At 40.5% G+C, this 576,716-nt stretch overlaps 6 protein-coding genes and 4 long non-coding RNA genes across 60 annotated transcripts in view; 5 read left to right on the top strand and 5 right to left on the bottom strand.

The window, feature by feature from the left end:
• Positions 1–61,965, top strand: part of FHIP1A (FHF complex subunit HOOK interacting protein 1A) — a 95,880-nt gene extending 33,915 nt beyond the window's left edge. For 19 of the 22 annotated variants that reach the window (XM_080589396.1, XM_080589391.1, XM_080589393.1 and 16 more), the window contains 11 exons: positions 15,257–15,488; positions 16,872–17,498; positions 22,292–22,450; positions 24,558–24,644; positions 36,818–36,985; positions 40,821–40,900; positions 42,357–42,544; positions 43,033–44,070; positions 47,606–47,784; positions 48,065–48,203; positions 52,416–61,965. In XM_080589396.1, coding sequence (XP_080445522.1) covers positions 15,387–15,488; positions 16,872–17,498; positions 22,292–22,450; positions 24,558–24,644; positions 36,818–36,985; positions 40,821–40,900; positions 42,357–42,544; positions 43,033–44,070; positions 47,606–47,784; positions 48,065–48,203; positions 52,416–52,666 — 3,018 coding nt within the window. In that variant the 5' untranslated portion in view covers positions 15,257–15,386 and the 3' untranslated portion in view covers positions 52,667–61,965. Of the gene's footprint in view, positions 1–15,256; positions 15,489–16,871; positions 17,499–22,291; positions 22,451–24,557; positions 24,645–36,817; positions 36,986–40,820; positions 40,901–42,356; positions 42,545–43,032; positions 44,071–47,605; positions 47,785–48,064; positions 48,204–48,425; positions 48,515–52,415 lie in introns of all 22 variants that reach the window. The other 3 variants (XR_013950204.1, XR_013950205.1, XM_080589401.1) reach the window with 3 other exon arrangements.
• GATB (glutamyl-tRNA amidotransferase subunit B) lies at positions 54,592–107,067 on the bottom strand. Of its 4 annotated transcripts, XR_013950211.1 has the most exons (15): positions 106,823–107,067; positions 104,804–104,954; positions 90,955–91,068; positions 87,660–87,858; positions 86,468–86,590; positions 83,044–83,157; positions 82,016–82,100; positions 81,570–81,614; positions 79,287–79,476; positions 72,421–72,554; positions 71,929–72,007; positions 66,334–66,468; positions 63,338–63,754; positions 60,875–60,986; positions 54,592–59,570 (listed from the first exon to the last, which is right to left on the bottom strand). XR_013950211.1 is itself a non-coding variant. In XM_080589424.1 (13 exons), the coding sequence occupies exons 1-13, from the start codon at positions 107,017–107,019 to the stop codon at positions 63,626–63,628; spliced, it is 1,695 nt and encodes a 564-aa protein (XP_080445550.1). In that variant the 5' UTR covers positions 107,020–107,067; the 3' UTR covers positions 63,278–63,625. The 4 variants fall into 4 exon arrangements, 2 of the variants coding, with proteins under 2 accessions (XP_080445550.1, XP_080445551.1); XR_013950212.1 differs by lacking the exon at positions 54,592–59,570 and having other exon boundaries at positions 59,828–60,986; XM_080589424.1 differs by lacking the exons at positions 54,592–59,570; positions 60,875–60,986 and having other exon boundaries at positions 63,278–63,754.
• LOC308194065 lies at positions 95,875–103,186 on the bottom strand. Its single transcript, XR_013950223.1, has 2 exons — positions 96,997–103,186; positions 95,875–96,919 (listed from the first exon to the last, which is right to left on the bottom strand). It is a non-coding gene; the product is annotated as an uncharacterized lncRNA (long non-coding RNA).
• Positions 107,068–170,224: 63,157 nt separating the features above from the next.
• Positions 170,225–201,090, bottom strand: LOC308194064. The gene is made up of 6 exons (XR_013950222.1): positions 200,708–201,090; positions 196,518–196,558; positions 193,976–194,215; positions 185,585–185,721; positions 178,475–178,640; positions 170,225–176,356 (listed from the first exon to the last, which is right to left on the bottom strand). It is a non-coding gene; the product is annotated as an uncharacterized lncRNA (long non-coding RNA).
• A 62,456-nt stretch (positions 201,091–263,546) lies between these two features.
• Positions 263,547–321,031, top strand: LOC308194066. Its single transcript, XR_013950224.1, has 3 exons — positions 263,547–263,776; positions 271,306–271,366; positions 320,299–321,031. It is a non-coding gene; the product is annotated as an uncharacterized lncRNA (long non-coding RNA).
• FBXW7 (F-box and WD repeat domain containing 7) lies at positions 318,015–486,028 on the bottom strand. Of its 12 annotated transcripts, none has more exons than XM_080589418.1 (12): positions 485,742–486,028; positions 415,587–416,144; positions 349,035–349,117; positions 345,869–346,010; positions 338,270–338,404; positions 333,666–333,789; positions 331,574–331,710; positions 329,834–329,947; positions 326,607–326,788; positions 325,308–325,533; positions 321,038–321,248; positions 318,015–320,061 (listed from the first exon to the last, which is right to left on the bottom strand). In XM_080589418.1, the coding sequence occupies exons 2-12, from the start codon at positions 416,073–416,075 to the stop codon at positions 319,793–319,795; spliced, it is 2,112 nt and encodes a 703-aa protein (XP_080445544.1). In that variant the 5' UTR covers positions 416,076–416,144; positions 485,742–486,028; the 3' UTR covers positions 318,015–319,792. The 12 variants fall into 12 exon arrangements, 11 of the variants coding, with proteins under 11 accessions (XP_080445544.1, XP_080445543.1, XP_080445545.1 ...); XM_080589417.1 differs by lacking the exon at positions 485,742–486,028 and adding an exon at positions 485,301–485,711; XM_080589419.1 differs by lacking the exon at positions 485,742–486,028 and adding an exon at positions 463,996–474,523.
• LOC308194061 lies at positions 321,131–333,658 on the top strand. 5 transcript variants are annotated; one of them, XR_013950216.1, is made up of 5 exons: positions 321,131–321,259; positions 322,485–324,602; positions 325,992–326,140; positions 327,227–327,472; positions 331,819–333,658. It is a non-coding gene; the product is annotated as an uncharacterized lncRNA (long non-coding RNA). The 5 variants fall into 5 exon arrangements; XR_013950218.1 differs by lacking the exon at positions 331,819–333,658 and having other exon boundaries at positions 327,227–329,824; XR_013950215.1 differs by lacking the exons at positions 325,992–326,140; positions 327,227–327,472.
• On the top strand, positions 485,787–490,179 carry LOC308194059 (uncharacterized protein; the record flags this gene model as incomplete). Its single annotated transcript, XM_080589429.1, has 2 exons — positions 485,787–486,290; positions 487,145–490,179. The coding sequence occupies 2 exons, from the start codon at positions 485,787–485,789 to the stop codon at positions 487,274–487,276; spliced, it is 636 nt and encodes a 211-aa protein (XP_080445555.1). The 3' UTR covers positions 487,277–490,179.
• Positions 490,180–498,131: 7,952 nt separating this feature from the next.
• Positions 498,132–515,947, bottom strand: TMEM154 (transmembrane protein 154). Of its 3 annotated transcripts, none has more exons than XR_013950774.1 (7): positions 515,599–515,947; positions 508,637–508,963; positions 507,590–507,617; positions 507,287–507,406; positions 506,643–506,801; positions 505,150–505,210; positions 498,132–502,473 (listed from the first exon to the last, which is right to left on the bottom strand). XR_013950774.1 is itself a non-coding variant. In XM_080590762.1 (7 exons), the coding sequence occupies exons 1-7, from the start codon at positions 515,930–515,932 to the stop codon at positions 502,458–502,460; spliced, it is 972 nt and encodes a 323-aa protein (XP_080446888.1). In that variant the 5' UTR covers positions 515,933–515,947; the 3' UTR covers positions 498,132–502,457. The 3 variants fall into 3 exon arrangements, 2 of the variants coding, with proteins under 2 accessions (XP_080446888.1, XP_080446889.1); XM_080590762.1 differs by having other exon boundaries at positions 506,716–506,801; XM_080590763.1 differs by lacking the exon at positions 507,287–507,406 and having other exon boundaries at positions 506,716–506,801.
• Positions 515,948–532,271: 16,324 nt separating this feature from the next.
• On the top strand, positions 532,272–575,789 carry ARFIP1 (ARF interacting protein 1). 10 transcript variants are annotated; one of them, XM_080591098.1, is made up of 10 exons: positions 532,299–532,358; positions 537,236–537,315; positions 541,291–541,392; positions 551,714–551,828; positions 554,571–554,666; positions 556,149–556,258; positions 562,318–562,539; positions 565,937–566,094; positions 569,073–569,247; positions 574,191–575,789. In XM_080591098.1, exons 2-10 carry the CDS (start codon positions 537,238–537,240, stop codon positions 574,344–574,346), a joined length of 1,212 nt encoding a protein of 403 aa, XP_080447224.1. In that variant the 5' UTR covers positions 532,299–532,358; positions 537,236–537,237; the 3' UTR covers positions 574,347–575,789. The 10 variants fall into 10 exon arrangements, with proteins under 10 accessions (XP_080447225.1, XP_080447224.1, XP_080447233.1 ...); XM_080591103.1 differs by having other exon boundaries at positions 532,341–532,358; positions 551,714–551,822; positions 554,571–554,642; XM_080591100.1 differs by having other exon boundaries at positions 532,342–532,358; positions 551,714–551,822.
• Positions 575,790–576,716: the final 927 nt, after the last annotated feature.

The following is a 576,716-nucleotide window of genomic DNA, read 5'->3' as shown; positions in this document are numbered from 1 at the left end:
TTTTATTGTCACACTCTTAAATGCCTTTTCACTTTTCTCCACAGAAGAAAACATTCTGATAGCTCTGCAGTGCCTTTCACGAGCATAATGAATATTTGCTTTTGAATATTACCTTACAAATAAGAAGTGGGGTTGTTTCATCTGTAGTGTTCTTATTGTTTTGGCTGTCATTCCTTTTGTGCATTTTGCTTTGAAAAGATAATGGTGGATGCTGTGCCATCCCTTACCTTCCATGGCTCTCCTCGTGGTCCCGTTCTTGGGTTAGGATGGTGGCTTCCCAGAGGAACTGTGTCTCTTAAACATCTCCTTTTGAACTGGCACAAGCGAGTCCTGACACTGGTTACTGTTGATCCATAGATAGATGGCACTTAATTATCCCCTGTCTTGCCTTCTTTCCATTGCTGTCACAGGGCAGATGTGCTGTGGAGATTAAAATGGAAGGAATGTTATCACCCTCGTGCTCTTGTGTTGTTGCCCATTTAAGTGCTCACGTTAGATAGATGTGGCATAAAAATATACAGAGTAGTGTAAGGCCTAAATTATACTTTCAGTGTCCTTTTCAGTAAGTGGTGGCTGTTTTATAGTACTGTGTGTGCTTTTGACAGAATATGGTGAAAAAGGTGAGTAAAAGACAAATACGGTCTCCAAACTTCTGTTGTTAATTTTGCCAGTACCTCAGTGCTTTGCTTTTGGTGTTAGGGATTAGAGAGTATAAACCAAGTGTAACATAATGCATTGCAGATACAAAAATACTTGCTATTTAATCCTTACTGTTACTGCAGTAAAATGGGCACACACTGTTGAAATCACAGCAACAAGCAATGTTTGTCTGCCTGTTGAGTTCTTAGACTGTGGCTTTGGGCTTTTGGAAGGGTCAGGAGAAAGGCCCAGAAGGCTAGTGCTTTCTCACAGCGTTAGCTCTACAGGTGTTTATTTCCAGATCCCAACACTTGACTTCAGAGCTCCAGTAATTCTAAGGGATGCGATTCTAATATGCTGCTTGAGCGGTGTTAAACTGTAATAACCAGCATTATAATAAGCTTTACTAGGCGTTATTAAGTGGGTTTAGTATTCAAACCATGGTGTTGGAGATAAGTGTGCCAATGAACCTTATCAGTGGAGCAAAATGTAAATTTTAACTTGTTTATCTCATTAGTCCTTAATAGTGCTTTGCAAATCATGGCTGCATCATCTGATGATTATATCCTCTGATCTGCTAAGCAAAATATCACTCTAATAATAGCCAAACAATGTATGAAATCCTCCAATTGGTATCCTGAGACACTTAATGTATTTTTTTCTTCATTGAGAGAGGCCTTGATTGTGACTTATCTTTTCTGCGCAATGCCGAAATGAAGGTAACATGAGAATTCATGACTTGTAGACCCTGAGCTTAGAAACGTTTCCCCAGGTAGGGGTTTCTGATGGGACCATAGGTCTAAGCACGTTGTCTGTGTGTGGTGTGTAGGGACATGCTTTCTGGGCAGCTAAAACAACCGGACTGTTAAGTGAATGATGGTGACTTGCTGCATTAAAAATAACCAGAGTTCTCCACAAGTCTGTTGCTCCCATCTTACGGGAGAGTGAAGAGAATTGGAGGAGAACTTGAGTCTCCTGGCTTGAAGGCAGTTCCTTGTTGTGGCTTGTGAGGATGACTGTGTCTCCAGTACACTATTCAGAGCGATTAAGAGGGAATTTAATAGATTCGAGGGAATTTTACTTTTTCCCACCCAACTGCTCATACAAATCTTGCTCGAGTCCAAAGAAATTAGTTCAGTCTGTCTAGAAACTTTCAAGTTTTGAAGGTTTCCCAGTAAATGTAAGATTTGGTAGTTGTGACTGAACACTTGGTTCTGGTGTCTGCCACAACCAAACGCGATCACTTCCACTTGTAAGTTGATTTGGTTCACGTTTACTTTCACGTAGTCTTTACTTTGAAAATGTTCTACTAATCTTCTCAGGTTGATTTCTTAAATGATTGCACCTCTTTGCAGAACAACATTAAAATAATACTTCAGATATTGCTGAATGCTCTATCATGAGAGGATCCATTGTTTAAATGGTTGCTAGCGGTACAAGATTTATCTCTTTTCTTACCATCCTGTGTGAAATTGGTACTTAAAACCCTTTGCAGTACTCTGAGGGATGTGAGATGGGACAACTGTTAAAATACAGCACTACACCAGCAGTAGCTACAGCCCTCATGGGTCCACGGAGTCAATTTACTGCTTCTGGTGGTGGGTTTATTGTGCTAGTAGTCGTACATCGCAGCGCTGTGTTTTATTTTTAGCATTAATCTTACTGATGGTCGAGTTGGTAGGTAGGTACACTGTCACAGGGAAAGCTCAGCTTTTCCCCCGTTAGAGACAACTGTGACTCTCGGCTCCCAGTCCTGCTGAGTTAGAGGATGTGGAAGCACTGGGGCAAACTCACCTGTACGTGTTGAGTCGAGCTGAATTTTCAAGTGTTGGCAACTTTGGGGACTGGTTCTTTCCACTTAACTTATTTATTACGGCATGAGTTATTGCAGGTGGATATGCTTTTGGTACCTGCACTTCTGAAGAGAAGTTTTCTGCCATACTTTGTTAATTTGTCCTTACTCATATATGTTTCGTTTAGTGCTGTCTTACTAATAACACCATTTATTTTCTGTTACTTTTTCAGAGCAGACACTTGATTGTATGCAAATTCTCACAAAGTCAATGAAATGCCTCCTGAGACATCCAGTGACTGGAGGTTAATGTTGTTCAGAGGGCAAGAATGCCCGAGAGCAGCAGGGATAGCTGAATGCTGACTAGTGGAAAGACATATTCAGAAACAGTTTTGAAGTGCATCATTACTGGAGTGGCCATGGCGTGAATTATGGTTCAAGTAAAATGGTGTCTGTGGGGAGAGATGGGCTTGGAGATAAAACAGCAAAAAGTGGAAAAACATAAAACAGATTACAGAGATGGCAATATGTGTTGAGACAGTAGAAATACTATAGGTTTAGTTTCAGCAGAGGGATAACTGGTAAATATAATAGTTTTGCATATACTACAGTACTTTTCATAACTGATAATACAAAAAATGGATTGACATATGCTGTCTAGTTCTTATAACCTATTTCCTCTCTTAAATGAGAGGCTAGAAAAAAAATGTCATTTAGTTTCAAGAAACATGTGCTCAGGAATGAAATGGGAGTCCTGCTTTCAAAGATGCTGTGGTTACAGCTGACTGCTGCTCAAGACGTGCGCGTGCAGACTGACGGTCACATGCCTCTTCAGACTTCCTGCCTTCAGCTTGCACTTCTCCTTCGGAGCTCTGTGAGGATTGATATGCCGTATGTAACTTTGTCTCAGGCTCAGTTTGCAATTTTGGGTAGCATACATAGTGCCAATTTTCAAGAAAATTGTCAAGATGAAAATTTGGGGTGAGGAGAAATGGGGTAGGAAAGACGCTGGATTTCAGGCATGGCAGATAAGTACACCCCAGCTACTTAAAAATAAAACCACGACAAACCAAAACAAACAGAAGTAGTGTTGGCGTACTGTAACTTGTACAGCTCCACAAGCTCAGGAGGAGGGATGGTAGCAGAGGTGAGAAGCAGCACGGTTCCCAAAGACACACACAGACACTCCCCGCCTTTGGAGGTGTGCGGGAAGGAATAGGAACAACCTGTCGCTGGGTGGAACCTGGGCTTTCCCACGCCTTTAAATTTCTCCTTAGGTGCTACAAGATTAAATGGGAGAGGTTGTGGTTTGACTTGCTGTTATCTGCACAGAGAAGTGTTCCTGCTAGAGCTGGCATCCAGCTGTCGTCTTTACTAGGCTGTCAATTTTGAGCATTCCAAGTGTTAGAAAGTTTTAATAGTAAATAAATTATACGTTAGTAGCTTCTGATGTTCACCCCACCTTTTAGTAGACACTGTTCTCCTCCAAAATTTGTGAGGTTCTTTGTTTATCAGAGCACCCCCTTTTTAAGATGTGCAGTCCTCATTTGCAATTCAGAAAGGGCTTTTACTTACCTTCTCTTGCCTTCTAGGGTGTGGAAGCTGCTAGTTTATCTTCATTCCTCACTGGACTAGAAGGACACCTCTAATTCTGTTCACCTTTTGCCAAAGGTTCAAAGGCAAAACTGAAAAAAAATATACAGAATTGTCAGTGTTGGATTTCCTTTTTTTTTTTTAATTGTTTCTTTACTTGATTATTTAGCTATTTTTTTTCTTAAAGCTGACAACTTGTCTGAAGCAAGTGTTGTATAGACTACTAATAGATAGTTCTTCTTTGCCAGTGCATTCGTATGCCTTATTATTCAGACAGAGATGGTCACGAGAATGGAAGATGCTGTAATTGCATTCGGTTTCCAGTTGTGGAAGACAGGACAGTATAGGTGTATAACGTATTTTCATAACAGAGTAAACTTGTGTTATAAGATCAGAGATAAATTAATTTGTACTCTGCATAATGGACAGCTTGATGCTGTTTATGTTGACACAAATCATTTTATTCCTGGGAAAGCTGGAGAAACTTAGAAGGAAAAACATCTACCAAATGTATAAAATATAGTGAAACTGATTGGAAATGGAAATATAAATTCAATAACATGGTTATTTTTCTTTTGCTTTGGCTTTTTATGCGCTGAAAATAATAAAAATGCCAACAATTCACTTTGGATTTTGCTGTTCGCTAGCATGTATATTAAAAGCGAAAAATTCAAAGTACATATAGAAAGACATAACCTGTCGAAGTCCATCCAACTTGCAAATCTGTGCTAAAAATTTTAAATATGGGCATTGCTGCAGGAGGAGAGGCAGGTTTTCCATGCAGCTGTACTCAGCGATGGGTGAAGTGTTACCTTATGGAAATTCCTGACTTTGCAGTAGGAATTAATATAAAATGAATTGTCAACTCCCGCTTGCCTGCTTTAAATTGGATTAGAAGGGGAGAGTTGAGAGCAGCATTTCTGTGCATCTTCCTATGGGACCAAATAGCTGGGGGTTCGTGCATTGTGGGAACGGAGAGCTGCAGGGATAGGTTAGGATTTTGTAAGGAGTGCTTATTTTGCCTTTTTTTCTTCCTCTTTCTCATCCCTATCTTTCAGTGAGCAGTGTGCTACAGTGATTTGTGGGCGTCATCTGAGGCAATAATGTTAATTCAATTGTTATCCCCAAATTTGGCAATTGATAGTCATAAAAAGGAAATGAAAAAGGATTTTGCAATTGCTTTTCTCTTCGCCAAGTGTGGAACATAATTTAGGAGAAAGGCAGTTCACTATCTTCTGGAGCTTTCTCTAAGCTAAATTGCAAATGCCTGATGCAAACAATGGTAGTTCACGCAATGTTCTGTTCTCTCTGGTTTTTTTGCTTCGTTTTTTAAAAGAGGAAAAAACCCCACAAAATGGATTTACATGCATAAGCGTCAGTCCACTAGATTTAACATTCTGTTACAACCCTCTGCCTGATGTCAGGTGATGCACAGTACATAGTGTGAGATATGAAAATGACCTTTCAGGTTTTAGTAGCTCATTAAGCCTAGTAGGTTTCCTAAGTAATTTGTGACAGACTGCTGCCATCCTACAATGTAATGAAACAGTTGTCCTGAAGCTGTGTAACAACATGCTTTTGGTCATTCCCTTCATTCATTAATTCATCGCGCCACTAACAGGGTATCACTTCAGAGAGCAGGAAATAATCTTTACTTGGTGGATAAGTATCTTGGGGGGGTAATTCTCTCTAAAATGAGTAGTTTCAGGCAGCCATGTACAGAAAGATAAATGATGATTTTAAGTCAGGCAGTCAACTATTATAGTCCATGCACTATAATGAACATATTGAGAAATGTGGGAGGTTTTTATTGTGTAACAGATAGCTACCTAAATTTATATACAGTTGTAAAATTATTATTTTTTTAAGGAAAAAGAAACAGCTTGGTATTGCAAATGAATTCCTGAGAAGAGAAATAAATATGTTTCTAGAATAAGTAGTGTGTTAACAACCATGCAATATTCATTGCATACCTAGGAGTTTTGATTTAATGGTATATTCTGTCCTATTCCTGGGCTTTTAATTTGAGAGAGGCGGGTAGAAGAGAAGTAACATGTGCATGTGAATGAGAGAGAATTCCATTTGCAAAGTGGAAGTTCTTTTCTCAGTGAAAACTTGGTAACAAACCTCTGGGGAAGCCGGTTGGTTTATTGATCAAGCAATCAAGGTAATCTTTTAATGCTTTTTTTTACTGATTCTTGAGCCTGAACTGTATTTAGAATCTGCAGAATCATCTGAGAGTTTGGAAAGAAGAAATCTTTATGGCTTCTTTATTATGAAATATGTGGAAAGTTTAGAATATGTGGATCTACATTGTATTGTAGGTTAGTGCTGAAAGCGCACATGTCATCTTTACTGTCATTTTGTAGAGTCAAGAACATTAGTCTTGGATGACTTATGCTTATTGTAATGAATAGTTTGACATGTTATACAAAGCACTTGAAAAACTGTTTACATATTGCTCCTGTAGCCATAACATATATAACTTAATCTTGTTTTCTGTAATCTGCATATGGTAATTATGTGTATATTGATAACTGTTTTCTAGAGCATCGTTCTCTCAGGAAGATTGTATTTCCTATTCTGTACGTGAGTGTTCTGAAAACAGTGTTAAATCTTCAGAGCATAGAGCCTTCCCCTGCTGAGCTAGCCTCATTTATTTTCCTGTCAGGAAGCTTTTCCAGATATGCAACTTAATTATTTCCTATGAATTTATTTTGTACTTTTAACTGTAGACACTTTCTTTTACCTTTCTTAAAAAGAAAGAACAAAACCCAAAACTTTAAAAAAGGAAAAAAGGGTTCTGAGTTCTGTTCACTTCATCATCACAACTTCAAGAAGCTAGTGTTGTCCCAAAATATGAGTGAGTTGGGGCCAAGTTTGTATGACTTAACATGTCACACAGATGTCAGAATTATCTTGGAAAGCAAAATTGATATTACAGGTTGAGTTGGATCATTTTGATGTCTCTCTTCCACTAGCATAACCAGAACATAAAGTAGCTTTTGTTAAGCATCTGCTTTCTGGTGTGCAGCTCCCTCCCACTCCTGGATGGTGATAAATCTTGAAATAAACCCCTACAAATTCACAGTAGAGGTGGGGAGGTTGGCAACAACTGTTTTTTCCCAATAATTCACTTCAATGATGATTAAAAAAAAAAAGTGTGGATGCAGCAGCTGATCTGTGCAGTTCCTCTATGAACCAAGGAGTGCAAAGTAGCTCTCTTTCAGTGACATGTTTTTTGCCCTTTGGGGTTGTTCTCTTTCCCTCTGAAATCTGATAGGAAAGCATATTCACCGTACACAGTTGTAAACTGAGTTGTGTTTTTGCCTGCAATGCCTGTCTCACACAGTACAACAGCAAACACTTCAGTCTGTGGCCATCAGACACGTTAATGACTTGGTTCTCTCTGGAAACGTGCTTTTCTTGGATCAGCAATTTTGGTGGTGATTTGGGAATGAACCAGTGGAGTTAAAGACTTTGAATCAATTTCAATGACATCTACTTTCTTCAGTATATAGGTAGAAACAAACTTTTCTGAGATGCTATTTTTTCAGTTTTAAATTCAGGTTCTAATCCCCCTTTTGTAGCTGTTGTCTGCAAGTAGCTGGCAAGATAGCTCAGTCACGTGGTGACTGAGTGCTACTGTCAAAGGAAAGAATAGAGATAGGTATTTTAGATGTTAAGAACCACAGCTACCATTTTATTCTTACATTTTTAGCCAACATAATCTGTGTTTTTAACTACTAATTATTACTGAATTGATGCCTTTCTGTAGTAAGCCCGATGTGGGGGAGATCAAACATAACAGACAAGCAGATTTATGTTCCTTATCGCTCTTTAAAGGAAGCAAAACATACCACTAGATTTGCAACCTTATTTCCTCGCAACCCCAGCCCTTCCTTAGCTTCAGATTTATGACCTAGGGATATGAATGTATAGCTCGTTCCTCCAGGGTCTTTGCAAGAGTAGCTTCAGTGATGGTGTGCTCTTGAGTTCCAGGAAAATTGCCTGCGTACAAATGAATGTGGTGGCTGAACGTGCCCCGTGGTGTATCAGGTAAATAGAGCCCTCCTCGAGGAGGTCAAGGTCTCTGACAGGTATTCTGCTTTGTTTAATTACCGTTCCCTTGAGCAATCGCTGCCATTTCTCTGGCTTTGGTAATACGCCCTTTGATGAATTGTCTTTGCTGGTTACTTGTGCACCTACCTAGACCCAATATATGTAATGTTAGCCTAAAGCATCAATGCATTTTGGACCATACTGCCTAACTGGCCTCTCTGTTCTTTCATTTTGGCCAACCAATGCAGCAGAAATTGCTGTAGTCTCGGGATTTGGCAGAGCCTGTGCCCCAGTGCACAGGCTGCCAGTGTGAGTCGATCCCGTTGCTTGCCCTTTACGTGCACACGGTGCCACTGCAGCACGGCTGAGCTGGGGCCGTCACTGCTGCTGTGCTTACTCTGGGGAAATCGCTCATTCGTGTGCCTGGAGAGCCATGTATTTATTTAAGGCCATAAACTGGATCCCCTAACAATTAACACATAGGACGTGAAGCTAGTTATCTGAGCTGGTGTGAAACCCCAATAAACATGTGAGTAGTGTACATCTCCAGAGATTTCAGAAAAGATGCATTGCGTTTTTAACTGCAGCAGGCTGACCGTAAATGTGACAGTAAGGTTTTCATCTCCTTATAAAACTTACTGAGCATAGTTTCTGTCATGAGATACATCTTGTTATTGTGGTCTCGGTGGGCACAAGTCACACTTTTCATGTTAGTGGGTTGGATTAAATTGTGCTTGATGAGAACAGATTGATACTTTGATTAACTGCATTGCTTTACAATTTGTGGTGACTTCTTCTCTGCTGAGCTTTGATAAAGCTATCTGCTTAAGTGTAAAACACATCTCCCACCCACACACGGAAGGCAGTGTCTTTGCAGATATTGGGTAGCACAGGCAGGCAGAAGAAAGCTGACTAAATGTGAAGTGTTTGCTTGAGGTAGACAAAGGACAAGACAATTAGCGGACTGCAGCATCAAAACATGGAAGAACAAATGAAGAAGGAAGCTAAGTGTTAATATAGTTTAATGTGTTAAAAAAGTGTATCTTAAAGTGTTAAATTGTTAATGTAGTTTTCTTGCTAGTAGAACTTTTGTGAGTAGTACTTAAGCAAGCCCAGGACTCTCCGGTGCAGTGGCTTTTAACCACTGTTTTCCCAGTTACCCACCCTGGTTCCAGTTCTCCAGTGAGCAAGCTGTAATCCTTCTGCGTTCTGGTACTGAATGTATAGGACCATTAAGGGTGAGGATGTGACTCTCCTTCGTAAGCTTTTCTGTAGCAAAACTTACCACAAGCAGGATGAATCCTATAATGCAGCGACTGTTTTCCTTTGAAATACTCTTGTTAATAAAATTTACACCCTCTCCTGGATCATAGTCCCTAAAGAAAAGCTGACAAATATATGCAGAAAGCCTTCTTTTTGATCAAAAATAAACAAACCTTGAACAAGGTCTCTTTTAAGCTGGAACTAAGTTGAGGCTTGCTAAAATTTGCCACTCATTTTTCGCCTGCTCTCCCTCATCCAGTTATCAGAGACTGCAGAAAAGTGATTGTATAGCTACGCTTAAAACCATATAATTTCCCTCTGCTTCTTTGAAGTTGTCTAATTTCAAGCCCCTTTATGCCACACTGATCCATGAAAATGTTGTGGTATTTGCTGTTTCTTTCACTTCCATTGAAGCTTCTTATCCAGCTCTCTATTGTCTCTGGATTGACAGGGATGGGCAGCTTTGGCCAGCAGGACAAAAGCATGCAGAATCCAGTACCAGAAGTACAGTTGCACTCGAGAACTGTTGGAGAACACACCAGCTTAGAGATTCAACAGAAGACAACTTAGATGATTAAACAGGGGAGCCTTGCAGCATATTTTGGGTCTATATTGCCTTGCTATAGTAGTCTGCACATCTTTTGTCTGTATGGTGTGCATTGCCTGGTACGCCCCGATCCTGCAAACTTCTGTGCTACTTTTTTAAATTCAAAAGTGAAACTTCTGAAGAGATGTTCCAGTGGGAGTGGGCTTGACAAGAGATGATTCTCAGCTGGGCTGTTCTTCCAGTGTACTTGGCAATAAAATAAGTACTTCTGTTGATTGGGGAGTTCAGCCCTGTAATCAGCTGTGGAAAAAGGGTTGATGATTTACAGGCTTCTGAAGGAAAACTGAAAGCAAGTATCCTCTGCAAGTCCAACAGCTAGGTCTCAATCTTCTCGTTAATCTAAAGCTACTCAGTGTAGTTATGACTGCTGCTTTTTTTTTTTTATTTTTAATTTTTTTTAAAAAAGGCAAATCAGTTAGGTTGTGGTAAAGATTTCTGCTCTCTTCCTTCCGTCCTCATTTACTTATCAGAGATTCCACAGACGTGGTTACAGATCTAGGTTTGTGACTGTACAATTTTCTCTGCTGCTCCTCAGGGAGAACACAGGTGCTTGTTAACATCCCGTTTGTATATATAACAGTTAAGTGGATTTGCAGAAAAAAAGAAAACCCAACAAACTAAATAACCCCCCATTGAAAGGTATTTAATATAAACCCAACAAAAGCTTTTGAAATGATGCAATTTTGTTCAATTACTCAAAAAATATAGGAAGATCTTGGGGGAATTTGACTTGTCTGTTTGAAACTCATTTCCTCATGTGTGTGATGTGCTTCCCATTCCACATTGGGATTGTTATGTATATAAAACTTTGGCCGTAGGTGTGGGAACCTTGTGTATGACAGTAAAGATTAGAGACAAAAGTCTTGTCAGTTTAGGCAATTACAATAGCTCTAGAAGGCATATGTAAGTGGACTTTGCCTTTTAATAATGTTAAATGACTGTTTGGTAGGATATGCTTGAATTATGGAAAGATTTACCTGCTAAGAAGGTTTTGCTATTGTACAGCAGGGTGAAAATATTAAACTGAGCAATGGTTCTTGGAAGTTGGATTTTGGATGGACTGCAGGAGAGGTGTATTTCCACTCATCAGGTCTGTTAATTGATGGAGTAATGCCTTGACTAGGATTTAGTGGAGAGGAAAGGCTAAATTATTGTAGTATTTCAACCCTAAACCGATTAAAATAGACCATTATTCTTGTCTGTAGTGGTGACTGAGTTCATTTCTACCCTTTCTTCCTTGATTGGTGGTTATAAATTAATTAATTTTCCCAAATTTGCATTCAGTATAATCAGATTATTTGTCTTGTCAGATTATTTGTCATTCAGCCTTGCAAAATAATCAAGAAAACCTACTAATCCAGTGGAAAAACCCACTTGCCACAAATACGGTGAACATATTCTTTCTAGTGCCACTGTACCTAGAGCAAGCTAACTTTAGGTAGATAGGTATCTTAAAAGATAGCATCTCTTCCAATTTAATTGTTTTCCTTTTTCAAATAGTACACTGTTTTTAGGATCTATTCTGTGACCACTTGTCAAAAAGCTGTATATGCTTTTTGAAACAGTATTACCAACTCTGAAGTCTTTGAAGTCTGTACAGTCTATCAGTGTTTTGTCTTACGAAAGAAATCCTGATATCCCAAGATACTTTCCAGACTGGAAATATTTGCTTCCTTAAGAGAATTGATTTGATTTTAGAAATGTTACTGGACAATGCAGTCTTGCTTGCTGCTGCCTAGTTACTTTTAAATTAGAGATAATTAAAAGGCCATAGTATTTGCTGCTGTGAGGGGAAGGTCTGTATTCTCTCACCACACTTAAATTTCTGATCCCATAGCTGAGCTGGATGCAAGCGAACTTAACCATGGTCAACTTAACATTTGCTGCAGACAAAGTGATTTGTTTTCAGCTAGTAATTTAAATTTGGTAGTTTTGCTCTTCATTCCGTGCTTCATACAATCTGTTTATAATGACTTTGTGTGGTAGGAGTGAGCATTCCGAATAAACTGGTTCTGATTGAATTTTAATGTCTGAGAGGTTACTATTCATCACCAAGGGATGAATGATCTTTTTCACGATTCTTTGTTATTAAACATTTAAATGGCTTCAATCTTGTGACATATGTATGTGCAATCTACTGGTAAGTGCAGTTTTTTGTTATAATACATAAATGCAGGAGGTGAATCTGCTGTTTTACGGTGTTTGTCACTTGCGTACTAGTGAAGATCTTCATCTAGCAATGGGGTAGCATTTGTGCAGGTAATAAAACACATCTCATAAATGGATTGGGCAAGCTGCATGCAACAGCAACTCAAGGGAACCTTCCTAAAAGTTTCCCCTGGTTGGTAGTACAGGCGTTTCTAGATGCCCATACTACAAGCGCAGAGAGCCATGGTGATCTGCCTAGGCAGTAAGCTTTTAACAGAGGCGGGACTTCACTGTTCAAGAACACAGAGGTGGTTATAAATTCTTACATAAATGTTAGTCATGAAGTAGGTCTTGTGTGGAAAGGGAATTTTCGATCTGGACACACAAATGTAACTGGCTCTGTCGCTGGAGCTCTTGGTACGTTGCTGTGTTTTGAATGTGTGGTGAGAGATGTACCATGAAATAGCACCTCGCTGCTGGTGAGTGCTTGGATGTCTTTTTTTTCTGTACGTCTGTGCTGAGCCACTCCTGCACTTTAGGCCTTCTTATAGCTGCAGAGAAGTAGAGCAATGTTGCAGGAGTCTGTAATGATCAAAGTACGAGTATGGCACCTCTGCCCTCCAAACCCATGTTTTGATAGCTACAAGATGGAAGTAGTAAAAATATCTTTTCCTCTTTTTTATAGGAGGGTCTGATGGGGAGGGAATGCATGCTGCTGGGAACTGGTGGAGTGAAGGGTGGGGCTGGTTAGGCATGATGTATGAGAAAGAAAAGCTGTAAAGGTTAGGGAGGACAGAGGATTAGAACATGTTGGATGAGAAGAGAAGGTAACAGGTTTTAGATTGCCCATGTATATTACATCCTAGAGCTTTGCATGTATCTCAAGTGTCTTACGTCACCAGCCTTTGGTTTTTACTGGCAGTCTTGAAGAAAGCCATGATCTCCCTTAGAGCTGTTTGCTTAAGTAGTGGAGGCTGACCTGAAGTTTCTGATTCTACTCTCGGTATCGTAACGATGGTAATCTGTCATGTGATATCGAGATGTGTAATAGCAGTTTCTTCTGTTTAAATTCTTCAACAAGTGCAAACTCTACAGAAACAACCTCCAAGTTGTAAAGTCAAACAACTCAAAACTAGTAAATTCCAGAAATGAACTTGCCTCTGCTTTGTTAATTAAGTTCTCTTGCTGCACCTTATGATACCATCTTTAATTACACAATCACATTAAGTTTTCCAAAGCTGCTTGCTTCATTTCATGCACAGGACAGATCTGCTTGAAGGGTGAATTGGGGTTGTGTGGTGAAGGGCACTTCTGCCCAGAGGAGTCTGCTCAGCTGCTACAGAAGTGGGAAGGTTTGTGTTTGGAGGAGAGGGCTGGCGAAGGGGGAACGGGCATGAAGTGAACAGGTGGTCCAAAGGAGGTCAAATAAATATTCCTTTGGATTGTTGGGTATGATATTAGGAAAGCTATGATATTAGAAAGATATTAGGTAACGGGGTGCCAGCATTGTTTAGGAAGGAGTGTTACCCAAATGGATAAACTGTCTCGGGTTCATGCTGGCCTTTCCATGCAAGGAATGTTTTATCAGCAAAAGAGATAAATTAGATCATGTTAATTGTATTGCATGACAGTGTTTAGGAAATGCATAATATGTATTCTAAGTGGTATAAGAAGCAAGGGTTGGGGGTGGGAGGGAAGACCCTTTTATGCAATTGAATCTTGTTGAATCTCAAGCATAGAGAATATACATACATACATGGGAACAAGGGGGTATTAAGACTGCATAATCAACTTCTGTTTGTTTTTTATTTGTCTCAAAAAGCTTAGTGCTGTAGCCTGGACTTTTTTTGGACATTCTGAATGCAGCAAAAATTTGCTGTTACTTTTATGACAGTCAGTATGTTTTTTTCTGCTAACAATTTCAAAAATATAAGCAGAGCACACCTGCAGGGAGCAGAGATGTCCACTGTAGAGAAAGATTTTTATCTTTTAAGATACATGCAGAGAAATACCTACTGCGGTAGCAAAGAATTGCTATATAGACTGTGGCAGAAAAATCTCCTAATGTATTTGACTAAGCCAAAGAATATCCAGGACTCTTGGGATCCTAATGAAGACTGGAGAAAGAGAGCATTTCAAAATGCATAAAAGTCTTCTATGTTGTACACGAGCTGTAGCAACCTGTAGTGCATTTGTTGTCTTCCTTAACTGTGTTTGTTGTTGTTGTTTGTTTTGTTTTTCTATGGCTCAAAATTAATAGCAGAGTCTGTTTGCAAAAGAAGAATAAAAAATTGAAGTTGATGGAGGGACCAAAAAAAAAAAAAGGGAACTGTGTAACTTAGATATTGGTGCTTGAGGGAATAATATGTTCTCTTAAGCCTCCCAAATATCTGTAAGATATCTGTCTTTGTTTCATTTTAACTTTTCCCTGCAGGTGTGCAACTACTTTAATACTCAGATATCTAGGATATTAAATAATGGATGAAAAGAAAGTGCCAATGTTTGGTCTTATAGTCCTCTAATATGACATCTCAATTTATTTGACTTTGAATACATGAGAGTGGTTTGGTTTTATATTTTTTTATGTCCTTTGGTTTTGGTTATTGTCCTTTGGTGTAGATACAAGTGCATCTTTCTACCTGTGTATGGTATGCTACAGATATTTCCAATTGTTTCTGATATGTTTTCCGACAGAAAAAAATCGAAGTATTCACAATTTTATCTATTCACGGAAATACTGTTTTTAAAAATGTAGAAAGAACTTGTACATTTTTACTTGTACAGTCTATGCAACAGTTATTAAGCTACCCTGAACAGAGACGTGATCAGAAGGCAAAAACATAAAGAAAAAAAAATGTAATAAAGTATGCATACGATGTTTACTGCATGAGCTTGTTGTATTTGAGTAGCACCTTAATTCAATTACTGATCTCAAAAGACCTGTTTGAGGCTTAAAAACTCTTATCATGAGAAGTTTAAGATGGTGGTCACAAATAACATGCTTTAAGAAATTCTATCCTCCAACTGAATTAAAATAAATGCTTTAGTGATATCTTTAAGTACGTTCTCTGTGTGTGTGTTTGTGTGTATATATATATATATATATAAAAATTGGTGTACAGATGTGTTTTGTGTTGTTTTTCCTTAAACAGAATTCTGTGGATACTGAAGCTCAAAACAGGATGTTGATCTCTTTGCGATGCTTGGACATCTTTTACTAAGTACAGGATTTTCAAAGGAAATCCAGCATGGCCTAGACGGTTGACCTTTGGAAAACTTATAATGTCCTCTGGAACCAGTATCAGAAAAAAACGGCAGGGTCTGAGCCTGCAAGGTGTTGACCCAGAAACATGCATGATAGTGTTTAGAACACACTGGGCACAGGTAATGCTATTGAGTTTTATTGATTTGAAGTATATTGCATTAACATGAATTTGCTTCAGTCTTGCTTTTCGGGGTAATCCTGAATTGCTGAGGAACAACTTCATCTACTACGTTTAAACATTTTAAAATACAAAGGTAATTGATGTTTTAAGGTATGGCTAGGCTTTACTAATCACGCTTTGAACACCAGACTTGCATCTGAAAGGGAAGTATTATGACATGGTAATATCTTATGGAAGGTCTATATCTTCTAACTGGCTTTCCTAGTGATTCACTGGGACTTGTACCCTGTTACAAACTTCTGTGCTTCCTTTCCTTGTCCTAGGTAAGATTTGCCTATCTTCTGTAAAGCATTAGATGTATGGGAGCCAAGCTGTATGCAGGGTTGTTTATTATGGACAGATAAAGGTTATGCACTTATTCTAAAAATTGTTTGCTTGTTATCGGGATTTTTACTGTTTGTAGGCAAAGATGTTTTGCTCTGAACAGCATAATAGATCTTATTTGCTACAGTAATATAAATAACAGTTTATGTAAAATTGATTTCTGTGCTTCTGCTTTTGCTGCTTCTGCTGTCTTTAGAAGCAAGGCAGGAAAGGGCAGTGGTGTTTCTGAGATATTTCCAGTGTTGGAAGAGCCATCTTTCAAGAGACACCTTCTGTCATTGAACTGCGATAATGCTGTTGTGTTAGGGGAGGACCTGCTGTATTTTTGGTTTTGTGGCAGTTATCCTCCACAAAAGGACTAAATACGGTGGTTGTTTCACAGACAATGAGCTTCACTGACTGCATACAGAACAGAATTTAATCCAGGGGGTTTAAGTACTGGGATGACAGTTACTACTCAATCGTAAATCTATGTTGAATGTTGCCAGGAGTAAATGGGCATAAGTGGCTGTTTGGTTCTATACGAAGTGGCATGGAGAGATCGAGTATGTGGGCTTCAGCCTCTCTTACAACTGCAAGTCACCTCATGATACTGATGCTCCTGAGCACAGTTACTCTGTGTGAAGAGCCAGCCCTTTGATTACAGTCCTTTGTGACTAAGAAGCTCACTGAAAACATCATTGAAACTCAGTTTCCGAAGGCTAAAGGAACCTAGTTTAGCTATACTTCAAAGAACCTTAAGTTTTCTGCAGTAAGACAAGTGGCAAATTTAGGTGCTTATAAAGGTGAACAAAAGAATTAACTTTTGCCTCGTGCATGCCAAATGTGAGACTTTTACATCTAGAAGATTCTTTACAGACAAATCTTAAAAGCATAAAAAGAGTTTGGGCTTCTTGTGTTACAATTTTTGATACGTATATATATTTTTTTCCTTATAGGTAAGTGCATATTTTTAAACATACACTGAAATGATTTACCTGTCGTTGTCTCTTTTTAGGTTCTAAAAATCTTAGAGAAGCATGATCCCTTGAAGAATACTCAGGCGAAGTATGGGGCAATTTCACCTGATGAAGCCAGCACTGTTCAGAATTATGTGGAACACATGCTTTTCTTACTAATTGAGGAGCAAGCAAAGGATGCCTCAATGGGGCCCATTCTAGAATTTGTGGTCTCAGAAAACATAATGGAGAAGCTTTTTCTTTGGAGCCTACGGCGAGAGTTCACTGATGAGACAAAAATTGAGCAACTCAAAATGTATGAAATGCTAGTAACCCAGTCTCATCAGCCTTTGCTACATCACAAGCCCATCTTGAAGCCTTTGATGATGTTGCTGAGCTCCTGCTCAGGAACAGCCACTCCAACGGTGGAAACAGAATTGGTTGTCCTCCTGAACCAGCTCTGCTCTATAATAGCCAAAGATCCTTCCATTCTAGAACTGTTTTTCCACACCAGCGAGGACCAAGGAGCTGCCAATTTCCTCATATTTTCCCTTTTGATTCCCTTCATCCATCGAGAAGGAACGGTAGGCCAACAGGCTCGTGATGCGCTGCTCTTCATAATGTCCCTGTCTGCAGAAAACAATGTTGTTGCAAACCACATAGCAGAGAACACCTATTTTTGCCCAGTAAGTTGTTCCAGTTTTGCTTGGTCTTTAATGTTAAGCTAGGCATCTCCCTTGTATTCTGCTCGTCTTGTTCTGTCCTTTTTGGTAAAGATGTGTTTTAACATACTTTATTTCTGCCAACAGCTGTTTTACAAATTGTAATGCTGTTTAAGCTGGCCCTACTCCCAAATGCAGTCTTGCTGCATGTTTCTCTACTAGTGCCCTTCCCCTCCTTTGGGCCAGCAAAAGTGTGGTGTTTTTTTTTCCTGCAGTCACTCAGTGAGTTGAATTAGGAAACTGATGGAAGTTAAAGTGGGTGACTTGTTCTTTGTCAGAGATCTGCACATTTTGGTGGCCATCTCAACCATAATGCCATTGTGCTATGTTGCAGTCTGTTACAAAACTTGGTAGTAATGTTGCGTTGTTAGATCTGACAAATCAGCTGTATTACATGAATGGAAAATCTTTGCTATTAAACAAGTAAATAAGCTAATTTAACAAACAGCATTGCACTATTGCACTTGCTTCATGCCTTATCACAAAAATAGATTTGAGATCTGCTACAGATTTAAAACGAAGTATCACTATGGAGAGAAGATGTTCTTTTGTGCCAGTTTTTGGCCCAAATCTTTTATCTTCTGTGTGGCTTGCATTTTTAGTTTAATAAATTCCATAAAAAAATGAAATGGATGGGAACCTTACATAGCTACTAAAGCAGAGTGCTTTTCAGTGCTTTTACACTAACATGCCTTCAACCTAAACATTTGCACGTGACAGCTCTTCCAGCCGTAGGTGTCTGTTTCCCCTCAGACTGCTGTATCCTTTGACAAGTATGGCAGAGCCAGGTTTGTAGTCTGGAGAAAGCCTACAAGTTCCAAAGCAGAACTTGTAAATGGTATCCTTTGTCAGTTGTAAATGTTGCATCAGATGTCTTGTGCTGAGAGACTCCAGTTGACCTTATTTAATAGATGCTGCTAAAAAATATGAACTTGGTTCTTAAATTGTCCCTGAGACAGATGCCATTATTGGATCTATGCTATAACTTCCATAATTACATCTTCCAATTAATTAAAAAAAAAATCCTTTTTACACTGAAGATAAAAGCCAGCTATATTAACCTTCGAACAGCAGGGAGCCATGATTGACAATCATTCTAATTAGGATGGCCTCTTGTCAAATGTGCTAAAATCAGACTTTTCTGAACAGTAATGAGAGTGGCCTACGTTTATAATAAAATTTTAATGCAGTGCCATAGAATTAGCTCACTAGCATGAAGTCTTTTTTGAATTTGAGTGTGATGAGCTCAAGGACCAGGTTTTGTTCTGGTGAAAGAAGATGCTCTGTAGGCATCAGTGGCATTGCCGTATATCACTAAAATCAGGGTCGCTGAGGCTACATCTGCACTGCAAAACAGGTGGCACAGTCCTTTGCTGATATGAGTTGCGTTTGAGTGGCACTGTGATGATGCTGCCTCTGGTTACTTGGCTGAATTTGTTGGTAGCACATAGGATTTTCTGTACCATGCCTCACCGCATAGCATAGACATGCCCTGGGCTGAGGCCTGACCATAAATCTCTTCTGCTTCATATGTCCAAATTTGTGCCAAAGTGTACCTGAAGGTTTTCTTCATATTATTTTTTGAGCTCACTTTCTTTAGCAGCTTTTTAAAACTAAACTGTCCATAGTATTCAAAGCTGTGGGTGAGTAACCTATAAAGAAGGAAGGGGACAGGCTGCAGTGAGAACACCTCACTAGCAAATGTTTTTGTCGTAGAATGTACAGACAAGCTATTTAGGCAAGGCTTTCTGATTTTTACAGGGGTTTTTCTGTATCTTTGGTCAAGTAATTTTTATGTTTTAACCTGCAGCTTCTGTAACTGTGATTTAAGGTATTGTCAGTTCACCACATAACAGGAAAACAACATTTCTATGGAATTTTGAGCAGGATAGCATCTCAAAACTTCTCCATGAAACATTGTATTTGTAAATACCCCACGACTCAGGCAAGTAGGTATAAAAGCAGAAGGTATTATGACTTCAATGCCCTTGAAAAGTTGAGACTGCACAGAGATAGGACTATGGATGTGGGAGGAATGAGAATTAATAAAGGGAAAGAACTTAAATGTGAAAATAGGATGGCCAGATAGCAATTGCTTATGTATTGACAACACATCATTTAACCAAATATGAGATTTACAAATTTCATAGACAGTCAGTGCCTTCTCTGAGTCAAGACAAAGCATATCAGTCGAGGACATTGGTTTGCAGAGAGCCTCGTGACTCAGTGGTGAAAAACAAAACTTTGGAGATGTTTCTAAGAGTAGATGAGCATGTAGGGCTGCCATAACAATTGTTAGAAGAAATCTAAAAGGACACTGTTTAAGGTAAAACAAAAAAAAAATGAAACCAATCTTTCTCTCCCAGGATGTGAACTCATTCATTTCCTTCCTTCTAGGATATTTTTTTCATTGATGACTGTCATCTTGATGATTAAAACTCTGTAGTGTGGACTGTATGTGTGCATTATTTAATACACCTGCTTATAGCATGTGGAGAGTTCTGTTAGTTATTTCAAATGGTAGTCCTATTTTTACCACATACTTCTATGAAAAAAATTAAATATTTTTAATTTAAAACAGAGTAAATTTGCTTCTAATGGCTACTCTGTTTCTCAGTGCTTTAGAAACATGATTTCACATAGAGCTATTTGTGTTGTACTTCATAGAAAAAAATAAGAGCTTTCTAAACATTTCACATTTTAACAGCTACATCTGTCACTTGTTACTCCAGTAAGCTGGACAAGCTAAAGAATTCCCCATTTTGAGACATTGAATGATTGGGAGTTCTGTGCTCCTTGTAGCGGTGAATAGTGTGTTTTGCTCAAGGTCGTTTTCATGCGCTTCAGAACTAAACTTCCATGTCAAGGATAAATGTGGATAGTGCTCAGTTCTGAAAATCAAATTACTTTGCTTACTGAGAGGGTGTGTGCTTATAAATAGCAATTAAATTTTAAGCAGACAATGGAAAATCAAGCATACATTAATTAGGAGATTGCCACAAAAAAGAAACTTAAATTCTCTCTTCAGATTTTTTTTCCTTTCTACAATTGTCTGAAGCCTGGGTTTGTGAGTATAAGTGTGGAGGAGATTACTATAAATATTTTTAATAGGTCTAGTGAAATATTTTTAATAGGTCTAGTGAAAACTTCTTACTTGGAGCTCTTCTACCAAGAGAAAGGAAAAAAGCTCCTTGTTTTAAAAGAATATGATTGTACAAATATAGTTTGCTGAACGGTTTAGCTTCTTGGATTTGTAGTATTTCCTGCAACTTTTTATTGTTGGTTTTATGTATGTGTGTTTGTGTGTCTGTATATATGTGTGTATATATATATGTATATTTATGTATGAAAAAGTAGCTTAGCATGCCAAAGCAGAGTTTCTCACAGTGTTATCTTTTTCATGATATTTGGCTTAATTATATATACACCAGAATAAGCCCATCTTCAAAGTTTTGTGATTTTTTAGAAATGGAAAGCATTCAGAAAGACAGCCTTTGCTCAGCTGGATAGGTTAACAATTGTAATTGGTTACACTTGCATGTCATCAACACCTCAATCCCCTTCCATGAACCCTTGGGTCGTTGACCTGCGCATTGTCAAGTGTTTGTTTTCTAACGGATAAAACAGTTGTGTTTCACCTGGGCTTTGAGTTTCACCTGGGCTTTGACTGTCTAGCCCTGTAGATGCCAAGTAGCCATTTCTGGACAGACGAATTCCTGTAAGAGTTCACTGAATGAAAACTAAAAAGGTTTCCATCAGGCTGAGTCTTAATGGTCCCATTAAAATGAACATCATCTTAAAAAGTGCCCTGAAGTTGTAGAAAATCATGTGAGAAGGATGAGAATTGTAAAATAAAAAATTTCCAGCTTCAAATAATGTTAATAATTAAAAGTTTGGTCCTGAACTCCCAATGCTCTTGATATATTCAGTAACACTTAAAAAGATGTTTTTTTGGAAATATGCTTTTAAAATTGTAACTAAAATTACATTTTTGCGCTTTTGTGATAATATTCTACATAGATCACCTGTAAGCCTTAATAGCACTGGAAACAATGTCTGTACAGTAAGTTATTTCCCTTGCCTTCCCTTCCCTTCCCTTTTCCAAGTAAATAAGAAGGAACAAAGAGAAATTATTAACAGTTAAAAATTTCTTTTTGTGACTTGGATTCAACTGAATACCAATGTCTATGAATAGAAGTCAACACATATCTGTGGCCAGAGTGAGACTGAACTTCATTTTTGTTGATGGGGACACTTACCCCTCCATTTCTAGTTTTTTCTATTTCCTGGTGAAATAATTTTATATAATATATATAATAATAATTAGGTAATTAACTAATAATAATTATATATAAATTTATATATGTAAGTAGTAACATTCAAACCATCTGCAAGTGACAGTCTATGGAGATATGATAATGATGGCTTCTTCTGGAGGATAAATGAAGGAAAGTGTAAAATAATTTTACAAGCATTTAAAAAAAATATAAATTCTGATAAAGAATACAAGACAATCTGCTTTTTCACATCACTTTCTCATAAGTACCAGTTCTTGGAGGAAGGGTAATATGTAGAAGGCTCTTGAAAATACTCACGTTTTTCTGCCACAGAACTCTTTCAAAGGAAACTGAATTAATCATAACAGTCTCTTGAGTTACTAAAACTAGCAAGAGAAATGATTTGTTGTGCGGCAATGCCATTCAAGCAGATGAACATTTAGAAACTTAACTTATTTCTCTTCTGCTTTTGAAATACAGGTGCTGGCAACAGGACTAAGTGGCCTCTATTCATCTTTGCCTACAAAGTTGGAAGTAAAAGGGGAAGAGTGGCACTGTCTACTGAAAGATGACTGGCTGTTGTCACCAGCCCTTGTGCAATTCATGAATTCTCTTGAATTTTGCAATGCTGTGATACAGGTAATGGAGCAGAGTTGTCCTGTTCTCTTGAAGCAATGGTTTTGTATACCCCGCAAAAGTTTTTGAATGATGGAGTTTAGTTTCCCTTATTGATGGCATGGACTTGTACGTTACGCTAAATAAGTTGCTTATAAAGTGAAGGCTTTGTGCTGATTGTCCCAGTTGTAAGGATGAATTAATATGTTTTTGTTTTTCAAATGACAAATGTTTCTAATAAATTCAGTATAATTGTGCTGCTTCTTGATATTTCATCACAAAATTGGGAGTATTTTCTTTATTTTAAAAAAAAAGTTTATTGCATTTTAATACTACTGTTAATATTAAAAGTAAATTGAATGCCTTTACGCGGGGCGGGGGGGGTAGTATTTATGTATTTGTGTTAAAAAACATTCTGTCTTTGTCTAAGCTCTTATAACAGTGTACACAAGAAAATCGTCTGTTTTGCCTTTCAGTGACCGCTGCACTTAAATTATTAATTTTAGATTGGCCTGTTTAGAGTACATACTCTGTTCCTAATAATTGTTTCTTGATTTTTTTTTTCTGGCTTTGATCCAGAAAAATCCATTTTGTATTATTTTTTAAGGACAGAGGACCCTATAGAGCGCTTGCCCAATATTTTATTAACATAGGATATAAATTCTACACGGACTGTAGGTATGTGTTACTTGAAGAAATGTGCTGAATAGGATTGAAAATAACATTTACTGTTAAATAAAAAATAAGTTGTAGTGAGATGCATGCAAAATACAGTAAAGCAACTGATTGACTATTAAAGCATTTAACAGGTGAGAATAATAGTAGCTGTCATTCTTTAAATGCAGTATAAAAGACTTTTTAAACATGTGTCCAAGTGGTGTTTTTATACAGGATATCTGTAGGAGGTAATATTTAATACCTTTTTTAGAGTCCATGCAAAAGTTACAGCAGACGAATTAAAGAAGAATATATAATTTTAAAACTGCTTTTCAAATAAACTGAAAATGATTAAAGATCTTAAGTTGACATGCGCAAAAGAGCAGTTTCTGAGTGCTGCCTGATTGTGTCTTTATAGTCTATCTTCAGCAATGCGCAGAAGAAAAGTCAGTTACTGCAGGAATTTTTGCTTAATGCATGGAATGGTTTTTGTGCTGTGGCTTGTTCTGTGCTGACTGAAAAACTTTAGCCAGAGATTAATAAGGGACAGTGTAGCCAAGACCTCTTGCCATTTACTACTTTTTCCCTGGATCACAGCATGAAGAAGGGTAACCATTTTTCTTCCCCTTTTCAAAGTGAGGGTTATAAATTATAGGAATTCTGGGAAGAATTGCAAGTAGGATAATGTATTTGTGGCTGCATGTAGGCTGTGACATTCAAGTTTAAATACAAACTTCAAACAGAATATATTAACCTGGAGTGCTTCAGAAGGGATTTTTTTTTGCTCTTATTAAATTTCTTTTAAATGCATTAATTGATAATATGCTTCATTTTGTGGAAAATAGTGAATGCATCATTATAAAAGTGGATTTTTGGCTTCCAATAGCAGTTCAATTTTTTTAAAGCTAATAACCTATTGAATAAAGTATGTTGTTTTTTCTTTTCTTTTTTTTCTGTTTTTTTTCTTCCCCAGTGATTGGAGGAAGAGCATGTGAACTGAACGTTCTTACGCCATAGCCTAGTGAACGCTTCGGTTTACCTACTCTTAAAACACAGGAAAACAGTTGTTCTGCGTTTCCTTGTTGTAAGAGGACAATTTAATGATGGCAAGTTCACCTTCAAGTGACCCTGAGAAGGTTGTAGGAGCTAAATTGAGAATCTCAAGTCTTCCTTGATGCATGGGCATGCACGCTTTGCTGTCCATCCATTTGTCTTTGTCAACACACGGGGAGATTGAAAAGCCCTGTTCTCCCACTGTTGGCAGGCTTACTGTAATTAAACACAGTTTGTGTTTGAGGAACACACAATCTTTAAGAATCCATATCACAGAAAATGCTAGTGAGAAGGACAAATTAACATGGCTTTTTAAATGTGAAATTATTTTGGTAGTGGGCAGTAGTAGTATCTTCCTTGTCTTGTTTGAAATCTCACTGGAACTGTTCTGTCTGTCTTTCCTCACCTCCTTTCCCCTTAGGTCGCACATCCTTTGATACGTAACCAGCTTGTGAATTACATTTACAATGGATTTTTGGTGCCCGTAATGGCTCCTGCGCTCCACAAGGTCAGTGGTGAATGCAAGCGTGGCTTGAATGAGGTAAAGACATTGTGGATGACCTCTGTGTGAAGATACTATTGAACATAGTTAACAGTAGTGAGTTCTAGGCTGACTTCCCACCTTTTCCTTCCATAATTCCTATTTACTCTATGCAGATTGTTAAGTAAGATGGGGATATTTATGAAAATGTTTAAAATTTTGAAGTGAAATGGAGAATCAAAAAATTTTTGTTGCACTAGGCTGACGTACCATCAAAAAGCAGTGACCATTTAGACAGCATTTCATCATGACAGACATTTCCATGAGGATTTTTTTCCAAATTAATATTTTTCCAAAAGGAAAATGGCCAAATTCCAAATGTCGAAAAGGAAAATGTTCTGTCAATAAATATTCCCCCAACTTTAGCTAAGTAGGTAGTGTTTCCTTATCACAGTTGATAGAATTATTTTCATAAAGTGGAGAAGAAATGGAATTTTATGTCAGTTTTCTAATGTGCTAGGGTGCAATTTATATTACTTCAAAGAAAAAAAAATCTTTGAGTTTTAGTGATTATCCTTTGCAAAATGTTTCACTGATGTTGGTGAATTACTGATTTTCTTATTTTTTTATTTTTGTTGGACTGCAGGAAACTGCGTGTCCTGCAGAATATGTCAACTAACAGTCATTTTGCTAAAAAAGAACATCTTGTGTGAGGAGAAAAAGCAGGAATTGATGAGAATAAAAATTAAGATTTTTTTGGATATCTACCAAAAATTGCCAGGAGAGGACTAATATATAACTTTTTCAAGTTCTACTAATTTTTACTAAGCCTGCCAAGCAGAAAGCTGTGCACCTGTTCCATTTCTGAGAGGCCAGTGAAACACCATATCATACTTCCTACTGTAGGACTTGTCTTGGCAGTACACACAATTCCTTGTGGTAAGCAGTCACTTACCGATAAAGTAATAAGCGGTGTAGAATCTTCAACAGTTCAGCAGAACGCAAACATTTGAGAATTTGGCAGGGGCTGAAATAAAATTTGGCTGCGATCCGGATTAAGTTTGTACTCTGTCATTCAGATAGTTCACCCCCTTACCTGACAGGATTTTTTTTTCTATTTTGTAGAAATTTCTTGACTTAATCCAGTACAAACGCTGGGAAGTACAATCAAAAGTGAAACGGGAGCTAGCTTTAGGTCAACGTTACAGATAACAAGTGAGATGTCAGAAGGTAGCCGTGGGTTTGTAGTTTTAGTAGGTACTGTTTTTAACCTCTGAAGTGCTTAAGACAAATTTTAGGGTTCTTGAATACTACCATACAGCTGAATGCTATTTTTATTGGTCAATATAACTCCGAACCTCTATCGGCTTGATTATTTAAATCCTTTAAAGCATGCTGTTCTGATTAGCTTCTTCATGTGATAGAAATTTTATTGAACCGCATTTATATATTCTGAAATTGGGTGAAATCATACTTGTCCTGAAAATGGAGGTGTTGGCTGCTAACATACATGAGCTTCGAGCCCAGGTCTTTCCTGAGCCCTTACATTCTGTTGCACCCTTTTTCTTCCATTAATAAACCTTTCCTTGATTAGCATTAAGTTTGACTTGTCATTAAAAAATAAATATTTTATATATTTAAACCCCAAACACACTTAACGGAGAAGATGTATTGCACCATCTAGTGGATTTGACACAAGGCTCTCACGTACGTGAGACCAAAATCTCTAGCAAAAAGAAATAAATAAAGAGAGGTACTTTTGACCTCTTCAGTCTTTGTGTTGTGCCACATTAATTTAATGGAAAATAAATGTTTTACATCTTTGCTTTTGGGACAGATGCCTCTGGGCTAAGACAGATAATTATGCTGTATCAGCTCTTTCATACGCTACAGTGATTTCTAGCGGTCATTCCAAAAGTTCATGCTGTGTTGAGGAGTAAGCAAGTATCATCCATTTGGGAACTTCAGTGTTGTAATGGAACTTTTGGTTTTCTCTCCTTAATAACACAAAGCTGAAAACCAAAGGGGCCAAAATGAGAGAAAGGCCAGAGGCATCATGGTGGTTTTAAAACAGAAGTACTTCCATTACTTTCGTTGAATAATACTACATGCATCTTGATTTTTTTTATCCAGTTGTTTATCGGTTTGGGTTGCTTGGATTAATTTTGACATGAATATAGGAGCATGGTATAAAAACCTGATTTGGAAGACAGATCTGGGGAAGGTTAAAGAGGGATTAGGAAGAGATGCTAATTATTAGAGTCACAGAATCATAGAATATCCCCAGTTGGAAGGGACCCATAAGGATCATCAAGTCCAACTCCTGGCACCGCACAGGTCTGCCCAAAAGTTTAGACCATGTGACTAAGTGCACAGTCCAATCTTTTCCTAAATTCAGACAGGCTTGGTGCAGTGACCGCTTCACTGGGGAGCCTGTTCCAGTGTGCGACCACCCTTTCGGTGAAGAACCTCTTCCTGATGTCCAGCCTAAACTTCCCCTGCCTCAGCTTCACACCGTTCCCATGGGTCCTGTCACTGGTGATAACAGAGAATAGGTCACCTGCCTCTCCGCTCCCCCTCGCAAGGAGGTTGTAGACTGCGATGAGGTCCCCCCTCAGCCTCCTCTTCACCAGGCTGAAGAAGCCCAGTGCCCTCAGCCACTCCTCATATGTCTTCCCCTCTAGGCCCTTCACCATCTTCGTCACCCTCCTCTGAACACTGTCGCCCTCCTCTGGACACTGATTAGTGTCTATTAGTACATGTTCTATTAGTTATGCACCTTAGTCTATGCACTATTAGTACATGTTCTGTAAATCTCTGTTCATGGAAATCTTATTAGTAGAATTTAATTGGTATGGAACAGCTGCTTCTGATACCTGTTGATGACAGACATGGAAGGAAGCGAGTCCAGACCTTGTATGGCATGCAAGCCCTAACATCCCACATCTAGCCTGGTACCCATGGTTCTAGCTTAATGCAGAATTCAGAAGAGAGAGGAGCTTTTGGCTCTGTTGGCATACAACTTCAGATCTGTTCTCTATGTATTCTACTCCAATTTTCCCTCAAGAAATGGATGTTTTGAGTTCAAAATTGCTTTGCAGAGAGACACAGACGTGAATTTGTTGTTTTGAAAAGACAGCTCCAGTTGAGAATGCAGACATCTAAGAAAGAAATCTTCAATCTTCTGTGTTCTCATTGTGATAGAATTTGATTTCTGTGTAAAACAACAACAGCTGCATCAACAAATCACATTAATATGACTTCCTGTCTGATCACCAAATCTAATTTAGATTATTCAAGTATATAAAATAAAATAAGCCAAACAACCATACAAGCAATATTCAATAAATTGTGTAGCTAATAACCTTATTATCTTTTAATCCCTCGTGGAGCAACAGCAACATTGGTTTGCTTTATCAACTGAGGTATTTTGATATGAACAAAATGTCTGGTATGAGGAGGGTTGCTCGCTTTTGGATTGAACCTGAGCCTTGATCATGCTGGCCAGTCTCTCCTTCTCCTGTTTCTGTCCAGAACTGCAACATAGCTGAGGCTGGCAGACAGCTGTGGATGTCATCCTGCCTAACCCTCTCACCCAAGCAGGATCAGCTAGAGCAAGTTGCTCAGAAAAATGTGCTAGTTGTTTCTTTGCCTTTTTTTTTTTTCCTGATGTCAATTTGGAATTTCCTGGATTTCATTTATTGTCCCATTGCTTCTTATTCTTTCACCAGGCACCATTGAGAATAGTTCTCTTATCTTCGCTCCTTTCCAGCAGGTATTCACACACATTGATAAGATCCTGCTGAGCCTCCTGTTCTTCAGGCTGAATAGTCCCAGCTCTCTCTGCCTCTCCTCATACATCAGATGCTCTCACAGCATCGTCATCTTTGTGGTCCTTTGCTGAACACGCTCCAGCATGTCCGTGCACCTCTTGTCCTGTGTGGCCCAGCACATCTTAGCAGTGCTGAGTAAAGGGGAAGGATGCCCCCCACCAACCTGCTGGAAATGCAGCCCAGAGTTCATCTTTGCTGCAAGAATGCACGGCTTGCACGTGGCCAATTTTTGTCCCCAAGGACCTGTATGTCAAGGTCCGTCTGAATGGCAGCACAGCCATCCAGTCTGTCAACTGCACTTCCCAGTTTTTAATGTCTACAAACTTGCACGAGGGTACACTTCATCTCATTATCTAGGTCATTAATGATGATATTAAACTTCCCTGGCCTCAATGTAGCCCCCTCCTCACCGGCATTCAGCTGTACTTTGCATTGCTGATCACAGTCTTTTGAACCCAGCAGTTCTACTGGTTTACAATTCACCTCACTTCATCATTTTGTCTGTGAGGATGTTGTGCAAAAGGCAGTGTCAAAAGCTGTGCAAGCGACAGTGTCAAAAACGGTGCAAGATAGACATCAACTGCTCTGCATTTATCTGTTGAGCCAGTCATCTTGTAGAAGGCATGATTTCCCCTTCATAAATCCCGATTGCTCCTAATCACCTTCTTGTCCTTAATGTGTTTGGAAATGGCCTTCTCTTTTCCCTGCTTAAAACAGTGGACAATTAAACAAGATACTTGGTGAAAGTATCACAGCTTTTCGGAATTTCAGTACGTGGCTCAAGGCTTTGAGATGTGTATATGCATGATCTTGAACTGTCTGTAATGTTCATGGAATTACGTAGTAATGCCTTTTTAAAATTTTTGCAGGCTGTCCCCCATACATACTTACTATGTACACGATTCACCGTGTGAATGAAACAGTACAAGAGTGTTGAAGAAAGCAATGCATTGCTATGAATAAGTTGGGATGGGGAGACCAACGTACTTTGTTTGGTGTGATTTGATGGTTTTATTCAGCTCAGGGAGCTGATATGTAGCTGAAAAAAGAATCAGCTAGTTCAGGTTTTTTCCAGTTAAGGAAGTTTCAAATTTATTGTGCAGGCTAGCTGGCTTGAAATAACCTGTTTTTCACTGTGAACTCTCTGAAGGTTATTTAGGGAGCAGATTAACTGTGATGTGCTTAAAAAAACAAACATTGTCTAAGTTTATGACTCCCTAACTTCGTTTCTCAAAGATAAGCGTCCTAATTATAGCATGTTCTTGCAGCCTAATTTATACCTGGTCTGTACTTGTCTGTTGTCGCTTTGCGTGGGTTATCCCACTACCCACGTAATGAGGAATTGACAAATATGTTCATATCCCAGAAGCTGAACATTGCCAAGTGGGTAGAGAGAGCTCAGATTTGTATCGTGTAGCTGGGGATATGCATTACCTGGCTGATGTGAATAGCCGTATCTTGTCCTTTGGTTGGTTTTTATTGTACGTCTTACAAGAGTTACCTCCCTCGCTTCTGACATCTGAGTTTCTAGAGAAATGGAAACACATGATTCAGGGCCGTTCAGTGGGATTTGTCTGAGCATTTGTTATGCAAGGTCACGAATTCCTTATTTCTGTACAGATTTAGTTAAAACCAGAAAGAATAAAATATCTTCTCCATAAAGATAGACGGACAAAGGAGAGGTTAGCTCGATAGTTTTCATTTTGTAGTAACAGCCCACGATTTTTGCCCAAACCATCCTTTGTTTTTTCTGGTGTAAATGTCTGGGATTTAAGACAAGTAAGACTATCTGACAAAATCTGCTCATAATTTAAGACTGGCACTTTTTGACAGTGTGCCAGTTACAACTTGAAATTATGCAAATCTTTATGTTCCTCCCTAGCTTTTGGTACTTAGGAAAAAATACTTGCAAGAAGGTGTACTTCTGCTCAGGAAGGGAGCCATGACATTACGTTTCTGTGATTTATCTCACTGGCTATTTTTCACTTTATTTTCAAAGCTAACTGTTTGGAGCTCTGTCAAAAAATATAAGGTATTCAGGGGCCAGATTTTACAGTGGTCAAAGTAATCAAATCAGGCTAATTTCCTCATCAGTTAAAGTCTAGTTGAAGTCCCACAGTGAATCAGAGTAATGGCACTGAAGTTGAAGATGTCTTACTGGTTGTGACAGAGGCCCTGTTGTCTTGTTTTAGTTTTTATGTGTTTGGTACTAGAAAGTGCTTATTTGCCTTATTCTTTTAGGTACTTGTCGTGCCATTGTAGAAAGCTGATCATTGTAATCCTTTTTGTGAGGTCTTTAATAGGTATAGATTTTTGCCATCAAAACCATGTGCTAAGTAACAAGGAGTCACACTGTGACCATATATGCAATATTACATTACCTTTGATGCAAATAAGATTGTTTATATATACCTCTTTCTTGGAAGCTCATATGATTTACTTTGGCATTCAGAGCACATGGGTTATGAAGAGAGCTATCCTGATCATTTTGAATGTTTATGTAATTTGTGTAATTTCAATTTATTGAAGATAGTGCTAAAAATTTGTCAAATTATATGATTAAAGCTAATTTTTCATTTCTTAGTATTTACTGCTACACTATATGCATTTAATTGCTATGATGTTATTTCTCTACTTGGAAAGCTAGTTTTAAGCTGAATAAAGGAAAATTGTACCAGCTTTTTAGTGAAAAACGTTGCTGTTGGCCAAGCAAACAGAACAGGTTTCTAGGAGCACTGGCATGGTTCTGTCGATTAAGCTCTGTCAAGTGGACCTCAGTTACATTGCTCACTAACCCATCTAAATGAAAACCTCTAAAGTGGTATGCTACTGTGATAATTCAATAATACTTGCTCGATGATTACACTGCTCAGCTAGGGGGAAATGACCTGTAAATTATACTATACTGATTGGAAGTAGCATCTTTATAAATATCCTAAAAGAACATCGGTTTCCAGTTAGAAATAATCCCATCTCTCACCTTACTGAGAAGTGTTTGGACAGCTGCTGTAAAAAGGTGTAAATACAGTCTTAATGGAAAACTTTGAATAGTCTTATGCTTTGGAGAAGCCCATCAGTAGCTACAAAACTTAATTTTACTGGCTACAAAGTGGACATATGTTAAAGGTGCCATTCACTTTTTACATCAGGCAATTGATTTGAACTTTAACGAGGTACAAACTGAACCTGTTTATTAACTTAAGCAGAAGGAAGTTGAAGCAGTTCTTGTTTTCTGGTTCCTCCCTAAGTGCAAACTTTCTCTGTCACTGATCCTGTTTGTTCAGATGGGAAACTGATTGATTGAGGATAAAGCTTGCCTTTATTTCCTAGGTAGTTTTATCCTGAATCAATTCCCTGAGCCAATTCACTGTGCAATGAAGTGAAGCGTGAACACTTCTGCCAGTATAAGCAGGGGGCAAGAAGTTGAAAATGAATAGAAAGGAGAAGAGGGTGGGAATGGTTGAATTTTATTTTTTACTTTTTTAATCAGGGAGGAGGATTTATTCAGGTTTAAACTGCTCATGGATCTAGAAGGTAAGTTCTAATGAGGACATTCATGGTCTCTTCATAGGCAGTGTGAAATCCTTGTAGGAAGGAGAGGAGGAATCATGAAAGCCGTACTCTTGTAAGAAGGCACAAAGCTGTAAATTAGAAAGTATATTGTGCAGATCCCAAGGGAGAATAGCCAGTAATAAAGAATCAGTGCAATTGGTCTAACACAGTCAATGTAATATATTAAACTGAACTCGCAATGACAGTAATTTCTGGCTCTCTGCTATTACTTGGCACAGTGACTTGTAAAAGCTGGATCTCTTTACGGTGTTCTGCCTCACCATCTAATCAGTCATCAGAAGAGGCAAGAAAAGATTTACTAAAAATTATTACATAATAAGAGAAGGGTATTAAAATGCTAAAAGTAGCTTTCTGTTTTCAATAATCTCTGATCAAATATCTATTTGGCTATGAAGGCTCTCGGGTAGTAAAAGTATCTTGTAAAAGTATCTGTAATCTTCAAAGATATCTGTAACAACTGGGTGTTGTAAGGAAAAACATGTGGATGAGGCTTCCAAATGGTATCTTTTAGATACATACTTTATATGTGTATTTTTCAAAATTCCAATAACTTTTCTTCATTACAACTATGGATAATGGAAATAAAAATGGCAGAATCCTTGTCTGAGTAATGTAATGGATACAGATTTTTCTCATTTTTCATTTTCTATCCTACAATGTTATCTCAAGAGCAGAGATATCCCCAGTCTTTACCATTCCCGAGCAATTTTAGTAGAAAGGATCTAATGCAAAGTATGCTGCTGGTAGGTTTTCATTTTTTGCTATTGTAGCAGTGATGGATTTTAATACTGCTGAAATATCTTTATCAAAAATATACCTCTGAATTTTCTTACTTAGCAAAGGTCTTCTTCTAGAAAACTACCATGTCTTGATTCATCTCCCCTTATTATGGTATTTTTCTTGATCCTTGAATTATCAGAGGTGAGGAATATTCAGATTAAATGTCACACTCGTGGATATGTGAAAGTTTTGGCTTGTTTCTTATCATCCTTTCAAAGATGTTCACATAAATTCACTTTGAGGGCTAGCTAGGACAAATTATACTGAAATCAATGTTTACAGTGAAATACAGTTTTTTGTAAGCTGCCTCAGGTTTTGATTGTAGTGGACGTTCTTGATGTGTGTAGTAATGTTTTGTTCTCCGGGAACATTTGTTCTTTTGTTGTTTACCTAAGTACTGATTCGGATTTATTTATTTTTTTTAGAAAGGATTTGCCTACTTTACCCAAATCTGTCTCACAGGACATTAGTTTCAGGACAAACAACAGCAGGTAGTCTGAATGAAGCTTAATATCATGGTTTAGGTATCTTAGAAAAGAGAGATCTTCAATAATAACTGCACAAATTGAACCAGCCTTTCTTTCAACACTGAATGTGTTATGTACAATGTGGAACAGTTTTACCGAGTTAAAAGGGCCTTTGCAAAGGCTGATTTTTGCCTAGTGTGACTGGTTTCTCCAAACTCCTTCCTTAGTTAATTGCAAAAGAAAGTGAGTTCTCTAGAGGCTCATTCAGGACAGGTTAATGTATCCCAGTGAGTAAAAGGAAATTAGCCTCAAGGAGCTAAAATTAGCCTTTTTGAATACTTCTCATGGTGTCTCAAATGTTCAGAAATTACGCTTTCTGTCAGGAAGAGTAAAAACAAGAAGCACACACAGAATGCAAGATGGGGAAAATATGATATGACTGTAAAAGCACACATCTGCTTGCCAGCTCAATTGATCCTAAGCTGTATGCATGGCTTTTGTTTCAAATGCCAAAGAGCAATATATTTTGAGTTGCTATTGTAAGGAAGCAGAATGGCCATCTCTGTGCTGGTTTTATGGACAAGTTGCGCACAAAGGTATGCTGAGAGAAATCCCAGAACATAGTAGCAGTAATGTCACTTGTGTACCCTTAGCTTGCCTGCCTTGAGTGTTTTATGGTGAGCTGCAAAATAGACCCTAGCCTCACTTATTGCAGAAGCTTGAAGGAGTGTTGTGGTGAAGGTGGTGCATTTTCACTGGAAAATGCAAAAAGATTCCTATGAATCCATTTTAAACCTTTACAAAGCGTAGTCTCCTTCCCTCTTTCTCAGAAAACGGCTAAGCAGATTCAACAACATCCTTCCCAAGAAGAGTTAAGAATTAAACATGATGTGGCACACTGCACGAAAAACCTCAATTCAAACAATAGAGGTTTAACAAAGTTATAAGTAACTCTTCTGTGACCTATTTGGGCTGCTTTAAGTGCTATTTGGTGCTTCTAGCTCTGTTTAGTGGTGTCAGTGAGGTGTTGGCTACAGTAAAGAGGATTTCTTTTTTGTTTAGTCCCCAAGCTGCAAGGAACGCTGAACATGCTCTCAGAATTGAACATTTCTTTCCTAAAGTAGTCTCTTGCTGGCTTTCTTCTGCCCTTTGTTTCATTCATGATGCACACTCTGAAAAGCGTATGGCTTTCTCTTGCTGATACAAATGTAGCACAAGCTGCCCAAAGAGCATTGATTTCAGAAAAAGGTCACTGCCCTTGTGAATCTGCAGCCTTTGCTTGCTTTCATTTACCGTTTCAGTATTTTATATATCTACATAGGCCCATTCCTCTGCTGTCAGCGAACATCTGTGAAACCCGCAGGCCAAGTGCGTGCTTCATTTTCCTCATAAAGGATGAAGGAGGAGTGACAGAGACATAACAATATATTACTTCTGTCTGGCCTTTTCTTGGCAGAGGTTTTAAACTCTTTGATGAACTGTATGCTATCATTATGATGTCACATGATGGATTTCTTGGGGTTTGCTTTTTACTGTTTGCTGCTGTAAAACACAAAACAGAAAATGCCAGTTCTCAGGGCAACAGTCAATGGCTGTAATCAGAAAGCCTTTATTTAGTTAGTTATTTATTTTACCCCATGAGTTCCCACACCTTTTGGCTATTGCAAAAAAATGAATCTCAGCTCCAACCAGAAACAATTTCCTTTGTTGCACAGCCCCTCGCTCATTTCCCGAGCAAGTTTTGTGGTGGTTGGGATGTGGCGGTATTGCTGTGGAAATGTGTGCCTACGTGCATATGCACATAAAAAGGAATTTTATCATAATATTTACAGTAATGCAGAATTTGAACCAGAGCTGTAGCCACGGTGTTAATCCTGGTGATTTGTAACTTTGGGGTGCTTGATCTCACAACTTTTTTTTTTTTCACTTGAAATTTGTAGGAGAAGGAGGAGGAATGAATTCATAAACTGGATTCTGAGTTGGAGGATTATATGTTAATAGATGTTCTTTCAGGGAAGATCTATTTTCTCATTTCTGTATTGGGCAGCACTGAACATACAACTACAGATCTAGCAAACATGTCTGGCTGTTGTTTACTTAGCTTTACAAAGTCCACAGAGCCAGTGAAAATGTGCCGTATTCCTTTCCTTTCACTATTATGTTTTAGTGCTTGATTTTGACCAAAATAAACTGAGAAATGAACTCGCTTATTTCTGGTGAAAAATGTGCCTGTTGCAGCTTCCCTGGTGTTTTGTTTCTAATACCAAAATGAGCTAGTAGTCTGCTCCTTGATGTTAAGGATGTTGGAGCAGAGTATCAGAATAAAGCCTGAGAAAGAGAGGCAATCAATGACCTCAACTTCAGAGCTACTCTGCATTCTCCTCGTCAGTGCCCCCTCTCCATAAGGTCTGCAGGCTGTATACAGCATTCCTATGTTCTGTGTAACTGGCCAGAAGCAGCTTGTGATCTTAAATGCTTTAAAGGGAGCGTTTGCTGGATGACATTACTGTGCATGTAGCTAACGCGCGGCATAATGGAACAGGGATTTTAATATTTAAGGCATGTTACGTAAGTGCTGCCCTTCTGAGTCGCTTCTAAATCCTCTTAGTTCTTAAGTGACAGCTTTGATTCTTTTTTTAATAAAATCAGTCTTTTCATTTATCCAGCTAAGTTTGGTAAACAAAAGATGTTTAATACTTCCTTTCATACAGAAAGATTTTTGTGTATGAGGGCTTATCTTTGTACACTTAAGCTTATTAGGTTCCTGGGTAACTATTTTTAAAAAGCTGACTTTGCAACAGCAGTGTGTGGTGCAGAGGTGGCCTTTGGAATTTGCTGTGCCTTGCCAGTGCATACTGTCAATAGATAAGCTCCAAAAGGCTTGCATTAAGCAGAGTAGTATGGGCTATCCAAATGGTATGCAAGCGTCGCGTGGATATGGGACAATTGTGTTTTGACATACAAATAGGCAGTAGCAAACACTTTGGTCTTTGGTTTGCGTGTGTGTGGGTGTATACACACACCTTTTAAAAATTGAGTGAGATGGAAAATAGTGGCAAAATTGTGGATAGACATGTTTTGGTTCTTTATTTTTTAAAGCTCTGGACTTACGAGTTTGTACTGTGCTTTGATTCTGCTCTGTTGTCATTTATTTTTAATAACACGGTAGATCCAGGTATTCACTACATCTGAGAATGCTTCTGAGGAATGGCAGAAGTGTGATTCAAAACCCCTGACACAGCAGAAATGTGGTGGGGAACTTCTAGCAGGATTTGGCTCGTAGTATTTCAGTATGTATGAGATCTGGGGTGTTGGCAGTTTTGGGGAGTTTTTATTTCTGGGGAAGCAAAACATAAGAAATGGGTTCAGAATGCTTACGAGTAAGTCAGAAGCACATTACTTCGCAGGTTTAAAAGCAAGGGTCTCAGTATTTTGTTGGCAGCGTATGGAGAGCTTAGGGTGGGTGCTGAGTATCGTATACTTGCAGGGTAAGGATGGATGTTTTGCGTGCACAGTATGTTTGCATTTGCCTTTTATTTCCCTGTAGGTGACTGTGGAAGAAGTGATGGCTACTACTGCATACCTGGATCTCTTCTTGCGTAGTGTTTCAGAGCCAGCCCTCCTCAAGATTTTCCTCCGTTTTATTTTGCTGCATCGACATGAGAATGTGCACATCCTAGATACACTTACTAGCCGAATCAACACGCCGTTCCGGGTAAGACAAGCAGGAGGCAAGGTCAGGTGCTCAGTGTGGATGCAGGTTAACTAATTAAATGGGAGAGCCTGTGTTTGCAGTGAGCATTTGTCTAACTTGGAATTTTCTCCCCCACCCAAATGTGTGTTTTTAATGTTTTGTTGTTGTTGGTTGGTTGGTTGTGTTTTTTTTTTTTTTATGCTGGCAGCTAGCTATGGCTGCACTGCTGCACTGAGAAGTTGATAAATGTGCGAGGTGGTCTGACCCATACACAAAATGGGATAGAGGGAGATGAGGGCTTTTGGAAGTTTGAATTCTGTTAGAACTCTAAAGGGAAATTTGGAAGTATTTTCATTCTGGATATGGCTGAATTAGTGCTGCCATACATAACTCATCCCTAGGACTTATAAACATAATCAAGGTGAGGTGCATTTTTGATGTTTGGAGTTCTGCCTAGCAGCAACTATTTGCAAATGATCTTTGTAGGAGACAGTGGGAGCCCTGTAAGGATGTCTCCAAATTGCTCAAGTTGTGATTGCAGTATTGCCAATATATTTCTCAGGACACAAGTGTGTATTGTTGTAGCGTGTTTGCTTAACAGAGATATTGCCAGCTTTCTTGTTTGATTAAAAAAAGGCACTTTCTTGCTCAAGTGATCAGATTGCCACTTCCTTTTCTTTCTTCACTCCTCCGTGTAGTAAGGTTTATCTCAAATTTGCAGTGAGCCCCTTCCCAATATAGGCACAATGCGCCACAGTGACTGGAGAGCTAGCTTACGGAGATAGTCAAGTTACCTTTGCTAACAGTTTCATCTTCTGGCAGAAAATGAATACTTGTTGCACTGGACTACCCTTCTGAGCCTTGCTTGGCTGGCAGCCTTGGCTGAATCTTCTGTGGTGCACAACTTCATGGATGAAATACTGTATAAAGTTTTAGGGCAGGAGAAAGCAGAACACGAGCACATGCATTTAATCTGTGTATTAGGAACAGTATCTTTGTCTGGAATTTGTTTGGAAATGTGAGTGAACACAAATATGGATATATGCTGTTGTTACTGCATTTTTAAGATGGATTAACTCTGAGAACTGAAACAGCTTCTGTCGACAAAAATGCAAATGCTGTTGTCTCTGCTAATCATTAATTACTGTTCCATAGGTGAACGAGATTGGAATTCTAAAGACTTCTCTAGCTCTGAGTAACTCAGGATCCCAGCCAAAATGGTTCTGTGATACTAAATGAGTTTTCTGCAGTATAGCTTGGCCAAGTACAAAAGCCAGAGCTGCAGCCTTCTGTGTGGTTTCCATAGCACAAAAGCTGCATATGTTATTATTGCTGAAAATACTTATTAATAAATCACAGGATTAAATTTACGTACAGACAGGTGGCCAAATACGCTTGTAAATACTGTCCTCTTTATCTTCTGGTAGTACATTCAATCTTTTCTTTTTATGAAACGCAAAAATAGACTAGCTTTTCTTCTTCAGAAGGTTCTTGATTTCTCATTTGTCCTTGCAACCATATTGCAAATGTTTCCCTATAAACTGCAATTCCATAAATACAGGAAAATTTAAGGAATTGGCAGGTTTTGCACTCTGAGTGTACGAAGAACAGTTGGCTTGGCTTTCAGTTATTCTCTCAGAGGAAATGAGAATTGCCATTTTATCCCCACAACCCCTCACTGAAACACTCCTTTCACGTCAGGATCTGACTTCTTCCACAAGCTTGATTTGCAGCTCTTCGTCTCTGCCCCTGCATTCCTTTTAAGAACTGCAGTTCTGGTTGTTTCTTCCTTTCTTGCCCTTTTACTTTTTCTGTTTCTGTAGGCACGAGGTCTTGGACTAACAAGCACCCTCCTGACGGCTCCTGGTACAAGTGGTAGAAGGGCAATGAATTTGAGCTCTGCTTTGCCTCACAGCAGGCCAGCTCATGACTGTTCCCGGGTTATTTTCGCTCTGTGCCTGGCTAGCTGTCAGCCATGCTTTATTACCTTCATGCTTGTCCACATCCCAGCTTGTTTTTTGAGTGCAGGGCTTACTCACGTTCTCTTGTTCTTCTCTGGGTGTTAGTTGAATGACCAAACTAGCGAAGGTAATCAAAGAAATGTTTGCTTTTTAGAGGCTATCAAGTGAAGTTCATTAAAGCTTTACTAGTTAATAGTTCCACAGAGATAGCTACCAAGTAAGGGAAAATGTATGTCTGTGTATGTATATTTTACAAGAAATCTGTGCATTTCTCTGGTCTTTGTCACGATGGACAGTTGATCATTCTGTAGGACTGCTGAGTCACTGGTCTGAAAAAGAGAAGGGAAATGGTGAAACAAAGAGTCTTTTAAGTTGACGTTCTCAAGAAAGCATGGGCTGGAGAGAGGAACATAGCAATGTGCTGTTGCAGAGCTAGCTCAGAGCATTTTATCAGTGGGAGTAGGGAGCGTGCAGAGAAGAGGAGGAAATTCCACAGTTGGGAAGAGAAGCCTTGCCCAGGAAGGATGCTGGATTTAATCCTGAATGAATTACAAAGGACATTCAGTGACTGAAAAGAGTCAGAAAACATCTATAGCTTTTTCTTTATTTTGTCCTAATTTGTTTCTTTTTTTTTTTAGCTATTGAGAAGTGAGATTTATTTCATGAATTAATTATGTGATTAATATAGTGAGAGGCAAGATTAAAACCAAAATGAAACTCTAGGAAGGAGTCAACTTATGCTAAATAATTCTCACAAGAGTCAACCTGGTCCTGGGATCTAAGCCAGCTGTGAGATGCTGTTTCCAAAAAAGAGCAGCACAGGAGCACATGCCCAAGGGAATAGGTGTAAAGAGGCAGGGAAATGATGGTGCTGTTGTTCACAAAAAACAATGAAAGATAAGAGCTCACGCTTCTACAATGTTGGATGCGTCTTTGCAGTCAAGCAAGCATCTGTTAGGTAGAAATATACTGTATGATAGTGTTGAAAGTGTTATGTCTTATTTCGACATTATTTGTGACCAAAAATCCTGTAGAAGTCTCAAGTTTCTAGTCTGTCCTAAAGCTAGTGTGAAAATAGGGTGCCGATCACAAAAAGGGTATGATTTTTGCCTCTGCTGCACGTGACTGCTGAAATACTTGATTATGGGTGTGTTTGATCAGACCTTTGCCAATAAGGCAAGCACGCAATTCCAGTGAGGAGTCCTATTTTTCTTTTCCTTTTCCTTAGTCTCACAGAAAGGATCTTTGTACCTTGCCATGGTTCCCAGCCATTCAAATGACCTGTAATGGCAGGATTGGGAGCAACTCATATGGAGTGGATTCCAATAAAAAATGACTTGCGTAGTCCTATGTCAGTAAGCTATATTTTTCAAGGCAGTAGGGTGTAGAAGCGTTTAGTTTTGTAATGTGCAGAATGCTAATCGTTCATAACACATAAAACAACCAAAACTTGAGGTGGTTTATAGCTTTTTTCAGAAAAGACTTTTTGTTGTTTTAAGTTCTTTGTCGGGGTAAACCCTTGCACTTTATATTGTAAGTAATGGGATTCACTGATTCACTTTATGCTGAATTAAGCTGATAAATTAGGAAAAAAAATAAAGACTGGTAAATTGTTGCTTTGAGTTTCCATATAATTTAATGTTAATACCTTTTAAAGAATATTTCTTTTTTTAATAGCTTTTTTGAAGGAAAATTCTGGATCATGTTTTGCCAAAATGTAACATGGTATGTGTATAGCTCTAGACAACTTAATAAAATCCCATAGGGGTGCTGACAGAATGAAACAGCATACTAACAGTAACTTAAAGCATTATGTTCCGTCAGAGTCACTCTGTTATGCAGAATGGAAAGGTACAATTTCCAGATCAAAAACTGAAGCATTTATCATTTTCCAGCTCTGTGTGGTCTCCTTGGCACTGTTCAGAACGCTCATTGGCTTGCATTGTGAAGACGTGATGTTGCAGCTAGTTTTAAGGTAAAGCCCAAACTCTTCTCTCCAGTTTTCATTCTAATTCTGGGACATGTAATCTCAGCCTATGGATGCAGAGTTAGATGGGGGTTCTCCAAGACAGCAGAAATACAAGCTACTACAGAGATAAGAATATTTACGGTTCTGACAAAAGTATGCTAGACCTGTAGAAGCGTGATTTATGTCCTGCGATCTTCAGGAACAAGAGATTTTTCATGTGATTTATTTCTATAAAAGTGAGAGGAGAGAAGCTAAGAATATATTTATCACCTTCAAACTGCTTATTCCCTGCTTTAAAATGTATAATTCTTCTCTCCTGCATGTTTTCTCTAGTGTATTATATATACAGAGGACCTATATATTTGCTTGCAGCTTCCATCTCTGTTTTTTCACCTCTGCTCAGTCCCCAAGAACACTTCAGGTTCCTGAACTGTTGTACATAAATTGTTACGTAATGTGCTAGACACATTGATTATATATTACTGCTAACTGTTTGTTCTATGGGTTGCTTCAGAACACTACAATTATAATTGAGTATGTGTATTAGATTAGAGTTGATTACTTATGTGGAAATCCTGGTGTAACTAAATCAGGCTTTTAACGTTGTGGAAGGTGTGACTGTTTCAGGTACCTGCCTGTCCCTCCACTGATAGGTGTTAGGGTGAAATTCCCTGTAGATCTCCGACTGTTGTGCCTGGGAATGGTGTTAGGAACTCTGTGAACACAAGTTAGATTGGGACTCCCCTGCTAACAGCAGTACAGTCGAGTGCTGTTGTTTAATCTTTTGTTTATTTAGGGAATCCTTTAAAATTTGTTTGCATTTTAAATGGCAAAACATCAGCCCAGTTAACACTAAGGGTCTTAATAAAGTTCTCTTAAAAAGTTAAACATTCATTGCTCTAAAGAAGTTAAACATGAGAATGTTCTTCCTCTGTTCCTTGTTCTCCCCATAGCTTATTCCCTCCTCTGCCTGAGAGCTCTTGATCTAGTGCTGTAAAACACCTCGATGACCCTTCCCTCCTTTTTGCTGGCTGCTTGCCTGGCACATGTAAACTGGCTCTGTGGTTTTCCTAGAAAAACAAATAAATTAAGACTTCTGAGACAGAATTCATTCATAATGGGACCAAACCACCCGGCTAGCCCTTGACTTCTGCCCATCCTACACTTCCCCAATCCCTTCTTACAGCAGGCTTCCTCTGACCTATGAAGGAGCGTTCGTTTTTCCCATTCTGATGCAACTGATTTCGTATCTCTACTCTTCTTGACAGTTACTCATTGAACTGTAGCCTCACAATGTAAAGAGTCAGGGTTTCATGCTCTTGAGAGGTTTAGGATATGGATCACTGTCAAGATTATTGTTATTTCTTTTAATTTGGAGTGGGAAGGAAGGTGGAAAGGGAATTTTGTACGCGTTAGCTTTCTCTAACGTGAAAGGATGTGATGCTAGACACTGCTCTTTCAGGTATCTGATCCCATGTAACCACATGATGTTGAGCCAGCGGTGGGCAGTGAAAGAGAGAGACTGTTACTCTGTATCTGCTGCAAAACTGCTTGCCCTGACACCAGTCTGCTGCTCCACTGGGATCACCTTGACTCTAGAAAGCCAGGGAAAAGATTATATTCTCTGGACAAAAGCAGCACAAACTAAAGGTAATTGTTGCTCAGGGGATGACCAGATCATGAACTGAATTGAATTTGGCAGCAACTCATGGGAGGAGGTGGAAGAAAAGTGGTGGGTAACAATAAACCGGGCAATTAGGCTGCACTGGAAAGCTTATTTAATTCCTTCCATGTGTCCAGGCCTATGGAAACCTTATTCAACTTGGGTAGCTGTTAAAATATGCATTTGTGAAAATAACGTACAGATACATGATGGCGATTCTTGCAGCTTCACAAGTGCTTACAGTTGCTTTACAGGTTGGATGTGGGCTGCTCTCTCAGAAGTCTTGAGTTACAGCGCTGACTTGTTAGTAGGAACAAGTTGTGCATTTATGATCAAATCTCTTAATTCTTTGATCTTCCTGCCTTATTGGGTGGTTGGGGCTAAAGACCCCAGCTGCCATGTCTTACTGACTGTCCTGCTAGAGAACTTTTGTGTTTTCTTATTGCGTGGTATGAGTAATCTTCTTTACTTTCAGATTCTGGTAGAGGCACTTCTGAATCCACCTGCATTGTGGAATGTGGAAGAACTGTGGATATCAGCTACCTGCAGTACCTGGGGGAAGCTCAGGAAGCCATCCTCCAGTGTCTGAAGGACTGTAAGGTTTGGTCTGCTTTATATGATGGAGTAAACCCTGATCCAGACACCTTTATCCAAACGCTTGCTGAGGAGAACGATACAGATGTGGAACACCCCATGTTTCGGCTCCAGCAAAGGACACCCAGCATGTGTAGCTCCTCTCAAACAACTCCATTTGGTGAGAAGATGCAGCTGGAGCTAGAATGGGATGATAGCTATGACACAGGGATTTCTCCTGGTTCTGATGTGAGCTCGCCCCATCTGTATGATGATCTGGGAAGCACAGAGATGCAGCCACCTATAGAGCCACCAAAACACATTCAGGAGATGAAAAAAAATGCTATTATGCTCGTCAAAGGATCTTACATAGAAGAATCAGACTTTCAGGATGATGTTATGGTTTACAGATTATGTGCCCAGAAGGATGCTCAAGATGATAACTCCAAGGAGAAAACTTTAAATGTAGCCAAAGATCATCAGGTTGAAAGCCAGGCTGTTGTCAACGGGCCTCTTGAAAACAGCCAGCTGGAAACGGACTTGGATGAGCACAGTAAGAGAAATTCAAGCTTGACTCAAGGTATAATGAAAGAACGTATAAACCAGAAAATGGCTGAGACTGATCCACAGCCAGACTTGGAGTTGAAGCTTTCTCCTCAGGAGGCAGATCATAACTTAAGTGTAAGACTGCTGAGCACAGATGGTGAGGATTTCATTGCACAGTATGACAAAATTATTAAGGAACTGGATCCAAATAATGCAAGCTTGGAGGAGGAAAAGTTGGACACTCCTGACCATGTGTCCCCTGCAGAAGAGGAGGAGGACTTTGAGAATTTCTCAGCAGACACCCCTTCTGCAGAGAGTGTGTCGTCTCCCTTGGGACCTAAGGAGGATCCCTCTCCCAAGCGTGCTGCAAGGAGCCAGAGCGCTCCGTTTACAGGTGGAATGTCCTGTTAGTTACATACATAACAAATGTGAGACGGGATGGTGATTAACGGTGGCCAAACGAGATGGCTCTGTGCAGTGCACAGCGCAAGCGCAGAGCAAGGAACGGCGTTGGCAGTAAGGAGAGTGTGCCCAAACAGCTGGGACTGGCCCAAGGAGAGTGAAGGAGATGCGACAGGGAAGTACAGCAGAGCCGTGTAGTGACACGAAATTGCGGTTGTCCAGTTCTTTTGGGGCTTTTAGTTTTAATTATTTAAAACCTTGCGGTTATGTTGCTTGTGTGTCAGCACCGTTGCTCTAGGGGAAACTTGGTGGTTGAAAGGGGACCGGAGTAACCGTGCTAATAGACAGAGCCCGGGTAAATGATGCGTTTTTCTGATGCCTTTCATCTGACGCTGTCGATGCGGCATACCACTATTTCCCCCCTCAGCTATTTCACATTTTAGCACAAGGTGGCAGCACGGGTGCCACGTCTGCCCGTGCCTGTCTGCGTGCACTGCCCTGGCATCCCGCTTCTCAAGCGCCAGGGCAGCCCTCGCTGTTGGCACGCTGCGCTGTCATGTGCCAGACAACAATTTCAGCTTGTTCTCCAGAGACTGGCCAAAGCACTCCGGAATGACAGTGCTCCTGGAGGCTACAGTGTGCTTTTGATCTGTGCTTGTGCAGCTCCTTGCACTGCAGGCTTCTGATCTTTAATTAGGTCTCCTAGATACCACAGTAATGCAAACAATAAAAAAATAGTAGCGTGTCTAGGTTTTTCTCATCCCAAATGAGACTTCTGTAATCTGACGTCTCGTTCATGTGGAAGGAGGGGGGAAAACATTCATTTGTATCCACTGAGATGCAGCCCTTTCTGGTCAGCTGTGGCCAGCATGCCTGGCACTGTCTCTTAATTGAAAAACTCAGCCTGTTTATCCAGTCCATTTGCTATTTTCTCTGTGGTGGCAATTTCCTTGTATTAGAGGCTAATCACATTCAAACCTCTCCATTACCCATTATCTGCTGTCAAATTTAGCTCAAAAACGTTGTCCCTGTCTCACATTCTTCATTCAGTCCCTTCTTTCATTTCTTGATTTTAAAAACAAGAAAACAAAACCCAGCCAAACCAAAAAAACATGCTTTGCTCCCCATCCATAACGTGTCTTACTCTTAGGCTGCTCACCTTGCTTTATTGAAGGTCTTGGTGATCCTTGGTAAGAAGTTGCTCATAAAAATGGCTCAGAAATGTGGGATTGCAGGATCTTTCAAATATAATTATATTTAATGTGGAGTGCTACATTGCGTATGTAGATGTGTGGGATAAAGATTTTTGGATGCTTTCAGTTCTGGGGATGGTGTCATGGGATGGATGGGGCTTCCTGCTGCAGAATCAGCTAACCAGATGGAGGCTCTCACACCCAGTAGCTCTTAGCAGTGCAAAGATGCTCTCTTCAGGCTCACAGATCTATGAAGAAAATGTCCCATTGATGTCTATATCCAATTTAAAAGTTGTTTTTTTTTTTTCTTTAAAAAAAAAGTCCAATTTAAGGTTAAAAACTTAAAAACTACAATCATCCCTGTTTGCCCTGGAGCAAGAAAGAATGTGATGTTCAGGAACAGGAACATAGTGCATCACAGGTTTTTTTTTTTTTTTTCATAAATCAGTGCTCGACTTCATGGCCATGTGGACATGAAGTCAGGAAAGGAATATATTTTTTGTATTTTCATTGGTTTACTCGACTTCTTAACTAGGCAGGCTCGCAAATTCTTAGTTCCTCTGATTTGTATTCTAATAATTTCTTGAAGATACGTCACTCTACCACTGAGAATTTTATGTTGGTAACTGCTCTCAGAATGGCACACAGCATTTGTTACAGATGTCTAACTTCAGCTTTACCTACTCACACCTGAAGTTTGACCTACAGGAGAGGAACTGTGAGCTACCTCAGCTGCCTCCACTGCAACCCCTCCTGATAGAGATAGGGGCACATTGTACTGTGGTCCTCAGGAGCTCTGTGAAAGTGTCTGCACGGACAGGAGAGCAGGAAGCAGTAGGTTATGTTGGGACGAGAGAAAACTATCTCAACAAAAGGGTTTTGAGGCTTCTCCGTTGTATCCCCAGGCGGGGGGGATTCCTGCAGGATGTGATACCAGCCTTCACTCTGACGGTTGACGTGGTGGTTAAAAGGTAGCAGCCACATAAATCTCACCTTCGCTGGCCCTCCTACCTTCCCTCTTGTGTGTGGAGCTGTGCCGGCGTTAGCCGTGACGGATCACTCTCAGGGGAGCGCTTGCTTTGTACTCGCGGTCACTATAAAACATAATAGACTGCAGCCTTTAGTGGGGCTCTTTTAGGCGGAGCGGCAGTGCAGGCACTTGTGATTTGATCCTTGCTGTCGTGCTGGCCCCATACTGCTTTGGCCTCTGCCATGGTTTACAGCAGCGGTATAAAACTGGGCTGAACTATGCCCAGGTAGCTCGAAGGCAGCTGTTTGCAAGCTGAGGGGAGTGGGAATGGGCTGGGATTATGCCTGCCTTCTTCACCCTAGAAGTGCCAGTGGCGTGCGTCTTGTGCTGGGGCCTAGGGTGGATATTACGCATTTGTCGCACTGTGACCCTGTCACCCGGGGGTTCCCCTGGTTTCCCTGAGGGGTTACGCGCTCAGAGTCGTGTGGTGGGGCTGGCCGTGGGATGAGGGCTGTTCCCAGCGCTTAACTTGTGATCAGGTCACCCCTCAAGCACCCCACCGGCAGTGCCATCCAGCAGCACGTATGATCTGGTGAAAGGCACGCTCACCTTTGGAGAGGTTTGTTAAGCTTGAGCACTACAGGGTTTTGTACCCTGGTGGTAAATGCCTCTGTATTTCAGTGGTTATCCTCCAACATGAATGCACAAGCTAAAGCTATTATTTATTGCTGACATTTATATGATAAAGACTACTTTTACAAATAATTTTGCTTATAAATCTATCTTAATATCTTCCCCGCTTTGTGTGACTGTTCTCAGTGCTGAAAATGCATTTTCTTGTGATGTGAGCTATTGCAGGTTTTGATTTTATGTTTAGAGTAGCATTTTTGGATTTTCTTTACAAGAGCACAGATTTTTGATAAGACTATCTGCCTATAATTTACTTTGCCGAGCCCTTCTGTGGAAATAAGGCACAATGCCAGTAAAAAGGACAGATTCTTCAGCAGTACCATTCTGATTAACTTCAAAAGGCATGGAATGACAGACCATAACATATGAGGCTAAATCCTTATTGGCATATGTAAAGTAGAATGGTTGTGTATGTTAAGTATGCTGTTAATGTAAGTGGCTAGCTACTCAAATACTCCTACTCATGAAAGCTTTTAACATCTCTGTTAACTCTATTTTGTCTGTTCAGTTATGTGTTGTTTTTTTTTTTCTCCTTGCTGGCTTTAATTAGCATGTAGGAGGTCTGATTTGGTTGGTTATAATGATCAAAGTTCCTTTTCCATGCTTATTTCCTGGATCTTAGGATTTTTCTTCTATGAAAACAAAGGCATTGGTTCCTTCTCCTTTTCTTTCAGGACCGTTTATCAGCGTGGTGTTGTCGAAGCTGGAGAACATGCTGGAGAATTCCTTGCACGTAAATTTGCTGCTTATTGGGATTATTACTCAGCTGGCAAGTTATCCACAGCCTCTTCTTCGCTCCTTTCTGCTCAACACCAACATGGTGTTTCAGCCTAGCGTGCGGTCACTTTATCAGGTATTTGACCACAAGTCATGCCTATTGGAACAGTATTCTTGGTGTCTTGTTAAACTTTACTTTAGCTCTTTTCAGTTCCAACTGTTCTTCTCCCACTTGAGAGCCTTGCATCTCATTTCAATGTTTTAATGATCTTTTGTGCAAGGAACTGGAAGTTCTGCATGGCCATAACTTCTGTTGCAACTCTTCTTTAATGCATCTAGAGAAAGCCTGAGTATTCAAGCTGTGGTTGCACAGGGAGCAAGGGAGTAAAAAGTAATTGTTGCTCTTGTTTTGGCAGGTGCTGGCATCTGTGAAAAATAAAATTGAACATTTTGCTTCCATTGAAAAAGACTTCCCAGGTCTTCTCCTGGAGGCCCAGCAGTACTTGCTTTTTCGCGTGGACATGTCTGATACAGCTGAGGACTTGCTAACCAAAGGTAAATGTTAACCGCACTCGGAGGAGTGCTGGGTGGAATGACTCACCAGTTACCTCTCCCATTTGCTACAGCATGATTAAAAGTAGGTGTGGTGCGTTATAAATATCATTAACCAGATGTACCGTTCTGACTTGAAACTGATGATCCTCAGTAGGCCACAGTGTATGGATCTATTTGGATATTCTTTGCTCTTTAGAAGCTTTTATTATGTCGTTACTACAGAAAACGTCTGTTTAAAGGAGTAACAAAATCAGCTCTTGCTTGGCTTGCTGTCAGTTTGGCCGTAAACAAACTTGCTTTCAAGGCATGAGGTGAGGTGGCATATGTGCATGATTTCATTTTATTTTTAGCCTGACCTTCTGCTAGTCATTGGTTCTTTTTTTTTTTTGATAGATGTAGGGAGGACAGAAATCCAGAATAAATTGGTTTTGGTAACAATTGAATAAGGCTTCATATCATAGCTTGGGCTTCAACCGAGGGAGATAGAGATGAGCCAGAAAACTTCAAATGTGCTTTCTTGAATGAAAACATGAAACATAAAAATAAATGGGGGGATATAAGGCAGGGCACTTCAAGAGCAGTGGGGAGTTAAGCAGGTATTACCCCAGCTTTCCAGGGGACTCTGCAACATCTGCTGCTTGTCAAGGACAGTGTGTGCTACACCTGTCTTAACAGTTAACAATACTTACACTGCAGTGAGGGAAGCTAATAAAGATGAACCAAATGAAGAATCTTATGTTCTAATTAAGAAATTTCCAGAAGCAGCTGGGTGACTGGTAGAGTTAGGGGCCCTGCCCTGGTAGCATGTGGCTTCTCAGCTTGTTGCTGAGCAGGTGAGGTTGGGGTGCAGGTTTTCCTTAAAACAAACAAACAAAAAAACCTACCACCACCACCAAAAAAAATAATTCCCATGTGATGAGAATGCATAGAATTTAGTGAGAGCTGTGACCAGAGGGAAGATTCAGCACCAGGGTTCAAGAGGCGGCATTTACATGTGTTCTTATGCATCATTTGGAATCAGTAATGATCGTCCCGCCTTGCCTATACCTCTGTAAAGATGTTGTTTTCCTTGGATTTCCAGAGGTGTGCAAGGCAGGACTTACGTGCCTTCTTAATTGTGTTTTCATTTTTCAAGGCTCTGCAAAATAATTTACCTAGTTGCTAGTCAGCGTGGTGTGTGTTTGTGTGGTTTGCAGCACATCTGTTTTGCAAAATTATGATCTCGCCAAGGCTGCCTCTCGAAGAATTAGCCTGTAGAAGGCGCGTGCTGTAAATGAGCTGTGTGTTGCAAATGTCGGTAGGGGCTTAGGCTCTACGTTCTGGTGCCATAGATTAGAAAGCCGTACAATTAGGTGATGTTGTAGCTGGCACGTGGGAGACAAGATTAGGAGGCAACATTAAATGTCCTTTTTTTCAGGTGCTGGCAGTAAGAACTTTATATAATGCATTCCCAACAGAAATTCATTTGTCTGAGAAAACTCACAAGCCTTGCACTTAAGAGTTTTCAGTGCTGGTTAGTTGTATCTCAGTTAAATAACAGAGTAATTTGGGGCATTTATTTGTACTTCCAATTTTACGTCAGTTTTCTTCTGTGGGCTTCAAAATATGCCAGGCTGACTCATGCAGGTCATTATTTAAGATCTCAAAACAAGGCTGCTTAGTCACTCTGTTGGTACATTTTCTTCTGTCTTGTGGCAACCCCTGTAAAGAAGGTACCTCTTGACAAATAGATGGAGAGTAAATAAATGTCTGGATAACTGCAGATTTGGTTCCCAGCAAGGCTGGTGATGCAAGCAATCAAACGGTAATTCTTGGGGCAAGTTGGCTCACTAGTCCTTCGACACACAGCAGGTCATTGTATTGATTAAAAGTGCAAGGGCAAGGCAGGAACTGCTACACTAATGGTAAATGAAAAAGAATGAGGAACTCATACAGGATTCCTGTGCGGTGCTCGCAGGTGACATTCAAGCTAATAAAGCATTAGCTGTTCTCTGAGGGGTTTCTTCCCCAAACAGAAGTGATGAATAAACCCCCAAGTTTATTCTAAAGGCCTGAGCATAACAGGCCACCTACAGAATTTACATCTGAAAAACACAAGCCGGATTTAATGGGGAAAGCAACTGTAAACATGAAATATTCCAAAGTATTTTCCTTCTTTTGAGAGTGAGAGCCTCCAAAAGCATTTGAGCAGGAAAGGCTGATTTGTTATTTTCTGCTTGCAGTGCTATATGGCTGGCTTACACAGTAGTTGGGGTTAGGGTTAGGTATGTAGAGTTTCATGATGTAGATCCCATATGAAATGCTGCCCTTTTTTCAGTGCATTAGTAACGCTATCTCCAGAGTGCTCATTTTCTCAATTTCATGATTCAGTTTGCGTTCTGACTGCAGGAAGAAGTGGACAATCTTGGTTGAAGAAAAAAGTCAAATCTCTGATCCCTTGACCAGCTTACTCTGCCTTCCTTTTTTTTTTTTTTTCTTAAATATAAATATATAAAAAGTTTAAATCAAGATTTTTTTGTTGAACTGTGTCAATTTTGATGCTTTATGAAGGGAAGAGTTTAAGAAAAAAAAGCTTTCAAAGCACAGTAACATTCTGGATATATTGGCTAAACTATTTAAAATACTTGATATTAATTATGAAACGTTTTGAGATTGTAAGAGAATCTAAAAGAAAATCTTCAAGGGAAGCTCAAAACTTCATCTTTTGATTGTAATTCATAATTTAAGTTGTTTTTCCTCCCACAGTCAGAATTTTCCACAGAACTGAAATTCCTGTACTGTGTCTCTAGTAGACAGAAATTTGTAGAATAACAGTATGAATGATTGATAAGTCTGGAGTTGGAAAGGTTTTTTGAAACTCGAGAAAAGTATAACTCTGTTAGATGATTAAGATTAAAATTTCTTTTGAGTAGTTGAAAGCGTACAGTGATTCCACAATGCCGGAGGAGAGCTTCAGGAAAAAAACCCGAGCGCAGAGCTGTTGAACAGAGGAATTGCTCTGCCACATCGAGGGAGGCGTTCACCTGGGGTACCCCCGTTAGCTGCTTGCAGATGTTTCAGGAAAAGGTTCATGTAACCTGGGACTGAATTGTTTTAGTATAAACTGCATGTGCTTCAAGGGAAACCTCTCCTTAATGCAGTCTTGTGGTGTTGGGCTTATCTGCAGTACGTGAGTTAATCTGACAGGGTGGTTTTTTGTTTGTTTCTTTGGTTGGTTCCAGGTTTTGTGTGTGTGTGTGTAATGATTTGCTTATACAACTAATGAGAACATCCACTTGTAAGTTAGACAGGATGCTGTCTGACTGACATCCTGGCCTCAGTGACATCTCGTGGCAGGGAGTTCTGCAAGTTAATTTTTCTTTGTAAGGTATTTATTTCCATCAGTGTTAAATTTTGTCACCTTTTTAGTTTCACTGAATAGCGTTTAATTAAAGTGCAGTTCTGCTTCAGGATGAAACAAGGAGCACTTGATTGAAATTTAAGTGCTGCTGTCTCTGTAATTCCATGCGTCCTGATGTTTGAGCCCCGATCCCCTGAACTCTGGCATCAGAGATCATATAGCTCTCTATGCCGTGCAGATCACATGGTGGTTTTCACTTGTTCTTTTTTCTTCTTTTTTTTTTTTTTAATACTTAGCTGCTTTACAGGGAGTATAAGTAAGTATAGTTGGCAGGAGCTACAGTTGTAGAAAAATCAAACTTTCAAGTTTTTTTCCCTTAGTTTCTAGCTTGCTTCAAACTCCTGTGGCAATTTTGATAGCTTGGCTTCAAGCCCACTTACACAGTGATTCATGGGGGGAGGAGAGAGCCAAGTGGAGCCGAGTGGTATTTTGATCTGGGGGAGGGCCAGAGTATAGTATTTTAAACTGAGGAAACCATGCTGGGTCTAATGGTAGATATTATCTATTTCATAAAGTAAATCCATATTACTCTTTCCCTTGATGACTCTTCTGCCCACATATTTCTCTCATCAGAGCTGCAGCTGAATAATATATAACCTGGGCAAAGATGGCTAATAAAAAATGCAATAGAAGCAGGCCATGTAGAACTTAAAAACTTGGGATTAGTGGAGTATCTGCCTGTGCAGTCCGGGTACTGTAAACTACAGCTCTGAACACAATCCTTGCAAACTGCGTTTGGTTGCTGTACAAACACTGTGTGCTTAACATACTAAGTCTTTTTTTTTTCCTCCCCACCCTCTTCCGGGCTTTAGGTAACGTCCAGCACGGCAGCAGCACAGGGAAAGGAACGAACCTCTCCGAAGCTTCCCCGGCTGTACTCCAGCCTTTCCTGGGACATAAAGGAAAAAAGGGCCTGGCTCATCCCGGCCTTCCTGCGCACGTGAGGAATGCTGTCCTGGCAGCTGCCCTTTTCCCGGAGTTCCTGAAGGAGCTGGCAGCTCTTGCGCAGGAACACTCTGTTTTATGTTACAAAATACTGGGGGATTTTGAGGATTATTATTAGGAGGGTTTTTAAACATGGTTTTAAAATGCTTTTGGAGTTTAAACAGATTTTTTTTTAATGCAAAGCTGCTTACAAAAGAAGGTTGTACTTCAATATTTCCTGAAAATACTTGATTTGGAGGGGGAAGAGAGAGACAAAATGTCATTCCACATTACCTTATGTTGGGTCTCATAATTTCCCTCTGTGCTACATAACTTATTTTAGAGATTCCTGATACCGCTCTTACTGCAGCTTCCTAGTTCCTCTTCTCTTTATGCAGCTGCACTTCTTCAGTGTCACTGATTCCTGTTGAATTTCTGCAATAGGCACTTGTAGGTTGGCTAAGAGAGGCAAACGTTTTAGCTTTTTTTGCTCCAGAAATATTCTTCTCGAAAGCCTGTTAGACAGTGGTTTGTCTGGAAAAACATAGCTCCATGGACAAAGTTTGGGGTAAAATCTGCACAAAATCCCTTTCTGTGAGGGGCTGTGTTTCTCCATGTCTCTGCCCTCCTCCCCCCTTCCTCTCCTGTTCCCTGAGATGGGGTTCTTACCAGTCCACCTCTGAACAGCCCTCTTTAACTGGTGGCTCAGGTTTGTGAATTCAAGTGATCTTATGTGTGTTAAACCCATGACTAGCCGAAAGCAGGTGCCGGACCCTACACATACCGTGTTGCCTTATGTTGCAGACAGATCTGCAGCTATCAGCTGTTGGTCTTTGAAGTCAAATGAACTGTGTAAGTGGATGTGGATTGCAGACTGGCTGGAATTTTCCTTGCAGTTTCTCAGCATTCTTTGATAACTACTGCATTGCTACCTAAACTCTCAAGCATGCCTTATTTAGTAAGATTTGCACAAAGTACAAAACAAAACGTGTCTATGCAAGTGGTAATTAATTTGTAGTTTGTTTTTATGCTTATTTTAATAAGCTAAGGAAAGGTATTCAATATCTTTCGGTAGTATTAAAAGGACAGCAGGCTGGTTTTGTCTTTTTTTTAATGAAAAAGGTTGGCTTGCTCCTGAAAGCTGTTCTGTTTTATTGTTCATTTTTTTGGTTAAGGGAAAGTTGAATACTGTTTGTTTACTTTTAATTAGGTGTTGACTTTTCCTAATATTGCACTTTCGGGATAGCGAGGGGAGGACCAGACTATTCACCAGCTGCAGGAAAGGAAGCAGTAACAGGGAAAGCTGTCTGCTGGTGACTAACTGCTCGAGAAAATTCTCTTCTGTGAGTAATGGGCTTCATTAGAAGAACCCAAGCATGATGAATTGGTGCATCACCACTGCATTCCATCTTATCTCAGTAGCATAATTGTGCTTCCACTTTGCTGTAGCTGGCTACATAAAGGGGTGTTTAGTTCAAGAAAGCCTTAAAACCCCTTTTTCCAGGAAAGAAACTTAACAGCCTCTCCAGAAAACCTGAAGAACCAGAAATCAGAAATAACATTTGTGTGTGTTAGTTCTGCTCACTGTAATTCCATAATACTGGGATACTTCAGTTAATCACATCCCAATTTCCATACACGCCTTCTCAGAGATTGCTTGGGGAAAGCTTATGATAGTAAAGAACACTTGGTTAAAAACAAAACCACCCCAGAAGAGTGTAATTAATTACAGGTCAATTCTTGTGGACCTTGCTGTGCAATTTAAGCTCCTAAATCCTTTAGATGCTTCTGAAAAAATTGTACCTTTCATCTAGAACTGTGAGAAGCATTCATTGTCGGACTACTGTAGGCAATTCTAATGAAAAAAATCCCGAAGCGTACCTCTAACAAAATCACCTCAAGAATTTCCCTGGGTCTGTCTTTGCTTGTTTGCTGTACAGTCTTCACTTCGACCATGGCTGGGGGCCATGTTGCTTCCTGGCTGATTCTCTGGTTTGCTTTCACTTCTAACTTGTCTATTTTTTTAAGCACCATTGCATTGCCATCCTGTAAATCACCTTCTGACCTCCACGTGGCCCTGTTTCACTTCACAAGCTCCTGTGGAAGCTGAAGCCAAAGCTGTGGGTTTTTTTTTTCTTTTTTTTTTTTTTTCCCTTAAATCTCAGTTATCCAGCCTTGGGAGAGCTCTTCCCTTCTCTTTCTTTTTTCCCCTACATTGCTGTTGTGAATGAGAGATGAGCTAATTAAGATACTTTTTGTCATCCTGGGAAATGGTGGGCTCTTCCTCTGCTCCTGCTATTACCCAAAGTGCTGTCTTTCACGCTGTACTCACGCTGTCTTTCATGCAGGCCTGGCCTGAAGGAGTTTGGTGGCATTGTGTGTGGAGAGTGTTTCAGCATTGCAGGTGTAGGGCAGTGCGTGCTGTGCTCCTCGCCTCTTCTGGTAGGAATTTTGTGAGCAAAATAAATCGTACTGAATAAACATGATCAGCTCACTTCTAGTGGTTCAGAATCATGTGCTAAATTGCGGAAGTAATCCAATCGTTTTTTAAAGGAGGATTCCTTAAAAAAAAAAAAAAAGAAAAAAAAAATTCTGCAGACCGGTGCTCAAGGCAGCGAGCTTACTATGTGAACACTCCCTTCCCTTGTTTTTATTCTGAAACAACAATCTTTGTTTGCTGGGTAGGAGTGATTTCTTTTGAGATTGTTAATTTTAACTGTTGTTTTCAACAAACGTGCGAAGTCATGGCAGTGTTAATCTCAGCAGGGCTATTAAGCTACATGGGGATTTTAAAATTTGGACTGCTCAAAAAAGCACCTGTAAATTTGAGAGAGGGGAGGATTTTCCCTCCTGGAAGAGGATAAAGTCAGCTGCAGGAGGATAAAGACAGCCTTTGGAGTGATGTGGAGGACTTCTTGCTGAAAGGTCACAACTGTTTGTACACAGTGTCCCCCTGTAAGAGGGAAACCTGTCTGTCGGCACCCCAAAAGGAAGAGGTGGAGGAGTGCAGTGACCCTGGCTCAGGACCATAAAAATGACCATTGTTTGTGTAACGTTGTATTTCTTGGTTCCTGAGCGGAATCGGGCTTGCAGCTATGACTCAGCTGTGACAGAAGTATAATGTAAGCACCCAGTGAAAAAATATTGGCAGGAATTACATCTTCCTGTCTTCAAAATGCAGAACCGGTGATTTATCTTGAAGATGTTGATCCTTAGAGATGAATCACCTTTTTGTGCGTAAGTTCTTCAGCTAAATGCTTGTTTAATAAGGTCCTTCCCTCCAGTTAGATAATGTATTATCCCGTCTCTCACCACTGAGACATCTTTTTTTCAAAACAACAAAAAAAATATTAATAAATTATGCCTCTGGTCTATGCAGTCCAGCTGGTACACCGCTGGAGGACACAGTGTTACGTTGCTCTTTCCAGGAGTGAAGTGTTCCACGATCCGGATCTCCCCACGTCCATGTGTGTGTCGCTGGAGTAGTCCCCTTCTGCACGTTGTCTCAGCATCGGTCACGAATGAAGTGCCCTGGGGTTGGCAGATCTATTCCAAAACCTGCAGGTGGTGGCTCAGTGATACCAAAGCTAATTTCCAGTCTCCCGTTACAAGTTTCAAACTGTGAGTGCCACATTTTCAATGATGCAGCCTTTCAGTGTGGTTTTAAGCTGTTCTACTCTAGCAAGGAATCTTTCCTGCTCTTTCAATATGTTATTTTCTTGCAACCTACCTATAAGGTGAACGCTTTGTGTCTTAAAACAGTTGCAGTCATTCTCTTTTACCTTTGACCTGTTTTGGATGCCCTGTAGTTTAGGCTCAGCGCACGCACATGTTTCCTGTTAATTGGGCTAATGTACCCAGCAGCCTTCATTCAAGACAGCATCACCCTTTGTGTGTCATGATCTCTGAATATACGCATCAGTTGCAATTCGTGTGCTGTGATGTTGGCCCTGCTTATATTTGGCCTTTCCCCTACGTGCCCTAAATGAAAATCTGGGATTTTAAAGGAGACCAAGGTGTTCATTGGCGTTGCAGTTCCAGACGTGAAAGATGCACTGCCTTGTTTGTGCGGGTAACGTCTGGACTTCATGCACTTGCCTTTCAGACTTGCTCTGATGTTTTTAACAAGACGTAAATTTCCTGGAATGGAAGAAAACCCCAGTGATTGGGGTGGGCTAGAGACATGAGCAGGAGCCTTGCTTTTGAATGGGAACAGAGCTGGCAGACAGTAAGGCTGAGCGGTGTTTCTGCCATCAGCACAACTCTAATTGCTCTTTGGCCCAGGCATGATGCCTGAGTGGTCTGCACACTCCTTCTGAGAAAAACATTTGCAAACAAACTTACAGCATCCTGCCGAGTCCAAGGATTTAGGTTCAAGAGGTTAAGTCCTATTTACCAAGAGAAACGGACCATCTAGCACAGCGCACAAGCGTTCGCTCCCCTTTTGTGCGCTGTGCTTATGCCTCGCAGAAGGTTTCATGCTTCAGGAAGGTTTTTCAGCTCCTCTAGGAAGCTCTAAAATCTCAGGGTTGGGAGGAAAAGGATGGGAGCTGTGTGATTTGGCGCGGTGAAATTATGTCATTGTATCATTTAAATTTGTAGCCACAGCTCCTGTTTGAGGGCAGCTTGATTTAATAAGCAATTTACTGTGCTGTATTTACTGAAATTGCTATGTCATGCCTGCAGTTTTTATGACAGCTCCTATTAAGTTTGTAACATTTAAACTGCACCTGCAGTTATAAGAGAATACTGGTATTTTCTTCTTTCTTTTCTTTTGACTCCGATGCCTCTGGCACAGTGCAGTAACGTTGCTGCTGTGTCCAGATCTGATTTAGCTAATTACAGTATGTTCTTCCTTGCACGTTTTGAATGTTTCCAGCAGAAACAGGGTACCTGACACCCAGGCTGCGGAGGCTAATGAGCAAACCAAAGGTAAAACACCGCAGATTAGCAGGGGGCACTTGCATCTGTGTGAAACGCAGAAAAAATTTACATTTGTGTTGTTCTCACTTAACAGGGACCAGAAAGAAAAAGCTTGTGGCAAACTTGAAAAAATGGATCCGACAGTATCCTATGGTAACTGTCCAGTTGGGTAGCGCTGCCCAGTAATGTTTTGGACCAGAACTGTGTGAAGGAGAGTAAAAATTGCTCCTTGTTAGCGTGGTGCCAGATTTGCATAAATAGGTATGCAGATAATAGGACAGCAGTGCCAGCTGTCAGACCGAAGGCAGCCACAGAATGCAGCGCTACTTCGGTGACTTTGTTAGCTGTGAAAGCCCGACTCTGAGTAAATGTACTTAATTTTTCAGGGGCCCCCAGCTTTTCTGAACACGTTGTGGCCCTGCATCAACATACTTCATTTGTTACATGCTCAGTTGGAAGCCTCTTATGTATGAATAGGAGCATTACTTGTATTCTTAAATGTGTAGGTACTTAGAGTGGCGTTTTGTTGCTGACTGTGCAAATCTTCTTTTTGTTCATTGATTATAATGGTTCTTGTGTGGCAGCTGGATTAAATTAAGACTGAAGTCTCTGGGCTTAAAGCCCTGATGGAACTTTTGTGCAAAGGCTGCAGTTCTCAACCAGATAACTTTCTCTGGCGCTTCGGCAGAATGCCTGCATACAATTAGGTATTGTGGACTGAATACCTGCAAACTTCCAGTTCCAATGAAGCCAATTCCACAGCAGCTGTATTTTATTGCAGTCTGCTTCAAAAGTAACTAGCTTGGATTCAGACCAAAAAAATAACGAGTTAAATCCAGGACAGCTAAACTGCGTTTGGCTCAGCGCTGCTGTGGCAGCTTGGCCAGGGCTCGGACAAAATGCCATCCTGTCTGTGCTCTGAGGGCTGGGAGTGGTGCTGGATCTTGGCATTCCCTGCTGCACCTTGAGCCGAGGCCTCGTGCCGCTCCAGGTGCTTCCCGGTGTCCAGGCGCCGCTTAGCGTCGGTCTTAAAACTCCAGCGCAGTAACAGCGGTGTCTGAGCACCTCTAAGACCAGTCTGAAAATACAAGCTTCAGGAATGAGGAGGCAAAATCTAACTTGCTGGTGGTTATGCCAGCTTCATGGGTGTAGCTGCTTTCGGTAATTGAAGCTGTGGTCGATGTGGCAGTCTGTCAGGAGAGTTCTTGCTTTGGGCTTACACGTAATGGCTGTGAGTGGAGGGAGCGCTCCCCGGGGTGAAACTGTTGGCCCTCGAGTGCACTCGCTAGGACGGGCTTGTGGCAGCGCGAGCTCTGCAGCCCCAGCCCCAGGCCGTCCTCCAAAGGCTGCGGTGACGAGGCAGTGGATGTGGCCCGGGGCACTTGGCTGCCTGTGTCGGGCACTCTTTAGGGGGGAGAAGGCATCACATGAGATGGAGTCACTTGGCGGCTGTAGGTTGGTCCTCAAACGCAGGTGGATAAAGGGAAGGACAGGAGGGTGAGGGCCCCTCTCAACCTGTGCATACAAACAACTGTGAAATGCCTGAAGGCCCCACAGGAGATCTGGGGGCTGGGACTAAGTGCCCGTGAGGGCTGGCTCAGCGCTCAGTTGGACCACACACAACTGCATTGCCCCCTGAACTGAACTCGCATCTCTCTTGTCTTGTGGCAGCAGCCGGGCACTCCTGCTCCCCACTGAATCTCTGCTGTAGTGCAGTTAAATTCAGGCTGTGCAGCCAGACGTGGGCCGTGTGTTGGAGCACAGTCAGAAAAGGAGGAGCATTGCTGGCGACTGTGTTCCTCCTGCAGTGACCCCTAATTACTGGTCTGGCTTGGCCCAGAGACTCTGGTTGGAGTTTAAATTTGCCATCACGATGGGCAGAAAAACACACAGCAAATCACAGGCCTTGACAACTTAGGATTTGGGATTTTATTGCCTTCCTCACACTGTGTAGCAATATCATTCTCTCTTTCTCTGTGTTTTATATGAAAGTTTGCCACATCTTGTAGGGGAGCAGGGAAGAGATTTGCACCGAACAGCCAACCCAGTGCAGGCAAGCTCCTGAGCGTCCGGAGGGATAAATCTTGACCTCTTGTCTGCGGCAGCTTGGTTTTATGTGCCTGTTACGTGAAGCATAATATAACAAACTTTAGGGTATTTGTAAACAGCATTGCAAGGAAGATGCAGGCAATGAGGGCAAAAAGACCAGCGTGCTGTTCTGCCTTCTACCTCGAGCAGTTTGAGAAGAGAGAGTTGAGGGGAAAACCTAACTTGCTTAAGAGAAGAAAAGCCACTCTACATGTCAAGCATACACACAGGGCCATAAAATACTGAGAAAGTGCTGCTGAGGTCAGTGGTTGTGAGAGTGTGTAGGTAGAGGGGTGCTCAGAACAGAAACGAGAACATTGCAGCGTGCTGACGCCATGCCACAGGGTGGAGAGGGGCTGCAGTGAAATTGCAGTGTGAATACTCTAGCTGTAAATTTTTAGTTAAGGCTCCTATCATATGCTTCTATTTTTAACACAGTTAAAATTAAACTCTGCTGCCAAGGCTGAGCGCTAGAAATTCTTTCTTAGCTTTGCCAGCATCTTTTTTGTCAACTTTCTTCTCCTCTTGCACAGCCCCGGGTATGGGATACCTCAGCTATAGGGGATGGTAAGTATCATCTCTCCGCCTCAGGGGTGACCTCCTACGGGACTTTCATCAAGGGTTAGATGAGCTTGTCATGACAGTGTCTGGTGTCAGCTTTTAATTTGCGAGCATTTTCCTCGTCCCTCTGTTCATGGACGGCTACTGCTGAAAATCTGCACGAACCTGTCCTTAACTCACCCTGCCTGATGCTGTTGCACAGATGGCACCTGCACTCAGTAGCTCAGGGAGCCCTGTCGTGGCTAAGCAAGGCTTACCAGTTAGGGGCAAAGCCTCCACCTTAATTCTTGAGTTCCTAGACTTGATACAACTGTGTTTAAAACAACCTCCTGGTCTGCAGCATGTGCTGACACTGAACACTTCAGCGGCAGGTTCTGCATTTTATCTTGCTGGACCTACCTGTCCTCCGGTTTTGGGGGGTGGCTGCTTTTTTATTATTATTTATTTAGTCTTTGCAATAGCAGATATTGAATTCCTTGAGGCTACTTCTGTCTTTTAATGTGCTTTGCAGACTATTGCTATACAAAGCTAAGCCAAAGCTGCTCTTGTGCTCAGTATAAAGTTTACTTCTGGGATACTTAGAATTTGCCTTTAGCTCCATTTAGGACACAGTGAGGTGGTGGTGGTGGTATTTAGGCTGATGTATCAGGCCCTTGGCAGGCATGAATTTTGGTTGTATGGGTTTGATCAAGATGGTGTTGCGTGACTGACGAGCCCTTTACCGCAGGCTGCCCTAGTCAGAACCACGTCAGCTGGCCACGCTGAGCTTTCTTACCTCTAGCTCCTGCTGCCAGCTCCGACTGCTTCGAAGCTGATAGCTGGTATCTCCACGAATGTTAAAAAGATCCATCATCTTGAACTCCTCTGACTCAAAATCACTTCTCTTCCTATCATAAAGAAATTTACATTTTGTGTGTGTCTGCAGAAGACTTGTTTAAAAATTCAACAAGTTACTGGTTCTTAATATAGTTCAAAATTTATAGGCTGTGGCTGATCTTTACCTTCCCTCAAAGAGAAAGAATATTAAAATTATCCCTTTCTGTCTTACTAGTTATCCATTGTGTCTGGCAGGTGGAGGTGAAAAATAGGTTGAGATTTAGAGTAAATCCAATTCAAGATCTAATGCTGTACTCATATAGAACTTGGCTCATGATTTTTAGTAGATTTTGTACTGTATTAGCAGTCTAATTATTCAGGAAAAGAGTGGCTACGAAGTTAAAACCATTGAAAAAAAAGACATTTACCAGCAATAGCCATGCTACAGTAGTGGAGAGCCTTCCCTCTCTTAAATACAGCTTAATTATTACTGTCCCAAATACAGTGTAGTGCTTTTCACCTCTTTATTTATTTTTCAAGAGGCACCCACTACTATAGAGGATAAACTCAGCACAACAGCATCAAGCTGTGCAACAAAAAGCATTAACCTTGGAGGACAACCTTTTGGAAACAGTTGTGTTTTTTACACCCAGGAGTACCTTTAAATTAGGATTTGAGATTTCACACAGAAGCCCTTGTGCCTTTTGGTTTCTTCCTGCCATGGCAGGAGTTGAACAGACCTCCAGTTCTAAAATGTAAAGTTTGCTGTATAGTCTAAACCTTGTATTAACTGAAAGCTTACCTGAAAACTTACACCACTGTGTAAGAGAAAATGGTACTTCTTGCTCATGCTATGAAAACTGATAGTAAAAGCCTTTGTGTGATTGTCAGGCTACAAGAAAATCCTGGTTTTGTGTTTTTGTAAGGGTCACGGTTTTTGATTGCGACCATGTTACTGCTTTTTGTCAGCTGTATGACTTTTTAACTGTAAAGATATTTTTATGTGAATTCTGGGTATACATTTTGTTCATTAAATGTATTTGAAAGCCATGGTTTTTGTCTGTCTTCTAATTCAGAGGTCAAAGGAGAACCGTGAGCCAGTTTGTACAGAAATTTTCTCCTTGAGACAAACATTAGCACTGATACTCATGAGAATTAACTGCCATCAACCTAGCTTGAACTAGCGTTGCAAACATCACCTCTGCAAAAGGTGACTAAAATCCCAGAATATACCTTCTGCATGTCTTCTGTGGCAACATGTGCCCTGGGGGCACCTCTTCAAGAACAATTCTGAAGAAGCATCTCTGGGGTTGGAGGTAAATGTGGTCTTTAAAATGTACCATTGAGCAGCCTCCAGAAAGGATGTAAGAACTCCAGAGAGACCCCTGGTGCTAAATGGGAGTTCTTGCCCTCCTAGATGTAAATCTGAATGGCTGCCCCTAGTTGGGCCTCTTGTTAATGGCTCGATCAGCTAAAGGATTTAAACATGTCAGTGAGTTGGGAAGGGGAACTTAACTCTAGGGCCGTGGACTTCAGTGGGTACTTGATGCTAGGGGCTGCAAAATGGAAGGTATAAAAAGCAAATGAATAAACCAAAATCAGCATAAACCACTCTCTGGGATTAATGAGTGGAACAGACCCCGGAACCCAGCTGGATCCTGCTCGTTTTTGGTAAGCTAACAATGTTCAGTTTCCTCTACCATGTGGCTGGAGTTCCAAATGAGAGCAGACAGCCCTGCGCCAACGCAGCACGCGACTCTGGGCTTGGAGCATTTGCATGGGAAACACAGGCGTGAGTTGTCTCAATCAGAGAGAAAACCAAACCGGAGTGAATGGGCTCTCCCCGGAGCTGCTGCACAGAAGACGAGCGATGCTTTTCCCCTGTTGGTTGTGTGGGGCTATAAGAAGCACAGCTGCTACTCCGAACCTCACAGGCCCAAAAGGTAGGTGAGTCTCAGAAGGGCTCGGGTACACGTCAGTTATGAATTGTTCAGGGCTGCATAGCCAAAGGAGATGTTTTGGGCACATACAAAGAGGAGGCAAGCAAATAATCTGACACCAGTTCCTAGATGCAGGCACTTGATAGCTGTTGGTGGCACTAGCCTCAGGCACCTCACTTAAGCAGCTAGTGGCTGTCTTGTCCCATATGTCAGAAACCAGGAAGAATGAGGACAATGGCACTTTTTTTAATTCCCCCTTCTGCTAGGCGTGCAGGCACATGTGGCCATTCTTGATTAGTGCTAGGTGTTTTGATCACATCTACTAGTGCACTCCCACTAACTCACAATGGGTTATTAGTAAGTCCCACCAGATTTATGCATTGAAGAGCTGTGAATTGCCCATCTCAAGAAGCTAGAAGAGCTCAGTTTACACTTGCTTTATTACAAAACTAATGAATACAACTTACGCTCTGTATACTCACAGACTTCTCTGGGAACTTGTTCCCACTGGCTGTGTGTAGATTACATTTCTGAATGCCCCACCAAAGTGGGACATGTAAACAACTCCATCATCTTCTGTTGAGGTGGTCTTTCACTCATCTGCCTTTGGCTGACGCAGCTGGGGAAGGCAAGAAAGTAATGCTCCTTGCAGTATAACCGACCTGGGGCATGTAATGCTGACACACAAGGAGGCACCACAGTTCGTTAGCAGTGAACCACGCAGGACGAAGCGTGTCTTCTGTAGACAACTGTGCAGTTTTCCCTTGTGGCTACTCTGACAGCTTCTTCTCTAATATTTGTTTCACCAGAACAGGATTGGATCGGCCTTGGGTTGCTCTTTGAACCAGTCCAATTAACTTATTTACAATTTTTTGATTTCCTGCTTTTATCGCCATAACCTTTAAAAAGAAAAGATAAACACCATTGTTACTGGAAAACAGCATCTTCGCTCATTCACAGCCAAAGTATGAATATTTTTGTCCTTTAAGACAAAACCTAAAGGTTTGTCCTTTGTCCAGCATGGTTGAATACTATATTTTGGGGCAAAGTTGTTATTTATAAAAACTGCCTTCAACTTTGCAATAAGTTCCTGCTCTGCTCCCCTGAGAAAACAGCAAGTCTCTACAGCAGCAGGGCCTTACAACTAATAGAAAGATTTGTTCTTATTGAAAAAGCCAGACAACATTTTTGGATGTAAACAAGGTCTGCAACTTGAACAGTGACTTCCTGGAAGACAGCAAGAAAAATGAGAGGGACTTCTTTTTGCTAATAGCCTCTATCTTATGTTTTCTTCAATATGCTGGTCAGGTATAATAAATAATTTGCATTGAATCACAATCTATTTGATACTTGTGAAGTCCTTCAAGAGCAGACTCAGGTGTTTTGGTAACAGCACATTATTTCCTTTAAGTGAGGAAGTTTCCTTTGCAACAAAGCAAATATGGTCTCCTGTCAGAGGTGGTTTTTTGATGCACACTTACCTGCAAAACATCAAGGCCATGTTTAAAACCTAAGTAAAGAAACTGTGAAAGAAAAGCGTTGAAAAATTTACTTTGGGGCATTTTTAAGCAATATGCTACTGCTGAAACACAAGCTTCTGGTCTTCATACTGTTTGAGTGGCAGGAAGACATTCCCTACATTGTCAGAATTACTGGGCAAAACACGATAGCTTCAATTAAACAGGACGCTGTATTTACAGACATTAAGGGAAGGATGGCTAACATATGAACCACCGTGACAATGCTAAGCACAAATGCAAATGTTGCTGCTCATTAGGGTATCTGAATTATTGGCAGGCTAAAATCTTCTCTGTAACGTCACAGTATGGAAAGGCCTCATTACTCCTTACATGCTAGGAATTCCTTATACGGGGGAGAGTACGGTACAGCCTAGACGCTGCGTTTTCATAAACTGCTTGGTGTTGGTTTGAACAACTTTGTCTAGGTTAGTTCTTTTTAAAGAAAGTTGCTATCAGAAAGCAAGGCATACTTTTCTCCCCTGGCAAGTACTCGGCTAACTATTTTGTCATGTAAGCTCTCGCAGCAATTTGAAGTAGTGAATTACAGGGCTTCAAGGCAGCTTTTGCTGTAGTGAAAGATCACCTGGAAAAAGGAGGAAAGTGAGGCCATTCTACTGCATTTGGCTTGACTCAAACAGGGGAAAGCAGAGAGGAATTACATTCTCAGCCAAGGCATTATTATTGAAACGGGAGTATAGTTATGGACCTTCAGCTTCTGCACTTCCCAATCAGTTCTAATGTTCTTTCTATCCACACTTGTGCTTCCGTTCTAGTCAGAAAATACAGGAGCACTTTTATCAGGCTCTGCAAATAAGTCAGTCTGATGGAGGTCACGCTGACCTACTGCAAGCTCATTTTCTTTATCAAAAGCTCTTGCGGAGCTGTTAGCATCCCCCAATGAGATCTGGGGTGGGTGGTATTGTTCTCAAAAGATGTTAATGTCTTTTTTCACAATGGCAAATGTATCTAGACAATGTTTATATTGGAAGCAAGCTATTCACTTCTGCTTTTACATTTTCACTCCACAGTACATATAAGCATTTGTTTTCATTTTGTTTTTTATAAAGCAGATGTTAGACTCTGTCAGGATTCCTTCCCACTCCTCCCCTTCAAGATCAACAAGTATTTTTTCCCCTTTTCCTGGCTCAGAGCTTGTTAGCCTGATGAGCCACACAGGCTGCTGCACGTCCTTTGATGGGGATGGGGAAGAGCTGAAACCCTGTCTTGAACACAATGCAGCATTTGTGCTGCTGCCACAGCCCAGGCGCAGGACAGCAGAGCTGACAGCAGCCCTGTTGCAGCACACGCAGCCCCCTGAAGCCACCGGTGCTGCTGCCACATGGGTCTGGCTCCTCCCCACCCCACAGACAGCGCCAGGCAGGACAGCAAGAGAGACTTGCCCCTGGCACTGAGGGAAGGTGGGGACACAGAGAAGAGACAGACACAAGTGAAATTTTGGCCCTGCTAGTTCTGATGTAGCCTCTAATCCCATAACTAATATACGCCTTGCTGGTGGATAGCCTCAGTCTTCAGATTCAGAAGTGTTGCACTGTTGCTCTAAGGTCTCAAGAAAAGACATAAAAATGAGAATTACGTGCCCAAATGGCTAGGTCAGGTTAAGGCCAGTATGCTGCATAGGTGAAGACAGAAGGAAAGCCCCGTAGCTTTGCTTTCTTGCATTAAATTTTTATGGTCTTGTAGAGTGACTTAGCACATTAGCCAGACTGGTAATTTCTTCTGCTGATCATTTTGTGTAAGCTTCAATTTCCAAAGAAACACTGAGTAAAATAAGAAAGGAGAAGAAAAGCCATGATCATAGCTGTGCAGCAGCTTTAATGCTCCTATCCTGGCTCTAGAGCTCAAATACCAATTAAAAGAGAAAAGGCCATTTTAGTCCCCTCCTTTTTAGTGCCACAGCCTAACACAGTGCCCGAGCTTTCCAGCACCACCATAATCACCTCCTTTTCATGTTCATCAATCACTGCTTGGCAGATCTGTTCAAGCTCCTCTCGATCCTCTATCAGTTGAAGCTGCTTTTCTTTAACAATTTCAAGAGGCGTCTTTCCTTCTCCCTTCCACAGTTCCTCGAACACCTGAAAATCACAATGAGTGGCAAAGGTCAGTTTCTTTACATATCAATGGTATTTACATGCAGTATTTTAATTACAGAGCTAAGAAGTCAGATTTTAGTAGCAGCAAGAGCAGATTGTCTCAGCGTGAACAAGCCCAAGATTTAATCCTGCGCTGTGCTGAAAGAGCTCTTGTGCCTTCCCCCCCCTTTTCGGCACCCTGAAATCAATCGAAGCCTTTTCACTTCCTGCACAGAGTGCAGGTTATGGTTGGGAAATGGTGCTCTGCAGCCTGCCGCAGCACCAGGAGCTGCCCGCCAGCAGCAAGGATACTTGTTCCAAGAAGTTTGCCCGCTGCGGCCCCAGTGTACCTTCTGTCCCTCCTTTGGGCTGGAGCACGTGCTGCTCACCGCTCTGAGCTCTGCCCCCTGCTGCGGGTGGGCCCAGCGGCAGCCACCGCCACCACCACCGCGGCTGTTTCTCAGGCAGCACTCGTGCTCATCTCACATTATGCGCAAGAACTGCCTGAGAGCAGTAAGAAAATGCATTTCCATGAGCGATGTCTCTGCACAGGAGCTGACGATTAGCTGACTGTTGTACTGAGTCCAATCCCAGGTAACTCATCTCATTACCAGCCCTCATCAGCAAGCTGTAATGAGGATACGTATGACAAAGCAGAAGAGAAATGGTGCCAGGCCGATTCCGCGCAGCAGCTCCAGCCCACCTATGCATCACCTCCAAGCACAGGGATGCTGGGTGAACCTAAGCCTCTGGAATAATTACTTCTTAATGCTAGTGTGTTCTCCTATGCCGTAGCAGGGCTATTGCCCTGGAATAAACTTGAGAGAAGAGAACATTTATTAAAAAACAATTTCCTTGGGCAGTCATTTTCTGTATTCCCTTTGCTCTTATTTCAGAGCTGTGGGAGGAGGGAAAGAAAACCCTTATTAAAACAGCTGCTTGTGCTTCATCCTGCTCTGAAGATATAATTGTATGTTTGGGCCACTGCTGTGTACCAGTATGGAAACGGATTTCACGTCAAAATCTCAGCAGTAAATACTCAATGTAGGATGGAGAAGAGGCTGGGAAGGGGAAAGGAGAAGGGCCATTCAAACCGCATGTTAAATAATTAGCAGGACAGCGAGACAACTTAGGAAAAATGGAACGTGTGGGATGGTACTTTAAGTACCCCAGCAATAGTCTTCAGCATGGAAGACTTTTCTGAAATGAAAGACCCTCAGTTAAACAATTCTGTAGCCACGACAGGTATGTAAGAACCATGTGCTGACACAATTCTTGTAAATAGAGATTTGTTTGCCAGCTGTGCCTCAAAGGATTTGATGATATCTTATCACAGTGCTGGAGACCCCGAGAGAGGGCAGCGACACAAAGTGCCTTGCTTTTCCCCCCATAAGAAGGTTAAAGGCAGATCACAATATTAAAGTTACCGATAAGCGGCCAGAGTTAGAACCACTATAAGTGAAGCTTTCAGCTGCTTACAACTAAAAAAAAAATCAATGCAGTATATGATGTCTTCTGCAAGACCTTCCTTCCAGTACAATAGAGTGCAAATCATTGTGCCAGTGCTACCTGGAACACCCCTAGAAACAAATACATGCAACAGAGATTCAACCAGTCTGCAGCAGTTTGCATTATTTTCTTTTTGCTGCACTCCATGGCCTAATTCCACAGCAGCCTCCACCTGCTCCTTCCTTCCCTGAGGGCCTCCTGAGGCACTGGGCCGGTACACCGCCCCTCAAAAGGAGCTCTGTCCTCTTTGCACAGCACAGCCCATGGCAAAACACCCTGGAGAGCCTGAAGCACTGCGCACATCAGAGGCTGGACAGTAAATAAGCCCCATCACCATCCTGGAAAGAAGCAGATGTGATTTTTAGGACTGGTATGTATGCAAGCAGGATGTTATGGGCTGCGGGAGGAGAAAATCTGCAACGAACAAAATCTAAGCAGCCAAGCATGGCAGAGTTACCCAGGAGCAACTCATACATCAGGCTGCCTTAGACCAGGGGGCAGGACAGCTTGACAGTCACGGACACAGCTCTGCCTCCCCGCTAGTCCTCTGCCAAACATCTCCTGGCGCTGAGAAAAGCTTGCCTGTTAGAAACCTTCAAGGCACCAGATTTTCCCTGTGGCATCTGCATCACGTGTACTTTTCCATTTGGTAACAAGCATATCCACTCAGCTACTGGGGCAATAATGTTATCAAGGCCCCTGCTTGTTTACAGGTATGAAGGAAAGCAGAAAGATGTGGCCAAGCCCTGTCAAAGATGCACTTTAAAAAATGTGTTTCTCTACTTGGCAAAGAGTACACATCTAAAGAAAGCAGTTTAAAAAATGATTTCAACTCATTTACACAAACTGTCTGCACCAGAACAGTGGGATCAAATTATGAGGTCTCCAGAGCCAAAACGAGAATCTCAGGCCCCATTTCCATTACTGAAATCTCAGTAGTTTCTACTATTGATTCTTGCCTGAGCGTGATTAGATTTTAATGATGTTCTGCTCTCTCTACCTACACAGGCATAGCAGCGAACCATTGGTCAAGATGAATTAATCAGGACTCACACGTCTGGCTGCCACGGGCATCGTATCAAACATTTTGCAACTGGTGAACATGCCAGCTGACTGCTGCGCCTGAGAACGGCTCCAACTGGAAACCCTATCTGCAGTGATTTGCTGCCAAAGGTGGGAGGGAAGCAGCAGGCAGCACCACTCGAGCCTGTTCTGTGGGCATCTCTCCTTGCCACTGATGGAAAGCCTTGATGCCTGGCAGTTGTCCCTCAGCCTCCGACAAAAGTGAGGGGCAGGCTGGGTCCAGTGCTCCAGATGGCGCAGCCGTAATTGTCAAAGCAGATGGTTCTGTTTAGGTTTGTGTACTGTGCTCATTTTCCTGCTATCTCCTTTAAAGGAGGGGTGCCAAGTGGGTGTGTTGAAGTTATTCCTATGTGGGTAACATATGCAACTGCATAAGCAAACAAGACCTGGGGGCCGCTCTGCTCCATGCCCTGCTCCAGATCCCTGAAGAACAGGCGACGAGGGGCTCCACGCTGAGCTGCTCCAGCAGGGCTCTCAGCAGCCACGGCCACTTTGCGCTTTCCTGGCCCAGGATCCGTCCTCCTCCAATGCTGTAACTCACAAGCGGGCCCTGATGCCACAGATGTACACCCTGCCAGCCCCACAAGTGAGGACTGAGGCCCCACTGAGGCGTACTGCCCAGCAGAGCGGTTTCAGCCCTAGGGAAGTTGCACCGGGACGTCCCACCATGGACTTGAAAGTGGTGCCTCAAGGCTCGCCAGGCCCAGGCCACGCTCGCCCCACAGCCCTGCGGCATGGGAAGCTGCTCCCCTGTGCACAGGCATGCCAGTCTGAAACCGCTTCGGAGACCTCTGGGCAGGATGCTGTATTTGATGGCAAGTTGGGCGTGAGCTCCGTAATTACCTAAGTGTTAATTATGCAAGCACACAGTGCCCTTTCCTTGGCATATGCATCCTACCATACAATATTCTGTGTCTATAATCAGCACTCGCGGCTTTTATCTGTCTGTGTTTCTAATGCCTTACACAGCAGAAACCAAACGCAAACCTCTTAAAAAATTAAAACTTTTAACGGCTTCCTGCTGTGAGCCGTGTATGTGGATACATGTCTGTGTGCTCACCCCATCAAACCCTTCTATCATTTCTAGTTGGATCTGTCTCTACCGCTGCAATTCGTTCCCCCCACCCCAAGTGCTGCAATTCATCTGCTGTTGTGTATATATAGCCCTTTCTGCCCTCGGGCCATCCAGTATCTCTGCCTACTGCTGAGAATTGTTATAAACATTTGTTATTCTTCTGACATCCAGGCAACCAAAATACTTTTCTAAATGCGGCAAGGTTCCTGCAGTTTGATAGCATCATTCAGTGATGGCAAACAGTACTGTTATTTCTCTGTGTCCAATTTCAGAACAGAGAGGACAACACGCACACTACGAGGAGTTTGTAATTAAACAAGAAAGGCATCTCTGAAATTCTTGACATTTCATAACCTGTCAGAAGTGCTGGCATACAGATATATCACAAGGAAAAACCTCCAGTAGAAGAGCATTAGTACCCTGTTTCTACCTCCACAAGGAAGCTGGGAATTAAGAATGGAGTTCTGAAGCTCCTCTCTGAGACGCAGACACCAAGCTGATGGGTGTCCCATTACCCCACAGGCACACAACCGCCCTGCACCCCAATGCATTTCCTGTTAATATTTTACGTTCTTTTTGAAGCTTTTACTTTTGCAACCTAAAATTTCCAAAAGCACATGCCTGAAGTCAGGCACTTAGACCTTGTATTTTTGGTGCCTATAATAAGCAGCTGGCTATTCCGAGGAGCAGACCAACCACAAGCCCAGCTTAATTAAGAAGCACAAGAAACCCCCCAAAACCAGGAGGTTTAAGTGTCTCCAAGTAGGGTGAAGAGCCACATTTGCAACTGTTACTCTTGGTTTATAATCACGCAAAAGGTGAACTGCTCCCTGAACTGTTCCAAAGTTGTTCTTGGACTCAATTTGTGCTAAAAAGGTGGAAGCCAGCCCTGTGTATTTCAGAGTGTTAAACTCTTGAAAGCACACAAGGCAAACTAAATATCTTCATTAACAATTTTGCTGATGACCACCTGAGAAGAAACGGCCATCTAATGTATTTATGTAAAGGCCAATCACTAATTGAAAGAACAATGCATTCCACAAAGAACGTGAGATGAATGGCAGTTATTCCTTTTCACAAAAGAACTCTGAATTTTGTCTATATAGACACAGACATCACAGTACCCATCATAAGCAGTTCATAACTTTAGAGATGAACGTGCCAAGTGCTGATTTTTCTGACTGTCCTGACAGGGGGAAAGCTGGCTTTACAGACAGTTCTTGCTTGAGACGCCAATAACAAAGAAGCTGGGATAAAAGAAAGGCCAGAAGTCTCCATGTGTGACTCATGGAGTATGCCAGATCAGACTTCTTTTTGTGACTACAATCAGGTAATTATATCCATTTCCATATGCTAATACTTGGGAATGTAGACCCTAGTATCCCTTAGCACACAGTAGCTGATACTCTCAGCTTAACTGCAAGTCAGGGATTAGTTCCCACTGACCTTTTGCTCGGGTCTGACTCAAACTACCAAACTGAGATCTAGTGCCTGGTTTGTTCAGAAGCAGAACTTACTTAATTGACTGCAGTTCACATGGTGAAAATGTACTGTTTGGTTTGTGCTCCCTTCTAACGCTGAATATGCAAATATATCTGTAAGATTATGCACACGAGGCATTTTCATCCGTTATATGTATACAGTATAGATGCAAGATTTATCCTTCATCAACACTCTGAATTAATTTCCTTTTAAACCGATGTACTGGTACACACTGAATATAAAATAGCTACGCAAATGGAGTAAGTGCCCACAGATTCAAAATAAAATTACAGTAAAGTCAAGAAGGTACTCACCTGCTTTGCTGCTGAAGCAGAAATTTCTTTTTTTTCTAGAAGATTCAGAAGGTCAGCTAGGAGAACAGAACTGACTGGGCTATGGAAAAAGGGGGCAAGAGTTACCTCAGAGAAAAGGATACGTAATACATCTAGGCTACTGTTGCTTGCCTAAACATCACACCATTTAGCATGACAAGCTAGTATTTTTCTCCATGATACACTATACTCAGCTTTGGTATTGATTGCCTGATTATGCCCTAACATTGTCACATTCCAGAGAAGGAAGGCACTGATTACTACTCTTAACTACAGAGTCCTCTTCTCTGGAAGGCATTTGGTTAGCTTCATTCATCATGACAGTGTCAAGGCCTAAGTAGCACTGCCTAGGATAACAAACTTCACAGATAATAACTAAAACAGAAGTGAGCAACAGAGTGACACAATACTATTCTTGGTACATGAGAAAAGGAGCAATTTTGTTTCACCATTGTAGTAATTGAGAAGCCTGACCTTTCCTTTACTGTACAGGAATGTTGTTTTAAGTAACTCAGCAGGTCATTTAAAATCCAGCCGATGACTTTCTTTGGCTTCATTTGGGTCTGTTTTAGCACATTTTCAAAGAATTCTGTTAATCCGTCTTCATTCTGTTAAAAGAAGAATTAAATGCATCAAAGAGATACTGAAGTGCAAACATGATTAGTTACACAATTATATTCAGAGTATAAATACTCAATCCTAAAGTAAATTGGTTTTGTGAATTCATTTCAAAGCCACAAGACTTTTGAGTAATTTTATTAACAGTAAGCAAACTATGTTGTCTAGAATGCATACATATAGGTTGTATGTCAGCCTGTCTGTTTTAATGTAACTTCCAAGAAATGAGTGATCTCTTTTCTCTGAAATCTCCCTAAAATTATCATTTGGAGAGAACCTCTCTCATCTCCTTTGTTTTAAATACATACGATGCCAGAAAATATACTGCTCCACATGCTGTCATGCTATCTGTTACCAAGAAGACTTTGCCTGAAACTGTCTACAGATACTTCACTTTTGATCTTGCAATCACTTCTTTTTATTTTGGATCGATGGAATAAGATTGGCTTGTATTCACCCCTGAATGATATGGAAAGGTCATACTGTAAGGAGTGGGGTTTTATTTTTCTAGTTTCTAGCTTTCACAGAAGCTATGTAAGGCTTCACACAGCACCCTAAATGCTCAGAAGGTATGACAGTAAGGGATTCAGTTTATAGTATAAGTGAAATCTGAGACTGTTTTTAGAAGAACAGACACTGCACAGTCTGTTGAATGCTGTGCTGTTCGACATCTAGGCAGTGATGGATCTTTAACTAGAGCACAGAACTTACTAGTTCTACTGAAGGCTTGTAGTGCTCCTTTTCAAGGAGGAATCCAAATCCAGCGTGCTACTGGACTTCTGCAGCGTTTGGCATAACTGCACAGGAGGACATGCCAGCTCTCAGAAGTTGTCAGAGGTAACAGTTTAGAGACAGCCACTGAGTTATTCTCAGTATACTGTCATCACAGCAAAAACATTTTCCAAGCACATAGTGATTGCAGACAAATCTCTGTGAACACTTCTGAGCAAAAAGAGTCCAGGTACATGCTAAACCAAAGCCTGACTTTTCCACCCAAACTCACCCCTGTCAAAACAGTCTCTTTTGCCCTTGTTTTTATAGATAATTTATCACCACAGCAATACAAAAATTTGGACTTTCCACCTTGAACATTTCAGAAAGTAAACTTCTACCACCTCTGGATACCACATTCATTAGTAATGATGTATGGCTTTTAAGGAGGCTGCAATCTAGCGCTCTCTATTCAGTAAAAAAGATTAAAACCTACTTAGAATAATGGATTGAAGTGCTGTAAAACTGGTGTGACAAAAATCAGACCCTTCCCCTTTACCTTGAGACCATGAGCAAAGAAAGAATCGAAGTTCTCAGCCTCAGTAAGTCACTGAGGACTTCTGTGGAGTAGATCCGGTAACTCCCAATACTTATCTAATACACACACACAAACGTCCTTTCTTGACCTATGGTCTTACAAATTTAACTAGAAGTTACCTAGCAATAAATAATCTAAAATCTAAGGTTAAATATATTAGAACAAATTTTGCTTAAAGACAAAATAATAATAATTAAAAAAAACAAACAAAAAACCTCAAACATCAGAGGATTGATGTAATTATCAAAGTCTAGTAAATGATTAAAAACTAGGCATGTACGAAGTGGAATTACTAAAATGATAAACTATTAAATATTGTATTCTTTCTAATTCACCCCAGGATTCATTAGCACAAACAAATACCTATTATTTAAATGGCAGACTGCCTTCCACAGAAGCACCTGTCCAATTTAGGTAGGAAGAAGTGAGTATGTATAAATGTTGTTTTTGTCATTTTTTATACATGTGCTGCAGAAGGTTTTACAAACACTCCAGGCAGAGTAGTCTAGCTACAACATTATGCACGCAAAAACAATGTCTGCAGACGCCACATGTCTCAATGAAGGCTACACAGCTCAGATGCAGCATGTCCAACACTTTTATCACGTATATGATGGAGAGCATATCTCTAGCAGTGGGCATATTCAGATTTCTGGATATCAACAGCCTGGCTGGAGTTACAGCTCTGATGCTGCTGCCAGACCTTTGAAAATCAAGGACAAACATACCCAGCCTTCAAATTTTAATCAGATGATTTCCAAGCAGTAAGAGGAGAAAAGCCCAGGAATACTCAGAGAGATAGACTTACACATGCTACCAGGCACTGATCCCTATATCTACCTGCTGCTTGTGCAAATAGAACTGGATATGCTCCCCCAAATTCCTTGGCCCTTCTTTATTTTTTTAAAGTGACTATAATTTTCTGTAGCCAAAAAGAAGGAAAACCCAGCAATGCCAGATTGAAATGAACAAGGCAGAATGTCAAAATGACTGGTAGAAATGAAATGTTTTCCTTATTTTCTTGCCATATAAAGAAGGAATAGCTTGATTAGCTTTAATTTCTAGATACCATAATACTTGAACTTGACTTTAATTTGTTGCGCATTTTGGTCAACTTTTGTCATGCCAAACTCACTCCAACTACCAAATTCATTCTGATGTCTTTCCCCCAGAAGATGTAGTTAAACTTAGGGAAAAATAACCAGGGGGCAGCTCTGATACACTGAGGGGGCAGCTCTGATACAACTCTACTATCCATCATTTCACTTCCAAAACAAAAAAACTTCATTGAAATCTTAACTTAGCTCCTTCCCTAATAATTTGTCATCACAATTTTCTGTGTGCTGTCTGCACATACTAGGTATTTCTGCTTCTATATTTCTACACTGTGGCTTAAAACATCATAAAGAGTTAACATACACACACACACACAGATCTGTCCCTTGCGATAGATCTGAGCTGAAAACCACTGCAAGCTCTAATGTTCTGGTTCACAGGAATGCTGTCTCACTTAATTCTGAGTAACATATTTTATTCTTCTTAGAAGGAAAAACAGAATTCTGGAATTGCAGCACCATGCTTGTGATTGAGGCCCACTGGGGTGCTCCCATTATGCACAAAATATGTTGTACCTTATTCACCAGAATCTCGCTGGCATGAAGTATGAAACTCAACCAGATGCATATTTATTTCTGAAATATGGTTTAACACCATTGTTTAACAGTACATGTCAAAATCTAGTGGTGGAGTAATTCCACATGCTTTTAAAACAAGTTTAAAACAATATCCTATTTTACAGAATGCCATGGGTGTCATCTGCAGAGACATTGGCTCTGTAATGCAAACTTGTGCTTTTAAAGACCAATAATGTTCCTGAAGAACCGAAGGAGAAAACTACATCAGTGTTCACGAATGTTATTTTCTGCTTTCTTCTTCCCATTTTCACCATCTCAGCTCCCACAATAACCAACAACTGCCGCAAAAATGTGCAAGACTGTCAGGGGGGAAAAAGCAGAAAATGTACTCTATTAAAGCAGCAAGAAGAGCAGTCAAACAAAGACAGTTCAAACTTTTTTTATGGCTTCTTATAAAATGCTTTAAATTCTAAAAAGAAGCATAAATTCACCTGCATGCCAAAGTGTATGAGGGCGGCATGCTGTAAACAAAATTGTCAAGAACTACTTCTTCAGCATCCCATTTTGACCGTTTAATGGATTCACAAATGTAATTGTTCCAGCAAACGAATGACCCCAAGCCCAAGTGGAACTGCTGCTTTTATCTGAGTAAGCAGAGGAACAGTAAATGTATACAAAGACTTCAAATTCAGATGAGAAAGGAAGTGATCAGACTTTTTTTTTCTAATGCTGTACTGTGACAGCCAATCTGTTTTTTGGTTGGACTTCAGCATGGTTTTTGAAAACAAAGCATCACATTAATGTCTATGCCAATGCGTCTTATTTTTTGCCCCAACAGGAAGCAAGACAAAAATATTATACTACCATAACTGACCAAGTTCTCAGAGATCCTTCTTGACAGAAGAACAGTATTTAACAGTCTAACTGTTTACACAGCAAAGTAGGAACTGCATGCAGAAATTGAGTACCCAAATACCACTCAGTCTACCCAGCCCAAAAAATTGTATGTTTACAAATAAGAAGGATTTTGCATGAAGAAAATCAAACTTCATTTATTTTTGTCATCTGTACAAAACTATGAAAAATCTAGCAGTTTACACTTAGGAAATCTCAGGCAAAGATATTAATAGCCAAAGCTCTCCTTCCATTTCAGTTCATCTTGCAATTAGGCAACGCTGGAGTCTTACATTCTCAATACTGCAGTGCATACAGGCAGTTATCGTATATGAGAATAAAGCTCATGAAGTGAGCTCAGAAACTAACTTACATTCTGAGGTACAGTATTGTTTTATTATAACTTTTTTTTTTTTTTGCGTTTTCTCTAACAAGTTGGCGCAGAACAGAGATTTTGCATTTTAGAGTCATCCCTCTACCACTGCCATTTATTTAATGAGCACTCCTGGGCGCTCTAACCTGAAAGAATGCTCATTAGATTTGTGCATCTGGCCCTATCAGCAATCTTCTGTAACTTCTGATGTAAGCTTAATACAGCAATGGACATACCATTTTCAGATGAATTAAGGTTAACTAGTCTCCCAGTGAACAGGCAAGCAACTTTTATGGAGAGTATACATGCTGACATTCTAATGCACAATAAAAGAAGACCCACAATGAAGAATGTGTTCACTTCATGCATTCAAATGGATGCATTATCTTATTACAAGCTGTATCCCGAATTTCAGCTTGGAGCTCATTAATTATCTTACAGGCTGCAAAAAGGGAAAAGCTGAGAAAAAGCAAAGGCAATAGTAGATTTCAGAGAATGGCTGGAAAGAAAGGGGATCTGGTCAGGCAAATCCATAGGGCTAGTTGCTAGAGATGACAGAAACCACACAGCAGAGGCCATCAGTACTAGCAAGATTGAAGAAGAAGGTTGATGCCAAGTGAAAGGAGTGGGTGTACTGAGTCCGGCTGGGATGAAGTTAATTTTCTTCATAGCAGGCCATAGGGTGCTGTGTTCTGGATTTGTGACTACAACAGTGCTGGTAACGCACCAGTGCTTTGGCTTTTGCTAAGTAATACTTGCACAGCATAAAGGCTTTCTCTTTTCCTGCTCTACCCCTGCAGTGAGCAGGCTAGGGGTGGGCAAGAAGAACAGCTAGCCTAAATTGACTAAGGGGATATTACCTGCCACATAACGTCACGCTCAGCAAGAAAAACTGAGGGTAGAGGGTTTTGTGGGAAGTACTTAGAGACTGGATGGGCATCAGACTACTTGTGGGAGGTGATGAGTGATTGCTATTGCATTACTTTTGTTTTTTCCTTCCTCCTTCTTTCACTTCTTTAAGTGTTACTTCTATCTCCACCCATAAGTTCTTTTGCTTTTGCTCTTCTTACTCTCCCCCATCCCACTGGTTGGGGGAATGAGCAAGCAGCTGTGTGGTGCTTAGCAGCTGATCAAGGTCAACCCACCACAATGGGGGAGAAGAAGAAAAAACAACAGAAAAAAGGGCATGCAGAGACCTATTTGCGCTTCTGAGCTCCTTTTATTTTAATGTGCAAGATAAAATGCACACTTGGACAGGAATACTGCCTGCTAAATCACATTGTGCAATTTACACAATGAGACAGAAAGGTAAGATACTACAGACGCTTCTCAGTCACTGCAGCCTCATCACTTCAATGAGACTTACAACACATCTGCCTACCAAACAGTAGCCCACGAAAATGGTGCACCAGCACAACAGCAGATTTCCTAACATCTTTCTTCAGAAGAAGGAACCATGTTTTCTGTAGAAACAGATTCTATAGAAGTGTATTAAAATATACACAGTATACACAGCACAAGTGTATTAAAGACATACAAAGAAGGGATATTAGGTAGTTATGTGCACTGCTCTCCCTGCATTTACAGCCAAAGGAAAGGAACTCCTCCAGAGGACAATTTAAAGTACTTACGGTTATACTCTGAATCTTACCATGAAGTTGTTTTCCTTCTGTCTCCACTAATCACAGAGGTAACCAAAGCAGAACACTGTCCTAGCTTAGCTGGCTATGTGAAATGTCTAAGCTTGGGTGGCTATACTAACCCCACACAGAGTTTTCACTGCCAAAACAAGATGATGCAATTTTTATTTAAGAAGCCTGAAGTCCTTTAGATTAATTTTGGAAGTTATGAGATTTTGCTGTCATTTCCTTATTTACATCCACATTTGTCACATCCTTTTCTTTCACATCCCCTCTTCTCAACCTGTCCCTGGTAAACTGCATTGTGAGGTCAACGTTCATGCTGTAAAGCCATTTTGTTTATTTACCTAAGAATAAGTCCATTTTTTTTTCTAAAGAGTATAGAAATCAGATCAACTGGGGCACATGAAGCTGAAAGATTTAAACTATGGGTTTTCCTTCTGCAGTCAGGAAAGCATGTCTATTAATTTGTTAAATACTGACAATGTACCCAGCCTCATACCAGACCCAAAGACAAGAAGAACATGCAATTGCAGACAAGGATTTCTCAGCAGGAAGTTGTACATTTGTGGCAGTAAGTCACTAGTTTGTCCATGTGTAGACAGACAAGATCAATATTAAATAATAGTTATTTGACTGCACCTTGCATGAGAAATGCTTTTTCTAGAAGCACTGTGCAAGGTTTCTTTTTCCCCTACTATTCTACTCATATGGCTCCAAGGTACCAAGTAGGCAACGAACTGGACATATTTCCAACCAAAAAAATCCATGAGAACTGATAGCTGGTTAATAATCACATTTGTAAATGTTTTTAAAAACAATGGAGCTTTGAAGTTGCTAGGTTTATTTTAGCACTTGATCAATAGACCTACCACTAAGGTGAAGCTGTGTTCAGGAAGAATCCCAAACAGCTCAACAAGCTTTGCTCTCTTCGCACTGGGGAGGTCAGGAAGTCTCTCATGAATCCAATCAATATTTACCACTTGCTGATGGTTCACATTAGCTGGCAAAGATTTAGTATCATATAGAATCAATGGAGGAAGATTTGGCTCTGGCATGAACCTAGAGAAAATGAAGAAAAACTTCCTTAGAATTATTTTCAGTCCAAAAGCTAAGCAACAAGATAAAAAAAATATGACAAGTTTAAGCTTACCTGGGAATTGTACTACTATTTTAACAAAATAAAACATTAAAAAATAATTACTTGGTTTATCACTGGTAAGTACTAAGAGATCAGTCCCCGAACTGCTGCGAAGTCCCTATTCTCTGTAAGTATTTGCCACTGATTGTCAAAGTCAAAAAAAGTAAAAAAGGAGTAATTAAAACACTTCTGCACCCAAAATAATATTATTAGTAACAATGACAATGATAGCTATGGAAACAACCTATTCAACCTTTTGGCATCAAGCACGAACTGTAGATCTGGGCAAAAAGACTGCAGTGGACTGGCAGGAAGAAACCCAGATTGAGAGCCAACTGCCAGGAGTGATCTGGGCAGACTGCAACCTTTTCCATACTAACTTCAAAAATCTAGATGAAATCCCATGCTGTGCTAAAAGCAAAGTCACTGTGTTCAGCAGGGTGCCACCACAGAACAAAAGGCTCCCTTAAAGAGAAGGCCATTTCAAACCACTGGAATAACTGCAATTGAAGCATAAACTTCATTATTAGATGATCAAATGAGGGGTTCAAAAATTTCAGAATAAAGGACATTGGACAACCTCTATAATTTTTATTTCAAATCTGCCTAACCATAGATCTCACATCTGATGCATATTTGCAAGAAGTAAATTATAACAATCTGAGAAAACACAGTTTAATACTGATCATAATCTTAGCACTAGTAGTATTCTTTCTGGTCTTTATTTGAAGTATATTGGACTCACCAGTTTTGCCAAGGTTTGCATGAATTTTCTTTTGCATTTGTTCTTATTCTTGTTAAATTAGTTGTGTTCTTATTCTTGTTAAATAAGCCAGCCCCTACCACATTAAGGAATTCTTAAATGATCACTGCCATTTCTGCTGCATTTCTACAAATGCTAATTGGAAAAGCAGATTTAATTTAAAGTTTGTGGGATGTTTTCAAAATCCTTGCTGTGCTTCAGTAAGAATTTATGTAGGTTTAACAGGAATACAGATAGGGCAGAGCTAAGAGGCTCTGAAAATTCTCCTGCAGAACTACAATTCTCCAGCCGAGAAGTGAACTCTGGCAGTAACAGGAAGACTGTCCAAGGATGCAAAGCCAGGGAACTCCTGGGTGGATCAGCATTAAGAAGACCCTAACCAGGGGAGGATGCAGGCAGGCACAGTCCTCAGTAATCACTGAGCTGCATAACCAGCAGCATTGTCGGATCATCTCATCCAGACACTACTGTGATTATCTCCTGTGCTAGGGCACTCAGAGGTTATGCTGCTGCTTTGCAGTGCTGCCCCAGCTCCCGGCAGCACTGCTTCCTGCCAGGAGTCATGCCTTAGTCCCTCACCCTCCAGCTCGATCCTTCTCAGCTGGCTGTTTATGGCTTCACTGTGCTGCACTGACTTTGCCGAGAGTAGATGAAAGAGTGCTCACATGAATCATGCTAGCAATCAAACTGTGATGGCTATCATCTCACACCGGTGGAAAGCAAGAAGTACTTAGCAGGGTAACAACCTCAATAGGGTTGCACAAACCTTAAGGTAGAAACCTGCCTATGTACGCTGACACCCCTCAGCAGTAGTTAGGATTTTCAAACAGTGTCTTAAACATAATTTAAGCGTGAACAGGCAGGGCCTGCTATCTGAAAATCATTTCCCTCAGTATTTATTTAAAGCAGGAACAATGCTTAACTCAGAATATTCTTACATTTAATGTCAGACATTCTTAATAATACATGTGTACTGGCCACAAAGCAAACCTTCAATTTATCCACTTGGAGCTAAGGTAATCCAGCTTAGTTTTTGGGAAAGATCTATGGGATTTAGCAGAGATGAGAGAGTTCTAGATCTGAACTTCTCAGAAATATACCGATTTTGACAGGTCTCTTCGCCTTCCAGTGGAAGGTCCATTTACTTCCACACTCACCATACTAACTTTACAGGCTCATTACACTGACTACGCTTAGCATATTAAATAAGTTTTCAGTTCTTGTAATGTTAACTTTATTTAAAAAAAATACCGATAATCCTGCATTCCTTCTTTGTCTCTCATTGGTACAGTGCACCTAAAATAAAACAAAACAGTTAAGATGTGAGAAATGGTACACCACAGAATTAGTTTCCTGGAAAAAAAAAAACACAAAACAAAAACATCACCTTGTGAAGATCAGGAGAACTTCTTAAAGCCACTTCAAAGGAAGTGTGTATGTGAACTCCCTGACACTGCTTGATGTTAACACACAGGGGTGTTTTTTTTGTTTGTTTGCTTGTTTTTATCAACAGATTGTGTTAAAGCCTCAGCTTTAAGAATAATTAATTACTACCTGCAATGAAACCATGCTGGTGATTTTTGACTTCAGAAGAAAGAAGTTGAGCAATACCATGCTATCTCCCCTGATCAGTTCACTGGGTATCCCTAGCACTCTGAAGCTATTATTCCTGATATTCCTCCAAAATAAAAACTCACCCAAGCTTGGAATCAAAGGCTCTTGTTTCATTCAGGATTGTTCCTCCATTTTCCAGTTCTTCAATTTGCCTCTGTATTTCATAGTCTGACAGAAACAAAAGAAAAAAAATAAGCTTGCTATACTGCACTATTAGCTTTTATACATTCTACTATTTCACTGCTATGCAATAATGGAAAAGTTTGTTTATTTAACCTTAACGAAATCAACAGCAGTAGTTACAGACAGAATTATTAGTCACTGTCTTTCTCTCCAGCATTGTTTCTTTCCTTGCATGTTTTCCTCATCTTCTTTCATTTCCTTCAAACAGAAAACATTTTCTCCCAGGCACTGCAGCCAAGCCATACATTCCTAGTGACCTTCCTCTCACCCAGTGGAGTTTTTGGAACAAGAATTCTCATATCCCCCTTGCCAGTTTTATTTTGGAGATGTAATGATCATCTTTTCTTGCTCATACCCAAGCTGCATCCAAACTTCACGCACACCATCTACTGTACTCAGTGGAAAGCAATCATCTACACTGGAGGACACAGAGCTACTGCTAATATATTTCAAACACTCTAAGCACTGAATCATCTGCTTTGTTCTTACAGGCAGAGGGATAAAAGTTAAAACTGCAGACTAATGTGGCTGCTATCCCCAGAGTGCCCCACAGGTCCACTGACAGGGTCTCGGTCATGGTGACGGGAGTGAGCTGGGTCCAGGGTCCATCCAGCGAGTTCAGTCAGAAGCAGCAGGACATAAGGCCAGCCACAGGACTGGGAACAAGACTACAGCACAGGTCCAAGGTCCATCAGGAGACAGGACTGGAAACTCACACACCTGTGACATTGCTCAGGTGAAGTCTGAAGGCCCCAGCCTGGGCTTAAATGGCACTCCTGGACCAGGGGCAAGACACATGGATGGAATGCCCAGACAAAGCTAGTCAAGGCATTTAAAGGCAATTAGTGTACTCTGGAGCTTGGCATATTTCATTTACTGAGACCTCCTAAAATATCTACAATGCTCCAGTAACAATGCAACCGTTTACCTATTGCTTTTGCCAGGAACCGTATGCTATTGATATTCTTCACCTCCGTCCTCACTCCGTAAGGCTCTCCAGGGTGATGCACAGAAACATTGGCATCCACTCTCAGCTGACCCTCTGTAAAAGGAAACTTTATCAACAGAAGAGTCTGCCTTGTAACCTAGAGTAAAAAACAAACAAACTTGGCATGCATTAATAAACTGCATGTTACGTGTAGAACATTAATAGCCGACTTACATATGATCAGAAATGGGTAACAACCACCTCATAAAAGCTTTCTGTTTGTGATTCCATTTCAAGCTTCTGCCTCCAATCATTCAAAATTTTCCGAAAATACAATTTTATATATATATATATATATATATATTTAGTATTAGTGCTCATAATTCCTCTCCAAGAAAACTGTATGGCACAGTGCAGGGCAGGTCCTCTAAATCCGTACAGCAAAAAGAGCTTCTGACTCACAGCCCTTAAATAAAGGGCAGAATTATACAAGCAGTTTAAAGCAGCAGACTGTGAATTCCATTCCACTAAAAACAGCACAAAAACTTTGGAATTACAACTTGATGGATATATACTACTCTAGCATGGAACACAAGAACTTGCAGTTCAATAGATTTACTTAGGTGTCCTTGGAAGTTTGCAGTCCAAAGACAAAACGTCAGAAGTGATGGAATTTTTGTAATTTTCTTCCTCTCCTTCAAGAAACTGCAATCTTTTCCCTCCCGAAATTTCCCTGGCTGCCAAAAACACTGAAACTGAATACAAAGTTACATATAAAAGCATCCTACAAAATGGGCTAAGGCCTCAGAGATCTTTGATGACTCAACTTCAAGTAAATAGGACTTTCATCTTTCTAAGTTTTCTCCCCTAAAGACATCACTTCTAAGAAGAGAAGGTTTGCCATAGTTATTCAACTGGTGGGAATAAACAAACAGGAAAGCTTATATTATAAAGACTTATCATTTTTTCCCATATTGCGCAGTGAACGTCTGTAGCCTTCATCTTTGTTTTTAATTTTTAATACAGATAAAAAGGAAAAATAAAACAAAACACACACAAAACCCACTTGATGTTTAGATACAGTAGTACTAATAAAGAAAATACAAAATAGCTCAGAGTCAAACCTGAGAAGTCTATGGCTCAGAATCCATTCTGGTCAAGAGATGTAAATTGACTAGAGAGGATTTGGTACATTTTGTAAAAGTAGGCTGGATGATAGTTCATTCATTTCCTCTGTCTTCAAAGAGCCTTTGCCAAACACAAATTAAGAATAAAAGTGCTGGAATGACCCAATATCTCTTTCAAGAGAGGTGTTTTGCATGTGCTTCCTCATTGGGGTGAAATCAGTACTTGTTACAGAAGAAGAATATTCTTCTGTCCTTGCTTCATTTTGAGACACAACCTGCTTCTACTTGGATGTAGGTGTCAATGTGATGTGACAATGAAGTTAATCAGGCATAAGTGAAAGGAGAACCAGACCCCAAATGTTCTTAAAAAAGCTTTTTCCCTTTAAGCCTACTTTAAGCTCAGCTTCTTTTCATTTCTTTTTGCAATGAAATAATCTTTTCACTTGTCTATTGTTAATGAAGTAACAGTGAATACAACTGGGCACTTGTCTTCACTGAACACAGAAGCAGAATGAAGGTAAAGTATGAGAACGTAAAGACCTTATTTGAAAGCAAGTAATTAAGATTTATAGCAATGGTAATTATGAATTACCATTCTATGATGAGGGAAAACCACAGCAGAAAGCCCTTAAAAATGCCACCTGCAAAAAAAAATATTCAAATACTTTTAAAGTGAATTATATTGCAGGAAAAATATTCCCAGCACTGGACTCCACCTTTACAGTCAGAAATCTCAATGCAGTAGAAGATACCACAGTGCAATTCCAGTGGCAATATTAGGGTCAAATTCAGAAGTGATAAATGATTGTATATATACATGTCCATGAAGGACTTTGAAGAGCTGTGCAAACTGTCTGCTTAATAACTAAACACTGTGCCCCACCTGATGGGTACAGAACTTGTGAGAAAAGATTCAGAGAGATGTAGGCAGCGCAAGGCGCTATGTAACATATGTAATGTCTAGCAATTATTATTTTGCCCTACATTAAATTAGATTTGAATTAGTAGCTAACATTTCTTGGACCCTGTAAGTCTTTGATAATACTTGGACCATTCTGGCTTAGTTTTCTAGGAGATGCACCCATTTATATTATGACCTGATTTTGTTGCCAGATCAGTGAGGCCAATTATCACAGGCAAAAATGAAAAAAAGGAAAAAAAAAAAAGCTTAAATTGTGAACACTAACAGGCAACAGATAAATGAGTGTATGTGCTGGGGGAAATGAATGCCCCAAACTGCAGTTTTTAAAACTCTTACGTAGAAGCCTTCTGTTTGCTAGCTGTAACCATGGGCTGGTTGTAAACTTTGGTAACATTAGGACTGAGCAAAAATGGTTTGTCTCAAATTTAGAAAGGGACATGAGAGCGAACAACCAGTTAGGAGGCTGAAGACATGCTGCGCTTCTGCACATCAACTATTTAGACTAGGAAAACTGGGGCTTTAGAGTTCCTGAAAGAAGAGCTGGTGCCAAAATGAGGGATTCTCAAAAGAAGAAGTGGTCTCAGAAGGATTGTAGTGATCTCTGCTGGAGAAATCCTGGAGGTAGAGGGGAATCCTGAAGATCAGATTGATGTGTGGGGCAAATGCCAGAGGATACCTCGGGACCTTGGCTGCTAATGCCTGCAACTGTTCCCTGCAAGCCTGCTGAACAGCACGAACCAACACAAATTTCTGCCCAGCATCCCCCAGTCAGCAGTAATCTCCCTAGTGGGAAGACAAGTTGAGACCTAATGAATGCAATGCCAGAAGGGTGTGGGGAGGGACAGACTGTGTGTGTGAAACAATCAGGTGGGGTAAAATCTTGTTGGTTCACCCAAGACACCTGCATAAGTTTACTGCTTACACCGATTTTATGACCAGCTGAGACCTGACATGCAACTTAGAGGATGATCCATACCCCTACTACTTTGTGGGAGCTAAAGGAACATCCATATTCCACAGCTAGTCCTTACTACATTGCCTCTGTGCTGCAGCTCTATGGCAAGCAACATGAGGGCAGACAGGGAGAAACACAAGAACCCTGGGGACACTCTTTCCTGCCTAGGCTTATCCTGTAAAAGTAACGTGTGAGTCAATATAAAACTAACACTGCAAACCTCTGCAGAGGAAGGCAGGCCCATAAGGACACCTGAAGCATGGGAGACGTTAGGGCAGGCTCTGAGGACTGTAAAAACAACAGCTAGAAAAAGCTATGTGTTATAAGCAACTGCAGAGCAAAATAACCAGAAGCTGCGAAACTCCTGCAAATGCAGAGAATTACTGGTGACAAGAGAACATGCCCTTCCCCCTTCTGTACCTGCCATGATTGCCTGGCTGCTCCCAAGTGTTTGAAGAATAAGTTGAAGCTCTCTGACTGCTGCAGCTGCTTCTTCCCCACAGCACATATCAGGCTCCATGACAACCTCCATGAGGCCGACTCCTACCAGGGGAAGAGACAAGAGATTTCCAACAATAGCTTTTGATCTCGGCATATTAGAGTGTAACTGGCTAAGCACATGAAAGCACTTGGGCTTTTTTCAAAAAAAAAACACACAAAAAAACCCTCCACCCCAGAAAACACCCCCCACCCAAAGAAAACATAACAAAACAAACAAAAGCAAACATAAAAATCATGTATTATTTAGTGACTGCCACAATGGACCCAGCTGCAGACTCCTATAAAAACTTTTCCTATTTTTTAAGGGAGCAGACAAACAGCAGGCTGTCCTCCACCCTCTGATGACTTGCAGAACAGACACGCACATTTCTCTTCTGCCTTCCTCTAGGAGAACTCCAGTTTAAAGCCAATCTGACTGCAGACTCAAATTTATTGATCTTAAACTAATCTTGGAACAGACAGAACTGTAAACAGATGTAGTCTAGTTTTTATTTTCAGTATCTGTCTTTCAAAGAATGAGCAGCCACAGCCCTTAACTTCAAGGGATACTGGAGCACCACATCCCTGGTAGGCTAGGCCATCCTGATTGCTGCCTTCTATTTTGCATTAACTTGGTTCATTCAGTTTATAATTTCAAAGCTTAAAGAGAAAATCTACATTTTTTCAAAGCTAATAATTAAAAGAAATCTCTGACTCATGCACTGTCAAATTCCAGCAGCTACTCCTACATACAAATTTGATTCACTACAGGTCTGGGATTTTTTATTTATTATTATCATTTTTTAAACAATGCCTACAGTAGCAAGCGCTTAAACAGCTGAGTGGCTGTATGTTACTGACGTACACAGTTTTGAAGAATTGGAGACAACAGATTTCTAATTTGCTATTGCAAAATGCCATCAACCAACTGCAATAGGAAAGGCCCACTGGCCATTAAAAAATGCAAGCCTTCCCCTGCTTCAAGTGTAATGTGCATTTTGATCTGTTTACATTTTTGAGGAGATACATATCAGGTTGTTTTTAATTTTCATCTGTTACTTTTCACTCATTTACTTTTAAAGACCCATCTTACAGAAAGAAGGAGAAAAATAAGAGAATAGTCCAAGCTTACCAGCCCTATTCAAGTCAACAAGAGTTTGGCTCCTTGAATCATCGTGGAGACTCTTTCCACTGTCTTGCTCCAACTGAATTTGCTTAATCCTCACAGTTTTGGTCACCATCTGGCTCATTTTGTTATCTATGCAGAGACTGTATGACAGACTCCCATTCACCGCAATAGGAACTCTTTGCTGAGTGATTTGATAGCCAGCCTGTCAAAAAAATAGCTTTATACTGAAAACATTCATCTTATGCAAAACAGCAGCATTACCAAATGCAAGTACTCTAGACTAAGAATATTAAACTGACAATGCAACACCTTCCATAGTGACCTGTAAAAGATGAAGGTACACATAAACAGGCAAAAACACAAATTATTCTGCTTATCTGGAGAGGAGGGAAGCTAGAGAATGGGACTAGAATTCGAAGTAACTGTGAGAAGCTGGAGATCTGGGAAAAAATAAAAGTGCTCCTCAATACAGGTAAGAATACAATACTATACTAATGCAGAAATAATCAACTACTCAACCACTTGCCAAGGATGACATCAATTTCACTGATACTGCCTTGGGGCAGAAAATGGACCAGAAGTGGTTCTTCCATGCTTGTGGTTCTGTGATCATGTTAAATCTTGTCTGAAGACAGTAACTGTAGCTCCATCCCCAAGCTGGGACTATCGCTCATCTTCCCATCAGGCTGAATATCCCTCTCTGCCAGTTCAGTAACTTACTCATAAGTGTGGTGGGGAGGGAGGTGGCAGGAAAAAAATATGAAGAAAAGGAGAAAGTTCAGTTTCATTAATGCAGCAATCTACAAGCTAGACACTGCAACCCCCAATGGAGCACACAGCTGATAAATACCACCTCATACTTGGGACTCCATGCAAAGGGGCAGCTCCCAGCCAGAGAAGGGGCTGCCAGTGACAAGGGATTGTAATCACTTCACTGATGTAAAAATACAGAATTGAATCAATTACTCTGTTGAGATAGGGCCCCTATCTCTTCCTCCTTGCTAGCCTGCTAATGCCCCCACTGGTGAGAATTTAAAAAACCTGCCAGTTTCCAATGAACTGGGAGAAGCATTTGTGTATCTTGCAGGGAGGAAGGGCTTACTGTAAAGTTTAAAGATGGTGACAGTGCGTTGGGATGGAGGACAATGGTCTGGCACCGTGAATAGCTCAGCTTATATACGCAATGAAGTGCACGACCTTCTAGCCATAATCACTACAAGAAACATAAAATAATTGACTCTATGCAGACTATGCTAACCAGACAGCTCTTCCCATCTCTTAAAACTTCTCATTAAAATGATTTTTTTAAAGCCTGAAATGGTGAGTGACAATAAATAACAAGAATCCCATTTCCTATCCAAAGCCGTACGCTCATGAGTAACAATAATCCCATTGTCAAAAGACCCTAAGAGCAGGATTTATTTTATCTGCTCTGTACAGCTCATTAGCCTAAACTCCGCATCTTATTACAGAGTTCCTGGCTAGACTGCTTCACTGTGAAATGCAGGTTGGGCAGTTTAATGTCAGCACTTTAAACTACAGAAGTCAGTCACTAGCAAAAAAGAATTACATGTTTCAGGCTAATAAAATCAGCATCTCCTTCACCAAATTTCCATCCATATTTTACAAGACAATCCTATAATTCATGTCTGCAGACAATGGCAGCCCACATGATGCTGTACACTCTTTCTTCTGCTTCACCTTTCTCCTCTAAACACATAGCTGAGGTTTCTTTTACTTGACAACATTCTTTCATATAGTTTCTGTGCAGTAGACTGATAGCAGGAGAAAACACAAGAATATTTGAGATGTTTTCAGTTTAACAGCAGAAGCACCAAAGGTGGTGTGGAAACAGATCTGTGATGTTTTGGTGCTTCTTTATTATGTATAAAGGAATTTTTAAAGTTGTGTTTATTTCTTGATATTTCACTTTTTTTCTCCTTCAGGTCTGGAAATGGGTTCTAAAATAGTTTTACGAGTAAAAAAAAGTATTGATAATTCAAAGTGATAAGGATGTGTTTCATATTCCCGGTAGCTCATTACAAAACTCCCAACAAAAGGGCCTCTCTTAGTAGCTCACAAATACTAGCAAAGTTATCCCCAGAAACAAAATCAGCAATTATATTAACTTCATAGAGGTAAAACTAAGAGTTGCACATTCCCGACGCAGAAGAAAACAGGACACAAATCTCTTCTGAGATCAGGTGTCCAACAGACAACTATAAAATTGTTCTCTTTCCAAGGTGGGAAGCAAATGTATTTCAATGTGTTTTGTGTAACTTCAAAATATTTTCAATGCCTGAACAAACACTGGGAGAGAAGATAGCCTGGTTAATAATACAGCACATCTATACTTTGATTTGGGACCTAAGAAATCTCTCTCTCTGCCTTTCTTGATGTCTGGGATACCTCACCTAAAGAGAGGATAAGCTAACATGCTTGATCTTTCTCAGATAAAATAGAAACTTTTTCTTTCTTTTTATGCAGTCAACAGATCTTCAGCCCCAAATCAGAGAAAGTAAAACTAGTGTTCCTCCCTTCAACAAGTTAAACTGAAAAATCAGAACAAATAAGCTGACAGAAAAAAAAAGTATTTAAAATTATAAAGAAAGAAAAAAATAGAAATTTCTATTTACCAAAATAGAAAAAGAAAGGATTCAAACACTTCTGCACCCTGTTGTAATGACAGAAGTCAGGCCCTTACTGATTTCAGTATTTCTACACCCATATCAAGTGTGGCAAAATGCATTTGACTTCCACTGACACTAACAAATATGAAAACTACCAACAAACCACACTGCAAAGACTCAGTCTTTTTTTTTTTAATTTATTGGAACTACTGACTGAGAAATTTTTAAAGGCAAATTAATTATTTTTAGCTCCTTAAGCACACACAGAAAAGACACTACCATGTTTATACCACTGAAACTTGTTATACATTCACTTGAAATGAAGGGCTATTATCAGACTGCTTTTACCCTAACAGACAATTAGTACTAAGCACCAGGAATGGAGAACTTAGGGGGCAAAGCAGCTCCAGCTCCCAATTCAATTACATTAAGCCACTGGAATCGTGCAGCTAAGCAAGGAGTCAGCAATCAGAGCAATCATATTCAATCAGCGAGCACCAGGGTACAGCTGTCTATTCATCAGGGCACAGCGCAGCATCCTGTTGGGGTGAGCAGAACACTGACTGGAAACAGAAAAAGCATCTCTTCACTCATCCCCTATTGTCACCCATACTCCAGACTTGCCCTTTCCTACAGCTGTAAAGGAGCCACCCACACTGCATACTTACAGGCAGATCTGCATAGAAGTAGTGTTTTCTGTCAAACAAGGACTTCTTGTTTATGCTGCAGTTGAGTGCCAGGCCTGTCATCACTGCTGCTTCTACACATCTCCTGTTGAGAACCTAAGGAAACATGACACAGAGTTTTGCTCAGGTGCTCAGTATGTAACAAACGTGTTTCCCACACACTGCCTTACATGGAGCATATATTCAGTTTTGCTTTCCTTCAGACACCCTTGTATCTCTTTTCTTGTGTGAGTAGTTCTAATTCATCATTAAAGTTGCAGTACCTACAAATCCACAGAGTTTTAAGATGAAAAAAATGTCATTGTCATGTTGTCATGCCACATAAGGAGGTATGCACTGCTCTGGCTTGCTACTTTTGCACACATTACAGTACTCTTGCACACTCAAAGATAAAAAAGACAAATCATAGCAAATGACAACTGACTTGCAACTAGCTGTCATGTCATACTCGGAAAACAATGGACTTGCACAAGGGACTGCAGTGCTATTTCATTAAAACACTTTGTGGTTACAGGTGTTCTGAAACCACAGTGAATTCCTGAGTAATTATCCATAGATTTGCTTAACAACGATGAAATTAAGCACGCTCATGCTTTGTAAAAAGAGAACCAAAGAAACATCAATTGATCCCATGGCTACCAGTATGCACGCACTCCAGTACCCAGGGAACCGATGGCGTTAAGGTTCTTGCAAAACGCCACGTGAGCTGAAGACCCAGCAAGGCCTTCATAAAGAAATAAAGGAGTTGAAACGCAATTTCTCACAATGAATCCACCACTCTCAGTGTTACACCTTTCTAGCTCCTCAGCAGGTTCAGGATCCAGAGGATAAAGAAAATTCCACTCCCGAAAGTACTAACAAGCAATGTTTCATAATTATAGCTTTTTTCAAATGTGCTCTCATTAATTTAACAGTTGGTTCAACTAATATCAAATTGATAAAAATGGAAAAAAAATAAAAAAGACTGAGTTTGCCTTAGTGCAACTCCAACATGCTCACATTTACAGTGTTTTGAAGCAGGAACGGAACTTTATTCATCTTATTCTGCATTGTAGAGCTGCCAAGAAGTCAATTTCTGGACCATTAAAGAAGCACACTAGGTAAAGGTATTTACATGATTTCATCTGCATTGACCAAAACATAAAAGGCTTGAATACTGTTTTCTTCAATGTTTCTGACAGAATTTGGTTTTTATATTTACCAGCCTGGTTTCTGAAAACAGATTAAGCAGCTGTACATTGTTCACAGCCCATGTGTTTACCTCAAAAAGGAATCTCTTTGCGTTACTCCTCGAGTATTTTAGAAATCAAAACTTCACTGAAAAATAGGAGAAACTCTTCATATAAGAGAAATTTAAAAATTGCTTATACTGTTGAGAAAGTAAGTATTTAAGACATCTAACATGGGAACTTTCAGATCTTTAGTGTAGCTATAGATGGCTAGCTACAACACATCATCTGTTGCAGAATATTTTATTTATTAAAAATTTTAAAAGACACATAGAACAGATTTCAAAACAGATAAGAGGAAGAACAACTTCCCTTTGAAATAGATCTGCAGCAAAATGAACGCAATTAGCCCTGACTGTAATCTAAAGTAAAACAGGTAACTTCAAAATATTACTTTATCCTAGTATCATGGCTGCAGTTCATTACATAGTAGATGATCCTGTTTTCAGCAATTAGATGCTTCCAGGCAGAAGAGAGACTTTTTTTTTTTTACTGTTTAAAAAAGCTCCTAACAATGCTTATAACAGTTCAAATTGTTCAATGTTTGAAACACCACAACATTTCTAACTGCACCAGCAAAATTTCCTCCTTCTAAAGCCTTATGGCATGACACTACTCAGCTTTACAAATGAGAGAGGACTATACCCGTCAGCCCTTTAACCAGAAACCATTAAGGCTCCATAAGGACCAGGGAGACTCAAAACACCACTGCACCGAAGCAGTGAACACATGCCTGATGTCCTGCTGCGTTTCCTGCCAGCAAAGGGATTGTGACTGACTCCAGTCTGAGAAGAAGGCAAAACCGAAGTCCCAAGCTGCAGTCCACTAGAGCCTCAGAGGATGTTCTACAAACACAGGTAGAGTTTAGCCAATGATTATGATTCAACTATCACCTTTGACTACTACTTCAGTTTTTGCTTCAAACAAGATAGACTGTACCTTACCCATTGCTCTAAGGGATTAATACTGTTTGGGGGTGGAGGAAATAATTTCCATATACTTACTACTTATATCTCCCAGAAGCTTTTGTACTACAACTGATGAACCATTTTGGTGGCCCTGGGGAAAAACTAGCATAAATACGTAAAATATTCATTATTTTCTATGCAGTATTACTAAGCATTTGGATGGCTGCAACGTGTATCTGTGCCCAGCGTATTGGATCACAGTAGCCCAGTCGTTGTACATACAACATTACTCATTCACTACTCTCACTTCCTGTGGTATTTCTTGACCACTGTGGTGACAGAAGACACTGCAAAATGAATCTTTCCCCCAGCGCCATGCTGAGACGTCCTTTCTCTGGCCCTGTTTGACTAGGAAAAGCAGATGACCCTCTACTTCCTCAAAAAAATCAAAAGTTATCTAATATTGCTCCACTTCTGAAGTAACTATCACTACCCATTTCAGCCATTTATAATCAAAGCTGTGTGCATAAAGCAGAATTGGTTAAGCAAACTACTAATTTTCCTTCAAACAAGTTTAGCTTCTCAAATAATCTACAGTGATAAATATCAATTCAGTATGTGAAACTTCCCATACTAATGACCTAGAATAAGTCCCCCCAGCTTGTTTAGGTGGTAAGCTGTTATTAAGTTGACAGCTTTGACTAGCACCAAAGATTTAAATTACTGGCTTGAACTGACAAGCTGCCAGTCTGATATGCTAGCAAAGTGCTGGCCTTGAAAGAAAGCTATGCGGTTCCTGGAATAGCTATGGACAAAACACAACAGTCTAGAAAGTCTTCTTAAATATTTCTGGTCTTCTAAAACAGAAGCATCTCTCCTAGGTATTTATTTCATGAAATTCCTAGAGATCTATCACAGAAAGAAATGTGAATTGTTTGTACGGGAAACTCATGAGACACCTTAACAATGGCATCACAACATCAGCATCATTTCACTTGTAGCTAGGCTATCCTGCTAGAGCACCATGGTAACTGAGAGTTAAAGGAATGAAAGAACAATCCAGCTAGGATCTTGTTTTTTCTGATACTTGTCTATTCTTTACATCTAGTTCACAAGTGGAAAGATTCCTTTTAAAAATTTATCATCTTTATTTGCAAGGTCGGTTTAATCAAGACCTTGGTTTTAAATGCAGGACTATTCAATAGCTATACAAAAGTACACGCATAATACCTTCAACGGCATAAATTCCCATCAAAAGCAAATTTTAACAGTTTTTTTTTTCCTTAACAGCAGGTTTACTCCTTATACTAATACATTAGAAAAGCTAATCTTCACCCTTTAAGGTGAAGATATCTGTTTCTATATTTAGTAAATGATCATTTTTACACTTTAAGAGAGTAGACATAGAGCTTTTTGTTTTGCTCATGAGTAATATATAGGATAAGCAGCCTTTCAGTACTTAAAGGGGGCTTATAAAAAGACCGAGAACAACTTTTTACTTGGGCAGATAATGATAGGACAAGGGGGAATGGTTTTAAACTAAAAGAGGAGAGACTTATATTAGATGTTAGGATGAAAATCTTCACTCAGAGCCTGGTGAGGCACTGCCACAGGCTGCCCAGAGAAGCTGTGGATGCCCCTTCCCTGGAGGTGTTCAAGGCCAGGCTGGATGGGGCTTTGGGCAACCTGGTCTGGTGAGAGGTGTCCCTGCCCATGGCACGGGGCTGGAACTGGGTGGGCTTTAAGGTCCCTTCCAACCCAAGCCAGTCTATGGTTCCATGGTAAGTGAAAAAAATATAAAAAAAAGAAACACCTAAATCTCCTTCCTGAAAAGATGTTCATTTCTGCTACCCCTTAAAAAAAAAAATCTTTATTGTAGCGGTGGGTTCCCAGAGGCCTTTGTTACAGAACAAAGTGTTCCTTGTACTAAACACAGTATAATCAACATAATTTCCCCCAAATTAAGAAAAATATATATTGATTCCGGGTCACACATTTTAATAAAGTAGGTTCCATATTAATTGGCTATCTTAAAACCTTCACTCCTACTTATAAACATGAAGAAATCAGCATCCTGTGATTAACTACATGACTATTTATCTTGGAAATATTTAATTCTAGCTCCTTTTAATCTAAAATAACAGCTGGAAGAAGGAAGTAGTGCAATGTACTTAGCCCGCTCTCTGTAGACAAGGCAGTAATCTCTAGAAACCTCAACAGATATATCTAGTCATATTTCCTGTTACTCCTATTTCATATCACTCTGATTTTTATTTGCTTCCATTAACGGATATATTCAGTTTTATTATTCTTGCAGTTTTAAAAGTACTGACCTGCTCCAATATATGATTCTTTGAAGTGCATTCATAAGTTAAACTTCAAAATAAATTATTCTCATATCCACTTAGTCCAAATGTAATTGCGACTGTTCAATCTGATACTGTAGTTGAGTACTTCAACCCAGAGTTCTTCCTTGGCATCCTCCCGCACATACAGAAGGGGATAACTGTCTTGTAGCTATGCATGTACCGAATGTACACGGCAACAAATGAAGAGTTAACCACATCCCAAATAAACCATTTATTTCAATAGGATCATTGGGAATCATACCCCATCCCCTTTGGCATACAATATTTTTTTTTTTAAAAAAAAAAAGAACAAGCCAACATAAGTCTTGCCATTTGTTTGGTCTGCAAAGAACCTACATATTGCAACAAATGAGGTCACTAACTGCAGGATAAATTTAAAACGAAGGCCAGCTTCAGTTTATGTTTTTTTTTTTTTTTTTTTTTTTCATTTCAGTCCAGCATCTACTTCACAGCATATTTCCAGTCTTAAGATGAGCATTACATTCTTAACCCTAAGGAAAGGTGCAAGAGTGCAGAGGAGAAAGCAGCAGACATTTTAAATAAAGATCTTAGATTAACAGAAAGAGACTCTAGCTTAAGCAAAGAGAACAAAATGGCAACTGAGAAGTTGAAGCAGTATATTTTGGTTAAATATATCATTACATTTTGTAACCTTATCTTTCTGCTGTCTGGTACCAAATATATATATGCTGCTATACAAAACATATTATTATCCTTAACCTTGTCTGGTGGCAAAGAACAGGGAACAGGGAACTCTGACATCTTAAGAAGTGCCCGGCTCCTAAACACATTACTTTACATGTATCCAAAGAATAACAGGGCACATTCTCTGAAGATGAAGAGCCAGTGTGAGAGCTTGTATCACAAGGCTTAGAATAGGAGGAGTTATCTTCCAGTGGCAATGATAATCACAAAAATTCAGCAGCAGTAGGGAGAAATTCTGATCCCTGAGAGTAAGAAAACCAGGAAGTTTAACACCAAATTCAAAGCTCTTTAAATACTGACTGACTTCTGGGTTTCTCAGTCCTCTGAGACAGGGTTTGCTAAAACCCACAGAAGGAAAAATCCATTCAGACCACTCTGTGGGCAAAGTGCTCAATGTTCTCTTCTCAGTGGAAAAAAAACTGTTTCTGGGGTGCTAGTGAGGCAACCAATCCAGCGGCATTGCCTCAAAACAGGGATCTTGGTGTCTAAAATTCCGTCATCCCTGGCTACAACTGGATAAACTTCTACCATTCGGAACTGGTTCCAGAAGCAGAAGACAGAAGAACAACACAATAGAGATACAATGGTTCATGATATCCATAATCACTCTGTTTCCATGGCATTGCCATCAAGAAGTCCACTATCTAACATCTATACCCACCCTGCTGACAGTACCATCTTCTGAGCCACATGGCTTTTTTGACCTGTCATAAGGATGCTTCCTCTGTTACGCCACCTGAAACACAAACCACTGCCAGTGCTATCTGGTCCAGGAGAAGCTAAATACAGGAAAAGCCAGTGAAAAAAACTCACTGGTTCTAGAGGTAGGGGACTGAGCAATGGCTAAAACCTAAGTTACAGAATGAGATCAAATCCAAAGTCAGCCAGAGCTTTGAGGCAGACCTTCTCAGACCTTTTTTCCTATGCTGAGCTCTGCAAAAAAAAACAAACACATTAATAAAGACTTTTACACATGAATAATGTCTGCTTTCTTCAACATAACTTATATTGCTTAACTTGTTTAAGAGGGAAAATTCAGAGCATTTAGTACCGAATGGAAATAGAAAGTCTTTCTAAATCACCCCACTGCCTTATTTACCCTTGCAGGTGGTTCTTGGCATGTAGGCTTGTGGAGGGCCAGCTCCCTTGTTATCAAATCCCCTGCAACAAATTCAGAACTTTGATACACATTGACTGTCATTCTCTTGCACTTCTAAATCTTGGCTATCTGCCCTCTGCTCCTTGTTGCAATCTTTAAGTACACTAAAAGCTCCCAGCCCTTCGCTGCTACTCCCTCATCCCTTCTTCCTCTGTTTGCAGTCTCCTGAAACATGCTTATTTGCTCCTCAAAAAAGGTGCCATCTTTCCCTCCAGGGTGGTTCTTCTGACCTAGATCTCTTAAGAGAGCACAACTTACAAATTGAGAGTAAAACAGAATTCTAACACACACAAGAATAACAGTAATTCAAGCAAACAATAGGTGACATGCTGCAACAAGTCTTGCAAAAAGCTATTAAAAAAGCAAATTAAAATTCTTTTTTAAAAGGCAAGTTTGTTTGCTTTTGGTTAAAATTCTTGGTTAAAAGACAAGAACAGCAGGACCAATGAAAATTAATTTCCTATAAATAACTGTCCAAGTTTGTTTTACCTAAGCAGTGAGATCAGCACTGTCTCCTCCATGATTCCCTTCACCTCTTCCCCACTTCATCAAACATGTCAAACTGAGTATGAACTGTCACAAATACCTGAATATCAGCAGCCCAAATAAAGCTAGTAGCAGTGGGGAGAAGAGAGCAGACTCAAATGCTATTTTCCTCTTCCTGCACTTGCTAATAGATTCACAAAAACCTCTACAGTCCAAAATCTTTTTAGACAAATTGGGCTGAACCTGGCAGCGGAACTGCAAAACTAACATTTCTGTATGGAAAACAATGGTTGCAATAGCAAAATCTGCACATATAACTAATAAACTCCAGTGGCACAAGCTTACATATTCCTTCCAAAATCAAAAATACAGCCATAACATATTTACAGTGCCAAGGTGGCTGATTGAGAGGAAAACACAGAGAAATAAATTAATTTTACCCTAAGAACCAATTACAGCCGAATTGCACCAAGATAAGTTTCAAGCAAAATACATAAAACTGAGAGTTATGCAACATTACACATGAGACAGCTAACCATGATGAGAACAAAGACCCAGTCTACAATTATCTGTCATCAAACGCTGTTGGACAGTGTTTCCTAAATACCTTTTAATGAAAAAAGTCTTCAAAGAAAAAATTGTTAATAAGAAGAACAAAGAAGCAAGATGTCAGTTTGCAAAGGTAAAATGCTAAAAAAAATGGTAGAACCATGATTGCTACTGAAGCTCTTTCTTAACAGAGCACTGTTTTCACATGCATATGTACACTCCGCTACCTTGGATTTCCTCAAAAGGAGTCACCTGGAACCAGACTGGCTGTCCACATACTGAGAGAAAATTAAATCAAATTCTTAAGGATGCCAAAGCATATCTAGTGACTGATAAGAGAAGGAATAGAAATTTGCCTCCCCGCAAAATCACCCACAGTTCAAAGTTAAAATAAATTCCCAGCACACAAATAAAAACTACTCCAAAAGCCTAATGTGCATTTCAGCAGCAATTTCAGACTGAATCGGGAAAGAGGGGACACTGATCTGTCTAGCTGTCATGTAATGGTCATGCTATCCTACCATATCAGAGGTGGCACAGGATAACTTCAGTAGCAGAACTATGTGAAAGAAAGGAAACAAGATACTGCAAACACCAGCTCCCCACTATGAAGTAGAAGAAAAATCTGTATAAAGCAAAAGGTAAAGCAATAAAAACCAACACAAAAGGAGATAAGTGAAAATACGTAGATAACATCAGTGATGCATTGAAGGATCTACTGAAATAGGTGACAGCAAGATGTTATATCAACTCAACGCAGTTCTAACAGGCAAGTTTACATCAGCCAGAGGGACCTGTTCAGGATGAACAGCAAAGCCAACAAGAAGAAAAAGGAAGAGAGCTCAATAGGTAGCACAGTTTCTGAGATGTTAAGGAGACAAAGCCCTACAGGAGTTGTTAGCCTTGACAAAAAGATTAAAACACCCAGAATGAACATTGCAACTTCTCACAAATAAACAAGACATAGCAAAAAGTAGGAGAAAATCTTACAGGGTACTCCTTCAAAGCTTGACAGAAGAGCATTGACAAACATCACCAAACACTTCAAAGCACAAGAGCAGAGGCATCTCCAGAAAAATGGTATTCACAGTTAAGCGTGAAATAATTTTGACCCAAGCAACTGCAGTAACTGAGGAAGTGTAATGCTTCTCAGACCCCAATGAAGAAGACCAGTTCCACATATAACCACCCCAGGCTGTCAGTGATCCTATGAAAGAGAAGAAAATACAATGAGGAGCACCCCTCATTCTAAGCCAGCCCTGAAAGTCACCTGAAGCAGGCCTCCTTAATCTTTCAAAGACTTCTCCTGACCAGTACAACAGTGCTGAACTGCTTAATAGCTTGAAATTACATAGGTAGGCTCTAATCCATCACCTACGCAGAAATTCAAGGGTCTATGAACTGCGAAGGCCTTCTCAGGGAGCAATCATTTGAAAGTCTGTTTCTCTCCCCCATTTTTTTTCTAAACTAAGTGGTATTTTCTTTTTACAGGCTTACAGGGACTAGGACTAACATACATTGTAAGCTGGGGCTGTGTGAACAACAAAAGGCTGTTAACCACTGATGATACAATGCATGTAGCAAACCCAAATATCATCAGGAATGAAAGGACTGTGACAGATAGGTACCATGAATTTCTAAGAAAATGTCTCCTTTTTTCCACTTGAGTACAATTATTACAGCTTTAGTGAAAGAAATAGCAAACAGTTAAATAGAACCTATACATAAGTAAATGGTTTTAAACAAGTATGCACTCAGTTTTTCCTTCAGGCACTGCTACTAATTTATTTTTAGAGGAGAGTTGAAGGATACAACAATCTAAGCACATGTGGTTTCAAAGAAGAAAAGAAAATTTAGATTACAACACCTAAACCAACTTGCATACAAAGATCCCAAGACTGTCCGGTTCCTCAAGAAAAGTGTGTGCAATTAAAAACGTAGTTATCAAAAGGAAAGCTAAGAAACAGGGTTTTTCAAAGCAATGTAGTACAATAAGGGAGTAAATTTATACGCATGCCAGCAGGATTGTCAAAACACAACTGGAGTCACAAGTTGATAAAGCAGCTGCTGCAGTCACCAGATCTAACAGGCATGGGATATCAAAAAATCTAGTTTCAAGTTGTAAAGTATAAATTCTAGTCTCAGTGTTTCTGTTCCAACATGTATAAGATGGTGACAAATCCACCAGGATCCATACCAACCTCCCAGTGCCTTTGAACATAAGTGCATCAGGTAAATCCCGTATGTTAATATCATCTAAAATTCATTATGATGTCTGATAATCTATCACCCAAACCACCTGTAAAAACACTGGGTATCTCCCACTGCCAAGGATGGATGCAATCTCAACACAGGAAGGGGAACTAAAGCATCCTCCACATCCCCGAGCTGGATATTACCACTGCCAGGTCCCTGGGCAGCTATGCACTGGGACTGTGCATAGTACTGCAGGGGGGGAAGACAACAGCATGATACGCGTGCTCTCAGCTACTGAGCAGTGCTGCAGTCACATTCCTTAGCTTTAGAGAAGTCAGAGGTCGGACTTCAGGTTGCTAGTAACGCAATATCTGAAGGAGCAAGGACTAACAGCTATTCTAGCCCCACTTTCTTCCATGAACAGGTGTATCGATTGCACGAATGTCACTGTACAGCTGAGGGAAGACACAGCAGGGTGCAAAGGCTTCCTTCCACAGTGGGAAAACTGAAGGGTTTTAAATTGAGGATATGAAAATCTCAGTACATCATAGCAGCACTGGGTGAGTTGCCAAGTGCTTAAGGATGTCTAATGAAACAGGGAAAATATATATATTCAGATAAAATCATGATGTTCTACAGCAGTGTTCAACACAGTCCTTACTCTACTTTTTCTAAGGTCAGATGGAATTTATCTTTTCTTCATTAGAAACAGAGCTTGATGATTACCTGTGTTTCAGAAAACTCCACCTTACAAAAAGATAAAACAGACACTGTTCACGCTGTGAAGATAATAAAATTCAAACGCAAGAGAAGGTGTCAAAAATTTCAAAATACTTAAGGCTGTAGGGTTAACATTCATTCAAATCTGATTAACTTAAACCTTGGTTAGTAAATCCTAGGTTATTTCTTAGTATACCTGCATACAAAGAAACAGGATCAGGTTTTCACTTTAGTCATGAAGGATACAAACACAAAATGTGCATCTTCTGGTTCTGGTGTGATTAGCAACAAAGACTAAGCACAGACAACAAAGGTTTCAGCCTTCAGTTACTAGATCTATCATCTTATTTCTTAGGCTGAGCTATAATTAACTTTTAGTCAGCCAGCTGAAGCATGAGAACAGCTGGATTCACTTTCTGTGAGGCCAGTCTCATCTTCATAAACATTTATAAAGATTCTCAGAATTTTCAAAGAAGATTTATCAGACTGGAAGTGAAACGACATTTATGGATCCTCAGAAGAATTTTAAATCAACCTACATGTACACATAATGCATCATATGCAGCTCGGTGTAGCTTAATACTTTCTACATAACAGGTTCTCTAAATACACCATGCTAATTTGATTGCCAAGTCCATCTACCTGGTAAACAAAACATAACAGGTACGCTTTGCACACTTCATTAAATTTTAAAGGTTTGTATATTGTCCCAAAGAGACGCAATCCTTGGAGTAATTGAGTAGGATGCTATCTGGCCTAGGGGTGAGGGTTCCATCACCACAGGACATGAAAATGAAGCCTGTAGAGCAGTGTGGGATGTGCCCTCCAGTCTTACTATTTCTTAATCTACCTTCTTAATTAAAGCTTTACCATGTCATTTTTTCTGCTTCATGCCGAACAGGAGTACACCTGCATCGCTGTTCTTGCCTGTAGCTGTCTCAGAGGCACATTATGAAAGCGGCATAGTGAAATGGTCGTGACACTAACACTGTTTTTGATGGTCCTCTGAAGGCCTACTTGCAGCAGGAACATGTAATAAATTGTATGACACTACAGGAGGAAAATATAAAGCAGAAAGATGGAGGAGGTCTAAACAGATTCCTCTAGTTTCCCCTCTACTGTGCAGAACACAGCAAAGTATCATGCCCACACTGATTAGTGACCAAGAAATGTATAACAAGTAGAAAAGTTCCCCTTAGCACCATTCTTTCTGGTCCCACTGTGAAGCAGCAAACACTAGCATGGTTGTCTGTCATAGCCATATCATAGTCCCACGGTAAGCTTAAATCCCTGTGACACTGAGAACTGTCACTATACTTCTCAGTTTATAACAGTAGTTATTCTCCGCTGCAGACAGAACAACCACTATATTTTTCAGTTCTGTTAAGACTTTGCTCCTATTTTTTAAAATTTCTCATCAAAACAGAGTTGGAAGGCCAAATATTTACCTTCTAAAGAGACTTATTAGACAATAATCTGAACGTTTGTTGTTACTTTATTTTTTTAATAAATATTTAGAAATTTTCAGAATCTACCTTCTATCTTTCTAAATCCACTGAAATCTATCAAATTCTACTTCTGGTACTACTGCTATATAAAAAAACATATAGTTACTTCAAGAAAATAAGCTCAATTGTTTGCTGCCAGAACAAAAAGTGTTCTGACATTAATTCGTGTGCGGCAAATACAATATGAAAATAAAGGTATGACTACAGACTGGATTCTGTACCACATTCTAGCCTGCAAGAACTGGTATTTTGTAACATTCACTTTCAACTCTATTTTCAGCAGTACTACAGTGAGAAAAATCTTTCTTTTTGTAGAAATAAAAGCACCTGGGAGAAGCTAACACAGAATCACTACTTTTCAATTAACCTAACCGTCCGGCTTTCGCATCTCAGGTGCAGTTACCTTCTCTGCCAAAGCCCACGTGTATCGGTGCGTTCTCACAAAGGCCATACCAAGCCTCATTTGTAAGCACTGCGACAGAGAAAAGCAAGCCAAAAAAGCCCCAACCTGGACAAATAGAAATGTACATAAAAATGAAACTCTACATAAATACTCATTTTTGTTCTTTCAAGAACAGATTTTCTGCTTGACTGAAGACAAGCATTAGACAATTTAACAGGATTTCTGTGCATTCATAGAATGTTAAGTAGCTGTAAAACAAAAATTTGAACCCTTTTAAATTCTGTGATTATGAACTCCCTAACCTTGGCCTACCCCCAAATGAAATTAACTCATCTTCCATGTTTCAAGTCTAACTGGGATTCAAGTCTAAAACCAAGTGATTGCATAAGATTCCCATTCTCTCTGGAAAGTTTTCAAGATTTCCATATAGTTAGATCTGAAACTCAACCCTGAATTGGCACTGAGGCCAGAGTCAAGTCCAAATTTTATCAGCATCTAACCTCTACTTTCTTAGGTTTCAATATCTTTGCGAATACAGGATGAATATATCAACTTATTTCTCTCTTTAAGGATCACACAGCACATATCAAACCCCTAGAAATACACCTGTAAGTTAATTCTCAATTTTATATCATTTAAGGCTATAACACGGTGAAGAAAAGCTTCCAACAGATTAAAAAAATACATCTGCAATTGGAATTCAAACCTCCATTCTAACAAATATACTCAGGGAAGCACTTTTGCATAAAATAATTTGACCCCATTATAATCTCTGCATGTTTGTTGCATGAAGCAATGTAAAGTCTATTCACTACTTACATTTGCTGTTCAGCGTTATACTTTTTTCTTTTTTTTAACTATTATATTAAACTTGTTAGATTTCCAGAGAATTCTACAGAAGCACTGTCATAGCCATCACAAACAATGAAGTTATAATTAAGCTGTGACTACAAAAATGTATTATGCTGTCCCTAAAAAATTCCCATTGCCAAGCACTAGCTATCTATTCTGACTTATTAGCTCACAATGTTTCACACAGATTCTTTTTTTTTATATTATTTTTTAATTTTAATTATGTTGCACCGGAAATAGGAACAGTTGACACTTTCCTAAATCAGAGAGTTTCTACTAAGGAAACTAAGTAACCCTGTAGTGAGACATTCCAAATGCCAAATGACAGCTACATAAACACACATATGGCAAAGTAACATCAAATGGCCACTTGGAAATAAATCTAAGATGTTCTTCTCTCACAGGATTTTAAGTACCTCTCATATCTAAGGAATTTCCTGTGTGGCATACTAACCAAATACACCCACTCTGGCCTCAGAGAAATACCGTGATTCATTTAATATGTCGCAAAGACAGTCCTTATTTTTTTCCTTTGCAGGGGATATCAAATATCTGCAGTGATAACCAGGGAGTCAGTAGACTAAAAAGAAACAGTATTGAGCATCTCAAATTATCAAACAGACAGAAAATAGACAAATGTGTAAAAGCAGTTCTATAGTCAAATATTAGAAAGAAAAGAATATTAGAAATATACCCAAAGTTGGCTGACATAAATTCTGATAAAAGTTAAGTTGAAACATAACTTACCGGTAAAGTTCCTGGTAAAGAAGCATCAAAGAAAGATACCAAAGAGTTAGGAGGTGCTGCAAACTGGACTTGGGAACCAGAGAAGAGTTTTGAGTTGGAGCTGATCTGTGCATGAATTTCCAGACCCACAACTGGTACCCATGGCGCAAGACTGAAAAGGAAAGAGGAGAAGGGAAATGTAGTTAAAGTATAGATGATGTTATCTACACAAAACTATCTATGATTCTAGATTAAAAACATAAACATCTAAAAATACAAGAATTAAAACCTGTTTAGTTATTTGTCAAAAACTAAATTGCAATTGTAAAAATTTGCAAGTGGTATCAAAATCCATCTACAGTGTGACGGCAAAGGTTGTGTTGCAATATTGGAGACAAGGCACTAACTCAATATATAAAGACAGGACTGTATGGCAAAGTGTCTTGACTATATGCTGGACAGAATGCTGTAAGAAAGAAAATATAATGGTCTGAAACTTTTAACTTTGCCTTATATGAGAAATCTTACAGAAATTAATGAGGCAAACTTGCATGCTGAATGAACCCTAATTTGGTACCCCATGAAAATCACAAAATCATCATAAATATCAATTACTTCTCATGTAGTTTGATAAATCTCCAGCAGACAGGTGGCATAATAAATTATGTATTCTTTGTCAGACAGTCACTTGCATGCTGGGAAAGGTGGCTCTCCAGAGCAGCGTTAGTAGCATATTAGCATAAACATTAGTAATGTGGTAATTGAGAAATCACAATTTCAACTAGAGAGCTACTGCTCTCTGAACATACTCCATAGAATAAAGCTTCTCTATATCATGTGAAAAGTAATTGCAATTCTCACATCCATAACCTTTATATGGACAAGGGAAAAGGGTCACCTTTACAGTATGAATTGCTTGACAGTTTCTGTAAGTAATTATCTGGCCTTGTACAAATGAAGTGGCACAAATAATATTTCAGTGATGAAATCACATTTCTGTGGCAAGAGACTTCAGCAATATAAGTACCCAGATAGCTATAGCAGATAAGCGAGCTATGGAAAAACATTAAACAAATATATCAAGTATAGTGTTCCTTCCAAAGGTGAACGTAATACACTGCCAAGATTTTAGTTCTCTGTCCTCCAACAGCTGAGGGCATCCCTACAAACACAAAATTAGAGATGCAGATACCACTTATATTGCTGCTATAGGAAGAAGTATTGTCCTAAAGGATTAAGGTTCAGATGTTTAAAGCATCCAATACATTTTTTCTTTACTGAAACATTTTCTTCGGTGTTTTCCTCTACTCGTAGAAAATACCTCATCTGGGGGGAAAAAGTGGTGTTTTTTTTTTTTCTTTCTTCCCAGGACAACTTATCTCACAGTTTCCTGTTTCTTTGGATATGTATCCCCATCGCATCATGACACCACTCCCTCAGCATGTTTGCTCACACTCAGATAAAATGATCCATACATCAAACAGTCCTGAAGTCCTACTCGCAATACTGCTGAGAAACCTTGAGTTTCTTCCTGTGTTTGCTCAAGGTTTACATTTATCTATGTCTCCAAATAATCAAACCAAAGCAGCATACTTCTGCTGGCAGCTACATAATTTCATCTAGGTGATCAGTCGCTCAGAGAAGCCTGAATTTTGACAGAGAACATGAAAGCTTGTATATGCCACAACTTTCAGTCGCAGCAGGAGGAAAGCGTTCAGTCCCAGGCAGCACTGTCAAAATTTCGCGTTTCTCCACCAGAAACGAGAGCTTCCTTGGGACCCGATGGAAACGTGCGCAGCGCTTGCTGCTTGAACCCCTACCACAGGAACGCCAGGCTATTTGCCTGTGTGCTAACCAGATCAGAGACAAACGTGTCTCTGTGACAGTCTGTGTGTTTTTAAGCTCGATCAGTACGTGCTGTCAGCTAGGAGGCGGCTGTAGCTGCCTCACAACCCTGACAGGAGGGTATTCAAGCGGGCCGCCCTGAGGGCCCCGCCGCCCGCCACCCGAGCCCGGCCCCAAGCCGTCCCGGCACCGTACCCGCTCTTCCCCGCCGGCACCGCCCCACCTCCGGCGTTACGGGCGACGACCCGCGGGGGGCGGCAGGCGGGGACGGGGACGGCGACATGGACAAGGGCAGGGATAGGGATGGGGATGGGGACGGGGACGAGTCCCCCGAGGCCGCGCCGCCACGCCCGGCGCCAACCCCCACCGCAGCCCAGCGCCGCCGCCGCCATTTTGCCTCGCCAAAGGCTCGGAGGCTTCTCCGCAGTGCCCCCTGGGAAATGTAGTCCGCCGAGCGCAGTGGCTGCGCGGAGAGGTGGGCGGGGGGACTACAACTCCCGGCAGGCCCCGCGTCTCGGCTCCGCCTGAGGGGGCGGTAATGGCGGGCGTCGGCCTCGGCGAGGCGAGGCGCTGTGTGCTCCGTCAGCTCCCCAGGGTAGGGGTGCCGCGGAGGCCTCGCCACAGCACAGCTGAGGACCGGGAGCCCCACGCTGCGCACCCCTACCCTGACACACTGATTTAAAAAAAAAAAGTAAGAAAAAAAAATGATGCTTTATAGTTGATGTTTCCCAAATCATGGGCATCAAATGTCACCTGCGTTCGCCTAGCTTGTTTTCTGTCCCTAATACGATACCCTTCAGTTGCAATCCTGGACCTTAGCTGTGTATGTAGAGCAGTGAGGTCCAGTCCCTGGAGGGCCCGAGAATGTTATTGCTGTACAAATACATGGTAACAAGGATCACTGCCCAGGGAATAGGCAAGCATCTTAGATGCTGTTTATGCAGCTACATCAAACAGACAATAGAATTAACAACCTTCTGTCCTAAACCACAGGCCTGTGGAACTTAAATGGGAATGTACATGAGCTGTTGCTTATGTCATCTTTGCTGTATGTCAGATACTGCTAATAGAAGCTAATCGGTCACAAATGTATGAGTAAGACTGATTCCTTCCAGCAGAGGACAGTGGTGCACATAAGCACTTGACAGTATCTTACTGCCTTTATGCCCTTTACTCAAATGTGAGATGATGAGGAGTTTAAAATAATGTGGAAGATAATTCATTCAGCTAAGAATGCTCAAAAACATTTGTCCCATAGTACCAATTCTCTAATATATTTGTATTTTAAATGAGTCAAATTATCAGCTCTTCTCTAAGAAGAATCAGTTGAGAGAAACCGTCAGCAGACACCGATCTACAGTTATTTACACCATCTAGTTTAGGGATATCAGTTTGTTGTTTTTCTTTCCTTGAAGAAAGTTCCTTCTGTTATACTCAAAGCGTGACCAAGACAAAATTCCTTTGCAGTAAAGAAGAACTGGCCACAGGTGGTCTTGGACACTTTGTGAAGAATGGAAGAACCCTGGTGTGTCCTGTTTCCTCCTCTCCTATCATGGAGTTCCCTGCATATGAGTTACCCTAATATAACGCCTGTATAACAGTCTTTAAGCCAATGGAATGGGTAAGATTTCTTGATAATTTTGATATGAAAGTTTTTTGATAATTTTGATATGAAAGTATAGTTTTGAAAACCCTGTGGTTTTTTCTACATAGCCCTACGCCTATGCAATGTAATGTGAAAACTATTTAATATTGAAACTTTAGTATATTATTGTTATTTCTATAACAGATTCATTCATTTACCAATTTTCTTCCATGAGCACTGCATTTAATTATTATTTGATACTTTGAAGGGATTGGCAGATTGTTTCAACCCAGCTATGAGGATGGGTTCTGAGTTTAACTCTAAAACGTTTTTACTGATGTACTACTGGTAAGTTTGGGATTATTTTACTTTCTTTTAAGCCTGTTATCCTGAAGTTTTCATAATAATCATATAATCATATTTTCATAATAATAATGTAGAAGTTTTCATAAATAATCACTAAGAAGTTAAAACCTTATGAATATTAGAATCATGTTACTTAAAGCCTTACTCTGCCTCGGTTGCACAGACTTCTGCCCTTTGTGCATATTATTTAAAAAGCAATAGAAAGTACAGATGGGTTGAAATGTCCTTTCTACATCCAAAACTATTCCCCTGGAACTTTTAGCTATATGGGTGTTGTCTTATGTAGAGAGGAAGATTGGAAAGTGTCATTGTTTATGTTTTAAATTGTCTCCATGCTATTTTAATACCCTTTCTAGAAAAAATCCCATTAAAAAACCCTCTTTCTTTGAGGCCTCATGCCAGTGACCAAGAAGATAATAAATGAAAGCTCACACATCCATATACAGGAAGCTGATCAATCACAGACAAGCGGGGAATAATTGCCTTTCCCAGCAGCTTACTCAGAGTTAGGAAAAGCTACAGATTTGTTCCTTATGTACCCTGCGCAGCAGCCTCTACTTTGCAGTGTGTTTATACATCATGCTGTGACTTGGAATAGGAAAATGTCTTCAGCACTGCATAAAGATTGGTATGATGATAGTTCAGTACTGACTATGTAGACTTCTGTCTTAGAGAGGGTATATCCAGAGGACACTTTGCTCTGACTCTGATTTTCTTACTACTTTAGGAATTTAACCAATGTCTGAGAGGAAAGTGTAATTTTTTAGAGGACAAAAGCCCAACAGCTTATTGTTTAAGCCATAAACATACAGTCTGTTCCACTTATTTGAAAGAAGATCCCTCTAAATTTCAGTTTATAAGGTCTGAACTCTAAATACTGCTTTCTTGCAAGCCACGTTTAGTATGCATGCTTAGTCTTTTTGGAGGTTGTAAGATATCCTTTTGGAATAGCAGGGAATGGGGTATTCAGTGTGGGGTGTTTGTTAGATACTTCACAGGCTGCCTGCAGGGTCGTATTTCAGCATATGAAATAAGGAACAAGCAGGAACCCCAGTTAGATTTTGAAGTAGAGGGTGTGCCTTTTTGCAGAGTAGAGCTGTAGCCTTATCAAATAAGCAGACGTTGTTTGACAGAGAACAGTGATGAAGAGGGCTGTTAAGTTTAGAAGCAAACTGTGGTAAGGGATGTTTTCAAACTTTTAGGCCCCTAATGTCACCTGCTTACCTTGAAACCCTTTCGTTTATTCTACAGGTATAAAGAGAGAAGTTTTCTTCTTTTTCTGCAACTTTTAACTAATAAGAGCAATGATTTTCCGTTAGGACTATTGGTTCAGTTTGTCGGTCTACCAATAGTGAGAAATGATAATTAAAACAAAACAACTCCACCTCCCCTTGTAGGTGAGAAAAGGGTATTTCTCTTGAACTCAGGAGACAGTATTAAAGCAGCTAATACAGTTTGCTTATATAATCTGCTGAACATGTACACGTATGCATGCATTACATGATAGATAGGGTGATACACAGGGCCTTGTATCAAAGTATGTTAATGTAAAAATGGTATCAATTTTTATTGGCAAACAGGTAGTGCCATTGTATTTCATAAAAGCATTATTACTTGGAATTTTAGGGCCAGACATAGCTCGAATAAAAATCACAAGAAAAATTTACACATTTCTGTTAAACAATAATGGAAGTTGAAAGTAACATGCAGATACTAACAGTTATGTAGAAGGTGAATTCATCATTCCTCAGAGACTACATGGCAGGATAGAACCTGTATCTTTGGTTCAGTGATGAGAACCTCTTATACTATGGCTCTCCTGAACTGATTTTCACATTGTTTGTCTTGCCTGGCAGTGCTGCAGCGAGCAAGTGGCTGCACCTGTGGTTTGAATCAGGTGTTGGCATTCTGGTAACGAGTGCTTTGGTACACTGTGTGCGCTGTTTGGTTCAGGGCACTGAATTGGAAGCAGAGTGGCTACTGGGCTTATTGTGCTTGGGGAGCCTTGCAATCCATTCTCCAAAGGCAGCATTTGTTTGAGAGGCTTCAATGTTACTGATCATCTTATGGTGAGTACTACTGCAAATCCTGCTGTCTAATCAAATTGTTTTTGCAATGTGAAATTCAGTTATTGGAGGTGTAACAGATTTTTTTTCCCCAGTATATTTTTACTGCATTGGTGTTGATTCTTGACAAAGATTTTAAAGCTTCGTTATGAGCCTATGTACTTTTGGAATGATTTCCAGCATTCAGGATTTCATTTTGTTTAGGTGGAAATTTGTATAATTTACTTCAAGGGCGATCACTCTTTTTTGTTTGGACACATTATAAAATACAATGTTTTGTAAGTGTTTTATGTTGTAATATAGTAGTTATATTAAGCCTATATTTAGATACAATTTAGTCTATAGGGAACATGTTTTGTTGCTGGTAGTGCTTTGTTGTTGTGTTTTGTTTGTTTTCTTTTAATAGTATGTTTTTCAAGTAATGGGAACTATATTTGGAAACAACAGAGTCTAGGCTAAAGAGTCCAAATTAAAGAAAAGTTCATAAAGTTATCACGTGGCTCTCATGTATATATTGCCTGATGGAGCACACAGAAGAAAATGATAATATTTCAGTTGATCTTCAGCTGACTTGTATGTTCTTTAATTGTATTGGCACCGATGTGAAACTCCCTTAAAAATGTCTTCTGAGGCTGTGTTTTCACTTTGGCCTTGTTCTTTACTGCATGCGTTCTTTCTACTTCATTTAGAAGCGAGACTAACTTATCCGTGTGTTTAAGTGCTTTTTTTTTGGCATAGCATTTTTTGTATATTCTTTTTCCCCCATGTGCATTTTCCAATGAAATGGGAAATGCCTGAGGCCTGTTACTTCCTAAATTAAGAGCAACAACTCTTGTTTCAGACTATCTGTGACTTTATATGTAAGGTCAGAGAGATAATATTTCAGTAGCGTATGGTTTCACATAACCAGTGCTAGATCAAGAACTTTCTCCCTTAACCCCAGGATAAGGGAAGGAATTAAATACTGTTGTATAAAGCACAGGACTAAATCCTAATCTGCTGTTTCTGAAGGTAGCATGATGTAGCCGCTAGTCAGAAGTATTTAGTTTTAGACGAAGTATACCTTCCAAAATGCACTTGAGATATAGATTGGCTGTTCTGGTATCCTTTTAAATTATTTATGGCTTCAATTTCATGGACTCATTTATAACATTCCAGCTGACAGCCCCACCCCAGGAAAAAATAGACACAAAGATCTATGTTAAGTTTGCTAAAGAGCAAAAATTGCAGTTGAACAGTCAAATCAGGAATATGTATGTAAGTGTTTTCACTGACTGAGAGAAGGCATTAATAATCAACAAAACCTTCAATTACTAGTGACTTTTTCTATCATGAAAAAAAGTGAAGGAACTGTTTGAAAGAGTTGTCAAGCAACATAATGCTTGCAGTAAGCCAATTATAATAATGACATTAGTCTAAAATTAATTTTTTAATCAAAACCAGTTTAAAGGTAGTCTCAATTGTTGAATCCTGTTAAGGCTCTGTTTTCAGAGAGGGGTTTTCTTTAAAATGTGGGATTATTTATAAGTTGAATATATTTTAGAAGAAAATGATATTCTACAGCCTTAGCACAGTGCTTTGAGTGACTGCCTTTGGTGTTGTTAGTGGTAAGAACTGCTTTTATTGTCTGAAGCAATAAGGATGTGAATTAAAACAGTTCTCCAGATAGGACTTTGATTAATGTCTTCTATGCTTTTAGTGCAGTACTGTACATGAAGGGGAAAGAGCGAAAATATTGCAGGTAGATACTCAAAAGCTTTGAATAAAGTTCCACATCCTCACGTGAGGCAGCCTTTGGCTCACATTGTTTTCATGCAATAACACAGACAACGGTTTTGCTTGTTTAGAGTTGATTTTTAAGGAGTGGTTTATTCACTTATTTTCAAGACTTTCTATATTCCTATACGTTGCCTTTGACTGTTTACGCCTATGTGTTGTCACGCATCACCCAAGTGGGCTCAAAGAACCCAGGCTGAAAGCCCTCATCCTGCAAGACATAATGTCTTTACACTTTGACGTAAATAAATTTTTACTTCTATAGTTGCATTGCTGTCCTGAGTTCCACACAAAGCCTGTAGCATTTGAAACAATCACATTTATCTTCTGCTTTCTTGGTAAGTGACAAGAATGTTGACTATTTTTCATTATTATTTTCTCCATCTATATTGTATTTTGGCCATACCTTTGTGCTTGGTAACTTTTCTGATACTGAATTAAAAAAATGTAAGCGTTTCTTCCTCTCGTGAGTGAAAAGCGAATGCCAGTGCCCTTCCTTGAAATTATTCATCCATTTCACTATTTGAATAATATTTATTCCTGTACAAACTTCCAGTGTTCCATAGTGAAGTGATGAGTGAAATATAGAAGAAATGAAGTACCACTGCGTAGCAGATTAAGTGGAGAGACACCCCCCCCTTTTTTTTTTCATCTTCTTTTCCCAAGACTCAAAGGCTGATTGCTTATTAATCCTGGTCATGATTTCTTCATGGACCTGGTACAGATAGTCTTATTCACAGGCATTAATTGAGAGCTTGTAATCAGTGTCACATTGTGACGACATGGAGAAATGAGTCTCTTTGGGTACAAAAGAGGGCAGAACACACAGAAGCAGCTCAAACTTGCTTCCCGTTCTGTTACTTATATATCTAGTGTCCTAACAGAAAGGACTGCTACCCAAGTTGAATCAAATACTTAATCCTGTGTTGTTTGTTCTGTCCCTGGGGGCACCGTCAGTTCCTGCTGACTGGTTTGAACTGCTGCCCACCAGTATCAGATCTATTTCACACAGACTGCGGACTGATCAAAAGATGGGGATAATATTCTACCAGAATCTTTTTTTAATATCATTTTGAACTAGGGACCTGGCTGCCAATGGGATACTTTGGCCCACAATGAATACTCTCGAGATGGTGTTTTATACAGATTGTGTTAAAGTGGGCCTGTCTTTCAGTTTATTCTTTAGAACAATTATGAATAATTGTTCAGTCTTGTATCCAACAGCTGTATTAAAGCAATATATCTGTATAAAATATATGGATAATAGAATGCTTCTTTTACTGTTATTTTAAAGGTATGGTTCTCATCTTCCCCCCCAGTCATCTCAGATTTGCCCTTAAACTTCCAATTACAGAAGTGAAATTCTCTCCGTAGAAACTTTTATTAACCTATCAGTCAGTAACTGCTGTGGGACTGAGGTGCTTTAGCTTCAGAAACTGATTAGTAAATTGCAGTCTGAAGCCAGAATGTAAGAGATGCTGTGTGCTTTGCACATATTGCAGCAATGGCTCATTAAGCTTTAATAAATTGGATAATCTTTGAAGTTTGTATTTCCTCCTTGCCTTGTCCAGTATAGTGGTGTGTGTGAGGAATTCAGTACAAACCAGCAGCAGCACAGTATAGTCTGTGTCAGAAGGCTGCTTCCATAGACCTTCTTAAAACAGAACTCTAAGGGAATTCAGCAAGAGTTTGCAATGAGTAAAGTGTTTGGGATTGATCCCAAAACTTTTGTGAAAGCAAACCCGAAAGAGTTAGCATGTGTTAGACAATTGAGATAATGTCTTTGCCTAAGGTACTTTAGAGACCAGCCTTTCTAGCTTTGCCATATGCCCTTCTTCTCAAAGTATCGGCATTTATAGGATGGTAGGGCTTTCTGTCTATAAAGTAGTCTGAAATAGTATTTCCTTTTTTCCTCCTTCCAGTGCTCACAGTAGTGGCCTTAGCAGCTCTAATAGGCTGTGCATGCATTGCTGGCTTTTGTTCTAACGATACCTTTGATCTCTTCTTTTTCTGCTACTGTACACATTAAAGCAACGCAAGTGATTCCATCAGGGCAGTATCACGGTGAGGAGAAGTGATATTCCGTGTCACTAGACAATTCATGTGTTGTGTTGAATGTACAGAAGGAGGCCAGGAGTGCAGTGGTAACCATGTATTGGAAGGCTATGTGATATATCTGGCCTCAACGGCACACTTTGGATTGCTGCTTGCTATGTTACTGAGGTGGAAATTTAGTGAGACACTAGTTTGAATATACAACTGACATTTCCATGGATGAAAGAAATGCACATATGTATCAAGAGATTTTCTTTTTCCACTTATGATCTTCTGTCTCACGGTACTAGACGGGAAGCATCTAATTTGGGGAGCATTTTATTACCACTATATGAGTCACGCAAAATTTACTGTTTCTTCTAGGTCCCAAGACTGAGAGATTTAACCTCTTCTTGGAATCTGCTTTCCCAAAGCATGTCTCTTGTCTTCTTAAAATGTTCTGAAATGCCCAATTAAGCATTAACTGGAGAAAAAAATGTTTTAATTTGTCCATTTGTTCATGTGTTGTTTTTTTTGGTGGCAATCTTTAGTGATTGCCAGCCACAAAGGACAGGAGCAGCACAACAAGATGTGCTCTGAGATATGGACATATTATTTAGGTACATAGTGTTAGATAATGCAAAGTAGCTTATTCCCTCGATGTATAGGGGGTAATCTACCTTCCATGGTAGTTACCATGTGAATTCTAATGTCTTGTAATTACAGCCTTGCTTCCCTAGTTTGTGATCATATGTACATATGTGATCATATTTCTTTCTCAATCACTGAATGTCTCCAAGTTTTAATAGTTGCTTGCTTCCTTTGTATAAAATAGAAAATGGATTTTTAATTTAAACAAAGCCGAATGTTTTGTTTAGTCAGGAAGATTTTACTCTGATTTGAGAAGGAAGAAGGAGAAAACTTTCTTGGAAAAATACAGGCAGTCTATCTGCTAACCTCTTCTGGACTGAACACAAAATGAATTTTTGTCTCTTTGGACCAAAATGTGCTCGAGAGATTTGAAAATGCATGGTAGTAGCATAGTAAGTAAACAGAACATTGCAAATGTATCTTCAAAGGCCAAGGAATAGCTTAAATACTATTTGAAATTGTGGTTGATACAAAAGATTTCCAGTTGGATCTTGTATAGAGTAATTACTTTTGACAAGTTAATTTTGCAAGTGTCCAATTAAGCTATTCATTCATAGCTTTTCTTCATAAAGAGGCTGTATTCACTTAGATGTGAATTTCTACTGTGCGCCCAAGAACTGATCCAAGTCCACGCAGTATGAATTCATTTAAAGGGCAGCTCTTCATTTTGAGAGTTTGAAAACCCAACTCCGGATCACAAGACTGGCTTAAATTTTTTTTTGTGGGTTTGTTTTTAGTAGTAGTAAGTGCTAATTTCTTAATTAGTTGGCTTCTATTCAGTCTCTTTAAAGCCATTGAGATTCATATTCTCAGTCTTTCTTTAAATTCACTTTAATTAACAATATGAAATCAAATTTTAGGGGTCTGCTTTCTCAAAAAGCCCGCAAACTCCCAAAGCTGTGACTTTAAATGGAATGCCGAATACCAAAATGTGTGTTAGAATTAGAAAAGACAGAACTACTAACTTTGTAGAAATGTTAAAGTAAATAATTATGGAGTGTCCTATCTTTGAGACTGCAGGACGGCACTTGGTATTTTCAGTTGATAATGGAAACTGTTGATTCACTGCTATTGATAGAAGTGGAAATAAACCAAGGCAAGAGCATACTGTGATTATTCAAAAGGTTCAAGGCTACCTGTAACCTGCCACAATCAATCAGGTGGTTGGTTTTTAGGAGTGAACTAATTATATGCATTAAAGATAGACTTTGGCCTCTAGAAGCTTTAAAAAAAATAAATATAAATTAAGTATCCAGTGCTTATCCTCTGAGTGAGCAGTGCAGGATTAGGGAACTGCCATGCAATTAATCAAGCTAGTGATTATACCAGGCTGAAAACTCAGGGGACCAAATTTATTAGGCCCCAGGCAGGTAATTTACATGATCTGCCCTGGTATTAGTGAGGTGAATTCAACAAGATGTATGATAGTGCTGGTAGTTAGTGTTTCACCTTAGTCGTCTGTCCTGTTTTTTCGCTTGCACAGAAAGGTCTCTATTGATAATGGACTAGGTCAAAGCATAACTGAACCTTTATGGTTCCTGGCTGCTGACACAGAAGTTTGTTGGTTGCTGTTCTAAATCCCTGTGAGGGGGAGAGAAGCATGTTCAGAACAGACATGGCAGAAAACCTGGACTAACATTTCTGGACTTTTTTGTTTTTTATTTCTTGCATTACTACCTTCAGAGAGACACTGAATGCCACCCTCTCACCCCCCACTTAAGTGTATGAGCATGCTCACAGACTAGGTACCTACATGGCTGTTTACAGTCGAGACTTAAGTACTGGAATTCTCTAAATTCCTGTGTCTGTTTTGAAACTTAAGCTATAAATGGATCTTGGACAACAGGTTTCACACAGGGATCGAGATGTCAGGCTGTATCATCCCCCACACATAGTTTGGATTAATTTCATATCTGTTCTGCAACTCTCACGTTGACACCTGTTTGAACACAGAAAAGCCTGGCTTTCCCTGCATCGTATGAAGTCACTCAAGTGAGGGAAGGGGGCAGGCCAGGCCAGAAGAGTGCATGTTGGGAAAGACAACTGGAAGTTTTGAATGTGTATTTGATTTCTAGGAGTGGCAGGGGAGTCCAGTGGCTTTATCACCAGTTTTGTCAGTGCCACCAAGGAAGTGTGTAAGCAGCAGAGATTGTATTTCCCCAACTCTGTTAGCTCGCCTTTCTCAGAAGCTCTGCAGTCTGGAGGAGACCCTCCATTATAACTTACTGAGTGGCTAAGGAGGCCACAAAAACCTCTCTAATGTAAAGCTTTTCTTGAGTTTATGTGTATCCTACAGACTGCTATTTCAGCACCATTGACCTCAGCTTCCTAAACGTGGCTCGTCAGATGCGATTTATCTATCTAGTGATTGAATAAATAATAAAAAGAAAACTCAGTATTTGTATGCTGGGATGTTTCTCTGAGATTAATTTTATAAGAGAGCTGAAAATCACTTTATATATAGGCTTTAGTATCCAACTCTGGGAATTATGTAGAGGATGATAGTAATATAAATCTCCCATCCAGATTTTACAGCATTGTTTCTACATATTTTTTTTTCCAGCACAGTTACAGTAGGTCTGGGTTCAAGTTCATATTGTTCCCTCTTGCATCATGGCTTGCTTCTATATATGAGAAAATAACTATAGAAGCTCAGTGTTCTAGGGTATGCCTCTGACCCCTGTTTTGGTGCAGATAATGTGATAACTCCTGACTCTTCATACAAACAAATACCAGTTTGGGTACAATTATCCTTAGCTGAAGCAAGAAAGCTTCCCTAAACTCTATTCTGAGGACAGGAAAAACAGCAACAAACTCCTTGTGGTCTGAATTTCAGTAACAATAGCATTCAGGATGCAGAATAAATGTATCTGGGGGGAGAGGTGCTTCAAACAAACATTAGACCTTGAGGATTTTCCAGGTAGAAAAACACATTCAGACTGACACAGCCTTCTTAAGACTGCACTAAGTTGGTGTGGGAGCTGAAGAGGTGGTGAAGTTTTTGACTAAGCATTATTAAAATAAAGCTCAGTTTTAAAATAAAAAGTAATTTTTAAAAAAGCTCAATATTAAAATAAAGCATTTGGTGTCCAACAGGTGTTGGCAATGAATGACTTCAGAAAATCTGGTTAAGTTCAACTTAAGCTACATCAAAATGTAATTTAAAACCAACCTGATGTTCTTTTATATTAAAAGTCAAACTGATTCTCAACAGCCGTATATGTCAGCAAAGTACAGGAGTGGCTGCATTTTCTTCCTGTAATTGGTGGTAGCAAAGAGAATTGTGGTGTGGATTTGGCACTGCACTTATTGCCAATGTAACAACTCAGCTGTGTATCGCATGCTGGCAATTGTGTGTTTGGATTTCTAGATTCAAGCTCTGAAGCTTTCGGTTTCAGTGTTTATTCAAATATTTCTTAAATATGTCATTAGTCGTTAATATACTCAGAGTGCTTAATATCTTATATCACTGCGCTAGTATTTCACTAATTAATCTTCATTTCATTAGTTATATGCATTAGTGTAGGCAAGCACTCCAGGCTGGATTCATTGTCCATGTAATATGTGGTACAATGATTTAAATACAGGAAAAACTGCTCTCTAGGGTATTTAAATGAGGCAGGAGCATAATTTACATATTAGGACAAATCAGGACTAGCCGAACAATGGATGGTAACTAATTCATCTAGGCTGTAATGGAGGTAAAGGGCAAATGTAGTCACAGAGGAATGTGGTTTATTGAAATGTGTGTATACGTGGGCCTTTAAGAAAATTCCTTAGAATATCGTAAGTAAATGTTCTACCTGTTCTTCCCCTATTCCATAAGAGGGAAGCAAATGGCCTCTAAGTCTGACCCAGTCTAAGTATAGTCACCAAATGGTCTAAACTAAGGGCAGACAACTTTGACTTTATCTACTGTCTCGTCTGCCCCATACCAGAAGTAAACACCACCTCTCGTGCAGCAGAGAATGAGGCAGGTGTCTGTGCTTTGGTGTATTAGCACAAGCCACAGAAGAGTCTAAATGTGTTCAGATGTGCTGGACTGTGAGAAGAGCTGGCTGAGGCACCGTCATGGTTTTGCTTTTCTGCCTGGGCTTCTGCGTAGGCTGCTTGTAACTTATTCCAGCAGTGGAACAAGCTATTCACTTGCTCTTTGCCGTGGCATAGCTGTGTGAAACTAATGGCACGCTCATCCTTTGAATTTGATGAGACTGAGATGTAAATTACTATTCCTTATGCATATGTTGTCAAACTCTGTCCTTCACAAGAATAGATGAAGTTCCAGAGGCTGATAGCTGTGTCTGTGCCACATTGTGGAATTTCTCAGTGGCACAAATAGTCCTATAAGATTTCACGTTAATGAGGACTGATCACTCAACAGGACATACAAATCTTAAAACATTAAACAAAGCAGTAAAAGCCTATTGCAAGATTATTTTTTTCCTAAATAACATAAGTACTAATCTAACTATAATATTGATTAATTTATGGTGTTAGTCCTGTATAGTTGCATCAAATTTCATTACATTCATAACTACTGGAGCCTGTAGCCATCCTGGTGGATGTTGGTTCTTCTTGGAAAATAAATAACGTAATGAAGCTAAGAGGTTAAACAATACAGTGGTACAATACCTATTTTTATACAGATGAAAAGAACCAGAGACCAGCGTGCAATGCTTCCAATAATCCTATTCTTTATTACTAATGTATTTGCCCCATTTGCTCTGTGCTTATTAATGTTACTGTGTTACCCATTAATAATGCTTTTCATTAGTTCCCTTTTATTACTTTCTCCTTCCACAAATAAATATTGTAATTGTTGCTAAATCATGTGTAAGGGATGAAGATAGTTAAACGTTTCTGAAAAGACAGGTTATTTTAGCATACTGTGATTATTTGACAAGTGAACACAGAGACATATTATAAGCAGGCAGATATTACGGTGTTGTTGCATTGTCATTTTTGAACTTAATTTCCTTCATTTTGGTTCCTAAGCATAATTAGTATGTGCATGTATGTGTCAGGTGCAAGAAGATATATATGTCTGTCTAGAATTCACATAGCTTTTAAAAATTTTTGGAAGAGAGAAGGGAAGCACAATAAGCTGTACAGCTTTGATGTATTGCTTCTCAGCTGCAGTAATGCTTAGCTTTGATTTAACAAGAAAATTCTCAAGAATATACCAACTCTCAGGAAATTGTACAGAGGATCACACTCCCTAAATTACTACTTTGGAATACTTTACTTTAAAATACTTTATTCGTAGAAGTTCACGTATTTTCTTCTTCTCTTTAACCAACAGAAGTTTTCCTGTCATTTTTCTGTCCTCAGACCTGCTTACAACAACTTTTAGTAAGTGAATGGCTGCTTGGGCTATCCTAGGCCAGAAAGCAGAGACAGACTAGAATGGGTTAGATACTACAAAACAGTTTGAAAAGAAAGAGGGTATGCAAAGAATCAGGAAAAGAAAGAGGGTGTATGCAAAGAATCAGGAATTATTCTTGGATCACAAGAAGTTGCCTGTGCCAGTGTTTAGAAACAGGATGAACTACACTGATGTCATTCCTGACAGGTGTCTAGCCTCAAGGACCTTCACTGCCTTTACTAATGGAAAACTTCTATTACCTAACATGAGTCTCTTTTTTTGCTGTGACTGAGACTAAAAAGAGATTTTTAAAGCCAAATAGTCCTTTTTGTCTTTCCTATTATCTGATATTTTTTTAGATCTCTGATCATTGTTCTTCCCTGAACTGCCTCCAAGTGGTCTGTTTTTGCTGAAATGTGGTGCCCAGATGTGAATGCATAGCTTAGCTGATGCCTTACCTGTGCTGGGTAGTCATGCCACTTTTGTCTTTCAGCTTGTATTTGTTTATGCATACAAATGGTACATCTGCTTTTCTTTTTGTGTGGTACTAAAACAAGGAAACAAAAACTATTTAATTCATGTTTGTGATCCTGTGGAACCAGCAGAACTGATACAAGGCACGCTGTTCCCCATTGTGTGCTTGACTAGTTAATTACTCCTGTCAGAGCCTATGAGCTTGTGATTCTAACGCTTTCCTGTTACTAGTAGAAGTTACGTAGTTTTTCTTAAACAGATTAATTGTTCTGCTTGAGAGAAAAAAGTTTAGTTCCTTCCCTGCAAGATAAAGTGATTGCAATACAGAAAACTTTTTTAATGACGGTAATTGAAAAAATGAGGTGGTGAGTCAGTCTTCTCCAGGGGATTTTTTGGAATGTAATGCCATTGTAGCCCATCTGACTTATCAGTTGCACATCATGATTTTTTTCAGTAGGGTTTTTTCTTTTTACCTTCACTGAATGAGTTGGAAGAGGAGACTTGTTTTGAAAATGTACTTTTGCAAATGTACAATGGTGTTGCAGTCAAAGGTGATGATCACCTCTGGAGCAATGGCTTATCCTGTCAGTTCTAAAATTCTGTTACAACTTCAGAAATGTATAGGATTCAGGGATTTTTTTAAAGCTAACTTTTCTGCCATTTAATTTTCATAATGATCCCTTATAGCACTGAAATCAGAATGTACATTTGAACATTAGAATATGCATGTTTGTAAAAAGCTGGTTTTAAGGAGAATCAGTCCTTTGCATGGAAAACAACAAAAAGATGGAAATGACCAGGGAAGGGTACTTTCATGGACTGGAGTATGTGCAGAAAAGCAAGCTCTGTCCATGTGGCTTGGGCAACTGAACTGCGTATGATAAGTAGGCTATCAGACGAGCCCAGTCCGAAGTTCCTGTGATATCTTTATAGCACAGTCTAGTAATCATGGCTGACTAGATGGAAAGAAAATGACTTCCTACCTGGTCATAACATGGACTTCGTTCTGAGCATCAACTTTAGCAAGAGAAAGAAGAGCAAGTCTTCAATCCCTTTAAATAGGCAAATAAAATAATAAGAATTAAGGAGGAAGGTCTGAAGTTGTGCCAGTTGTCACAGGAGTGTGGGAACTGATGAGAACTTAAAAGGCTTTCTCCTTTCTAATTAACTTAGGCATTTCCATCAGCATCCCTGGTCTCTAAAAAGCTGTTATTTCAAGGCCTCCACAGGGACCAAGATGTGTGACATTCTTCACCACACAGATGATATGCAAAGAGGAGACGGTGATGCGAGATCCTGAGACTATGATGTGGGTTAATAATATTTACTGCTATTTTTGTGATCCTGTGGATTTCGTGAAAAAGAACTATAGCTGTTGTGAAATTTTGGTGACTAATTTGCTTATATTGTCTTGTAATTGCAACAATAAAGATTGAGGTGAGATGCAGTAAACTGCCCTAGTGATGATTTTTAAAGCACCATCTGTGGCCTGATACTTCTGGGTCTGTAAGAGTGGTATTGTTCAGAAATCTGTTGTGTGGCATACAGGTGGTTCATTCTGCTTGTGCCTGCTAATCAGCAGTAGCCTATGTTGGTGGGGGATTCCTCCACAATGAAAGATGATGATACTTGTCATTGTTTTTGGAGCAGAAGTGCTTCCCACAGGCTATAACATAGTGTTTTATTTTGATTGTCAATTTCCCACAAGACTGCATTTCCTGAAAAGGGTGAACAATTAACCAAATGCTCATTATTGGGCTTCATGTATTTGAACACAATCTGATATAATTGATTCAATTCTGCTATGTAGCATGCAATGATGTTATTTTAGGTGCACTGTACAGGGGAAATAGTGGAAAGAAGAACTCCCTTACATCATGTCCTTATTTTGTGACCTTTGATCATGACCAATCTGTGTTCTACAACTAAAAACAAAACAAAAAACCCTTAATCCTGTAAGAATACATCCAGGATTCCCTGAAGGCATCACTCAAAGTTGACGTAAGGGAATCCACATTTAGTTTGTATACCTTTCACCACTCAGCTCCTTCAGTTAGCTTTAATTCATTCACTGGGCCACAATAGGCAAAAAGTAATTGCCTGTTCTTTGCCAGTTTTACAAGCAGGACGTTACAGGGTGGTAGCAGAATAAAAGGAAAAAAAATACTACTTTACTCCAGAAGATTTGAAAGAAATCTCTACCTTTTACAATTATTTTTAAAGGGGACGGTAGAGTTTTGCAGTCAGTATTTGTTCGTGTTGTGATGGTGAGAAATACCACCAAGAAGCATATGCTATGCCATCAACTGAACCTCCCAGGACCTTAAATTAGCAGGTGCCCTTGTAGGAAACCTGCCACTAGGAAGGCAGATAAAATCTCAGAGGGAAAGTAAACTTTTAATGCTGTAAATTTTACTTCATTGCTGTGCAGTGGCTGTACTTCCTTGCCAGTCAAGCTGGTATCCCATTGTACAGTTGTCCATGTGAAAAGAATGTGCTCAAGTGCCAGGCTGAGCAGGAGAATTGAGATATGGGCACTCTGTGGCCCAGTCAGAGCTTGCACACAGTGTGTGTTAGTGTGGTACGTGGCTATACCGTTCCTGGTCATCCCAGATCTCACTGACTTGTGGCTTTGGCGTTTGGCATGGCTTTTGTTTGGAAGAGCAATACTTTCTTCTATTGATTTCGCACCTGTCACTAGTGTGCACTTACTAATTTGTAGTATCAGTAACATAAATGTATTATTATCAAATATTAATGGATGGAATTTGACTGAATTAAACAAAGGATGAATATTGATGGGAGCTTTAAAGACATTTCTTCCAGTTTTGACTGTTTTGTTATTTACAAAGAACACGTACACACAGAAAGCTAACACGGTATTTGCCCAGAGCCTGTTAATGACTTATTGGACATTGTACTTGTAAGGTACTTCCATTAACACTAGTTACAATTCATGTTTTATAGTGCTGGTCAGTTAGAACTTGGTTACTGAATGAAGCAGTTCAGTGATGAATGATTACTAAGCAGAGCACATCTGAATTCAAAAGAAGGTCTAGAGATGGAGTGTACCTTCATGTTTGTAGAAGTTTTGCTTTGTCCCTTCTTTCCTTCTGCTCTCAGCAGGTAGGAACAATGCTTAGGTAAAAGTTTGTGTGATAATTATTAGCTAAATGCTAATGCTGCTTAGAAAAGTTTCCTCTAAATATCATTCTGCAGGTTTGAAGGAATCTTTTTTTCTTGGCCTGATATATGCCTCAAGGGCATGGGATAAATATGGGATAAATATATGTTGGGTCCAGATAGAAACATAAATGGAGACCTATAAAAGGACAGATTTTAGTAGAAGGTACTTGTTCACCTATGTAATTCCAGCCCCATTGTACTATTTGCAGTGCCTTTCCTTCAGCTGCAAAAGCTAACTACGTATCATTTACTAGAATAGTATTTCCACTTCCCCTTCCTTTCTACCCTCAAGTTACATACTTTCACTTGTTTGTCCTAAAGCTTGATTCATTAGTTACTGAAATCAGTGTGCTGTTAAAAAGGTTGGATGCTGCTGAAGACTCTAACAAAAACTGGTTAAAAATTAGGAATTTGAAAAAAAAGCAGGGTGAAATGTCTTACTGGAATCTTTATTGCAGATAACCTCAGTTCACTGTGGAATAGAAACTATGGAAAATGCATTAAATCCCATAATGGTAAGCAGTCAGTGTTGAAGATTCTGTATCACATAATTATTTGTCTTTAATCTTAAGAAATGTTTTAGCTTGTTTCAAGCGGTTTTGCTTCATTTCATGTCTTTTGCTATAGGCTCGAACCAAAATCATTTAAAGTAAATGAGAAGATAATATTTCACCTTTACATCAATAGGCTTTGGATCTGATACTATGACTCATGGAAGCTCTGTGGAGTTCTTATTATTGCGCTTGACTGATAATACAATGGCTATTCAACTAGCCAGGAATTTAAATAGATTTTGAAAAAAACGAAACTTTTCTCATTTGGCACGCAATAGAAAACAAGTTTGGATTTTTTTTAATGTTTTGCCTTTCTTTATAAAAATGTTCTTTGGGTGTGATTTGTAACGTTGCTGATAATGCAGATATACTATTGGGCAACACCCAGCTTCAGATCTGTCTGTATTTAATGTCAAGTTTAGTTTGGCAAGCTTTAGCTCACGTGCACGAGCATTTTTAGCAGTCTGTAGTTCCTGTAGAATAAAAACAAGTGCAGGAAGGAGAAGCAGAAGACTTACAAATATTCCTGTATAAATGTCCTCTTTTCAGACTGATACTGGTATGCTCAGGAAAGGCTGCCTTTGCTGTGTGCATACGCTCCTTCTTAGAGATGCTTTTATAGAGCTTGGTTCCTGTGCCTCTGTGTTCTGATGTTCCACACGTTCATAAGCACAAAATAAATTATTTTATTGAAGGAGTGTCACTCGCCATCAGATCAGGATTCAAGACTATTTTTATACACAGAGGGCATGTGAATGAAGTCCCAGCTGTGGCAACACTCCTGTTATGGCAAGAATTTGTTGTTGTTGTCTACAGCAGCAGGGTGTGTTACTTTCTTCAACTGCTGTTTTCTTTGTTCTCATTTTCTCTTGTATTATCGGTGACAAAAGCTAGTGAGATATGCGACCAGCAGTCTGCTCTCTGGCTCAGGTGGTATTTTTTTTGGTGGGAGAAGTGATGGGGGTGGTGGGTGGGGGTTGGGTTTTTGTTGTTGTTGTTCTTTTCCTTTTTAATAACTCATTAAATGTAGTGTTCAGTAGCTAGTCTGATAGATGGGATTTCAGACTTGCATTCTTCAGTCAATCCTTTTACTTCTAGGTTAGTGTTTGGAGCTCACATCAGCCATGTTAAAGCACTAGTATCGTCTTGTTCTTCAGTAGCCAATGTGAAATAAGTTACTGGTTGTAGAGTAGTTTGTAATGGATGCATTGGATCATTGACCACCACTGCAGCTGTCAGGCTGGCGTGCAGGATAGGCAGGAACAGAACGGACAGTGGAAGCTTCTCTGCTTTCTCCGTCTTAGAGGAGAGCTGATATAAACGGTTTTAATGCAGTGTTCTGTCTATGCTTTAGCTCTGTGTATAAATGCAGCTTCCACAGTTTTTAATGTCTTCCCATCACAAGTTCAGTGACAATTGCACTGGAACTACTGCTTATGAAATGCGCAAGGTTTATGGTCTGTAATACTTCAAACTTGGGAAGAAACCCACAAAGCTTGAGGAAAATGGAAAACCTCCCCAGGTATGATACAATCCAAGGACTGCAGTGTGACCACCTCCACTGAGTGTCATGTAGGACTGCTCATACCCACTGCACACCCAGCATGGAATTACAGTCCTGGCTTTTCTCATTCTATGCCACCGTATAATTTCTGCACAAAGCTCTTCCTTGGTGCTTTGGAGAATAAAGTAAATGCAGCTTTCTTCTTGCTGTAATGAGAGGGGAGTATTTCAACCTTACTTAGGACTTCTTGTTATGCAGACTAATGGTTTCATTTGACCAGATCCTCAGAAATAAGCAGAGGGTGGGTTTGGGACAGGTAGATTTTAAGATTTGTTTGTAGTAGTTCCTAGACCATTTTGAAATGGCCATGGGCAATACTAGTAAACCTGCAAACTTTTCACTGCACCAGCTGCCTTGAAGAACAAAGTTGCTTGTTCTGAATGCTGTATTAATTTGAGGGAAAGCACTGAACTTTGTTTCTTTGGTTGATGTAGAAAAGAAACCTGTTGTTCCAAAAGTTGCTTTGTTTTACTAGGAGGAGAGCTGGGGGGGAGAAAGAAGCTGAAGTTTCTGCCTCTGTTAGAATTTCATGACAGTATGTAAGCAGTTATATTTCTCCTGAGCTGTCAGTAGCTCAGTCTTCTACTTTGATTAGATCCCTGACTAAAAAAATTACCATAATCCACTGACAGGCTTGAAGAAAGCCATAATAAGACTGATAACAATGTGTCAGTTAAGAGGCTATTATATTTTACTGCCTTACTACAGCAGACTAAAAATCTATTCAAACTTACCATTGATATAACTGGAGCCTTAAAAAAAAAATAAAAATCTGCTGCCTACCCTAGTCTTAATAATTATGCCAATGGGAGAAAGCTAAAATATGCACCTGTTTACATGAGAGTTTAGATGTTGACAGTTTTACTGCAGGCATACAGAGCAGCTACAAATACAGGATTTTTTTTTTTCTTTTTTTTTTAAATGGCAAACTTATGGATCTGGGCTAGAAGCAAGCACAGGATGAAGATAGGACTTTGAAACGCTACAAAACGACAGCTCAGGCTTGCAAAGTCCTTTTTGTGGCATCTTCACAGAATGATACGTATCTAGAAAGGGAAACGTGATCTCTGCTTCATTCGCCAAACCTGTTACCTGTCATCACCTACACAAAGTTTTCGGGGTAAACCAGTGCAGGCCTTATGCTGATGGAGTTTATACTGTATTTTTTGTTAATTTCTTGGTACTTCAGTTGGAGATATTTTACTTGGTTGTTTAGATTCAGCAGGACAAAGTTTGGTGTTGACAAGAAGGTTGGTGGCATTGTCTGTCTGCACGTTGGGCACAGAGAGGGTAGCCCGAGGAATGTGTTGACCCTCTGGCATAAATTAGGCAGCTCTAAGACATAAATTTTCAATGTGCTTTTCATGTTGTCCTGTTGGAACCTTTGAAGTTGCAAATTGTGGTCATCACAGCTTGTTATATCATCTGCTACAACCACAAAGAATGTGGCTCTCTTATCTTTATATCCTTTCTAGCAATGCTTCGCCTTTTCATTGAGCTACAGAAGCGTGACTTCCCTGATTGCTCCTTACGAATCATGTTCTCTGTGCCTCTGGCCGTCTTGGTGACTCTTCTCTGGATGTTTTCAGATTCTCCTTATCCACCTGAAACTGGGCACAGATTCCTAAAGCTTCACCAGCACCCAGTAGAAGGATAATAACTCCCCTTGATTTGCTGACCGTTCTTCTCCTAATACAGCTGAGTATATAGTTTGCCTTGCTCATTACAAGCAAACATTTGCTGCTCATGTTCAGATTGGTGTCTGCTATGTGTCACGTTCTTTTCAATGGGGTTGATACTTGCCCATCTGCATCCCAGTGTGTATTGGTGCATGGATTTATTCCATCCCAGGTGTAAATCTTTGCATTATTCTGGAATCTTACTGCTTTACTATTGTTGAGCAGTACAGTCCCCAGTATGAATTCCTGGCATATGGTGCTCGTTTCTGACTGCCAGCCATTGGACAGTCAATATTCTTTGAGCACAGCAGTGCAGCCTGCTTTCAGCCTGCCTAGCTGTTCTTTCAGCTTCCAAAAACCTTACTAGCATCTCCACAGGTTACACCCACTGTTCTCCCCTTTTCCATCTAGCTAGTCATTTGATCATAGAAGGCAATTTGGTTAAGCATGATTTACCCTTAATTCCAGTGCTGGCTTTTCCCGATTTACCTTCTTGTTTTTTGTGTTTTTGGACATGGATTCTAAAACAATGAGCTCTACAATTTACAGGGTTTCAGGTGAGAAGGTCCTCCTTATTCTCCTTACCTTTCTTTAAGACCAATGTAACCCACCTGTTTTCTAGGCATCAATGATCTGAACACCATAAATGTATGGTGATAAATATAAATGATGGTGGCGATTTTACTGTTGGATTGACTGAAACATTCAGCCCCTTGAGGGCTTTGGGCTCCGTTTGGTCTTGTGGGTTTGAAAATATCCAGCCTCTGTAAGTAGTGGTAACCTTTTGCTACTCCATTGCTGACCACACTTCTCACTGGTCTCGCTAGGAACTTTGCTGCAACCTCATCTTCAAACACACAGAGATCTGGGTGCAAAGTCCACCTGTGAAGACTAAGGGGAAAAAAAAGATACCTTTCGGATGTCTTTATTATCCATTACTCAGTTCTGTTGGGCTTGTAACGCAAAGTCCATGAAATTGCCTGCGAGATTTTAATTATCTGACAATTGATGTACTTGGTAATTTGGGAACCTTTAAAGAAGCTAAGTGTTTTCATTATTCTTGTCTTGTACCAGTATCTCTTCTATTCATCCATGTGACGAATTTCATCACTCATTTAGAGGAATTGAAAACAGTCTGTCAAAAAGATTGAAGTTGTTTGCAGGTTGGTACAACCTTTAAGTTGTTATGATGTCACTAACTATTAACATAAAAGAATTTTCCACAAGTATTTAACACAGTTTCTCAACAGGGTCTGGGAAAGGAGTGGACTTTGCAGCACTCTACAGGTGAGCATCTTAGAAGTTGAGGAGAAAAAGGTCACAGCGGTTGTCTGGTTTCATGTGGATGAAAAGATCTCAAGCTGCTTTTGGCATTTCCGTTCAACCTTGCAGTTTTTTAGAAGAAATGAGAGAAGTGATGACTGATGGTAGTAAATTTAATAGTGAGGTCCTGTAGGGTAAGCATAGATTTATTTCTTTTAAATAGAGGAATCAATCCACCAAAAACTTTCTTGGCGTAAAGCCTAGGTAAGAGATCTCAGATGTAGGAAGCTGGCAAGTGACACTGGGGCTTTTCCCTTTGGTTTTCTTTACTAATCTGTTTAGAAAAGTTTACAAGCAGTGGGCATTGCCTATAGTCTCTTGGTTTGGCTTGGTGGGGCTCTTGTGTTTTCCGTGCGGTGATTACCAGATTCCCTGGTCAGCCAAGATTTAGCAGTCTGTTCGCTGAAGTCTGACTTTCTCTGTTTGACCACTGTCACTTCTTTCCTGACTCCATCAACTAGTAGCGTCTAACGTCTCATTAAGTGCAAGATGTTTGTCTCTTGTTTTGAAGGCTCTTTATTCTCTCACACTTACTACATCTCCTGCAATATTTTACTATTTATTCCTCCCTTCAGTTGCCGATCACTGTAACCCACTTAACCTTTTAATACTTCTTTTTCATACTATGATTTATATTATGAACAGGCCCTGGTCTGCAAACCATCTTCGTTCAAAGCCCTTCTAAAAAGTCTGTGACTACAGAAGTTTACCATTAGGTAAGCAGCTGTCTTATGCTGAGACCATTCTTCTTCATACTGCCCAATATCATCCCTTTATTTCCTTGTATTTTTCCTTTTCCTTTTTTTTTTTTTTCCTTCCTGTATATTATTCAAGTTGTCGTAGTGCTTTGTGGTGTAGTGGACCTTCATCTCTCCCGATGAAGGATGCTTTGTCTTGGTTCATACAGTGCATAACAGAATGGCTTGAGTTGTGCAGGCACCATGGTTTACACAAGCAGTGAGAGGGACAATATTTATGGCTATGGCTTTCTTTTGCATCCAAAAGATGCTTGTTTGCAAACCTCCTGAAGAACAGAGGCTGCAGAAGAGAAGTTAACTCTGATATTTTTTTGACTTGCATAGCATTCCAGCTGTAAAATCATGGGTATAGCAGAGAAAAATCACATGCATATAATTTGTGCTGCCTGGTCTCACTAGGAACTTCGCTGCAACCTCATCTTCAAGCAAGTCAAATTGTTGGAAAGACTTAGTGCATGGTTTTGTAAAGTCATGCACTGAAGGAAACAATCGTGCAATTAATTTGCATCCCATCCCATTTTGGGCTTTCACTTGCAGGGCAACATTTTCACATCTCTGCTTCTGCATGAGCCGAAGTGCCAGAACCAACTAGACAAATTGATTGCTACCTGTCAGCAGGCATTAGCTGTTACATTTTGCAGATGCCAAGAGGAAGTACAAGCGTGTGTTGCAGCTGCAGATGGGCCACTTAGTGGAACCCCATGAAATGGAGCTCTTCTGGAAAGCATATTCCTCTAGTGTTGATTAGTCTGATGCTCTTCTTTAATCTCAGCACATTAGATAAATGTTTATCAGATGTTTCAGTTTCATGACCATGCACGATGACAGTGCAAACCTATTTGGTAGGTCCTTATTAGAATTTGAGTCAGTTCTTACTCCCCCATATGTTGTTCTTTAAAGGGAAGCATTTATGAATAGATGATAGATCTAAGTCTTATACTAGATAACTCTTTTTTTTTTTTTTGGACTAGATAGATGGCTGGTGGAAAAAGCAGACGCTCCCTTTGAAAGAGTATGCTTTAATATTCTCCCGTCCCTCCTGTGTATGCTGCTTGCTGTTTCAGAGGATTCAGAATCTAAAGCACTGATGGAATCTATGGCAATCATCCCCTGGACCATGGGCGCAATTGTAATTCAAATGAACTAATGGTAGTAATAAGATGACTGATATATTCTGTCTGTATATAATCCAGCAAACAATAGCTTGATATGTTTCCTATGTTTTGACCTTTCTCTGTGGAAATCAAATATTTCTCCTTTTTTTTTTTTTGAAGCAGGATGCATTTTGTTATGGCTGTATATGAACAGTATTTCACATGTTGTATCAAAGCATAATATATGCATAACAAATGACAATGTTGTCATTACTATGCAATTAGCAGACTTCTTTCTGCTTTTGGGATTGCTTTTCTCCCTCTCTTCTTTCTCCATTCTCTTCCCATTTCCCCAGCCCCCAGGTGTTTTCCTTTGTACCTTTGAGTAGGTGTTAGGTTTTTTGTTTGTTTGTTTGTTTGTTTTTTGACTCTCACTGATTGCTTTTGGATCCAAGCACTGCAATAAACTTATTTTGGAGTATCTGAACTTAGCTCTGTCTTTTGCAGTCAATATAGAGTCTGTAGCCTTCAGTGCATGTATTCATGTATTGAAATGGAAATAAAATTCAAATGCGAATTTTGTTTTGGCTGGAATACACAATGTCATTATTACGTTCTAGTTTTAATACTTACTAACCTGTGATTTTTAGGGGCTGTGACAAGCTGTGTATTAGCTCCAAGGAGTATATACTACCATCATCATAACTTTTCTCTGCTTTAAGCTACTACTTTATTTTTCAGACTTTCTTGCACCATCTGTGATCTTGGAACAGCTTTTCTTTGAGCTTTACTCTATCACAAAGAGAAATCTGCCCACATCCTAGCATTCTTGACTCTGCAATTAACTAGGTCTTGGGAAAGCAGTGGAAATTTCTTTATCTGTCCCTAACCTCACCAAAGTCTAAGTCTAAACTGACTTGAGTCTTGCGTTGAATATTCCAGTGCAGTTAAAAAATAGATGGAAGGGAGGAAGAGGTCCTACAAGGAAAAAACGACCTTGAAGGAAAAAAAAGATGATTGTAGGTTTACAGATGAGGTTTTGCTGTTTGAGCAAGTCACAACCCAGGAGGAGCATATACATGGGCTATAAATCACGGTTATAAATATTTTCAAAACAAGATGGGAAATCTGCTTCTGAATCCGAGTCCGTTCTGTGACATTAAATGGCCTTTAGTGTGTCATCTGGGCTCAGTGATCACTGTCTGTGTTCTGCCACTGTCTGCACATCCTCTTTCTTGTTAAGTCCCGTAAGTTTTCCGTCTGTTCATGTTCTCTGATAAATTCCTTCAGCCAGCCCTTCAGTTTTCTCCAGCTGCCCGATGAAATGCCTGCCACAGCAGATGCTCTGGCTTCATTCTTAAAAACATATCCTAGATGTTTTCATCTTCCTTTTTTTTTTTTTGGATACCTTTGGAGATAAAAGTTGTCAGACACTCTACTGAACTTGAGCATTTGTTGTTAATTAATTAAATTTGATTGAATATCTAGTATTTTCCAGAGGCATTTGCTTTCAAAAGAGATTTGCCTATGTCATTTTGTCCCTCTGGATTTCATTATGTTGGCTTTCTTTATCTTACGTTCCTATGCTAAGATGAAAATAATACATGAGATGAGCGTTTGCAGTTGAGTCTGTAGAGGTTTAATGGCAAAATTAGAAGTGACTGCAAATGCAGCTGTTTGCTTGCCAGCTCATTACATTATTTTCTCCGGTCTTTTCCAGTGACTGCTATAATACTTCTGGAGTACAGGGATGACTGATCTTCTGGTATTCCTTTGCCTCCTAATAAAGTACTTTCTGAGAGACAGGGGGACACCATAGTCCTGGCATTAGCTCCATGGTGTTAGGTTGAGGGCAAATAAACTCTTCACTGATGACTATTTCTTGAGTTGTGATGAGGCAGACTTGCTACTAACCCAGGTCACAGAGCGTGATAAGCTTCTGGAACATGTTTCTGCTGCATTCAGGATGGCCTGCCTGTCAGTACACCATCAATTTGCAATTGCATATAGCTTCTCTGGGTGTTTCAAGCAGGCGAACCAGAGCTGGCTGGCGTGGTTTAGTCTCTGAGCTATATCTGCAGTGCTCTTGTAAAATGGTTACTTTTCCTTCAGCGTTTGGCGAACGGTGCACGTTACTGCAAACGGGAATGACATTCCGTACATGTGCAGTAGCAGCTGGAGCATGCCGCAGCTTTACAGAGGTAAGGCAGCCTGGCATGCACCCGGGGGGAGGAAAAAAGTTCCAAATCCAAGTATGTTTTGAGGTCATTAATGTGTCACTGCAGCATTATGGTTAGAGGGGCCATTTAATTAACACTAATTGCTCACAGCTCATTGTGTGGCTCATGAAGGATTTACTGAAAAGCACCTTATAAAAGATAGACACAGCTTTGAGGGAAGTGCATCTTCTCTCATGCTCTCAAGCTCCATTTATATACATTTTTTCCATGCAAGAGTCAGTGGTATCAATATTATTTTTATTTGCATAATATTTGTGGAATGATAGAGGTATTTTAAGTATAAGGCGTGGCAGGCGAAAGGCTTACGGGCAGAAGCCAGCTCTCCAGCATGCATTGTGTTTTAGACAGATTTTTGATAGCAGGAGAGTAGAATGTCCTTTGCACAGAGAGAGCAGATTTATCAAGACTTCGTTCCCTTTCTTCACCCTCCCTCCTCCTTTGTTCCACATTCCTTTCAGCTTATTTTTGTATGGGTGGCTTTATTCTTTGATAGAGACTGCATTTTTTCCCCTTCTTGCAGCTTGTTGGCTACAAAGAGGAAGAAGTGACAGGTTTGAAATAAAGGTAATGATAGGTAATGGTTCATATTTCTCTGCCAGTGCAATCAGAGAAAAGCACTCAAAGCACTTTCATATGATAGCTTCAGTACAAAATAAAGTAAGCAGGTTAAGGTGAAAAAGAGAATTAATGGTGTAAGGGAAGAATGTTACGGTTTTATTATAAGACCATAAGATATTTTAGGACTAGCAATGTGCTTTTTAATATTTATTGGTATCTTAATCCCACCTGTCTGCTTTTTACAGCCCCTCTGCTGTTTTCTTTTCATTTAAATAAACACATTTAGAAAACCAACAACCAAATAACCATGTGATATGGCTAGAACAAGCAGTTGAAATTATCTTGTCTTCCTCATAGGACCTCTCAGAATTACATCTTCCTTAAGTGAGAGGTTATACTTAACAAAGACAACTAGAACTAGCTGATTTTTTTCTTTGCTTGAAGAATCCAGCAGAGCCTTTGGTAAGCTATGTTACTGTAGAGTCTTTCAGTTATACATATCGATATTTATTTTCCTGGGCTGTACAGTAGCTTTGCACATCTCTTATATCGTCATTTTTAAGTTTTGATTCCTACTTGGTAACTTCAGTTTTGGTCCTGAATCCTGCTTCCATTGTGTGGACCTATTAATGTGTCTAATGACACAAACAGCATTGCCTTTTTTATTGCAAATTTTGACCTTTACTAGTGTGAAAAATAACTTTCTAACAATAGTCAGTTGTTTGAAAAACCTCCATTTTTCACATCTGTGTCATCTTTTCTGGTGAAAATGGACCGTGACTGTCTGCGCTTCTTCTCATAACGTGCATTGTCCTGAAATGTCACTGGTCATATGTGATAACATCCTTTAAGTGAACCCATTCCTATTAGTCAGCGTACCACAAATCTTTCTTTTAGCTTTAGCCTTTCATCTTTGCCTTTGTATTTTATTAATTTTTAAAAGGACCAGTTTGTGCCAGAACTGACAACCCTGCAGTGCTTTTACATAGGTGCTTCCCTGATCTGACTACACTACTTTGTTGCTGTTACCATTTGTTGTCGAAAAAATATAGTACAACACAGTGCTTAGAATAATGGTTTTATTTCTACATAAGTTATTTCTATGTGCCATGGTGATCTATGATACGTATAATTAGTGCAGCTGGTTGTGTATTCTTCCAAGTTTTAACAAAAATTCAATTTGCATCCTTTTAAAAGAAATTTGTATTAGGGAAGGGGTATGGGCTTTAGAACAGCCCTGGAAACTCACTGTAGAAGAGCTGATAGTGAAGTGATTAGAATTGTGTCTAGAGAGACCAAAATCTGGAGTCCTTGATCTTCCTAGTTTAGATAAGGAACTTGCATTTTGGCCTCATATACGAAACCCACAACTCCAATGGGGAATCTGAGAATTCTCCCTAAGATACTTCTTTGTTGAGATATTGACTATTAATTGAGTAGGCCAGGGTTTCTCACTTTATCTGGCCTTGTTTTGGGTTTTGGTTTTTAAACTTCAAAAGGCTTTAGTTTTATCCTAGTGTACTTGATCTTCAAAGAACATTTCTGACTTTAGATACGATACTATGTGATGCCAAACACATCCTGCAAGGCGTTGAATGCTTCTGCTTATACTTGCACTTTGACACTAGTTGGTTCTGTTACCTAATTAAACTACTTCCTGCCTGGATCTCTTGATTGTAAAAACAGATCACATACATTATAATGTGTAGAATCTAATAAATACCTTTTACTATTTCCTTTTTTTATTTATTTGCTAATATGTTGTCATAACCTTTTTCTCTCTCTCTTTTTTCTGTATGCAGGATGGAATGGTTTAATTTTTTATCCCCACAAATAATGCTGTTTCTTAATCATCATGCTATATGATCATCCCATTTAGTACATATTCCCAGACCAATTATTTTACATTTTCCTACACTGAACTACATTTGCCATCTGCTGGCCTAATTACCTAGATGATCCAAATCCTTTTGAATCTGATTGTATTATTCCTCATTATTTGCACTGACTCCAAATTTAACATCATTTGAAAATCTGAAGATCTCACTATGATTGCTATTCTGTAAACCAGTGGCATAAATAATGATTTGAAAAATATTAATAAGTATATATAACACTTCCATATGAAGTGTTAAGGGTAAATTTTACCCTCAAATAGAGTACGTTTCGTCACCATGCATTTGATCTTTGTAGAGCTGTATGGTTAGTTTGATTCTGCAAGGCACTAAAATGTATTGTAAGGTGCTGAATGTCTTTCATTTACATTGACACTGGTTTATAAGAGGCTTATAAACCAATTCAGTCTCCCAGCACTTCATGAGGTGAGTGGGTATTTCTTATTTCTCTTCTGGGGACAATGAGGGCTGAAAGATGAGATACATCACAGGATGTGGTGGAAAGCAGTATCACAGGTAGAACTCATGTCTAGAGCTTGATTTGCCAGTCAAAATCATCTGCCATAGTATTAACCATGAAATCTTGTTACAATGTTTTCCTCCTGACTTGTCAATATTCACAGGAAAGGCGCATGTCAGCTATCAGTTTAAGGAATATAAAAGTCAAGTAGGTTAACTTCTGTATTGATGACCATGTAATTTTATCCATAGTTCATTATTGATTTGATTTTGAAAATTAATTTTGTGATAGGCTTTACTGCACTTGGCAGTTTTGCAAGTTAAATTAACTGAGGACACCATGTATAGCACTAAGATATCTTACAGGTTAAGTAATTAGTTTTCTAACATGCTCAAGATATTTGCTGCCAATCAAAAACTGCACTTTCAGGGGAAAAAAAATAAAACAAAACACCTCTCAAAGCAAACAAAGTAAAAACCCTGAACCCATAACAGAAAGGCTGGGTTTTGACTTTTTAAAAATGTCCAAGTCCATAATATGTATATTAGACTTACTCTCATCGTTTTTCAGCTCTGTGTTTTCAGTATTTAGTGTGGAATCTGAATATTGTTCATGTAAGGAGCCTTTTTGACTAGTGCAGTGTTCTGCACAGAGCGTGCTTTCAGCCTGGTTCAATGAGGAAAAAATGGTTGCCTCCCTACTTGTCTTAGCATCACTGCTGAAATGTAGAAGTACTGGCAAATGTTTATATAGGTGTAGCTTATCCAGATTCCCCAAAGATCCACAACTATTATGCCAAAATGTTCTTTTTTTCTGATAAAACTGAGTTACTTTACGCTTTTGTGTTAAAATACCTTGGTTTTGCTTTGTTTTTAAGTCATATTCCCAACTCACTGAGTCTTTAACACTGTAGTCTCTATGCTGAAGCTTCCTCTCCAGATTCCTCATGGTTTTCTTGTGTATAATGTGTACATATGTGTTTGTGGGAGTGTGTGCGAATATGCAATTACGTTAATATGTACCAACATGTATACACAGTGTTCAAATTGACAAAGTGTATCTGCTTGCTTACATAATTGGAAAAGGAAACCATGCTTATCTTGCATAGTCCATCAAAGACTATTGACACAGAGTAGCTGTAAACGGCAGGTGAAACTCAACTGAAATTAAGCTGGTATGTCAGGCTAGAAAAACTCACTTCTCCCTCTCTCTGTCGTTCACTCTTGACTGATACCGCCCATTTTTGAAGAGGTACTTACAGGGGGAATTCCCTTAGAAAAGTGCACTCCATCCCCTGGAGTAATAAATGATGGACTCAGAGGGCAGAAGCCACTGTCACATAGACCTTAATACGGCTCTTACCTTTTAAACATTGTCTTGCCAGGTTTGGGGAGGCTGAATGATACCTGGCATTTTCCACTGTTGCAGTAGTTGTTTGCTTTTTCCTTTTACTTACCATGAAAAATAGAATTTAAACTCTCTACCCAGTATATTGCAGTTTTTTTCACGTAACAGCTCTATCAGGCTGAACAGCAGAAAAGTTAGCTGTTCTCACCAGATGCCAGTTGCAAAAGGATGGCTGTGGGTTTTTGCAGACTGTAAACAGGGTGCCCAAGCAGGTGCAATTTTTCTCATGGAAGCAGAAAGCACTAACGTGCAATAGAAGAACCACTGTGTAAATGTTTCCCCTGAGCTTTGTGTTAATATAAAAAGCTTCTGAAGTTTTGTCACCTTAGCCATGTTGGGTTCCTTATGGCTAGCAATGTATATGTGAAACATTCTGGCTTCTGTGTTGACACCTCATGCAAGTACTTCTAGTCCCAAATCCAAGATGCTCAGACACCACAGTTTCTCTGTGTACTGAAATACAGAGAAGCATTTGTGCATGGGAGAACTAGGGACTGAGGCTCATTACTTGGTGTGCTTCTCCTCTTAAAAGTGCTGCAGTACTCCATACCCCTCCACATTTGCTTTGTTCAGTACAAGAGCAATCTCTAGTTTCTGGGACAACTTGTAAGCACATCGTTAATGTTTTGAGAGACAAAGAAAGAAAACAGCCTAGACTGGGCTCCACATGTCTTTTGGGGAACTTTAAGAGATAAAATGACTTAATTATAGAAGAATTTCAACTTTATTTGGAACTTCAGCATATTCAAATGTGATTTTTTTTTTTAAATAATAAAATTGTGTAGGGTGAAACACTCACCAAGTCTCCTCCTCATTTTCAAAAATTCAATAATATGATATACATCAGCAAATAAGAAATGAAAAAGGGGTCGTGACAAAGAGAATTTACATCGTATTTTCTTCATTCTTCTATATGAGTCATAGAAAAAGACAAATAGCTTTTATTAGATGGAAATTTAATTTAAAATTCCTTCTGAATGAATGTTTTTGTCATATTTTATCTATTGATATACAGTCAATTGAAGAACTCTTGAACTGAATTTCTTTCTAAAAGCAGTTTTGCATAAAGTTAGTCATTATGAGGCATCAAGTCTTCTTTCATTGTTTTGGGTTGTGGGTTTTTTCTAAATTCTTCTTGCTACCTAGAATAAAAATAAAGGAAAGAAGACATTAAACATGTGTAGGAGTTTATTTTCAGCACCATTTTCCTCGTAAATAATAATGTTCTTTTTAATCCCTGTTTATTATGCATGCCAGCTGTGATGCATAGTAGGCTTTGTTACAATCTTAAACTTTGTTTAGCAGCTCAAGTATGAGCTACTGCTCACCCAAATGAGCTTTCATACACTTGTAGGTGTGTTTTTTTTTTTTTAAACAAGACAGGCTCAGGTGCTGTAGTGGCTGGACATAAAGAGGTAATGTGGGGACACTACACTCTCGAATATCTGGTGGACTGAAGAAGTCGGACTTACTTCACAAGTTGCTCGGCATCTATGTCTTTGAGCGATGCTGGTTATGGGGAGGTGACACTTTTATTGTTTCCCAGTGGGGAATGAAAGCAGTGATGTTTCACAAGTATAGCTCCCTCTGCTTTTTAAATGCATTCATTTTCTTGTCTCTCAACAGTAACATTTCAACTCCTTAAAGAGTAATTGTGCTGTATGTATTTGAACCACTGGCTCTAAGCAAATCGAAGCTGGCATTTCAGAGGACTAGGCATTATAAACTCCTGACTGTTTTTTTTCCCTACCACTGCCTGTAGCTTTTGTAGTTGAGGTCATCTAGCCAGTCAAGCAGCAAGTGCACATCACAACTGAGGCTAACAGACAAACAAAACAAATAGGTGAAGCAGCTGATAATAGACAACCGCTGAAGAAATGAATCACTTTCCTCAAGGCTCTGTTGTAATTTCATTAAGTAAACACCATTGTTCATTTTTTCATTTTACATGTTTTCTTCAAGCATTTATTTTACAAAGAATTATGCCATTTCATCATCTCACAACCATTACCAAGAGTACTCAGATATGTTTGGATGGATATTTTATGTATAATTTTTCTTTAGTAGATCAAAAGGTAAGCATAAGACACGGGCACAGTATGATTCCCTCTGAGCTTAAAAGGAAAGGTCTCAGTCTCTTGTACAGGAATTAATTTAATAAAGAGAGATATTTGTCTTGATGACATGCACTTCCTCTTAACAAAGCCATTCCTCTCAGAACAGGGGTCAGATAGGATTTGACTCCATAGCTACAGTACTGTGAAGGGAGAAAAAAACCAACCTTTGCTTGCTGCTCTTTCAAGCTAACATATTTCCACCTAGTTTTTGACAAATGCTGACCCAATTGTCTTTTTCCTGTTCTGCTTCTGTGGGTCACTTCTCCATAGGGCACTACAACATTCAGTTCCATTGCATGGGATGCAGAGTGATGTCTGCATGGCTGGTCTTCATCACACATGGCTCACCCCTAGGAAAAAAAAAAAAAAAAAAACAAGAACACAACTTTTTGGCAGGACTCTTTGAGCTGTGTGTTATGGTCATGTGCACCCTCACAGGATGAGGTTGGTTTTTTATCTGTATGTAGCATTGCCAGATCCTGTAAGTATTTCTTGGTGAGTGCTAGTGCAAATTTTATAATAGGAGGTTTCTGGTTGTGGTGAGAATAAATGTTTGTTTGTCTGCCTGTCCCATTTGCACTGCTTGAAATAGAGCCAATGATCAAAGCCACTGACATCTTTCTCCCATAGCAGCTTAGTAATATTCCTTCAAAAGGAACTAGAGGCAAGTATTGCAATAGTTCAGTTTCTTGCCCTTGTTCACCTCACTCTTCCCTTGGAAGCAATGAGTGGAAGCAACGAGTTGGTCACTTTACTGTTCCATACATCACTGGGTCAAGGAAGCTGAAAGAGAGGTAAAGGAAACCTGTGGTCATGCTAGGGGAGGGGAAAAAACCAAAAGTAATATTTCCCCATCTTCCAGGATGGAAGGAACAGCAAAGACTCATGTGAAGGTTTTACAACAAAGGTTAAAGAAACTAAGTTGTTAGAGTGTTGGGGAAAAAGGCTATTTCATGAACTGTAAGTTGATTAAAAGCTGCAAAGCAAATGATGGAGTCTGTGTCACTTTTCAGGATGAGAGTCCAGAGAGGGATCCTCAGGAATCGCTTTCTCACCTAAACTCTGAGTGCAAATGATGCTAAGCGTGTTTCAGAAATCAAATGGTGTGTGCTTTGTGAACCAAGTCCACAAAGGTCTGACAAAGTTGGGTGTATGTGCGGGGAAAGATGGCAGAACAGGCTTCAGAATAGATAAAAGTGAGGTAATCATCTAAATTAAAAATAATCTCAACCATACCAACAAAATGCCAAACTCGGAACAAGTAATTGCAACACAAGAGGAATTATCTTGGAGTCAGTTGAGAGATTTCTGAAATTGTTGGCTGAATATGCAGTAGCAGCAGCCAAAAGAACCAGCAAAATGTGGGGCATTATAACAAGACAGAGGCCGGCATCTTGGCACTATATAAGGCCCTGGTATTTTACACAGCAGGCACTGAACTTTTGGAACGTGCTGTAAGGAGCTTGTGGAAGTAGACAATTTCGGCAGGTTTGAAAGGGATTGCATTAAATCATGTACAACAGGTTAATAAATAGATACTAAAGGATTAGGCAGGAATCTATCCTCTAGCATCCATAATACAACGCTTTCTGATGCTAGGGGAATATTAGAGGAATGGATTGCAGACAACGGAAGGCTTGCTTGTTCTTGCTTGCTTGTAGATTTTCTGCAGCAGGACAAAGGCACATTAGGCAGCTAGAACAAGCTGAGGACTGAGCAGATGTGCCACTGAGAGCTGGAAAGGAGGAACAGTAAGGGGGGCTGGGGAGCACAAATGTCAGGGTGGGCAGGCTGGTGCGGAATGAGACAGGACTGTTTTGCAGATTTGGGGGTTGGAGGGGAGGGGGAGAAGAGGTGGGACAAAAGATTGGCATGTGTGGAAATTGTGCTAGTAGGAAACGCACCTTCCTCAGTAAGCTGTGCGCAATGAGCAGTGCTGATTTGTTCCTCTGACACATGGATTGGGTAGGATGAGGTCCAAAACAAGAGAAGAAACAAAGTTGCAATGTAATAAATCTCTAAGCAAACTTATGACTTTTGATAGATGCAGGTGAGAATGCTTTTGGTTTGCTTAGACATAAAAACAAGTCATTTTTAGGGTTGGATCACCACTGCTGAGATGTTAGGAACTCATATATTGTCCAGACAGTTATTGTAGCTTAAAACACGCTCTTCGTAAGCTGCAGGAGCTGAGAGTTACTGTTCCATCTGACTAGTACAAAGGTGAGGAAACACATTATGGACTTAAACTTCCATATAAGAGATGTAAAAGCTAATAAATAACACCAAAGTTGACATGGCTGAACATTTATGAGAAATCTACTAAATGCTACAAAGTGAACAAAAAAATGGGCATTTGATAAGTTTGTTAGAGCTGACCTATATCTTGTCCAGCTTGAGATGTGGGGAAAACATTACAGCATTTGGAGAGCAGGTCCAAGAAGCAAAGGATCAGATTCCCTAGAAGCGCATGGTGTAAGAAGTACCTAGTCTCTAATCTCGACCACAGGCAGGCATCCTCAGCCTCCTAATAGCACCTGCCTGTGCTAGAGCATACCTGCTATGCCACAAGTCCAAAGTTATGTGATGTTCAGTACCACAAGACTCTGACAGCCTCACAAGTTTATGTTAATGATAGCATTGTCAGTCCGCCAAGTTCAAAGGCAGAACGTTACTGACTTGGTGCCTGTTCTGCATGCACAACCCAAGTGAGAAGGCACAGGCTCACAATGCAGTGTTGCCTTGCTGCATGCATCTTACAGCTTCATTCATGTTCTGAAGCAGTAATTCTTTTTCCCTGCATCAGTTCACTAATGTTATTTTCACAGCCTGTGCTCAATTTAACAGGTCTTCCTTGCTCACGTACATTCCTTGTTCTATTGTAAATTGCACGTGGGACTACAGGCCATTGCTTCTCTTGGAGCCCAGCGAGAGAAGCAAGAACCCCAGAGCACTGTATATTTTCTGTGGGTCAGAGCTATTTCAGTCCTCGTGGAAATGGTGTGAACAGCTCACCACCTCTTTAGCTGGGCAGGTGGAAAGGGGAGCATTAATAATGTTAATAATTCTACCAGTTCTACCTCACCCTATCAACAGCTGTGACAGGCTGATTTCTCTGCCTCCTGAGAAAAAGCAGCCTCAGAAAAGGAGGTTGTATTACAGGCATGCAGAAAACTCCTGTAGAGCCCCTGGGCTGTGGGCACAGATGGTCAAACCAAGCAGCTCTGCAGCTGATGTCTTGCTGACCCACCTCTGCAAATGAAGTGTGAGAGTTCACTACGGTCTGTTGCCAATATTTTCAGTAGAACAGATGAAGGACTCTGATTTTCTGAAGTTTTTCAGGTGAAAGCAAGTGAGGAAACCTCGCACCATTTTCTCAAAGATAAGATAGAACAGAAAAAACCCGTACATGATGTTCTCTGTCAGGCCTTTACATTTGTGAGAGTCTGCATTAGTTTTGTATCTCTCTTCTGAGCCACGTTGAAGACCTTTGTGGTCATGGCAGTGTTTTCCAGACGTTTGAGTCTTGTTTCTGTGCTCAGCATCAGCACTGGGGATGAAGGAAAGTTTATTCTGAAGTCTTGGACTGGATTCCTCATATACTTCGGAGAATTTTGAGCTTTCTTTTCTACATAAACTCTCAAAGCCACCTGTAACAGCACTGGAGGAGAGCTAGAACATGGCTGCGCTTTGGAGGTGTCCCTAGTATCAAATTCAGTAGGACATGCTGTGCCAGTGCCATGCTATGAGAAGCCTTGGCAGTAAACATATTTTCTTTTATCGTTTCCCAATGGGTTTAAAACCTCTGTGTGTTGTAGCATCTGGGGACTGCTAAGCAAAGTAGCAATTATTATTCTAGCCATTAGGGTATTGTGGATTCTGGATTTGATTGAATCTAGGTGGTGCAGTGGCTAAAGCCCTAAGACTCTGCCTTCACACTTCTGCCAAGCTTTATGTACAAGGAGCTTTGCTGGGGTTAGTACTGCAGTGGGAGATAAAAAGTGAAATGCAAAGGTATTAAGGTGTAAGTAAAGCTACAGTCTAAGGCTGTGCATAAAGAAGGGACAAGAATGTTCTATCTGTGGGTTTTAACTGTCACAGAAATGTGAGATGCTAATAAATGTAAATGAGTTCTATTTAAAAAAAAATAAACTAAAAATTGTCTTTACTGTATAAGGTGGTATTTTTCAGCTCTTTGAGGAAACTGTGAAGAATTATATGCTCTTATCTGTCCTTTCTCTAGTTTCCTAAATACGTTATGGAAGAGATGGTGGTGTTCTATGCGTTTCTTCTGTACAGCGTGGGGCCCACATACTCCTTTTGGAACAGGGGAGGGAATCTGGAAAAGCTCCTGCGAGGGCAAAGAAAATTAGAGCTGCTAAAAGTAGGAGGCTATGTACGTGGGATTTTTTCTTGGCTTTTTTTTTTTTTCCTGCTAATAGTAGATTCTGTGGGTGTACAACTGCTGACAGCCACATATAAACACTGCTGCAGAATTCCGCTCTCCTTGCTGCAAATTTTGGGCCTGTTGTGCTGTAATTTCAGAGGTTCTGTTTTTGTACAGCCAATTATAGATCTTATTTTGGTGTTGAAATTTCAGCAGGTGGCTATAGTAGGCACAGATCTAGCTGATTTTTATATATGGAATCGTAAAAGCAAGCACCAGAGACAATGCTTGGTTGTAAACTGATTGTGATTTATTCTCTTTTTCTTATTAAAGAGAAAAAGCGTACAGATCCTTACAGGCTTGGACCCCTCTGAGCAGAGAAGTTAAAATGATATGCAAAGTATTAGTGTTCCACACATATGTTACATTGCAGATATGTAAGAAATGGTAAACAAGAGTTAATTGCATTGTAAGTGTACATAATCTCATGAACTGTTCTCCACTGAAGTCATAATTAACCGTCTGCATGCATAGGGCTGCCCAATAATGTTTCCTAGCAGCACTTATCATCAAGGACTTGGCATTAGGTTAGAATGGTTTACACAGAGCCAGTTAGAAATTGTAATTTTCATCAAACAGTACAGTAGTTTTGTCTGTTCTGATTAAGAACCACACTCATTTTCTAGCTTAAGATGTAGTGACAAGTGTCAAAGCAAATTTTTCATGTAACAACATATTGAAGCATCAATACTACTGGTTAGAAACAGAAGAAAATCATAGTCCTAATGCACCAAAAAAAAAAAAAAAAAAGGGAAGAAGAAAAAGGATGGCTGTAATTGTTGTGTCCATAACCTGGGGATTTGGGCAGCAAATCTGAAAGCTGTGTAATCTGAATGGTTTGCTCTCTTTTCTGCTTTGCCCCGCCCCCCAAAAAGAGAAAAGGTTCTCCAGTTTTGCATTACATCTTATTTAGCTAACTAGTCAACATAATTAAATGGAAAGAAATTATATTAAACTTCCCTATGTCACATGCTAATGCAGAGACAGAACAAAGAAATGGAAACAGTTTTGTAGTAGTTCAAAGGTAATCTCTCTAGTGATCATGTAAAATTTAAACTTCAACATGAGTACGCTCGTGAAATGCCTTCAGATATCAGCCCACATTACAATCTGCTATTTTGTTTTGAATGAATGTGTCGTGACTAGAAGTTGAAGTGGTAACTACAGATAAGATTGAACACAGTGCTTTAATGATATCCCTTTTCAAGTTAGCTGCTGGAAATACTTTCATTTAATTTGCTGAAGTCCATTGAGAATATAATTTTATTTTGCTTTACATAAAATTAAGAAACTTGGGATGTTCAAAAGCCAGTGCCAAAATCTTAATTGAAATGGACATTTTTTACAGTCTTAAGTATGTTGCTTGGAAAAGGAGCATCTTGTCTGAAATAATTTTATCTTTGATCTTTAAATACTGAGACAAATTCAATCAGAATACTTTGCATGTGTTTCAATTGTGTAGAGTATTTGCTTTCCTGTGCCAGTCTTTCTTTTAATATGTTGTACTGTAACACTATTAGTTTAGAAATGTGCTCTTGCTGGGTTTTGTTCCAGAGCATTCAGTCTCGCTTTCTGTAGAGCGGCGGAGCTGCTTTTTGTTTGTTGTCAACAATTTTAGTAAACCTGATTTGGAATGCTGAATTTGTGTTAGTGGCAGTAAGCTCAGTTCGGCTCAAATAACTTAACCTTTCTGAAGGGCCTCCCTAGCTTCTGGTCTGTAGGAGTGCAAAAGTCTTCTGCAGTGGAATTGGTGTGGTTTTCCCATGCAGAAATGGGATGTGTAGGAGGACAGGAACTGAAAGTTAAAATCCAGAGAGATCAGAAGGACACACATATCTTTGTTATTAAGAACTGAGATCTGAAATAGCATCTTTTTAATCCTGTAAAGGGCTGGGGGAAGGCATTGAATTGAGATGGGAGGCATAGGCTAGCTGAGCTGTCAGTGCATTTCTTCTATTCCTTTCTCTGCTCTCCACGGCGATAGATGTCAAGAACAAACATAGTCGGGATTGCTCTGCTTCTCAAAGCTGCCTGCATATGAGCTTGGTCTGGTGTAAAACTTGTGCCGTGTCTCAAAAAGCCTTTTGAGGGTACGGTGAAAGAGCTTGCATAGTTATACACATTCATGTAAATGCATCCAAAAAGGGAACCTACACATCCTGATTTTCACCATTAATGGAGTAACCTATATGAGCTGGACCCAGCAAAGGGATCTGAAGCTGTAAGATAGATCTGGTGGCTATCACTCTTCATTCAGAAGTGCCACTACAACTGAAACAAGAACTGAGGATTTTTGTGTGTGGTAATTGGATCAAACTCTTTAAAGAGAAGTGTTGAATCTAAGTAGACACTACATTGCTCCAAGCCCCTATAGCAGTGGTATTTCTCAAGTTCAGTTTCATTTGATCCTTCATACTGTGCTCCAAAGTATTTTTGAAATGAAGAATAAGGATCCACTAATTTTCAGTCCTTACTAGGATGGCTTCTTTGGGCTGTTGCTTCAAAATAATCCAAGTAGCAGTTGACACATGAACCTAGTTGGCAAGGATGCCAGTGTAGCTATTTCTTGACTATGATACTAAGTAAGACAGCAAAAGCATTTTCTCACTGCCCAGCTTTTCATTGTTATTCGCCCTAGGGTCACACTGAAATAGCTTGGAAAGAACACGGAAAGTAAATCTTTTGTGCAACAAAGTTTGGAGACAACTACTTATTTCATAGGTAGATAGGATTTGATTATAAGCAGTTAACATTTTATTTGCCTTCAGTATTTGATATCAAATAAAAAGGTTTACTGCTAGAAGAAAGCTGAGCCTCTCCACCACTGAAAGCACACACACAAAACAAAAAGAAGAAACAAGCAAAAAATAACAACAACAAAACAAACAAAAAACAAACCACACACCTCAAACTAAACATATTCCAAATTTCATCTCAAGATAACTGGGTATCAGATAAAAATTCCTTTGTAGTTAGATTTGCTACAGTCAGGGCAAAGCAGTTGTAGAGACTGGACACAACTTTCTCTGAATTATTATTTTTGAATGTGGCTTCCAGACGTTTTTACAATGCAAACATGTTTTGTGACTGAAGATGAACGTTGATCTGTCCTCTCCCCTTTCTGCCTTGTTATAAGACTCTTGAGGTGTTCAAGGCATTGGGCACAATGCTGAACATTGCCTGAAGATAAACTGCATAATTTTTGTTTGTGAGCCTGTATGAGCAGGAGTCCGAATTTGGAATATCAAAGCTCTGACCTTCAGTGCAGAGCAACACTCGTGCTGCTTGCATGTCTGCGTACATCGCTTTCTGAATGAGCTGCTCAGTGCTTAGCTCTTTGAGAAAGTGAGTGGCTTCAGAGGAAAAAATGTGGTGAAAAACCTCAGTGAAAATAAAACAACCAAACCAAACTAACCAACCAACCAACCAAAAAAAAAAAAAACACAGCCAACCAACCAAACAAAAAAACTTTTTTTAAGTCAGGGTTATATTTGCCTATCCTTAGGGTATGTCACCAAAAAGGCCATTCCAATCTAGATGTTCCTAAAGTCATGCATACTAGAGCATGAGTTAATCAATTGTCATCATTTGGAGTCTTCATTTGCTAAGTTTGCTCTCTTCTTCCTTTGAAGGGCAGCTTGGTGAGGTGTCCCAATTTATTAACGTGATTACAGCGTTTGATGTAGTATTTTTGAAGGGGACCAAAGCTGTGGGAGATTATTGTCCCCACCTGGGTGTCCACTGTGGAAGAGTTGTTGTTCATCCAAGCTACTAAGAAAGCTGGTGCTGTTCTTTGATTTTCTTCTCTGAAGTTTCCGAAGCTTTTCTAAGACTGGAACAGGAATGGCGTAGCAAGTCTGAAAACTTGAGTTCTCCTCTCCACATCCTTCCCGGGGAGAAAAAAAAAGGCTTGTCCATCAGTTCCCCACTCCTTCTCAGCCTTTTATTCTAGGCACGTAGAAGTAATCTCTGTAAAAGGAAGTACCTTTATGAAGCTCTCCCCATGAAAACCCTGGAAGACAAAAAGATCCCCTGAAAATGATTTTCCCAGATATAAATTAAGGTGAGTGCATGAAAACATGGGTTCACACCAGGAACAGTGAGAGGCAGGGGAAGTGGCAGGGCTGATATTGGCTGCCCAACTGAGGTGAAGTTGAGTTTATGGCTAATGATACAAAGCTATTGATACAAGTGCAGAATTTCTGTGGGTTTTACATATGCATACAGTACTGTTCAACTGGGACTGGAGCATATATTAGATTGTGACAGAGAGGAAGCAGTTAAGTTTTGGGGGAAAAACTATCAATGGCTATATACAGTTCATACAAGTACATGTATGTACTTTCATCTCTGTTGGAATTCTTGTCAAGTTGTCTGCAACGGGGGCCAAAAACCTCATTACTCAGTTTATAGCTGAGAGGGTTCCGGTATCATAATTGTGACACATGCTGTGGATGAGGAGGGGGTGTTAAGAAAAATAACTCGAGTCAAACCATGAATGGAAGACATTTTTAAATGTCTTTTTTTTTTTTTGAAGACTAGTAATTTTGGGGAGAGAGCTCATGAGAGCACTAGTCTGTCCCCTTTACACTTAGACTGGAGGTGGCACATTGCCTGAATTTTGTAGGTTCTCCAGTAGATTGCACACTGAATCTCAAGAAGAGCTCATCATGTTGATGATATTGGTAACATAGGCTAAAGAAAAGAGCATCAGCTAAAACCAGTATCTTCTCACTACTGCAATCCTCTTCCATCTGACAAACCAATTTGTGCAGAAACAGGCTTTGATCAATGATGTCCTTATATATAATGTATACAATTCTATTTCTAGCTGTGCTATTTTCCAGAATTATTTCTTCTAGAACTATAGCATACTGGTTTTGGCTTTAAAATTATGAGTTTTCCTATTTTAAATTGTACAACTATGATTCATTTTAATAAGCTATCATATCTGTGCCAACTGATACTCAAGTGCATATTCACGTTTATCAAGAATATCTTGTTCACTGCATAGGAAATTGAGCTCTGTCGTTCTATCGAGAACGTGCAATCAAATATCTGACTTTTTAGCCTGCTTGTACAGCACGTTCATTGCTGCAGTTTCAGGTGAGACATTCTCCACTAGGGTAGTATATCTTTGTGTTATGCTGGGTACGTGGGGGCAGGAGTGCAAGCAGCTCTTGGCCTGCAGAATATGCTGTTGAGCTGTATTGATTCCTCATTCAGCTATATTGGGTGTTCACCTGGAAATCTAGCTGGGTTTCTAGTTGCTTGTGAGAAGGCTGATTAGTATTATGTTAACTAACAAATGTACATAGGCACCGGGGTCTTATGCATCTTTTATGCACCTTATGAACAAAACAGAAAAGATATCTATATGAATTAATGAATTTCCCAGTGAGTCAATCATGTGGTTTTCTAGACTGCACAATTCACCTATTTTTTTTCAATTTTTTGAAGGCAGAAATAAACAATGGATCAGTAGTTCCTTTATTTGTCTGCATTTTAAGCCAGCCGTGTACTTCAAGATTCTCCATTGCAAGTTGAAGCAGAAAAAAAACATGGTTCAGAAACCTGATGGAATCAGGTTAAGCATGCGTGGCTGCAACCCTCAGCTCCACTTGATTTGGCCTCTGGTTTCTCACTGTACGACCATCCAGGACTTCCAGATTTCTGTTGAGCATTTTTTACATTGCATGTAGCTTTTCCAAATATTTCTTGAAGTCAGTGTTGGCACAGCTTCTAAGGAATGCTCCATTACCCTGACTCCTCTGGCTGTGAGACCGGGTCTGTAGGCCAGTACCCTTGCTTGTCTCCATTTCAGATGATGTAGATCTCACTGGTAGATGTGTGGAGACTCCTTTTAAGGAAGGTCAGACAGCTAGTGATGAGTTAAAGCTAGACCAAGTAGTTTTTCTAAAACCAAACCAACAATTCCCTTCTGGATTGCAGAAGGTCAGAGTTGTTTGTTCTGAGAGCCCAAATAAAGTCCTTTCAGAAAGAGGGTAATGGAGCACTCATGTTTCTCTCTGAAATCCATGAAGACTATCTCCCATTGCGTCTTCTGCATTTTTCTTCACATGTTTCCTTTGATCCTTGTTGCAGGGAATGTTCCTGAGTTTGAAAGCTAATGTCCAGTTGTGCATGTGTGGGAAGAGGGGAATGTTTCATTCATTGCCAAGATACGCTTTTATGAGTGGGAGAGTTTCGTTCTAAGAACTGATTGCGCATCACATCAAACAGGACATGCAAATGTCCACCTTTATCTTAATTTTAATAAAGGAATTTTGACTCAGTCATTTGTCTTAGAAATGCTACCAAAAATAACAGGAAAAAGTGAGGCATGTGCCTTAATTATAACTGCATTGCAAAATGTTCTCACATTCTTTCTTCATGACGTACTCTGAGGAGATTTTGACGAGGAGCAGCAGCAGTCTAGCCTACCATTGTGGTGTTAGGCATGTGAAGGTTATAAAAAGCAAGTCCTTCAGTGGTAGTTTCTTCTAGATTGAACTTTAACACAAATCTGGAGCAAGAAAAACTGGATAATATCTGGGAATTTGTAGTATCTTGCTGATATTTTGCATTTCAGAAGTGAGCTTGAACGTGGCTCTTTCCGTGTTACAGTACAAAAGATTTACTGTTTATTAAATGAGAGGATATAGAGGATTAAGAATACTTCTTGTAAGTACTTTATTGTCGCGCCTTGTCTTGAAGCAATCCAGGAGGGAAATATCAGAGGTAGATAGAGCACTGGAGCAGAGGCAGTGATTTAGGGAGAAGGTAGGGGAGCAAATTGCAGGGGCAGGGAAGAGAGGAAACAACAGGCAGTCAAAGACATAGGTGTCGTGAAGAGAGAGACATTCTTGTTATATTCTTAAGTTTCCACGTGAATAAGCTTTACTCTTGTTTTCAGATGGCCTATACATTTTTTTCCTTTTTTTTTTTTTAGGGTAGATTTGAAGCACTTATAACTTCTGCCTGCTTTGTGTCCATGGAATGGTCTAAAATTTTGGGTAGACCTGTGTGGTGCCAGGAGTTGGACTCGATGATCCTTATGGGTCCCTTCCAACTCGGGATATTCTATGCTTCTATAATTTCCCTGACAATTGTACCTCCTGTTTAATATAGAGAAGATGGTTTAGAACACGTAGTATTTGAACGCAAGCAGGCTAAGTTTGAATTTTCTGTTTAAATGACAATTGTTTACAAAAATAATAATTTTTTTTTACATGAAATTAAGCACAGCTCAGTTATATCTGTAGAGGTCAGGAGTTACTTGTTACTCCTACTTGATCACGCTCTACTGTTCTGTAAGGAAGCTCTTCTGTTGATTGCATGGGGCTTAGAATCTCATGCTAAAATTTGTGTGTTATAATGGCCCCAGGTGTGATGACGGTATTGGCAGCTGATCACAGAAATAACTGCCCAGTGAAGCTTAATGCAAGCATGGTGCCTGTATTGAACAAAGTTGCTCTTAAAAATTGGGGCCTTTATAAATTACTGCAGAGGAAACAGAAGGGTGAGAATGAACATCCGGGCCTATCATTTACAAAGCAAATAAACTGCAAAAGGAAAAGCAGTATCTTGAGGAAAAGAAGGGATTATAGGGCACTGTTGAGAATTTCAGACAGGCAGAATTGCTATCATATTCATTAAGCCCAGCAGTCAGAACGTTCCCCAACATTAGTTGTTTTGATTTCAGTTCACATAATCAAACTGAATTTTGCTCGCCTCTGATGGTGTGGCTTCAATAGCTGGACAGATGACTCTCTGTCCTGCCAAATGTGTTCTCATCTATGGTGTCACCATCTGCTACGAGAAATGGGACAAGCATTGTTAGTGTCCTTTGCCAGATGTGGTTTAAAGCACTCTCATTCTGTGGCAACAGTGCCTTCGTGGACACGTGCAGGTGTGTCACGCCGGGTTCGTATAGGTGAGCTGGAGTCTGCAAGGTGCCACTGCTGAAAAGAACCTGTGAAAGGTGATACCTGGACATTGTGTATACCATATATTTGTAGGGGGATTATACTTGCCTATCAGGATCATAAGATGCTTGTAAAATTTAATTTTGATGCAGAACGTTTTCACATAATTGAATGGAGCTTACTGCTTTTCAAAGGTTTGTTCTCAGAGTTGGTAGCGGTTTATGCTTAGACCACTCTTAAGCAAATGCATATATTTGAAAGTAAAGAAAAAAATCACTCGCTTCTTTAAGAAATTGTAGTCTTCACTGCAATACAATTACATGAATTCTACATTTTTGGAATCTTGTGCATTCCTGTTTGATTATTGTTTACTCCTTAACATATTCAAGGTACATCAAAATACTTAATTCTTATTCTTAACTAACTTTGGAAACAAAATCACTTTTCAGTTATTAAATAGAGTAACTTTCAGACTAAAAAGCTAGTTCATTTGACAGACAGTACACTCATAATCCCTAGAAAAAAAAATCCCTTTTTCCTGGGTTATTCTTATTTATTTTTCCTTCCGTGTCTAAATTTGTTTGACACAGGGTAGTATTGGTTTTGTTCATTTCACAACTGTGACTTGCTGAAAGCTCTGAAAGAATAATCATGCAATGAGGAAGAAGTTTAAAGTTTAGCTGTTTTAGGATTGTTATTTTAGTTGTATGATTATATCACAGAAGAAGAGGCATATCCCATGTGACACCTGTGATCTCTCTCCTCTGTTCCCCAGGAGGGCTCTTTCCAGCCCTGAGCTGCATTTCCCTGAGAGTAGCCTTCTAGTTCACCGTGCTCTCAGTTGGATTACCAGGCTGCGGCACCAGTGGCAGCACCTTTTCACCTGTAACTCTGCCCATCTCTGAGAAAAACATCCCTTCAACTACTGGCACAACTCTTGCTGTCTTACTCCTTTCTATTTAAAAGAAATAAGTTATGCCTGACTATTTCATTTATTTTGCCCCACATCATTGTAGACTAGCAAGTTAATAACAAGGAAGTAAATCTGGAAAAAGTAGTATGCTGTATACTTAAAATATAAAAAACACCTCACTCTCATCACTTTTTAGTGTGTAGGGCTTTCTCTCATTTCAGGAATCTGTTAAAATAGTACAGCTGGGCAAAAAAAGAAGGAAATGTGACTGTACAACCTGAACATAGAAAGGAGGCAGGTTTTGTGTTATCTACAGTGAGAGCCTAATGCTGGGTATCAGACCATGAATTAACAATAGATTGTTAATTAGCACAGTGGTTTATTTCCTTATTTAATTAGGCACCTCTCTATTCCTTTTCTCGGGGAAAAAATAACCCGATACTGTAAATTTTGAACAAATAATGCCCATGAAAACAAAACTTGTTCTATGGCTGGTGTTCATAAATCACCCTGCACATAGTTCCTCCTAGGGACTCTGAAATCATGACTGTTTTCCAAATATGCTGAGTTCAAAGGATGCTGAAGATAATTATTCAATAAACTAATTCCAGGTTCATCTCTGTTCCATTGATCATGTACCCAAGTTATAAAACTGCTTGCTTTAGTATATGTTGTTTGAATCTCAATTGCCACCATATCTAGTAGTTGTTGGTAGTCTTTTCTGGATAGTCCTCATTCTAGCTAGTACAAATTCAGTTTATTCCACATATAACTGGACTTCTCTTCAGAAGCTTGTTTGTACACACACCTAAGAAGTATTTCTGCTCACAAAGTATTTAGCTTCAGTTTACAAATAAATGCTTGACCATTTAGGATAATGTTGGAATGTCTCATGCAAGGTGCTGGATGTCTTAGCTCTCTATTTAAATAAGTGCACAGCAGTGGGCTTAGATGATCCAGTTCAAGCTTTCTGAAGATTTACTCTCCTTTGGATTAATAAGATTTATTTCAGTATAACAAGAGTTGGGCTCGTGGACAACTACACTACAGTGTGGGTTTACTATCCATGTTACAATTCTTAACATTCTTGTCTGTAATTTCAAGAACTGGAACCTCTAAATTTGAAGAAACACAACTATGGTGACTTGAAGTGTGCTTTCAAATGCTGTTTTCCTAAAGTAACGTGGCTTCCCATACAGTAATTATAATAGGCAATGTAAATAAACACATGCAGGAAAAAAGTTTTGCTTTGTTTTCTTTTCTTTTTTTTGTTTAATGCTAGAAGTTATTAAAATACCAATGGCTTTGCATTAGTCAGTTCAGTGTTAATGACGTTTCTTTTGGGAGAGATGCAAAGCATGCTTCTGGTAGAACACATGCTTTACTGTCATCATTTGAACTTAGCAGGCATAGCAGTACACACTGAAAGCAATGGTGCTGCTGATTTAAGAGATAACAGTATAGGCCTGTCCTGGCATATCATATTAAACTTTCCTGTGATGATTTGTGATACAAAAGAGAGAGGTTTATAATCTTGAAAGGTACAAAAATTACATTGGTTTGAATAGAGCTGTGAGAAACATATCCATTACATGGATCAAAAAAGGGTTTTATGGTCTGGGAGGGAAAAATAATCGCTAGGAAAATTAGTTTTTCACAGTACTTGAGAAGTTAATAGCAGGTTGGGCTATGCACTCGAGTTGTATATACACAAGGCCAGTGCTTTCCAGCAGGAGAAGCTTCAGACTTCAGGAAGTGAAGGAGCTGCACATGTGAAAGAATAAATAGCATTCAGTCATTTATTTTAGTAACAAGAGGTACCACTTGCACTAGCAATTATTACATTCATTGAATGTAATTAAAATGTTAACTTGTAATATAGAATGCAGCATACCTATCTTCAGACTCCAGGTATTTTCTGTTCACAAAAGCTCTGTTACATGTAAAAATAATGGATTAGAGATAGTCAGCCTGCAGCAGTGTTGGCTTTGACATTCTATGGCAGGGCAAGCAAAACAGTCTTGAGTTGCAGAAATGCATTTGAAAGGTTCTGTGGATAAAGGAATTACGTCTGATGTCAAAGCAATGGGAAAATGGTATTGCTCAATGTCTGTTGCCGAGGCAGATGATGGGACCTAGCATAACCAAGAGCTGGAGTAATAGAGTTGGAAAGTGTCTTTGAGGGTGCCTAGTCCTTTAACCATGTCTTTCACTACTGCGTACCAAAGGTAAATGATGCTCTGATGGATTCTAGCCAGCCCATTTCTCCTCATGTGGGAGATTCATTCTGCTGTCTTTGCAAGGTGTATATTCATTCTTTTCAGTATCCATAATGCATAAGGAGGGTCTCAATGGGATTTAAAAAGAAATAGAATTAGCCAAACCATGAAAACTTAAAGGATTTGAATAGCACTAGAAAAGGGCACTATCAGCAATAGGGAATACTTACAAATGCACTTTTAGTTTAACTGACTGTGGCCACATGTATACTTGAAGAGCTCAGAGAAAATGTCCTGACTTTGTATGATAATGGTTTTCTTTTTAACCCGTTTTCACTCTTGATCATCTAGAGAAGTCATTCCAGATAGTGACCTGGAGTTATTTCTTTGCTAGTTCTTTAGTATCTGCACCTCCTGCTAATTATTGGCACAAGCTGCTATTTCTGGCAACAGCAGTGGAGTAAGTTTTGCTTGTGTTCTCTTTGATAAAGAGAAAGCCATGTGGTAAAGGGCTATCTTGCATTTCAGGAATTAGTGAGTTTAAAAGGACAATGTTTTATTTGAGATGTTCGGCTGAGATTCAGGAGAATTGCTTTAGTCCCTGACTGACAGAATTCTTGCATGAGTTTTGTCTGTCATGATTTTTCTTGGTGTAAACAGCAAAGGAGAAGAGAGTTGCTAGTTCCTAGTTCCTTATATTTATAAAAAGTCTCATGCACTACAGAAAAGTGAGTCCTGTAAATATATTTTGAAACACTGATTCCTCCTGTGGTCATAAAAGTCATCCTTTTTTGTCTATGATGTCACTTCTACTTTCTGTCTCTAACAAACACGTAAGAGTTGTACAGTACGGGAATGACAAATATTACACGCTGTAAATGTAAGTACAAGGACAGATGTTTTAAGGATAGTAACTGTCCCATCTGTATTGCTCTTGTGCTTAGCAGTCTTACTAGTGGAGGTGAGGCGTCAGGCTGAATGCTCAGACCGAGTTACTTCGCTGATGTCCTCCTTAACTCCAGCCTTTGGTTCCTGCGTGAAACCGGCTACTTCCAGGAGGGTTTATCTTCACAAACATTGCTGTAATTTTAACAGTAATTTTCAGTGTTTATAGCATTGAAATATATGTGCTTCCCATATTGCAGGCAGAGATGATTCCTTTAGCTCCATGATCAAAAGGCTCGGGCGCAGAAGCAAATGACAGAGTCATAAACACTATTGGTTAAGACAGTATATTGCAGAGGGAGCATAGAGTGCTTAGGTTCAGGACCAGATCCTGAGAATTAACCTTGTCTGTTTTGCCCATTTGAGAATGATAAATCTCAAACTCAGCATCCACTGAACACTATCATTTGTGCTGACAAATTATTGCTCTCTAGGGAAAACTTCTGAGGACTGTTGTCTTTATTTCAACTAACCTTGTGTTTTATATTGTGGTGAATTACTTGGAACACATTATATGTAGTTCATATATTTTTTTCCACACATTACAGTTCACTATTCTTTGTACATTAATTTCTAGTTTTTTCCACAGTTCTGTATAGACACTATTGTCCAAAACTTCAGCATTGAGAGCCATTGTCTGTTCAATTGTAAAGCAAGTCAGTGAGACACTTGCCTTATGGATTTTATTTTGTGAGCTGTTTATGCTTTTTCTTTTGCTAAAACGCTTAGCTATACAATAGTAAAAGTTGTTCAGAATTGCCTTTTAAACATCAGACCCACTGGAGAATGGGAAGAAAAGAGGGAAAACAAACAAACAAATAAGACCTTTGTGTGTTGTACGTGTCCATAAACCAGCTCATGAGTAGCGAGAAGAATTGGGAAGTTCAGACAGTGCTGTAGTGTGCAGGATTTGTTTCAGTTTTGGAGGAAACAAGAAAGGGATTTCATTCCCTGAGGATGAGAGGCACGAACAACTGTGGAAAAGTAGACTTCGCTGCATTTCTTAACCAAAGAAGGGTGTCGGGTTTGTACTCTCCTCCCCTCCTTCCTGCTGTCCTGCTGCTGCGTGCTCACAGGAGTGCAGTGGTCAGAGTAGAGTATTTCTGTTCCGGCATGACAGAATAGGTTTAGGGTTTTAAATACCATAATATTAGTGAAAATTACCAATTGGACAAAGTTCCAAATGTTTCAGACTAGAAAAGACACTTTTTTTTTTTAACGATAAATTCAGTCCTAAATTTGAGCATAAATATAAAAGGAACGGTTCAGACAAACATTTTGAAGCAAAGATCTTTAAGAACCTTTTATACGAAGTTCAACGCTTCAGTTGCTATTGATATTAGTAGAAAAACTTCCTTCTGCTACAGTGGGACATGGATATGGCCCTAACTACCTGTTTCAGTGATAAAATGTGGTAGAAAAAAACTTAATTGCTGAAGATGCTGTACAATAATAAAATAGTCATGCATGTTCACTCCCCCTTATTCACTTCTACCTCAGATAAAATTCTTGCAGAAATATCATGTGCTACTGTAGGCACGATCCTCCTTAAGAGAAGGAAATTCTCACAGCAAGGCAAATGTGTGAGAATATAGTTGAGGTACAAAGAATACTAATGATGTTGATTTCTATTTTTCAATTTGTGAGTGCTAGAAGGCAAGCCAACTGAAAAGAACAAAAGATTATCTGGGTTCAAAACAAGCAAATAAAAACGTTGGAAATTTAATTAGTCCCCTGCCAATTTGTCTGAAAAATACCTAAACTTGGTTAACTCTGACTCCAGAATTTTGAGAGAGATCTTTCAACTGCTGATTCAATTGAATTTAAGCAATTGAATTTTAAATTACAACTGGTTTTAGTACATCTAAGTGGTAGAGTTTGGAAATATGAACAGTAATGGGAAAAATAAGAACAAGGATGCAGTTTTTTAATGCAGTGATTGAGAAATGTGTAGAAAAGCCTCTTTTGAATGCTGACATAAATTTCAGATGTGCCTTAAAATAATTCCCGGTAACTGATCTTGCTTATAGTGTGGAGTCTGTGCAAGGACAACAGACGAGTGTATGTGGAGCTCTCTGTACTTTAAGATGTATAACTGCTATGATTCAAGAGGAGTATTGAAATAAGCGTGCTCTGAGGGCACAGTATTCTGCTAGCACTGCTTGTAATGCAAAGAATGAGTGGAAGAAGAAAGCATCTCATATACTTCATAGATTATCCTCACCTTTTTGACATAGCCAACGTTCTGGTCTCAGAAGGGAGAAAACCTGCAACTACTACTGGGTTTATAAATCTTATTTCTATTGGTCATTCAAGAGTTAGGTTCCATGTAAGACCTTCTAATTTTTTATCCCTGGTTCTGTGCAAAGCACAATGAATTTTAACTGAAAGTTTTGGCTGTGTAATGGCTAAAATGAGGCAGTGGTGTAGGAACTTGATTTTAAGTTCTAAAGAGTTCAAGGAGTCTTTCTTTATACGGGCAAGTTATTTGGCACAATAACAATGGTAAGAATTGAAGAATTAGATGCTGAAGCCCCCACGTCTTCGTTGTATGGGGTCTGGAATACAGTCCAGTCCCTGGTTCAGACGGAAGAACCTCTCAGTTTAGTTTCTTCTGAAAGGAGTTCATGGTTTGTGTATCCCAAATCCACTCTATGGGCAAAACCACTGAGTGGTAAATTGGGATTACTGAAGAATTTGCTTCCAACCTGCTCCAAAGCAGTATCTGTCCAGTACAGACACAGCTCACTTTTAACGTGTTTACATCCTCACATTCAGATTGGGAACAGGCATTTCCCCTTCTTTATAAAGAGTTAGAGCTTACTGAATGCACTTCTTTTCTTCTGTAAAGCCTAAATGTTGTATTTAGTGTTTATTAATGAGTTCAAACCTTTGTAATCTTCACCAGTCTCTACGTGAATCTGTAGTGCATGTCTCGAAGCCCATAGTGAAGAGGGGTCTCTCAGTTAAGAAATTGCTGAGCTAAGATGTGAAGTCTTTTCCTTATGTTGACCTCAACTTAGAAATGAGAATGATGCACATTTTTAAAGATCTGTCGGGAAAATCAGGTCAGAAGGTTTAAATTCTACTCTGGGTATGTCAGTAGAAAAAATGAATTGTAATTATTTATTATAAACATGGATTGAATGTGTTTGTAGACGGTATTGTCATATTTTACCCCTTTGAAGAATAACTATACCTCACCAATCTACTAGGTATTGTGTTTTTTTTAATTGTATCAATGAGCATGAATTTAGGATAACGATTTGCTTTGTACAGCATGCTGAGCTCCTTCAAAAATCTTTTGAAAATAGCTCTTATAAACAGACGTTGAAGCAATTAAGCTTGATGAAGTAAGTAGAAAGGTCTTCCTGTGGATGAATAGTTATATAAAGACAGAAAATTAATTTGAGGTAAAAATGGTCAGCTATGGAGAGAGGTAACTATTAGAATCTTCTAATGCTTTGATTGTGGGACTCTTACCATTTACCACGTTCATGAATGAGCTGGAAAGTGGATGAAATGAAAGCATGCTTAACAATATGTAACTCTGAAAAACATACAGTAGAACTAGAACAGGTGAAGTGACATATGGGATAGTTCTTACATGAGCAGAGACTGAAGAGAGATTAAGGCTGCTTCGCCTAGAAATCAGGCAACCTAAGAGAGTGTGAGAGGCCTGTAAAATGATGGAAAGCGTGGGAAAAGTAACTAGGGAAAGATCACTCGCTGTTTCCCATAGCACACAAATTAGAAACTCATCAGACTGAACACTTAAACAGAAGCTATTTTTTGTACACCACATAAGGACATTTTAGAATTCATCCATTGGCAGAGGATATTTTAAAATTCCAAAACTCTGTACATGGGTTAAAAAAGCTTTAGAGAGTTTTGGAAGAACTGTCCTGTTTAATAGCACAGCTGGGTGCTATTAGGTCTAGAGGAAGTATACTACTCAAAAAAGTCCTGTAACTAGCTGCTAATGATGATAAATATTGCAGGATAGCTGCTCTTATATCCCGATTATGTTCTTTCGTACTCTGCTTCTGCCTATATTTCCCCCTCCAAGGCAGCTTCAGAGTGTCAGCAGAGCTCTGCAGCAGTGTATGGAACTTGTCAAGTTGTCTTAGTTTTCCACTATTTGAAACTACTATACAGTGCAAAAAGTATTTAAAAAAAATGTTTAAACCTATGTACATGGTTACTGTCATTATTACTGTACGTTATTGTTGATACTTTCTCTTGCATAGTATTTAAGTAGTTTTTGCTTATTACATAGATGCTAGACTACACTGAAAAAACATATATTTAAGGGACTGGCAAAATCGTAGATGGCAATAATATCCCTTATAACACATTGATTTTTACAATTGGCTTTTCCAGACTCTGAGTTGTGTAACATTTTTCAGAAAGATGAAAATGATAGTATTAAGTACCACAGGACAAACTCATACTGGCTATGCTAAGTCCTCTATCTTTTTTGTATGTCCTTTATGTACAGACTTCAGATGCGGGTAAAACTCCCAGACTTGAAGTAACATAAGCAAGGATATGGACTCTGTAGGGTGGAGTCTAGCCTTAGTGGAAGAAAATTAGGAGCTGCTGCATTGAACAAAATGGAAATTTTTGGTAGATTAATTAAGGAAAACCCACTTCCTTTGGCTAAGTGTAATCTCTGTGTAACAAGTCAATATGCAGAATTACTCTTCTAGATCACCAGTGATCTATGTGAGTAAACATCCACTGCATTAATCCTCACACAGTGCAGAATATTCTCTCCTGCTGTGGTCTGCTTGTTGGTCCGTAAGGGAGAAGAGGATGCTGGGCTCATATCTCAGGGATATTTGTAAAAAAATAAATTAAAAAAAATCCATTAGGTAGTACTGAAATTTAATCTGTATCGTGCTACTGCGCATGGATGTAAGAAAAATGATGTGCCCACCCCATCTCTCTCTTTTTTTTTGAGCTCATGTGGCTGTTATGAGCCCTTATTGAGCAAATAAGAACAGTTCCAAAAAAAGGAAGCTTTACAAAATGTGATTTCAGTAGTGCAAGCTTCTGAGTAGAATTTTGACAGAATGCTGTTACTTCCAAGGGCTCCGTGGAAGTGACTGAATAAATACTGATGCAGAAATGAGTTCTGCTATTACATTAGATGTAATCTGAATCTAAGTTAACAGACCAGTGCTGGGAGTTTTTGTTAATGAGTTTCAATAAATGAAAATTAATTGTTTTATTTTATTTTCCTTGCGCAGGCAAAAGGTGAGGGCAGTTTTTCATCTTGGAAAACTGCGATTTCATCACTCACAAGAACATTTAATCTATTTTTGAATAAATAAATAAACAAACACAGAATCAAAGTGAATATGCTCAAGGTAAGAATGTTCTGCTATGTCCTTCGTAGCACTAGCCAGAAGATACTTCTTCCCATGCATCTTTACAATGTAGTTTAAGGTTTCTTAGGGTACTTCTGACATTTTTTTGCAGTCATGTCAGTTGTTTCTAGACATTAGTCTAGCTACTACATTTAAAGAAAAGATGCAACTGTGGCTTTCTCAACATGATTGCCATGTTTCCTTAGAAGGCTACTGACACATGAAATACATGGGATGAACCAGGATAATGGTAGTAGGGATGCCAAGCTCTGGCAATTGGATGAGGGGAAGCTTAAAATATGTCCATGAGGCTCTCCTGAAAGGTCCAGGGCTTTCAGAATATTCAGAATTCAAGATGACTCACATTTGTGTAAGTTCTCGAATACAGGGCAAGAAGACAGGGTAGGTAAATACTATCAAAAGCCTTTTTTTGTGTGTGTGTGTGTGTAGGAAAAACACAAAAGAAATAGAAATATGGGGTCTTGTAAAAAACATAGAAATGTGGAGTCTTGTTTACTAGGTTTTGATCCCCTCAAATATTTCAGATCTTATGTTCCAAAATAGAATGATGAGCTCAATTTTATGCATCGTTAGAAATAAGGATTATAAGGTTGGGGATTATTTTACATTGCTGACCGTAAAATACCTGAAATTAAATCCTATGTTCTTGTTTTTCTATCGTCTCTGACTTCTTTGAGTAAATTAAAATAAAAGAAGTCAGAGTGGTTTACTTGACCAGTAAAGGCTGAGTATGGAAAGAGAACAGATTGCAGTGCATAAAAGTAATGCCTTCTTTGTAGCTCACTTGCTTTTGAGAACAGAATGGCTGTTTAAAACAAGGAATGCTGTATTCCTAGTCTAACAGGGTTCACTGGTTTGAAAATGATTATTGTATTCTAAAACTTCTCTAATTAATTGAAACTTAAACCTGTCACATCTCTTTTAGGGTGACATTGTATTTGTGTTAAAACATCTGTCATCTTGTCATATGTATGAATGTTTTTCCTAATGGTCAGCTTGTCACAGTTAATTAGTCTTTAGACAGATGAACAGTCATAAAGCAATGTGACTTTGAAAATTATGTTTCTAAACACCCATAACTTTGAACTGTAAAGAGATAGGATGCTCACAAGATATTTGTGCTACAAAGCAGGCTGTAAACCACCTTCATTCACAAGGGCTGAGGGAGTATGCAGCTTTCTGTTTGTAACATTTCTTGCATTTACTTTTAAGTTTGCTGCATGACTATATCCAGCTGAGAGTTCTTCACTGGTGGTTATTAAAATTTTATTATTATTTTTAATAATGATATCCAATTGCACAACTTGATTTCTGGATTTAAAAGCTCTTCCCTGAGCTCCAGAAAAAAATAATACTGACTAGTATTTTTACATGCCTCAGTTTTGTATGTCCTATTTGACTACCTTGAAAGGATCCAATTTTCAGAAAGCCTCACTGTCCTCTGAAAACAAAAATGGCATTGTATGGACATCAGGTTACACCTCCCCCAAAACATCTGTAACAATTGTGAAATATCATTGCTTTACTCTAGGATGTGTTTAGATTCATTGGAAGGGGGACAATTCACAAAATTCGGACTTGTAACCAGACTTGAGAGAAATCTGACATAGTTTTTTTGATGAGACTTCTCTATTATTTTTAACTTTTTGATGTCTCACATAATCAGTGTGGTGGTGAGAATATATGCGGGATTCATCTTGCAAGAATGCAAATGGGCTCTAAGATGTCCTGGACCTCCTGAATCCTTGTTTGTTTTAAGGGAAGCTGAAGGATGTTGAGCATTTGATTGGCTCTATGCTGCAAAAGAAAATTGGAAAAGAAAATGAAGCCAATAGCAAAGTCAACTCATAAAAATGAGAGCAGATGCTGTAGAAAGTGTCTTCATTGCCTGATATTTTTGAAAGACGCTTTTTCTACCAAGGGTAATTCATGATGTCCTACACCCTATTCATCCTCTTTAAGATAAGATGATTTCCATTTCACAAGAATTAATGCTTTGGCATATAGGAACCAGTTTTTATTAAAACTCTCATTATGGTGTTCTGAAGAATAGGTAATTCCAGAAAGATCAGAAGCCAGTGGTAAATGTATGTCTCTAATGAATTATATTCAGTTTCCAAAAACATAGCAACTTATATGTCGTAAATTATACGATGAATCTTTTTTTCAGTTTAATAATCTCAGTAGACATTTAAAAATATTAAAAGGGATGGAAGAATTATGCAAAGGGAGAGAAAATGAATAGCTGATGTAAGAAGCTGACAATCTGTGCTACGGCTGCATAGGTAGCAATTTTTTTGATTTTTTTTTTTAAACTATTCTAACTTCCAGTGGGAATAAGTAGCTAGTGCATCCCCAGCCCCCTTCCCTCACTTTATAATCTGGTTGCTAGCTGTCTTCTGAGTTTGGGATTCTGTAGGGATACCAGGCAGAGTAGGGGATACAGATACCATTCATTAAATGCTGGTAAATGGTTGGGAAAAGCAAGAAAATCTCTAGCATTTTCCTATAAAGGGGAGGGACAATATGCTTCCAATGATCACTGCAAACCATAGAAGTCACTGGGAGATTAGGTAAAGTGGGAGTGTATGACACAGGAGGTGGGCATCTGAGGAATCAGAGATTCTCCATGCTGACAGATCTGTATTTAGGACACTTTGGGAAAAACAAGGACTTACCTTTGGGTCCTTTGCAGGGGGTCCTTTCAGTCTCAAGAAATTGAGAGAAAAATCCGTTATATTTATCAGCTCTCAGACAACCTCTGGCACGTCTTAAGAGGAAAAGAGGTGGTCAGAGATGTGATTAGATCTTTCAGTGGTCAAATGGGGGTGTTTTCCCAAGGCCATAATTCTACGTGGAGCTGCAGTTTCCCAGCACCTGACTGGCATTTTACAATCTTTTCATGTAATACAGGTATTCTTTTCTTTGAATCAAGCATTCAGCCTGCAGTCTGACTGCTGTATAAGAGATCCATGACAAAATTACAGAACACTCATAACTAGTTTTATGAATCAAGCTCTAGCTATCTTACAGCTCCATGTACACCCTAACAAGCAATAACACTAAATGTCTTGGACGTGTAAGCAGTTTGCGAAATGCTGGGGTAACAGAATAAACAAACATTAACAAAATGGTGTCCTGCTCCGATAAATACATGGTACATTACATTTTGAAAATGAGACTCTCAGGGCCGGAATCTCCTCTGATTTAGACCAGTTCAGCCTCATTAACTGGCATGAATTTACAGAAGTTCTGTAAATTCTGAATCTAAAGTTATGGATTTCTTCCCTCCTTAGGGACAACTTGCAAACCGTGTTTCTTTTATGTCATATGATGTCTTGGAATTACGGTGCAGGATTCAGGCTTGGCTTTGAGAAAAGCAAAGGATCTGCAGCTTGTCCAGATGAGTTCGGCCCTTTCCAGATTTGGTGAATGGTCACAAGTTGACCATTCAGGAGAAGGTAGGTACTTTGTGAATAGCTATGAGTCCCTCAGGCTGACTTTTGGGCACTGATCCTGAATGGGTATTTCATAAATGCTGTTTTACATTTCCTATAGGTAGTATAGGTACGGACTTCTTGTTGGTATGCCTTCTTGAGTTTGGGGATAGTCATTATCTTCAGTTTAAACCTAAATATTGTAAGACATCCAGGTGCTTCTGTATGTACTGGCACTAACTGATCTATGGCTTCAGAGGTTTTGTAGGTCTGCTCTTACAACAGTTTACTTTTGGACTCAGTAAGGAATTTGCAAGACTAAATTTTTTTGGTTTGGTTTTAGTCAATATGGAGAGATTGCAGAGGGAAAAAAAACAACCAATGCATTTATTTAGCAGGAATGACAAGATAACTAAAGCAGAGGTGACTTCAGGACAGATAGCTCTGTTCTGAATCCTCTTGAACTTATCATCTTAGTCCTCAGCTGAGCTTTCTTGAAACTTAGTTTGCTCAAGCCTGCATCTGCAATTAAGGAAGAGAAGGTAAATCTAATATAGTGTATGCAGTTTCAGCTTGTGGCAGTGTTATGTCAGCTTGGTGTGGTTAAACCATTTTGTGCTGCAAATATGTTGCACAGTATATTGCGTACTGCAGTACATTGTGAGACCTTAAAAGGAGGTGACACACAGCTAAGAGAGAAGACTTAGCTGCAGTCCTCACATTTTTGTCTTTGCACCTGATATAAAGGAAATGGAGCTATGATTTAATCAGCTGCTGATCTGCACAGTTGAAAAGTATAAAATCATATGAAGAGAACAGTTTCTCGTGCTAAAAGAATGTTTCCGTGTTACAACGCATTTCTAAATGCTAGGGGTGTAACTCAGTATCTTGAATATTTCTTTCCAGGAGAAGTGTGGGAGTGCTTGTGTTACACCATTTTTTCCCAGGGGCGTTTAGGCTTCCAGGTTCATCTCGCAGTACAATGTGGAGGTCTTGATTTCATTAACTGACCTCAGGTTCCTGGGCATATTCTGTGGGCTCATCCTGCTCTCAGTGCTGGAAATTCGTTTGGGGATATTACATGATAATGTGCTCTGGACTGCTCGTTTGGAACTTTGTACACTACCAACTGCTACCAACTGCTACAACGTTTTCCTATAGTAGCTATCAGTTTCCTCTGTGCAAGTAGGTCTTCCTTAGACTGGCTGCAGTTCAACACAAATTCAGATCCAGACAGATTCTTCCATTCTTGCTGCTGAAGGGCATTGGTATCTCCTACACAGAAGTAAAAGGAGAACTTCACCAGCTGTAATCAGCAGAACTAAGTACAAATGCTTGGGACGCAGAGGCCTTTTATTTTATCCCTGTTCCTTTTCCCTGAGGAAAAACAAACAAACAAAAAACAAGAAATGTGCTTTGCGAATGTACAAATCTCCTAAGCTCTATGAAAATCTGAGAAAATTACTTAAAAGTGGTTAATACAGAGGAAGCACTGCGTGTCTGCATTAGATCTACCTCCTCTCTTCTATCCTTCTCTCTAGTTCTCTGGACACTACATCCTATAGAAGTTAACGTGATAGAATAGCTTGAGTCTCTGCACTATAAAACAGCATCATCTTCAGAAATTAACATTGAGCAGTTGATCTAATGGAATCTGGTATGTCCTCAGATGAGTTCTCCTTAATTCTGGTAGTCTTTGATAAAGACCTAAAACCAGAAAAGATCAAGTTCTTCTTGATTGTTTCATAAGCACTTGGAACTTTGATTTAAGAAAGAGCTCCACTAAAAATGCTTTTTTTCACGTGAAAATTCTATAATGGGTTCAAATAATCCAGTATTCCATAGACTGCATTAGAGAAATTTCCCCCAAAATGCAGCATTTGAACATACCACTGCTTGCTGATTTTTTTGCTTCCAGATCCCCGCAATGAATTTTTAAAGGATCTGCATTTTTCTTTTTAAAGCACTTGCCTCTTTCTCTGTTTCTTTCTCTCACAAAGAATTGCAGAAATTGAATCTTGGATTCAGCTCCTGTTTCAAACAAAATAACCAACAAGAACAACAACAAAAAAAGCCCAATTCCAGAGCAAACAGGTTAGGTTTTAACAAAGCAGAAATTCTCTCACAATTGGGTTAGCAAATTGTTGACAACTGAAGCTTGGATCCAAGGTTATTGTAAAATCTGAAGCTGTGCAAGTTTTGACAAGGTTTGATAGTTTGATAAGAACGTTCTCAGCGCTTCTGAAGATGCCCACACTTTGTATATTTGACACAGAAGAGTTTCTATATAAGCAGTCTATTCTAAGTCTCAACTTTGTGTTGAAAGAGTAATGAGAATTTTCACCTCTGCTGCTGTCATATTTGTTTGCAAGAAGCAAATTGATTTTCCTTCTTAACAGCACATTAATGGTACTCTTACTTAAGGGAAAAAAAAGCTATGTGAAAGTACAGAAGAGTAAATGTGGGTAACAATAGGCTGATGCTGTCCTTTTGTCTTCCTCCTAATTGCATATGGAGGGAAAATTCCCTATTAGTTAGCCTGACAAAGTTCCCTTTCAGTGCGCTCTTTTCCTGGTATTTGTGGGGAAATAGAGCGTATCGTTAATGCAGCGGAAGCTCCGTATTGTGTACACGTTCTGTGTGGTGGAGGTGTTTCCTGGGTGCCACATGTGACAGAAAACTTAGCAGTACTTCTCTAAGCAGCTGTCACAGCCTCTCCAGTTCTCTCCATGCCAGCTTCTGCTTTCCATGTGAACTCTGAACAATTTTCACTCTCAGACAAAAATTTCCGTGAAGATTTTCAATGTTTGGTAATTTAGCAGTTCATTTGAGAACGTTGTAGCTATAAATTCTCATGCAGCCAACCAAGCCCACCTTTCTCAATCCAAGGAATTTAAATTTAAGATTAAATGAATGTTCCTTCAAACATCTGCCATTCACAGTGATGCGCCACTGTGGCCTTATAGCTGCCCATTTAGTGTAGTTTTCCTTTCTGTTTCTTTGCTATTAAATTGCAGTTGTTGTGCCATTCTTGGATCAACGTATTTTAAAAGGATGCCTAAAAGTTTTAGAAGGCTGTTATGAGGAAAAGCTCTTGGAATGGTGGAGAGAAACTACTCTGTTCAGTGACAACGCAGTCTTCTGCTCCTTCCTCCTCACTCTGCCCCTGCTCCACGTGGGCTCCTTCCCATGGGATGTCATCCTTCCCAAACTGACCCTGCGGGGATCCTTCACGTGGGCTGCAGCTCTTCAAAACTGCTCCAGCAGGGGCTGTACCACAGGGTGCGATCAGGAAGGGACTGCTCCAGCGCGGGTCTCCCACGGGCAGCAGCTCCCACCAGATCACCACCTCCACCAGGGACCTCTCCACAGGCCGCAGGTAACTTCTGCTTGGGCACCTGAAGCACCTCCTGCCCTCCTTTGTTGCTGATCTTGGGGTCTGTGGGGCTGTTTCTCTCACTTCTCTCTCCCAGCTGATGCCGCATGGCATTTTTTAGCCTTTCTGTGAAATGCTCTCACAAAGGGACAACCAGCATCTGTCGCTCAGTGACTGAGCTTCAGCCGGCAGCAGGTCCCTTTTGGAGCTGGCTCTTACCTGGCTTGGCGCCGCTCCTGGGCTCTTCTCACAGAAGCTGCCCCTGCACCCCCCCGGCTACCAAAACTTCACCACATAAACCCAACAGAGGAATGCAGACTGATTGAGGAGATGTGCTGGAGGTTCCTCAGCTTCTTTTTGTCCTCTGCAGGACTCCAGGAAGGCTGCATTTATGAAGCCCCGAGTGAGGCTCAAGGCCAGCACAGCATTTTTGGTGAAGGCACACCCTGGGAACCGTAACAGGATAGTGCAGGCACAAGTTGTTAAAATACTCAAAGGTGGGAGGAGGAGTACTCGATGGGAGGAAAATGCAAATCTGGAAGCATTTTGGAAGTCAGTTTGAGCCTGATAGACCTGTTTTCTCAGTGTAATTTACAGTGCCAGTGAAGCTTCTGAAGTGTGTCCTTCCCGGTCTCATAGTTAGCCCTGATCTCCACATCTTCATGAAAACATTCAGGGAAACTTTGCTCGGAGTTGGATGGAGAAGTCACTTTTGAGATAAGGTGACAAAATCTTGTTTGAATAAACCTTGAAGGAACAACTTTTTCCCTTCCAAGCTTCCTAGTTTAAAAACTTTGTATCAGAATCATCCAAAATTTGGATAGCACATAGTCTCCATGATGGTCACAGTGCTGCTAATATAACATCCCAATTTATTATAGCAAGGCGAGATTGAATATAGAAAATATTCTTATTTTTTCAGGTTGGTTCTTCTGCATAACTTGGGTTGGCTACTTTTTGTGGTTTTGTTTTGGTTTGACATTGTTTTATTTATTACTCCATTGAGGTCTGCAGTCAGGAACTTTCTGACCAAATGCATCACAGGAGGGACAGTTTTTTTTTTTTAATTTTTAATTTTTATTTTTTTGCCGTTTCCCAGCAAAACTAGTGTGGTGGTTCCTAGTGAGTTTGAAAGAGAAAAGATTGTGACTGCAGAGGTCACATAAATTAGCTGAAGGACTCTGGGAGCTGTCAGAATACTTTCAAGGCAAGCTTTGACTAGATAACAAATCTGCTTGTGCTCCTTTCTAGCTCCAGAGGCAGCTGAACTTCCCTGTAACGAGCCCTAGGGGAAGGTTGCCTGCAAGCATGCTTCTCCCTACTATAACACTTGCGTGATGCAAATTAAGATACATAATTGCAATCTCCAGTTGTGACAGGATTCCTATGTTTTTGCTTTAATGAAGCTACATGAGAGTTACTTGGCAATATTAGGACTCATTTAAAAAACTCTATCAATGATTAAGTGGCAAATACCACTATATCATTGGGAAATCTGTCAGCAATAGTTGCTGTTTCCATTGCCTTTAGCACATTCATCAAAGGGATAACAAACAGATACTTTTTTGAATTTTAATGGAAAATTGTAGTGCAGTCATGTGGCTTTAAAATTCAAAGGTCTATAAATAATGAATTATTTCCGTGATGGTTACTGTTTCCCTATCTCTAGGAAAAAAATAGCATCTATATGTTGTAGTTTGTTGCTAACAGCATACTTTAATATTTATGAACTGCCAGTATTCTATAAACATAGAAATTTGGTCGTTGTCACTGTAATGGTTTGTTATTTATATGCTTCTAAATTTTACAGAAGCAGAATACTATCAGTATATTAAATTTGAACAACGGCAAACATCCTCTTTGACTGTCACATTGAAGCAGTCATTCGAAAGGTGTGGAAGTGAGCCTTGGAGAGGGGTCAGTGGGATGGTGTCCGTGTGCGAGAGCTCAGCTGTCAGCCGGGACATGTTGAAGGAGCAAGGCTTCCTGCTCCCATTTGAGTTCTTGCTTCAGAATAAAGAGAGTCATTGTGGCGATGGTGAGATTACTTGCTCAGGAGATGGATCTTGCTGCACTTGTGTTGCCCTGTTTTCTAAGAGGAGTTAATGTGATTTGAATGGAAAGGTTGGACGTGGTGCTTAGGGACATGGTTTATTGGGTGACATAGATAGTAGGGTGATAGTTGGACCAGATGATCTTGGAGGGCTTTTCCAATCTTAGTGATTCTAGGTTTCTAATGTTACGTATACTGCTGGCATTTTGAGAAGCCTTTTAGACTGGCATTTTGAGAAGTCTCTTTAGAAGGGCACGTTATGAAAAGGTTTTGATTCACTTTCTCTCTTGTTCAGTTTGTTTGGATACTGCAACTCTAATACATTGAGGCATTTATGATTTTCTAAACCACTCTAAAACATTTTAAATCTAAGAAAGTTGCAGGCACATGCATTTGTTCTCAATTTTCAGTTCACCTCTGAGACTTAAGATTTATTTGATTCAGCAAAATGACACCTCAGCGGTGTATGGTGAACCTTCCACGTTTGTTGAGAGAGTATTTTAGCTGTCTCAAGGCGTTTTTGCTATACCCTGTTGAATTAGTAAAGGACTTGTGGAAGTTCTTCGTTGTTTGACAGCGGTAGCTGTATGTGTGTTGCTGCATGCCCTTTTTGGAACTTGGCTGAGTCATAATAAATATATATGCTCCCTACGTGAACATCATTTTACTCCACAAGTGTCCAGCTTAATGTTTTAATCATTTTTGCCTGTGGACAAATAGCTAAATAATTGACTCTGTTCTTTTTGTAAATGAAGAAAGATGTAGTGTCACTTCTAATGTGCAGAATGTTGACATGCACTGTCTGCTTTGTTACTGAATCTCTTTCCTCCCTTCCTCTCCACCTTTCTAAATATATCTCTTCTCTGCCACTTAAAAGGGTGTTTTTACAAAATGTGAATTATTTGATAAGAGCTTCTGAGTTATGTTCTGCAGGGCCTGATTTTCAGGTGTCTGGCATGGGGAATGGAAACCAGAATGTAGAAGGAGGTGCTTAAGTCACCTTAAACAGGGAGCAGGGAGGAACAAGGCCTCTGAAAGGCAAAGCGAGGGAACTCAAATGCTGCCTAAGGAGCCATCTAGAGCAAAGTACAGAAACCACTGTGGTGGCTCCCATCTTTGTCTTAATCCCCACTCTTCTCTAGAGCCTAGCTGCCTGCCAGCAGCTCCAAGAAAGATATTACTCTAGTTTGTAGATAAGAGCAAAATATTTTATGAATAGGTGCCTGTCAGTCACTTGGTTTTATTTTACTCCAAAGAGTTGAGAAGGCCTGACATCTTTTGATTTTTATTTTATTTAATTTTTTTTTTTTTTTAACAGGAATTGAAAATCTGCACATAGGTACCTGGCTGTATTTTTAGATAACTAAAAAGCTTTGTATTTCAAAAAAATGAGCATTTCTATATAGAGAGATAAATAAAGGTTCACAAGGTCTGAAAGACAGATATTTAAAAAAGAAAGCCACTTGAAGCTGACAAGACAATAGGTTTGATTTTCATTTTTGCTCTATTTACATGTTTAGCAAAAATACATTTACCTTAAAAATCTCTAAAGACCATTTCATATCATGCAGTTTTATTCTCTTGGACTGAAATGTTTATTTCCTTCTATTTTCTCTATAGTTGCATGACCTTTATCTGTTCTGTAAATTAGTTTTCATACTAGTTTACAATGCATTCGAATATGAATAATTTGAATTATGATGTGCAGACTCCACTCCAGTGTACATGGATATTCTGTGGTTCATGCCAAAATTTCATTTCCAAGGCTTTGGCCATCAAGACACAATGGCTGGCTCTATTGTGGATCTTGCAGAGCTCAGATTTTTAAATATTTTTTAAATGTTGGTTCCCATACATGTTCAATGATCCTTTTTCCAAATACTGCTCCACACTAGAGGCAGAAAAAGTAACCAAGAGTGGGACGGGAGGAAAAAAATCAGACAAATACAGAGCTTTGCCAGAAGAAATATATATGCAATGAAAATCTGGATCATCACAGGCTGAACCAGTGCGACTGCATTTGTGTGAAGCATAATGTTGCTGTGTGGTCTGTACTTAGTACTTGATTTTGGTGCAGTTCTGCCCTTTATTTATATGCAAGCTCCTACTCAAATGTTGGTATCTCATCCACAGTTCTCAGCGCGTTCAGTCTGAAAGTGACATTCAGCAGCTTTCAGAAATTTTGCATGAGTTTCAACGAGTCAAAGGCAGAGACAATAGTTGTTCACATGCTGAATACAGTCATTCTTGTGATGCATTTCCAAAAAAGAAGGCTTGGTGAATGACAAGCATTCAGTGCACTCTGGGAGACAATTTCTACGAGAGGTGCTAAAGCAGAGTGAGAGGCAAGGGTAGGTGGTTTGGTATTATTAGCAGTAAACACTGCAATTAGCTTTAGTGGTATTCACTACTAGAATTATATTTTCTCCTCCCCTAGCATAGAATCCCTGTCAGGTTTCTGCACTGCTTTGCTGGGGTCCACTGTTGGTCATGGCTTTGGTACAGACTATTAACCGAGTGGTTCTTAATCCTTTTGTTGAGCAGCAGTGACTATAATGCTTTCAAATGAAGGTGACTTTCCTGTATGAGGATGAAGAATTGTCCACATGTCGTTATGTGATCTCCTGTACTTTGTACTTGGCTCTGTATAAAGAAATTAGCTCTGGCTGAAATTGCACTCTGTATTTTTCATTAGAGTAAAAATGGTGAAATGAGATATTTCACACAAGTGTCTGGATGCTGATGGATCATTATTTTTTCACTTCAACAGATATTTTAAGTATCAGGATCTTAGACATGAGGTGCAGTCCCTGGGGTCTCGTCAGGGCTGGTAGTTCTCCTGCATCCACTCTCCTCTGTGGACTGGGGCTGTATCTCTTACGAATAGCAGCCAGGCTGGGGATTCCCACAAACACCCCCAAAGGGATGACGAGCAGGAAGATGCTGTGTTAGTTTATGGGACATGTATTCACATAGGAAGGAATAGAGTTTTTCCTTGTAATCTAAATGCATCTTTTTAATAAAATCTTTCCAGTGAATGCAACTCTCAAACTGTCTTTCAGAGTTAATTACGATATTTTATTCTTAAATACTTCATATATAAATCTCTTGGTCTCTCTTAAAACAAAGCCTGAAACAAAATATTTTTCCCCTTTTTTTTTTCTTAGGGAAAAAAAGTCAATTACAACTAATTTCCCTTCTCACTAATCATGTTTTCTGACAGCAAAATATTCAGCTGGATAAATTCTAATCAGTCTAGCAATGTAGTCTCAGTATCCCAGGCTGTAATAGAGAGTTCCCAAACTGAAGTCTCTAAAGACACAGATGTTCCAGTCGTATTTCTTTCCTTTTGTAATCCAAATGTTCAGTAGAAATTAGTTTTAGTCTTTATTATTATTATTATTATTTCCCTGTGATCAGCTGTTTTCTTTATGATCATATTTTACCTAGCCATATACAAAGAGAGAGATTCGTACATCAGCTTTTAAACACCTGCAGCCTATGAACCTGAGTTTTGCCAGGCTCCAAATATAAGCAGGCAGACAGACGTTTACATTATTTCACTCAGGGTTTTTGTTTTTTGGTAACAGGAGCACATTTCAGGGTTGCAGCATTCTTATTAATTTCGGTAGCCTACTATTGAACAGCCATTCAAGCCATTTTCATGCAAAAGTTGCAGAAGAGTAGAGAAAGGAAAAAGCAGAAGTTGCTGTTGAGAGGAAAACCAGACACCAAACTTCCTGGATCTTAAAGGGAATGAATCCAAACTTTTCAGAAATTCTGTTTTGTAATGGCAGTAAGGGCTTCTGTATCAATCCTTTTTAAAGCTGGATGGGGACAGACTGCACCATCAGCTTTGCCAGAGGCCCTTAACTAGCCTTGATCTTTATTTGCCAGAGGCTCTTAACTCTCCTTGATCTTTATTTGACAGATAAATGGCTCGTACCTTGGTTCTTAATGCTTTGTTTCAAACTTTGAGAGAAGGTGGGAAAGTACAGCATGCTCTCTACTTTGCCTAACATACTTAGGAGATAGCTTTGATCTGATGAAAATACATAGTGTCAAACAAATCTCTGGAGGACCTTAATAAAGAGAGCTGACATGATTGTGTGCATTATCCTAAATTTCAGAGCTCCAATAAAAAAGGGCTGTGTAACGACAGCATGCCATGCTGTCAGCTGGGCTGAGCCCGGCCTCCCTGGAGTGGCAACACTCTGGACCTGTGAGAAATCGCTCCTCCGTGCTTGCTTCGGCACCTGCAAGGTGCCTGAATTTTGGCTGGGTCTAATCAGCTGACTTTTTCTCTGATTTGCATCAGCGCATAGTTAGAGGTACTGGTCAGTCAGTGTATCTGCTTGGATGCTAGCACCAGAGATGGGCGATTTTTAGTTGTTGTTTTTGTTTTCCTAGGCTTGTTCTTAGGTGTCTTTCCCTACTTTAGCTTCTGCTTGGAAAGGTGCAACCAGCACGCCTCTGACACTCACTCAGCTCTCTGTACGTGTAACCTGTTCTGGTGTCTGTGAGTGTTTGTGCTTTAAAGGGCAACTAAATATTATGGCTCACTTTCCACACTTAGGTCTTTTAAAATATGGAAATTCCTTTCAGCTCAGCTTGATGGATCTGACAGTGTCTTGCTGAGAAGGCTAGAGCTGGCTGTGAGGCTTCCACAAGGAACAATGACTTCTTTGAGTTTACTGGTACTGTAGTTTTGCAGGTTTGTTGTTACTCTGCTTTGTGTAGCTGGAACAGAGTTTAAATATTAGGCACAGAAACAATGCTGTCTAGCTGGTGGTTTGTTTTCTGCCAGCTACTGTTTTTTTTCTTTTTTTTTTTTCCTTGTTGTGTTGATCTTTTATGTGATCATTTTCTTAAAGGCCTAGCTCCTTCTGAAAGCTGCTGCTGATGATTTTGTAAAAATATTATTTTTACACTTGAAAAACACAGGGGAAGAGAAAAGAGGGAAGAAAAAGAAAATTTCTAACAATGTCTGCAGAGAAAAGCAAGGCTTACCAAATGCGAAAGCTTAAGTCCTCCTCTTTGGAGGAAGCAAGTCTGAGTCACGGCTGACATTATTTAGTAGAACATCTATCAATGCTAGTAAAAAGCTGCAGCATTTGCTTTGAGTGGGAGACAATTTTCTTCCTTTCAGTCTGTACCAAGAAATAAATTCTAAAAACTTGTTAAAATTGTATTTGGTTGAAAATACAGATTTAATAACTATTTTTTACCGTGTTAGACATTGCACTGCTGTAATGCACAAGCAATTGGTGCCTGAGAAAAGATGATGCCTTACTTAAAGGTGTTGTCAAGAAACCTTTTCACTGTGTAAGAAATAGCATCTATTTCTGTTAAGTCAGTTTGTTGTAAAAAATGGGATGAATAAGTTTTGTTTTAATTGTGGTTTACCAGTACAGGAGTATTGTATTTTAGGGATTTGTGTATTTTTAATGCTACCTTAAGGAGTCCTATAAAGGGAGCTTTTGCTGATGTAGTGGTAGAGCATGAAAATGCCTGGGAGTGTTTGTGCATCTTGTACCATGGTAAAAGAGAGGCTCCTCTTCTGAATGCATTGCAGTCCATTGTGGATCAGGAGGACTGAGATGCGTAAGATTCAGACTGAAATCCTCTCAGGACTTGATAGGAGCATCTCACTCGCCTCCCTTTACACATCCTTGAGTGATTATCCTTTGCATTTTAAGTCTTGCTCTGATGGCATTTCCTACTCTGAGCAATGTTACTATTATTTCTGTTTGGAAGAGACAGACCTTTGTGTTTCCCTAGTAAAAAGGGGCCATGGAACTTCTGGATCTGAAGACCAAGGATTTCCTTTTCAAGTAAGCACTCCTGCAGGTGGTATCTAGCACTGAAAGAGGAAAAAAACAAAGGTCCATGAAGCATGTTCAATGCATACTAACAGCTGCTCATAGATGAGTGGTCACAGGTTTGCTGTGATTTATGGCAGAAGTTGCACGGAGCCTGGATGCATCTGGGGACTTTTCCCCACACATTTGGAAAGAGATTTCTGGACTTGCTTGTGCAAAGTGAATTAAACTTCTATTTTATTTTATTTTGCCTACAATTAGAACATATTTATCAGATAATTAAACACTTCTTAGAGAGAGAGGTGTTAAGGGAAAGCCTTTTGCATTCTCTCAGTATTTCCTGGCAGATTCCAGTGGCAAGGCCTTCTGTTCATCATAAGTTACAATAGAGTCATCTGCAACTTCAGGAACAAATTTATGGCCATTTATGCCTCTCTATCTGATATGCTCCATTATACAGTGGAAAATATAAAAGCATTTAAGAACTCTTTGGGGATTTTATTCTGCTGCACCAATTTATGTTTTGTGAGTGTTTGGTTTTGTACACTATGTAGCTATTTGAAATATTTGAATAAGAAACCTAGTCTGATTTTGTTTTTTCTGAGAAGATGCTTAGCCTCTGGTTTGATCATGTAACCAAACCTCTCTCTCTCTCTCTCTCTCTCTCTCTCTCTAATTTTTAAATGTATATAAATATATATTAAAAAGTATTGCTCAATGGGAATGTTACATTTGAGATGAAAATTAAATCTCTAGGAATATTCTTGAAATTCTGAGAACTGGTTTTCTCCTCTAAAGTCTGTTCACCTTTTCTCTGTAAAATTGGAAGTGTCAAACCTTTGAAAATCAGATCTTAAAGATCTCTAGGTGTGATATAAATAGAAACGTCTGAAAAGCCTTTGATTAATAGAGAAAACAGATTTCAGTTGGAATTTAGGTGTACATCTTGTACATCACTTAGACTTTGGCCTTTCGTATTGCTGTGCTAATACAAAGCCGTTGGTAATAACTATATTAATGCAAAAGCAGGCAAGGAGAGCTTCCTAGTTAAGATTATTTCATCCTTCAAATGGAGTAAATTCAATTACTTTAATCAGAAGTTATCAATAATGAATTGATGCAAATTTGCCATTGCTGACTTCATGCTAATCCACACCAAAAATAAATGAAGAAAAAAAAGTTTGAGAATAAATGACCCAGCAAGTATAATTGCTGCAAAGAAGGCTAGTGGTACCCTGGGCTGCATTAAGCAAAGTATTGCCAGCAGGCACAGGGAGGTGACACTTCCCCTCTGCTCAGCACTGGTGAGGACACACCTGGACTCCCTAGTTTTGGACTCCCCAGTATAAGAGAGGCATGGACATACTGGAGGAGGTCCAGCAAAGGGCCAACAAGACAAATGAGGGACTGGAGCATCTCTCCTATGAGAAAAGGCTGGCAGAGCTGGGACTGTTCAGCCAGGAGAAGAGGAGGCTCAGGGGGGCTCTCCTTCATGTGTACCCATACCTGAAGGGAGGGTGCAGAGAGGACAGAGCCAGACTCTTCTCAGTGGTGCCCAGGGACAGGGCAAGAGGCACTGGGCGCACACTGTTACACAGGAGGTTCCCTCTGAACAACAGAAAGCACACCTGTGCGGGTGATGGAGCACTGGCACAGGCTGCCCAGAGAGGCTGTGGGGTCTCCTCCTTGGAGATCTTCAGAAGCCGCTTGGATGTGTCCTGAGCACCCTGCTCTGGGTGGCCCTGCTGGAGCAGGGGTTGGAGCAGGTGGACACAGAGGGCCCTGCCCACATCAGCCATTTTGTGATTCTGTGATTCTGACATAGTTGCAGACTAAGCAAAGAGTCACTAAACAGTTCAATCTTATGTCCAAGCATCACTAGTCCAAACCTTTTTACTCTAAAGAAGGAGGTTTCAAGTCTACTGAGAATACATATTTTTTTGTTTGGTTGTCTTTTTGTCTTACAGATCTTGAATCTTAGCTTTTCATACCCTCTACAAGCTGACATACACTGACACTGCACTAGAAGGAGCCACATACTGCCCCTTCCCCCCCTCGGTGCATAACAAAATATTTGTGTGGCTATGCAATGGATGAGATCTGGGAGCTGATCAGGGTTTAAAACTAACCTAGCAAATATCCTCACATGTTTACATTACCTCAGAAGAGCTCCTGAATCCTGCTCACTGCATGAGCCAGAAGACGAGAGGGAGCAGTACAGGGAGGGATGCAAAAGACAGGGGCAGTCCGATGCTGATAGTGTTAACTTAGGCACTTCAAAACTGACATGAGCCCAAAGTGCACAGCGAACTGGAAATTACCTTCCTGGAAGGAAATGGAAGAATTATAGTTATCTGAAATCATGAGGGGTCTAGAATCAGTGAAGTTCAAATCATTCAGGCTAAAGGTTTTCTCCAGCCAAGAAAGCTGAAAAGGTCGCATGGGAGAGCAAGTTGAGTTTTAAAAGCCTGCTTTTTGTGAATCCCAGATGTTTTGAATGTTACAGTCACATTTAGATCAGTCCCTGGGTTTTTCTGAGTGCTTATCCTAGTAGAAAATGTTTCCTTTTGAGATGGAGTTGGTGTCAATATTTTGAGAACTGTGCTGTTGTCTGTGACAGGCCTGCTGCTAAGCATATAATTGGCAAACCATTTCCTTTCTCTCATCATAAGTAGCTCTCTTTTTATGGAATGGAGTTAACAATATCCTTTTTATAAGCTTTCTGAAATTGCCTGTATAACAAAGCTTATAAGTTTTCTGTAGAAGGTTTCATGTGCAGAGAATTATAAAAGGCCTAGTGTACACAGAGGAGTTTACTTCTCTTGGACAGTATATTTGCCTAAAATACGGTTGGAGTTGTAGCAGCACGGTGAATTTGAACTGGATTTGTCAAATTTTGCAAATATTTTCCGTAAGAGAGGAAAACGTTGAGGAGTTTCCATGCTAATGTTAGGTAGAGTGCTCTGAGTACTCCCTCACTGATGCTGGAGAAGAGATGCCAGTTGCTTGTGACTGTGGAAGTAAGTCAGAGGCAGGTATGGTGGAAGCAGGAGTTTTACTGGCCTGTGCAGTTGTGGAGATCGTGTACCCAGATCATTTCTGACTGCATGATTTTAATACCTTCTATATTCATTTATCTATCTTTTTCCCCCTCACAACTTCTTTCCCTTTAACAGTCTCATCTGCTCCAAAATAAACACTTGGTCTTTCCAAGTGGCTCTCATTTTGTTAGCTTCATGCCTTATTTGAGCTATCATCGCTCAGGTAACCTCTACCATAATCAACAGTGCCATGAAGCTAATCCCTCTGTTCTGTTATTGTGTAATGTTTCTCATTTCTGCCATTTCTCATGTTGCTCTCATGTTAGTGTATCCTTGGGTCAGCGTTAAATTCTGCATGCGTGTTATTTTCTCTTTGCTTATGAGTAAGCTTTGGTAAATTTTGGTAAATTTTTATGTTGCTAACTTGTTCTTTTAGCTGTGAGTCAGAGTAGGCATACCTCACCAGCTTGAGCAGACAGGCTTTGGAGAAAGTCCCCAGTGACAATGCTGCCCTTTGTGTATCTGGCAGGTATAACATGGAGCGAGAAAAGAAGATCAGTTCTGCCTTGAGAGAGTTTGTACTTGTATCTCTTCCTGCTGCGGAAGATGCCCTATCCCCAGGCAGTAAGGTATTTGGAGCCAGTGGAGGCACCTGTGTTGTTCTTCACAGATATAAGCACTCAGTGGAACCCCGCTGGAGTCTAGAAGAATGAAATAAGTAGATAACTGCTTTATGTATTTTTCCACACTCTGTGAAAGGGAAAATCTGTTATACGCACAGTCCTAGGTGTTTACTGCCAGCAGTAATTTTCTACTGCTGGAATGATTCTCCCTACAAAAGAGAAAATTCCAGGGGGCCAGATACCAGGAGCTGCAAGTTACAAAAATGCAAAGCAGCTGGAATGTGTCCAAGAATCTGGACCTAACGTATTTGGTGGTTACGTAGTATTTGGTAATTCATAAATTCAAAACTGCTGGGATTTGAAAATGGAGACAGCAAAGACATTTGAAACTCAACAGTGTGCATTTCAGAACAGTGCAGAAGTGACAAAAAACTGTGCAAAGAAATGCACATGGATGAACATGCTTTTACCTTCATCTTTTGAGTGATAAAAAGTGTGTCAACAAAGCTGTGAATCAATCTCTGTGTAGTTCTGGTTTATTACATGTATCTGAAGATAATCACTTCCAGCATAGGTGTAAGGTGAATTTAGACTCTCTCATTAATCCAAATTATTTTTATTCGTAGAAGCATATCTTTAACGTAGAAATAGGGAAATGCGGATATCAGTCTCACAATGCCTCTGGCTCAGGAATTACATATGTCAAAATTGGCACAGTTGGAATTATTCACCTACCCCACTCTGTAGGCATCTGTAGTCAGTATTAAGAAGGAGGAGGCTGTTCCAGAGGGCAGTTTAGTGCTCTCTCAGGTGTTTGGGATTATTCCCTAAACTCTTAACTAGCTAAGCCCTTGAGGGTGAATACTTTCCAAAAGACCCCTTTCTCCCTTTTGCTCTTTCCACTGTAAGATGCGATTGTTAATGTAGTTTGTTTTGGTCTTATTTTCTTATCTCTGCCAATACACTGAAAGGTAATTTCTGTCCAGAATTTCTCTGCAGGAAAATCCAGAGGTAATCTGAGCAATGCATCTTTGCAACTGTGGAATCTAGAGGATAAGTGGTGGTTTTCATTGGTTTTTAAATGTTCTTCCTCAGGGTGAATTTCTCAGGAAGTAGGCACAGACTTCCATGCCTCATGTGATTGTAAATGTATTCCATGCCCTCTGTCCCTTCTTCTGGATCAGGGTTGTGTCTGTATTTGGTACCTCGAGTACTACTTCTCCATAAAGCCCAGGGAAAAGGAAATGTAAGAGCAGTCATGGCCACAAATTAAAGCAGTAGCTTCAATTATTTTAAATGACGTGTGTGTGTGTAAATACAACAAAAAGGATGACAAAACAACAACAATAATAATAATAAACCAACCGACCAAAAACCCCACAACTTTTCCCCAAGTCCTAACTAAGCAAATTGATTATTTAAGTGTAATTAATTGACATATTGGAAAGTTTGGAGTGCTAGATACTATCCCACTGTAGGCTTAGACTATTAACTTAGTTGGAATTTGGGTAAGCTATCAGTGGCTCAGTTCTACTCTTGCAGCATTTCCATTATAAGGGTGTCTTTGCCACATGTTTTTAGCTCAAGTTCCTCGCTCAAGTAGACCCTGCTGCAATGCCACACAGGCATTTTCTGCTGCAATTGGTGGTTGTTCTTGCAATAGAAGTGCTACAGGAATGAAAGCTATGGTTATTGCTGTTGTCGGGCCTTTCAGCCACTACAGAACTTTGGAGGATTTAATGTCTCACTAAATGTTTCACTTTTTTTTTTTTTAAAGAAAGCAAAAAACCCATATCCTTTAAAACCAGGAGAGTAAAGAAGTGCATTTTGGAGGCTGCTGCTCCTTGTACTGCTCAAGGGTCCTAACCGTGTCATTAGAGGCAGGAAGAGAAATCTTTCTTTTCTACCTTCCTCCATCTATCTGTCTCTTAGATCATAAAGATTTGAGTCTGATGAAGAGAGTGACTGACTCAAGACTCTCTCCCCTTTCGAAGCCTTTTAAAGAGAGATGTGTGAAGGGAAAAGCTACGTGATACTTGTGTGGAATTTTGTATGGCTGAAATAGTAATTTCTTGAAAAGTGACACTTCATTTTCTTGGTGGAACCAACCTTCCTGCATCCTTTTCCTGATTCTCTGCCCCGAACTGATTTCCACTGCATGCAAGTTAGTTGTCACTTTTGAGGCCTTCAGGGCTATGCACTTCGCTACCTACTCTGTGTCATTCCGTCTTGAGGCATCCTTTGGCTAGTGCTGCTAGTCTCTGATTGCACTTGTTTATTTCTACACAAGTCCCTTTTGCCCAAGTTGTCTCTGATGCTTGGAATATGCTTCCTATAATTATCCGCAAAGTTACCTCCTCATCACACTTCAAATCCTGTCTTAGGTTCGCTGTCAGGATGTTTACCAAAAAACAGTAACATTTTCTTAGTGAACTGAGACCACTGCTTATTATACCAATCATTCACTTCTCTTACTGATCTTTGAACTCCCCTGATCATCTGCTTCTCGTCTTGTCTTGTTCTTCCTAAACAAGGAAGTTCTGTACAATATGTGGCACATTTGGTTCTTTGTCCATTAACAGAATTTTATAACAGTATGAGAATACAACAGACTAAAAACAGTCCAAATTTTTACAATATTCCTTGCTTTGGATTGCATGCCAAATCCATGCCTCCTTCTGGGGAAAGTGCCACGCTGTATGGTTAGTTTGTTAAGGATGGGACATCACATCTATCATTTGTAGAGTAATAAAAGTTTGGATTTAATAGCTGTTGCATTCACAGTCACTTTGTGGATGACACTGTTGGTGGTGTAACTTTATATGTCTATTTTTGATTTTCTTGCCACTTCTAATTTGAATACATGTATTGCCAATTCTCTCTATTGATGAATTCTGACCTGTTGTTCAACCCTGCTTTTACAAATTAGGACTCAAAATATGTCATTGTTTTTAAAAATCAATATACTTTCACAGCTAAGACTTTTTTCTTCTGTATAGGACTATGTTAGTTTAGAATTAGGTAACTATGTTTGAAACCATAGAAAATAGAGTTTTACTAATGAAACTGTTTTGCTGACTTTGCATGACAAGATTGGCTTGAGATACAAAGTAAGCACCAAATTCATATTTCTCTGTTGCTGACCTCAACATAGATAATATCCATATAGCTCCTTTAAAAAGTGAGATACATTGAATTCTTGAAATAATTCTGAAAGATCACAGACTATAGCTGATGCATAATAAAAACAAATAAGGTGGAAAAAAGATTCTGTAGCAGTGCTATCTTCTTCCGTTGCTAAGGCTTGTTCTTGTTTTTGGTATGATTATGAGGGAGAATTGATAGCAATCTGTCTGAAGCGTCTCAGAATGGGCTTTTGCCTCTGCCTGTAATGCACACCTTTCAGCACAGTGCTTGATGGTTTTGAGCTTGTGAGGACTTGAAAAATGACATATCATGGCATGTGATAGAACATCACAAATCTTTGGTCTCAGCTACGTTAATTTGCTTAGGATAACTGATGCAAATTGCCTAACAGTGTGAGGGTGCTACTATTTTATTACACTTCTAATAAATTAGTGTGTACGCTTTCCTCAGAATTTAGCTGAAATTTAGATGTGAATTAAAGACATCTTATTTCTGAATGAGAGAGTCCATACAGTAGTTTATCATAAAAGGGGGGGGGGGGGGGGGGAGGGCAAAAAGAAAGCTACAGACTAGTTTGCATTCACTTCTTTAGTTAATTCTTATTAATTTTCTGCAAATTCTGCCTCCCCGCATAATGCAAATTCTACTTTTAATTTCTGCATCCCTAAGTGGAGGGCCATTAAGAACTGTTCCTAAAGAATGTGATTGGAGATGTAGGTGGTCAACTAAATACTCAGCAAGTAAATGAAGAATGTTTCATTTCTCACACTCCTGAAATTAATATGTTTTGATTCTTGCATTTCCCTTCAAGTTTCATGTTTGCCATGGTAGTATGTAGCCACTTTAACTTCTTGTGCCAAAGTCTTATACTCATGGTAAAGAAGTGCGAAGTAATGTATGGCTAACTTGCTGAAGACTGCCTTTTAAACCTCTCCGTCTTAGAAACAGCCATGGGAAAATTCCTGAGCACAGGAATTCCAGCTAACTGACATACCAGGACCAGTAATTTTGTCTTTAGGCACTAGTAAACAGGATATATGATACGATTCTATGCTACAGTATCCTTAGCTATTTAGCCAAAACATCCATCAATGCAGCATTCGATGTTTGGATAATCTTTCATCAGCTTACAAATGAATAGGACAGCTAAATATATGGTGAAGTGAAAGATCAATTACATCAGATTAATTCAATTTCCACGTATTACTAAACAGTATAATAAATGAATTCTTTGTGTTTATTTGTCACCATAAAAAATGTCCAAGGAAAATACCATTATTTCAATGGTTATTTTTAAATTTGATAAAACTCTTCCTTGCTTAGATTACAACAAAGAAAAAGAAATGTTTCTACTTCTAGACCACGTCACCTGAAATATAAGGACTCCAACTTCCCATTAGTTAAAGTTTATTAACAACTTCAGAAATAGTTAATGGATGTGGTCAAATGAAGTGATTATTACAGTGCTGGGATGGCAGGGTTTGGCACATGTCGGATGCTGATTGACGTGATCATGTGTTTGTGTAGTGCAGCAAATTCTTCAGGTGCAGAGTTCATTCAGTGGTAGGGTAACTGAGTCCCAGCGATATTCAGAGAGCCTCCAGAAGTAAAGAAGCCATAAAATTTGCATGGTTGCTCAGTAGCACTTTTTCTGGTGTGTGTTTGGTATCCTGTCTCCTGGCTTTCATTGCCAGGGGGAAAGAAAAAAAAAAAAAAAAGCATGGCATAGATTTCCCTCTGTGTTGCACGTGATCAGCTGAATATTTACCAAGCTCACCAGGATTGCCAGCGAAATGTAGCCAGGTTTCCAGGTGACAGCAAGCCCTACTTCAGGCCCGTTATTATTATGATTAATGTGCCTTTACTTCCAAATCTTAGGCTGAATGTGTAGGTCTGGCAGTAAGTAAAAGACGTTTAGTATACCTTGAGATATAACGGAGGTAGAAACTCATGAAAATATAGCCAGAATGGGGCTGTATTTTATTTTGTATTACGTGCCAGCAGAGGCATTTTTCTGCAGTCCCTGATGGTGTGCTGTGCAGCTGGTGCTCAACACCTGCAGCCTCCTGGGACGGACTGAGGAGCTGCCCACTAGATGCAGCTCCCTGGACTGGACTGTTTAAATCTTGGCCTGTAAATAGCTGAGATTTCCCAGGATACCGTTGTGTAATTTCCTACTTTTTCCATGATAGATATTGTATCATCTGGCAGAGAGCTTATGTGCTGTGTGGTACAGAAAGGAGCAAATTAGTGGGAAAAGCTTGAAGGGGTATGCCACAAGGAATGCCTGTGTTAAGTGACTCAGTCAAGTTCTGCAGTAGAATCGATAATCTCTTACAATTTTCTTAGGGATTCCCGTGTGCGTTTTTAGTCCGGAGTTTAGCAGCACTGCAGGCTGATGTAACTGGAAGGAGTTTTAGAGAGAAGCACAGATGAAGACAGTGTGATGCAGACCCACCTGCAGCTAACCTTTTACAAGTTTGTCCCTACCAATTCCACTTCCTGCTAGGCCAGGAGGAGAGAATGCATCGCGTCTTAGCTCTGGCTGAGATTTGGAAGCGCTCCTTCGGTTGTGTTTTGGAGGAACCCATATGTCTGCATAAAAACAATTTGAAGGGAAAAATTATAAGGTTAAACCCGGTACTAAAAGTACAGTGAAGAGTGGTCGAAGTTAAGAGAGATCAAACTCACCTTAATGATTGGAAAATACATGTTGAGATTGTGGATAATTGGACAGTAGCAGAGTTTATCTAATGCCATGCTATGGCAAGATCAGCTCGGTTCTATGAAAATATTACAAAATGGGAAGTATTATGCTTATGAGGTTTGAGTCTCTGAGTTTTGACTCAGAGGTTGTATTAGATAATCCAAAAGATCCCTTCTTTAGGTTAGTTGTCTCTTCGATAAAGCAGTAGCAGCATCAGTATTCTTATATCTTAATTTAAATGAAATTTCTGTACAGGGCCACATCTTAAAATCTTGTTAGTAGATCCAGTCTTGGTGAGGTATTTTACAAGAGAATATGACAAAATACCTATTTTTAAAGTATAAATATCTCTTTGTTTAGTAACGAAGTGGCTAAGTTCAATCGGAAGGCACTCAGTATTAAATTATCACTTATTATCACAATTATTATCACTGCTTGAATTACATTCTGTCTAAAAAAAATACCTAACCACCCAACTATTTGCTTTGCCTGTGCTTGGAGAACGGTGAAACACTGTAAAGGTATGGCTTGTGCCAGTGAATAATGAAAGCGTGTTACAGAAGCACCCTGCCTTCTTTCCCCCAGCATAGCACTAATAACTTTTTAGCACTGCTTGATAAGAGTGGAGTGGATTTGATACACATCAGCTAATGTTGCTTTTCATCTCTTTTACATCCTGTTGGATCTAAGGTTTCCTTGTAATCAAATAAATTTAGCGGAAAAGAGAGTAACTTGCATTAGGAGAGATTTAATTTTGTCATCCTCAAAGAGAGAAAGCCAAGGGGTAATATTTAACAGTATCTCCTGAATTTAAGAAGTGTTTGCGTTTTAAAAATGAAGGTACACTAGCCCAGAACAACTCATAACTGTAAGCAGAGATAGTAAGTGGTGCACGTCACTATGAAAACTCTAGGCATTTTCTTCTAGCAGTGTAATGGCTTACTGCTCTTACTGAAACCAGTGACACAAAAATGTTACTCATTTGGAAATTGAGCAGGGCCAGGGTTTACAAAGAAAAATATTTAAGTAATATTTAAGTGCCTTTTTTTCCCGTCGTACTTTTAAAGAGTCATTTTTTGAATCATTTTCTTACATCAAAGAAATACAAATTTCAATACAAAATGTTGTAGTTTGAAAACTGGCTTTGTTATAAAACTCATTCTATTTTACATTCGCTATAAATACTAGAACCTTTTGGAGCAATTTGTCTAGTTTCAGCTATTCATTATATATTTTTGTCCCATCTTCTTGGCCTCTGAATTGTGAAGGATAGCTGCTAACATCTTTATACACCCAAATGAAAATGTACATGTTATTATTTTATATTAGAGAAGAGAAAAGCCAAGGCTGAAATCCCTAGTGTGTCCAAAATGAGGTAATCTTGGAAAGGTGTGTGTCAGACATTAAGTAACCCCATCGAAAGGAGAGGTCTGCAATTCACTGACTCCTATGTTGACATTACCACAAAGCTAGCTATATAAGAAGAGGAGACTGATTTTAATTTAAAATTAAAAAAAGAAGTACAGGAACACTGGGAGGAAGGATAGAATCACATTTTCTTTTGGTTTCAGAAAATATTTCTACAGTATCTGAGTGAATTGTGCAGGACCGTGGCACTCACTGTTACACAGTTTCAGTATTGTGCTTATCATGTTGAAAATCAGATTATCAGATAGTAGTTGAGTGTGGTGCATGGTATTGTAGTAGGTACTTCTGGCAGGCATTACCATCCTGAATTCTTGAAACTACTGACTCTGGCCCTGTTTAATACACTGGTGTCTAATTATGCAGTAATGTTCTCACTTTTATAATGTCTCTCAGAATGAATCATGAGTGAAGAAACTTAAAGGCTGTATGCTTTGCATGGAGTTGGAGCAGTGACATGTGGCTGTAAATAAACAAAGGTGTTCGATTGCTTCTGTTCAAGATAACTAGCTCTTTTTTAGTGCTCCTTTATTTCTAAAAAACAGCTTAAGACCTTTAGACAAGGAGAACAACAAAACACAACCCACCTAGAATCAAGCTGGGTGCTGGAGTGCGCACGTGCACACACACATACACACTTGCCTGGTGGAGCTTCTTGAAACAAAGTGGCCATGAAATATTTTCCAGGCTATGAGCCTTCCTTGGCATTAAAAGTTTAACATACTGAAAATGAAAAGCTCAGCCCTACACAGATTGAGAGATGATTGTTTGCTGGGGCTGATTATAATAATCCTCTTCCATAATAAATGCCAGTGTCAGTATTCTCATCCCACCTACCTTTTAGTTTTGAGTCATGATGAATTTTCCCATCTTGTTTTTCTGTACTGGGTGACAGATTTGGGGGCAGATTTAATTAGACTTGCACAGGCTGTTTGAACTGTTCTAAAATGTCTGGTGGTTAATGTTCTGATACCTTTTGATATTTTAACTGGTGACAAGGGTCACAGGTTGGATTAATATCCAAAGATTTTAATACCCATTCTTTTTAAGGGTTGCTCTGCACATAACCTTTGACTCTCTTAGCACTCTCTTCATTCTCATTATCTCTCTTCAATAAATTCTGCTCTTTCTTATTATTGGACTTTTTTCTTATTCACACCCTTCAGGGAACAGAGGGAAGGCATGGATTTATTTATTTTTTGTGAAGAAAAAGGGGAGCCCTTCTCCTTTTCCTTACCTTTTACAGAGGTTACAAATGTAAACCTTCCAGGGAAGGAAAATACCATGAAAAAAATCTCCTCTGTTCAAGAGGAGATCACTAATAAGATCTGAATGTTAGTTTGTTTGTTTGTTTTTGGCATCCTTCTAATGTATTATGTCTCAGGTATAAGACAGGATGTTGTACCACAAAATACTGGGTGAATCTTAAGGTTTTTTCTAAGCATAAGTTTAACCCTGGTTACAGTACTGATACAAACATACAAATTAGTCATAAAGGTTGTTAGTACACTGGAGCTGATGGCCAGAAAAAAAAATTGGTAGAAGATTGTGTAGTCTGTGCAGTCAGAAATGAGGCTCCAAGAAAACTGCTTTACTAATTCTCATGCTATGAAACTCTGAGTATCTCTAATAGTGAAAACAGGAGGGAAATGTAAGGGATACTTGGGCAACAGGCAAGCAATGCTCCATTTAATAGGGGTATGCTGTTTTCTTCTACTAGGGAAAACATCTCATAACTGTGTTTCCAAAAAAATAAAAAAAATGGTAACCATATATTTTAATGTAGGCATTGTCTTAGTAGCACTCTGCAACTGTCATCATTGAGCTATAGAAGAAAATGAAATATCTATCACAAAGGTATTAGAAGGTAAATGAGGTGTAAGACCTGGACAGACCACAGCTACAAAGACAGTCTGTGCTGCTCGGTAAGTTGTCCTTGCTCCTTTCCCATGCTGATGACATGCACTGTCCCTTTGTCTCCCACCACAGTCTTTCTCACTTTGGTTCCCCTTCTCCCTCTCCCCATGATGTTTCTCTTCTATACTTCTACCCGCCTTTCCTGAATAGAGTTGGTACCCACCAGTGAGTCAGTGTAATATAATCTTGTTTCTTTTATTATTTCCTTCCCTTCTGTTGTACTGACATGCCTAAAGCTTTGGCGACGACTCAGTTAAATATTATGGAACAAGCAGACTGTTTTTCTTAGAATATTTTCTGAGAGACCTATGAATGAAAATAAAGTTAACCTGTGTGTCTGCCTCTTTTCTATTGATTGTTTCGCAATGTCTTTTATGATGTAGCTTTTAAAGAATGTGTAAGCTTGCTATCAAGCCTCTTACAATTATCTGTGCAGCTTTTATCTGCACCAGCAGACCTGATCAGCTGGACCTGATACTTTCAAACATGAAAGAACTGATCGGGGGTGTGAAAGTTGGGGGCTGCCTTGGCTGTAGTGACCATCAGGTGGAGTTCAGTATCCTAAGAAGGAGCGGGGCAAAAAGCAGAAGCACAACCCTGGATTTCAGGAGAGCAAACTTAAGCCACTTCAGAGATTTGCTTGGAAGAATCCCTTGGGATATGACTGTGGAGGGAAGAGGAGTCGGTTGATATTGATCACCTCCTTCAAGCTCAAGAAAGCTTGTCCTGAGAAGCAGAAAAACAAGCAGAAGTGACAGAAGGTCTGCATGGATGAGCAAGAAAATCCTAACTGAACTCAAGCATATAAAAAAGGTAGCGTGCAAGGGGTAGAAGCAAGGACAGATGACTCGGGAGGAGTATATAGTTGCTATTTGTGCTGAGATAGCCTTAGGAAAGCTAAGGCCGACCCAGGGTTGCATCTGGCAAGGGAAGTGAAGAGCAACAATAAAGGGTTCAAGTACATAAGCAGCAGAAGGAAGACTAGGAAAAATGTGGGCCCAGTGCTGAATGGGACAGGAGACCTTGTGCCATGTTACAGGCAAAAGGCTGAGGTACTTGATGCCTTCTTTGGCTCAGTCTTTGCTAGTAGCGCTAGCCTTCAGTAATTCCAGGTCCCTGAGACATCAGCAGGGAAGTCTAGAACAAGGAAGACTTACTCGTGTTGGAGGAGGACCAGGTTAGGGAACGTTTCAGCAAACCCAGCACCTGTGACCTGGGGCCTGATGGGTTGTGCTCATGAGTGCGGAGGGAGCTGACTGTCACTGCAAGGCCACTCGCTGTTATCTTAGGAAGGTCATAGTGACTGGGAGAGGTTCCTCAGGGCTGAAAGACAGCAAATGTTGCTCCTACCTTCCTGAAGGGCAAGAAAGAAGATTCAGGGAACTACAGGCTGGTCAGCCTCACCTCAGTTCCTGGAAAGGTGATGGAACAACTAATCCTGGAAACCATTTCCAAATACGTGAAGAACAAGATGACTGGGAGTAGTCAGCAAGGATTTCTGGTGGGGAGATCATGCCTCGCTGACCTGATAGCTTTCTGCAGTGAGATGACTAGCTTGGTTGACAAGGGGAGAGAGAGCAGTGGTAGTTGTTTCCCATGACTTTAGTAAGGCTTTTGACACAGTGTCTCCTAACAAAATCACAGGCAAGCTGACAAAGTGCAGCTTATATAAATGGACCTGAAAGCTGGTTGAACAGCCAGGCCCAGAGGACTGCAATCAGCAGCACAAAGCTCAGTTTGAGGCAGGTCAATAGCTCTGTACTCCAGGAGTCGATACTGGGGCCAGTGCTATTTGACATCTTTGTTGGTGACCCAGATGATGGGACAGAGTGCACCCTTTGCAAGTTCACAGCTGATGCCAAACCAGGAGGAGTGGTTGATATACTAGATGGCTGTGCTGCCATTCAGATGAACTTCAGAAGGATGCAGAAATGGGCTGAGAGAGGAATCACATGAAATTCAGTAAAGGGAAATGCCAAGTCCTACATTTGGGAAGGAATAACCCCAGATATCAGTACGTGCTGGGGTCCGACTGGCTGGAAAGCAGCTCTGCAGAGAAGGACCTTTGAGTACTGATAGACGGCAGGCTGACTGTGAGCCAGGAATTTGTCCTTGCTACAAAGGTCAATGGCATCCTGGGCTGCAAGAGGAAGAGCATTGCCAGCAGGTGGTCCTTCCTCTGCATAGTACTGGTGAGGCCACTCCTGGAGTACTCTGTCCAGTTCTGCACTTTGAGCCCACGAAAATATGGATTTACTGGAGTGAATCCAGCAAAGAGCCATGAAGATGATGAATGGACCAGTGCATCTCTCCTGTGAGGAGAGCCTAAGAAAGCTGGAGCTCTCTAGCCTGGAGAAGAGAAGGCTTGGGGAGATTTTATCAACATATATAAATAACTGATGCGAGGGAATGCAGGCAAGGGGGCTGGACTCTTCTGAGGATAAGTGGCAATCAGCACAAGAAAATACCTTTCTATTGTACAGGTGCTCAACACTGGAAGAGGTTGCCCAGAGAGGCTGGGGAGTCTCCAGCCTTGTTGATATTCAAAACTCAGCTGGCCCCTTTCCTGAGCAACCTGCTCTCACCGACCCGCTTGGGTGGTGGGGTTGGACCAGGTGATCTCAAGAGGTCCCTTCTAGCCTAAACTATTCTGTGCTTCTGTGAACACATACAAGCAATAATTAGCCTGAGCTCTGGGAGAGAATTTTTGGGTTAGAATGACATAGAGGCTTATGGCACAATAGGTCAAAACATACCTTTGAACAACCAGTTTTTTCTCTCTTTCACTCTTTATACAGTCAATTTAACAGTCGGTCTTATTTCTTTTATCCTCATCCCGTATGTCTTTGCTGCATTCTGATTTTTGTGCCAGGAGGAAAAAAAAAGAAGTATGAAAAATTGTGCTAGAACTGAACTCCTGCAGTTTAAGAAGGGAAAAAAGTGAATGGGGAAGGAAGAAGGTCTGGCACATCTGTTCCCAAGAGCTTTTACTCACCTTGAGCAGAGCTAATAAATATGACAAGCATTAAAGTATTATTCATCTTTTGGTTTTAATGTAAGGTTAAATGTATCTAAATGCAAATGTTTTTATCCAAAGACTTTTATGTTTTGGGATAATTCACTGAACTGTGAATTACAGAAGGTTTTAAGACTCTGGATCTTAGGCAAAATGCAGAAAATCTTCTAATACCTTTCACAGAGTTTTTAATCTGTATATCTTGAATCATTTTGTTAAGTATCATCTTTTTGTAAAGACTGGGGAAAACAGAAACAAATTCACAGAAGTTGCCCGGATTCCAAGGATACATGAATGGTAGAGCCAAAACCAGAAAACTGATTTCCTAACTCCATAGTGGCTTATTCCATTTGATGAAAAGGTTTTCCTGTACTTTATCATACCTTTTTTTCTGAAGTGAACTTGAATTCTCTCTGCCCTCACATACTAAACTCTCAGAGCTAATATTTCTCATAGGATTCGGTATCTCTAATGTAAAAGACATTTCTGTTTCTGTGCTTCCAGTTGAGGACCAACCACCGTTCTGCTAACACGATTTAGAGGTGAATGTTCCTAGGAGTCCTTCTGCCGTAAGAAAGTAGAAGAAAGTTATGTCAGTCAGTGCTGGAGCTGGGATAATGATGAATTTTTAATCTACTTGACAATTTCGGGATCAATCTCACTTACTGGGGGGTTTAAGTGAGACTTTTACTGAGTTGTTTTACTTATCCTTTGGCCAATTTTTAATATTTTGAGGTCTTCCTTAATAAAGCTGAAGAAAAATTCAAAATAAGTCAATCATAATAATAATAAAGAATGCATTTAGCAAATGTTATTAGAAACACTTGGGATTTTATGGTTTTTAAGGTGTTTTTCCCCCCTAAGCAATTTGATGAAATTGAGATTAAATTGAAAAATGCCTCAGTGTTCCTAAATATCACCTTGTTTGTGCGTATGTGTTTGTTTGTTTTTTGTTATTGTAGTTTTCCCCTTCTCTCTCTCTCCCAAGCTTGTGAAAAAATAAATTCACGCAATTCTACTTAACTTCCTGGCATGTTTCCTGGTGGACTGGGTACTCAGAGAGGGTGCCAGTCCTGCTGCATTGCCTACTCACTTGTTGTAGATTTTGACTTCTGCAGAGTGACTGTGACACCAAGAAGAAGCCCTGTTAGTTTATCTACGGAGGTGGAAAGAATCAGCGACTTTTTTTCATTCCCTTTTTGCCTTTTGGAACAGGATGTGCTTGGCTTCTGCCTTGCCCCTTTTGTGGTTGACTTCTTTCTACCACCTGTCTTTTTCTTTGAAGAACAAGAGCGTTGATGCCTGTGCTGTGAGAGTTATATACTACAAACACAATACCTTTCTGTGGAGAGGCAAGTGTCAGTAGCAGTTGCATTGTTTTTCTACCGAGTGAAGAAACTTGCAGGGCTTGTGACTCTCATGTTCGGGAGTCCTGTTTAGAGCAGGCTGGCAGGTTTCCCCTTTCTCTCTTCAGGTTATGTCAACCTCCTGTTCCTTTTGCAGAAGATGGGAACAGTATTGATTTACTGATCCAAGTGTCTGGGTGTGATTTATGACAACAAACATACTGCACTGTGTTCAAGATGGTTTTTGATATCATAGGCAAGACAAAAATAAGAGGAACCTGTGCAGGGGTAGAGCAATTTCATTGAATACTCCTGTATTCATTCAAAATCTGCTCCTTGCACTAATTCAGAACTCGAAGAGTGCAAACAAATATGAAAATGCAGCTTAATATCAGAATGCCACCTTTATTAAAAAATACAGAAAAGGAAGTTCTATACCTTTTCCTGCTCGATTCCTCATTGGTGTGGTTTTGTATGGTACAGCTGGTTGTAGTCCCACTTTTGCTTCCACCTGGACAGTGTGTTCCCAGCCTTTTCCCTTCTTTGGCACGTGTCTGATCAAACAGTGCAGAATACCATTCCTTAAAGCTTTTTCTTTTTCGCCATATTTCAGCTCAGATCATGAAAGGCTTGTGCTGACTGCAAGGGTGGGGGCAGAATGGAGTCTGAAACAGGTAGCTGAAGATGGAGGGGAGAGAAGGAAATATTTCATCCTTTGCTTTCTGGGAGTAATCCCATTTTATTCTATGTAGTGTATGTAGCACCATACTGCCTGAGAGCCCAATTCTTTTTCAGGGAAAGCTACACTGATGTTAAAGAGTGGTAACATATTACTGTTGTAGTACAAGATTGAGGCCTACAGAGCCTGATTCTGGGAACCACACATCATTATTTAATATGGAGTTGGGGAGCGTGGGACCTTTTTGTGTTTGATATACATGAACAATTTCTCTCTAACTGACTTAAAGATGAAATGATGGTCAAGGAACTGTCTTGCACATTACAGAAAATAACTTTTTAGCACAGAAACGGGGATGGGAGGAATAAAACTGGCTTTAGCTCATCTGTCTGCAGAATCATAGGATGGATTAGGTTGGAAGGGACTTCTGGAGTTCATCTGATCCAATGATCAGGCAGGGCCACCCCCAGGTTGCCCAGGACCATGTCCAGGTGACTTCTGAATTTCTCCAGTGAGAGAAACTCCACCACCTCTCTGAGCAGCCTGTGCTCCATCACCCATGCAGCACAGATGTGCTTCCTGATGTTCAGAGAGACCCTCCTGTGTAACAGTGTGTGACCAGTGCCTCTTGTCCTGTCCCTGGGCACCACTGAAAAGAACCTGGCTCTGTTCTCTTTGCTCCCTCCCTTTACGTATTTACAAAAATTGACAAGATCCACCCCCCAAGCCTTCTCTTCTGGCTGAACAGTCCCAGCTTTTTCAGCCTCTTCTTATAGGAGAGATGCTCCAGTCCCTTGATCATTTCGGTGGCCCTAAGCTGGACTCTCTCCAGCATGTCCAAGTCTCTCTTTTACTGAGGGCCCCAGAACTGGACGTTACTGGAGGTGCAGCCTCACCAGTGCTGAGCAGAGGCAAAGGATCACCTCTTGACCTACAGGCCATACTTTGCCTAATGCAGCCAAGAACACAGTTACCCCTCTTAGTGGCCAGGGTATGCTGCTGACTCATGTTCAGCTTGGTGTCCAGCAAAACCCCAGGTCCTTTTCTGCCAAGCTGCTTTCCGGCTGGGTGACCCCATCATGTGCATCATGGGGGTTGTTCTTCCCCAGGTGCAGAACTTTGCACTTCTTGTTGAACTACCTAATGAGATTCTTGTCAGCCCACCTCTCCAGCCTGTCAGTGTCCCTCTGGATGGCAGCGTGGCACTCTGGTGAATCAGACACTGCCCCCAGTTTTGTGTCATCTGGAAATTTACTGAGGGTGCACTCTACTCCATTATCCAGGCAAATCCTTCCAAAGTTGAGCCTTCTTATTTCACCTCTTTTTCTCTCCTGTGCTTTTCCACTCAATATTGAATTAGTATTCAAAACCTTACTAAATGTTAGCCTCCATGTGCCAAGACAGTAAATTAAAATCTGGGGGATAATGTTTTGTCTCATAATTTTTATTTTTAAGGCTGATGCTGACAGGGTATGGGATTAGAAGGGTGAAAAAACAGGGATACATGGTCAGCCTAAACATATGTTATGCATTGTATCACATTGTCTTGGAACATCTTTAAACTCTCCTTTTTTTTTTTTCTTTTTTTTTTCTTTTTTTTTTTTAAGTAGACTGTAAGTGAAATTATCACCAGCACCCCTTGCAAAACTATGGAGGGAGAAGTTTATATACCCCGCACCCCTGATATTTGTTTATTTTGTTCCTTTTTTCATTTGAGCTAGCTGAAGTGTTACAACCTATTTTTCCTCTGTAACAATTTGTGAGAGAGTAGTTGAAAAGCAAGAAATTGTTTTTTTGCAGATTTTCCAGCTCATGTTACTATTTACTCAGTTATCATCTTCCTACTGACAGCCTACTGGCAATGTTCCTTTCCCCAGGTGCCCTTACAAGCCAGGGCTCTTCCCTTGATGCTCTTTTTAGCATATCTGATACCTCATACAAGCCTCTCAAGGTATTATCTGTGTTTTCTAATTGTACATGTGACTTAATCTGGAATAATGATACTGAAATTGCATTTCGTGTGTAACTGGTACCATGAAGTGAAACACATTATGGTCTAGTGAGAAAACTTCAGTTAAAAGAACTCTGACAGACTTTGTCTTGATAACTTTAAAATCAAATCTGTGGTCTTATGTCCTGACAGTAAATGTCAGTTTTGTTTATGTATTAATTCTGGCAAATGGTAAGTCTAAGCACATATATATTTATGTATATACACATATATATATAAAAGAAGTTCCTAAAGAAATATCATGTCATTACAGCATGATCAAAAACATAGTATTTGAGAGTGTCATGTACCTGAATACTGGAACAATATGATGAACCCCATCAGTTCGTACCTTAAAAAAATCGCAAGATTAAATCGTACCAGATGGCATGAGAAGTATTTGTCATATCCATAGCTATGCGATAAAAAAAAAAAAGACGACATAGTAGTAGTTTGTTTAACTACAGTATTGAATTCCTGATACGTTCAAGTAATAGTAGAAATAATGCTATGGGGGCATAGAATCAAAAATGGGAAGAATGTCACAGGGACCAAAGGTGACTTTATCATCGTTGCTCACCAAAGAGGTATGAACAGGTTCTTTGTGGTGTGGAAGCTAAACAGAGAGTGGAATAGAGGAAGCAGTTATATAAGAGTATTTAGAAGTGCACTCTCAGTTTCCAGAGATAAAATTAGAAGTGCCAGACAGTTCAAATTTTACCTCGGTTGTCAACTTTCTATGAGGACCACATTTCAGAGGGTCATTTTAATCAAAATGAAAGACAGATCCTATTAGGGCAGCTTTGCTGGCAAATAATTAAGATGAATTACTGGCATACACTTGTCCCAGATGCCTTGTTGATGTCGGTTTGTAGGAGGCACGGGAGGGGTTACGGTATATGCTCTGCTCTTTAAAAGCAATTTACAATTGAAGTTAGCCATTATAACTATCTGAAAAGAGCTTAATCCTACAGCTGTCACGAGAAATTATTTTCACAGATTCCTGATGTTTCTACATTAAAACAGTTTATATGTAAAAGTTAATAGGATCTAGAAGTGAAGAGCAGCATTTCATTATGTGGAACAATCAACTATTTTTGCCAGAGCAGCCACATTTTCTTCATTTGGAACTGACAGTAGCATAAAAAAATAGAACTTCGGAGTTGGCTCCATTGATAGTTTTTATAATACTTACCAAAAATAGGTCTGAGTGTGATTATATTTTTGGACAACAGCTAGCAGAACTTCAGTCTTGCCTACATAATGTGTAGATTTTGATGGTTAATGACCATGCGTACTGTTTCGCTCCCCCAGCCATCCAATTCAAATTTATGTTGACTTTTTTTTTTTTCTCTGAAGGCAGTGAATATTGTATTGTAATTAACTGTGGAAGCTGGGATATTTGGCAGGTATTAGATGACAAGTTTGTCACTTTCAGATATGATCAGCATGCTGCCACGCCTGAGTAAAGACCTCATTGCATCTCCATTTAAGAACAAAAAAAAAAGGTCATCTGCATTGTGGTGGTGCTGGTGTCTTAACCACTTCATTTTTTCACCAAGCAGATACCTTCAGACTTATTCAGTAGATTAGCTCTCTATTGGTACAAGAAGTCTCTTCTTGAGAGGAAGACCTCAGATTATCTTTTTTTTTTTTTCTCTTTCCACTGAAAAAAATACAGAAGAAGAGCAAATATTTCATTCAGGACCCAAGAACACAATGGTTTTCTTCCATTTTAAAATTGGCCATGTTAAACTTTTCCTCTCTATGATGTGGGGAAAACAAAAGATCTGTAAAATCCAAACACAATTGCTATGAGTACTGGTAGAATAAGATTTATTATTATTTTATTTTTTTTAATATGACGCAGTAGAGTTTCTAGGAGTATGTGAAGGCAAGAAGTTCCGTGTGGGGATGTATGCTGTACGGTGTCATAATCTTTATCTTGTGTTTTGCGTCTGCAGGTGTGTTTTTCAGTGGTATCCCAAGGTTTGTCTGTTAACTTGTTGGAAATATTGCTGCATCCCTTGGTAGTAATGCTGGATGATTCTTGCTCTTTGCCTTCAAAGCAGGGAGTGAAGGCAGGCTGTGAGAGCACAGCTCCCAAAGAAACTGCGATGCTGCCTGGGCTGGAAGCAGGGGGCTCAGGGCTCACCACGGTTATTAGTAGTTCTGTGGAGATGCGTCTGCAGATCAGGGATCAAGGGAAACATTTGACAGATAGGACCCTCCCTTGGAGGATCTTTCCTCCTTTCATCTGGTATATGCCTTATTTCCCTCCTAAATAGAAATAAATAAATAAATCAAATAACAAACGGAAAGTAGTCTGTCAGGAACTGCTCAGTTGTTTCTGATAACTCCAACACTATGCTAATCATAACTCTGGCACAGTCTTCCTCCATCTGTGTGGAAGAAAAGAGAATGGGAGGGGGCGGTGGTGGCGGCGGCGATGCTAACGTTAGTGCTACAGCGTTCACCATAAGCAAAATTCCATTGAAATACCATAGCACGTTGTTGATGTGATGAATTGGTACCCTCAGAGGTGCAGCGTAGTTAGTCGTCCTGAGGGAAGGAATGAACGAATGACGGGTGGTATTTACCTTGTCATGCCTCACTGGTGTACCTGAGCTCCTCCAGCCCTCTTATTGCTGTGCTACCTGTATATCTGATAGATTCGTTCCTAGCATAATTTTTCCCTACAGGGGGGCAAACTTTTGTCTTCCCCAGAGATGCACCGGGGACCATGCTTCATACAGACGCTTTTAACTTGTGTTTTGTTGCCTGTTTCCATCACAGTTGGGGCTCCTATTTTTTGTTGCTGCTTTGATGATCACCCTTGGAGAAATTGAAGTCCAACAGCAGATAGGAAAAAGCAGCACAAAGGGTAATAAATTCGGTTACATTGTCTTGTTTCATGGTAAACAGAACTTGACTGTTTTATGCCCCTTGTTCACGGAGGCTGAGTAGAGGACCTTTCTTATGTTGTGGGGAAAGGAAAGTACACCTTGGACAAAGGGAATCGTGGGGGAAGCATTCAGCGTGGTGAGAGAGTGATGCTTATACTGTGGTTAGGATGGAACAGAACACAAAGACCAAACATTTGATGATGTGAAAGGCTATGTATGAAGTGCTGTTACTGTCACGATGATGACTGAATGCATGTTGAAATTACCTTCACAGGAATAGCAACAGATGGTCTCTGTATCTTCCCCTCCTACTCATCCAGAGCTCTCAAGGCTGCATTCCTAATCAACCAAAAGCAGGCATCCCACACCCGTGCCGAGAGGAATAACCTGAGCGTGCAAATTCTGCTTTGAATTAAACGTTACAGGCATGTGCCCTATACTGTCAGGTAATAAGGAATGGAAAATCAAACGACTAATTCAGTTATAATTCCGTCCGTCTACCCTAATGCCCCGTTACTGGGATTCCAATACCACAAACCAAATTCTCATTAAGCACTAATGATGATGATCATAGTTCTTAACTCTTTATAGCATGTTGTTGTCAACAATTGCATACAGCCATAAGTTGGGATCTTTATTTATTAAAAATACGTTCCCTTTTATGGGCGCCAGTTACTTGAGTGTGGAGTGAAAGTAAATGAGGCTGTAGCAGGCACTGCAGCTATAGTTACTCCTTCTCCCATTATTGCAAGTTATTATAAGCTTGTATGATTGAAACTGCTCTAGATAAACACGCAATAATATTTTCTCTGTCACCATGATCACTGACTGAGATAAGGTCTTGATGTTCTATTTTCGTTCGGGATGGAGAAAAACAAGGAGGGGAAAACTGGGGGGGAAAGGGCTCCATGTCGTGCAATGAGATGCAAGGGGGAAAAAAAAACTTCCCCGCCGAAAGCGGGCCCACACGTACGTCAACGATGACACGCAGCGCTGAGAGGATTTAGTGTTAAAGGGACGCCTGCTAATTTTATTTGCAACGGAGCCGAGAAAGCATGCCCGCTCAAGATCCTTGTTGTATCATTTTGAAATCAAGGCCATCTTTTTCTCGGTGGTAAACGTGCAATGTTTTTAAAGGCCAGACTTAGCATAAAAATCTATCGGTTGCTATGGCGACCACTTACCACACAGGACTGCACTCTGTGTTCGACTCTGTGATTTTCTCTATTCAAAGGTTCGGCATTGTCAAAAACCAAATTAGTTTTCCAGTTGTTTATCGCAAAGTTCATTATGGAAAAGGTAATAAATAACAAGGTATTTTAGTCGTGTGTGGATAGGTGCCACCCGTGAATTAACTGGGGCACTATTCCTGAAATTTGCGATTTTAAAATAATTATAGCAAAATTGGCTATTGTTAGGAAATAAAACAGATTTTGATCGTTCTGTGTATATGAATATGAAGCAAAGCAGGTAGTTGCAAGTCTGATCCCAACAAAATTACATGGTAATAAGGCTTTTCACACCTACACAGCACTTAGTAACAAAGCTCTGAAAAGGAAAGAAAGATTAAGCCCTGCTAGAGTAAAACTTTGTACCTGAGGTGCATTGCTTCTTCCTTTATGAAAGGAAAGGTGGGTTCAGGACCCGGCGCTCACTGCATTATTCATGCTGGCTTTTGCACCTCACACGCTTAGGGCTGAGCGCTGCGAGGGGGTTGTTATTAGCAGAAGCACAAACCGAACTGGGTGCAGCAGTTCAGTGGAAACCTGTTCAGCTGCTCCTCCCGAAGTGTTTGCCTAATTACAGCAAACACTTGCTGCCAAGCTGCGAGTGCACCCACCCCACGGTGAACCCATCCAGGGAGGCAGCGCACAGCTTCTCCCCTGGAGTTCGTTTGAAGCCGAGGCTAGTCAACACCTCCCAAGATCTGGGTGAGAGTGACAATTTATAGAAGTGTCTAGGGAAGCCTTTTACATCACCTAAGGGTATTTCAAAGACAAATTGGTGTCAGCAAGTTCTTCCTCACTTTTTTTTTTCTTTAATAACATTTTAGTCTAATTTCCAATTACTTGAGGAATGTGAGAGTACCTCACCTTCAGCACTTAAGATTTGCTCTTGTCACCTCCTTGGTGCATGCTGGGTTCTAGCGAGCCAAATTTTGAGCTGCTGGAGGTGGTGCAGCTTCCATGGCTTTGGAGAAATTGTGCTGCTGCTTCCAGTGTGGTCTCACCCCCACTATAGGTCAGCGACAGGACACTAACAGAGCACAGGGAGAGTGCCTCTGCTTAGCTCGGGGGTTTTGTGTGCAGTTTGTGTGTTAAGCCATTCATTTGGGTTTGACGTAATGGGTAGTTTTTCTGTAAAGGAGTTTTTTTTTTAGTGTTTTTGTTAATCCTGCTAGATAAAGGAAAGGTTGTTGGAGACATGGGGGTTTGTGGCGGTCATTTTTAGAAATTCTGGGTCTGTGGGTAATGCAGTAAAGTTTGCTTATTTGCAAATCTAATTTGTTGCCAAACATTTGTGTGCATATGTTATTTAGAAGATTTCACTTTCATAGCCAAATCACTCTTCTACTCAATACCAACTCTATAATGTCAAGCCCTGATAATTAACATGTTGCAAACATGCAATTAAGACAAATCAGATTAAAACATAAGAAAAATGAAAGCATAATTTAATTCCAGCTATTGTCAGTCTCTTCAAGAATTATTATGCAGTTGGCCTCCTCCTGTGCAGCTCTGTTTTAGCAGTGTGTGCACTGTTTCGCACTGCATGCAAAGTAACTAAAAAAGAAACAAGACTTTAAAAAGGAATGCTCCAGTTTAAACAAGCCAGTGGGGGCTGCTTAGGCAAAACTAACTGGTGACATTGTGTTTATAGTAATAGACAATGGTAGCTGACTCCAAACGCTGCAGAAAAAGCATGCTTGATAAGCCTACACTGAAAAGCGTCCTATTATTATTAATAATAGAATACTTCTCCCCCTTAGAATAAGCTTTTCATTTTTCTTTGTAGTCAGGTTTTTGCCCGAGCTCTCCTGTTAACATCTTGCCTGTGTTTTTCTTTGGTTCCCTCTGGCTCCTCCAGACAACTCAGTAGGGATCTGCTTTTCCTTCTGTGTTCTGCCAGAGTTCATTAGGGTGCCATAGACTGTTAATAAAGCAGAATTTTCTGTCTACCGTATAGAATGGAATAATATTGTCTTTAATCAAAAGTAAATGTACTAGGAAGCTATACCTATCTGCTTCAGCTCTCCCCCTCTACATCTAAAGCAATGTGACAAGGGACAGAGTCCTATGTAAGACATTGTTTCCAGAACTATGTTTTCAAGTGAATGAAACGTTCCTCAAGAGCACCATATGTACAGCATGAAAGAAGTAACCCCTCTGCTCACAGAAGAGGGAGAGGCCATTCAAGAATCCCATACAAAATTACTAACCTCCTAACATGACCAGAATCAAATAGAAAGCGTAATAGATTTTTTTTCCATTTATATCTGGCATGCTATCAAAACTTTTACGGGAATATTTGCAGAGAGTAATCTGTTTCATGCCCATTCTCTGAAGTTCTTAATCTCTCTGCTTAAATTGAGAGATATCTTTGAACCAAGCCTGCACTTTTTTCAATACCACTAACTGTGTTCTCGGAGCTGCTTGATTCTGTAGAGCATCAGTGATGCAACAACGCAGTGACAGAAATCTCAGAATGGAAGGGTGATCTTTTCATTACTGTTAAAAGTGAAAATCAGTGCACAGTTCAATTTGGTAGTTTCATTTGGCTTTTACTGCATCCATACTTTGTACGCCTTACTGAAGTTGAACATTTTTCCCTGCGAAAATCCTAAGTAAGGATTTCATGATTTCTCATCTTGTTTGCAGTGCAGTGCATTCTACTTAAAATAATTCCTCATCATCATCTGGAAAAGAGGTAATGAACAGAGTGATACCATTGTTAGCCTGGAATCTACCTGTGTCCAGTGCTTAATTTAGTGCAGTACTCGGGCCTGGAATTTGCACTGGATTCTGTTTGAAATAGATATTAGCAACAAAGTTACTCTTCATGGTCAGGGGAGCAGTGTATGCATCAAAAATGAAGTTATGTGTTGTTTTTTTTCAGCTAAAAACTAGACCACCCCAAATCACATTCTTTGTTTAAAGTTCACTAATTTGAATGGGTTTAAGTCAGGGCAGATGCTATGTGCATGGGCATAAGGTATCTGTGGAAAGTAGTCCTCTAGTGATGACCTAAAATGCGGTCAGAAAGAATGAGTCCGTAAAGCTTTGTTCTGTTATTACGGACCTCACTGCTACTTTCTTATATGAGAAATTGCAGTGATAGAGAAGAAGAGGTTGAGAAATGGGAGTTGGAAATTTAATGACAAGAAAAAATCCTCAAAGATTTATTTGATGGAAAAGTAATATACCAGTCCAAGTAGTTGAACTGTCCAGCCCACGCTCAAAATGACAAATAAAAGAAACTATTCTTCAGTCCTCTACTAAATACTCAATTTATGTGAACCAGTTGATCTTTTCTCTTCTAATTTTTCTAATTGTTTGATATTTTGAAAGTAAACTGGTCTATCAGTGCAAAATAGTTACATTTTTGAGTCTGTAAATGCATTAATACTTGCTAAACTGTTTGTCTAATAATTTTCAAATGTAGCTTTGGACAGTTACATTATTATTAGACAGTACCATGTTCTGATATGACAATCATACCTCAATCTACTTGTCATGGTTGGTTAGTAAGGCAGTAGTAGTATCCTTGAGACTCTATAGTCAGCCTTGTATCTATCTTTGTGCTGCTATGCAAATATTTCAATTACATGATGTTTTCAATAAAAAACTGCATATGGGCATGTTTATTTGACCCAACATTGAGCAAGCAAAGCCCTGGCATTGCTTATATAGTGCATTATCTACCTAGAAAAGATGAATGAAAGAAAATGTACACGTAACACAATTACCCTAAGCCGCCACAGGAAAATCCTTACTGGTTAACTGGTTTCCTGCATGGGGTTCTTCTTTCTTAACGGGAGGGGTGCTGTTTCCCTTTCTCAGCCCCTTGTGCTGACCTTGTGCCCATTGCATATGGAAGAAGGCAGTGTTTGTAGTCAGCTTCTTAAGGACTATGCCTACGTTTTTTAGAATACAAACTTAGGTGGGGACTTCGCTAACTGAGTAACAACATGCACAATCTTGGGGTGTTCTCCTGTCTGTGGTGTTTCTGAATATCCTTACCGTCAGGACCTTCCTGTCTCTAGTTATCACAAACAATGTTTATTCTCATTACTACCCAAAGGTTGTATGGAAATTGCTGGCTGATGCTCTTCTGTGAGCAACCTGGATTGTGTGGGACTTCTACCCAAGGTGGTATTAATAGTGGAATAATGGTAAACATTAACAAATTAGTGAGAAGGAGTGGTGTTAAGGAGAGAGATTGAAATAACCAATTAATTCTCTGAGACTCATGCAAGATTTTTGCTATTTTGGATCTGAATTTATATGCAGGCAACCCTTGGGAACTGCAATTCAGGCATCAAATATCAGTGGCATTTAGGATTAGTCTGTAGAGCAGGTAGGAAAAGAGCCAAAGCCACATGGCAGTGAGAGAGGATGGGAGTGGAACTGATAAAAGCATGCGAGTGGCCAGCTCTAATTTATTAAAAACACAAGCCTGATTGTATGTATTTGCAATGCCTCTTGCAATATGCAGTGCTTTCTGTGTAGTCACTCTTTTGCTGCCATTTTTCCTTCCATCATTTGGGATTTGCTTGAGGAATTCTTTCCCCAACCTACCGACCAGTAGTGAGTTCTGGGATACAGAAGTCTCTGTGCTTTAAAACAAATGTTACAGCAAAACTCATAATGTAAGTTTAAAAAAATAAAGCAGGCAGGGAGGTAACCTCATTTGGAGAGTGAGTGGGATTCTGTCTTTTCTAATTTAAAGTGGGAAATGCTTTTCATACACTCTGCTCCCACAATAATGTTAAATTATATCTTCATACACACACACGTACACACACACACAATAGTTTTCATCCCAAACTTCCTGGGCAAGGAAGTCTTTTGAAATGCCTTAGGAACCATATAAGCTGTATATGCAAAATTATCCCAATGTCTAGTGACCTCTATTCCTATGCTAATTTAATTTATGGAATATTAAGGTGTTCCATAAATTAAAAATGCTAATTTAACTTATGGAACATCAAAGTCAAAACAGAAGTAATTTTTTTTTTGTTTTGGAGAGCAATGGGGATGCCAAGGTAGGGATCCACTGTGTTGTGTTTTTCTAGTTTCAAGATGCAGTGGTTTCTAGATAGACACTTACTAATTTTTCAATAGTCGGTCTGACTTAATAAAGAGAAAAAACAAATGTATGTAATCAAAACAATTCATTTAAAGTAAAAACAGAAGTTAAAGTTTATCAAGGGCACTCAAAAGGGACATGGCAAATTTACCAGCTCCTGTGAGCTGTAATTACTGAAATCGTTTTGCTTCACTTCAAGAGAAATTGTTTATCATTGATCTGAATTTATACGGTCTCTGACCTCACAACACCGGAAGACTGAAGAAGGATTTAGCTAGATTTACTCTTAGCACCACGGGCACCTAAAGTACAGGAGAAGGAAGTACTGGATGTACATTAAAATGTGTATATTAAAATTCACATAAATTTACATTAAACCCGTGGCTAATCAGGAAAGTGACTATGCTGTAACCAGCTGGTATTCAGCTGCAGCCTGCTGAGCTTCGTGTGGTGGACCCTCTAACACAAAGGTGTACATGTGCCGATCAGGTCCCAGAGCACTGTAAAGTACAGGCACGTGTTCTCTCTCCAAGGCAGAAGATTTTTTCATTTGCGTGTCTTGGATCCTTTTTTCTGTCAAATGACAGTACTTACTGTAGTTGTTATCAGATCTCTAAGCAACTCACTGATGAGAATAATTTTCCCTAACTGAGAAATGAGTAGGCTTGTAAGCTCTGTTTTGTGCCATGACACATTGAAAAATCATTTGGATTTGAAATAACTGATGAATATGATATAATAAATACAAAGATGAATTATTTCAGGTAGATGTGTCGCTATTGTTGACAACATCTATTACCTTCTTTGTGCCAGTACATTTGTAAGTTGAATACTGCATGACCTTGAAAGTTGCAGGCTAAAGAGTACTGCTGGCTGTAGTAGAGAAGAGCTGACACTAGCAAGCACTGGTTGGCACCAAAGTGAACAGGATTTAATTGCCTGAAATGCTTTTCAGTGATTTTTTTTTTTTTCTTGACTGAAAAGACAGATTCTAGGTGATAGGTGCTGTCCTCTCCCTACTTCTGCTGCCCTTCTTTAGTTTGGGGGAAGTTATCTGTCTATTGAAGTGCTTGCCACTTTCCAGAAACTGCACACTGAATAATTCCTCGGTTGTGGCAGAGCCAGCTGATTTGTAATGCTGTCTCTTCATACTCATTTCAAGTGACTGTTAAAACAGAGCCCTGCACCCCTACGTCTCGACCATATTCCTTCAGCAGTATTTAACAAATGCATTCCCCAGAAACCACCGTTCACTTCACTGGAGAATTGCTGCTCTGGTGCAGACGTGGAAGTCAGTCCTGTGCCACAGAAATAACTGGGATACTGGCGTTCACTTCAGCAAAGACTGTTTATAACTGACAATATCGCACTGGCCACAGCCCAGAGCTCTACTAGCCATCTCTGCTGGCAAAGTTGTCATCGCTTCTTTCCACGACAAAGAGCAGCACAGAGCGAGGCTCTGCATATGGCCATGCATATGTACATGGTGTTGCACTTGTCTCCACTTAAAAATGAGTACGAGGGTGGAGGAACATTTTTCCACACACCTGTAAATGTAAATCCTCCCACTGGTACTATTGCTCTCTTAGAAACTGTATCTAAACTACCGTGCCAGAAAACCTCAATCAATTTATACAAATGAAACCCAGCAAATCCTCTACTAACCTGTACTGTGTATGCCTAAAAGAAGACTAAATGATTTCACTGTGTGAGGAGACGCAATCATACAACTAGATTTTAAATAGCAGCAGCTCTAGCTCTAGAAGGAGCCGGTAAGAGTAACTGTGATCAATGTACTGCTCTATAAAAAGGAGCGTTTGAGTTATGAGAAACTGCATGTGCCACTGCAGGTACAAGTTGTAGCCCCAGCCGTTCTGTTTGCAGTCCAGAGCACGTGTTTGGAGGTAGGTTCTGTATCTGCAAAGGAGTAACCACTCTGTGTGAAAGCTGATGGGGCTGGGGAAGGGGAAAGCAAGCTCACTATGCGACAAGAAAGATTTAGCCTCTGCAGAAATGCTGGATTCTACTAGACAGTGTAATCAATGAAAGGATTTAGGAGAAAGAACCTATGGAGCTTTTTAAAGCACAAAAAAGGACATTTATCTGCATTATGTCCCTTGCTGCAGTTCACATTTTCAGCTGGCTCAGTGTCAATAGCAGCTTATGATTCTGTTAGCTTTACGCAGGGAGAAATCATACCTAGATGACAGATGTTACTTGGGGCTTTTTCTTTGTCTTTTTTTGCATGCACTTAGTCAGCAGTGTATTAGCAGGTTATTCTCCTACGGTACGGAAAGATGCAAGGCAAATGTTACACAGGTAGTTGATAAGTAGGTATATTGTCAATTTGCAAACAGTGCTGAGTAGTTGAGCTAAACTACTTATGGCATCAAATTGAGGTGAGCAAATGCATGGCATGAGCTCAGTGAAACAAAAAATTGCCTGATGTTAATGACTGAGGTACAGTGGGATATGTCAGTCTGCTAACTCATAAAATAATGGGTCACACTGTTCTGTCAAAGAATGGTGTAATTTCAGAAATGGGCTTAAATGGGGAAGTATTTGGTGTTTTCTGTTTTAGCAGGCTGGTCTTTCCTGTAGATACCTGCACTAAGTAGATAAGCATGGAAAACATTTGATTCAAATGATGTTTTCGCTGTTCACCTGTGGAAAACAACCCTTCCTACTCTCATGCCCCTCAGCCTGCGTTCTTGCTGAGCAGAGGAACCTGAAGGTAAATTATGCCAAACACACTTGCTGTGTCAGTCATTTACATTTCTATAACGCGAATACTGACAGACAAGTTACGAAAGATCAGATGGGGAAGGGTTTGTGTATGACAGGTACTGCACCAAGCAAGGTAAGTGTGGGTTTCGCCTGTTCTAGGCCCACTTGGTGCACCTGCTTGTTAGCTGCACGAGTGGATGTAGTTGCCTCGTCATCTTTCCGTGTGCTATCTGAAATCAAGTCTGTCCTCTGTTTTGACTTATATCAGGGAAACATATAGATAGATGGTCATTTTAATAGGTAAACACAGATTGCTGTATCATCACTGTTAAAGTATCAAGTTTGTTCAACTCCTTTAGATAAATTGAGGAGGAGAATTGGAGTGTGTGGCATAGGACTATGAACATATGGTACTGGCACTGTTTCTTGCTCCTGAGCAGCAAATTTCCACTCGTTCTCACTCTCCCTTACTCCGCACCAAAAAGAAACGTGTTATGAAGGGGAGCAAAGACAAGATCAGGCAGCACCAGTGCCGTTCTCCACCCTGTTCAGTGGACCACAGCTACTGCCTCCTCTGACCTACCAAAGGCTACTCCCCTCTCCATGGTGGGCAGTCACCTCAGCTCTGCTGCATGATCCTCAGAGTTTGCTGTGGGGAAAAGGAATAGAAGGTGACCTTATGGTATTCCTCCCAGTGTAGTGAAAAACACTGGGTGCTTCAGAGGAGTGTTCAGTGCTTCCGTCTACAGCAGATAAATTGCTTCAGACTTTTAACAATATGTAGGAAATTGGCATTTTTTTAAGAATAACAATATGTAAGAAATGTCTGCTCTTGGACTGGTAGAAGTGTGGAGTCTTCTGTCACTGATCCTCATAGCGACAAGAATGTTTGTGGAGCAGTGGCATGCAGAAGGAGAGTGCTGGCTTGTAGCGTGCTGAGAAATACCCCAAGAGTTAAGTGTTCAGTGCTGATTACATGTTCTTGCTCAGTGTGATTTTTAACAATCTCTGTTTTCACACGTTTCAGCAACAGTGTGAGAATATTCTAGTGGCAAGGACTTCTGCAAAGGATTTTGGAAAAAAAATAAATCTTCAATATGTCTTAGGGACTTGTTTCAAAATATAAATCACGTTGTGTCCTTTTGTAGGCATGCCCCTCATGTTGCTTATCCAAATTCTGGGGACCAGAACTTATTCCTATAAGTAGTAATCTCTTTCATTTCATACCAAATTTGCTTCTCAAAGACTGAGCTGATCAATTTAAGGAAGGTCTCTGCGTAATTTTGGTCTTGTCTTTATGTACACGATCTGTAAAGACCATGGCTGGACAACTTCTCTGTATATTCCCAGGAATGGTGTATATTCACCAGGAATGCTGGAGTCTCTCTTCATACTGTATGCCATTTCTCAGACTTTAGCTTCTTGCAACAATGACTGGCTTCGTTGCTGATTCATACAGAGATATAGCAGTCTGTTTTGTGATGATGATTTGAAATAGAACTAAAATAAAGACCCAACAGTTTCCCATAAGGAAAATAAATAAAACACTTTTTTTTTCTTTCTTTCCGGGCACTATAAAAATTAAAACAAAAATCAGTGTAGCTCTCTATAAAGTTATTATGTGATCCATTAACAAAAACAGCTTTGCTTGAAATGACTGTAGTGCATCTTCATTAGCTCTGCGATCTGTTGCTCTCAGGTGTGGCTTTGTTTTCCAATGGAAATCCTGAGGTTAACAACAAGTTGGAAAAGAATTTGTACTTGAGAGTTTGGTTTGTTAGGGTTCAAAGTGTTTAGAATCATATCACAGAACTGGAAAACATAGACAGCATGCACCTACTGAGTGGCTGCAGAGACCTGCACCGAGTCCAGGTCCATCTTTAGGCTTAGTGAGCTGGAAGCTTTCCCCCACACCCTACAGAACATGTTGTTTCTGCTCCATATCCAAGCACCAAGTCTGAGACAACACTGTGGCGAGCATCCAGAGAAATTTGGAAGAGTAGCTTTTCCCTCTCTGGAGTTCTGAACCCAGCTGTTGTTTGCAGGCTGCTGTTGTGCTCCTGCTGGCCTTCTTGTCTCTACCTTAAGGTAGGAACAAGCACAGGATGTGTGGGCCACTGTGACAGTGGGGTTTGAGATGCTGTGGCATCACCACTGTGGAGTCTGGAGCCTTGACAGGACACATACGCTGAAGTGTGCACACCTCCATTTCTGCAAAGCCGTAAAGATTTTTATATCTTAAGCATAATGTCAGCAGGAGCTGGTCTGTGCTCAGTACCTTACTGAAAATATTAACACAGTGATTCATGGTGTATTTTACCAGTCTGTGCTCAGGGCTCTGGGGACTTAGCAATGAAACAGCTTTTCTTCTTAGTATGTTTAGGTACATTGTGCAATGGAGTCTAATTAATCAATTTCTTGATTAATCTTGAATAATATTTTCAAAACCCTACTTTTAAAAGTACCTGTAATATTAATGACTTGTGATTTCTCCATTGGGTAGGGGAGGTGATACAACAAACAGGTCACTTTATCAGGGTGGTGTCAAACCTGTCTTTTCACCAAAATATAAGTTTTGTGTCTTGAGGTGACCTACCATGTGTTGTGAGGGTGGTGGACAGCTCTTCCACATGAGCCTTCTAGACGGGAAGTTTTGACATTGTTTTAAGTATAGAACAACATACGGAATCTGAGGATGGGTGTGTTAATCCTTTTGAAGGTGGCTGAACTTCCCCTTTAATCTGCATAGGACTTGAGAATGGTGAAATTGGCCTCATTCCCAGAGTCCCCGGGGAGACAGTGTGTCAGTGGGTTATTTGTGTATTTGGCCTTCCCTGGGCCTCGCACAGGAGCTGTGCCCGAGTGCGCATGTACCTCGAATGGACGCAGTCGCATTGCCCGCTCAGTTCAGTATGAGGGGCCTTAATGTTTTCCAGTTATGTCTTCTCAGTACCATTGCTTCTCCCTCTTTTTCCAGTGATATCTCTTAGCTTCTAACATACCCACTGCACAGATTACCGGGTAAATTTATGGATTTCGTTGTTTCCATGCTGAATTTGGTGGATCTTCCTGGACTATAGAGAGAAGACACCTGCAAAGATATTCACTATCTGAACTTCTTAGTCCCTCTGTTGTTATGACAGTTTGTCTCCCATTGTGTCTACGTTTTTTCTTTTGTAATGATAAAGAGCTTCAGTTCAAGGCTTCGGCTGGTTCCTTTTGTCAGGCTCATAGCATTGGCAATGCACTTAACTCAGCCATTCAAGTATTTGAAAACAGTTTTGATGAATTAAATACCAGCAATGCTTCAACCCTTGATTCGGCCGGTATGTTGTAACGTTTCTGCTAATCAGGTTCGTTCCTAGCAGGCTCCCTTGGGCCGGCCTCACTGTGTTTTTTGTCTTTTATGTTAAATCTAGGACATACTGTGGTGTTGAGCACTTGCTCACTATAGTAAGGCTTTATCAGGTTTAAGATGTCTCTGTCTTGGTGGATACAGAAATATGTGACCAGGGAGAAGCATGTGGAGATTGGTAGCAATCCCCGTAGATAAATAAGGCAGACAGCAGCTGCTGGTCTGGGTTTTTGTGTCATGGCTGATGTGTTTTTTCAGCATCTGCTATCGAGTCTGGTTTAATCGTTGTACCAGCTCATGTGTTTGAAATGGTAAACTGGAGCTCTCAGCAATTTGATCCCAGTAAATGATAAAGTTCATACATGGGTTTTGCTGTGAAAGTACCCCCTTCGTTGTCTGCCTTTCCTCTTGGATGTTGCCAACTGGAAAAAATGTTTTTGTCAGCTATTACCTTGGCATTAATGGGATGTAAGGAGATGGCCTCAGTGTAATGAGAGATGCTGTTTATTATTGTACAGGGATTCTGATATTCTGCTAAGTTCTTCTTGAACAGCCTAATTGTATCCAAGCTGATTTTCTCCAAGGGAATGAGAATGATAAGTGGGATTAGAGGGATTCAGGGAACTTTTCTAGCTAGCCATTGGCAGTTGAGGCTGTACAGGGAGAAACTCTATCTGTCCTTGTAAAATGCTATACTGTTGAAGTGGATGAGGCTGGTTTCATCCCCTGGCCTTGGCAATGTAAATGTTGTAATCTTTCACGTGTTCCTGTGATTTCTTGGATTTGAGGAGCGCTGTCTTTTGGATCCTTTTTGGCTGTCATCAAGAAGTCAGAACTAACAACCTGCCCATTTGTTGCACTTATCTTCTTTACTGCTCTGAAATTTTGCTCACGTGTGGAGTTTCTAGTGCTCAGCCTGTAGGTGCAGAGGAAGGTCCCACTGGATTAATACTGACTGTTTCCTTATCTTCCTTCTGCCTGAGGCCTTGTATCTGCTATGAAGTGGTTTAGGATCTTATCCCTGGCAACTCTATCACTAGCTTCTTCATCTACTGTGACTGCAGAGTTTTTTTGCTTGTGTTATAAGCATCTGTAAGATTCATGTCACAAAGGATCAGGGCCACACCCAGGCACAGGGGATTGCAGAAGAAGCCTCCCAAGTACTGGCTTTTATGGAATGCTGCTTATAATTGCCAGTCAGTAGGACTTTGACCCATGCCATGACTCTGCCTGGTCCAGAAGTCTGATGATGGGATCTCCTTGTCCATCAGAGGATTATGATCAATCACGGCCTTTTACTTCATGCTCACTCTTGCAAAAATGGTCATAAGGAAAGAAAATAAACATTTATTTAGAAAACTCAAAAGAGCACAGTGGTAAAGCTGGGAGAGGTGACTAAGCAGAAAAGCAATGAAAGACATCCCTACGTTTGACTCATGTTTAGAACGCCACTGTCCTTTTATAGCACAGAGCTATTTATGAAAGCCATTTAGATTTACTGGCTCATCACTGTCAGAGAAATGTTTTTTACCTTTCTGCTATGTTATGTTCCTAAGTGGTGGAAGTATTCATGTCCCTTGGCCAGATGCAGTTAATACTTGTCTACAGGTAAACAGGATCGGTTTATTGATAGTCCACCACTGGTCTAAACCCTCAGGTAACCATGAGGATAAAGCCCTGTCCTGTTCTCTGGCCTCAGGTCCAGTCACAAACTGGTGCAGGTCTCTGAGTGGGAGTTAATCTTACGAGAACCTGCGTGAGCTGGTCCCCTTGGATCCAGTTGCTTCTGAGGAGCAGCAGCCACTGTGTGCCTGGCCTTGGCTGATGCCTCCCTCCATTCTGGCTCTACTCAGAGCCCTGCATGGGAGGAGTGGGCTGGGACGGTGTCAGGGGACCCCCAGCAGGTCCTTCACCATCCCAGGATGGACTCTGGGAGGCCTTCTGCCCCCAGAGCTCCTGTTGGCATTTTGCAGTTTGATGGTCTTTGAATGATGTTTGCCCAGTGAGAGCTCACGGGGCAATCCTGTGGATGAGTTAATTTTCTTTTCGTATCAGGCTTCTCAGTTGAGGAAAAATGTTGCATCTCTTGAACTGTTGCAGGCTTCTGCATGTTTTTAGTTTGACCTGTTTTTAAAAAGAAAATCTGCAGGGAGAATCTAGCTTGATGAGTAATTATTTGTTTGCTAATAATCTTTTAATTTTCTTTCATCGGTTAATTCCCTCCTGGTTAAATTTTCAAAGCTTCATCCACTAGGATCTTCTAGAAAACCCGCTATCTCTTAATTACAGTTTATCTTTGAATCCCTACAAAATAGCTTTAAAACTAACTTCTATCAAATATCTTGATGTTTTGTTTGGGTGATTTGTTCTGTTGTTGTTGTATCTTTTTTCTTTCGGTGAATTTATGTATGTGTACTGCTGGTTACTCCTAGATTTATTTCTGATGTGGAATGTTAGCTTCAGATCTTCTATGAAATTTACCATCACAGCTATCTGAAGAGACAAGGTATCTTACTGTAACTTCATAAAGATATCATTTAAGATCTTTTGACACCATAGTATCAATTTCACTTGCAGTCTTTTCAGACTCATCAGTAAAGCTGCTTATTTTTGTTAGATTTGATGTTGTCATCAGAATGGAAGCCTTTCACACCGATGTGGCTTTGCTAACATTGTGGTGTTCCTGCTAGTGCTTTTTTCTCATTAACATATTTATAAATATCCTGTGAATGTACTTAACTACATGCCATGAATTCAAGTAGTTGGATATCAGGCGTGGTCATCACCTGTAGGCAGAGCCTTTCTCTAGGGAAGTCTGATGATGCTACCAAAGAAACCCAGCCCCAAATGGGGCTTTTTGCATGTTAAGTCACTTCACATTGCTATTTGTTGTCCCATGCTAACATACCCAGACCCATGCTTATGCTGCAGAAAGCTTGCTTAGTACTCACACCCAGTCACTGTTATTGGTGTGTATGGAATTAATTTCCCCTGAACAGCCACTGTCTCATTATTTCTATGCAGATAGGAAGCGTTGACAGTAGTGCATCAACCTCTTTCAGGAGCCTAGGGGTTAATACAGGCACTTCTACCAGAGGCTGCTGTTTACTAAATCGTGACCTAGCTAACTCCAGGGGATTCAGGAAAAGCAGCTCTCCCTACTGGGAAAAGCTAGTTCATTTAAATCTGATTTGGTTTTATCATTTCTTGCGCCTGTTCTGTTTTAAAACTTTCTGGAAATAAACCCCAAGAAAGCCCCCTCCATGCAAGTTTTTACTACTGTGTTCCTAGCATTTTTTTAAAATTATCTATCACACAGATTTTTATACCATCCTCATCACCATAGTATCCCTGAGTGCTTTCCACAGTATGCTAGGTGATGTACATAACATCTGACACATGTGGTTTGGTGTCTTTCTGATCTTCTTCCCGGAGGGAAAATTGGGAGTGCAGTGGTGGGGTTCATTTTGGAGGAGTTTGGGGGTAGGAGACAAGTTTGTTTAGCCTCTGATTGAAGTTCCTAGTACCTTACTGACCCTTCAGCAATTCTTCCTGAGTTATTGGGCAGTTGATGGCTGCTGCCTTTTGCTGTTAATCCCAGCAACAGGCAGAAGGTAATAGCATTCAGCATATATTCTTGTTCCTTTGAAGAGCCTTAAATGACAACCAGCTTCTGTTTACTGAGGAGCAATAAACGAAACCAGGGAGATGATAAAACCGAGCTTTCCAATGTTAAATAATTCACCCTAAGATACTTGCTGCTTATATGGACTTGGAGTTTCCACTAGATTTATTGTCACACTGTGTTGACCTATACCACAGCTACCTTGTTTCTGTTGTATGTGGAAAGTCCACAGTCCCAGGTGAGAAGAATCCTGAGGCAGGCAAGCCATTGGCAGGACGAGCTCCACGCTTGCGTTCCTCACCCTTTTCGTTAGCAAAGATAGTTTAGCTTATCGGCGTTGAGCCCTTGCGTTCCAAATCTTTTCTTGCATTTGGAAGTCTGAGTCATTGCTTTCAGTAATGGTCTGTCTGGGCGTACGGAGCTGTGTCTGTTAACGTGATGAATACTCAGCTATTCCTGTTCTGGCACTGCGATGTCATTTCTTGTTGATGACAACCTGGCTCTCCCTTCCCACACAAACTGACCTCATCATGGAGCTCTCCTATGGACTCCACCTTTCAGAAAGGCAGGAACAAAAGTAAGACTCGGAGTAAAGGTTAGCACGTCATTTCTTATTCTGTTTGTAGGTTTTCTTTGGTGTCTGTGTACGTTAACTTTCAGTCCTGTTAATATTCTTACACAGTGCTACAATCCTTTTGCCTTTCTCAGTTTTACTTTTATACACAAAGCCTCTGGTATTCATTATTGTATGGTTTGGTGCAGAGCCAGGCTGTGGAGTCCAAGAAGGCCATTTTGCAAAGTATTAAAGTAAAAATTAATCTAGTGACTTACAAAACAGATGCATTCCCCCCCCTTTTTTCGTTTCATTTCCTAAATTAGCCTTCCAAATGGAGCATTGGGACTGTAATTGCCAAGGTTTCTTCTTCCACACCAACTCCAAAGGTTAAAGGTGAATTGTGGTCTTCACCAGAGCATCTGGGGACCATGGTAAACCTGGTGATTTGAAGAGAGGCCTGGGAGTTCTGCCCTTGCTAGAAGTACCTTGCACTGAGGTGGAGTCTTAGAGTTTTAAAGGCAGATGAAAGGAGGCACTTATGGGGTAAGTAAGGGAGATGTCATAGAATGGCAGTATTAGTCAGAAAAGAGAAGAAGAAATAGTTTGCACAATAAGGAGGAGGAAAACGGAGATGACAGAATCAGGTATAGGTAGAATGGTACGTTGAACTCTGGAAATAGGTTAAGTGCAAAATCTGACTTCTATTATAAATGTATTAGGCAAAACATATTGGAATTAATTCCTGAAGTAAGGATTGAAATATATTTGTAATTGTAGTAGATGCACAGATGGGTCTGGTTTTATTTTATTATTTTATTTATCTTATTAATATCCTTGGAAGGGAATTGTGGTAATGTACTGCTTATGTATGAAATGCCCTTCAGTCTTTACAGGTGTCTTCTATCATGAGATGCTTTGGACTAGAGGGGCTGGGTAGATAATCTTTATTACTTCAGGTAAACATCTATTATGCCTTTCTTTTCAAAGGACAAGAGAGTACTTTTGGCCCCAGTACATCCTGGCTGGATTTATTCCACTCACACTCTATGGTGAAATGTCCTAACTTATTCAGATCGTGATTGAATTATATACCCTTTTTATTAAAGTTCATCTGCAGTCCACTGAATTAGGGGATTGAGAGTGCTGAACAGCATATTGTCAGAAATGGAGTATTTCTTGATTTAAAGCTGATAATTATATAAGCTCCAACAAAATAGTTCTAGGTTCCTTTTTTTTAATACTAAATGCTTATCCCATGACCGTATGTATGTAGAGCTCAATACTAAGAGGCATTTTTTTCTTGAAGAGATTCATCTGACACACCAATTGGTAGCAAGGAATGCCTTACTGACAATTGATACCATATAGAAGGTTGCCAGACTGGGTTTTAAATTAACATTAGGACAAGAAAAGATTGCAGAAAAGAAGGCAGAATGCTTTTTTTTTTTTTTTTTTAAAAAAAAAAAAAAGGCAAGAACCAAAGAATCAGAACTTAAAATCACACCGTCATTTGGGATTTCAGTCACTTTGAGTTACAAAATGTTCTTTTATTCATACTGTTTTAATTGGCGTGTTAAATGCTTTAACAAGAACAGTTCATGCATGAGTCTTTTTAAAGAAATGAGTTTTGAAAGGATATGTAATGAAAGAGACTGTTGTGAGAATGCAAAATAAACTTTATTAACATGGCGCAATGGGAAGCATTGTGAGACATACAAGTCACTATCTAATGGTCTAGGCAGTGGATTTTCCTTTCTTTTTTTTTAAAGCTTTTAAAATGTATTTTGCTTGCTTAGTCATCGCCATTCAGCTTGCTATGTGCAATTTCAGACTTCAGCTCCAAGATCGAACTGTGCTGATTTCCTATCATCCAAAAAATGTTTTCAAATCAGTTAATTCATTTCTGGTATTTGTATCCTAAAGGATATGAGTATGTGACTCTTACACGTTACTGTCACTTAGCGCTGAAAGGACTTAACGCATCAGCCCTAAGGCTAGGCGTTCTTCTATGTGCTAGCACTTGTGGGAATCACTGCTCATTTTGTCACTGTGCTATATGCTAGAAATACTAACATAATCCACCTGGGTGGTTTTGATAGGAATGCTGTTTCTTGCATGTCAATTCAATTTACAAGTTAAAATCCGTATTTCAAACTGGAAAAAAAAAATCTTGTACATATTATATTCACTCTTTACTACTTTCATACCCTTCCCTTCCTGATTCTGCTTTCATGTTTATGAATTGCAAGTATTTCTAATATTTCCATAGACAAATCTCCACATGTAAAGCTCTGCTCCATCCATCCCTTGTGTTTCACATTTGGCATACTTGAATCATTGCTTGCTTTTTGCCTGTTTAATTATTTAAAGTTCTGAAATATTTCTAATTGTTTATCTTAGGGGAATTGATGCCAACCCATTATCTAGTATCACTGCAGAAAAGCTTTTGCAAAGGGGAGGCCTTGTGTTTTCCTTGGTGAATGAACTCTGATTTCTGTAGCCAAGAGAGTTCTGCAGTTGAAGACTAAATTTAATGGCCTATCCCCAACCCAATTAGCTCTACCTCAAATTTAGCCAGTTCCAGCAACCTATGGGTTATGACACCTAAAAGTACATGTTTGTTTACCTAAAAAACTGTGAAGGTTTATCTGAGCAGACCAGAGAACTCTGTTCAGAACATGGTCAGACACACTTAGGCAAATTAATCCCAGGTGTAATTGCACTGACTCATCTGGAGTTGCAACAGAAGTTAATTTAGGCATATTTTGCTTCCTTTAAAAAACAAACAGAGCAGGACAGAAGCGAAGAGAGCCCACAAATAGCTCCATAAATAGTTATTTTCATAAATTTTCAAATCTTTACACACTTAAAAGAACAGGCAGGTGGGGCAATGGGATAGACAGAGCACTGGAACAGGCCACCCATAGAGACTGTGGAGTCTCCTTTGGAGATATTCAAAGCCCACCTGAATGCCATCCTGTGTGACATGCTCTAGGTGACCCTGCTTGAGCTGGGGGGTTGGATTAGATGATCTCTGGAGGTCCCTTGCAACATCAACCATTCTGTGATTCTCTAATATTAACTCTGCACTGGGATTATTTTACAGTTGTGGAGTTCAGAAATTTGACTCCACTTATAATTTTTATCATCTTCCTTCATTTTGGCCAGAACAGGGTCACTGACCATTTGTAATTTTACCATGTTAACATTTTATTTTTTACCATGTTAACATTTTACCAGTTAACATTTAAATTACCTACTTGTTCAACACTGACTGGCATGTATTCTCACCTATTATGCTCTTAGCAAGAAAGAGATACCTAAGCCAAAAACATATACAGACCATTTTACAAGAACTTGGATAAATGGTTGTGATTTCTTAGAAGATGATTTTTTTTCTTGTCTTACGTGATATCTTAATAAGATGAAAATAAGAGGATGAATGTAGCTTCTAGTATTCCAAGTGGTCAAAATAGCATTTTTTTTCCTAATAAAATTCTGGTCTCGATACTAGTGAAGAAAGGAATTTAAGTAAGACAATAAAGATCACCCTGTGTTTTCATGGGTTGATTTTCAGAGACTGGGAATCTGATGGTAAACAAAGGGAGATCAGTTTGTGGGACATAGAAACCATCATATTGCTGCAGGTTCCCTTTAATCTTGCGTTTTTGACCTTGACAGAAGCTGGAATCAGCTGCTTTGAAGAAGAGAAATGCTCTCCTTGTTAGATAAGCAGTTGAAAAGAAATGCTTCATGGTAGATGAGCAGTAATCACAACTAGAGAAATGTTTCCCATCCATAGGTAAAGGCAAACTGTTTATAAAAGCTTCTTTGGCCACAATATTGTAAAATTCTTTCAGTTTGTTTGCGGATGCTGCAACTACCACCATGCCCAGAGTGACCTTCAAAGTGAGCAAGGTAGCCCAGTATTTCAGCAGTGGATGTGGTCAGAGCACCCCTTGTAAGTATACGACTGTAATCTGACATGTAAGAGTCCTGTCATTTAGAAATGGAGGCAGGTTTTAATGGTGAAATGAGAAAGGCTTGTGGGGGAGGATGGGAAGGCCCATCCCCTGAATGCCTGTGTCTGGTCCTTAATGCAGTTGTGAGACTCCCAGGTCTCTCTTCGTGGTGCAAAGCAGCACCTGTTTTGCAAATCAAGCATTAAATACTGCTTTGGCAGCAGAGTGGTTCATTGGTCCTGAAGCCTGACCTTAATACAGCTGTTTTTGTCCTGGTGCTATTTTCCTCAAACATGTTGCATACTCTTGTGCTGGATAAACTGGTAGAGGTTGAGTCCCAAAACAGCGTTATAATTTGTCTAGCTTACACCAAGAATCATTTTCTTTCCAGCCACCAGAACAAGAGCCTGGTTTCATTCCCTGTTTAAACCAGACTGGATTCACACAGTCCTTTTTCCGCTTCCCTCCCTGTACTGGTCGTAGCACCTGTGTGCTCAGCTGGATCAGGGAGCTCGTTTCATCAAAGACTAATTGCTCTGCTACAGGTTGGGTTTGGATTTTTTTCTCCCTTCTGAGCTGGTTTTCAGCCAGTTCAGTTTTCCAATCCAGATGCCCAAGTAACTGTGCTGTTGCCAGTGGTAGGGAGACAGTGGGAACATGCAGGCAGGGCAGCTAAAGGCTTCTCTTTTCAACAGCAGCATTAATATCGATTAATTTTGACCTATTTTGATGCTATATGTTAAATTACACCAAAACAGATATTTTATATATCTGCCTAATGCAACCCATGAAGTCAAGAGTATCATTATTTTGGCATTTGTCACTACTGCACGCAAACCTGACCGTAGCTGATTTTTCATTAATTCGTACAGTTGTGTATACCACATATCTGTGATGTATGGTTAGACAAATCCATTTACTTTACATATTTCAAGAAATTAAAATCAATATGCTATATTCCGTGCTAATGTGGCTATGTGCTGTGACATCAATACTTTTTGTTCTGTCTGCAAGTACACAAGGAATTTTCAGGAACTTTTTTTTTCTTTTTTTTTTTTTTTTACAGCGAATAATATATGAGCTGTAGGGAGCTGTACTGACAGAGTTTCATCTGAAGATGCAGCAATCTTTGGTTTGTTTTGCTACCAAAGTCCCAAGATGGAATTAATTTTGTCTAAGTTGCGCTAGTCCATTTTATTGCTTCCCTGAGCTTTTGCAAATGGAATTGAGACAGATTTCAAGTTCCAAGGCACTTAAAACTGGTAACATATTTATTAGCAAAACAAACATCTAAAATGATTATAATTATAACGATTCGGGACAAAATCCAGAAAACTATTGGAAAAAACATGGCTTGGAGCCAATTGAGAGTGGCCTTCTGAATAGTCCAGGGAAGGCGAGTGTTTTAAATGCGCTTTGATCATCTTATGGAAATTTAGGTGTGGAACTGGAAGAGGAGGTATCTGACATAAGACATTTAGTTTGTCTTATGCGTCCCTGGTTATTCCACACACACACACACCCATGGCTATATCAAGGGAAAGGTTATCTTCCTTGAAAGGAGTCTGAATAACTGTTTTTTTGTTTTGTTTTGTTTTGTTTTTGTGGATTTATGCTATACTACTCTGATGCGTCAGGGCTTCGTGACTTTTTTCTGTGCATCAGGAGGGATTTTTCCCGTCCCTTTTCCTTCTTGCCCCATGATGCACAGTAAGGTTGCAGTTCCTGGCTGACTTCAGGCTGATTTGTTTTTTGTTGTTTTTTTTCTGTTTCCTACCCACTGAATCAGCTAGACTGGTTGCAATGAGAGAGGAGCTAGAACCAGGGTATATATATGTGTGCTCTCCGTGCCACCAAATTCTCAAGTACCTGCTTGGTGTGCTTCTATCATGCTTTTGTTTAGACTGACTGTTGTTGTCTTATTTAGGCTCAGCAGGAAATTTGCTTTGAGAATGGGACTGCTGGTTTTTAAGGTGTTTTTGTTTTTGGCTGATTGGCTTGGTTTTGGCAGTGCTTTGTGTTATGAGTCATGAGCCTCTTTGGATCACGTGAAGTGTTATCTAAATAATCCAGTGTCATCTCAGGGACCCTGATCTCTTCTCTCTTCCTATGGCACATTACATTTCTGTGATTGTTGTGTGTATGTTTTACCGAAAGAGGCGACTTACGGTGCTGTGTGGAACAGATGTTGGGAATGTGACATCTGTCGTAGTATTGCCTGTGATGGTGAGAATCCACCCTCAGTGGCCTCGGGGCTCATTCCCATCCCATGTTACAAGAGACTTGGCTGAGTTAAATTTACGTGCTACAGACAGTGACCACTACCGCTTCTCCTTACCCTTATCCCAGAAAGAAAGCTGAGCCTCTCCCACATGGATTTTGGAGATCAAAATACCTTTCTTTTTGCCTTTCCCTTTGTCCACCTCCTCTGTTAGTCCCTCCAACAGGAGTACAGGTTTCTGGAGTCTATGGGGAAAAAGGGGTAGAAACCAGGTGGTTCAGTGACAAAGATAGGGTCACGCTTTCCCTGCCTCTCCTCTTTGATTTGTATGTGCAGAGAATCCCCGAAGAAAGCTGTGCAGAGTCACGCCACATTAATTTGCTGGGGGGGGGGGGGGGTCCCAACAGGGCCAGCAAGCATCAGAAGTTATGGGGGATCTTGGCTGGCGCTCCCTTCTGAGCTGGGGGTTACCTGGTCACCCTGCCTGGCGTTCTGAGGAAGGCACAGAGAAATGAAGCTACAGAAGAATTTTTCCAAACAGCTTCCAGCAGGTTTAACTGTGATAGGGGATAATCAGCGGCTGTTAAAGTCTGAGTGCAGAAAAACTCCGGCTGAGATTTGACAACTTCTTTCTGAATGGGGGCTAAACGGAGAATACCAGCTTTGATCTTACAAAAATATGGAGGCTAGAGGCTGGCTTTTAACTGAAGGCATTCAAACTGTATAATTCCCCAAATACTTGTGTAGCTGACGCTTGTCACTTTATAAAAGTGGTAAATAATCCTATTATGTGCTATAGCTGAATTTATAAAGGCTGAGTTAGGGACCTAATTCAAACCTGTTTATTCAGAAAAGCACAAACGATATTTTGAATTGAACTCTGCACAACCTGAAATCTGAATCCATAGAAACAGATACTGGATACTGGAGTGAGCACAGCTTCTGTTGAATCATACTATATATATCACATGCTGAACTGAATGCGTTGTACACGAATGGGTATATTCAGTGCTTATCAGTCAACGTGTAGCCCCATTAGGGGCTTCCTAGGGTAAATACATTAACCTTATTTGAGATGCTTGTCTCTTCTTAGATATGAAGTACAGCAAGAATATTAAATTATATGGTGGCATAAAATGCTTTAAAGGTTGCAAAACATCCTCTTCCTTCTTAAAATTTCTAAGCCATCCTTGCTCTGTATGCTGTTTTCAGGTGATTGATGGCAGGCAGCGCGGGGCTGTTGCTGATGGAGCCCTTAAATAGAACACCAGACAACTTTGGATATACCTGACATTGGGAGGTAGGGCTTATCAGCAGCTCTGTCTTGTTTTCTGGGAAAAGGGCATAGAAAGTTATGGTATAGGAAGTACAGACATTAGGAAGTCTCATTTTTTACCTGTGTACCTGTCAGACCTGAACAAAGTTTGAACGCAGATGAGAGTCCAGTCCCAATGTTTAAACCAAGACAGGCTGTAGTCTAAAATCATGTGTATAGCTTTTTAAAAAATGTCCCGATAATCAAAGTTCTCCAAATTGACACTGATTTAGGAATTTAATAATGAAACTGAAACACTTTGTTTAGCTGAACTTCCTTTGGGGCCATTCTTTGAGCCTTTTTAATCAGTCATACTTTTTTCTCCTTAGTCATGTTCTCTTGTTTTATTTTAGTTTTTATATTTGGGTGGACCTTCATGATTTGTGACTTTTTCGTGTCTTGGTAGGGTAACATAGCTCCATTATTTTCTCTGTTTTCACCTGTTGTCTGCCTTTGCAGGCACCATCATCTACTCTTCTTTTTTTTTTTTGTAGTTCTGATTCTTTGTCATGCCACGAGTGACAGTTTTGATGCGGTATGGACTAAAATAGCAACAATGGACAAACAATAACTTGGTTTTATATCCAAAGCAAACAACAGTTTCTTCTAGTCACCTATAACACTTGAGATCAGCATTTGGCTGAAGAAAACCAGACTGACAGTCAATTCCAATCAAAGAAAAGCTAAGAGGACAATGGAGTAGAAAGGAAGTCGCCCAGCATCAGTGAGTTGCATTTCAAAGCTTTACACTTGAGTATGAAGACAATATGGTTAACTACTTTTACTTGGGCTTACTGGTTTTAGATTCTGTTTTTTACTTTTATGGGAAATGATCTTCTCTACAAGTTGCACTTCCTATACTTTTTTTTTTTTTAATTGAAATTCAGTCATAGTAATTTTCGTATTCAAGACCGGGGCCCTTAAAGCTTTCAGAAGGTATGGTAAGTCCAAAATGCCGTGCGCCACCTTTTCCATGATGTGAGTTGCCAAAATCCCATGCTGCGTTAGTTTCTCTCTCAGTGCTGCTTTTATTGAAGTATAGGTTGAATTCAAGGTTTTGGCCTTGTGTTTAATTTAAAATGAGTTGGATTAATATGGAGTGTTGTGAGCAGTATCGCCAAGTCAACTGCATTCCATGTGAAATATTGAATTAATGTATTTAGAAGTGAAAAAAGTATTTGTAGAAGATGGGTGAAGTCCTTTTGGTGGGATCAGAGCACTTGTAAACCTTTGTGTTTAAAAGCAAAAATCAGAAAACCTGCATCAGTGATAGCAGCACTTTTCCTGCGATACCAGCCCAGACTATTTAGCAGCAGCGATAATACTTCACTTACTCCTTGGCCTTGTCCATGCCAGTCCAGTATCCTGTCTGTGGTCAGTTCTTTTTACACATTATATTTCTCCATGGATGGTACTTCTATTAATAAATACATTGCCAGTTGGGTTAGATTTTTGAGCAAAACTGCTGTGAAGTCTTCTGCTGTGCTGTACAAAGGTGAACAGGTTTCAGTGGTGGAGCATCCCCTACGGTAGAGCTGCTTTCTGCATTGTTGTAGCAGAACAGAGCAGTCATTGCTGGGGAGGATCCTTTTTGTCTGCTTTCTGCAGTCGGTTGAGCAGAGGTCAGATTTGTTGGAAGCTGCTTAATTGTACAGGCAGCACTGCTCAGGCCATGGAGCACAGCTTCACGCTGTTCTCTCAGCTGTCTGCTCCTTCTGCAAGCATTGGCTTTGCTTCTTTTCAATCGCTAACATCTCACTACAGGCCTTCCTGTGAACATGCTGCCTTATGGCTTGAGACCAATGTGTGGGCACTAATCACCATCTGGAGAGAGGATGAGACTCCGGGCCAGCTGAAGTTGGCTGTAAGTAGGATTTGAAGTGGGGCATGGGAAGCTGTACACCAGGCCACCGCTCTTTTATCCTGAAAGGCTTCGTTTCACCACAGTTCCCTGGCACGAGGCGGCTCTCAAGGGCCTGCAGGAGCCACAAGAGCCGCTGGCTTGTACTGATCAGCTGCTCCAAGTGGGGCAGCCCTTCCTGCTTCGATGGGCTCCTGGGGGGCTCTGGGGCAAACTGGCGTGGGGAGGCAGCAGCCCCGTGCAGAGGAGCAAGACGCCCTAAGGCAGCAACGAGCCCTTGCCTCCATGGGAGAGCTGATGGGCTGCATTCTGCCTCTGCAAGAAACACATTTCCTGCTGAGTTTGGGACTGTGTCCCCATCCAAAACACACATATCTGTGGAATATGGGTTTCAAGGAACATATTGTTGTATGGCAGCGTATCTTTGTGAGCGCCTTTGAGTGCAATGGTTGATTTACCCATTGCTGTCAGATGGGGATGAGGGCTGGTTTCACATGCCTGTGAATTTTTGATCCTACTCTGGATGTTTCCATAGCTTAGAAAGGAAAATAAAATTGTATCCAGTATCATACCACTAGTTTCCATTTGTTAAAGGCATACTTCCACATCAAGAATAACTTTCTGCCCCATGGCTTGTCTTACAATCTGTCTCTGTTTTCTTTTGCTTAACTGGGTCCAAGAGTATTTGCAGGGGAGAGGCAGGGAAGGAATGTAACTGATAAGCTCCTTATGGCCCAGATCACTGCCTGGCAGCATTCTCCAGCTGTTAAGATGGATGTTTTATGTACACGGAAGTAGAGGTGGGTTGTTTTCTCTGGGAGATGTATGCTTTTATTAGAAAATGCATGCGTCTCATTATGTGAAGCTGCGTGCATTTCTGAACAGAAGCACTTGAATTATGTTCTAACAACCCATCATATATCCTGTTCTGATTTCAGTTAAATTGTGATAATCTAATAGGATGTTTTTCTGAGTACCAAAGTTATTGGCACCATCCATATTTTTCATTCAGCTTAGATATATACCTGGAGAGTCATTTGTTTATGAGAGTAAGAATGTCTTTACCCTTGATAAATTTATCATGAACAGCAGTGAGTGAACCGCAAAGGGTTTGAACTGATTCTGATATGTATGTTTTATCAGAGGCATGGACAGGCCTTTATTTTTATTATTTATTATTACTATTTTAATTCTTTCTGCAAGGTGCTTCATTATTGCTGCCCAAATTTTGTTCTAAGGTATAACATGCAGCACTGCTCCAGAAACAGATTGAAGTCACTGGATGGAAAGCAAATGTGCCTTATGTCATCTCTGATGGAATCCCAAAGAAACAAAGTTTGGGATACATTGAAACACACCCCTCTGCTTTCCTAGATTTGATTTCTTAATTTTTGTAGAGTAGGTGATATATTTAATTTGTTATAGGTTAGTACTGCTGGTAAAATCTGTGATTGTTATATAGCATAATGTTGTCCATAGCCCCCCTGCGTAGACTGAATATGTGCAGTCCAACAAGTGCACCAACTGACCAGAATTTCTCCTGTGTTTGCTCCTTCCACATGCCAGGAATCATAGTGTCAAAGAAAACATAAAAAGTATGGAAGTCATACTTGAGGGCATATTTCCTCTAAATCTTGAGGCATCTGGAAAATGCCAAAGAGAATTCTTAGTTTTAACATCCTTTACTACCATCAAACCTACTTTGAAGGTCTGCTTCAAACACCCTTGCTACTTGGTCATCCTGTGGAATAATGGCCCACTGTCACGGTGGCTTCATTAATTCAAGTGGTAGAAGCTTGTACTAAAATATATCTAAAGCTCTCACTGTTACGTATCGTTCTTCCTAACAAAATTTGTATTAAAAGCCTAGACACTTTTAACTGTAATTTCCTACATTAAAACAATGCTAATGTTGCAAAAATCAGGCAGTCAAAAGTTAAGAAATAACTGCAGTCAAAGTTTTCTCTGCAATCTTAAATTGATATTCATGTGCATAAACACTATAATGCACTCTTTTATTACATGCTTTTTTTCTCAGAGAGGCTCCAGCCTCATTAAGTACATGAAATGGGAGTTGTATAGTTCATTGTTGCAGAAATGAGGAGGTGTGTGGTGAAAGGCTGAGGGGATTGTTAGGAGAAAAAAATAATGCCAAGGACAAAGCAAATAGATGCCATTCTTATCCCTTGTAGTCTGTTCCTGCATCTGCCATAAAATAACCCGGAGAAGTTTCTTCAGTTTTGATAAGCAGTCACTTGTTGTAGGTCTTATTTTCTACAAAAAGTAGAAAACTACTTAGTGCCGTAAATGTGCTGAGCTCTCACAGCCACAGCTGATGTCTAGTGGGGCTTTGCTTTGAAATACAGAGTGCTTTAAAATGCTGTATAATCTGATAAACGCAGTCTTGTGTTTCAGTTTAGGCCATGGGATCTTGTATTTTTCTTTTCCACTGTATCTCAGTTCCTTTGTCTGAAAAATGGGGACAGTTAACAAAATTGACTGCGATAGCTGAGATGATCAGGGGTCAATACTGTCGAAACAATCAGGAGACGAAGAGTAACTCTGTAGTCAGCATAGGAAATCCTAAATAAGGCTGAGTATTACTGAATAAGGCCAAGGGCCAAAATTTGAGAGAGCATAATGAAGAGGTTATAATAACTTGCTCTCTGAGCTCTGTACGTCCTGAGTACTGAATGAGGCAGGAGGCTAGCTAGGAAATAGTGTGCGTGTATAATTAAGGACAGTATCATAACCTCTCTGTCCAGTGGAGCTGAATTAAGACTTCTGTTACCACCTGTTCTGACTCTTGACTTTTCAACTTGATGGCCCTTTTCACCTTACATGTTTTATTTAATATAAGGAAAACATCATACATATAAATGATGACAATGAATGAGTACGCATCTGCATATAAACTCCTTTACGTTTGTATGGGTACCTTTTACACGTACAGAATTTGCAGTGCAGACATACAGAAGGTCTTTCTTCCAAAGGAAGTCCCCATTTGATAGCTTTGTTACTGTTAATAACCAGGTTGCATCCGTGCTGAATGAGCAGCTGCAAAGAATCAGGATATTGGAGATGATGCTTCCCTCTGGGTTGCTACAATAAACCCTTGTTTTGGCGCTTTGATTTAAAGCACTGAAAATCTCCGAAGGAATGTGTCAGATACGCTAGAGTATTCTTTTCCATTTGCAGTACAATGGAGAAAATATTCTCTGGCTCTCCAGAGAGATAAATATGTGATTGCAATACGTTTGACTGTATTTAAAATGAAAGCGTTTTGAAAGCGCTCTATTGAATATTAAGTAGATCCTATTATAATATACCTCAGATCAGAGTATAGGATTTTCCCCTAATACTTTGCAAACTACTGCTTATCTTAACTACAGAAGACACTCTGCAGTAAGACTCATTTTGGCTATAGATTCAAGGATCCTATGTCTAATATGGCCTGTAGGATGACTGAGCTGCAGGAGTGCTTGCTGAATGATACATTGAGCTGCGTTCACATCAGCTTTGAAGAAAAATACTTTCTCTTTCTGCTCATGGAAAAGAAGGTGCTGCAGTGAATATGGATATCGACAAGAGGCTAAAGGAATCAAATAGATAATGTGTAAAGGGAAGAGAAAACACATCCGTCATGTTCATGTAGTAAGCAGTAAGTAATTTTGCTTTTCCAAGTTACAATGGTTTACATTTATATACATATCATACCCAGACTGAGCCCCAAATACCTTTATAATTCATAGATAATATAGGAACTGTATGTGTAAGCAGGGAAAACATATACAGCAAAGTCAGGAGTTTGGGAAGCCGAAATGCCGGAAATGGGCTATGCAAATGTGTGTATCACATACCAACCAAATGAAGCACTACCCAAATAATTCAATAAATACTATTTTAGTGAACCATTATGACACACTGCATCCTAAGTAGGGTTTGAATCTGAAGCACCAGTGCTGTGTTTGCAGCCTTTGTTATTTTGAGTTGATGCAGTTACTGTCATACTGCAACTGGTATTGCTTTCCCTGACAGAAGCAGCAGCAAACCATTATTCTGCATGGCAGGTCAGGATGGAGAGCCATACAGCACTGCAGCAGGGAAACGTGTGCTGCAGGTAGCATATGGAAGCTTTTGAATCTGGGACCTGGAAAGTACAGCAACTTGGATTTGGAGCTGATATGCTGGTATCAGTGGAGGGGGGAGCTGTGCAATGTAAATGGACTGCAAAAAAAGAAAAAAAAAAAACTTAGTAAGTAGGATATGGATGTATTAGAATGAGTCCAGAGGAGGGCCACAAAGGTGATTAGAGGGCTGGAGCACCTCTCCTGTGAAGAGAGGCTGAGAGAGCTGGGGATGTTCAGCCTGGGGAAGAGAAAGCTCTGGGGAGACCTTATAGTGGCCCTCCAGTACCTGAAGGGGGCCTGCAGGAAAGCTGGGGAGGGACTCTGTGTCAGGGAGTGTGGTGATAGGACAATCGGTAATGGCTTTAAACTAAAAATGGCAGATTTACGTGAGATATTAGGAAGAAATTCTTCACTCAGGGTGGTAAGGCACTGGCACAGGTTGCCCAGAGAAGCTGTGGATGCCCCATCCCTGGAAGTGTTCAAGGCCAGGCTGGATGGGGCTTTGGGCAACCTGGTCTGGTGGGAGGTGTCCCTGCCCATGGCATGGGGTTGGAACTGGGTGGGCTTCAAGGTCCCTTCCAACCCAACCCATTTTATGATTCTATGATTCGAAGTATATCAGCATATCTAAACTTGGGCATTTGTGTGTTAGAATTGGGCCAAATTTGGGCACATTTGGGGACCAGAAGATATATATCTTATATTCAGAGTTGCTAAATGTTAGGGTTGTCCTCTGCCAACACTGCCAGAAAGACCAAGTCACTGGCATATAGGTCATCTTCTAGGCTTGAACATCTCCCAGGTGCATTCTTAGGCCAGGTGGCTCTTGCCCGCCATGTAGAAGACAGCTGATGTCATGACATCAATTAGAAATAATTAAGCAATATTACCTTTCTATTATGTTTTTGTTTACTCTTGACTCTTTTCTTCCACCGAGTGGAGGTGGGAAAGCTGCAACTCGTGTGACCCCGCTGCTACCACCAGTGCACAGCTGTAAAAGTACCAGATGTTTATCCAGGAATCAAGGCAGCTCAGTGTTATAGGGCTCTGCAACTCCATCTTTTCTAGATCAGACTTCTGCAACAGAGCTGACTGTGTTATTCACTAGCCTCCTCTCAGGCACGCTAATTTTCATCCTTTATATCAAGCCTTAGTGACCCACTCTGTGGAAGCTCATCCACTTTATACAGTCTTCCAGTCATTATGCCTGAGGCCAGCAAAGTCAAATGATGTATGTCTGAGGCAGGCATCTAATCAGAGTGATTTGTAGGCACTATGAGAGGGACCAAAGTCCAACTGGTGCCCCAGTGATAAAAGCCCACTGATTAATCCCAAGACTACACTTTGCTCTGATTCACCATTTGTGGAGAATAAATAAAACATGATCCATTTCATGATCAACTGCTGGAAAACAGTTGCTTGTTACATTCTCTTGCTCACAAAAATGAGAGAAAGAGACCTTGTCTGCGATTCTCCCCTAGCCTTTTTTGCCAAACTGGGAATGTTAGTGGGTAGGTTTGGTGTTCCAGAAGTGTTCCCTAATGAGTAAATGATTTAATGTAGTAGACGCTGGTGGATTTGTTTATTTTTTTATATTGATTTTGCCAGGACTGTATGCCTGTCCATAAATAATTTTAAATGCATGATGAGCATATCAAAGGCCTGGCTGGCAAAGAGAGAGCAGTCTTTCTGGGGGCCTAAAAACTAAAAAACCTAGCATGTGACCTGCTGCACAAGCAACTGCTTTGTGTCTCTGAATGTCTGACTGTTATGGGGCCTTTTTTTTTTTTTTTTCCTTGAGCTCTTTTGCTAAAGGGTAAAGGAGAAGCAAAATATTTATTCACATACATTCAAATTAATATTTTTCTTGCTGTTTCATTTACAACCTTGTTGTAATATAAATAGGGCTTATATATTCCCAAGATACAATTTTTGTTTTTCCTTGCATAGTCCCTCTAGTATTGCATAGCATAGTTGTGGTCCTTTGACCTAAGCATCAGAATTGATTTTCTCTACCATAACCACTGATGAAATTGAAGATAGAGGGTAATTTACATGGGTAATTTGAGAAAGAAACTAGTTTGCATCACTTTTCCTAATCATTGTGCCTGAATAAAGCAGCAAATACTGCATCCTGAGTGAGAAATATATTGTAGATGAAAAGCAGTCTTTATTTTTGCTGGGGTTTATTTGTTTTAGTTTTGTACCTTTTTTTTTTTTCCATGCAAACAAATTTTTGCAGAATCTAGATTGCAATTAAGCTGCCTTCATGGTTCAGTGAGAGTTGACATCCTGCATCTGGGACACTGGTGAGAGATTATCAGGCTCTCTTAGGATACCTTTAGAGCTGACTGTGAAATCTTTCAAGACAAAGGGAAGTGGCTTTTCAAGAATGGTAGGAGTAGGGCTACAGAAAGGACTTCTGTGCTGGGTGACCACATGACTGGGTGACATGAAAGGCGATGTTATGGTTGGAGGAAAGAGTGCAGAAACAGCTTTGTGGCCTGAAGCTAGTAAGAGGCTTTGTCACAGGAGGCAGGTAATATTTCCCCTACAAGCAAAAGCGAGCTGCTCCTTGGTGTCAGTGGACAAGAGAACTCTCTGGCGACTGTGAGCCATGACTGGGGTGCACAGGAAAGAAAGAAGTGAGAAATAGATATTTTTCCACTGAGTGATTTGCTAGAAAGGTAGGTAGAGAAAATAAATCAAAAGACCATTGCTGTAAGAAAACAAGATTTACTTTGTGTACTCTGGATTTGCTGTTTCTGTTTTCCTAAGCAGTGCTGTGTTTGAGAAATAAATGTCGTCTGTAACAATTAGTTATGTTTGACATTCTAGCTTAGTGCTGTAATATGAGAGAATTGCCTTTTAAATCGCCCAGAGCAGACTTTTTTTTTTTTTTTTTTTTCCCTCCCCCATCAGATTTCTGGTGTGAATTCAAGCTAGTTTTGTTCTGTAATTCTGCTAAGGGCACCTAGGTGTTCAATCAGTCCTTTGTTACTGCCAACAGCATGCTACAGAAAAGTTAGAGAGACACAGCCTGATCTGGATGGAGTCATTCTTAATTCTGAAGAGACACTTGCTAAAGCAACCATCTCCAGAAGGGGTGAGCACCTCAGTCTCTTAATCAGCCCAAAGGAGTTCCAGATGCTCAGGTTAAAACTAAAGACTGAAGAACGCCTAATCAATTTTCATGTCTGAAAAGACTGGCCTTCTGTGTGCCAGGGCAGACTATAGGATTGATTCAGAACTGCAGGCATGCTTTTCTCTCTCCCATTTTTCTCTCTACTCAGTAGATAGAACAGTAGATAATATATCATTCAAAGCTAGCACTGTTGATGCTAATGGTGGTGTGTCATTGTAGAGGAAAGGAATGTTTTCTTGACAGTCTAGCTTTTTGCTTTATGTTTTTGGCATGTTATGTGCAGCAAGATGTATGCAGTGATGTCAGCTATGAAAGTATTACAAGAGCTTCACCTAGGTTTGTGACAGCTGCCAGAATTTGTCTGTCATCGGACTCATCCCCACATATTATCTTTGTTCAGAGTGGTTCAGTCCAGTCTTTTATAGATCTTTACACATTTTTGTAGCAGTGTGTTAATCCTTCCCAGCTAGGAAGTTTTGAAAATTAAAAACTCTGACTCTTTCCACACCTCTATCCATTCATCAGTTCTTTGTTCTGTACCAATAAAGATATTTTTTTTTGGGGGGGGGGGGAAGGGTTATTTATTTATTTATTTATTTAAATGATTAATCTGATTTTCAGCTGATTCTTGGGGCTGCTTGGGCACCTGTACACCAAATGACTGTTACCAAAATAGCTTTTATTGAAGCAACATCCTTTGCTGTGTCTTGCAACACAATGCTGGTAATACAAGCCTCACTGGAGAAAAAGACTGTCAGTATGAGTTTTGTAAACATTACTTTCTTCTGTCTGCTTTTCCAGTTGACTACCAATATTGTATTTCTTGTAAGGGAAGATTTTCCTCTTCTAATGAGCGCAATTTTTGTAGTCCAGAATTTCCTCCTAGTGAGATTAATGCCATTGAACTGCCCAAGAATGACAGGGCACTGCAGCCCCAGCTTACCATCACAGAAGCAGCAGGATCATCATTCAGGAAGAAAAAGGAACTTTACCTTTTCCTATGGTCTTTCCCCTTGAGATCTTTCATGCACCAAAATAAGATTCTTTGTACAGAGAGGACAGATACAATCTCTAGCTTTTATCATTTAAGTTTCCACTCCTTTCATTTCCTTGCAGAGATGTTTGTTGACTCCTGGGTTAGAATACATCAGGTTTTCTCAGACCTATTGTCTCTGTAGTTAGCAGCAATTAAAAATCCCCTGGAAAGACTGCTCCAGCTAAGAAATGAAGGTTTACAGAATGGTACCGTTCATCCACGATAAGTCTGAATTACTAACTGAATTTGCAAAAAGCAGGTTTCTCTATTAGTTTGGTAACTCGTTTGGCAACTATTTCTGCCCAACATCACCAAATACATTTTTAAAAAATGTATTTCCACCTTCTACTGACAAGATTTTGAATGCTTTGGTTAGCCATTTCCTTTCCTCTCATCCCATAAGGTTATGCAGTTATATTGAGCTTGGTGTTCATATTGTTAGTGGGGACAGCCTTTGAATCTCTAGAAACATCGTCCTCTTTCGTTTATCCATGACAATGTCTTTCTGCATAGCTATTAGCTGGGAAAGTGGGAGAAATTGAGGTCCTAGTTCTCTTAGATCTTTTTTGAGGACAAAATCAGACTTGGAAATCATTATGAATTCTTACTAAATGCAGCGTCAGAGTTTCTTCTGAGTGAAGATATTCATCTGCCTGTGTTTTCATTTGTTTTCTGAGTTGCACGTCTCCATTTATGGCTGCTTTGCATGTGAGGTGTGCTTTGTCTTGTCCGTACTAGCTGTGCAAGCTGCTTAAGGAAGATTCGTATTTTTGAGCTTGTTGCCAACTGGTTAGGGAACCATCTGTTCCTACGTGGAGGTTTCTCCCTGGATGACCAATTGTGTGAAAAGGCATTATGAGTTAGCTGGGAAGGAGTGTCCTACTCACTCAGCCGGAACTGAAGCATCGCTGATGGCATCCTTGCAGAATGTGCCCGTAGCTGCCACGTGAGCTCTGCTCACACTTCCACTACACACACTGTTCCTGCTGAACCTTTGCAGTGATGTGGCTTCTGGGAGCAGGTCTTCAGTCAATTTTTCCCAGGAACTCTGTCATCCTGTAAATGCTGGGGTAGTGCTTGAAATCAGACACTTTATAAAAGTACACGTAGAGAAACACTTTAAGGAGGAAGATTTATGCTGTTTGGTTTTTTTTTGGTGGTGATGTTGTGTCTAACTGTATGTTCACTTCTTAACTGCCATTCCTGTTTACAGCACCGTGAACTCCGTGCTTAATGAACCATGGCTTCAGATAAGCTACCAATACTACAAGGGTAAAAAAGGCTCTGGCTTCCAAGGTTTGCATCGGGGTGCATCCACAATGTGAACAGACATACAAATAATGCACATTAAAGAACAAGGGAAGAAAACCCATCTTTTTTAATAACTAGCTTTGTACCGAATGTGCTAAAACTGGAATTTCCACTCTGTAGGAAGGTTTGTCTTTAAAGTCTGTCTTGTTTCAAAGCAAAAATGAGAACAAAGAATAGTGTTTGTTTTATTTTTTTGGTTGTTAAATGCTTTCCCAAAGCAGTGTCATGATGGAGAAATCAACTGAATTTTAAGAAAATGGTAATGAAATTTTAAATCTGGCTTTATTTTTAATGACTGCTTTGTAAATAGAGCTGTTTGCAGAATAGGCATGGTTTTTTTTTCCTTTTTTTTTTTTTTTCCAAAACTGAGTGCTACTTTAAAAAGATGAAATTTCAACAAACAGGCATTTTCTAGTGGAAGAAATACTTAGCTGGGAATTTTTGAAAAGTCTCAGTTTGATCCGAGGGACATTCTTTCTCATTAGCTATTCTTGGGTTCCTGGGCTCTACTGCATGCTGACTGCAAAATGTCAGCAGGTACATGAGGAGCCTGGAATCCCCAGAGCCCCTGGTGGCAGGAATGCACATAAATCACACTGCTTCTAGACTGGAGAGGAGGAGAAGTGGCACCGCTGGAATTACAAATGAGAAATCTTAGCTAGGTTAAGTAAATGACATCCTAGTTTCTCCCTATCATTGTACCTGAGCAGTCAGAGACGAAAAGAAAGGTTACTTAGAGGAATTGCCCAGCAAGGTAGAATCTTCTGAAGATTTGCATTAATTCATTACTATGTTTAAGACTTCCAAATTGGGCTTTTTCTAAGAGATACCTTTTTATCTTTTTAAGCTGCTTGAGTCTATGTGGTAATTTATTTCTTAACACAAGTAGTTAGCCTTTGACCTTTGAGAAAAATCAGAAAGATTTGGTGAGCTGATTTAGAACTTAGGCTTTTGGACGCCTCATTTCCTACACAGAATTGTAGTCAGAGGCTTTTTTTTTTTTTTTAATTCTCCCAAGCTCTACCTGTGTGTGTTCTAATGTCTCCTCTTATCTGCTTGACTGATCCTCTCCAGCGCTGTTTTATGCAAAGCACAGCATAGCCAAACTCTTCGCAGAGATTATGAGTGAGTGACAGTACATATTTCCAAGGTACACTAAATGAGAAATGTGCAATTTAAGCAAAGCATTCGCACATTTGAATGAAAGACTGAAACTGTTGAAAGTGCAGCTGCTGACAGGAAATTGATGTACCCGTTGCTATTTACCTAGCAGAAATTAGTTCTCTGTGACCAGTTTTATTAAACTGGACAGAGAATGTAAGCATGCCCTCAAGAGGGCTAAAACCCTGTTCCTTTCAAAGTTAAGTGTTAAATGTGCTTCGTCCACATGTCATTTCTATTTTCCTGCCCCGTCCTTTGTTTTTATTCCTGAAAAATACCGCTATAAAACAGGCTAATAAGCTTTCCTGGTCGGTGTTTGAGTCCATCCTAGAGCCTCCACTTGCACTTTGCAACCCGCTGGTCACCGACAGGAGCTCCAGGAGTAGAGTTTCTCCAGTGAGAGCATTCTCCTGTGGGACACAAGTGAATGCACCCAGGCTCCACCTTTCATTTGCTGAGCGCATAGGCCAGACGCTGCAGTGGAGCATAAAGTTACGTCTGAATGAAAAGGTTATTTTCTATTGCAAATCACTAACTTTACTCCAAATTGGACAAGTCCCTCGGGAGCCTCACTGTCATGAAGAGGTTCAGGTGGTTTCACACTCAAGTGCTTCAGGGCTGCTCAATCTGCCAGAGTTTTCCCTACTGTGGGGATGTAAATTAATATTTATTATTAATGTAGCACTGCAGTGTGCAAGATGCACCACACTTGTTAAGTCTGCCATGTTAAACTGTGTCTTAAAGTGTTTGAAGTCTGTTTCTAGAAGGGTGAAGAACTGCATGTGACAGATTTTTGGAACAGGAGGGGATAAAAGAACTTCTTAAATCTGAGGCTGGGATACGGTCTAAGAGAATATTCTAGTAGCACAGACCTGGCACATGATCCAAGGAAGCTGCAACCTCTCCCCCAGTAGTAAGCAACCAAAGAATGGGGCTGGAACTGGTTTTGCTCACTGGGAATCAGTGGTCACAACTTTTCCTAGTTGTGCCCAGCCTCTTGTACATGTGTGAGGGAAGAGGTACTCAGCTGCTCCGTACGTGATATGTTAATGATAAGAACCAGGGTGGATCTATGTGGTTTAATGCCAAGATGACTCTGGGAGACATTCCAGAGTTGGATCTGTTTGCAGACAGCCGGCTCTTCAGTAGTTCACTAAACCAGCCCTCCCTTACCTGTTGACTTTCCTAGTAAAATGTAAAGCAGATGGATTGTGTTTTTCCTCTATCTATGGTAAATCTATCTGGGAACTAACCCTGGAACTAATCACTTGTATTTTTCAAGCCTATGTGCCTAAAATTAAACACCTGCATCCATATTGGTCGCTTCAGGCACTGGAAGGAAAGAATGGGGCTTGCTTTTCAGAGCAATTAATTCAGTGGTGGGACTTGCAAGTACCAAGGTAAAAATTAATTGTAGATGAAAGTACTCAGCACTTAAAAAATTCAGGATTCTAGGCAAACTTTCAACAGACATGTACGAACATTTGAACCACTGTATTTCTTTATTATAAAGATATTCTTCTACTCCCTCCTTTTAGTTTCTTTTTCCTCCACTGATTTTAGGGATCTTTTTCTTTCTTTTTGTCTTTAAGTTACCAGGAATCTAGTTCATCATGAGTAAATCAGAGGAGAATGGAATAAGGGTAAATATGGCTGGAAGGGTTCTTGAGAGAGTGCCTCATCCACCAGTTCCTCACCAGTGTGAAAGCTGAAATGTTCAACAGAGCCCGAAGTAAAAGGCTCCTCCAGACTTGTTAGCTCAGGCTGTGCACCAGTGACTGTGCTGTCAGAGGACAGCAGTGCTACCAGGAGATAACAAAGGGATGCCGTCTGAAAAAAACAAGCTGAAGCAGCAGGGTATCCCTTTTCCATACTGAGGAAGCCTCAGCACCAGCTCTGACCTAGTTTTCTCATAGTCTCACCTCGGTTTTAAGGCACTGATGTCAGGAGGTGGCTGTGGGGCTGCAGGAGGACACAGGGAGACAGGGGCTGCAGGTTGGACGTGAGGCTGAGGATGTGCAAGCTCATAGAGAAGGTAGAAATAATGGAGGCAGGCAGAGCAGTGAGGAGGCAGGTGGAGCAAACTAGCAAGGAGCTGCTGGTGGTTACAAGGGAGAAAAGATGGGATCTGGCTGCTGGGGTTAGTTTTTTCACAGCCCATAACAGGATCAGCTTTACCCAGGTATTCTGGAAAGACGTTTACCTATGGAAATAGTGTGACAGTGTAGGCCTGTAAGAACCATTTAGGCAACATATTCCTTACTTTACTGCCTTTACTATTCAGAAAGTTTTCTCAGTTTGGTCTGTCCACAGCCTCCCCCCTATTAGTGCTACTGCCTTCTGAAAAGAGCATTTTATTGCCCTAAAGGTAGTCAGAGCACAGCACACTTTCATTTTCTTTGCAATGTTTCAGCATCTCACTCAACTCATTCTTGTCTTTGACATGTATGGGCATGATTTTAATGGGCCCAGTTGTCTCTGGCATTATGACAAATGAACCTATGAACCTCATTTTTCAAGCCATTACAGGCTTCTAAAGCTGGATTAGAGGTTTTCAAGAACACCTAGAATCTTAGAACAGGCATCATTTTAGGAATTCAAAGCAAGGACCAGCTGAAGAATTACTATTATTTTTTTTTTGAAATATACTTGCCACAAAGTATCGCTAAATAGATATGCTCCCTTTCACAGCTCGTAGTGAAAAGTCTCATGACTTCCCAGCCTTCCTTGTAACCTCATGAAATTAAAACACACAAATTTAAGCCACCTCTACTGCGCTTAAGACAGCAGCCGAGAGTGCTGCTTAGTCGCTGTTGCTACCTGTTGGCCAACAAAAGTTGGCCACGGAGTTGCTACAGAGCTTGGATGTGCACAAGTCGATGGGGCCGGATGGGATCCACCCAAGGGTACTGAGAGAACTGGCGGAGGAGCTGGCCGAGCCGCTTTCCATCATTTATCGGCAGTCCTGGCTATCGGGGGAGGTCCCGGTTGACTGGCGGCTAGCCAATGTGACGCCCATCTATAAGAAGGGCCGGAGGGCAGACCCGGGGAACTATAGGCCTGTCAGTTTGACCTCAGTGCCGGGGAAGCTCATGGAGCAGATTATCTTGAGGGTCATCACGCGGCACTTGCAGGGCAAGCAGGCGATCAGGCCCAGTCAGCATGGGTTTATGAAAGGCAGGTCCTGCTTGACGAACCTGATCTCCTTCTATGACCAAGTGACGCGCTTGGTGGATGAGGGAAAGGCTGTGGACGTGGTCTACCTTGACCTCAGTAAGGCTTTTGACACCGTTCCCCACAACATTCTCCTCAAGAAACTGGCTGCTCGGGGCTTGGACTGGCGTACGCTTCGCTGGGTTAGAAACTGGCTGGATGGCCGGGCCCAGAGATTTGTGGTGAATGGAGTCAAATCTGGTTGGAGGCCGGTCACTAGTGGAGTCCCCCAGGGCTCGGTACTGGGGCCGGTCCTCTTTAATATCTTTATTGATGATCTGGATGAGGGCGTCCAGTGCACCCTCAGTAAGTTTGCAGATGACACCAAGCTAAGTGCGTGTGTCAATCTGCTCGAGGGCAGGAAGGCTCTGCAGGAGGATCTGGATAGGCTGGAGCGATGGGCTGAGGTCAACTGCATGAAGTTCAACAAGGCCAAGTGCCGGGTCCTGCACCTGGGCTGCAACAACCCCAAGCAGAGCTACAGGCTGGGAGATGAGTGGCTGGAAAGCTGCCTGGCCGAGAAGGACCTGGGAGTATTGGTGGATAGTCGGCTGAATATGAGCCAGCAGTGTGCTCAGGTGGCCAAGAAGGCCAACGGCATCCTGGCCTGTATAAGAAGCAGTGTGGCCAGCAGGTCTAGGGAAGTGATTGTGCCCCTGTACTCGGCTCTGGTGAGGCCGCACCTCGAGTACTGTGTTCAGTTTTGGGCCCCTCGCTACAGGAAGGACATGGACGTGCTCGAGCGAGTCCAGAGAAGGGCGACCAAGCTGGTGAGGGGTCTGGAGAACAAGTCTTACGAGGAGCGGCTGAGGGAGCTGGGCTTGTTCAGCCTGGAGAAGAGGAGGCTCAGGGGCGACCTCATCGCTCTCTACAGTTACCTTAAAGGAGGCTGTAGAGAGGTGGGGGTTGGTCTATTCTCCCACGTGCCTAGTGACAGGACGAGGGGGAATGGGCTAAAGTTGCGACAGGGGAGTTTTAGGTTGGATGTTAGGAAGTACTTCTTTACCGAAAGGGTTATTAAGCATTGGAACGGGCTGCCCAGGGAGGTGGTGGAGTCACCATCCCTGGAGGTCTTTAAAAGACGTTTAGATGTAGAGCTTAGGGATATGGTTTAGTGGAGTACTTAGTGTTAGGTCGGAGGTTGGACTCGATGATCTTGAGGTCTCTTCCAACCTAGAGAAATCTGTGAATCTGTGAAAAGTGGTGGACGCTCTGGTAAGTGTGTTCATGTTAGTAACATGCTGGTCAGGTAGCTGAATTCCTTATGCTCAACTGCACTGCTAAGCAGTGGGTCAAGGCTGATAGTGTGAGGGAGCATGTGTAAGCTTGTTTCCGAACTGATGTGTAAACAAGCAGCGCCCTGTCTGTTTCCCAAATGGCATTTTTATTTCCTGCCCAGACCAATTATTTTAAAAGCACTTCATTTCACCCCTTCAAATAGTGGTAAACACACTGTTTTTAAACAGGAAAACATGGTCAAAGCAAACGTTGCAAACCCTACAGAAATAAACTGTGAACCCCAGCATGTGCTGATGTTACTGTTCGAGAAATGCTGCACTTGTAGGTCTGTCACTGAAGATAGAAACACTTTCTTTTTGTTTGTCTTTTCAAAAATGCAGTGGAGATTGCCAGAAAAACATGAAGGTGTGTTTGTAGGAAAAACTTAGGGTATGCAGTTGTCAGCTACCTGCAAGTGGAACAGGATAAGGCCAATTAGTCTAGGGGTGGGTGATAAAAGGCAGTGTAGACTGAGAGCCTCAGTCTAGAGACCTTCCCTAGCAGTTTCCTCTACTTTTTAAAGGAGCCCAGAGACCCAGACCAAATAAATTTTTCTTGGAAAAGGAATTATTCATCTTCACCTGTTGAATTTCTCCTGGCTGCTTTTGTGGATAACCAGCTTGGCCAGGTCAAAGTGGGACTGGATAAGAAGAGAGCTTGAAAAATGCAGCAGCTTTTGAACTGCAGCTGTAACCTGACAGCCTCCAGACAGATACGCCTTAGGTGAAAAGGAACAAATATTGAGAAACAGAGTTGTGCCATCAGCATGCTTTAGTCCCTCATCTCTATGAGGAGTTGTCAATTCCTGTCTTTGACAGACTGCATCCTGGTACCCCAGGCCTCAGAGCCCTCTACAGCTGACCAGCAGGCCTGAGGCTTAGTGCAGGAGTAAGGCACTGGGGGGAGGAAGGAGATGATACGGCTTTGTATGTCTATCAGGCAGGGTCTGACAGCAAACCAGCTGAACACTGCACTTGTAACTCAAAGGGTGCCAGGGAAGGTCCCTGGACAGACAGCTGATGACAGGTGCATAAGGACCAGGGAGCAGCGTTAGGCAGGAAACATTCACCTGCCCCCAGGATCCTCTGGTAAGCCCAGGGGGAGTTGTCTCCCAGAGGACAAAGTGCCGAGCGAACTATGCCACGTGCTCAATAGCACCGTGAATCTGGAGCAGGGAGTTCCCCAAACAGTTTTGGGGAAGGGTGATTGTGTGATGCAGATGCAGAGCTGTTACCTCTCAGATGTTGGTTCTGTTCCTTGTCTTCCTGCAAGCACCTTGTGAAACAGTTCTTTCCTGGGCTGGGTTCCCCATCCATAACCTAAAGATTAATGGTGTTCTGTGCTTTACAAACATCTGCAGCTACAAATGAATAGTTTCTTAGCCATCTGTAGATTGCACATGATCTAGAAGCATAACATTTTGTTCCATAACGCCTGAGAAAGTTTCTTTCACAGGAATGATCTCCTCATTCCACTATAAGATTTAAAAAAAAAAAAAAAAAAAAAGTATGAAAATGAATGTTGTTTGCTAAATATTACTTTTATAAAAGTTGCCAGCCAGGTGACATTGGAGGAAAAGGATATGATCAACCTTTTAAAAGTGTTTGAGTCAGTGATGTAACTTAGCTTTGGGATATTACCATTTCTCATCCAAATTAAATGTACTTGCTAGTATCGCCAGGAGCAGTAAGGTTATAGCCAGGTCATATGTGGTGTTCTTCCATCCAGTCAAAAGCAGATCAAAAATGCATAAGTAACATTTCCATAAATATCAACAATGGAAATTAGATTTTCTTCCAATTAATTCTTTCAGGCTGTAGAGGCTACATGGATGTCTGTGCTGACTGTGTGTCAGAACTGGCAGACGACACATGAGAGGCTGGTTTCCTAGCCAACCGGTGCTTAAATGCAATCTTTCCTACAACAAAACAAAAGTAGAATGAGTGACTCTGTGTGCGTATTTAAAACAAAACAACGCCCCCCTTGTACAAAGTGGTTGGAAACTCCTTCATTATTCTGAAGTCTTTACAAATAAATCTGAAATAAAGGGTACATTTTTTACCCACAGCATATGCTCTTAGACTTTTCCCTAGCTATTTTATTTCGATGTCTTTCCTTGCAACATGGGAATGGCAAAAGGTAGGGTTGTGGATCACGCTTGAGCTCAAGATCAGGCTGTTTCAGTTTCCAGTCTTTGTTCCTGGAGTTACGGTGTTGTACAGATCACGTGGCTGTGCTGACTTGTCTCCTGCCCATGGGTGACCTCTTCTCTCACCCCAATTAGGAGAGGAGGGAGGAGTGTAATAAATACATCTCAGAAGCATTCAGATGACAGGTGCTGTAGTGACAAATTGGAATATGTATTTTCTTCAGTCGTTTACAGTTTTAACGGCCAGTATTTGCCTGTTTTTCTGTCTGCAGTAGTCCAGTCACAGAAGAACGCCAAACAAATTGTGCACACTAGCTCATCGTGGTTGGTTCACGGCAGCTGCTAGAGGTCAGGATTCTTTCCTCATTCCCGTTTTTCTGCCATCCAGTCGAATTCCCTGTTCCCAAATCAGCAAAACAGATACAGATACCTCGGGTCACTCAGCTTCTGTATCATTTGGCATTTTCACAAGCTGAAGCACAAATGGAAATGCTACTCCCACAAGTAAATAAATGCTAAGTCAGTGTCTGGTGATTCCTCTGAAATCTCAAGATGTCTTGTAGCATGACTGATAGATTTGATTAAATAGCCCCCATAAGACTGTTATTGCGGAAGAATGATTAAGCGTGAATTATCTGAAAGGCTCTGACTCAGGATATAAACAATGCAAGAGCAATTGAGAGACCCTGAATCATGAACTGCGGCATGATATATCCTGGAGTTCAATAAGCTAATGGAGCTATTAGTGACTAAGCTAAAGCAAGCGAAGGTTTTGTTTGCTTCTGGCTTCACGTCTTCCACCCTCAGTCTCTGCATGTGGCTCAACATACAAAAGTACTTACAAAAGGGAGCGGGTAGAGACGGGGGAGAAAAAGGTAGGAGCGGAGAAGCAAAGGGATTTATGTTGTTGTTTACATCACGAAATTTTCCTGCTGTCCCTAGGGTAATGGCATTCACAGTGCGGGAGAGGAGGAGGGAGGGAGGGAGGAAGGCCCCCAGGCTGTCGTGGGGGAGGAGAGTAAAGGCTAGGGGGCAGATAAGGAAACAAAAAGCAGAATGTGGAATACAGCCAAAGCAAAGAGGACATTTTTTAGACAGGAGAAGGAAAAAGAAGAGATGCCCAAATGCTTGTCAGGATTCTTTATTGTCTCTCCCAGAAATACTGTTAGCAGTACTGGCAGTGGTGCACAGAGGTTCCTATAGGGGAAAAACAAGCCAGTCAGTAGGTCACTTACAAATTGTTCTCCTAAAAAATATACAAGAAAATTCATACCTGAAATTTTCACATTTGTTGGCACAAAATAATTTATTGATCAAAAGTAGGCAATTCTCCCTCCCTTTTAGTACGTGATGATAACAGGAGAAGTTGAGTAACTTGCTCCCTTGGGAAAACCATGTTATTTCATAATAAATAAACTGAAATTTTAGTGGCAGACCTGACAGAGGGTTTTTATCTTATTTTCGTTGTATCTGAAAGAGAGAAGAAGCTGAGCTAAAAGTCTCTCTTATTGTTTTCCTTAAATTAAATGAAAGGAGTAGGGACGGGGAGAGAGAGAAGAGCCCACTGCTGAGCAACTCGGTTACCCTTCGAGTCATTTCTATGGCAAATGAAAGTGCTTCTCAAGGATAAGTAACCTGATGAAACCTTCTGCAGTGGTCATGGGGAATTGCTGCCAGAGCTGGAGAGGAGGGAGAACAAAGGGCTGAATATTAATGGGCAATGTCATTAGGTGTTTCAATGCAACATGCAGCTTTTCTGCTGATGCCTAAGTGGTAATTTTGTGGAACATACAGTAGTTGCAAGTGGTTCATCTTTCCTTAGCTCTATGTCCTTTAAACCATGACAAAACTTAATAGTAAGGGGAGAAGAACGCTCACCAGGCTCTTCAGTGAAAAATGGCAGTAGCCAGGTTCTTCTGTTTGCCTTCAAGTCGGCTATGAATTTGTAAAAATGTTGACTATGCATAAAGTATGAGGAGATTTTCATAATGTGGAACTGTCTCTTCTTATTAGTATTTAAATAAAGATAAAACTACCATGCATGACCGTGTGCAGACAAAGTGAACAGGGAGAGAGAATCTTTTTTATTCTTCCTGACATTAGATTTACCTGATTAGAAGCTGACCAGATACCAAAACCGTAAAGCACTCTCTAAAATTAAAACTCCTAATGGCTTCATTAATACTGCGAGCTGACATCAAGCTTCAGGCACGTGGCTTTAGTGTACCTTGGCATCTCAAGAGGGGCTGTGTGGAGGGCAGAAAAGCAAGGAGCGTTTGCTTCAGGACTGCTGGCATTGCCAGCGTACTCAGTGTTGTGATACAGCAGTGGAGAGAGCACTGGCTGCTCGCTGCTGGGGGCCTCTGTCCCCCTTAGTGGTGGCAAGCAGGGCTTTACTTTGCAGATCCATTTCTACGAGGAAGGTGCTGCCTGTAAGTGATAGCAGCAGCCTAAGCTCACAGACTGTTGTTGGCATGAGCAGTCTGGCTGCCCCCGTTTTTGCTTGTACAGTCAGTGCTGGAAGCTTCGTCTTCGAGAGAGCAGCCACTCCTGTGGCGAGTGGTGACCGTTTGCTCTTCTGGCTAAGCACAAAACAGGGAAGTCTCTTTTAATCTACCTGTGTGTGCAGCAGGGTGGGCCTTAATCTAAACTGGATCTCCAGAAACAAGAGCGAAAACCAAGTAACGTCTGAGTGCTGACAGTCTTAATGGTTACTGATAGGATCGGCATCATCAACCTGCAATAATGCCACTCTGGGTATCTCGGCAAAGGAAGAACAAAAGGAAACTGAGGTTGAAAGTAGCGTGGACTAAATTAGAGAAACCAAAAAAAGGGTGCTCTCAGCATTCAGATTGCATCTTAGGAACTAATGTTTTAAATTACCATATCAATGTTGTGATAGCCACTGGAAAATTGAATTAGTACACAGGGCATTTGGAAGTCTCCGTGGTTTTCAGTGGAGAGACACAAAATAAAGGAACTCCGCTGGGATGAAGCTGTGCTGGGTCAGCCAATATCCAGCAGGCTCGAGAGCCGGCTAGATCGTCTGCCCCGTGGTTTTCCTTTCAAGTGTTTTCAAGTTGAGCGTCCAGTAATCGATCTGGGGTGCCAGCTGCATCAAGGCAGAGAGTGTCAACATGCTTCAAACACAGCACACACGCAGCGCAACAGAGTTTGTGAAAAAAACAAGGGAAAGGCACGGAATGCGCACCGAAATTTGAATTGGCGAGTGTCCAAATCTGGCTTCGTTTCCTCAGCGTGAGATGCGCCGACTGGACAATGAGCTCATTGCAAGCTTTCACCATCAGCAGAGCTCCCGTGCTGCATTTATTAGTTAGCTGAGTATAAAGTCTTCTGGGGTTAGATGGGCTGTGGGCATGCCTCTTTCTGCTCTCAGATAAACAGTGCTCTTTTAGGCCAGTATCACGCTGACAAAGTCCCCTCAAGGACTGCAAGCAGCTTTAATTATGTCTCTTGCTGTATTTAATTGTCTGGCTTGCTACCACCGACAAGTAGGCAGATTTATATATATAACTGTCATTTGACTGAGCGCTCAGGGTGTGGTGTCTGTGTCTGTGTGTGTATTTGCAGCAGCTAATTATGTATAGGCCTCCCAAACCTCTGTGCCCAGCAGCAGGTGATTTTGGGAACAGACTTTCTATCCATGGTAGAGGAGGACCAAGCTAGGGACTATGCACGTCACTAGGGTGTATATAGGCCATCGGATAAGTCAGGTTGTGCCCAAGGATGCTGATGGATCTGGCAAATGTCATTGTGAAGCTGAGTTCCTATCATCTCTGAGAGGTCGTGGCAATCGGGAGGTTCCCATTGAATGGAAAAAGGGGAATGGTACACCCGTTTTCAAGAGACATAAATGAACATCTGACAAACTACTACTATCTGACAAACTCTGAGCCCTGAAAATTACAGAACAAATTCTCCTGGACACTGTTTCCAGGCAAATGAGGAAAAGAAGGAGATGGTGAACATCTGAGGGGTAAATTGTAGGTGATCAACTTTAACGCCTTCTGTGATCAAACAATTAGCTTTGTGAGGGAGGGGAGAGCAGTGGATTGATTTTAGCAAGGCTTTCAATACCGTCTTGTGTAGTACCCCCCAGTCAAACTGAGGAAATGCAGATTAAATGGCTAGACTTGCAAAAAGGCTGAAAAACTTGCTGACCGGTCAGGCTCGGAAGGCCGGTGGTTAGTACTTTTGCTGCAGGCTGGCTCTCAGCGCTGTTCTCAGCAGGCAGTGCTGGGGCAGCCACTGCCTGGTACCTGACGTCCTTCAGAAGGAGCTGGGCAAGCTCGAGGCACAGCCTGGGGCTGGCTCGGTGGCAGCCCCGCGGAGGAGGGCCTGGGTCCTGGTGGGCAGGGAGGAGGGGAGCACGAGCCAGGAGCGTGCTCCACACATCCAAGACAGGGGCAGACTCTGCAGAGATATATGCAGCAAAAGGACAGGAGCCAACAAGTTGGAGCATGGGCAGAGCTGTCTGGGTAGAGGGAAAAACGCTTCCCAACTGGGTGGCCAAGACTGGGTCCAGCTGTGCAAAACAAGGCTGGAAAACCTCTGCCTTGGGAGGTGTTCAAGGCTTCACTGGAAGAGGTCCAGGGGCACCCGATGGAGCCTTCATCTTAGCCCTGCTTTGTGCAGGGGGGTGACCAGAAGCTTTCAGAGGTCCACACCAGTCTGAATTCCTCTTTGAGTCTGTGTTGGTTTGTTCTGGTAGTGCTGGTCGTTTTTTTAATAGGGAAACCTGCGAATGTTTGTACTCTTCAGCACATCGTCTGTGAATGAAGTGTGTGTGACAGATGCAGGCGTGAGCAAGTGGATACACGTGGCAGAGTAGGGCTGCAAGTTCAGCCAGCAGCATAAATACCTGATGTGTCTAAGCATCTGGACATGTCTTTGATTCCTGCTATTTTCTAAATGAACTTCCTTCCCCTTCTCAAGGCCCTCCTCCTCTGGCCAAGGCTTCAGAGGCCATCCACGTCAGGGACCATTGAGAGTCAGGGTGGTACCAGCAGCAAGGATCTGGGTAAGGGAAAATCTGTTTGCTCATCAGAATTTCTCACTTTGGCGATGAGAAGTTTAGGTGGTCACACATGCAGATGTGCGTGCATACACACAGGGGCTATTTTATTTTGGCTTTAGCATTTGCTGCTGTTCTAAGTTGTGCCCACATGTCCTCCTCAGGCTTACATATCTGATAAAATTCTTTGTAGGAATGGTCCAATTTTTTAGCTTTTGGTAACTTAAAAACCTTTTCAGTGAAATGCAGTGAGATGCAGTGATGTTGCAGTATTTCGTATCCTTTTAATTCCTTGGACATGAATCTTTCCAATCCGTTCATCATGCTTATTTCTATTTTCCTGATTTGTTGTTGAAAATTTTGCCTAAAGCACTGTTCGTTTCTATAACCCCCAAACAGAGCTTGCCATTTCTCTTCTGGTTTAGAGAGAAGAAAGAAAAGAAAAGGTAGTTTAAACATAACTCCATTTAAAAAAGAAAAGCAAATGCACCAGCATGCTGTAATGAAAGCTATTAAAATAATTAGTCCTTATCCTATGATGATTGCAGAAGAAAATAAGTAGTGAAAGTGAAACATATAACAACTGGATTATAAAACGAACAAGCAACATAAAAATTGAATGAGTCAAAAGTTTAAACCAGAATGTGACTGAGTTTCAGGATAGTGTAGGAGGAAATGATTGTGTTTGTTCCATGGCAGTTTACTTGAGCTAATGACGCGGCCTTGAAAAGCGTCTGAGACTTGTGCGTAGACACCAGACTTTCCAAAAGGTATCACCTTGTTTGATATCAGGGCAGGCAGTGGGTCACACCTGGCCTAAGGCAGTCACAGCAGCTTTAACAATTGAGTGCAGAGTGGAACGGGATAAAATGCTTGCATTTCTGCTTTGATTTGATCTCGCTCCTTATTTTATTATGGCCCACTGGATGGCTCTGTGTTCCAGCGCCCAGTGCTGCACCACACTGAGAAGAAGGATGGGCAAGGCAGGCTCAGCCCGAGTGCCAGCAGTTCCTTCAGCTTCGTGGGTCTCCTGAAGCACAAGCTCACACTGGTGCTTCCAGTAAGCCCGTTGTTGTTGTGCATATCTCCTTGCATAATTGTCATGCTCTTGGCTTAAAACAGTATCAAACAAGAAAGATATTGTTCTGTTGATGCTGATGGCTCAATATTACCCATGTCAGAGATGTCACTTTCCTGTAGTGTGTTGTCTGATAACTGTCATAGGGTTCAGAGTTATAATGAAAAAGCTCTAATCTTGGTTTACGTGTGCTGAGAAAACATTCCTGGTAATGCAGTGTGAAGTTTCAAAGCACGTACTGATCAGATGGATATCATGTCCTTTGAAACATTGAATGTTTAAACATAAATATTATCGCTATTTATTAAATATAAAACAATCACTTTAGAAATTGCCACAGCTTTTGTCGTATTCCATCTGATGCTGCAGAAGCTCCTATTCAGAGACCATCTTTGCACTGCCAACATGTAAAGGGGTTTGAGGTGTGCTTGGGCTGTAATCAGTGGGTCAAAGCAAGCCAAGCCAAACAGTGAGCCCAGGATGTCCATCTGTAACTGCATTTCCCCCAAAAATATTTTTGTGCACAGTATCATATTCAGTATATAGCAGCAGATTTAAAGTGGCTTATTTAGAAAGCTCTCTATATGTGTAATTTTCCCTGCAAAGATTTTGTGAAAAAGTGTAGGATCAGGCCAAACAGTATTTCAAGAACCACAGATCAAAATTCTTGAGCAGCTCAGACCCAAATCTTGAAGGTCTATAAGGGCTCTTGTAACTCAGCCCAAGTTTTAAAAGGAGAAGGGAGATTGAGCTAATCTTAAAGAAGCAATACTGAGAACAATATTATCTGTGAGTTAAAGGAGATCTAGCACCGCCATACGCTATAAATACTAGTTCTGAAACTGTTTATTCCTGAAGATGATATTCATGTAATAATACACATAGCTGTGTAGACTTGCCCTGCTTATTTGGGGGTTTCTTTGAAGTTTTCAAAAGTACTGATGAGTGTGCTTCAGTAATTTTTTACTTGCCCTGTCTCGGGCAGCAAACAAACTGCGGCAGGTTTAGTCGGAACTAAACCTTGTCTGCAGGCTACAAAACCGAACATGCCAGACAAGTTCCAGCAGAGTTGAGGCCTGTTCTTTCAGCTGTTCCAGGGTGTGGTGTTTGGGGAGGGGGAGATTGCCTATATACATACTTACACGGCCTGTATAAAGTATCCCTAGTGCGTAGGAGGCTGGCAGTCATCCTGTATCTACTTGTCTATGTGACCTTGCTCCCAGGGAGATTTGCTGCTGGGGATGCTCTGTTTAGCAAGGTATAGCAGACACCAAAGGGACAGGCAGCGAGAGCTCAGCAGTGGGCTGTTGTTGAGTTGGGTTGCAAGCAGTGGGCTGTGAATTAATCCAAAGATTTTCAAGTGTCATAAGAAGCAAATACTCGCTGGCCTGTAGTGCCCGTTGCCCAGTTGCTTGGCAGAAAGCCAGGGGATCTTACTTAGATCATGGTTTGTAAGATAAAATGAGAAGCTCTACTTAATTTAAATTGACATGTTTCTTTCAAAGTGCTGTACTTTCCCTGTTATTTACATTCGGTCTAATCCTGTGGCAAAATCACCTCTAGGGGAGGCAGGTACAACTGCACTGACATTTACATTTGGTTTGTTTATACTGGATCCGAGGTCATGTCTGTGCATTTTACCAGTGGCTGCAGAAGATGAGAATAGCTTTAGGAAAAGAGTCTGCAGATGGATGAAAGAGTGGAATATGTGCTTTCCATAACTGTATCCCTGACTCATTATTCACAGCAGAAAGAATTCTCTTGTGGCTTTCCATTTCTTATATGTGGTTGGTGCACCACTCCCACCTCCCAAAAGGCTCAAACACGTAATTTTCTAAAGTATTGGCTGTAAAATGCAAGGTTAGATTTCAGGTCCATGAGCGAACCAAGTTACCTGGCAGGCTGAGAAGAATGCACATGTGCGCAGTGGTTCAGAAATTAGACGCAGCAAAACCCACCTTAAAACAACTTAACAGTAAAGTTGAGATTTAAACCCATTAACAACAGCGAATTCAGAGGCTGATCCTCTAATCTGTAACTCTACCCGTTGTCCCTCAGCACATGTGTTACCGTATATAAGGTTAGCCCGTACCCGAAGGCTGCTGCCCAGCTAAGGTAGTAGAGGGATGAAGTAATTATCAGGTTTATTAAAACATGGGGTTTCTTGGCCTTTCCACCTGTTATATTTTATCAGCAAATGTTGAATTTGTTGGGTGGACAGGCAGCGTGCTAAAACAAAACATTTTACTTGTCAAGTTTATTTTTTCATGCCGTGCTCTAGAGAATGTTTATTATCCCTGTTAGCTTGTCAGTAGGATACCTCGCAGTTTGGGTCTTTACATTCCTCTGAGTTTTATCCTCGTTTTATGGCTGAGGGAATAAGGCCCAGGGGTTCTGAAGGTTCGATACTCTAAGCATGGACATCTTCTGGGGTAGCTAGTTTTCAGCTTTTTATGGCCTAACGGGCCTTCAGTATCCTTAAGTTACATTTGAAAAAACATGTAGGCTGAAGGAACCGACCCTGAGAGCTCTGTATTGCGAGCATGAGAGCAGCTCCGTGTTGCTCATTTTTTTGGGAAGACGTGCAGGGGATGTGCATGAGGAATGGGGCCCTAAAAGAGGAGCCCCAGCCTGCTCCAGTGTCGGGGTGACACAGCTGCGGTGAGCGCCCTCAGAGCAGCTTGCTGTGGCGAGCTGTTGCGTCAGGCAGCGCGGTGGGGCAGGCAGTCCTGTCTGCTCCCGCTGGGAACAGCTGGCTGTCTGGGAAGCCATTTTCGGCAGTCACCATACAAAACAGAGAGCTGATCCGGTGACCTGTAAGCAAGAGTTAAAGTGGTCCGATCCTGTGCTCGTATGTGGGATTTGTGAATGTCTGCATGCCATCAAGATTTTTTGAATGGCAGCCTGGTACAAAGCTGATGGCTTGTTGTTAAGTTGGTGGTGGCTATTCATATAAAGCTGAATATGATGTGCGTCTTTTAATGGAACCTCTGTACGTTTTCACTGATGTTTTAATAGTTTATTGTAAACACACAACTGAAATAATCCAGTAAATACAACAGAGGGACTTTGCAAAAAAAAGCTAACAAAGTGGAGGAGCCTTGAGATCTGAGTCCAACCAGAAAAAGTCAGCAAGGCTGCTTTGATGGTCTCTTCAAAGCGCTGTTTTTCTGATTCCAAAATTAGTCCTGTTTTGCTGCAGAGGGGATGGAAGCATATCAGTGAGGAGCTTGATTAGCTTGGAAAAGGGCAAGTACTGATGTTTAGAGCCATTTGTACATCGAGACCCTTCAAATGGCTTGTTAACTGGACCATATTGGAAATGAAGTAAAGTATGCGGATAATGTAGACATGAGACCAAAACAAGTAAGCTGTAGCCTGTTATCTGTCACTACCACCATTCTGCTTCTACTTGTATTGCAAACCAAAAATGTCCACGATGTTATTTTCTCAGAGCTGTGTTGCAGCTCTTCCCCTTTTCTCAGACTGTGAAAGCACCTTGCAGGAACGTGGGCTCTCCTCCCCAGGAGAGGGTGCTCAAGCAAGACGTCAGCAAGTAGGTCAGAAGCCAGGTCTGGATGCTAACAAGGGGCATTCCAAGACTGTGGCGTCAGAGCTGCTGTGCTTGCATCCCTTCACAGCAAAGAGGAGGGAGCAGATCCTGCCCGAGGACAGCCACCAGTTGCATGTCAGACCCAAATGCCATTTATTAGCAGTGGCCACACACGTGGCCATGGTGGACTTTGTGTGCCTACAGGCTATGAGCTGGAGATCAGTATCACCCTGGCTATTTTGGTTGACATAAGAGGTCATGACAGTTCCAGACTATCCTGAAAACCAGACTTGACTGCAACCCATAATGACAGCAAAATTAGAGGGACCACGGCTCTCTCTGGAGCCTGCTTTCCTAAGTAGCGCAGGCCTTGTGTACTCGAGGAGAGTACAGTCGGCTAGCTTATGCTGGGAGTGTAAAACTGCCGGAACAAAGTAGGCAGCAGAAAGGCAAACTGTGCTAACAAGCACATTCTTTAAATAAAACAGAGACATAACCAGCAGATGTTACTGGCAGCTCTGTATTGCACACTTTGCGTTTCTTCTGATTTCAGGGAGTATGCTTCAAAGTTATGAGAGTTGAGTTTCATGTAGACCTTGTGGCCACAATTTGTCTTTTCTTGCTCAGTGCCCTTGCCGTGATTCTCTGTCTGGCCATCACTGTGCTACAGCTGACAAGACTACATTTCAGTGCTGCTCTGCACCTTTTACTCATTTTTTTGGTGAGAAAAGTTGTAAAGCATCTTTCTGAAAGGTAAAATGCTATATTAACAAAGGAATAATAAATGTGTGTACAGATGGGAGCTATGTATCCAAAAATGTTGATGTATCTATAGATTTATTTTTGCCTGTAAGGCTTTTATTAATCCATTTATTTTAATATTAGACAGAAGTAGGAAAATAAGTAGTGGCAGAAGCAAAACTTGAATCCACGGATTTTTTTTCATAAGAGATTGATTTCTGGGCAGTGAATAAACATTTCTGACTTAAGGTGGATTTAATTAAAATATGAATTATAATCATTTTCAAAATGATGTTTAAAGTAGAAGCATCGATTGATCTTTTATACACAGAACATGATATGAGGCATTTTATATACATACAGTATAATAAACATATAACATTCATCAAGTTGTAAGATGTTTAATCTCTGAAAACAGTTGTCATATTTAACATTAATGGGTACTAGGAATATTGCCCAGACTTACTTGTAATTTAGAAGGCAGATAAACCGTGTTATATGTACACATAATTCCGTATTTAAAATTAATTTTATGTTCCTGAAAGTATGTATCGATTATTACGATTTCATGGCCAAAAATGAAATACAGCCTTACAACTCTTATTAAAAAAGAACAAATGCGCACACACACAAAGATCCCAAGCTCTTCTGTTTCTGGGTCCTTGCTTTTAGAAGAGCTTTATATAGACAAAGAAGGGCGTTACTGGGACGAGTATTTATGGTGCTCCCGTTCTCTAAGAGACTAAGAGGCCGTATATATTGCTTCGTTTCCTGGTGGTGATTGGTTGCCTTGAGCTGAACACTGCTAAGGAACTGGTGTGTTTCTGTGGGTAGTCTGCAATCCTGATCTAAGAAAAAGTATATATATATATATTTATTTTTACTGAAGTTGCATAAACAAGGATATTTATATGAGGACCTCTGAAGGAAGATCACTGATTATGTTGTTCCTTCTCTCAATCACTTTCTCCCTTTGGTTTCCCCTGATTGTTTAGGAAAAACTGTGGTTTTAGATCTTCTAGCCTGTTGTTACTCAGCTGCTCTGGCTTCTACTCTGGAAGTCAGTTAACAGACATTTAGCTAAATTACTAAACTCTCCCACTTTGGTCATTGTAGTTAGATTTGGGGTAGATGAAGCGGTAACTATGGAACTAGAGAGGGTTTGTATATAGAGAGGTTGTCAACTAACATAAATCACCGTAGCTCTTTTAAAGTCAACACAACTATGCCAGCGTGCACAAGCTAAAGAATTGGCCTGTGAAGTCTGTAATGCATTTATTAAAAAGCCACTTTACCTGTTCTTGTGCTAATGTCACGTAAAAACCTATCAAAATGTGAAAAATGTTGCAGGTTGCTAATCTCATTTCTTTCTGCCCATCTATCTGGGTGTCTCTCAAAGCCTTGGAATATTAAATTGCAGAATGAATATCACAGTGGCCCAATTTAACTCTAGAACAAGGAAATATTTTGAATTCTGGAGCTGCCCTTGGTCATGTGAGACAGTTGTGACAAGTAACATCTCTTTAGCATTGCAGTGTGCACCCTGTTCACAGCTGTTGCAAGGTACAAAATGCATTGCATCCAGACTCTGCCACCTGTTGTAGGCGATTTGGAACAGAGCAAGTTAATGGAGATACAGGAACAGGTTTTTTTTTACCTACTTGCAGCGATATTATCTGCATTTCAGCTAACAGCCACTCACAGCCTTTCCTTCATGCCACTGTTTTCAGAGATAAACTCTTGTTTTTGTAGCAGCAAGAGTAGGTTAGTAAACTGAAAAATAGCATGGGTTTAGTGGGTGCTTTCTCCCCAGTCATCTGTCCCTTTTCTTTCACAGCTGCATTAGGCCTGGCCCCACCTGAGCCTCCTTGCCTGTAAACTACCAGGGAGCTTTGTTGGTGGCATCCAAGCACTGCCCCTGCTTTCACCTCCATGGGCACAAGAAGGGGCACTGGTGGCTGGCCTCTCTCTGGTCAGCCCTACTCAGGTGCAAGGCAAACAGATCTGCTTGCTTAGAGAGAGTGGGTGAGAATTGCTGATGCAGGAGGAATGGCATTCACCAGAGCATAACTCCCTCCCTTGAAGTCCTTCCCATTCTTGAAGGTCTTCTGAGTCCTGGCCAGTGCTTCCAGAGAGGCCAAAGAGCCCTGCCTCCGTTTCTCTTTGCTGAGCCTGTTGCCCCTGCAGGTGTCAGGCCCCTTCAACATACAGAGTTCCTTTGAAATCAATTTACATCTCTTTTTTATTATTCTTACTCTGAAATTTTGTGAGTCCCAGCTCCTGAGAGTGCTGGCAGGTGGTCATCAAAGGTCAGTGGCTAAGGCTGGTCATCACCCTTGTCCTGTTACAGTAGGGCTGATGCCCTCTCTGCCATAGTCAATTGTCCACCACCAAACAGTTCTAATCCATGCTGGCTTGCAGACTATCAAAGTAACAAATATATTCAGAGCATCCAACAGAAGCTATACGTTGATGGGCAGATCACTAAACTGTCCCATTATCCCTAACCTTTTGTCACTGAAGCTTGTAGCCTGCAAATTGCCTCCAGCTCTTTTTTTTTTTCCCTTGTCCTTGCCATATAGACAGTGTCTAAATCTTAATGCATCTCCAGCACGCTACCATGAGAATCAGGCTTTTACATTCTCTCCAGAAAGCCACAACTTTTGTTCAAGCCCTTCTCTTTGCTTGCTTTGATTAATGAAATCCTATTTTCTTTGACCTCCTTGATTTCTTTGTACGGTTTTCTGAGCTACAGAAAACACAGCTGCTAAAATCATCCTTCTTGACTCTCGCAGTTGGATGTGATGGTGATGGCAGTTAGAAAAAGTTGCTCTTGGCTTCTTACGTACCAGATAGAAAGCTGTCTCATATATCCAGGAAGAAAATACTCATTTATCTCCTCGTCCCTTGAGCTTTGCAAAAGGTTTGGGAGGGAAGACCAAGGACACTAAAGCAATTTCTCCTCCTCGGCCTCTTCAGCTCCCTTCTGTTCTCAATGTCTGTTACTCCTCTTTGGATCTGTGCTACAGCCGACACTAAGGTCTAGCCTGTAAAAGTTCCCCTGGGCCTAAAAGTTGCTTATAACTCAGGTCAGTGGGTCATCTTCATGGGTTCCAGGTGTTTACATGAGAGCCTGAATTAACCTTGTGGCAGAGACATGCTCACCAACTGCCAGAAAAGCACAGTCCTGTTTTCTGAGCATGACAGAAGTAGCTTGGCCTTTGAAGACCCCTGTGTTCTGTGGTTTCCTGTGCATAATATTATGTAGTGCAAAGGACCGTGGTGAATTTGAAGAGAGACCTACAAAAGTAATTTAGGGGAGACACCAGATATCCATGAGATGACAGCAATTTTAATGCCTACACAAATAGTCTGGATTTGAACTTGAAACCTACAAAAGAAAATCTCACTTGGTTGTCTTTTCCCTTTTAAGAGCTAGCATTGTAATTTCAGGAGTGGGGGTTTGTGGTTTTTTTATTTGGAAGATAAATTTATTAATTTGAGGTTTGACCTTTCTGCAGTTTATGCCATCAAAATCATTTACACAGTGAGCTTAAATAAATTGTACTTGGTTTTGGTGACATTTTCCTCAAAGTTATAATCGGTGTCCCAGCTGATTTTTAAAGAAACAATCTGAATTAACCAAAATGCTACAACTCTAAATGCTAAAAAAAAAAAAAGAAAAAAAAAGAAAAAAAGAGCTAGAAATCAATCTCTAATGCTCAATCTAAGTCAAAAAATAAATAACTACATTATAAAAATTCTTCCATAATGATTCATAGTTTTCATACTGCTTTGCACTCCAGTCGAAGTTGAACTGCATTTGAATTTCTGCTGAAAAACAGTTGGTACAGAAAACATGGTATAGACTCAAAAATCATCCCTTTACATTGAGCTGTGCACCATTTCTTTGTTCTCTACAAAAAGGAAAACCTGTCTGTGCTCATGCTCTTTTATCTATTATCCAGTAATGTTGCTGTTGACATGTAAATAGCCATTTAATTCATGGGGTGTGTGGGGGGGAAGTTCTCTTGATTTATAAGGTGGCTTGTTCACACTTCCTATAGCTCAGAGATATTTGCACTTAGCTGATATGAGTGCTGTGTGTGTTAATGCAAAGCAGAAACCAGGAGCATAAGGAGATGCAGCAGCTCACCCACAGACCACAGCGCTGCTCAGAAATCCTGCAGGACAGTGGGGTTTGATACAAGTGGCTCTCAAACACCTCGTGCCATGGTGGGCTCACAGCTCCAGCGTGCTGTACGACACAGGTTTGGCTAGGTACTTAGGTACCTCACAGGTTCACAGCTTTCACAGCACCTACAGTGGGGGAACTCTCAATCCACAGAAGTGCCTTAAGGTCTCAGCAGTAGACAAACACAAAGACGAGAAAGCATCCAGAGTCTCTTGGGTTTCCTTTGTGATCCTACAAAGGAATTATGAGTAATTAGCAAAAGTGTGGGGTCTAAAATCGCCGCTACAAGAATGCCGCTTTGTGTGGATGTGTGTGACACTGACAGCAAATATGCTTATGACATGATACCCGCTCGGTGAGCTCTTACGAGATGAGTAGATATAGGATCTCAGTAACTACTGAATAACGTAATTAATTTGTGGACAGTGAATCCTGTCGTTCTTGGATTTATGTTTAAGAATGTGCCCGTCACCAGGTGAGGCGAATTTCAGTGGCAAAGGAATGAGTTGGTGGATGGGGTCCGGAGCCTGTGGCAGGAATATGGTAACTTGACACAAACTTGGAGTAAAGCTATTGCCTCAGGGCCAGAATACCCATGCCACCCACCCAAGCTATGAGATACAGGGCACGTTAGTGAAAGTGTCTCAGCATCCCAGGGATGCTGAGGGATGGAGGCTGAACCTGAAATGGTGTGAGTGCACATCTTCAGAGCGCGCACGCAGGGTGTCTGTGATGCACCACGGCAGAATCCAGGTGCACAAGTGTTTCCCAGACTTTTGACCTATGGAGCGCTGTCAGCCCTCCTCCTTATAGGTCCCAAGTAACCACACAGAGCTGACAAACTTCTCGTTGTTGCTGTTTTATAGGTTTTGTAGCTACAGAGCACACGGTGTGGCCTTGCAGATCCCAGCTGGGACCTGCTGTTTCAGAAGCCTACCATATACCATGCTGCCTGGCATAGCAGAGAATGTATATGAGCACACGACTTGATGCACGTATGCATAGCTTAGTAGGAATGTGGGACCAGCACCCTGGGCAACTGAATCCTCTCTTTCTTGCTCTGGCAGACCACCTCGCAGTAGATACTAGTTCAGAGGTATCCAGAGATCATCTGCTTCCTAGGCCACTGGACATTATAATTCTCAGAGCTTAAGAGAAAATTTAAGTATGTAGTAAGTCTAGCAGCTACAACTGTAGTGTGTTGTAGGCAGAAAGCAACGGAGTGGAAGTCTTCCACTGCTAGTCTTCCAGGTCTATGTGCTAGCAAAATATATGTAAAATTAACTCCTCTGTGATCCTAAGAAGCTGATCATGCCCTAAATTACTGATGGGGCAAATAAAACCCCTCTGATCCCTGCTAATCTGACTTGGAGGACAGATGTCCCCCGATCCTAAATCTGAAGAATGGTTTAATCCTTTGTGTGTGAGCAGGACGCAGTTCAGCTGAGAATTTTACGTCACTAGAAACACAGCTGTACTCTGCCTGCATCCTGTCTTTTGTGCCGTCCAGTTTCCAGAAGCCAAGTGATAGACTAAGGAAGGAAAAGAAAATTCCTTTCTGGCCCCTGCAAGTCAGAGTTTTGAAGCATGAAGTTAGGGCAAGTATAGCGTAGACACCCAGCACTTCAGTGCGCTCTCTTTGCATATCCTTAAAGTCTGGATTCCCTAGGACTCATGCCACAGAATTAATTTCCTGTTTTTACGAGTTCTCTTAATCTAATTTACAATCCCTTCAGTAAGTGTGTCTTGGTTCATACATTTCTTGCTCCCATGACTGTATTTACAAGGCTTTTTCAAATTTCGTTCTTGAATAAATAAAGCCTTTGCACTGTCTCGTCCAAATTTATTCATGACCACTTCATTGCACAGATGACTCTGTCAAACCAGAGGCTGAGAACTTCTGAGCTGATATCCTAGGAGGCCAAAGTAACGCTGGATCTTTTCGCATAGGTACACGCACCCAAGCTAATGATTACTTCGCTTATGTAAAATTTTATGAATATTAGTCTTTGTAAAAACAAAATACCTGAAACTTTGGGAGGGAAGATTTTGAAAGGAAAGGAAGTGAAATCATTGCAGATGTGGTTTGTGTGTTTTCCCAATTCTCTGCAAGTGCTGGTTTCCAGTAGGCTCTGTCACCTCAGCCTGCTTTCCACAGTGCCATGGCATGGATATAGTATATCATTTCTTTGGACAATATTTGCCAGGAAATGCTCTTACTTTATATTCAACTGTTTTTAACCATTTGTAATGTATGTATTTGTATTTCTTACTGCTGAAATTGTTTCTTTTGTCACTGAAATTGTCCACAGACTTTAATTAAGCCCATGAGCCTAGAGAATTTGACAATTTAATTCTTTTAAATGCAGCCTTATTGCCAAGCATGGTTTCCCTACAGCCCTCCCAGCTGTTGTTTTTATAGAGGGAACAGCTTTGGGTGTCATACTGTTAACTGCACTCAGGTACTTTTCTTCAGTGGGCATGGCATCTACTGATCATTAAACCAAACTAATTTAAATGACCAGCTAATGCGAAACAAATATAAACTAAACCCGCTTTAAATAAAAACACATTCTTCAGTGTAATCACTCTTTAAAAAAAAATTGTAATAATTAATCATGGTCTGTCCTACTGGAAGTAAAATGGATCTGTATGAACTGTAATTACCACACTTGAAAAGAGAGAGTTCTACAATTTGGATTCTTGACTTTCTTTTTTTTCACACAGGATAAATATTGTATCTCATGATCCAAATCCTTTATGTTTTCTGTAGGATACTTGAAGTGAAACAATGCATCTTTTAGCACTGAAAGCAGAGTAAATGGGTCCCCGAAGGATTTATTTTAAGTCAGATGCATTTGTCATTCTATATTGATAATCTTTGCACTTCATTATCATATTCAACTCACCATTTACATGCAGATGACACAATCATTTATGGTAATAGATTATACTAGAAGAAAGCTTAATATTATCTTCAAGCTGATTTAAATGAGCTTTAAGATCATCTGGCACAATCTAAATTACTATTAAATATTAATGAAACAAAGATCATATTATTTGGCTCAAAACAGAAGTTGGGTAAACTGAACAACTGGCAATCAATGCGACCTTGGAGACGGTTAGCAAATGTCAATTGTGAAGAATATGGATACATCATTTTTCATCGTATGACTAAACTATTGATTAGCTGTGAAGATTTGAAAGAAAGCCAAGAACTTTATTTGGGCTCAGAAAATATGTTGACTTAGGGGAAAAGAAAAGATTTGTTTTCCTGCATTTTCAGTTTGTATTATGTACTTTGGGTTTTGCTGATTGCTGCATAATGTTTGTTAGGAAAGATAAAGCATCTTTAACTTGGTTATCTAGGCAAATTTGCTTTGAATTATACATTTCATAAACATCACCGTCTGTCATTTTAGCATCAATTGGCAAAAAAACTAGAGAACTGTCAACATTTCATTGGTACGTTATCCTTCTACTCCCTCTTTGCTCCTATCCCCTGGCTTCAGATAAGTTACAATCTTCATTCTTCCGTGTTTTCTGAAATAGAAAAATTAATAAGAAAACTAGTATCTCCGCTTCTTCATCTGGAACTATACAGCTGTGAATTTGATAAAGTGAGTCAGGAGATTCAGGCACATCCAGTATTTTGTATGTGTTTATTTTTACATAGGTCTGATCCTGTGAAGTCCTGAGCATATTCTAGGAAACGCAGATGAATTCAATGGCAGTTTATGTCAATTCCCAAGATGAAGGATAAGGGACTTAGTAGGAGTTCCAGGAGATGTTCTTATTCTTAGAGACTAAATTTTATAATCCCACAGTGAATAGAAAAAATGAAAATAACTGACCTCTGTGTTTTTCAGTTTATTAAAAATGCAGAAGACCTTCTGCATTTAAACACTTGAAATCCACCTCCTCTTTTATGTAGCAAGATATGTCACACTAATACATCCATTGTCCCAGAAATGCCAGCTCTTTTGACATTATAATGAATCTTGTGCTATGAGATATTGTTTGTTGTTACCCTCTTTCTGTTCTAGGCATAATCAATAGCAAAGTGGAAATGTTTTCTATTCAGAGCATTTCCTCTTGATGTTTGCTAGGCTGTGCTGCATCAAGATGGGCATGGTTTTCTCAGAACCTCTGCATTCAGGAAAGGGATCACAGCCATTTATTTGACCCTTGTCTTGTTCTTTGTTACCTTCTAGGTAAAGAGGCTTCCACATAGTGTCAGGAGATGGAAACCTACTCAGACAGCAAGAAAATATACAAGGAAAGAGGAGAAAACAGATATGTGAGTTGTATAGTTAGGAATGAGGCTGGTTTAGAGGAACAAAGCATCTGGGGAACTGTAGGCTGGGATAGAAAAGTGACTTAAAAAGGACAGTAAGGGCTAGGATCATTTGAAGGGTCTGGGAAAGTCTGTGGGAAAAATTGTATGAGCAGGAGGCAGAAGAATTTAGATGAGTGGAGCAGTAAGTATTCTCGGAGGAGTAAGGAGTAAAGAGGAAAAACAGAGAAGGAGAAAACCATAAAGAGGAAGATTAGTGTTGGAGGGAATGAGGCATGGGGAAGATGAAATTTCTTGCCAAGTTTACAAGAAATTTAGATCTAAAGGAAAAATTTATTGGATGATGAGCTGGGGCAATGAATGCTCACTAGGACAATCTGATGTCCAGGTCATTAGCTTACCTGGAGCAAAAGGTCTGCATAAACCCTGCAGAAGTTGTGGATGGGAGGAAGAGCAGGGAAGGTGTATAAGTTTGTGAGCGTTGGTAAAAGTTCCTGGAATCTGTCAGAGCAACTGCAGGGTGGAGGAGATCTGTGCTTTATTTAAATATTTCAAGTTATTTTCTAATTCAAACTTAGTAGGTCACATATTTCCAGTATAGATGCCTTCCCAAAGAGATAACATAATCAGGCAGACTTTTATCAAAATAACTGGTGAATCGTTTTTAGAATTAGCTGTATGCCTAATTTAAAAAACTAATTCAATAGATTCAGTCTTTGAATTTCTTTCAAACGGCAGCACCATTTTCCCAGTCCGCCTGGACCTGTCCTGGCCAGACACTCACATCAATTTTCCTGTCCCTTCGTACTGTCAACTCTCTTTGAAAGGATGGGAGAATCCTGAGAAGGAGCCCTGCTATGAACAATAAAACCATACTTTTATATCGTCAGTGAAAACCTCCTTCCACACTGTAATCACATCAGGAGGAGGCCCCTCTGAGCCTGTGCATGTTACCTAGTGATAATACAAGGTTCCCAATGAATACAGATATTCTTCAGTGTGATTAATGTTTCCACTAGCCACTTAACTCTGTAGGTAAGAGCCAGCTCCGTGTTGTAGTCACGGGTGCTCGGGAGCAGTGCTGCCAGTTTGTTAATGATGAGCTCTGACTGTTGCTGTTTGGATTTGGCAGCGCCTTTGCTGCTGGGTGGGCGCGACTCTTGCCGCCATCTCGCGAGCTACAGCCAGGGAGCGATTGTACCGTGTTAGATCCTGGGCTCAGCCTGCGCTCCTAGGGCTGCCATCTCCTTCAGGAGGCTAACCAAAGGCCCCGTCCTGCTGGAGGGTTTTGTCTAGCCCGTGCGGGGACAGGAGATGGGCTTTTTCTTGCTGAGGAGACTTCTGTGCTCCCGAGCATCCCCAAGCTCAGCCTGGCTTATCCCCTTGCATATGAAAAGGAGGCAGTCCCTCCGCAGCCAGCCTCCTGACCTTTCCTTCTGTGCTGTCTTACAGTAAATGTTGAATGCTTCACGTCAATCTAGAAATCTGAGGATCTTTTGAGGGAAAGGGGGGAGAGGGGCTGGGGAGAGACAGAGGAGGAAGGAGAGAGTGAGTGCGCGCATGTGTCTGGATGGAGTTTAACTGGGGCTCATGTGCCCTATTCAAGTCATACATTTTGAGTAGACACTAACGCTGCTCGTGCTCCTTGATTGTGGAAAAAATGGAAACCTTTTCAGACTGAGATGCTTAAAATAGAATCCTAAATCGATGCTTAGGCATCTAAATAGAAGCAATTTGATTTTCAGCAATACTGAGTGTTCTGGTGATGCCAGCCTGGAAGAAAACGCTTTGTGTACAGAAGTGCATTATTAGAAAATGTAGAGGTTCGAGACTTGTTATTTACAGAATAACTCTTTTCTGGGTCAGTCGGCTCTGGCTTGTCTTTGGTCTCCATCTTTTATGTATTTATTGATGATTTGATATAAGAATAATATCTGTTGTATTAGGTATTTATGTCTACCATTTGGATATGACTTTATTGTGAGATTGGAGCAAGACAGTGAAGGTCTTAGCAGACTTCTTAGTATCAGTGTTGTATTGCGTGCTTTCTAGAGATGAAAGGTCCGCTGCCATACCACACTGAACCTGCGGCTGGCTCCAGCTCTCGCAGAAGCTGTGATTCACCTGGATCCTAGTTTTTACCATAGCAGTCCCTGCAATCCTGTCAAAAGGTGTGTAAGAGTGTAGAAGAGTGCAGGAAATATAGCTGTAAATATTGTAATTTCAGCCTATGCATACCCAGAAGAACTTTCTGTTTGGTTGTTTTTGCTTTTGTTGCATGGATACTGGGGAGACCTCATAGTAGAGAATTGCCTTTCCTCATTTCCTTCAGCAATGAAAAAATATGTGGGTTTTTTGTTTGTCTTGCTTTTCTTTGTTTTATTTCCTTTGGAAAGCAGAGGCAGCCTGAGGTAGGTCTTGGCAAGTATTAGTCCTTAGTTGTTTCCCTCCTGAACTTTCTGTTTGGCTCTTATTAATTCCTCTTTTAGGATCACGCAGATTATATTTCCTTTGTTTTTCCAATTCCTTCTTAGAACAGATCATTTCCTACTGCAGCCTTCACTCAAATAAATAGTTGATTTCATGAGGTTATTTCTATGAGTATGGCCTGTAGATTAGAGTCTCAGGACAGCATATAATCAAATTAATCATAGATCAAAAATTACAATTTTCATACTCTTATCATATTTTATAGAAAAATCCTATTAATGCAAACCTACTTTAATGATCAGCTACTACTGAGGAGTCTGGGTGGTGCTCTAGATTCATTCTAGATTCATTCTCATCAAATGCAAAGTTGCAAGAACTTATTTTCTTGATCACACATTGTAAGCTGTAAATATTTTCTATGTTATATGCAGTGGTAGAAATAATAGAGAAGAGTTTTCTCATATTTCATTTATGTGTCTAAAAGTGTTCTTAAGCAGCAGAATTCTGGTACTATTTTGTGGTTTGTTTGGAGCATTTTTAGTTCTTTTTCTTAAATGTTTACTGGCAGGCTGAAGATAACTTTTCAACGTTATAAACCTTGAAAAAGTGACGAGGAAATAACTTTGGGACTTAATAAAGAACTTATAAAGAAGATATAAGGAAAGTAAAATGTTGCGATGAGATTTATAGTCATTTTTTGAAAGCATTTAATTATATTAACCCTTGTGTTAGAATAGATTTTTTATCACTAAGTGAATGCATGTTTGTTTTTAATTGCTTCTTTCATGTAACATTGATTTTATGTACCTGAGCTTGTAATGATTAACTTGGAAATCTTACATACCATGTGCAGTTGAGATAAACTGAAATTCAGGTGAAAGAAGGGTGAAACAGGGACATAAACCAGATGATACTGGTATATCATGACATATCAGTATATCAGTGATATATCAGTGGGTATACAGCTAAGCTGTATTCTGGGAGTGACACCACACTGACTGTGGGGCAAGTTTTCTTCTAGCTTAGATTGCTGCGAGCCCAAAACCAGTGTTTCTGTCAGCAAGAGAAGCCAGCAGCCCAACAGCCTGGGTTAATGTACATTTATCTAAAGATGTAAAGAGAACCATTGCGGGTTGGTCAGACAGCAAAGTTCAGATCCCTGAGCTCTGTTCCTGGCCTAGAATCCTGTGAGGCTCCCTATGTCTTACTGAAATTCTCAGTGCTTCTGGTTTCCGTTTATAAAATGAGACCAATATTTATTTACCTATTAAAACACTTTGGGGTCCAGAATTGCTTGATATAAACAAGCTGTTTGCAAGCCAACCTCTGGCAATTCTCCTTTGTACTTGTGACATTGGAGTCACTCTGGCAGGTGAGTGAGGCTGGGGTGACCCGAGGTACCCTTGTCCTACCTCAGCACCTTGAAGTACCCTCAGAGTACTGAGGGAGCTCAGGGCTTCTCTGGAGCTGGCAGGCTCTATCCACCAATACAGACGTGTTATTTAATGCAGAACAGCCTTGAGACAGCTATGAGCAAGGGTGAGGGTCTCGTAACACACTAGGGGCAAAGTCATCTGCTTGACCTCCCCGTTGCTGTGTGCAACAGCAGGGCCAAAGGTGGGCAGTGGGGAGCCTGCCCACCAGCTCTGCTCTGCTCAGTTAAGTGAAGGTGAAATACTGGAGATCGCCAGGCAGACACTTCGGTAAGAGGCTGTGCTGCATGCAAGGTTTGTTCATGACAACCTGGGCCGCAGCCCTGCTGTAAAAGCAAATGCCAGCCCCCTCACAAGAGTACCCTGCTCCCTTCTGAGAACTTTACGAAGCGCTGGGGGCCGGAGATGCTCCCCAAAGTCGTGAGACTTATGTTTTCATACTTGCTCTTACTTGCCTGGCGGTTTCCTAACCTTTTTTTGGGTCCTGACTAGGCTTTTTCATACATATCACCCCTTAAAGCCTACTGAGATTCCCCCAAGGGGGAAAGGGTCTCACCTCCCTTTGCACCTTAATGAAAAACCTGCAGAGATCGTGACAGTGAGCGGTTCTCACGTTCCTGCGGTCCCCTCCCCAGCCTCAACTATTTCCTGCTTGTGGGCTACTTGGACCATGGCTGCTGCTGGATTTGAGCCCTCCTTTCCATACCAGCATTGTTCAGTAGAGCTGAAGCAACTCAAGCAGCCTCTAGTGTGATGCTAAGTTCCTCTGATAGAAGGCATTATGGGAATGCAAAAGGTGATACTGCTTGTGGACCTAAATATCAGTACTGTTTAAAGTCTCACGTGACGAGTTGATTTCTAATTCTTCTTTCTTTTTGTCACAAAATACTAATCTTCTGTTTCAATGGAAATATTAATTTGTTAAATCATTTCTGTTGGATAGTCCCATTTTCTAAATCAAAATCTTAAATAGGAGCCTTAGGAACATTCTGCCATAACTGTCTGATACGATGTCAAAGGGAACATTACTTTCCTAGGCAGTTGTTTAGGAGTGAAGAAAAACAGCAAGAAGTTGTTTACATGCAAATGTCATCTGAATAAAAAGCAGGGAAACGCTCTAAAGAAAATATATTATTACAAAGGCATAATTTTCTGGCGGCAGAAAAAAGCATAGGAAACGTTTTATGGTCATCAGCAGTCTCTCCATAAATCTGTACCATCAGGCATGCTGTGGGGTTGGCATGTGGGGTTGGTCTAAAAAAAGCCTGAGACCCTCAGCCTGGAGACTAAGAAGAAGGGGAAATGCAAGCAATGTGTCAAAGAATTTGCCGTCTGTGCTGAGCAGAAACCAGATGTTTTTGCTAGTAATTATTATTATGATAATTCATTTAAGTAGGAATAAAATAGGGCATGATTGTTTACTGCAGCCTGTTTTCCCTAGACAGACTGGGAAACGAGAAAAAAAATCTCAGAGGTTTTACTCCTGGTTAAATGAATAATTTTTTCATTTAACCAGGAGTAAATATGGCAACAAAAATAGTTTTCATATATATTGCACGGTAGCTGTGAATAGACATCATCATTTTTTTTTCCTTGACAGTCACCAGAGGCTGTTGAGGAATGTTAGGGAAGGTCACTTTGAATTTATTTTTTTAAAATACATCTTGCCTCCTGCTGAAACAGGGGTTGAGTGTGGTGGCAAAACTGGAATGTTCAAAGACTAGCAAAGAATTAGGAAAAATCTACCTTGGCAAGTGTAGGTAGTCATTTCAGGTGAGAAGCATGTGCTAGGAATGGATAGTGCAGGAGAGCTTGTTGTGAGCCAGGGAAGTACTACTTTACTACACAGGCTATCCATTGGATTTTGCTGTTGCATCTCTTACAAATTCTGATTTCACATGTGAAATAATTTGGAATTACTCCGTCCTCCGCTCCTGGTGTTTGATTAGGAACTCTTAGTAAGCAGAAGCTCATTCTTTTCCTCCTCTTCACTCCCACGGGATATGAATAACTATCAGTGGCTTTTTTTATGGAGGTTAGAGAATAGTGTCAAGCAGTCACTCGTCACATATAAATCTGGTTGATCTGTTTAGTCTGAAAAGAAAAAGTGTAGTTTTCAGCTGCTATCCCTTCTACAAGCATTAGGTTGGAAGGTTTGAGATAGTTAAATAAGTCCTATAGAAAATTAAAATCTAAACAGAGTCTGGAGGAGTTTAATCGAGCAAGTGCATTACTGGGAGTCTCTCTGACGGTGAGGGTTAATTTATCACCCTGAATCCAATCACTTTATAAAAAGCCAGCGTGGGTTTCATTTACTTTGATGAGGTTTATTGCAAGATTCCAGAAAATCAATTTTACTGTGAGCCATATTAAACCCAGGGGAATATAAACACTATATGTACTACACATAACTTTTTGTTATTGCTTACTGGATCACTGGGGAAATTATATGTTTACCATGAAGAAGGGTTATGGCTACGTTCGTTGTCTTGGGCAACTCCCAGCCTGCCCATTGTAGTGAAATAAAACAAAATGGTAGGGTTCCGAATCAGCACTTAACTTGTCTTCATATAGCCTGAGGTATAGAAACACTCAGCAGCAGTGACTTGATTTTCCAAAGGGCTTTAAATAACTGCTATGTTATATACTCTCACTCTGTGTTCTTTCTCAAGCAGATGGTAAAAGCAGGCGCTACGTATGCTGCTGCTGGTTGGCCAAGCTCAGGTAGTTCTTGCTCCCAGAGCTTCTTGAGATTCAAAGGCAGGACTGACAGGCACTTTTCTTTGAAATGCTCAAGTCTGATCTGCTGGGTTAGTGACTGAAGGAAATTTGCAGTTTTTCAAAGACCAGTAATTTCTCTGGCGTGTTTGCTCTCTATCTTCCCTCCTTTTCTGTTTTGCATACTTGTTGAATTAAAAAAATAATAGGAAAGTAATTTTGCACAAGAGGATTACGTTCCCTCTAGCTATAGCGGGTCACAAACTCATTTGGGCTTGAGCTAAATATGTGGTTTCCTCCTTTACAGATCCATTCAGAGCAGTAGGGTCATAAAACCTTTCAATTATTGGAAATATTTTCGTCTTATGAGGCCTTTCAGATTATGGCCTACTACTTATATTGAAGCTACTTAAAACAAAATTAAATGGGCATAATGGACTAAAATTGGTGGTTTTACTTGAGGAAATCTAGATTGTAAAGAAACATACAGAAGCCATTTCCCATATAAAAAGATGTCAGAATTCAAGAAAATATCTCTGAAAATCAGGTTTGTGTAGCCTGTATTTCATGACAATTTTCATCCATTTTTTTTTTCTAATGATGGGCTCTGTTAACTGGGAGTGATCAGCTCCCTGTGGCTTCAGTAGCTAAAGTGAAAGAGCAGACCAATACATACATCTATGTATACATCTTTCTCTATGTAAGTTTTGTAAGGACTAAGATAGGATATCTGAAAAGTGCCTGATGTAGCTAAATACTCATTTGGGTCAACTTTTTGAGGGAAATGGAGAGCCTAACTCCCTTATTAATTTTTGAGACTTCTTCCCTAAGATGCAATATATGTTAATGTTTGTATTTTTATTTCCATATCATATTTGGTAGTGGTAAAAAAGCTCTTGCTTGGGCCAAACTCCCTGTGAAATGTGTTTGGAATATGAGTTGCAGTGGTTATTCAAAAGCATAAAGTTGACTTTGATTTATGGATGGTTGTAAACATAATTTAACAACAAATTAGAAAAAAAAAAAGGAAAAATGTTCATCCAAAATATTTATATTACAATTCCTCCTGATACCTGTATATCTTTATGTCATGTGTAGTTAGATGTTTCCAAGATATTGCATGTGTATGAGAGTTGGAAGAACAATTAACAAAGTTTGACTCACAGTGTTACTGTCAGTGAGTCTCTGTATATGAAAAAAAAAGTGGCTCTTTTTAATCATCTATTCTAATAAATATCCATATTGTTAAATTTTAAAAAATCAGGTCACAGACTGTAAGTATAGCACACACATTTAGTAAAAGAAAAATTATCATGTAGCTTACCGGTTAGCACTCTTATTGTCTTCTTGCCACTCTTCCAGTTCCCTCTCTCTTATATTTGTAAGTGTGAGCTCTTGAAGTCTTGGCCTTTCCTTTTGAAGCTATGTTGCAATCATTTTTATTATGCAACCGAGTAAAAGCGTGAAAGCATTTAAGTGGTTTTAAAAAGGAATGAGCACTTGTTCTTGTTTTGCCTTCTTTTGAATGTAGTCTGTGAGACTTTGGTGCAGAGTGAACTTCAGAAAAAGGATGTGGTTTTGTCATGGGCAACACTAGTTTGGGTTTGATTTTGCAAATCTAGGGTAGTGTGTGTGTTCTAGGCTTTGTGTTCTGAACTCGCTGAATTCATTTTAGATGAGATTTATTTCAGTGTAAGGGAAATCAGGACAAAATGCCAAAAGCTTTAAACATCCTCTCCAAAAGAGAGTGTTCAAGCAAGTACAAACTACCCTAGAGCTGGTGAATGCAGCACAAGATGCTTTCCGAATGTGGAGCTCGACTATGCCCAACTCAGATGTATTTCTGAGAGTACAGCACGTGGCTGGAGGGAAATCAATATTTTCAGCAAATAAGCAAAAGCATGAGAGCCTGACAGCAAACACATTAAAGATGCTTTGGTACTGATATCTATACCTATCTGTTTAATATCTAAAGACTGGATCGTGTAGTTGTGCATACCATATCCAGTAGTAAAAAACCTTTCGGATTTGGAAAATACTTTCCAAAGTATTTTCCTTCAGTCTTTTCTCTGTATCTGTGCACCAAGGAACTAAATTATGCTTCAGTAGCTAAACAAATTATGCAAAATTATACACCATGAATATTTTATATCCAGAACCCTGAAGCAAGGACTTTCGATGGCTTTATGTCTGCAGCAACCTGTGTCATACCCAGATGAATTCCACAACTGATAGGTTTCCTGTCTTCCTAAAACTTTACTTACGTCTTTATTTTATTTTTTTTCTTCACATCTGTCAGTGATTATTAATAAGAATGTCTCGAGGGTTTTATTGTATGTAAGAAAATGGAAGTTACTGCAGTCTGCCTTCTTTCTGCTACAGTATAAGGCAAGGAGGTTATTCCCTTTATAATTCTGAATTGATTTAAAACTTCATAGAATCCTATAAAGGGAAGTAATGTGGCAAAAACAGGAATAAATTTAAAAAACTAGCTAAATCACATTTCATCTGATGCTGGACTGCACGTACTCTGATATATCTCTGCTTCATTTTTTTTTTGTTTTGTTTTATACCAAGGTATATTTCCTTAGAAATATATTCTCCTTTTTCTATAAAACGTTAATTACAAAACCACATAGGCTTGCGTAGGGAAGACTGTAGCTATGGTGCACTGGAAAATAAGAGCAGTTTACAGAAAATATTTGAATTTTTTCATTATTTAGCTAGTTTTAATTAATGATCTTGCCTGCTTCCATCTAATACTAAAGAGCTGGCATCTTGAGATCACATGCATCTGCCCCTGAAGAGGTTGGCAAAACAGAAATCTTGTAATTATAACTTAACAAGGATTCTTTGGCACAGCTTACTGGTTCCTGGGATGCAGAGCCTGTGAGTTAATGCCATAATTTTGACTCCAAGTGGCACTGAATCAGGGGGTGTGGGTACATTTCAGTGTGCTCATTAATCTTCAATGTGTTCCAATAACTACACATCATATACTGGCAAATGCCACAATGCAATTGTGATTTTTTAGGTAAAGTATACTATTTACTATTCACTTAATATTGCTAACTTCTCAAGATGACTCATACAAAGTCTCCAGTAACTCATCCAAAGAATCTCTGCTTCCTCTTGGAAACTGTTCTGGGGCTTGTCTTACCTATGCCTGTTTTCTGTCCATACCACGCATTACGTGTTTTTTGTTGATGGCAATATGGTCCAGCATAAGGTGACATTTATTAGTTACAATAAAAATTCTCAGTGCTACAGGTATTGCTAACATATTAAAACATTTATACTTCTAAGTTGTACATCCTGCTGTAGTATTTTAGTATGAATCTATTTTTCCTCTTTTACAGTTGAAAGTGAATGTGCTGTTACAGATAATACAGCCGATGACAGAGGTCCCTGTTCTGAAAGGTATTTGAGAATTTATTTGATGTAGGCATATGCCGAAACACTTTCCTTACCCGTAGCTGTAAAGGGTAAATGTATGATGTGTTGTCACTGGTTTATACCTGCTCCTATGGGTGATCACCACAGGTAGGCTGCATGCCAGTCAGTCAAAAATCACTTCATAGCTGCAGTCCTCCTAGAGCTGGTCTTCTGATTTTGGCAAAACTGCCGAAGAAGAATTTTGCTTGAGTGAAACGTGTATTATTGTTAGTGTCTCCTGGCCACCATAAACAATACTGTTTCAAAATTAGTTGGTCTCTGTGATTAGGTAAACAATAAACAATATAAAGGACTGTCTCACACTGCCTGGCAGATTGTGTAAGTGTATCAGTTTAGAATACAGTATATTTATATGGAGGAGGACCAACATACCTTGTTTTCATTTCGCAAAACTATGTTCACGAAAAAGTGTAACTCAGTGGTCTTTCTCTAAAAATAGTGTGATTGTGCATTTTTCTGTGTTTTGGTGATGTTATGGTTAAGTTTGACTATGTTGTATTTCAGGGAGAACGTAAAAATAGAACATATCTTTTTCGTTACTTTTACAACTCAGTGGAAAGTGCAGATAACATTCAGAAAATGTAGATGGCCAGAAAAAATTATAAGATATTATTGATGAATTGGTCTGAGGTCTTGATCAAATGAACACCGTGTTTCCGTTTTACCTATATTTCATCGTACCAGAGGATGAGAGTTTAGACTGAGAGACCACAGTGCAAATAGTATGATCTTCTGAGGAGTTTATGGTATTTTTCCATTTTTAATCTTTTTTACACTGAAATATAGAATGGTCACTAATGTCATAGCTGATGCCATATAAAAGATACGGGATTGGAGAAATGCTACCTCTGGACCCATGTAAAATAAACACTGATGAAGAAAAATGTTATATAAACAGTTCTAAATACAGGATCTTTTTGAAGAGAGAAATGAAACACTTTTTAAGAGGGAGCTTCTGGTTTAGGGTGTATAACAAAAGGTTTAAGGATAGTTTTTACTTGAAGTGAGAAATATTGAGTGTTTAATGTACTTTCTTGAAAAAGCAAATTGCAGTGTCCTGTCCTTTACCTACTTATAAAGGCAGTACTTATTTCTGCAAATTAAATAAACATTTCAGTGGAAGGAAAAATATATGCAACTTTATTCACGAGAATTTTACAACAGAAAAGTGAGATTTTGAACCACTTTTAATAGAATAGTGTATATATTGGTTGCTTTTTTGATGGGCTTTTTTAATAACATTTAAGTGTGAACCAGTTAGAATAACACACACAGCTGCAGGAAAATAATGCAAATTTTGACATTTGAGGTTCAATAAGTTGAAGCTTTGTTAAATCTTATACCAAAAGCTAGTGTTTCATTGTAAGCAGACACTGGAATTAAGGAAGCTATGCTGTGAGTCTTAAAGTGAAGGAAGTTGGGAGATGTTTGGTGTACTTGGAGCCTGAGCATTCAGGTGTTAAGTCACTGCCAATTACTAACCTGTTAGCTGAAGAGCCATGTTAGAAGCATTGTTGTGTATATTTAATCCACTTTCTAATAGTGCAAACCTAAATGATAAAGATTTCAGGGAACTATAAAGTATGGGAAAGATGGAGAAAACAGGTTTTGAAAAAATGTAGTAGTCATCTATCTTCTCTTTGACATAATAGACCTATGATATTCAGAAGCATGGAAACTGAACAGAAGCCCAGCTCTTGTTGGAATCCAGTGGCAGTTCAGTATCTTCCTTCTTCGAAAATCTATGCCTGCATGATCACCATTTTTTGTTCCATTTTGTTTTAATCTTTGGCATTTTTATTAATTGTAGCATAAAAGCTTTAACAAATACACCCGCAGGGAATGTAACTTGGATGAGGAGGGGTTTGGATATTTGAAGGAGGAAGATTAAATGGTCTGAATTAGGCTGTGAAACATATTCTGGCCGTGGGAGGATAGAACTTGGCAAGAATGAGTTGGCAGGACAGAGGAATCTGAAGCATTATTCTGACTTGTGTTGTGATTCAACTTTAGACCAAAGTGGGGGAAAAAAACCTTGAAGAATGCCTGTGAGGGTGAGGAAAGAATACCTGTTCAAGAAAGAGAATTTCAGCTTGTCACTGTCACTCACCTTTTTGACCTCATGTGGGAACAGGTGGGAAGATAGGAAGGAAGAGTATCATCTAGATGGATTTATTAACTGCTCTAATATAGAGGCTCTTAAAAGAAAGATTTGCTAAGATATACGTGTGCTACAATTCTTCTAGGTATCCAAGGGGAATTGAGCATGCGATAAAATCCTTTTGAATGTAGATCATTGGAACTTGGGTTCACTGAAAAGTTACTAAGTTCAAACCAAAATCAATGTATTCAGTGATAATTATGCATTAACAATATGTTCCGGGGAACTCAGGTGCTCAAGTAGTCAATCCAAGCCTCTCTCTTTTCTCTTCTTGAGACGGCAGAACAGGTTTATCTTTAGACTATATTCTTCATGTTAACTTGAATTTCAATGACTCCAGTCCACCCTCACATCGAAATCGACTTTTATATGTATTTGATACATGTAAGATCTTTTCTTGTATTTTGAGGTGCTGATGTGTAGTTCTTTGAACGAGATTTTCTAGCCCTAGGGACAGCACTGTGTAAGTATTCATGGTATTTGAGATTTCCTGCTGGTACCATTTAACACTGATCCTGCATTTAAAACTGGCCAGCTTTGCCATCTTAATATTTTTTATATGAGAATTTTATCTGTAGTGAGGAGTCAAATGGAATCAAGTGGAATATTAAGGTTTCCTCTCTTAACTTTTTCTTCTGAAGCTTTAAGAAGGGATTGTTGCTAAGTGTGAGGAAGCATAACAGAGGTGGAGACTTCCCTTGGTTAGGCAGACCTTCTTTTAGGAAGGTGACAACCCACATGGTACACTTGGAATACCTAAATTCCAGCATCTGAATGTGCAGAAGTGTGTGTCAGAAACATTTAATTTCCAGTCTGTAAGGATGGAGCACCTCACAGAAGTCCCTAGGTCTGTGACTTTCCTAGGTCATCCATTTCCTACAGCTGCTTTCTATAGAACAAAAGACCTGAGCTAAAATTCTTAGCAAAGAGACTATAGATCATGCCTTTAGATCATTTTAGAAAGCTTTCTACCTCCCCTGCTCCTACAGCAGTTCAGCTCTACTACCAAGTTTAATGTTGTACTGTTTGTCTGCCAGGAGAGCTGGGAGGGCTAAGGGTGACAGATAAAGGACGTTTCAGAGAGATGAAGCGGTTGTACTCTGGGAACTCCTAAGATGGGAGTCCTGTAGCGAGCTTTCTGTAGTGAGACTTCACTTTCCCTCACATGACATCCTGAAGGACAACGTGTGTCCTGAAAGGTAGAAAAACTCCATTTCATTTCCTGATATATACACTCATACGTAAAAGGGCAGAAGAATTTTGCCTTTGGGGCACAGAACTCCTACAGAATGTAAATTAGCTTCAGAATAAAGTAATTGATAGTTGTGAAGAAAAATAACATAATGGTTGTTCTAAGTGTGTTTGTGAAACGTGAAACTTGAACACACAGCTATCAGCCAAAGCTATAAGGCAGTGTAAAAGACTGCACACTTAATAATTGTAAATGTTACATGAGTGCGAGTAGCTTGATTAAATTTATTAGAAATGTGTTACTAGCATTTTAAGAAATAAAGCATTTATCACAAAATGATGATTTCTTCACTTAAGCTCATTAGGAAATCACACATCAATTCATGCATAATTACAGGGGAATTTCTGCCACTCACTACAAATCATTACCACATTAGCTAAAGTTGACTTAATTTATCTGTGATTTTGAAAAGGTGGTATCTAAATAGGATAGAAGATACAGGGGGTGAAACTATCAACATCATCACGAAGGACTTAGCCTCCTCTTATTTGTCAGACAAAGATGCACCTTTAAACTCCTTTATATGTAAAGCTCATACTTTTCAATGAGCTCTAAAGCTTTTCTTTCCATGTCAGAATCCCATATTATGGATCCAGTGCCAGGTACTTAATGAATAGTCGATAGTCTAGGCACGTTTACTTGCACCAGACATGCTCATTGTTTTTAATGATCATTGCAGTTTGAGATTGAATTGAAAGGGTTTGGGGGAGGCTGGGAGATGGGGAAGGCACCAGTTTTGCAGGCGCGAGTAAGCCAGTCCCACAGAAGCAGAGCAGAAAATGAGCATTCTGCCAGCGCCAGCAGCGTTAACATTGAAGAGCATTTACATTCCTGCGACGTTTACGGCGGACATAGCTCTCCTGTGGCCTTTTGCACCTTCCTGATCTCCCAAACTTTGCAAAAGTTTGAGTATTGTGTGTAACTGAGAGCGTCCAACCTAAAGGTGTGACTGTTCACCGAGTGTTTCTTCTACACATTGCTTGCCTGTTTTCTGTTTGGCAATTCTCAAGTACTCCTGTGAATGGGTAGGTTAGGCTCCGAATTATCAGGCTGCATCATCATCTGTCCAGGAGGCATGCATAGATACAGGGTCTGTGACTCGGGCCTGTATGTGAGAGAAATTGCTCTATAACTTTACAGCCTTTCATTAGGGGAGGCATGACTTGGTTCGGTCATTTTCCTATTCTGTATTCAAGTGCTGCATCATTCTTACTGTTGGAAAGTATTTATGTCACAGTTATTGAGTCTAATTAGAAGGGGTTTTGTCTTTTCTAATCTGGGACATTTGTGTGATATGCCTTCCAGTCATACCTCTAATTGTTGCGTCGGCACCTGTGCACGGAGAGGGGAAGGAGCAACTGCGCGTGAGGGAAGTCAGATTCTTTTTAAGTTGGTTTTGCTGTCAGAAATAATGTGCCTAGAAATACACTCTCAGTTTTCTGGTGAAGTATTTATACTTTGTTTTCTGCAGCCCTTCTCAGGCGTTCTTGTGTGTCCTTTATTTTGGGTCTTTTTGTACAGGCTTGGGCTCCGCAAGCTGAAAAGTTAGGCCCCTCCTTCTGGAGTAGTACCTCACATTTGTAGACTGAAGCATTGTTTCCTCTTTCTTTCTGAATTTATCTCCCTGGCAACATGTGAGCCACTTGTGATTCCTTTGCTAGTAACTTTTTACTTCATTTATGGGCTCAAATACAGCTTTAAGGGCTGTTATTTTCTGAGTAAGATGTGCTGTTGTTGAATTGCATGTGGGAAGTTCAGGATTCTCGGTGGCATTACTACATTTACATGTTGTTTTTCACGTTCTTTAGGAAGGTGGTATGTGAGGCTGGATGAGCCGGCTGTGCCAATGAAATGGCTTGCTTCTGCCAAAAGGGTTAGTCCTGCTCCCTCCTCCTTTCTGTTTCCTGTCTGACCCTTTGCTGAGCTGACTCAGCATACTAAATATACAGAGAAATATTCCTTTTTAAATTTTATTATTATTATTTTTTTTAAGACTAAGCTTTCCTGCCACTGTTAAAATTGGAAAGCTCCTTGAGAAGTCCACCCATTTCAGTGCTTTCAGTGCCTATGGATTAATGGATTGCTTCAGGTGTCTTGAGGCGTATTTACACATCTAGAGCACATATATAGTCACACCATCTTTTCAATATGTTTTAATAATCTTTTTTCTACTGTTGTTCCTTGTTCTCTTACGAAACATAATAATTTCATATGAGAATTGATTGCCGTTGAAATGGGTGAATATATATGATAAAAAGTAAATTTACATTTGGTAACAACTCTGAGGTAGCTAATTGCCACTTCCAATTGTAATAAATGTGAGGCCAGATACAAAATAAAAGAGTTTCAGGACTATTCAGTCCTCTGAAAACCAGATACTTCAAATTATCAAAGAAAGTGGATGGTGTGTACACCAGCATCCTAAATTTATAAGCAAATAATTATATCATAGTATTCATTAACACACACATTGTCTATCTCCAACAAAAGTTGGAGAAGGGCTTCTTAATATGTGCAGCTCTTAAGCTTTTAGAAAATTCATCTTGGAATTGTCATTGGTAACCAAATTTGTGATTTGTTATAATGACTGAATTGGGTTCTTAATCTCCGCACGTACAAATCATGCTATAGCTACAACTCATGTTTTCAGCTTTCATTGCTACTGGAATTTCAAGTTGGTTTTGCTTAATCCTGAAGTGGGCATTGCATCCTAGGTAGGAGGCAGTATATTTGAAGAAGAATGCCAACTTTGGCAATGGATGAAGACATTGTAATGATAAAAAAAGAAGGGGGGAAAAAATCCAAGAAACCAATCTGAGCAGCCATTCTATTGCGGTGACAGCAGCAGTTTAGTACATTGTATCAAAATGAATGGGCTTTGCATAATTGATTTCAACATACTAGTAGCCTGAGGTCTAAGCTGCTCAAACCCAGAACTTATTAGCCATGCTACAAAGACGGAAGAAAACTGTGCAATCTGCTACAGGGGAGGCAGAGAATAGCGTTGCTATTACAGTAAAAGCTTTAAAAGTAGGACAGAGCTACTAAGAGAAACCCCTTTTGTATATTTATTGGGGTTATTCTGTTCATCTCATTCAAATATCATAAAAAGCTATTTTAAAGTCTTTGTGCGATACCAAATACTGAGAATTAAATTCTTACTAGTCTGTAGATTTTATTACCTAATTAGAATGGCATCCCTGCACAAGTGTAATAGCTGTGCTGTGAGATCTCTTGTAACTGGGATGCATTTTGAATCATCTCAGCAAAAAATACAGATGCAAAAATAAGATGCTTTGGGGATTTGCTTTACTTGTTTTTTTGTTGCACATTCACACACTTAATTAATACTAGTTTTATTTAATAATGTTTCACTTTGGTGTGAATCAACAAGTGTGTTTCCTTGGAGCTTTCTAAAGAGAAGAGGATGATGTGCATCACAGCAGCATGTATAAACTGTATTCTAGAATGCGAGAACACTGATAATTTGATATAAAGTTATTGTGTTGAACAAATAATAAGTATGTTCTTTTTACCGTTTCCTTGCAGTATTTTAGAAGTCTGTTACTACATGGTGTCTGTTTTGCTTTGCCTTTTCTGGATGTGTATTTGGGAGTGTCTGGAGAGTCTGGATTCATGTGACAGATGCCTGAGAGTATAGTGGTATACTTGATAGAGGAAAAAACAGATTAACTTTTCTGACTTGGATCAAAGATGGGTAGTTGGAGGTGAAGGACTGGGAAACGAGATTTGAATGAGCTAATGTGTTCGGTGTCAGGATTCCCAGGCAATTAGACTTCTTCTTTAGAAGACCATGACAAAGCTCTTCATTAGTGTTCGTTACGCTTCATCCAACAATGTGAAATATTGACAGTGGCTCCTTTAAACATGACTATTCTGCATAGATCAGCATCAAGCACCTTCCTCATGCTTTGGCTTGTATAAGGAGCTAAACGGTATTAAGAAGAATATTGTACATTTATCAGTAGTGTTTATTCTAAGTGGATCCAGTGCCGTGATTGACTGAATGAGGTTCAGTGCTCTATAATTAGCAGACTTTATAACCTATTTTTAAAAAGTTTGACTAAGGGAAGTTTGAGTAAAGAGAATTCCATGTTGCTGGCAATGTTTTATTCATTTATTTTTCTATTTGCGCTACTTTCACAGAACCTTCATAATCTTCACAGAACTGTAGGGGTGGCTGAAATATCCCATATTGCCTGAACAGAGACTATCTCAGAAAGACAATGAGGTCTCTTTGGTCAGTTTTGTTCAGATTTAGACTACTACAGTTTACGAAATCCCTCCCAACAAAGTTGTGAATAGGTTCAGATGACCCATTCTGATGGATATGTTGATCTATAGGAACCATTTTTAAGTATCTTTTCTGTGCTGGTAAAGCCATCGCTATTTTTCACGAGTTGAATCATGATTTTTGAGATTTATGCTGACATTTTTGAAGGGGAAGAATACAGGCCAGGTTGTAACAGCCTTAAAAATATTCAGATATTGTTCTTGAGAATGTCTGGCAGAGCCCATCAGCAAAAAGTTGTGTGGCAGTTTTGCTTTGCCTGTCACAGCAGGTTTGACTGATAGTCGGGTGAAAATCACTGTTAATAATAATAATAAATAATAATATGAAGGTCCTGGAGGCCTGGTTGGAAGCAGCAGCAGACCTGCCAGCTCATTTTCGTTTGTTTGCAGAGAAATCTAAGATAGGTTTAATACTTACCTTTTTTTTTTTTTTTTAACATTAAAAGAAACATTAATGGAAATTTTGGGTTGGTATAACATGTCTTTTTCATCAAAGAAGTTTTGTCAAATGCACTTTTTTGGTGAAAAACCTCATAACTCCAGTAGTTCTTGTCCTCTAGGACAAGAGGTAATGGCCTTAAGTTGCACCAGGGGAGGTTTAGGTTGGAAATGAGGAGACGTTTCTTCTCAGAAAGAGCAGTCAGGCATTGGAACAGGTTGCCCACAGAGGTGGTGGAATCACTGTCCCTGGGGGTGTTCAAGGAAAGGTTGGACATGGTGCTTAGGGACATGGTTTAGTGGGTGACATTGGTGGTAGGGGGACGGTTGGACCAGGTGATCTTGGAGGTCTTTTCCAACCTTAATGAAGGTTAGGATTCTATGATACAGAATTCTTGATCTGTGAAGTCCTGGGTGGTAAAGCTCAGTATGTGACATACACAGATGGCTTTTTAAATTTATTTATTTTTACAACTTTTCTCCGGAGCCAGTCCCTCACGAGACAGACTTAAAATAATCAGTTTCTATTTTGAAATACAGAAGGCAGTCCTGCACTGTTTTGAGCACCATTAAGTCATACAAACATCAGTGGGGAGCCAGGAGTCCACACAGTGAGCAGTCATGGGAACATTGGACAAGAAGAAACCATACCCTCGTGCAATTCCTTTCTGTTTCAGGTGTCTTGCAACATTTACCTACATACAGACATCTTTATCAGGTTGGTCTTGGTGAAAGAGTCATCTAAATAACCCTCTTTAGATATTTTGTAGAAACATGGGAGGAGGAAAGGAGAACCTTTGATATGAATCACATTCTGTACCTTCTTGCAAAGCTGCCCATTGGATCTTAACACCTGGTTGGCTGGCCTATTTTCCCCTGGCAGAGCAAAATAGTGCTGGCTTGAGACAGTGGATAAGTTTTCAAGCAGAATGATTACAGTAGCTGTTCTTCACTTTCCTACATGTCACTAGAAAACATTTGTGAAGTGCATCTTTTGTGTGCAGAGTATTGAGGAACTATGGTAATGGTAAGAATGTGAGAAAAAAAAAAATCAATTAGAAAGCTGAGTGTACCTGTGTTAATTATGGATGAAGATGGTATAATCTGGTGCTTTGTTACAGAGATCCCATTTTAAATTGTATACAACTTTCAGTTTATAAGTATTTGGGGTGAACTTCTTCAAGCCAAGCATCTGCCTCAGGCTGCATTGTGGAAGAGTTTCATGTAAGTTGGTTCATTTCTGAGACTGAGTTTAAGGAGTAAAGATATTTTGCCCATATTGAAATAAATGCATACCTCTTTTGTTTTTGAAGCTCTAATCTGTTTTCAAGCATAGACTTGAAATTTGTCAGGGCATCCATCCAAGTCTACAATTAGCTGTGTTAAGCTCTGCATTTTTGGTCAAATTGTGAGCCTCTGAAAACCTGAGCTTGCTTGCTCAGCAGGCAGGCTTGTCAGAGCCTAATGGCTGAATTAAAGATTCACAAAGGTATTTAGTCTTCTGACTAGCCGTAGGTTTTGGGGGTAGGGGGCTGGACATTTGGGTAGGATCTATAAGCCTGAATACATTTGTGCACACTGGTTTTAGACTGAAGATTCCATCTGCAGGCAGCATCTTCTGTCCCTTTGGGTATTTTTGATGCCCACTCAACTGAACACGCTTTATCTTAGGGCTCTGGGATCTGAGCCGGTCACTCCCTGTGCTTAATCTTTCATATTGCAGCAGCGTGTGGTGCCAGCACTGATTTTCCCCTTGTCTTCTCAGAGCTCTTGATGTTGCAGCCTGAAGGAAAGCTGGCATGACCAGCATGCGAGGGGATGAGGTTGCATGGAGGGGCCTTGGGAAGGGGGAGAACAAGGATGGAGAGGCAGGAACTAGAAGAAAGGATTACGTCGAAGAGAAAGTAGGAGCAGGTTTTAGGAGGAGCAGAGGCCGAGGAAAAGGAGGCTGGCGCATGGGAGAAGGGATAGCAGGTGGGGTGAGGACAAGCAGAGCTCAGATTAAATAGGACCAAGGAGATGTGAGGGCCAGAGCAAACAAGATGATGGAACAGGAGAAAAACAGCTAGAGCTGAAGTGGGTGGATGTGAATGGAAATAGAGGGAAAGAACAGGAACCGTGGCCTGAGGTACCACTTTTATTCTCAGCAAGCAGAAATTCCAGAATGAAAGAAAACCAGAATTAAGCTTGCTTGAGTTACATCCTTTGTGTGCAGATATTTGTAAATACCTGCTTCTGGTAGACTTTGGAGCTCTGATCCTTTTTGATTATGGCTACTAAAATATTAGGTGTATTTTTGGCATTCTAATGTTTTTATTATGTGAGAATGAAAATGTGGTTGGTAGTCCTCCTAGTTGCATTAGAATATTACGTTAGTAGCTTTACTGAACATCTCTCCTGTTTATTATTTTTGGTGTATTTTTGGAGGTGCGAGGCTCTCTGTGTAGACCTGCAACAGTGAGCCTGCATAGCGTTTTTTTTTGTTTCTACTAAACACGATAGCTGCAATGGAAAGCTCTTTCTTCTATTAAATCACATTGCGATTCTTTGTTTTTCCTTACTGTACCCTAGTTGCAGAGATGTTCAAGACAGGGAAAAGAAGTGTTACAAAAACATTCACGTGGACCCAGATTAAATCTTTATTTCTATTCCATGATCAGCAGTAAAGTGGTGCATTAGTAATAAAGCGTGCCTCTGCCATGGGCAGAGCTGAACTCAGAGGCAGGCTCATCCTCCCACATCAGTGCCAGCATTGCTAATTAGATAGCTGCCATCGAGGGTTGTCTGGGGAGGGGGAGCTTGTGCTAGCAGAAGAGGGGAATCCTCCTGCTTGCTGAATACAAGAGTTGACCGGGTTCCCCCACCAACAATACTGCTCCAGTGTTGTATATTATTTGTTCTGTTAATTTCCTTCTTACCCATAGCTAACCCCCAGTAAGGCACCTTACCTAGAGCAGGACAATAAAAGAACAGGTATTCTGCCCTGTGCCACAGCTATTCTGTGGTCTGACAAGGATTCGTGTAAAAGCTATGCGACTGGCATTCCCCTTCTCCGCTCCCTTCCCCAGCCTTCCTGCTCTCACTCATAATTTAATGTTATTTCCTTAGGCACCAAGTGGTCTGGGACCTGGAATATTGAGTTTACATCTAACCATGGGGAAGATACATGACAGTGACTGTAAAAGCAGCTTGCAGTGTGCATCTCCCCACTCAGTCAACTCTCCATGGTTTTCTGACTAGTTTCTCATTGCCACTTCTCATTTCAGAAGGCAAAGAACCAGCCTTCTTGAGGAATACCCGTGGCCTTCTGTTGTCTTTGGCATGATACAAATGGAATTATTTTCCCAGCAAATAAAATGGCTTACAGCTAACATACACTCCTTTTGCTATGAATGTTGGAGGTAGCGTTTCCCTGGGTGCTGGATGACATTGTTCTTCAGATTTGTTATGAACTAAATTGAAAGATTCCTTGTTGGGGCTTCTCTCAGCATAACAGTGCGTTTGACTCTGCCATTGAAGATTTCAACTAGAAATTGTTGATCTTTTTGTGTACGTGTATATGTTAACATTTAAAAATGAATGATTTTAGTGTGCTTACCTTGAGCTGTCTTGCTTTCAGGTTTTCATATGCAGAGCTAGCTTAAGGCATCTCAAGAAGTGTGGGAAGGTTGAGATTTCCCACCCTGAGGATGAAGGCCAGGACAGGAGAGCCATTGCTGCCATAGGTAGAGGAGAAGCATTGATGTGAGCCACCCTTCCTTCCTGCCTTCTTCGGGTAGCTGCTGCCTACATGCTCCAGCCCCCTTCTTGCTCAGTAGGGCAGGAAAAGTTGCCAGCATAGCTGTCCTTACAGAGGTGAGGTAAAGTAGGTGCTGGAACGGTAGCTGTATTGCTCCTCCTCCCAGTGTTATGGTGCCCTATGGGTACTGCTTGCTTTTCCTGTGGCTAGTAACAGCCCTCCCTAAACAAACCTTCATATTGCAGTTATTAGAGGGGGAAAAAAAAAAGGGGGAATTTGTTTTAAAGCACTGTAATTTTTAGAGCAGTGGTTTGTCTTAGTTTTGCCTGAATTCTCCAAAGAATAAGCTGATGGAGTCCTTCAAAGTCCTTGAAGTAATGGTTCAAAACAGCTAGTAATTGGTGAGTGGCAGGCAGGATTTCTTTTTCCTACTGAAGTCTCCCTACTAAATTTTTGTTTCTGCCTTTTGTTGTCGTCTGTATTCTGTTTCATCAGGTAGCATTTGTGGGCTAAATGAACAAGACATGCATCATAGTCTGCTAGGGAAGGTGGTTTCCTAAGTAGCTGTGAAAGTCTCTGCATAGCTGAATTGACACCTAAGCTTCTGCTCCCAAATCTGTATGCAAGATCCTGATTTTTCCAGAGTTCTGAGCAGCTGTTGATTCTAAATAATGTTGATACCCAGCCTAGCTCTATGCATGCCTAAGTAGGACCATGTTGACCTTTTGTGGCTAATGATAATACTGTTGTTTTCAGAGTGTATCTTACCTGCATATGTTCTTAGTTGTGCATGTGTTGAGTTTAGGAATTGCAAAGGAGAGTGCACTTCTGGCTGCCAATCGGTTGTACTCTGAGCAAAGAGGTAAAAGAAGAGTACTTAGTCCTGCTTATTTTGCATTTGTTTTTGCTAATTTAAAGGAAGGAAATCTCTGAAGAAGCTGAAGTGAGGGAGTATGAGCAATTTTCTGAGCTTCTGCATATTCAGTTACTGGTAGGTAATTCTTCTGAGAATTTCTTGGATATATATATCTGCTTGTGGATCCTTAACTCCAGGTGCTAATTGAGAGGAGTACTAATTAAACAATGACTATTCTACCAAACTGCCTCTCTAGAGAGATTTCAAATCCAAATTTGCACCAAGGTGTTGATTTCCCTAACAAAAATTCTGCATAAGGCTACACTCTAAGCCTCCAGTCCCAACCTCTCTACCAAATGTGGCTTATTTGAAAAACAGTTTTAAATCAGAGAAGATACTGAGGATTACATAATAGTCACTTACTAATGATGCAGAATAATCTGTGTAACTTCCTAGAGGCTTGCCTTTCCTAGACAATGATTTCACATCTTCAAATCAAGTTTATATAATCCAGCTTCCCCATATAATGGATGTGGTTTTGGGAAGAACACTGATAAAAGATATGGCTTGATTCAAATGGAAATTCTGAACTACCTTTGGCAAAAGTGCAGATATAGAATGTGAAACCACCTGGTCCCCGTGGAACAGAGCAAAATGTAAGTCAACCATTAAACCTTTTAGTTCATCTATTCCCTCTGCAGATGTTAAGGTTATTAAAAAGACAATCTTTAGGGCTAAGTGCTGAAGAGACTCCTAGCCCAAACTCTATTCAATCCTGCATATTGAGTTTGGAGATTGCAGGACGGATGGAGACCATTTATGAACCTTCGGGGAACATGTGCAGTCAGTACTCTTCCCCTCCTGCCCACCAAGAAATTTTATAAAAACCTTTCTGTAGAAAGCAGAAAAAACATGAAATAAATGCCATGCTAAAATAGCAAATTTGCAGATAGCCATGGCTAGTTTGTTTAAAGAAATTATCTTAAAAGATAAGGACAGATGATGCTAAAGGATTGTGTGGTTAGATGCAGTCAGCTAGTGGTTGACTACACAGAAATATCTTCTGCTGTGGTAGTTAACTAACTCTGAACAGTCCATTGCTAAATACTGATATTTTTGAAGGACTTCATCACATTTCTTTAGTTGATGGTCTCCATTCAGCATGGACTGCTGCCTGAAGCGGGTGGGGATTCCAGAGTGCAGCAGAGAATTGACTGGTACAATCATGGGAAATAGAGGGAAGTTTCTGTTGTCAGAAGCTGCAGCAGTGGCTCAAGAGTATCCTAACACCCAACTGGAGCCTATACAAATCATGAAGAGTGCAATGAGGAAGGGGCTATTGCTGGAAAGGGAACTTTCACTACAGCAGTACATGTTCCCCCTACCAGCAGCAGTAGCAGCAGGCTGTATCTCTAGGGTGGCAGCAGCAATCCCAGCCTTTCTTAATGGGCTGAACCAAGAAAAGACTTCCTCAAAGGAGACAGTGAACATGTCTGATCAGTCAGAATTATTTCAGACATATTCACTGTGAGTGCACTGGTGTTGTATCTGGTCTTTTGAGCATTGTGCATTTCTGGGTTAAGCATCTGACATCCACTTTGTCCCTGAGTAGCAGCAGAAGTTTTGGTGTAATTCAGGCGGCTTGCAAATCGCAAACAGGAGTGTCAGGGACTGCTCAGAAGATCCCTGCAGACCGTAAGTACCTGCTTGACAGGATGTACAGAGTAAGTGAAGCTGTGCAGGGTGTCAGCATTGTTTGTACAGCACATGAGTGCTCCAATGGGGTATTCAAATGACAGGATACACCTGACAATATTGGCAATACCAGGTGTTGTCCCAGATTTACCCCCACAGACACTCCCACTAGCGAGTAACACAGGCAGGCAACTGTTTTGGCTGCTAGGAAGCCCTCCAGGCTTTTTACAAACCCTGCCTCCTTATCTGAATCAGCTGAATAAGAAGGTATTTTTGTGCCTGTGTGCTAATGTTGCCTGCTGCTAAAATGATCATAAAGGTGCTGAGGAAACAGTCTCCACACCGGCGGTACACTAGGAAAGGGCTGGATATACTTGTTGATCAAACATCTTTTTGTAATTTTAGCAATGTGTGATATTAACATGGCCCAGCAACGTTTCCAGATTGTGTGCAGATACATCCCAGGTCAGTGATGTGCAGAGAAGAGAACTTTCTTCTGCCCAGAAAAGGATGGCTGAGTATCTGCAGGTTTATTTCTGTAACAGCTTGCTCCTGTACTGACAAGAACCTAAAAGATGAATTTTCATGCTATGGAGAAATAATTTGGCAGCAGCTCTGTGTCAAGCTAGTTTAGGACTGGGCCTGTAATGGCCAGTTTAGATTTTCTGTATCAGTTGACAATTTGTGTTTTGGATGTTTGGGCGTTTTGGATGAGTTCTTATAGGTGATTTCTGTCGATAAATGTTGGTAAGGACTTACCAGCTATGCACAGTGGCTATTTCAAGATTGTTTCATTGATAATACATAGACTTATTGCCAGCATCATACCTTATGTAAAAAACTCTACGTAGTAAGGGAGCCAGTGGGCAGTCAGGTAGATACTGTAGTGAAAATAATGGTGCTAATGTAAAAATGTTGGGTAGTTGTTGCAGGCCTACAGAGTCTCTACGTACAGAACTTGAGCGTTTGCTGTCTTGCATGTTGTTTATTTCCTGTAAAGACTGTAGTCTAACTGCTACCAAATCGGGGTGGAAGCATTTTGTACTCGGGTTTGTTCAGGTGTGAAGCAGTGCTGGAGGGATGAAGCTCTGGAGAATATAGCCATCAAATTCAATCATTATCTGTGAGAAGAACAGACGCTGCAGTCTAGAGGCAGGCAGTAGCGTGAACTGATGTGGTGCAGGTTCATCACAGTATGCTGCTGATACTACTTAAAATCCCGATGTAGAGGCACACTACTCCTCAGTGCTCCTTAACTGTGCAGTGCTGCTCAAATTGTGGTGGGCAGGCATCTTCAGGTGTGGACAAGCATACTCGTGTACTCAGGTCTCACACCTGCAGGGTTTGCAATCTCGCCCCTCAGGGAGGAAAATTTAGTCTGTTCAGTAATTTCTCCACAGAGTACCAAACATTTTGTAGCCATTAAAATCCTTGTATACTGTAGCTCTTTGGCTGTGCTCCAGCTTTTACTGTCAAACAGTTCCTTCAAATTAGCTGTCTTTTAATATGTTCCTTTTTCAGGAACCTAGTGATGTAAAATTTCAGTTTAAAGGAATATGTGATGTTGGATTTTACGTTTCTTTGCTATATGTATTGAAAATATATGCTTGACAGCCTGATTTAGCTGTAAATAGTTGGAGGGGAGCAATCAAATTTTGTATTTGTACAAAATAAACAATAGTATTCAGTCCTTTCTGGCACAAAGTACTTAACCAAGTTAGATGCTGGTACTACGCTGCTACGAAGGCAACCATCATGCACCCACACCAGTAGCCCACACAAGCAGCCTTGGGGATTGCACTGGTATTTATTAAGAAGAGGAGAGTTGCGCTGTGTGCTCTGTTTTTGTCTGCAGAATCTTGCAGAGATACGCTGGGAAGGTTTGAATGTCTTGTGAGCAGGGTGGCACTTGTGATACTGATCAGAGCTTATCTGTAGTGCTGCTTATTTGGAGAAATTGAGCTCAAGACGTGGTGCAGGCTGAGTTTATGGTGCAGCTAACTGAATCTTGTTGCTGTATTTGTCACAGAGGCCACTGAATCATATGGCAAATATGAATCCGGTCCTTAGAACTATATAAAAAAGTTAGAAGAATATATCCAGTGTATGAGCTAAACAACTGTCATAGCAGAATGGCAACATGAGCTCACCTTCCTGTTCAGCCACGTCTTTCAGGAGCTGCATTAAATACAGGTTCACATGTCAGATGATGGGGATCATCCTCTTTGAAGAAATTAAGGCCTTGTATAATTTCCTCAGATTAGACATCCCAAATCAAGAATTTTGGATACCAACGTACCTCTTCTTTATCACAGCTTGATAGAGAGGGGCTAAGGTCTCCCCTTACATGCATGGCTATTACCTCAGCCTCTTTGGGGCTTTGCATTGAACGGAGGTTTCTTAGACAGAGCTCAGGCCTGGACAACTCTCTTGCCTTCACTATCTATTCCCCCTTTTATTCTTCCTCTGCTAACCCTGAAGCTTCTTAGCAGGGCCTAATTTTCAATCCTTCTGATTCTAGTAAGAAAACCAGGGAGAGGTGTAATAATGTAATACTTTAATTCTCAATGTTAGATAGAAGGGTTGTGATTGTGATGGTCTGTTTGCCTGTTTGGTAGAAGCAGATTCTTGATAGTGAAGTGTATGTCAGAACATGGATTGCTTTGAGGATTGCTGTTTGTGTACTCGGTATAACTAGACACTTGCAAAATTGTGTAATGCTGGAACTGTTCTCTACTTAGCTGAGACTAATGTTATTAAAAGAAATGGTGGATAAATAAGGAAATGAACATCCTGTTGCCAGGTCAACCACATTCCTTATTTGTAAATATCGGTGTGTGTGTGAGGAGGATAATATGTAGTGATGACAGACAAGAGCTGCAAGCTCTCCATAGCACTGTGGGAGGGAAAGGTTGTAGAAAATAATGCCTTTAGCAACGGTGACCTAAACCCTTCATTCTCTCATCGTTGTGTGTACATGTCTGCGAGGAAGAGGGAGAATTATGAAAAGGATCAAAAGACAAAATTCTGTTTCTTAATTAACTGTTTTTCAGTTTCCTGAGGACGCATACAACATATTTCTATGCGTCTTCTCAGTTTTCACTGGTGATGGGAGACACTGGATCAAAGATACTGCCTCGCTTAAACTGCCCTCAATTTCTTCGTGTTTACTGTAGATTATTTACTGCCTTTCCAAGTTTCGACTTTAATCCTGTACATTTTTTTCAGGGGTTCATTGCAAACCTTCTTGTGAAATCTACTTATTTTGTAAAAAATACAAAGGAAAAGAAAGTGGATTGTGTTTTTTTTTCCTTCAGTCCCTCCCCCCCTTTTTTTTTTTCTTTCACCACTGTCAGCCAGATCTGTACCATCAAGCCAAAGGTTGTGTTGTTATGATGAAAGCATGGAGTGGCCAGAGTCTTTTGCTTTTCCTAGGCTGATGGCATTAAAGTGTAAAGAGCAGTGGCTTATCCGTGTGAAAAACAGTGATGTTTGAAAGTTTAAAGTAAGTTGCACCATTAAGCCTATGAAGTACTTATTTCCAGAGTGTGCCCTGTGTCATATTGGCACCAATTTCCAGAAAACTGGGTATGATTCTAGCTCTGGTCTCTTGTTCCCTATGCACACATAGGATCAGAATACTGCGATGGGAAAAATCTGCTCATGCTTGAAATGCAGGCAGTGCCTGTCCCTTTACAGCAGGTATTCTTGCAGCCTCTTAAGGGTTGCACAGATAGACTCTAAAGAGAGTCCTTTTCAGTCCTTTAACTGTAATATACCAACTAAGATAATTTTTTTAAGTGAGGTTTAAAAGTTAGGCTTCCAAATAAGTGCCATCTTATTTTCTGAACTGCTGGGTACCCAGCCGTTCCTCTTTTAATCTGCAGAGGCCTAATGGGGTTCTCAACATTTTAGAAAATCGGAGCACTTACATAAGTACCTACACGCAGATAAAGTCTGACAGGCACCCAGTTTTGAAAGTCTTGTCTGCTGGGTGCCGTATGGGTGGTCAAGAAATTTTAAGTGGACTCCTTGGGAGATGGAATTGTTGATATAAAACACTCGCTTTCTAGCTGGCAATGATTTTATGAAAAGTGGCTGCTAATCTTTTCTACTCTAGTGTGTTTTCCTTCTCCTTCCCTTGTTTCATAAGACAGTCTTCATTTGACTGTGGGGAAATCAAGCCTAAAGTATTGTTGTATCATGTGTTACAGCTGCTCCCATGTCGTTTTCTGTTCTATTTGCATAAGTCAGAACAGAATTGAAGCACTCTTCTTTCCGCCAAAGCTTTCTGTTTTGGTGAGGAGGAAAGGAAAACCAACAACTTGTCTCATCAGTTTAGAAACCTGTAGTTTCATCTTTACAAAAATGCTTTACAAAACAAAGGGAAACAATAGCTTTTGCAGAGATTGTACAACAGAGAACCCAGGGGGAACCCAGGGTATTTTATTATTTCTGAAATGCAAATCGCAGTGAAAAAGGGACACTTCTCTGTACACGAAAGCTCTCTTTTTTTTCTCTTGCCCAGCTCTGAAGATAGAAATACAGTATTTGCCTTCTGTTTAGAATAAGCAAATGATTGGCATAAAGTGTTCAAGTGTGTGTTTTTCTTTTATCTCCCACAAGTACTGTTTTCCCTCTTTCCATTCAGTTAAGTCATGTTTTGTATTTTATGCAACCTAGAAAAGGCTCTGTGTTCTTAATCTTGTTATCTGCTTTCTCAGCATTTATTCATTTTTCAATTGCCTATAGAAGTAGAAAGGTTAAGATACAGTAACCAGGCTCTGTGATGGCAGAATCTTTCTTTGCAAAACTGCTGCTTTCATTTTCTTCTCAATTTGCCTTTTGTTTTATACGCTTCAGCTTTATGATAATCACATACCGTGTTAGATACAGGTCTTCTGTTCTTCCATAGGTGCACACAGCATGTTCATGGAACGGAATATAATGATGATGTACGTTGGCATGATCCAAGAGAAGCACTAACCTGTAAAATATGACATAATATTGTTAATTGGAAAATATGATCTAGCACAGATTATTCAATACAAAAGTTGTCACAGAATTACCCATATCCTCTTTACTGCATTTGTTATAGCCGTGTGCGTACACAACAGCATGTTACTGATGCATTGAGGTCTTTGTTTTGATACCCACAAGTGTTATTTGGGCTTTGATTTGCTTCTCTGTGTTCTGTCATGCCATGTTAAAAGCTTTGGGTAGCGAATGTTCCCTGTAAAACAAATTAAGTCTGCAGACTGTGCTTTTATTAATTATTTTCCATATTCTCTGCGAGGTGGATACTTTTCAGGTTGGTCTTACTCTTATGGAAAATTGTCTTGATAGATGAGTAGCTCAGAGCAACATCTGTAATTTATGGATATAGCAAACGTGTGCAGTCTCTCACTGTCTTTACAGATGTGCTTTAGGGCAAGTGAGATGCTCAGATAATGGAAAGGGGGAGTGTTAATAAATCTCAGTCAGGAAGACAATACTTACATCTTTTCTTTAAAACAAAGTCAAAGCCAAATTCTAAATTACTTTTTTGAGCATCATTGATGCTTTTTCTTTGTGCTATTGCTATATTGAATGCTAGATAATACACTTGATGTGTAATTTAAAAATACAAGTAATTAGACTGTGAGATTTGTTTTCCAAAACAAAACTAGTAAATCACCCAGACCCCATAAAACGTAGTGTAGTGCTCTTGATTAGTTGTTGGAATCATTTAAGTTGCTCTCAGTGTTTGTTTCAGAATTAGAGAAACTATTACTGTATATTGGGAGAATGACTGCTGTAGTATTAATGACATTATTGTAATATGTAAGGGCTGTGAAGAAAATGAACAACATAGAAACCGCTGCTCTGGAACAAACCAGTGATCCGTACAGTCTTGTATCCTGTCTCTGACAGTAGCCAATATGCGATGATTCAGAGGAAGAAATACACACAGCCAATTGTGTTATAGTGTACCACAGAGGGAAATTTCTTTCTGGCCCCAGATGGTGCTCAGTTTATGCCTTAAAGCATGAGGATTGATAGCCATTGTAAATTTTACCTTAGCTAGTGTAACCAAATTGGATTGCTCCTTGTTGTCCGTAACCTGCCCTTCACCTGGCCTTCATAGAATTACAGTCCTGTCCCTTATTGCTGGATTCATAGCTTTTATGTTTGCTGTTTTAAGCAGATGCAGTATTGCAGTCCAAGGACTTGTGCTACTATTTTACATGATGTCATACACCATTGTATTTTTCACTGATAACAGCCTGGCTCGATGCTTTTGGCTAAACTGGAAATGTTATTTTCCTGTGGGACAGAGCAGTCACTGCACTCACCCTGTGTGAATTCCTGGTGCAGAAATTTCTCTGCCAGCTTGATAGCAGCTGTCCTCGTCTGAACGCAGGAGCCGTGTCTTGGGGAGAGTTGAAGAGTAGAACTGATACTCCAAGACTTTTGTGTCATTGCAGTGGCCTGAAAGGATCAAAGTTGGGCTGGGAGCATTACTGTACTCTGCAAATCTTGACCTCAGCAGCCTCTGAAGGGAAAGTTAGTGTCAATGCTGGTGAATCTGTTCTTTCAACATCCTGCAAAAGTGGTATTGTATATCCTTAGATGAAAACACTGAGGTGTAAGGTGCTGCTAGAGAAACAAATATTTTATTGCAATGCGTATGTGACATTTGGACCAAAACTTATGAAAGTTCCCTGGATTCAGCTGTCACGGAAGCAGAGATCAATGTCTTTGTATTAAGCCTTGGTACATTTCATTTGTTACGTACCCATCTCATAAAGCCCCGTAGTCTGGCAGGTGCTTTCTGACATCTGGCACTCTAGTAAAATAGTTGTTTATTGCAGACAAAAACTGACCTGATTTTAGGCTGGCATTCATATTGCGAGGTAGCGCAGGCTTTTGAAACTGCTTGCACTTGATGCTATTGCCCTTCCAGGTCTTCTTTGGTACATGCTTGTTTGATGGGTAACAGCATGCATGTCTTACTGGTTTGTGCATTGCCATTTAGCCAGTCTTTCTCCGTGTCCAGGGTGAGGAGAATCCACAACAGACAGTACTTATGCAATTACTGTCCTTCTCGTCTTTGCCTCTGTGGGTGAAGATCAGCCTCTGACTTCACAGATAATGTTCAAAAAGCAGCAAGCAGTTATCACAGGAAGCAGATTTTGCTCAGCAGCTTACAGACTTGTCATTAGGAGCTGCCTTTCAGCCTTCCAAATGTGTGCTCCACTGTCATTTTGCTGCTCCTTGGGAGATAATTAAACAAGTCATGTCTCCTTGCCAAATGACCAGTCAAAGCCAGGGAATGTGGGTTTCCTGAATGACAGCAGAACACCAGAGCAATCTTTGGAGAAAAAATTCCCCTTCTCACTGAGGGAGGAGGCCCGGCTTTGTTTTAGGCCCCTTCAATATCACCGTCAATGATTCTTCCGGAGGGAGCATCGAAGCTTTAAATCAGTGGGAAGAAATAACCCTTTTGTTGGTTGGTAAGTGGTGACACGTCACGTGGCCACCTGTGAACCTCAGCTGCTCAAACCCAGCAGAAATTGTCCTTGAGTTGTCCGGCTGTAGGAGCTGGCACGTTGCCTCTTCCTCCAGAGCAGAGCCCCCTTCTACCAGCGCTGCAGTACTTGGATGCTCACTTGAAGTCATGGCACTTCGTATGTTAGAGAAGCCTTTCTTTGTCTGTGAAGTAAGGAACTTGTGGTGATATCCTGCAGCCTAGGCTTTGGGAAAGGCTTTTGTTGTCCCTTGACTTTCACAGTCAGGGCTGGTCCTTATGGGATTGCATTGCTGTCCCCTCACTCCGTCTTCCTTTCCCCAGCTCAGAAACAGGGCTTTACTAGGAGAGGCTACTTTGGGTGGAGTTCTTTCTGAAGCAACCCGTCGGTTTTCCCCTCATCCTGCTCCTTTCCCCCAGCCTATATTGGTCCAGCACCGGGGCAGCTGACTTGGATCCAGTTGGCTGCGGGGCTGGAAATCTGGATGCAGCAGTCTCTGTGTATCAACAACTGTAGAGGGACAGCATTCGTTTGCAGCCAGGCTGTCTGACAATGGGAAATTAGTGTTTTCTTGCTGAAGACAAATGAAGTTTTGAATACCAACAGATGAACTGCAAAATTCTGCCAGCTTAATCCCAAATCCCAGAATTTCTTATGCCCCTCGAGTCTTCCATAAAGGGCCACAAACCATTTTGTAATAGTGTGTAGGCATGATAATAAGGAAGTTGCACAGTCAGGGAACTGCATACCTTGGAAAAATATTAGTTCAGTGTGGTTTAGAGATGAGGTGCGCTGATTTAAAGACAAAAAATAAGAGGAAACCAGCTGTGTGGGTATTAACATGTTAGACTAACATTCTGCATGCACAAAGAAACACTTTTAAGCCTTCAGTGTGCGAATCATTCACTAAGTAAATCCAACATTTCCATAAAGCTCTTGCTCTTTCACTTGCACTGTGATGCACTTTACCTTGGACTTAACTACCTCACATTTCTCCTCATTTTAATTACCTTTTCTTGTGTTCCTTTACAAGGTTCAAAATTCAGAAATCTCCAGGCCATTGTTTTAAGAAGAAAGCAAGCTTTTATACCTAATGATGCAGATAAGCATGGGGTGGTTACTGTGAATCCAGGACCTTCTCCAAAGCCTCACAGTTCTATTTTGCGCCCCATGCATGGCTGGGATCTTGGTACGTGGATGCACAAGTGCTCAGAGCAAAAAGGAGGAGAGGGGTTGAACTCTCAGACTGCTTCATGTGCTGGGGGCACGTCCTGCAGTGGCAGATATCCAGCTGCAGCAGGATGTGCGTGCCCCTGCCTACCACTCAGCAGTGCTACATTTATCTGGCTTTGAAGGATCTGGGGAAAAGATGCTGTTCCCTGGAGCATGCTGGACTGTGCTGAAGCCCGTTTAAAACTCTGAGCCCAGCTTGGGCAAGTCCTTGCCTACTTCAGGCTAATACCAAAGAAAGAGGAACCAAATCCTCCCTCCCAGTCCCATGCAGTCGTTTAGCCCCTGTTGACATTTGGTGAGGGTTGCTTCGACCCAACAGCCCCTCTAGCCATGGAGGCAAATTTTCTCCTCAGGGGTTACGAAGCTTCCCGGTCCCTGTCAACCTGGGGATTCAAGTCTGCCATGGCAGCCAGGTGCTGTCAGGCAGCTGCTGGGTGGTATCTTTCAGCCATCCACAACAGCAGCCTCTTGGCTCACCTGTTCGGCAGTGCTGCAGCAATGCCAGGGCAAGAGCAGCTCCCACTAGGTTTTGGATAGCAGTTTGAGCAATCCCCCACACGGCTCTGTTTGCTTCAAAGCAAAGAGGTGAGGTGGCTTAACTGCTCCGATGCAAGCAGTGCTCAGAAAGCAGGAGGGGGCCTAGTGCAGGGATGTTGAATGAATTAACATGTGCTCAGGTGTGTCTTTTTTTTTGTTGTTTTTTCTTTTTAAAGCAAGGTGGGCAACTTCCCTGCTAGGAAAGGTAGAGGAGCTGCTGTTTTGCATTGCATCCCAGCCAGAGCTGTGAGAAAAGAAGGAATATTTCTTCTCTCCCCGGCGCATATTAACCTCCCTTTGCAGAGATGGAACTCGTGCGGTGGCAATGTCTGGATGCTGCAGATTACCCAGGAGAGCGTGTATTGTGCAGGCATCAAGTTTCAGCAGCGTTGGGTTTTCTTTGTTGATTTTGTAACAGCCATGTTAAATTGATTTTCATGAGCCATGGAAGTTGTTGAATGGGAGGAAGGCTAATTGTCCCTTCAGTCCGTTCTCCTGTCACTGCATGCATCCAGGGAACCTCAGACCTCTGGGTAATCCCAGAAACACATTCACACAAGGAGGTGTGATTTGCGTTTGCTGCGCAAAATGGTGATTCATTGTAATCTGCCTTATATGTGGGCTCAAGAGGCCAAACCTCATTTTTGTTTGGCTTGTCCCTGAGTGCTATTGAATGAACTTATTGTGTGAAATAACCATGAGTGTCAATCTCTGGTATTTCACCTCAGAAATTAATAATACTTTCTTGAGACAGTCTCCCTCAACTGTCAAAGCTGTAATGCTGCTGAGCGATGAGGCCTGGAGGGGGTTAGGGGAATGAGCTTCTCTGGATAGGTGCGATCATGATGTTAGCCCAAACTGAACTAAACACACATTGGAATTTGCTGTCAATTTTAAATGTCCTTTCAGGAAAATGACTTACTTCTTTCCAAGTATTTTTCCTTCACCTTTTTTAATCCTGTGTGGCAAATCTACGTCCCTCTGGGTAGTTTCTGGCTGCCAGAAACTCCTCTTCAGGAAAAACAAAGCAAACCCACCCATCTCCAGCACAGTCATTTGCACACTATTAGAATCACCCTGGATTTGATGCCAGTTGATAGGCTGTAAGAGGTGCTGTATGACTCCTAAGTACTTTGTGTTAGGAGGGAGGCAAACGTGTCAGTGCTATTTTTAACATAGAAGTACAGACAGTGTTAAGCTATTTTCCTTAAAATTATTCAGAAAAAATATTTAACATTAATGGCCAGATGTATGCTATTAAGACACTGATAGTTCATTTGTTTTCTGTAATGTGTTTAAGCCAGGCAACCTAATTAGATAGTTTTGTGTGTGCTGTGCCTAGTCAACTGTACTGGTAGGGGAAGGTCTGTTATATCTGGTCCCATTAGTGTCTTGGTTTTTATAAGGAATAAGCAGAGTTTGGAAAAAATCACTTCAGACACTCTACGAAAAAGTCATTTAGTTCATCATCCTGGAACGCTTCTAGAGAACATCTGCATCTATTTTGATTCTCTCCTCTGTCTTCATTTATCAGTGTCATTGCCTACGACACCATGTTGCGGTTCCTGTGAGAACGTCCTCTAATGCAGTACAAACATTAGCACCCACTGATCTCCTCTAAGTTGCTTTACTGCTTTTGATTCCTGAATGTGATAAAGTAAATAAAATTGTATGCTTTGCTTGCTTTTCTGGTATTCCATGGATATTGTTATTATTTACTTAATTTATAAGCAAATGCAGGCCAGCACATTTACGCACATACAATTGAAAGTGTCACCTTGAGTCCCATGCTGTTGTAGGCTATATTATATCAAGCACCACCATTAAAGTGGTAACTCTGCTTTCTAGTGAGTGAGACACCTTGATAAGCAATTTCTTCTTTTGCTCCCTGTCACTGCAGCACTGACAGGTATCAGTGCATAAAATGCATTTTAATTTTAGGCCTCCTTGGTATCGTGGAGTGGCAGGGGTGCTGTGTCTTGTTCACAGCATAGTAGGTTGGGTTTCTTTGCTTCAGATGCTGCAATTAGCTGTTCTGCAACCAAATTGTTCTAATGCCTGAGAAACTGCTTCTAATTTTCAGACTAATGACCAATTTATACCTCTTTTCTTCCTGCATCAGCTTTTTTCCTGGCTGTTGTTTACCCTGTTGTAATTACAGATAACGTTCCAGTTGCCTCTCAGAATAAACATCCCAGCTCCTCTGGCCTTCCCTTGTAAGATAGGCACATCTGGATTTATATGGCAGCAATTGTCTGCCTGGTGTGCCCACTTGTGAATCTCTTCCTTGAGTGTTGAAGACGTCATCATGTACAGTTTTTGAAAGAAAGCCCTTGTACAGTGGCATTAATACTTTTCTACCTGCTGGAGATGCCTTGACTGATGCTTCCTAACATCACATTTGTCTCTTTCATAGCTGAATCACACAGACCATACGTTCTCTACCTTAGTAATTTCTTATTGATGAGCTCTCAGCTTTATTACAGAAGTTTCCGCAGTTAACTCCCAAGTGCAGAATCACGTTTGTGGTTCATATGGAACTCATTTCACATTTCTGTTGTTCTTGCCACCAAAGAAATTGATTTCTTTTGGGGTGGTTATTGCAATCCTCTTCAGTGTTGTCGGTGACACCCAACATCACTGACTCATTAGCACACTTGTTTATGCCAGGATTATTAATGAAAATGCTAAACTAGATTTATCCTCAGAAACCTCTAGTAGTCAAGTTCCCTGCCACCTGACATTCTTGCCCTTAATACTTCTCACTGCTGTATTTCCTCCACCAAGCTGCCTACCCAGCAGATACTGTTTTCTAAATTGACAAATAGTTTCCTCTAGAAATGCTTTACAGAAGTCCAGCCACACGAGTCTGACTGAGTATCTTTTGTCTTTGTCTGAAACATTGATTATTTTACCATGTCAGCCTGGAGAACTCTTTGGATAGTATCCCACTTTGCCTTTATGTCCATGTCACTCATTAACCTTCCTTTCAAAATCTGTTCTACGTTCCCCGATATTACTGAGGTTGGACCTCAGGACGTCAGCACTCATTCATATTACTTTTCTGTTTTTAACACAGCCATTACGTATATTGTTATCTAGTCAAACGGAATCACTTCTACCTGGAGAGACTATTACAAAAATACTTGCGGCCAGACCATAGCAGCCTGTTCTTTCCACGATCTATCTTTATTACAGAGCTGTGAGAATGGAAGGCGTAGTTCTGTTTGGCTTTGTTTTCTGAAGGGAAGGCTTTGTCTTCTAACGTTGGGGAGATGGGAGAGTTTAGTTGAGTTACACAGGTGAGAAATCCTAAGCTGTTTTTTTTATTTAGTCTTTTTAACGTATGCATTCGTTTACATTTCAGTGGGTGTTTATGAAAACATATTTTCTTAGAATAAGAATGGAAACAAAATGAGTAATACACCGGTTTTCTTAAAAAAAAAAAAATCAACTGTTATCATTGTATCTGAGAAGGGGAAATGACTTGAGAATCTCACTTCTCACCAGCTGAGTCGGTAATAGAGATTGAGAAGCACTGAAATAATTTTCTTAAAGGGCTGTTTTCATCTTGATAGGACTTTCTTTTTCTTGCATTTTAACAGTTCTTGTTGTCATTGAATCCTTGAACGTGACATGACATGGCAGTACATGTTGTAATCTTTTATTTACACAGGGTTTATGATAATAAATTATGCCAGCTATGTACACTTTCATGAACTGTGGTCAGCAGCATGTAGTCCCCATATCAGTCTAATTTAACGACTTTGATGGGAAATATATTTATATATATATATATATATGTATATATATATATATGCTTGATGAACTTAATCTCAGAAAGGCAGAATGCCATCTCCCAAACTGAGATTTGGCCAGTGTACCTAGACAAGACCTGTTCACTTTTTCAGAAAAAAAAATCCTGTGAACCATGTGAAGGACCCAAGTGATGGGAGGAGCTCTGCTTTACATTCAATTGTATAATAGCACTAGTACCTCGGTGTCCCCTAGTATTAGATGGGGACCCTGGTATTAGGTGGGACTGCTTTTATTGCACTGATCCAAAAAGAATGTGCAGTGTTGAGTCATTGGTTGTCCATCCGTGGAGGAGTTTGTTACTAAGCTGAGTCTGCTTATCACATCAGGGAAGTTGCCGCCAGATGGTCCCACTATGTTGGCTGAATTTTCACCGACAAAAGGATGTTCTTCAGTTTCACTCCATCTTCCATTTTAGTTCGCATGTGGATTTTAGCTGCATGTGGATTTTATTGCTGATAAAGATACGGGGTCTGTAAAACAGGCAGTCTGACTCATTTCAGCTGAACTATGCCTGTGAATACAGTAAGCAAAATTCAGCCCACTTTGGTTCTTGTGCCAGAGAATTTCCACATCTAAAAAACGTACTCAGATGAGCATTTGGTTGTTTTTCAGAGTTTTGAAAAAGGAGGAAAAAAAAGAAGAAAATAGAAATCTTAAATATGGTTATCACCTAGATTGCAGTGCATGATCAACTTTAGAATGATAAGAATTTCTAAGAGAAACATACAGGTTTTATGTGGAAACTCAGTGAAAAAGAAGATTTAACTTTTCAGCTTCCATTTTGCATTGATGGCAGATAACAAATAGGAAACGAATGCTTCTTGGCTTTGTTGCTACCATATAATGCAGAGCTCATGCACATATTTAATATATATTTTTTTAAGAGGCAGTTAGATAAATGATTGGCCCAGCGTTGCAATCACACACAGTATGGACAGCAGCACTATCATTTCTCCATCAGTACTGCAGAGCTTACATTCACATCAGATGCTAATGTAAATGCCTTTACATTTTCCGTTTGCTTAGATATAAAATTATTTGGGTAATGGATTCTTTATTGTGCTACACCTTGTGGCTGTGCAACTGATTTAATCTGGTTCCTTGCCTGCTGCTTGCTATGGTCTGTGAGAAGATCATAGAGTATAGAAAAGTGTAATTTAATAAAATGTTTGAGACCTTGAAAAGCTGTCTTGCCTTCCAGGGGTTTCCAGCTCAGTTTAAATATTCACATGGCTTTGCAGTTAAGTGTTGACAGGAACATATAGCTTCTTATCCATAGGGGTGTTGCATATGAGGAGGAAATAGTAAAAAAAACTGTCAAACTTTTTTTTTTTTAATTCTTTTTGAAAGATTTCTAATTCTTCTAAGGCAGCACCCAAATATTCATGCTTTAATTTCCCCTTAGATGAGTCCAGCCATTCCATGTTTCTTGGTCCCACAATTCATTTACGGATATTTGTAAGTTGTCTAATTATAAGCAAAATAGAGATGAATTACCTGTAGACTATGTACCCTTCGTGTAACACTTGGAAAGACTGTTACGTGCAAGAAAGTGTTAGCACTGAGCATCCCAAAAAAGTACTGTACCGTTATACTCTGGCAAGTACCTAACAGCCCAGATAAGCTTCATATTGTGATGTTAGACTTCTCTTAGTACTAAAGAGCTGTCAAGGGCTTGCAATTCCTTTAGGGACCATAATATATTGCTACAAAAAGAAACCTAGTAAGTATAACTGATATACTGATATATGTTGAATGTAAACACGAATTCTTTCTTCACATACTTTTTCATACTAGTTATTAATGAAAGGAAGGATTTTTTAAATGATCTAAGTGCCATAAGGTCATAGGTTTCACACAAAATCGATTTGTAAGTCTTCTGTCTGAGATTACTTCTGCTCTTTATTACTAGTATTATCTTTTTAACAAATTCCAGGTGTACTTTCATGAAACTTGTCTGAATTGCCTCCGTGTCTTACATAACCTTTTAATAGCAATATAGCGAGCTGCCATTTTTCCCAAATCCCAGGTTGTTTGGTTGTTTAACAGCTGGCTAGCATCAGAAAATTCCATGTTTCTGACTTGTGACACCTCTCAGAGTTGCTATGCTCGCAGCTCCTCTGTGTTTCAGTTCCTGCAGTCCTTAGCTATAGAGCAGTCTAGCAGCATTGGTTTACTTGAAAGGAAATCCTGAAATTCCTGTTCTGTAGGAAACATGGATAATTTAAATTTTTATTCCTATACAGAAGAAATGTTCCTTAGCTATGTTCCAAAGGTTAGTACTGTTTGTGGAGTAGAAATACAAAAATTCCTGCCCAGCTATGCTCTGAAGTCCTTTAGATGACTTTTGGAAACCCCACGCTGAGTCTTTGGCTGCATTCAGAAAGGATCACAAGCAGAGAGCAGCTATTGCCAAGTTTTCTGTGGTAAGAACGAAAATAATGTATTGATGAGTTAAATGTGAACTTTTGCTTCACTTTGCCATTTGTGATCATTATTATTACCTCCACCACTAGAATAATTCTCAGAGTTTGGCCTACGGCTACAACTATTCTGTTCCATCTGTTGCAGAGATGCAATTTAAACAGGCAGAAAAATACCATCCCAGCTCAATCCATGTATTACTACAGCAGGCAAAATTTGACAATTTCAGTATAAATAAATGTACTTTGGACAAAAGGTTTTCTATATCTGCTCATCTCAGGTGATTTCCTGGCTCCTTTCCATAATACATGCATTCACTGCTTGGGAAGAAACAACAGAGTGGCAGGAGCTGTAGTGCAGAGAAGGCTCTTGTGGCTGCTGATGCATTAGCTGTATCAAAAAACCTTCACTGATTTTACTAATACGGTGCTATAAATGATAGAGAGTGCCCGAGGCCCTTTCTGTTCCTTTGGAGTAATGATAGCATTGGTAGGACCTTGCAGCAGTGGAGCAATATGGTGAAAATGATAGGCAGATAAGGTAGGAGCTGTTGTTTGCCAAGTGAAACAGCAAAAGACAGCGAGTGCCTTGCATTCTGTGCTTCCAGTTTAGCAACTGCAGTACTTCGAGTGGCGTGGCAGTGTGAATAAAATGTTAGCATCAGTTTCAAAGATGTTTTGGATCATGCCCTTCAGTGTTCAGAGTAAAAGCTGAAGGGACCGGTTCCACATCTTTTCACTTCTGTGCACCCTTCCTTCCTCTGCTGCCCTTTCTAATCATTTCTCTAGCTCCCCTCCACCTCCCTCCCTTTTTCAACAACCTCTCATACCTCCATTGTTTCTTCCGTCTCTTTCTGCTAAGGATGTTGTATTCTTTTCCTACAGCTGTCAAAATGATGCACCCTAAACCTGTACATTCATATTCTGCCTGTTGGAAAGCAAAATATTGCATATGGATATAATGTAATTTTGTTTAGAGCAGTAATTAAATGAGAAGCAGTGTGTTGGGAGGCAGAGTAGTCAAGTGACTAAGAACGGAGTGGAAATTTTAACTTTTTCATGGATTCTGCCATAGTTCACTTAAGAAAATAGAAGTAATGGGATATCTACTGTAAGGAAAGAAGTTCCCAACAAATTATTGGTTCCCGTTCAAATTCCTTTTTGCAGACTGTTTCAAGAAGTAGAAGCCTCAAAATCCCCTCTGACTTCAGTTCCCAATGAAGCCCACACGTAATTATTCCTGTTCTCCAGTTTCTTTGACAGCTCTGTCCTTCCTCTACCTCATGCAATTTTAAGATCATGTTCAATAAACTAGAACAAATATAAACATGGTTCTTTACTCCGCTTATCCTGACTGGGGGAATTAAAATAAAAGGAAGGGCACAACTGCATGCTCAGCGGGGTGTTTTAGCAAGACAGATCACACTCTAAATTCAGAGTGTTGCCCTAACTTTTGAGATTCTTTACTCTCTGGTCTGTTCTGAGTATATCTGGGTCCTTTCCTTTCATTTCTCTCTTCCCAGTTTACATTCTTCTCCCTCCACAAGTGCTGTTGACTTTGCTCCCTCCTGTTTCTCCCTTGCCTACGCTCTCAGTATTGTTGGCTCCATGCCTTGCTAAGCCAGGATAGTGTCATGAATACTGCATGCTATTCAAATGTGCATATCTGACGCGCAAAGTTCTAAAGTAAATGCTTCTGTACATAGAAACTGTGGGGGAAATATCACCAGAGCTAAGAAAATTGTGTGATTTCTAAAGAGAGAAAACGTATTGAAAACAGTCATTTGTAAATGACAGATAGGCCTAGTGAATCATATGCAGCATTCCAAAAAGTAGGGTGTATCATAAAAAAAATCATGTAAAATAGGGACCTTGAGATTATCTGTTTAGCCTCCATCTCCAGGGCAGTTGAGCTGTACTTGAAACATTACTACTAGAGCTTTAACCTTTTCAAAGAGATTTCCATGATAGAAATTTAGCAAGAAAACCTAACCAGTGTATTTAATTCAAAGATGTTTTTCTTATACCCCTGAACCTGAATATGGAGGACATTTTACTTCTTCCTTTTTGCAGCAACGTTTTGTGCATTTTATATATGTGTTAGCTTTTTTCTCGGTCTTTGTCATACTCAGACAGAGCACCTCTCATTCTTCTCAGCATTAGCTCCAATGGCCTGCTGTCTAGACATCGCTCATTCTTGTCTTCTCTCCTCTGAGTGGTGCGTAGTCAGTGGATTTTTGGAAATGTGGAGTGTAAACCAAGCAAGCTACTTCAGAGGAAGCTTTGTTAGCACTTAGCACTGTAACGTTTAGGATTTTTATTTTCTTCCTCAGCAGCGTGACAGTGTTGATTAATGTTTGATTTCTGAGCCATTTTAACCCCCCAGGTCCTTTTCTGTCTCCTAGCCAGTGATTTTGCATCCAGTATTTGTGCAGTTGATTGTTCTGACCTTCAGCTGGCTGACAAGATCTGAAGTATTACACTTAGCGTTTGTCTTTACCAAGGTACATTCTATTTATTTCAGACCACTTTTCCATTTTCTTAGGATTGTTTGGGATTCTACTCCTGTTCTCCAGCACTTTTTGCCCTCTGCAACTTGATGTGGTCTGCAAACACAGCAAGGGTATCGCATCATCCCAGGCACCGATGAAATGGTTGTATTCTATGAGTCTCAGTAAGACAAGAAGCTGGTGACAGCTATCCTTCATATGCAGTTTTTCAACTAGTAGTATTCCTGCTTTATGTTACTTAGATTCCCCTTGATTTACTGTGAAAATATTGCCTGAAGTATATTAGGGCATTATTGGTAGGTTTTCTAATAATGTTTACATTGATGCCATTTGTGTTGACTGTTACCAATCATCTTGCTATTCAGTCCATGCCTGCAGATTAAAATGTTGGTGTTCTCTAACCTTATCAGTTACCAGTAGGTGTACTGAAATCTGATCCTCCCTGTTCTTCTTTTTCTTGTTGGTATAACTGCTTCTTTCTCGTCTTTAAGTAACGCTTTGTCTTCCACAATTTCCTGAAGACTTTTCTCTCCCATGAGGTTGTTGCCATTGCTTATGGCAGGCTGACACTTCTTACTTATGCTTGCTTGCAATTATCCGACAGTAGGTGCCAGATAACATGCAAGAAAAATTCAACTTTTCAATTAATGTACTATTTTTAATTACTATTACTGCCCTCCTGTTCTTTAACAAAGCTGTTCTCTGACAGCTTTTTGAGATGATGGCTGTTGTCCTTTTCAGTTGTTTGTGATGTACCTTTTCTATTTTATTCCAGAGACTTGAGGCCGGGTTCTGACCTAACCTCAGTGTCTCAGTATCTTTGGCTGTCAGGAGACGTGATCTCCACTCAGAATAAGCCAAGAGCATTTAAACTGTCTTAAGGTAAATCATCATAACTGTGCCCCAGGCCACATTTAGGAGGTGAAGCCATCTTTGCTTTTTGCCCTTTAAGGCAAGCTCAGCAGATATCTAGCTCATCTGGGAAATGAGCTCACTGAGTTTACATGAAATATTTGACTTAACTTTTCTTTGCTTTGAATGCAGTACTTCTTTAAAGTGCCTTTAGAAAGTGATCTTTTCTCCTTCCCTTTACCACATATTAAGAGGTGAAAACCTTGCCCCACTGAAATCAGTAGGAGCTCCAGTTAGGTCAAGAATTTCACCTTAGAATTTAAAGTAAGATTATGTTGTGCAAGCCTTAAGTAATGCTTTTCATTTTTCTAAGCTCACTTTTTCTCTCTAACCTCTCTTCAGTTGAAACCAAGTAGAGACTAAGGAGATCAGTGCATATAATCTTGATTTTTGCACAGACAAAACCAATGTTATATGAATTTTTATGTTTTTCCTATATAGAGCAGGCCAAGTTCTCTGGAATCTATTTCATTACATGTTAAATAAATTTGGATAAAGAACGGATTTGTGTCTTAGTGAACAATTCCAGGAAATCTGAGTTGAGTTCATGATGCTGAGATTGGCATTACCTTTCTCTGCTTTTGCTTTTCCATCTGCAAAATGAGGATAATGATACTGGTATTTCTTTAAAGCACCTGCAGATTTTTGGCTGAGAAGTTTTGGCTATGTTCTGTAAGTGACACTTCCTTACTTTCCAGAAACCTTTCCAGGCTTCCACTGAAGAAAAAAAAAAAAAAAAAAAGGCATTCAGCTCTCTGTACAGCCTTTTAGAGACTTCAGTGTCACTAGACCTGTGACTTCTCTTACAAAAATGAGTCACAGGAGATGAGCTGGTCCTTTTGCAGCCCTTAGTCTTGCTGCTGAGCAAGAGAAGGTTGGGAGGTTGGGATTTTTGCCTCCACACCAGCGCTGATACTTCCAAGGAGTGAGTGCAACGTCTTGCACTTGGAAAATGAAGTTTGTATAGGTCTGTCCTAATAAAAGTGCCTGCTTTGGAGTCCCAGTAGAGAGCTAAGTGCCACTTAGAATATATTTAAATTAGGGAAGGGATTAAAGGATGTTGGTACTTAGAATAGCAGGGAGATGTTCCTAACAGGGGTTCAGAAGGGAACAGGTCCAACTACATCATTACATAAGAAACAAAGAGAAAAGAAACCCAAATGTGCTTGGAGATCAGCGGTTCTGCAGTTACAGGAGAGGAAGATAAAGAAACTGAGAAACCTTATTAAGTTTTTGCAGTTTCCTGACTATCAGAGGGAAAATTTGCTAATTATCAGGACGGTTTTGTTGCTGTTTTTTGAACAACTGAGGGTTTTAGATGAGGTTTCAGAAAAGTAGCTGTTACGTAACCTATAGCACTGAAATATCCCAAGGTTTTTGTGCGACTCCCTTGGCATGGAGTCAAGTAGGGATAAAGAACGTTGTTTCTTAAAATGACTCTTCCAACACACTGAGTGGTTGAGGTGTCTCGGGGGTACAGTCTAGCTCAGACCGACAGTCTAGTCGCATCACAGGCTGCTGTCCCGATGGAAATGGAAATAAGCAGACAACTTCCATTAGAGGCTACCGTTGAGATTACCGCAGCGTATCGGTACTGTTTGTGTTCCAACGAGTAATTGCACATCGCCAGAACACGTCCCACTTTGCTGCATGGTGGAAATGGTCGATATTGGCTTGGGGGGGAGGGAGAAGGAAGGAAACAGAGATGCGTACTACAAGTGGGAAAAGTTCTAGACCAGTATTGCTATCGCGCGGCATATTCTCTGTGAGATGTTTCCTTGCTGAGAGCTAAATCTTTAAAAGCACGTACGCTTCTATTCTCAGTGATTTACAGCCTTATATGTTTTCCAAGTTTCAAATCTGAATTGTTATTCAGATATTTTTTTCTGATGTGCTTTTAAAGTCAAGGTTTTTCAAACTTCAGCTTCTTGCTTTGGGAAACCATTTCGCTGCCTATTAAATTTTACTGTGAAACGTCTTTATCCTGATGGTCTGATTTCTTGTAATTTCTTCCTGTTACGCTTAGATCTTTCTCTTCATTTGAACCCACAAAATTCCTAGCTTCACACCCTTCAAATATTTGTAGATTTTGTGTAAAGCTTTTATACATCCTTTGCATTTTAGGTCTCTTGGAGTCTTTGGACGTCTGCCCTGTGAATCCTTGTATTGTTTTCTCACATTAAGATGATTGGCACCTAATGCATAGTTCTGAAATGCAACTTTACTTGTACATGTGTGTTCATCTTCCAATTATGCCTCTGCCTGTTCAGCCTAATCTCTCTTTTGGCAATTTGTTGCCAAAGTAGATGGCAAATTTGTTTTTTCACCAATATTGTTGGTTGTTTCTGAAAGCTTTTTGCCCTGCTCTGGTACCAAAATTTAGGTTTTAGCTAATTTAAACCCTTAAAAAAGATTAGCATAGAGAAATGATTGAAATGTTTATTGGGTAGTGGAAATCTTTGTGGTTAATGACTGTGCATTCAAAGGCAATTGCGAGGAAGGGAAGGCAGGAAGGGTACCTGGGTAACCTCTGCACCTGAGGAAAAGCTGCAGCAGCCCTGGGGCCATTGGCAGTTGGCATTTTGTAGCTACCTCATCTTGTGCTGGAAGACTGGACCACCACGAAGCAGCTCCAGGGTAGTGGAGTACAAAGGCTGATTTAAAACTGCAATTGTATACCACTCCCTGACTTTGCCAAGTATTCTGTGGTGAGATCTAACGATCAGCACCGGTGCCTCCCCAGGCACTCCTTCTTAGGATGGTGTCCTGCTCAAATTATCCAGATCTGGTTGTTCCTCCTGTACCTCAGCCCAGCAAGACCTGGGCTGACATTTGTTTCTCTGTGGGCACTAATGCTTAGTTCAGCTGTACAGGTTCTCGCTGCTTCTTTTGTTAGCCAAGGAGGACACTCGTGGGGAAGTGCTTATCGCAACTTGTGTTTCTATCATATGCTTCTGGTTCAGAAGAATGCCGTGCATTGTGTTTGCTTAGCTAGAAGAAGAAAGAATTCATTTTCAAACCATTGGAGAGAGTGCATTCTGCTAAGCAAATTTCATTTACCTTGCTGTATTACTTCCCTTGGTGGCCTACCGATTCACATTACTCAGCCAAGTCAAGCCAGAGCCAGCCTTCTGTCCAGATATGTGTCTCAGCATCTCGCAATTTCACATCTTAAACAGGACTCAGATTTTTCTTCTGTGATGGGATCAAGCTGTGTAACTGCAGGTTCTTCCTGTGCATTTCTTTGGGGCTCGTGGTAAGTGAACACAGTGCAGGTACACCTGAAGGCAAAAGCAGCAAGTTCTGACCCAGGCCCTGAATACCTTCTCACCAGTGGTTGGGATTTCTGCTCCTACAGCAGCTTTCCTACATAGCTCTGGGGGGTTGGAGTGTCAGGCAAGCATGGGATGAAAGTGAAACAGGAGCTGTGAGAATGGAAGGAGACAGCTTTGAGATGTTGACCCGACTCAGTGTCTCCTGAGGTCTTAGCAGCATTCTGTGGCTGGGAGAGGCAGCCCTGCCTTGCTCCTGGCCACTTGCTTCCCTTGTGTTGGCGGCTGACTGACCCTCTTGAGCCAGCTCAGCTCACTAAACCTCCAAAGAATCAGCTGCTCATAAACACGTGAGTTACCTGACTGTCTCAGCAGGTCAGCTCGGCCCTAGAGCCCCTTTCAGAGTGCAGCAGGGTGTCTCTTTTAGGAGCAAGGCACAGGCTGACTGCTCTCCTGTGAAACAGAAACCCCTAGACTGAGGTCTTTGTCACTTGACCAGTGCCTTTAGACCTAATAAAAATTCTCTTATTTAGGCTGTACCTAGATCTCTCCTGGTATAGACAGAGCTCCAGTGGAGTATTGCAAATAGCTGCTTTGACATTCATGCTTCCTTTCTGACAGCATATTTATTGTATTTTTAAGTCACATCTTATAGCGCACATGGCTGTATAATTTACAAATCGCATATTGCTAGCCCAGAACACTAGATTTTCTACTGAGATACTGTGATACGTTTTATACTGCTTTGCTGGGGCAAGAATTTTCAGTCTGAGAAGTGGTGATATTTTCCCAGTTTCTTTTACTGGAGGTTGGTGATACAAGTCTGTCCTCAGCAGAAGGCAACACTGAAGTTCATATTCACAATTCAGCTTTTATGCAGTAATAGCTAAAATAAAATAGTTTTTATTTATTTACTGGCATATTTTTGTAATTTTAAGATTGGTCTTAACTGGAAGATAAAACTAAGAGAAACGCAAAAGGAAAATTAGGTCATTAATGTACTCTTTGCTTCTAGCTTTCACTTCATTTGATTGTAAATTGTTTGCAGTAAAATTGCGAATTAGTAGCTTGGATAAAGCCCTATAAATTCCTTCAGTATCAGATTTAATTGAGGAGGATTGGGTCTCCAACCTTCATGGAGTATAACTGTAGCTGGATGCATTCCTAGGGGCTAATTATCCATTCCTCCATATCATTTGCTTGAACTCTCAATTGCTCACTGTTCGATGCACATCGGGTGGATGCTGGAAAATGTCTAAGAACATGTGAGATGGAAACTTAGGCAGGAAGATGCTCTCGCTACCAAACACTAATCTCAAAAGACACTCCACCTCCCACAGCAGGCTTCTGAATTGGAGTGGCTCTCCAAAACACGCGTGGCTCCCCGAGAGCGGTGCAGTTTTACTCCCCATTTGGCAGAGAGACGAGGGTCACACTGAAAGTAGGTGTTCTGCATTTCGTAAGGACAAGACGAAATAGCTATTTTTCCTGAAAGGGAAAAATACTGCACGTGAAATTCATGGTCAGTTGTTTCTAATGTGGGTGCAGCAGAGGAGTCGTAAAATGCAGGCAAGGGCTTAGCGCGAGGTACTGGCACTGCCATTTAATTACTTGTGTGACTGAGAGGACTTTGTCCTGTTTATCGCAGAGCTAAAAGAATGATACAACTTGTGAAGGGGCATCTTTGTCTCACCTCTTTTGCAAACCAAACCCCAATGTGACAGTAAGAGCAATATTTAGGGGCAATAGTCCGAATTTTTAGAGCAGAGCCTTGGGGAAAGCCACTCTTTTATAGGGTGTGTAGGCCCGGTGTGTAGGCCCGGGAGGCAGAGGAGGCCGCAGGCCCCTCAGCGTGCGCCCACCTGTGGCGAGGAGGGCTCTCCTCTGGTGCAGAAAACTGAAGCTCCGGTTTCTCTGCACAAATGACGGGGTTCGGGCATTAATTAGAGAGCGTAATTTGTTCGGAGAGTCAAAGATGAAAGGAGATCCTGTCTTCCTGTCAGAACAGTTTTGTCTGCACTGCGCTGTCTGATAAATCAGACTGCGCAACAGGAGCAACGCGTGGACTACCCCAGAGCAAATCGCGATGTGCTGCTGTCAGACCCGTGGGGTTTTCTTCTTCTCTGGTGCACTCCTCATGTCTATGGAAAAGCTCCTGTTCCCTTTACTGTTAGGTTTAACTGCTGCTGTGTGCTATGTGGTGGCTCTTGTTGGCTGTATGGGGATTAGGCTGGTTGTCAGTGGGGATGACTTCTTTACCTCAGGCGTTCAAGATACAATGCTAGCCACGTGTCATGCTTTTTGGGCTTCAAACCTCTGTCTAATTCTAATTTATTTTCCCTGATATAATGATTCTACACCCTAGAGAGGATAAGCAGCAACACCCATCTATTGCCAGCTTTGTTCAAACCATGGGGAAGTGCAATAGTTGTTGTTCTGCCTATTTGTAATACAACAAAACAAAAGCAAAATGCTTGAATAAAATGAAGGGGAAAAAAAACACAACCCACAACCAAATGTAAGGCAAATCCTATTTCTTTTTCTTGTTGAGTAAATGCAGCCATAGAGCCTGTGAGTGAGGCACACAAAGAGCTTGCGCTGGGGATGGGTGGGCATGCATTTGCAAGGTGAGGAGGTCACCTGCCCTTGGTAACATTATTATTAAGCTGAAATGAAACATGCAGATGAAAGATGCAGGGATTTGGTTTGGAGTTTTGCTGGTTTAGTTTGTTCATGTTGTGGTGGTTGTTTGTTTGTGTTGCTTTTTGTCCTGCAAAGACCAGGTGTCTTATCTGTGGCTTTGTTGCTTTGGACAGTTTGTGTCCTTCTTAACAGTTGCTTATCTCTTTGAATTAAGTTACGGTGGTTTAACACTATGCAGAAGCCAGATCTCAGAGCAGTGCTGGATGTCCCAGGCTTTTTTCAACTGGCTATATAGTGTGTCACTACAACAGTTAAATTTCACCAGCACTAGGGTCGTATACCCAGTATGCAGTCAGATCATCACGCTGGCTCTGGAGCTTTTATTGCCTACGCTGTCATTGTATATTAAGAATTAGCGAGCAATGTGTAGTAGATTGCTTTAGACGTGCTTTATACGTGATTCCTAACATACCCTGACAGACCGCCCTACCCCAGCTGCGTTGTGTTGGTTGTACCGGAAGGAAAATCAGCCGCCGTTGGGTTTGGAATAGGGGTTCATTTGCAGCCTCACATTCTTATTTATACATAGCTTTATGAAACAAACAGGCGTCTGTTGGGATGATGGTTTCTGCACTTGTCTTGGGACTTTTCACCACAAGTATCTTCTGAATTCTGCCTAGATTTAGAAAAGCCTGCATCACCCATGTTTCCTAATGAAGAATACTTTCAAACTTGCTTTTACACATTAGATTTCCTAATGAGCAAGATAATACATAATTTTTAGGCAAATACTATCTTTTGGCAGAAAGCAGTAGGGAGGACGTTTAATGAGGATTAATTAGGCAATCCTTGTTTCTCAGTTGTTTGTGAAATTGGTGGTAAACTGGGCCTTGCTTAGAGGGCCTGATCCTACAGCTTTTGGACCATTTGAGTCATTTGTGGACTGTGGATAGAGGAGCTTTGGATCTTTAATGCTGAAGCAGATAAATAAATGATTTTTTTCGTGGGCTCTGTATTTGTTTCACATCAGTCTTATATATGTCCTGTATATTTTGTATTTATGAGAGTGGCATGAAAAAGACTGTAGTGTACCAGCTCATGTCTTGGGGTGAAGGAGAAGGAGGAGAGAGAAACTGGATATGAAAGTTTTAAGTGAAGGGGTAGGTCTGGGAATAGGGGAAGATGAGGAAGAAAAAAAAATGTGAAAAACAGGGAACACGAGTGGTAAAGCAATGAAAAGAAAAGCAATAGGGACATAACAAAGGAGGAAGTGAAACATGAGGAAACTGCAGTGCAAGCATCAAAGAAAATGAAAATGAGGGAAGAAATGAGGAAAACAGGTAATTATGCCAGCAAGTTGGTTTTTTTTAATATGTAAAGCAAGAAGCGTTTCAATATGTGAATGTATGTAGAAATGAATACATAGGTTGAATCTTTTTTAAATATAGGTTATAATCTTGAATTTTTGAACTAATACTGGAGACCTGTGGCCTTAGTGGAGCCATATCCCACCTAGCTTTACTGGTTGATGGCTGCATTAGTGGCAATCACACAGAGGTGCATTCCTCCGTCTTATTGCGCCTCTGACCTGGGTTCTTCCCATTCTGCCATGTGGCCAAAAGCGATGAACAGTGAGGTCTCTATGGCTGGTCATGCTGGTAAGTGGCTGCCTGCGAACAGGGGAATCCAGACATGTCTGGATATATATCTGGTCACGAAATGTAATGGCAAGTTGTGTGGGATGTAAGAGTGGACACAAGGAACATTGCATTACTGTGTTGTTTTGGATGAAATGGGATATTTGAAGTGTGGCACTAGTCAGCAGAACGGTAAACAGAGAATCCAGTGCATGTCTAATGCGTGGTATAAATCAGCATCAGAAACACCAGCAGAAAAAAAATAAGAAACTTTTCCACAGGGGACAGCATGTTTCTATAAATCTTAATTATTTGGGAAAATGTGTACGCTAGTTAATAGAAACACACACTCCTGTCAGCTGAGAATTGACAGGAGGAACACCAAAGCACACAAGTAGCAGCAAACAGTCTGAAGGAAAATTTGTGGAGTCCTGTCTAGTCAGCAGCTTTTGAGTTCTTTATTTTTTCCAAACTATAATGTAAAAATTTTACATCAGCAATGAAATGTATCAGGAAACCTAAAAGCAAATGACAGTTTGAAAAGAGAGGGGAATGTACTACTCAGTTCTGTGTATCAGGGTAAAGGAAGCCTGCTTTATATTGTTTATGTATCTGCAAAGCTGTGGTATTATTAGAAATTCATTTCAAACGGTGGAGCTGAAAATAAAACTCCCATTTAGGAACAGTCGTACTGCTCAATTTACCACATTGGTGTTTATAGCCAACTAATCTGAATGCCTCAATTCGTTAGAAATCTTCAAGCCTCTTGAAGGTGTGAGCATCATCCCACACTGTCAGATTTGAATATGTAATCTAGAGGCTGAACTTAGTCAAAATGCAGCTCCTTTGGCAATGGCAAGTGCCTTTGAAGTTTTTTGGATCTTCTGCATTCCATGTATCCTGTTTAAAATTAAAAGAACAACGCCTTCTCGAATAGCGCACCGTAAGCACCATGCAAAACCTGCATCTCAGACATCTGCCTGACTGACGTGATGAGCCAGACAGAAGTTTGGGGCTGTTCCATTCATCTTCCCATCGAACAACCCGCCCCAGGTAAGAGAAGTTCCTGCAAGTCAGAGCTAACGTGGCTGGTTCTGTTCTCAATTACAGGCCAGCCAGACTAAAGGCTTCATAAAGAAAGTTTGCTCCTATGCTTTGTTGATGAGGATGATGAAATACCCAAGAGTAGTTGTTGTAGGACTTACATTGATTGGACAGGAAAAGCCCCAGATTCATTGCACCTGCCTTCCTCTGATTTTCACAGGTCATTTCTGATCCAGCCTATACTGACCTTGCATGTTTGTTCCCTGTCTGTAGACCGTGAGCTCTCCCAGATTCTATGCAACGTAACTCACAATCCTGCTTCTTAGGATGTGCCTGTTTTGCAGGCATGGAGACACCCAGGCCAGATGAGTTTTGTGGCACTAAAAGCTTTGTGTCTGAAAAAAATAGGGTATCGAAATCAACTTGAAATGTGTCTGGTTGCACCAGGTCTAGAACATTACTTTCAGTCTAGTCTCAAGGTGGAAATCATTTTAGCAATGCTGATGACAAACATCTCGCTCTAGGCTGAATGATGCGTTCTTATCTCATGGACTCCCTCGGAGCATTTCGTGTTAGGCTGTGGTCGTGTTGTCCTTGTGAAGAAAGTGGCAGAAAGCACAGAATAGATTCCAGCAGCACAGAGAGACATGCAGAGGACAAATAATTATCTTTTACTGAAGTTATTGCTGCTGTGCTGGGACAAACCAGCTTGTGAATGGGGTAGCTGAAGTTGGGTCTGAGCAAGGCAGAGGTGAGGACAGAGGGGGAGAGCTGGAGGAGACCTTTGGAAGTCTGCTCACCTTCCACTGCCCTGCACAGTGTGCCGTTTAAAAACAGCTGCTGGATTTCTTCTGTGCTGCCAGGCTCTTGAGTGGCAACCTCTGTGATTAATGGGTTTGGCTGGCTCTAGTTGGTGGGAGATCTGTCCTGGCCAGGTGATGCTTAGTCATGATTTTATAGGACTTCTGTGGACGTCTGGGCTGGAGCAATGCAGTATGTACGTGGGCATAAAGCCATTGGTCTTAGGCAACTGCAGTCACACGAAGTGCTGCAGCATCTCACCTCAGCAGTGTGCACTCAGGGTAGCACAATGCACCATTTCTGTCCTCTGAAGTACTCCTACAGCTGCCGGGCCATTTGGCAATTTGAACAGGGAGCAAGAGCCCATAATGGCTGCTGAATTTCTGGGGACGCCTAGTTTTGTCAGACTGTTGCAGGAGGGAACAGCTTTTCTGTTAAAGCAGCTACTTCATTTATAAACCTGCACTGATGGTTGAGGAAACATGTCACTGAAAAATGTTTGAATATATGCAATTTTTAGAAGAAGTTTGAAAAAATCTAATATATCTCATATAGGTCATGTTATTCATCATAAATGTCATAAAATACTGAACATCTCAAACAACGTGCGTTTTCGTACAGTACCAGGGTCAAGGATCAAGGCTATAGATAAAATGGCAGGAGAGAAAATACTCTCCCTTTTCTTCAGGATTCAGTAGTCAGTATGTTTGGATATTGTCCTTCAAGTAATTAACAGTTGTTTGGTCAGAGTGACTCAAATAATTTTTCTTTTTGACTGTTACAATCTGGGTCTTTTGCCTATCTAATCACAGAATTTAATGACTCCCTTTTCTGAATGATTCAGGTGCAGACTTGCTGGTGGAAAACTTTGGCAAAAACTCCATAGTGGTATCTGGTGGATGCTGTTTTCTGCTCCTACTGTTTGGATGGGAATTGGTTGCTTATCAGGAGCCATGTTGCTGTGGGAGAGGGTTGTCGAAGGCCTGCTTGGGTAAGGGTTAGGTTATGCCCTCACCAGCCACTGGTGGTGTGCAGCAGGAGCAGAGCTGTAGCACCAGTGTGTTGGTCCTGAAGACCCAGTGCCCACGTGAATGTATTTTTGAGGTGTTGCATTAGTTCTGGCTCGGTCCCACACGTGCCACTGGTGTTCGGCGAGCACAGGGCGTGCTGCTGGAGTGCTGCTGCTGATTTGGGTACACCCCGAAGGAATCCTGCACCATGCTCTGCTGGGAGACCTGCGGATCTGAACTACCAACTGGTGTAGACGCAGCTGTTAAATGGCTGCGTTTAGCATTTGAGGAGGTAAATGGGTGTGTGAGACCATAGGAATGGGATCTTGGAGGAAGTGGCAATGCTCCTTCTGACTGACTTATTGCTGGCTAGAGTCAAGGCTCAAAAAAGAATAACTACACAAAAGCCTTTTAGTGTTGTTGACTTGGCTTCAGATACAGGAGAAAATTAGGAAGCTCCTTCTAGGGCTAAAATGAAAGGAAATAAGGGAATCAGCAATAAGACAAGAGTCCAGAAACACTGGTGCAATTATCTCTCTAGGGTAGCTGCAGCTATCGTTTTGATATAATCTACAATGAATAAGCCACTAGATTCAACAAGTGCATGCATACTGAGAGCATAAAGCAGTTCAAATCTTATGCTAGTATTCACAAATGTTTTTATTTTAAAAAAAGAAAAATACCCACCCTAAAAATCAAAATCTAATTACACAAAATGAAGACGAGATGATTTCTGAACAGCCTCGATTGGAGCATGTGCTGCCAAACTAAACTAAGCGAACTGAATGTTTCAGTGAGTATGTTGGCATGAAGGGTACTGTAAAGAAAAGCTGTGTGAACACTTTTTTTTACAAATGATGTGTTTAGTACAGGCCCATTTTTGAAATGCTGTCACTTTAATAAATTAACAAACCTCTGCTCGTTGAGCTACGTTGTTCAGGTATCTCATAAGCAATGTGAATGTCTGCAAACCTAAACAGGGTATTTAGCAAAACCGGAAGACTTTAGAATGCTAACACACCTTTACAGAGTTGTTTTATCAAAGGGGAAAAGTGCTTTAGAAAGTAAATTTTAAGTACAATACTGATTTTTGTAGTTAATACGTGACAGTCTATCACATCTTGACTTTGCAGGCAATACTTTTTATCTATATCTGGGATAAAGGAAGCTAGAAATGTGGTTTGCTTAACAGGTTCAAGCTGGTCTGTATTAATCTGAACGTGAGATAGTGTTGGAGCTACACTATTAACTGGAAAACTTCTGAATTCTAGTTAAGCACACTTTGATCCTGGTCATATTGGCTGCTTAAAGTGTACTTACACACAGCTTGAACTGATTTGGATGTTATTCTTCCTCTTCAGTCATTTCAGTCTTCTGCCTTGATTTGTATTCCTGCCCTCCAGCGCAATGTTACTCAGAAATCTCTCATTCTCCTGTGCAGATAGGCAAGTGCCTTTGCTCTTTGAAAACATGTTGTTGCAATTTTTACAAATCGCAGAAGAAAATTACATAATCTTAAAAGCTGTTGCTCAGGTCCCTGCATTAAATATTCATCTTTTACCATTCTATTTCCATCCCCTACAGTAAGTAGCTCAGCCCAGGCTGACGTCCCTGTTTTTGGGGTGGCCGAGAGTCCTACCCGCGTTCTCAGCAGAGCAGCGTCCCCAGGACCAGGGCCTGGCACTGAATCGAGCATTTCTGCTGGCCCCAAAGGGTGTGCGCCTGAGCTACGTGCTGAAGTTCTGGCAATCTTAGGCTGTCACTTTAGACAGGAGGATTAGCTCTTTAATTGTTTTTACGTAAATACGAAGACAATCATAGCTTTATGTGTCAGGGCTTACTGCAATTTTTTTTTTTCTTAAACACCAATTCAATGAACAGCTTTTTACAATTTGTAGCTGCTCAGTCATTTTGTATGGCTTTTTAATCTCTAGAGGCCAGATGGAAGTGTGATCCTTCAGCATTACTTGTTTTGCATAATGTGGGAATTGGAACTACATTTGAATAAGCACGTAGTCATTGATATATAAGTATATAAATATTTGCCTCTTCCATCCATGTGGTTTCTCTTCTAATGCTTTGGTTTGGATTTTGTGTTTGTTTTGTTGTTGTTGTTGTTATTTTAATTACAGTTTTCTATAGGGAAAACTGTCACAAACAAGTAAATTGTGTGCCCTGACAGAAAAGGCACAGACAAAAACAGTAATTTTGGTCAAGGAGATTTAAGAGAGAAACAGACTCTCAATTGGTAGGTGTCTAAGACAGCTGATGGCTTACCTTGGTTTCTGATAGAGCTGCTATTGGACTGATCTGGAATGTTGTGGGTTGTTTTTCTTTTCTTTAGAGTCTTTATTTCAACCTGCCTGAGATCCTAACTTTGATTTTAGTTGCATTTATGGATGTACTCTCCGCTGTTAAGACTGCAATCAATTGATTGAAATCCATAAATAATAAACGTCAAGTTTCAATTTAAGATGCAGTAACAAGATGCTATTGGGAGAAGTTTTTATGTACTTCAGATGCTTTTTATAGCTGACTCCCTCCAGAGTCAAATCCTGACACGTTCCTAGCGCTAGGAAGCTAATGGCTTTACCGCATGTTTGTTGAAGGCCGTGTGACAAATCCTATACAGCAACTGAAGAAGAGGACACTCATGCACCTGTTTGTGGAAGTGTTACATAAAAAGTCCCCAGACATATTTTAGCATCTACCAGTAAGCTGAGCAACTTGACCTGCTTTAGGCTTCATAGGATATATAGTATTAAATTAACCACAAGAAATATAAAGAAAAAAAAAAAGACATACTAACATGAAAAAACACATTTTATTGCACTTAAGTTATAAGAAAATAAAATTTCTAAGTGAATCAAACCATAGACACAATCCCTTTAAAGGTTGTTTTCCTCCATCATGTCAGGTTGTTACATAACTAAAATTAACCAACTGGAATCTGATTGTTTTAAATCAGACTATAAATAAAACAAAAACAAAAAAAAAAGGAGGAAAAAAGATCGCCTAGGATACAGTGTTAAACCACTTTCACAGTTCAGCTTGAGTTGTGGCTCTTGGAGAATGAGGCAAACCATTTGACTCTTTCATTTCTCATTTTGTTTGCATGTGACATCTTTACAAAAACGTAAGTTTTTGCTCTGTCAGTTCCTCCCAGCAATAACTGTAACAGTTGTTTTTTTCTCAAATACTGTAAAACACTAAGATTGACCAGCAACTTTATTTCATTTTTGTATTTTATAATATTTTTTAAAAATTTTGTCAGTTTTTTTTAATGTATGTTCATTCCATTCACCACAGCCCTCACAAAGAAAAATTTCCCCACAGAACAGGCTGCAATAGCTTTGTTCTAAGGAATGTGTTTTAATTTTTGCCCAGAAAAAAGAAAATAAGCTTTGCACACACACTCAATTCTTTATTTGCAGGCAAACTTCACTCTTAATTGTCTGAAACTCTTCCACTCTCAGCCTCTTAGAGGCACAGTTGGCTCAAGTTTCAGTGGCAAAAAGTCTTTTTCTGTAACCAAACTAGAGCAAATTTGGAATTCAGTCTGGGACTAAAACGTCACAGCAGAAAAAAAAATAAAAAAAAATAATTTGCTTTTCTTTCTTTCATTTAGCAGCATAAATAAGTTTGGCCACTGGGAATACAGTACAGGGGTGGGACAACAATCCCGTAATTGAAGACCTACTTCTAGCACCAGCATTGCGAATTAAATCCATCAGAGGACTCTCAAAACCCAGGACAACTTGCCACCTCAGAGCAACTTATGCATTGAAGAGTGTAGATGGAAGCAACAGTAAATAGATTAAACAGAGGCTAATACTGTGATTGACATTGGCAATGGTTGGCAAAAAAAAAAAGGAATAAAAGAAAAAAAAGAAAAAGCTCTGATAAAACTGTACAAAACAATTCACAGTAATATTTCAGCTTTTCCACACCAGGAATGGACTCTTTCTGGTTTTGTTTTTGTTGTCATTGCAGATGCTCTCTAGTTTTTGAAAGTCAATCAGTGACTGCTCATAGAGGTTGGGAGGGACCTCTGGAGGTCATCTGGTCCAACCCCTGCTCAGAGCGGGGCTAAGGGGGAGCGCGTTGCTCGGAGGGGCTGCCAGGACCCGGGGGGGCCCAGGGGTGCACGAGCAGGCTTGCATGTGCAGCTTCGTTCGAGATCTTTGTGGTAAAATAACCTGTTAACAAGAACTGTAACAATTTTTTTTTTCATCTCCAAATTGCTGAAGGAAGCAGTTGGAGGAAAGTAAAGAAATAATTGCACCTGGTTTCATTTCAAAAGTTGTATTTTTGCAAAGCTGCCCCGGTCGGAAGTGTAGCCTTTTTATGTGACGAGACAGCAAATGCCTCACTTGTCAGTTAGAGTTCGTCATCTTTGTCTTCTCCTTCGTAGTCTGTAGGTCTTTAGGATCTGTTGCCCCAAGCCAACATCCTGCACCACCAAGGACAAGGGATTTTTTTTCCTTTTTCTTTTTTTTCTTTTTTCTTTTTTTTTCTTTTTTTCAGGGGGAGGGAAAGGAGAACATCGTCTACACGTTTGGACAAATTAATCTTTCTGTCCTTCACTTCATATCCACGTCAAAGTCCAACACCAGCAGCTTTGTTTCCTCAGTCCCATTTCGGCTTCCAACCGCACACACTAGCTTTGTGTTAGAAGCTCTGATCCGCCACACGACGCCTCCACTTCCCCCACTCTCCAATGTAACTAGATTTCGGATAAATTCACCCGTTTTCAAGTCCCAAAGTTTTACAGTCCCATCATCTGAGCTGGTAATTACAAAGTTCTTGTTGAACTGTAAACAGGTCACAGCACTCTGATGCTTGTTGGGACCTAGAGGAGTAAACCAGAACATTTCTGTAATTAGAACTCAAGGACAGCCAGCACTGCATCTAACATAAATACCCATCGATTTGCATACAGCTGTTTCTATCTATTAGATGCATTAACCCTGTTCGTCTGCTTTGAAAGGTACAGAAGCCTTGCCCCGTGTTTTCAAAAAGTGAAGGTAGGCATAGAAAAATTCCTCATATTTCCTTCTTTGTAATAGTGATCTTGTTTTGTTTACAGCAGGGCAAGTATATACCTGGGAATTCGTGAAAATGAGCTTAACCATCCAGAATGAGGTGGCCACTATGACTGTTTGTATCCACGTCCCTTTGAAGTGTTATTACGGGATTACGCTATCAGTAAGTATTGATGGATATATAGATGAGACATATAAATTGTTAAAACAGCAGCCTGCTTTCCAGTGAAGCTTAATTTTCTGCTGTAGCTAGCATTGATGGATATGATATAAGACCTTTTTTAGGGGGGAACAAAACAATGTGTTCACGTGCACGATGCCTGAGTGGAAACTGAAATCTTTCTTATTACCGAAATAAACATCTTCCACTCATTTCTTTTGATTTATTGCAATAGACAGTGTACTTTGCCTCCCGATCCAATTAATCCGTAGGCTTTGAAACACCCAAGTGACCCCTAAATAAGCACGCTGACTGACTGTTTTGAGATGTCATTTCCTACATACTTCTGTGGCTTATTAGGCTAATACACCCATACCAAATTTCTATCAGTCCAGACCATCTGCCTTTCGTAATAGGAAGTGATTTGAATAGATTAGATTAAATACATTTTGTTCCTCTAAATCAGAGGAAGATCATACAGCTGTCATCAGAAAAAATTATATTTAAGTTGTAAATGGTCCATGGTTGTTTCTTTGCATGTCATTGTTAGAAGTTTTGACATAGGATCTGCAGCATAGATTACTGCAGGCAGCTTAATTTACATTTAGGTAGTTTAAGCTCACCTTGCAATGTCTGTAAACATTGTCCTGTTTTGATGTCCCAGATTTTGACTGTAGAATCGGCATTCCCAGACACGAGTATATTGTCCTTGAGTTCCATTCCACTTGTTAAAGACTGGTGGCCTGTCAGTGTGTGAATGCAGTTTCCTGTTTCCACATCCCAGACTCGGATGGAGGTGTCAAGAGATCCACTCACCACATGGATACCATCAAACTACAAGAAAGGTAAATCTGTTATAAGCAATTATATCAGGATCTTACTATGCTCTATACGAAGAAGGCTATTAAGCATTTAATTCACTAAATGCAACATTAGATACTATATATGTATATATTTTGAAATTGCATTACAAAGTAAAAGTTCAGTCTGCATAGAGACTGAAGTGATTGTTTGATATTAGAGCAGGTGATTTGTGAGCAGTGTAATTTCCTGTTGTAGACATGGCCTATGAGGTACTCGGTTTGAGGAGAACAACATTGAAGCATTGGTCTTTCAGATACAATACAACTCTTTTACACAGAATAGAATCTTGGCTGTACTGCAGGGTACAACAGTAAAAGGATGCCATTTTCATAGGAAAGAATTAAAAAAGCCAAACCTGCTTTTCAGAAGTCAGGGGGACTTTAAGCTGGAGAAGAGCAACAACATTAATCCAGAACAAGCTATACAAAAGCCAAAACATAGGGAAATGGAGAGAATGCGATTGAAAAATGCTGGATTTAGCCATTTTATAATCATAATTGTGTGCAGTAAGGAACTCTTCCTAGTCATTGTTGGGAAAAGTATACAGGCTAACACAGATGTCCAAATTCTTGGATTTTCTGGGCTTATATATATATAAAGTAAAAATATGTAAAACGTGAACATGTAGAGGAATCAGCTAAGAGATTAGATACTTTTGACAAAAAAGATCGGACATGTAGAGAATATAAAGGTGGAAAGTAACTAGAAAGATAGTGACAATGACATAAGAGTCCAGGATTCTCAAAAAAGGAAGGAAAAAAGATCAGTAGAATAAAAACAGTGGGCTTCAAGGAGGAATACTTCAATAAATTGAGACTTCCTTCCCATGTGGTTTTTATATATCTATTCTCTGAGGGGAAGAAGAGTTCAGGAGAGTTGGCACTTTCTTAAAGACACAAACTATCCTTGTGTGAAGGAAAGATAGGAAGTATAGTAAATTACCAAGACCCACTTGGCTGAAGTACAAGGAATTGTACAAAAAGTAGAAACTAGATCAATAGGTGTGTATAAAAGAGTACTCTGGGACAAAATCAGAAAGGCAGAGCACAAAACAAGATAAAACTAGGAAGAGCTGTTAAGGATGATAAAACACTATTAGGAAAAAAAAAATGAAGAAGCCCAAAAAAAATAAATAAAAAGCTCATTTATGCACAGTGGGAAGGAAACACTAAATGAGGCCAGCTATTTAACTTTTTTTTGTTTCAGTCCTCAGCCATCTGAGTGTAGGCTAACAGCACTGACATCGGTGACAACTGAATACGAGCTGCTGCTAGAATAAGGAAAAAAATGCATAAGGCAAGTTGTTTGAAGACAATTCCAGAGACATCTGCTGCTATCTTTGAGAACTCATGGAAGATAGACAAGACTTCAGATGGCAAATACAATTTCTCTCTTTATTGAAGGACGATGATGGGAGATGGAGAATTCTGGATCAGTCAGCCTAACTTCAACTTCCAGAAGAAACTAACAAATAATCCGTCTGGTTGTAAACAATGTAGTAAGTAACAACAAAATGTCCATTTTTGGGAAAATGTGCTTAACCAATATTTCTTCTGTGATGGTAAAAAGCCATGTGAAGCAGCAGATGTCTTGGCTGTATTTTCATCAAGAGGCAGGCAAATTTGGTGCAGGGATACTTCCAGTTCAGAACTTTGTTTACCATGTTATTAGAAATATCAGAAAGATTTCTGGGAGTTCTGGCAATTAGTATTTTCATTAGGACTCGTGTGACATTTCAAATGGTAAAATTAACCCAGCGCAAAGAGTGTAAAAGCTGAGAGAGAATTGTGAAGATGTGAACTTGGCTTGAACACAGGCAGGTACAACTGCAGCCTGGGAAAACGATGACTAGGCAGAAGCCTTTGCTACAGGTAGGGCAATGCGACACTATTTGTCCGTCCGGACTGACTGGTATCCCGTAAAGGAGAAGAGAGAACCCAGTTAAGAGAACTCAGCTATCTGACTGCTGCTTTTCATAAAAGATCTCTTAGCTCTTAGAACATCTTAAATCACTGCCTCCAAATGTGGTTGAGCGTGGCACTTCAGTTCAAAAGCATTTAGGGAGTGACTGGCACATGCAGACTGCTTACCAGCATACACTGCATTTCTGGTAAAGAAAATATATACCATAAACAGACACTCTGGTGTCTGAAATAGACATATGCTATATAAGGCATGTAAAATAACTTTTCAATTCTAGCAAGCATTGTTACGACTTTGACTGGAATTTTGCATCCTGTTTTGGGCACCCTACTTCCCAAACAAGATGTGAACAATTTGAGTGTGGATAAAGGACCAGGAATGGTGAGTAGCCAGCACACTTTTTGGGTGGAAACAGCATGGAATGTTTTTCTTTTCTAAGCTGAACTTACTCAAGGACCCTGAGAATCTGTGGATCGTTTCAAAGGCAACTAAGAAAGAGACTACTAAGAAAATGCAACATGGTTTGTAGTCTTAAGATTATAAGGATCTCTGGCAAATGGTAGGGGGTCCACAGAAGGGGAAATACTGAACTGTAAGAGAATCCACTATGGAGCAGGGATGGGGAAGGCAGGCTGGTTATCAGCCTGATTATTCTATTTATGGGAGTTGTATTGTTTAGGGCTATCTCAGCAGGAGCTCACCATGCAAATTTAATGAATCTTCCTCTCCCCAAACTGTAAGCACCTGTAGCCTTCTGCTCTCTAGACATTTATTTTTATAATACTAACTTCCATTTACAGGGTATAAATACAATCAGTGTGAGTAACATTACCCAACTATTTGATCCATTATTAGTACAGTATCAGAGCAAGACATGAATATTCATCAGCCAAAACAAGAGCGACTAGTGAACATAAGGCAGAATAACATACACTATTCCTCAATTGCACCAGATGAAATAAAACTGTAATATTTTTAAGAGATAGGTAGTACAGCATTTTTAACTTGTTTGCTGCTCGATACAAGAATACTCCTCAGCATATAAATGTAAGGGAAGGGCTGGAGATATTTGATAAATTTTACTACATATTTTTCAGAAGAAAATAAATTAGGCATCTTGCTCACATTTAATCTATTATGGTGAGAAAAACCTTATGATGAAAGAATTTAGGAAAAACGTCTCTAGCACAGAGCTTCACTTTCTGTGCCATAATCCAGACTAGTTACATACCGAATGCTACTTCCTGGTTGTAAACTGTAATTGTTAATTTCTTTTTCAAGTTCTGCCAGATTGTGGTGAGAACAGGCACAAGCATGAAATTAATTTCTTTCTCCTTTATGTGCCTGGAAGTGATGCTTTGACTTTATGAATGAACAAGATGATCTCTTGGATTAGTAAAGGTAAGAAAAGTCTACGCGAGGTCTATGTATGTCTTTGCCAGCATAGGGCTGGTGAAAAGTCAGGTGACAGGTAAGCAATAAAACCATGCCATAAAGTAATACCAATAATAACCTGCATCTACAGTAACATGTCTCTGCTGACAAAGCCTCACAACTGTAAGCCTCTACTCTGAGAAAAGGAAGCAGAAGACTGGAGATTTATGTCAGGGCATTCAAATTTTAGGTTTAGCCTTACTGTGAATTACAGCTTGGAACTAGAAGATGTGACTACAAAATAAGGATAAACAGATTTGTATAATTCAGAACACTAATCCAATGAGGTTTCTGGCACATTTTCAAATACTGTATTATCTGATTTATTTAAATAGTAACATTAGAACTTCTTTTAGGGAAACCGATAACAAAGCTCCAAAATACATGGGGAAAAAAAAAAAAACAAAACTGCAAAACTACTTAACTTGCTGGGACAGAGATTTGGGCTTCATTGTGTTGGGTGCTTTAAAAATGCTCCTCTAAAAAAAAACCTCACTCTCTAAATTAAGACAATATATAACTATTAAAAATGGGAGACTATCACAGATGATCCTATATTCCTGTGGCCTGTACAGTTCTGGAGTAGGTACTCACAATTTAATAAACGAGATGAAATACACTGACTATAAATGCTACTTAAGGAAACTAAAGCAGCAGATGCAAATCACTTACCTGTAATGAATAGACTCTGTTAGTATGCCCTTGCAGCGTGTGCAGACAGGTCTCTGTCTCTGGATCCCACACTTTGACCATAAAATCATATGCACCACTTACAACCCTTCTGCCATCATATTGAACGCACCGAACTGCAGCTACGTGGCCCATCAGAACATGTAAACACTGGCCCGTCTCTATGTCCCAAACTCTCAGCGTAGCGTCTCGAGAACCACTCACCACTCTGGAGGAACAAGAAAACCCCTCCTATACTTAGCATCGGAAATAAAAGCATTAAAACAATTAGATTTGGCTACAGATCAGTTATAAGTTACAATTTGGGACACTAGATAGCATTTGTCCACTAGCTACCAAGACCTGGTTTGGTATGACATTTCATTAGGGTTGCAAATGACTTGAGTGTTTTTCTTCCTTGTTTTACTCACCTCTCCAGGATATATTTGACATAATTAGCAATCAGTATTTAAAAAGCACTTCATTCCTGAACAGCAAAATAATGCCATGAGAAGCTGTGGACTATTGTGTCCACCCATGAAAGCTTATGAATATGTTGAGTTCAAGTTAGTGCTTTGAGCATCCAGTTTTAATGACTGAGTTAACTAATTGTAACAATGAAACACAGAAGATCTTTAGAAGTTATACTTTACTAAAAGAACAGTTATTCTGCTTGATTTTTTTCAGTTTATACTTTTAAGAGCGTTTTCAGGCAAGAACAGAAATGAAAAGGAATTAATATTAAAGGAACAGGTAAAGGAAAACCTCATCATTCTTCAAAAAAAGAAGAAATACACCCAATGGGCACTCTGTCAACTACTCCATGCCATAGCCAAGTAAGGGAGCTCTGCCAATGTTCCTTGAATCAAGACATGACATACTATTGCAGAAATTATGATGCAATCAGTTAAAATCTTAATAAAATACTGCACCAACAATACTTAAAAAGTCATTCTGCAAAATGAGTAAAAGTTTTTAACCTTTACAAAAAGCTAAGAAGAAATTGTTCACAGTGTGGGAGACTGGATCACAGCATAACAGAATTAGTTTTGAAATAAGGTAAAATGTGACTTTATAAAGTCCATGACTCTTAATTTTCTGTTCTTTAATTAGCACTCTTTATGCTCTTGCTTCTATTAATCATCGCCTCCCTTGTGTTGATTTATATAGTTTAGTTTGGATGCTTTGCCTGTTTTGTATTTCACTCAGTGTTTGATTAGGCACCCAAGTTTAACAAGCATTTTCTGTAAACACGGCATAAATTACAAGCCAAACCGTGGCTGTCACTTTGGGCAGACTTACCTTTTCTCATGGAGATGCATGCAACGCACCGTGGAGGTGTGGCCGTACAAGGTGTGTATGCATTCTCCGGTCTCAGCGTTCCAGACTTTCAAAGTTCGGTCTGTAGATCCACTGATGATGATGTTGTCCCTCATCTGTGATGACCAGACTCCGCCTGTGTGTCCAACTAGTGTTCTCAAACACTGAAAATAAATGGGTGGCTCAGTTACTGTTTTGACAGAGTTGAAGGGAAATTTAAGAAAAGTATTCAAGGAGATAACATTGGTCTCTCATAGCAAAAGCCAGAAGACTCCTGGAGACTTCTGTGTGCTTGAACTAAAAATTCCATCTGTTAGAAAATGCTCATCAAATTTCTCTCTCTCTTGTTGGTACTTTGACTATAAGGAATATTCCCTATAATCTTGCTTTTGATAAAGTAAACTGTCTTTCCAAATTTCTCAGTACAGGATGTGTTTTGTGGCCCTAAGTCTTTTTCTCAGTATTTTTCTGAGTCACTGAAGGTTTTCCAGTATGTTTCTGAAGCATATGTGTTAGAACTGGAGAGAGCATTCACTCAGTAGTTCTACCACCAACCTATAAGCCATATACTCCTATTTTATTTTTCTGTTTGTTTTTCCCAGAAACATCACAGTCTATAAGCTGCACTACAGCATCAATACTGTAAGACCGCGTTTCAAACCTTTCTCAGACTTTACCGTTGCCCAGGAGAGAATCCCCCATTACACACACGCGGCCTGCCTTCTTTGATCCTAGCTGTATGACATGATTTTTCACCATGTAGAAACAGCGTTTGCTCACACCTACTTGTATAAAACCTCACCCACTCTGGACCAGCGGTTTGCCTCTGTCTCTCAGTCTGTATTCCTGTAAGTAATGACTGTATATGGCTTTCTCATCAAGCAGCAGTAAAGTGCTAATTAGTACAGACAAGAACAGATCCTTGCAAGACCCTTCTAGAAAGATACTCCGTAAAGATTCTGCATTTACATTAACAACATGATCTCTCTAATTACCCACGTTCTAACCCATTTAAATATGTGCCATGTTGATTTTCGCATTGCTCTATTTTCTTCCCCTGTGTCGTTGGATACAGTCTTGCAGCGCACACGGCCATCTATTTCAGCACTATTATTTTTATCAGTCAAACCCATATCTGCAGGAGAAAAGAGGTCAAGACTGTTTGATGATCTCTTTTTCTGTAATCTAATGCTAAGTGGCATTAATTTCCATGGCCTTCCTCTAACTGTTAGTTGACTCCTCTTCACGTAGTCCAATATTTTTTATCTGAGATAATGTATCCTAAATACACAGTCTTTAGTTTACTCCATATAAATAATGACACATCTTAGCTTTCTTCTCCTTTTGAAGAAACACAAGTAACTTTAGAAACAAATCAGAAAATACAGGCTATCTAGATCAGCTGTAATAAAGTAAGCCCTAACTTTGGTAGTTGTTGTTTAACAACCTTTCAAGTTTCTGCTGAAATAAAGTGTTCTATCACCACTGCATGTTGTATTTCCATCATGTGACTTTTCTCCAAAAATACTTTTTCTGCATCAGTGACCAATAGTACACTAATTTCTGTTGGTAATATCCTGTTCCTTCTAACAAACATACTTGAAAATTCCTTGCTTTTCTGCTGTAGATAGATTTCCAGTTCTTTAATATCTTTTACCAGTATTCTACAATTCCTGGCTTCTAGCTTAATTCACTGCTAGCAAATCCATCTTTTTCAGTTCATAGCTTCTCTTCACTTTTACAGCTCCAAAACATTTTTTTTTTTTTTAATTTCAACTGATTTGTTCATATTTTAAGAAATCATCCTTCTAAAGCAGTAAGAACACAGAACCCTTATTTTGGGCTTTACATCTGTCAAGGGGATTATTTAGTCATGTTCATTTGCACAAACCAACCTTCAGGGTTCCTGTTATTAATTCTTCAGTATCAGTAGGCATAAGGGCTAATACAGCAGTCTTCCATCTTTCACATACAATACTTAGCTCTCTTTAAGGATGGAGGTAAATAGTCACACTAGGATTTGTAATTACTGTCAAAAAAATTACTGAACGTGAACTGATAAGTCATGCTAGTATGATCAACTTTATATATTTAAAAGAACATTTTGCTTTTGAGAGGGTGATATATAGAAAGCAAGTATTTTTCACCTGAGCTTAGCCTGCCCTTTTCAATTAAAAAATGAAAAATTTAATATGGGTTCCTTCATTAGACAGCTTGTTGTAGGGAAGTCAGTAGAGGCAGGGTGAAGCTGCCCATTGCTTTTAATTTTATTCTTCCCCACAGTAGTATTTACAATCCTATTGAGGAATTTCTAGGCATGCAAAGACAAATGCTTTACACATTCAGCTTAAATGTTGTAAGTGGATACCTTTTACATCTTAAACATGTTATCCTCAAAAGCTGTCCTGGTGTTCAAATAACTGTATCATTAAAACAAAACAAAGGATACATGACACCAGTTTAGAAGGAAAAACTACTATTTCCCTGAGGTCATTTCTGTATCTATATAGAGCATGGACAGTCACCTTAAAACAAAAGCTGTGTGCTGAGTAGCTGTGATGTTCTAACATGAGTGAAATGTTCAGTACTGTCTTTTTGATTGCACATATTGTTTTGCTTCTCTAAGCCAAAATTAAATTATTGAAGCTTATTAAATTCCTGCCTGAGCTGGATCTAATTTAATAGGAAATATTTAAACCTAAAGCAAGTTACATTTTTTTTTCTGGCTCAGCAATATAGTAGCTTAGAACGAAAAACAAACTGTATTTGAAAACAGAGCCAGTAAAATCAACACACCATTTCAATAACTTAGAAACAACAGAAAGAATGATAGAAGACAAGTGAGATCTAGAGGGGTAAAAGCAGGCTAAATTAAGCTTTAGGGGAGATAAAGCAACATATCTGTCCAAAATCTTTAGAATCCATGTCACAAATGACTCCACAAGAATAGAAGAATTGCCAAGAGAACAAGGATATATGCCAACAGTAACATGAGCAGCATTGTAATTTCACATCAAGGTGACTTTTTTGAACTAGATTAGATTCTGTGTAGGAAAAGATGACTAAGTGTTTACCAGTATTTTTTCTGAATCTTGCGCCAGACAAACTGAAGACCACGCTGGGCGTGGTCTGATAAAACTGTGGTAGCTGGTAACCTATGGCTCTTACTAGCTCTTTTCCTAAGCAATTCAGCAACATACTCAACTTACCTTGCCGGTAACTGCTGACCACACTTTTAATGTGTTGTCATCAGAGCCACTCACTATTCGGTTACCGCAGAACTGAAGGCATGTGATGACGTGATCATCATGACCTTTGAGCACCTGACAATAAAGAACATGAAAATGTACACTCACGATTTAACCCAGGCGATCAGAGATAAGCAGGGGAAACAAAGTGCTATTCTGATTCATAAATTATAAAATGGTAGAGTAACTTCAAAAATAATATGGCCCCTTAATCCTGTGTGTCAAGTCTAATTTACTGCCAGCTGAGACCAAAGAAGGTATTTTCCTTCCTCCATGAAGTAATATTGCATTGCTTGTCAAGCATACCACAGTTCTTTTAAACCTCCTACAAGTACCAGGATAAATCAGTAATAAAAGTAGGATAAATTAGTAGCTGGACATTGCTTAATTCCTCTGCAGTTACTCCATTGCATATTCATAATCATTATTTTTTTATTTTTTTTTCCCTCAGACTTTTATATTTTAAGAGTCGTTTCAATCTTGAACAAAAAGCAGGGCATTGTATTATTTGCTGCATATTTGTATTTCTATGGTCAAGGCTGCCCATGTGTATTTTCCCCTTACCATTGTAATCTGTTAAATGCCAGGCAGCACCACAGTCAGAAACTATAAACAGTAAATTAAATTAAATACAAGAAAAAGCGAGCATTTAAAGTGCTGGAAATGTAGATTGGAATGTAACTCCACAGGTGTAGGATTTTCGATACTTGATTTGGGAAAAACTCCCGTGTATTTTACTGCAATACAGTAAAAGAACAGTTATCAGAACACACAGAATGAAGAATGCTTTTATTCAAGATATCTGAGCACTCTTCAAGATGTTCATCAAAATGAAATGGGCATTTGGCTAATGCCTGAGGCTGTAATTTTAATAATAATTCCAAGATAACTTGATGTGGCGTATCAAGGCAAGAAATACAGAGCCATTGCCAGAGATGTACATAAGTCACAGCCAAATAAACAGCAGGATATATCCATAGGGTTTTCACAGGAATTTTTTTGTTCTTACTGTTTCGTTGTACAGGAATCAAGAAAACGGGGAAATTGTCTAAAAGGATATATGTTTTTTCTTCATGTTTTTGACTGATAGTTCAATATGGGTTTGATTAGACAGTTGCTAATTTATTTTTAAAAATGTTGTAGGTATTGCTTCATATCTTTGTATTGGAAAAGACTTAATGAGACTATGAAATCAATATTGCTAAATATGTTAATATTTTAAAAAACAAAATCTTAATATGGAACACAGTTACTGCCTTGTGTTGCTCAATTTATAAGAATATCTATTAAACTAAGCATGAAATGGTCATAGAATGGCTGTGGAATGTTTTTGTGTAGGTACATGGCCCAGCTCTACAAATATGCATGTTTGTATGTTTAATTTTAAACAAAAGTATTCCCAATCAAGACTCTGGGATTATCTCCCTCACAAAGACTGGCATAGGCATTCACCAAATTCTGCAGATTTTTTTAAACCAGCAGTGCACCAATTTCGTTATATGAAGCATCCCATTTTGATTTCCTAACAGGGTGCTCAGAAATTAATGTAAAAACATGGTAAGCTAAAATACAAATTATTTCCTTTTTGTAAAATACACTGCTTTTTGTGCATGGCTAGTCTGGCTTGTCTGAAGAAAAAAAAAATAATTGGAGCTGACCTTGCTTTGTTCATGGCACCATGTCCACAGCTCAGAAACTTACCTTAGGCGATTTAAGTTCTCCTCGCCGCCAGTTGGTATCAATTCTGTGTTGTCTAATATACGCGCTTTTCCATGGACTATGTATAAAGCCTGGTTTTATTACTTTCCTCCTTTTGATATGTAACGGTTCATCAATCCCTAAAATGGATTAAAATAAAAAATTAAAAAACAGAAGGGGAGGGGGGGAAGAGGGAGTGATGAGTCCAACCCCAATAAAACAACTTCTCTCCCTCCCAAACCTTACAGTGAACTCTGAAATTAAATACTGCATCGACATAACAACCTCCTGCCAGAGGGTTCTGCTCATCTTCTCCATGCCAGTATTTGCATTTTGTCAGTGACACCACCCTGCTCCTGATACTACATCTTCCCTGGTCTTCCAAGCACAATCATTACGGTAATCATGTGGCTGAAAATGCTCTTGTTCATCACTCCTTCCTAGCAATCTACTGCCTTGTTTTTGGATCCCTTTTTCTTTACATTGAGGAAATGTAGCAGAATATTGCCTTTTTCAAATAAGTATCAGCCAGCAAACTCCACAACCGCTCATACTCTCATTTCAAAGCCATTCGAAAGGCAATTCTTTCTTTGTGTGCACCTCCTCTCTGGTCATGCATCTTTGTTACCTTTAAGTTCACTGTGATTCTTGATATTAGTGCTCTCCTAAATTATTTTATTTTCTTTCACAAAGCTACGCCCTTGCCTGGCTTCAATTTATGTACAGTTGTGCCCTGGCTGAATTGGTACTTAAGAGGTAGTGCTTTGTTTCATCCTTGCTATTATAGGTTGTTTTTGTTTTTGTTTTTTTTCCAATTCTCTTTCTCACCCATCCATCTTTTCTACACAGCTTCTCTCTCCACTGCATCTCATTACTAGCCTGAGTCTTGTCTGTTGCCACTACGTGGATTTCATCCTGCTTTTAGCCCCTTTTCTAGTGTTTCTATCTGCAAGTCTTGAATTAACTGTGCCTTCATATTACTGAGCTCCTCACTAAGTCTGAACAGGCTAAAATACTGTTTTGTCAGTACTCTCATGCCTAGCCATATTCTTACTTATTTGTACATATTTTTACTTATTATTTATTTTTTACTTCTCAGGCTCACAAATGCAGACTCATGCCTCTCAACATTTTCCTTTTTTCTCATTCTGTCCTCTTACTGCATTTTTCACTGAAATTGGTAAGAGGAGAATCTTAAGATTTACGAGGTTAGACACCTGATTTCCATTGCAAAAGAACAACTCATTAATTTAGGGAGCCTTTAAAAATACCCAGCTACATTCATTCTGTCATCATTTTTAAAGCCCTTGCATAGACCTCTCACGAGTTCTTCTCTCAGGACTCTGAGGCAGACTGGATGGTACCTGTGTTTGCCCATGGCCAGTAAGGACGCTGCTCTGAGGTCAAAGGCATGTGCTCTGCCTCCAGAAACTGACTCCTTGTTCATGTATTTCTGCTTAGAAATAAAAGTTTACCTTTTTTTTTTTTGTTGTTTTCAAATAGGAGGTTGTTTCCCTGGAAGCTTTTTATTGTCCGTTCATATTGCTGCTGAACCACCATATCTTGAGTTGTCATGAGCTGTCCAATCTGCATGGCTTATGGAACTGTGTCCCCTTCCCTGAGCAACCAAGTTACCATCTTCCTTCCCTACCCTATGAAATTTCTCCGTTAATTTTCCTACCACTGACATGGAATTACAGTGCCCATTCTACCCAACCTCTGCAGTTCTTCCTGCATGTTATTTACAAACTGCAAGACTGTGCACCTATTGTTTTTCCATCTCAGCTCGTATTTGCTTTGGTTCTACTTTGAATAAAACCAGTCCTGACAAAGTGAAAATAACAGTATTTTAAAACCATACCCCTAGTATACACCCTTATGAATAGGATGTTCAAACTTAAGTCTAGTATCATTGCTAGTAGTCCACAGATTATTTCTGCTTCCTACTTCCAACACAGATATGCACCACATAGCTCAAAGCGGTAAATTTAAAATCACCCAAATTCCCTTTGTAAAACTTTAAGCTTATTATGTAAATGAACTGCACTTTTTATGGCAGCAACGCTGTTACATTCATCTTTTTGCTCAGCCTTACCCTCCTCTTTGCATTTCTCTCTCCAGAGAAGATTATCTTCAGCCAGAATCCTCCAGTAACGGCATGTCTGGGCTGCCTGCAGAAGGTCCCTGGGTTCCAGGAATGACAGCACATACAGTGCCAGCTGTGAAAAAAAGGGAGCATATTTTCTGAATTGCTTTTGAAAGGAAAAGGGAAGTAACTCAAAGTATTATCACACAACAGAGGCTGAAATACGGAAAATTGAAACAATAAATTATTAAATGTTCTCAGAAACTTAACAGAGCTACAGTTTGTTCCAGTGGGCACATGAAAAGTATAGCAATCATCTTAGATAACTAAATCCATACAGATCACATCAAAAATGTATATTATTTGCAAGAGAATAGATGTCAGCTGAAATCACTGGCTATTATGCTTTTTTAAAATGTCATCCATATTACCACGAACCATTACCAGCTGTACCAAAATAATCATGTCTCCAATATTTTATCTAATAAATGTACCAGAAGTTTTTAACCGGAAAACACAACGCTGCGTGACCAAATGAGGAATGCTGTGATGAATAACATCATGCAGGAAGCTCGAATATAGAAAACATAAATGCTATTTGTACTCAAGTTCAAAAGTACTCTGCAGCTGCAGAAGCCCAGCATACATATTGCTCAATTTCTGATTAGAATGCAAACATACAATGATGTTACAGGGAGTTTTATGGACCTGGATGCAGAGGGCCTGAAATACATAACTTTGCTATTGCACATAGTATGTGTTACCAAAAAAAAATGTTACCAAAAAAAAACCTATGGGAAATCCCAGTAAGCAGCATAAGACAAACCGAAGTTGAACTTTTCTGTGTGATAACATTAAATGCTACTGGGAGCATTCAGACCCCAGCTGACTGAGCTAAGCCATATAATGACCATTATAAAAGCCCCAAATCTCCAGAAATACCTTCAGATGTGTTGGAGTCTTAAATAGGGACTGAGGCATCTAAAACACAATCCAAAATACAGGGACTGAGATCCTTAAGGGTATCATGGATGACTACAGCTTTTCTACTGAACAGCAACAATGTATTTCCCCAGTCATTGAGAATAAAAACATCAGAGGCAGCAAAGTGGCTGCCATGGCTAAAAACTCAAGAGAAAACACTGCTGATAAAAAGCGATGCACAACAACTACTTACATTTAGAAATAGTGGGGTCTTTGTCACTACTAGGATGCAAAAGTTATCAGGGAAATCATATCATCCACGTTAACGGCTGCTTGACATATCTTTTTGTGCTTACAATTTTTGTATTTAATTCTTAACTGGAGTTGTGTTGTGTATAAATAGAATCTGCCCTTTAAAGAAGCATAGACTGAAATTCAGTAAGGAAGTCATAACCATAGGCCATTGACCTCAGAAGATTTTTGACCTTATTACATGAGAAACGTTTGCTTTTAGTAATGTAGCCCCATCAGTGACTGAGCAGGAAATAAAAATTCAGTATGCCAGGACTGTTTGCATTTTGATTGCACTTACACGCCTTGTTTGCAAGTCATCACCTGCAGCCCACAGCGAGCATGCAGGACTCCACATTTGCAGAATCTGCTCCCTAACTTACACATTAGCTCCCATATGCATCCCAGGCCATATAGCTGCAGAACAGTCATTCTGTCCCTACTCAATCATGGAGTCAGAATTTAGGCTTTGCTGAAAGGCTCTCTGATACAAAAGCAGCAACTGTACCCGTCCTTTTAGACTTTCTGACTTAATTCCTGATATGTAAAAATATTTAAGAAACTCTGTTTCCTAACAGACATCAGATAGATGGCCTCACACACAGCAAGACTCAAAGCATGGAACAGAGCCTTTCCGTTTTTGCTGGATGTTCCTTAACCGACAGAAGAGTTTGTTTAAATATCACTTGTCCTATCTATACAGGTATGAATGTTTGCTAAAGTAGCGTTAATTAAAATCTGTGAGCCAACTGATTTTTAAAACAGGTTACATATGGGTGACATTTATTTTAGACCATATTTGGCTAAGTAGTCATCAAGGGTCAACACAACTCACAGTTGACTTTAGGATTAGCAGCACACAGAAGATGAAGGCCCTCTGTCACTGTTCATGGGCCTAGTTATAAGAAGGCTTCAGGTAGCAAAGATTGACCTTTGACTCAGCTGTACCTAGGCCTACTCCCCTTTGCAGTGTTAATAATACCCAATAATAAGCTGCCTCTCACTTTCTCTTCCACTCGTACCATGGCACCAACAAGATTTTGGCAGATTTCAACAACACTCCTAATCTGTTGATTTCCAGACCTGGTTTTCACAAACAAGTAATTTCAATAATTATTTCTAATTGCTCCGTAAGAAAACAAGTATTATTTCAGATTAATTGTTTGACTGCAGGTTTCCTCAGGAGGAAAGCAAACATTTTCTTGGTTATTCAGGTATTAAGTTACTGTCTTTCTATTGCTGAAAGCATTTTGGAAGAAGCGGCCTCCTGCTCGAATGTGCTTCCTGTCCTGGTTAGGTAATAAAATCCCCGCGTTGCATACCACAACACGATGTGGGAGATACCTCGAGATGTTAATGCAGAGTGACAACTCAAGAGAGCGTGCGTTCGCAGGATGCTGGCTTTGGTAGGGAAGCCTGCTTACAGAATTACTGACCCTACCAAATTATTCTTGCTTCCCCCCACTTACTCATCACCCCCTGCTGAAACCAGCGCGAGTGGCAGGGGACAGAAGAGATCTGGGTTAATGATCTTCAAAATGGAGAAGAGATGGATTTAGCTTGTTTTTTTTTGTTTTGTTTTGTTAACTCGGTTAATTTTGGTGACAGTGACTGGGGGCTAGGAAGCAAAAATGATTTAAGCCAGCTTCCATGGCCAAGCCAGCCTTTCATGAAACTAAGCACTTGACAATTCTGGTTTCAAGAGGCAAGAACAACCACTAAAAATAAATAAAATTAAACACATGTATCTTACGGTGGAGTTAAGGAACAAATAAGAGATAAGAAATATTTTACAGCTAAATAGCAAAGCCTTGTTGTGAAGAAATTGCTAAAACTGAATAACAACATGATCATTAGTTACAATGCAACTGCATAACTGGTTGTATTTGAGTTAGTTTTGGCACTAAGTCAGGCAAAGAAAGCTAACTCAGCTGGGAGTTACTGCTATCAATTATTAAGATTTTTGATTTAATAGGAAGTGCAGAAGTGACAAAATATCTTCTGTTTTCCCAAAATCGAGATAGAGTCTTTCTTCCTCTGCCTCTGAACTAAGGCTGCCTTGGGCAGCTTCTTTATGAACGTGGCAACAGCCCAGAGATCTTACTAGACCCTTCTCCTCCCCCAGCATCCCCTACATACATGAAGGCTACCACACAGAGCGCTCTGTAAATACTTACGTCACGTGTACTAAGTCAACATTCACTGCATAAACTGCTTCCGAGCCTTACAAATGCTAACCAGCAAAACCCAAGGGAAGGCTGTGACATTTCCTAATCCACAAAGATATGATAGTAGATAAATGGGAAGAAGGGTCATGTACATCTAAGTATTCCAAAAATAGAACATACACCAGAAAGACTGTTGAGAAATGGAGATGCAGAACAGCCTCCACAGTAAGTAAGGGCATATTAAACATAGCAACCAAATCCCAGCACCAGAGCATCTACTAAGAACTTGCTTTTAAATGTGTTGGTGAATGAAGACTTCCAAATACCAGCCCTCATGGTAAAGTTTCACGTGGCAAACCCAACAGGGAGGTCTGGCAAAAAAAAAAAAAAATGCACTGCCTCCTCACTCCAGACAACAAAACAAGTTCCCATTTGCTAAAATCAGTTGGGGTGAGAAATATCATTTCTAAGTGAAATGAAATGCATTCATTTAACGATTGTAGCAAACTGGGTTTATAATCCTTCATGTCTAATCCCATGTTCTAGTTGTGAGGACATCAGGGATTACTCTTCTGTGGATGACATTTACTTACACATGCTGCAAAGCACACACTCAAATCTAAGTCTTAGCTTCTCCTTAACCTGATACAATATGATCAGATTTGCCGTAAAGGATTTACTGCAGGATATCTAGTTAATTAGGGCTTGCCTTTATCCTTAGCAAGAAGGGCTTTTCTGGGTTTACTTTGGTTGTTTTTTTCAGTACAGACTTTCAGGTTTAGTTTGTTTAAAATAAATTCAAAACTAACATTAACCAAAAAAATATTACTTAAAGTATTAAACGACAGTGCTTATCCTTACAGAATAATGTGCAGAGAGGCCTTACACCTGGAGGAAATGTGCGTGTGCATTCTATATAAAAGAACTAGTTCTCAAAACAAAAATACAGCCACCAGCCCAATTAAGATACAGAGATATTTGTAAAGTTATGGGGACTTTGTTTAACGGAGTCATCCATATTTCCAGGTATCTAAATGCCTATCAAAACGTAAAGGTATGTTAACGTGAAACGACAGTTACTATGGTATGGCAGTGTATCAACTTACGGACCTTTTTAACATCAGTTTACTTCATTATGTTGGCAAAAATGAACGCCACAATTAGCATGGAAGTATTTAAAAGGTAGCAGATGATGCACTGCCCAGTACTGTATTACCCTGTATTTCTCACCTCTTTTGGGAGCAAGGAAATGAAGTCTCTTTGAAACTGGGGCTCTATCACTTGCATCATGTGTTTTACTTGTGTTGGTTCACAACTGTCAATAAGTTCATCTAAAGCAAGTAATTTCTCTGGTCCACTCCAGCTCTGCAAGAAAATAAAATAATAAAAAAAAAAGAAACATTAAGCGTAGTTTATATTAGTAAGTGCCATTGCTTTTTCAAAAAAAAAAAGACAAGTTAAGTTTCTTTGCTGACCTATATACAAGCATATAAAAAGCCAGCAAGATAAATGCTCATGTAAATTACACAAAAATGAGAAGTTAATCAACACAAAATATTCCAAATTACTACATTGATTCTTAAGCTAAGAAAGAATTTGTTATACACACACATACAGATTAGCAATTAAATAGATAATAATATTTAATAATAATAATTAAAATAATTAAGCTTCTTTTGAAGTTGATGAAATCTATGCACATATTACTGACAATGAAGAGGTTGCAACAGAACGTGCGCTCTCTCTTTCTCCGTTTTACGTTCAAGTGAGATGACAACTTTTAACCTTAGTGTTTCATCTGATAGACCAAAAATTTTCAGTGGAATGAGAGGAAAGGAAAGAAAAGAAACTTTTTCTAGAAATACGTTGGCTTACTGCCTGCTTATTACTGTGGTGTGTCCCTAAGTGACAATGATGTATTTCAGGATCCTGGCTATAAACCTACGTGTGTTTGTAGGTATCAATTTATACTTGAATAAACAGGGGATTTTGACTGGAAATTTTCTTACTTCACATTTTTACTAATGGGCATCATAAAATTTGAAGATTTTAATAAGGCACTCGTCTGAGAGCATAGCGGATTAGTAGCATCATTTGTGGAAAAAAATTAGAAACTGAATACACTGCACATCTGAAAAGCATGTCTTAAACTCATCTGTGCTCATCAAAAAGTTTAGATTTGTTACATGAGAACAATTAAAAGAAAAAATTATTTCTACTGGAAAAAAAAAACACAACAGCCATTGCTAACTGATTCAGCAACAGAATTAGAGCACGAATAAAGCCTTAGAGAGGAGAGAAAATGAGACATCACAGTTTTTGAGAGCAAATTCACATCCACATTCTTCAATGTCTTCTAGAGTGACATTTACAAGTAAATTAGCACATACAAATTATATTACAGTTATGGTGAGAGGCTAAGAGAAATTATATTTAAAAAAAAGGCAAGATACCTTAGAATTAAGATCTCTACTAATCTGCCATGTATCTAAGGACCTTTACTGCTTATGCTGTACATTCCTGTTCTCTGGATGTGAGCCTGACCATTAACTCGGGTCTCTGCAACACTACAACATGGGCAATTCTGTCAAGTTTCTGTACAACAACAAGGCAAGGTAAGGAGAAGGGGGGATTTCTGAAGGAAAAGCAGATAAATATCCTGCTCTACTTGCTGTGAAAAGATCATCGTGTTGCACCATTTTTCTGTGATTAAAGTTTCAAAGCATTGGGAATGCCAAGAGAGGTACCATTTGCCCGAAGGCCGGCCCACCTGGCTTTCAGGTGCCCCTGTGCTCGCAGAGCAGTGAGAGCAGCATGGCGCTGCCTTAGCTCCGGAGGGAGCACGTGCCAGGAGCTACCACCAAGCACTCAGTGCAGTGGCCCAGCCACCCATCTGCACGCTCCTGCTCCACAGCAGGCACACAGGAGGGCCTGACATCTGCCGTGACGGAGGCACAGCGGGGAAGTGGCCGAGGAAGGGAGCTCCCGTGAGCTGAGCCTCTGCACGCATTGCTGGTGACTGGGAACATGGCCTAAGCTGCCAGGAAAGCATTCCCCATCCCCACGCGTGTATTATATCGTCACCGCAAGAGATCCGGGTTTCTGTACCTCAGGTGTTAGTAGATCTCAGGTCGCCAACACCTCACAGTGTTAAAAAGAAACAAATCTCTCAGCATAAATTGCAGCAGTATTGTTACAAATAGCTTTCATTATCAATTTCCTTCGATGGAAACATCCGCATCCCAGAACAGTTCTCCATCTATCAGGCACTGAAGAACTGTTTCTCTCTCCACCTTTCCAATTGTTTGTTCCACTTACCCCAAGCTTTGCTGGTGCTTGGTACAAGCGGTTGGAATCTTTCATCTTAGCTGTCAGCCGCATTTGAATTTAGGAGAATTAAAAAAGGAAAACTAATACCTGTGCTACTTCCTCACGCTCTAAGTTTCCAAGGTCAGCCTACTCTTAATCTATAAGCAGCTACATTAAATTAAAACAAATCAACCCGAATAGCGTTGTGCATTGTTGTGGCAAACATTGATGGCAGTTGTGAACACATTATTAATTAATAATTTCACTGTGCACTATCTGTAACTCTCTTGCATTTCTATTTTTAAAATGCAATTCGGAGCTGCACAGAGAAGAGAACGGAGATGATACAAGAATTGCAAAGAGATGCTACTGAATAAAAGTAGCGCCCCTTTCACCTGTCCAGTCATCGTTACGGGATGGCTATGGGCAGGTACCTAAGGCTCTTTCTAAGCCATCAGCTGCTAACACGTGTTTTTTTCTCTAGGACGTTGTCCCCTCAGTCTCTCACTTAAACAAACAGACCCCCAGCTACGGGCAGGAAGGGTCTGTGAGGGAAGCGCTTGGCAGGAAGAATTCTGATGAAGTGAGTAATCTTGCCAGATGAACACTACCGTTCCCGTTAATGAAGGCAAGACTAGGAAATTGGTGTTTCTGGACCCCAAAGCTTGATCTGTTTGCACAAAACTGCATTGAGCAGAAGAAGTAAGTTTGTGGCTTTGATGAGAAACAACAGTGAACAAATATCAAAGGGAAAAAAAAAAAAAGTAAATGGGTGCCAGACAATTTGCAAAGTTTCAAACATTTTAGATGACCGGAGAGGCCTGAGACACTTGGGGTAGCGTCCAGAAAACCTTGGGACTTCTACCAGGTGATCCCCTTTCAAATTGAAGATTCTTGTAAAGAACATACTTCATCTGTAAAATGCATGTGTTTAATTTATTTTCCTTGTCTTCAAAACTTAAGCTTAATGTAAAAACTAAACCAAAGCTTTTGTTTCGTGCAGGGGTTCCCCTAGGAAAGGCAGCTCCATGGTTCCTTCACACAGCCCTGAGGAGCCTGACAGAGACTGCTGCTGCTGCTGCTGAGCTCCTTCAGTGATCTGAAATCCTAAGACAAAGCGTCTCCCTCGTCCCTGCCCAGTGCCCCAGGGAGGTCTTGCTTCACCTTTCGTCTGGCTGATGCCATCTCATCATCCAGGATGCTGCTACTGCAACCATGGCACTGCCTACCCGAAAAATATTCCTTCCTTCTCCCCTTCGCTGTTATGCGTGAACCTCTTTCCTTGCTTTTTCAGGCAAGCCAAACAGCTTTCTATCAACATAAACATCTCCGCTGCTTCTACGACTTCTACCTCATCGCTCCCGCCTGACTTGCCTCCTCTCCCTTCATCATCTCCTTCTGTTTCTGTGCCTCTACTCTACCATGAGCTACGCTCTTCTGTCACGCAGCCCCAACCTGTTAACTCCAGTTCGCACAACTCCAGTTTGTAGCAATTAGATCCTTTTTCTGTTCCAGGCATCTCAAGGACAGCTATTTTGAACACGTTACGCCGTGGTACAGTTTTAGGGTGCCGTCCTCTGTCGCTGCGTTCTGCTAACGGAGGTGTGCTGTTTCCCAGAGAGACCCGCAGAGGGGCTGTCGGGGGTCCTGCTGCTGCCCAGCCCCTGGGTTAGTCACCGAGCACCTTGCCATCTCAAAGGTCAGCCTGGTCTGGATAGACGTAGCGCGTAAGCAAAATCCCCTGCAGGAAAGAGCATCTGGAGCAGCGAGCAGCTGGTCACAGCGGAGGGGCTCAGAGCAGTGGGTGCTGCAGCCCCCAGCGAGGAGGACTGCATCTGAACCAGGCTGCGCGTCCCCACCAGATGTGACCTGAGCCTGCCCAGAGGAGCATCGGCTGGTGCAGCCCCTTACGTCCCCGCTGTGGGCCAGAGAATGGCTTCACCTAGAGTTTCCTCCGAAAGGAGGCTAGTTTGTATGTGCCAACACTGCTCTGCAACCCAAGCCAAGGGGAAACGAGCAGGGAAAATTGGGGGATTTGCTTTGAATCTCCACTACTGCTCTGAACCAAGGTGGCAATGGCAAAATGGCCAAAAGCAGCATGTTGCTGCACCATGGATCCTTCCCACTGTGGGTGCAGGGGCTGTGAATCAACACCGAAACCTTGAACTTACACTATGAAGTAGAAGATGCTTTGATGCTGCTTATGATACAATCTTTACCGCCAGCTGTGTGTAAGAGGTGGACCACCCAGTCTCGTACATGTGTGCATTCACAAGCCTCTTTGGAAGAGTAGGACATGAAGAATGGTAAGTAATTTGGTTATGGCAGCCTAGGCAACTCTTTATGTGAAAGAAAGAAACAGTATTCTAGCCAGCCAGAAATGGGAGAAGGATTTTGGACACTATCTAAACCACTGAGAAAACAACGTTTCCAAGCTGCGGTAAAATAATAGCGTTCACTAGTTACTCAGAGTGAGTGCCGTACTTACTGCCTATGGAACAACTTTTCAGCATCACTATGTGCCCTCCAACATATTTCAAGAAAATTCCAAATTTTGTTGATCACGTTACTTAAATAAAACCCAGCAGTGTAAGCACGTGAAGTAGGAAGAATGAAGAGAGAAAAACAGAATGTAATATTTAGAACAGTACTGTCTCTGACTGAGTTTAGCACGCAGCTGATTTTTTTCCTTATGGCAAGCAAGTTGGTGACTTAAAAATATTTCTTGTTCCAAATAAAATAAAAATAGTTTCTTATAAAAGCAAAAATCTTGTAAAGATACACTCGGGCACTGAGTTTTAAAAATCTTATAGTGGACTTTAAAAAGACCTGAAACCAAGAGCCACTGCGAAACAGAAAAAATAAATAGGCCTTTAAGAAATTAAATGGCTTGAACCTATCAAAATGCTTTTCTATTTTTGTTTCCAGACTAACATTTCATTGAAATCAATATACATCTTCATTTTTAAAGGGAAAGTGCAAACACACTTCCAGCTGCTTCTCCTTTCTGCACTAGTTTTTGTCATTTTCACAATAAAAAGCCTAGATCAGCTACAAAACGTAACAGCAGCAATAACATACAAAAATAAGTTCAAACAAAAAACAAGAAAACAAAACTCAGACACACCCACTGTTTTCTTCGTATTTGAGTGGTCTTGCATTTAAATTTGGGAAAAAAAGAAACAAAAAACAAAGGAGAGTGACTGAAGGCCAACGTACAGGTGAGGAACCTCAAAATAACCGAGTATCACTTGTTACTGCTGGCTTCTACGCCAAAGGACAGTTCTACCTTCAAACAGGACATATGTCCAGCTAATGTGCCCCTGGAAATTTAGCTTTAAAATTAATTGGAAATATATTTTCACATAAAATAAGATAGTGCTATTAAACAGGCTTAGGAGGCATGAAGTACATAAAGAAGAAAGGCCTCCCATTTCTGTTTCTGCACAGGAAAATCTTTGTATTGCAAGAATGATGCTACACGTGCCAGTTAATTCTGCCCTCTGGGCAGAGTGAGCTCCCCTTACTTTAAGATTGTGCTCTCAACGTTTGACTATTTAAGCCTTGCCCCCTTCATAAAATTCATGTGGAAAATAAAAATGCAGAAAATGAGGTGCTTGGCATTAGCCAAGGAGGTGCAACATTGAAATGCAGCTACGTGGCTCTGAAAGCTTTGGGTTCCAAAATAAGGGACCCCCTTTTGAGAATACAATAGAAACTACCAGTGAGGGTGGTAATCACTGAGTGCTGCTAGCTGGTCTCTAGACATCAAAAAGAGGCCTCTCTCTCTCAAGAGTCCAGATCAGAATCCAGGAATTATTGCTGCGGCTGAGTCTTTTCAAAACCTGAAAGTATCTAATTATGCAGTTAATGGAGAACGTAGTTTCTCCATTAACTAAACCAGTACTTGTGAGCCTAAAATAATAACAACCTAATTATAGGCAAAGTTTCCATGGGCTTGTGGACTTCTTTTCCCAATCCTGACCAAACAGCAAACAACATTGTTTATGTTACTGTCAAGCGTGTTTGCATCATGCTCTCAAACACTTCAGCCCTTCATAATTTTTTTGAATATGTAACTATTGGTAACTAGTGATCTTCCATCAGAAAATACACATTATGCACTGCACAAAAAACAGCTTTTGTCAGTACAAAGGCTTTAACATTAACAAAATGTAAAAATACATCATCGCATTATATTAAGTACGATATGTACAAAGTACCATTCAAGTCTGATTCCTAACAGTTAAAAGGACATATTTCTATGAACCCTCTTAAAAAAAGATACACGGTACCAATTACATGTGAGCATTTTTAAGAAACTGGATGATGTGTACAAGAATATGTTAATTCCAGACTTCCGCTGTTTTAAGCAGATTATAAATATGTAAAAATAGAGAGGGAATGGAGTTCTACGTTATTATTTTAATGTTCAGAACTGACAGTGATTGAGATCAATGGTACTATGTGGCAGTGTGAATCAAGCCAAAAGCACGCTCCTGCCTGCAAAATTGTATGCTCGCTACTATATCCACAATATTGCTGCTCTATCTTTGAAAATGTCTGTTATCATAACTGAAACCATGCCTCTATTAGTTACTTATGCCTTCTGAAAACATTTTTAGAAGCAACAGTTTATTAATCAAGGGTTGAAGACATAATATTTCCATTTTTGAAATCAATGAATGGGACCCATCCCTACTTCTTAAAAACGGGCAGCGAAGCCGTACAGCCAAGAGCTCTCTGGGATAGAGTTTGTGCCACGGGAACACAGGCCTGCCCCGAAGTGTGTTTCTACTAACACACACAAAATTGGCTTAGCTGCCACCAAATTGGTGTCACGCAGGCTTTGGTTTCTACCTGTAGAACTGTGTACCCCTGCGCCTCACACCACTGGGTATTTTAGTTTTGGGTTTTCTTTTGTCAAATAAAGTTTTAGACATCATTGAGGGCTGTTGGAAAGATACAGCAAGCCTCTTCTCCCTCTCCTTTCAATGTTACATGCGTGTGCCAGCTGACATTGTGTTCAGTACTCAAACATCAGTAAAAATACACACTGAGTTTCCGTTTAACCTATTTTTGCTAAACATTCCTCTGTCTTCTATTCTTAGAAGACACCAGACTTACGGTAAATTTAGTGCTATACCTACGCTGAAGCAAACCACGCACTCACACTTGCTAGTCTCCAAGAGAAAATGTCTCCTGTTAGCTGGAGGCCATGGAGGCAGCCGTTACATGTTGGACAGAATTTGCAGAAAATGTGAAAGCATCAAACAGTATGGGCTATTTTATTAAGAAACCAGAGAAAGTAGTATTTTTTGCGAGTTTCTACAGCAACTAGCTAAAATGGGCAACTGCATTTCCTTGAAGTTGCTGCCCATTTGTTTTTTCAACAGTACACAAAATCAATGACTGAGACATTCCGGGATATACAGCGAGAACTGCCTTTACTGCAGCAGCCCTTGCTTAAATCACAGAGGTAAGCTGCTCCAGATGTCTCTTTCTCTAAGCACTGGTTACCTGAAACATTTTCAGCCATTCCTGAAGGCCTGTGGGTGGCTGCACAGATGTAATGCGGCGCCGCTGCTGTCCCTGGCCGTTGGCTGCCCTCAGGTCCCCAAAAGTAGTAGGCGTGGCAGAGCATGGCACCAGCCCCGTGGTACTAGAACACAAAGAAAAAGTGAAAGCTGCACGTAAAACATGGAGGAACATTTACAACCTAAGGCAGAAGAAGAAACCTAGTGCAGTATTGGCAGCTATTACTTAAAGTCTGAAGCTTCCTGCAAAGGCAACAACATGGGAACATCCCGTTGGCCGCTCACGGCGCCAGCTCCCTCACGCTCACAAATTCACCTGTTGCTACCACTGCAGTACTGATCTTCCAGCTACGGGGAAACTCCTCCAAGGCCAAAAATCTACTGCTCCATCAACTGGCCGGCAGGTTATCTATAAAGGTGCGTGTTCTTATATCCCTTTCCTTGACAGAGTATGTCCTTTACTGCTGGGCTGCATCTGTGCCTTCCGACCGGTGGTGCCGGGAGCCCGAGCTCCGTCTCACCTGTATGTGACGTGCTATTGCTGCTTCATCCACAAACGGAGAGGTAGCTATTCTTAGCTCTTAATATACTTTTGTTGACGAAGAGCTATTAATATCAAACAATTCTAGCGCCCTGGTGATTGCGACTGGACTTTGAAGTACTCGTATGGAGAATTTTAAAGTTTGTGTGTTGATGGAGTGACACGGGAATTAAAGGGCGGCAAAGTGAAGAGGGAAAAGGAGCCAAAGGTGCTCCCTGAATTACAGTTCAATTTTTTCACTCTGACACGTTAAAAAACAGCTCATTCGTATGGGACAGGGCTTTAAAAAAAGCCAGGATTAAGCTGCTATTGTAGGAGCCTAGAGTCATACAGCTGACTGAGTTCTCTCTTTTTTTTAAACATAATGTAAAGTACTTTGTTCACAGAATGTCAACGTTGTATTCCCCACCACGAAATCTGGAACTCTGCTATAGTGTTTTCAAAAGCATTAAAATTTTAAATGCAGTCGTGGGACTCCAAAAAAAAAACAGCAACAAAAAACAACCCAAACCCTTTGCTTTTATTTATGATAAACCCAATTTTTTATCAGGTATTTATTCAGGGGGTTTACTGACATTTCACTGGCTAGAGGAATAGCTTTGAATGATGCAAGGCAGGCCCATTTTAATACGTATCTCATCAAAATCTACACATCTTCCACCCTTTATTCTTCCTTGTTCTGAAGGACAATCGTAGCTTGTTCTAGCATTTACCCAGGCTGGTAAAGAAAAGTAAAGAATGGTTTGAATAGACTTTCTGATGATAATTTCACCAAGCAGTAATAGAAACAGAAGGTGATACCAAAATACTGTTTCACAGATCAGGGATCCTCTTAATGACGTTTGTTTACTGGCTTTACCTGTTATATGCAAACAAAGTTAATCAGAACTGTCAATTTTAAAGAGCGTCTGATCCTATGGAAAATGAACCAAGCAGACACAAGAGCCACATCGTTTGCCTAAATATTATTATAGAAAATATAATCAAACAGTTTAGGAGAGAGGATCAGATGTTATTTAAGGATTCTTTTATGTCAATAATGACTCAAAATCCAAGCAATGACAGCAGAAAGTGTTCTTTTTCTTTTTTTTTTAAACAAAATCTGTAAATACAGCCTACTCATTCTCATCACCTGTACAGAGACCCTGCAGAAGGCCTCTCATTTAGGCTTCAGAATAAGGCCCTTAACTTTGGCTTATACTGGGTCTGAGCAATGCGTAGCCTTGAGCTTGCCTCACTACGACAGTTACACCTTAATTCCTTCTGCAGTGAACTGATTCTCATTCAAAGACCTTATTCCAAATAAGATCTAAAAGTCTCTTTCTTTGACCTGAGATTAAGCCAGCAGGCTTTTGTTCCTGCTGTATTTTTCTGTTTGCTCTCATTCACCTGCAGCAGGCAGGCAGGTTTCTGCGGAAGCTGGACAAGCACAGCGGTTCCTTTGAGCGCGACAGATTCGCTTGCCAAGAAGCGCCCCTTCCTTGGTCCGGGGCTGTTTACTTTTACCTGAGTGCAGAGAACGGCGTGTCGCACCAGGAACCACCCGGTGGATGAATGAGAGTGTTTTTCCACTAGAATAATGGAAAGGCCTGGAGAAACTACCAATGCACGAGACGTGGGAGCTGCAACACGTGCTTCTCGGCTGCCTCTTTTTCTCTGCTGCAGCGTTTCTGTCTGAAAAGCAACCAGGGAACCTGTTTTCCCTCACTGTCCTAACTTTTTTCTCATCGCCTGCTAACCCTCTTAAAGGAAGGGAAATCAAATGCACGTTACTCTTGAAAGACCCATCGGTGACTGAACGCTACAACACTATTCACAGAAATAACGTCCCCAGCCAGTGTTAGGCGGCAAGCACGATGCTTGTGGGAGGGCTGATGCTTCTTACGGGGGAAACACGTGTGATGGTGTAAGCTCCAAAATGATGGGAAGCAGTGCAGCACCAGAGCACAATCGTTATGGCAACTATGTAGTAGGACCTGCAGTTGTAAGGCATGCACGCAGGGCCCTGCTCGGCCGCCTCCCCTCGTGCTCAGGAGAGCTTTGCCCTGCGAGGCATCTGACCCCACACGTGCCGCTGTCTGCGCGACGCGGTGCCGCTCCGGAGTAGTACGGAAGCAGGCTGGAGGAGCCCTTGATAATTTCACATCGTGGGTAACAAGTACGTGTGTGTTCCCGTTCGGATCAGATGGTCTGCTCTGCCTACATAAATTTCCATTCTCTCATTCCTGTTGCCATAGCAAAGTGATACATTTGATCACAGTTTGTAATAGGGTTTATCATTATGTCCCTTTTTAACAATCTGATTGATTTTATTCCCAGGAATGCCTCAGTCCTCAAAAAGTCTCCAAGTAAATGGGCGTGCTATATTTAGAATCAAACACAAACCTCAACCGAAGAAATGCAAGTCTGGCTACTTCATTAAAACTCATCTTCAGTGTAGGTGATTTAAATTAGCTAAGCAGTACATGAACAGTGAGCGATACCACCCCTTCCTCCGCTTTGCAGTGCTTTAACATGGAGAGGAGCTACGAAGCAGGCTTAGCGAGACTGGAAAGATGGGATACATGCAAGAATCACGACCCAGTGGTCTGTTATTGCATTTAATTACCTTGTGTACTCTGAGACTTTGCAGGGTTTCTTTCCCAGAGAGAAAGAACGGACCTCGGAGCCATGGTCCAACTTTCTCTTCATCTGCAAGGTGAGGGAAAAGAGCAACAAGATGGTTTTAGTTACATGGTCAGCCTTACTTACGCATACTTCTGTAAAACAAACCCGTTTTTACTTTTTACTTGAATAGCGGATTTCAACAAAGTTAGCACTCACAAGATTATTTAAAGCAACATTTTAGTTTCTGGCTTTAACTTTAAACAATATTTGATACATGTTTTTATACGGTACATGGATACAGTAATGCTGTTTTGAGGTCCCAAACCCACTGGAATTACATTCCTTTTATTTCCAAAGGCAAATGTTTAAAAGTGCGCAGAACTCGGTGCTGCTTTATTTACTGAACTGCTCTCTCCCTGTTCCCCAGGGAGGGGAGGGAAAGAACCAAACCACCTCCTTCATTCTCCGTGTCCAGGTTCACTGCTAAAAGTCTCACACAAACGGTTAAATGTCAGATAACGTGTCTGCATTATGAAACAAATACCATTTTATGGCCTAAAAAATTGCAAATACATCTTTTCTTTTGCCCGGCACCCTTTATTTTCAAGTTGCACACTGGAAGCATTTATAAAACTGACCGAAAGAGTAACAGACATTTTTTTCAAAAAGGCTAAGGATGAAACCCGGTAAATCTCAGCCTTGAATGTCACCCACAATTAGATGTGATCAAAACCAAATAATGAGCAGGGCAGCTGCTAAAAGGGGAAGCCAGTCTGCAAAAATTACCAGCGAGATGGAAACCAGTGAAAGCCATATTTACCCAGCCAGACAAATAAAGATTACTTTCTACATATTTGGGCAATCTTTAACCACGGGCTTTTGGACTCAGCGAGATGTCGTGATGCTAAATGCAGTTTCTGTGGGTTTTGTTGGTTTTCATTTTCTTTCCTTTTTTTTTTTAAAAAAAAAAAAAAAAGATGTGATACACCAGAGCACTTGAACCAGCAGAAGGATACTTACTGCTGCTTGCAACTGCAAGCTGCAGAACGCAGGAACTACCTGTGTAACAACTGGGACTTTAATTTTACCATTTTCTTTTTTTTTTTTCCTCCAAAATTTCATTTTTAGATACACTGTTTAAAAGTTGGTATCTTACATAAACCACTGATTTGATCTTTTCTAATATTGCGCTGGGATATATTTAACCATTTATCGTATCGATCTACCTGTATAAAAAATAACCAAATTAAACCCAAACAAGCAGGATGATGATCCATATCGCGTTGTCCTGTATATATATATATATATATATATATTTTTAACTTTTCAAATACCTTCGGGGCTTTCCCTGCAGAAAGCCATCGAGGACCAGGGGCTGAGCGCGGCTCCCGGAGGCAGCGAGGCTGAGGTTTAACCCCGCGCGGTCTCGCAGCAGCAGCAGGAGCGGCTGGCCCCGGAGCCCCGCTCTGCGGCCGCGCCTCACCCGGGACGCGGCTCGGCGTTTCCCCACGCCAGCGCGGGACCGGAGCCACCCCGGGGGCACCCGAGGCACCGGCCTCGCCCCGGCCGTTCCCCGAGCCCCGGAGGAGCACCCGCCGGCCGGGCGGCGCGGGATAACGCCACCAGGCAGCGCGCTGCGGGCACGGCTCGGGCTCCGTGCGGGCACCGCCGGGGCTCCCCCGCGGCACACCCGCAGCGCGCCCCGGGAGCGCCGGGCGCGGGGCACCCCGCGGCTCCCCGCCGCCGCTTTCGGGCTCGTTTCCCGCTATTTCGGGCAACTTTCTCCCCGCGGCGGCCGCGCGGCCGACGGGAGGGGGCAAAACTTTGTCGGCGGCCGCCGGCGGAGGGCAGGCGGCGGGGCGGGACGTGACCGGGGGGGTGCCGGGTGCGCAGTGCGGCCCCGCGGCGCACTCACTTTGTAGAAGATCATCTTGAGGGTGCCGTAGAAGCCCATGGCGTCGGCGCGCTTCCCCCTGCGCGCCCGGCGGCCGGGCAGGCGCTGGCAGTAGAGCCCCTTCTCCGGCAGGTAGGTCACCGCCTCCCGACCCGACATGCTCGGCCGAGGCGGCGCCGGCGGCGGGGACCCGCGGGGCGGCCCGGCACGGCACGGCCCGGCCCGGTCCGGCAAGGCACGGCTCGGCACGGCCCTGCCCGGCTGCCTGCGCCGCGCCGAGCCCGGCTCCCTGCCCGCCGGCCTCGCTCCCTCCTCCTTCTCCTCCTCCTCCTCCTCCTCGCTGCCTGCCGGCCTCCAGCGCCCGCCCCGTCCCTCCTCCCTCCTCCCGCCGCCTCCGCAGCGCGCCTCGCCTCGCCGCGGCACTGCGGCCCGGGGGGCTGGGGAGCGCCCGCCCCGCCCCGCCCCGCAGCGCCCGGCACGGCCCCCGGCACGGCCCCCGGCACGGCACGGCACGGCTCGGCTCGGCTCCCATCGGGTCGGCAACGCAGGGCACCGCACCGCACCGCACCGCACCGAAGGGGATCCCCGCGGCGCTGATGGGGCCGCCGCCGCTGCCCCCCCCGCCGAGGAAAGGCGCTGGGGTGGGCTGGGGGGAAATAAAAATAATGGTAGCAGTGATAATAATGATAATAATCATCATAAAGATGGAGAAGGAGGCGCTGGTTTATAACAACATGTGGCTGGGGCTGCTGGAGTTGAAGCCCCCGGCTCCAGGCGTTACATAAGGGGCGCCAAAACACGGACCCAGGGGAGCGGCGAAGCTGCAGCAGGCGAGGGCTGGTGGCGGGGAGACCCACAGCAGGGCCTGCTGCCCTCGGGGGGCTGAGGCACCCAGCGCCCAGGGCCCATCTTCACCAGCAACCCCTGGGCCAGATCCTCCCAGCACCTCAGCACCAGCCCCAGGCCTCCAAGTGCTAAGGAGCACTCCTTGTCCTGGGGCTTCCCACTTGTGCGCATCCCTGACTCTGCCCCATTCACCCCTATGCTTACATTCAAGGGCACTGAGTCCCGCAGGTGAGGGGTTGATGCTTGGACAGACAGCTGCCACCAGGCTTTCAGACAGACACCAGCCACCGGGCAGCCTGGTTTAGGTCCCATACAGCCACCTGAAGTGAGACACTCCAGCTTCTGCAATTTTCCCTGTTCGCTTCTGCCAAGTTTTCTGCCTGAGTAGTTAAAAAAACAAAAAAGGGGGTGCCGAGCACCTCCAGGACATGGGCTGAAAATGCATTCACCTGTGGTTGTGCCCAGCAGCAGAGGGGCTCAGCAGCAGCCGTGCAGCTGCTCCTGGCGGCCAGAGGGGAACCCTCTTTTCCCTGCCGCACCAAGTGGTATGGAAGAGAGCACGCATGTAAAGGAGAGGCACTGCTTTCTGCAAGAGCCTTCACCTTCCTCATCAGTGCTTAAACAACTCCTCATCTTCACTGTTACTTCAGTGCGGGTGAGCGCGGCAGCGAGGTGTTGGCGCACAGACGAGGTGAAGGCACCGCACCATGGCAGGCGAGGACGGCTTCGCACAGCGTCAGCCATCTCCAGCCAGCCCCGAGCCCTCGCTTCTCCATCTCCCAGTGAAATGGCTCTGCCCATCAAACCTCGGCATTTATGCCATTACCCGTTAAACTGCAGTGCTGTATATTTTATGAGAACAAAATGGTCTTGAGTTGACTCCGTACCTCAGACGTGAAGAGAGCTGTACATATCCCTGGAGACTATTACTGTCTTCCTCTGCGAGCGCATCACATGCGGGGGGGAAGGAAAAAAACCCACACAGGCTGCGCGTACACACGAAATCATCACAGGAAGAAAATTAATACCCAAATCACCAGGCACGAAGGAAGCTGAACGTTGCCGCTGTGGGATGCGGGACTTCAGGCAGGGGCACACGTAAGGCACCCTGCCACGCTCCTGGTGCCCCTGCCCACCCGACACGGAGGGGGTGGCACCCCGGGGTGTCCCAGCGGGTGCTGGCAGGAGAGCCCCGGGAGCAGCCTCTGCTCTCCTCTCCCCTGCCCACGGACAAGCGCAACCTGACAGCGTGACTGGATTTCTCTTTTGAACAAGATGTGCTTCAGAGTAAGCAGTCAATGAGTTGAATAATAATTAGAAATTACTATTTTCCTCTCTTTCAGAGTATTGCTATTGCTGATTCCTTCTCTTTTGATAATGACTGGCAGATAGTCTCTCACGGTTAAAAAAAATCACTGACTTAACTGCTACGCTCTGCGCCGCGGTCGGGGCCCGTGCAGAAACCCCAACATCCACTTGCCAGCGGTGCAGCACTCGGTACATCAGATATTTATGCACACAAAGGGTTTCGGGTTCTTCCTAATTTTAGCTGCAGATACCACTGACAGATTTTGACATTTTAATGGTGACTGTCTTTCGTCTAGCAGTCTACCTTCCTGAGAGCACAAGACAAAAGCTGCACACGGATCTCTCCCACCTGATGTTTTTCTCTACAGCCTTACCACCTCCTCCCAAACAGTGGCCCACCCCCCTCTGTGCATCTCAGGGTAGCAGCAGGTCCCAGCGGGGCGCCTGCTCTTCCCCCAAGCCCCAGGAGAGCCCCTCTGGCTCCTGCTCCCACCTCTCCCTTGAGAGGGTTTTTGCCCCCTCCCTTGCCTTGAACTCCCCCCATCCTTGGGGGCAGCTCAGCATCACAAGCACGCCACGGTCTCAGTCGCAAGGAACAGCACGAGGAATGATATAAGACCTTGCGCAAGCAGAGGAGAACTGACACAACCACGAAGACTCAGCAGCGCTGCAGGTCACGCAGCTCCACTCTGCATCTTCCTGGAAAACCTAACGGGGACAAATAAGTCCCCGACTCCTCCGACGCTTCTGGGAGCCCAACAGCAGAGACGGTGCCTCCATTTATATCTTTCCTGACATTTGCAATAATCTTTACTGCAGTAACTTAACGTGCTCCAAGCGCACTTAATGGCATCAAGTAAATGCTCCTCGCAAATGAACATACATTGGGGCAGACTATAGTTAGCAAAACAACTTTAAGAGAAAAATCCAAAATCGCTGTGTTTCCCCGTTTCATATGCATTCAATTTCAAAGGTTGGCTTTATTTTGTTTCAGCTGAAGATAAGTTTTCAAGTTTTTAAAACCACAATCAGCGTATAACTCATGACATTTCAAAAAAATGTCTCCACCAAAATTACATAGTTTCCAGTGGACACAAGTCCAATCTTCTTCCCCGTCAGTCCTGCCAGCTCTTAATTAATAAAAGTTCACATCATCCAATTCTTTTCCTGTTGGCACCATTTCTAGCACCTTTACCAGTTTGTCATGTGGCATGCTGTAATTAAGACCGTCTATTACTCCTAATGAAAGGCTGGAATGCATTGCAGAAGTCGCCCGCGGAGCTGTGTAATCCCCAGAAGAACGGAGATCCCGGCGCAACGGACCAAAGGAAACAGCATTTTGGGGTTTTGGCTGGAGAAACATCTCGGGGCGGGGAGGCGGCGGGGCGGTCTGGCTGCGGCGGGGACACGCAGCACGCCTGCGTGCGTGGCTGGCATTTCACACGCACATATGGGCCCTGCGAGCAGAATGTGTGCGGGAGGAGCTGTGGAGCAATATGGTTTGGTATCTCCATTAATATTGGTAAATGCATCACTCGAGACGCTGCCAGGAGGGATTCTGTGTACTCGGCACACTCGGCAGACATTTAGCAGACTGCCTCCTTTGGAGACGCTGCTGAGGGGTTTTTGTGTGGTGTCTAATAGGATTGCTTTCCCCTCACCCCCGGAACTCAGGAAACCAAACGCCCTAATCAAGTGGGGCCAAACCCCCGGCTGCCTGTGATTTAGCCCAGAGGCAGCAGCGAAGGCCCAGGAAGGACAGTCAGGCTTCGCTATTCTTCCCCTTTTCAAATCTGGTCCGGCCTGTGTTTTAAAGACTTCCCTTCTGCTCCTAATCGAGTTAGGGCAGCTGCAGCACTCAGCGCTTTGTCTTCTATATTTGACCTCTCCATCCGACCACAGACTTCATTTAATTTGCCAAATGCTCCCATTCAGGCAAGAACCCGGCCCCACGGAGAGGTACTTCTGCCATCTGCTTTCGACATTTAACTGCAGCTTCGGCTCTTAAACGTAGGTGTGCTGAAGTGAGCTCCCCGTTCAGCCAACGAGCAAGGCAGATGCTAGGGCCTAACTTGTGTGAGGTCTTGGAAGCGGAGGAAAAATACACCCCATAACAAGTGTTAAGCATGTAATTCAACAAAGTAATTCAGGGCAGGCCTTTCCCCTGCAAAAGGGCACTGCTATTACTGTCAAACCTCTTTTTTTTTTTAACGCATTATGAACCAAGCCAATGGGATTTTGGAAAGCCCATGTTTTCATGGTTTCCCCCAGTTTGGCTCAGGCCAGGCAATGACCTTGAGGCTTTCACCTCTGTTTTACAATTTATTAGCCATCACCCTGCGCGTGAAGGAGGAAGGAAAGGTACCTGGGCTCCCAGGAGTGCAGTTTAGATGGAGGAATCTGTAATCCATTTACCTGCCATTTCAGCGGGAGGCTCAGCACGGCCCATGACAGCAGGTTTGCCTCACGTAGGTACAGACAGAAATGTAAGCTTATGAGCTCACGGCGTACAAGTCAAACAATCCTGCTTCACTGCCCTGCAACGTGTACTGATCACTACATTACTGATCAATAACCCATTCTTGCAGAACTGAGGGACCTGAAGTTTGGGGTGAAGTAAGGCAAGCAACAGGAAGAACACCACACGAGGAAGGAGGCACTACACTAAATTGCACATTGTCTTCAAAGGCTTACTTAAATGCAGCAGCAAAGACATTATCAAGTATGATAGGTGTTACTAAATTGTTTTACTAATTATATAATGTTTCTTGGCAAAGCATTTTGAATACTGCTTTCAAACTGATATTTTCCACACATTATTATTCCTCATTCCCATGCAAAGCAAGGCATTGTAGTTAACAAAACTGTAAACAGCCTGTAAGTTATTTTTCTTCCAGGGATGGAAAAAGGCATAGACAGCACCTGAATATTACTATTAATAAATCCTGATTTTATGAGATCGGTACGAACTTTATGAACACTGCTTTCAAAGGTATATTATCTGTAGCAGAGATTCCCCATAAACCTGGGGGCTGTTGTGCAGCCAGCTCAGGCTGCCCCCCTCCCTGTTTGCCCAGCCACGCAGACATTTGTGCCCCTGTTGTCAGAGGTACAGATGTCTCACTCACTTCCCTCCCCACGGAAGAGCCACAGCAAGTGCCTGCCACGCTGCAGCCTCGGGTGAACTGATAAGAACCATGCTTTAGGCTTCGTCCTCCCTGCCAGGGGGCTGTATTGTTACCACGGAGCGACCCGGTTGCACTAAAAAAACATACTTAAGCTGCTGTCAAACAGAAATGGACACGAAAACATTACGGTTTCACCGTAAAACAAGCACAACAAGGTGAACCACAGGCTGGGGGTATAATGTCAACCTTCCTTAAACACGTCATGTTACAACTCCAGGGAGCTTGTCTCATTAGAACTGGGTATTATTTCTCTGCAAAAACAAAACATTTGCTTCCCAAAGCCTCTTCTTTTTTCCCCCCCTTGTTAAAGAAAAAGATAAAATGAAAACAGAAATATCACTGGAGACAGGCTTCATGTTGCTTTTAATCCCCTGTGGCAGTAACCACATGCAACTTACCTACACAGAAGTCTCGTAGGGTTTGTTTAAAAACTAGCAATACTATCTCATAATAAAGATTTTCATAATGCATATTGTAAGGAGGAGAATTACGGTCGCTAATGCAACCTGCACTTTCACGTATTCGACTGCTTTCAGTGCAACAGGACCATTAGGAGTTGTGCTTGGTTTCTGCAGAGCATTAGTACCTGACTCGTGTTTCAAAGGAAGGAGGAGGTATTACACATAATGCATCTTGCCAAACATTCGCTAATGGCAGCAGGTCTTCTTAAGAACTGCATCTTCTTTCATTGTACTCCTATTAAAGTTAACTGTAATCTGTTTATTATATCATTACACTCAATACATTGCAAGATGAGCTCTATTTCTGGAAGCAGCAGTAGCTGCGTTAATCACTCATGTTCGTGTTGCACGGGGCGTTGAGCTTCTGTGGCACAGCCTGGACTAACGCAGGCACGCAGCTCGGGCAACACCCCAGGGCAGCCCAAGCCTTGCTCCTCGTGTGCTCTTACAGCCACCTGCTAGCACGTCACCCCCCGGGCTCCACATTTAATAGCTCTGTATTCCTGCTATGATCATTTCACAGATTCTGCCTGTGCTGAGTGCGCCAGACGTGGTCCGTAAAGTTAGCAAAACGTGTGCTTGAGACTTACTCAATCCTACCTCCTATGCACGAGGCACGAGCCCTTCTTGCTGACCAATGCACGACAAGCACAATACTAAAAACGAACAAACAAACAAAAAACCACAACCAAACATACTAACTTTTTTTTTTCCCCAACATTTCAGCCATAGAACTGGGCTGGATTTGTTTGTTTATATCGACAAGAACGTTTCCAAATTAATGAAACGGGCATTTCTGTCTTTGAACACCGGCAGTCAAACAGTTTTCACTCAAATATGAGCAGGTTGGGAAACCAGCTTTGTACGGAAGAAGAAAGGTCTGCTCTGTCGTGGAGGGATTTCCAAAAAAAGTCTGTGGTTTGCACAGAATACCAATAGAGCACTGGTATCTTACTGCCTGTTGTCTGATAAGTTATTTTCTTTGGAGATAGCTTAATTTTGATTGCCAAGGGAAGCGCTTGTTTATCTGGCACAATATAAAGAAATTTATTTACAAAACAGTTCCTGCCCCCCCCCCCCCCCCCCCCCCCCCCCCCCGTCTGTGGTCCATGAGAATGATAAGGGCGTTAGTGGCGAGCCCTCGGGCTACAGACAGAAGAATTCCTGGAATTACAGATTATACCAGAGGGATTTAGGAAGAATTTGAAGAATAAACTGTTAAAAATGTCAAATTCATTTTCCTAACTGTACTACTTAAAGAGTGTATAAAGGTTATAAAACCAAGCATTCAAGGGAGTTTGAGATGACAGATGCAAGATACTTTTACTCTTAAAAAGCTGCTTACCAAGACAGCCCAGTGCAGGGTGCATGCTAAATACAACAGAGGATCTGTGGAAAAGCCTCCTATTCATTTAGGATATGCTGTTGGTACTCACTTGCACTTGCCTCAAGTTTGCAAAGGCAAACCTCCAAATGTTTGTAGCATCCTGCAGGACCCTGTAACGCAGAAGGGAATTTAGCTTTCCCCCGTACCACCTGGCATCGGCATCTCCCCATTCCCCCCTTGGGGCCACATCTTCCACAGAGCAGCTGGCAGCAGCCCCTCGGGGGAGCTTTGCCCCCCTGTCTTCGGCTACCACACCACCGGGTGAGTGCAGGGGCAGGACAACAGGTTGGTCTGGTGGGGCACAGGTCCCTCATGGCCTGGGGCATCCCTGGTACGTGTGAGGGGTTGTTTTCCTTCACACAGCTGCAGACAGTCACTGTGCCCCACTGGCGAGCACCAGCAGCGTTTAGAAAGGGGACGGGGAACTCGCCCACCTTCCCCACGGCCCCTGATGTGCAGCCACGACGACTCGGGGAGCCCTCCCCAAGTTGGTTTCTTGCCCTGAGCGCATTCCCTGGGCTGCAGGGGGAATGGTTGCCAAACCTCTGCAAACAGAAAGGCATGCCAAGCATGCCGGGGTCACACCAGGCTCTTTGAAGCCTCTCTAACCCACTGTCTTTAACCTTACGCTGTGCAATTTTGCATCAAAAGGGAGCAGCTAGCAGGCTAGGAAACCTGCCCAATCTAAACAAACTCTTCCTTGAACAGGTGCTTCGAGTCTAGAAACCAGATAGCACGCCTGTCTGCCTCCAGAAGAAACGCAGCACTGCATAATTAAGGGTAAGCAGTCCCTCATCCAGAGCAGAGGGGGGAGAGTTTAAGCACTTTTTTTTCTTCACTGTATCTAGCATTATGTAAGATTAGGGATAAATACCTCTAATACAGTCAGGCCCAGAATTGGTATTGATAATAGAAACTTCTCATAAGTGCAAAAGGTATGAAATTAGGCGGCAGGGAGGCAAGACCTACAGCATACAAAGAAAAATGCCCATTGCTTGCCATTGTGGTCCAAGCTTCTTTTGGAAAACCACTTTCTTCAGTAAAAGCTTATACTCCCTATATCAAGACATAACATTTATACTTGAATTACAGAAATTGCAACACAAAACCGTTTCTACCATTGTTTCTACCACATACTGCAACCTCAACATATCTCCAGACTTTAACCCGTTCTCCAAAACATGCCAACTTGGCAGGTCAGTGTAATGCAACTGGTGAGCTCCCTAAACCAAAGCCATGCACTGTGGGATAAGCGGCAAGTTAGTTATCTAAATTCCTGGGTTTTGAAACTTATAATTTCTTTATTTATAGACAGGATGGAGTAAATTAGAGATTTCAGGAGTATTTGGCTTTCACTTGTAACCACAAAATTAGATGGCAACCATGGTTTTAAAATCTGTAATGTTACGTAGACACTTAGTATTTCTTAAACCCGGTTACTAATGTGAATGTAGCCCATCTGATGGTACTGAGTTACTAAAAAAAAATGCAACTAATGGAATGCTACAAAGCAAAATCTCTAGGAACAGTCTAAGCCACCAATGTGGTAGGCTGTATGGGGAAAGCTTATTCTTTGCATCTTTACTCTTTTAATATTCTAGAAAGATACAAAATATTACAAATTATTATTTGAAATTAGTACACAAGAAGGATTAGAGATGCTGCAAAGCCTATGCAAATATACATCTTGATTCCTATTCCTTTTCTTTTACTGAAAGCAATTGCTAAAGCATGTTATGAGCTAACATTGCTAAAGTTATGCTAGAGATCTTCTGACCAAACTCTAGGGTGTTTTTTGTTTGTTTGTTTTTCTGCTTTCCTTTTATCTTCATATTCCATCTCTAACATTCAATCAATGCCAAACAGGTTTAGGTAGGCCAGCCTTTCTCACAGAAATGGAAAAAGAAATCCCGCTATATACGTCACATGCCCGCTGGTGTTACAGGGAAAGACTGAATGGAAGAGGAAAAGGGAAGCAGGAGGGAGGAGTACAAGAGCACCAGCCTGCAGCTTGGTATTTAGCAGAAGCTTCTGCTTTCTAAGCAGAAAGTTGGCAAAATCTCAGCGCAAAGCACCATTAGGGTCCCTGGAATATAATATCTTCAGCACAAGCTTCGCACGTTGTGTTGTTTGATTTCCTTCATCTAATCCATACGCAGAACAAACCAGTGCCTTGAAAACCAGCCAAATCTGAATAATCTCCATTTTACTATCTACCTCCAGCAAAATGTGCTACAGGCCACTGACCAAATCATTTGCATATCAACCTAAATTTAAATGTCTATACAGCTACTTAAATGTGGTCCTGTTCCGGTTGTGAGCTGAATTCCTCCTTGGGACGAGATTTGAAAGCGTTCACTTTTGTCCCCTGTAAAGTCATCAGTGATGATTAGGAATATTTGATGTAAAGGAAAATTCTGGGAAGAATTCATTTCCTGCTTGTATAAATACATTTCCCCATAAAAATATTTGACAAAAACAGCCTTAACGGAATACTACAACTCATTCACATACTCTCGAATAAAGTGATTTAAATTGGCAAGAACAAAGTTTAAATACACTTCTTCCCTGCTAGCCGTCCACAGCTTTTTACGGCCTGCAGGGACAGGTATGACTCATGCCTGTGCTGTTCTTCAAACGCTCTATTTTAAAATGCAGATTTTTTCCACTGGTCTATTGTGCCCTACAAGTAACTGCAAACTGAAAGAGACTAAAATTAGAAGACAGACCACTATCGCCGGAGAGATTAGAAGCTCCTAGGCTGTGTTGATTCAAAAAGCAGAATTGGTTGACCAATGTGAGGGAATCTTTTATGTTTACTCCTGCTAGAATTTGTCAAACTTCATTCGAAGTCCCTCCTGGCTACAAATTATTTGAAATCCATGTGTTTAGGAACAGAAGGTGGCCTCCAGATTTGCATGCAACATTGTACTGAGTAACCCTCTCATTTTCTGGTATGCAAGACAAAGAAAAAAAAAAAGGTGCTCACCCTAACCTAGGTCAATCATCACAAAAACACTACCGATGGCAAGTCATCGGACCAAGGTTTTGTGGTTGTTCGTTTGTTTTGTCTGCTTTGTTTTTAAACCAAAAAGTACAGCAACATTCTTTTCATTTGCCTTATGAAAAGTCTGCTAATTTTTACTTATTCTGATTAACATAAAGTTTGGTAGAAAGCTAATTTAAGAAGTAATCAGTCAGCCTTGAGCTTAGACTGAGCAATCAACCTGACAAGGAAACTACAGAAGACACTAACCTTCCCTGTAATTTAGAGCAACATTTCAGGTACTGCAGACTACTGGGTTAAAAGCTAGAACAATAAGATAACTTTCAGCTTAAGGCAGGGATGTCAGACTCCTTATCAGTATGGTCCTTCAAAGAGCCCTCTGAAAGTCTCTTCCTTTTAGATAGACAACTCTCAAATTTGTGGCGAGATGTGTGGGCTACTTGGTAGTCAGGAGTCACCACATAGCTGCTGTCAGAGTAGTATCTTGATGGCCAGAAAAAGGGGGTACGTTTTGTGCTTCCTTGTGAAAAAAATACCAAGGGAAAAAAAATGCTAAGTACTTAATTTGCCACATCACAGAGGACAGTCATATGTTTCTTACCAGGTGAGGATACCAAGAAACAAAACCACTTACACTGATTGGAATTCGTTCACTTCCCCGTGGATAACTATTTGCATTGCTACATGACACGCATCTAGTTGAAGAACAGATTTTTTCTCTTTCACCAGGTGGACAGCTGGCAGTTGTGTTGCACTGGAAAGAGCCAGAGAAACGTGAATAGTGAGCTGGGAGAGCTGTTCAGAATTGCACACTAAATGTGGGAAGGAGAAAAGAGGAAGAGTCAGCACAGAGTCTACATTGATCTAAAAACACGGGTCGACAGTTCGAAGACACTGAAAATCCAATTCATTTCCCATTTCCAAGTTTCGGGGGACATCTGTTACAATCTAAAAAGTATCTGTTTTGAAGAGCTGTGATGTTTAAGCCGTTCTCTAAGCAGAGGCAGGGTACACCAAGGTTAAAGAGATGGCTGTAGCAAAAGAAATCTCATCTCAGAAGGGAAAAAAAAAATATGAGAAAATCACATTACCTCCCTCCCCCCTCAAAAAAAGAAAAAAAAAACTACACTTTTTTATTGCAGTAGAAAGCAGAACTCTAAGTTAGAAGTTTAGCAGATGCCCAAGAAAGACATATGAAAACCAGGATAGCAGCCTAAGGAGTAGTCATACAGGCTGTGAGAACAACTAGCAGGTTGAAGCCAAGCTCTTTTAAAGCTGTTTTCTTTATCTGTGTCTGGCAGTTAGCATTTGTCTAGTTTTCTCTCTACCTAAATAAGCAAATAAGCCAGCAAACTGTCTTCAGCTTCTGAGAACTTGCCCTCAAGGATAATTCAGCACCTCCAGGAACCCCAACGAGGGGTTCAAACGAGGCTGATCTTTTCTCTCTGCTGAGGTGCTGTTGTGCCTGGTCCTCTAGAGCTGCATCTATCGTCAGAGTCGGCAGGACAACCTCCGAGCAAGACCCCGCAATGCAGCCAGCCGACACGGTCAGGAAGCGCACTGAGGGAAGTTTGAAGTCAGAGGGAGAAAGGCTGCTGCAGCAACGCCCAGCTGGGCCCGTCACCGATCTGTCTTAGGCTCTGCAACAGAAGTTTGAACAGCAGCGTCTACATCGGAACAGATCTGGTCCTGCCCAGCGAAAACCCCAGCCTGAAAGAATTTATCAACTGATTCCTTCCAGACAACACAAGAATTTCAGGAATGCAAATTAACTACTTTCTACCTCTGACAGGTCTTTCTAAACAGTCTACCAGTTCTTGCAGCTTTTCATCTCCCCCAAACAAAATCACTGTTCTCAGAAATACTCTGGAAAAGCATATGGGGAAGAATAAATTTCCCAACACTCAGATGCTAAGCACCAAGCGCCCCCAGCCCCCACCCCCAAAACAGCATTACAGTCTTCAAAATGTATTTAAATGAAAGGAGAAAGAGGAGCAGCTTGCAGTAGTTTCCATATAACGCAATTATACAACCTTTTATCTGTATGGATGCCAGCACTGAATTGCATTATTCCTTTCAAGGTCTTTAGAACCGAGGTGAGAATATTATCTTGATCTGCATTAAACTAATAACAGAATTGAGTATATTTGCTTCTTTGCGTTAAACTAATTTTAAGAAGCTCCTAATACATTTGTTAGCACTTTTTGGGAGCAATCTCAAAGCTGGAAAGGAAGAGAACAGATAGCTCAACGTGTATAATACGGGCTTGTGAAATAGCATCAATATCCCTTGTAATAAGATCTCCCATTCAAAGTAAGAACGGCCCAGAGACGCAGGAGCGATCCCAGCTGATGAGGACTGAATGGAGGGAGAGGCCCACAGGCTGAGGGTTTAACTAACCTAGAGCAGCAAAGGACTAAACCTTGGCTGGGAATCAGACTGTTTCATCTTGCTGTTTCCACCTTTGAGTTAAGAAACCCAGGGGCGATGGCTGGGAACTGCAAGTCTACAAGCGCGTTCTCGACATTAATGCCCCCATACAGACCAGAAAGGATGACTTTGGACTACATCAGTAGAAAATTGCAGTAGATAGGGAAAGAAATCTTTTAGAAGAGGATGTTACCGTGATTTTCCCAGTCTAAAACCCATTTTCAACACCAAGAGAAGGTGACAAGAGACAACCAAATATGTTCTGCATCAAGAACAATCCTAGGCCAGAGGTACCAGGGGACTGCCTACTCCAGAAACACTCCTCATGCCAACCACTATCTCCTAATGAAATACCTACTACAGACTGAGCGTACCTTTTGTAAACAAACTAGTCAAAATCAACTCTTGACACAGAAAGCTGCAGGTATATCCTCTTGTGGAGATGACTTCAGCAGAAGAAGAGGCTAAGATTCCCTCCTTCACCTCCTTCAGTCAGGAAGCTAAGTTGGTTTATACAACTATATATAGTAGCAGATCTTTGGCAATAAATGCATTTTGTTTTCCTCAAACAGGCTAGGAAGTGATGACATGAGCAGCTTAACTGGCAGATCTGAAACAGCAGCAGAAGTCTGTTGGCAGGATGCACAATACCTGGAAGTAGCCTGAAGGGTGGCGCTTTATTCAGCCAACATAGCTGGGTTGGAAGATGACATGTTCGCAGCACCAACTGGTCGGACTCGCAGGAGCCAAAAAGTACGCTTGGTTCCCTATTGGTAGGATAAGTGATCCGAGTTAATTGGGAACTTGTGGTACTGCTGGATTTTAACGAAGATGTGTAAACCTATATACCTGCTGCTTTAACCATTAAAACATTTCCTCTCCTGAATACGGTATCTACAGAGTTACATACTTAACTTTAAGTCGTGGCTTTCTTTAAGAAAAGTCTGAAGCTAAATGACTTAATCCAACATCAAAAGACCTGTAGGAAAGCACAGTTGTGATTGCTACACATGGCTGTAGTTACAGGACCTTCTTCTCCTGTCCTGGCAGTTCCCAGCTCATTCACTCACACAGAAACCCATTGTGTGACAGGGCAGGCCAAGTCATCTGTTCCACAAGTGCTTTGAACAGATAGACAGACAGATAGCATTCCTAAACCACATTTCATTTATTCAGTTCAAAAGGCAACTTAGCTGAGTAAACAAGTCTTTGGTTTATTTATGCTTTTATTTACCCCCCCCCCCTTTTTTTTTTGTAAATGGGGTCCCGAGTTCTGTTTCTAGTGCCACTACACATGACGTGGTGCAACATTTCTTGGCTCTGTGAAGAGAAAAATCTAATAACCTATTCACAGGATAGGTATATAAGAGGACTAAACTCTGTTAAGAATTACATATCAGTAAATACACACGGGGTCAGCTCCCAGACAGCTAACAGCAACCAGCTGCAGAGAAGACTTGGACTCATGGTCGCCTGCTTTCGATTGACGAGACAGGCTAGAGAAGCAGTGAGAAACAGCAGCACGCAGTTTAACGCATACTAGCGGCTAAAGTACAAACTTTTCGGAGACTCTGGATATGTGCTCTGGCTACCCATATGTTCTGAAGCCCACACCGCAATGATTTCTAAATGTGCTTTCATTCCGCAGGCATAAAATGATACATCAGAGAAACAAAGTCTAGTAACTTTTTGCTGATTTGTTTTGGAGGTGTTTTTGGTTTCACCAGATGGAAATGTTTTCCGTCAAGATCTAAGTCATTCTGCTCAGATATTATTCATAACGGGCATTTGCACCGACATAAAACTTTCACAACCGACCGATTTTGATTAAGGAAGATGTGCACTTCAAAAGCCTCGATGGAATACCTATCAGCTTCAAATCACACACAGACCTCATACTGCTGCGCCAACTCAGGAGGCGATTTTACTCCACAGCCTTTTCTCCTGCTACACCGATGCCAGCCGGGCCTCCCCAGGCCCTGGACTACCCCGTGTCCGGACACAGCTGCCTTACTTCTGCAGCACCTAGCCCCAAACAAGCCAGCTTGGCAGAGCCTTACTGTTTGAAAATATCCATTTCAGTTCGACAAACAACTTTGCCAGCAGGTTTGAGAGGGCATTTCCCTTAAACAGAGGGGTTGCGCTGAGCTTACCCAGGCAAACAACCTACAGCCATAGATGTGTGTTCATGACTGCCTGCCGTGGTGCACAAGAAGCCCCCTGGATTTCACAGAGATGTAACTGAGGAGCATCAGCATATTCTTTCCACCAGTTGTGCTGTGAGAGCAGAGCGCCCACAAACAGCTGGGAGAAATATTATCTGAAGCTGCTGCAGCTTCTTGTTGGGAATGGATCTGAGCTCTTTGCCAACTGAAGTGCTCTTCTCACAGCTTGGCTGTACCCTAACGAAGGGGTTGGTTGGCATGGAAATAGCAGGTAAGAAGGGGGACTCTAAGACATAAGCCCTTACGGCTACATCAAGAACTGTTGTGCAAATGATTGGTTCTACAAAAAGTACTTTGGCAGAAGCGATCATACTCACAGCTTTCTTCTTTAATCAGAAAAGCAGTGTGCTATCATGCGGGCATATTCGTCATCCAAGGGTTTTGCATGCAAGTGCATATGCTGCCACAGATGACCTCTCAACAGACAATAAAAAATAACATGGTAGGCTACACCTTAGACCATACTTCAGCATACAGATACCAAAAAAAGATCTCCAAAACTTCAACAAAGCCTAGAACATCTACGAGCTGACTTGAAGGACACCTTTAAAGGCTGTTATCTGCAAGCTCTTTAAGAAATCCACTCATGTACAGAAATCTGCAATACAAAAAAAAAATCCTGGGAGGGAGAGTTGAAATATACAAAAAGCTACAAAGTCAAAGACAGTACAAAGAATTTATGACCTTCTCTCTCTTTCTCTTTTTAAACTCCTGTTTGAATACTTGATATTTTTTTTAAAAAGGTCTCTTCATAAACACTACAGGCCAATTCTTCTCCCACCTACTTAGCAAGGCCATAAAAATAAACCAGTTACGTGTTAAGTTGCAGCAGACCTGATGTGAAAGATTATTACCTCCTTGAACACAGTAGGCTAATTTGATTAATCCTTTCATCAGTAAAAACACAGGTTTCTTTAAACATAGTATCTTTTCTTAAGATGACAAAGCTCCTCCTACCCCGTAAGCAATTTCCTTCCATTTTAGCTAGGATCAGTTTCTTGCACCAAGATGTGTGCAAAAGGCAAATTATACAAATATTTTACACAAAATCCTTAAGATAATAATTGCACAAGTAGCTTTACAAAAGAAAGTGACTTGACTGATAATCAGAGTTTACAATTTGATTAAACAGTACATAAGAAGTTTACCACAAAGATACAACACAACCTCAACCGTAAATCGGAGACAGCTAACTTTTCTTTCTATTCGGAAAAGAAATTGAAAGAAAACAATGCATAAAGATATTAGCTTTACTTTTGAGTACCAAGAGCAAACAATTCCTATGCTCATTGCTAACCTGTGCCATCTGAATTCAAACATTACTATTTAAATCCTTTTAGTTCCAAAAAGGAACTGGAACTTCTCTCACAGAACACCAGAAGCCGTAAAGACAAAACAATAACTGGGAATGCAATGAAGCAAGTAACAGGAGCGTGAGTCTGAAGTTCACTACATGCTTTGTCAACATCTCATCGTTATCAGTGCATAACAATTTTCTGCTATTTTCTGCAGGCTGCATTGAACAGAACATTGAAGAGTGATTATATGTCCAAACCTTAATAAAATGTCAAAATCCACCACTCCATTGTATCCACAATTATGATGTTTTCCTCCTACATACGGGATAGGAGAGACTACAATTTTGTATTCACGGTGTTCCAAGTGCTATGCTTTAAGTTGCGGCTTGCTCCAAGTAAGTTATTTGCCAACCAGAAAGGCATTATACAACCTCATATTTTAATAAAAATGGCATTTTTGTTAAGAAAAATGTAGCTTTGACTCAAAAACACTTCTGGAAACTGAAGATTTTTAAACAGTTAGTGGCTTTCACCGCCAGATACCGTGGCCTACAGCTTATGTCACCTCTACAACAAAGACAGAAGGCAGCGTGTTGGATTCTGCAGTTGCAGCTCTGCTCAAGTTGAAACGAGAGAAGAAAAGGCCTTTGGGGAAAGAGGCTGCAAAACCTCTCTTTTGGCATCAAAGGTTCTTCCGTCTGCCAGGGCCAAGCCTCACGCCCCCAGACTCCGGTGCCAATGGAGAAAGCAGCCGTACCTGAGTGGGGTGGGCCTGCCTTCCTTGCAGAGGGAAGGGACCTCCACCTCCTGCCTCAGGGTGCTCTTACCATCCTTGGCACCAGCTCTGAGATGGAAGAGACTTGCAGATCCAACCTGCTCATTGCCGGCCCCAAAGCAACACTTTCCCTGCTTTCTTAACACCGCGCCCCCCCCCCCCCCCCCCCCCTTCCACAACACCATTTTCACAGTCAAGGTAAATTACAAAGGAAACAAGCTCCCCAAATGAGATGAAGCACACTTCTCTATTTCTTCTTTTTTAATCATGCTACTGCCTACAGATGGTTATTATGGGATTTTTCTCTACATACTTTGGAAAGCAGAATCACTCTGAGTTTGTACAACCCAATGCATTGCGAAGATAGTACACCAAGTACACCTTGTAGGGGGAACACATCAAACAAGAAAACTCCTGTCAAGAACGCATAGCTACACGTTAATAATGGCCGATGTTGTGGTATTCAACCAGCTTTGTGTGCCGACGGCTGCACAGCGGGTCTTACTGCAACCTACTTGCCAGGAGAGTCAGCCCTCCTAAGAGTTGGGCTTTGATGCGTCAGAGAGGGAAGGGTAATTCTTGCATTTTCTTGGGAAACAATGCAATTGTGATTGCGAGACATACTTGACTGAATTAGATATATAATACCAGGTCTCATAAGAGACACTCCGAACTTCTAAAGCTTGCCTGACTGTGATAGGAGCTATTAAGGAGTCTGCTTTAATGGATAAGAAATATGACAACTCCCACAGAGAATCAATCGGTGCTGTGCTGGAAGGGCTGAAAGTGCAGTCCTACCGTTGTGCTTGCCCCTCATGGAGGGGAGAAGCAAAACAAGGTTCTCAGTAAGACTTCCAAAAATGCCTGTCCTGATCTCTACTGAGAAATACGTGCGTGAAGATCCTTGACTTCTTACCTCTTCTGAAAGAATTTACTGCAATTAAATGGACGGTTTTTCAGTATTCATGAACAAGCTCCTGGAGTAGGTAAAAATGCATTTGCCATGTGATCATTAGCTACCATTTTGAACCAGGTTGCAGTGAGAAAATCCTTGAAATAATAGATCTTCCTGGTGAGAGCATCACGTAAGCTCACCACGAAGTTATCAGCCTAAGAAGCACCGCTCCATCAGCCAGTACAGCATTCACCTTTCTGCCTTAGTAGTGCTCTGCAAAATGACACGTTGCACCAAGACTACTGCCTGCTCTGCGAGACGGTTTGTTTTCTCTTAAACCCTGACAGCTAGGGAGACTGAACGATAATCTTGTTGCTGTCCCTCACCCGCTCCCTTGAGGTAAAAAGGTCAGCTAGCAGCCTACTGACCGGATTACCGGGGAGCGTGGGTGCCCACAGACCAGGTGTCACACCAAAATCCAGCTTCTGCGGGGCAAACCACGCCGCCTGATGTACAGTTTTCATCTGATTTACAGCACACACTGAAACAGGAAGCTTCTGTAACCGAGAAAATGGTGATCCTCTTTCTCCTTCGGAAACAGCTGAACCCATGATGGCTATTACTTATAAATTCCTCATCAGATGATGTTCTCAGCTAAGCAGAATAAATCTATTAGCCAGTTTCAAGACCTCAGTGAATCACTGCACTGCAGCCACTGGAGGCTGTACTCTTACTGTTCCTGGTACACACTGCTTAAACCAATATTGACCAGAGTAAGTGCTTTCCATTATCCGCAGCTGACATCTGTCATAATAATTTGTCTGTTTCACAAATGGGGGATATGTTTGTATTTCTCATCTCGTCTTCAGAGGGAACAGGGTATTTGTTTCTTTGTACTTCCTATTTTGAATTAAGGCCATTTTCGACTCTCTATCAACGCTATTCTCAGAGGAGATCTTGCTCCTGATGGTATTCTCTTTGAGCACAGGCCTTCAGCATGACTTATCCAGCACTCTGTACCCACCCTATGGTTACAGTAAATCATGATACGCTGAAAAAAAAATACTGGTTTAATTCAGTTCTCTCTCCATATATCTGCAAAACTATGTGAAGTAGGATTTTATTTCCTTTCTTAAAAAAAAAAAGATAATTCTGCACTAAGTATAGAGTAAAGGCTATATGAAAAGAAATTACTTAAACAGTCACTAGGCATATGCAAAATGAGAGAACACTACATGGATTAGTATTATGCTAAAAAAAACACCAACCAAAACAAAAAAAAGCAAAACAAACACACGCAAAAAAACAATCTTGGAGAGACTTGATAGGAACAGGCTATAGAATTCTACTCTGAATTTTTATAAAAGACCCCTTTCATCCTGGTACTGAACTGCTCAAGGCCAGAAGCAAGACAAAATATAGTACCTGTGACTTAGGCACAGCTTTACAGAATATATTTACAAGACAGCATCTAAGAATTTTATTAACCCAGATTTGTGGATAGCTATTTGGTGAATGAAAAAAATAAAATGGAAGAATAAAATGGAAGAACGTGGCACCAATGTAAAACTGGAGAAAGGCATATGTCAGCAAGGTGGACTATTGCAAGGTTAGCAAATAAGGTTACTAACCGCTTTCCCTTAGGACTTTGATGTTGCCACAGGTCTGTCTTGTCTAGCGCGATTTCCACCTGCTGCACCTCCGGGTATACTTCTGCTTTAACAATACACATTAAGGACCAAGGTTGTGGAAATTTCCTAATTATTTTAATTTGCCTCTTACGTTTTGGAGGAGGTTTCCTAATTAAATATTAAACATAAAGAATGATTCATCATTGAAGCAACACTGAGCTCTTGACTTCAAAGTACAGCTGATAATACAGACCCCGCGGATGGAGGACTGATGTCTGTCTTTGCTGGGCAACCACTGGGTTGGCTGATTTGTCCGAACCCCAACAAGGCTCACCAGCAGAGTTCTCTGCAGCAAAAATATTCACAACAGGAGAACTGTTAAAAGCCTGTCTTCTACCACAGAAGTGGCCAAAGTGAAAAACTTCAGCAGGACATTCTCTGTTGGCAGTAACTAGCAGCTGTAGTTTGCCCCTGGGTAGTAAGCACAATGAAGCATCCAGAGCAGGAAATCAAGGAGGACCTCAGCATACCAAGGACAAAGCCACAAGATCTCAGAACGCACTGCAAAGTTTTAGGAATTTCCACCCTTTCACTGAAAACTACCTCAGATGTGTTCTCTTTGCCACTCAGTTGCTCCAAATTTTGATTACTCATTACACTCTGCTTTCTCCACTGTTTTCAATTTCCATAGATAACTACGCTATTGTTCTTTCCCTGAAGGTTTTAACATAGACTTCTCTGAAGCAAGCCAGTACAAAATAACGTTAGTGGGACTAGATTCTGGATGGAACGTCATTCTGCTTGATCTACTGCACCGTCTGTTGTCTGCCTTGCAGTTAGAAATATTTCTTTTAGTCTTTAAAGCAACATCCTTTCTTACCTTAAAGGCACTAAAGATCCTACCATAAGCTTCATATCAAAACCCACGCATAAAGAAACAGAAAAAAGATCTCAATCTCTTCAAATGTGTACATCTCCCATCAATTCTGAGCATCAAACATTAACTAGGCATTAAGCACAACTTAGCAGTCATATGCATTATTTTTAAAAAACATGCAACTGACAGGCAATACACCTAAAAATGTCAAAATAATGCAAAAGAATTTTGTAAGGTTTTCAAAATATTTAAGGCAGGAACATGCATAAGACTGTCCAAGGGGGTGGTCCTCAGACAAATTTTACAACGTAATTGGCTTGCCCTAGATCTCAATTATTTGTGATCCCCTATCACAAACACAAAGATGACATCACAGACTTGAAAGAGATTCCAACTTTGTGCCATGGCCATAATTGTTTTAACCTTAGCGTGAAACACTTACCTAGACATTTTGATTTCTTCTGTAGCAAAAGCTTAAGTTATTTACTGGCCACTGAACTACTTTTACACATGAACAGAATTCAAATTAACATGGAAATTGCACCATGCTTATAAATGTCCAGACTTAGATGAGAGGGTTCCCTGTTACCAGCTAGCCACAGCCTGCAATAAAGCACACAGAGCTTTCTACTAGGCAAGAACAAACCACCAAGCTACTTCACAGTTGCCTTTCTCAGCTTACACCCAAAAGGACCCCAGAAATACACTTGTAAATTTTTTTTTGTTCATCTCTACTCATCGAGCCGCTTCATGGGAAGCCTTAACGTTTCTTGTCTGTGTATCATAGGGCTGGTCCAGGGCTCGGTACGGTCAACAAGGCACACGTTTGCCACACCTGGACACCACAGAGCTGTTGCACCACATCCTCCTCCACCTTTAGCTGTGCCAATAGAAAACACTACTGCCCCCATGAGAAAACCAAAGAATGATCCATAGGAGAGCTCTTACATCCACCTGAGGTGGAATTAGCTGGGTTACCTCAAATCACCCACTTAAATTGGCTGAGCTTTTCTGGCTGACCGCCCCAGAGCCGCTGAGGGAAGGCGCACATGAACTGCTCTGCTGGCTCTGGTGAGGCTGCAGCCGCCACCGCCGGGGCGACAACAAGCAGCGAGGGGGAGATGGAGGTTTCCAGAGGCAGGGACTCCCACCAGGCAACAACCTTCAGCTGGTGATTTTTAATCAAAGTAGTGACACTAGCACAAACAGTCGGAGGAGGGCATTTACAGTGACAGAAAGGCTTACATCTGCTCTACATACACCATGCACGGACGTCTGCTCTGAGCACCCTGGGCAGCTGAAAGACCTCCAGGTATTCTAACACCTTTCTGCAGCAGGTTACTGAGCCTACAGTTCTGCTGCTCTTTCATCTTCTGCACGCAAAAAAAAATTACTGTGCAGCTTAAATCACTTTTAATAGCCTTTTAAACCTAACTAACTTTGCCTAAAGCAACTTAGAGCATTTACAGGATGCCCGTTGCCAGCAACGCTGAAGGGAGGGAAGAACTGGCAGAGGAGCAGCACTGGGAAAAGAGGCAGAAAGGAAGATGGTGGGTTGAAGGCATAGGTGTGCAAATAAAGCCTCCAGCCAGCAAAGATGGCTTCTGTTCATAACTTCTTTTTTGAGGTTTTGTACTTTTGTACAACTGCATTTTAAGCCAGAGGTGCAAAACCAGAATGCTGGAGTTTACAAACTCAGGGGGTGGAGGGGAACTGCCTTTGGTCGCAGAACTATCACAACAGAGCCTGACTTTGGCCATCACTTTTTTGCTGTACTGCAATACACATCAAGAACTAATAAATTATATTTGATTTAAAGAACTAAAGAGCTGCAATTAACCAGTTCTGACCTTCACTCTTGCCAAGCGCATAGTGAATGTGCTTAAAATGTGGAAGATGACCAAAGAACAGCACTTTATTTGCAACTCAGATCACATACCAATCCCCACCTTAGTCTTCAGCTTTATCAATGTAATTCTAAACATGATCACAAAATCACTAAGAGCAATGACTTTGCAACACATTTTCTAAAAGTGCAGCTCATGCTACAAAGCAGCAGTAGCATTTTGCAGCTGAGAAGTGTTGTTCTTGAAAATCTCTGGATGCTTTGTAACTGTTCTTGAAATAAAACTCTGGACAAACAGTTAAATAGTTAAGGAGCATCTCTCAGCTTGATTTCCTCTCTCCGTAACAAAAATTTGACCTACATTACAGACATTTGTTAGCAGGTCTGGTGTCAGAGCTGAAGGTGACTTTCAGACATGGGCTTTAGGAGCTCAGATGGTTTGCTGTGCCACAGGACCAACATCCACAAATGCAGCACGCTTCAGTACTACTGATATAGCACAGCCTGGGGACAGAGGCAAGATCGTTCCCTACCCCAGGCAATATTGTTGGGGCAGTGGGGGGAAAGCGAGAGGTTGAGCTGACAACTTTTACATATGCTTCTGGGACCCTCTGGTCTGCATATGAGCCTGTGCTGGTCTGTCTTCAGGTACACACCTGAGACTGCTAAGACACTGAGCAGCAAGGGAAATGACGTTAGTAATGGGGAGGTAGGTAGTTTGTCTCCAATGGAAAAGAAATGGGTAAAACAACAGGGAAAAAAATAGATTAAAATATGCCAGGACATCAATACCTCTACTGAGTCAATGCTTTGGAGAGCTTTCTCTTCCTGGAGGGTTAGGACAGAGGTTCGGCGATGGCATGGGTACTCTTCGTGAGGCCTTAACCCAGTGATGTTCCCATCCTCCATCAGCTGTCGGAGAGCTCCATCTGTGCGAGGCGAGTGCTTAGTCACCGGCAGTCCCGAGGGGCTCGCAGCGTGGCCCGAAACGCACCAAATTCCAGGAGGAAGGCAGGAATCTGACGGTCCTGTTATGAGGGCCGTGCCCCAGCCCCACACAGAGCTGTGTGAGCACACAGCGATTACCTTGTATTTCGGGCAGCAAATGATTAACGCGTATGTCTAAATGCAGAACACCTGCTCTCAGCTTGCACTTAGCCTCAGTCTCTTGCTCCCAGCCAGGCCCGAAGAGCAGCCCATACGCCCAAAAGCTTCTCTGCCCTTCCCAGCCACGGTTAGAGGTTTGGCTAAGATGTACCAACTCCAGACACAAACTTTGCTCAATTATTTCTTTAGCTCATCTCAACCAGTGCAGCACCACCGATATCGCTTGTATGTGCATGTAATGGGTTGGCTTTTCACTGGATTCGTATAATTGCACAAAATGTAAAACTGACCCGCAAAATGAAGATTGTTTTCCCTTTCATAAAATCTGGGATTTTACTGTTTGTTCACTCATCTGTTCTGGCAGCAGCCCTGATCACGATCACTGTATACAAGCTTGTGGTTTAAAAAAAAGACCAGGAGATGCTAAAGGAAACGAACAACAAAGTGGGGGCAGCAGGATAGCGTATAACATTTTTGCAAAAGGAAACCAACAATGAAGTGGGGGCGGCAGGACAGTATATAACATTTTTGCAAACAATCCATTTGTCACTTCGATGTACCAGGGTTAATTAATATTCTATAAAGGTCTTCCAAAAGCTGAATACCTCTCAAGTTCTGAATTCATGGGGCTGACCTTAGACTTTCTCAGAATGATTTTTAATGCAGTCTGTTATCAGCAAAACCCGTTTAAACACATGTCCCATCTGCCAGTACCCCATTTGCAAAAGAGCTTCTTATACTTGCAGACAGCAAAGCTTCTGCCTGCCTCCCTCTCTCCTCTAAATACCAGCTGTATGGTAATGAGCACAAACAGCTGAAAAATACTGCACAGTAACAAAGCTGGTACGAAACGGGCAGAACAACGCTTCCACTCAATGAAGCAGTTGTAGCATGAATTTAGCAGATTAGCTATTGAGCAGAGGTGGGGGGAGGCCTGGAAAAAATGTAAAGGGTCTGCACAGATAGCAAGAAAATGAAAAGAGACCAGAGGGGCACAAGCTACCAAAGGAAAGCCTAATTTCTAAAGTACTTTTGTTGAACCGTATGAACCAATTCTCCCAATTTTCTAAGGCTTATTCCTTGCGTACTAATGATATGCCAAATGCTATTCTGATTATTTGCAAGTTCAGTTAGTTTTTAAGGGAGGCAACTTATTAATGAAAGTTTTCCATTCATTAACAAATCTCTTCATCGGCTGGGGGTGGGGGAAGCCCTTAGGAACAGAAACACGCTTTCCTACTGCAGTTTCTGGTACTTTCAGCATGTGTGACCAACAAGCACCATATTATCTATTAACTTTTTGCATAATAGCCCTCTCAGCCTAACCATTTTTGAAAAGCAATTTTTTTTTAAATGCTGACAACATCCACGCCATCCTCCAGACGCCGACAAGCTCTTTAATTGATGAGAGGAAAGGACACTTGCTTTAAGAAAATTTGTGCGGAACCGCATTCATCTGAGCAGCCGATGCGCGTACGAGGCACGCAGTTGAGTAGCTGTTTATGTGAGCAGCTAATTAGATACACGCTGTTTGCATCAAGCCTAAAAATTGCACGTGCACTTTTGCACTTGAAATTGCATGCACCTACTCAGCAGATCCAGAAGAAGTAGGCAGCTTTGATGCATAAAGCTGACAAGAAAACACGCTTGTTTTTCTTGTTTGTGATTCCCCGATGGTGAGAGTTACGAGGGCTTTTCAAGAACTGGAGCCTATGCTTTCTAAGAAACAACATGGAAAAAGATGGCGCATTGACACTGCTCAGACAAGTGCTTTGTCAAAAGTTTGATATGTGTGGCTTTTTTATTTATTTATTTTAATTCCTACTCCAAAAGCCTTAATATTTCAAGCCCTCAGCTTCCTGACATTTGTCTTTTGTGGCAGTAAGGCTAGTGAGGTATTTTTCACATATTCATCCAGTAAGACATACTAAAATAAAAATACAGTATTGTTTCCAAAAGTGGTGAAGAGTGAAACTTACCATCTGAGGGAGAAAAAAGATATTACCTCTAGGGTCATCATGCAATTATGCATCATAATGCTCCCCAAAAAAGCACATATAATCTTTTAACCTTTACACATCACACCTCGGGAGTTAAACACACATACAAAATTGGCTGTGTTACTGGCTTCTTATAACTGGTGATCTTAGAATAAACAAAAAAAGAGAAAGCAATTTTCTCAGGGCATCAAAGAGCTTGTCACGCAGCTATACAATGGCATACTCAAATGACATTTTTATTGCTCGTGTCTATCATAACCCATAACAAATCGAAGGAAAAATCACTATTGAAGTTCACTGGAAGTCTCCACCTAATTTCAAAATTTAATGTAGGTCAAATCAATTGAATTTCAGTTAAAGAATGTGTACTTTGATCTTTCCTGGAGAATTCTAGCACACATTACAAAATATTTTTCATATTTCAACCATCTTAAGGACTTAAGAAATAGTTTATCAAAAAATAAAACAGGTAGCATTTCACAGTTTTGTACATTCAGAGATGAATAAAAACAATAACTCATGATTAGTTAACCTTAAAAACACTTATAAGCTGAAAAAAATGTTAGTTTTCAGCCTATATATTATCAGTCATTATAATGACTCCTGTAATTTTCTGTACTTAAAAATTGTCATAAATATCACTCTTAGTTCATATTTTTGAATCTGATCTCTGAATTGTTTAACATGCACCAGGATAAAAACAGTTTGCTTTAAAACATTACGTACCTGAAAGCATTTGGTACAAAGCAAAAGTATAATACTTTTTCAATGGAAAAACAATCTGCCCGAGCGACTTTGGTTCTTTCCAGATATACAGTTTTTTTCCTCACCAGGAGGAAGGTCCCTGGTACAACAGATGTAAGTGCTGTATCTAGACGGCATTTGCTATGCTACTAACCCTTGGTTTGTCTTGCTTATCATCTTCAAAGGAGCCTGAGCTCCTCAATATCATTATTCATCTTTCCAGGTTCTGGTCGTGACCTACAGACTGGGATGCAAACGCAGAGTCAATAAACAGGGAAAGCCCCGCTTATTCTGGAGGACTTTATCTTGAGAAATGCAAGATTTTTGCATGTCCCGTATGACTTATATGAAATATTCTAAGATTCGGTGTTTTACTACTTTGAAACAAAATTAGGTATTCACAGCAACGTAATCAAAGTTGACTACAAAAACCCTAAAAAATTCTGCCACAGTATGCAAGAGAAAGCTTGCTACTGCAACTGGCAGAGCTAAGCTTCACTCTCCCCAAAAGTTTAACCTCAAAATCTTCATTGTTGTATCATCGGGTCAGAATAGCAACTACACTAACTGGAACGCTGTAGTAAGAAGAGACTGGAGTGAATGTTGTCTCTGTCAACCAAACCATGACATCAGAAATAATCATCGTTTCAGACCATACATCCCAGAATGATGACCCTTCCTTGTGCGATGGCAATTTCAAGAGTGAGCCAGTGCCTGCTTTGGATACCAACTTCTTCTACTTAAGCAAATATACCAAACATCTCTAGTAGTTCAGCTCTGCAGGGCCTCAGACAACGCATATCCAACAGTTGCCTTTAACAAAGAGGTATCCTCAAATGTACTTTAATAACTGAAGCTAAAAACAAACAAAAGTCGAAGTTGTTCTGTCAATGCCCTTTTTGTTTGAAGTTTAACTACAGTTTGCCAGCACTTGCAAATAAGCTCCATGTGCTTCTAGCACATGGAAACCTTTAAACACCAACAGTCCTGAAAAAATACTGATTATCTATATTCATGAATATAAACAATATTCAGGAGAAAACAGTGACTCATTATAAACAAGAATGATCTCAACTGTATTGACATTTCTGGGATATTTCTTTAACTTGAAAGAATTAACATATTTCCCTTAAAAGGAAAGCAAGTACACAACAGATAAAGTAATATTTCAGCTTGTGATCTTCAATAACAGGTTGAATAGATGAGAATACAGAAAGATTTATAGACAGCACCACACTGCCCCTACACGTCTACTACAGGAACACCACCACAAGCTCCAAGATGCAAAAGAACTTGCTGAAAGTGAACCAAGGTAACCACGTGAAACTCTATTCTTATTCTTATTTTTGTATTTAACAGGCCCCCTCCCCACATAAAACATACAGATAAAGGAAGAGAATTAGAGTACCACTACAGTGAATATTATATTTTAAAGGACTTCCATACTTTGAAGTTCATGTTAGTCCATTCTCTTAAAAAAAAAAAAAAAACTACCTTGATTACACAGTGGATTACAATAACGCAAATGATTCAGTTAAATTTAACTTTTTCTCTGAAAGAAAAAAGTACATACTAAAATGGATATCCTTAGCCACGACAAGGTTTTAAGTTAAGAATGGTACAATAAAACTGCCATTATCATAAACACTTAATGGCATGGGAATTCATTTAGGAGTGTCTGTTTATGAAAAGCTATTTCACACTTGTTTACTCCCTTAACTTTAAAAATAACACAATTTTTCCCCAAGCATCCTGTTTCTTCTGATTTAAAATTGAATTGATACTTTGCGTGCAGTTTCATGTTAAAACTTGTGTTTCTCATTGGTGTATGGCTTTTGCTTCAGGTAACATTAAGTTGAACTTCAGCCAGAAACTTCAGATTGGATAAAAAAATAAAAAGGTGTCCCATATTTCTATAAGGCAAAATTTGCCAGACTAGCATCAGCACACAAACCAGGCAGACAAGTCCGCTCTATCTGGATGTAGATGACTTTCCAGAGCATGACTGCATAGCCAATCTATAAGGATCATTTTCCGTAACCTCAGGATGTACTAGTCCAGGGTATACTCCCACAGAAGTTTAGACATACGACAGTCCTAAATTCCCGCTTTCTACGCTTCTTCATACCATATATAATAGCGTTAAGCAAGACTTTCATCAAGTCAGGCAAAATGCTTTCCGACCAGTATTCTTATAGTTTCTTCTCCTATGTTTGTTGCTTCGTTGGCTTAACCTTCTCATGAAGACAACACTTTGAGAGCAGTATAAAAAAAAAATCAGTACATGTTTGTGTCTTGTAGTCAAGATACACACGTAGAGTCACAGATCATTTCTGAATGTCTTGGTAGGATGATATTAAGATGTTTTCTGTGAAAACTAGAAAATTTTGATTACTATCTTAGTTTTGGGTAACCTTCTTGCTGATTTAATCCCACAGACTTTTCAAAAGTAAGAACTTGAACCAAATACAAGTACAAAAGCAAGAAATGCATTATATGCTGGTGTGAGTAAATCCATAGTTTTCTACCTCTTTGATGCAGCAGAGCTATTCAGTTGCAAACTGAATACTAATCTTGAGAAATCACAAGGACTGCCAACCCAATCTTCGTACTGTTCTTAAACTACATATAAGACAATATTTTGTGATGATTTTCTGAAGAATAACAACAGAATAGAAGGTATTACTTCTCTGAATATTCTATAGGCATGTAAGCAAGACAAAAGCATAATAAGCTGTTTTGTATTTCACTAGCTGTGCCTTGCTTGCACTTGAAAAAGGTTAGCATTCGAAAAAAAAGGAGGAAAGCATGATATAAGTCAATGTATTCAGTAAACAAATTTCTTAAACTTTTTTAAATTTAATATTGTCTGGTTGTGTGTAGTACCATTATGTAACCGTTAACAATTTCTATCCAGACCTGATACAAGTCTTTTCCTATTTTTCTTCATTCATGCTAATAGTATATAACAGTATATACTATAGAATCATTATATATATTGGTATACAAGTTGTTTGGAAAAGCTACCTAACATTTTCATGTCCTCTAATTCAGGGACTGCTTTTCTGCAGAAAATCCATGAAATATAGAAACAAATTGCAAAAATTAATTTCTAGCTCTTTTCAATTAAGATTTCAATATTAGAAAAATGGTCTCTGCAGAAAAGATTACTACAGCAACTTGGGGATTTCCCCAATATTATGAAATCCCTCCCTAGCCAGGACAAAGACTTGCTGTGCCTCTTAGCTCCATTAATGATAAACCGGCATAAAAGAAATGCCAGGGGGCTTATGTAACATCACTGGGAGACGACGTTATATTTTCCATTATGAAAACAAAATGCCTATACATTGAGACCATAAAGCAAACCATTATATTGCACAGAAGCAAATATTTAAAAAAAACTAGAATGGCAAAATTTGCAATTTTTAAAATTTATGCTTAAAACATGTCATGTTCTACAAACGTTCATATGGTATTTAAGATAAGCATAGCCTTAAGTAGAAAATGTGCCTTAGAAAATCTCTTTTGCATATAAAATACCCTAAATCTATTCTGTCCATTACACTCACATGGTAGCTGTTTAAATAAATGGTACGCCAGAGCTCTTCCTTCTATGTGCACTTTATTAAATCCATGGGACATTTTAGATATGCTATGGTTTGCAGAAACATCACAAATGTCTCCCTGGGTCAGGCCAACAATCCATCTCAGCTTAGCAGAGTCTGGTGATAATTTAATTTTCATCACAGACTAATACCATGTCTATTAGACTATTCAAGTCACCTGCATACAAGCACAACATTTTCAAGGAGGAAGAGGAAAAAATCAAGTTTGGATTATCAACACTTATGAAAAAGAGTAGGAAACAGCTCTCAGAGTGATGTATTTTGGAAATTCATGCACTTAGAGATGTCAAACTACTAGCGCAATTTGCATTCTTCACTATAATGGTATAAAAAGGACACACAAGTGTGAACTCGCATTGTTTTTAGTATTTGTGTCAGGCCATCGACTCAGATTTTACTACATTCCTGTAATTGCAATACTGTGTGTTTACACATACACCATGTATTTAAGAATCCAGCTTATGACGACTTCTTGCACAGCTTCTTCACCATGATCAGGGTAGGGTATCCCCTTACTAACCAAGTGTTGCAAGACAGTTTCTAAGCAAAAAAGATCATAAATAATGGCATGATAGGTATAGTAAAAATCCATTTTCCATAGCCATAAAGATAATATCCAAAGGATTCTCTACTAACATTGGAAAAAAATAAACTCAAGCTTTCTCTTCTGACTACATGTAGGTAGAAATAAAGACTTAAAAGACAAGATAGTTGTTTTTAACAAACCTTGAAAAATAGCTATTTCAGTGACAATTTCTGGGACATCATGTATTTTATTTTCTCCTCTGCCTAGTCATACAGATTTATTGATTACATAAAAGTGTCAATCACCATCCTATTAGGGATCTTTCCCTTACAAGAAGCATTCGGAGCTTTCACAGACTATCCAAGTTGGAAGGGACCCACAAGGACCATGAGTCCAACTCCTGGAAGGGAAGGGAAGCTTGCACTCAGAGGAATGACCACGTCCTCTTCAGAGGTTTCTTCTCTAAGAGGTTGCTACTCAGAACTTGAGTCAGGTTAATTGAAAGGCTTTTGGTTAAGAGCAGGGGGGTTGTATTTCTATCGTACTGGTGGCACCTAGAGGTAAGCTCTCCGGAATTGCAACCAATCTAGCTTTGACCCAGCAAGCAAGACATCAAACAACATTAAAATAGGAACAAGTACATAGGTCTGATGTCCAATGCATGGTGTAAGGCCTTCTTTTTATGAAATAAATGAATTCTCAAACAAATCATGATGTATTCTCTCAAGAATATACCCTTGTTTGAGAGACTTCACTGCCGACTCTACAGTACCACTTTTTAAGATGATGTAAAGTTCTTGTCAACTGGGATGGCCAACCAGGGAGTACTACATAAATACCTTCTACGACCAGAAAAAAAAAAAATTGCTGACATATCTACACAGAAAGAGCCACATTTCCAGCAATATAGCTCTGGCTGCTTGGTACTATAGCCACTCATTTTTCTGCTCTGTCTTTTGTCAGTCTCACCTCCCGTATCTCATTTCATTCGCAGCCAACAAAGCAATGCTGTATCTATGACACAAGCCTAGGACTGGTGTGGCAGTGCCTACTGCTCCCAACCCTGCGTTACTGTAATGTCACTAAATGTCCTCTGAATCCAATGGAGTAGTAGAAATGCTTTTTCCCTTCAAGCAACCATTGTAAAGGAACAAATCACAGCTAAATACTACACAAAGATCAAGCTGCACGTAGATGTGCTGAATCTCTCAAAACCTTCATTTAGATTAGTCTACCAAATGCTCCTGTCAACTTCTTATTTTGGTTTTAGGTGAGAAGCACCTTTACAGATTTTTGTATTTTTTTATGAAAATAAACATGACTGTAAATCAGAGCTCAAACATTCTCTTTCGTAAATGAAGAAAAACAAATTTTGCACTTTAAATGTAGCGTGATTTTTCAACACCTAATGAACTTTGTTTTACAAAGTAGTGCCCTCAAATTCTTCTTTCAGAAAACTTCTATGCATCAGTATTTCAACCTCCTGCCTATACCTTTCATTATGTCTGCATGGAAATGCTGTCTTTCCCCAAATCTTGATCCAATTAATACTATCTGGACTCAAGAGACAAGAGCACTTTCAAAAGCAAAATTACATTTCAAAAAAAATTTGCCTACATCCTACGCAATTTCTTTCCTCATTCCAACTAAAGATACATATATAAACATGCAACATAGGTTAATTTCAGTTATCTCCAGTTCCATTTATATAGAAAAAATGTATCTAATAAATATATACAATTGTGCTTAGGACAGCAAAATCTAAGGATTTTGAAATCCTCAGATTTGAAAACCTCAGTTTGAAACCATTTATTAATGAGATAGCCACACTGGAGGAACAACTGAATTTCACTTCGACAAGAACAAATGCATTCCTAAAGGCTCACTGGTAAAGAAGGTCTCAAGGGGATTGTGCTGTTCCTAAAGGAATTAGAAAAAGACGGAGTTGTATTTGACTTTGTGCTAGATGCCTTCTAGAACACGGACTAGCCAGAATATTCTAAGTGTCCAGCTCCTGAAACATTTTTTCTTTAGTACTCCATAGACCTCCAACTTAAAGTTGTTGCAACTTGAACCCTGGACAGCATTCAATGCTAGCTTTTTTTTATTATTATTTCCCATTTATTTTTACAGTAAAGAAACAAATTCTGCTTTTCCAAGTCAAACAAGAAAAGAAGGAAATTAGCAGCAGCAGTTGTTTACAGGCTTGGAGAATATGACAGCAGACATCCATGAGGTGAAAGGAACAAGACAAGGAAAGAAATAAGGTATGACTATTTTTGTTTCCAGATTTGCTTATAAAACTACTATGTAAAACTAGACCTTGGCTCATCTTCCCTCTTGTCAGAGAAAGAACAGAAACTGTGTGCTGAAGGTAAGCTGGGGAAATTTATGCTTCTGTTATTTTTAGGGTCAGGAAGGGAAGGACCAGAGAAAACACATTTATATAATACATTAAAAGACATATCCAGTGTTTCTCCTATTTAATACTTTTTCCTATTGAAAACTAAGATTTCATATATACTGAAAAGTTATGATTTATTTGAAGCTAGAGAAAGATAATATAAGGGGAAAGAAAACTGAAAAGGGAGAAAACTTCAGGTTTGCTCTCCTAGGATAATATTACTAAATTTACTGATTCGTCCATTTATGAAAACTAGTCACCAAGTTGCACTTAACACAGTCCCGATAAAGCCTCTGTGTTTGATACAGTTTTTGATGTTTATAATAGACACAAATTACCAAGGGCAGACTCTTACAAAGCAACAATGCTGCAACTTATTGGCAAGGAGCTAGAAGGAAATCTTAAACTCACACTGGAAGAACAGCTCTGAAAAAAAAAAAAAAGCATCTATATCTGTGTATGTATGCTGAGCATTATTATTAAGTAGTATTAAATAACAAGATGCTATGACTCCCCAGTTCCGAATGGAAGAAAGGAAGCAATTACCTACTAGCTTTAATACTGCATGCTACTGAATGAAAATTATATATTGTATTTTAAAAATAGACCATGAAGTTCACAAGCACTGTCAAAGGAATTCAGAAGTTCAGAAAGGTTTTTAGCATATTTATAAGTAGCAACTGACATTCTTTTAGAAATACAAAGATGGTTGCATATATTAGGCTTTTAATAGGGCAACAGCTTTGTGATCCATGTCATTACATGCTTTGGAATGCCACATCCAATATCTGACACTCTTATTCTTCAAAGACAACATACATTTGTATGTCCTCTCCATGGAATGCATACTGATTCTTTTTTTTTGTTCTTTGAGAGAAAATAAAAAAGCCTGTTGGTAATGCTGAGATAATTTGAAGATTGGAAAAAAAGAGTTCAACAGTATACTCCTAAGGTACCTACAATAAGGTGGGGCAACATACAGAAAAAAATGTGATTTGTACTTTTGCTTTCATTTTGCTGGTTATTTTGCAGAAGTAATTTTTCCTCCTTAGTTTCAGCATTTGTTATAGAAAATGAACTTGGAAACATCTATAAAGCAATACAGCCTCTTCCAAGTCCTAATGTTTGAATTTAATTCCCTTTCTCCACCACCTCCTTTCTTTCCTCCCCCCATAGTAGTCTCCTCGTAAGCTAAAAAAGGCAACACTTCAGGTTCTCACCTGTTTAGTCCGAGTTCTCCACAGAATACTCATTCACCATATGTCCATATACCATCAAAACGCAAAATATTTTTTAAAACTCTGGAAAGTTAAAACCAGTAAAGAGATCAAAGCTTTGAATTTATGCCACATTAGAGGAACATGAGAAAAACTGATCAAGAACAAAGTTGGTGTTGTACGTCGCCTTGTGGCAACGCATTTCTTGCATGAAAATGCACAAATAGGTATCCTAGCTTTGTGGTTCTGAAGGCTCAAAGATACAGACAAGCTGAAATTAAGTGTAGAGAAACAGTGGAAAAGAGTTTAAATTACATTTTAAACTATTTAGCACACTTCTTAATATATTTCTCAATAGTTGTTGTACATTTCACCCCACTGAGGTTTGACCTGTGTCAACATAATACCTTTGTGAAAAGGACTATATTTACCTTCTTCCATATACATAAGTGTACAAACAAAAATATCGTACACTATGTATAGACAGTCACTTGTTAAAATATGTAAAAAGATTACACATTCTGGTGTTTATATCATGAAGATTAGTTCTCTCTTCACAGAGAAGACAGTTCAATTTAAAGATATTTTTTTTGTTCAGTAATACTGTTCACGCTTAAGTAGTGCAAATCTGAATTACAAATCTTAAAATCACCAAGAAAACACAATGCCTGAGGGCCAATTATTAAATAACATCTCAATTTTTATATCAACATATATACACAGAAGACAGACAACGCTAAGAGCAAATAAACACAGATGTCTCTTGAAAGATTAGTTTTATTAGGCTTGCAGTACCTATTATGACTGGGTAACTATGTCTGAATAACCTCAGGGGACGTAAATTGTCTGCTGAAGCCCAAAGAATATGCTGAAAATTTCCAGCAATTATGAACTCGTCCGTTCTACATGTCCACTGCCAGAAGCTGCCAATGCTACCTGTTTCTATAAATTAGGTCCCCAAAGTCATAAAGGCACTCCAAATTAACGGAGAGGTGCGAGTTATGGTTTTTTATACTCCTGCACTTCAGTGACCAGTTTGAATTTTTACAGCACGTTTCCTTCTGTGTCAGGAAGAAGCAAAGAGAGAAATCATGGCGTGTGCGCTGGCGGGGGGGCAAAAAGCAGATTTCCACACCTGCCTCTCCCCAGTCATGTTTACAGGAATGAATTAGTTCCCTGAGGATGTCTTAGATATCTTCTAGCACTTACTTTCACCACAAAGCAGAAAGGAGTCACTTCTGATGTAAGCTCTACCTAACTCGACAGAAGTAAGGCTGGACCTGCTAAACATGGCCATAAACAGACAAATATGCAGTATTTCTGGACATCTAAGACATTCACTTGTGCCCCCAAATTAAAATGGGCCAGCACTTCAGAACAGGAAACTATTTCCTCTTGACCCTCTCAGAAGTTTGGATGCCTTCCCAGAAATCTCAAGACCGGCGCGGGGCTTAGTGCTGCGTCTGCAAGACAGCTGCATTCATTTTATATCGGGCACTAAAACGAGAAGACATCTGGATGCAGCCCCTCACGGGAATGCGCAGAACAAACCAAGGGAGACAGGTTGAGCAGACGTAATACGCTGAGGAGGCGCCAGGTCCAGAAAGCGATCTACATCAATCCAGTGCTCCGAACAGATTTCACTCAGTAAGGCGGCACGATATTCAGACCATTTGGAAAGCTGACTTTAGTTACCAACAGGAGATCCACAATCACTAGCGCAGCTTGGAGTAAGGCTGTTCAAGCTGCCTCCTCTGCTTTGGGGAGGTAATGGCTACAGCTCGCTGAAGTTTGCCCCCCACGATGACCAGCTCTTTATGCAACAAGAAAATGGGAACAGAGAAGAAGCTAAAAGAAATTTACAATAATTTCTCTGACATTTTAAATGGAACAATGCCAATAAAATTATAAAAAGCTTTCTCTAACACATGGGGCTGGGGAGGCTGTTTCTTAAAAACATCAACAAACCAACCATAAAACTAATCTACTTCTGCAATTTTAATCCACATATTCCATACGAGCTAGGCACCAACCAAAAAAGCTGCTATTACTATAATCCATTTTCTTTCTAAAGCAAAGAAGTACTGCTATGGACATATGTCCTTAATAAATCTAGTTAGTTTCAGCCCCCGCATTAATTGCAATTAATGTCAAATTTTTATAGTGCAAAGTGACCTCAACACATAATGATATTTTAAACATGATGAGAAAACTAACAATTTCTACCAGAAGCAATTTTATACCATTAGATAAATCTCAGCCAGCAATAGCACTGACACAATAGACCCTGCCATAGGCTAAAGGGATGATGTAGCCCCACTTTCTCTAATTTGTATAATTATTTTTTAGCCATGTGCAGCATCTGTTAGATAATCTTACTTATTTCTAGTGTCAATGTGAGTGGAAACTGCAAGTGAGGGGCAAACAGATGTCCATCACATGAAACACACATAAGATTATTATTCTTTAAAACACATTCCTCCAAAAAAAAGAAAGGTGCACAAGCATCTATTCTGAACGCTATTCAAGGAAAAGAAATTGTTACCAACTGTGAGAGTTTACTATCTGCCTGGTGATAACAAAGCAAGGGTAAGGAGTGAAAATTGCTTTACATGTAGTATTTTAATACTTAAATTATTACATTTAAGCCTAAATGCTTGTGCTTTAAAATTAATTACTGGCTGCTACAGCAGCCGTATTTTTATATTTCTTCAACCTGATGGTTTATCTGGCTTAATTAAGAAATATTAGACTAGCCAGCTACAGATAATTCCTTGTTTCATTAAAGGAGGTGCGTGGGCAGGAAGGGTTTTACCAGAACAGCATGCAGCATACGCAGAGAGACAAAGAAGAGGAATACTGTGGGCGTAAAAAGGCAGGACAGTAAAGAGAGATGCTTTAGAAAAGCTATGTGGACAGAACAGGCACTAGACAGTAGCAGACTTGTTTGATAGCTTAGTATCTAGATGGGATTTGAAGGTGGCAAGGCAGAAAAGGGGAGAGACACTGAGGCCGTGAAAAAATTCGTGGTAGGAATCCGGTCTGAAATTTCACTGACAACGAACCATAGGAGAAATGCAAGACGGAATGTAGTGGTGCTGCAAATATGTTAAAATTGCAAACATTCTTGCCAGCTGCTGTGGTTATCATGAGAAGTAATCTTGTGTTAGGGTTTATTAATAGCAACATGCTTTGGAAGAGACTGCCATTTGTACTTACAGAACACCGTATCATGCAGATTCATTTAGAGCAAGAAAATCTTAACCGTTTAAGTATAGTAGTAAGCCTACCTAAGCACAAAGTAAGTAGAAAGAATGGGGCTAAAAACATACCAAAAATACCTTTGCAGCACCTGCTCTACTTTTCTTTTTCCATCTAGAAAGTAAAATTCCACTGGGAGAGTATCTTTAGAAAAAGAATGGCATAGTATCACCTACATACTACTGGCCAGTGATCCTAGAAACAATTTTCTCTTTCTAGCAGCTAATACACCTCTATTTCTACTTTGTCTTCTGTCTTTCATCTCTACAAGCAGTAAGCATTCTGTGCAGGGGCGAGTTTGCATACAGCTTTAATGATTAATACCAACAGTAAAATCTGTAAATAAATGTATCTTTTTCAAGCCCATGATTGCATATGCAGAGAGAGAGAGAGAGAGAGAGAGAGGGACAGATATTGGGGCTTCTAAATCATACAGTGCCTTGTGAGATCTTTCCTCATAAGAGCAGCATGTCGTGATCGGTTCCCTTTATTACATACTAACTACATTATAGGCTGAAATGTATGCTGACTACTGAAACTGGAGTCAAATGTAATTTTAGAAATTCCACAGATAGGTACATGTATTGGAATATCTGGTCACATATTTGCGTATATTTACACACCGGATTCCTAAAGTAAGTCTTTTACCTACCTGAGTCTTCTACATACAAGTTGCCTCCTATTTTTCAACTTCCAAATAAAATTCTATATCTTCTATATGAAAAGCAATGCAGCTTATACAAGCTTAATAAATGATCTGAAATGCAGGAGAGAAAGCAGCATGGATTACAAATTACAACACAAAACACTTGCTGTCTTTGCCATATTGTTACACCGTTCCCTGAAAAAAAATGATAATATTTACTTATCTCACAAAGAACTTTAATACATAAGCATTTACCAAGTATTTGTTCTGTTCATAGTAAGTATAAAATCAGTTGGGTTAAGAAACTATTGCTAAAGTCAGTTTATAAGGAAAGATAATACACAGAAGAATACATTTAGACTTTCAGCATTGTTTATGCATTTTAACTGAGTCTTCTTCTCCCCTCCCTTTATCAATCAGTTTAGAGCCTACGGATTTTTGGTGGTTTTGGAATATCCTAAAATATGATCTACAAAAGAAATGAAAAACAAAAGAATTTTACAATGATTTGCCTATTAATTTGAAACGTTACAGTAGTAGCAACGTTATTAAAAAACAGATTTTGTGCATCATCTTGCACAGAATCAAATTTTCTTATGACATACACAGCCAGCACTTCCATTCCACAAATCCACATTAAAAATGTAGTACATGGTTTGCAATTACCATCTGAAGTTTTAAGATTTATTACCCTACCTCATAGACTGCATGTTCTACTACCAAAATCACATCCACTTGACAGGTAACTAGAAGTTTTTCTGAAGTGTGATCAAACCACATGTGTTCTACAGCCACCTCAATCCTCTTACCAGAAGCCTTGTAATCCAACCAGTTACTCAGAAAATACTTTCAAGAACACAGTAGATCAAAAGTACAGACTTCTTTGACTAAAAGTACACAAAGGAAAAAGTCGCATCAGCTGCAATGCTGCTTTACTGCTTTTTCAAGCAACTGAGTAACCTTAAAAAATATTTGAGTTCAATCTTGAAAGATGCTGCTATTGCCCCTTTTCAGCATTATCCCTATGCAGAAGTATAGGCTCAACAATTTTAACTTAAAACAAAGACAAATAAGAGTACCAGGAGTGCGGAGGGAGAGAGAGTTCAAAAGGAAAAAAGGGCCTGCTTTTAACAGAGGACAGCTATCAATGAAAAGCTGTGGGGGAAAAGGCAGAATTAGGTCTAAAACAGTGAGAAGAATGATTGAGATAGAGCAAACCAGGGTCTAAAGCAGTTTTGAAAAAAACAAGCAAGAAGCAAGGAAACTATGAAGGGGGTAGGATCCTCGGTCTGATGAGTGGAACTATTAAAACTGGCAAAACCACTGTTCCCTGACAGTGACGGTCTATAGCATAAGAAGCGATTATCAATTGGTGTGCCAAGTGGCAGAGACCTGCGAGGGAGATGCTAATGCTACAGCCCTGCCTGTGCCTCGCCTGGGTGTCATTCCAGTTCGGTTCCACTTCCACTCAACACCTGGGAAATATCAGAACAAAGAAGGCTGGGTAAAATTAATTTGCCTTCTTTCTGTTTCTGCGTAACGACCCTTTCCCATACCTGAAATAGATATGTTCAGGAAATTAAATGGCTTCACTTGCTGTAGGAGGACAAGAAGTGTTTACTTAGAAATATAAGGGAGTGCAAAAAAAGAAAACGGAGATTCGTGGTTACGGTGATTAGGTTTCAAAGCAATAAATCAAGTATTTAATTATCCATTTCCTAAGTTTCCCTCAGGTATGATCAATCATTGAAGAGGCAACTGGGTCAGTTTATGGCATCGCTGCTGTCACCCATTCCCTCTTTTCTTCTGCTGGCTGTGATAGCCTCCATAGCTTGAGACGATAAAACAGACCGACTTTAAGAAGGTAAAGGGCTTTCACAAAGGCAATCCAGCATGTTTCAATAACTCAGCATTAATAACAACAAAGCTTTCTAAAGACATCTAAACAATTGGGCACAAAGGAGTAAAATTGCCCAGTCAACCCTCATTCTGACACCTCCTGAATTTAACTGACTGACTTCAGCATCTTCCTAACATGCTTTTAGCATATGCACCTGCACATCAGTCTAAGTAACATTGTTCAATGCATGAGAAATGGAAGTTTTAAACGCATCAAACCCACAAAAAAACACATTTTACTTCATGTTAAATACAAATGAGTTTCTTACTGTTGCTTTTATCTTGGCCAGAAATAAGTAGTACAATTTAAATATAAAAGCATTTCTCAGAGACAGTATGGTGACAGAGGATCACTGAATATTCTGAAAAAACAGTCTCTGGGAGTGTTGCAGTGAAGATTAAAAAAATAAAGACAGGCAAGTTTTCAGAGATTGCCCAGGTATTTTTGACCCAGTACAGCAGGTTAGACTAGATGTGCACATTTTAGCTAGCAATTTACTTTTTTCCCCCCATGAGACAGGAGGAACAGCTGTTTGAACAGCAAACTAAATGCTCCCTCCTACAATTGGCTATCTCAAGCCCAGAGCTTCTGTAACACCCCGCAGAGGTAGACAGGAGCATGCTCCTGCTTGCATGTAGTTCTGACAGAGCCATAAACACTGGCTACCAGCTGGCTGCATCCGTAGCTAAAAAAGAAAAAAGGTGGACCATGGGGTGGCTTAGCGCACCTCCCGTAAGCACAGCCTGGGAGCCCCTGGGGAGCCTCAGCTAAGTCTGGCTGAACCACCCCAAATTAACCATGGCTACCTTGAGTTAGCCAGGTAATTGAGGACCTGCCTAATGTTTTTCCACTTCTGTGATTCCTGTTTTGTTTCCTCTAAAGTACAGACCCGAGTCAACTGTTTAGCAAGCCCAATGAAGGAGATAATTGCAGAAAGAACAAAAAAAGAAAGAGGGGGGGAAGAAGACAACTTCAGCCTGCCACTGCTCGACATTAAGCAAATAAGCAGCAGATTGCTTCTCCTCAGCACTAGCACCTCACTCAGGAAGTACTTTAATTCCCCTTGTGAAAAGGGATGAAAGGCATAGGAAACGAAGATTCAGAGTGAAGATACTGCATTTACTTTTTTTTTTTAAAAAGGAAGTAGTTCATTATTCAAGATTATTTATATTCTAAAATAAGTTTCCCTGCAGTCAGTGTTAAACAAGACTTAGGTTTGCTCATTTCTCTAACTTTTCAGCATTCCCTTCTTTCCACTAAAACAATATCAATTATATTTTTTAACAGAATGAAAAATAAAAGCTCTGTATGGATGTCTTCACTGGGAATATTTTACCTACAGAGCAATGGACATACTCCCTTATGAGAAACAAGCTTACGGGACAAGAACTAACTTCTCATAGATATCAGCTGATCAGTCCGTGATCCGTGCTTCCATCAGGATGACAAATCCTGACACAAACATGGAAAGTGAAGTAAAGGCTAAATGAGCTTTGGGAGAATAACTTCTGACAGCCACTTGAAGAAACTTTTTACCACCAGCAGCCACAATGCTGGTTACCTGCCACAAAGCCCAGAAGCAAGGAGTCTCCTGTAGAAGACACAGGCATGTGGGAATGCTCTTATTTGTCCAGTAGCATACACATACGCATTTCTTCTTTATGCTCTTCTGATGGTCTCTTCTTAACAAATGGTAAGGAATTACAGGGAGGGAACACTTTGTTCACTTGGGCTTAAAGAGAAAAATAGTTTAGCTGTTTTTCATTTTATTCAGGACCTGATCCGAAGCCAGCTGAAATGCAGAGAAGTACTTTCCATAGTTAAGACGGGAGGACACAGCATTTCAGAGAAGACTAGATAGTTTTTGGTTCATTAAGTAATTTCATACTGTGATCTATGAAATAACATGCTTTACTCCAGCAAGAAATACAATTTGTTGCAGAAAATGTCAGGATTAGATTTTCCTGAATCACTGAAAGGACTACATGGCTGAAGTGCTGGCACAAGCAGTTACATTGATTTGACTAACAACAAAAAGGGTGGTTTTGGTTGTTTTAATATAGAAATGAAGGGATAAATCACCAAGTCCAAATGAGTGAAGATGTTTACACATATGGCACATCAGTATTTGAAACAACTACATGCATACTAATCAAGCAGAGGTAGGAAAAGGAACTGGCATCTCACTCCAAGTGCTCTACTGCAGTAACAAGTAGACCTGTACAGTGTGCCATGCATAAAACCAGTAGATGCTCTTACATACAAAAATATCTACAAGCCGGCATATAAATCAATCTTCAGATGCTTTATCCTTCGTTCACCCCATACACAAGCATGTCTGACAAAGGGAAGCATTTCACTAATGAACTGAGTTGATGAATTGCCTAAATTTTGTCGGCTACGTTTTAAGGGTGAAACATACAGAAAGAAACTATTCTCATGAAATGGTACAGTATAAACGAATCTCTGCTGTTTCTGAGAGCAGGGGCATTGGAAATGGATACATTTATTACCTCAGCTTTTCCAGTTTAGAATACGGCAGGGTGCACACTGAAACTCCTTTGCAACAATTCAGCTCTACTTTAAGCCGCTTGAAATAGAGGAATGCTGCAAGTGCACAAGGCATTTTCACAAATTCTTTGGCTTATTACTGCTTCTCAAAAATGTATATTCAATATGGTGAAATTGTTATATAGCAACTTCTAAAAGTAACAAGTACTGGAATTTTCAGGAGGAAATGTGGAAATTAAAGAGGGAAGCAATCTGTTTTTAAAGTACAGCTTCTGAAACAGATAAGAATTAGAACAGCTTGAAAGGAGAAATACTTCCATCGTTTGTGGTTTAAGAGCAGCCTATGGGGAAAAATCATACAGTTAATTTACAGACCAATTTGTAACAAACCGAAAGCATTTATTGTTATTACAGAAAATAGAGCACTTGCTTTTGAACATACGTATCATGCATGACTGTCTCCTAAGTATGTTCAGTGATCAGCTGCAGTTCAAGCTAAGTGACATATGATATCTGAAGTGTGTACTAGTTAAAGGACTTCATTGCTCCTTCACAATATACAGCAAAGTCCACTTCAGTGCCTACGAAAGATACGTTAACAGCTAAAGAGGACCATAGCTGTGTTTATGTTTGACGATCCAGCATCAATGCTTTCAGCAACATTTTGAAGGCATGCATGCGTTTATCATGCGAGTACAGTGCTTCTAGAGCTATGCACAAAGCTATTCTCAAGAGCTACACAAAGAATGCTAAGTAATACTATTTTTAACTCAATTCCGATTAGGGGTATTGCAGACAAGTGTTTTAACTACATGAGCAAACTGACAAAATGCATAGGGGCAAACTGTTAAGTCCTGTGACCATTTATAGTACCCTTCTTGATAGAAGCCCAATATAACTAATGCAGAGGATGCAAAAGCTATGGGTTGTCAGCTCCCATAACGGAAGTACTTTTATTTCCAGGGATCACAGTACACATTTTAAAGATGTTTTGCTCAGTTTAATGCACGATGAAGAAGGAGAAGAAATGAGTTCAAACAAGGAGAAGGTCGATAATCTTTAAGCCCTGTCAGTGTTTGAACAGCCCAGTCATACACTTACCAGAGAACAGTCAGTATAGGTATTGACACATTGCCCGCTCAGTAACTTAGAAGCAAACCCTAGCTAATGTTTTAAAGTATATCAACTTGAGGTCTGAACATTCAATGCTGAATAATTCAATGCACCACTTCTTAAATGAAGAGTACAAGTTAAAGAAAAGAGTTGCACACCAGAGGAGTTCTGACACAATCTTCAATTTCACATGAAAATACTTTTTTGGTTCTTGCTACATTTAATTAAATGATACACTTGTGTAACAAAAGTATTGATCCTCTCATCTGTTTATACCAAAGTGGGTTTTATTTTTGGATACATAGAAATGAAAACGCAGACCTTTTATGCAGCCAATGCATGCTAACATGGAAGGAACCCAATATGGTGATCGCTGAGAGCTCTACGCAGGCTTTGAATACGTTGCAAGGCACGAGAGTAATGGTGGAGCCTCTCATCTTTTCCACTACTAGCTGCCATCAGACTGAGAACTAGTAGTTTCAGAAGACAAGTAAAACTTAAATTGAAGGTAAAATACATGCTTGCAGCATTTATTAATTTCCAGCTTAGTCCTAAAAGTAGATGCTGAACAACTTCTTAGGACTCTTGTAGACCTAAAACATCCAACTCGTGAAACTGACTGCTCGAACATGATTTAGGACAGGACAACTGAGAGACCGTGATCATTTTGGAACAATGGAATTTCTTCAGAGAACTGCTTTTTAAATGGTCTTTTCATATTTGCAATGAGCTAACGTGTAGCCACACTGCTCACTGCAGAAAATACATATGAAAGATTAGCATTTCCATGCCAATGGCATAACTTTTTAATATTCCCATTGCTTCTTTAAAATAAGACTTGTGTGGAACATCTACTAAACTCATGGAAAAATTTTTTCTTCTACATTGCATGCTATGCTTTATCACAGACAAAGGAACTAGAACAATCAAAATGTATTCCAAATGCTTACTTTCAGGCAAACCATTCTCAAAGCACGTCAAAAATTTGAAAATGTCTATTAAGAGATGATTACTTTATCACTTCCAACCTTATGAAATGTTCCTATTCGCCATCCAGTGAACACACAAGTAGTATTGAATTTCAGAAAAACGTTATTTTTGTGAAATGCAACCATATAACATAGCGCTGTATATACATGTTCTAGTATTTGCACTGCTGCAGGTTGATATTACATTGCTAGCCTTCAATACATACCATATATCTTTTACATACAAGAAATGTTCTCAGATACTCAAAGCAACACAGTAAGGAGAAATCAACCTTTCAAGGGCAATCTTGTCAAATTTAAATGTCATCTACGATTTAACTACGTAAATTCACTAAAAAGGGGTATTCAGATATTCAAGGGAAGTCAGCACATTTGCAAAAGCTGAACCAGATTTTAAAACTTGGCATCAATAAATGGAATTAATATTTACTCAGTAGCAACAGAAAACTAAGTAGTGTGGGGAAAATTCATTATGAAGAATAAATTTATTTATAGTTCTATTGAAAAAAGTTCCAAAAAGTAATAAAGACAAAATATTAATTTGACTTTAGAGAGTATGAGCTCAGCAATATGTAAATCACGTAACACAAGCATGATATAAGTCGATTTGCAGCTTTTTAAAGAAATTTTATATTAGGTACTAGAGAGAACAAAATTTAAAAGACTTTTTTCTCCCCCTCATATTTTGTGTTTTAAGAGCCACATTATTCATATAGTTCCTGAAGCTGTAGCATAAGACCCGTGATAGTCTGTCAGGCTGGGATTGTCTATATATAAACTATATCGCAACCTCCACATAGTAACATGCTATTTTTATTTTCTGTAACAGCAAAAAATTTTATCTCCACTACTGAGTTACTACAGTATTAAAACCATATTTTAAGAATTATTACTAAAAACATTTAAATATTAAATGAGTTTAAGATCTCTGAATTGTCTACTTTAGTATCCAACTGTGCCACAGTACAAATCAGAACTGCATTCAGTGATTGCTTGGAATTAAAATCCTACAGCACCTAAAACAGCAAATAAGAGTGAAGTACAAATTTAGGAATGCACATTTTTTTATACAGGATTTTTTTTCATCTACGTGGTTTGCACCTATAAAATAATCTCTGACGTGTCCCTGTAAACGAGTAATATCTAAGACAAACAACACGTGGATTTTAATTAAAATGAAGCAGAAAAAATATTGAAATAAGTGACCCAAGGGCTCTTCTGTGGCACCCTGAGACAATACGCTGTACAGATAACTATTTCCTCATGGGACGAATGCACCATGACAAAGCACTAAACCACAAGCAAAGTGATCAAAATTCAGGTTTTAGAGATTTTTACACTTACCCGCCTACGGCAGAAGGGCAAGCCCTGGGCAATGATGCTGATGCTGAATATCTTCATCACAGTTTGGTGTGGTAGAGGCTCTTTGGCACTTTTAAGATCAACAGGAACCAAGCCATGGTTTATGGCAGTTTTCCCCGGTTTGGACATTTTACTGTTCTTACTCTGTCAAGTCTACTAATAATGCATGAGCATTGCTAAAAAACCTTTGCTTCTAAAGTTGCATGTTTTCTTTCAAAAACGGGTTTCAAACTGGCGATCCAGCTCCCCACAGCCTTCTGCCTTTGTCTCTCAACCTTCTCCTGCCAAGTGTCCTGACCTGTCTGCTGCTCAGTGAAGTGCGAGCTATCCTAGTATAGACAGGAATTGCACGACAGAGGGGCAGGCAGACTGCTCCTGCCAGTCACACAGCTGGTGGACCTCCCCTGCCATGTCAGGAGAACCCTTCTCTGAAAAAGGAGCCGGAGATTAAAAACCAAGGAGAAAATCATATAACTGCCAGGAGCTTTCAGTGCCACAAACGTTAATGCATGTATTTTAAAGGAAGAATTTTAACTTCATTTTAAATTGGTTTATTGTATGAGCTGGCGATGTCCTTTCAGAGCAAGAATCTAAGGAGACTCCAGCCTTCAGACCGTAATGGCGTTACCCCAGGATCAGCCACACCGTTCTCCAGGCAAGCTTCTTCTGGAGGCTTTCCATAAAAATTTGACAGCTAGTAACTCAAAAAAGTTACCCAGGCTTTGCTGTTTCTCACCTACCATCTCCACAATCACAATGTATTGCTAAGTCTGGAAGTTTAAAAATGAAACGAAAGAAAAAGTAGGAAAAAATTGGAATTCCCCTAAGTAAAGACATTGGCTTGAAATGTGGTTTGTTTTTTGGTTTTTTTTTTTTTTTGCTTGTTTGTTTTTGAAATCAGAAGTATGACTACAGTTTTCTTCCTAGCCCTCCTTACTGACGTACAGGCAGCCCAGCCTGCACCCCCCCTCCTCCCTGCTGCTGTGGGGACTTTGGCTCTAGGGACCGGTGGCACTGAAGTGTTCTTCCCTTTTCTGGCGGGTTTGCACGCAGGCCCCTTCCATCACACTGATGGAAAGGAGAAGGGCACAGTCCTTTCTTCATGAGGAGTGTGGGAAGAGTCACCTTGAGTTTCCCAGCTAGTTTTCCGTCGCCCCCCTTCCTGCAGGAAGGCTGTCCCCTGAAGGAGATGGAGAGAGGCTGCTCTCAGCAACAACCCCAGCTGAGTGCCATTTTCTGGAATAAGCTGTTATTCCACCAAAGCAAGCTAAAACAGCCATGTCTTATTACTCAGATTATCTGCAATTAGTTTACTTCAATTTTAAATCATTTTTGGATCAAATTAGCTTCCATACAATGCTGTTAAGTTCCCACAACCCTATTCAACCCCTACACTTAAACACAGTTCTTAAAAATATATTCAAATTTTGAAAACCTTTTTGAGCAAAACTAAGTAGAAAGAGACAAAAGCCGGTGAAAATGTCTTATGAAATTACTGATAAAAGATGCAGAAAGCCATCAAAGCCCTTGTACGAACTGAGCCAGTATAGCCCAAAACAGAGTGAATAAATGACCATTAAGAAATCTTGCGTGTCCCTTTATGCACAACCCGGGAAAGATAATTAACTGTATAATTATGTAAGGGCAAAATAGGGAGTGTAGTAATGCTTTAATGCTTGAAGCACAACACTGTAACTTGACAAAAGACAGCATTAAAATATGCCTGTATTAGCATCTCCACTTAGCTCTTTGTTTCCCCTTCAAAAAAGCCAACCTGTCATCATGTTTCACTCGCATATAAAGGGCCTCCCCGACTACACATTTACTTGTTGAATGCTTTTTACAGAAAAATACAAAAATCCAAAATGTTTCACTCGGTATATATACATTACAGTAACCATTTACTTATAAGAAAATGCCTCTTGGACAAAAGAACTTTAAATTTCTTTACAGATACCGCGTGTGGAAATGCTGGGAGAGAATGCTGGATGGCACAGTGTTTTCATGCACCTATTTTTCTTTGCTACTATTCCGTTCAAATACCATTCCAAAGCAAGCTCTAGATGTATACTTTCTTCTAAAAGACCCCCTACATTTCCTTCTTTACACTTCATCCTATAAACACCAAAAAGCAGTTTATCGTTAGCTTATACTTAACAGCACTATCATCAGATCATACTTTACAGCTTCATTCTGAAGGACTTGGTATTTTATACAACAAATATTAGGCTTTAACTTGGCTAGAAGGCTTTGGAAAGGTGTCTTAGGATTTCAGTTTCACTCAGACAAGGAAGCCTCACTGAAGTACTCCAAAGAGGGGGGCAAATATCGCCTTTTATTTCCACCTTGAAAGACCGAACAGAGGAAAAACAACCAACTCACACTTCTCTATTGAAATCTTTCAAAGCAAAGCAATAAATCAAAGTTTTCCATTTCTGAGGTACCAGTTGCTGTCTCAATTGTTCCAGCAAAGTGGGAAGTTTACCAAAACGTATTTCTATTAATGTAATTTAATATTTAAATAGTGGGCATGTAACATGACAAGATTCAGACAGAGTATTTGTCAAACATACAAAGCAAGCCTCAGATTCTAGCTTAAGGAATATGCCATATTTCATTTAATGGCATACAGAAATACATGCATGTGTGCTATGAGAAACTGCTGAAAAACTGTTTTAAGAGATTGTCTCCTTGCGCAATTGCTGAGAGGAAGATCAGACAGCGTGGCAGATCGTTCTATTTTAATACCAGCCGCTATCAGTTGGTATCAGAGCCTAGTAGCATACCAGTTTACAGACAGTCTTACTCCTCCTTTTACATGAGCTCGTAACCAATGTGGAGAACAGGGACGCGACTTGGTCCATTTACAGTTCTGCATGCAGCTTGGGAGCAGGCAAGAATAAAGCCAGGCATTCACCCAGCCCCACTCGTGGTTCAAGGCTCCCTTCGCAGATTATTCTCGTACCTCTCCACACAGAGCTCCAATTATCAGACCTTACTTTTCTGTGTGGTTTGAGATAAGAGTGCCAACGTATGTCCGTTTTTCCTCGGTAACTTCCAAACATTCATAAGCAGATATTCTAAAGTAAATCCACAGGGACACACTTCTGGCTGAAAAAAAAGTATCAGGTTCACTTTCAGAGTTGCCTACTTACTAAGTGGATAAAGCCAAAGCAGAATAAGGATTACTTTTTTGTCATACGTGAAGTGACTACACTAAATTTCACACTTTACCATACCAAAAGGAACAGCTTCAGTTTTTGTCTCTGACCACTCCATTTACCCTTTTTTTTTTGGCATCATCAAAATGCAGACCAGATATTGTTGGCCCATTTTTGTTTCCATGCATCATCATTCTTTTTCAGTCTTAAATGCATGACACATTACTGACTGTAGGTATTAATTGTCTTACAGTAATGTTCAAGGGCCCCAAGCTATGCTGGACAGCTATAAACATTTAATCAGTGACAGTCCTTAGCCTGAAAATACAACACAGTCTAATTTAAGCAATAAGAGGAAGACAAAAATGGAGAGGGTTCGCTATCTTGGAAGTGTCAGCAATATATTGCATATATTATATATAATTTATTTTTGTATTCATTACACATATACTTCTCATTTAAGCTCTAACTGTAAAGTTTAAAGAATAGTTCTGTCGCTTTCATCTTTAAAAGCTTTTTCTTTAAATATTATACAGAGAGAATGTATAAACTTGACAAATGTGAAACTACAGAAATTTGAGCCTTACTGCTTCATAATACATTTTTCTAGCATCCTATTTCTGAGCAAATTGGGACTGATTTCCAACGATGCTCTTTTTAAGTGCCTACCCATTGTCACGTTAGAAAACAGATCACTCTATTTAGATGCATAAAAGTGCGTGAAAACTTGCGTTTGAAAATATCAGTTTGAGATTGTTATGGACGGTTAACTATATGCTTAATAAGGCAAAAGACTTTTCTTTCTTTTCTGAGGGTCCAGCAAGGGGACATCTCTGTAAAGTGAAAGCATGCAGTAAGCACCCCTAACTTCTATATCTTCTGTAGCAATTAAATGTGAACCTTTAGCGGAGGTTTTTAGGAACTGTTTACCAGAAATAAAATGTTATGAAACTCCCTTGCTTGTTCAGAACACTTGACTGTGGGAGGCTTTAAGGCATAGCTGTAAGAATTTATCACAGCAACAAAAAGCGGCTTGCTCACAAACTTCACAGAATCTTCTCCTAGAGCTCACAATTGTTTTGGATACTAATCCTGCTGAAAGACTAAACGAACTTATGACATTTTAATGTGGTGATGCAACAATTCAAGACCTACAGAGGCCTAAATTGAATATTTCCAAGTATAGAAAGACTGAAATGCAGAAAGCAGAACCCCGGCACTCTTTCAACAGTTCTTAACATTGGTGAACAGCTGCCCTCAAATGGATAAAGCGGAGCACTGCAACGTTTTAAAAGTCACCTCCTCAAAATAATGTACAGATATTGAAACAGAACACTAGAATTTATTCTTTGAATGTATTTCATTATATACTTCCCAAACAATACTTTCAGAATGCTCCGCATAGTTGTTGCAAACAGAATGCACTAGAACTTAGATTATACACATGCCTTATTCCTCTCCTAACGTTCACACCGGTCCCTATCCGTGTGTAGAAGAGTACGAACCATTTTGTGAGCAAAGCAAACTACACTAGTAACTATTCTTAAACGGTGACTGTGGTCCCAAGCTTATTTCTGTGAAGGACTTCTAATACCAGTACACAAATAGTTCCCAGTTGATATACTACACATGAGCCTGCTTTGTACAGGCAAATGAATAAGCTGCATAGAAACAAGGCACTGCTGTACCAAACTAGCCCAACTGTATTAGTGCCACTGCACCCAAAAAAAAAAAAAAGCTCTCAAGAGTCTCTCTATCATATCCCAATTTACTCAGTACGAAAATCTGTGTGTATAAAAATATAATGACCCTAATGACCCAGAACCCTGAAGAAGGCATGTAGGGAAATCAATGGAGGGATCATTCTGATCTCTCAAGATCAGAGTTGCCTAAAAAATATAGGATAGAGAAAGGTCAACTGGAGAATCCAGCAGCAAAAGGAGAAGAGCAGCATTGCCTGCTTGCAGCTGGAAAGCAGAGATCACCAAATTGCCTAGTTTCTCACCAACCAGATTATCAGTCCCTTGCAGTATCTCATTTTGCATATTAACTTATGCCCCGTTGAAATGCAGATTCATCCTCCTTTACCAGCAAGGACATTCCCCCTGCCCTCCAAAGTAGAGACTCAGATCCACTGTGAACTGATACTAAATTAACGCATTACCACAGATCAGCTGAGAAAAGATTACCCATGCATGAGGGTGAACCCTTTCAAACATGATAAAAATGTACTAGCGGTGAACTGAAGCTTGGAATTAAAGTGAATTTAATGTACTATTTTAATTCTACATTTGCTGCAAACAAAAGAAAACTGTGACGGGCAGCTGTGGTTCACCTGATGCACAAACATAGCACATCAAGCTGAAGAAACTCGAGAATACCTCTGAGCCCTGTGGGCAGCTACTAATGAGAAAATACACAACACAAGCAAACTGGCAAGAGACCCAAAGTCAAAGGCAAATCTACTATTCCCCTTTTTCAAACTTTTTAAGCTGAAGAAATAAAACACTGTAACAATAAAGTGGTCAAATGTTCCAACAGAACATCACACAGATTTCCAGCCCTGTTCAATTGCTCTGCTCCAGGCTCTCCTTCAGTTTCTGGTTTGTTATTTTTCTACATTTTTTTGTTCTTTTATTCCTATTCCTCAGCTACTGATTCTAGCCCAGCAGTGTCCAATAATTTCATTTTTCATGAGCTATGCAATACCTTCTCTCCTTTGCCTTTTAAACCTAAGGAGAGAATAAGATAGAGCCCTTATCACCTGCATTTTTTCAGGCTGAACTACGACGTTGTGTACTGACACTTAGATGGATAGCACTTTGCACAAGGCTGAAAAGTTCTGAAAGAAAGCACAGGAATGGAGAAATTTGGTTCCTATGTTCCCTTTTACACAATGCCCAACTATTATAAAAAGCTGCTTTGAAAACTCTTACAGGAAAAAATGCATTTCATGAACTTAAATCTCTCAATTTCCTGTTGACTTAAGAGACCGATGACATCAACATCCCCATTTCAGCTACAGGTTATTCAACATGCTAGAAGTCAGTGAAGAAAGAAGTGATACAATCTGTAAATTAGTTGACTTCACACTGACAAAGTCACTAGCACTTAGGTGCAGCATTAGTTTAACAGCTGTTTTCTTTAAAAAGTGGTTTTCACCTCCCTTCCTTGCTCTGGCAACTTGATTCCAAACTTCCTTAAGCTGGCTGCAGCACTTCTTGCAGTTTGCTCTGAAATGACTTCAATAAGCAGGATGCCAGAAAACCCTCAGCTTTTGTTGTCACTTAGTAAATTTTACATTAGCTTGGCAAATGTAAGCAGCTCATAAAGCAGCCAGATGCATGATAATGCAAACACAAACAGCAAAAGTGTATGGGAGTGGCGAGCAAGTAGACAAGATGTCAACCCTTCAGCAACTTCAAGCTATCAGGACACTTCTCCTTGGATCCCTTAGCATAAAACAATGGTCCTGAAGAGACATCACCAATAAAAAGCTTCCTAAGCATCTCAAACAAAATTTATTATCAAGAGAAAGGGAAGGGAACATGCTGCTACATGTTGGCCCTCAGTCCATACGTTATTAGTGCAGAAGAGCATTTGACAGAAGTAGGAGGAGACCATTTGCACAAGGAAGCGTTTTGTAAGGTCACATTAAGTATTTATGAAAAAGATAGAGACTTTCTAGTAAACTGCATATTGGCATGACAATATGTCAATACTAATGATATTACTGTGTCATTAAGACATATACTTAACCATATACATTTTTAAATAGTTCCTACCATATTTAAGCATCCTGTGAGTGTACATATTTATAATCAGAAAACTATCATTTGGCTTTGCTCCACAAACTTTCTAACTTTATTTACTGTACTACAGGGTCTTGTTGTCATTATCTTTTTTTTTTTTTTTTTAGCCATCTTAGAAGCACGTGTCTTTCTTTCTTCATTAAAAATTTCAGGTATGTAACAGAAATCCAGCTTCATCATCTTGCACTTTCCAAGTATTCCAGAAATGTCTGCCCAATCCTCATTGGCTATAAAACAATTTGGTGGTTAAGTACATTTAAGTCTAGCCAGAGTTGCACCAGCTGTTAAGAAGAACTGCTACAGCTGCTATGCAGGAATTCATTTGCTGACCACTTATTTATGCTGTTGTTGCACCTTTAAATAAAGCTGAGGCAAGAATTAGGACTGCAACAACAGGTAGAGAAGTCATGCAATATTTAACACTGGATTAAAATGCAAGTCAAATTCCCAGGCTGAGGACAAGCTGGGGGGAAGGGGAAGCAGGTGGTTTTGTTAGCAAGAAGGCTGCTTTACAAAGCAGGAAACTGAAAAATTAACTTCATACACAATAATTCAACTTCTCTTAGGAACTTTTCTAGTATTTTCATGTAAAATGCAAGACTATAAGTGAGAAATTATCTACTTGTGTATACACACATACAAAATATATACAAGGCCAGTACCAAAATACTTTAAATCACAAGTATTAGTTTTTTAATAGCACCTAGAAACCATTACTAAAAAATAAATTTGGCTTGTAATTCTCCCTTTCTGCATATTAAATGGAAAAGTTACATTCCCCCAAAAAAACATAAAGCTCTTAAAAATATTTCTGCCACTAATACATTCAGATTTTTTTTACTAGGAAGAAAAAAATGTCCAGATACTATTTAGCATTAAAAAAATCCTCTTGTATACCCTGACATCAAAATAAGACTCTTATATCCAGCTATTTTATTTAAATAAAATGAAAATATGCCAGAAATAGAAGTTTGAACAATGCAAAGTATTACATTTTGAAATGAAAGAATGTAGGCGGCCAGGTCTATTTTTTAGAAGATTATTTTTTTCTCACTAGAACTGTAAAATTCAAATAAATGCAACAAATGCAACCAATTGTTATACTGGCATTCATTTGATAGCAACCAATTAAGCTACCTAATCCTTTTCAGCTGGTTAACAGCATACTGCAAAGGGCTGTGAAGCTATTTATAAAGCTCAAGATATGTGAAGTAAAGGATGCCTAGATTACAGAAAAGAGCAGGTAGTCTATGGAAGACATGGCACTTGGCTGATACGGATACCATCTTGATCTTTTATTTGCCACTTTTACTTCCCCCCCTTTTTTCTTCCCCTTTGAGTGGGTGGGGGGGGAGACGGATGGGACAGGACGATTCTTGCCTGTATTTTTATTTAACAGGCACTGGCTTTCCCTGGTTTGTTCAAATATTGCCCATCATCTAAAATACTTATGAGTATTTAATAAATATATATAAATATATATTTATATGGACACCTAGATCCAGCTTTGAGCTGAATTGTCTTCCTGATGTTTGTACTTGAAACTCTGTCAAAAAACAAATACAGGGCAGCAGCACCACAGTGTTCTCACTGGCAAAGCATCGGAAAAGTTTCAATAGTTTGTTGGGTTTTTTTCCTCCAAAACAGATAAAGACGTATGCATGTAAAACAGAGCTTGGAATACTTACTTAAAGGACATGCAATACTAGGGGTTTTCCACCAAAGCCAAAAATTGTGCAGATGGGTAATTGCCTCAGGGTAACAATATCCTTGCTGAAATATCCTTGGCTTTGGATAATGTACAACACTACATCTAGCAAGAACAAGGGATCCCTAACGAATTACACAAAGTTTGATTTCTTCCATGTAGCTGTGTCATGTCCAGTTTTCCTTGCTCATTTTAATTAAGTGATTTATTTTCTGTGTTTTAGAATATCTGACCAAGGGATCAGAATTGAAGGACTTAACACTGGTAAAAAAACAACAGTATGTGTTATTTGTTGTTTGTTGTTTATTAATATTTTTAGTATTCAATACATTTGGCTTAATAATGATTGCAAGAGCTGTCATCCTTCAGAAAGGCTCCATAACTTAAGTGAGAACAACAAAGGGTCTCCTGCCTCTGCCAGACACAAATAACCAGCAGCTGAGTAACACAAAATAAGAAAGTGCTTTGCACTTACAGGAAACATTGCTCATACTTCACTTAAAAGTAATAATGACTTCTGATGATGAATAAGGTGGAACTTATCCCTGCTGGCAATCTGTGGAGGCCATAGGTACATTTTCTACTTCAGCAGAGGCACCAGGGATTGAACAAATACATTAAAATTTAATAAGCATCAACAGTCTTATTTCATGACACAGCTGAAAAGCACAGCCACTATCTCCCAAGATTGAATTAAACTGAATAATACTAAAATTCACAATTTGCCCATTTCATATTATGCAATATTTGGTTGGGTAGTAGCATCAGTAGAAAACATCAGCTTTTGGTTAAAAAAAAAAAAAGCAATAAAAGAAGTAAGATTCTCTACAGAGAAATAGTTAGTTTGGACCAGCTTGACTTGGGACAGAAATCTCTGCATTTTCTTCTTATACTCAAGAATTTGTAAAGATATGTAAATTATTTCCTTATGTACAGTTTGCTGAATACCAAGATGTTGTGCAGATAACAAAGACTCTACAGAAGTAAAGGATATACTGCTAGTTTGCAGATTGCAGTGACAAATGAGTCATGAAAAAATGTTAGTCCTGCAGCAGCTGTTAAACATAGTTGTGCTCCTCAGATCACCTTCTATTCTTCCACCTCTCTAAACTAATTTCATATCTCAATTTTTGTAAGTATAAAACATCAGTGAACAAAATAATTGTACTGAACATAACATTTTTAAACGTAAACTTGTAGCCAGATTAGTATTAAAAGACCATCCTTAAAAAGAAAAATAAAATAATAAACAGAACCAAAAACTAACTCACCAGTAAGTTTTACTTTCTTCAGACTTCGATTCACCATTTGCATCAAGTTTCATAACCACTAATAACAACTTCAGCTAAGCCCCAAAAGGTGAAGCAGCTTAAAATCATCACCTAGAGCAGCAGCACCCACTGACAAAATGCTCAGTAAATACAGCTGTATCACTACAGACTAGGGATGTTTGGGCTAACGATCACATCAGGCAACAGCACCTGCCACATAATCAAGAACAACATAAGGAACAAATGGCATTTTTAAGTGGGGCAGAGCTCCCCCATGTATTTCTTAGGCAAGCAATGCATCCCCACAGAGTAAGCATACTGAAAGTATTCTCGAGCATGTTTTCATGATTTCTACTTCATCATGGCATGGCCCTATAATTCACAAGTTGAAATGGTGTTACTGACATTCTTAAAAAATGCAACGTATATTTTAAAAAGCTGATTTTCATCTTGCGTACTAAGATCCTGAGCAAAATGAGGTGGTTAATTGATGCTGATTTCAAAACTTACAAAACAAAGTGTGCAACTAAAGACACCGCCTCGAGTAGTTATTCTGAAAGAACCAATTTGATGTGTTCTACACAAAGCCATCTAGGAATCTGGTAGGGCAGTCAGAGTCACACCAGCAAGTTCCTTTCCAATATTTACCTTTAAGGAGCTCTGCACAGGCCAAGAAACTAGAAGACAATTCAAGTTAATACAGCCTCGTACCAACACATCAATTCTGAGCAAGTCTAAGAGACTGCTTCCCTGCCAGAGAGGTGGCTGGCTTTTTCCCTGCTGCAGGGAAGGGCTGGAAGTATGCCTACATGTCAACAAACATACGGCTCCAAAGGAATTACACATATGTTCAGAAAGAGCTACCAAATGTGCCTGTAAGGACGATCAGGAAATAAGGAAGGTATACGTTCTGAGATGCAGGCCGTGTCTTCACTGCACAAAGGGTGCGATTCAACATTTGAGTCAGATATCTGTACAGACAAATCTGGCACAAGCAAAAGCTCTGTTGTTTTATTTTCTAGTGTGACTAGTTGAGGTAAATCCCTAGACTGGAACTGAAAGACTGACCTCAATTATTGGTAAAGTAGAAGAAAATTGCTTGTGCCTTACTCAGCTAGGTCTTTAGTCCAGTAAGTGATCACTGTAACAGGGAAAGAGAGGACTAAATCAGCACTATGTCTTTTCCACATCAAGAAAACACACATCTCTCTATAACGAAGGCAAAAATCAATGAAAACCTCCTTATTAAATACCATCTCATAATCAAAACTATGACCCAAACTGTCAGCGTCAATGTTTTCTGTCGAACTTCTCTTCCTTCCCAGGCACTGAGATTGTTGATTCTCCTGTCTATACACAACTGTCAACAAAACAAATTGCACACCAGTACTGTGCATTAAATCTGTAGTAAAATTTCTAGAAAGCACGATGAAAAATAGTAAAGCACCTTTCATTAAAGAAAAGAAAGCGTTTATTGTAGGAGAGATTTCTGTCCTTTGACTGCAAGGGACACTTCAACATAGCATTTAATTACTAGATACCTCAAGAATTTTGCAGGAGGAAGCTGAACTCGGTAGCCAAGTTAAGACACACACTATATCTGGGATAACTGCATATTATAAGCAGAACACACGTGTCAATTAGCAAGCTTCATGATCTGCTTACAGACTACAGAAAATCAGCAGAGCAGCCATTTTTTAATGCCAGCTTTACCTGCAAGTGAAAGCATAGGGACAATTCTACTTACAAATGTGAGAATACAGCTAAACCTCAGCAAATATCAGGCAGCAAATGATCCCATTACCTAAAGTCAAGTAAAAGCAAAGCAAGAGAAAAGTACTTTTCAAAAGAAAGGTTGGTATTTGAAGTCAAGAAACATGCTGCTGGTTAGCACAGAAGAGGAAGAACTTTGTTACCTACAGAGAGACTGGGAATCTGCATTCCTTCCATGGATACTTTAATATTTAACAAACTACATCTTAATGACAGTCGCAGAACCTTTCCAAATGATCCTTCATGCTTGGAATCATCAGGAACTAAACTGCGCAGTATATAAATGAGAAAAGTCAAAGGTTGTAAGTGTTAATTGATATTCATCTCAAGAGCGTGACTATTTCTAATGTTATTACCATCCAACAGAAAAATAAGGTTCTGTACTGGAAGGGTCAAAAATATTATTTTTAAAAAACACAAAACTTGCTCCAAAATACTTAAACTGTCACAGTAACGTAAAAGTAGCTCTGCCTTGCTGTTGTAAAGACCATTAATTGTTTATTTATCTTAAGTCATTTACTCATCTTATCTCATTGTATTTTAATGCTGTGGTTCACAAAACCAAAGGGGGAGAATGGCAGGAAAAAATTTGCACATCGCTAATCTTTTCGAGACGGTGATATGAAAGCAGCTTTAATTAGGAAGGAGAATCTCAGGGAGAAGCGAGAAGAACAAAAAATTCTATTGCCAACATTTTTTTTTTCTTACAGTCAGAGCAATTCCTAACATGTACCCATTTTGACACGACTAAATGAATTATTACTTGGTTTAAAAACTCTTTAAAGCATTGTGATAATTGTTAGACATCTCAGGAGATGAAAGGCATGAAGAATCTACATAGCCTATGCGTGATCCCTGCAAAAAAAAATAAAGGGGAAAAAAGGAATCTCTTTTTATAGAATAAAATTCTTAAATTCCTTTGTATTTATTTTGTAGATTAAAAAACACACTAAGTTTTTAGCTGCAGGAGGGAAATCCTTTGCAAAGCAACGCAGCAAAACTCTCCATAAGACTGCAGCAAAGCAATAGCAGCACCCTCTGCTGCTGAAAAAGGGGTAAAAATATTAACACACATTGCTGCAAGACAACCACCCCACCTACACACAATATTCCAACCTTCCCTAAATTGAGTGTACTGCCTTTATGCAAAATAAACACTCACTTCCCAAAGGTCAGCATTGCTCTAGTTATCCTTTCTTTCCATGTATTTCTAAAAAGCTTTGTTTGCTACTAACCTAATAAATAAATAACAACCTAACAATAAACAAAAATTAAACCTAACCTAACAATAAATTTACACTTGCACATAGGAGCCACTTTTCAATTCACACAGGCATGAACTGCCCTGCGCAATCTTCCTTACAATAGCCACTTAATTTCCTTTAGTTTTAAAAATTGATACTATCCTTCCACACAAAACCAAAATTACTGAAAAATAAATCTTTGATATCCTTGTGCTCTATGTACCAGCTCGGAACAAGCACCACAGAGTAAAAAATTCTCTCCCAGTCTGCACGACTGGGGAGCTCAAAGCTAAGTATTTGAACTTGAGGTTTGCTTCAGAACTTTAAGTCTGGAAATGTAAGCTCCCGGGAACAAGCCTGTGGTACACGCTGACCTAGCTCCACTGAAGCCAAGCCAGCTTATTTGGTCTCCCCGCCACCCTCCAAGGTCGACGGACAAACAGAACAAGGAGTGTAACGCTGATACTCACACACTCGCACCTCCCAGTGCCTTTGTGGTCAAACAGGCACGGTGAATACGGAACCTGGAATCAGAGGTCACTCTAACCAAAGTGCACCACTTTTACCAGAAAAATAAGCTGCTTCTCAGCCTTTACCATTGCTGCATGTTGTATATGAGAGGAATCAAATTATTAGCTTTAAATAATGCAGCAAATGCTCAAATACAGCAACTGCTGAAGGGGTATCAACATGGTTTTTGTTGTTACAGATCCAACTCTATATCCCTCAAGAAGTTTTTAATCTGTATTTTAGCTAATCTCTTTTCTGACTTGGCAAGTCAGAGCAGGGCTGTACCCTGCCGAATGCCTGACCCTTCTGGAGGAGTAAGGCTCGCCATCACATAATGCTTCAAGTGCAATCCAAATCGTTACCACTGAAATATCACTTTCACATTAATATACCCTAATTTTCTAAGCTTCATGACAACCTCAATAGAAAAAAAGAAAGAAAGTAAATGTTTAAGAGGGTTTGTTAGGCCTACAATGACTCTTGTTGAGCAGTACCTGTTGTCCAGAACCACTGAGCACGGCCACACATGGCCAATCTACCTCTACCTCTTCACAGAGATTTTAAAATTCGGGTCCCTACAGAATACATGCAAATACCTTCAGTGCTTTCCATTTACTCCCTTCAAAACACAATTTGTAGAGAAATATTAAATGGTTCCAGAAATCCTGTCAGGAACTGGAGGGTGTGGTGTAAAAGTAAGAGCTTATATCAAAATTCAAGATAGCACCTGTCTAAGGCGAGATGCAGACTTCAAGATGAGCGAAAGCTGTCACGCACCTCTCCCAACAACTGGTCTCCTACCTGTACAACACAAGATTTTTGCCTTAGACATAATAAATCGTATCTTTTAGGTTCTGTATAATCTTCAGATTGTTCTCCTCTTTTGCCAGAGACCAGCTTCAAGCATGCAAGCAGGAGTAAGAAAGGAAACATACCTTGATACCACAACATGACCTAGAGCACCTAACTGGCTTTGGTACTCTGGTATGAAGTAGTTACTTGTCTTAATCATAAAAAATTGTAACAATATTCACTGGAACGTAACTAACTCTTATCAGGAATATTTATTTTTATTTTTTTAAAGTGACTGTTTCCTAACTGAGGTAGCTTCAACATAGGACAAAACATAACGTAGGATTTTAAATAAATGAAAAACTAATACATCAAAGTTAAAAATTTGTGGTAGCTTTGGTGTAAGTGATCATGATTTCTTTTTTCACCATTCTGCAATATATTTCAAGTCCAACCCAAAGCCAAATAAACCTGTATCTTATTTAAACTGTATGGGAACATTTTCTAAGATAATCGAGATGTCATTACTCCTCTAAGAAAACATCAAAGCAACTAAACAAAAACAACTCATCTTGATGGAAACAAAGCAATTAAAAACAACAGATTTGATTATACCGAGGATGACAGCTGTTAATATTAAAGTTAATATTAAAAACTAGAAGTTGTAGAAATAGTTAGGCAAACAAAATCTTAAATAAGCAAGGATGTTAATTTACGTAAGCTATTCCCCAGTGACAGTGGCTACCAGCTATATTTTCTTGTCCTTGCAGTGTTACAGAATACCACATTTACTGAGGGATAAAAGCATTTAAGGGCAGTTGCTACGAAATATCTGATATATTGTAAATATATGTTTGCTCATGTTGTGGTTTAACTGTAGCACAATCATTCCTAAAGAACTCAAGCGATACAAAGTCATCAAAGGGAACTGGCAATGGATGCTGTGCATAAGTTGCAACCAGAAAAGAATCAGCATCAAGAGCACATTCCTGAAAGCCTTGCATGTATTACTTATTTTACCCTACTGTGCTGTTTTGTATTTTTATATAACAGACATGACAAATAACATTTGACAGGAGAAAGACTGAGGAGAGTGAAAATTAACTGTTAAGGATCTAATGGGGGTACACTGGGTACAAGAAAACTATTCACTTGAACACACCCAAGCATCAATTCAATTTTCTAGTTGCAAAGAATACAGACCATACTTACAGAACAGAAAGCTCTCTGAAAGAGTCTTGCATCATGTTGGGCAGAGCAGCCGGACATGAAATCCCAATGCCTTGCTGCAGTCAAAGGTGTTAATGTGATTGTTTGTAACGTGAACAGGCAATACATAGTATGAATAAATTTTAATTGGCCTCCTTGCAAGAACTGAGATTCTAGCATCTACAGTTCGGATGAATGTTCAAAAATCAGTGTTAAGGGAAGTACCATAATGAGAATAGGAAAATATGTCTGTTGGACACAGTGCCCTAAGTACCTACATGTAGGAGACCTTTCAGCAGTGAACTTGATCACTTTATGTACACAAAATAAAGACAAGTTAAACAGCTCTTCAGTTCAGCAGGAAAACAATAGAATACAATGGTCAAAAAAGACAGAGTAAAACGGCAGAGTAGAATAAAGGTACAGAAATTTAAACACAATTCACTGAAACAACCAATAGTTCTGACCGATTTGCCTTGCTGGACTGTTTTCTTTTATAAAAAGCAAAAACATTTGAACAATCTTCTTTAGCTTGCACAGAAGTCAACACAAAGCAGCCTAACATTTTAAGCAGGGGACTGTAACACAATCATAAAGACCCTTCTAGATTCCTAAGGCACTCCTGGTGAATGCAACAAAGACTCTCCTGTACCCTCTCATTTTAAGGGCACACACCCTTTAGTCATAACATTTTCAGAACATTATGGAAACAATTACTGCAATTGCTTCCATGGAACAGTAATATCAAGAAAATATTTTCATATTTCATTTATATATAATCCTACATATTGTGTAAACATACATTATAAATATATAAAAACATTTATATAAAATGTTTTAGCCATCCTGATTGAGTTTATCAGCCAGAACAGTCAGCTTGCTGCTGTCAAGTGGCCGTCTAAGATGATGGGTGCCCAACGCAACCGGCATATACCATGTTACTTGGGAACCTTGCCATGTCCTTCCTTAACATCACATGATCCCACAGGCCAATAAGCAAAAAGTAAAAAATAAAAAAACATACTACAAAGAGACTTTATTCAGTAGTTTATAAGGAGAAGAAAAACAGAAAGACGAAGAACAGATATCCAAAAGTTCATATGAGTGCACAAAAACAGTTACGACTGTAGCAGTTGCTGTTTTATTCAGTTTCACTCCTATCCCCTGATAGCTGGTTCTGATGAAAACACCCTGTACGTTGCCAGCATTGCTCCATACAGCTATATCAAGCTAGCAACTGCGTTGGATCTGCAACGTACGCCTCTGAGCAGCAGGGTTTACATCTGACATAGAAACAGTAGAGTGGCGGATTCAGTCCCCACAGCTGATACTGGTGGTGCAAAGCAAGGTACACAGGAATAGAGAATACAACAAGGGAGCCCATAACTCAGCCAGAGCAACGAGGCGAAGAGCTGTACTAGACTACAAATGCTGAGAAGCATATCTGAAACACAAGTAAGTCTACGAGGTTTGAGTCTCCTGGGATGAGTCCATCTCCAGCAAGTACAAACAAATACTGCCGATAAACCTACAAATACCCCTTTTTCTTCCCAAAAGCAGCATATTCATTTGTCATGAATGAATTACCAGAGTAGAAATAAGCGTGCTCTGGCACAGCAGTATTTCTACAGTATTTCCTAACACAGAATGTGTTCCTATGGTTAGATTTTGTTTTATTAAGGAATTGGTAAGAATTAATGAAGCATTACTGCATAACCATGACCTCGAGCAGTGCCAGCTCAAGCAGCTTTCTACCTGTGCTGCTCCTTCAGGTATACAGTTAAAACTATCAAAAATAAAGTCACACCATGAATCAAAAACAATTCCCAAAGACGATTTCCACTACCTAGCTCCCCAAACAGTTCTTGCAGGAGCACAGCCTGAGGGCACAGCACAGATGAAAATGGCCAGCACTGCATGGAAACAAAATGCAAAGCAACTATCAGACAACACAGAAATTGTGTATCTATACGAAAATCTCTGAGACAAGCTCCTTTAGGCAAAACTTCCTTGAAATATTGATTTACATTGAATGTGCCTTAAAATATTTTTGAAAATTGCATTCATTATTAGAGATGATACAAAAAAGCTTCAGAACTGATCATGTTCTGCTCAGTTCATACATATTTTGAGTATGGTTAGTTACAAAGAAAAAAAAGCTTTTGAGTCAGAGACTTTACATGTATTTCTGAGCATAAACATATCTTACATTAAGTATCAAGTCCAAACTGGATGGATGCAAGTTGTTATACAATCATCAACAAGTAACACTGAACTTTGGAAAACCAAATCATCAGATTAAAAACAGCTTGCAGAAAGCTAACTGAATGACATGAAATTTGACTGCATCACAGCATTTCATTCCAAGTTAGAAAGCGTATACTTCAGAAGCTTGCACAGTAGAATTATAAAGTTGTATCGTTTCCTAAAAAAAATCACATGAAAACATTATGACTTTTCTAAACAAACTAATCAGCAATACCAAAAACGTATTGCTGCAGCTTCAAGAAGCAAATATTCATCCTATTTACCTGTTCCAGTGTATCTTCAAGACTGATTATCAATACATTTATATTCATAGTCATACAAATAGGGAGCCCTGTTAATTGATTCTGTGATTTTGTTTTACATCAGTTTTCAGAAAGACAAGTATGTTGTAAGAATTTGAGGGTTTTCTGTTTTATTTTTGAAAGGTGGAAGGAAACAAAGTGTTTTATTACCAATTTATGATGATTACAAAATTGGCACACAGGTTTAAGAACAATGCTCTTCCACAAAGCCACTTCCCTGCTCCTCCCTTTCATTAGGCAGTATCACCGCTATCATTATTCTTTCAGATTTTGCTGCTGCTAAAAGTTAAGATAATTCCTTCTTCTTGAGGTATTTGGAAAACATGGTGAACTCCTAATGAACAATGGATCTAAAATGTTGGGTGATACCTGTAACAATAAAAATGGTACTATTTATTTTCAAGTTGTTGTTGCAAACTGGAAATTCTCAATCAGTAAACACAATTTACAAGCTCCTTTCAAGCAGAATATCATACAGCATTATGCAATGACTGTAAACGAATGATTCGCTATTACTTTCTTTTAAATCCATATGTTGTCAGTGAAATCACTGTGACCTGTCTAGAAGGAAGAACTTTAAGTTTCTGTAATATTTCACAGTAACTTTTCATGACAAACACTTTGAACTAGATCTCACAGACCACCATATACGCACAATCGCTTACCTTTTTTCTTGCCTGCTTTGAAAAAGAAAACATCATAAATAACCCCTGGAGAGTCTTGTTACGGGTATGAGTCAGCATATGAAATATTTTTTAAAACAACACTGTTCTTTTTAAAATAGTCTTCAAGAGCTCTAGTCCCTTAAAATGAGTACTTATTCATGTCAAATGCCTGCAGATTTTTTGATTATTAACAGTTAGAACAATACAGTTTAAGAATTTATGTAGTCCACAAACTAAGTTCTTTAGGAAACAAAGTCTTTGCCTCAGTTTAAAACTTCAGCTTCAGTTTATATATAGATATTTTCCAAAATCCAGAGTTAACCAAGATTAAGAATACAAAAAAAAAAAATCAGTTTCTCACCTTTGTCTTTGTGTAGAATGGTGATGACTGGTGAATGGGCAAGTCCATGAGGCTATTGGAATTTGTGACACTGTTGCTGTTAGCATGCTCATCTTCTCTACTGCTGTCATCAGACTGATCAAAATCATCACTCTCCTGGTCCATTTCCTCCTCCTCTTCCACCTCCTCCTCTTGATCACCAGCATGTTCATCATCATCTTCCTCTTGGTTACAAGTGGATTCTTCATCCACTGTAATAAGTCTATTGTTATTTTCTTCTAACTGTTCCTGCTGGGATTCATGTCTGTCATCAAATCCAGGTTCTTCTCCTCCTATCTCCCCATTCCTCCCAATATGCTGCTCCTCTTGTTGTCGTCTTTGCTGCTGCTCCTCCTCTTCTACAACCCGATTCATCTGCTCCTCATCTACTTGGCTTGAGGAAGCATTACCTCGAAGAGATCCACCAGTTCGTCGCCTCTTGCTGCCCACAGAGAGCAGTTCCTGATTCATTTCCAAAAGCCAGCTTGCTACTTCTTGGACCTTGGCTAGGCTATCTGAAGATGCAAATGCTTTCACATTCTAAGGAGACAACAAAAAAAAAGTGGAAAATTACAAGCTATATTTTTGATTACATAAGGCATAAAAAATATTACTACATTGTATTACTCCCAACAACTTGAAATTCCAAGCAACAAGGAGCAGTTTCAACTTCAGATTGAATTTTTTCAGTACGGTGTCAACTTTTTATCAAGAGAGTCATTTCTACTATCATATAGTCTGAGCATGATCTCTGTAAACACTAGATTCTGCAAAATTCCTAAGTTTTTCAGAACTACTTGCATGTGAATATACGTGCCAAGAGAAAACAACCAGCTTCTTAGCTGTGCGTAGCGCCCTGTGCTCAGGTGTACACACAGCTCTCACTCAGCATGTTAAGCCATACGAGGGATTCAGAAAGCACAACGACAGCATTGGAAAGGAGCACAAGTGCCCCGTCTCACAGTAGGAGCAGTAAAGGACTTTGTTTCCACAAGTCCTTCAGTAGAGAAAGACATTCTTCAACCCACTCTTCTCCCACCCACACATCCACAAAAGAACAACTCCATATCTTCAGGAAGTCTACCACCTGTCAGTTTGTTCGTTTGTTTTGTTTGTTTTTCAAATCAGACCAGAAAACTCTAGAGCCTTGGATGACAGAGGTCTGAACAGATAAACGCCATCTTTGCTGTATGGTATTTTTAAAAATACTAAATTTATTGCTGAGGGGACAGGAAGGTCCCAGAAACCATAGCTCAAGCCATTTCATTGCGTTGTAATGTAAAAGCCACAGAAACACATTTACAGATGGTTTTAAAGTCTTGCTTTGAGAGGAACTCGTAGACGGCATTCTGCACACTTGGTCTCCCTCTCCTGCAGGGAAACAATACTTAAACCCCAAAGACATGGTTCTCAAGTTTCCACATATCTAAGCACATGACAATCGCCCCCCAAATAAATCCTCATGAACTGAAAAGCTGAAATGCATTCCAAGCAAGTGTCCACTAGCAATTAGTTCCAATCCATGAACTAGAAGCTAACAATAAAAGACAATTAAGCTATACATGTCAAGGCAAGGACATGATAGAAACAGCAGAGACTGTGCTGACTACTTCTGCTTTTACCAGGGGAAAAACCCAGCAGGGCACTGGGTTGCACGTGACCCAAACCAGAAGCTAACAGCTCCAACCTTGAGTGCAATGGGCATCGGAAATAAACATGTTTAATTTTCTATACGTACTAAGTATTGCTTGAGAAAGATGCCATTAAGAGAGCACTCTAAGAGATATATTTTCACTTAACTTTTTTCTCAGCATATTTGAGTGATGCTTAACTCCATTTCATCATGCAATTCAAATGTGGTTGTGAATACAACCTGACGCTAGCACAAGTTATTTATCAGGCTTGCTACATAGTTTAGGCATTATGAACATGACAACAGTACATCTTACTTTCTCAGAAAAAGTGAGCAGATTTGGATTTTTTGAAGCACTTAGTCACTTAAAAAATTAATACTTAAAAGGTCTGTATAAGAAATCTACACCTTCCCTGTCTAACAGTTTTAACTTCCACCACAATTCTCTAGTCACAAATGAAGCTTAAGAGTTTTAAACATTCTTCAGTATCACCAGCTTTATTTTAAATATATGCAACTACCTGTTTAGGACATACTTGCTAAAGCTGTAAATGCTACACCTGTTTCTATAATTTCAAACATACTTTCAATTTTACCTGTAAGCAACTAACATGAAAGGTCAGCATTAAAATAACACATCAGATGACAATAATAATAATAAAATGCATCAGATTCTGCTAACTGCTTAAGTGACAAAAATAACTCTAATGTTACTGTTAATAACAGGCCTAAATGAAATTCCAGCCAATCAAAAAGACGATATGCTAGTTTTATTATGGATTTTTAGTTATTCTTCCATTCTTGCAGTGACCATCAATTCACAAGGGTAGCTTCAGTCAAACACAACTTCCATTTCACCCTGTATCTAAACGAACAAACTCAACTTGTTTTTTTTCCAGGAGCATATAAAATACATTATCAAAATTTAATTACAAGCAGTGCTGCATCAGAAAGCATCAATATGCAAAGAGGTGATACATTCGCTGAAGCACAGATGGATGTACATTATCTGAGAGATGTGAAACATTAAAGCTGCCTTCTGTCACGCAAGTGCTTGCAGAATTAACTGCTGCCAGCTAATATACAAGATGCAATCATTTCCATTCATAAGGTAGATATGGAAAACTAAGGGATTATTGTTTTGCAGGATGAAGACTACCAGAGAACTAAGATGTGTTTTCATCTAGCGCTGGGCCCCCTTCACATGCACTCTGAGCCCCATACTTATATCACAGAATCATTGAATATCCCGAGTTGGAAGGGACCCACAAGGAGCATCGAGTACAACATACTGTCAGATCGGTACCAGGAAGCTGTTGCTTTTTCTGCCCACCTCAGGCTGGAGTGAGAAATTCAGACAGCCACCAAAGCGTGACAGGGCAGCGGCAATGCTTGCATATGTGTTAACATGCACACCTCGCTGAACTCCGCCAGCAAGTCTGGCAGGCAACACTCAGGGAAGTTTCCTAACACTTTCAGCAGGTCACTGTATGGAAATACAAGGAATCCCTCAGGAAAACGGAAGTCCTGGAAGGGAGCCAACAGTGAACACCGAGCCTCAGAACACGCCTCCAACTACGTTCAACGTTAAATGCTGCTCATGCTGAATTCTTTGGCTTTATCCATTTCACATGCACAGAAAATAGATTAAAGAAATAACTCAGAAAAACAGTAGCTCAAAACCAGCTGTAAGAAGTGCCAAGCAACACCGGGGAAGTACAGGGAAAGTCCTCAGGACTGTCAGCCGCAGCAGGCTCCGCTCCGTGAGGAGAGGAAGGTGAGCGCGCCGCAGGTCGCTTTCCCACCAAAACCTCTCAGTCCCCCCAGCACATCCGAGAGTCATTACACATTTTTAAACTTGTAAAAACATAACTGTGGGAATACCTGGAAATCTCCATATGTACTGCTGGCTCTCTATTAGGCCCTTTTATCACTCAAAACTCTAAGTCAGGAAAAAAAAGGAAAGGAGGTCAGAGGCAGAGAGGGCAGGGTGGGGGTAGCGAGGCTGTTTTGTGTTGTTTTGTGTGGCAAAACTTGAAAAGGTTATAAAGACTTAGCTTCCAAGTGAGAGATGCAGAAAAGCAGTCAGTGAAAAGAGAAGAGTTACATCTGGCAAATCTCAGTTACAACATGGTTTATGAGAAGTGGATGTTCACGGAACAAATATTCTTGAGATTACCAATTTGGTAGACAAGGAATTGGGTTAACAAAAAACTTAGATACTGGATTAAACCCTAACATACTAATATAGATAACCCTGTAAAAAACGAGGTATATTACACTGAATAATACTGACTTGTAATTCAGAGACGAAAAAAGAGACTGTAGAAAAGAAAAATCCCACCCAAGCCAAGGATCTTCCACAATTTCCTGTCAACATCCCACTCTGCCTTCCGAAAGAAAATAAAACCCCCGTACGTGCAGCCTGCCCAAGTTCGGCACAAGGTCTGCATTAGCAAACGGAGCTGTACGGAGGAGCCAGCAACCCCAGACCTGCTCGGGGAGCAGGGAGAGGGCTGTTACCCCCATAGCAGCTCTGTCCCCAGGGCTGAAGCATCCCCGACAAGCCGGAGAACAGCTCCTGGCTTAGCTTCACCTGAAAAGGCGTGCTGGGACAGCTGTGTTTTCCTGCTGCACTGCGAGCGTGGCCCATCAGGAGTTACACTTGAAAAAAGAGATTTTATTCTCTTGATCCAGAATAAAATACTAAGGGCAATGCACCTAAGGGTGACTAAACATCAGCCCCGCCAGCCACCTTTGACCTGTTAAATCCATTTGAAAAACATGCCTATGAAGAGAATTAAATGCAGGAAGCAGCTAGAAAGAAACAACAAAAAACATCAATAAGGTTGCAAACCCCCCTTCTAGACCAAAAAAAAAAGGACTTGGACCGTACGGCCATGATAGCTGACAATAGGCAGCACTGCACACAAGTATCCTACGTGCTGTAAAAAGAACATGTTGGATGTAATAATTGGATTACTGGCCCCGACGTTCGCATATGGGAAAGACTTTGAACAAGTAACAAACCAAAACAGCCAATATGCAGTAACTGGAAACAAACTATACAAAGTCTAAGGTAGAAACCAGCACTTTTGTAGATTACGGTACTGGACAATTATCCTCATGCAAGGACTTAAAGACGACAAGACAATTCAGATAAAGCCACACCTTAAACTAAATTTATGAGCTTTAAACAGAAATTATAGGAGATGAATTTTGCTGCATTACACAGGGTGGTAAGCTGGATCACAGCAATGGCCTCCTCCAGTCATAAAGTTCTGAGCTTAATATCTTATGAAGAACTGGAAAATTAACACACCTTCTATATTTCCATCATCAGAAAATATACATCTGAGCAAGATGAACATCTAACTTTTTTAAAATTTCAGTAGCTTTGAAGCAAAATGCATCATTCTCAGTGCATTGCGTTCTACAGCAAGACAAGTAGACATGCATTTTCCAAGCATAAAGCCACTTCTTCCAAAGGTATACACACCTCAATTTGCTCATCCAGCCAATTCACAGCCCCAACCTCCACACAAATCAGCTGCTAAAGTTTCTCTGCTCCTGCTCTAACATCACCCTGCCCAGCATCTCTCTGCTACCACTTTTTTTTCTTTACTCAAGACTGATCAGCAGACAAGATAGAGTAGAGCAGCACACGCAGCCTCTGTTGGATAAGAAATCATCCTGCTCCCTTATGCAATCTCTTTAAGATCCTTTACCAGCGATTCATGTTGTTTTAGTGCAAAATGGTCAGAGTAACCGACATGAAAATTAAAGTGCTCCTTTAATGACTTATGTCAAACATAAACCTGACAGCATGTGAAAAACTACACTAAGCATCCAGTAAATTTAAAAAAAAAAAAAAAAGAGAAACAAAACAAACACAGTTAAGGTTTCCCTGTGCAAATTTAATTAAGTCCAGCTGCCTCTAATCTTCTTGTGTGGCCACTTTTAATTACCTCTCCTCCTTACTATAAGCTGGTCCCAACTTTTTATCTGCCTTCTTAGGCTTTTCATCAAGTCTCCGTGCCCTAGCCAAAAAGACCTAAGTCTTTTTGAACAAAGACAATTCCAGTTTTCCCACAACACGGGGTCTACTGTAAGATCTCTCTCCCTTCTGTTCACCTGCTTCTCTTAGCCCAACAATCTTATTTCACCAGACCTCACCCATTTTCTCCCTGCTTCGTCATCCAAATTTACCATCTCCTAGGACTGCCTCTTAGGACAGCCCCCTCTCTAACCCTCTGCCTCCATGTCCCAAACCGCTTTAGCCTGCACTGCTAATTTTCAGTCCCATACTTTGCCCTGTTCTGATCAATTCCCTGCAAAACAAGTTTAGATGAGACACAATAGCTGATGATATGTGGGTATTAAAGAGCACAAGAGAGCAACATCCCTTGCTATCAATTACAGGGACAAACACAGGAAAGCAATTAAAAGAAAATTTAGCTCTGGGTTGGAAATACAATGGGGATATGGAAGATCCGTCATGCAATCCTAATTCCTCTTAGTAAACACAGGTAAGGTATGAAATACAAGATAAAACATTAAATAGCATACAAAACCCACCAGACAATAAGATTACAGAAGAAATAGTTTGGGAAACATGAGAAATTACTATGGGAAATTACTATGGGAATTTAGCAGTGCTTCAGCTGAGTGGCATGAAAGTAAAATATCAGAGGTGGAAGATGAATTAGAACCTTTCATGGGCAAAAGTTTAGAAGAAACAGCTTGAGCTCCAAGCAGTCAACATACTTTTTCTTTAGATAATGATAAAGTAAGTATGATATCTAATTACTTTATACAGATTAAGGTATTTTATACGAACAAATCAAGAGTCCAGCACTCATTGCATTCTTCTGACCTCCAGCTATACTCATACAAATGTTTCAAACTGCAGATGTCCAAATCCTCCTTAGAATTCAACTGCTGAATCGAAGGGAACATTTTCTGCTCAATAGGTCTTGGTCCTGTTAGCGTAGGAGAATAAATTTTCCTTTTATGGATCTATCCTTTCTTTCCTTTACATTATTTTTTTCCGTAGTATTTCCACATGATCTTCATTTGTACACTTTGAACATCAGCACAGAACATTAACTTTTAATGTCCATTCTCTGTTCAGAAACAAATAACTTCATATTGCATGTTTAAGTTGGTGAATAAAACTCTTTTAAGCCATTACGGTAAAAGCCCAGGCTCTTCAAGACAGATTCCCTTAACTCTTCAGACAGTGACTGTGGGCAGAGTCCAAAAAGCTGCAAAAGGCACAATGCTCTTGCTTGCTCTGTACAGGCAGGGCACACAGATTCATTAGCAACACAATCACCTGCGAGGTTCATGCACACACACACACACACACACACACACAGAATTTGGATTACTTATAGCTAAAATATATTCTGCAATTTCTCTGTCTTCACAACATCAAGAGGAATGCTAGATCTTAACTCCATGAACCAGAACCCCATTTCCTCTCTCTTCAAAAACAGGAAAAATGCTCTGGCTAAAACATTACACAGAAGAGACCTAACCCAGAAAGATTTCTTGCTCATCTTCTTCTAACTCACCTGAGTTCAAGCTGCAGAAGTTTTTACAACAGAATCATGATATAAAATGTACTAATAGAGACCCACTAACAAAATTAAAGCAGTCAACACAAAATAGAAAGAGGAAACCATTGAACTTTTCTATAAACACTTCTCTGCAAGAAATTCATGGCCTTAGTTCTTGTATTTGAGATGTTAAATATATATGCATTTTCCTCATTTCAAAAAGGAGGAGAAAAATACCATAGCAAATTACTGAGTAGTATTTTATCCAGGGCATGTTTTTACCTTAGAAGTTGATACTTAAGGAAACGAGAATTACTGCAAAATACCGTGGGGGTAAGGATAGGGTGGTAATTAGAGGAAAATGGTAAAGCACTGAGGACACTGCTGAAAGACTCCATCACCTAGTAATAGGAAAACAATATAAAATTAAAATCTTAAGTCCTTTTCCCCAAAAGCCATATCACAACTGACAATTATCAACACAGAGTTATTGAAGAAATAGAGAGCTCATGTCTATACACCAAGAATATTGCTCTTACCTCTCAGCTCACAGAAAACTAAGATCAACAAAGTTACTCCTCTTTTTTAATTTTGTTTTCTTATGTTTTCAAGAGTGAATGGATATAAATTGAGAATAAAATAATTTTAAATCCTTGAAAGATCATCATGGGAGGCAACAATCCGCAATAGAAAATCAGTATTATGACTGATCTTACTGTGTTCATATAAATAATCATGTTATTTTTAGTAGTTACATCAATAATAACTGTTATACAGGAGATGGCTGGTGTATCTTTTCAACAACTACTCTTTGAAGTAAAAAGGAATAATCTGTAAAACGTGACAAGTTAACTATCACGTGTGACTAATGACAGGCTTCTTCCCTTTTCCTCAGAAAATGAAAAGCAGCTAAAAGCTTGGAGGAGTTTAAAGGGTGCCAAGATTTCCAGCAGCTATTGAAAACAACATAAGACAGGCAAGTCCTCCATACAGTCCTCCATGCTGCCACTTAATCTGTAACGTTAATCAGTGTCCTTTTTCTCACTGAAATCATCTCTGAGCTAGAAAGGTAAAGCACAATTTTCAATTACATTCTTATCCTTGTGCTTTGACAGTTTTACCATGACTTGGATTCCTATATTAATTTTACCTCTCTGAATGAAAGCTTACCTTGCATAATTAATGCATACAGTTTAAAAAAAATAATACTTTTTTTTTTTGACAAAACAGATTACTACATGAAGCCTGCAGTATTGCTACTACTAGCAATACAGAACTAGCATGCTCATTTGTTCAGTTTAGAACAGCACATTTCTATCTTGATATTTCAGTCTCATTTAAAGTGTGCCTTCTGTGCATACTAATAAAGAGAAGTTTATTGCCAAAAACAAGCAGTAGATCATACTTAACAGCAACATAATCAAAATATCTTTAGTTACATTACTAGAGAAGCACATGGGCTGAAAAATTCTCAGATTAGATAAATAGAGCAGGCAGATAATTACAGTCTTGCGATTTAAAGATGTTGTTGCGTGCCAACTTAGCAAAGCCTAGAAATGTAGAAACGGGATTGTCCCAACTCCTACTTCATGCTAAATACACATGTAATAAAGATTTTCTCTCAAAAAAAAAAACAACACTCAACCCCAGTCATCATACAACAAGGGTGACAACTCTTGCAGTGCAGCAGGACACTACACAGTTCTTAAAATGTCATCGGTTTGGGAAATTGGAAGGTTGGTTTCACTCCTCCTGCCCCTTCCCTAAACTAAGCTAATGAGTTTTGGGGTCTGTGGTAGTTAAGATAGCTTTCCAAGCTGGCCCCTAATCTCCACAGATCACCCTCAGACCAGTACACCTGTATTGCCTGTATCTAAAGTCCTTGAGATCAGTCTTACAGCTCCATCAATAGCACTGCATACGGAGACCTTCCCAGCTGCCTGGAAGAACACCATTTAGGATGCTTTTATGCAGCTCAAGGCCTTTTATCCACAGGAAAGGAGCCATAGGAGAGAGGAGGATCACACTCCTAGTCTTGCTTTCTAGTAGTAACTCCAGTTAAGCCACGCTGGAGCATTACATACCATGGAAAACTCTCCTGAGAAAATGCACCAGTTAAGCTCATGTTACAGCAGAAGGAACTGAACCCAGAGCAACCCATCAGTACCACACTATTTTTAAGCAAGCAGGCAATGTGATTATCATGCAGAAATGACTACTTTGCTCCTAAGTATCTAGCTGAACAGGGATTTTATCTAATAGACAAGAAGCAAGGTCCAACCACTGAATGCTGAATTAGAAAAATCCAAATGGAATTAACTATGAGAATAATTACTCACTCTAATAGCTTACTAGGAAGATAGTAAATTCATCACGGCCAAGTCTTAATTTAGAGAAATACTCCCTCTTAGCTCAGCAGGCACATTTAAAAGCTGCAGAACACGTAGCACGAGCCCAGCTGCCCCTGCCTGGGAGCACACAGGAGCAAGAGCTGCTGTTGTCACCTCCTCTCTGCTCCGACAGTGCCACAGGTTACCCAACTGCTGATTAAAAAGTGCCTAGTTCCACTGCAGAGAGATCTCAAGACCACCAAGCTTAACACGCATGCTAGTAGCTGGCACGGCCAAAACAGCCTTACTGTAAATTTTTCTCCAGCATCCACAACAGTGCTGGACGTGGCCCCTGGGCAAGGATGCATTTCCAATGGAAAAACCTACAGACCTTAGCAATACGTTATGCCGAGCTGCTTTATGAAGCCACTCACATAGCCTGTTACCTCGCACGGTGCTGCTTTGCAAAACAGTATCATAAGAGCAATACATAAATAACTTCCAAGCAGAACTGCTCATTATTAATGCAAAATATTTGAAGGTAAAAGCAAAACAGCACTTGGCAGCAAGAGTGCTGCCATTAAGATGCTTGGTCTAAAAACCTCAAAGTGATTTATAGAGTACCCAAATGACTTCTCCGTCTCCGTTTCTTTCCTGTCCACTAATCATAAAAGTCATTTTGGGTACATTTCCCCAAATTATGGGTTTTACTGATAGTGAATTGCAATTTTACCAGATGGCCAGTGTCAGCTTCTGGCAAAACGGCAGCATGATTTCTTGGACAGAATCTCTAATTGAAAGGCTGCAGAAGTGCAGCACAAACAGGCAGATGCACAGAACAGAAAGGTGAACCTGGAACACAGAGCAGAAGAGACGGACAGAAGAGGTGAACTTCAGCTGAAGTAGACCTTGAGGACAGAGAGCAATTGCATTTAGTTAAATTTAAACTGAATTTAGTGAAGTTTAAATGGGGGGAAGGAGGAAATTAATGCCAAGTACTAAACTCTTTCCTAACTGAGATGAACAGCTCAAGTGTGTAATGACAACACACAAACAGATGAACACATGCACACTCGCTTTGTGCTGAAAATCTTTCCAGTGGTTAAAAAGGAAAACACCACAGGACTGAAGCTGAGAGTAATGTAAATCGAGCAAGCACCAAAAATAATCTTCTCCTTGGCTGTCCAGAAGTTTCATGGCATAGCACAATGTTCTCAAGAAGCTGGAAATAATATAGTCTCTTTTGAGACCTATCAGATAGATATCAGAGATCTATCCGATAGACATTATGGACAGAGCAGCTCTGGTGCATAAGCTGCAATGCCACTGCTTGAACATCCAGTCAAAAATATGAAGAGCTCTACAGCTAAATAGACATAGAAGGTCCCATGGTACAATGTCTGTAAATGGGCTCAAGTATTGCTAATTAAGAAATATAGCTTCATTTAAAAAAATGGTGTTTTCAGACTGAATTTCTAGAAAAGACTACCAGGTTGTTGTACAAATAAGGAGCAGCTTACCAGAGATTAAAGAGCTATCTATTAATACTAATGCTACTTGTTTTCTTTTTCCACAAGGGGAAAAAAATCCCCAAGTCTTGCCAAGCTATCACTAACAATACTTTGCATATGAAGATCCATAGTGGTAAGGCTACTGTCTAAAATTTCTATTTTCATTTCCTGTTTTCAGTTGCCTATTCTTTAAGAAAGTTTGAAGGACTATTATCTACAACATTCAGCTGTCATGTAGTTCTAATTGCTAGGAAAAAATCCGGTAATTCTATCAGTACTGCTAATGCAGCTGGGAGTAAAAGGCTGTAATACATTACAGACTTTTTTTTTTTTTTATTTAGGCCTAGTTCAGCAGAGCTATAAAATGAATTTCTGAGATAAGAAAAGGTAGCTGGGGATCAGGTTGGGGTAGAAAATATGCTTCATGCAAGCAACACAAGATACTAACACCGGTGTAATCTTACCATTTGGGGGGAAAAATACAGATCAGTTCTATTCCTGTGAGATTGCTGTAAAAGAACAAGGAGTAATATATATTTTATGAAGAATATCTATCTGTCCACTGTCTGACTTCATATCTTATGAAATGCTCTGCTATGTACATTCAATCAGATTTTGTGCAGTATCCGCTGGGCAATATTGGCTCCATTCTGAATACTGTGTTTTCAAAGCTGAACTCAAGAAACATGTACTTTCATCCAGAGCTAGTCAATGAACTCATTAAATGCCTTTGCATCAACATCTGATAAGAAATCTTTGACCTCCTTTTTTTTTTTTCCTTTTAATAAAAGCCAGAAATACGAATAAAGAAGAATAATGGCAGCATTTACCAGACTTGCTGAAATCTGTTAATACATTGGTTTGTTTGCATTTTCAGCATCTTCAGCATAAGAAAAACATAAGTACAACAAGGTCACATACTAGTGGGACACAGCAGAACCAATTCCCTTCTTAGCGTCTCACTTAAAAGCAAAGAAAAAAAAAATTCAGCCTCCACACTGTATTAAAAACAGCAAATGTCTTCTCATTAACCTCACTTCTCCAGAACACCGCTTACCACACGTTGGTTCCTGAGTGTTATGTTCTCTGCGTCACCGGGAAGCTTTCCGGCAGCAGATCGAAGCTCTGACCTTGCAGAACAACAAGGCGCTTGCTGACAAACAGCATGCGCGACTGCCAGATTCAAAGGAAGATGATAACCCAACCTGTCTAAAAGAATCTGGCCCCTGCCCAGACAGACTCTTAGCAGGCTCCACTGGAGAAATGGAAATTGTTGCAATTACTGTTATTGGTTTAATGCTCTTAAGATGGCTCTCTGAGAATCTTATTTCAGTAACTGATTAAGCAGTATGTTCAGCAGCAGGGCGTTTGCCTGCCAACCTAAGGAAACTTCAGTTTGCTCAGCCAAACTCTGTCTGTGACTGGGAACGTAATTTGGGGTATCTGCATGACCAGAGATGAAACTAGGTACCTGGAAATGAACATTAGATGGCCTTCAACATTAGGGACAGGGAGGCAATCAAGTGCCCTTTAAAATCCCATGAAGCAATCAACTCTAGGTATTCTGTGTTCCTGCTCTAGAGCACTTTCTTGCTACAGAAAGGTGCTGTGAACACAAGCAGGGAGAAGAGCTGAGTCCAAGACAGGGCAGCACTGACCCCAGGAAGAGGGAACGAAGAAATCATTTAACTGAATTACCAACCTAAAGATGTACTGGCAAAGCCTGTACAAATGTTCTTAAAATTTGAAATTTGGGTCATAAATCAATTGCAGAAAGTAACAGGTTGTAGAGAGAGACCCTTCTCTGAGGCTAACGCCAGTGAAGATGCTGCTGCCCCTCTGCCACAGGACGTTGCTGGCGAAGCTCCACCAAGAGCCAACTGCAGGAGTGCCACCTAACCCACAGGCAGGGTCAGCAAGCTCCCCAGTCAGAGCAAACTGGCACTGGATTAAAAGTGACTAACGTGACCCGTTCTGAGGACAGCAGACCGTACACCCTTCCAGGGCAGATAACAGCCTGGGGCCGATTAACATCTTACACCGCTGCAGAACGAAAACCTGCCCATAAACTTTATGCTATATTCTGCAATAAAAGCAAGCCGTGCTTCATTGCTAGTATTAGGGATCTAAACTCGGCTATTGAGGTTGGCAGAAGCCACATATCAAAGACCCAAATCAATACACTCGTCCAGCAGCTTGCTGTCTTTTGAACTTCTCGTGGGAAGTCCAGAGAAACAAATGGCAAAGTTATTTTGTGCGGGTCAGGAAGAAGTTAGGGATGCAGTTTTTTAACTGAAAGTTAGTTCTACCTTCTTTCTCTTTCCTCTTCACATAAATATGGATGCACTGGCACAACTAATTCATACTAGGTACATGAACAAAGCTGTGCCAGTAAAAACTACTTGATGTTAACTTAGCAGCATCCAGGCTGCAGAACGACATGGCAATGACAACAGGAAGAGAGAGGAGTGCTACTGACCTTAAATACACCGGTGTGTTTCTTTGTACAATTCCTGTATGCAGAGAAATGCTTGCTTTAAGACCACTTTAGAAAGAATTGATGCACTGTCAGAGACTATTTCGACATAATGTGGTTCAGCTTGAACTGACTATAACAAATTCTTACATAGTGCAGGAAAACTTCTTACCCTCATCCCCATCTGACGCAGAAAGCAGATAAAGCACAAATACTATAAAGTTGGTGGAGAGGTTGCCAAGTCCCCAAACCAAATTAAGCCAATTTCAAACAGGTTCCCCCTCTGAACGGCATTTCATTTCTTCTCTCTTAAGTACCCTTTCCCAAATGCAGACAACCAAAGACTTCAGTTTTATAGCCTGATCCACCAGCTGTTAACATGACAAACACTCTTACAGACGACAACTAGGTAGGTAAATATTTTCCAATATTTCAGAGTATTTTTTCTCCTTTTTTGACAATGTGCACGTACTGAAATGAAGCTAGTCCCTCGTTTAATCCCTACTTGATAGCAGATGCATAAAGAGCTAAAAAGGCACATTAGAATCCTTTTCCAAATACGAACAGATTGCTTTAAGTCTAAGATGGACGGTATTCAAAGGAAGCCTTTTCCACTCCTGTCTTACTCTTTAAACCCATGTATGCCACTTGCCCGATGGCACACAAAACAACAGTTACCAATTCCAAACGAATGCATTCAAATCAGCCAGTTAAAGTTTTGCTGTAAGCATGTGTGCATCCCGTACAGACTGCTGTCTCACCAAACCACCAGTCTGCCAGAGCTGCACCTGCTTCTCACGCAGAGCTGGGACAATTTCTTTGCAACTGCGAACCCACCACAACGGCGGCTGCAAGCAGGAAAAGGCACCAATGTCACTGTCTTAACCCACCTCTAGTGCAGGCCGGTCCACCTCCCTGACTTTTCAAGGGTGCTGTCAGTGCAGATGCATGCAGATGAAGAGTCATCACTGACCTTCCAGGACAGCAGAGCCAAACAGCAGCAGCTGTATTGATCAGACACAGACCGCACTGCTTCCATCCCGACCTGGTGTCCGTCCTTGCTGCTGCGTCAGGTGTACGGTGTGGCAAAGAACAGCTGCTCTGTCACGGAGCTGCCGCACAGTTCTTGGAAATCAGCACAATTCCTGAGCACGTAGGTGAAGTTACTTTGGCCCTCGTGAAAGGCGTCTTGATGTTCGAAGGGAGAGACTTGTCAGACAGCTGGTAACAGGTGGAAATGCAAAGCAGATGATATGGTACAGCCTGTGAAACAAGAGTCTCTCGTACGTGCCACACACAGCCCCAAAATGACAGGAAGGGAAACCCAAAGAGTCTAACACTGACAGCACAGGAGAGCAGAGCTCTGGGATGCACGGAGCAGACAGGGCACGCTTCTGAGTTGGCTGGTCATTTTCTAACAGAGAAAAGTTGTTCAAAGAAAAGACTGGCAAAATAACCTACAAAAAATTAAGGCCATTTTCAAATTAACTCAGAATGTGTTTTTATCACTACCACGTAAAAAAGATGTGTGGAACGCTCCAGCTGTTAGCAGCTGTATTTCACTACGACTGTTTCTGCTGTTTTAATGCCAAGTTGGAATATGTTCTGAATAATACTTTGGGTGGCAGCAGCTACAGCACCACCACAAACAGGGTTTCTGCTTTTGTCGTCCTTACTGGAAAACCTGGCTGATTAGGTTATGTCCTATGATGGGCACAGCTGGAAGCCTGTAGATTGGACCTTACAGTAATCCACCAGCCTAAAAGGGTTTTAGTAACTGTAAGGCATTCTCTCACTATACAGCTCGACTTCTCAAAAGGTCCAGTCCTAAACAAAGAAAAACAGAACACAGTACAAACCATCCTGACCATGTGAAGTCCAATTCATCCACAGGGCCTTCAAGTCTGTTTCTATCTTAATATTTCTCATAATCTATATGTGGACTTCCATATTCTCAGATGCAGGCAGGGCTGATTAACAGATGGTACCATTCTGTCCACAGTTTAAAAATCACTTTTTGCTCACCAGGACATCGGAGTCATCTATTTGCTCGACAGTAGCGATGATTAGATATAAATTCCATCATGATAGAAAAAATACAGTTGAACTAAGACATTTACATTTCCATTCCTATCATCTTGACACTTGGGAAATATCTAGCAAACAAGATTTTATTTTCTCCAATATAAATCCAAGAAAAAAAAAATATATATAGGCTTTGAGAAATGCTTTTATTTCCTAGAGAAGATTTTATCAAAATCTACTCCCATATTGTTCATAGCTGTTCTCAAAGGTATGCAATGAACATGGGGTAACAGCACCAACGGGGTCCGCAGATCTGCACTTAGTGCTCAGACTAGTGAGATGTTCCATGTTTCCAAGATAACCCATCTTCAAGAGCAGACATTGATCTGAAACAGCTTTGGCTGCTTTTTACAGATTGCCCAAATACTGTCTTATATTCTTTGGGCTTTGATTCTGCGTGGGAGAAAAAAAAAAGCCTGTGGCACATCTGCTGGGGAGGTGGGATCTCCCAGGCACAGCAGCACCTGCCACACTCAGCTCCGGGGCTCGCCAGGAAGAAATCTTAAGTGCACACATTTGGAGCTGTTTTAAAGGACTTGTTACAAGTGGACAGGAGACAACTCAAAAAAAAAATCTGATCCAAAGTCTATTCACCTCCAGATGATAAATTTAGAAGGCTGAGTGCATTCAGAAAACTTTCTCAAGAGCCATAAAATCTGGAAAAAGTTCAACTCCCAGTAGCAGGACGGCAGGCTGGACGACCCTAGGTCTTTCTGCTGCTGGTGAAGGAACAGCGATCGGATGATCGGTGCTCCATCACTTATACCCTAACACAGAACTATTGAGCAGCTCTGATGCAGCTACCATCCATCAATGAGAAATGGTTCACTTAGTAGAAATCACATTACCGACCTCGAGAAAGCATGAGATTTTTATGAGCTCACACAGAAATTCTCCTAGTTATGCAAGAGAGCTTGGTGACATATCTTAGAAGAGTGAGAGAAAGCTTCAGCACATTTTCTAGCAGGACTTCTTTAAAATATAACATATCAACCTTAAAAGACTGACAGCAGTATTTTAACAGATATCGTGGGAAGAACATTTTAGTTTATTTATTTATTTTTAGTTGTGTGCAGTCAATTCCAGTGGGACCTGAAGTATTAGCTGAACTTCTTATAGCCAGAGCCAATAGTAGGACAAAAACAAGCATCGCAAGGAAATCCTAGTTCACTGAATTAAGAGAGAAAACTGCAAACGGAGCGTGCACGTGTACAGAAGAACACTTGACAGTAGGTAACAACTAGCAGCTACCAGTAAGCAAGTGCTCTGCAAGCTCCCCGGCACATTTATTCTGTGCAAGACTTTGCATTTTAATTTCAATATACACTTCCTGACACATTAAGTAAGCTATTTAAATAAACTTTTAGAAAGAACCGGGGTACAGACAGACATTCGTACACCCTTCCTGAGGTGCAGCCCGGCCTCCCGCCCCCAACCTGCTTATCGCTGCGTCTAACCAGATCCCCCAGCATACCTGCGTACATAAGCATCACTAATCTGCTTCAGTCAGAACAAGCCAGGTTAGCTTAAAAGTTTAAATTCTTAGCTAAGCAGATTTGTTTTGCCTGAAATAGATCAGGAAGCAACCGCATGAGCAGTTCCACACACAGATTAGAGACATGGGGAACCTCCTTCAGCAGGGGGACGGGATGAGCGGCACGGGCTGTAACCTGTGACCAGCACTGCCCAGTCTGACCTGAATGACCAGTGCAGCCCAAGGGCATCCACTCGGGAAATTAGTTAAGGGCTCACTTCAAATTCACGGTCTGTTCTGTTCCACAGCTTCCCCGTGTTGTAAGAACCAGTGAAAGTGAAGCAAAGGTTTCAGTCATGGTCTTACAAAGAGGCTGGCATCTACAGCTTATCATGTTCTGGAGATAACTTACAATGAACCATGGACGCGACATTTACAGTCCAACTACTACTACTTCTATTTAAGCAGAGAACGAGCTCTAAATTTGATGAAAGTGGTCGATATTGGCCAAGGGACAAACTTACTTTATTGTTACTTTTGTTCATAAACAAGGAAGAGAATATTGGTCTACTGGAAATAATCAGAATGACCGTATCTCACTATCCTAATTTGGGGGCTTCTTGCTTCTTTGGCAGTCATCTTCCTAAGTGATCACACCCTGACAGAGCTCATGAGGACAGCATTTCAAGGGCGAAAAAAAAGACATGCATATACCCAGATGGCAAACACACCACACAATTTACTACTTGGCTGGAGTACTTCACTCCCAAAATAGTTTAACCTAACCTCCTTAGGTTCTTACAATAACCTCCGAAGTCTAACAAATACAAACCAAGTCTGCAAATACGCGGAAACAATAAGCAAAGGTAACACCAATCCCTTCATCAGTGACTTCAGGGAGATGTTTCACGCACGACCACATGGTCCACAACTTTAACTATGAAAAAGGGTCTTCCTCACGATAAAGAATTTAGTGTTTTTGCTACAAGTGTGTCACACGTACACGTGTCTGCTTCTGTCCTGGTACCACTTGTTCTTTTCTCCAGAAAGCTCTGAGAGAAGAGTCTTGCCCTAGCATACTTTACCTATGAGCAGAATGCAAAGCAATCCGTTTACACACACACAAGAGCCTGAGATGCAGGCATATAGGCAAGACAGCTAGACAATTCACATTAATAACCAAAAATAAGAAACTGAAAAGCTAAAGTTTTGCCATTTATTTAAAAAATACAACCTTTTCTGAATACCTTTCAGGTTAATAAAGTTGCTGGACTATCAAGGGAACAACCAGACGTGTGGAGGGGTGGTTTTGTACTCAAGACTCCCCTCGAGGAACTGATCGTCATTGAGCACTTTCACACATTTTGCTTGTTTGTTTTAAGCACAGCAGGGATACGTGGGAGAGACTGGAAGGTAAAATGCTTCATGAAGATGCAATAAATTTAGCATAACTGGAAAACTATTAATTTCTAGCTACCAAATACAGCACCATTGTTCAGGAGTACGGGGTGCTCTTATCAAATCCTCATCAATAAGCAGCAACAAGAAACCAACTGGCCGATGCTCAGTAATCTCAGTACATTTGTGAAAACTCTGTTCAAGTCCGCAAAATCTGTGGGAGTAGCATAACAATAGAGCTCGCTTCTTCAAACGCACGTGTCACCTCCAAACCGCTTACCAATGAACTCGATCCCCAGTATGTAACTTGAAATCCAAATCCAAATGCTTCAATTGGCCCTTCACAAAGCATAATTCTCCAAGTACAAGTTTGGCAAATATTAACTAAGATGTATCACTGTCAATACACACACAACTCTCCAGAGAGAAAGGAGCAAAAGTCTCTCTTGCACAGCAGCGTCCATCTTCTATGTTTTGTAAAGGATGGTCTTGCTCAACAGAATTTGCAAATTGCAGACCAAAGAAGAGAAGGAATATGTAAAAACAAGATAAAACAATTAGCTGCTCGCAATGGGATAGGTTTGCTGCTTGCTCTTTCCTCTACTACAGAGGAAGGAAATCAGAAGTACTGACACAGGCAAGTGGGACTTGCTGATGAGATGACAGGAAAGATATATTTTGAATAGAAACCTGAAGGTTAAGTTAGAAGCTATGTGTCAAAACTGAGAATATTCCAGGCAGATGTGGCAGCATAAAACTAGAATCGAAGTAAGTATAAGGGGATAGCAAGGCAAAAAAATATGAAGAGTGGAATAAATTATACAATATAAGGCCTCAGACGAATTATAGATAATTCATTACTAGATATAGAGTAAACAGGATCAGATCTGTTCAGTGCCTGTAGCCAAGAAAGTGCATTATTGATCTACTGTATTATGCAGAGCTTGGAAAAAGACGACGACTCAGGAGTAAGTGTTCCAGCATATCAATTTTTATATTTAGCAACAGCTGAAACAAGCAGAAATGGACACTTCATAACACTAGTACCTGATTGTTTATTTTATGCTTCAAGACAAATTGGCTTTGTGCACCCTGAAGAGGAATGCTGTCAAAAAGGCCAAAAACTCAATTCCTTAATTTAATAATATTTAAAGCTTCTCTAACAATTGAGATGGACTCCAACCAGCATTGTCCTTGCAGCACATTATTGATACTGTTAAAACAAGACTTTCCTAATGGAAAATCTAACAAGATGCTAAGCCAGCCAAAGTAATACCTAAAATAGCCGCGGTGTTTACAAGCAAGTATCAAAGTGCGTCTCTCTGAAGTCCTTTTATTTCCAACACCTAACATATGCTTGTGTAAATCTGTATGATCCTGAAAAGTAAAGGCTGCAAAACACAGCCCAAATTTCACATTGTGGGAATGTGGCAAAATATTCAACTTTGCGTGGGACAAGAACCAAGTTATTTAGAGATGGTATGACAGATTTACACCGGGATCCAATGAGAGCTACTGATTAAGTAAATAAGCAAAACCAAATTCAAGGACTAGTAAAAACAAAAGTTTGACTTTGTGACAGCAATCTGTTTTTTCATGGGCTTTTGATTCTGTAAAGCCTAACGATGTCTTTTTAAATTCTACCCAAGGAAATGCATAGGCTGTACTACAATCCTTGCATGAAAATGAAATCAAGTGTTCTGTTTGCAATAGATTTACCTGATGCCAGTGGCTGTTTGCCAGCCATCAGCATAACCATTAATATAAAGACTCTTATCTTCTCTTTGGTTGGTTCACGTGTTACTCACCTATACTTAAAGTCTTTCTGTGGAAAAGAGTGGACTTGTGGTTCTAGGGGTATCAATGCTGCTACTGTGATAGATGGCCTGTCAAGATACCATAACCACTGTAAACTTACACATTACAAAACACACCCAAATTTATACATCGGTGTTAGCTGCCTTTCTCAGCACCAAAGACAGCTTACAAGGCCATCTGAGAACTTACCATTTAAAACCAAAGGTACAGCTGCATTCAAATAGCAGGAGTAAACGCATCAAAACTTATTTGTGAATGGATACGGCTAAATAAAATGAAAAAATACCAGCGTGTCCTTACTGTTTCCTCCTCAAAAACCATGCCAACTGCAAATGAAGTTTGATACCATCTGCCACCTAATTACACCTTATATAATATATGTCATCAGGACACTTACCATAGCCATCACTCTGCAAGCGATGACACAAGACTGAAGTATTCAACTATCCGAATTTTCCTGCTCAGGGAATTCGCCAACCATTTGCAAAGCTGTGCATGCTGATACAAAATCTTTTCAGATGAAATAGCTAAAATAAATTGATAAGAGCTATGCAGCCAGTGAAGTGCCATCACCTTTTTATTTCTCAGCTATTCCCACAAGCAGGTACTTGTATGCATTATTTTCTATAGTCCCTACACTTAGGATTTGAATTCTGCAAGTCCAAGATCAACTACAGCCAATGGCATCCACATCATCCAGTACGTGGAGATGTACTCCACAGGCAAGTCAAACAAAATCCAGCCCCTTCCTCAGGAAAAACTGTCTGAATGACTGCCTGTTGTACTTTTTCTTATACCCATATGTTCACAGTCCACGCTTTTCGGTGACAAAAGATGCTACTATGTTCATTATGTTCGTATTTTAGGACAACAAGAAGACAAACAAAACCATTTTAATTACAAAACTTCTTGAGTAATGTTTGAGTAATAGAACGAATGCATTTTCCTTTCTGGATTGGCTTACTGTGTTTCACCAACTTAGCAGTGCTTATGTTACAGTACCATATGAGCTTCGAACATCAACAGTAATTCATTATGAATACTGCTGCAACAGGATTAAACTTGTCATCGAAAACAAGCTGATCTGAGGCAGTAACAGAAATTTTCTTTGCCAAAGTCAGGCAACATTATTCGTGCCACTTTTTCTCCCCAATCAGTTGGTGTTACTTTGAAGTACACGCGCTACTTTTTCACTTAAACCTTTCCCTACTAAAATAAACATGCTTAGAAACATACAGCATGAAATACTCATCTTCCCCAAAGCAGCGGATAAGCTTCCAGGTAAAGACAAGGAATCAGTGCATTTCTATGCCCTCAGGGTATAGATCTTTAACCTTTTCAGTACAGGAAGCACCAAAACTGATCAAAACAAAAATCACACTATACGTTTCCTGACACATCAAACTATCATGAAGTTTCCAGCTTAAGATAAAAGCATAGTAAGGCTCTCTTGATGCCAACAAGTCATTCAGCAGTTCAACTTAAGTCTCCCCCAAAAAGCAAGCGTAGATAGGCCTGACATACTTAATTCAGAAAATTTGGTGTGCTGGGAAATACCACAGCTAGCTGTCTTACTGTTACCTTGAGCTGCTGACAACTTCCAGAGGGAAGAGAAGCTTGTCTCAGCAACATCCTGACATGGATGATTCTAGCCTCTAATAACTGAAATATTAATTTCACCCCACATTTTATTGTTGGTTTTGGTTGTGGTTTTTTTTTTTTTAAATCTTAATGAGAGCATTTCTTAACGATACATTTGTATTATCAAGAGCAAGAAACTTCTGATCTGCTCGGTAAATTTGATATCGATTCCCCAAATTTCTCTCTTCCTTTCCCTAGTGACCAGCAGCACACACCAGAAATTTTAGAAGTGTACTTCTTGTATCAGCAGACATAAGACGATGCACATTAAGGGCCTGTTTCATAAGTCACAAGAACACAAGGCCACCAGCTTTTAGCACTTCTGTAACCCACTGATTACACAGACAAAAAGTGACCCCATGTACTAGCACAGACTGAAACGGCCTCATCTACTGACATCGGATCCTGCACCCACTTGCTGCTGCTAGCACATGCAGGTGCATCAAGGGACAGCTGAAGTGCTTGGTGCACATTAAGACCTGGTTGTGAGAACTGCAATATATGTTTTGTGCTCACTTGCCTGGATCTATGTAACGGACTTGGCACTCAGACTCACACAGACAAAACGCCTGAAAACGTCCGACTGAAGTCTTTGAAAAGATTAAAAGCAAGATAACTGTGCCCTCCCTTAGGGCTATTCTTTACCTGTTTTACAGTCTGCTTTCATGGTTAATTTTCCCTGTATTTGTAATATCTTAAAAAAAAAAAAAAAAGCAGATCCTCTATTCAAGAAGAGAAAAACCCTAGCTACCCATACCACCTCCTTTATTCAGATGCAATGCAACAATTAAGGCATAAGATCTGGCTTGGTATATTTAGAGAAAGCACGGTCACCACAAAATGAGCTCATGTCTGTAATGTGTCAGGACACATCCTGTATATCTGCTTTCTCAGAGCAGGGCTCACAGCTGGTTTTGCTTGGATGGGGGGCAAGCCTGGGGAATGCATTATTTTATGGGGAGGGTGCTTTTTCGTGCTGTGGGCTGATAAAGGATCTGAAACATTCCAAAATCCCAGCCATATTTGCTACCTTTGACAGTCACTTAATCTAACAGCCCACTACCATTCAATATGGTTTCCAACCAAAACAAACAAACAAAACCCTTCTTTGCATACCTTTTTCCACATATAGAAGGTTGCCATTTTAGTTTATTTACCAAAATATAGGTTCACAAGGAACTTGCAAGTGGAGCACTACTGGAAAAAGTTATTTTCATGTAAACAATTAGCACTACAGAATAGTAAATGTTGTACAAAGCAGGTTTGTGTATGCCTTTAAGCCAAAACAAATATAAGAATCAATTGATGTTCTTCACAAAGAAGAGAGATGTGTCTTGTGTAAGTTTGTCCATAATGGAAGCTATGATCACCAAACAGTGAGGAACTTTTCAGTCTGAGAACAGTTACTCTAAGTTTCTAATAAGAACCAGTCTGGGAAGTTGCAATTTTGTGTCTCCTGAATGACACTTATCCTCACATGCAGTAATCTCTCTCCCCTTCTTCCAGACTCTTCTAGTGAAGCTCTATGAAGTTCGGCCAAAACATTTTAACTACTCATTCTTTAAGAGGAAGAAATATCAGGTGTGCACAGCTAAGCAAGATGCATAAAGCACTTAAAGACTAGCCTACATACAGGCATCAGTGCTCACAGGTGATCACAAGATAAATTTTTGAAGGAGGAACTACTAGTGTATATGTATACATAAGCAAGCTTAGAAAGTCTTGCTTACAAAAAAAACGTAATGAGAGAAAAGTTTAGACCCAAGATATTTGTAAAGTTTCAAAATAAGTTGGTAAGCCTGTATATACATATCCAGTGGTTGCTGCTTCTCTATGCTCCAAAACAAAAACTGACAGCAGGTCAGCTACAAGTACATATACTTTTTAAAATTATTATTTTTAAAATCAAGTCTCAAACGGTCACAAGAGACAGGCAGAAACTACCCACATTACTAACTTGAGTTAGTGGCTTGCTAATTCATGTTGTTTTAAATCCAGCTGGCACACCGTACTAATTCTGATGTCCTGCACTAACTTAGCAACTGATTTTCACATCCTAAGATCCTGAATTGCCACTGTTATGCAAGGTGTCTTTCTAGGCAGAAACAAAGAATTAGCGACCTAGCTTTCACCAGCAAATTGCCACTCAAAATTACGGGCTGTCACAGCTTTAAGAGAAGCAAATTACAGCACTGCCTTCCTAGCTCCTGTACTACCACACTCGGTCCATGTTGGTTAGCCGTTTCCTTCGCTCCTCAGCTTATGCCACCTAACCAAACCTGCTTAAGAAAAAGATGTTGTTGTTACTTCAGATATTGTGAGAAATAACCGCAGCTGTATAAACAGATGGAAAATGCTTTTGTATACATTCAGTTATGATATGTTCGGGAAGTGTCTTCTACTCCCCATCCTGAATTCTGACTGTAGGTGTAGGCATCTGGAGGAAGGAAAAGTGAAATTTGCATTCTTCGGGGGAAACAGGGGGAAAAAAAGGGACAAGCTGACTATTACTGACAACTGTGCATCTGGGAAACAGCACAGTGGGAAAGGAGAAAACAATGAAAGTGACCAGGCAAGCAGATGGAGCCAGAAAGCTTGGTGTGTGTGTTGGGGGGGAATAAAAATAAAAATCAAGTGACAGCTGCATTGGTTGGCACACAATGCCTAATGGATGGCAAAGACACTACCCCTGTACTTGTGAAGAAGTGTCAGAAAAGACATTGAAGGAATAAGATCCGTCTTTCTATGAATCAAAGACCACAGAGACTACATGGTTAAAATGTGGTTAAAAGATAGGAGTAAGATCTGAGTAAGATCTAATTTTTTCCCCAGCTCCAGATGTGAGAAGCTGGGTGAGTCACTAGTTCTTTCTGCATCTGCATTACGCCTGTCTCAAATACCAGCTTTTGCCCTTTGGGCCTATATATGCCCACAGAGTGCAAACAAGATGTATTTACTGAGATGTTTTTTAGCACTTATTTTTCAGTGGAAGTTTCTGGGGCATATTTTATAATGCATCATATTTCCCGGGTTGCTCAATGGTATGGTATGTGCATACGTGTGCATAGCTGACCACTTTATTTTACCGACAAACATAAGGAAAAAGAGCGATTTTGCCTACCATTTGCAGGGAGACCCGTATTGATGTAGCGATACCAGCTGCACTGAACTTAACTGATACCACGTTCTTGCGAAACCAAGGCTTGTATCTCTAACAATGTTAGAGTTCAAAGCACAGCTATGGTACAACTCCACCTCTTCAACTTCTTTTTTTTAATTTTTTTTTTATTACTACACCTTTTCACTTGTTGTGAAAATCAGTTATCTGTGATTGATAGTATAGTATAAACTATACTATCAATATAACTTGATTATAGTTCTTTTTTCCTTTCCCCTTTTCCCATCTCAGGAGGGCTCAATGAGCAAGCTAACACCTGGCCCTAAAACAAAGCACCAGAAAAAAAAAATCACAAAAGACGCCACCTTGGATGACAAATGAACGCGCACACAGAGCGAAGTTTGGGAAGGAGAGAAAGGAAAGGAAGAGAGGAAAAAAGGAAAAAACACAAGAACAAGACAGGTTCAGGAGCTATTGTCGATGCTTTAGAGACACCCAGAGACTGGTGCGATGAAATCTGTTGCTTTTACATGCTGAACGACTGTATCTCAAGAAAACAGCCTTAAAAAATATATTTTTTGAAAACAGTAGTTACAGGCACAGATAAAAATTGCATGTGTAAAAGAAGTTTCTAACCTTTCATTAACTCAGACTCATCTGAATAGTTTTTAATACAGTGAACTGTTACTGACTCACTCTAAAGGCTAAGATTTTGCAATGATTTGCCTCAAAGCAATTTTTATTGTCAGTATTAAGTTGCTGATAAAAACAAGGGATTTAAAATATAAGTGCTGACACAACCCTAACTACAGTGTTCTGCACAGCACAGTGGCACAGCTATAATTAAAAAAGACAGCCTACATCAAGTAAAAAGCTTCACTGCAAACCTTTTTAATGGATCAATACAATATCAGTGACACCTCAGTAGGGAGCATAATGGTAAAGCAGCCTTTTTATGGAATTAAGAAAAATCATATGTATTAATAAAATAAATATATCTTTTGAAGTCTATAGACAGCGAGTTGTTAAGTTTACAATTTAATTCTATCATTATCTTCAAAGCATAACATACCAGTACACAAGATCTTGTTTCTCTATTTTTCTTGCACTACTGTGTAAGTGCAAATATGGTTAAGGGTATGAAAAAAAAAGTTCTAAAAACTGGAATTGAAAAGCAGTATTGGATTTAAAACTTCTATTCTAGAAGTTGAACAATGTACAAGGAAAAAAATATTTGACATCACTTTATCAAAACAGCGAGCGAGCAAAGTGCAACATTCAAGTTATGAGGTTTTAAGATACTTTTAAACAACTGAACATGGTTTAAGAATGACCAGAATGGTTCATAGCAAGTCTGCCTGACTCCTCATATATCCACTTCTGCTAAGGCTGAAAGTCAACAAGCTAACAGTCACAGCAGGAAGTCCTGAAGGGGGAAGTCTTGTACTTAGAGTGAAAATTCATTAGGAGGAACATCAGGAACATTAAGCTACCAGTAGGTAAGAAGTTGCTTGGAGGACCTTTCAAAGTAGGCAAGCCAAGGATGAATGTTTGGTTTTGCTCCAGTGATATTTCTGCTCAAGAATCTGAAGATCCCTGTTGCTGTGATGACACTTCTCTCTCCACAGCTTGCTGCTGTCTTCTATGGCTTAATGAGTAAAAAGCAACATTGCTGAGGGGCTGGGGAGTGGAGGAGTTATGAAAATAGTACGTGAAAAGTTGTGTTGATTAAAATTTACAAAATTTCATTTGAACCCTGGAAGCTCATTATCTTTAATGTTGTTAATGGGATTGTCTGTGTCGGAGCACTTTTAACGCCATTAGTGAGATGGCAGTTGTTCCCAAATGAAGACTTCGGATGCCAGTCTGTTGGGATGAAGTAAAATTCTACCAGCCTGATAAACCATCCCAATTAGATAGTTACTTACCCTTACTTTTGGAAGATCTCATTTGATTTCCAAAACTGATTCCCTCCCCCCCCAAATTCAGTTTGAGCAACAGTACATTGCTCTCTCTTGCATTGCTGTCCTTCTGATAATGCCAATATTGATGGCAGTAATAGGATTTTACTGCAAAATGTTGCTGTTTACTGCGATGCCATCATTCTTCCCGTTTTGCCAACAACGAAAAACAGCACCAAAGAAATTTTGTGCTGCTGTTTATAAAAAGAAAAAAAGAGAAGCCACTTTAGCTTGACAAAGACCAAGGGAAATTGAAATACTAACGCAGGAGGGAATTGCCAGAGAACTGATGGCGGATGAGGGCCCTGCAGTGTACCACACAGCAGCGAGAGGACAGGGGAAGGCGCCAGGCCTGCGAAGCACAGCAGTTGAAGCTGAAGCCAAAGCCTGGGACTGCGGCAGGTATGGGTCCCTCCAGAAAACCAGGACAGCTCCTCTGGCCCCAGGTCTGCTTGCCTGTTCTCCCCTCCTCAGCGCGCCTAAGGCCTCCCACGCACAGAGCTCCCACCTTGAAGCTCTTCACCCTCACCACCATCTCCTCAACCAAACAGCCTACGAGAAGGTTCGGCGCTTCCTGATTATTCAGAAGAAAAGCTCCGCTGCTATTTCAAGATAAACTTATTCCCCAGGGTATTCACGGTCCCTATTATCCTCTGATTGCAGAGAGGCATCATTTTGGAACGTACAGCATCAGGCCCCAGGACTGAGACACCTGCTCTGCTAAGCTGCTGGCAGAGCCACCCACCTATGCTGAGACGCACCAGCTAAAAAGCACACAAGCTTACACTTGCTCATAAAAATCTTAGGCCACCATCAACTTCGGGATTTAGGAAGTCTTCTCTCTCCTGTTTTTACAGTCCCACTAACCGCTTAACCCAGAAAGCGGACATAGAATAGCACAACCAAGGAGTTACAAGAAAGGTGCATTGGCTCGCTCAGCTTAAATACTTGAAGCTGGTATCTCCACTGAAACAGACTTGAGGAACTTTTAGTTTTTAGCGTTTGTACAACATAGCATTAAGCCTAAAAATCCATTTACATGAAGAGATAAACTTAATTTTACTAAATGTCTTGACCTAAGAAGGTAAAATTGGGCTTTCTTGTTGTATAAACCTAGACTGGTATGCTCTTGTAATACAGCTAGTCAGTCATTTCAATAGAAGTTTTGACTTTTATTTTAAGCCATTAGCTTTACAGAGCTAAATTTAGTCCTGGAGGAGTTGCCAGGTTCCTTTTAGACACATTAGGACTGCTATCTAAAATGCAGAATTACGATCAGAAATTCTATTTCTGAGAGAACAAAGCCTGACATTCCGGTCCCAGAATAAGTTTCTAATGCCACCAATTTGGAGGGCAGCTGGAAGCAAACAAGAAATACAAATCACAACTATAACTATTTGGTTTTCACATATATACAAATTATTTACATTTATTTACATATATAAACATACAGTCACATATAGGGCACGTTGTCTACAAAAGCAAAACCAAACTGATTCAGCAGCTGTGCACGTGGTATCAGTATCACTGTAAGGCCAAGTCAGCAAAGACCTTGATTCCCTTCCATGTTTCCAGAATACAGAGAAAATATTAGAACATCTCAAAGGACTGAAATATTTGGGAAGTATTTGGGAAGTATTACACAGCAAGTTGTTCACTTTATTTTTGCAAAGATCTGTAAGCTATCTGATTTCTCCCCTTGGTAACAAGCATTCACAAGCTCGTAACACTTTCAGCTCCCTAAAAGGTTGCATGGTTATACAAAACTAAAGGTAGTTGGGTTATACAACGCACAGATGGATCCAGTACTATCACATTTCAGCAAAATCAGATTAAGTTAGAGCGGTTAAAGAGAAAATAAGTTTGAAGTCCTTCCAGGAAACAACTTTATCAGTATATCTCCAGGAAACATCTCTAAGAGTTCCGTTAAGGCAGGTAAAATGTACATTAGTAGCATTGATTGTTTTTGTTTTGTTTTTAAATAGTAAATGCAATTCTCTCACTTTTTTTTTTTTAAATAAAAGGAATAGGTTTTTTGGGAGATCCCTTTCACTGACACTCTGGGATACTTTAAACGTGAAACATTTTAAGCCTGCAAAATCATCCTACTAAATGGTGTGCACAGTCAAACTAATTTTGGAAAATGTTGATACCTAAAAAGCAGCATTCGTTTTCAACAGTGCACGTACCACTTCAGATAAGTCAGTTTCTTCCCACCTTTGATACAGGCTTACCCTAAAGTTTAGCCTGATGTTTCACACACACACAAAGCTTAGATCTCATTAGAATATCTTTAAAAACCAGAAAGTCATTTTCAGAGCTGTTGTAGCGGCTACCACTATAAATATCTTCTGGCTGAGTAATAAGAAGAAAACACTAGTGGTAAAACCAGCTAAGTGCTGGCTTTTGCTAATTAGAGCACCACTGGGGTCCCAAAATCTGAATACTATACATATGTAGTATATGAAAATGGTATGGGTATACTAATGGTGGTGGTCTACCCAAACTACTCCATAGGCACACCGGAGGCACGTAACCACCTCGCAGGCAGAGGGCAACTGCCTGAATGAGCAGAGGCAGGCATGAGGGCTGGGGCACACTGGTGTCTCGCTGCCCATGCACTCCCAGAGCATCGGCAAGCCTCCAGGTGAGCCGAGGGAACGCAAACCAAATGAGTCCAATTAATCATTCGGCTCTGGCAGCACAACGGTACTCCGGCAGAACACATTATTGCTCTTTACTACCATTCCCAGGATATATTCCTGTCAACAGAAAGGACTTTTTCCTGCCCTGGCTACAGTTTCATGGAATTGTTGTATTTTGCAGCGCTGTTTTGTACACAAAACACTATTATTTTACAAAAAGAGACTGTTTTATCTGAAAAATGCAATTATTTCCAACTATTTTTCTCGGTGATTTACCGAGATTTCTTTCTTAAACTTCATGGCATAACTCATTCTCTCTATCAGTGCACTTAGTAGCAAAATACACCGTGGATCTCACCACCTTTCTAACAAATACTTTTATAAAATACATTATGGTGGCAAAATTCCTACGTAGTATAGGCTAACCTTCAGAAAGATGGATAAAAAAGTACAAGCTAGCTATTGACTTATTTTTTATCATCGAGTTAACTCGTTTAAATGGAAACGATTTCCAATGAGCCCCTCTCAAGCCAGTAGCTGCATTTCCCAATGCCTGCTAAGGCAGTTTAAAGTAAAGAGCTGAAACACGGGATGATCACTGAACACCCACCCACCCCCTCCCAGTCAAACCCGTGAACTCAGCAGTGACTGAGTACAGCCTGCACACTGAGCCCTGGGAGGTGCTACTCCCTACCACCACCCACCACCTCTGAACACTACTCTTCAGGTTCAGAAAACACATCTGGGCTCATTCTGCTACTTCAGTACAATGACCATTTCTTTCAGACTCAAAAAAAATCCACTGTGTGCTGGAGAAAGGGGAACTTTTGTTTCCCTTCACACATCTAAATTGGTGAGATAGAAACCCTACTTCTGCAAGGAGGCTCATGCTCATTTCACTATGTAAAAGCACAGCTGAGAAGAAGCTGAACATCAAACTCTGCATGAGCAGACATGGAAGTAGTAGCATATTCTCTTCATTTGGAAAAAGGCGTACCAAATTATATGAAAGAATCAACTTTTAGTTATCTCTTTTGAAGTATAAATGGAAAACAAAATTAAAACCTATTGATTTAAATCATATGTTTCTTGCTCACTGATTTTCATCATGATTAGGCTTGACAATTACAAATCAAACAACCTTGATTTACTTAGGGCCACCTAAATCACTGTATATAGGATCACTTTAGAAATTGTTACCTATCTGATCTTAGCTATCAGTTATTTAAATCACCCATTACACACACCATACTGACGTCCTGAGGCCAAAGTGACTGTCCTCTAAACTTCAGAGTACTGAACTTATCTTTCTTACTACTGAGTCCACACAAGACTCTTCTACTTCCTGATGGATTTTTTTCTAACAGTTTTCACTCCAAAGAGAGGCATAATAACAATTAAAAGCAATTTTAATAACTTAAGGATTTTGGTTTTTAGCTTTCATTCTTGTATGATATGCCATGTAGAAGTGAGCAAGCACTCAGATATGTGTTTATTCTTGCAAAATAATGGACAACACCTAAGAAAGTATTTTTTTTAAAGGGAATTTGGACTTAGAATTAGGCATGAACTATTACTAACCACTGTAAAGTATTCTGTGCTCAAACTGCTCTCCAATTAGCCTGAAGATGAATGCTGCACTGTGTTATCCTAAAAGCTATAAGTTCAACAAAACATGCTTCAGTTTTATCAGCCTAAAACAGCTTGGTCCAAAAGGTTGACCCAATTAAGTTCCCAGTTTGTCATTAGATCACAGCTCCTAATGACTTCTTCTACAGTAAAACCCATATTCTCATATGGAATATTTTTTGTTTAGTCTGGTTTCTAAATAGAGCCATATTTAAACCAAGGGACTGGAGGGGAAAAGAGAGAGGGAGTAAAGAGGAGGAGACAGAGCACACACTTTCAAAGCATAATATATAACAAAACATAACATTTAGTACCAATATATAAGAATTGTTGTGTACTGTCCCCTAAGCCTTAGGCTATGTTTGGCATGGACCAAATTCTCAGGAAATGTATAAAAGCAGATGTGTCAATGTGATTTAAATGGCTACCAGGAAAGTAGACAAGCTGACATGTATGAAGTTGGCTAAGAGTTTCCAGTTCTGTGTTGAAATGATCACACAGAAATCCCAAATCTGAACAGTCAGTATTAAAAATTTAAATGAACTTCTGATGTTGTTGAAGAATACAGCTAGAGAAGTTTTTATTCTTACAAATGAGCTGTTACATCTTTGAGCATCTAGCAGTTTCAGAGCAACTCGAGGCTGCAATCAAAACATCCATTAGAGTGCTCCACGTTTCAGAACAAGCAAGCAAGTGGTTGTCTGAGCAGCCAGTAAATCACCTGATCCTATTACAAAATCAATTACTGCAGCACATTTCTATTGCTACACAACCTGATAATGGCAAAATGATATTGGATAGCTGCTGCAAGGTCAAGAAAACTGCTAAGAACATCTGAAATTTGTCTTTTTATCATGTACGTCCAAATTATACAGCATCCTTTTAATGGCATATTTAAAATTTAAAATATAGTTACCTTCTTCGGCTGATTGAGACATCCAATGGATAGTCTCTGCAACTGCTCTGATGTATGGCTGCAAGACAGCAGATTGGAGCAGCACGTCGAACAGCCCAGCCTCTTCATTAAAGAAGAAATAATGCTGCAGCCACAGCCACACATTGACTTGCTCAGACGAGTTTATTCTTTACGAAATCAGGACCGGTGCTGTCCCATACACACTCAAATTTGGCCAGCTGCCTCATTCTGCAGCTTCCTGGCTGAAACTGATGCTGCTGAGCAGAAGAAAAGCCCGCGTCTCTCCACGAAAAACATCAGCCAGGCTCACCAGCAAGTAGCACCTCGCCTCGAAAAAACGCGTACGCTCTCCCCTGTGTGCAGAGTGCGCTGCTCCGAAGGGAAGGACAGCTGCCTAAGAAGAGAGGAGTGCTTTCAGGGAGGGCAGCCTCTCCCAGCTGCTTGCTGAGTGCTCCTCCTGTGGCTCTCGTCACCTCGGGTCTGCCTCAGCCTCCCCAGCAGCGCAGCCTCCGGCCTGGGCCCCGGCCAGGGGAGGCCACGCCAGCAGCGGGCGGCCCCACCCCGTCAGCCCCACACGCCTGCATCCCTACAGCATCCCGACAGCATCCTCCGCTCCTCGCAGCCCCAGCACCGGGCTGCTGCTCGCACCAGGAGCTGTAGACCTGTTACAGCTCCTCCGCCTGACAAGGACCTCCCAGTTACACGGGGGAGCAGCCAGACCTGGCTGGCTGCTGCTCCCAGACTGACTTCTCGCAAGGTCTGGGGAAAAGGGGAAAAAGGAAAAAAAAAAAAGCAAGTCTTCCTGAAAACTCTGAGCGCATGAGGAAAATGCTGCTCGGGTCTATCAGATCCTGAAATAAGAATGGCTGCCACAAAGCTATGCGAGTGAGAACAGCCCTATGAAAAGTCAACAGAAATTTGAGCCTAGGAAGAAACAAGCGTGAAAGGACTTAAAGTCATAAGGTACCAGAACCACCCCTCCAAACAAGTTAGAGGCAGCTACTATAAGCAGCTTTAGTAGTCTTTGAGGAGACTTTGCTCTGAGAAATAAAACAGAACAGAAAAGACAAAACTATGCCTGACTGCTTATGTGAATTAAACAGGTCTTCTAACCTTTAAAAAGAAGTATACTCTGGTGTAATTTAACACACAAAATTACGGTTGAAAATATTCTCTCATTTGCAAGAGATACTAATGCAATAACTATATACTTTCTGATTTTCATGCAAAAAATTAAGTAAAACTGTAAAAAGCTCGTTTGAATTGGTTTAAGATGCGTATGCAATACTATTGCTGAAAGTAGGAGGTCTCACGTTAACACACATGCTTAACCTGATTATGGGATAATCTGACTTGAAATAATTGTCACTTACATTTAGAGAGCTATCAGTGCTCGTCTCGTTCAACAGCATCCTTTTTATCAAAAGGTTAAGAAAAATACAAGTGACAGGAAAGCAGCTTAAACGAATGTATTCACAAGAAAACTTCCCGTTATCGCACTGCATTGAAAGCTGAATTTCTCTCCTGCTCTCTCCCCTCCCCTTTGCTCTCTCCCTCCTCCCCCCTCCCTTTCCTTGGTTTAGAGCTGAACTGAGCCTCTCCCTTCACCTTGCTCTGCCCTTTTGCTATTCATGTTTGTATTAAATCAATTTCCAGTCTATGTACAAGCATGCACAACAAATCGCACAATAAGAAAAACCTTTGGTAGATAAAGACTACAGATGCAAACAAGCACAATAATGCAGTAACCTTTTACTTGCCTGCTGGAGGTACTGTCTGCTGCATAGAATTTTAAATCCTCATCTGCGGATGCAATTGAGCTGGTATTGCCAAGGACTTTGCTCTTCCCGTGCTGATTCTACACAGCTATTCATTGAAAGAGCACATTATATAGAAAATTTAAAGTAATATCAGGTGAAATTACTTAAATGGCTTGAAAGGAACCAACTTCTAAAATAATCAGCTATAGCTCTGACCAGTCACATTTCAGAGAGATGTCAGACACATTAGTGAAGAAAGTCTTACTGCTGATGCATGCTTGCCAGCAATGTGCAGGATGTAGAAGCAGAGAGCTAATGAAAAAAATTAATACACAGATTTAAAGTGCAAGGACCGTGCTCTCATGCTCAAAATTTCACACGTCGTGCACACCACAAAAAAATCTCTGACCACAAGCAACTATTGTTTATAAAGATGAGGAAACGGTTGTTAAAAACAGTACCCACATCCCCCTACTTGAAATCCTGGTCTCTCAGTAGACTGCAGATAAGTTCTAATACAAATATTCTTACTGCACCTGTATTTCTGATAAATACAAATGCTGGCTTCTTCCTTCGGCAGCACACATAGTTAAGGATTGCACAGATGCATATCTTAACAGGCAGTCTAAAGGAAAACATCAATATTTTGGATAATGGTTTTGAGTCTAATAAGGTTACAAAGTACAAGGGTACTTCACCAGAATTTGTATTGTTCGTAGCAGAAACAAAACACCAGCAGTAAAGCCTGCTATTCATTATTTATGAATTATGCCCCTCCTTATGCCCGTTTCCTTAATGTACTATTGATTCCAGGATGCATGCAGTGACAGACAAGCCACAGTTTGATAGCATAAGTATCTGCCAAATAAATTAATATTTTCAGGAATATCAAAGTAACATCACTGCAGGATTTTTTTCCCCTATCTATGGACAACATAACTGAAGTCCCAGTGACAGTTAGGAGATGAAAAAACTTTCTCCCTCCACTAAAAGCATCCTATAATGTCATGTAAAAAAATGAAAACAGACTTACAGTGGTGTTACCACAATATTTTGTAAGATCTTTCTTCTACTTTTCTATTGTCTGTTATTAGCAAAACTTTCAATACATCTTTACTCCCTAGGATCCATTTAATCTGAAAATAAAATTTTGCCCTGAGTATTTTTGTTACTTCCCTGTTTATAACGAAAATATTAGGTGCATAATGTTCTTCTCCGTAATATTGATTGAGAGGAAGAAATTATGCAGCCAACATCCTGCAGTTACTTTTCAGAACACCAGCTATTTTTGTTATTATATTAGCTTTCACATCTCCCACAAACTTAGCAAAATCCAAACTTAAAAACATAATAGAATTGTTTACGGTTTTAAAGAAACATTTATCAAACTAACAAAGCTTTCTTGCAACATTCCCCCTCATAAGCCACAGGATGTTTCTACAAAAGATGTAACAGAGAAATGATTTCATGCTAAGCTAAGGCCATACTCTCCTGTACGCAAAATCTCAATGGGCAAACCGCCAGACACGCTCTTAGTTAAAGAGCCTCAATGAAATATCACTTGGATACCAAATGTGGAAAGACCATAGGCTATGAAAAGTGTATGCACTAATAAAAAAATTATGTGCAGAATATGTATTTCGCTTAATTGTTCACAGGGATATATATTATATATATATATATGGAAACAACATATAAGTTATGAAATATTGTAACCGAACAAATTATCAAGCATACACTACTCTAAACTGGCATAAAATTTAAGGGGGAAAAGCCTTCCTACAAAAAAGACTCTTGCCAAGTAATTGTGGCACATGATTAGCAGCACACCATTACGGCAAGAACACTCTACTATATACAATTCATTGTGAAGTTTAAATGTCCAAGCATACAGCTAAGATATGAACACGTAACATGCTTGATATACAGTACAATACTCAAATGGAAAAAAGGCCAACAGGTTTATTTGTTTAATATTTAGAAAATAGAAAGCGAAAGCAAGACAAGGTACATGTCTAAGGGTGTCAGAAGGATTGAAGACACCTTCTGCAACAGATGGACAAGTCGTAAGGAAACTCTTTGAAAGATGGTCAGAAACAGCAGAGGCCCCTGGCTTGTCACACAGTCTGGCCAGCACCCTCAATCTGTCTACTATTTCAGAAAGTAAGTCCAACATGCACAATAGCCACTTGCAATGTACCTTCCAGAATTGCCAAGGAAATCGCTTGTTCATATACTTCCTTGCAAATGAATGGATCTTCTCAAAGTTGATTTCTAAATCTGTCATTAAAAAAGTTTTGAACACATATGCAACTTAAGGTTTAGTCACAATGTACATCTGTTTGTGCAAGACAAAGTCAATACAAAATAAGAATTTATCCTTTTTTAAAAATACTTTTCAAGTAAAAATGATGGCAGTATGGAAGAAATTCTAAGTCTCTTTAAAATAAACAAGGAACTTGTAGCATCATGAACTGAATCTATGCTACGTAATTCTTCATGAACCAAAAAAATGCTTAAGTGGCATGTATAACAGGCTAAGTGCCCTTTCATATACCAGTACAATAGGTTAATAGGTAAAAACAAATAGCTCCTAATTGAAGGCTTACTACTAGTAACAAAAACATTAAGCCTGCATTGGGAGAAGCACAAAACCGCTTTAAGAACTACATCATCTCATGCACTCGAGAAATCTGAGAATATTCCTACTTAAAAATGTGAAAGTGTTCTTTGGATGTTTAGGTTCTCCGATCAAAGAGAAAACAAAGACTTTAAATAAAAAGCCATCACATCATACAAGCACACCGTCCCCGCAACAGGCAGGTTTCAAAGAAGTGCAGAAAGAACAAGGAGTTTGCATTTTCAGTAGTGTGACCCAAGGCAATGCAGCAAAAGTGGTTTTCCGCTTCATCAGCTCCTCTCAAGGCCCCTTCTATCTAGTCTGGGGAGAAGTGAGGAGCGTGAGGAGCAGGTGAATGGGTCATCAGACTCAGGCTCGTTTTTCCCCCCCTCTCACACAAGAGCAACTACAAAGGGTTGAAAGTGGGAGACACCATTTCTGTTCCAGAACTGTGCAATTGGTACATGCTTGTACAGCACAAACATCGCTTGTACCTAAGCCAGCCCTCCATCTCATACCTGACCCCCTTTTGTTGATGACAACTTTTCTAATTCGAGAAACAAAACAAAACCCTGCATCTCTCTCCAAAACCCAGACTGCAACACTTATCACAACCTTCCCCATAAGGAGAAAAAGAAAATGTACTCCTAGCATTCGCAATGCCCAAAAGTGCTGCCTTGGCCTCCCCTGGACACCAGCAGACACGCCATCTTTCCCTGCGCAGCACAGACACATTACTCAGGCCCTGGCTTCCCGGAGCTCACTGTCACTGTAACGGTGGCAGGCCTGGGGTCTGTTCTCCATCCACCCGAGGTAACCATCCATACCACCACCACTCCAATTCCTTATCAACGCCCGCTGCAGGAAACACGGTGGCATATGTAACTAACTGAACAGAGAAACATTTCCAAACCAAGCCATTCTGTATGTGATTGAAGGGACCTTAAAGATCCCCTAGTTCCAACCCCCCTGCCACAGGCAGGGACACCACAGTGTAGATACGTACGTGATTGTCGTTAGCCACCTAAATTAGAGGCTCCCTTTGCCTACATGTGTGTGCACACAGCCTTTTCATCAACTCCATACTGTGTTCGTATTTTCAGTATTCACCTTGCATACTGTCCATCTACCCAGACTCTCCCTGCTGGAGAGCAGAAAAATCAACAGGATCATTTTGTCAGAACCACTGCAACACTTACCAGACTTGAGATGTTTGTTCATTCTGCTTGAGACTCATATACCAATTGCATTTCTTTGCCTCAGCCTTGCTACACTATTCCTTCCAGCTGAAACATCATTCGATATTTATTGCATGTTGGTGTGCTAAGGAAGAAAAGTTGTTCCTGTATATGATTAAAGTAAGTATACCCAACAATTATTCCAATGTACTCGTATACAGCCTATAAAAAATTAAGGTGGGAAAAAAAATTAACATATCCTTCACAAAGGCAAGGCATTTTGCACTCTAAAAATGAATTGCTCCAATCCACAAGATTTGCATACTCTGGAAAGCTGTAGCAAACTTTCAAAAACGCTCTCTGCTCTTACCTAAAAAGAGGAATACGTAGGCTAGTCTCCCTGTTCTCCTGGCCATGCAATACCCCCAAAAAATCCTTCTTGCTCCACATGCTCAATTGGCTTTATTGCAGGCAAGCAAAGAAACCAGCAGCCAAAAAGTAAAAAAGGATGAATTACTTGTACTTTTCTCGATGAGGACTGAGCAACTCCCACAGCCAGAGGCCGTGTTCCCCTAGCTAACTTCTCTATACTTCACAGGGCTAAATTAAAATCATGTACCTTGAACAATTCCCAGCATCTGCTAAGACAGAAGAAAGTCTTTTCTACCATCTTCCACCTAAATGAGAGAAAACACACTGAGAATAGTCTAATGAGGGTAATCAGTGCCGGGCTTGTGAGAGTGTCTCCAGTGAGAGCAGGAGACGAGCCAGCGGCAGATCTCTGGATGTCTTTTCTAGCAGGCTTAAAGAGAAAAGATTTCATAATTTGGCTTGGGAGCTAAGTCACTTAGCTTAAGTAGTGCTGTTGATAGACAGTGTGGTTCCTGGCATTAGATAGCAAGCCTATATTTGAGTCATGAGCAGAGGCCGCAGCAGCCATCGCACCAAATTAGGCCTGGTGCTGCTACAGCCAGACATGGGGACATCTGCCCAGGAGCTGCTCCTCTCCCCCCGTCCTCCCAAATGCACTTACAGTTTTACTGAGTAGTCTCCACTTCCCCTTCTCTTCTCACCTCTCCCCTCCACCCTGAAAACCATCTGGACAGGACTTTTTTTTTTTTAGATACATAGCCCAGGAAAACAGCTGGAGATTATAAAACAATTGAATACAAGAAGTCAGTAATCCTTCAAGTAGATTATAAAATAAATTCACATTACTGTATATTACCTACTCGTTTTCAGTATGCTAACGAGTTACCTCATAAGTACTGAAAGCTTTTCAAGATACCCACAGTGGTCTGTCATTAACAGCAAGTGGTCTTTCTCCTCTGGAGCTCTGGGATGCAACACGGAATAAACTGCTGACTGCCAACAGCACAGAAACAGTTAACATTTCCCTCAAGCACTGAATATTTCTCTTTCAGAGCTCTTGTTTCAGGGTGTCTGCTGATTTAAGAAGGAAACGCTATCAATTTATGCTTGGTGCTTCTTTCTAAAGGTGACTTCATTATGAGTTGCTACTCTTTTCCAAAGAAAGACAATTGACAAAAAATCCTGAAGTGGTGAAACAGGAGCACTGATGCTTTATGGAAAGAGGGATGCTGCTACAAAGCCTTGCCCTGTACCAGCACAGCAGAAGCACGCAGCTCGTCACTTTGCTGCCAGTTTCAGAGCCACCCGTTTCCATTAATACTGAGGGAGGAGAGGACGAGGACAGCCCAGCTCTCCGAGCTGCCACGCCGTAGCCACCGAGAGGATGGTCATTTTTCTACAAGTACAGGATAATAGCCAGACAGTTCCTGCTGCACTTCAGACTTGGCAAGGCCGAAACACGACTCCTAAGTGGTGGTTTTTAACCCTTTTACGAGGGATTGCCACACGCAACCTCGCCGAAACTCCCTATCTAATCCCTGTCCCCTCACGCAGCACGCAGGGGAGGCCATGGCCTCTTCCTCCCCTGCTGCCAGGAGAAGCTCCGTCTCGTCTCGTCCACGTAGGTGCACAGCTGCCACTGCAGGGCAGAGTGATATGGTCAGCTCTTCAACACCAAAATCAGCACGTGCAAGTCACAAATCACACCATAAACGCCAGACCTGTCATCCTTTTTGGTCTGAAAAATGCTTAAGTCAGAGCGAATTCCTAAACTCTTTCTAAAGTTTGCTTAATCTCGTTAATTAATTTAATCTAGGCCTTCACAGAGCTGCAGACAGAAGCCAGTTTTAGGATACTCAGTTTCTCAGCAGTATTTTTTGAAAACACCAGAATTTGCCAGAAGCAAAGCAGGAGACCACCACACCAAAACACACACAAGAACTCACGCACAAGGAAAGCAGTCCTTCACTTCCTGATCTGAGCATTTCGAATAAGAAACCTTGCAGACCAATTTCAAAGTTGAAGAGAGAAGGACAAGAAGAGCCTTATAAAGATCAACATTCCCACTGTGTTTCATGTTAACTCGAGAGCCACAACAATGAAGCTATTCTAATCCTTTCTGCTCTCCAGGCTGCAGGAAACAAGTGGATCAGCCTTCATTATGTTTAAGACACAGAAAACACAGAGGACTGGCCACTTCAAATGAAAGCTTACAATGTTAGCATAACCATTATCAAATAACACAATTTTTGCCCTCTCAAGCCTCACCCTCCATCTAGAGGCTTATATTAAGACCAAGTATTTACTATCAATATTACCTTTTGAAATATTCTGAAGTCCTTATTTGCTGCCAAACGCGTTTTCATTACCCCGCTGGAGGTCACGGTCCAGATCTCCCTGCACAATCTGACCCACGTCTACAGTTAATACAGTCTGCATGAGTGAGTCATGTGGAAAAATGCTAGCTTAACACCAAAAGGTTATGAAAGTTTAAGAAGCTATTTTTAATTTACATAGAAGCTCATAACAACACACAATTATGTTCCGTGTCCCTGTTACCTTTCTGGTGAAAAGCTGGGTCTTCTTTTAGTGGCAGAAGCTGGCAACATTTAACACAAAAAAAAAACATTAACAAAGGTTGGCTTCATGGAATGAAAGAAGCGTCTTGCCTGTTCACTTTTTTCATATGAGATCATCGATCTGGTAATCCTAGAAGGAAAACTATGCCCTCCAGTCAAAAAAAAAAAGAGTAATCCACAACTATCAGTCAGAGAAAGTATTTTGCAAATTGCACTTCCTAGAGAGTACTTTACATTTCCTTAACCAGCAGAGCAACAAAGATTAAGTGAACATCAACTCTAAAAATAAAACAAAAATCCAAAGCTGAACCTAACTCAAAGCAAATAAATCACATTTTCATCAACCTCCTAACAAAAAAGACGTGGTAAAAAAATCCACACAAAGATGCAGTGCAAAATCCATTCACAAAAATATACAACATGTCAGTTCTTATACGGGGTTTAATAGCAAGAAACAACCTACAAAGCCACTCCGTATTTATATACATTTATATATACATCTTCATATGTCTTCTAGTACTTTCTTCCATGCCTCTTTGACCACATCAGGCATTTAAATCCATTCCTCTCACTTGTTCACATCTCCAAAAACCAGGGATTGATACAGGAAGAATTTAGCTTGTTAGCACTGCCTATAATCAAAAACAATAGCCTAACATTAGTGTCACTCTTAGAAGCAGTGCTGCTTATGCCAGGATGCATGTTTCAAACCCCACACCTCCCATACAGAGGGGAATAGAGGTGTAATTGTTCACGTAGTTGGACTGGGAAGAACAGGAAAACTGATTTGGCTGGAAAACAACCCAGGAAAAGAAAGAAGGCCACACACAATCACCAACCTTGCTCACGGTGCTATTTCAATATGACTTTGTCAACAAAATAAAGGTGGACAAGGAGATGGAGGGAAAAGGAGACCAGTGCAGATGAAGGGGGCTTGGGAAGGCTGGAGGTGGTGTTGTTTGGGCCAGCATGGTTAGCACAGGAATCCAAGCACAACCAAACCCACGGATACCACATGCCATAACGATGAAATTGTTTGCTGCTTCATTCCTCACTTCGCGTCTACAGAACTGGGCTAACGTTTCCTATGGCTTACATCACTCTGGTAAGGTAAAGGAGTTAAAGACTACACTATGTGCTTGCTACTCATCAGTAATGAGGGGATAGAAAAGGGAGGGTGCAATTCCTGAAGACAGAACATGAAAAAGGAGCTGACAGAAGAAAAAAAAATTCCCCCATCTTTTCTTGTAACCAAAGTAGAAGGGAAACAAACATTAAAGGTTTTGACACTAAGGAGCCAGCAAGCCAAAAAAAAAAAAAGTGTTCAGAATTGAGCAGAGAACTGCAGCAATAAGTATGCAGAGGGAGCTCGAGATGGATGCTTTCTAAGTTGCTGCCTGAAGACCTTCAGAGCACTTCACCTGTTGAATCACCTACAGTTGCCTTTGCATTTGATCTGCAAGCAGACCCAGATGCTACAGGGGAGAAGAGGTGACTTTGAACCCGTAACTTAATGGTAAAGGATAATGTGCTGTCAATGTAATATCCCAAACACACTTCCTTTACGTATTACCAAAACAGATTTTTACTACTGAATGATGGCTAGTTCTCATGTTTTAAGGCGCATATTTTCTCGGATGTTAAGAAGCTTTAATTGACATCAGGATGCACAAGAGCAGCTCAGTGTCGAGGTCACAAGCTCAGAGCTCAGTTCTGCATACGTGTCTTTCCGCGGCCCCTGAACAGTAAGCAGCTGGTGCAGATGAAGCAAGCTGCACAAAGTCATGTAAGTTAAAATGATTACATGGGAGCAGAAATATGTATACAAGGATGTTGTGAAATTCATGATACGTGCCTTTAAACAGCTTTTATAGTTAGGAGAAAGTATTCAGTTCCTCTTCATTTCTGAAGATTTTTGATCCCAGAACATTCAATTCACAAAGCAACTTTGCGATACATAAAACCTAATTGGTTTTGGACTTCACGAAGTACTTCCTCCCTACAGCAACACCGAGCTGAACTTACCCCTATACAGGTATACACGAGAGCCCTAAGTGACAACCACTGCCCATTTTAGATCAAATAGCAAAAGAACCAGTAAAAGATGCCTGATAGTTGGGCATGGATGAGGAGGAGACAGATACCAACACCTTTTTGTAAAGCAAGTAGTAGAGAACCCTTCATTTTGTTCCCTTTTGTGTAGTCTCCATTCAAACACAAACCTCTTCTTATTTCATTTGTGGTAGTATCATTAATATGATGCTTAAGGACACAGGCAAGGTTAATTCCGTGTTTGCTCATGCTTTTTTTTTTGTTTGTCATAACACAACCATATCAGCTTCATTTAAATTAAACGCTGTAGTTAATTAATCAGTGTAATTAATTTACCATTCACTATTTACACTTAAGAATTCATGTACTAGAAAACATTTTTTTTCCTTTTGTCAGCTGGTGCAATAAGGGATATTAGCCTTCGTCCCTCTTCTACACCTCACACTCTCATTCTTCTATACAATCACAGCTGCTTTCATGACTTGCTGCACCCACTCCTCAGGAGCCCTAGTATATCCCATGTCTCTCTCACACCACGGCAAGAACGTTTTAAATAAATAATTCTAAGCCTCTGAGGCACTGGCAGAAAAGAAAGCATATTGTCTTGGCACAAAGCAGTAAATTTCTCAGTCAGAAAGCTCTAAATCAGCAAGACACCAGTAAGAGCTCTCATTCACCCACGTTTTCTGGAGTTGTTTTGGTTTTAAATCGAAATACCTTCAGTGTTTCCATTATACATAAGCATATACTGATAAGTTCTTCAGCAACTCTTCACACCATCTTCCGGATTTCCAAATCATATTTTGTTAGCTCTCTCCTTTCTGCAAATACAGTTTCTATTCTTATCCGCTACTTTTTTTTATTACTCACTATTTTAATTCCTGCATATTCAACGTAAATAAGACATCTAACAAGCCTAACTTGTCAACCAGTCACATGTTGAAGCCATTATCCAAAATACTAGTGTTAGGAGCAGAAAGCATTGTATTATCATTTCTAGATATAAACAATGTCTGTAATTTTATTTTTTTCAAGTTTTATTGTAAGATTGTACTTTTATTCTATTTCACACAAGTATAAAAGTTCATCCAAGTTTAAGGAATCAATTCCCTTATTTTTTTCCCCAAAAGAGTCATTTTTCTACTAAAGCTTATATTCAGCTAAATACTTCATAATCTTCCAGTAGCTGGCAAACCAGCATATGGTTAAAAATTTCTGTTAAACGGACAACTTCAAGTTATGTTTTTAAGTATTCCTGTATTTTGTGCACAGAAACCAAATTACTTCAAAAATGCCCGACTCTAAACTGCAGCGGTTGAGGAACTGCTTCATAAGTAGCTCGGTCCGCAACGCAGACAGCTATGTTCTGTAATATCATTACGTGCCTCATTTAAGGCCATCCCAGCAGCCAGTCTCGCACAAGCTTAATGCATAAGCTATCCTGCAAAAGGTCTTCTTTTGTCATTCCTGGAAGCAGACAGCCGTGGCCACTGTAAAGATGGCTCTGTTCTTTTGTGTTGGGGCAATGGCAACTGCTCCTCGGCTTTATCTCACTGAAGGCAAGCCATCCTCCTCAAAGTCAGTCAGAAACAGAAGCACTCTCTTAGCAGAGATTGATGACAACACATTAAAGAAGGAAGGGATGGTTATTACATTCAGTCAGTAGCCACAGAGTTTTCTTACAGAAAGATTTTGACAGCTAAAGAACACTTTGCATGACATCCAGCTCTGGAACAAAATGGACTAACAGGCACAAATTCTCCTTGGAAATGTGCATGGAGTTCCCCAAGGATAAAAGGAAAACAAAGAACATGGAGTTGCTAGTTAAGGTCCCTATAGGAAAAAGATAACTACAGGGTCCCTATAGGGACCTTAAAGCCCACACAGTTCCAACCCCCTGCCATGGGCAGGACACCTCCCACCAGACCAGGTTGCCCAAAGCCCCATCCAGCCTGGCCTTAAACACCTCCAGGGATGGGGCATCCACAGCTGCTCTGGGCAGCCTGTGCCAGTGCCTCACCACCCCCGTAGCAAAGAATTTCTTTGTAATATCTCATCTAAATCTCCCCTCTTTTAGATTTAAACTCCTACCCCTTGTATTATCACTACACCCCCTGAAGAGTCCCTCCACATCTTTCCTGTAGGTCCCCAATAAGTAGTTTGTGTTGTTTAAGCATTAAAGTAAAGGAACAAAATTCTGGTTTGCAATTGCTACCTAATTCATATGCTAAAAAAAGAAAAAAAAAAAAAGATCTTTTTGTGGATAATAGGTTAGAAAAAGTAATTTCATTTAATTGCTTAAAATGCATCCAGCCCAAGATTTGAGCAATAGGGAAGGTTACTCAGGAAGGTAATTTTAAATGGCATTCCAAAGACAAAAAATTCTTATTAATCAAGAGTTGCTACAACTACCTAAAGCAACCATTAAAAGCAAATTCAAAAAATCATTTTTAGAATGACTGTCATGACTGTCCCAGGAGATCTATTCTGTACCCCTCTGCCCTTCCCACCCCCCCAACCTCCCAAAAAAAAAAGACTACTACTTCCTCTTCTAATACTGAGAAAAAAAATGGTGTTAAACACTTGAAAGACAGATACTGTACAAGTGAAACCAGAGACAATGAAGCAGAAAAAGTGTTGCTTTGCCACTTCACCTTTGCACCTCCTAGTTGAGGTTTAAACATGTCAGCTCATCATAAATTGATTATTATGGAGTATCTTTTGGAAGTAATCAACAAACTCTTAAGTTATCTTCATTTTACTGCGAAGTCTTTTTGCTGGCAAAGTTTACAACACACGCGGTTCACATACCAAAGTGGGCGCACGAAAAGGTCCAAGCATGGATCAGAGTGGACGGACACACAAAGGCACACAAGCTGCAAGAAGGGGTTCGTGCAAGAAGTGAACGCGATCCGTGGCTGAACCGTCCCTTCAGAAGCTCATTCATTAACTACCAGGGGCTAATGATTCAGACATCTTCCAGGAAGGCAGCTAAGCGTTGTGCAAGTAACTCCTGCCTGGCAGCTTCGGAAAGGATGGGAGGTGTCTGTGCTCCCTTCCACAACTTACATCTCCCGCAGAACCAAAATCCAGAAGTTTTTGGAGTTCGGCCTCCTTTGTATTAGGTAGCATAGACCACGTAAGTATCTCGTATGAATTCAGAAATTATGAAAGACTAGCTTCAACAGAAGACAGAGGCAAGAACATTTCACCATAATTTTAACCTGCTTCAGCTTTACTGAAGACAAATGCCTCTCCATATATCACAAATCCCAAATAAGTGTACCTTAGAAAGACAACTCCTGTGCAGATAAACACCTTCCTACAGTAATTTGCCGCAGAACAGAGTATACTGTACCAGTGCTCAGATTTATATCATTTGTTACAGGAGGCCCGATGTATTAATTTTCACGTCTTAAAAGGAACATTTTCAGGTACTTTCATATGTTCAGGACCTTGTACTGTCACAGAAGAGCAACAGAGAGACTTGCACTCTGCGTAACAAAGCGACAATTTATCCCACAGACAGTCTTCTACCAGACTCCTCTTGGAGGCACATAGCCATGGGCTATGGACACAGCCTACAACAACAAATTCTGACTTCTCATCCTGATAATCAAGTTTCCTAACACAGGCAGTCAAACATTGAAGCTGAGCTGTCTAGTGGCATGTCTATCATTGGAGATGCTCAAAACTTTTCACTCCATCTAAGTTTGTGCTGCTTTGAGTGTGGGTCCAGGCTAGATGAACTCCAAAACCCCTCCTAATCCAAGTCACCTGATGAATCCATGAAACTCAAAGGAGGATCAGAAAAAGAGTGTCAATTATCCCACACAGTGGAACAACATATTAACACTCATGCACTGGTATACAGACTGATGTTTGATTTTCACCTGTGAAAATGAGGCAATCGCTATAGAAATAAATATTACTTTTTTTTTCCTCTAAATGTCAGTCAATAGTATCTTATTAACTAAAATCCTAATTCCATATATTTTATCCACTTTCTTTTACCACGGACCGATGAGAGACCTTTTTAAAATCTTATCACATGAGCTACACTGGTCTTAATATTTTAAAAACAATTGACAGCTGACCGCCAAAATAGAAAGACCAAATTTCTAGTAAACCATACACAGCATTTGTTCCATATAGTGAAGGTGAAGTAAAGCAGCTACATAAAGATGAAGCCAGTATGATTTAAGAGGCTATCAAGGTGTGATGTACACATCATTAATGATGCTCAAGCCACAAAGTCGTAAATACTCCACAGAGCATGGGCTACGTACATACTCACAAAGGCAGAGGACGTCTCCTGCTGCTGTGCACGTGCACTGAAGCACATCCTAGCACTTGACACAAAGCTAAAAACAGGAAGACACAGGATGTTTCTGATACACTTGTTTGGCACTCCAGCACACTGATGGGAGTCAGTGGAAGCTGGGCACTTGATTCTCCATTTGATTACTCCTCCAGCACCGAAGCTTTGGCCCTTACTACTGACTATTGAGCCAGACTTTCATTCTGCCCACAAAAAAGAAGAAAAAACAGGTTAGTTCAGACTTAAGGGATCTCAGCAAATCTCTCATTCAGCCGTCTACTGAAGTGATAGTCAGTAGTGAATTCCAAGCAGGTCACTCAGGATTTTGTCCAGTCAGGTCTTGAGAACCTCCAAGGACGTGGTAGAGGTTTGCGCTTTGCCATGCAGGTCTGTCAACCCACCTAGATGCTTACGAATCAAGGACATCAGAAAGAGGGATACCATAAGCAGAACTGGAATACAATTCAACAAATGCACTGTGTAATTATAAATGCAAGAGAAGGTCTCATGAGTAAATGATTTTCAAAAATTCTGTGCCATTTTTAACAGTGTAAAGCACTTCATGTTCATACCATGTGACACACAAGCATTATAAATACACAATCAACAGCACAGAAAATATTTCAAAGTTACATGGATCAAAAAACATAGAGCCAAGAAAAGTTGGTACCAATAGGCATGGTATCTCCTACACTGACTCCTGAAAGCATTGCCTAAACATTTGGAAAATGCCTTGATACACAAGAAGAAAAAAAAAATCAGCATGCAGCAATAGCCTGACTTAACAGCAAGAGCAAGACTGCATCTGTAAAAGCCTGATAAAAGGCTGCTGCTGCAATCACAATGCCAGATGATGAGAGCTCGGATGAGAGGTTTAACTATGTGGATAGAATACGAATCTCAGATTTTCTGCAGGAGGAATCAGGGTGACTGCTTGTGCTAGACAACAACAGTAGTTTCTCTATGTGTAGAGACACACTATTTTTCAAGCCTGTACTGAGACAGCATGAAGTGATGTTGAACAAGGGAGCACATTATTGGTGTTTCTGGCGGTCTTTCTGCCCAGTGGGCTGCTACCGATACACAGTCAGTTCCCTATTACTGATCCTACCACTCAGGCATTAAGCGTCCCCTTCCCACCTCTAAAAACGCGGGCAGTAGGGATGCAGTGGGGATGGGGGTGTTGCTCAGAACACCACTTGGTCTGGCATCCTTATCAGCAAATAACAACAGTGAAAGACCTGCCACTGGGAGGAGCTGCAGTCATACACGATTTCAAATCCTCGCCCTTCGCTCTGGAGAATACAAACCTGAGGACACTTAGTCCTGCACACCGGGTTTCTTTCCTCCAGCTCTCCTCCTGCCTTCCTGCCCTCAATGACATCTCAGAATGGAGCAATTAGACTTGGACGTAAAATCTTGTGCAGCAAAGACAGAGGCAGTGACTGCTCCCCAACTTCTGGAAGCTGAGATCGACCACACTCTTTAAAGAAGCAAAAGTTAACATTGGAAAACTTGTTAGAAGTTGCCAAGTTCAGAGCAATGGTCTCCTGAAACAGAAAATAAACACATTTTGCTGTTCCAAAGACATAATTTGAATAATTACAGTTCATTGGAAACATCAATTCAAAGCTGAAGAGAGAAAAGCCAACTGAACAACTTCTGAACCTAGGATTTCCTAATATCTACCAAAAAAAAAAGTGTTTGTTGTCGTTTCCTTTTTCCTCCATCATCTCACTACATTGCTTCTTATCAACTTACTTCACTAGTGGCATACACTAGAACAAGGAAGAGATTGGAGAACAGCATAACGCGATATTCAGAGTGTTTACAAAAGCCTGTAAGGTAACTATTGCTAATCTTTAAGATAGATGGACAATAAACTAGAACATGGATGAAGTTTTACGAAGCTCCTCCAGTGTACTCTTTCATTACCAATGTCACAGCTGACATGCTTTCAGCAAGACGGCATCTTACAAACACGCCACAGTACCTAACTCTCAACAGAGCGAAGCTAGGTTGCTAGCACATGCAGTTTTTTTGGTTGCTAAATTTTGTATCAGGAGGTGAAGAAAATTAACATTACCACAGACTAAAGAGTTTGCTTCGAATTCTGTCATAAACAGATGTATTTTAAAGTACAACACTGCTGACAGAGTTTAAAAAAATGAAGTGGGCATACAGTTGCATACTTTTTGGATCATCTGACCCCAAAATCCAAACACACTGTAAAATCTTAATGATATGCCAAAACTATTTTCGCAACAATACAGTTATACATCCAAGGTGACAAGAAGGGAAGGAACTGTTCGATAGTAGTGTCTGTCAAGATGACCTCAGATTCAGCTGGAGATTCAGAGCCTAATTTTTCAACTATTAGTGTTGTCTTTATTTTGAAGGAAGAAATGAGACTGCTGAATATTCCTGTTGCTTTTCTGAAATTTTGGGTCAAAGTGGATGTTAATAATTAGCGCTGGTAACAAAGACTAGAATGGGAACACTGACAGTCTTTTCTGATTTCATATAAAGCACTATTTTCTCTCAGACTCAAGAAAAACTACTGCATAGGCCAAAACTTATTGCTGAGTCCACAGCCAGTGAAGAGAGGAATGAAGAGCTGCAGGCCGGAACACAGGATTTGCCCTCTCTGACCTGGAGGGATGCGTCAAGCTCCCTGTGCCCTTCACTACTAACTAAAACACAAATTCAAACTAAGATATGCTTGCTAGAGAAGTTTTCTGCCTCTCCTCCTCACCTTGGTTCAAGATCTCCTGAATGCTCACAGCAGTTTTTCCTGTCTCCTGTCGCCAGTTCCAGACAGGCAACAAACAGCTGATGGATTACACTCTGGTGATGCTCACAGACTTCTCTTTGCAGCCCATACACTAAGGCATTTTGTAGACAAATTAAGGCTTCGATTGTATCCCATGATGGCAGGTGCCTAAGCTTAGGCCTATAATTCACGTGTCTTAGTTTAATCCTGTTCAGTAATTCTTTCCAATTAATTTGGCCCACAGGAACATATGTACGTATCTGAGTACCAAATTATTCCTAGACTTCTATATCTACCCCCCAAGAGCACAGTATCATTATTCATCTCCAAACTGTACACTGGAAATCAGAGTAAAACACTTGCTCATTAAATGGCAATTCTAGCACGACAAATTTTCAAGCTTTAAAAATTAGTATGTCATCTTGTCTGTTTTCTGAAACTAATCTCAGACATGGGAAATGCGCAACATTTTCAAATCAAGTATGAATAGTCTCTTACAGACAGTGATTTACAAGATCCAGACAGGGCATTTAACAGCTCTTAGAAGTCAACCCATCTTCAAAAGAAAGGTAAGCACTAACATTATCTTTTCTCAAAAGGCTGAGCATTTGGAGAAAGTTTCTACAGAGTTCTTTGCAAGCTGCTTACAAATTATAGGCAAAGCCTTCACATCAGAAGAGAGAGAAAGGAATAAAAAGTGTTGTACCTGACATTTAGATTCAAAAATTCCAAACAGCTCGCTTTCCAGAGATTGAGTCACGTAATTGTACCTTTCAAACCCCAGCAACAACAACTAACGTTGTTTGAAGATCCTGCATTTGGTTTCTACGAAGCACCAACAATCTCAGAAGCAGCTACATCGAGGTCTCGGTTTTCTCTGAGGGAAAAAGTGGGCAATTCTAGCAATAACATAACAGCATGAAAACTTGTAGTGACGCATGTCAGCATACCCTTGGAGGAACCAGCCTGCCACTGAGCTTTCAGTGAATATTTATCAATGTCAGTAAGTATCAGTGCATTCCTCTTTCTAGTTTTGGCTTTCAAGATATGAAAAACCACAAGCAGAATCTGCCATCCCTTCTTCAGCTACAGGTACAAGCCATTTGTGTGAGTTCTCTGCAGACAGGAGCAGCTTTAATTCAAGCATTTTACTACATATGAGTTAAGCAGGAGCTTCAATATGAGACATACGCATACAATGGGTAATTTCAGGAGAGCCCTGAAGCTGTATTTTGCATGTGTTATTAGAGGAGTGATAGCCATAGCGCAGTAGAGCTGTATACTGGAACCGACGTTGTTCTTACCAAAGCTGAAGGGTCAGCATTCATTTAGCATGTGATATTTAATGCAGCATGCAGACCAACTGTATAGATTGAAATAGTGACCCAGTTATCCCTGTACTTGTGGCAGCTGAACTACAGGAAGAACGGCCTGGGAGGGGCAGGGGGGACTGTTTGGGTTCTTGATGTGGTCTTCTCCTTGAGGAGTAAGGGAAGGGATGTACTTGCACCTCAGAACGTTGCTGTGAAATTAAGTGTGCAAGTCTTTCACAAGGAAACACGTGGAGAAAGGCAAACATGGAGCTATTCAAGTGCTCTATCTTATTTTTACCCTAACTATTGCTCACAGTGCACTATAAAGACATTCCTTTTCTTCTCTCTGCCTTCAACCCCTCCAATAAATCCCCTTTATTGGATTATGGATTAATGCAGCAACTATAGCAGTAAGCCGTTTCCATGAGAGTGAAAAAACGTAAGGTGTGAGCCATTAAGCGGAGTAGCTTTTCATTTGGAGTTCATGGGTCTGTCTCGGATACTTTGTCCTTTACAGGAAAACATTGTGTTTCTTCACTAAGTGGGCTTTGAACAATGCAAACAGGACTGAAGTTTAGCACCTGCTAAAACACTCCCACAAACATTAAAGCAATAAACATAACCCCCGTTTTCATTAAAACATCTCATGTCCAGTAGAACTAGAGGCAACTTACTTCAAGTCACTGCTCCCACTAAACAATGAATAGCTGTACACGTATTAATGGCCACATTACCTTAATAATATTATACAAGTTATGGACTGCCATTTGAATCTCGTGTGCTGAACTTCTGCTGTTGCTTGTTTTCCACAAAGAAATAAAACCATGTTGTTATTAATTTATCACGATGGGCTGTGACACCCTGCAACAAACGTGAATACTCACAGCAGCATTTACCTGAAGACCTGTAAGCATTTTACAGATGTGGCTACGTACTCTTACTTTACAGAGGATAATGCACAAAAAAAAAAAATGTGGCAATATGCTCTTAAGTAAGACAATCTCAGAGCAGTCAATGGCAGAAGCTAGGAACAAAAAAATCCAGTTCTCCCAGCTATCATGGCACTGCTCTGTCCATATCTCCACTCCCAAAGGACTGATGGAAAAAAAAAAAGGCAGCTACATTAGTTAAAAATAACTTGTGATTAGTGAGGGAGTGAAGAAGACTCTGGGAAAACTGAATGAGCCAGAGATTCACTTCAGACAGAACTAAACTCTCAGCTAGGGAACACGAACATTGTAAGGGCAGGTTAACATCCTTCTCAAATTAAATGAAATTGAGCTTTCTAAGGCAACGATCTCAGTCAGGAGAACAGTATTCAAAACACTATGAAGAAAAAGAAAACCTTCAGTAGTCAAACTGATATAGCTGAAGCGATGAAGCGTAGAAAACCTCCCGATCTCAAAAAAGTGAAAAACAACCTTCAGAACTAACTTCAAGATGAGGACATAAGCTCTGTTTTTATCTGGGCTATGCTAATGAGTATGAGGTAGCTGATAACCAACAGAGTTGAGAGGGATTTTTTTTGAAGGAAGATGGGAAAAACTGAAATGCCTTTGTTGTTAAAGGAGGGCAAAGAAAGCAATATTTACCTGCGATATACCGGAGTTAGAGGAGTGGAAGAGTACGTGACATTTCACAAAAACACTCCCGAGCCCATGACAGACAGCAGAACTCCGTATTTTAAATAGATATGTCTTCTCAGATGTGTCTTCTGAAGGCTTCTTTAGGCTGACCTTGGTTAAACTGACTATGTAGTTAGTTCATCTTGATGCATTGCTTGCCTGCAAGAACAGGGTTATTACGTCTTTTCCCATTTGCAGATGTGAATTCAGTCTGGTGCTTAGCAGTTATTTGCTTCCCCTCCCTTTACTTCCACAAGAAGTGCACTGTATCGAGTACATTACATTCTGGTGTGTGAATATGTAAGACCCACACATTTTGTTGATTTTACTGGGGAGGAGAGTAAATATTTACCACAGGATGGTGAAGATTCACTGGCAAGCTTTGTATCTGTTGCTCTGCAGGGCCCAGTTGTACTATTTGATGCAAGGTTGCCTGCAAAAATTTTGGCTCTGATAATGAACTTGAAAGTAGATGATTATTAAAAAGCTAGGGGAAAGAGTCAGAGTTATGTTTCTTCAACGTACATTTTCCAGTATAGCTGGTAATACTTAATCATTTTCTGTATAAATTCCAAGATAGAATGATAACTACAGGGACTTTTCTCACAGCAAGTTTTTACATAATATTCAAAGACATTAGTTTATTCCTCCAAAGGAACAGTCTTCACAGCTATAGGTCTTTCTGTTACGCAAGATGAATAACAACTGCACTCCCACCCCTTCTTGCACATGGTCTAGTAGTTAAGGGCCAAACCGCACACGTTTTATTGTATGTTGTTTTAAAACCAGCAGCCACCTACATGTGTTAGTTGTCTTCTTTCTTCAATATGTGTAGTTTCCAGGCTGCCATTTGTCATTCAAGATGGGTGTTTAGGAAGTTGATGCCAATGAAGAAATATATAATTAATAAGCTAACTGCAGTTGAGTTCTGGACAGCTAAAACTCTGCAAACGTGGTTTGTTTCTTTATTTCTACTTAAACTATCTTTCCAGTGAAAACTGCATCTGAAGTACCACTTTGCTTTGACATATACAGCTAGCATCAGTTTCAATCGCATACTCAAGTTACAAATTGTCCACAGGCATCATAATATCAACACAACCTCAAGACCAGTTCCCGACAGCAACCTATTCAAAAACAAGTTTCCATGCAGTAGGAGGAAGGATTAAAAGGTATTATTCAAAGCCACACAACCTCTTCCATTCCATTACTCATAATGGTACTTGGACGTTTAAGAACTGATGAATATGAATCATGTTTAGCCAACTGCAGCCTCCAAATTAAATTTGGAGTTGACTAGTTCTACAGAATTTTTATAGCACAAATTATACTAAGAAAAAATTCCTATACCTTAATTTATTCTGAACAATTATTTGGCCATGTAACCTTTCAACTGTGTACATTGGGGGGAGCTGAGGTAGAGATCCAGTGGCAAGCAGAGCTGCCGAGGACCATCAGTGAATACCTGCCAGATGGAGGCGCTAACATAGCCTCTGAAGAGGTAGCTCCTTCAAAAATCAGGGCTCACTGAAGTGAATTTTTAGGATCACAGAGAAAACACAAGTGTTTTGAAGATATATAAAACTACTGAAACATTAAAACGTAAAACAAGTGTGGGAGGGCAGAGCTGGGTAAGCAGAGGCAAAGGGAAAAGAGATGCAACCAGGAGATAGGGAGATTGCACTGAGAAAAGAATATAAGAAATGCACTCGAGAGCAAAGCAAACCTCTTTTTCTGCATGCAGAAAGACTGCAAAGATGAAAACTGAAGGTGGTAAACAAAATACTTAGGAAACAAGGCACTATATGCTGGTAGCAGTGAAAAAATCCAGTTGTTTTTCTCATGGAAAGCAGAAGCTAAGTGTTTTTTCCTGCTTAAAGTTACCTTCCTGCAAAAATATGCAAGTTTAACATTAATAACCTTTTCACGCTACAAGATTCAGCAGAAAACACACCTTAAGGAAGTCAAAAGTTACTTCCTCTAAATAGCACCAAGCTAACCAGAGCATGGCAAGCCAGCTCCTCTCCAAACAGTCAGTGATGCACAGGCTCAACGCACTCAGTGTGCTTCTTCCTCAGTCTCTTTCCTAACTTCAAGAACAAGCTCATGGGGAACAAACTGCCTCAGAAATGAAATCTAGATCTATTTACACAAGGACAACTTCACTGCTTGACACTGTCTTTCCCAAAGAAATGGCCTTAGGGAAAACTTCCTTCCCTGATGAATTAAAAATGGATTGGGGCATGAAGCTGCTCTGTAAAAAAACAAAAACAAACAAAAAAACCACAAAAAAACAAAACAAAACAAAAAAACAGTAATTCAAACCGTGTATCGTAATACAAACAGGGACACCACTACGGACTAGGTCCAGCAGGTCATAACCACCAAACATACAACAGGATCCCTACAACAAAACTCAAAGCAGAATGATAACATAAAATGCATCCCAGCAGCTGCTCGCAAACAGCAAGTGCCCCACAACAAACCTGCACGCCAGAAACCACTCTGTTACAGGACCTCTCATCTGCATTGTACTTTCCCACCCAAAAGAAATATATGTATTTGCAGAGAGCAATAAACAACCCTTGTAAAGTGTATTTATTAGGAAAGTTCCTAATGCTTTTAATCATTCTAACTTCACGTGTGACATAATGTAAATACATATGGCAAATCTACCTGAATCTCCAGATTCAATGAGAACAATATTGTTCAAGATACAGAAAGATGATCATGTTTTACAAGTAAAATGTTTCTAAAGCAATCTGATAGCTTTGTAGTCCCCGAGCTCATTCTTAATGTCATCCCACCTGATTTAGCAGCCTTTCACTACACAGACATCAACTTCAAGAAATAATTGCCTTTAACACAAGCTCAAAGAACCTAACAAATACCATCTTAGTCTCATCCATACAGCCAGAAAAATACTATTTGCTCATTTAACCAAATTCTTAGAAAATAATTCAAGAAATAAAGTATGGTCACTTAATTCAATCAAAGGCTATGGCTAAGTCATGTGCGTTAACTACTTATTGAAACAAACCAGGCAATCAATATTTAAAAAGAAAGGTTTTTTGGAAGTTAACACACGTTCTATTCTGGACTAAGCGAATACCTACTCAATATGCTTCCTTACAGCTACAATACCAATACCTTCCTACTTTACACACAGGTTCCAAGACAAGCAGTCTTCAGAAAGTCAGTCTCAGGTTCTCTTGTTTCAAGTGGCTCACTGTACTGAGCCACCTAGCAAGAAAAAGAACAGGAGGGGTACACTGTCTCTTGATTTTCACATTGCTCAACTGAAGTCAGAGAACTGCTTTCTTATTTTTCCCTGCACACTTTCCTTCTTCACAAAAAACTTTTTATTGTGCTTTAACAGAAGGTCAATGGCTATCACTTCTCTACTCCAGCACAATGGTGAATTGAAACAAGAACCCATAGCTGTTAGGACCGACAAAGCAACCAGTATGTCTAAGCCAATAAAGCGATTTGTTCATTAAAGCTACTAATAAAGCAACCTTTTGTTAGTCTATGAAACATCAGAAACCTCATAGAATGCATTTAACTATGCTTTTTCTTATAAAAAGAAAAAAAAAATCACAAACTCAAAAGTTCTAAAATCTGTTAACTTCTCCACTTCCTCAAGCTGCTGATAAAAAACCCCTCAGCGCTAACTTTTTGAAAAGACAGGAATTGCAGTGCAAAGTTTCATGCCTCTTTACAAACAGAAAAGTTTAGAGTTCTTGGTCAATGTACTCCCCCCAACACCAAAACCTCCAAATTTCTCATATTAATGATTTATTTTAAGCTTCCTGCTAATACTGACAACCTACTCTAAGTCAACCAGAGTCCAGTAATTCTGGACTGAAAGAAGAATCAGACAAGGGATGCGCTCAGTTTGGGATCCAAGGATTTATCTGGATTTCACGAACAGCAGACATGGGAAAAGCTGCAGTGAGCAAAGACCCAAAGTGCTGCAAGCACTTGTGCTCCTTGCTTTCAGTTAAACCGAAGCCAAGTTTGAACTTTATTCCCTGGTGCTCAGAGATTTTTACTGTTCTCCAGAGCCAGCTGTAGCATGACTGTGGCAACAGACTTTTTCCAAGCACGATCAGTGTTTTGCCCTAATAAACTCAGCAGTACAATATCAGCAATCCTTGAAAGAATGAAAGTGAAGTGTCCCCCATTAGTCACAATTTCTAAACTTGCTTCATTAACAAGTCAGCTCCATTGTTCTCTAATCAGAGCCTGGGCCAAAAAAGCAACTTTCCATCTAGTCACCATCAGCTAAGCAAAAAAGCAGGACAGATAATTCTTCTAAACCACTATATTTAGTATCAGTGAAACACATTTTACCAACAGTGAAATGCAAGTATCGCAGCAGCGTAGAACATTACTGCAGATAATAAGGCAAAACAAGGTATGGGGTGGGAAAACGTATGCATATACACTGTATTACTCATACATAAAGCAACGCAAGCCCCACTGTCCTAGTGGCAAGTCAGCGTAGAAGCAAACTCAAGTGATTCTTCTACCATCATTTCTCACCTACTTCTTTTTGTCGGGCATAATGCTAAGCTACCAGTTTTAATATACACGTCTATCCAAGTGAAAATATGTAACAAGCTTCAGTTTCACCCTTGCTGCTGCAATTTCTCAGGGACAAGATTCCCAATTGTTTCCCTGAATGTAGCATTTGAATTCTCAGCTAAAGTTCTTGTAACAGAATGACAGTAAAATATTTGTCCACACAGAGATACTTACAATTAGCCAAGGTTCTGTCCTCTGCTATTCAGAAAAAAAAAAAATGAGTCTGTATTTATAAAATAAACATGTCTGATATCTAGAGCAGTGATAGCATCCCTCCCCCTACACTGTGACTCTCCATAGTGAGCCATGAGATTATATCCTCCTTCTGGAATTGAGTGCTTATTCTAACAATAACACTTCAATAGCCTGTAAAACTTTTCAATTAAACAGTCGTCAAGCAGCCTGATAAGGCACAAAGACAACTGATAGCTGGAACAAGAGTCAAACAACAAGTTTTGCAGCCCTCCTAGCTATTGCCAAACAAAACATTAATCAATGAGTAGTCAAGAAGCAAACAAACTACCACTACCTTTCTTAGCAAAAGTGGACAGGTAATTTTACTTAATTGTACAATTTCAACCATCTTCAAAGTTCAAGAAGAGCTTTAAGTGAGAAAGTTAAAAGTCTTCTGAGTGCTATTGCACCACTGTGGAGTATCAGCAAAGAAAACAGCAGAACAGTAACTACTGCAAAAACAGACTCTAGAAAGAGTTTCACAACACTTACCCTAAATGCTCCTGACAAGTAAACAAACATGACTTCTCCAAGTTGTTAAAAATAAATTTAATTATAATGTTTTCCTAATTAAATTATCAATCCTCATTTTGCTAATTGCCCCTGACCAAGTCTTTCAAGAGAATTTTACGGTCAGATGTTTATTTAGGCTTGAAAAAATTCACACAAAAATGAGGCTTCCTCTATAACACAATATGCTGCCTGGTATTTGTGATCAACTGCACTTTTTAGTTTGCTCACGTTTCAAAATTAATCCCCTGCCTCATTTCAGTTCCAGTCCCCTAACAGTAGGGAGTCAATGGAATTTATGCTCCTAAGTGACCTAAGAGTACTTGAAAATCCTGCTCTTCAGAAATCAAATTTGTGCTCTTCCAAATAAATAAATGCAAGCTTCGACTAATAAAAAGCTCCTGGTATTTTTTATTAGCAACGAAAAACTGACAATCGTTTTTGTTCTGAGGTAACTAAAGTATGCCACTAAGAAGTTCAACAAACATTTGTAGCTATCAATACAGCAAACATTTATGCACACACTCTGCTTTCCACAGCTATACTTAAGACCAATTTTAAGTCTATAGTTCCATGACTGCAGGATCAGGCCTGAATTTAATTAATCTGTCCTTACCATGTATTTAATAAAAATTAATATTATAACCTAGCAGTAGTGATAAAAGAAATTTAACCAGACTTAAAATATGTCATAAGTGTCTTCAAATTGTGATAGCAATTGTGACAAAAAATGTAAGATTATTTCATATCTTGCAAAACTGACACCCAGTAAAATAAAGGCTTTAGAGGTTTGCAGAAAACCACCAAGCGTTAAACTTACCTTTCTTCACAAAGGTACTCCTATCCACAGCCACAATCAATAAATGTAAGTTGACAAGGCACTATCAACAAAGCTGAACAAAAGGCAGCTTCAATTACAAGGGCAGAATTTTTGTTTACTTTGCCTGGTTGCAACAGTTGAAATATTAACATAGGAAATGAGCTATTTATTATTTCGGAAAGATCCTGTTTTAATTATTATTTTTTAATAATCTATATCATCAAGACACAATCTTGAGAGTTTCTGTGCTGATGTTCTTAACACAGGAACAGTTATACAGGAATTGCCATTTCCTGAAGACACAGACGAAAATTCCTCCTCCTTACTTGAATACCCTTCGTTTCCACAGGGTCAAGCAATTCTTCAGTAAACATCCCCCCATAGCCTAAGCTTCAGCTCAGGCTGCCATCCCCAGGACTGACTTCAGCCTTGAAATACTAGTAAGCAGTGGTCCCCAATAGCACTTCCCCTTTTCAATGAAAAAATTAGGCAGTTAATGTAGAAATATCTGTCTTTTTATAGATGTGCACTATTTCATCAAAAATGACTTACGTATAGAAGAATTTGCATCTGAAGAATGGTCTCTTCCAGACCAAAGAGACCAACTTCAAGGGACTACAACAAAGGCAAGTGACAGAAAAAGCAAACGATAGTAACTGACTGTCACTGCTCCTTCCAACACAAACACTAGACAGCAATATAGGCAGAAATACATACATATAATACAGGAACTAGACAGACACGTTCAAAAGTTAGGAGCGATTCTTCATGCCCTAGCCAGTAGATCTGCAGAATTTGTTGCAAAAGGATGCAAGAGAGATGAAAATTTTACATGGATTCAAGGAAATACTGGAGAAGTTCAAAGAAGAGAAACTGTTCACCAGTTTCTGGAGAAACAGAAACAATCTCTGGCTCAGAGGTTCCCTAAGCTGCACGCAGCTCTGTGTGGAGAGAAGTGTCAACCATTTATCTCGTTATCAATTTTCCCTATGTATCCACTTAGGGATGTTTTTTAAGATGGGCTGTGTGACTAATCTGGGAACTTCGGGATTCCTATGCACCATTTTCAATTTTATGGCTGATATCAGACATAGGGAAAGAAAGAACTTCCGTGTGATCTAGTATGACAATTTTTGTTTTAAAGCTATTTAATAAATTTGTTTTAAAATAGATAATTTCAGTTAAAATATGGAAAGTATTTTAATGTTTGGATTTCCCTCCCCCCAAAGCTGACAAGCCCGATAAAATACATTAAATCAAGATATTTTACGGAATTTGACCTTTCATTCAAAAATATTACAAAATTCATGACACCTCTAACGAAATATTTTTATTCTCCGCCACAACAGCTACAGCAGTTTTGTAGCTTTGCCCCTTGCACACCGTATCTGTGTAGCAGGCAGCACAGTGACCTGCTACCCAACAGTCCTGGCCGGCATTTTTCTCCTGAGAAAAGCTACAGGAATCACTCCAGGTTAGGTTTGTGGTATTCGGTGGGTTGTTTTTTCTTTTTATCCCTGCCTGAAAACAGACACAAGCAATAGACGGAAAGGCACATGACACGTCTGGCCATTACCTGGAGAGACCCCCCTGCTCCTGCTTGCTCCCTCTGCACTGCAACACAGCTTGCAGGGTTTCTGCCAGCTGAAGCCAAGGCCTCCTAGACCCCAAGTTCAACATCTACCTGAGCAGACAAGTTTCAACACTCAACCGCACGATTTAGGGGAGTGGAAGAGAGCTAACCACCTTCCCATTAACACCTCGTTCAGAGGAAATCCGCTACCTTGGGCATTTTGCCATTTTATGAGCAAAAATCAGAACTGGGTTGTGTCAGAGGAATGAGAAAAAGTAAGTTGCAAATATTAAAGATTATATCAACTTCCTAAAGACGTCCAGTATTCCAGTGTTAGGGAAAAAAAAAAGTTCTTTCTTACATTTAAAAGAGCCAGTAAATATGATTTAGAGAGTTAGACAAACAAACCTTTCATCCATCAGCAAGCTAGCTGAAAAAATTGTTTAAAGAATATTATTTTTAAACCTACGCAGGTTGGTATCGGAGAACATACACAGCATAGTTTCTGTTAAGGAAGCTTTTTTTATTATTATTATTTTTTAGGCTGGCAGAACTTGACAACAGCAGTGAACTAAGGAGAAACAGCTGAAAAGCTGACTCCCAAAGAGCCTTCCCCAAAGCCACAACAGGCCAGTAAAATTAATCTTGGTGTTAGGGGGGAAAATACTGTTTTTATTTAGTTACCAGCAAAAAAAAAAAGGCATCAAAAGAAAAAGCAATAAGTGGCGTACTACTTTACAGAAAAGGGCTAATAGCAGAAGGCCCTCGTTCTATACTAAAACTACTTCACACAGTCACTAGTGGTCCAGCAACTACAAAGTGGCAAAGGAGCAAAACTGACAACTGACTCATGTCAAAATTATTTAAGGTTAAGAGAAGGAACCGTAAGGATTTCAGGTAATCTGACCAAGCTAAAAGGGTAATACATGACAGACAATGACGTGCAATGACATGTCTGTGTTTACAGGTGCTTATGCTACTCATTGACTTTCTGGATTTCGGCAACAAACTCAGGAAAACAACAGGTTTGCTCTGGGCAGCCCATTGAAGAATGATGCTCAGCTACATGTCAGGATGTAGCTGAATACCGCATTTCAAGGAGAAACTTTGTAACATAACAGAACAATGTCAAAAACAGTTTTAAATGCTCATTAAACTAAAGCAGTTTTTCAAAAAAGGTAAAAGTTGACCGAAGTCATCCTAAAGGCCATGCCAAAACACTTGAAAAAATCAGGTGCGTTAACGTTAGAGATGCAACAAAATAACACACAGGAAAGGCTACAGAGAAAGAAATTAAGAAGGTGGGAGTTACACCTGGAGTTTTGTAACAAAAACAGTACACTTAATTAAGTTACAGGATTAAAGCTTCACATATAAGACAATGCTATAAAATTTTGATTAATAGAAGGCATAAAACAGTTGTTTAGACCCCAAGATTTTGTTCAAGGTAAAAAAAAAAAACATACTTAAACTAAAATCCTAACAGATTTTTTAAAGGATTACATTTTAGTAAGCAGCATAATAATCTGTAACAACAATTTTAAGACTGATCTTGAAGAAAGGGAAACTAACCAAAGTTTTACACATGAAAACTATTCAGTGGCACTCCAACACCCTTTCAAAAAGCAGTTTGGAAGAGAAAGGAGTGGAAGACAAAAAGATCAATAAATTCCATAATGAGATCCTGACTCTTTTCTGGAGGTGGCAGCTAAGGGATGGTGAGAACAGCAGAGAAGTTGACTCTCAACTCTACAGCCAGTAGGATTCTTGAATGTGATTTTTTCCCCCCCTCTTTGGCAGCAGACAGCAGGCATGGTAGCTGTGCACTGCTCGTGGCACACGCTGCCTCCAGCCCAGCTAGCAAGCTGCACGCAGACCGGTGGGTCACACGTGGAGTAGGGCAGCGCTCGGGCTGCGGGACCGACCGATCCGTGATGGGGAAGGGCACAGAAGGCATCAGGACAGCAGTGAGAGCTCAGTTACTGCAGCGCAGGGCTACAGCAGCAGACAGGATACAAATCCATAGGAAACGAGATTTTATTAGCTCTGCTGCTCGTAGAGCTATTTGTTTCCCTTGTGTTTTACAGATTCGAATACTAATATTTCTGCTCACTGTAGCTTTGATCGCTGTGTTAAGTGTCATCTTACTGAATCAAAGGATTAGTTTGTCCAGGTTGGCAATGCTATGATTGTGATATGAAGAGAACTGCAGGGAAAAACCTTTGAAGATCAAGTGCACGCTCATTTTTGTAGGTTGAGTTGGAGTAGTAGCTGAAGGTGGGTTTTTTTGTCACGCGCATACAGCATGAAACATATGACGATACTTCTGCAGTTTAGTATACTGTTTGTAAGCATTTTTAGATATTCTTATTTGACTTTCTGCTGAAGAGGGGCAATCCCACTCTTCCCTTACACAAAAGCTAGAGGTACTCACTGGCCCACAGCCAGGTGGATTTGAGAAGTGCACAGCATCACCGCAAAAGCCAGAAAGGGGCAGGGGGCAGCAAGACCAGCCCTTTTGGCTGCAGCACACGCCCCACACCAACTTCAGTAGATCAAACCACAATTGTGAGGTTTCGGGACACAACTACACCGATCGAGTGGCTAGCCACTGCCCAAAGGGTCCCCCACCAGCCGCGCACACTCTCTGCATCCTGTGTCAGCTCTCACACATCCTGTGCAACACCGAGCTGACTCGGTTTTTAGTTCCCTTCTCACTTCATCTTGAGCTGTCAGCTTTCTACCGTTTTAGTTCCCTGAATTCAATTACCAAAAAAAGTCAGATTAAACCAAAGACTAGCACAGCAAGATGACAAGGGGTGAGAGAAGCTCTTTGGGACCATCCCCTTCAGCAGCGACTGAACAGGTCAAACACAGCATGAAAGGACAACCCCTGTAAAGGCCAAGTGAATAACAACCACTGGAGTCCTCGGTCTTCCCACAGTTGGGAAAGATATTGTGAAGGGTAAATTGTTCCAATTTCTTTTTTTTTTTTTCCTGTTTTAGTCTTCACTAGGTTGTGCCTAACCTACACAATTAATTTTGTTCCCACCGCACTGCAGTGTAAACAAACAACAGGAGCGAGAAGGACCCAGAAGTTAACATTTCTTTTGTGCCACCAAACAAGCTTTTGTTTTACCAGTCATTCCCAGCACCCTTTTGAAAGGTTCCCACAGCCCGTGTAAACAACACGCAAGCTGAGCTGGATGACTGTACCTACCTCCTACACAGCCAGCCAGCAACCGCAGCATGCAGCTCCCCTACCTAGAGAGCTGCGCATCCACCCCGAAACACGGGGCGCCACCCGCCCCGACGCCCCGAACAGAAGATCCTGCCCATGCTCCTGACTCTCGCCGAGTGTTATCTCACGCTCCTGCGAGGCACAACCAAACATCAGTAGTGCTCCAGCTGAAGTTTGACCCTCTCGTGTTATTTCAAGATCAGCCCACTTCTTTTCTACTGCGTATCAGGAATTACTTGGTTTCAGAACAGTCAGGCATAACAGTATTCAGAGGACAAAAAACAAAACAATTTGCGAGATTTACCATGGCAATAAGCTGTAAAGCTAGGAATTCAACACAAAAAAAAAAAAAGAAAGAAAGAAAAGAAAGAAACACAATGTCCTGAAAACAAACACAACTGTGTTAAAGTTGTTTTGCTACAGCAAGCCCTGTCTAAGAACCACCCCAGTTTTAGTGCTGTCTCGGGTATGTAAAACACCCAAACAAGCTAAGGAGGAGGTAATCGGTGTGGTTAATGCAAACACACTTTTGTGTTCCAGGTTTGAAAATGAAGAGTTCAGACACCTGCCCGTTACAGAGCCCACACAAAACATCCTCAGGAGGACCTACTCCACACGCGCTGTTGCTTTCCTGTAGAGCATAGTGTCAAAGCACAGTCAGAATTACTGAGGGGCTACCGAGGCCTGCATGCTCCTGCTGCGATGTTTCAAATGCAGTGACTTTTACCTTAGGATGACTTAAAGATGCCCTCAAGATGTCTAAGAACTGTTACTATCTCACTCTGCAATAAAGAAAGATGTTTGCTGTCATTTTAGTGATCCACCCACTCACAGGAACACCACGGATCTGAACACACTCATCAGCTCTCGCAACAACAGAAGAAATGGCCATGACAAAAAAAAAAAAAATCAGGAACAGATGTTCCAAGCTACTTACACAAGGGTATCTCCAGGATCTGTTTCAGGGCCATCTCTATTGCATGGAAACCCAAAAGATCTTTTGCTTTGAGCACCTCTGCATGAATTAAAACTAAACATAAACAGCAAGTGAATTAGGCACACCTGGCAAACTGCATGTTTACTGACTATCTGACCTAGCCTGGGTCACACAACACTGCTCAGCAGAGATGCAGCATTTGTTAAAGCAAAGATGTAAGCATCAGATCTTCCACGGAGATTCAAAACTGTGCTGAGCTATGTGAGACCACACTTGCCACAAAAGATGAGTTAAATATTTTCCAGAGATCCAAAGCTGTAGTTTTCGCTATCACTATTAAGCAGTTATGATCTTGAACACTGAAGAAAATAATCTTTTAAAAAACAGCTTTACTAGGTGAAGGAGAAGTCAACAAAAGCGTCTATCTGCTATTGTCAGGTCTAGCATAGAAATGCCAGATTTTGCAGCTACTGGAATAGCTAGTGAGAGACTTCTCAAGCATGAACTATGCCACAATGCTGAAAGGCTTGCACTCGCCAGGGAACACACTGAGCAGCTTACTTTCCTAAAAAGGGAAGCTGGAAAAAAGCTTGAAATCTTTTCTTCCCCATTGGCTTCAGCTTGTGGTGTTTTGGGCTTATCACTCATTCAGTGAGACAAGTAGCTTGTCCTGAAGTAGCCTGTTCACTTCTGAAAACATTGCAACTGCTTTCATTCCTGCAAATACACAAGGATACACATTCTATCTTATAAAGCACATCGTGTATTTCACACAAAGAGAAAAATATCATTTCAACTGCAGTTTATAATGAGGCAGACACCCTGCAAGCATAAGCAGATCCCATATGCTACAGCAGATCTAAACGTAAAGTTCCACCTTAAAGAAGAGGTGAAAAACTTTTCCCTGCAGAACATGTGCTCCAGAAGTATTCACCACTATCTGTGAGCACGCAGAGCCCACGTGTGCATTAAGGACATTACGCCAGTCTAAGCGGGCAGCGTTGAGCAGAGACTGTCAACACCACGCTCCCTGGGTTTGCAGTTCCTGTCCTTCAGGAGTTCAAAGTAATTGCTACAACCTACAACACAAAACCACAGGTAGGTTACCTTAATGCTGCATTCACAAATATTTCGTTCCAATTAAAATGGGCTCTCAGTACTCCTCATGCAGTAGGCTCTCCACCACCTCCCTTCAACTCCTTGATAACCCCAACCAAGGGAACACACAAGGGACGTCTCAACCTGAACGGCTTGAAGATCTCCCCCCCACCTCTCCAGAGCAACATTTCCGCTTCTACCTTCAGAGAGAGGCATCAACATCAGACCAAAAGGCTGGGGATCTGGAAAGGGGAATCTAGTAACAAGCATAACCATTATCCTAGAATGAGCACAGATATCTAATTTTCAAAGAGGATCCACACATAAAAGCAGGGGCCAGGGATGAGAAAGAATGAATCAACAGCCTGGGATGGCCACGTAGGAGTGCAAGATTCATCGATGGAGATTTAGAGGAGTTTAGAGGAAGCAACCACAACTCCTTCCCCACAGCTCCACGATACCCTTTCTGGGTGCCCCGAGGAGGTTCACCCCTCTCAGCTCCCACTCTGGCTGGGCAGCTCTTGCACCCTGGTTCAGACTGCAATGGCCACCACTGATCATCTTGGAGGGATTTGGGACAGGGAAGAGAGCAAATCTTGCTTTTGCAGCTGTTTGCAAGCATACACTTCCTGAAATCATCTCATCAGTGTTTTGCTATCAAAACAGCACGCGTGAAGACTCCTCATCCTTCAATGTAAAGCTAACCATCTCAGCTCCAGACACAAAGATGATCTGAGCTAAACAAGCTAGTCTTGAACAATAAGGAGTATTTCACATCTCCTCTTACCAGCCAAGCTGCAGGTGCTGTATTCTCTAGCTGATGGTAACATCTCGAACTGTCCCAATAAATAACAGGAAAAGATATCTGCCAGTATCTTAAGACATGACGTTATGGAAAAATACATTGTTTCCCCCTTGTAAAAATGAATGTGATTGTTTCATAGAATACTGAGAAAACAAAGTATTGAAGAGCTTCTGCATGATCGAGACCCGTCTGTTTTGCAAAGATGAGCACTCTTGAAGAGATGTCATCGACTTTCATGTACCTTTTGTCACAGTGCACAAGTTTTCACAGTGAATAAGGTTCAACTCAGCAATTTCTTTTCATCCTGACATTACTTATTTTTGAAGTATGTATCCTTGTAACGTAAGTTATAATATGCATAAGTTATGCTTCCAAATCTGAATCATTTTGGTCAAGCTCTGAAAAGAAATCTGCTATTTCAGAGTCGGGGGGATGACACTTTATTCGGCTCTTTAGAGAGCATAAACTTCAGGAATATGGGCTGCAAGTGAAAGTGCTTACTGACGTAAACCATATCCACAACATTGACAAAAACAGCGAGAACATATCAGAAAATGCTTAACTGTAATGCATACATCAATACAAGATAAACGTTGGAGTGGCTGATCAGAACCACTGGTGGTAAGAACAAGAACAAGGCAGGATTCACAACGTCACAGACAAATTACTCCTGTTTCCCCTTCCTTCCCACAAAGTGTTCCCTCATGACTGAGTTGCAATGCCTCTTGTACTCATTAAAGCCAAAAAGCTTCTTGCATACACAAAGTTCTCAAAGGAAGAATAACAATGACAATGATCAAACCCGTAGCTTAAAGTTCAAGTAAGTGCCTAATCGAGCCATTAGTTAGTTACTGATTCCTGCTGACCAGAGCGTGGAGCTAAGAAAAGATTGGTTGATTTCACCCATACTCTAAACAAAGGTAAAGCCTGAAAGCCACGTTTCATTTTCTATTATTGAACACGAAGCTGTGACAGGTTCAAGTATTCATTCTCTCTCCTCATAAAACAAAAAAGTTAGAGGGTATCCATCCCGGCTGACAACTGCTACATTCCACCCAAGTGACTGAAGCAGAGACCTGACCACCCTTGCATCCAAGCCCCTGAACGTATTTGCAGGCGAGGAGGCCGCTGAGGGCCGCTAGACACACAGGAGCAACATGGGCCCTGGCCATGTGGTGAGGTGTTGGGAAGGTTGCTTCGGGGAAGAGCCCAAAACGCACGGAGCTGTTCACAGCCCCGCGTCAGCAGCCAAGGCCACCACGAGACGTGGGTGATCGGGCTCAGCTGGCCTCTGGCTTAAGCCAGGTCAGCCTCCGTAACAGAGGTGGCCGCAGCACCCAAAGGCCAGGCCGAGAATCTTCTTAGCAATGAGGGAACCTCCGAGCTTACGTGGTTCAGGTCTTCGTCAAGCCAGCATCTGAAGCCTTTGCTGCCACAGCAGCCTGTGGAGATGATGCTGGTAAACAGGCCTGGTCCATCCCGTGACTGGGCAGAACATTTCGGTACAGAACCATCCATCCCCTTCCACAGATTCACTGAGCTACAACAATACTTTCTGTCACGGAGGAGCATTTACAAGAGCGATTACAAGCAATCCTCATTACCTCTGTCAAGAATTACCTGATATTCAGAAGCTCTGTCAGAGAAAGCCGAAGCAGCTCTGCAGATTCTGTCTTAATGGCACTTTTATTTCAAACGTAATGTATGTAAACTCAGTCAACAAGCACGCGTTCTTAAGAGAAAGAGCCAAAAGATTAAACACATTTGTTAGCTACAGCCTGAATTTAGAACTGACTAAAGGACTGACTAATGCTGACTAAAAGATACTTCACTTAGTTTACTTTAAAGAGACCGAAGAGCATTCCTCTCCGTTCAATAACACTGCCAGGCCTGAAACATCGCACCCTCCTCTCCTAATTCAGAGAGGAGAAACACCACTGAAGTAATTAACAGCACTTTTGCAAAGTACTGCATGCGCACATAATGGGAGGAAGTAAAGTTAGTTTGTCAGGCTGAAGACATAAATGATTTCTCTTCCTAAACTGGCAAGCTTCTCTAATAACCAATACAAATGAGGCTCGCATACACTGTGAAACACCAGTGCTTTTGCTACCAGAGACACTATTGCAGTAGTAAAAGGTTATTCAGCTTGAACAAAGGAACTACATGGAGTAGATCTAAGATCTAACAGGAAAAATAAACTTAAGCTTGAAAAAAATCATAACATAAGGCGATATATTTTCTTGAAATATTTATCCACCCGGAACAGCAACAGGAACGCTCAAGTGCCATCAACAGACAGAGCTAATAACAGGATGACGATGGAGTGGGAAAGGGCAAATTTAAGTCTGAAACCAGGAAGTGACACAAAAGCAAATGTAATCACTGTATCAGAAAAGAACACAACGATGCAGTGCCTTTCAGCTCCTGCAGATACTGCATACAGCAAAACGCTGACCATCCCCTTAACTCGGTGGCCTGAAGGGAGGGCAAGCTCCTGTCCCAACCTCTAGCTCCTGGAACAAGAAAAGCAAAACTTGATCCGAATGGAGAGTTCAGTCCTCCTGTTTTCCCTTTAGGACAGCAGTGAGAACAGTGAGCTTATGATGTGGAGATATTGGGGTCTAAAATAAATTCTTTTTGCCTGTCAGCACATTTGGTCCCAAAAAGAAGTTTACAAGTGTCAGGTGCCCTGTCTACCTGCCAAATTTCCTACTGACTGCTGTGCTGTCCCCAGGTTTCCAGCGGCTGCCCCTTACTCAGCGAGAGGGAGCAGAGCACAGCTGGGAGACTGTCCCTGCTCTCAGACCTGCAGCCCTCAAATACGGCATGCAGCTCGCGTGCACCCCTTGCACACCTTCAGTTGTTATACGCTTCTGCTACTTTTTACGTTTTTCCCTACTTCCAATTCCATCTGGTGAAGGAAATGCAGATGAGCAGGTCAGAGAGGGGACAGGACATTGTACTGAAGGTGGACTCATGCCAACAGCAGCTTTCCCACAGAGCTACAAGCTCAGGTCTACATCCACGACCACCTCAAAGAAGCAATGTTGGACCTCCTCTCTTTCTAGCGCACCCTCCTCACGTGAAGCTCACCATCGCTGAGTTGTGCCCGTGGACAGAACAGCTCGGCACCGGCAGACACAAAGTTCCCTCCCCGCTCACAGCCGCGGAGCTTTCGCTCCATTCGGGCACAACTTAAGGCGCTCCATTAGAGCGGCACGGGCTCTGGGGCAGCGTTTCCTTTTTCCTCAGGGGGTGTTTCTGCGTTCTGCAAGGAGGCTAAAAACAAAAACCAGAAGCGAGGCAGAGGACAGCCGCCTTGCCCTGCCTCCCAGAAGGAGGCCGGGGGCGCAGCGGGAGCAGCCCCGCGCCCCCTTCCCGGACCGGCGGCGCCTTCCTCCAGGGCGCTACGTGCGGGGAGGCGCCTCCGGGACCCGCTCGGTCAGCGTTTGGGGGTTTTTCAATCAAAAAAGAGAGAGGCCAGTGGCCGCCCCGCGGTACCGAGCGCCCCCCCGCCCCCCGGGGGGTACTCACTTGTCGGCCCCGGCCGCGCCGGGCTCCCCGTGTGCCGGCGGGGCGATGCCGGCGGCTCGCCGGAGCCCCCTCCGCCGGCTGCCCCCCGCCCCGGGGCCGGGCCCCCGCTGCGGCTGGGCGGGGATCGGCTGCTCACATGGAGCCGCCGCTGCCCCCCGGGGCCCGGCTACCGGCGGCGGCGGGGACGGGGGGACGGGGACACGGGACGGGGGCGGGGGGGAGCCGCTAGGGCCGCGGCGGGGCGGCGCGGGGCGGCCGTGCGGCGGGGCTGGGCGCTCCGCTCTGCGGCATGGGGGGGGCGGCGGGGCGGGGCCGGCGGCGGCGGCGGGAGGGGAGCGGCGGGAGCGCGCCCCGGGTCCGCTCCGGTCCTGGGCGGGGAGGGCGGGAGGGAGCTGGGGGGGGGGGGGGGGGAGGGAGCGAGAGAGCGGCGCGCCGGCGCGCCCGGATGACAGCCGTAACCAGGCAACAGGCCCCGCCCACCGCGCCCCGCCCCGCCCCGCGCCGGCGCGGGGCGATGACGTCGGCGGAGGGCAAGGTGGAGCCGAGCAGGTAGCGCCGCGTGGTTCAGGCCGGGACAAGGGGGCGGGGCCTGGGGGGAGGGGCGGGGCCTCGAGGGGAGGGGCGGGGCCGGGCGGGCCGCGCGCAGCCGCGCTCGGCAGCCGTGGGCGGCGCGCGCCGCCCCCTTTTCCCGCCGCGAGGGGCGGGGCGCGAGCCCGGGCTGAGGCGGGAGGGAGGGGTGTGAGGGAAACGGGGGGGGGGGGGGGGGGGGGGGGGGGGGGGGGGGGGCGTTGGCGCTGCCATGGCAACGGCCGGTGCGGGCGCTCGGAAGTATTTCCGAAACACTGAAATAAACGGGCGGCCAGAGCGGCGGGGCGCGGCCGCTACGCTGCAGCCGCGGTGTGCGCGGAGGAGTGGCGCGGTCTGTGAACGCGAGAGCAACGCGCAAGGCTGAGGCGCTGCCCCACGGGTGGCTGCCCGCAGCTCCCTGGGGAGGCTCGGACGCCGGTTACAAGGCGGTGCCCGCCCACGTCCCCACCGTGAAACACACTCACGCGGGAGCAAACCCGAGGTTTCCCTGTGACTTCGCCGCTCCCTGCCGTGCCCGCCTTTGCCGTGCCGGTGTATCCCCAGCTGCCTGGCCTCCCAGCCACCTCAGGGCCAGAGGCCGCCTGGCCACGCCAAATGGCTGCTCACCGCCACGTATCCTCCCCACCTGCTGCTCCGTCTCAGGAGCTGCTCCTCGCTCCCCACCATCCTGTGCTGGGTGTTTCTTTATCCCTTGCCGTAACCTTGTTTACCTGATTTTTCTCTTCTTGTGTATTAAAAACAGATGGTTGAGCTTATCCAAGTCTCCAAACCTCCCTCTATTTTCTTTTTTTTTTTTTTCCCTCCCCACTTTAAAGCTGTTACCAGTCACGCTAGCGCTGGTCCCGTCAGTGCCGTTCGGCGCGGTGCCAAGGACGGCATGCTGGCAGCATTTTAATCTGCGGAGCAGGAAGGTGGGAGCCACAGCATCTCAAGAGCAGCTCATGTGAGAGGCAACACTTCCCAGCCCTCGTTCCCAGCACTTCAGGATCATCGGGAGGCAGGAACCGCTGCTGTCACCAGCACCGTCTGCTGCCTTGCCTCCTTGACGCACAGCCCCGCTGCTCCCTTCGGAGCACCTGTGGTGGGCCCGATGCACACGTCTGATCCCGGGACGGCACAACAGAGGTGCCCTCTCGCTCTTTCCAGCCGAAGCCAGGTCCCTTCCTCACCGGCTGAACCACCTCACCTCCAGCACTGCCCAGCTGATGCCTTCGCTAACAAATTCGATGGGGGTGTTTGTGCGGGCAGCAGTCTCCTTCACTAGCGAACCCTGGCTCCGCACAAAACATCTCTCACCGTTCACACAGAATGAGAAAGCAGCCCTCTAATAAATACATAAATATTTAATCCGGTAATTAATTAAAACTTTGTTTTCCTCGAGTGGCATTGCGTCTCAACAAGTAATTTAATTCTAATGTTTTCATTTAGGTAGAATCAAAGGTTGATGTTATTTCAACATACATGTTTCTGTGAACTGTTTCCTAAGTTTACAAAAATGTGTGTGCAATTATTGCCATCTACAAAGGAAATAGCAGTGCTAAAATATTTACGCCTCCAATATGAATCTCTTCTACTTGAGAGGTCAAGAACAGTGGTCTCCCTCAGACCTTGTCCATGTCAAGGGGTTCACTAGTTCTTATTTCCAGGACCTATCACTTATTCTCCTGGCTTTCCACTTTGTTGTGGTGTTCTCCCTCTGCCATTCAAGAAACAGGATTACTCCTAGATTAAACAAACCTGGAACACTAATAGGAATACGTATTCCATGGGAGGGAAAGTGAAGGAGACTGATGGAGGGCAGTGAAGGAAAAAGTTGACCATCTAATTGACGTAGATGCCTTGCTCAAAAAAGAGAAAAACGCTACTCTGCCAGCAGTGATGACAGTGCTGAGACTGTGTGACATTTAATGAAAATGTTAGGATTTTTTATTAGTCACAGATTAAAGTGGTTCAGCGCCTAGTCTTTAACGGAAATGTTGTCATGACTGACTGTACTTCAAAAAGTAGGGATAAAAAAGCAACATACTGCAGATCAATGCGGTGGCAGAACTAAGTAGAGAGATTAACACATGCCAGTCTAGTGCCACCACACATACAGTTTCAATAAAATTTATTTTAAAAATAAAATATAGAACATTTTTAAGATGAACTGTATGATTTCCAGTATATGATCCAGTGAGAACACAAAACTTGCCCGAGTTTACTGCTTTGCATGTAGAAGGAGCTAGAGACTCTTTAAGCACTCGGTCTAGAGGCTGAACGTATACCTACTGACCATCTGGATGTATTTTCCTCCTGTAGTGTTTTTAATCCTGATGGACTACTATCTGTACCAGAAGTTACTATTAAGCTTAATGGCAAGACTGCAATCTACCATTTTTTAATTACACTTAAAATGCACGTATAAGAAAAACCGCACTGAAATACATTAAAACATGAGCTTGGCAACTGAAAAGATTACATGTTAGAAAGCATAGAAAAATGAGATGATGGTCTGAAAACGTGAGTTAGAACACATGTTTTAGTAACAAATCTACAAGAAAATTATGATTATAGAGGAAATCCAACCCTGTATTATACTACATCATCTTTAAAATGGCACAAATAGCGAGGTGGAATAAACAAATGAAAGGAGCACATTCAAGTACTAAAACAGCATTTTTAATCTGATTCATGTGCTCATATTTCTGTTTTTATCAGATGTCACGGTAAATTTTGTAAGCTTGAAATGTTGTTTGAAGATAAAGTAAAGCAAAAAGGATTTTTTTGTATGGGAAAACATGGATCCGAATGAAGCTAGTGCTGAAGGAGGCATTCTGTATAAGGTTTAGTTCATTTTGATTAATGCAATTTAAATTCGCGTGCTTACTTTTTTTAAGACTATTTCCCGTGATTATTTACAGATAGATATATCCTAGTGGCTTGCAGTGCTGTGCGTCATACCACCTGCAGAAATGAGAGTGGGAACTCAGTGCTGTCTCAGGCAGATGTTTCAGCTACGAATAACCTACGAATATCTGAGGCTCCGCACATGAGGTTTTGGGATCAGAGAAGCAGGCAGCCAGGTATTGGGGCAACAGGTGGTGCGCATCTGGGGGGGTCCTGTGGCAGAGGAGGGTTTCTGGGGCAAGGCTGCTCTCTGAGAAGCAGACCCTTTAGCAAGAGTCCTGTGAGCTGAAAGTCCCACTAGGCACAAAGCCCCGGCTTGCAGCATAGTGCTTATCCATGCTCTGCATCCCCATGCCAAACATGGTCCAGAGCTGTGGAGAAGCTGTGCTGTTGTACTGCACGAGTAGTAGGAGGAAGGCAATGGAGCCAGGGATGTCTGATCAACAGCTGTCTTGATCACACGACGTGTGAGAAAAAAATCTTAAGATCAGACAATAGGCAGCAAAATGGTCAAGGTAGCAAAGTGACAAGGGAGTTGAACCACACTTTTTGTTGAAATATAGATCAGTTCATGTATCTCAAACTTTATCCTATTGGCTGGAGCGTGCATGTTGTACATAGGTTGTCAAAACCATCACACTAAATCTGCTACTTCAGACCTCCTGCTGCCACCTCCTAAATGGCCTGAAACACCCTCTGTGCTTCATGTGAGGGCATGGCAAAGTTCAAGCTGAGCTGCAAAGAGCTCCTTGTACAGAGAGAACCTTCCAAGCAAAGTCATGTTAGTTCTGCCTTTAACTCCCAAACCACTGCCCTGGCTGACCCTGGGGAGACCTTTTTAAACACCCAGCATGACAAAACTGAAACCTTTTTTAAACTTTTTTTTTTTTTTCTAATTTCTCCCCTGGTTTTACTGAGTACTATCAAACTGTGTGCAAGCAGGTTGCACCAGACTTAGCCAATAAAATAATGGTTGTAGATAGAACCTACAGCACTCAAAGAAAATACGGAAGATAAAACAGAAGTTACAGTAAGAAAGCAAGAATTAAATCTTTCATCTTTTTTCATTCCTATGGGAAAGAGGGCCTCTGAGCTTAGGCAAAGCTATAATGTAAAATTTCTGTGCCAATAAAAGGAACAGCTAAAGAAAAAAAAAGCTAGCCAGGATCTCATTTTCAAGAGATGTAATAGCCTAACACTTGATGCTCGTCAGTGGCGTGTTGAAAGTCTGGGAAAGACAGAAGAGATTTCCAAGATAAATAAGGCCAATTTTCATGGATGTAGTCAAATAACAGGAGCCTATTTCCCAAGCCTCCTCCCTTCATGGGAGACAAAGGGACTAAATTTACTGCAACAAACAGCAGTGAAAGTTTAGCAAGTAACTACAGCAGAACCAGGTTCAGGTTATAGTAAAGATAAAAGAAGATGCTGCGATGGCACCGCCTCAGAAAGGTGATAGCACAGATGAACTCATCAATAGGGAATTTCAGTCTCAAACCATAGGTCTTGGTGACAACCCCATCCTTTTCCACAGACATCTACTTATAAATTTAATAGTAGTAATATCAGAGAGAGTAGCACTGGTATCACATTGGAGAGGGTTTGCGAATTCTTACCCCGGCTCAGGAAAATGGCCTCATTTTGGATACTTACAGAGTTAATACAGTGCAAGACCTTTCTTTTTCTCCCCATTCTGTGTCTCCATTTCTGCTTACTCTGTTATAGGTACTGTGATGCTTTTGGCAGGGGTAACCTATAGAATAAGCGAAGCAATGCAAACAGCGAGAAGGTTAGCTAAGGACTGCCTGTATAAATACACTGGCTTTAATGATAGGGTTAATTGCCTTTGCATGTCTGGCTATAGCTTGATGCAAATACAACTCCAGTTAAAAGGGGTCTGACGTAAGTGTGCTACATACTGATATTTTGGTTTGCTTATAGTACAAGAGCATTGCTGGGGTTTTTCTTTACCATATCATTGAACTCTGCATGCAAAACTGTACTTGTAAAAGTTACGTCTTCAGCGAAAAACACCGTGTTTTGTGAAATGTTTAGAACTGAGCTCCACTTTGATTTGACCTGTGCAACGCTGCAGGCTCAGATCTCCAATCTTAGCAGCCTTATGGGCAGTACTTAACTCCTGCCCTACTGTTAATGCACCTGATGCAGCACTCGAGTGAACCGAATCCAAATGTTCTCCAAATCTGCAACAGAACACAAAGTTTGTCAGGTTCACCACGGCCGCTACTACAGCAAGGGTAAAACAGCTCTAGCACTGTGTTTAAAATTAACTGTACTCTGGAGAATTCAGGGCAGAAATGGCAAGGGTATTGCAGATCGATGTGGTAGCAAAACTACATCGGGCAGCTTGCCCAGATGTTCACTGCTAGCAAGCCTCGTCTTGCTGGTATTGGGCCCGAAATTAATAACAATAAAAAGAAGGTTCAGATATCTATCTAAGTGCAGCTACTTGTTTCCATAAAAGCCATAGAGGGAACACAGAAAATTCCCATGGGAGAGCATCTACTCTGTGCCTCCCTCGAGTACTAGTTGACAAAACAGTAGCCTATTTACAGTATTTGTCTAAGTATGTGCTTGAACTTGAAAGCATTAGCACATTTCCTTTACAATCTATATTTAGCTGTGGTAGTCTAACTGTCCTGGTAAGCAAAGCAGGTTTGGTGGGAGCACATCCTAATAAGGTATTCCCCAGTACTGAAAATAATTGAATCACCGTTGTAATATTTCAGCTATTCATAATACCATTAAACAACAGTTCATAGGAAACCTCGGTGGAAACCTATTTTCATCAACAATGGTGTTTTCTGCTACAGATTTATCTTAGTGTTGAATACCTCCAAGCCATAGCAGAACCAAATTTTTCAGAAACTTTATTAATTTCTTGTCTACACCTCCAGAGGTAGTTCCACAAATTTTAAGATTTTATTTTTTGACTTAAATTTGAATACCTATATTTCATCTTTATTTCAGACACTATCCAACACTGTCCTACTCTCCTATATAATTAGTATTTTGTTCAGTCATGTTACTTTGCCCATCAACAGCACCCCCCCCCCCCCCCCATTACATTTTATAAAGTAGTTATTCAGTACATCAGCTCCTGAAAAGCATTTTGCACAGATACGGAAAAGACAATCATAGGAAGAAAATGACATTAGACTCATGTATTCTGTTAACTAGGAGAATAACCTCTAACTGTGCAAAAGGCAGTACCGCATTCTGACCAATTAAAGATTCTACTTCTGATTTTCATTATGTGGCTATAAAATGGGAAGTTTTAGGCAATCAGCACCTTATCCTCCAAACTAATGGAGTCAGTGGAACAGCGGCAAAGTAAAGGCACTTTCCCAAAGCATACCGGAGAGGGACAACTCTCAGTTTGTCTGAATTAGGCTATCAGCACTACCACAGAGTGGTAACAGTACCTCATCAAATTCTAGGCTTCGAGGCTTTTCTGAGATTGCATTTCACAATCAAAATTACTGGCAAGTGAATATAAGCTTAGAACTTGATTTCAATTAATTTGCATGCTTTTTGGTTAGTAACTTTTTCCCTGTGTTGTTGTCTTTTACGTGATGGTACGTTCTTCCTTCTCCCATGTCTATGCAAATGAAACTTTCCTGTGACTAAGTAAAATATAACCAAGTTTCTGTAGGTGTGTCCCAGCATAAGCAGACTTTAATTTAACTATTTATATTTCAGTAATGATATTTATATGAGAGAGGAAGAGAGAGAGAGAGAGAGAGAGAGAGCAACTTTTAGAGAACTAGGCTGTTTACTAACAAATTAAGGCATAGCTGTGACATGGGTTTGTACAATACAATCTGAAAGCTATATAGATTATAGATAAAGAATATAGATTTTGGCAAGCCTTGTGAAAAAGGAATAATCTTGCTATCTCGTAATGGTGCAATTCCAAATAATAATTTTGGTTAAACAGGCATGCTTCTACCATTTTTCGTTCAGCTTCGGTTCTGATCTCAGCAATCCAGGTCCCTGGGAACAATGCAAAGGTTTAACGTTTTATTCTTACTCAGTGTTCTTTGGGAAAATTTTTCAATAAATGAACAATTACTTAATAGGCAGCTGTTAAATTATACAATGAAGAATGAATTCTGCATGGCAGATTTGAAACGGAGCGCTATGCTCTTTGGCTTCCTTTAGAAATTTCCTTTCCTCATCATATAAACCTGCATCATGTTAAATCCCAAAGCAGTGAGAAATAGAAACATCTAGCACATGGGAAGCACTACATATTGAAAGTATTTGTGTCCGAGAGGCCAGCTTCATAGGGAAAATTCCCCACCTTGCTTTTCAAATCCAGAACAAACAGATGCTACCTCAGGAACCAGGCTGACAGCTGTGGGCTGGTTCTTTCTTCGTAGTACACTTCTGCTGTTGGCAGCTGACGCGAAATTTTCCAGAAGACAGTACTGTAGAGAGCTAAATAGGATCCCGGAGAAGACCCCCGTTCTTACGTATAATTATATACATATATATAATATATATATATAATTAAATTTTATATATAATACAAAATGATATCTTGAATTTGTGTCAAATATTCTCTTTTATTTCCTGTAAAGGAATCCCTGAAGAGAGGAGATATGACAGCCCTGACAGTTGCTATGATGAGTGATCCCTTCGGATTATTATGTTTCATCTACCTGAGATATAAAAGTTAACTGTGTAGCATAAAGCCTCTTCCAGATGAGAAAAGCTAGAGATCTCCAAGTATCAGGCAGGAAAACCAGTCTTGAACTATAACAACAAAAAAATAAAGGGGGGGAAATGGAAAAAGAAAGTAGCAAATTTTTGATTCCCTAGTGCTTTCAAGGGTTATTCTGGGTATCACCAACACTTTCAGAGATGGCGCTTTTGTTCTGTTCAGGCCATATCTTGCAACACAAAGTGCTTTGAAAGGTTTAATTAAAGAAATCAGCCTGAAAACATCTGCTTATTATAAGCGAGAAGCAGGCACCACTGCCTGAGAGAGAAAGCTGAAGACAATTCCAGGATGTTCAGAGGCAGTCCAAAGCAGTTTTCAGATATTTGCAGGATTCATATATATTTATATATATGGACCCTCTTACTGATGCCGTCACTATAAAAGAAAAATTTAACAGGAAAAAAAAATAGTTTATGGAAATCTGTTAGCCAAAGTATTCTTAAATATGGTTCTCATTAGCAAGGTGTTACCACAGCTTTCCGACTAGTAGCTACTATTCCTTTGGGTAATATTAACTGTTGTAATCAGAGACTGTTAACTGTTACTGAGTTTAAATAGCTGGTCGTTCAGATTTATGTAATCGGGAAAGGGAATAAGGATGAATAAGGATGAATTCCCTTCTGGCACTCATGGGTCAAATCTTCATTGTAGCTTAACGAGTATAATGGGCTTGAACCTTGTAATAAGCTTGAAAAAAAAACGAGATAACGTAATATATCTTCTGCAGCTCTGGTCAGGTCAGCTTCTTCACTGTTTCTATTAAGCAAAGCAATGAGCCTACCCATGTTATTCTGCAGGAATTACCCCTTAGCAGAAGCAGTGCTAGGAAACAACTAAACAGACAAAAATCCCTCAGCCAGAAAGCCTCCTCAATTATCATCCTCAGTGTTACTCGGAAGGCTACCATGCAATAAAATTTACCCTAATTCAGCCGCAAAACTTAGGACCCACATTATTTGTAGAAAAGATGACTGGGGTTATAACGCTAGATCAGCTGCATGAATATTAACAGTGCTGAGAGCCATAAGAGAGATGGTTCTCAGACTTTGCAGACTTGTTCAGCATTATGCTTATCAGGCCTCCCTGGAGCATGCCTAAGTGATGCAAAACTGAAAACCGTTGCCAGAGCTGAGGAAGAGTTCGTACCAGTTTCTGCTGCTGCAGGCACTGCAAGCGTGCCTGCTTTAGCAGCAGAATTTTGGGGGGGTTGTTGTTGGGAAAACAAGCAGCATGCTCGGGCGCAGCATGCAGCAAGGTGCACCCCAGCAGGGCTGCAGCCCAGGCTCCCCTGGGCTGCAGGGGAAGGTGAAGAACCCCTTCACTTGCCATGTTAGTGATGCTGCATGCGAAATCCTGGTGCTCCCTAGCTACTGCTGCTAGACAGGGTGTGGCCTGCTGGGGGTTTGTCATTGCCTCTGCCAGTAAAAATGCCCTCATTTTACAGCCTGGTCTGCTCAGGGAGCCATTCTGAAAGGGTAAAAACAGGTACCAGGGCCTGGCTTTTCACTCAGGAATTGATGAGTAGTTAAAAAAAAAAGCAATACTTTGAAATCTCAGGTTCTGCTTGGGGTCTCTTTAGAAAAGTCAGGTATTCCTTGGTTTTGCCCTCTGACTTGGCAGCAGCTTCAGAAATGCCAGGTGGGCTTTCCCCCATGCAATTGCAGAATACGGAGCACCAAGTGTGGTAGCCACCTGCCACCCTGAGTGTGACACCAGCTTCTATCAAAGAAAGCAGAGCAGAAATAACCCCTTCTCAGAAGGTTTTCTCCAAAGCACAGCCAGCTAACTACTCCTTTCTTCCTGCAGCGAGGCGCTGTACGGTGTCGTGGCGATGCTGGGGCCTGGCACGCTGAGGCCAGCCTGAGAACGAGCGGCCAAGGAAGCAGAAACCTCTCAAACCCAGCCTGCCACCACACCTAGCGCAGGGGGAAGTTGTGTTGCAGATAGTCTACCAAAGGCTTCAGTCCTTCCTGTTGAATCATTGCTAAAGCAAAAATAGAGGCTCCTGAACAGCTGGCAGCAGTCACGCTGACCTTGACAGGGCTAGGACTTCATCCATTTACATTAAAGGGTAATCCAGTATTTCTTGTAGTGTCGTCCCACTGCTGCCATAAAGCTGAATATGACCTGGTCCAATGCAAAGATGAAAGACCACATACTTCTCAACTTTTACTTTCCAGTGGAGAGGAAGGTGTCACTTGGATTTTAAGCACTGCTGATTGCCACGTGCACTTGATATTCAGGGCTGAGTCTCTGAGCACAGGGGAGGTCTGTGCCATGAAATTCAAATCCGTTCCATATAATTTGGATCTGAGTTTTAGTTTCAGCTCTACTTTTCTTTCAGAGTGCATATTGTACACATAGAGTTAGATGCTTTATGCTGTTCTGCTTTCAGGGAAGTCATTGAGTTTCTTCTGAAAAATGCTGAATTGCATATTTATTTCAGAAATCTGTCATCCTTGTGCTTATTTCTGAAATCTGTAACTGTAGTTCCTAAAAGTTTATCTACATCAACAAAACCCAAAGCATTCACTTTCTTCATCTTATTTTTCTATTTAGTGAAATTCAGCAGTTCATCCATGTGAATAACACAATGAGGATTAAAAAGAGTTTCAGCAAACTGGCTGAAGAGCTCAGCTTTGGCATGCAGTAGGAAGAACTATGACTATTTCTTCGTTTGAATTGTTACAGTAAAAATAGTCCCCTTTTAAAATCCCGTTGCATAAGAAAAAATTGTATAAAATTTACAGAATAAGCGTGAATTTCTAAGTAATTGCCTTAAGTTTGTAGTCAGATAATTAAATCTGATGCTTTATAACAACTACAGGAACCAAAGAGGGATGTTTTTTGCTATACACCCATGGAAACTAGATTTAATGTAGGAGGTTGTGCTCCTCAAAGCAGAAGGTACCAGTCATGGGCAGTGTCAAGACACTTAACTTGATGAAAAAAATGCTTAATAACATATTTTCCTGCCTTTTTTTTTTCTTTTTAGTTAGTTAGAAGCCAGATGCCTAATCAAGGCTTTATCTTCATTGACATCAAAGCCTGCCTTCAAACTGCCCTTCACCTGAGCAAAATAGCAGCCACCTGCACTGGCAGTATTTATATATCAGCCTTTGGAAGTAGCTCAATTTAGCCTTGGGAGTGTGTCTGGTCTTACCTGAAGCAAAGGTGCCTGGTGATTTACTTTAGTGTTGGCTTCTTAAACTGCAGACTTAAGTAGTAGCATCGCAACTTTGTGTTTTTGGCTCCTTGTGCTTGGTGACTTGGGATAAGCACAGAGAGAAAATGGAGGCTGATCACTTGAGGGCTTCTACAGAGGAAACCAGCAATGGCGTGCTGGTGCCGGTGCCTGTGGCTGTAAGGTAACACAGTCTTGGGCTGATCAGAGCCAAAGCAATGGCTTTACATGAAGCTGTAAACACTTGTATCAGATATAAAAGTTGTGTATGTTGATCTTCTGTGGTGCTAGGCAAGTGACATCCTATGGAGACAGCTCTTGATAAGTGCTATGTTGGGTAGTAGTCATTTCATGTCAATGTTGACAAAGGTGACAAGGAGGCCTGAGTTGTAGAGGAGGCCTGAGTCATAGAGCAGGCCCAGTGGCTTGAGCTTTGACACATCCAGGCTGTTTTGCTCCCCTATAATGAAACTTTCTGTCATGTGACTGATGAAAGTGAAAAGCAACATACTGCTTTATTAGTCTCTTCTAAATCTCTATCTAAATTTGTTTTAGCAGCTTTGTCCACTCCCATTTTGGTGCTTAACTGGAATAACCTCAGAAGCAGTTGATCATTAAAAGACAGCTATGGCCACCCATGGCAAGGCTGTGGTGGGTCTTTGCCGACTTCTCTGGAGAGAAAATTTGACTATTACTAAGACAATCTGGAATAGCCCAACAGAAATACAGTGAAATACAAAGCAGCTTTGTTTCTTCAGGTACCATGAATTTCAAAGCACTTTCATAACTTGGAAAGGCTAACGTTTTGCCTATATTTCAACTTGATGATGAGGATAGTGTATCTACATACCACATGTCTCTGTACATCTGCTTTCATGGACTGAGTAATCTTGAAGTCATCAACTAGAAAACTAGCACTTACTGACAAGAATGGATTAGCAGGACTATGGGTAAAAAGAAGAACAGTAGGCACTAAAAACTACTATAAACCTTTATTAGAAAAAGTTGTTTTAAATCTGATGCTCTTAAATACATCTAAGTGATATTATGACTTTGAAATATTTACATTATAAAATCATTTGAAACAGCTCTTTGACAAAACAATTGCACATACAGCAATTTCATACACAAAAAGTAAACTGTCATAGTAAACAGTGTTTCATAGCCTTCCATTGGATTTGGCACTGAAAATATTATTTTGATTTCATAAATCAGTAGATATCTGGGGATGCATGACTTATGACTTCCTAGAAACCAAAAGCAACATTCTTTTTGTGGGTTTAATGGAAGGTTATGTGTTTGAGTGCAGGACTGTTGTGATATTAACTGCTGGTGATGCCAGTACTCTGTATTTGTAATGTTATGGAGGTGTTATTTCTACTTTGTTGAAAACCTTCTTTAAGATATTGATTTCATCACATCTAGGAGGATGCTAGTTCTCAATTACCCTCCTTTTTATCCATATGGTTCTCAAACAAGTCTTCTTTTGGGTCTGTAGCTTACTGCTTTCTGTAGGACAAGAATTGCTTACTCTAAATTAGATATCTAATTGTCCTGAGGAATGTTGGTAACAACTGCTCAAGTACTTGAAGAAAATAAGGGAAGAGGTAACAGTTATTTAGGAATCATCACATTTGCTGAATGTTGTAGAGTAGCATGTAGTGCAAGTAACTTCCTATTTGCGTGTTTTTCCTTGGTTTCTACAGAGGAATAATAACTTGAGTCATCACTTCGTGGCAAAATGATGGTGGGATGGATCTGTTTAGACCAGGCAGATGATTAGGATGTTACAGCAGAGGCATAACCTATATAGTCCATGGCAATATTAAAATAATCTGCTACCATACTATCTGCTGCCTGGTTGTCCTGCTCTTTGTTTTGTAGGCTAGAGGACCTGACTGTGTAAATCATTTAGGGAAAAATTAACGTGAACAAAGAGGAGGTGTAATGTTAGTACATCTAAACTAGAATATTTTAACCCTTTGGCTGTAGTAGTGCAGGAGCAAAATTTTCTAAATCCAGTGTAATTTAGTCCACCTACATTATTAATATAGAGATCACCAGTGTATGTGGAAGAAAATGAGCAGGAACAGTTGAAAAGTATAAAACAGACTGAAGTGCAATGGGCAGGCTAGTATCCAGGAGAGGGTAATATTGGATGGGAGTGAGGAAGAAAGGAATCAAGGCTGTGACCATGCTGAAGCTTCATCCATAACTGCTGGGGTCTGTGGAGATGCTTGGCTGTAACCTGAATGGATGCTGAGTGATGGCCTTGGAAAATGCCTAAGTCCACATAGAAATGAAAGAAAGATACTAGAGGGGTGAAATGGGCAGCCTGGAGAGGCAGTGGGGTTATCACGTCAGCCTCCAGAGGAGTCTGTTGTTAAGACTAGGAGATCAGAGGGAAAGGAAAAAAAAAGCCATAAAAGTCTATGTTAAGGGAAAATAGAAAAACTAAAAATCATTTTTGCAGAGTACTGAGGGGACCTATTAGAAGTATCCATAACTATCTTGCAATACAAATCATTCAGCACCTGGTCTCTTTTGCACAGGGAGGGCAAGATTTAATCAAGTCCTAACTTTTCAATAGTAACTTGGCAACTTTTAGGTTAGATCTGCTGCCTTTAAAAATGGCAGATAACTTGCATCCAGAATTGGCCAGGGAAGTGTCCAAGCCCTTATTTTGTATTTTGAAATGGTTAGAAAGTTCTGGAAGAAGGAAAGACATGTCCTGGTGTAAGCTTTTTAGAAAGGGTAAGTGGCGTAATCTCGTTCTTTATAGAGCTGTCACCTCAAGATTAATTCTGGGCAGAAATTATTTTAAAGCTTGAGGTAGAAATTGCTAATGATGAACTTCAGAACAAGGGTTAATGCTTATTAACATAACTTTACAGAAAATGTGTTCCCTCCAGTTTTTACTTAAATCTTTCAGGGAAACCAAGTGTCTAAGAAAATTACTTGAAACTGTGCAGCATTTTGACCAATTGGGGATTAATAGTAATTCAAAACCAACAACAGAATATATGCACAACAGTCTGTTCTCAAGCAGTCTCCATGCACTGTAGTGCATTATTCACTGTCCTAGATCCATGGCTAGGACAGGGTGAAGGATCATCATGCTGTGGTTCTGGTATGCCACAGAATGCCATTTTGAGGGGTTGGGTAAGTTTTGAAGTCAACTAAAAAAAACACCACAGGAAGAGGCACAGACCCCGTTTCTTTGTCCGAGCTGGGCTTCAGCTGGCTTTTTGGAGAAGGCAGCACTTGCTGGATGTGGGGTGGTGTGGGCTGGAGTAGGGCAAGAGGCACCATGGGATGCTGCTGTTGCAAACCACTGCATGCCAGCCACACAACCAGTAATGAGTAATGGTCTCAAAGCACATTGTTTTCTCACGAACAGTTACAGAAAACATTCTTTTGAACATCTTCTGAATATTGCTTTGCAAACTGTAGGAAGCCTTAGCGTAGCAACTTAGTTCCGTTGGGAAGAAACTGCTAACAAAGCTGCTCCTGGAAAATATCCACTTCTATTTTTTTTTACTTGTCTTAATTTGTCTTCCCCTTTTTCCCCTGTGGTTGTATTATTGTAAATCAGTGTTCTAGAGAGTGATTTTACTGTCAGGAACTTGTGAAAATGTTTGAAAAAAATGTTTTACATTTATCTCTTACAACATTTTTTCAAAGTTAAAAATCATCCAAGCAAGGAAAATTAATTTAGCATCACCCGTATTAAATCCAGTATTTGCAATAAATTGTCTTTGAACAATGAGGAAATATTTACTCTTTGAGGAAATTACTAGTCAATTCATATTCAGTGATGAATACATTCAGGAAAATGGTTAGCTGTAAACACTTTTTTCTGTTTGACACATTCTCAGTTATTCACAAAGTTGACCCCTCCTCTGTATTTGTCAGATGTTAGTGAGCATTAATTGTCATCCTAGGGCTCTGGGGGTACTGTTCACTTGCTCTCTTTAACCAAGCTAGGCATGAACATATATTAGTGAAATATTTGCAAATAAAAGAAAACTGAGCATAATGAAGAGCTATTGACCAGGAAGTTTTACATTCAAATAGAATATGAGGACAGGTAGGATGTGATATGGAAGGATCTACGGTGTCGTAAGATGCAAGCTTTCAATACAGTGGAGGGGAAGCTTTGCACACACAAGTATCCAGTTTCGTGTGTTGCACATTTAAACCATATCAGTAAGACTCGCCACCTAAAATCAATGGGAGTAATACAATATTTGTGCTCTCAACTTGAGGTATCTCAGGAGTCTGACTTTCCAGTGTCACTAAAGGAGAGCAGGCATGTTGAGAAGCCAATGTCTTTCAGATATTCCAAGCTCGGTCTTCAAAACCTGAAGCTGTAATCTTCTTGCAGCTGAAGTCCTTGACCAAGTGGTTAGGAATAATGCATGCTTATCTACCAGACATGTTTGGTACGAGCACTGAATTGTTCAATCTCCCAGCCCATTTTGATGAGGAGAAACATCTTCAAGCTGAGCGTGCCTGAAGCAGGTTGATGTTGGTGAGCAGTGCTGCGCAGGAAGAAGTGCTGGGTGGTGAGATCTAGCACAGTGCTGAGCTGTGGAGTGGGTTAACTCAAAGGCAGTATTGAAATAATATTTTTGATTTCTATGGCATCTTTAATTTGAAAAAGAAAATGCTTGCTAGGGGGATTGTACCCTTGCTGGGCTGCAGGCTGCCTCCTGGCAAATCCTTTGGGACAGCTTCAGCTGCTGCCTGTCCTCACAGCTGTCTGCTAGTCCTAGTCTTTTACTGCCCTAAGCAGAAGTCCTGTGCAAATCAGTGCACCATTACCAAAAAACAAATTGAAAAGTAAACATGACATCGAAATGAGCTCAACAGTCTGATTTGAACACACTAAACCAGTGCAATCCAGAATTATGGGTGCTGTTTAAATCAAAAAGAATGAACAAACAGCCCACCAAATTTAGCGCATACATGCTCTTAGGTGCTGCACTATGCAGAAAAGGAGAGCTACGCAGAAACATGGACAGCTCTTTTTTGGGGTGGGGAAAATGTTTCTCTTGACTGGTGATGAATGTCACTACAGAAGGAATTTAAGTCAACCTCCTAGTCCTACTATAGCGCTTTTCTCTTTATTTTTTTCCTCTTTATGCTTCTTTTCTGAAGATTGTAAGTAGCAGGGCACAACAAAAGCATTTGCTCCTCCAGCCTTTTGAGATGAATCATGTTTAAATCCAGTTCATCCGGGATCTGGGGTCTGTCAGCTCGTGTGCTGCTTCCCTTTAAGCAGTTCTCTGCTGCTGTGACTTCATGATTCACCATCACTGGGTGTACATGGAAGAGAAAAAAACACTGGTGTCACGCTGCTTGTTCGCTTGTGTCTCAGCAGAAAAAATACGCAATAGTGTCTGTTCAGCCCACGAGAAGGTGTTAACAGAAAACGCATGTCGGCCGTGCAGCACACCAGATGAGCCCATCTGTGGTGCTACAGCCTGTGAGCAAGGGATGATCCCACTTTTCTGTTGGCTGGAGGCTATCCAGCACGAGCGTTCTCCTGCTCCCAGACAAGGACTGAGGAATAAAATCCCCTCTTCACACACTTGAGGATAACGTTTTACGTGGTTTTCTTATATATATTAAACCTAGACTCGTAATATATTAATTTTCTTTTTGCCCCTCTGATTTCTGCCTAGATAGCTTGCTCCTTAGCACTTTCTTAATGTTTAGTTCACACAGACATGAAAAATGCAACTTCTGTTATCAGCTGGATAGATTTCCATCAGCACTAACAGCAGGGTTGAAAACCACTGCTGAAGTTTAAAGGGACACAATCTTAATATTTTTCACGGCTTTTTATTATTTTCCTAAGCTGAGGTGCAGGCTGGGCAGAGAGGATTTCTTTCCATAATAACAATTTGTTCCCCACGCAGACCATCACTCTATAGGGAAGAGCCACCCTTTTTCCAGACAGAAAAAGCAGGAGGGCACCCAGTGGGTGCGGTGAGGCAGGGGGTGCTTTGCTCCGTCCGTCTCAGCACCCTACAGAGGCAGGTGTTGTGCCTCTCTTTGCTGGGGGAGAAAAAGTTCCCCAGAGAAGAGATTTGTTCTCTGCCCTCCCCTTCACCTCACCTGCTGCCCTGCTCCTGCGTGCACAGGAATCCTGGTTGGGATTTCAGCACTAGGTTTCACATGCAAGACATTGATATATATTTATAAAAGATTATATACACGCAAAACATATCTGTATACATGGATGTGTTTTACTTAGTGAGCTTATGTTCAGGGTAGATGAGCACCATCTCCGAGGGAGCTAGGGCTGTCATGCCTTGCCCCTGGTGCAACACTCCACAGCCTTGATGCCTGTAAGAGTTTTAGCCAGAATAATAGCTTTCTTTTCTTTTGCTTCATGCTTTTTCACTTTTCTTTCTCAAAATTGGTGCAGAAACATCTGTTTATCTGCATGTATTTCTCTTCGATACTCAGCAAAGAGTTTGGTTGGGGAAAAAGTCCTCTTTGGTCTGACAAGGTTTGATCACAGAAATGAACAGGCACCAATTTGTTCATTTGTTTGTTTGCCAGAAAATGGCACCATTTCAAATATATTTTCACTTTGAAATGAAGCACATTCCAACATTTTGTGTAAAGTGAACTTTGAAAAAGTAGTTTTAAGATAAAGCATTAAGTTATCAATATTTCAGCACCATATTGTTCTTTTCTTAAAACCTTTTTAAAATTTTATATTAAAAAGTCACTTACTCTGCGAAGTAGTTTTGGAAAAACTTTCCTTCTGAAAATGCCATTATTGCAACAGTTTGCCTCGGATGTTTTCAAAATGCTATCTTAAAATGCTATCTTATCTAAGCCAGTTCATAGCTGAAAGCATTTAAGTCTTAATTGAACCCCCCAGCAACTTGCATGAAGAAGGAAAATAACACTCAGCCAATTGTGTTCAGTGAGGCACTGAGATGTTTCCCATACCGAACTCTCAGAAATAAAATCTTAACTCTTTTTTTAACATAATTTGAGAACAAGTTTGCCTAAACTAAGCGGTCTTCCAGTAATAACCTTGCCTTTTGTATTCAGATAATGTCCTTTGTCGGAGCAGTTCTGAATGTTGGCAAGAGAAATCTCATCTTCCTACATGGGCTTGTTTGCCTTCCTACCCTTCAGAGGCATCACAGCTGGTCCTAGTACACCAGATATAAGAAAATAAGCTTTACTGACATGCGTACCTTCACTCTGACTGAAACACCCTTATCAAACAGGGCTGCCATTTGGAATCACGGCTTACGCCTGGCTGCAGTGCTTCAAAGTGGCGATATCTCCATCTTACAGGTGGGGCACCCGTGGGAGCATGTAGCCCAAAGGCACCCGTAGCCGGTCAGGAGCCAAGTCCCCGCCACTCGATGGGGTGAATGGCAGTACAGCACAGAAGCACTTTAACCAGGACCGTATTTAAAACGCCTGCTAAAGTTGGTAGGCTATGGTGTTTTTTCTCCAAATGACTGTTTATGTTCTGGAAAGGAACTTGGCTGAGGATGTCATTGTGCCCCAAAAGCCTCTTACACCCCAGCTGTTTGGAAGCTGGCAAGCTGTTGGGATGGCTGCTCTGCATCCCTCCTGGCCCCTGAGCTGGCTGCAGGACAGCGCTGGGAAAATCTTTCGGGAAGCTGCTCTGGGAGCTGGTGTAAACACTTCAGGAAGCTGTGATTAAAGTCTGACCGGTGAGGAAAACTCAGTCTGTGCAGTGCGGTCATCTGTCTCACACTGGTTTGCCACTGCAGGGTTAGTTAGGGGTGCGATTTACGGGCAGCAACTAGTTTGAAATTTAAGGAGTGTCAAAACGTTTGAGTTGGAATCAGTCCTCATACAAGAAAACTTTAAAACCTAAACAGGCCCCACAATCAGTCTTTTATAATTATGTATATAAAAAATGAGATTATTTTGGAATGACTCACTTTGACCATATTTCTTCAAATAACATAATGAATTAAAAGTACCTCGGGTTGGCCATCGATTCTTTTTCTTCTTCTCTCACAGTAGGCAAACATTCACAATCAGCTGAAACAGGATAAGAAACAAGGTGATAGTTGCTCTTGGCAGTTACTCTGTTTTATTTCAGAATTGCATCAACTTTTTTTTGTGCAGCCACACTAGTACGTAAACCTGCCCTTCTGCATCATTTTATCTATAAAATCTGCATGTTCCAAGCAGTGTAAATATTACGTGTTTTAAGTCCTCCTTCCCTTTGATAGGTGTTGTGGTAACTTCTCTGTTAGATATGTTTCAGTTGTGTGTACACATACACAAGCACACTACCTTTGAGGACTGTTTCCCACGAGCTACCTTGGGAGGACAGTTTGTTAGCCCTCCACAGCTTACAGCTGCACCTATGTTTCATCGTCCAGTAGGGAATTTGGGGGTGGGGTTTAGGAAACATTACTGAAAAAAGCATAATGCAAAATGTTTGCTCTCTTCTGTCCACAGAAATTAAAAATTCAGTGTTTCTCTATATGTTGTACTTAATGCTTTAATTTCATGACTGCCTCTTAGAACTTGTTTTCTGCTGGAGATTATAGACCGAGAAGGTCAAAACCCCGTCATCTGGAGAGTTTTGCTAATGGGAAGAGATGCTCCAAAGGGTTTTATGTCCTAAAAACCAAAACATCTCTAGGAGGTCAGACAGATGGGCTGTTTGGATGGAAGGCGAGGGACCAGGAATTTAAAAACAAGGTTTCAGCATTTCCTAGCCAGTGAGAAGCTGTTAGCACGGCTTGTTACATATCAGTTCGTGATCAGGTCCCAGTTAATTCACCCCTTACAGAAGACCTGCGCTTTGGGAGGAGAACCACCTTGAAAGAGGATGCAGATTAGGGATTTTCAGCTGGGAGAAAATTAGGGAAAAATATAAGATGCTTGAAAAAGAAGTAGCTAAGAGGGAGCTGAAGATGCTTCTGGTGGTAGGCACAGCGGGTACTGATTGCTGGCAGACTCACTGGGGAGGACGTAGTCAGGGAGCAGCAGCAAAGAGCAGCTTGTGCTTCGTGCAGCAGAGATGGCAAGCGAGGGAAAGGAAACAACAAGGGGAGGGGGGCAGTGATAAGATCTTGGCAGTGATTTTACGTAAACAGTGGTCTGAGCTACGAGTAAATACTTGTTTCTTCTGCAACAGCACGAGGTGGACCACAGAACTGTAGAAAGTCTGAAGACTGAAAGGACTGGATTCTTCAAAGAAACTAGTATCTAGCATTAAAATGTGCATTTAAAAATATAAATTCTGTTCAGAGCTATACTTGTTTTTAACAAGTGTCTACTGGAAACTCAAAACATTTATGATATTCCCTCATATGTTAAAAATAAGCTCCCACACAAACTAAAATACTCCTCTGAACAATCCTACCCCTGACATTTGTGCTATTTCTGTAGTAAAGAGGAAAGAACACAACTAAAAATGTTTTAGGAAAATCAGTGACACAAATACAAAATGCCTTACATTGGTTTTCTACGCGTGGGATCTACGTCAGCTAGAAAGAGAGGGATGATGGAGTAGAGGGGTTACCGTGTACCATTTTTGTTCATGCTGTTCATCCACTTATCAAGCTCTTCCATTTCTATCTCCATAACAGAGGGGGTGTCTTCTTCAAAAATAGGACTTGAGAAAAAGACATTACACAAAAGGCTTAAATCAGAAAACATATAAGGCAGTAGTTGTGCATGACTCCCTCATAATTCCAGGCATTTATGGCCGCTCTGGAAAGCTGCCCCAGACTAGCCACTTAAAAAGGAATGGTCATAGCCATCCTAACTCTGCATGTATTTAATATACATGTATTTAAATATCTCCATTTAGTCTTCTCTTTACCAATCATTCCTGTAATCACATGGTAGAAAAATTGTTTTTAGCACCCCCCCCCCAAAAAAAAAAACAATTTAATATCGTTATGTTGATTGGCAAGATGGAGCTCAATAAAAGTTATCACGGGGGGGAGAGCTGCGCAGATCTCAGCAGGTTCTTGCAGCAGCCAGAGGATTACTTCCAGGGCAGCTGCCTCACATAGGGCAACCTTGAAAGATGAGGAGGTTGGACACGAAGCTTATTGTGAACAGCAACAGCCTGCGGTGAGCCCGGGGACCGACCTCTGCTCGTGGCATGGCCATATCTCGTGGTGGCTGGCGGGGCCAGGGGCAGATGCTGCATGGGTCCCCGTGGGGCAGCTCTCGCCCGCCCCATCCCGCTGCCTCTCCTTTGCCTGTTGCCTGAAAGATACACCCCGAAGTTGCACGTTAGCCACCTCTAGAGGGTGTTCACTGCAATGATTAATGGCAAATTTAGCGGTGTTTGGTGCATGAAACCAGACAGCGGAGGGGGCAAAAATCAGCAAGCCTATTAGAGTAAGAGAATATATATTTTTTTAAAAGAGTGATATTCATAAACTTTACCTTTTTACGTTTTCACTTCCCAGCTCATCTGGAAAAGAAAACAAAAGTTGCTGTTCATAGTTATGCTGTTTGTATATACACTGTCTATATTATAGGCAAATCCTTCAATAGGGTCACTTAAAAGAGGTTCTGTTTTCAAAGGGCGTAATCGTCCACTTTTAGACGAAATGCAGCACATCCCGCCCTGCTTGCCTGCCATTTCCAGAGCAGCCCGTTACGTTTAATCCTCGGCACACTAAATGATGCTCACCATGAGCTCAGCCTGGGGGGAGCCAAGTAGATGTCAGTGCCACGGTGGGCAGGAACGCACGGACAGCCAGTTCCCTGGCGGGGCAGACGTAATGAGGAAAGTGGCATCCCGAGAAGGGGCCTCGACTGTTACAAAATCATTTACTGGAAGCAGGGGAGGTTTGCTGCAGCCTGCACAAGGTCAGTCCACCTCTGCCTGGGGCTCTCCTCATGGAGAGGAGAAGGGGAGAGGCTGGCGTGGCAGCTTAAGTGCCAGTTAAGCAAATGAAGCTGAGCTAGCCCGATGCCAAAAGGGGTACAAAGCTAGCTACAACCCCAAGACAAAATGAAGATAGGAAAAAAAAAAGAAAGAAGAAAAAAAAAAGCAAACAAAAAAGCAGTGTAACAGCTATTATTCAGACAAGCAACTTCCCCTCCAGGGTTTCTTGAAGTGACTGAAAAGCCTCGGCCCTCAAAAAGTCTTGTTCTATCGCAGCTCCCAGCAGCCTCACCCTGTAGGCAGTACAGGCAGGAGGAGCACTAAATTTACCTTGCATGGGGACCAAGCACAGGGACAGCATGGCACAGCCACATCCCTTCTCTGTACGGGAACTGCGAGGAGCCAGAGCAGCAGCACCAACTCTTGCTGAGGGACTGCTGCGTGAGTCTCCTTTGCTCCTTTTCTGCTTAGGAGACATGGAGCTAAAACCAGAGATGAGCACCCTAAATGGGGCATCCCAGTCCTTGAAACAGCATTTTGTGAATGATGTCGAGCATGTGCTAAAGATATCCTCCTGATGCATAAGAAGAGAAATTTACCTTGCTTAGACTTTTTCCTTTTATGGACTACTATAAAAGCTATAACCAGCAAAATCAGCAGGGCCAGCAGCACAGCGGGGACAGCGTACACCAAGACAGATGGCTCCTCCGTCTCTAGGCTCTCATTATCGCTCTTGTCATGCAGTTCAGTGCTTGGAACACTTTCCGCTTCAGAGCTGCCTTCAGTAGGCCTTGTAGAGACCAGTACTGGCTGGGTGCTGCCCACGGTTGTAGAGGATGCAGGAGTGACAGCAGGAGAAGGTATCACTGTGGCGGTGGGTAATGCTGGTGATCCGTAGCCAGAACCATCCTCGCCGTTTTCAGAGCCTGCCAAACATAGGAGGACAGCTTAACATTGTGTGGGTTTTACTGGTGTTATTAGAGAGTCAAAGCATGCAGATTTAGTACTCATTTTTCATTTGATGTCTTAAAAAAAGACAATCAGCAAATGCACACGCACACACGTGTGAAGTCTGGGCCGCCAGATGCCAAATTAGATGTGGAGTTTGTCACGAAACCTTACTGTGACAGGACTCTTCAGCTGGCTTGCACGGGGACACATCAGCCCCTGTGGTCTGCCTGCCTGCAGCTGCCGTGTTTGCCGTGCAGGTTGACATCAGCTCTCACGCTCTCCTAAAAGCCTTCTGCTGCCCTGCTGAGCATGCTGTCCCTCTCCATGCTCAGCCTGTGCCTGAGGAGACCCTGCTCCCAGGCTCACCAGCCCCTCCAGCTCACTTGCCTTACCCTTTTGAGCCCTTCTCTGATTCTTTAACTCTGTTTGGCTGCACAGCAAGGAGGAACGGGTCTAAAAGGAAGCACGAAGCCTGCAGGCGCTGCTGACTTTCACTTCTGCATTGGCTGGAGGAGGTAGCAGCACAGGGACGGTACCAGCTGCACACGCAGTTCACAGTGGTAAAGACACAATGCTGCTTCTTTTTCATAAATGTGAAGGTTGCAGGTTTTGAATCTGGATCCGGGTTTTGATTTCATTTAGCGTATATTTTGCAAGGCAATTGTCTAAAATTGGCTGTATTGGTGATACTGAAACAAGACTTTTTGATGCCAATTAAAAATCCGTGTTGACGGCCATGTGATTTGAAGCTTGATGGCAGCACAGCAAATTGCGGCCTGTGCTGTATTCCATGCTATTGCCAAAAATCCTGTGGTAGCCAGGGGCGTGGGAATCAGTCCCTCAATAAATTACACCTACAGGTTTCCAAATGCAAATTAACTGCTTGAAGTTAACTGGTGACTTTTTGTGTCACCTGCCCTTTCAGACAGGATGCCGCCGTGGTGCAGCATTTATGCCGTAACACAGGACAGGACTGCATGGCTTCTGCAGTGACATGATTCTCCCTGCTCTTGTCAGGCGCTGGGCAGCCGCGGTTTCCACTCAAGTTAGCAAGAGCTTCAGGTTTTCAGCACCTCAGCACTGGCATTTCAAATCTCACAGGACTGGATCTGAAAGTACTTAGCATTTTAAATGCTTTAGTAAACACATTAATCTTCATAATGGCCCTGAGAGATGAGCAGTTATCATCTCCATTTTACAAATGAGAAATCAGAAGGACAGGAATCTGTCCTTCCCAGGGACACCGAGCAGGAGAGGAAAACTGGGGTGAGAGCGCTATCTCTTGCTTAACCCACTCTGCAGCACCTCCTCGCCACCCAGGTCTGTCTCAGAAAGGAGATGAGCATCTCACAAGACACGAACCCCGATTTCAAATGAATACAATGCTTCGAGTGTGACAGCAGTGATTTATCTGGATCTTTGTGCCACGCTTATCACACAGGCACCTGATTGTTTCACCCTCTCCTGAAAGCTAGGAAAGAATGTTAATGCTTCATAAATAATTTTAATACTCAATAAATAATGCCTAATACTTTAATAAAATATTTGATACTACAAAGGTCGCCAGCCTCTTCCACTGCAATAAGACAACAAAAATGTTAGCTCTTCAATGGCAAAATGCTTCATGTCAGTAATCTGTGTCACTTTCTTCCCTGCTTAGTATTTCAGTGCCTTTGCAGGCAGTGACCCCTTACGTGTGTGCTCCTCGACCTGCTCGCGTGAGCTGCTGGCTCTCATTAATCCCAGCAAAGAGGATGAGAGGGAAAGCACCTCCCCATTATTATTTTTTGGCCATATATATTTGCACCGCAGTACCACAGGACCATTCCTGTGACCTTGCTTCCTCTTTCTCCTCTAGCCATCCTCCTTGAAACCCATCAGCTGCCTTATTTGATATGTTTGCAATGACAAGCCCAGTGCTAAAAATAGTGCAAAGGGTGTGGGGGAAATAGTTTATTTTCCATTTACTATTAGAGATAAAGTGGATTTTCCAAATGTCTGAAGCATGACGTGACTCTAAAGCAAAAACAAGTGGTCACATCTCATTAAATGCAGTACTAGGCTTTCAGCTACAGCGCACGTTGTGTTTGATTTCCAAGAGAGACATTTCCAATGTCTCTGTTACTTTTTATTTGACTATTTTTGAGCTGTAAAGCAGATTTCAAATCTGTTATCTCTGTGTGAAATAGAACTATCTTTTCTAGTCTCCAGACAAAGAAAGTGTCAAATCACAAGGAGTGACCTTGTTGCCATGTAATTTTGCTCGCTTTACATAATTCCAGGGCCAAAACACCATCTCTTCTTTGGGCAGTATTTCCTCTTACTAAGGCCTTTTCTTTGAGAGATTTGAATGTGTCTTTCAGCAGCCGGGCAGACAATTGCACAAGGTTCTTGCAAAGATATTGCTCCAATTTCCCGTGTTTCACCTGCTGCCTTGGCACATCCTCATGAGGTGAATGAAAGCTGGATGTTGCAAGGTTTAGAGCACGGTCAGAGAGTGCCTGAAAGCTGGAGGGTTTGTGGGATGTTATTCAAGCACTTTCTTCATGCTCGGAGAGACACAGATCTGATCTCTGTGTAGATACCTCCTCGACTTTGCAGAGCACTTCTTACTGTGCTCAGCCTTGTGCTTTTAGCCATGTTCTGACACCCCCACCCAGCGCCTTCTGCACGCCGTCTTGAGGGAAGCTGATGAGGGCACACCACAGCTTTGTCCCAGCCTGCATCACCACTTTTTGCTCATTTAAGAAGAGAAGGGAGAGGGGGGGGGCCCATCCTGACAGGGAGCTGGCCACCGCATTAGCACCAGGCTGGAGCAAGGAGCTAAGGTGTTCCCACCACCAAGAGGATCTGGGCACCAGGGGGCCCAAATGCTTGAGCAAGCATCAGCAGTAGCTCAAAAAAGGTTCCACTACAGTTGGTATGAGGTATTATTCATTATATGAATGACAAACGGGCTATGTCACTCTATGCAGATACCGTGGTATGAGGCATTATTCAGAATTTTCTCCTTAAAAAATACATTTGAGTGACTGATGAGTTTTGGAGGTGCCTCTAAGCCTGCCTTTCAAGGGAGGCAAAGGGAGCTGAACATCCTGAGCGGTTTTGCACGCCAGGATCAGCAGCTGTGCAGCAAATAAACAAACAAGCAGCATTTCTGCTGTTGCTGCCTTTCTTCCCCTGAGGTTTGCGTTGCGGCACTCAGAGGTGGTGATAGGAGCTGCTGGATGCAGTAAGCAGGCAAACAGGTTTCTGGCTTCGGCTGGATGGGAGGCAAAGAAAAATCGCACGCAGTCAGCACGCCAGGTTCTGCTGGCAAGTCCCTGGTCTCCCTTCTGGGCTCGCATTGAACTCAGACTGAGGCTCCGAAGGGAGTTTTTCAGCTTGCACAACAGCTCCTACGTGCAGAGGAAAGCAGGATGGGAAAAGCCAGATCTGAGTCAATGGAACAGACAAGCTTATTAATTTGGGATTTTTTTGTTTCTCCGGACTTTCCTGTAAGTCTCAAAAAGGCACCGAGCAGAAGACTCGGGAGAAGGCGACAAAAGAAGCAAAGCCTACAAGGCCCCGCAGAGCAGGCCGACGTTCCTCCTCCGTGCCCTGCCCCGCACCACGCGCGCTCCTACGGCTCCTCTCTGCCCGCGGGCTCACCTCGGCAGCTGCCTGGCGCACCCGTGCCGCCTCTCGCCCCGCGAGTGGCGCCCATGGCGGAGGTGCCGTGCCCGCCGCGGTCGGCCGGGGCCTGCCCGGGCCGCGTGCTGCAGCAGGCCGCGCGCCAGCGCTGCTTCGAGCCCCGCGGGCTGGCTGCCGGGCCCACGCGCCGCTCTGACGGGCTGAGCGAGCGTCTCGGGGCGGCTAATCTGCAGAGAGGATCCTGTTAAAGAGGGGTGCTTAGAGAGTGCTGTCTAGGTATTACCCGGAGCGGGGAGAGAGGGTTTTAGGTTCACTTCTTGGCAAAGGAAATGGCTTTCTCCTTGCTGCGCGCCCATTCCGCCTAAGTGCTCTTTAAACAGCACATTTGGTCCTGCATTCAGAGCCAGACCGTGGGCCCGCAGCCTCATCCATCACCCCAAGAGCTAAACGTTTTCAAGACCGAATCATGCTTCTAGTTACAGCTGTTTGAACCTCTGCCCTTCCAGCTTCGCATCCGTGGCACCGGTGCAACTCCACCGCGTCCAGAAACTCACGGTGCAAACCTCTCAGCGCTCCCTGCTCTCAGTGGGACCCCAAACTTAGAAGTTCAGCAGCTCTGAAGGCTCGGCTGCAGTCACAGAAGTCTCTCGAGGGACAACAGGCAGGAGTCACTGACTGAAATTTAGCATAAAATCTTGCTGACGTAAAAGGGACATTTCCTGAAATGCCCCCTAAGCACTTGAATAAACGCAGTAGAAGTTAGTGTGTCTGGATGGAAAGGAGGAATAGTAGTAAATAAAAACAAAGAATTGATTCGTTTGACAGAAAGGGTTCCCATCTGCTTTTAGGGGGCTGCACTTTGGAGAGAGAATATATAGCAAATCTTCCTTTCTTCTTGTCTTGCTCTGTGTTACAAGCTATAGGAAGGGCCTTAAATTTACTTCTAGGCTCGGCACGCACCAATGCAGGTGTTGTGCAAACCCTTAAGTCCCTTCCACCCAGAGCCAGTGCTGGGACCTCAGGCACGCTCACAGAGCTGCCGCCCCAGAGTAATTGCAGTGTAGCTGGAACAAAACCGTCTGTTCATCATAATCCAAACGGCGAGGCGAGGATTTTACAAGGCTCCAGTATGGTATGGGAACATGGTTTATAAAGGCTTCCATCTGCCTTTAGATGTGCTGCTAGATCTAATCTTACTCCCATCACCTACTTTTTTCAAAGCTCTTTCTAGACAGCAGAGGTGAGACCGTGGGGATCCTGGAGCTTCTGCCCCCTTCTCCAGCACGCTGCTCTGAGGGAGGCAACAATGTCTGGGACTGCAGGAAAAAAGAAGAAAGCTCCCCTAAAGCTCCTGCCCTGTTGATCTGTAAGCAAAAAGCAGTCAGCACGAAGGATGCACCTGGGAGGCCAGCCACAGCAAAGGTGCTCCTGGCCCACCTGCAGCATATAGGAATCTCGGTAGAAACTTTAACCCCTCCAGTTCAGTTTCCCCAGAAGACCAAGTGAAAAACTGCCCTCAACATCAGCCTCAGTTATGTTCTGGGGCTGCCTGCACACCTTTGTGGGGGGAGAATAGGGATCCGCCCTCTTCTCCATCACCTTTCCCCAGCAGCTCAGGGCTCGCTCAGGGCAGCTGGGGCTGACACCGGCCAGGCTCTTGCCCAGCTGCCTGGCACTTTGTGCAGGAAATGGCAGCCCTCTGAGGGCTGGGGGCTCGGGCAGACCCCAGCACATGGAGGTGATGGAAGTGCAAGCGACCTCGATGCATTGTGCAAGCAATTGCTGGCAGCTCCCCGGCACCTCATCACACCACGTGGCTGGGGTCTTGCCCCTCTGCTTCTCTGGGACCTCTGTTTTGCTCCGTTCGCGACAGGATTTTTCTTCTCCCAGTCACTTTGATCAGGAGGCACGTGCAAAGCTTGGAGCGCATTTTCCTAGCACGTCCGTAGCACAGCAGGGCTGCATTAATGCAGGCAAGACCAAACCATTTTGTAACAACTCGCTTAACTCATTCTTACAGCTAAGCACGATTGCTAACCGCGATAAGCTCTGCAGCGTGCCTGGAGCCTGCAGCCCGGTTTTACAGCCTGGAATAGTGCTGGTTTTCAGGAAAAAAACAACAACAACAGCACAATGCCACCACCTATTTCCCCAGTGCCTTTTAAAGTTTTCATAGAAGCTCAGTGGTAGCGGCGAGCAGCAGTGCCTGTCCCTGCTGTGCGGAGGGCTCTCCCTTCCCTCCCGGCAGCCGCGACGTGCTTCTGTCCGTACCGAGGCACTTGGGCAGGGATTTGCATGACGCCGGGGGGCACGTCAGCCCCTCCAAGGGAGGGTTTTCCCCAACCAGCTGCCTGCATCAGGCAGTCCCGGTGCGACGAACGGCGAGCGGCACAACCCACCCTCTGCAGGGGGCTGCAGCAAGTGCCTCCAGCACTCGGTTGTGAGCAGCTGTCCCACCTCGTGGTCCTTCCCTTCAAAACGCCTAGATCCCTGGTGCCGAAGGCTTGGCAAGGCAGATTTCCAAATATCTGTCTCCAGAAATGTGTTTTCTTTCATTGAGCAGGTTTCGGGTCATCAGCACTGCGGAAATCAGCAGCTGGCTTTTGGGTGGAGGGCAAGCTCGGTCTTGAGCTTTGCTATGACATAGCGTATGGCTGATAGGGTGGGTGTGGGGTTAAGAAGGTACAAGAAACGATTAAAATTAGACCCAAAACACCTGGTGAGCCAGAATAGAGACACCAGTTCCCCACACGCTTCAATGTAAGATCCAATCGCCACGGTGCAGGCTTACATCCGAGGAGAAGAGAAGAGAAAAGGGCAAGCCGCGGCTGGGAAGAAGCGCAGCCACAAGCAGCAGCGAGCGAGTTCCCGCAGGTCCCCTCTCCCCACGGCCAGCTGTGGGTGTCACCCCCAGGCCAGCCCTGCCAGCAGCGTGCCCAGGGCCCCCCATGGCAGTGAGGTTCGCTCGGCCACTCACCGTTGCCCTCCCGGGCGAGGAGCAGGGCGCTCAGCAGCGGGACCCAGCCGGGTGCCTGCATGCTGCCTCGGCCTCCGCGGCTCTCTCTGGGCTTCGGCAGAGCATTTACATTTCCTGTTTCCTGCCCCCGGTGCCTCTGAGTTGTATTTCTCCGGGAGATGGGCTCCGTTTGATTGTTTTTAGGAAGTGATGTAATGCCGTCCGGGCCTGTCAAGCAGGCAGGGATTGCAAAAGAGAGAGGAGGTTGCTCTTCAAGCACTGCTCCAGCACCTGTGGGCTTCCCGCCCTCCTCTCCGCTCCTGGCTGCCGTGCACCACCTAATTGCCAAAAACATTTCCAGTAATAAGCTGAGGAAGAGGAGATGCGTGCTGCCTGTGTAAGCAGCTTCATGGTGTCTCCCCTAGACATCAATCTGTGTCAAAACCCAGATTCTGGGGAATTACTGGAAGCTGGCAATGGCGAATCTTTCTCTTCAGGCTGGGGGAAGCTGCCAAAGTGACTAACTGCTGCTCTGCTTGTGCAGCTAATAATTTTTCTTATCACATTGATATTTCCATAGGTCATCAGGTAGTTTCTTAGCTAGAGTACTGAAGAAATAGGTCAGAAATTCATTTAATGACCAGCTTGTTAATAGATTTAAAATGCTCAAATGACTGAGCTAGCTAAATTGGAACCGGTTGCTTAGTATTGGCAATGTACATTTACCCACTGCTTAAAACAGTGGGGAAAAAAGCAAAGTCACTACACTGCACCTACAAGAGGACAAAGAGGAGCTTTGGCAGCAGTGAGTGGGTGATTAACTATTTTGGGGAGGCACTCTTTAGTATGGTGCCATAGCCGTAGATGAACACTCTTACCAGACAGATGCATTAGAGGTAAGGCTCGTACATGTGTTTAAGATTTTCCCATTGAAAGGTTACACAAGTTCCAAGTATTAGTAACAGTGTGTAATTGATAGAGCTGCTTTCAATTATTATTCATCCACGTTGCAGCAGTGCCTAGCATTCCCAGTCCGGGGCCAGATCTCCTTCACACCCAAAGTATCAGCAGCCAAAACCTGGTCCTGAAGAGCTGACAATATAATTTACCAGGGTAGGCACTGCTTGGTCGGCTTAAACGTGGTGCGGATACTGCAATGCTGGGAGAAGTGGGAGCATCTGGTTGGATATGATGGGTTTTGCAGAGCGATTCCTGCCACACTTTCAGCACTGCACTCACTGTTGCTGCTTCTACAGTGCCAGGAGAAGCACTTCTTTCTGTTTTAATGAGTACAGGATCAGCTCCCAGCACTATTGCTGTTGTCCAGCCTAAGTTTTTCTTTAGCCCTGATTAGCAGTAGGTGAAGTCATAGTTTTTAACAGGATTTTTATCTATGTCATTGATTTAATGTATAAAGGAAGTTATCCTCTCTCCCATTTCTTCCCCATCTCTCCCAAGTTTGCCACTCTCAGTCTTTCTAATGCCACATGAACTGCAAACATTTTCTCTCTGTTTACCATACTCGGCGTATTTGGCTATTTTGCTCCCATTCTGTAGAATTAGCCCAACTCACTCAACCCTTCCCTTTCAAAAATATAAGATAGAGTGGAAGTAAAAAGAGGAAAATTTTTTTTTGCTGCCGTTTTACCTCATATTTTTAATGCACAAGACAACATCCTTTCTTCTTTTCCCTTCCAGTCTTTCAACATTGGATGTAGCATTTCCCACTTGTGTCCCCATTAGCTATTTTTGACATATGTTCAGCTAATAACTCATCGTTACCCCTCAAGAACAAGATAACCACCCAGTGGTGTGTATCCAATTAATGATTTCTGAGGCAAATTGAAGTTCAGGAAAGGTGACTTGGTGCTATGTAACATTTTAGGTAAGACTTTAGAGCGATACAAAGGTAGTTTGGCATGCATTCGGCTAGTTCAATGCTCAAAATGTATCTGCCCCTGCAAAGTCAACCAAGAGCAGGTATGCTCCTAGCAGCTGCTCACACAATTTGATCATCTTTTTTTGTCCTTTTTGTACCTTTTGAGCATGTTTTCTCAGTTGCATCAGTGACAACAAAAGGAGGGAGTCCAAATTCAGCCTGCATTGAAAACGAGCGTCTCACTACCTGCAACTGCATAAAGATAGTGATCACCTCGCTGTAAAACAAACTTGTGCATTTGGAAACCAGGACAGCCACAGACACAGAGGGTCTTTGTGAGACGGGTGGATGGTATCTGGTAATTTCATAGCCCTTCGAGTACTCATTGTGATCCACAATGCACCTTAGCAAAAAGAAATGTCTTTTCTCAGGTGAGACAAATGTGACTCCTGTGTGTTTTCAGTGGATGTTACCCAGCTGGAAACGTCTGTGCATGTTTTAGGTACCATTTCATTGATTTTTTATGTTTTAAAGGGCATTTCTGAGTACCCAGCCAGGCTGTTTGTTAATGCCCTTTTTTAATCACAGAAATGTTTGCATCACTGAGGCTCCGGGATGTCATCAGTGCCACATCTTCAGAAAAACAGAAATGTTTTGTAATGCTGCGGCCACTTGACTCATGCTCTTCTTGTTCCTTTTTCCTATGAGAACTCCAACAACAACAACAACACAGCAGATAAAACTTTGAGAGTGGTGGAGCACGTTGCTGGCTTGTGATAGAGCTTACATTAAAAACTGGTGCCAGTGCAGCTCGTCTGCTGCCGAAGTCAGCAGCCGATGGGACTGCCCTGAAGTGCAGAGAGGGACCTGTGCCCATCAAGTTCTGCTGGTCCTTTCATGTCTTATTCCTGCTCCTGACAGGTGTTGGGAAAGGACAGATACAATTTTCCCACAGAACACAGTGAAAGAAGGGGAAATCGCCCTGCAATGCAATTTGCTGCAGCGTTAAAAGACACGTGAAGAGTCCCCAGGTGAAAGGACGGTGGGCAAAAGCCAGAGGCAGCTCCCGAGGACAGCTCCCAAAGCCAGCCCGAGTGCTGACTGTGCCAGTGCTTCTGTGGGCTGCAGAAGGATCGAGCTGCTGAGTCAGGGCTGAAACACGCAGCACGCACGTACAGGCACCCGCACGGATCTGCGAGTGCATGCCCCCTCGCACGTGTTTCAGAGCAAGCTTTGCCCGTGTGAGTTGCCGCAAATAAAGCTCTCTCTCCAGTAAGCTCTCTCAACTCTGGGCTATGTAAAAAGGCAAGTTATGTTTTATTTCAGACACAGAGATGCTCAAGGAAAAGATTTACACCTTTCCATGACCGATGCCACCAGTACAAACTAGAACAATGCGTAAAACAGTGAGATATTGGTCCAAAGTGGGTACCATAAAATAGCCCAGCTGACATTAGAGGGATAATAAAAGTATAAAACCAAGTACCTGCCATCTTTATGACCTCTCTGATTAACCAGGCTTGTAAATTTCTGCCTTTTTATTGCCTTGTTCCTTATTTCCAACTTGCATGTAACATGGACCATAAAATCACCGCTAAAATATTTTCAATAGGAACAGAAAAAAAATATGAAATTCTACTTGAAAATATCCAGATGTTTTTTTCCCTTTCAACAAAATGAAAAAACTCACCTGAAATGAAAAAGAAAAGGCCACAAGTAGTGGATGTGATTGAGGAAGACACTTAAATATCCTGCGGTCACTCATACAGAATAATCAGCTGAGGAGATAACACCACATAAACTGTAGCAAGCTTAACTCTTTGGTTTCGTTTTGAGAAATGCAATGCCATTCATTAAATCAACATTTCTCCTGTAGTTCCTACTGGATGGTCACTGAATAAATGCAGACAATTGCTTAAGTGGCCAAATACTTAAAAATTAAGAATTTAGACCTTAGAAAGCCTGCTCTTATCCCAGGCGGCCAAGCAGCGAGGGATGCCTGGGCTCCTCCAGCATGGGGAAGGCTTGGGCCAAGAGGATGGGCCCGTCCCTGTCCCCATCCCTGTCCCTGTCCCTGTCCCTGTCCCTGTCCCTGTCCCTGTCCCTGTCCCTGTCCCTGTCCCTATCCCTGTCCCTGTTCCCAGCCGGAGGGAAGTGCTGCTCCACCTGGGTAGTGTTTGAAAACGATGGGAAGCGCCCCGGCAGACACTAATCCATTAGCACCTCAGACAAGCAACCCAGGCCTGCATAGTGCAATGCCAGGCATTGATTTTCAGGCACTTCTGTGAATTCCAACAGTGCAGCTATTGTGAGCTATTGTGGCAGAAATGTACAGGCTATCAATCTCTTGCATTTGGATCCTTTGAGGCCAGTGGCGGGGTGAAACTGAAAGAGAGTGCACCAGTTTAAAAAAGAGGCTGGGTCGGTTTCCTGATATTTTCCGTATGAATAATGGTTTTGCTTATTTGCAGAGCAGCACAGCGGATTGTTAGTCAAAGGCTTGCCCCATTCTTTGAAAACAGTTGTGTGAATGACATATTGCAGTGCTCAGGGTCTGAGCTGCAATTAGAGACAGAATGGTTGAAATACAAATTTTCTGCAGGGTGGCCATATACCTTAAACTTGTACTGTGAGTGCACGTGGTGTAAACATTCCAAGATTAATGTAAGAAACAGGCGGTTCACTGGGGCATGGCACTTGTGATGGCAGGAGAGGTCCCACCCTGCTCCCCACGAGAGGACTGGGAAGATGTCCACCCAGAAAGGGACCCGTGGTCGAGCTGTCACCCATGTCTGGGCACCGTGAGCTAGGGAAACAAGCTGGTTCGGATGCCTCACCACGGGACGGGCAGATTGCTCAGATGCCTCTTTAAGGGGAGCTGGCTGTAGTCTGCTGGCTGGGGAATATGGGCTTTCTGTAAGAAAATGAGTGTTACAGGCACAGGAGGGAAGCAGAGCTCACAGTACAGAGAGAGGTGCTACAGGAGGAACAGTGAAAGTGTAACGCTGAAAAGAATGCCTGTGCAATTCGGAAAAGCACTTTGGAAAATGGAAATTCTGCGTGACTGCTCCTGGGAGCAAGAGAAGAAATATTGCCAGGGCATCCAGCACGGGGATCATAGGCCTGTCTGGTCACAGGCACTTAATTTGCCAGCTCAGCTAATAAATGTGCATTCAGCAACTTAAAGAGGGGAAAAAGCAGTAAGGCAGTGAATTATCTTTACATGACACTTGAGTACTGCGTGTCTTACGTGGAGGTGCCTATTAATTAGCTGTCACTTTCAAGCCAATGTTTGCTTAAGATTTGTCTTCAACAAAAATACAGCGCTCTGTACAAACAGAAACATTTATTTTAAAGAGACAATGAAAAGTGAAGTTGATGAAGGAGAAGATTGAAAAGCACAAATCTGCCTTGGGTGTAGTCACTGGTGCACTTAGTAAAATGAAGAGTAGAGAAACAAGGTTCTTGAGAAAAAGCAAAGTACATTTTTAAACCCTTCTTATTTTTTATTTCTAGGGTGCTTCAGCTGACTGTTAGAATATATTTTCTCAGCTGTGAACGATGCATAAGAAAAGAATAAAATCCGAAAATCCCATTTGTGCAATAGTAGTCTACCATAAAAAAACACAACACATACAAACTGTAATGCGAGCCGTAAGATTTTCCAGCCACACCTCAAATCTGAAGATGAACTTTGATGTCCTAAAATAATGCAGCGTAAATGTTCCTTGATATTTTTTTTAGGCTGGGGCAGCTCTCATTTGATCCTCCCGTCTAAGTCCCTTTCTGTATCCGTGAATTAAAATATTCTCTACTTTTTCCTTTGCATATTTTCACTGTAATTACTGAACTTCACTTCACAAATTACTAGTGCAGAGTCCAGACTATAAAGAAACATTAAAGACTAGCTTTTTTACAGGTGCTTAGATACATAAAGATGCAAATAAGCACTGACACTTTTAAGAGTATGGGTATCTGATCTGGGACAAGTTTGGTTCCTAGAGACTTTGAAAAAGTGTGCTTTCTTAGTTGGTCATTTAAATGCCTTTAAAGCATTTAGCTCCGTAAGCCCAGATCTATCCCAGTGTTATGAGCAGTCTTTTAAAACGTTCTACACAGAGATTGCATTTCTACTGTATATACAAACCTGAGGCTAAATGGAGGCTCTTGGGCTATCTGTCAGTCTGCATTTCAAGTGAGTGGGTTTTTAACTTTAGGCCCCCCCCCCTCAGAAAAGTGTCAGGATTTCTAAAGGTACTTTTGGCCAGAAACTGAGACCAAAGCACTGGAAACACAGATATTATTTTAAAGTGGACCTCAGCATATTTTTGAAACATGATTTTTAAAATATACATAATTAAGCTATCATTCATAGTACCATATAGTGAAGATCGGTTTGATCATCACAGATGCTATATGATACATCCCCTTGCCAGTACAGTAGCGTTAAGCACACAGACCACTAACTCTACAAGCTTTCTGGTCTTTGCAATACCAAGGACGCTATTTCAGTGATTTGTGAACCTTTGTGTGCTATCTGAAATCATTCAGGTTCCACTCTTAAACCTGTAAAGTCCTGTTCTTGGGCCCTCATTTTTAATAGGCAATGCAAACAGTAGCTTGCCTACGATCTCTCTGAAAACAGAGTCCTGTTCCTGCGCATGGTATATTTAAACGCTGACCAGGTTTTCATGTGGGTGATAGTATTTTTTGTGCTGCTCATCCAAAATACTATCATCAGTCACAATCCAGGGAGGGATGTGCAGTTAAGGCAGAAAGTATCACTTCTCAGCACCCTGTGTTTAAACCTGTCTTGTGGGTCAATATAATTGACTGCAGCACTGCAAGACTACCTGAAAAAAAAAAAACCAAATTCTGCCTTTTGTCTTCTCTGTTACTTTATTTTTGTTTCTTTCTCTCTGAAAAACACCTTTCTTCATTTTCTGCGAGAAACACTGCCTGTTCATTACATTCTTAAAGTAAGCATATGTAGTCTATTCATTTCATTTTGTCTGATGATACAGAACAGTTTCATATGCAAGTTGTTATATAGCTGTCGCTGAGTAAAACCTTACAATTTGATGATGATGTGCAAGTGCTAAGCTTCCCAAATGTCCTTTTTGGAGACTGTAATAAAATGTACAAAAAGCACTGAGTTTACCAAAATACAAGTAGCTCCTTATGTCCACTTCCTCCTGCTTGAGGTCGGTATGGGGAGAAATCCCTTCCGAAGCGCTGGGTTAGCTGTGATGTGTACGTGCACCCTTCCCTCCTGTTGCTCCTCTCTTGGATGTGTGTCCCTGTCCATGCTGTAATCACACCTCCCTGGCAAAGCATAGGGGCACCAAGTGTGGTGTGAAGGGGGTATTTCCTGGGTCTCATTTTCACAGGGTCACAGAATGGTTTGGGTTGGAAGGGACCTTAAAGACCACCCAGTTCCAACCCCCTGACATGGGCAGGGACACCCCCCAGCAGACCAGGTTGCTCAAATCCATTGCCTATGTGCATTTCTCTGAAGATTGATGTGCTGTCAGAACTGCAATTGTTATACTTACGTGCACCCCGCGTATGAGGGAAGCAGTGTTATAATTCTGCAGGAAGGGGCATTCATCCAGACACAGGCAGAGGCATCAAGAGGTCAACGCTAATGCCTGTTAATGGAAACCATGGTGGAAAGAATTATAGATATGATCATATAGGAAATAAAAGCTTCCTGGAAGCGAACGTGTAATTCCTCTGTTAATCTATTTTCAGGGTGCTTAATTGTGCAGCTTCACTTCTCCTACCACGTCTACATAAGTCAATCCCCACGTAGCCTGTGTCTCAGAGAAGCTGAGGGCCTGCAAACCCGGTGAAGGTCAGGACAGGAAGATCTCCGCTTGGCATCAGTCCTTATAACTTTATATCCACGTAGTGAGAGGCGCGCGGAGTTCATTTGAGGTACACAGCTCAAATTTGGAGAATGTAAATATCTGGCAATCCAAAAAGGTGTATTTAAAGAGGTGTATTAATAGCCTGTAAATTGTTTGGGTGGATGGCACAGAGCTATCTCAGGTTTCCGAGCTGGGGCACTGCTCGGATCGGGCGGGCAGCCGAGGCGGAATTTTTCACCTCAGAGGAGCTGGAATGACAGACGCAGGACAGAAAGCTCAGGATGAATGCTTAAAAGCAAACCGGTACATGCACTTCTGCTTTTTGAAGATACAATCTCAGAAATATGTGCCTTGCCTGAGGAGTCGGCATCTGAGCGAGAGGCTGGCTCAGCCCAGCTGGGAGGCAGCGCAGGGGCTGCACCTCCCTCTGGCTGGGGCGTGCAGGCTGCTTTCCACACCGTGTGCCATCGCCTCCGACGCTTGCGGGCTAATACACAGGCAGACACGAGCAGAGCTCCCCACAGAGAAGGCAGATCGAAATGATCGTGCCGCCTCCTGCGATGACTGCACCACTGCAAGCCACTGAGATGAGGTGAGAGGATGAAGAGGTCCTAAGGAAGTTTTAAACTCATAAAGCTCCCTAATCCCTATTCTGAATAATCCCTTAGGAAGCTTACATTCATTTAAATTTCATATAATCTCATTGCCCAAGATGATATCTGTCACCCCAGTATTAGTACTGGAGAGATCAATGCTGGGAATGCATTTAATTAGGAAAGCAGGTTTGGAGCTGTGCGTATGAGTCATGGCTGGGTACAGATCACAGTGTAGGAACTGCTGGGTGACGACCATATCCTGTCACTTCCCTGAAGTGCCTTGGTTGTGATTTAACCATGTGCATTTAAGACACAACTGCAATCTGGTGTCCGACCACCCGAGCAGTCAGCTTGCCCAGCAGTGCTGGAAGCAGGGCGGCCAAGTCGCTGTAGGCCTCGGGGTTTTGGCCCCTTGTAGTAATGCTCCTCACTCCACCAGGGCTGAGTAATGGCCAGGTGAGGGCACGGCATGGAAAACACAACCCTCCTCATCCGTTTGTGTCAGCTCTGCCTTCTGCAGATCTGCTGTGTCGGGTCTCCGCTGCCCGCTTCTACTTGCCACGAAGCCGTGAAGCACCACGCGGCCAAACTGGCAAGGGATTAACACATCGCAATTTTCTTTCATTTGTTGAGAGGATTTCCTTCACTTTTTGAAAAATCAGGTTGGTAGTGGGCTGTGTATGAAAACCACTTCTGGTGGGGCAGGGGACAGGCCTTTGTAGTCATGCAGGGGCTGGAGCCGAGCGCCTTTGGCTTTCTCAGTCTGCCCGTACTTGTCTCTCCCATCCCACCATTGTGTGGCTTGCTAAGGGCACACCATATCTGCTCCTGCTTGTCCAGATATACCTGCCTTATGTGCACTGGTCTGGTCACTGCCAGCTCCCATGGGGGGCTCGTGGTCTGTCTCTGCTGGAGTTTGAACCCACCTGCATGCCCAGCACTGCCCAGCTCTTCTGTCATTTCTGCCTGCGCCATGCGATCAGCCTACACATAATGCTCTGCCCCTTTTTCTGAGAGCTGTAAAATTGATACCCATCAAGCCAGCTTTTCAGAAATAGTCCAGTTGTTGGGAACAGCACTTGGTAAGTATCTCCTTACCTAGTATACCCCAAATCTGTACTACAAAGAGCCTCTCAGTAACTGCTGAAGTGCCACGCCAATTTTCAAGCCCATCTGACTTCCAGGCTACACAGAAATCTTACTCTTACACAGAAATCCTGCTTCAGCCTTGCTTTGAGTCTAGGCAAATTTCTATTTGCTTACTGAACATAGATGAGTCCTGGGCAGCGCTGTGACATACGGTTTACATAGATCTTGTCTCATTAACTCTGGGAAAAAAACCTTGTGTCAATTAATTCTGAGGTGGACCTGAGGCATGGGTAGCCATTTCTTGCCATCCTAAATGCAGACTTCCCATGGTTTTATCTGTTTTATCTTTTTTTGTGGCTTATTTGTGTATGGATGTGGGCTTTCAGAGGACTCTGAATATTAAATTGAATAAAAGTTCTGCTCTGCTGGAGTTATAAGTTGTCTTTGATTTCCTGCAGGGGAATCTCAATGGACCAAGACGTCTCCTTTTGGCTCCTTCTTTTTATGATCTACCTGTTTTCCTTCTAGATTTGCAGGCCATGTGGGCTGACTACAAAGCCAAACAGGGCACAAGTATCTGGAAACTCACAAACAAGTATTGGAATAGAAAACATGGAAGAGTAAAGAAAAACAAAAGATATAAATTCAGTTAAAAACCTTGACAGAAACTAGCCAATGTCTAAGCTGTCTTTCAACCTGATTTTTTTTTTCCTAGAATCGTAACACGGCAAACTATGTAAACAAATAGTCACAAACTCATTCTTTGTGCAGGTTTTTTTCATGGGTTTAATTTTTTACAAGTGCAAAAAATGAATCATATTCACGCTGATGATTTGGAGCACAAGAAATAAAAATAGGCTTAAACAAAGGGAAGACTTGGAAGTGTGTTAGGAATACACTAGGCATTTGTGTTCTCCCACACACATAGTTCTCCCACACTAAGAATGTGAGAAAAAAAGGAAAAAAAAAAAAAAAGGTAAATTTTGGGAAAATAACATACTTTTGATTAATGCATAACCTTTGATCTAAGTATCATGAAGACACACCAAGTAAAATAGAAAGTCAATGACTGATTGTCTCCAGAAAGAATTAAATATTGTTTTTAGAGAAAAGAAATGGACAGCAAATCACTGAAAAGAGGAAAAGAGGGTTTTAAATATAGTGTTAACCATAGATGAGGCCAATAAAAGAGAAGGGGAGAAAGGTCCAAAGAACTGAGGTTAGAAAGGTGATATTTAGAAATGGAAATATAAAAGTGAATGATGGCAAGAGTGTTATACAAGTGTATAAGGGTTAGAGATGAAAGAGAAAAGGGAAGGGTTTAGATGAAGATTATTAAATGTCAAGTTGAGAACCTGAAAAGTATAGATCAGAAGGGAACACTAATAGAAGGAAAAAAATGGAGACACGTGAAAAGGGAGAAAGATCACATTTTATTATCAATTCTCTCAGATGTCCTGGGAGACTTCTGGGAATATCACAGCCTCTATTACTTGGTCTGTAAAATGAAGGTAAATTTATCTAATTCACAGAATTTTTGACTGGATTAGCTTAGACCTATTTTAAACCATTTAACAAAGTTAGAAAGGAAATTATAGATGGGCAAAAATGCAGTGAATGAGGAGGTAAAAATAAATATGGACATACTGGATGTTGTGGTCTAATGAAGCAAGATTTGGGAAGACCACTAAGTACAGCAATGCAGAACTTAGGGCCTGAGATCATGAGCGCATGTACCGAGAGGGTGATACCACCTGATACTTGAGCTGTTTCAGAAATATCACCTGCAAGAGACGATGTCAGAAATGTGCACTGAGGTGATGTTTCCCCTTAGCGTCCTTCAGGCACAAGGCTGAGGCAGCTGAGTGGGAGGTGGGATGGTGTGAAAGCCTAGGAAGAGGTGGCTTTCAGCTGAAATATTGTAAAATACAGCAAGGCATTTTAAAAGTTACTGGAAATGTGGCATCTTCTCACTGAACCAGTCTGAGTGGTATTCTTTCACTTGGCTGACCACAGCAATTTGTAATTTGCGCTCCTCCATTACGCTCCAGGAGCAGAGGTGGCACCGTTATGAAAAAGCTAGCAAGGCACTTCTTGTTTCACCACCCTGCCTGCACCCAAAAGCTGTGTGGCTTTAGCTCGACCAAGACAGTTCAACAGCTGCAGTTGTAAGAGAGAGAAAACATCTCCAGAGGAGGAACTGGAGTAGCAAGAAAGGCAATGAGCTGCATGAGAATTATAATCTTGTACAAAAGCAACGTGACTTTACCCCAGTGGAAGTGTATCCGTACGAGGGAACCACATCTCTGCACAGCACTGCTGCAGCTGTACAAAAGCAGTGTACAAAAACCACGCCGTCAGACACTGAGCTGTGTCTGTGACTCTTCTCGTCTGTTGCGATGATTTTTTCTATTGTTAATGGAGGTATCAATAAAAAGTAGGCTGTCACTCCTCACATGGCAAGCATTTCAATTAGAGGAGATTTGTTTGCTTATGAATTGACTGATTTGGGTTCTGATTTTCAAGAAAGGGAATTGCAATATAGGCATATTAAGGCATCTAGATGCAAATACTGACTTCCTTGTTTAAATATAAAAACTCTTATCTGGCAGTAGCACCAAGCTGTTCCCCATGAGAACTTTGCAAAGTCCTTCTTTAATGATTGCTTCCTAAAAATTGTAAGCAACAAGCTTTTATTGATATTAAAAAAAGAAAACAATATGAAATGCTGTTATTGTATGCCACAGTTGCCCAACCAAAACACGTTTTATTTAATTGTTGAGTAGGCTGATATTTATTCTACCATTTCAATGAACACAACCACTAAGAAATCTTGCAGGTATTTTACTAATATTTTAATGTTGCAATTTAGTTTACATCTGCAAAAGTGTTTTAGTTAAATTTGACTAACTTGGTACCTACTGTTCATTAAAACATTGGCTGGCTCCCTGAGCCAACATACTTCCCAGGTTGTTAAGAGAGAACAAAGGAAAATCATCTGAAATTAATACCTGCATATATGATTGGTATTTTCCACTGTAAGCATACTAGCTAACAAAGCCACATGGCAATTTTAAAATCTGAAATAACTAACAACTCTGCATGATTGAGAAATTATCCTCAAAATTTGCATAATAAATAATGAAAAAACACCTATTTATGTATTCTTTCAGATCGCTTATCTAGCAAAATCACTGATCTTGGTTATACATGTGGATTACTCTCTTACAAATCACTTACTTCCCCCCTCTTCAGTTTTTGCCTGTTTTGTTAATTTCCTTTTACCACGAGGGGTGAATAATGTTCTTTTGAGAAACAACTTTGAAAGGAGGTTTTTAGTTTTATAGATCTGTAAAGTGTCCAGAACCACACACAACAGCAATATACACATATGAAAATCAGAAATAGTGAAATATTTTTTAACAATTTCGAAAACATACCTAATTCTGCACATTACAAGAATGACCTTGAGGAAGCTTTTGATTTTATCAAACATCCTTTTTGCTTTTTTCTCCCCTTCCCTCCCCCTTTCTATTTTGGCCCTGTTTGGAAGTTGCTAATATTCTTAAGACTTCATATTTTCAGTTCATACTGCAAGAAGCAGCTTTGGGTTACTGCAAGCAACCTCACCGACTTGGTGTCTAAGCACATCTTTATTATCTAACTAAGCAAAAAGTAGAAAAGCACATAGGAAAAAGCCCATAGATGTCCAAAATAACTTCTGAGTTCTTAAAGAAAATGGCTACCTTAGTAACTTGCCTTTTGTAAAAAAAAGGTTCTTATTTTTAAACGTGGTGCAGTCTAAAGCAATGTTCTTCCTCCCCTTCTAATAAATACCACCACAGCCATATAAAGCTGTGAAGGTTTACCTAGACAATGTAAAAAACCCTCTAGCTCAGACTGTGTGCACAGGCTAAAATTACAAAGATTTGCATAGCTTACCACTTCCCTTTTTCACTGTGAACATTTAGGATGCAAGGAGTCTGCGTTTCCTCTGTGAACAAATACCTGAAATACCAACAAGCTTCAAACTGGCTTTGCGTTCTCTGTTCAACAATAAATGTGATCACAACCCAAGTGAAAAGGAATATTTGGTCTCCTAAATAATTTTCAAAGCTGCAGTGTTAGAATAAAAAGTGGCTGACCTAAAGAAATAATTTTAGTGTCTGCATTTTAGCTTGCCTTCTCAGAGTGAAAAAGGAGTCTAGAAAAAAATCATATGCTCTCTTGAAGATTTGAGATATTCATGGGTTACCATTTTTTAAAGCAAGCTTTACAATTTACCTTCAAAGTTCAGGCCAAATTATTTTCTCCCTATTGTTTTCATGAGTGTACAGCACTCAGTGATTAACTTCCTTCGTCGTCAGCTAATGACGGTATTTCATGTCTCCTGATCCTCACCTTGCAAGACTGCAGTTCTTGTAGATCGAATCTGTGTCTAACCAAGATTTGCTGCTTACTTCCACCAGTCTTTCTCATTCAGGTCAACACCTCACGCTCTGAATTCTCTTAGAAGGAAACAGAGAGCCTCCTAATCTGCATCCAGGGCCAATGAGGTCTGCATAGACTTGAATCTTAAAGAATATACAGATTTACCATATGGCTAGTAGAAACTTCTCCCTAAACTTGCCTTTAGCAAGAGAAACTGTTGCGTAGAAAACTGCAAAATCTAAATCATAAGATTACGGTAGAAAAATTATCCATAGGGGTCAATGGGATTTACATGAACTTAAAATAAGCTTAGCCAGAATAGAAAGTGCTTTTCATAAGCTTGTTCTAATGTATTTAAGCAAGCAACATTTATTGATTTATTTGACACAGCTTATGAATTTAAAAGATTTTGCATCTGTATTTTAAAATAAAGAGTTACAAGAGAATGCAGGGGGATGCCTCTTTCGCAGAATCTATACATCTCTGTGTAGGACTTTATTTATTGGAAATTTTGAAAGAATTTTCTTATTTCATCAGCATGTCCTTTGGATGAAATTCACATCAGATTTTTCATAACAAGAAAACACTTTTTTTTTTGTAGGTGTTCTAGTAAAACATTCATAGAGTTTAGCAATAGGAATTTTCTCACCTCCCCACAAAAAGAGCCCCCCCAAAAACAAACAAACAAAAACATATTTTCACTGTCACATTTGGATACAGTGTTTTCCAAAATGGTTTTACAAATTGATACCATCCTCCACCAGAAAAGTAAGCAAAGCTTTGCCGAAATATTTATTGAAAATTGAAGATTGAAATAAACAAGCAATTGTTTCTCATGGTTTAATTATAAGCACCATAATAAATTATACAGGTTTCCTAAAGGACACCATGTCTCATGTAAATTGAGATTTTCGACTATGGTATGATTACATTGCTTGAAATGCATACTTGAACAGGTGTAAATGTACTGTGATTTACTGAACTTCAAAATGCATTAATGCCAACAGAAGCCTTGTTAATGGTACCTGTAATAGGAAACTGCATTGGTGCATTGAAGGCCACAGCAAAGCCTCTATGCTATATAGGACTGCACAACTATGAAGACAAGCTGGGGCACTTTGTTTTATTACCAAATATAGTAAATACAGCAACAGTTTAATACGTTTTTGAGTGCAGATACTGCATAAGCTGATTGTGTCCCCTTTATTAACTGTAGCAACACACAGAATTGTACAGAAGGGCCTAGACCAAATCCAAATATCAAAAAGGCTGGGAGGGAGAAGAATGACCTTCCTTTTTGATCCCTTCAAAGAACAAGTAAAGGTTTATTTGTCTTTTGACTCTTTGATAAATGCTTATGCCACTCGTGCTTATCTACACGTGAGCAGCTTTAAGAAAATTAAAGCTGCTTTCTGCTGTTCATCACGTAAGAATAAACTGTGGTTAGAACTTGAACAAGGACAAGAACATTTTATTTTAAAAAAAAAAAAGAAAAAACCTTAGGTCTCGGAACTCAAGCTTTTATTTTCTGTGTTAATCAATGTTTTAAAAATGTATGAAAAATCAAGCTCATAAATATTTACTGTTACACTATAAGTAGTACCCAAGTGAAATTACTGAGGTGAGGAAGTGCTAATCTCTTCCTGAATAAGGTATTCCAGGTGGGCACCAGGTCACTCAGTGCATTAAGGAACTCAGAGAATTGGTTCTGCCTCCATTGTACCTACTACAGTTGCCATATTAAATGTTCAAGTTATTTCTTCTCTCCGCCCCAAAGTTCATGGTTTTTCCTCCTAGTGCTGGGGAACACTTCAGCTTGCTGCCCTTTTTCATCATTTCAAATGCCTTTTATTATATACATCTATGCACCTGAGCAAGACACAGGAGAAAAGATTGCTGCAACACTTGCTATTGAGCTGCCACACTTTTGTTTACTTTTGTAACTCCCTTTTTCAATTACACATCTTCACACTTTGTTAAAAATATTTATTTACATGCTGTAGACTGAATATAATTCTCCAGGTCAGCTAGGGAATTGAGAAAAGAATCATTTGTATATTGACTTCTAGGAAATCTCTGAAGGGTATCTGAAGCACTGAAAGAGTCGCTTTTTGACGGCAGAGGCTGTTCAGCTCCCTGAAGTTGACCACCTTCATCCTCATCTTCGTCATCAGCAAATGCCCCAGCTTCATCTGATGTGCTTCCTTTGGCACACACCTTTTTGTTATTTGTGGGCATTTCACAAGTTACCAAGCCGTCACATAGAGCTGCATATTCCCCCGAGGGAAAACCTGGAAACCCTCCTCCTGCAGCTCATGCAAAATCCCTTTCAGCCTCTGTGCCCTCACCATTTCGCTTGGTTTCTAGTTTTAATGCTGCTTCGTTTTAACTTTTCACAGCAGTATCTGATGTCGCTTTCCTCTAATACAGGTGCAGCACCTCGACTGCAGCTAGAAGTCAGTGCAACCCCTTTATTATTTATGCAGCCTATGCGTGTCTTGGTGGGACAGAGAGTGCCTGTGTTTAACCTTCAGGCTTCTGATGACCCTTTACACGTGAGGCAGAGGCCGGAGGAGCGAACACTAGCTGGACGGAGCTCAGATTTTTTATTTTTGAGGGGGCTGAGAGTGAAACAACACCCGCACCCCTCAGGCCTTGCAGCCCTGCCCCAAGCCCGGGCCGCGCCGTTGCTATGGCGACGCCCTGGCGGCGCAGCGACCATAGAGAGGCGCGCCCTCCGCTGCCTAGAGAGGCGCCTGTCCCCCGCCGGGTCGCCGCGCGCCGCCCTTCCGGCCAGGCGCTTCCGGCTGCCGGTGGTGGCGGACGAGGAGGAGGAGGAGGAGGAGGAGGGAGAGAAGCGAGCGCGGGGCCCGGCGCCCCCCTGCCCGCCCCCGCCCCCCGCCCCGCCGCCAGGTGAGGGACGGGGCCGGGCCCCGGGGCCGTGTGTGGGCAGCGGCCCGGCGGGGAGTGGCGGCGCGGTGCGGCGGCGGCGGGGGGGCGCTGAGGTGGTGAGGCCCTGTCACAGGGTGCCCGCTGGAGCTGGGGGTGCCCCCTCCCTGGGGGTGCCGGAGGCCGGGCCGAGGGGGGCTGTGGGCAGCCTGGGCTGGTGGGAGGGAGCCCTGCCCGTGGCAGGGGGGTGGAAATGGGCGATCTTCAAGGTCCGTTGCAGCCCAAACCATTCCGTGCTTCTTCTGTGGCTTGCAGGCTGTAACCGACTCCTGAACTGGGTGCAGTTTCAGCATCACGCACGTCCCCGTTACCCCTGGTGGCAAGGATTTGCCGGTTGCAGTCGCCTCTATCTGTTTTCTGTCTATTGATGCTCTAGGACAGTACCCAAGGGTTCTTCAGGTACCTTAAAGGAGGCTGTAGCAAGGTGGGGGTTGGTCTGTTCTCCCACGTGCCTGGTGACAGGACGAGGGGGAATGGGCTAAAGTTGTGCCAGGGGAGGTTTAGGTTGGATGTTAGGAAGAACTTCTTTACTGAAAGGGTTGTTAGGCATTGGAATGGGCTGCCCAGGGAAGTGGTTGAGTCACCATCCCTGGAGGTCTTTAAAAGACGTTTAGGTGTAGCCCTTAGTGATATGGTTTAGTGGAGGACTTGTTAGTGTTAGGTCAGAGGTTGGACTCGGTGACCTTGGAGGTCTCTTCCAACCTAGACGATTCTGTGATTCTGCAGGGCTGGAGGAGTGTGCCTTGTGATCAGTGCAACTCCAGCTAAATGGTTGTCTCAGTCTTTTATATCTATCTGCTTATGCATGTGCACATGCGTGGTTAAAATGTAGGGAAAGGGTAACGTAGAAGACCGTTGGGTTGGAAAAATTAGAATTTGAGGTATTAACCCAATCAGAGGGTTCTTTCTGTTTTGGTAGGAGTTGATACCCCAATAGGAACCTGTGCCTTTGATAATTCGAGAGAAGAGCAGTTAGGAGCAGCCTGACCTGGAGGAGGTGAGGTGTAAGCTAGTTGCAGCCCCATTCCCCACTCTTTGTCTCCGCAATGTCTTGTAACTTTCACATCTAACTCGGTCTTGCAAGCAGAGCAGCAAGGGAACTGCAGGAGCATAAAGGGGAAACTATGGTGGGATGGCAGCAGAAAGTGCTGACGGCTTTCCCAATTCTTTAAAAAATATCTTGAGAAGAATTAGCAGTGCTATTCCTTGTTGTAACTCAAAATTAACTAAATACACATCAATTCATTATTTTCCATCAACACTTAAGTTTTCTGCAATGTTACAAGAACTTCTGCTGGTTCTGCGTGCTGTGGAGGAACAAGACAATAAATGCAATGTGCTTTATTTGGACGGAAGATGTGATGCTTTCATCTTAAAGGCAGCTCATTAATTAATAGAACAACTTAAGGAGCCAGAGCATCCTGCTTAGAAAAGCAGATGTAATTGTTGAGAATCCCCTGGTGCTCTTTTCAGAGACCGCAGGAGTCATTTGCTTAATAACTGCATTAAGAATAAACCCTTTATTCAAAATGGCTTTACTCTTGATAACGTGTTTAGTTCTTGTTTGCAGGTAGCCCATAAGTATGCTCTTATATTGCTAACTGCAATTCCTTAAGTGTCAAGGAAAGGTTCATCCGGAAGGACATCTAGTATGCTCTTTCTGAGGTTTTGATTTGTTTACTTTGCCAGTTGAAGGCAAGATGTGTAAATCTCTAGGGCTCTAAAAATGGTATGGTTTTAGTTATGGTCAGCAAGTTTGAAATTACAGAGGTGGAAATCTGATAAGCCTGTAAGCTGGCCCTGCCATGGAGGGGAGAATCCCAGTCTGTTTGGTCTCCCCTCTTCTTCTCCGGCACACGTTTGTGTGGATTGAGCTGTGAAATGGTCGTGTGTGTGTGGAAAATTCAGTGGGGTGGGAAACTGAGGGGCAGGGTTTCTGGCTTAAATTCGTGCCAAAATACGGATCAAGCATGTCTTTCCAAGCAGAACATATCCGAGTTGTTTTCTGAGAGTAGGCAAAAAGGTGGGTTTGTTAACGATCGGTTGGTGGGAGCTGAGTTGGATAATGACCTGGGGAGGAACGTGCGAGAGCAGAATTGCTGAGACACTCCGCGAACCTAGCGTTGGGTTGTTCGAAAGCTCCTTGCAGCTTTTTCAAAAGCTCTGCCCAGGAAGGCGGTGAAAGAAAGTGTAAAACTTCTGTAGGAAACAAGGTGAAATACCTTCAGACTTCTTAAAAATCCATCTGTCCACCCATCAGTTTTCCAGTCCTAGATGCTCTGCGTGGCTGCTGGAATTCAGAGTACTTGTTCCCTGCTCTTTTTGTGCCTGTGTCTTGGGCTTGGTGCTGCTGGCTGGCGCCTTTCGAGGCAAAAGATGGCTGTCTTAGGATGCTCTTGGTGGTCAGTAGGAAAGCTTCCATCAGCGTGAAGGAGAGGATGTCATTTTCTACGTTTGTTTTGGACAGCCTCGTTAATTTTGAAGTAGATTATTTGCTTCTTGCAAAGCAGGTGGTTTTGTTTCTTGTAAATTTTGAAGCAAACAATTAAAATTTAAACCTGTTTTATCTGTGTAGTCATGGAATGCACTGGATAGTGTTTGCGAGACAGCTCTCAGCATTTGGGTGCTTTTACAGCAGGGTTGAGGGGAGGAACTCGATGCCACGTGTAGCAACGTTTGGATGTGACTGGAATCTCCCAGGAATGAGTTTCAGATGGTTCTGTGACTTTGTCAGCTCATCAGAGGGATTCAGCATGGTTCTGGGCATACTTAAGTGCTTCAGCTGCTTCCCTAACCAGATGGTCGTATTTGGGTACAAAGGGAAGGTATGAATGTGTGTTAACTGCAGGTTAGAGAAGGAGCCATCCCGACAGATCAGATGACTGCTTCGTAGCATGTATCTATCTGCTGAAACCAAGTCTGGCACGTCTTACAGTTAAGTGGTCCGAATTTTATCCCACTGCGAAGGCCGGAACAAGAGGTTGCCTTCTGGGCTACTTTGGGTATGGCAATAAGAGCCTCTCCCACCAAGCATCCAGTGCAATTAAAGTTTTGGTGAAGACCTGTAAAATAAAGGGTCAAAGTACCCGAGTGTGAATTGGAAATTGGTGCCTGGAAAGAAATGCTTTCGGACAGTGGGGTTGCAGGTGATGGCAAGGGATGTTGTGGTGTGCTGAACAATCCTCGTCCGCAGAGCTGCGGTGCAAGCGTTCATCTCGCTTTCAAGAAAATAACACGATGTAAGCAGTTGTGTGTGTTGGGGGGGGGGGAGTAAAGCAGCAAAATTTATTTATTTTCTAATTATTTTTGTTTTTACACAGTATCTCTACATGGGTTTGTAAAATGGTACACGCCTCTTTATTAGGTTATTAAGGGTTCTTGAGCTGATCAGGAAAACATTGCTTTGCTGCTTCTAGCATTTAATAGTTTTAAATAGCACCCTGATGATACGTAAGGCTGTGTGCGAGGTAAAAACATGACTCCAGGATCTGTGAAACTGAGGTACGGATTGTCTTAGCCAAGGCTGCGCTGCAAGATGAACTCAGCTGCCTGTTTAGCCAGCAGGGCGAAGAAATGACACTTATAAAATTTCCATTAAGGAACAGAATACCTACTCAGAAGGAGGCTGGTAGACATGAAGATGTTTGGTTGTTTTCAACTGGAAGCAAGAGTCTGGAGAGGGCTGTGTGGGGCAGCAGCTGTTCTGCTATGTGGTCTTTCATATTACTATTCAATATTCATATTATTAATAAAAAAAAAAAAAGGCATAATTTGCAAATCAGTTTGAAAGGAATTCAGTATTAGTAGATAGGAGGGAAATCCCATGTCACTCAGTGATGGCCCTGAATGAACTGCCATCTTTCCAGAGGAATTTTCTTATTTTATGTCTTGGCTTTTATGCTGCAAAGTAATAGGTTATCCCGTGTAACAAGAGCTAGAGGGTTCAGTTCCTCAGCCTTTGTGTCCTTGTTTTAGTTCCCCTGTCATGCGAGCTGCTTACCTTATTAATTATTTGCTTTATTTAGAATGTTTTATACCGTGGGAAGTTGAAATACGATTTTAAGTAGTGACTGCTTTTTTTTTAAAATCTCCGATGTGACGCCGTCTGTATACAGTGGGGCAAGGCTGACAAACTCCAGTCAGGTATGATTATACTCAGTGCTGACAGTCTGTTTAATTTTTAATGACTGTTGTTTCCTCCTTGCAAACCCCTGGGTGAATTGCAGTATCACCTGTACTTACCAGCTGTTTGAAGTCACATTTAGGTTGCGTGCCTAATACAGCTTAAGTAAGAAAAGTATCTGTCTTTCGCAATCACTCAAATCACAATTTCTTGCACATGTTCTGTGTTAGTGACTGTCTTCGCCTCTATAGGCGAGATGTTTATTATTTTTTTTAACCATCTGTTGAAATAATAAAATGGGAAGACTTCCGTTTCTGGTTAGGCATAACAGACTGAACAGCTTACTAGGTTCCAGTAAATCAGTATCAATATAAACTCGTATAACGTGGATAAACCTCCTCTCTTAACAAAATCGTGTCCTTTGCAGTGGTAGGATGTAATTGTTGTGTTGTTGCTGTAGAGCCTTGTTCGATGTTGCAAGCTGAGCATTCTGTGCAGGGAAGGTTGCTTTGCCAATGGGAGCTTCTGCTAGGCTGGATTCGTAGTCTTCATTTCAGAGACCTAAATCCTGGTCCTCATCACAACAGGGAGGTTTCTCTTTGCTTTAACAGATTTTTTAAAATAATCCTTTTCTGAAACTCTGCTTGAACTTCTGCAAGGTGCAGCATCCAGCTCCTTTCACGCCAATTAATGCATGCCAAACCTGTTTTGTTTTCAGGTATGTCAGAACACAGGAATGAATCCACAACAGTTGAGGAATTTCACCCAGCTGGAGAAGAGGTGCAGTCTGACTCCGAGGTGATTGGGTGATAGCCGTATTCGTGTGAGATCAGCCAATCCCTGCAAGGTTTCAGACTGACAAAAAGGATGATTCACATAGCACAGGGAAGTTGTTTTGGGGGTAGGAGTTTATGCGTACTGTCTGGAGTTGGGTGGGTTTGGTTTTGGGATGCTTTAGAACAACCCCGTTAGTTGATGAGAAATGAGTAGTTGAACCAGTAGTCTGCCGCTGGGTCTTCGCTTTGTGAGCCGAATAGATTCTGGCAGGGCAGAGTCAGGCGTGTACAGCAGGAGGAAAGGATTGGTACTAGAAAGGTAGCAATTTTTGTGCAACCTGACTATAACAAGGCATGGTGCATCTGTCTGTTTTGTTGGCTTTTTCGGTTAGTTTGTTTGTTTGTTTTCTTGGGAGCAGCTACACCTTGTATCTTCATAAGTCTGATCTTCTTCAAATTATGAACAAATTCTTAAGGTTCCCACTAATAGCTAGCCATTCAGAGTAAATGTTTCCTTGACTGCTCTAGAGTGAAAAAGGCGAATGCTTGTTGTTTTCTGTACTGTTTATTTCATTCATTCCTTTATTCATCAATACAAATTCAGGCCCTTCATCAGATTTACTTTACTTTTCATGCACATGATAGATTTTCTTCTGAGGATGCAGTTTCATTATATACTCAATTTAAATGAGCTGTGGGCTGCACTTCCAGAAGGGGCGCGCTGTTCAGTAATCATCCTCCCTGTTTTAACAGAACTACTGTTACGATTTAATGGTTTAGTTTTCTCTCTGATCAGTAAGCTTACAGCGAGTGAAGTTGCAGGACGCTGCATTCAGAAGCAAAGAGCAGTGATCACTGGTTTTGGCAATAGCCTACACTTGCAGTCAGCATTTTGAAATACTGCGCTACTGAAGTAAGCTGGTGCTGTGGCCGAAAGCAGTCCTTAATTCTCAATACTTTATTCCAGTGTTACCCCCTAAAATTGGTAGGTACGAATGCTGGAGCAGCGTGATGAACTGTTTTGGAGAACTGATTAAATATTTTATATATTTATATTTATATATTTTATATTTTAAATATATATTTTGGAGAACTGATAAATATTCCCCATCCCCTTTTTGGGGATAGGTCACTTCCTTTTAACCTGCGTTGTTTCTGCAGTTTTGTTTGCTGTGCAAATACACGTCTGCTGGCCCAGGGAAGAGGTGGGGGAGTAGGGAAAGCTGATGTGGAGGGAAAGAGTGAGGGGTGAAGGGCAGAAAAAAGGGCAAGGATTTGTTGTTTGTGGCAGCAGTGCTAGCTTAGACTGACTGAAATACAGGCTATGATTTTTTGTTGAGACAAGCTAACGGTTCATCCTACTTCCTTTTTGATGCTGCTCACTTAGTCTCTTTGGTGCTTGTCTGACTTAATTGTGAACTAATTCGACTTACTGAAACTGCAGAAAGGTCTTTTTGCCAGGTTAGTGAGCGGAGTCTGGTCACCGTGCAGTCCGGTGAGCGGCAGGCATGTGTTGGGGCTGGGAGGTGGGACGCTGGGGCTCACGGTAGGGGCTGTAGAAGGGGGGTAGTGAAACTTCCTCCCTTCAGCAATGAAGGCCAGCGTTTTGGTTCAGACACGTCAGGAAGCTGAAGCTAGCAAGTCATTTTTTGCTTTCTCTGAACGTGACGCCGAGGTTTGCCTCAAGTGGAAATACCTGTAAACATCTGAGCTGCTTCTAGGCCTTCTTGGATTTCATAAGTTGCCCAGAGAAGCTGGCGAATGTTGGTTTTTTAATGTGTGTATTGATAGAGGCGTGCGTGTATGCATGAGCCTGTATATCTGTGAATAATCTCCATAGTTGAAAACTGGTCTCTACAGAGAATTTGGTCTGCTAGGCTGACGTGACCATGCAACGTGAGCTGTTCCTTCCTAGGGCTGAAAGAAGGCGCTCATTGAATGCTAATGGGAGCAGCCGATAGGGTAAGGTAGGGTCTTGTCAAGTCAGTTTTTCTTGAACGTATAGCACGCTGACTTTTCCTTACATGATTTTGAACTCTGCTATGTTTTTAGAACTTTTAAAATACTTTGACTTTTTTATTTTCAGAGGCTGTGCCTGAATGTTTAGCTGCTCATTTTGGGGAAGTGTTTCATAAAGCAGTTTTGAAAGAGTAGCTTTCAATTCAGTGTTGCTAACTTAGTCTTGATACTCAAAAAGGAAGGTGTATCACCTCGGACTTAATTTTTGTGGGGTGTATTCAAAGATTGTAGTTCTTATGTATGGTTCTCATAGACTGGCTTGCCCTTGGCCTTTTTATTCTCAATCTGTGTAGAAGGTAACGTTTACTCAGAACTTGATGGACTTAAGTCTCCTTGCCATTTTCTTCGTATTTTTGTTTTATGCTGCAAAATTGAAGAAGCTTATTACAAGTTTCAGAAATATGAATCAGGCTTTAAAGCTACCAAATTAAGTGTGAATGGTGAGCTGTGCTTCAAAAGACCAAATGAGGTGAAATCTCTGTAAATTACAGTCTTTGGAAAAAGATATGTTAACATGGCTTTGAAAGCAATTTAGAATTAGAGGAGCATGTGTGTTGGAGCCTGTAGACAGTGCCTAGTTAGAAGAAAGCCTGGGAGGCCTCATAGTGTAATGAGCAGGTGTTATGTGTTGAACTCCCAAAATCTGTGTGTAAATCAAGTGAGGATAGGAGGAAGTAAGCGGAATACTAACAGGGGGGTATGACAGAAGGTGGTGCCAATGAAGAATGATGCAGGTGATCCTGAGTAAGTCGTTACACTCAGATATCCTGTAAAAGCTTTGTGTGCTCTTGGAGCAGCTGCAGGTACTTCAGCCTGACGGGCCTGTGTCTGTTCCTGAGCCTCTGACTGAAAAGCAGCTGGCTCAGTTTGATGGTTTCCAAGCTCCAAGTGAACAAAGAAACCGTGCTCAAGTGTGTGTTGATGGTGTGCCTTGTCTTCCGAGTCTGGCAAAGGTGCACGAGCATGTTTGAAGGCTTCAGACAACTTTCACATGAGTAGTTGAACAAACACTGGCTTGGTTATGTTCTGATTCTTTTTGTACTGTTTACACTTCAGTTAACTAATGAAGCTGTCCTGGAAAGTTAAGCGTAGCTTTTTGAGAGAGCCAACTTATGTATTTTTGGGGGAAAAGGTACATTTGGGCAGTGGTGGCTTGATAAATTTTTAGCATCTCTGTCTTCATTTTGAGAATGATAGGGTGCTGCTCCCTTTTCAGATGCTTGTATGTGGTGTCCATCTCTTCTAGAAGAGAATCTCTTCTAGGTTTTACTGTAGGTCATTCATTGAAAGCAGTGGTTACACAGCTGCTTGTGCTGTCCATAAAACAGCAGCATCTCCAAACTTACTTTGAATCTTGAATTGCATTGGTGCTTTTAAGTTCTTGTTTCTGCATTTCACTTTAGGTTTTCTGCAGTTGTCTGAGTCAGAGTTGAATACCAACAGTTTAGTCAGAAGGTGGCACTATCTTATGATAAAATAAAAAGCAAGTTAAACAGTTTTAAAGCTTGGAATCATCACTTTTATTTTTGTAATACATGATTAAACTTGTTGCTCTTTTCTAATACTTCTTGTTTTTCATTAGTGAGTACAATTTTCTTTAGCTAACAACAAACTTGACCTTTGTTGTAGCTTGAGATGCATTAACTACTCTAAGGATCAAGTGTGTGTATAGAAAATACTTGGGCTTGGCCCCATGTCTCATTTTTCTGGCACCCCTCTGCCCCACAATACATCAATTAACTTTGGTTGTTTCTTTTCTTCAATCTTGAAGCTTTTAGTTACTTCTGAGATATGCTAGCTTATTAATGTGTTGGGGTATGTGATGAAATGCATCTTCGCAGACCAAGTATGTCAGAATATTTCCAAAGAGGAGTTGGAAATAAAATCAGCTGTTAGGAGACTTAAAACATCAAATATTTTAATACAGATCACTTCTTGTAAATTTAAGACAAATACTAACCTGTTTCTTGTACAATAGGGAGGTGCAATGGCTCAAGAGTCTCCCAAAAATTCAGCAGCAGAAATTCCTGTGACTAGCAATGGACAGCTGGAAGATTCTCATGAGCACAGCTTTAATAGGGTAAGAATTGTCTTTGGTGTCTAACAATGTACTGTTACCAGAAATGCTGAAGTTACAATGCAACACACAGAGGACTTCAGTCAAGATAGCATTGTAAAGCTTTTGGAAGTTTAGATTGTTAAATATGTTAATCTTGTTTGCAAGAATAGCGAGGAAATTCTGCTGAAGTGTACATACAAATCACGCTACGCAAACTTGTTTTCTGATTGATCTCAAATTTTACAGTAAGCTTCATTAAATTGTCTAGCTGACTACAGTTGGCTCTTGCTAAAATTAAGTAGTTTGCTATACCTTACTGATTCTAATAATTAAGTTAAGCTGCAGTTTTAAATGCATTTAATGTGTACATATGTGTGACATATGTGATGTACATATACTGTACAGTATATGGTGACAATAAGCTTGGAAACATAAACATGATAGAGTTTATGTAAGCTGTAGGTCTCTGATTACAACTGTTGATGTAAGGGTTTTATTTTCTCTTATTTTAAGAGGAAAAAGAGTTTCTTGGGGTACTTATATTACTTGTACTCTTTCTATTCAACCTAGTTCTAAACAAACTAGAGGATTGATTTACAGGAATTGCCTGACAGCCTGCCAGAACAAAAGGAAAATATTTTGGTAAAATAAGCATATGCCTAATTCTGGCTGTCTTCTGATTTTAGCTTCAGTGGAAAACCTCTTTTGAAACTGATAAATTATTGTTAAAGTTGATGGGAAAAAAATGAAGTAGAGATTACACATTGCAATAGCCTTTTTTATATAAAAAAGGGTATATTAGCAATAGCAATTTTTTCTGAATGTGAAATTTGGTGCTTCATAATGCATAATCACACGTATATACTTCAATATTATTGACTCTAGCCTTGAGGAACCTTTTTTATCACGCAGTTTTACCCATTAAACAAGAAAATAAGCACTTTTAAAATATGAGGCTTACCAGCTCCTGTGAATTCAGGCAACCAAGTCCTAAACTAATATACATGAAAAAGTATCCAATAGTCCAAGGCAAGCTACTTCTAACATGCCTGAAAGTAAAGATGGTCACATTCTGATTTGAAGCTGTAAACATGGAAGAAGTAACTTTTCTTGTGTTGAAGCTAAAAAAAAAAAAAAAAATTACTACTGTATTGCTGTCTGAGCTCTATCAGAATGCATCACATTTGTAGCATCTTGAAAAGAAGCTATACTTCATAATGATCTGTATGTGGTTCTTTTTTTTTATCCTTGCTTTACTTTATCATCATTTCTTCTTGTCTTTGACTGTCCAGCAGAGGGTACTATGGTACAGTTTATGGAATTTGGGATTGGCTTTCTTTATTCTTACTTTGTTTTACAGTTGGAGTTATGAAAATGAGCTAATTATTCACAACTATTTGATATCTGACAAGATGTAGATTTCAAGGAAGTCTCAAAGCTTTGACAGTTCCATGATGACTTGCAATGCAAAATTATTTCTAAAAGAAATACTGAGCTGAACATTGATGTTTTGTTCTGTCCTATTAAAATGCTGATTATGGGGGGGAGGAAACAATTCTGCAAATTTAAAAAACAAATTACGAATACACCATGAATATACTTCCTGATAATTGGTAAAATAAGCATAGCCATAATTTTGACTTTAGTCTGGTTTTAGCTTTAATGGGGAAGCTCTTGTGAAGCTAGTAAATGATAATGTTACAGACAAACCATGAAGCAGATACTGCATATTGCAATATTTTTTTCTATAAAATGTCTATTAGTAGTGGAAAATTTTCTAAATATTAATAGTGTAATATAGGGTTACATATTACAATTATTAATTTCTTATTGGAAATATACATACAACAAAGTCTAATAGATACTTAAAAAATCCTTAAAACAGCATCCATTTGACTTCAATTGTGGTGTAGTTGTATAATGAGCATGACTGTAAAAAAGTATAAAACTTTGTGAAATGTTATTACATCCATGTTGGAGCTCCATATTAATTATACTGCACTTGGTGGTATTTTTTTTCTACTTCTGCTGAATGAGCTGTTTTTTGGTTTTGGGGTTGTTTTCCAAACCAACCCTCTCTCCTACCCCCCCCCCCCCCCCCAATGCATGGCAGTAAGGGATGGCATGTGATTCCTAAGATTTGTTGTTCAACCAAAATCTACCAGTAACGTAAGGCAAAACTTAGTTTTAACTTCATTACACATCATCCTAAGTTTTGATTAAAAATATGCTCATGTCTAAATGGGACAACTGAAATCTACCTTAAAGTGACGGTAAACTTGGTTTCACCTAGAAATTGAGAAGCAGGTTTACTATTTTTAAGGCTGATGACCTTGACGCTGCTGTGACTCGACTGCTGTTTCAGAGGTATCTTTCCTTTGCCTAAGAGTTGCTTCTCCACTTTAGTGTGTTCAATACTTTTTCAGTAGTTACAGTAAATGGAAATTGCACTTAGTGACTCGGTCAGAGCCCTTGTTTATTCAAAGTATAACTACCATGTTCTGTGGAAAATTGAGATGTTACATAAGTATTTGTCTGTGGCCAAATATAAAATTTGAGGTAGGTTTTTGCTGGCATGCTACATGCTTTTGTGGCTTGAAGTTTACTCTGTTTTAAAACTTCCACTAAACCCCAAAATGGGTCAAATACTTGGATAAGTTGCAGAAAATTTATACTTTGCAAACTTAGTTGTATTTACTGCTGTAATTTCTTTCACAATAATTATTCTGGGATCAGTGAAGATGAATTTTTTTTGAACTGTCTTGTACAGGTTAAGACCTGCATGTGTGACCTAAACTCAGAATATGTGATAACCAGGGCTGCTTATAAACAAAACAAAGAAAACAGTCTTGTTGGAATTAACATCTAGATCTGTTTACTAATCTGTTAGTCTCAAATTCTAATATTAAGCTTCTATTCATCTTTGTGTTTGTTATTTCTAATGCTTAATGCTCTCCTCTTTTTTTTCGTGCCAATGTTTTGAGTAATTTTTTGTTTTAACCTAAAGCGATACACATTGCACCGCAGAACTAATGTGCCAAGTTTTCAGGGGTCTTTTTTCCTATCAACTTATGGAAATGACAAGCTAAGCACTGGTTTTTACGAGGGCACTTAAGTAGTGGCTTGTTTCTTCTTTCTGAAGTTGCACTGTTACCACAGTGCTCAGTAAAAATTTTTGACCACAGTGGAGTTTAGTCCAATCAAACTCCAATCTGCATTTCAATTACAGCTTGTTGGATGGCTGGGGAATAAGGTTATTTTAGTTTCTTTTTTTTTGCGTGCTGTAATCAGGGAGCTGTTCATCTAGACATTGTACAATTCAGATGTAAATGGAAAAAAATGCAACTTATCCTGTGTTTTTATTTGCTCTTCTACTGTTATTTTGCCACAAGTACTTCAGCAGCTTTGATTGCATGGTTTTGGTAGACTGAGTAAATATGTAGTTACACAATGTACTCTTCAGGGATCTTTAGTTACAAAACTAAGCTTTACCCTAGACTTGCAGCTTTAGCACTGTGATCAGACCTCATCCATAAGTTGCATAGACATGAAATTTTTCACCAAATGTGTTTGTACTCAAGCATGGCAGGTATTTCATTTTGCAAGACAATATTGTACAAATGTATTTACCTGGAAGTGGCAAGCAGCATTGCTCATTCTTTGAAGGAAAATGCATTTAGTTGTGCAGAACATCAGATACAATAGATTGTCGTAACCTAATTGCAGGAGAAGCATATTGGATCCAGCCTTGTGGAAACAGGCTATAGCACTGCTTGATGGATCTTCAGTAAATTGTTGGTTCCCTATGTTTAAGAAAAAAAGAATCAAAAGAATATTTATGAGGTAACTGAAGTGTTTGCTTAGCTGTAAAGTTTCATTCAGAAATATGCTGGTACATACTCATTCTCTCATTTGTAATAATAAGAGATGCCTAAGGAATTCTGACAAGTTTTGTCCTGTCTGTATGGTAGATGGAAATTTTTTTAACTAATAAAGCCTGTAGCTTCAATCATCATTGGATGAAATGTCTAATGTCACCTTATTACAGAAAACCTTGATGCAGTGCTTTCAGCTCTCCAAGCTCTGTTGAAACTCAGTTATGCTTTAAAGACTTGATGTTTAGAAGAGTTTGCCAATGTTTGGATGTTTGTTAGTCTATGCTAATAATAGAGGACTTCAGCAATTACTAAGGAAACATATTTTTCTTACTACTTCGTACAAGAAAACTCAAACAGAAAACCTTGTTGGTTATTATTTTTCACTGGTTTAATTCGCTTATCCCTGACTTAGAGGGGATTTTTACAGGGGATTTTCTTCCCACAGTCTTCATCCCATGCTATTATCATTTTGATTAGAATAGTGGTGGCTTTAACGTCCCGGAAGGGTTGGGGAGCTGAGGACTGTGCAGAGGAGTGTATTATATAGCTCCTTATTGAAAAAGGCATAATGTGGAAGCAGGAATAATTAAAATAATTTTAAAAAACATTCATGTCTGTGAAGGCATTCAGGCAGTTGTAAGCTACTTGTTATGTTTAAACTATTGTTCCAAATCTATATTGAGTTCTTAACAGTCTGCATCTCCAAAATTCTTGTTCCAATTGTTTTCTTTCATTTTCAGTATGGATTCCTTTCTGCCTCTTCTCCCACTCCTGTGGGGACAAAAACATTATTAAATATTGTATATAATACTAGTAATAAGCTCTTTGCCTTTCCAAAACTCCCCCAGTCTCATCACTCAAGTTCTCCCTGAAACATCTGAGTTCCTATTCCTTAGATTTTGCTGTGTTAACTTGTATAGCTAGACCTTAATTTGGGCAATTATATTTTAATTACTGTATATTGATTTAAAACTTCTTTCTGCACATCAGTTGCAGAAAACTGTTTTTACGAGATGAAACAAAGACCAATCTGCCTGTTTGCCAAGTGGTCTGCTTCATGCAATCTTGAAGAGTGAAAATTATGGATGTGAATGATGAGAGTAGAAGGGAAACTGATGGGAAAGCAGATTTTTAGTATGACATTAGGTAAATCTAAAGGTGTGGAGTAAGAAGAAAGGATCTTCTGTGTAAAGAGCAATATGTTGGGGAATAGAAGAAATCTGTCAGTCCATTTGTTGCTTCACCGTAGAGTAAAGCTTTAAGTGTAAAAATAAATGAGAGGAGAGCTGGAATTTATTCCGAAGTGAGGATCTAGTGGATTATTTCATGGAAGATAAGAGTTAAATGATGGAGTAGGGCAAGGAGAAGAGAAAAATGCAGAATGAGAAGCTTCACTGACATATTACATAGAGCAAGAAGTGAAAGTTCAGAGCCTTAAATCTTACTGGATAGATGTTAGATCTACTCATTAAAGAGTACTTTAATCTTAAACTGAACTTTACAATAAGGCATGTTACAATTTTTTCCCAGAGGTAACTTGAATATTTTGTTAATAATGTCATCTGTCATTTAAAAAACGTGTACATTGCTTCTAGTTTTAGTTGTTCAACTGTTAATGGACTCACTCCTCAAGTTAGCTAGTGATATGTTGTTTTTTAAATACATTTCTTGAAAGTAGTGAAGGCAACTAAACCCATATCTTCTAACAGCATTTAGTAGTAGCAAATGATGATACTTGGTGATGCGTTAATAATAGACTGGCATAATCATGAAATTAATACAGCCTTGTTTGCTGTAGTTGCTCCATAACTTCTACCTGCACGAGAAACAATAGAGTTTTGATATTTTTTCCCCTCTTCATTTTAGATTAGAACGGGGAGCATGGATGGGAATTGTCTTTCTGAAAACAGTCTTGTAACTCAGCCAAAATTCCTTCACGTACATCCATTCTGCATGACTTCTTTGCTGTATCTACCATGTCAACGGGATTGGTACATCAAATATTCATACTGATTCATCTACACGACCTGTATAATTAGCTGATGATTACCCCTGTTGGAGGCACTTAAATAAGGTTAACCTTACTAAAATACCTTTAGCTTAATACAATGATTTAAACTGAAAACGGAATTCAACCAAAGGTTGGTTAATGTAGTTTGAATGCTCTGTACTATGTAGGTTTGCTCTGATTTGACTAGGCCAAATTAAACTGGTGCAGCTGTCTTGTGTACCTGTACTTCATGCTCTTACTTCTTTGCACCTTTATCATGCTAAATGGCTGAGATTGGAATAGGCAATTCGACCTTTTCACTTCATGGGAATATTCTGAGTTGTAGTTCTTACACCTCTAGTCCTGGGTCTAAGTCAAGTTACAATGTTAAAGTACTTCTAGATGGTAACTGCGTAAATGAATGCTATGCTTTTAAGCACCATACAATTGAAAATAATGAATGAAGCATCTCTTTTTATGGTGATGATGTTACAAAGTTGAATTTTTGAGATGTGTCAGTGATTCTGGAATTCTAGCGACATGATTATGAAGAAGGTGGGAAATCACAAATTTGAAAGCAGGTCTTGGGATCATCAAAATATTCCCACTAGCTAGAAGACCAATAACTAGTCAAAATATAATTACTGTAGTGTTGTAGGAGAATCTGGTTTCACTTCCCATGTTTTAACAGGAAGTGTTGATGGGAACAAAAAAGAAAGCTATTTACGTAACTTCCTTACCATTCAAAAATCTCCAGGTACTATCACAGCTTCTCTTAAACGTGTAGTTTTGTGCATGTCTTCTTTCACTTACTCTAAGGCTGTTTCTAAGTTGTCCCATGTAAGTTATCAAAGTGATAAATAGCTTCGTCAGAATGATCACAGATTTTTGGCTAGCCTTTTTTCTCTATGCATGTAAAATAGCACTACCATTTGCAAGAATGACGTGTTAAAAGCTAAAGTTTGCATACAGAAACATGTCTCCACTGAACATTAGCTTGCATGTTTATATACGATATAGAGGTGGTGGATTGATGATCACTGACTTTTTGATGACAATTCTCCTCATGTATAAATGTCTGTCTTCAGCAAGGTATATTTCGGCTGGTTAGTATAGGTATTGAAAACAGGCATGTTTTTCAACAGCTCTTTACACTGAACTTTGCTTTTTTTGCCAATGAAAGGGAAGATACCTTTGAATAAATGTTTGTGCCTGTCTGTGTAGTTACATATGTATGTTAAAAAAAACTATGCATACATGCAATTGTAGATCTTAATATATTTTCTTGACCTGAACATCTTTTTTTTTTTGTTTCGGAGAAGGGTGTGTTATAATAATCTAAATGATTTATTTACCTGTAGCTTGTTCACCCTGTGTTTAACTTCAAATGAGAATTAAGTTGAATGTTTAAAAGCAGTACAGTTGTTTAAGTTTAGATATGAACTTTTGTATTTACAAAATAGATGTTCTGCATTTTAACTCAAAATACAGATGATTGCTTAGATTCCTGTTTCAAACATGCTTAAGCAGGTTAGCTGTCTACATTTCTTTGGCTTCATATTTAAATATTTCTGAAAACTATACAACGTGCCAGGGTGCCCTTGGGGAAAATGTTTGATGCCGTGTCATTTTTGTTAAATCGGTGCATCATCTCCTCTGCTGTCCAGTTACCCTTTTGCAAGCTTTTCTGGTTTTTCATCTCCTGCTGACTTGCTTCAGAGTTAAATGGGCTCTGTCTGCCAGCTACACTACGTTGAAGCAAAAGCCTTCCATCCCACCACTAACGACAAGTAATTAAATGGAAGTACCAGAACTAAGTCAGTTGTGAAGGCTGAAAGCAGTACGTATCAGATGTTGTGGTATGCTTTATTTGTGAGATCAGGTTCTGTATGTGACTACTGTTGTTCATACTACTTATTTTTTTCCATTTTTCTTTTTGATATAATGCTTCAAATACACAAATATAGCATAATTTATTATTAAATAGCTGGTTCGTGTGAGTGAAAGTACAGCTACAGGAATTGGTTACTCTGATTGCAGTAGCATCCTGTGTTTTCCACATCAACATGATTTCTATTATGTTGGAATTCATGTTTGTAGCTTTTCCTTTTTCCATCCTCTCAGGAGTTTGTTTTAAACTAAAGACAACTGACTAAATCTGTGGGGATGTGATCCAAAGCCACTTGGGGACATCCTGATCCGCCAGGCAGTGTCATTCTTAGGCACTAGCTCGATTCTGGGTTGTGGACTGAATGGCTACAGTGTTACGCATGGACTGGATTTTCAAGGTTTTACCTTGTATGTGATGCTTTTAACTACACACATCAGAAATAGTTTGTGTACCTGTCCAGGCAGCGGCATTTTAAAGCTATTATAGCTTTTCTCCTTCTATTTCACTATTGCTCCTCTATAGTATAATCTTTTCTTGCCTCTGCATAGAGGCAGAGGGGACGTAAAACAGTACTTGACTCCATAAAATGCCAATTTTTCAATTTGTTGATGCTTAGTTTTTTTTAAGTAAATTTTACCTTTTTGATTTTATTTCCAGAGTAGCTTTTCACTGGCTTTTTACATTTAAGAATTAGTGGGTTTAAATTGCTTTGAATGCCTGGAGTTTTTTTTAAAGCAGTAAACATTCCGTAACTCCAGGATTCCATAAATCCAGGATTTTAAATTTCAGTGAGAACAAGGGAAATACAGACATTAAACCTTTGGGGGCAGCTATTTGTAGAGGTCCTTATGGTAGCAAAAATATGCAGTAGGATGGTATGTGAACTCATATTTCAGTAGTAGGCCTGCACTGGTTTTCTGTGAAGACTTCAGTTGTGTGAACTTGTCCTGACAGTCAGGCTACATTGGGGGATGAACTGGCTGGTCAAATGAGGTGGTTGTCTCACTGTGTTCAGCATTAGTGTGGCCTCACCATGAATGAGGGGAGGGGACTGGAACATCTCTCTTAGGAAGAAAGGCTGGGAGCTAGGCCTGCTTAGCCTGGAGGAGAAAAGGCTGAGAGGGGATCTTTTATATATTACATATAAATATCTTAAGGGAGGCTGTCAGGCAATAGGACCAGACTCAGAGAAGCAACAGGCACAAACTGAATCACAGAAAGTTGCGTCTGGATACAAGGAAAAACTGTGAGGGTGACAGAGCACTGGACCAGGTTGTCCAGAGGGGAGTCTCCTTCACTGGATGTATTCAAAACCTGCCTGGGTGTGATCCAGTGCCATGTGCTCTAGGTGACCCTGCTTGGCCAGATTGTTGGACTAGATGCCTTCCAGAGGTCCCTTCCAGCCTCAACCGTTCTGTGATTCCCTGATTCGCTCTGGGCTCCACAACATAAGAAGGGTGTTACGGTCGTTGAAAGTGTCCAGAGGAGGGCAACAGAGCAGGTGAAAGGGCTGGAGGGCCTGTCCTATGGGGAGAGGCTGAGGATGCCTGGGTTGTCTCACCTGGAGAGCAGGAGGCCGAGAGGCGGTCTCCCTGTGCCCTGCAACTCCCTGAGCAGGGGAAGCAGGGCGGGAGGTGCTGGTCTCTGCTCCTTGGTCACCGATGACAGGACACGGGAATGGGACAAAGCTGTGACGGGGAGGGTCAGACTGGACATTAGGAAACATTTCTTTACCATGAGGGTGGCCAAACACTGGAACAGACTTCCTAGAGAGGTGGTTGACGCCCTGTGCCTGTCAGTGTTTTGAGAGGGATCTGGATAATGCCCTCAATAACACGCTTCAGTGTCTGGTTAGCCTTGAAGCGGTCAGGCAGATAGGCTAGAGGATCTTTGTAGGCTTGTTGCTCCCTGAAGGGATCACTTGTGATGAGGAGGTGCTCAGAGGGAAACTCTTGAGATGGATGTTTTTCCCATGTCAAATTGTGAAGAGACTTCATGTACTATTCATAGAGATAATGGATGCTGCAAATTTTTAAGATATTTCTTGCCTGGAGTGAAATAGTGTTTCATCTTTAATATTATGATACTTCCTTCCATGTTTCTTGCTTGTAAAATGTTGTCTGCCCTTAGTCTTAGATCATTGTGCGCTCTGATCAGCTTCTAACTGAAAGCATGAGTACATGGTTCTGGTTGTTTGGACCAGCTTCAGACCCCTTAACGTGGTGATGTGGGCCACACTTTGGGTAACCGATGCTGTAAGAGATGGCATTCTTGTTGTGCCTCAGTTTTAAACCGTAACAGCTCTGTGGGTTTTGTAACTTTTTTCCTTGTAAATGTCAGAAGGGAAACACATTGAATTAACACACCAATATATTTAAATAAATACACAAGCTATACTTGGTGCTTCTTGTTCCTTTAAGTTTTATTTGTGCATCACAATAGAGTGCTGTGACACCAGATAAGGCATTCCAGGCTAGAGGCAGAACTGTCTGTCTGAGAGCTGTTGAGATTACATTATAATACCTTGGAGTCACTTTTATGTTTTTTTAACGTAAATTTTCTGTTTTATTCAAATATTTTAAGGACTTGAAACGTTCATTACCAGTTGGACTTGGACTCTCTGAAACCAAAATAACATCTCATGGCTTTGACAGCACCAAAGAGGGAGTTGTTGAGGCAGGACCGTTTCCAGGTAAAGGTAAATTGCTTTTTTTAATCTCAGTTTTTCAATTTGAAGTCTTGAGGTGTATTTTTTTATATGATCAGAAATAATAATGTTCTGTAGCTGCTTTAAGCATTTTGGTGTAGATATATTGATTGATGTACATTTGTGACAACCTGAGGTGTTAAAATAGAGCTACATGCTGCACTTTTATAATCTGTCACAGGGCTCATGCAAACTTAGGGTAAAATTGGCTTGCGGTTATCGGAAGGGAGGTATTTTACTTGAGTACTTTGAAACTGTGTCAAATGGAAAGATTTAACAATTATGTTGCATTGGAAGTCTGTTTAAATGTGGGTAAGTACATTGCAAGTGTTGTTCCAATGTGAAATGAAACTTATTTATGTCTGGATACACAGTTCGCTTAGCCGGAACAGACGAATTAGTGAATTTCTTCTTTGCTTGTGAGACATCTCTCCTTTTTTGTTACAATGCATATCTTATTTTAATGTATTGTCAGGAGTGATAATGCTTTGGATCTTTTCTTCCAAGTATTATATACTGAAAAAGGTTTCTCATATCTTCTAAACAGAGTCGCCGTTGTTTATAGCAGGGGGATTTTAGTTAATAATTAATTCTCAATACAAGTCTTAATATGTTTAAAAGAGTATAAACTGGTATTAAACAGTGAGAAATAGTGGTAAACAAACCAGTAATGTCAGTGTTTCCCATCTGTCTAAAAACAGTCGTACGATATAGTATGTGAAAGGGATATTTTAATGAATTATGTAGCTTAGACAATGTCTAAATTTGAAAGGTTTGAAGTGATCTTAAATGAGCAGCTGTGAAAATAAGTCTCTTTGTAGCCGTAGATTTAATTTACATCTTGCTTCGTTTCCTGTTTTGTGAAATGTGCTTATGAAAACAGTGATTTACATGCTGTGCTTTACATATATTACAAAGTGAATGCTGTGGTTTCTTTAAGGCTGAAATTAGCAAAATACCTAGGTAAAAACTGAGCAGATGGCAAACTGCTCATCATCCTCGCGTTTTTGTATTCAGTTTGCAGCATAACTGTTGCAGCTGTTACCTGCCATAGTCTATAAGGAAAACAGTGTCTAAGATGTGTTTCAAGCTATGCTAATATGTTTGAAATCTAAATGTTCTGCGGTCAGTTTTGTATACAAATGATGAGCTTTGAACGTGTTTTTAACACTTCAGATACCACAGCTTTCTTCGAAGGATAATTTTTTTTCAGGTTTTTCCTGATGTTCGTATATCAGACAGAAATGGTAGAAGTGGTAGAGGTTTAGGCTCTTGATAAAACTGGAGAGGAAAATAGAATGATAACCCTGTTTTTAGATGTTCATTATTCTGTTTGTGTCCTTATTGAGGCTTCCTTTTTGAATGCAAAATAAGCAATACTGGAGGGGCAGGGCTTTTAGGATTTGGGGGAAGAGGGGGAATGGCAAAACATGCATAAGGCTGCATTAATACTGTCGAGTGCTAGGGAATTCATTATTATTATTATTATTTAACCACTTGTCTTAGCTCGCTTGCATTTGGTCTTTAGGACTTTAGTAGGATCTTGCAATCAAACTTTTATGCCTAGATAAATCAATTTGCAGCCCATATATAATGTACCACACTATGGAAGATCACAGCAGATGAGATATCTTTCAATCTTTTAATTTCTGTGTGATATTGAAGTGTTTTGTTATTGTATTCATATACCCCTTGTTACTAGCATTCCAGAATATATTTAAAAGGCAGAAGCTGTTCGTTGACTTAGTTAATTCAACCGACGTTTTTGGTGTTACTGATAAGTTTTAGTCCAAACTATGAAGTTTGGGCCCTTTTTTTTTGAAATCCTTGCCCCCATCCTGCAATGGGCACACTGTCAGTCCTATGAAGTATCTCAGAATTTCTCAACAGAAGCAATAAAAGCTCCCCCCCCCCCCCCCCCCATATGCTGATGACTCATTACTGCAGAGAAAAAGCTAACTTGTTCTTGGTTTTTTTAAAGTCCTGAAAATTCTGTAAGATTGTCACTTTGCATTTGTCATATGGAACAGTTGCAAAGCACTGGAAAACATAATCCTAAAGCTGTTTAGGGAGCACACAGTGCGTATCACTTAAAGGTATGTCTTGTCCAAAAGATACCAAGCAAGTGCTGTAAAATCCTTCTCTTGAGAAGGAAGTTACACACCTTAGCAACTAATGGCTCTTATGATCTTTCTCCTGTCCTTTTAGGATAGGTTATTGCTGAGGTGTGTTTTGTCACAGATTTAGGCGCAGATGTTAATCAATTTAATTGAAATTGGTCCAGATTTTCAGAGCCTGCTTCTTCATTCCTTAATGCTATGAAAACCATTCAGCATCAGCAGGGAGTAAAATCTACCTAACCCAAAACCAGTGGTTTCAACTGCAGCAGCCATGTATTATAACAGCGTCTCTTGGAATCTTCTGTTGATAATGTAAACTTTACTGGTGAATGTGCCAGTTTTATTTTGACGATTCTTTAAGAAAAAAAAAGTTTGGCATCATGACTTAGAAAAAAAGATTAAATCACAGAAACTTGGAGTAGTTCGCACGAACATCTGCACCTTTTCAAAAGTGTTTCCATCAGAGATTCCAGTAACGTTCCTGTGAATACTTCTACTTAGTGTGTTGCTGAAACAAATATTTCTTTGCTTTGAAAACCTATTTGTGTAAAAGTGCGTATCGGCTCTTAAGGGAAGATGGTGGATTTTCATGTTAAATGTGTCCACTTTTCAGGTTCCTCAGCATCACCCAAATCATCTGTTATATCTCCTAGCAGTGCAGCAGCTAGCAGACTGGCTGGACAAGGTTGTGATTTAATTATTCCCACAGGTATCATAGCACTGAATGGATAACGCCCTTGTGTCTGCTGATGCTGTACTAACTCCTCCATGTCTCTAATAATTTGATTTACTGTTATTTAGAAATATAATTTCTGGGGTCTTTTGGTGGTTCTCATTTCTGGATTTTAACAGTTGACAAAATATCCTTTGCTTTCCTTTCTATATGCTGCTTTTTGCTCTATAACATTAAAAACAAGTAATTATCAAATCTTAATACTAATGAACAGTAACAAAATGTGAGTAACCAAGATCTTTTATTTAGGTTAAAGCTGAAACTTTCGGCATTCTTTTTGCCAAAATGTTCACATGTTCCAGTAGGACAGAGTATGAGGTGGCAATTAGGAATTCATAACACCCAAACTAGGCTTTGCCACTTGACTCATTTTGTGCCTATGGGCAAATTACTTAACATCTTTGTCTGTTTCCTTCTATGTAAAAGGAGAGAACTTATTCAGTTACCTCATAAGGGTGTTGAGAGGATTAATTACTTAATGTTTGCACAGCATTTTGAAGATGTAAAGGACAGTTGTGCTTGATGCTAAAGGAGTATCTTGAGGCATCTGGATAGACTTTTTTTCCAAGCTCTTACTTACGTAAATAACCTGGCAGGGCTAAGGTGACTCTAAGTAGCATTCAGGATTATTCGAAGAGTATAGAAGCAGCAATAGTCAAAACTGTATATGAATAAATAAATAAAGTTGCTTAAAGTGGTAGAGCTTTGCAGTGCTTACTGTTTAGGACACCAGAATGAGTTTTTCCAAATTAAAACTTAGAATCTGTGATATCCCATACTAGTTTGAGAATGCTCAGTATTCAGCAATGAATATGTGCTGACTGGCCATAGATAATTTGATTTGTTGCTTGCAATTGTATCTTTATTGCTGTTTTACACTGGTTGGGTGTAGAATTAATTGTTCCTAAACCAATGAGCTAAAAAGCTGAGATATATTTTAAAAGTGATTCTTTCTGGTGGCTGAACATGTCTTTTGGAAGGGATAACATTCATTAGAGGGAAAAAAAAAAATCTGTTTTGAGATTTCTTTACTGGTTTTACTGGATGTACTCTGTTACAGCAGTTTTTATATGTCAATTGTTTTCATTTAGTGATCTGCAGGGTGTAAACAAACTTCTAGATTGGCTAAATCCAAGACAATGTTCAACTACTGGAATTTTAAAACACGGATTAAGTAATAAATGTGTATCTAAAGCTGTTGTAAGGTTGGTTAGTAAAATTCCTTGCATTAGGGTAAGCTTTATTCAGCCTATCGCTACATATGTATATATGCTTCCTATCAGTTATAAAATAACTTCTGAATTGATTCTGAAAATTTGCGTATTCATTAAAGTTGTTACTCTTACCTTGTTCTGCTTTTGCATGTGCAATTGCACAAATCTTCCTTACTTACTATAGATCCCTTAAACAAAACAGGAAAAGCCAAGGCCCTAAAGACTTGCTTTGTTTCTGACACAGGGGGCAGAGCTCAGCAGAAGAGTGGACCTGTTGTGTTAGCAGATGAAGTAAAGAATCCAGCAATGGAGAAATTGGAATTGGTGAGAAAGTGGAGCCTGAACACTTACAAGGTATGCAGGCATATATTTGTGTGTGCATATATATTCTAGAAATGAGTTTGCTACTAGATCAGATTAAAGCTTTCGAAGTATTGCACTGCAGTATGAAAGGAAGTAATCTGTTGTTTCAGTAAGCATAAACAAGAATGTGTGCGGAAGGCTTAATTTTCTTCCAAGTGTAACCTTGGTAAGCCTTTTTAAATCCATGGTGTTAAGTGGGAAATTTTTTAAAGGTATCAATTTAACAAGGAAAAAAGAATGCTGCATCTCTGTCCCCCTCAACAGAACACACAGGCTTCAACTCTAGTGCTTGCAATAGAATCTTTTTGCTGAGCTGACTGCTGATAGAATAGAATTTGAGCTGATAGTCAGGCCCACCTATAAGTTGTAAACTTAATTGCTATTCTGATGTTTTTGTTATATCTTGGCTGATTTTTTTCTTAGTGTTGGAACAGTTGCTTTCAATTCATGTTATTTTTCTATGACAATTCTTTGAGATCAACTGGGAATTGATGAAATAAAGGTAATAACAAAAGAATAAAGAAGAGGTGCTTAAAACACACCTTTTTGGCAGCTGTGACTCTCATTAAAAAGCCACAAGATAAGGAACAATTGTCATGAAATACATTACAATCAGGAGCTTTAAACACAGACTGGTTTTGAAAAACAGCTTTCCATTGTGCCTAAAACTTAAATGGCGGAGGTGTGGACAGGTAAGTGTGCATCAGTGGGACCTACATCAAACCATAAGGCAATGAGGAATTTTGTTTTAAATTTTTTTCCATGTAAAACAGAGGTCTGAAACCCTCCAGTGTTCTTGAATCCAGGTAAAGACATTCTCCCAAGTAAGCGTGGGAACCAGGGATAGAGACATTCTACCCACTAGAAAATGTTTATGTTGTTCTTTGTGTTAGAATTGGAAATTTGACCCTATTTTGTCTAACTAAATTGCGTTTAAAATTTCTATTTTTCAAGTAACATAAATTTTGTGGCAACTGCAGAAGTCTGTCAGCCATTATTGCAGCCTGCTGTGGTCCAGTCAGGGTACATGCTACTTAGCTGAAGTTGTTCTCTAAAATTCTATGTCCATTTAAGAAACGCTGACTCTTGAGGTTTAATCTGCTATACAACAAATTTACATCACAAATAAGTAAGAGGATATGATCTTACTCTCTCTTTCTGGTGCTTTGATTTTAAAAGAACAAAATCAAGAAAACCCTATGTCACAATTGCAGAAGGATTACAAGCCTGTTTATGCACACCAATAACCAGAGGATTAGTGAAGAGTGCTGGAATGGTGGTCTCAGATCCCTGTTTAGAACATTATTTCTTTGGCAGTCTATTTTGCTAAGTCTTGGTTTAAAAAAAAAAAAGCTTTATTTCTTGGTTTAAACCTCTCCCTCCCTGAAGCCTAGAATTTCATCAGTTGTGGAATAGCAAAGACTAGCACTTCCAGAAAATCGAATGAATCTGTGTTCTTGGAATCTGGAAGCTTGAAGTTGTCTCTCAAATATGCCTGAGGAGATGAATCAGTTAAGATGGGACTCCTGAAACATTGTGACTTATTTTAGAGCTGTCTTAAGCTGTATGAATTTATCTGAATAGAGGTAGCATTATACAAATGTCCCTGGAGGTGCCACTTTAAAATACTTTCTATACAGTCTACATACAAAAGCATGTGTAATTTGGTTAGGGACGGTATTTCAATTTGTGGACATAGTGGCATTGGTTTATTTTCAGGAAGGTCATGGGAAGAAACCTCCTCTTTATCTTGTAATAGCTAACTGATTATAGGTTAGATGTGGAAATAAAGGGCAGCAATAAATGGTTAGGGAAGTTGGCAGTTGAACCCCTAGGAGCTGAAACGATGCTATTCAATGTACTAGGCATTAATCTGCAAGTGGAGTTAGTGGTGAAGCTGTTTCGAAGTTATTTAGGGAACTGGCACGAGTAGTACCTCTAGCACTGTGTCAGGGATTATGAGATGGAAATTACTGGATTCTGGGTACAGAATTTAGAAGGAAAAATTTCTGTGTGCTGGTGCACGGTCTTTTTAAGGCCTCTTTTGACCACTGTGAGAGGCAGGGTGCTGAGTGAGGGAGACTTCGGTGTATCCCAGTAAAGCCTGATGTCCTGAAATGTACGCAGAGACTTTGTGGGGGCATTTATATGAAGAAAGCGACTATTGGATGAATAAAACTCTTAAATCACTAAAATCACTAGTTTTTTTTAATTTCAGAAAAAAGTTATTTTTTAAGCTTTGACTTTACAGACTTAAACAATTGATGTATGAGTCACGCAACTCTTATGTTATGGCTGCAGTGCCTTGATAGAATGTACATCAACAAACGGTGAGATGTAGGAGATCTGTCTTTGGGCCTTTGTTTTTCTGCAGGCTGCTTGCTGGGAGCCACTTAGAATTAACGCTTGCCTTGTGAGATGAAGAAGTGTGTAACTGGAACTAAAATTATTAAACTTTGCAAAATCAGTTGGTTCTCTTCTGTGAATCTTCCTCACTGACTAGACATGTGAAATCTTCAGAAGGATGGATTGTTAGTGTCTAAATGATGATTTCTTTAAAGTGTGCTCCAGAGACCTTTCTACCTTTCTTCCTAGCGTTTTCAGTATCTGGCAGTTACTTTGTCTTTAGCTTTCCATTCCGGTGGTTCTCTGTCAGCCAGCTCTTACTTACTGCAGATATCACTCCTTACCAACTTTCTCTGTTACATCCAGAGATCATACCCATCTGTGAAGTGATGATTAAGTATGCCTGTATGTATTTTGTATACCCTGTTTTTTGTCCCCTATGCATTTCTGTGAATGAGACACATTTGCTTTTGTTATCTCCTACTTCTGTGTCTGTTTAAGCAACTGTTTACCATTGATAATTACAGGGGGGTTAATGTTGCTCTTCTGCCTAGCCTAATCGTGAATTTTCATAGACGGCTTAACCTTCTCCCCAAACTCATGATGTAGTAAGATTATTCTGTTGCCTTTGCAACTACTGGCCCTCTTCATTCTCTCCAGTCGTCTGTTCCTTAGTAATCATGAGTTAGCCTCAAAAGTTTTTTCTTCTTCTCCCATAATCTAATGGCCAGAGCATTTTCTGTTCTTTCCCTTCCCCAGACTCCCCCTTTGGATGAGAGAGGTTTTTTCATTTTAGTAGTAAGACAGACACAAGGAATTTGTGACTCTTCTTTGCTTTCAACAATTCTAATAAAGAAGCTTATCTTCTTGTTTTTCATCATAGAATGGATCATGGAATGGTTTGGGTTGGAAGGGACCTTGCAGATCATTGAGTTCCAAATCCCCCTGGGCAGGGACACCTCCCACCATACCAGGTTACTCAAAGCCCCATCTAACCTGACCTTGAACACCTCCAGGGATGGGACATCCACAGCTTCTCTGGGCAGCCTGTGCCAGTGCCTCACCACCCTCATAGTAGAGAATTTTTTCCAAGTATCTAATCTAAATCTCCCTTCTTTCAGTTTATAACTATTTCCCCTTGTCCTATCATTAAATGCTCTGGCAAAGAGTCCCTCTCCACCTTTCCTGTAGGCTTTCTTTACGTACTGGAAGGCCACAGTGAGGTCTTCTTCGAGCCTTCTCTTCTGAAGACTGAAAAAATCCAATGTCCTCAGCCTGTCTTCACAGGAGAGGTGCTCCAGCACTTTGGTCATCTTTGTGGCCCTCCTCTGGACCTGCTCTAACAGGTCTGTGTCTGTCTTATGCTGGGGGCCTCAGAGCTGAACAGTGCTCCAGGTGGGTTCTCAAGAGAGCAGAGAATCACCTCCCTTGACCTGCTGGTCACACTTCTTTTGATGCAGTCCGGGTTACAACAGCTTAAACTTTGAGGAAAAAACACTATCTGTTTCACGAGCCTCTACTGGGCTACTAGTAGAACTTTTATTTCTGTGACATTTCCCTTAAATCTGTTTCTGTTGTTTGTTGTTTTTTGTTTTTTGCTTTGAGAATTATTTTTCCTAAAATATGCCTAGTATACCTTTTCACTTCTTGATAAGCGTGGTATTATGCAGGACAACATTCTTAATAGGTTTCTTTTTAGAACAATGCCAAACAGAATTTGCGTGTGAAATATTCTCTCCAATTGATAGTGAGAAAATACAGCAACCTGTGTCTTTGTACTAGTTCAGTTACAACCAGAGTAAATGAAAATAGCAGATAGGTGCATCTTTGTTACTCTTGTTCAGTTCAATGTTCAGCTTCAGCTACATCTCACTTTAATGAAGCATACAGAATAAGTATTTCAAGTGACTCATGCCTCACTTTCTCATTTGTCAGTACTGTTTTCTTCATGTATTTTGTCGTAACTTCTGAGGCAAATACTCCTTGGTTGAAAGTAACTTCTTCCTGTGTGAAAATTTTTTGCTTCCAAAAATTTTACCTTCCATGACATTTCCTTTCATTTCAATGGGTGTGTGTCTTAGCATTTTCTTGGAGAACAGCCAACATTTCTCCTTTAATTCCACATTTGCTTTTATTTCTTGTCAAATGCTTATTTATACTCTTAGCATACTGTCTGTTAAGTTGTATTTGACAATTTCGATTGCAGGCCTTAGTATTAAAGGTGTATTCTGTAGTGATATGACTTGTTATGCTCCCTTAAATTTCTGATTCTTGACAGAAAAATGTCTCCTAGGTTAGCTATGCTCTTTCTTGTAAACTTGTTGAATCTAATGAGATAAATTTGAAGAGAGGATTTGGGCTAAAGCTTATTACTTATGACCATCTTGTTCTGCTTGATCCTTTTTGGAGTCTTTCCTTTGTTCAATTTAGAAACTATTGAAAAGTTCGAAAAGGTTAAAAGAATATCTCCTTTGGAAGTAAGTAAAGACTGGACTAATCCAAATTCCTTGAATTTGGAAACCTTGGAAAATCTAGTGGTGTAATGTACTCTGGGAATATGTTTTAAGATAGAGTTGGGCTTTATCTCTCCTAATGAAACTGAAATTTTGTGCTTAGTTGTTGTTTTTTTTTTTTGTGGAAGTAGTTCTCTTGTAATTCTGTTTCTAGCAGTCCTTCGTATGTGTAACTTAATTTTGTCTTCACCTCTTGGGACCACGGATTAACTTAATTATTCATAACTACAGCAAATAATTGCTCCTTTACATAGAGAAGTTGCGTGGCTTTGCCACATCTGCTTGACAATTGGCTTCTCCGATGCATCACTTAAGGGGAAGCCCCAGTGATGCGTCTTGGGAGGCTCACTGTCAAGTCAGGTTCAAATCTCTGGCAAAGAAGGTGTCGCAGGTAACTGGAATGTGGTAGCTGCCTAAGCTGTCATACCCTTTGGCTGGCTGATACAGCCTAGTAAGAGCAGGTTTTGCTGCTCACCACGTTAATGAACTGCAAAGCTGCCTCAGAAAGACTTTTTTGGTCACAAGTAGTACTCTTAACAATTAGCTCCATTTTATAGCTGTGTGAATAATGAGAAATGTATTTTAATTGTTTTATGTGTTTCTTAGTGAAAGTTCTGAGTCAGCTTTAAAAGCATGCTAAAGATTGCCCTCCCATTCATCATCTTCTATCTTCAAAAAATAAAAATAAAAACTTAGACCTGTTCAGAGTCTTACTGGAAAGACTCTTTTTTTTTTTTTTTAAAAAAAGCAGCCATGGGTCATTTGGAATGGGATGGTTGGTAGACAAAGCCTGAAAGATGACTGGGTAGAAATTTTTATGCAGAACTGGTAATACTTCCATTAATGGACTTTAATATAGTGAGCTAAATAATTGCTTCTTTTAACTTAATAAGATTCACCAAATGTAAAAGAGATAAGCATTCTTTTACTTGAGAAGCAATTAGTTATGCTCTTGATTTGCTAACTTGAATATTCATATTAGTAAGAGTTGAGACTTGTCCAACTGTTCTTGCTGAGTCCTGATGAACTTCTAAAGAGTGTGTTGTTTTTTCAGTTTGTTGTGCAAACTTATATTGGGAGGGGTGATTGTGAAAGAATTGTGTGTAATTATCTGTCCCTTGAAGCTGAAAATGGGTGTATGCTGTGTTGTCTTGAATATATTTGATTCTTTATAATTTAATTTTTTTCCAGTGTACACGTCAGATCATCTCTGAAAAACTGGGTCGTGGCTCAAGAACAGTAGATCTGGAACTAGAAGCTCAAATAGATATATTGAGAGATAACAAAAAAAAATACGAGAATATCTTGAAACTGGCACAGACACTGTCCACACAACTCTTCCAGATGGTACACACCCAGAGGCAACTTGGAGATGCTTTTGCTGACCTGAGTTTGAAATCATTGGAACTTCATGTAAGACTTCTATAATGTTTAAAAAAAAAAAGGGCAGAGATGAAGATAAGCCTAATTGACTTGTGCAGGGTGTATAGTATCTAGCAGCTATTTCTTTAAGCATTGTTGGTAACAACATGACATTCTTTTTGTTAAAATTTTATGTAATTAATTTAAAACTATAGGATATCACTGCAGTTATTGTAGTTCTTAATTGTTTCTAAATGTTTGCCTTTAGCTGATAATTGGACTCAAGAGCTGACACCTTCGCTTTGTTTATAGAAAATGCATTTTACTATTCCTTCTAATGAAATGTCAGTGTTCCAGAGCATTACTTCATGCCAATTACAGGATGTCTTTGGGGAATATGCCTGGGAGTCAGTAGAGTAGGGCACATTACTTCACTTCTTCATGTGAGTAAATGACTTTTCTGCAGTAAAATGATTTTCCTGTAGTAAATTGGAGCAGTGAGGCTTCATCTCTAAGTCCGTTTTTAAATCAGAATTTTGCTACTAACAGGACTAATCTATGTTCTTATGTTTGGAGTTTCTGAGTGAGAGGCAATCTTCAGATAACTGCATTTGGATTGTTCTTAGAAGTTTAGAAGCTTATGTAACACTGTCATTTTCTTACTGATCATAAAGCTGTGTGCTGTAAAGCAAGAAGGTAAAGGTTGCATACCAAAAAATAGCTAGTTTGCTTCTACATTGATTGAACTCTGGAATTACAGAATAATTAGTTTGATACTGCTGCTGGTCCATTGGAAAACCAGGGTTTTAATGGTTTCCTAAGACTCAGCTGCCGAAATAGCCCCAATTAACGTTATTAAAGGTAAAACTTGTGTTTATTTCTCCTTTTTCATGATTCCCTTCTCCTGTTGAGTTTCAGGAAGGAAATGGAGTTATTGTTTATAAAGAGGAATCTTAACTGATAGCTAGTTTAAAAAAATCTAGATAAAAGTCTACTGCAGTGCAAGTCCTAGTATTATAGCCTGACAGATGAAAATCTGAAAATATAGCACTTGTAGCAGCTAAGAAATTAAATCTGCTAAAAGTAGTAGTTCTGAGTAATCAGTTGACTCTTGACACAAATGTGGGTATGTGGTTTGTGGCAGAACTTAGTGATTGTTATGAAGTATGTGCTGAAGCTGGATGTTTCTTCTGAAACTTGGATTAAATCTGGCATTGTGCTCTTGTTTAATGAATGCTTTTTCCATGAATAGCTTGTATTTCTAATGAGAATACTGTTCTTCCAGGTTCTTTCAGCATCTTGTACTGGTCCTGGAATTTGTTTCAGTCATTCATCTCTTATGTAGATTATTGAATGGGGCTGTTCATAAAAATCAAATAAAGGTTTCTACTGCTGTAATAAAAGTTATCTAACCTTTGCCTCTTGGAGACTTGCCTGATGTTTGTCTCTTTCCTCTTTGTGTTTTCCCTTTTGTTTAATCTGTACTGTATTACCATCTGTAGCCTGGCCTGTTCTTGAATGTTTGGATAGCATTGTTGCCTCTAAAACTTTTGTGAGACTACAAGTAGAATTTCTGAACAGTTAAGTCTTTAATGTTTAATTTGATAGCAGCATGTAAGGGGGAAAAATCACTTCTTAAAGGTAATATTGTTTGGTTTATGCATGTTAACAAAATGAGATTTTAATGTGATATCTACAGAGGCATTACTTAATATGAATGTTTTACTGTTTCTTTTTTGGATACAAAGATAACTCCTGGTTCCAGGCTCATGTGCCTCTAATTATACAGACTGATGGATTCCAATTTTAATTGACCTGTGCATAGAGCATGAAATGAGGATAAACTCTTGATACGGAAAGGATTTCCTGTCTTTCATGAGCGGTATCTGCGAAGGCTGCAGACAAAACTCACTTTTTTTCTGTGAAATTATGAAGCAGTAGAAAGACAGCTTTGGTGGCTTGTATGTATGTCTCTTAGTACTGCAGACCACTACGGTCCCATCTGTCTTACTGCCCTGCTTTGAACTGAGTAGTTTTGCTCGTTTGGGGCTGCAGTGATCTGGGTCAGAGGACCAGCTGGAAAACTAATTGTGGTCTTGCCTGTAGGAGGGAAAGATCAGACCAAATCCTGCTAGAGGAGCAGTCCGATTTCTGCTGTTGTCTTTGCTTGGATGCCCCTACTTCTTCCCTGTGCTAGTGCTTGTGTTGCTGTGTAGTTAGCAATGTCAGAGGAAAACCAGCTGGAAAATGTTTTTACTTGATTTCAGCAGGATCTATAGTGAACTGGGGGAATACTTCTGCCATACGAACAGCTGTGCAAAATGAAGGAGACACCTTCTAGCAGGGTTTTTTAGATCTTAGCTCATGAAAACTTGCCCTATGTTGTCTTCCTATTTTCTCCCTTAAATTGCTCGTTTCCACTGCACCTCCTTTCCTAGAAACTTCTTCCCTTACCACTGCCCATTAGCCTTACCCACACGAAGTCATTAATGTTAACATGAAATATCATTTGGCTTCGGTTGTTTGTTTTAGATGAAAGGAAACTGGGAGAATTCAGCGCTTCTGAGTCAGTTATTGGCAGACCAAGTTCCAAATATGTTCCTAGTATGTTTTATAGCCATTGCAACCAGAAATTGTACTCTTTTATGAGAACTCCCATCTGCAGAATATGAAGATGCCGTATGGATGACATAAATATAATAATTGGACTTGTTTGGCATCCATGCATTAGGAAAATCCTTGCAGCCTTGGTCAGTGCTTATGCTGCTGTCAGAAAGGAGGGAAAAAAAAAGGCAGTAATAGTCATATATCCAAATGTGACCGGAATGCCTTGGAGATCATTTCTCCCTTATTCATTTAAAACTTATGTCTGATCTACGTTATCACTTTTATTTGCTATCCATTATGATGCTCTGCCTTTTTTGTTTATTTACAGCCTATTAAAATGTTATAGATCCTGAATTTTTTTTTCCAGTCCTCCTTTCCAGAATGTGTAAGAATAAAACTTAGTAGCTAATTAATGCTGTGTGCCCTTGTGAATTTAGTTATATTACTGTATTTAACGTAGCGGTGTCTCTGTTGGTATTAAGGCATTACCTAGACAACCACATGAGAGATGCTGGATTAAACTGGTGCTGAACGACAACGTAATGATTGTTAGCACTTCTAAGTAGCATTCATATTTTTCAAGTTCAGAAAAAAACGTTATGAAATAGGATTTAACATCACATGGTTTCAAAATTGTAAACAGTGTTTTACTGATGTTAGAGGAATTTGATAAAAGCTGTGAACTGACTATTGTGTTGAAATCATACGTGTTTAATCATAACTGTATCCAAACAGAAGTGACAGAACTTCCATGTCTGTGTTTTTGTATGTTTTTTTATAGTTGCTGATGAATGTTATGATTTGAAATGATATACAGTTCTTTTCTGTGTTCTGTTTACAGGAGGAGTTTGGCTACAATGCAGATACACAGAAACTTCTAGCTAAAAATGGAGAGACTCTTCTTGGGGCTATTAACTTTTTTATTGCCAATGTGAACACGTTGGTGAATAAAACAATTGAGGATACATTATTGACTGTGAAACAATATGAAAGTGCCAGGTATAGTTATTTTACATCTAGCTATTTTAATTACCAATTAATCTTGAGGAAACAAACTTTCTATCAGTTTAGCCCTTGCATTTGAGTTACTAACCTGCTATTTAAAACCTTGTCAGTATAACACGACTCTCATGTAATGAGAATTTACAGTTAACCATCTCATTGTACATATCTTCAAATGTTTTGTAAATGTTCTGTTGTAGACTTCATTTTACTTTATCTTTGTTTCTGAAAAAGAATAGCTTTTTTTTCCTGCCTGTTAGCTTAAGGTGGCTCTCTAAGCAGAGGAACAGTGCAAGATTAACCCTTTGATCTAGCTATGTTGTAGCTAATGAAATAATCTTTGACTGAAAGGCAGTTAATCCTGTGCTTCTGTTCATGCACAGTACATGTAGTTCACACTTCAGTTTTTGTAAAGAAGTTGCAGGTTTGGTCTAGAAAGGGAAAAACCAAAACTATTTCATAATGGATGAATAATATCTAGCAGAAGATAATGGATTTCCTGACCTGGAGATTACTTTACTCCAGATACAGCACAGTACTCTAAAGACAAATTTTCTTCTGGTAGTGGCTAGAGTTGTGGTGGTTCTTCATGTTTCATTCTTTTCCTCTTTCAGTTTCATTAAAGATGATAGCATTTTTCTTCTAATTTGCTGAAAGATGTAGTTAATGCACACTTATTTTTTTGATTTTTAGGTCAAAAACTGCAAATGGCTTGAGTTCTATAGCTTTTTCCTTTTTTAATGGTTCTGTTCTGCTTTAAGCATATTTATAAGCAAAGTACTAAGTTATTGTTTTGTTATTGTTTTGGTATTCAGGTAAACTTTCAAAAGGCATGAAAAGCGTAACTAACCTAAATGTTTTGTTTTCTTTTAATCCTTTACCTTCAAAAGTAAAGCCAGTTCATACACTTTTCAGGCATCCTCTCTTGAAACTTTATACATCTGCTAAGATTGTTCTTGCCAATCTTTCTGAACATATGGTTCTTTCCTCCTGAAATATCTTTGAGTTTCCCTTTCTTTTCCTCAAAGAAATACTTTTTTTTGCCATTTCAGTAAATAAAGTATGAAGGTTCTTCACTTATATAGCTAGTCTGTCACTTTGCAATGAGAAGATGGTTCACATTTACTTTTGTTCTTCCTCTTCCCTTTCCATGGTTGTACTTCAGCATTCATCTGTTTCTCCCTCTTCTATCAGCTCTTTATTAATTTGTTTCCTTTTGGAACGAAGTCATAAATTCATTAACTAAAGCCTGAATGATAGTGGCAATGAAAGTCAGGATGAGGCCTGTGAATACTGTAATCACTTTTCCTCAGAAAACATTATATTATCCTTTGGAGTGCTTATGCCACCAGCTGACAAAGTTGTTTTTTAACCAGTTTTTAGTTTAGATGCTTTCAGTTTTACACGTCTATACTTGACAAAGCATGTTTGTGAAGACAGAAATAGGTTGGTTTGTTCCATTAAAATTGGCATCCATCACACGATATGCTGATATGCTAGGTTCCACTGTTTTAAGACCAAAAACGAAGGAATAGTGAGTGAGGCTTGGGCAGGAGTGCTTGTGACCCTAGGCTGTTCTGTGGATATTGTTGGTTGTTGTACCTGGTCAAGCGCTAGATGGTACTGAACAAAGGAGCCCATATTGCATAGGAGGAGGTGAAAAAATTTTAAAGGCTGTCACTGTTTGTCTCATCCATTTGCTGTAATGTTTTAAAATATAAAAATAGTTTATCTGGCAAGGATCCAGTGTTCAGTAGGCTTTTATGTAACGCTGGAAAGCAGAAGATGAATTTAGTAATACCTTTACACTAATAATATTCTGTAGGTGCTCTTCCACATGTATAAATGTTATATGTTGATGAACAGAAAGCTTCATGTAATTTAGTTAACAAAAATTTGCTTGATGTTTTTGAAGACAATACCGAATAGAAGTTTAGTGTTCTCGAATACAGAAGTATTTTGATTTTTTTCTCATTAAAATGAGAGAAGGTTTGACTGCATCTTCATTTGTGTAATAAAAAGTACATTGTAACATGGAAGAATATGAAGGAGGCTTTTTTTTTAAAATAGTGATATATGAAGGCTAGATGGGTTAGTTGAAGTGTTATCAGGCAAGAGCCTGTACCATAACTTCAGTTTTTCTAGCAGCATCCATGACAGAATTTCTTACTATATTATTTTTTTGGCATTAGCTTCTCGTTACTTGCTAATTACTGCTGACTTTGCTAGGGGAAAAAAGTAGATTAGAAAACACTTTTCATCCGGTCTTATTTAGAAGTGGGATATATGCCTTCACTGCAGGATTAGCTGAAGTGCTTATCCAGTTGTTAGATTTAGCTTTCTCTCTTATCTCTCTCAGTGGTAGTGTTGATCCCAGAGCATCTGACTTCCCTAGGTATATAAGACGAGCCCTCAGCAGGGTATAAATAACGGCAGCCTCTGTATCCACAGGGCAGACTGTCCCCATCCAGTTTTGGCATAGCAACTAAATTAGAACATGTTGTAAAAGCCTTGGGACATTTTGGTAATTTTGGTGAAGTGAGCCATTACTCACTTCTGCTTAAGGGGCTGCCCTGCCTATAGTGCTTCTCATGCTCTTGATGCAAACTCTTCACTATGATAATTCAGCAATAGAAAAATGACACACGTGGATGCACACTATGACTAGATAAACCGCGTTAATAAGCTGAGATGTCCCAGGAAAGGACCTGACCACTGAAGCCAGCACAAAGCAGAGGGTTGGAAGGATGTCTGAGACAGCAACAGAAGGGTGAGGGTACTTGTTGAGGCAGCTTTGATACAGTGTACGTAAAGGTGTTTTTTCTCCCTCCTATTAATTAAGAAAAAGAAAACTTGCCTGTTTTTTCTTTTTTTCCCCATACTTGACTGTTTGCTTTACTTTCTATTGTAATTGGCACTTACATGAAGTCTGTTTTAAGACACATGGCCTTTACATTTTTTTTCCTTCTTCTCAGGATTGAATATGATGCCTATCGAACAGACCTAGAAGAGCTGAATCTTGGCCCTCGTGATGCAAACACTCTACCAAAGATTGAGCAATCACAACAGCTGTTTCAAGTGCATAAAGAGAAGTATGACAAGATGCGTAACGATGTATCTATCAAATTGAAATTTTTGGAAGAAAATAAGGTATGTAACAACTTCTGGTGTTGTGCTTAGGTATTTTGTCCTGTATGTTTCTGCTTTGCTAGAAACATTTTAAGTTATTTGATCTTAAAAATATATCTTAATTTAAAAGTAGAGCAAGCAAAGAGAAGAAAAGGGGAAAAAAAAGGAAAAAAGAAGTGCAGAACACAAACCTTTCCAATTCCAAAAGAATATACACTGAAAACATGGTTCCTGAGCACTGTTACTTTATACTGGTATTTGTATTAGGAATAGGGGTCTGGAACCGTATAGCCCAGATAGTGTGCTAAGAGTTGGTGAACCAGATCATCAGTTGATTTTAAAGCTGGTATTGTCCTGGGTTTTATTCATTGTTCTTGCTAAACTTGTAGTCCATTAACTTGCAAACGGAAAAATTTGTATCAAAACTCACTGTCCTAAACAAGGTGAAGTCTAATCTGAATGCTGATATTTAAATTAGTAAATGCTCAGAAGAACATAAGTTTTAAAACTAGACTAGATTGAAAATGGGTGTACTGAAGGTGTTGGGTATTTGTGTTTATGTCATTTTTCTCTTTTAGTAAGTTGCTTGCTACTAATATATTATATTATAGACTTGTGAAACTGTTTGATCCTTCCAGCTCATATCTGTACTGGAATTTTGGTGCTTAAGTTCAATTTAGTCAAAAATAGCACTTACCTTACTTCTTGGTTTGCATTAACTATATAGCGCAATGATCACTATGTTTATACAGATATGAAAGCTTTAGAGTGAAAACATTTTATTTCCATCTTGCTTCACAAAAAAGCCTTTAAAAAAAAAAAGAATTTGTGGAACACTAGTGAAGTTGTTTTCCTAGTGACAGACAGTCTTGGTTTAGGTCAAACATCCTGTTAGCAGTCACAGCCTACAAATTTTGTTTCTGGAAGATAGTTTTTTCCTTCCTTTTTTTTTTTTTTTTAAGAGGGGACTTTAACATGCTTAAGACTTTTTATCACTGCTTGACACTTCCCAGTTTTGACAGTAGAGATGTCAAAATATTTTATAAAGGGAGACTGGAACTTTGTTCCCAATTAAACCACAGAAAGGATTTCCTGTACAGTCAAATAATTGGCTTAAATATAATTCTGTACTGTGAGGCTTGCTCACATAAATTCCCAGTTGGTGTTTTTGATTTTTTTTATGTACGATTCTCCAAAATATACCTGATGTAATCTTAATCCTGAATTTGTGAGGACTTTTTTTTTCTCCAGGTTGCAGCTGTTTATTTGGGTTTTTGTTCTTCTGTTGTCCAGAGCGCTTCCTGATATGTATGTAGTCAAAGGCAGTGGTTGTCTGAGAGATTCTTACCAACCTGACATCTTTATTCCTTTCTCGAGTGTCAACCATCTTTTGTCAACATCAACATAGGAGAGCTCATGTTAGACCTTATACTTGTCCTGCAGCTAGTATTAATAAATCGGAATGTGCAGTTGATCAGTCAGACAACTACATAACCATTATAAGCATTAATTTTAATTTTTAGGTTCATATAAAGTATATGCAACTGCTCTTAAGTCAATTATATTTTATACTTTAAAGGATTATGAACTGTATGATCAATAAGTGTTAAATTTAATTGAAATTAAAATCTAATTCCTACAATCCCAGATGATCTACTTCTTCCAAAGGTACCTGAGAACAATTGCTTACCCGATCAGTAAATCTGTTTGAATGTGTCTGTAATGCTGCTTCTTCAGCTGATGGAGAAATGCACTCTTTAGGAGATGGTTTAAACCGAAGACCATATATGATGTTGAACTCGCAAAGGGAAGAGTGATTTTGACATTGCTAATCTGTTACAGTAGTTCCAGGGAGGGCATAATAGTGGCTACACAGATACTATATCCTTAGGAATGTGCTGTTTATTTTAGTGTGCCCATTCATGGGACCAAATCCATCTTGGTGCCCATTTAATAGAATGGGAGGTCAAAATAAAGGAAGATCAGACAGACAAAATAGTGTCTTACTTGGGTTCTCACAAAGGGCTGCATTTGTAGGCTGTTTTGGAAAGCCTGTTTTTTTTTTCAGGCTTATTGTGTGCAATGCAAATGAAGGTTAGTATTTGAGTAGCTTTATTGAACAAGGAATGGCCTTGCCAGACGTGTGTTACAACATGCTAGAACATGCAAATCTCTAATCATCGATGTTACTAATACACATCATCATGATTCTGAGAGGTGGATTGATCCAGAGGTGATAGTTCAGAGTCTAATTAGAGAAGTCTTTAGGTAAGAACGGCGCAGTAGCCAGACAGCTTTCTTGCTCTTGATTGTAAACCCTTGGGACTTGGGGTCTTCTATATACTGATACGGAATGTAGTACAGTGTAGTCTCAAGCTTAGTTATTGTTGCTTGTGTGTTGAATATGGAATTGTGTAACGAAAGTGGGCTATAGCAAAGCAATTAAGCATTTTAGGATTTAATTTTCAATTAGATATATCAATTCATGGTTACCTCCTAATAAATACGTATTTTTTTGGTCTGGGCAATACTAAAAAAAAATATATATACACACAAAGGAAACATGAGGAAAAGTGGAGGGAAAAAAAAATAGGAAATGTGGAGACTCAGTTCCAACCTACAGTATCTTCTGTGTATGAAATAGGAAACTTGCATCTTCTCTCTAGGTCATGTCCATTTTTTTTGTTTATGTACAAAGTTCAGTTTTGTTTTGAGACTGGAGTTTGCTAAGTCTATTATGGAATGCTTACTCATCTCATAATGAGGAATAGATATGCATATAATTAATTAACAAGGGACAATTTAAAATGATGTTCAACTTGAAAAAACATGATGGCTTTTTGACAGGCATGCTAGTAGCACATAGGAACCTGTATTTTAGCAACATAGAATTAATGTTATTTTATTGACAGGCAGATCTTCAAATAGTCATTCGCTGGAGCAGGTGCTGCCATTCAGTGCTTAAGATTTGGCCTTTAGCTCTGTAATCTGACAGTCACATCAAGGCTTTGGTGTAGAAGAAGGTGGTCCTGTCTTCCTGTATCCCCCTTCCCCCACATTGCCTTCTCTGTCGTGCTTACAGAAGTGTTTTTGCAGCTGTGCAGAGAATCAGATCGGGGAACGGATCCAGGCTAAGGCAAATATGTTGTTGTCTGGTTAGTTTTAATCTAGATCTGTTCCCTGATCCAACTGCCTGCATAACTGCATGAGTGTTTTGCCAACACAGGGCTAAGGTGAAACACTATGGAAGTGGGAATCAATGGTTGGGTACGGGAGTGGGGAAGGCTGAGCTTTCTTCAGGGAAAAACTGGTTCACTTTGAACTTGGTTTTAAGTGAATGCTTGTAGTCTAGTTTTTAGCTGTGTTTCAGGGTTTTGTTGCAGTGGACATCGATTTGAGATATTAGATTACTCTCTCATCTCACCTGGCTGCTGCTTCATCATTGAGTTCACAGGAGTTGAGTATATGCTTTTTTTCGGAGTGTTTTCTTGTCCTCAGCTCTGTTAGTTCCCACAATCACTTTTGGGGATTTGCTTAGTAACCCTCTCTGGAAGGAGGAGAGCAGAATTAGTAACATCTGGCACCTCAGCTACCAGTTTGATAACTATCCCCAAATTTATATCACAGTGATCTGGCTCTGGGATAGAACTTCATAAAATGAGTTAGCTTTGGTAGTTCAAAAACAAACAAAGCATTTCTCAATTTGAATCATCTGACTCTGTTGTCAACTCTTGATTGTATGTGCATATATATACTTAAGCCTAGGCCTGACTGAATGTATACATTTATCAGATGACTTCAGAGAAGTTCACAGAAGCTTTGTGATAAAAGCTACCTGAGCAAAGTACCAAGTTTGGTCATAAATTGATGAAATTTGGGGAAAGGAAGCTTAATTCAGTATTTTTATCAATGTGCTATGTGAAGATCATATTGCAGTATACCTTACAGCTTAGCTTGTCCAAAATATCAGTAGAGAATGCTAAATCTACTTCCTGCCACATCATTCCTTTGGGCTCAGTCAGCCACTCCATTTCTATGTTCTCTTCCATGTTGGCTAAGTGGGCTCAAGGTCCTCTAGGCTGGAAACAGGCACAGGGCCACCTCTTTAGGCAGTCAGGCTTTCTGGAGCAAGAACAGGGTTGTGCAGGGCTGAGAGTACACTTCGGAACAAAAAAGACAAGTTTTTGGCTACAGGAAAAACTGGACGGATGCTTTTTCATCATACTACTACTCATTCATGACTTGAGGTTTCCAGATGTGCTACAGTGAAAATGTAACATTTATTTGACTTCACTTAGACTTCATCAGCACTATAGCTTGTCATCGTGGACTAGACCAGAAGAGAACAGTGATGCCCTCCAGCTGCTTTCGTGCCCTTCTCCCCAAGTTTTGATTGCTGCGATGAGTTGTGTTTCACAACTACTCTGCACGTTTTATAATCAAGATATTGACCAAGCACTGTAAATAATCCTTCATTACAGGAGACGGGCAAGAAATATTGCTGGGAAAAGAGCATCAGTTTTTCTTGACTTGGGTATGCAAGAGCTGGAGAACAGCACCTCTTTGCGGGAGGGGACAAATAAGTGAACTGTATGCTTAAAGCATTTGTCATGTAGTGTCTTAGGGAAGTGCATTTGGCTTGAAGGTAGGTATATTGCACAGAGGTATGGCATCTAATTGCAAGTAATCAGGTATTTGTAATTTGCTAACATTATGCTGTTCAGTCAATTGCTTTTGGTCCATGCATATTGAGTTGGTATTGCCAGTTAAGCATACTTTACGAAAATACTAAATCACTTAAATGATAGAGAATTTTGTATTTGCATTTTGTATTTGTAAACTTTCATTAAATAACCTCATATGAAGTCTGAGCATCTCAAATATGCCTGTTTTTGTTATAATGGATGTGTGCCATTATTTGCATCTGCCTGTTCATCTGAACCAATCTTTGTCCTTGCCTGCAGGTTAAGGTGTTGCACAATCAGCTTGTTCTGTTCCACAATGCCATTGCAGCGTACTTCGCTGGGAATCAAAAGCAGCTTGAACAGACACTTAAACAGTTCCACATCAAATTGAAAACTCCGGGAGCAGATGCTCCATCCTGGCTTGAAGAACAGTAATCAGAGAAAAGGAGCTGATGTTAACCTAAAATCAATAAATCTAATAAGAATTAAGGGTGGGGGTTGAAGGACTGTTGTAGTGATTCTTGCACAAGACAGCTTTAATTTTTTTCCCTTTTATAATACTGTAAAACTGAATTTGGTGGGAAAGTGGGTAAGTTTAAGGTAACCAAACATAATTTCTATCATTTCAAATATAGAGCACTCCTTTTGTATGTGAAGGTCGGTGGTTATTTCTGTAGCTGGGATGGGGGAGGGAGGGAGGGGAAAGAAAACTATATAGATTTGCACTGACAAATTATGTTTGTGATCTCTGGTCATTTTGGTGGCTGGTCAAAATATTTCCAAATGGAGGTTTACATGATTTGTACCAACATCTGGTATTTTATAGATGAATATAGAAAACATCTTTAATGATTTTCATATGACTTTTAAAAAGGAGAGAGTTAAAAGAATATTTTGCAGATTAATAATATAAGGTCTGTATGCAGTACCTGCGTATAAGACAGCAGTATCAGAACACTCATTGACTAGTGGAATTAGAGCAAATGCCTTTTAAAAAGATGTATATTTCCATCATAGAGTTAAAGGAAAAAACACTAAAGCAAGAATCACTGTCAGTCTGAGGCTTCTAAGCACACGTTTTTGCTTTGCACCAAATGGTTTGCTGAGTGAGGCCAACCATACAATGTACTAATTTCATTTAAAATTTTACTTTCTCTATGGAAAAAAAAAACAACAACCGTACTAGCCTTAAATCACAGGTATGTGCCTTTTTATAAGATAATGTTTTCAACCAGTGTACATAGTCCAAGAACCCTTTCACATAATGGTTTGTCAGTTCCCATTGTGGGAAAGTAGACTGTGTAAATGCTGTTTCTTTGTACACTTAGAGTGAGTTGAAGCTTTAGTTAATCTTCATGGACAGATGCGATTTTGAGAAAGGAAATTGGGCCAGTATGATTTTTCTATTTAATTGAAAAGCATACGTCAGTAAGGGGAGTAATGAGGAAGATATTTCTTTTTTTAATTTCTCCTTCAATAGCATAGTCCTTCTTTAAATGTAAAATTCTGTCAATTTTATCATATACATTTTAAATTGAGTGTATCGAAGTCCTCATTTGCACATGTTACATTGCTTTGTGTTCTATTAAGTAAAATGAAATACTTCAAATATGTTATTTACAACTGTGTGGATTGTATGATTTATGTACTGTATGTTCAAATGCCTTTCAGCTGACATTCTTAAAGTTTTCAGTGCTTAACACAACTGTATTGTAACTGTAAATCAAACTTTTTAATCATTCCTCATTAAATTCTTGGCCTGACAGAGCCTTCTTTGTTTTTGTTCTGTCAGAATCTCTTGTTATTGTTCATTTACATTCCCCAGAATGTATATCCTATGTGAATTTTGTATTCATATTAAAGGTGTTTGCAGTCTAACTTCCTTGACTTGTGATGGTTAAGAGTACAACCCAGCTTCTGCAGTGAAAGTTTAGTTTTGTGTTTGAGTTGCACCCTTACCCATGAATTTCTGGGAAATCCGTAGGTTGTAACGCTGCTGCTATTTTATTTCAGGATGATCTAATTGTGTGCAAGTTCAAGTTGAATGTAGGCTTATAGTGAAACAAATCCTTTAAAATCAAGAACATACATATACTAAACTTCTAAAGCTAACTTCATATTTAACAACTTTTATGAAGCTGTTGTCTTCCACTGTCTACGAATCTTGACGTGTATGATATGATGGTGCAAGTAAGAAGTTACCTGTAGACTGTGTGGTTGAGGTAGGATGTAAAGATAGCATCATAGCAGGGGGTAAAGAATGCAAACCTATTGATCGCAATTGAAATACCTACTCTCAGAATACTATACAGGAAACATGTAATTTTGGTTTCAGTGCAAGATTCATGCTCTTCCTGCTGAATATAGTCCCTGCACAGAAGGAAGTGATCTGTCAGAAATGGTAAGAGTGAACTCGGGTCTGAAATTGTTTTGTGCAGGAAGGAGACTTACGGCATTGTATAAACCTCAAACTCTTGCAGTGGCTTAAAACTGCTGGAGTCTTTTCAACTGGAAGGAAAGTTTGGACAAAAGAGATTACTCGCTAAAGTCTCAGTGTAGCATTTCAGACCAGAGAGAAGGAAGAATGATTTCCATTTTGCTCACTGAAGCAATTGTTCTAATTGATAGCCTCAGAGAGGAGGATTCTGTGTTCAGCTGATCGATGGGATATTAAAGTGATTTCCTTTTGTGGCATGTGAACGGGGGCAAAGGAATGTCAAATACATGCTTACGAAAGAATTCAAATTCATGCCTGATATTCAAAGCTAACTTTAAATCTAACCAATTTTAGAAACTTTTTCTTCT

Source organism: Anser brachyrhynchus (genome assembly GCF_964034855.1).
Source record: "Anser brachyrhynchus genome assembly, chromosome: 4".
Taxonomy (NCBI): Eukaryota; Metazoa; Chordata; class Aves; order Anseriformes; family Anatidae; genus Anser; species Anser brachyrhynchus.
Note: the sequence above shows the minus strand (reverse complement) of the source record. Positions and strands in the feature narration are given on the sequence as shown.

Coding starts and splice junctions, on each gene's coding strand:
- FBXW7 (XM_080589413.1), bottom strand. CDS start 447,947: ATGTGTGGCTGTGGCTGCAGCATTATTTCTTCTTTAATGAAGAGGCTG. Junction 333,790..338,269: donor TTTCCTTGCTCCCAAAAGAG/GTGAGAAATACA, acceptor TTTTTTTCACAG/CTGGCACTGTATGTGCTGTC. Junction 325,534..326,606: donor ATGCATCTCCATGAGAAAAG/GTAAGTCTGCCC, acceptor TTGTTCCTCCAG/AGTGGTGAGTGGTTCTCGAG.
- ARFIP1 (XM_080591098.1), top strand. CDS start 537,238: ATGTCAGAACACAGGAATGAATCCACAACAGTTGAGGAATTTCACCCA. Junction 551,829..554,570: donor AGGACCGTTTCCAGGTAAAG/GTAAATTGCTTT, acceptor TCCACTTTTCAG/GTTCCTCAGCATCACCCAAA. Junction 569,248..574,190: donor AATTTTTGGAAGAAAATAAG/GTATGTAACAAC, acceptor CCTTGCCTGCAG/GTTAAGGTGTTGCACAATCA.
- GATB (XM_080589424.1), bottom strand. CDS start 107,019: ATGGCGGCGGCGGCGCTGGGCTGCGGTGGGGGTTGGCGCCGGGCGTGG. Junction 86,591..87,659: donor TGTTGACTTGAATAGGGCTG/GTAAGCTTGGAC, acceptor TTCCCCTGGTAG/GAGTCGGCCTCATGGAGGTT. Junction 72,555..79,286: donor AACACAGCTTCACCTTAGTG/GTAGGTCTATTG, acceptor TTCTTTTAACAG/AATGAAGACGGATTAACAGA.
- TMEM154 (XM_080590762.1), bottom strand. CDS start 515,932: ATGTTTTTGGCAATTAGGTGGTGCACGGCAGCCAGGAGCGGAGAGGAG. Junction 507,407..507,589: donor GGAAGTGAAAACGTAAAAAG/GTAAAGTTTATG, acceptor TGTATCTTTCAG/GCAACAGGCAAAGGAGAGGC. Junction 506,802..507,286: donor TGGCCATGCCACGAGCAGAG/GTCGGTCCCCGG, acceptor CTTTTTCTCAAG/TCCTATTTTTGAAGAAGACA.